This window comes from Vanacampus margaritifer, chromosome 18, assembly GCF_051991255.1.
Source record: "Vanacampus margaritifer isolate UIUO_Vmar chromosome 18, RoL_Vmar_1.0, whole genome shotgun sequence".
In the NCBI taxonomy this organism is placed as follows: Eukaryota; Metazoa; Chordata; class Actinopteri; order Syngnathiformes; family Syngnathidae; genus Vanacampus; species Vanacampus margaritifer.
The window spans coordinates 9,065,044-9,638,106 of NC_135449.1; the positions used below are offsets into that span (position 1 = coordinate 9,065,044).

A 573,063-nucleotide genomic window follows, 5' to 3' on the forward strand; every position below is an offset into this window, starting at 1 on the left:
GAAGCTAACATTAGCGTCGACTGTTCTGCCGTATGTATTTGATTGTGCTCGCCAATTACAGAACGTTTCAAGATGTAGTGAGATATACGAGACCATCCCGGTGTTTTTACAACTTCATCGGCGCTTGCCGGCCCACACTAATTAGGACTAATGAGTCCACACTTGGGGAAGTGACAGGCTTGAGATAAATAGTTCACCTGCTAAGCACCAGCGCACCAAGTCTACCTTGGGAAAACCTGTGGACTTTCAAGCAAGCTGTTCCATTGTGTGCTCACCGCAGTCGTATTAGAAATTCGCCTCTTCAACAACTGTTCAGACGGTTATTTTTGTCTTTTGTCGACCACAGTGGTGAATAATTACAGTAGTTTCCCCCCCCTCCCCGTATAATATTTTTTCCAGCCTGATATTATCAGCGTTATGCCAACGACCTCTTTTGTTGACAACGGAACTGCAGTCTCGAGAGAGAAAACTGCCAGACTGGGAGAACATCTTATCTGTGTTAGTCGTAGAACGCCAGCATTTTATATATTTTATTGAGCAGCTTCCCAGATAAGATGGAGTTGATATCGCATCTTATCAAGGCTTAACTCCTCGCATTACCAGCGGTTTTGACTCAAACAATTAACACTAAGTCATCCCCTGAATAGAAATGATTGCTTCTTCATTTGGGGGTCGATTCAACCAGTCTTTTCTCTTTTTGTTTTACGGTTTTAATTAAAGAGTTTTATGCGTGTCACATCCATAGAGGAAAAAGATAAGGCGCTGATTCCACTTCCACACCCTGTGAGTAATACTGAACGGATGGCCATTATTTTTGTGTGTTGTTTGGAGCAGACGCTCATCCTGCTAAATATTCCTCCGGCATCCTGCAAGCATGTTGTGCTTTATACGCAAGGCAAGCATGGAGTTGCCGGGTGAAAGCGGCAGCGGTGTTAGCTGTCAAGATTGCGCTTGAAGATGATCGGACAAGATGACCCGCTAGGCGGAGAGGGGGCGAGAGCGCGGTTTGTGACGCTTGGGTGACAGCGACCGGCCCTGGAGTGGTGAGGTGACTTGTGCTGGATGAACTCTGGATGCGTGTCAAACGCAACGAAACGGGACAATGCCAGACTTCGAAATTGACTATTCATGTTTAAGAAAATTGATTGATTTAACTCTTGTACTAAAAAAAAAAAAAGTACAGGCTCTGAAATGTACTTTTAAAAACAAAAATAAAATTATACACAGTACCGATTAATTGGCACAACTTGTAAAAACAACAAAAAAACTTACCAATCGGAAACTCAAAATTACGACCAATTTCTGTTCATGTGATTTTGATTTTTATAGCAAAATTGTGTATGCCTCGTAATTGAAAATAAATGCAACATGAGGGGGCATTCACATGCAATTTTCTACTACATGTGATATTTACCATAATTTTGATACCACATGAAGGCAGCATGAGTAATAGAAAATGCTAAATTAGCTAATGATGATCACTAAAAATACACATTACTTTTATATGTACTGTTTCCAGATTAAACCAGGAATTTTTGAATGCCAGAAGCTTGCGGTTTAACTAAAAAATCTTATGTGTCACATTTTTAGATCAAGCGCTAGCTAGCGGTGGCTTGACTTTGATGCTATTTAAAACTGTTTGGATAGCATTGCTAATGTTGTGTACTGAGTAAAAGAAAATGCTAAATTAGCTAATGATGATCACTAAAAATACACATTGCTTTTATATGTACTGTTTCCAGATTAAACCAGGAATTTTTGAATGCCAGAAGCTTGCGGTTTAACTAAAAAATCTTATGTGTCACATTTTTAGATCAAGCGCTAGCTAGCGGTGGCTTGACTTTGATGCTATTTAAAACTGTTTGGATAGCATTGCTAACGTTGTGTACTGAGTAAAAGAAAATGCTAAGTTCGCTAATGATGACAACGGAAAAATACACATTGCTTTTATATGTAGTTTTCAGATTAAACCAGGATTTTCTGAATGCCAGAAGCTTGTTGTTTAACTTGGTACAACTTGTACTGAGAAGAACAAAAAAATCTTGTCGCATTTTTAGATCAAGAGATAGCTAGCGGTGGCTTGAATTTGATGCTATTTCAAACTGTTTAGATAGCATAGCTAATGTTGTGTACTGAGTAACAGAAAATGCTAAATTGGCCAATGATGACAACGGAAAAATACACATTGCTTTTATATGTAGTTTTCAGATTAAACCAGGAATTTTTGAATGCCAGAAACTTTCGGTTTAACTTGTACAACTTGTACTGAGAAGAACGAAAAACCTTATGTGTCAACTGTCACATTTTTAGATCAAGAGACAGCTAGAGGTGGATCGACTTTGATGCTCTTAAAACCCTTTTAGATAGCATTGCTAACATTGAGTACTGAGTAACAGAAAATTATAAGTTAGCTAATGATGACAACAAAAAAAAAATACACATTGCTTTTATATATATATACTGTTTCCAGATTTGACACAGAATTTTTGAATGCCAGAAGCTTGTGTTTTTTTTAATATATATATTTTTTAGGATGGTTGCAAGATATAATAATGAACGTGAAAAAAGGACAGGGCAGCTACAGGTCCAGGTCATCTAATGCAAAAAGGATGACTTCTATCATCTTCAAGATCAAGCGTGATTGTTAAAGGAACAAATCAGTACCACACTGGCTCCCGTTCGTGTCGACTTGTAAGCCAATAACGTCCCATTTGTGCTCATCTTGCAAATTGCGGCGGTATCCGATCGGCCCCCATTAGAGGGAACGCAGGCGCGGGTGACAGGTTCAAATAGGATTGGCACGTAGGAATCTGCTTCTTGTCAAAATGATGGCACTGAAAATGTAAAATGGCACAGAGAGAGAAAAAATTGGAAGCGCTCTGTTTGACCTTGAGAGCAGCACAGAGTGGGGGGAAAAGATGGCAGGCGCACGCTAATGCATACATCGTTTTCCAACATAGGGAGACAATATTTGGAAGATGGCCAACGTGAGTGGCATTTATTTAAAATTCTACGACACCCCAAGACGTTTTAATTAGGTGTAAGGCATCACTAATTGAGTGAACGCAATATCCCTAATTATGCATTTATGTCACCATTCATCACCGCGAGCCTGGCATTTAATTAGTAGCCGAGGTGCAAACGAGCCATTATTAACGTCGAAATCAAATAAACCCAAAGTAAAAAATGAGCTTACATTTGCAGAATCTCCACACACACGCGCACAAAAATCTCATAACTTTACTTTCCGTATGACTTGCTTCTGACACCATCTGCCTGCTCTTCCTGAGTCAGTTTTTTTTCTTAAACAGGGGATCTCAAATGTCTACTGGCCTCTCCAAAGGGCTTTCAAAGGTTATGAGCTTATTAATTGGTAAGGGCTGAAGAAGAAACCTCTATTTACTGTGGGTAATGCGCAGTCTGTTTACTCACCCCTGCTCTATTTGAGCGCCTGAAATGGAAACACTGCGGCGTATAAGGCTTGCTTTTCCATGCACTTTTTCAACATCGAGTAGCTACACAAAAATGCGTGAAAGTTTGATCCGCAGATGCCGAGAGAATTATTTCTCTTGATAGCGCAAAAGCCTTTTATCCGTTTGGTAACCTTGGATGCTCAGCGCTGCACTTTTGTCCTGTCGTCCTTCGACGTCTTCCTCCTCCTCCCCTGCCGCCCACGGGATGGTCGCGATCTGCGCTCTGCTTGCGTCCTGTCAGATGGCGCCATCGCGGAAGGCCAAATTCTGCACGGTGTCAAGCGCCTGCTTCTCGTCGCCGCTCTTCTTCACTTTCTGACAGAACTAATCAGGCCCCCGATGAAAAGTGTCTGCGGTGGCTTGTTTGTCCCGCCGAGGCACGTAATTTTTCCAGCCTTCCGTTTGATTCAGCCCCTCTTTAAAGTCCGAAAGGGTTTTCGTGAAGGACCGTAAAAATAAAGACGTGGAGTAAAAATCCTACGTTTGAGACAGGCGAAGAAGTCTTTGTCGCAAGCCAAATGCTTTTGGGCAGGTTAGTGGTGCATGTGTTCTTGCTGAATGGGGACGATTGGTCATGCCTCCTTACGGTTAAACACTATGTCAGATTTCCAGCTATTGTGGCAGGCAGGATCACTACATCTCCCACACTATGCCCTTGAACCATGACTGCACCACAGGATTAATGTACAGTGTATATAATCACCGCCATGTGCGTCTCTCTGATGCAATCCATGGAAGTATCTTGTCTTTGCTTCTTCATGCTTTGCGGTATTGTTGGTCTTTGACATGGGCTTGAATACGATTCATTTTTAAAGACAGGTAACCCTGATTCACTAGGGTAGCTGAATTCAAATGCTGTAAGGTATTTGTGCCTCCTTGCTGTGTATACGTTCCATTCCGTTCCGTCTTCAATTCCGCTTATTCGGGGTCGGGTCGCGGGGGCAGCAGCTTTAGCAGGGAAGCCCAGACTTCCCTCTCCCAAGCCACTTCACCCAGCTCCTCCGACGGGATCCCAAGGCGTTCCCAGGCCAGCCGAGAGTCTCTCCAGCGTGTCCTGGGTCGTCCCCGGGGCCTCCCGCCGGTAAGACATGCCCGGAACACCTCCCCAGGGAGGCATCCGAACCAGATGCCCGAGCCACCTCAAAACCTGTGTATACATATGACTGGTCAAACCTTTCAGCTGAATGGGTGTTGTATTTTCAGCCATTATAGCAAATGTGACCACTATATCTTTCACATTCTGTCCTTGAACAATGACTGTAGCACGCACACTAAACCAATTGGTTGAGGTAGCTGGATTCAAAATGCTGCCAAACACTCTTTGTCCTTGAAACGTAATTGTACTGTAGGATCAACGTAAACGGGATACACCCCGATCTAGTATCTTGTCTTCACTCTACAGTCGTAGCTCTAATCCAGTCTTCTTCATTCTTATTATTAGTCTTTGTCACAAGCCGGGTTTACATGGAGCCATGTATTCCAATTAGAATGAAGCCAAACGGAATGAAAATGCTCCATATAATCACCTCAATCGGAATGAAAAGGCTGAATCTGAATGGAATTTCCTTCGGAATCACAGGGTTGGTATATTTTTTTTGTCAATCCGAACAAGCGTCATGTAAACACTTCAATCGGAATGGCGAGACTCCGGTATGCGCATGCTCTGTCTTGACGTAAATGCATCGTGACGTTGGCGTTTCCGTACACAACAATGGCGGCGTATTGCCAAGAGCTGGTCTGTGAGGGGAGAACTTGTTCTTACCAAGATTTTGCTTCAATAAACTCACAACTACTGTGCTAAATGACGCGTGAACTCCATCTCGATAAACCACGTGATCAATGCCCGTGCGTCTAACGGCTGCTTCAGTGCTGATCCGATTCAAGGAGCGCAGCATGTAAACGGTAGGTCGGAATAGATCACTTCACAAGTAAACACGTGACCACAGATCCTTACTCGGAATGATTTTAATCGGAATAACTAAAAAGGCTCCATGTACAGACAAAAATCATATTCCTTTTTAAAGATATACGCAAACACAACATGGTTGAGTAAGATGAATTCAGTTGAGTTGAGTTCTAAACCATATCAATCTGGGACTGCTCCACGGTGTTTTCCTCGGGAAAGGCGAGACATTCTATACAATACTTCGAGTTGATTGGACGATGCAGCTTGTGCACATTTGTTTTGATCAATCACAGCCACGGATGAAAATGTCTTCGTTCTCGTCGGGGGAGGAGGGGAGCACCAACATCTTTACCTAAAAATGCACGAAGCGCCTCTCGCTGTTGAACATTCAGCAAGGAAACGGTCGGTAATTTTGCAAGACACAATGGCGCTCTGTGGTTGGTGGTGGTTCGGATCGGTGAAAATCAACAGGCTCGGTACAAGATGTATTCTCAGGAGCTTGTGAACTCACAAATACCGCAAGAATTGAGCTTGCAGAGCAGAGTTAGTACTTGTCACCTTTCTGCCATTTCCGATTTAGCTCTTTGACTTTCTTTCACTCAAGCTGGGAGCCATAAGAATAACGCAAGATGGCGGACAGTACGCAGGTGTGTGGTGACCCTCCTGTTACTTCTGCTTCTGTTTTTAGCACTGGATGCTAAACTGACTTAGTCTTTAAGAGAAAAATAAGTAAAAATCAAGTTGGTTTGTTTGACTCCTCCAAACTGTGCTGAAAACTTAGTTGATGATCTTATGCCTTTGAGAAATGACTTTCAAATTGAGGCGTTGAAAGCAAAAATTCGGTACTTTTCCCTCGACGATATTCTACTAGTCTCCAACCCTTAAGTAATCGTCCGCATACCTGCTGCTCTGTGTATTAGTTTTGACCGACACCCAAGCAGCTCGAGGTAGCTGCCACTCATCATCACTCTACCGGCTGCAATCTTCGACAGCTAATCAATGCTAATCTTTGCTGCACTTTACCGGTTACGATTGGGCTCAACTTTCTTATGAGTTTTTGTCGCCCGGTCTTCGCCGCCGCCATCTTAATGGATGGTGGGTGTCGGTTTGGTCTCCGCAGGGAACGTCTCCAATACATCAGTCATTCAAAAAGAAAATAACATCAAACAAGTGCCAATGGCCTTGTCAGCAAAAGGACCCATCATGGAGTCATTTTATATGCGGCACCTTTGACTCTGCTCGCCTGCTCAATAAATAAGATACGGGCTCGACATTCAATTTTAGAGGAATGCACCTGAGTGATAAAGCTGAGTTATGAATCAGACTACATTCACACGAGAAGAGCGGCGAGAGCGATGACTGATTGCGAGACGCAGACATTTTAAAATTCACCGTCGCCGTGTAATGATAAAGCACAGCATGGCCGCACGGTGCACCCTCCCTCTCGTGGGGCCACATCAAGTTTTTGTCAGGCCTTGTTTTGCAGCCGTCGCCGCCGCCGCCGTGACTTATTCACATTCCCGCTTATTTGCTTTCACCGAGCGCACGCCCCTGTCGCCATTTTCCAAAGGTGAAATTATGCTGAGCCCAGCAGGAAAGTAATGAAGGCACAGCGAGGCAATAAGGAACTGGCGGTGAGCTTGCTTTACAGAATAAACTATTTCAGAGTTCAAGAGGCGGTGGCCGGGGTGGCTAAAAGGAGTGTGGGAAGATGTGAAATTCCACCGGGTGAAAGGAGACAAATTGGCCGGCGAGCAAACGTAGCAAGAGGATAAATCAGCAGTAGGAGTTTCTTCTCACAAGGTGCCCGAATCGCTTCATCCTTGGCATCTTCACCAAATTACAATCCGCTGTTTTCCCCCTCAACATTCCTTTTTCTCTTTCCCTTCTTGGGATTGTACTTTGAACATACCCTACATGTCAAATTATTAGTTAAGTCTACTTGTTATTATAGCACATTTTAGGTTCATCCTTTAAGTTGAAGTCAAGTCGAAATGACATTCTGATTTTATCGCAAAAAAAAGAAGAAAAAAGAATTAAGCAGTAAAATCCACCTGTTTTTATCCACCTCAGGGGGCGGCCATTTTGAATTGCGTCTCTGAATGGAACGCCGTCGAAAAGGAGGTTCTTTGATCCTTCCTCGGGTCTCCTGACGGCCTCACGACTCTGGCTGGAAGTGTTCGGTTTAGGTGAACGGTATGGGATTTTTTAATAGGTTTTAGGTGAACTAATGAATACACGCACACACGCACGCACATACACATACTCACCCACATACAAAATAAAAAAAATAAAAAGTTAAAATTTAAAAAAAGAGAGAGCAATGATGATGACATGTCAAATAGGTAAAATTACCGAATGAACAATACTGAGCTCTCAGAAAAAAAAGAAAAAGAAAAGGAGGTTCCCGTTTATGCACTACATGGCGTCAAACTTTTATGATAACTCCAAAGATTCGCCATGGAAAAAAGGGGTGCTTGCGCCCATTAATCGCTGCTCGCAGCTTTAATTAAAAATACGTTTGGATGCACTGCCTGGCCTGAAGTCGTTACACCCGCACTCTAACGCTCTCCACATAATCACAGCATTCCCTCAGCTGAGCAGGAAGTGAAATGCTGGGTAAAAATGGGAATTAGTGCCCGCTGGCCTGATTTATGCACCCCCCGCAAGAATCGGGGACTAATCTCTGCCTCAGCTGCTCTCGCAGGCCTGTGCTGGTGGGGCGCAAGTGTGCCGCTGAGATGCCGCCACACCGGCCAAATTGGAGGCTTTGTACTCTCACATCCAGCTATTTTCCATAATTTATTTTGTTTTTTTGTGAATATTTAGTGGTTGCAAGTGGGCAGCATGCCACCACCCACCAAATCATAACCTTATATTTGTCTGGGGAATCTAACCTGTGGAGCCTTGGGCACAAAACAAACTGTTCTCTTAACCATTCATTCGGCGGCTGCCCAATGATGTCTGCATTTATAATGGACATGCAATCCTTTGTGTTTTTATTTTGTACGCTTACAAACGGTTTTTGGGATCAGAAGGAGATTAATTTAAACACCAACATGTTCAGCCACACCATATAATTTGGTCTGTTAGCTTAATGCCCATGTTTAATGTGAAATTAGCTAAAGTAAGCTAATGGAAATGACCTCCAAATAACTGCTTTTTTTTTTTTGCACACGGAGCAGCAACACATACAAACAGAGCATAAGTTTGTATTCCTTTACATTATTTGCTTGTTAGCCTTTATTTAGCATTTAATAGCCAGTTCTTATGTCCCCACTGCAGCCTCCCCGGAGGAACATTTCGTGCGCATGTTACTGGATGCTCAGTGTCTCCGCTGTGAATAAAAAACGTAAAAAAAAAAAGCCAACCTCCTATAGTTTTATCTGCTTATCTCTTAACCCCGCAGGGCACGGTCCCCACCTGAGCTTTACTCACGACCGACTTGGTTCAATATCTCTTTAATTAGCTGCGCCAGAAGCTTCGTTGCTTATTTTGCCCCCCAAAACGGATCCCGATTCTAATAGCGAGCAGCGTTTGATTGCGGTCAAAAGCAATTAAGCTGTCACGCGGCTTATGCCATGCTGGGCCCGGCGGCGCCCGACAATGCCACTTTTCTGGAATCAATTTGCCGTTTTCAGGGGCTAAAATATCAAATGGAATCAAGGTATTGAATAAAGGCAAGCCAGTGATGTAATTGTTGTTTAATTCAAATGAAGCAAAGGCTCTTTCACTCGTTTGTGTGTGTGGGCTCAGTCTGACACTTATTGCGTATATTGGTAATGTGTCTAGCTCCACACATCCACACTGCATCCCCAGTGAAATAAAAGGCCCATTTTATAGATTTAGGCTTTGTCTTGGACCGTCCCTGCTATAATTCACTGCATAATAAAACACCGCACAGACCATTTTGAGTCAGTCAAATGAGTCTACGGCAGCAGAACTGATCATGAATACATTTGCGGGCGTTCCTGGTGTTCTTCCTCATTCCGGCAAACTGTCTCCATCCCACCATCCATCGTCACCGCCGTGCCCCTCGCTGATCGTGTTTGAATTCCCAACCTTCCCTCGCCAGATTAACGTGGTATAACGTAATGCCATTAAGCGCCCCTTGTTTCCGCCCGCCGCTCGTTACTCGGAGGCCACCCCAGACTTTGGTCTATCATCTTGAACAGAATGAAACCATTTCACAGTCCTGCGCAGCGTCACATGATTACAGACGCCTGTCTGGCTCCATCTTGGAGGCTGCTAATGGACTTTGCCCTCTTTCCCATTACCTTTTTAAGGCACTGTTTCTGTTTTACAACAGAAAAATTATTAAAACAAAGCAATTTTGACTTTCTGGAGACAGCATTCGAGAGCAGGAAGAATGGTATGATTTTTGAAGTCTCCTTATATACAGTATCTGTCATGATCCTGCTCTCGGTCTGTTTTTTGTTTTTCTTTCGTGACAGGATCGCTTTATTAGCATATGTAGTTTTTATTTATTTATTTATTTCCGTATTTATTTATTTATTATTATTTAAACAAGCTAGAGAAGTGATACAACCACACAGTACATGGTAAAAACGTAATATTGTATTAGCAAAAATACAGTACCCCCCCCTTCCTCCAAAATGGTTTGATCCACTTGATCCCTCCCACCTTTTCCGGAACCAAGCGCGCATGCGCAGTCTTCCAGTCACCTGAAGTTTATAATCATAATCATTACTGGGCTTAATATCTGCTTCATTTAACCACAGGTTACTGATTGCGTTGTTAGCTAGGAGTTAGCTTACTTTTTTTTTTCCTGGCTAGTAAATGTTACAGGTGGTCAGACAGTCACAGTACCACTGTCCTTTTTTTTAATTATAATGAGAGACGCACACTTTTGGTTATTAACTCTTTGACTGCCAAAAACGTTAAATAACGTTTAGTAAAATCCTATGGAGGAGTGCCAAAGACGTTAAAAGACGTTTGTTTCAAAACAGAGGTGACACTAACCATTTTCTATTGTTGATTACTGAAAAACGGAATAAGGTAGAAACAAACTTCAAACAAACTTTTTTTTCTGATGAAAGATGAGAGTCCAATCTTTCATTTGGTAGTATGTGTGTTTCCATAGTCCAAACACATCATTTTCTGGGGACCTTGAAAGATCAGTCAAAATGCTTAAATCGGCTGGCACTGGCGACATCCCGTTTCTGAAAACGTCTGGCAGTCAAAGAGTTAAATTAAATATATTTATATTTATATTAAAACCAAGGTGCTAGTGACTAACTAACTGACTGGATATCCATTATCATTAAAACTCCTATTTTAGCGTGTGCGTGTGAGCACAGTTTTTTGAGGGGTAAAATGTGAACCCCACCCTCGTGCACCCCCCCCCCCCCCCCCTATCAGTTGTGCTCTGCCACCAAAGCTGTTCGCAAAAATGTTAACTTTGACATCACCCATGCTCCATTTTTGATTTGTGCTTCTTGAATCACAGGGTAATCAACGACGTTTTCTTCTGGACGGTGATACATTGCTGTTCATCAAGGAGCTCTGTGATGATGACCATATAGCTTAGGGCATGCCAACTCGTCTTGTATGGAGGGTCGTGATGGGACTATGAGGCCACCACTACAATAAACTCTCTCCCATTGTGCAATACAATAAGCATTTATCAGCTTGTTTTCTCGTATAATGGCGGACTGTCGAATCGCATCATGTCCTCTATACATCAGTCTCTCTGTCTCGTTGCCTTCATTCCCCACAACAACACCCCTGCAGTGAGAGGAGGACTTTAATGTGCACACCAGGGGAAGGATTTTAATTTCTCTATTAGCGCACACAATAAAGGCAAACATTTTCAAGAGGAATTCCTGACGGGGATGCAAAAAGGCGAGTTATCCATCCTGGTTATTATTAAATGCCTGTATCTCTATACTGGGTGCATGAACGAGATGCACAGCTCTTTTCTTCACCACTAATTTATTGGATCACTTTGACAGTTAAGACGAACTGTAACCTTTAATTGACTGTATAAATTGGCTTGTCACATATTGAAACAATAGTTTAGAAACAAACATTTGAATCATGTAGTTAAAGACGTGTTTCTAAATCCTTTTTGGGGGTTTTGGTTTGACTTGGTGTCACTTAGGGTTGGGCGATTAATCATGTTTTTTGTTCAGGATATTTTTAAAAGGGTAGTGCAGTTTTTGTTTAGTGGCTTCCATAGTTGAAAGGGTGCACTTGTTAACGTGCACTGCTTGTACTGACAACATTGGCTGCAAACAAAGAGGAGCTCAATTACAAAAGTGTTGCCAAGTTCATGACTTTTATGGCCAATCCAGTGACTAGTTTTTAAAAAAAGTGACTGATGGGTCAATTGCAGAGGTCAAATTTCATGTACATGACAAAAAAAAAAGATGACACTTCTTCTGCATCGGTACACATGCTCGTCAAAAAATTTGAATATCCTCAAAAAGTTGCGTAATTCCATTAAAAAAGTCACATTTTTAAAGATTATAGATTCAGGGCCCACAACTTGAATAATGTTATTATGGATGGGAGATGATAAGAATTTTGCGTTTCCTATTCAATTGTCTTTACTGCTGATTGTGCCTTTTTTTTTTTTAATCGTTTCTTCTATCGATTTTTGGGTTGATGAATGAAGGTGGACACAAAAACTCAATGAGATAAATATGAAAAAGACACAGGGAAAGCATGACGATACTCCAGTACATCTAAACAAAACCAAAATCAACACAAACCCAGATCATGGCAAACACATTTGGAGATTTTATTTTAAAGCCGCATTGCCCAAGCCCTTTAGTCACTTGAAATATACATGGAAATAGATTGGATGTACTGTGTGCATTAAATCAGAATTGGCCACTGCACTCTGCAGCGTAAATCCACTCAATGAAAAAGTGAGTGCAGCAAAAGTGTGTTTTGTTTCTGCTGGAGGGGGAGTTTGTGAAATGTGACAAAATGTCTTCTAAAATCCAGTCAAACTAGACGGGCAGAGGCGGAAAAGGTCCTCGAGGGGGTCATCTGCTTGGCTAAAAACTCCTCCGACATCATAGAGAGTCAGTCAGCCTCGGATCCAAACATCGGATCTAGTTTAACGGAAGACGTATCTCTAACACCCGCTGTCGTTCCAGCCCGGACCAGCAGGAGTACTCATTTTCCAAAGCGTCATTAATCTTACTTTTCCTCAGCCTGTCCTCCTACTCTCACAGGGTGGTCTCCCCCGGGCGCTCATTTAGCTCCCCTTACTGTACAGAGCGCACAGTCTCACACACTCACTCCAATGTCCTCCATGTGTACTTTGCTCTTGCTCCGTATCTTCCCTCCTGGCAGAGAGAGAGAGAGAGGAAACGGGGCCGAGACGAATTTTTAATGACTCAGCACCGTTCGAACATGCTAATTTTTTATTGTCAAATGCATTTTTTTATATTAGGAATTATAGCTTTATAGTAGCAAGGTCACCCTGAAAAGGAGACAAAATATATGAATAAACATTTTCAAAATAAGAAAAAAAAGGATTTTTATGTCCCCTTTCTGTGGCTTTGTCCTACAGGTGTCAGCAATCTCACCTTATTGCTCTGCAAACAGACCAATGGCAGTATGAAAGAAGCAGCAGGGATTTCTGGCAAGCACCAGCCGTGTCCAACAACTTCTCGTATTCTTCGGCAAAGAGACGGACAGCAGTGTAAGAAGAATGGCAGGGATCATGTGGCAAGCACCGGCTTTGTCCTACAGGTGACAACAATCGCCTGCGATAGTCATAAATCTGTTTCATGACCAGAAGGTTATGGTCACGTCCTTTGCGTAACAACAATCAGCCCTTTATTCTTCATATTTATATTGTCTTATTTAATCATCGTGCTGTGTCCTTCAGGCGACAACAATCTCGTTGTATTCTTCTGCAAAGAGGTTCATAGCAGCATTAAAAGAGTGGCAGCAATTTGTGGGAAGTACCAGCTTTGTTCTACAGGTGACAACAATCTCCTGTGATATTCATAAATCTATGTCTTGCGACCACAAGAAATAATCCTCTTGCTGTGTCTGTGTCATTACAGATGACAACAATGTAGTATTAAGAGAACAGCAGGGATTTTGTAGCAAGTGTCACTTGTGTCCTATAGGTAACAACAATCAGCCCTTTATTCTTCATATTTCTATTGTCTTATGGCCACAAGCCATCATTTTCTTGCTATGTCCTTCAGGTGACAACAATCTCCCTGTAGTCTTCTGCAAAGAGGCAGACAACAGCATTTAAAGAGTGGCAGAGATTTGTGGCAAGTACCGTTTTTGTCCTATAGGTGACAGAAATCTCCCATACTCTTCACATGACAATGTCTAATGGTTTTCGTGGCCATGTCCTATAGGTGACTACAATCGGCTCATATTCTTTTGCAAAAAAGGTTAAAGGAGTGGCAGGGATTTCCAGCCAGTATTGGCTGTGCCTATATATGACAACAATCCCCCCATATTTTTCTGCAAAGAGACTTATGCCGGTGTTAAAGGATCGGCAGGGATTTCTGGTAAGTGCTATTTGTTTCACAAAATGGTTTCATGGTCTGAAAATCAAGGTTCCACATTTTTTAGACCCGAAATCCAAAAGGTATGAACACACTGTCTGCGTTAGGGCTACTTCTCTACGTTGACAGGAGTTAGCAAGCCGTGAGACTTTTACATACTTTCCGGTCCATTACGCGTCATCCCGGCACTCTCAGAACAAACTTTTATCACATTAATTGCCAGCGGACACGTTTTAGCTGGCAGACAGAAATCTCCGAGGGGAAACGGCACATGTGCTTTTATTTTATTATAAAGCGCTAATGGTGTGCTGTGTTTGACGGCTATGCCGCCCTCCTGATGGTTTCAGCACTTGGGTGCATCAGGGAAATGAGAGTGGCCGCTGTTTTGCTATCATACATGTTTATAAAACTATTTTCACGAATGGAGTCGGCACACTTAAATATAGTCACGCTTTTCCGCTGCTGTATTGTTCCACAACAAGCCAGACCGGGCGTAAATATGTGCTCGGACAATGGAGAAAATGAATGCGGGAATCCAGAGCGTGCAGAATAATTTGTCCCAATGAGCGAGTCGCCCGTGCCCAGGTAGTGGGGCTGATTTTCACTCGGATCATTACTCCCATGCTAATTATCCCAATGACTTCTGTGCCCTAGAGTAATGCAAGCAATAATACATGAGCACCTATGTGATGGTTTCGATCCTTCTCTTTTTTCCACATCAAGGCCATTTTGAAAGCTAATTAATGCACACAAACTGTTTGCTCTGCACTGAGCTGAGAAATGTGCTTTAATGGTCTCCTCGGGGCAGCAGTGTCGGCTCCGGCTTCACAATAAGTGTAATTATTAAATACAGTGAAGGTCAGCAGGAGGGAAGAGTCCGACTGCTGCTCAATGTGTCCACGGCGGCACCCGAGAAACGACGCTCTCATCGCCGTAGCCATTTAACTGCTCTGAAGTTACACATATTTATAATTGGTGGTTTGTTTTTTTTCTTCCATTTATTATCTTTTTAAAGCATATCAATATTGTGACCTGCGTTAGTCTTGAGGTTGACGATCATTAAAAAGCGATTGAACTTCAAAAGGCTGCAAACAGCTGCGGGCTCTCGTACGCTCTAAATGAAAGTGATTAATGCTCTGAAAGCTTGCGATGATAACACGGCAAAAGGAGGAGACAATGACGTCCAATCGGCTTTTTACGGACTTTGAGGTTTTACTGGAACCAGTGTCAAAACTTCATGCATCATCATTCCAAAATCCGATGAAGCGTCTGGCAAACTCCTGGACCCTTGAGTCGGTAATTTGGACCTGCTCTGCAAGGCTTCTATTTCCCGACAAAAGCAGACACATTAACCCTTAGGCGTTATTGTGACCATTTTTTGGGCTTTTTGTTGGTTCTGACCGAGCCATTTCAAAATAAAATACTCCCTACGGGTTAAGGAGAAACCTGCTCTGTACTTTCTTAAACTTATGACGCGTGTACAAAAACACTTTACTCTCGCTGTGAAGCATGAAGCTGGCACTAGGGGGCTTTTTGACTATTTTTTTTTTTCTTCTGGAACTGAAGGTCTTAGTCAAGGTAGAGCGCATTATTACCAGTTTCAAAACCTTGAAGTAGGTCTAGTTTTAGCACGGAGTGGAATTCAAAGGGTTCACACCGAGAACCAGAACATTGCGGCACTGTGGTCTTGTAACAAGATGTATTTCGCGGGGTTCTCTGCACAGCGAGGGGAGGAATTTCCAGACTATGAAGCCGACGAGCCTCGAGGCCTCACAGCAGGTGACGTGCACAAACGAGTGGAATAATTGGTAAATAGTCCCACGTACGCTCTTTTAAGCAGCGGCGTCAGAAGTGCGTGACAGCTGAGATGCGACAAAGGTGGTTGACAGCAAAACTGAGGCGAGCGATTCACTGGCTTCTGATGGGGGGGGTCCCGGGAAGGGGGAGTTAGAAGGCAGGAGCGAAACGTTCCACACGCTGCTCACATTGATTTTGTCGTGTTCTTCGTCACCATTCATTTTTTAAGCCCTCTTGTTTGCTCTGCGCCTCAGGGCCAGCGCTTTAATAAACTTTGTGATGGCGTACCCGCTCTTGTCGCCTTCCCGATGATCGAGATGAATAAATGAAGAGAAGGGGGGCTGCCGTCGCCGCATGTTCCTGGCGCTGCCGTATCGCTTCCCCCCAGCTGTATTTATTCCATTTCTGACAGGAAGCATAATCCTGAGTGACTAATAGACAGGTGCGGCTACGGAAAAAGCCGACTGCGCATCACACTGGCGGCGAGGCGAGGATGAAGAAATCATTCCTATCAGACTTTTTCCCTGTCCTGCTACCTCAATCTTCTCCCCAAATGTGTACTACTGCTACACAACAATAGCTACTCCACGACCGCAGTACAAGAGCCGCCGCAGTAAAGAGATCAGCATGCTCACTTTTTGATTGACGCTGTCTGTGAATTCATCTTTTCCTGTCAGATGGGATTTACTTGAATAGTTCACATTCTATTCTGGTAAATGTGCCTGTTAGTTCTAAACCTGGGTTAGGGTTCCAAAGAGAGTTTCCAGAGGCTTTCCTTAAGTTAAGGTTAACATTTGGGGTTTTAAACATGGGTTAGGATTTCAAATGAGGCCATGGTTGGGTTTTAAATGTACTTTTTTAATACGCTAGTGTGGAACTGCCAATGTGGAGTAAAAATTATTGAGTACGTTCGAACATATCTGAATACATCCGGACCTATTCGTAAGTACGTTCTAATTGCGAGTACGTTCAACTGTACTTGTAGGCTAAATGCTACATACATAGCATATTTTCCCATAATTCCACGGGGTATCACTTTTTTAAGAATTTGGCCAACATTATACCAATATAATTGTAATATAATTAATAATTTCCCTTTGTTTTCCCATAATGCAATGTTTACTGAACAGTTCCAAACGTACGTACAGACGCTCCCCTACTTACGAACATTCGTGTTACGAACAACGGTACATACGAACATGTCTGCGCGCATGCAGATTTTTTATTGCGCACCTTTTTCCGAGTACTGTAGTGCTTCTTTCCGCCGCTAATACCGACGCTTGGCGCTGTGAGAGGAGGAAGAAGAAGAAGAAACGCCTGTCGCTCATAGATAAAACCATTGCACTCTTCGAGCAGCAAGACCCAAATATTGAACGTTGCACAAAGGTTGCAAATCAATTGAATGATGCCATACAGCGCTACCGCATCATTTATGATGAAAAAAGAAGAAAACTGTGCAATCGTCGTTAGATCGCTTCTTTCGGCCAGTTTCTAGTAAATCCTCCAAGGAAGATACTCATCAACCCTCATCTTCTTCTCCGCGACCCTCAACTTCTTCCTACATTGAAGTTACGGAGGAGGAAGTAACTTTTGAAGCCCATTCCAGCGACGACGAAGAACCTCTCATGATATAAAATCCTCCTCTTCCTCCTCCTCCTCCTCCATCAAATCCTTAAGCATCGAGTACATCTTCCAAAAGTAAGTTAAACTTCATTTTATTTATCTTATTACGTACATGTACATACTGTGTGTGTCTCTCGCTCTCTCTAACATACGTAGTACAGTACTGTACGTATTCTCTTTAAACATCAATTATAATACAAAATATAGCACTGAAGCAACTTACGAACAAATTCACCTTACGAACGATCGCTCGGAACGTAACTCGTTCGTAAGTTGGGGAGCGTCTGTATTTAAAAAATTACTGGTAGTTTAAAATTATGTAAATATTTTAAACCCATATTGTGTTATTTTGAACCTATACTGGGTTATTTATATCTCAGTGGTTTTAGGAGTGGGTTTCAAACCAGCATTATGGATTGAATCAAGAATTTGAGTTTCAAAGTAGAGTTTTATTGCAGTTAGGGGTTAAAATTAGGGGTTAACTCTTTGACTGCCAGACGTTTTCAGAAACGGGTTGTCCCCAGTGCCAGCCGATTTAAGCATTTTGAGTGATCTTTCAAGGTCCACAGAAAATGTTGTGTTTGGACTGTGGAAACACACATACTACCAAATGAAAGATTGGACTCTCATCTTTCATCAGAAAAAAAGTTTGTTTCTACCTTATTCCGTTCTTCAGTAATCAACAATAGAAAATGGTTACTTTCACCGAAATGCTCTGTTTTGAAACAAAAAGCGGAGAAAACAAGCTTTTTGTGAAACGATGTTATTTCATGCACTCTAGTGAATTCTACACTTCTTTTTGTCCATGAATGATGCCACAAACACCTAAATAGTGCTTTACTTCTGTAAAAGGCTTTCACCAACAATGAAAAAGTGTTTTTTGATTGCAAAATACGTTTATTTCCATTCAACAGTGTAACAATTTGACAAAACAATTTCGCAAGCTATTTACAAATGTGTGCAACTGTGGTACTATTTACAATTATGTGGATGTTTCAAATACAGTTTTTCTTTTTATAACGCTCCCTTGCGTGCAAAGAGACGCCGCTGGACTCGCACAACAGTTTACTTTCACTTTGTCCGTTTCTCGTGCAAACGTTACACTTTCTTGACTGCCTTTTTTTCCGGGGAATAAAAAGCAAGTAGCAGACTGTGCACATTCCAACGATGAATATGCATTGAACTTGGGGCACTCTTCGTCGTCCGATCGAACGTCTGCCTGTGCGTGCTCGGTTGTGCTCCGCGTTACGACACCGTCATAGCCGGCGCGTCAGCGGTTCCAATTTCGCCGTCAAGCTCGGATTCACCTTCATCATCATCGATGATGATCATCGTCGTAATCAATGTGCTCTTTTAGCGTTGGTCGATGCCTTTCGTCTTGTAAGTGTAGAGCTGCTTGCAACCGCTCGCTGCTTGCAACCGCTCGCCTCCTCGGCCATCTAGCTCCGCCCGCCTAACGTATTCTACTGCCGCGTCAATGCTTTCCATCCACGGAGTCACCATCATCATCATCATCATCATCGATGATGATCATCGTCGTCATCAATGTGCTCTTTTAGCGTTGGTCGATGCTTTTGGTCTGAAAAAAACGGCTCGGGCGTGAGCTCCTCGCAACCGGTCGCCATTTTTCCTTTGTTTTCCATTCTGATCTCCTGCTCGACGCTCTAGCTCCGCCTCTACTGACGCCCACCCGATCTTGTCAAAAGAGAGTCATCGCTGCCCTCTAGGGGCCAAAAATAGTCATTAGGCACTACAGACCTAATTGAAACTTTCACCACAGATGCGGAAGGGTTCCCTCTACCCGTTTCAAAAAAAAAAAAAAAAATAATTTGGATGACGTCTTTTGACGTCATTGGCAGCCCTCCGTAGGTTTTTACTTGACGTCTTTAAACGTCAGTGACAGTGAAAGAGTTAAGTGAATAGTGTTTCAATTTGAGATTTCACATTGGGGTTAGGTGTGTTTTAAAATGATGGTTTCAAGCCATTATTAAGGTTTCATATTTAGGTTTTAAACTAGGGTTATGGTTTTTAAACAAGGGTCAAGGTTTCAAATTAGGGTTTTGAGCTAGTGGTACAGTTTTATGTTAGCATTAGGATTTAGTTGAGTTCTCATGCCAAGTTGTGTTAGTAAGACTCAAACTGCCTTGGCGTACTCGTGTGCTTCTTCCACAGGACTTTAATGTAAAAAAGGATAAAACGTATTTTTACACCAGCTTTTGTATTTTTTCTTACAAGAATAATATATATATATATACACAGTATAAGCATTTGTTGTCAAAAACATAAAACTGTAATTCGGCTTTCACATAGGGTAAGTGATTCCGTAGGGTTACAACCCTTGATTAGGGTTTATAACTAGAATTGGGGTTTAAGAGTAGGGTTTCAACCAGAGTTTCACAATAATACTGAAGTAAAAATTGAAGTAATAATCCGCAAAAGGCTGTCAGAATTTGATTCCATTTCCTTTGTCGTGTCATGACGAGTTCTAAATCTGACAGTGAAAGAGCAGTAGCAAAGAGATCAACATTGATTGACTGGTGAATTCTTGTCAACTCGGATTTATTTAAATAGTTCATTCGGTTCAAGCGTTGGACTGTGGAACCTCAACACTCCAATTCTGGATTAGTATTTCAAATGAGGGTTTCAAAGTTAGTGTTTCAAAGCAACTTCTTAATCTAGGGTTTCAAACAAGGGTTGTGTTAGGTGAGGGTTTCAAACAATGCTGGCCTATACAGACGCTCCCCACCTTACGAACGAGTTACGTTCCGGACGATCGTTCGTAAGGTGAATTTGTTCGTAAGTTGCTTCAGTGCTATATTTTGTATTATAATTTATGTTTAAAGCCTATATAAGTATATTGAAGGTTTATATAAGTATGTTTAAGGCTTGTACAAGTAACCTGCATTGGTTTGTACTGAAAAAAACTTTTAATAAAATGGAGAGAATACGTACAGTACTGTACTGTACTACGTATGTTAGAGAGAGAGAGTGAGACACACACAGTATGTACATGTACGTAATAAGATAAATAAAATGAAGTTTAACTTACTTTTGGAAGATGTACTCGATGCTTAAGGAGATGATGGAGGAGGAGGAAGAGGAGGATTTTATATCATGAGAGATTCTTCGTCGTCGCTGGAATCGGCTTCAAAAGTTATTTCCTCCTTCATGGGGACCGGCGTTTCTTCCTCCTCCTCCTCGCCACGCTGCTCAGCCTCCAATGAGCTCTCACAGCGCCAATCGTCGGTATTAGAGGCGGAAAGAAGCACTACGCGCAATACAAAATCTAACTTACAGCATCTCTTTCCGAACATTTTTCGACATACTGTACGCACAGAAATGTTCGTATGTACCGTTGTTCGTAACTCGAATGTTCGTAAGTAGGGGAGCGTCTGTAATATAAAATGGAAGTTGAAATAATCGACTAAAAGACATAATTTGATTCCAGTCCCACCTCAATAACAAACGAGTTCCATACCTGTCAAAGAAAACAAATCTCTCATGCTGTTAGTACATACATGCATGCACATGTTTGTGCACACAAAAACACACATTATGGTATTTCCATTTTAGGAATTCACCGAGAGGCACCCGCATGCTGCTCCTCTCCACAAAAAATCAATCATGCACTCTCATTATCGGCCCCGTTGGTCACCGGCAGACAAAGGCTGCGCGACATGACGGCCGCCTGCGTGTGTACCGCTCATTAGAAATGACACCTCCGCGTGGGGCCGTTTCTCCACAGCGGACATTTTTGACTTGTTATGGCAGCTAACAGCGAAATGTATTTTGAGCTGACATGTAGATCTGATACATGTAAATGTGACGGGTCAAAATATATTTTGTAAAAAAAAAGTCAAAAAGTCCCGACTGCCAGGCTGCCCTACTTTGCAGGCGGTGAGGTTGCACAACCACATCATTCATTCTTAACTTCCTGTGTACAGTAATCACCTATTCACGGATCCCTATTCACAGATTCAGAAAATCACCTAATTGTATATCTTCCTCCTCCTCCTGTTTTTTGGTGAAAAGGTCACCCGTTCATTTGTGGGCTGCTTCTGACACTGAAGCTCTGTTTAATTATAAATTGCTGTTAAGAAAGTATGTTGAAGTCAGGGTTTCAAGTCTGGAGTCGGGTTTCAAGCCAAGACTAGGTCTTCAAAGTAAGGTTAGACTTTCAAAATAAAATTACAGTCAAGCCATTGTTAGTGTTTCTAGTTGGGATTTCAAGCCTGGATTAGGATTTCAAGCAAGTTTAATGTTTGAAATCAGGATTTCAAGTCACTGTATGAGGATAAAGAATGTTTTTTGAGACCAAATTTGTAATTGATTTAAGATTTCAATCCAATGCTATGATTTGAAGGCGGGATGTACCGACATTTTTTGGGGCCGAAACCGAAAACCAAAAATAAGTAATGCTTTGCCGAAAACCATTGCATTTATTATAATTAATTAAAATTATAATATTATTATTAAATGTCTATTTAGCACTGGCGTTTTAACAAAGCCACAAAATGAATTGAAAGCAGACATATTGGCTAATGGTTGTTAAATTAAACACCAAACAAGGCGTGATCATTTTTTTCACTTAATAGTCAATGTAGTTCGCACGGGCAGGCACGGATGCGTGCGATGCGGATATCATAACGTGTTTGTATTTGGAGCGGGACACGGTGCGGCGCAATGCTTTAAAAATAAATAAATACATTTCTTCGCACCAGCCAGTCTGCTTTGGGAACGGACTGCAAAGTCGCACACAGCATCCTGTACAGGTCTTTAGCCACCCGGAGATAGCGGTAAGTGTTTCCGTGTGTTTAAACTGTTGATAGCAATATTGCTAGCATTAGTATTTAGCACGGCCACCGGGATGCCAGTGGAAATGTGCAAGCGCTCGAGGTGCTCTAATCAAAGAGTGGCTGAACTGTGCTGCAGTACTCGGCAGTTCTGTCTTTTTTCGATCCGCTGAAATGTTGGACACCGAGCGACGCAACTCTCCTCTTCGGTGTGCGCAATGAAGCTGCTGCAACCGGCCGGTACAAACTCATACGGTGAAACGCCAGCTTAATTCAAACAGACGCTTGCTTGCAGCGTTTTTTTTTTTTTTTTGCATGCGTCACCATAACATCCTATTTCGGCCATATTCTTTCGGCTTTAATTACATTTTTTATTTAAAGTTTCAAGACGGTGTTTGGGTTTTGTTTAACGTTTTTAACAACATCATCATCATCTCCATCATTCCATCCATATTTTGCTAGCTGTGTTTTAGAGGTTCTGTCAGCTTCTTTTTTGCCATCGCCTCTCCTCCTTCGTGTGGTTGTTGTTGAATAAATGTCAGGCTCATTAATAACTTGACAAACTTGTAAATTCACCGTCCAACTTTCCACAGGCTACTGTTTAATTAAACCGCTGAGCAGATGGCGCCTTTTGGAAAGCGTCTCCAATGGCGGCATATGCATGAGGAGTCATTAAACTTGACTCCGGTGAACCTCGAGAGTCGCACCTCCTTTTCTCCTCTTCCTCCTCATCCTCCTCATCCTCACGATCAGACTGATAATTGTCACTACGCCCGGTAGAATTCGTTCCAGTAAGTGAAAGGGAGGAGGAGGGGGAAGAGGAAGATCAATTTGTGTGAGTTAGTGGGCATTCCGGCTGATGGAAGAGCCGTCGGTTTCCTATCAGTAGCGTCGGGATTTAGCCGAGCATTCCCATTAGTGGAGGACTGGAGACGGGAAGCTGATTTTCTCTGATGTGCCCGCCAAATGCACACACAAACAAAAAACATGTACACTCAAAAAACACTATTTTGTTTTCATTCTGTTTGCTATTTTAAACCCATTAAACCTTAAGACTAAATGACTGTATATGTAACGCTAACGTTTAGGGTTTGAAATAGAAGCATAGTTTAGGTCCTAAAGGTTATCCTATGCATACCCTTAACCCCTTAATCCCTAACCCTAAAGATGCAATATGGAACTTTTTCCCCCTAAATATATTTACGGTAGCCTTTTTATTTGACCATTTATGACTGAAACGTCTTCTAATTAGTAGATTAACACCTTAGTTGTTCACAATGGGTACTCCTGCAAGCCTCTGGCTAGTAGTTTTCAGACTGGATTCGGGGTTAGAATTTCCCGTGTCTGCGGATGTGACGTCATGTGTGCGTTGTTTGTGAAGAAAGGTATAAGCGGTTTCATTTTTCATCAACGGGTGGCAGTAGCGATTTGAAATGGAATATTTAAAACCAGATCCCAGAGATAAGATCATAAGATGACGGTGCCTTGTATGAGCTACCATAATTGAACCCCTTCAGACCCATAGATGATTGCAGTGGCATAACCAATAAAAACGCATCATTTGGATGATGTCAACACTTCTGGTTCATGATTGGATCCTAGCTAACCAATCACAATCGCAAGTTGATTTGCATGATGTTGATGTTAAGGTTACAACACGTTACAGCCATATTATCCTTGCGTACACTATAACAGGTGTTCTTAACCTTTTTTTTTTTTTTTACCTTGGAGCCCAATTTTTCCTGTAAAAAGTGGCCCTGGGGCCCATTCAGAAATTATGATTTATGTTGACTTATTATTGTTTGTATTTAATAAGAAAATTAAATCTAGGTAAGGTTTATAAAATCATTATCAAATAACATGATACAATGTGGTCATCAATTACACCCAATAAGATGCCCAAAAAGCCGGAATCAACTTCTCAGTTTTTGTGTGCGTTTTATTTTAAACAAACGAGGCAGTGTAACCAGATTGATAATAGTGATTCACTCAAGGGAGTTCTTCATATTATCTATCTCTGGGACTGCTCCACGTTGATTTGCTCGGGAATCTGCCAGAACAGAATTATTTGCAGTGTATTCAGACCAGAAAAGTCCTTATGTCTGCTTGTTTGGGCTGGACCAAAAGCGGACTTTATTTTTTTTCCCGTCTGGTGCGGTTTATATTCACACTGCTTTTTGCAAGTGGACTAGACTATATGCCACGGAGGAGGCGAGACTTCCGACTTCCGGGTTTTTACCCATCAACTTTGTTTCCGTTTCCGGTTTGCGACGTGTGGCCCGCGTCGTGGGCGCAGGGGTGGGGGTGCGAGTGTTGGAACGCTAGCAGTGGCTGTAAACGGCGCTGATGTGTTAAACCCGGAAGTCCGACCCCATAGTGTGTAATCACCGAGTCGACCTGCGTGACAATCTGTGCTCCCATTGGACAAAAATGACAAGGGGCTGAACGCATAGCAAAACCCGGAAATAGAAGAAAACAAGAAATTAAATTTCAAAGAGCTGCGTTACTTCCCTGCACATTTTGGCGTTATTAGATGCAAGAATATTTGGCTGTTTAAAAAGCCTCAATTGAAAGCTGCGGCCGTCGTGGCCCAGAGTTACAAAACTGAAACTACTTTGCGGCCCACTAGATGGCCCAATGGTTAAGAATCACCGCACCATAACAAATAAGAACATGACAACCCCATATTGTTATGTGGGAAAAGAGTCAAAATCAATAAATAAAATAACCCAGCAGAAAAAATGCGGGTCTGAAGGGGTTAAAATGGACTCAGCATATGCGTTGTTATTTTATCCTGGCCTCTAGAAAACTAAACATACACGCGCAAACACTCATGACTTTGTAATGGACTCGAGGACACAGTTTGCCCATCCAAACAAATTTCAGCGGACATCATTTATTGTGGGTTAAATGAGAGCCAAATTAGTTTTTAACTAGCACGATTCACAAGGTGAAGCTTCCCACAGTAGACACTATTACCTTAAAAAAAAAAAACGCAAGGACGCGTGAATAAAGAGCTTGTTTAAAAAACTGTACAAAAATTTAACAAGGTCCAATGTGTGATAAAAGAGTGTGCGAAACAAGCTTTTACCACCTCGCATGACACGCTTGCCAATAGCTGATGAATACATGATGTCAAAAACCGACTCGCTGTTCCTGTTCCTTTGTATTTACAGACACCGTGTTCTCCCCAATGTGTAATTGCTCCGCCGCAGAGACAAATCAAAGTGCTGTCGATATTGTTCGGAGGAATGTCGGTTACGTCTAAAGGTGATTCATTCACGGCGAGCGTGTCATTACCAATAAAGAGAGGTAATTGAGGTGGTGCGCCGTATCCGTGTTTCAATGTCCGCTTCACCAACGGCAGAGTGAAGGATGGTCATGTGACTTCCCGTCTTTGTGTTTGTACCAATGGGTGCTATTAAGATCAAATGGAGACATTTTCAGCAGCTTTTGAATGCTCTAATATCGAAGCAAAAGAGGCAAAGCATTCATTATTGCTACAGAAACATTTATTGCACTGACTTGACACTTAACTGACAATTTTTTTCCTTATAAATATACACTATGTGATGACTAAAAGTGGCTGTTGTCAGAATTACACTTAAACATGAGCCTTCCTGTGATTTTTAAAGTTACTCAGAATAGAGCGTAATGATAAACCACATGCTGCGACACCATGATCACATTATGTTTTTTGGGGCTCCTATCAACACATTTTCCCATCTGCGTCAGATTTTTCACTTTCCTCTGAGCACTATTCGGCAGCTGAAGTGTTTGTTTCTGTCTTTTGAGTCACCGGATCCAAAACGGCTTTGTGCTGATCGCCATAAAAACGGAAGACAAAGCAGGTATCATGAAAACATCCGAAAGTGTTGATGGATACGGTGGCTCTTTAAAGTCTCAACGCTTTTGAGGTTTAAAATCGGTCACTTCCTGTGCCGCAGCGGCGCATCCGTCACTTTTCGCTTAAGCTTGCCAGGCCGAGCGGAAGAGCAGGCCTTCATCTCGGCGTGATCGCGTCACTCTAATTGCCGCGTAAGTAAGTGTGCCAGTCCGCCTTCATCCCCACAAAGCCCCTCATTAGGAGCGGTCCGAATGGCGTGGCGATGAAACGGCGGCCCTGGCGTCATCCTACTTTAATTGACACGTGGCGGGAGAAAAAGCGCGCTCCCTCGGATTACACCTGAGCCTCCTATTGGAGCGCCGTTATAATCACCTTGTCACTTTCCGACATTATTAGCTAGCCCGCTTCTGGAAATAGCCGCTGTAATCTACAGAGGCTTGAATGGTTACGCATGACTGGAAAACCAACTCTCAACGCCATAGAATTTTCTTCCTTTGTCAAAGTCACGGAAAGTTTATAAAGCCAAGTTTCAGTGCGGAAGAACCAGACCAGCAATAGCTTCTGAAATGCGGCATTTAGACTACTTGATGGCTTTGTGAGGTTGTAGGCAGCATTTGTGGTCAGATGTGTCCATGTGCCATGAAAGTGCTTTTCATTGGCTTGGGCGCTTGCGTCTTGTTGTTGATCCAACCCACTGGTTGTCATTTTATTGAAAGAAAAGCTCACTATTGACCCAGCAGGATGTGAGGCGAGAAGATGCATAATATAGGAACGCTCCTAAAAAAGCCAATTTTCTCATGGCAAGAAATATGCTGTAAAAAATAGTCAATGTTTTATGAATCTTATGTTTTTTTATGGTAGCATGGTACAGACATGCTATAAAGACACATGGAAAGTATTTAAAATGGTGTGGGGGGGGGGGGGGGGTATGTACGATGTCTCCTTTAAGCGTGACGGCAGCTGCTGTTTTAGTCAAAAGATACCACATTTCATGCATCTGATCTGTACAACTTCTCCCTCTGGAGTTAAGAAAAAAAGTCACATTTGACATGTGCAGTAATTCCTCATCAAAGGGGATTTTCATGACATGCCGACATCTTGTCACTCACTAGACTCCCCTGGAAGAGAAACACTGCAATACTTTTGGTAAACTTTAGTCGAGAATACAGATGGGATTGATCTACACCGCAGCCTGTAAAATCAGACCATCGTGTTCCTTGTTTGTGCTCGTCTGCCTGAACAAGTTGACTAATCTTCTTCAATTGCTATGTTGTTAGCAAGAACCCTATTGATTTTGAAGACTATCTGGCAAAAGATGTCTGAGGATGCGCAAAGCCAAATTTGCGGCCCGACGACACTCTTTCAGGTTTTAACCGAGCTTCTTCTTCCTTTTTTTAAAGGTTATTGTTATGGTTGAACAAGAATCCTATTGATTTCTCTTTAAGATATAACCTACATACAGTGCAAGCAACTTCTTTATGTTGAATGTTATTCAATACTGGCAGATGCAAGAAACACTCTAAAGACAGTTGGGTCAAAAAGAGACTAAGCCCAACTTTTTGGGTTATTAAATTTACCTAAAAAGTTGTGTCAAATGAATGACCCACAAAGCAACATAATTTTATGGGTTGTTTTGTATGTAATTCATTTGATTTTAACTTAAAAGTTGGATCAAATTTACAACACAAGTTAGCAAAAAAAAATTGGGTGTTGTTTTGTGAGTTATTCAAAGCACAAAATTGGTTGTTTTGTGGGTTATTCATTTAATTTGACCCACCTTTTTGAGTTAAATAACTCAAAAAGTTGGGTCTGTTGATTTTTGACCCAATTCAATCGGGTTTTTCAAGTAACCAAAAAAGTTGGATGAAAAGAATAACCCACTGAACAATTCAAAAACAATGTGTATTTGTTGGTTATTCATTTAATTTGACCCAAATTTTGAGGTTTTTCAATGTATCCAAAAAGTTGGGTCAAATGAATAACCCATAAAGCAACCCAATCAAATGGGTTGTTTTGTGGGTTGTTCATTTAAGTTGACCCAAAAATGTGGGTAAAATTAATAAACCCACAAAACAAACTCCTCAAAAATGGTTGATTTGGGGATTATTAATTTAATTTGACGAAACTTTTATTTAGTTATTTAATTCGCTAGTTATTTAACTTAAATAACTCAAAAAATTGGGTCGGTTGACTTTTTGACCCAATTCAATCGGGTTGTTCAATTAACCCCAAAAGTTGGGCCAAATTATTAACCCACAAAACAATGCAAAAAATTGGGTTGCTTTGTGTGTTATTCATTAGGTTTGACACAACTTTTTGGTTCAATCAACTCAAAAAGTCGGGTTCATTCTTGTCTCAATTTGGGTTATTTTTGCCCTACTGTTTTTCAAGCGAACCTAGTGATTCTGAATTGTATTCAACACAGTAGGAGCAAGAAATGCAGTGACTTTGAATGATATTCAACAGCAGTCATATAGCTAGAGAACTACTTATTATGTATAATGCACAATTTGAACTTGTTCCTTTCAGCGGTCATGTGATATAATGGATGACGTTTCAAATTCCAGGCAGTGGGCAAAAGTTGCGACTTAAGTTTTGAATGACGACTTTCACCGTAGTCCCCCCAAAACCAAAAAAAATCTTATTTTTCAGTGTCCCTTTAAGTCCTCTACAAACAGGCTTGACGGTGCCGCTCTGCATATTTATTTGGCTTTTTCCATTTATTTATTTCTTCTATTTGACTATTGAGGCCATCTGTCTCTCACATGCTGTTTCCTCTCGCTGCTTTTGAATCCACCAGTTTATAACAGCACATTGCCATCTGCCAAAAGTCATGTTTTTAAAGTGATATACAGTTACTGACTGACTGTAGCAGTCATAGATATAGATTTATATGGATTTCTATTGTTACTAAGGATGGGCAATTAAACAATGTTATCAGTTAATTAATGTTCATTTGTTGGAGCAATTCTTTTTATATTCAGCTTTTGTTGCTCAAAACACATCCCTGCAGAGTTGTAATGTTTACACTAACAACATGGCTGCTGACCTCCGGAGCAAATATTTTTCAAAAAGACAAAATGAATTCCCGCTAAGAAACAGACAAGATGAGCTAAATCATTTTCAAGAAACAAGCTCTGGGGAAGGTGATCACAGAATCAATTCGTGCTGATCATTACCAAAGACATGGCGCTGTTTGTATGGCGCAAAAGCAGTGATTCATCAGCTTGTTAAAAACTTTTCAACCAAAGTATGTGCTTCACAAATGCAAATGTTTTGCGGCTTGGAAGCATGTACCAAAGTTTCCTTTACAACTCTGTGGGAACAGACCATACGTTAGCTGAAGGGAATGTGGAATTCAACACCAGACATATGGAACAGCTGATTTTATGGTGTTCAATTCTCAAGGATTGTGTTTATATGTAAGTTTTGCAAAAGGGACACTTTTTAACATGATGCACTTTAAATGATCTTGTTGCGCAAATGCCTAAGGAGGTACATAACAAAAAAGAAAAAAAAATGTTTTGAATAATGTCATTGCCATTTCAAAATCATTTTTATTTAATATTTCTTATTAATTATATATTTTTTGTCTTATTCAATCTGACTCAGATGAGTGGTCCTCTATTGATCGGCCAATGTCTTTAGCAGGGATGTGATTTTTCCGCAAATTCGCGGAATTCCGCTTTTTTTTATCTCCCCCCCCAAAAAAAAAAATTCCGATTTTTTTTTTTTTAAATTTTTTTTTTTTAGTAGTTCATTGTGTATGCACATGACTCCGACAGATAACATCTTCTGCTATAACAAAGACATTTGTGGTATGCTCTAATATGAGTTACTTTTCATTTGGTCATGATACAATTATTTGTTCATGAAATTTGAACTCTTCAACATTATTTATGTGTTAACTTAGTAATCACATTAGTTAGATATGATGATATTCTCAGTGATAGTTTTTAAAAGCAAAGGCAGTCCAATGTTTTTGAATGTGACTGATTTTGAGTTGACTAAAACTGCCATTTTATATGGGATAGTTCAATATACATTGAAAATTTATGCTGTTGTTTTGTCTATTTCTTTGTCATGTGAGTGCATTGAAAGTACTGGACCTAGCTGGGTGCCAGCGGCCCCCAGACCCCCGGCTAAATTTTCAGATAATTTCACTTTGGTCAAATCACATCCCTGCTTTAGAATAACCAACTTTATTTAACCTTTATTTAAGCAGATACAGCAATTGCGAACAGATGAGAACCCTAGAAACGACCACCACTACGCACACGTCATTTTGGACGTCACGGGCCCCAATTAGCAGAGAAATGCGAATGCAGCCAGAGGTGTTTAATGATATAGGTTACACACACGCACAGAGTGTTCGGGAGTGTGTCATTCCCAAAGCATCTGGCAAAGGCAACGCACTCGCATCAAGTAGCCTCGGAGGTTAATGCTCCGATGTTGACCCTCCTTCTGCTTAACTGCTTGTCACTTTACATTCTGTATGGTATGTGGTGTATAAAAACAGCTCTTGTCAAATCTATACAAAACATGAGCCACCTTGTTTCTACAAATGTCCAATTGTTGACAGCTACTTGGAACAGGTAGTACAGAGTGGAAGGAGCAGAAAATAGTGGCGAAAAGAACATGCTTTAGAAGTGACAAGTCCTGCCCGTGTACTTGAGCAGGAAATTCAGCAATTATAACAAGGATATTATGGACACTATTGGATAAAAAACAAACACACCAAAGAAGTAACGTTGAAGTGAGTTTTATTTAATGATTATTTATTTTATTTTCCTGTTGAGGCTCTGGCTTCACTACCGCCTTGATTGCATGCACCTGCATTGCATATACAGTGACATATAATGAAAACGGTCATCAAGTGGCGAAAATATGGCACTACAGTGACATTACTGTAAGAAATACACAGTAAATTCTGTATAGTAAATTTGACTCTATTTAGAGTGGGACCAAATAGACTCAGTTTTAGAGTAATATTTACCCTTGGAATAGAGTAAAATAAATAATTGGGAAAAAAAGTCACTCAAGGGTTGAGGAACAAACTCACGACCCTCAGCTCGGGAGACTGCCACACTACCACCTGAGATACGCCACTCCTACTGTTTGCTTTTATCCAAGAGGAGACCAAAAACACATTGTTTTTGGTCTCTTGGAGTTACAAATTTTCCAGCTGACACGAGCGATATACTAACGCACAGCTGGAAGTTGTGGGTGTGTTACCCAACCCTTGAATCTTTTTTTTTTTTTTAACTATCTTCCAAGCGTAAATTTTACTCTATTTAAAGTGGGACCAAATAAACTTTGCAGTTTAGAGTAAAATTTACTCTACAGAATTTATTATGTAGACATCACTCCAAAACTGATGAAATCAGCAACACAGAAGGCGCTGTAGGAATTTCTGGCAAGTACTGGCTGTTTAGTGCATGCATAGAAACCTCCCGTCATGTTCATGTGGCTGTGCTATAGGGTAGGTTGACAAGACAGAAGCTTTTATTTTACAAAGGAAAACATCTAAATATGTTGTTTTTTTTGCCATAATTCCCAAAGTTCCATATGCGTCGCCTAGCTTCCAAATTATTGGTGGGGGTGGTATTATGCTAATTATCTGTTTCATAGCAGCAGGGTGGATGTGCAGAAAGGCTCTCACCAACGCATTTTCAGAGCGATGCTAAAGATGTCATTTTCATTTCATCTCACACTTGATGAACGAACAGACACTCCAGAGAACAATCTTTTAAAAGTCCCTTCTCCATAATATCTCCACTGAAAAGATGCCGGATTGTGCAGAATGTGTTTCCACTCTCGGCCTCTAAGTGTCAGCATGCCCCGCGTTGCAGCACTCGCCATCTGTGTGCTCATAAAGAAGCCTGGCTCGTACTCGGCCGACGCACACGCACGCAGCCGCGCAGCCACACAGCCAGCCGGGCTCTCCTCCGTCTCCTCCTCCCCTGGCACGCTCCGAGAGGACCCTTGTGTCCGTGTCCTCCTCACCCTCTTCTCCCTCCTCTTCTCCCTTCGAACTGACTCTCCGCTCGCGTCTAAGTGCTTTTGCCGAGCGTGACAGCGCGCCGTGGGAGAGCTGGGAAGTTTTTGTCCGGGGGATGCGCGCGGCTCTCCAGCCGGGTCCCGAGGCTCTGTCTGCGGGCTGCCGCTCCCGGTGGTGACCCCACGAACGACGGTACAAGTTGGGAGCGACGCACACGCTGTTCCCCCGGTGGAAATGGACCTCACGCGGACTCAAGCTGGAATCGTCTGATTAATTTTAAACATTTTGGGGAACTGCACACACTGAGATAACCGAGCTCCTGTTGGACCCGTTACCAGCGAACGCTCATCAACAGCTCGGTTTCCAGGACATCCAGCACCATCAGCATCCAGCGGGGACTCCGCGCACGCTCACTCTGCACTTGTTGTACTCAGCGCGGCTGTCTTTTGGGACCATGTCGGCCGGCCCCTGGAGCTCATCGATGTGGCGCGCCACGTGGATTTTATTTCTCCTCTTCGTCACCCACTCCGTGCTTGGTCAAGGTAAGCAGCAGGAGGGCAAAAAGTAAATCGATTTATAGCTTTGGAGCATTCCTTTCCGGTCCCGCCAGGTGCAGACATTTACCCCGGAGCCCGTTTATGACTCAAGTGTGAGTGCATGTAAAATCTGCATGCTCAATTTAGATTGCGTCTCCTCGAGGACACTCATGTACCCCCACTGTGCCTCTGCCGTTATACAATGATAGGCGGCATCCATCACCTTATTTGCAGGTGCATTTCACACAGGCTGACCTTTTGAAAATGTGGAAAACATCTCGGATCGTATCTTTGCTTTGCTGTTTATGCCCTCCCAGATGTTTTATTTTCACTTTGCAGGAGCACCTAAGACTGTTTAATTCCATGACATTTTGGCGGTGAGCCGCATCTGTTAATGTTGCGAGAAATCTATTTTTCAACACTTCGGGTTAGGCTTGGCATCATGGGTTCGGGGTTTATAGTATTCGAGTTTGGGTTGGAACTGATTGGTGCATAATGGCAGTGTTCAATTGCTCATCTTAAGTTGTGGAACCTTAGTAGGCAGTGGTCAGAGTCTACGCGGAACTAAAGTACGAAACAAATCTTGAAATAAAAAATCCCCGAAACAACCCATAAAAGGTGCGCCTCTAACAATTTGGCATGGCATGACATCATTTCCATCAGGTGGATCTGAGAAGGCAATACTTAAAACAGTTCCTTGCCAGATGCCAGGGTCTTATCATTCCTTGTGCAATGTCAGAAAAGGGGCTGAACTCAACCTTGGCCGTTCCGTTTAGGATTCAAGGCCACATACAATGGGGGAATATTAGCTCTCTAAATAGACTCTAAACCATCAGTGGTGCTCATTCAATAACAGCATGTTGAGATGACGGCAAAAACAAACAAGGCGGATATCCATCATTCATGAGGGCGCATCCGAGTGGCTGACATTTACAGGAGGCGGGTAATCGCGTGTGCTCAGGATTAAGAGTCCTGACATTGCCTGATTCCTTCCCTTCCCGCTCTCTTGCTCACTTAACCAAGCACCTAGGAGATGTTTTATTTTGGCGCGGATAAGCCTGGTAGTTGAAAGTGACCCTGCGTGGGAGAGAACGCTCACCTCGTTTTTTTTTTTTTAACGACCAGCCCAGCAAAACTGCTTTTTAACGACGGAAGAATGGCCTTCGAGGGCCATCAAGTCTTGCCGAGCGGAGACGGATGGCCTGGTCCAAAGTTGATTTTTTTTCCCCCCCTGAAACAAAAGATTTAAATACGTTTGTACCTGACATTTGTTCAAGCTCTGAACTTGTGAAGTTGGCTCATTAAAGTTTTGTGTTTTATGGTGAATCCTCAAACTTTACTGCCATGCTATGCCCTTTTTGCCATTTAGCATCCACCTATCATTCCATTTTCTTTAATGCTTGTCTTCGTTGCAGTCTATATCCCAGTTGGCTGCTTTGACTGCAAGAGGCGAGGTACACCCTGGGCTCGTCCCCAGCCAATCACAGGGCAAATATAGATAAACAATGATTCAGCTTGCTTTTTGCAAAAAGCAGATAAAAACGCTCATCTTAATGGAGTTCTGGAGACTGAAAGTGCAAGAGAATCTCAAAAGTGGACTTTTTTTTTCCCCAGTAATAACTATTTCAAGACACTTAGCCTGGCCGGGCAGCCACCGGGCTTCTAAAGCACTAGGGGAAACCCAATTTAATTTACAGTGAACCCAGTATGCATGTTTTGCAATGTGGATGGATCAAACCAAAACAAGCACAGGGAGGATTTGCTAATTCCACTCAGAATGAGAGTTGAAACCTGCACCCGACAACAAACTGTGAGGCAGACATGCCAACCACCAAACCACTGTGCTGCTTTGTCTAGTACAATTGTTCCAAAGCTGGTACCAAGTCCCTCTGACCCTTTATAAAATGGCAGATCTTTTAGGGATGATTCTTAAGACTTTTTTTGTTTGTCTACTCTTGCTGGACAGGCCTACTAAATGTCATGTTGCGATGGAAAAACTTGCTTCAGCGGCTGACTTTTCAGAGAAATCCAGGGGGGGCTACTTAGTCCACTATTTTAGATTAATTCAAAATCAGGGTTCTTGCTCTAAACTGGACTGAAACAACAATTGAAGCAGGTGGGTTCAGTTGGCTATCTTCAGTTTGGCCTCTGTTGGTGTGGTGGTCCCTGTCAGTTTTATTTTGGAGCTTTTAATCTCCTTTGGCACGCAATACCTTTGCATCAGTGCTAATAGATAAGCCCGCCAGACTCCGGGCCACTTTGGGAAACGTACTCGAAGCTAGGCCCTTAGATTATCATCCTCGAGCATGCTTTTGGCAGCATGTCCGGTAGGTGTGTGTTTGGAATTCTGACCGTACGGGGTGCAAACATTGAGACGCAGTAACAGAAGTCAAGGGCGTCGTGTCTGTTTCTTGACTGCTTGAGGAGATTGGATTGGAACGTGCAAGCTTTGAAAATTGGTTGCGTTCTTATCACGAGTGGCCAAATGCACAATCTCGGACATGCAGGTGCAATGAGATTCTTCTGTTTTCTTGACTTCTTCTGCATTGCCGGCTTGCACACTTGAGTTGTTTGGAAAACCTTTTGACAATTTTAGATCATTTGTAAAATTGACCATTTAAAATGCAGTGGCTTATCCACTTTGCAAAGGAGATGTCATTAGTTTGAAAACTTGTTTTAATCCTCAAACTGACTAAAAACTCGACTTTAGATCGCTGACTTTAACAATAGTTTCAGATTCCAATTGTTGCTGAAACTTGAAACCTTAATTTGAAAGCCCAATTGAAAACCCTTACTTGAAATACAAACCCCAAGTTGAAACCCTTGACCAAACGTAAATCCTTTTTTTTTTTTTATGCTACTTATTGCTTGAGACACTAATACAAGCTTGAAATCTTAATTTCAAAATCTAATTTTAAACCCTAATCCTGTCTTGGAAACTAATTTGAAGCCCAAGCAGTACCTTCAAACCCTAATTTGAAACAATTTTTTTTTTTAACCCTTTGCCAAAACATGGTTGCAAAAACAGGGAGGGTTTAAATATATTCTACTCTTTTATATCTATAAGGTGAAAACTGTCATAACTTCATTTTGAAGAAAGATTTTTGTGTTGCAAATAAAACTGTGACCCGGGGCGAGGAATAAAACAAAATTAGGATGCATCTGGAAGAGCTTTTAAAATTAACATCATTGAGCTCTTCAAGTCATTTGTTAGCATGATATAAATGTCCTCTTTTCATCGGATAATAGAAGTGACGAGCGGAAAGCTGAAAAAGAAAGGCATCTCGAGACTGGCGTGCAACTTATCAGACGTCGCCGGCGGATGTGATTTTCTTTGATTTGTCACTCCTTGTAATTGACAGCAGGATGATGTCTGCTTTCTGGTAGCACCTGTGTCCCTGCGCAGGGAGAGAAAAAAAAATCCTTGCTGCCCGCTCTTTTCACGCTTTAGGTGGGGGTCCAGTGGTGGATTCCTTGGGAATGAGTTTTCTTCTCTCATATCAGGCAGGGGGCAAAACAAAACCTCCCACTCAAGGTTCATTACAGTCCGGCAGAGAGGTGCTTGCCGAAAACCTTGTTCTGGTGTTTTTTCCTCTCTCGATAGCAGCAAAGTTGTAAAGTCGGAGTGTGAAAATGTGACAGTGGAATCGTGACAAATGGATTTTGTGCCTCATTGGCATCAAATGCTGATGCGGTGAACATTTGTCAGACGTTCGTGACGCAAATGAGAGCCGACGTGTGATAAATGGCACTTGACGGTTGAGTCGCAGTACAATTAGGAAAGATGTTTTGTTTTGAATAAAAAAAAAAAAGAATAGTTGCCAACGATGGCTAGGGAGCTGTGCAAACACAAGAAATGCTAAGGTAAATGCTAGGATCATAAAAAGTGTGGGTTTCCCCCAGTCCTTTGTAAGAATCTCGCCTTATGAGAGAGAGAGAGAGAGAGAGAGAGAGAGAGAGAGAGAGAGAGAGAGAGAGAGATGAGAGGAGAGAGAGAGAGAGAGTGAGAGAGAGAGAGAGAGAGAGAGAGAGAGAAGTGAGAGAGAGAGAGAGAGAGAGAGAGAGAGAGAGAGAGAGAGAGAGAGAGAGAGAGAGAGAGAGAGAGAGAGAGAGAGAGAGAGGAGAGAGAGAGAGAGAGAGATTGAGAGAGAGAGAGAGAGAGAGAGAAGAGAGAGAGAGAGAGAGAGGGGCATGTTGATGCCAAGGGAGCTATGCCGAAGTGAGTTGAAGAGCTTCATTTAGACAAAAGTATTGCTTTGTCACCATTCTGTGGACTCTATAGACAATTATAAAACTTTCTGGGGGCACATTGGATTATTTGCGGATTTTCACAGCTCATGTAAAAAAAAAAAGAAGTCATTTTCAGAGGTACAGTGCCTCAGTTTGGGAATCCGTAGCCCCTTTCACACTGCTACTTGCTGCAGCAGGGGTGTAAGGCATCTGTTCGCCTGTGACTTTCAGACAGAACTCGTCGTTGATGTTTCCATATTGCTGTTGCATTCCACATTCAGATAATTTCAAGCATGATGACAATTTCTTTCAACACAAAAGGGTCATGTCCAGTGAGTCTCAAAATCTTTAGTTCCTACCACTATGTTTTAAACCGTCAAATTTGCAGGTGGACTTCAACTCCCCATTTGGTTTGGAACACACTGCTTAGATGAAATGGGCTACTGACGAGTGAATGATTACTCAAGCGCTAAAAGTTGTATTATATGGTGTTATTTTTGACAACAGACCGCGTTAACTTACTCGTACCCTCAGGTAGAGCGCATGTACCAATTTGACATTCAACCTTTGCTAGCTCAGCAGTTTTTTGTGTGCGTTGGATCTGATTCAAAATCAATAGTACTCTGCTGCTTTCGCTTGTAAAAGAAAAAAAATAATCCTTTAAGAGCTTGAAGGGATGCTCAACGGAGAATTGAGAGTGACAAACTTCTATGATCGAAATCAGGCCAGAGGGGAGGAAGACGGGAAGTTGTTTTTGGAAGAAGCAAACAATGAGATAATAGCATCATTTTTGCCTTTCACTACAACTTTCTACACTTCCAATTGGCCATGAACGGTAATATTTGTAGTCACCACTGCTATTCCTGTGCCTTAGCTTTAACGCTGCACTATGCTGCCCTCGTACCTTTTGTAGATATGTCTAGTGTGGTGTTTGTTTCAGAGCTTCTAGTTACTGAACAGTGGAAATGGAAAACGGCCATTACCTACTAGGGCTGGAACATTTCCAATAAAGAGCCACAGAATTTTAGAAATATTCCTAATTCTAATAATATGACTGCTCATTTAGTCGGTTATTGATGATAACCGCCACCTTGCACACAAATAAACAGAACAACTAGAAGTACTTAGTGTCAATGAGCCCAGAACTTCCTCCCTAAAACTCTTTTTCATAACTGAATGCGGCAGGTGCAGATAAGGTCAGACAAAAAGTGGCGCCACCGGTGGCGACATCTCGCTCATCAAAAGGTTCGCCGAAGTGACAAAGGCGCAGAATAATCAATGTCATTTCCCCCTAAACGATCAGCCCAGCGTCTTCCTAATTTCCTCATTGCATGGCGAGCCGCTGCTCATTTGTCGAGCCGACACGCCGAGAAGTTTCCATCCCGCTCATCGTCTCCGTAACTCGCAGGAAATGACCAAGCGATTGGATTGAACGATTTAGAACTGTGCAATTTTCTCTTGTCAGCCGAGCTAAAAAAAAAAATCACAAGTCTTTCTTCAAATGATTGCTTCCCAACACAACTAGATTTTGTGTAGTAGGGTTGGGAAAATATGATTCATGTAAGCGGCAACGTAGACTTTAATTGGTGTTAGTCAACAGCAGGAACTCGGATGATTTGGTATTTTTCTAAGGTCTGAGATAAAAATTTACCTGTTTAAGATTGCTCCTTTTAACACTTATTAATGCTAACCATCATCTTGCACTGTGAACATAAACAGAAAGGCTAGAAATATTCAATAGAGGAAAAAAAGTTCAAAATATGTGTGATTTATGTGAAATATGAACAAAATGACTATAAATAATTAGGGATGTAACGATATCCACCATCATGATACGATATCACGATATGAAGCTCACTATACGATAATTATTACAATATTGTGGGTAGGTTGGCGATGTTAAAAAAATCTAAAATAAAAGGTCACAATATTGTAAAAAAAATGAGCTCATACTAAAAAAAAAAAAGCTCCTCCACGTACCCTTCATTTGGTTGATTGGCATGGATTTTAAACATAGAAGGGCCAAAACATCCATTATGAAAGTTAAACTGCACCCAAAAAAACTTGCCACCAGACGGCGCTAGAACTGCACAAATGCAAATCAACCTGACTTTTTTTTTTAACAGATGTGCTGCTTTTAACATCGTGACATGACGACGACGATATTGTGGCTGTTTTAATATCGCAATATCACGATATTGCTGTTAATCGTTACATCCCTGTAAATAATCACAGATACATCAGGAAAAATGCCCACCGTAAGTCAAATAATTATGATAACCACTTATTCATGATAACTGCCACCTTGCACAATTGATCTAACTAGGCATGCTTGGTCACTCACAGACAAAAGTACAAGCGCGATGTGTTACCATCTAAAAATGCAATCACTTCTCTCGCCACTTATTCATCATGACCTCCTCCTTGCCACAGTAGAAATAATCCGTAATAGTACAAAAAAAAAAAAAGAAGTCCAGTTCACGCATACTCATGGACATTTCACAATCAATGCAATCAGTCCTTTCAGATTGCATGATGCTTTTTATTTTTTATTTTTTAATGGATTGTCAATGTTAACTCTTTCACTGCCAGACGTTTTCAGAAATGGGTTGTCCCCACTTGCCAGCCGATTTAAGCATTTTGAGTGATCTTTCAAGGTCCACAGAAAATGTTGTGTTTGGACTATGGAAACACACATACTACCAAATGAAAGATTGGACTCTCAGCTTTCATCAGAAAAAAAAGTTTGTTTGAAGTTTGTTTCTACCTTATTCCGTTCTTCAGTAATCAACAATAGAAAATGGTTACTTTCACCGAAATTCTCTCTTTTGAAACAAAAAACGGAGAAAAAGAGCTTTTTGTGAAACGATGTTATTTCATGCACTCTAGTGAATTCTACACTTCTTTTTGTCCATGAATGATGCCACAAACACCTAAATAGTGCTTTACTTCTGTAAAACGCTTTCACCAACAATGAAAAAGTGTTTTTGGATTGCAAAATACGTTTATTTCCATTCAACAGTGTAACAATTTGACAAAACAATTTCGCAAACTATTTACAAATGTGTGCAACTGTGGTACTACTTACAATTATGTGGATGTTTCAAATACAGTTTTTCCTTTTGTAACGCTCTCCTGCGTGCAAGGAGACGCCAGGACTCGCACAACAGTTTACTTTCACTTTCACATTGGTCCGTTTTGCGTGCAAACGTTACACTTTCTTGACGGCCTTTTTTTCCGGGGAATAAAAAGCAAGTAGCAGACTGTACACACTCCTCCGATGAATATGCATTGGACTCGGGGCACTCTCCGTCGTCCGATCGAACGTCCGCCTGTGCGTGCTCGGTTGCGCTCCGCGTTACGACACCGTCATAGCCGCCGCGTCAGCGGTTCCAATTTCGCCGTCAAGCTCGGATTCACCTTCATCATCATCGAGGATGATCATCGTCGTCATCAATGTACTATTTTAGCGTTGGTCGATGCCTTTCGTCTTGTAAGTGCTGCTTGCAAATGCTCGCCATTGCCCGTTCCCTCCTCCATCTAGCTCCATCTAACGTCTTCTACTGCCGCGTCAATGCTTTCCAACCACGGAGTCACCCTCATCTTCATCATCTATGATGATCATCGTCGTCAACAATGTGCTTTTTCAGCGATGCTTTTGGTCTTTGAAAAAAACGTCTCGGGTGTGAGCTCCTCGCGACCGACCGCCATTTTTCCTTTGTCTTCCATTCTCATCTCCTGCTCGACGCTCTAGCTCCGCCTCTACTGACGCCCACCCGATCTTGTCAAAAGAGAGTCATCGCTGCCCTTTAGGGGCCAAAAATAGTCATTAGGCACAACAGACAGACTTGAAACTTTCACCAGACATGCGGAAGGGTTTCCTCTACCCGTTTCAAAAAAATATATATATATCATTGGATGACGTCTTTTGACGTCATTGGCAGTGAAGCGTAGGTTTTTACTTGACGTCTTTAAACGTCAGTGGCAGTGAAAGAGTTAAAAGGGGCCTGAGATGTTTTCCAGGTTTACGTTGTCCAGCAGGTTAATTAACTAATTGACTAAAGTCATGCAAGCTCATCATGTTTAACATGACTTGTGCTTTTATTTACTTGCTGTGACCTGTGAAGTATGCGACAAATGTGCAATTGTGGCTCGTGTTTCGTGCTATGTATTTCAGAGGTGGCAGAGGTTGAAAGCTCCTTTTGTAGTAAAGCCTTGTGTATTTACGGCTGCTAGGCTTTCTTTCTTTTCCGCTTTCTTTGTTTCTTTTTTTTTTTTTTACTCTTTGATATGCTGAAAGTAGAATGCTAATATCTTACACGTGTCTTGCGCTGTGCTTTTGAAGCTGCTAGTGCTTTTTTTTTCTTCCCTTTTCATAGTCGGTAACAATGCATTGTTGGCAGACATGAATGACTATTTTGCAGACTTTTTTGTCAAATCCAGCCAAGATTAATTTCTCAAGTCAAGACAAAATACTGTTTGTTTGCTCTATATCTACCAAGGCAGTTTTTGTTAACGATCATTTACCTTAAAAATCTTAATTCTTATTACTGATGGCCACCTTTTGCACTGTAGCTCTTCTGCTTTGTGACATTAGCATCTGGAAGCCTTCAGCAGAGACGTTATCACACACCCTTTTAAGAAAAGAAAAAAAAAAAAGCTCTGAAAATAATGCCGGACTTGAACTTTCAGGCTTGGTCTTTAATGCATGCTGCGACCAGCAGGGTGGTAGACGGCCTCACCCCTGGTTAAATGAACCATAAAGTGACTGGAGCCTCAGGGGGCCTACTCATTCATGCAGATATGCGCCTGTCTATAATGTAAATACGTTTCGGGATTCTTGGGAGGTCACCTCCTGAACCTTGTAATTGCACTTTCCCCCCGGGAGGTGTTTTATGGCGGCGTCCTGGGATAAAATGTCAATGTGTGTCTAAAGCACTGACGATAAAGATTCACTCGCTGCAACATTCCTGGAAAGGAGAAACCTCATCAATGATGTGTCATGGATGGTGTTATGCCATTTTCCATTAGGGATGGATGTTTTCTTAATCAATCATATGGAAAATGTTTAGATGAATCATATTTGATTGTATTAATTTCATATTGCCCGTGTTATCCTTTGAGAGCCATGTTTTATTGAGCGGAGTGAACTTCGCGAATTTGTGACTTCGACCCTCCTCGCTTGTTGTAGTAAGCAAGCAGCTCAAAGGGGACGCATCATATCTATTTATTCTTATCTGTGGCAATGATGTAAGCATAGCACAATGGTTCATACACCACTGGAAAGCTTAGATCATTCGTTTTTTTGTTGTTGCCAAAACCTCATTTCTGAAATTTGGGTCACTGTGACTCATTTTAATGTGGCGAGTCATAATTTACTCATGCCAAATAAATCACCACTAAAATTTTGTAAAATGCCATTAATTCGTTCCAGCGCCCCCAAAAACCACAATTAAAAAAAACTCATATTAGGAAAATATCACTATATTTTACGTACACAATAAAACATAAAAGTAAATTAACTAGTTTTATAAAGTGTTGTGTGTTGAATGTGTGTCTTTAAGGGGCGTGGCTTAGGCAGGGACGTTAGGGGATGAAGTCAGATTAGCCGGCTAAAATTCAGTGTTCTCATTTTGTATTTGTGTGATTGACTGCACATTTGAGTGTGGCTCTCCTTGCAAATGTGGCTCTCCTTACCCACGTCAGAGCATTGCAGCACTTTTTTTCTCACTGCACTCGAGCGATGGTGTGCCTGAAGTAACTCATACTTGTGGCTTGCAAGCACAAAACAGCAAAAAAAAAAAAAAAAGTGAAATTATTTCTGACAGCTGGTAATTAAAAAAAATTGGGGCATTCAAAAGTCAAAGTAGGGAGTAAGGGAATACTGAAGCAACACACATTTACTTAGTGTACGTCATTGGCATGCATGGATAGATAAATAGATGATTTTTGCTACTAAACCTTCATTTGCGAGTATATTTGCATTTAAAGTTATAGTACTAAATATTTGTTTTGACCTGTCCGGGACATTTCTGGGCGGAGACTCAACATTTTCCTTCCAGCCAAGCCGCGGAGGCAAGCTACTATCAGTGGCATAAGCAAATTTCACTGTCCAACCTTCCCCCCGCTCCTGATTGGTGGATTGGTTTCATGCTCTGTCCTGGTTGGCTTTCTGTCCTTGGCTTCCTTGATAATCAGTTTTGAATGTTGTGTTTAGAAACAGCAACAGAAGAATGTCAGACAGTACCTTTTAATTGATAAGGCTGAGTTCCAATTTGGCGCGCTATGATGATGTCATGCTAGTTACATAGACGGCAGGGACAGCACTCTCGTGCCCTTTCCTACTCATGACAATACGTGTCATTTTCCTGTAACACATATCAAAGGCTACTGATCACATAGCAGTGCAACACTCGGATCTGCTACTTGTTTACACACACTACATGGAGAATAACGGCACTTTCCCCCCGCCCCCTATGATGGTTGGATTAATCAGACGTCGCCATATGCTAGCGTGTTGCAATTACGCTGCAATCTGACCACAGGAAACAGCTGTCGTCATGTTGCAAAAGGACAGAGGACTATCCAAATTGCCTCCGCTTTGATTTGTACGGTGCTTTGATTTGACGAGAGACTGCGTTTTCCCGCTTTTCGCTGTTCTAATGATGAACTGTTCCGACTTCCTTATATTGCTTAAAAGTGGTTCTGAACTGGGGATGTGCAATGACGGCAGGATTTATTTTGTCACACCACATGGAAATGAAAGAAACAAGATTTGTGCTTTGACATAAATGAGTAATTTTCAAGGTTTGAATGAAGTGCTTAGAAGTGGTTAAAATACAACCGTTATATATTTATCAAGCCGGAGAGACAAGGACAAAAAATGGAAGTAACACATTTTAAAACTTAAAAAGTTGTTTTGAAGCTTCTATATATTCATCTTTGACAACTGTAACAGTGCTTCAGTTTGAACTTTGTCAGAGGTATGAATTGCTATGTGCTGGGAGCTCTTGAAAAGTGCTTGAATTTTACGGCGCTTGAAATTGTAATTATTTATCTTTTCATATCAACTTGCACAAGGTGACAACGGGACACAATTTTTCCAGCTTAAGAGGCAGAGCTGCAGTGGAATAGCTGAAAGTAGGCCCTGGAGCGTATTTATTTTCAAAGGCGACTTTATCCCAGACCTCTGGACAGTGTGAAAGGGTCCAACACAGAATTGAGGTCTTAGCAAAGGCAACCTGAGAATTACCTGGCTTCACAGGTGGAACGGTGACTGCGTAAAAGGGAAAAGCACAAACTGGGGACTGCGGTATATTCATTTTCAAAGTCGGCTTTTTTCCCGCATTTGGATGGCCGGTGTCAAAGGGACCAACATGGAATATCTCAAAAATAGCACAAAAAGTATATATAATTGAAATAATGATAATTTCATCTAAATTTACTCTTGGAAATGTACTTAACTCATTCACTCCCAGCCATGTTCACTGAAGCAACCCCCTTCGCTCCCGGCTGTTTTACTGGATTTTGACTGACTTTGCAAGGCACTCAGAACCAAAAGAAAGATTAGAGTCTCTTCTTTCATCAGGAAAAAGAGTATATTTGTATCTTTTTCCGTTTTGCAGCAATTAGCATTAGAATATAGCTAAGTTTCATCATTATTTACAAATGAAAACAAATGAAATCTTGGCACAACACATTATAAAGCTATTTTCTTTTACTTATAAGTAGCAGGTGAATACACAGGCTAATGGGTACCTTCCGCCATCTAATGGAAGGGCACTTGTGCCTGTCACTGGCACAAATAAAGACCTTTTTTTTTTGTAGTAAGTAAATATTTTTGGGGTCCGTTCATTGAAAGCGGTATAGTCCGTGTTGCTAGAAAGGTGTTGTCATAGAATTGGGGTAGTGGCAAAAGTGCTTCGCAAATTTCCCAGTTTTAGCGGCAAAAAGTGAAGAGCAGAAAGTCGGGACCAAACCGCCAACTTCTTTTTTGTCTAATGTTAACATACCAATACCGAATGTTGTCCACTAATTCCTCTGCTTGAGTGGCTTAATGACGGCTGCGCGAAAGGGAATAGCAGGAACCCGGATCCAGGGTGTATTATGCTTTGTAATATCCGTACTAATTTCTTTCGATTCTTCAAATTAGCATCACGCGTGACCACTTAGTGCTCTAAGCGGTCGTAACTTAATGGGAGTGACCCCGCGATAATGGAAGGTGTCGGCGGGAGAGGCGGCTGATTAGACGTGTGACTTTACTCGACCTCAGCTTTAGCGCGCTAACAGCTAGCTCAGAGGCAACAACAACAACAACAACCGCGCGACGGTGTACCCACCAGATGTTGGCAGTCACGTACACAAAAGATAATCACTCTCTCAGGCCTGAGCGGAGCGGGCAGGAAGTGCTCCATCCATCTTTTCTCCCGTCAATACTTACAATTTTAATTACACCTGAGTGCTGTCAGCCCGCCAAGCCGCCAGGCAGCAGCTATTGATTCACACGCTGGCTAATTGATTAATTGCGTTCAAGGGGACATTTTTCCCTTCAGCTCCATCCCTGGTTTTGTATCTTTGAATGTTGTTCTTTACCTTTGTAGCACTGGCAGGGTGTTTTCTCTCTCTCTTTTTATTTTTTATTTTTTTAGTAGCTTAATTTCATGTGTTGCCCAAGGGGATGTCAATGATTGTGCCAAGAAACTTTCGGCTAAAAAGTTCTGATACCTGAAAGTTTAAAGACTAAAAACTTGTACGGATTCCATCCTTCTACTTCACATGGTTTGGAAATCTTTTAAAATCAATCAGGGACCTTACTTTGAAAAAGACACTGGAAGTTTGATGATGATCTGTTCAAAACTGTTACGGTTAGTGCAGATTCATACTATTTACCAATTGTTAATAGAATATGGTATTTCGGTCCTTTAAAATTGATACTTGTGGCACACACAACAGCCTACCAATTTGTTCATCCAAACTACAGTTTTCTTCCCCCACCGCCATCGGTGTTATTCCTGCAAACAGGGGAAAACAATTCACAAACACACAAAAGGCAGCCTGCATAAAAGCCCTCTGCACACGAACAAACACTAGTCCTCTTTCTTTCTCCTGATTTGGGAATTGATTGTGTGCGCATGCGATGGTCTTTACGGCACTCGCGGGGTCGAGGAAGCAGAGAAAGGCAAAAAAGTTGTTTGTCAGAAATGTCAGCAAATTGCTTTGAAGCGACACTCCCGCGCCAGAGTCTTTTGTTCTGGCTTTATTCCCATCATAGACATGCCTGCTCTTTCCTAAAAATATCCTCTGTTTCAGCACTTTAGCTGCCACCTTATTAGATACATATTTCAATATTTTGGCACCTTTCAAGAACACCGTACGGAGAATGAGTCAGTAACAGAGTACAGTAGCTAAAAGTCAAATTTGAGCAAATGGATTTGAAAAAGAGGAATGACACAATATTTTTGTTCAGAAATTTTCTCCAAATCTTCGCCTCCGGTGTGCAAAGCCCATACCAAATAACTGACGATTACAATGCGGTTCGGTTTGAAATATTGACGGATGGGTGATGACGAAAGTTGTTGTCCTGGCTGTTGACGATTGAACATGCCCACCTTTGATCATTTGTAAATGATCTTTTTTTTTTTTGTTCAAGTTAACATGATTAAAGACCTTTAGATGACCTTTGTTGTTTCTTCAAATAGATAATTTTTTTTGGGGGGGTGAATTGGGACGAATGCAGTCATGTGCAAGCCGGGATCCTTCGACCTTTGGACCTCTTCAAATCCCCTCCCTCCAAAATAGACTTGAACCCTTATTCCATCACCAGCAAGGCGTGGAAGAATGTGGCGATAATAGTGATGGTCTACTGCGAATAGACAGCAACACCTGAGGAGGAGACTTGACAAGTTGTCCTCCTCTTGATTGACACCTCTGTTAAAACGTTGCGAGTCGGCTTTTGATTGACAGCTCCCATCAAACCACGGCAACTGTTATGCAGCAACTGGACACCCAGTACAGAAGGCCACGATGAATCTTGAAATCTGGCTTGCAGGCAGAGAGGGAGGACGGGGGATTGCTGTCCAAAAAAAAACATTCGACTCCATCGGCCCTCATGCCGCTCTTTGTACTTGTTTACTTAATCAATGTTGGCCATTCTTCCTGCCCTCGGGCCGCCATCAACCCCTTTCGGTGCAACTGGCTCGGAAAAGATGGGCTGGCGATCAAAGCCCGCCAACATCATTAGACCGTCTCTGATGTTTTTATTACAGCGTCTGCCAGTTGTTCTTTATACCTTTCCCCGTATGAGTAACTATTCTGACCATGCACCCGTACGCTCCTGCGGCCCGAGGCAGCTTTCGTCGTGAAACCAAGACTGCCTCCGGCGTAGCGCGAATAGGCGCCGCCCTCGCTTTCGCATGAAAATGCTGAAGACTTGTCATCAATTTATTCGCACAAGGACACAAAAAGGGTTCACTTGGTTGTACTATTCAGTAATACAAGAAACAAATCTGTCTATTCTTTTTGGGCAAGCGATCTTGATATCCTTTTGAGAATTGTCATTAAAGAGGTCATAGCCCTAACAAGCTAAATCTGCTATTCAACGGTTTGAAAAATGCCATGGAATACAAATGGCTGCACTTTCTTTGGAGAACTTTATCATGAGTGTGGGTGGGTCTTGAATTTGAAAAGAAAAGCCTTAAAAAGTCTAAAATATCCAGTGTCCGTTGATCATTTTTAAAGTTTTTCAGTTGTAATCAATGAGGCCATAACCTGATGGCTCATCTTAATTAATTGACTGCCAGACGTTTTCAGTAAAGGGATGCCGTGGGTGCCAGCCGATTTAAGCATTTTTGACTGATCTTTCAAGGTCCACAGAAAATTATGTGTTTGGACTATGGAAACACACATACTACCAAATGAAAGATTGGACTCTCATCTTTCATCAGAAAAAAAAAGTTTGTATCTACCTTATTCAGTTTTTCAGTAATCAACAATAGAAAATGGTTAGTTTCACCTCTGTTTTGAAAAAAACGTCTTTTAACGTCTTTGGCACTCCTCCATAGGATTTTACTAAACGTTATTTAACGTTTTTGGCAGTCAAAGAGTTAAATATGTAAGCCAAAGACCATTTTCCATGTTATATGGAAAAAAGTTGTAAATACCAGAGATGGCCATTTGACAAAATGTTGCTGGTCCGTCATTCTTCAGCACCCTGGGCACCCTTCCATCATTGTCGGTCCACCATTTTTACCGAAACTGTAATCGTCAGTCTGTCATTTTGTTTTAACAATGCTTCTGTCCTCACGCCGTCACCACTATTTTAGGACTGACAGACAGAAGTGGGCATTTCGTCTGTATTGTCCATCAGTCCGGCAACTGACAATTACACACAATAAACCGCTTGTGTCAGTGCTTAGTCCGTCATTTTTTAAAAAGGTCCTTGTCATTCGTCAGAAAAATAAGTGCCCGTCAGTGACGGACTGTCCGTCAGTCCATCAGTAGTGACTGAATGCCCACCTCTGCTAGCTCTTTGACTGCCAAAAACGTTAAATAACGTTTAGTAAAATCCTATGGAGGAGTGCCAAAGACGTTAAAAGACGTTTGTTTCAAAACAGAGATGAAACTAACCATTTTCTATTGTTGATTACTCAAAAACGGAATAAGGTAGAAACAAACTTTTTTTTTTCTGATGAAAGATGAGAGTCCAATCTTTCATTTGGTAGTATGTGTGTTTCCATAGTCCAAACACATAATTTTCTGTGGACCTTGAAAGATCAGTCAAAATGCTTAAATCGGCTGGCACCCACGGCATCCCTTTTCTGAAAACGTCTGGCAGTCAAAGAGCTAAATACAGAGTTTCAGCAGGAGGGTCCTTTAGAAAACTTTACCAACAATAAGGCTTTAGTATTCCTTAAAAAAAACATAACTTACTACTTACATTTTCTGTTCAAAGGTCTTAAAATTCCACAGACACAATAAACATTGCAATGTTTTCTTTGTTTGTGTGGGCCTCAAATTTGAACAAAAAAAAAAAAGTCTTAAAAAGTCTAAAATAAAGACTGTCAAAGGCCATCAAAGTTGAAAAAGTCTTCAATTGAATTTCTTTCAACATGCCAATAGCCTGTAAGTGAGTGTATTTTGTGTGGATTATCGAGTTGAACACTCAACAATGAAGGCCCCCCCGTGTTTTCCTCGAGTTTCAACATGGTGCTGTTTGGAATGCATTGGTGCAAGAAAGGCGTACGAGACGGAGGCGGCCAAAGATTGAGAGAGACAAGCGACTGGCGGGGAGGGGGGCGCCCAGGGGTCCGTAAAGGATGAAAAGGGGTCTTGGCAGGAGTCTTAAGGGGCTAATAAAGTGAAGTTCTCTCAGATTAGTTAGCTAATAGAGCTGTAACGTCTTGCCGCCAGGCCCGCTGCTACTGCCGATGCTGTATGCCGCCTGTGATATGGAAGGTGAGGCCCTGATGGATTACCTGCTGTGAAAGGAGATCCCCACCGCCACCCCCTCATATCCAACCTCGCTTAATTTGCATTTGCACCTTTCACATAGCATTTCCACAAGATCAGACACAAGCAACATTAGAGGCTGCATTTATCCTCGTGTCTTTTAAGACCGAAGTCACTGGAGTGAGACATTGTGTTTTGCGGTTTCGCACATTCAGATAATTAGTTGCAACAAGTGCTTTCAATGCAACCTCGGTAAACTACAAATATGCGGGGGAACATCAAACCCCCGTTCTTACCTGTTCTTTTCCATGAAAGATTATAGGGTCTGCCATGAGAAATTTTCCAATTAAATTACTCTAATTAATCTGAAATGGATTTATTTACTACCAAAAATGCATTTTAGCTAATTGACTTTATCTATGCCTGCATTGAAGTTAATAAAAATATTTTATTTTATAGTCGGGAAGTCAAAACCACACCTCTTTGTGTTGAAAGCAATTGTTGCAATTTTGCACATGATCTTAATTCATAAAGCCCGCAATACTCTTCGGCCTGGGTAATGAGACACTTCTGTCAGATTTCATCCAACAAGTTTCCCGGGGAAAACTGCGTGAAAGGGGTTTCACCCTGGCCTCTGCACCTGGAATTTTTTTCGAAAACCTTTCCAAACAAGAGTTTATGTGCGTAAAAATGGAACGTCACTGCTTAACAACGGAACCTAAGTAGCTAGCAGCAATGACTCTCCTCCACTTATACTCCTTGACTAGGTCACAGATGAGTGTGTCAAACCCACTCATCAGTCCTACTTCCACTCTTGGTCCACTTTCATGAAACCTTCCAAGTTTTCATGCTGGCTATAATGGAACTACAATACTTCCTTTCCGAGAAAACCTCTTGAATGCTCCTTCAACATCTTTGAGCATGTTCTGTTGACCTCAATACCCACATTGCAGTATGCTAGTTTTTGGGCTGATAACTGTAAGACCCAAAAGTCTAATAATGCCAACACAATAATTTTGTTGAAAATGCAGGTCCCAATGCCAGGTTTACTTATCTAAATGAAATTTGGGAAGCATGACTATCATGAGTGAACCCACAAAAAAAATGTCTCAAGCCATGTCTGGAAAGACAGGATATCTTCTATTTTGTTTTGAAGTGGTCAGTCTGGCCAATTTCATGAGGTTCTTCCAAGACAAACTCGTCGTTAGAAATTTGTTGCCAGCTTTGAAGCGCATACGTTAGACAGATGGGACACAAAAATAAATTGCGAGACTTTTTTTTTTTTTTGAAGACGTTTTTCATTGTGTGTGGGAGAGCATGGCGGCAAAGTTTAATGACTTAAGAAAAGGGTTATATTAGAGACTTTGTCCAATTGCTACCAGAATTTGAAGCTATTGTACCAGACGATTTGATTAAATATATATAAATAAAAAAATATATATATATATAAAAAAAAAATATATATACATATATATATATATATATATATATATATATAAGATATAAATAAATTGTGAAAAAGTTGATGTTTTATTTAGCCAATGCTATTTTCAGCTTTAAATATATTAATTTCGATTTCACTTTATTAAAATGCCTTTTTCCTGTTTCTTAATGTGCTTATTGACACGTATTTGACTACAATCGGGAACACAGTTTTTGGTGAGTTAGGTCTGACGGCTATTTTTAACAAATTTTCATCTCAGTTTTTCTCTAATCACATCAAGATTTTTTTTTTAGCTATAGGATCCCTATTTTCTTGAAAAAATATGAAAGAAATGTGCATGCATGAAAATAAAACACTAAGGTGCAGGGATGTGATTTTTCCGCTAATTCGCGGAATTCCGCTTTTTTTATCTCCGCCCCAAAAAAAAAAAAATCAGATTTTTTTTTTTTTTATTATTTTTTTTTTTTAGTAGTTCATTGTGTATGCACATGACTCCGACAGATAACATCTTCTGCTATAACAAAGACATTTGTGGTATGCTCTAATATGAGTTACTTTTCATTTGGTCATGATACAATTATTTGTTCATGAAATTTGAACTCTTCAACATTATTTATGTGTTAACTTAGTAATCACATTAGTTAGATATGATGATATTCTCAGTGATAGTTTTTAAAAGCAAAGGCAGTCCAATGTTTTTGAATGTGACTGATTTTGAGTTGACTAAAACTGCCATTTTATATGGGATAGTTCAATATACATTGAAAATTTATGCTGTTGTTTTGTCTATTTCTTTGTCATGTGAGTGACCTAGCTGGGTGCCAGCGGCCCCCAGACCCCCGGCTAAATTTTCAGATAATTTCACTTTGGTCAAATCACATCCCTGTAATGTGGTTACAAGCTGTGAAAATAAAAAATAAAAAGCATAAAATGAAATAGAACTAACTTAGAACGGTATGCCAATGGTCACAAGGTTAAGAGAAAAGCCGGCGCTAATATGCTATCTTTCTGTTTGCAGATATTTGTAGTACTTATCTATAGGGAGCCGCACACAACTCTCACCGCATTGTCTTAATTGTAACTGCACAAACAAGTTGCCACATGGCTGTAAAATAGTCCAATCTCTTCTTACTACTGCTATTCAGTGAAATTTTGCTTATCTTGGAGGGTAACCTGTTGGGAAAAAAAGTACTAGCTGTGCTAGGAAAAAAATACTGACTGCAATTTTGCAATCAGCATGCCAATTTTAGTTTTAATCGACGTTACATAAAAATGTAATTTAACAGATTTTTTTTTTTTCAAATTGTTCCCCAGTGCTGCTGGTGGATGCTGTTATTCTGGAATCGAGTAGCAATAATGGCCAAACAAGTGAAATTGTTTGCAGGCCTGCATCCTGAGTGAAGCTAAGACACACGCCTCTTCTGAAGCGCGCTGCCAAAATTGGATGCTTTATACCCACGGTTGAACAATGGACGCGTAAATGATCGACACACACACACAGTAAAGTGCACTTCACACTCACATCACTGCGCTTTAGGCCACTCTTTTTCAACTACCCACTCCCTCTTCCCCTGTGCTCAGCTTTTATTTTCTCCTGAAAATGTCCTTTCAAAGTGATGCTTTTCAACTTTAATTTTACTCCATGAGGACAATTTTCGTCAGAGGAGAAACAATCTTCTCCTTGCCTAGATTGATACATGGATGGAAAGACATAGATAATTCATTTGAAAGGGAAATGCACTTTTTACATTACACTGTTTGGTCTGTGAAATGATTTAATGTTAAGCAAATGATCCTTTTATTGCTATTCTTGTGCTTCTTGTGGGGGAAATAAACGCAAAACGGAGTGTAATATCGCTGCGATGTGGAAAAACTATAAATCATTCAGCAGCTTGCAATTGCATTAGACGATGTTATAAGATAAGGTAAAGCGATTGGGGGATAAAACGGAATGAAATGTGGGCAAATCAGACTTTTTAGTATCTCCGAAATAACTTCCACTGCAGTTCCCACAATGACAAATCCCCCCTCTTCCATTCTCCTGAAATCTGTGTCAATGACATCTTCCCCGCATAATGAATTCACTGTGCAAAGACGCGCCTTTCTTTTCTCCCTATATTTAGCTCATCCTTTATCTGAAAGCGCCAGAGATTGTCTTATTAGCTGGGATTACGTCTGATCGGGGAGCTCTTAAGCTGTTTTGTGCTTTATCAAAGTGACAGTAATTGAGAGAGAGTTTGGAGACGCCCGTCGGTCGCAACGGTCGCCCCGTCGGACCCCTCGGCCGAGATCGCCGTCTTTGCGGCGGCGCGAGCGGCCGTGGCGGAAGTTGAACCGCGGCCGATGATACCGTGATGATTAATGAAGTGGGTGCGGCGGCATATCTGTGTGTGATTACACCTGATTGGCTCACACATGACTAATGGCTTCAAACTTGTCTTTAATTTAATTCTACTTATGTGTGTTTACATGAATTCCCTTAAAACAAATATTTCCCGCCCGGCCGACTGGTTTGCACCTTCGGGGAGCGCCACTCGCCCTTAATGAGGATATCGCAGTCGATGTGCGGGACTACTACTTAAACCAAACACATTTCCGCTTCCCCAAGGGCTGTTATTTCCATTAGGACCTCATGAAATGGCTTTTTGTTTACTCATTAATATGTGCTTTCAGTAGCCGCTGCGTAATTTGTTAGCTCGAGTGGGAGGGCCGAGGCGGGGGAGCTGTCGGCGCGGAGCTGCGTGGGAGATTATTGCAGTGCCCTTTGCCCTCCAAAGACACGTCTGCGGAATTGATTTATGGAGAAGAAAATAATGCACAGGAACTCTTCGCGGTTACTTATCTGTGACGTGATGGCGCACAAGCGGCGATGATGGCGCTTCCTCCTGATCCGCTGATTAATAGAAATGACTCACCCGGAGAGCTTTTTCATCACAGTAGGGAACAGAATGGTTGACTTCCTGTATTATTTTAGGGCACGGAGACTTTTTTTTTCTTGCGCCCTGTCATGATAGACAAGCTGACGGAATTTCATATTGATTGGTGCAGCTGGTGGCAGTGGGCAATTTCTTTTTAGAATGGGAACTTGGGGATTGGGAAAAAATTGCCACTTTTAACCAAAACCAACCATTTCAAGGAGAGACACTTTCATACATCCTGTCAGGACGGACAAGTCTGCTAAATTCAGGGTTGATTGAAGCTGGCGGTGGTGGGCATTTTGATTTTTACAATAATTTGAGGATTGGCCAAAAACATATATCATTTTTAAGCAAAGTAGTCGTTTATTTTCGGAAATGGGTGCCTGAGAATTTGTTATATTCATGTAATATTTTATTTAAATTTTTTCTGGATTGCAATTTGGAGATTAGATAACAAATTGCTACGTTTAACCAAAATATCTGACTTCTTGTTCATTTTATGGTATGGGTCCTTGAGATATTTTCATGCATCCTGTCATGATAGACAATTCCGTTAGAATTTACCCTCACTGAAGAAGCTGAATCTGGTGGTGGGAAATTTTTTTCAAGATGCCAATTTGGGGATTGAACAAAAATTGCCACTTTTTTTCCAAAATGGCCAACTTCCTCTTCATTTTAGAGTAACGGTCCTTGAGAGTTTTTCATGTGTGCTGTGATGATAGACAAGTATGGCCAATTTTAGTTTGATTGAAGCTGGCGGTGGTGGGCATTTTTATTTTTTACAATAATTTGAGGATTGGCCAAAAACATATATAATTTTTAAGCAAAGTAGTCGATTATTTTCGGAAATGGGTGCCTGAGAATTTGTTATCTCTTTGACTGCCAGACGTTTTCAGAAAAGGGATGCCGTGGGTGCCTGCCGATTTTAAGCATTTTGACTGATCTTTCAAGGTCCACAGAAAATTATGTGTTTGGACTATGGAAACACACATACTACCAAATGAAAGATTGGACTGTCATCTTTCATCAGAAAAAAAAGTTTGTTTCTACCTTATTCCGTTTTTCAGTAATCAACAATAGAAAATGGTTAGTTTCACCTCTGTTTTGAAAAAAACGTCTTTTAACGTCTTTGGCACTCCTCCATAGGATTTTACTAAACGTTATTTAACGTTTTTGGCAGTCAAAGTGTTATATTCATGTAATATTTTATATTAGATGAGTCCAACAAATTTCACATTGATTGATGAAGCTGCTGAAATTTTTTCAGGATTGCAATTTGGAGATTAGATACAAATTGCTACTTTTAACCAAAATATCTGACTTGTTCATTTCATGGTATGGGTCCTTGAGATATTTTCATGCATCCTGTCAGAATTTACCCTCACTGATGAAGCTGAATCTGGTGGTGGGAAATTTTTTTCAAGATGTCAATTTGGGGATTGAACAAAAATTGCCACTTTTTTTCCAAAATGGCCAACTTCCTCTTCATTTTAGAGTAACGGCCCTTGAGAGTTTTTCATGTGTGCTGTGATGATAGACAAGTATGGCCAATTTTAGTTTGATTGAAGCTGGTAGTGAGCGGTAATCCCCCCCCGCAAATTATAATTGCCCATCTGTCTAGTACCTTTAATTTTAGGTCATCTGGATGAATTCCCCGATGAATTGGTTGAAGTACAAACATGCAGCCCTTGTTTGACAGCTAATTTTTGCAAAGTCTGTGATAGTGCCACATTTAGGTACCTCTCATGTACCTCCCAAACATCTGAAAACATGTGGTGGAATCATCCCAACAGTCTGGCTGTTGCTAAAGGAAACCTTGACTGTAGTTTGGTCCAAATAGTACGCATGTTGAAAGCCGCGTTTGCATTCTGGCCTCACATCCAAGAACACGGAGACTATTACCATTTCATTAACCGCCGCTCGCCTACTCTGAGGCCCGTTGTTGACTTGTCATTTTTGGCTCGGCCTGCCACCCTTTTGCTCAGTCGCCTTGGCTGCAATTACGCTGTCAGGGTGCGAGATGGTGTTAAGTCTCGGCTCACCGAATACGCACGGCGGTGGGTGCCTGCAATGGGGTCCTAACCCGGTGTTCCACCCCACACACCCCAGCGGCCTTGTTGTGTATTGCTCAGTGGTGTGTGCCCCCCCCCCCCCAAAAAAAAAAAAAAACAGGGCGCAGCCAGCCTTGGCTTGTTATGTTTTTCCAAGGACGGAGAAGATAAGAAGTCGAGGAAGCGTCTGTTTGAAAAGCAACTCAAGAGTTGGCTTATTTTTGGTCCACTGCTCATTAGAGCGTCCCCGCCGACTATCCGCTGTGCGCTTAACTGACCCGCCGACTGCCTCCGTGACGCCTCACTCCAAAATATGCTGCTGTCACCCTCTGATGAAATCGCCTTAACGATATAAACCCCAAAATACGGCTGGCATATCTTTTATCATTTCTCCATCTTTTTCTTTTGGTCGTCCTTGTCCGCAATGTGCGTTTTATTTTCCACATATCCCCCCCCCCCCTCCCTCACCCTCGTATGCTGGGGTCAGTAATGAGCTGCTCTGGTTTCTCTTTCCTGCCACAGGCATATTTTCTTTCTCCGCACGCACTACATCATCCTCCTTGCTTCTCATGGTTTCTTTTCTCCTACTTTTAAGAATGAGCCCCCCGTGCGGTCCTCATCTGCCTTAGCTGTGTGAAATATGTATGAGCGCTTGTACAGTTGCCCTTGGGCTAGACACAGGCGGCATCACCCGTGGCCTCCGAGGCCAGAATGTTAAATTGAGAGGCGTTCCCTTTCCAGGAAGTGTTGCGAAGCATTGATTATGAATATGAATATGAATAGATAGTAGAAATTCCTGCAGTAGCCAATTGTCTAACAACACCTGAATCTATTAACTATTTGGAGTTTGTACTCTCATAAACGTGTAAATATGTTTAATACTTTGTCCTTCACTCCCAAAAACACATTTACATGTTTTTCTTTTTTTTATGCATGAGCATACAGAAGGCTTTGATGCAGCTTCTGACATGAATATGTGGCTTAATGCAATGGTAGTTATTTAATAAAACGGCCAGCAGGTGGCCGCAGAGTATAAGAGATCAACCAGGGCCATGTTGCAACAAGCTTTTTTTTGTCAGTGTTTTAACCAGGAATGTTAATATTTAAGAAACTTAGCTATATTCTAATGCTAATTGCTGCAAAACGGGAAAACAGATACACATTTACTTTTTTTTCCTGATGAAAGAAGAGACTCTAATCTTTCTTTTGGTAGGTTCCATGTTTTTATAGCAATAGTGCTGAATATTCTGTGGGCCTTGAAAAATTGGTCAAAATCCAGTAAAACAGCCGGGAGCAAAGGGGGTTGCTTCAGTGAAAAGGATGAGAGGGAATGATTTCATGTTAATACTGTACCGTATTCAGCGTCTCCTTACATTCGTTCTTCCCCCTCAGACATGCTTTCCACATTCTTTGTTCTTGCCTTACATTATTTGCGATTATTTATGGTGCCTGCAAAAATAAATGTATATCTTTTTTTGGCCCACATTGTATATAAACAGTTTCGTCTCTAACCTCCCCTCCCGTCTGTTGCTAACTGAACCACGATGGCTTATTCAATGACCGAGAAATGAGGGATGAATGAAAAAGGGAGGGATATTTTCCTCAAATCGTGTTGCACTCTTGCGGTTTGGATGCCGTCCCACTAATTGAAACAAGAGGCCACAACGTTGGCTAAGCCGCAGCTGTTGGAACTTCTCCCCGAGCTCGCACACTCGAGCATTCTCGACTCGTATCCCTCGCTGCTTGTTTTGCACTGCCCAGGGTCTGAGGGTTCGGTGATTAAAAACCTTTTGTCATTTTGTCCGCGCGGCACCATCGTAGGGGAGGGAGGGTGGCGGGTCGGGGCGGGCATTGTGTGGACTCGTTGTAGGCATCAGGTGAGCCGCCACTGTACTCGAACAAAGCCGGCGCTGATTAACATTGTTATTCATTCATGAGCGCGAGGCCTGCCGAGGTAGAGCCGATTGTCTGAGATGCTTTTAACAAACGCAGTGCCGCGACAAAAGAAAAGTCCTTATTATGTTTTCTTTTTTTTTTTTTTTTAAGAATACATTGAGTTGCCGTGCGTCCTCATCTCAAAGCAAGACAGGTGGAGTTCGAATGCCAACAGCTCGTCTCGTTTTAAAGGTAGTGCTTCGCAGAGTTGTAAAAAATTTAATTAACCCAGCTGCTGTCTAGCTGTCATGTGTCGCAACATCCTACGGTGAAAATATCTCGACTTTGTTTTGATCTTCTGTTTGTATCGCCTTTTATGTCTCTTTAAGAATAGTACCCCAGGAGGCTGAAATGATACTATTAAGGCAATGGTAAGGCGTAATTGGATTAGTGCGTCTTACTTTTATGACAGTGTCAACCTGAACATGCATCTATAAATGTATGCGAAGAACTTTAAAGGGTATTCTATACATACAAATCGTGGAAATACAACTTTTTAATAGCTTGTTTTCAAATAGTTTGGTTTCTGGATTCTCCACCCACCCATGAAGTATGAAGTATGTGCCTGTTAATGAGAATGTGTCAGTGAGGAAAACATTCACAGTACGTTGCTGCTCATCAATGATTTGGCAGCTAGGCTGGGCGAAGATCCAACGTTTACATATAGGGGAACTACCTCGAATACACGGAAACCTTATGTCAAAGCTATAAGATATGCAGTGCTGCAGTGTTAGCAATCACTAGCTAACAGATGGATGGATAGATAGATAGAGCAAAACTATATTTGTTAGTGGCGCAACGGATCACTATAGTCACGGTTTGGATCGGATCACGGATTTGTGTCACGGATCAGATCGTTTTTTTGGATCAGCAACAAAAAAAGATAAATCGTACTTTGTTTTCATTTATTTTGTAAAATGTTTTTTCCCTAAAAAAAAAATAAAATCAAAATGTCTAATATAGCCGTGCAGGATTTGTCTTCATTTATTTTGAAAAACGCATTTTCCCATAAAATCAAAAATCAAAAATCGATTCAAAATATCCAATACAGCCATTTAGGATTTAGGAACACAACTGCAATATGAGGCAGAAAAATTCTTATTTTATACATGGTCCATAAATAAATAAATGAAGACAAAGTTCTTTTTTTTTTTTTTTTTTAAATAATGAAAAGATCTCAACTTGCAATTTGTTGGTAATCGTTGGTAATGCTAACAGCTAGCCGCTAGCCACTTACGTTGGAGACTGCTGCCGAATCATACAATGACGGCGTAATTAATTAGCGGTTTCTTAGCGTCCTAAATTAGCGATTGAACATGAGTCTGGATGCCGACATTCTTTATCCTTTATGTATATTGATGGAAGAATGTCGAATATACTTTATTAAGACACCTGGGAACCGTCACAACTACTTGCTAAACAGTACAACGTTTGCATCAACAATCAATGTGAGTCCAAGCCGGTCTACCAGCAATTATGACTCTTTAACTTGACAAATTTATGACATTTTAAATAATCGTCCCATCTGTTCTACTGAAATCTAAACACACTCCAACCAAAGCGAGCGATCTTGAAGACATCCTGTTTGGTCTGGCCCCGCGGTGTTAAATAAACACGCGGCAATAGATGCTCGCTAGACCGCAACTGAGGAATGTTACACGCGTTGTCTTTTTAGCTGCGGCACGTTTGGACGACGCCTCCGTAGCGGCTATTTCGGTCATTTAACGGAGAACACTGATGTCTTTGTCCTATTCCGTTAGAGCTTGAATTCAACTGTTTGGGCTGAATTTGTATCAACTGGTGTGAAGGCATGTGAAGAATTGCACTTTAGTGTATCAACGATCACAATGAGTAGGAAAATATGATTGCGAAATTTCAGTTTATCATTTAAATTTTTAAGACGGTGATGGAAATTTTAGCCCATATCGGCCAAACCAAGTGGTCGTATTTAATGTTTGAGAAGTTTTCAGTTTGATGTCCAAAAAATACATCAATACTTAAATAAATCCGCAAATGAATGGTTTTTCAAAAATTTTGGAGGTTTTTAAGTCTTTGAATGTGATTTGATTTTCTAAATAAAGACAATTGTTATCCTTTCACTATAAAAAGCTGTTGAGTAAAAAATAACCCAATTTGGGTCAAACAGGAACAAATACACAACTTGTTTAGGGTTGCTTTGTGTAAAACAAAAGTTGGGTCAAATTGACCCAAATAGTGAGTCATTCTCTTTTTGACCGAATGGACTTTTTTTGACTTAACTGTTTTTAGACTGTTAAAAGGTATTGGACTGAGCCACCATATTGAAAAATAAATATTTATAAATAATAGGGGACACTGTAACAAATACCGGGTTAGGGTTAAAAGATGTGAGCATATAGAGTTGAACCAAATCAAATTTTCCCCACTCTAATATATCGAGATGCGTATCAAATCATCTTGCATTGAAGAGAGATATCTTAAAATGAAATGGCCCATTTACAGTACTGGAAAATTCATTCAAATGTAAATAAAATGACAATATAGAAGTCATTACATTATACCCTTTTGAACTGAGCCGTGCCATATCAAATAGAGTCATAATCCCACTGAGTCGAACAAAATCCAACCGTTCCACTTTCAAATTGAACCGCTCTTGAATGCTTTTTCACCCCACATTTCGAAATCCTATTTGTGGAGAGATGCACACCCCTATTATATAATCACGAATTTGTTTTGCAACTCATAATTATGTATATAAATATACTAAAAATATTCTGAAACAAGACAAGGCATAACTTGTAATTAATTATCAGAGGTCTTGGACGTTAAAAGTCTTAAATTTGATATTCCAAAATGAAGCCTTTAGTTACTCAAAAAGGTCACATATGCGTCATTCTTCCGTTCAAACTTTTAAAAATATTAATGTCATTTTTATAGCTTAGAAGACATTGAAATAGCTGCCATCAATTATGCCATAACTACTGCAACAGATCTTCAAATTGATACTAGACGTTGCCCATATCACATACGCCTAGTGGTCATATTGATTCAATTAGTGGTCACAAGTTGGATTGAAGTGGCCTTTAAAAAGTTCTTAAATTTGATTATTTAAAATTAATGCCTTGATTATCCTAACAAGACATAGTCATTAAATATGCCCTTTAAAGTTCTTACAAGCAGCCCCCTTCATTTCCATAATGGAAATCCTAATGAGTGAAACCACCAACAATCATGCCAAAAATATGATCACCGTATTTCTCAAAAATAAAACTATGATTCTGTCGCCCTCTTGTAGTTCTAATGGTCATGTTTACTGAAGAGGTCTTGTTGTCAAAAAGTCATGTAAATACAGGGGTGTCTTATAATTGCACACGCCAAGAGAGGAATGTGCTTAGATTTTTAGTGATAACCCGAGCCATATTTGTGTATGACCCCGTGGTGCATTTGCACTTGACACCCGTCTTGTCGATTGTGTTTGGACGCCGTCTTTTTGCTCACCTCCTCCTAATGGGACTTGAGGACCCAGCGACGCCAGATGGAATGGCCTGTGGGTTTGCGGCAAAGTCTCGGGATGGGCTGGTGCCATGTGGTGTGGCGCCCTCTCCGCCCCTCGGGCCTCCTCGCTCGGTGGTGGTCATCCAGGCGTACGTCGGCCTGCCAATTATAGACGAGCCTACGGTCCGGCTAGAAGCTTCCTCCTGGCCCTCGTCTTATTTTTGACTTCTTCTTCGCATGGCATCTCCGGTTGACAACCTGCTACTGCTCTTTGCTCGCTGAAGCCCATGTCCATGGTTATGAAAGTTTTTTCATCCCATGGTCAAAATAAAAACTGTGTAATATGTATCTTGCCTGGCCAGGAGCGCAGCAACTCTAAACCTCTAATCCCGGAATTGCCTCAGATTCTTCCTTCTTCCGCTGTGGTACCTCACATAGCTTTTAGCGCCACCCTGTACTAGCGTTCTGTATTATGTCCACCACGTACGACAAGACGGCTTTATCCACAGAGCTCTCCCGAGTTCTCTCACCTGGATTATAACGTCGATGCCAGAGGTCAGAAGCTTTTGCGCGTCGAGCCGAAGTTTGGCGAGAGAGGAGAATGAAAGCGGAATCAGGTGGTGGAATTGTCAGCATAAACGAGGCGGGATGGCGGGGGGGGGAATTGGGGAGGCACGTTAGCAGGCGCTAGAAATGTCACCGTCGACCACCTGCCTCTGTTACGCTAAACTCTCCAACCTCCATATGGTGAAGACAGATGCGAGGAAGACATCAAGTGCGTTTGGATTCAGGATGGATCTCCTTATAGAGTTCTGGTACTTTGACAGTACGTTTATACTGGAGATGAAACGGGTTACCGGTAAAGGGTTATCCAATCTAAGATGGTTACTTTTGCCACTTCAAATATTTAGTTTTTGTTAATACAGTACTGTATTTAGCATTTAGCAGCGTAGAGCAAACTAGTGGAGAAAAAAAGAAACAACTTGCTGAAGAGGACTGACAGTATTTTTGTTTCCCCCCGAATAGTATGACTATTTTTGTATTATTATTCCAACATTTTTCTGTTTTTTATTCCTGTATATTAAATTTTGTTTATTTAGTCCCCCCCCCCCCCTTTTATTTGTGTATTTTTTTCTAATAGCTTTGTATTTTGCAATACTTTTGTATTTTAAGCTTTTAGCTTTTAGCTACTATTTTGGTGTGGTTTTCTTACCCAGTATTTTTGTATTTTTGGTAAATATTTTAAAACCTGTTCACATTTTAAAATCCAGCAATGTTTTGTCTTGTGAGTGTCAAGTCAATTTTATTTATACAGCCCTTAACTCATATGCTCCCCAAAATATATATAAATACGTGCTATTTCAAATGTTTAAGTGTCCCAAAAACATATTTATACGTTTATGTTTTTTTTTTTTTTTTAAGGTAGAGCATACAGAAGGCTTTGCTGCAGCCTTTCTACTGCAAATAAGCAATGTAGTTATTACACAAATAGCCAACAGGTGGCAACAGAGCAAAAGAGATCAACCAGAGCCATGTTGAAAAAAAGATAATTTACTCACAATTCTAAATAATGTGTGAATAATCAGGAAACTTAGCTATATTCTAATGCTAATTGCTACAAAACGTAAACAGATAGAAATATACTTTTTTTTCCTGATGAAAGGAGAGACTCTAAAATTTATTTTAGTAGGTTCCATGTTTTTATAGCAATAGAACACAATATTCTGTGGGCCTTGCAAAATCAGTCAAAATCCAGTAAAACAGTCGGGAGTGAAGATTGCTTCAGTGAAAATGGCTGAAAGTGAATGAGTTAATCACAAAAGAGTCTCAAAGGGCTTCACATACCATTAGCAAATCTCTCACACATTTCTTTTGGCATGATTGTGATACCATTGTGTAGTACCACTAAGAGTGATCATTTTGCTCTCACAATTGAGATGTTAAAAGGGTCTTAACGTTTCATCTCTGTGGAAAATCTGATGAAAAATTCCAATGTCACAAGCCCGCTATGAGTTTCATGACAGCGTTCCGACCTGAGAAACTTTTATCTCAAGGCCAATTATATGGATCGAGTCATTCTTTTTAAATTGAAGGCAAAGGAACGCTGATCAAATCCCAGTGCAATTTCCTGGAATAATAGCTCGTTTCACAAAGTGACATTCATTAGCAAAGGAACCTTGGAGCATCCCCGTCCTTCCCGAGCCTCCCTTCGGGTTATTTGTAGCCAGAGACAGTTCGAATGCACGCTGAACCGTATCCTCCCTGCTTTGCAGATGTGTTATACATTAAAGAAGCCGCATCGGTTTTCCAATTACGGTCACTTTCATGCCATCAAACGTCAGTGGCGGCCTTGAAACGAAATCACATGCTGTGCAGGCTTGGTGACAAATCTTACGTGCATGTCCTCAGAAGGCATGTTTAATCATGAAGTACCTTGATGTTCCCACGGCACAAAATGGTGGTAGCATTTGGAGCAGCTAAACCCTGCAACATCATGTACAGAACTCCTGGATTTTGCACTCCAAATGTCCCTGGAATCTCACCTTTCTGCCAAATCGGCCCGTCAGACCTAAAAGAGCATCTTTTACCATTTATTTCGTTTATATTCCCAAGTTTCATACTGCAGTAGTATTCATTGAACTGTGCCCTTTTCAGATAGAATACAACAAAGTGAGCATTCACACAGTTGGTGTGTGTCCACGTATTGCGATAATAGATGCATGGTGACATCAGCATCTGACACACAGGACAGCTCGTTGAGAAAAATTGGTCTTCAGTGGCCAGAATGAAAGTACTGACTCGTACTTTTCTTTACCAGCCCGCTGTAGTATTTTACAACAAAGAGTGGCGTCAAATTAAACGCTAAAGGCTTCCTTTTCCAGCTCCTGTGGGTGCGGCGCGTGGGAGCATCAGCCACTTTTATTTTTTTTTTAAAGCAAGCGCCGAGCAAAGACGTTTTCTGAAGACGACGCATCTTGTGATGTGATCTGCTCCCATTGTGCCTCTTCACTCCCGCAAGTTCTCCGCCCCGCCTCCCCTAAGGCAAAACTCCTAAAGTGGAGCACATATTTGTTTATGGATGAGGGACGACGTCATACAGTTGCCTCCTCTTTGCTCCGCCCCCGCTCTCCTCCACAGTCATAATCGCCGCGGCGTTGTAACAGTGGGGAAGGCCGCTTGATTGATGGACGCCTCAAACGCGGCGGGACGACTGCTGTGACAACGTTTCATCACGTCAAAGCGTGAAACAGGCCATTACTGGGCTAGCCAAGTTCCTTTTTGATGTTTCCTTCATATCAAATCGATGCATCTTCTGCATGCAGCACATACAGGACAATGAATTCATTGACGGCAGCGCATGACCCTGCTAGCATAGCTTAGCGCTGCATTCTTTATTAGTACTCCGGAATTCTATCCAAATATAGGATCGCTCCAGGACATATATTTTAACTTGCTATAAAATAGCCTGGATTAGATGTGGAATGTGCAACACAGGTATTTTGTCTGTAAGGAGCTTTTTATTTATTTTTTTTACATGGGTTTAAGTAGCGTACACCAAATTAGCAAAATCCACCAAATTAGCAAAATGTTACCTTGTTACAAACATTTTGGGGGGATTTATCCACTCTTATTTGTTTGAAGACTCACCTATTTCCTTGAAATGCCCAAAATGTAACCCAAATTTGTTTATAAAACAAAACTTACTTAAACGCAGCAGCAAAGACAAATTTGTAGAAAAACGAAAGCACTGTTTGTTTGGACAGTTGTAAACCGAAGATCCTCAAAATTTCACCGTGCAATGATTTAGCTTGCGTAGCCGCATCGCCATGCGGCATAAAAATGAAAGCTAACCGCCAAGCTCTTTTTCATAAGATTATTTAATAATGGCCTAGAGATGTTTTTTTTTTTCTACAAACCTTTACATTTGTAATCTAACTACTGCATTAACATTTGGCCAATGTGAAACGACGACTCATTCTGGGGCATGACTGTTAAGGATAAGCCAACCACACATTCATTTCCTCATCTTTTGAACCCCGCTCTTTCTGAAGGTTGCTGTACTTAAACAATTTCTCTAAATAAGTGATTGAGTGAGCTTTTATACCGTGTAGAGTGTCAGAACATTTCCCGTAATGCACATAATTGTTGCATGTATGGGTGAAAAGCTGTAGACATAAGGGGGGGAAAAAAAACCCTGGAGAATGAATACGGGGCATATAAATATTTATATATTCTGTGCGTTTTGACCTACCTCATGCCACGGCGACTGTGTATTCACTGCAATATTGACCACGAAGGCGGATCAATAGAGTTAAGTTGTCAGAGCGAGGCGGTGGGTTGTGCCCCCGGCGTATTGTAGAGCCGTTCTGATAGGCAGGTGGGATTTATACACTCGCTAAACAAAAGACTTGCAAACGTGGGAGAAGATCAGCCAAAAATTGGCCTTGAATTTTGAGTGGTCAGCACTTTATTTAACTTTCCAAATGTTTGACTAAAATCCATAAAAAATATGTGGCTGGTTGATAAGCTTTGTACAATCTATAAACCCAAGGGGTGTTCATTTCACGTTTATTAGAACAGATATGTTGTCAAATCTTGCCCCTTGTTTCGATAAAACACAGAAACACTCACAACAAAGACCCGACGTGTATCATGCAAAGTAATGAGCTATCGCAGGAAGTAACGCTTCGCTTCCTTCGATGTCCCGTCGCGAGATATTTCCAGCTCTTGAGTGCCAAACAGAGTGCTAGCATTCAATTAGTGCTGAGGTGACGGCACAGGGGGCTTTACGCCCCAGCGAATCAGTGAAGCGCTGAGCTGGAATGGGAACTAGCAGACCTTGTAACTTGGGAAACATCATTCCCGACTAGGCTGTTTCATCGTGTTGCGACACGGTTATTTGCGGTCCAAGGAGACATATTATGAAAACTGGACGGTTATATTTTTATTTCAGTCAGTTTCAACAAGGTAAGCAGAGCTTTAGTACAAATGGGCTTTTGGCAGCAGTGTCACTGCGTCTGATAGGCAGTGTACATTCAAATATGCCTCCTTGAAAAATTAGCTGAACTTAACCCTGGAAGAACCCACAGGGTCAAATTTGGCCCCTATAAATTCTGCTACTTAAATAACAAAGACCTTTATTTTATTTTTTTCCAGCAATGATTTTGTCCCTGTGTTCTTGTTTCCATTGGCCAAAGTGTGTTTGTACATTCAAAATCCAGTTCTAAAATGTAACAAATAAAACAAAAATATTATGGGTTTCAATGTAGCTGTGTATTTGATTGATTATTTTTCTTTAATTCTAAATAGTTAACTGAGTTTTTGTTATTCAGATTTTTCAAAATGATACCCCTAAAATCCCAAAAGGGTCAAATTTCGCCCTAATCCTAAATGAGGGAATAAAGGGTTAAAATTGATTTATATATTTATTTTTTTCCAGCAGTGATTTTGTCCCTGTGTTCTTGTTTCCATTGCCCAAAGTGTGTTTGTACATTCAAAATCCAGTTCTAAAATGCAACAAATAAAACAAAAAAATGATGTTAATCAATGTAGCTGTGTATTTGATTGATTATTTTCTTAAATTCTAAATAGTTTACTGACAGTTTTTGTTATTCTGATTTTTCGAAATGATACCCCTAAATCTCAAAAGGGTCAGATTTCACCCTAATCCTAAATTAGGGAATAAAGGGTTAAAATTGAAAAAAAAACATATATTTTGGTGTTCAGTGAATTTATAGCAGTCATTTAATGTATAATTCATAATTTTCCAAAGAAGAAAAGGGTTCTTGGGTTCTCCAGGGTTAAAGTGATATGTCCAGGTAGCAGTGCGACAGCTTCCCACCATTGTTGACTTTTCACAGACAAACCGAGCAGGGCCAAATGGCTTTGTGTGTTTGAATCGTTTTTTGGTTTTGCTGGCAAGTTAAAGGAAGCTAACCGGTTGGCACGCCTGGCCTTCCGCCCCATCGTTGACCGCATCCCACAGAGTCGCTCCGAAGCCCAAGAAGCCTATTATTCAAATCGGATGCCCTGAAAGACCGCCAGTGTCTTTCGGCTTTCATGAACATGTGACAAATGAAACCTTGTGTGGTGGCTTCTCATTGTGATGGATACTAACTAAAGACCGCAGGCGTGTTATCAGAAAATGTTCTTTACAATACTATGCTTCTAGTCACACATTCTTCTTTGCTTTGCCAAACCACCTCTGGCGTTCCTCAGGGGCTACAGGTGGGCTGCTGGCACCACTAGGTCCAAACAGGGGCCGGAACAGATTGAAGTTACTTGCCGCTTGCCTACGGCCGTTGGCCACGTCACTCCTTCTCTCTTTCCCGGCAGGATCCAGGGGTAATAATATTCTAGCCTTTGACAACGACCGGGAGGTTCAGAAAGCCGCGGGCAGCTGGAAGGCCAAATGAGGGCTATTCATCACTCTAAACCGATTTTAAGGGATTTGATGCATATGCTGATGCATCTGCAACTCGGTAACACTCGGGTCTGAGGCATTGTGTCTTTTGAAAATTTTGAGAGATAATACTAGGGATGTTTTCTTAGATCTTTTTGCGTATTTTTGGGCTAAGACTCAGGATCTTTTGTTAGATATTTCAAAGACAACAACAGAATTTCAGTTCCTCGCCAACAGACGTTTTTTTGGTACCATGAGTGTTTTTTTTTAGACATCTTTTGTCAGATTTCCTAAAACAGAAGGATTTTGGCTAACGGCCATAAGACATATTCTTGATCCTGTGTGTGTGTGTGTGTTTTCAGGATAATAACAGGTATCTTTTGTTAGCTATTCTTAAGACAAAGCAGAATTCCACTTCCTTACCGACAGATGTGCTTCTGTTACCTTTTTGAGTTTCTTAGTGATAAATCTAAGGATCTTATTTCAAGACAGAGCAGAATTTAAGCGACGTGTTCTTGTTATCCTTATTTTTTTTTGGGATAAAATGAGGGGTTATTTGTACGTTTTCCCAAAGATGATGAATTTCAACCCCTCACCCTGATGTTTTTTACATGTCCTAAGACAAAACTGAATTTGAAGATTCTTGCCAACCGCTGTGTTCCTGTATTTTTTTTTTCTGAGGGTTTTTAGGGATAATACTTGTGATCTTTTTTCGATATTCCAAAGACAAAGCAGAATTTCAACTCCTTGTCTTTTTCAGGCATTCTTACATTGTTCAGCACTGCAATCATCGGCACACTGAGGTTTTGCGCTTGCTGTTTTAAGGTTTTGCTTGGTTTTGAGGTCTCCGTCTCCAAAGCTCTTACAAGGGGGAGTGCAGGCGCAACCCTACTATTTCAACTCCATATATAGTCACACAGCTCCACCGCAATGTTCAGGCCAGACTGGCTGTCTGGCGCTGGACCGGGGTGTGGCTCACTCGCGAGCCGGAGGATGGCGGGATGGGTCAATCGCCCTGGCTTTCCCCTCTCACCGAGCGTGATCTTAACGCGGAAAGACGAGCCGTTTACAGTCGCTCCCGCCGCATGAGTCGCAACTATATCAGGCGCAGGATGTTGTGGCGTTAAACGTCAGCCTGCTGAATATCAAGCAGGCTTGAGTTACCCTCCTCCCTGTTCCCGCTTGGGCCATAGCAAAGGAGTCATGTTAGTCTTACTTTTGTAACGAAAGTACAAAGAGTAGAGTGCATACAGGAAAAAAATGAAGCTAAATTATGGGGCCATTATGTAATGATTATAGTCATTAATTAATCACGGTTAATTATATAGAATTTAAAAAAAAAAGTTCGAATGGCACATTAAAAGAAAGTGTTGACTTTAAACTGTAAAACTGAGTGTTTGATGCTGACCTTCCATGAACACAAAATTCAAATTAATTATTAAAACAACAATGTTGTGGTAAGTAATTAACAGAGGTGGGTATTCTGTCATGGGCAGCACGGTGGCTGACTGGTTAGCACGTCCGCCTCCCAGTGCCGAGGACGTGAGATCGAGTCCGGACTTCCTGGGTGGAGTTTGCATGTTCTCCCCGTGCTTGCGTGGGTTTTCACCGGGTACTCCGGTTTCCTCCCACATTCCAAAGACATGCATGGCAGGTTAATTGAACACTCCAAATTGTCCATAGGCGTGATTGTGAGTATGGTTGTTCGTCTCTGTGTGTGCCCTCCGATTGGCTGGCAACCAGTTCAGGGTGTACCCCGCCTACTGCCCGAAGCCAGCTGGGATAGGCTCCAGCACCCCCCGCGACCCTTGTGAGGAAAACCGGTCAAGAAAATGGATGGATGGATGGGTATTCTGTCAATGACAAATTTTTGGCCATTTCCAGGGGTCCTTCAAAAGTCAAGATTTAGTTGATTGATGTTAAGTATTTTCCATTGGGAATAACAACAAATTTTGCTTACTTGGTAACATTAACTTTGTGAGGTTTGTCTATCATGAGTAGACCCACCCCAAAAATAAAAATCAAGTGTCAATCAAATTGTCATTTTGTTTTAGCCGGTATCTTTTTTTTTATCTATTTCCACGGGTCCTTCAAGACAAAACCTTGTCATAGATATTTTGTTTGGCGCTACCAAATTTGAATGATGTCATAAATTAAACAGCTGGATGATGCGAAAATGCAAATAATTTGAGCTTTCAGCATTGCATGTCGGGCGGAGCACGGTAGCAAATTTTGACGAATCACCATTTAACACAAAACGCTTCAAAGTCAACCCCACAAGGTCATAGCTTGACCAAACATTTTGTGTGTGATGGATTGAGTAGTATGAGCCCCTCATCCTGAGACTCATAGTTGGATCGCATGCACTTGGTCCCCTACAGGAACTCGACCCCGGCTTGTTGTCGGAAAGGTTTTACATCATCTCTTCAAACATGTTCAGCAACGGATGAGGAGCGACAATCCTCTTTGGCGCAGGTAGATCAGGAGTGACAAGCGGAGAGCATCTCCGGAGACGGGAGGCTCTCCGACATTTAGACACGGGTGAGCTCGTGCCAACATGGAAACCTTCGCCCTTGTCCCTTGCCGACATCTCCCTTACAAACTGCATCTGCTCACGTGCGTGCCGCTCGCTCGCTGTATACCAGCTGTTTACCCAGGCGAGGACATTAGGAACGGAAGGAGGGGGGATAAAAATAAGGACGGCAGACATGAAAGGGACAGCAAAACTGGTGAACATAAAGCAACTCAAAACAAGAAAAGAGAATTAACTCTTTGACTGCCAGACGTTTTCAGAAAAGGGATGCCGTGGGTGCCAGCCGATTTAAGCATTTTGACTGATCTTTCAAGGTCCACAGAAAATGATGTGTTTGGACTATGGAAACACACATACTACCAAATGAAAGATTGGACTCTCATCTTTCATCAGAAAAAAAAGTTTGTTTCTACCTTATTCCGTTTTTCAGTAATCAACAATAGAAAATGGTTAGTTTCACCTCTGTTTTGAAACAAACGTCTTTGGCACTCCATAGGATTTTACAAAACGTTATTTAACATTTTGGCAGTCAAAGAGTTAAGAAGTCTTCCTCGTGGTGTTTTGATCCAAGAAATTGACGTCAGTTTTGGTTGAGCTTATCGGAGATGTGACTATTATAGTGTTATTGCGTATATGCATATTCGGACTGGCGTTGCTTATGAAAGTCGTCCAATTTTGCTACCGTGTGCCACCTACATTCACTGTAAACTCAAATCTTTTACAAAATGATGCATACATCAGTTTAGTACATATGGTTATAAATCTAACAAAATGTGTAGATGAAATTGGCAACATAAAAAAATTAGCTTAAACTGGCCGCTTTAAATCCAAAGCAGTCTTTCTTTGTTTAGACATCTGTTCTTGATACTTTTTTGCAGTTTTACACGTGATAGACAGACCTACCAAATTCCATTTTGCAAAGTGAAACTGTCTTTGGGTGCTGAATTTTCATAACATTATTTTAGTTGTAGTCATCAAACTTGATGACACAAAGACAAATTGTTTACTATTTAGCATCATCTGATTTTTCAATATTCCTTTTTCAAACTTGGTGCTTATCGTCCTAAATATATACGATGAGTTTGTCTCAGGCCAAAGATGTGCCTGAAATGGCTGCAACAAACCAAAATGGCAGACTTCCTGTGTCCTTTCAGGACTTTTTTATGGGTCTGATCATGGTGTATACCAGGGTTTCCCCAGGCGTTTTATAAGACCGGTGGCCCGCCCGGGTTTTCTTGCCACCCAACCAGGCTAAGCGTCCACTCCCCACCTGTTGATGATTAATTAACGCCGCATGTCACAGGCCACTGTGCCCACCCACTCTACCCGTTGACAAAGGAGGAATATGTTTTGAGTTGACCAATCACCAGGCTAGGCACATTTTCTGGGGGAAATCCTGGAATATTTACCTCCAAGTCCATGTTTGTGTGTAAAATTGGCATCACAGGCAGAATTTTGAAGAAATTATGTTGCTAACTAATGAGACAATTTCGGTTTCTTGCCCGCTAAGCCTACAAAATGGATGAACTTGCATTGAGTTGGGCTGATTTGCACTCAGTTTTTGAAAACGGGCAAGCCTTCGCACTGTGTTCTCGGGCCCTAATGTTTAATTGAATGCACATAATCAAGATAAAAGAATTCTGGCACTTCTTTTAAGTGAGAAGTAAGAAGAGAGAGACTATTCTTCCTGATCCTTCCGTTCTTGATGTGTACAGCAGCCGGTGCGTGCGGCATTATGAATTCATCGGTTCCGGGGAACCAAATGAGCTCCCGTCACCTGGAATTTGCACTTCCTCTCGATGTATTATTTTTTTTACCAGAGACGCCTCGTAACCTTCAGCAATTCCTAGATAGCGATGGTCACGATTGCATTCGTCAGTTTATTAGAGAAAGTCTTTTATTTAATTTTTTTTTATCCAGGAGCTGCCCTCTTTTTAAGTAGGTCGCCTGAATCCAACCTTACCTTCAATGTTTACGTGCCGCAATCCGACATGCTCGTGTGTGGTAAACAATCTCGGGGGGCCGGGGGGGGGGGGGGGGGGGTCTGGCTGGCTACTTGACAACATCAGGCCTCCTGTGGCATCAAGTGCCAACTGGGTATTAAGACTGAGCGGATGCATCGTCGAGGGGGTTGGTTGGCAGAGTTGACTCACTACCGCCACTTTCGTCGCAGAGCAGCTCGTGCTCATCAGTCACATCGCAACAGCTGGGGCCTTATTGTGGCTCTTATGCGTCTGGAGCCCCCCCCCTGTAACGACCCCCACTTCTTTCCACCGCAGTTCCTCTAACATATGCTGCCATAATCGCCGTCACAAAGGCCTTCTCGGTTTACATAGCGTGTGTGACTTTATTTTATGTGCCAGACATTCCAGGAACTCTGCGGCGTTGCAAGTCGTGCCCACAACGTCCTGCCAAAGCAGACCATAGGCATCCCATCATTCTTGGGGTCACCTGATGTTTGGATGAAAGATTTCCAGTCAAAATACCCCGCCCAGGCAGACCACCCGGGAGGGGATTGCCGCAGACCGACCTCTGACGCGGCCGTTTCCTCTTTGTACATTTTGGATTTCGTCTTCAAACGCAGCAAATGCACCCCCCTTGAAGAACCTCTGCTCCAACTTGAAGACAAGACTCGTGCTCCCAAATTTAGTCTTCCACTTTAATCCTGCCTTGAAGATGGTTTCATGTGGAAGTCATATTTTCCCCTAAAACTCAGTCGTGACCTAAATGTATTACAAACCTCCTGAAAATATCTCTAATGGAAAGCAATTTTAGATCACAAATGAAAAAAGTGTCGCAGGCGACCTAATATCAGCCACCATGAAAAGAATAACTCGATTTTTTTATTTTTTATTTGGAGGGTTGACATTCGGTAGCTTTTTTGATAATGTACATCGCTTGAAGTTACCAACCAGACATTACTTAGGTTTCCATCAAAAATGCTTTGGGACATTTTTAAGCGAATTTAGTGAAAATGCGCAAAACGGACATGCGACTTATGCCCGTTTCCATCCGTTCTTTATTTTGAGAATAGTGAGAGGAGACAGAGAGAGGATCTCATATAAGTGCGTTTCTCTATCTTTTTTTGATACGCTTCAAAATCCACCCCTTCCAATGCGTTTAACCCCCCCCCGAATTTTGGGTCTTTTTTTCTTTTCAGTTTGTTTTTTGCAATTATTGAAAATTCTAATAAAAATAAGTGGATGGAAACAGCACTACCTGTCGCTAAGTACTTTTGTTAGCATTTTAGCATCACCACAGTTGGAGCCATGTTACGGTTTCTACTTCCTGTTTTTGTTTCCTGTTGGCCTCATCAACTTGAAGAAATGACTTGAATTTATATTTGTATAGAAGAACGGATTAGGTTAGGATTATATATGATATTTTATGTGTTTTAAGATCCTATCCCATTAAGGCGAGAACGTTTGTGTGTGTTAGCGAAGGTAGTGAATACGCGCTCCTTTCAGGATTAATACAAGGTCGTCCGCCAAACCTTCGCCTATAGTTTTAATGGTCTTTCTTGTCGCAAGGAAATTTTGAACAAGTAATTCCTGATACGTCCGGATGAACCAATTTTCCGGATTTTTTATACATTTGCTAATACTTGTGTGACAGTTAAAATTACCACTTAAACCAGTGCACTACATCCCATAAGACTTAATGTCACGTTTCATAAACCTCCAACTGCATTTGTGCCTGACATATGCCACTTCCTATTTTATTTTTCCAAATTTTTGGCTCGAGTCTTACACAAGCGCGACATCAATAAATCAGTGAAACGCCGTGCTTGTACAAACACCATGATAAAATATTCCCGCACGCGCGCCGTCGTTGTGATTAACGGAAAGACAGAAAAGCTGCTGCTAATTACTCATGAGCGCGCATGAAACATTACATCCATAAATAAACACATTTATTTATACGCCATCTGATTTAATTACTCGCCATTTAAAATGTATTGTTAGCATGTTTGTTTTTTTTACCCGCTGCCTCTACTTTTAATTATAACTCTCATCACCATTTCAATAAGGCTTTAAAAAACAAAAATCTGCTTTTCACAGGTTACAGAATGTTCATAAACAACACACTTAAGACCGGATGATGAATCTATTAATATCTAAATTACTTCATGTATTCATCTCCTAACGAGCAGTGTTCAATTAAAGCATTTTATCGGACAAAAATGAGGACGACTTGGTAGAGTTGCGCCGCAACCGCTTGATCGTCGTAAACACACACTGTTTTAAAAGAAGAAAGACATAAAAAAGCGAATCCTGCTGTTTAATCATTTAAAAGCTCCGACAGAAATGAAATGAAATATCTGGGACGAATGAAAAATCAATCAAAAAGCTGTCGCTGGTGGGCGAAGGGGGGTGGTGGGCGTCAGGCGACGGCGCCGTTTGGAGCCTTTGTTATTCACTTCCAAAGGCCCACTCTGATCCTCCAAAATACAAATCTGACTAATATTAAGTCTAGAAAGTTTTTAAGCTTCCAAATAAAAACTATCCCGTCACTCTGTGATAAACTGGAACAAAGCCGCCAATGCCTGATAAATGCGAAAGATCAATGTACCAAGTCGTTTTTGTCTTAATGCGATCTATTAGGACGTCGGCCTGGTGTCACTTCCTGTTTGTATTTGGGGTTTTTTAGTTACCAACGCCTCTTTTATTCCTAACACCTAACTTTAATAATGGCCATCCTTATTTACAAGATTGTCCTTGAAAAAAATATTGCTTCATCCGGTGCCAACTTTTTAGTTCATGCCAATATTCATGATATGGAATATGCTAGAACTTAACGATTACACGAGTTCTCGGGTTTACAGTGGTCCCGGCGTACACAATTTTGAGGTTGATTGTTTTATATTTGTGTGTGTGTGTTTTTCATACAGGTATTATTCTTTTTATAACTTTTCTGGAATGTGAATATGCTCGAACCCAGCGGTGGCCGAACTGTGTAGGCCTTGGGATCCGTCTGCCCACTTCCTTACTTTTAACGTTAGTTGCTAACCGGAGGTGGATATTCTGCAAAAAAATTCTGCAAAAAAATCAGAGCAAAGCTGCATGTGAGAACACAGCAAACGATTGACAGCTTGTCGGCCACGCCCTCTGTCTCTGATAGGTTGTTCTTAATCTGATGTGCAAGTTTCTTTAAAAAAAATAATAAAAAATTATTGATGAAGTGCATGCCCAAAATTAATACATAAAATTATTATATATTATTTTTGGTTTTATTTTATTATTTTTATTATTTTATTGTTAACAAAATAGCCAATCAATACATGGGAAATTAATACAAAATTAATTAATACATTTTAATGCACTAATTTTAGGGGAATGAAAAGGCTAAATTAATATAAAAAAATATCACAAGGATTCTGTATAATGTAAATAATAATAGTGGAGCTGATTGACAAATGTCGGCTGTATGTGACCAAACTTTGGCTACTGTAGCATGTAGAGCAATAGTGCTTTAATGGTGGCAACATCAGTGAGACAGACTACAAAGACTGACTTATTACTCAGCTTTCAAAGCAACGCGTTCTGGAATGGCGAATCATTTATAATTGATTTAATGTCAACAAAATTCGAAATAAGTTTTTTATTTATCTGATAGCAAAGTACTTGACAAATTGGAAGCCTTACCACATATCCCTGGTGTTTAAATGGGCGACTCTGCCTGCCCTCAGTGCGAGTGATAAATCACACAGCTAAGGCGATTAGCACTCGACCACCGTAGCCAGCGACATTCGCGTTTCCCACATTCTCTGGAAGAATGCCATAAAGGAAATGGCGGCGTTAGTCATGGCACCTGCTGTGACATCAGTCTCTGGGCTGCCAAAGAGAATGCAACATTAATTGACATGCAGCACAATTAGGAGGCATCAGCATGGACGCTACAGGGGCAACTCTGGCTTACTAATCAAGCTATGTGGCATGTTTAGCGTAGGGTTAAAATGGAGAGCATTAATTAGCCAGAAAAAAACTTCTCACTTTTCATTACTGGACTTAAACCATGCCCGTAAATAACACTATTTGCACTGTTGATGATGAAGATGGCACAAAATCGGACTTTTTCTGGCGTGATTTCTTCTTATTTGCATCAGTCCGCCAATCTGCCTGGCAAGGCATGAAAGAGTCACGGCGGGCGCGAGGAACAGGGGAAGCTTGATTGGAGTACAGAATTTGACGCCAGGGCCTAATCATCTCCCCAGGTAGCCGCTAACTTCCGGCTAGCTGATTGAATTACCGGGTCGGGTAGAAAGGTTGTCCGCCAGCAGGACCAATCGGCCTCCTGCGTGGCTTTAATGTAGCTTGGTGAGGCAATGTCATCATTATCCGTTGTCCGCGTTCCGACAAACAAACTAGTATAGAAGACGGGCGAAACATTTAAGACGGGCATCCCTGGGAGATGACAGGCAAATGTTTTTTTTTTTTTTGGGATGATCATAAAAAGTAAACAAAAGAATCCAAAGAACTCTTGTTGCTAAGCTGCTGGCTAGAGCGCAACAAATGTGCTCTAAATTAACCGAGGCAAGGAATGCGGCCTGCCAAAGAGGTCGGTAGATGCCGACCTTTGTCCTTGCAATTCGATCCCGCACCGCACAAGGCTGCTTTTTGTGGGATTACTCTGTCTAGAGTCTCTGCCCTGACTGTAGCAACCTTCCTGACCTTCACACAGAAAACTGGAAGAAGATCATTAAAACAATCAGCTTTGGTGCACCCTAAAAACTCTGGCTGGAGCCTGCAATATCCGCTACACTATTTTTACACATGCACGGATGTAAATAAATTAAATAAATCACATCAAGGCCACAAAGAATTTGGTATATCAGAGAAATCTCCATGTTTTTGTCCATAAATTACTTATACGGAATATGTGCCCATCGAAATCAGATGGTTTGGTTTCCAAAGTGCATGTAAACGTGTTCATTGTCAGACCAATCAGAAATGTTATCACATGTAATCAAGACATCAATAACTTCTTATACCAACATTGCTTCCTTTGTCACATGTCAGATATATAATCACCACCTCTGGAATTACACCCTGACACCTTTTGAGGGACAGGCTGGGAGCATTTTTTAACTCCCACGCCACCTTTTCGTCTTCTTTTTTTCTTCAGTCTGCCCTCCATAATTACGTTTGATACCTCTGCTTTGCCGCCATTCTTTCTGGGATCACATTCTTGGTCGGTCACACTCCGGCAGCTGGCCTTCCATCTTTCCACGGTGCACCTGTGCTAGCCGGCCGGTCGTGATCTCATCTCCTCGAAGCTCGTCTGGTTCTAGTCATTTCTTTTTTTTTTTTCCTTTTTACGAGTTTAATCAACTGCTACTGAAGAAGGATTGGACACGCGTCTCGCTGCCTCGGCCGCTGGTGACGTATGTGTTGTTGCCTAGCATTAGCATAATGCTCATTTACCTTGCGTTGAATCATTCCAGGTAATTCAATCTATATGTAAAACACCCCAGCTACTCGGTGACAGCCTGGCTCAGCCATTCCGCCCCAGAGAGCTGTTAGGTGCCGTAATTAGAACCCGCAATTGGGACAAAAGTGTGCCGCTTCAGCAAGGAATAACACTTCACTGGGTCACCGCTGAAGGCTGACAGTTTCCGGCACAAATGTACAATTGTTGCCAGTTGGTACAGGTAGTATAGCAACCGTCTTGAACAGCAGAAATGTGTCTACTGTACACCATATGACTGCTGGAACCACGTCTAAATGTTGGCACAGGTAGTCTAACACGAGTTTGGTGAATGTGATCGGTCGGGGACATCCTTGGACATGCAAAAAACAGTCCATGATCTCATTACAAGCAAGTTTTCTGAAATTTCTGAGTCTAGACGGCCTCCCTCATTTGATGGATTCTTCTACACAATGATTATTCTCAAAAGTTTGTCTGCTTGATTGCAACAAAAACTTTTAAATAGTTAACGGACAAAAGATTAATAATAAAAATGATATGAAATAATAATAAAAATGTCTGAGCTTTGCAAAGACGGCATCTCCGGATGCGTCACCAGCGGGTCGTCCATGAGTAAATGACAGCTAGTGCTATTTGAATGGACTGACTCATTCTGAAATCCGGCAGGCGACGGCGCGCTTATTTATACCCGCTTGCTATCCATGTAAAGTCCATTGTTTATTTTCAACTTCTGCTTTTCCTTCATGAATAATTGACGGCCTTCATCCATAATTTAAGGAAGCAGGCGGAGATTTACACGGCTATTTGTGTCGCTGACTTTTGTTTGGTGGCATATTCAATAATTGTTTAATATATCAAATTGACTGCGAGTGGCGAGTGCCGCGCCACTTGATGCCAGTTCTGCTTTTCCGACTTGTCGGGGCTTCACCGCGCCTGCCAGGGGGGAGCCTCTTCTTCCTCATCTTCATGCGCTTCCTCTTCTTTTTTCCAGCCCTTCAACACCATACTAGGCAGTTTGTTGACATTGCGCGCTGGTCTCGTGCGATAGCTGTTTCACATTAGCGCCGCTGTGTGTATCTTTTATTTTCCCACCAGACTTACTCGTGTGCAAGAGCAATCAAAGATTGCCAACATTAATAATTCTGTAGAAGGCCCAGCATATGTTATTCAAGAGGTACGTTCCCAATAAAATGCGGGTTCCTGTCATGCTGAAGGAATTTCTAAAATATGATTTTTACCCATACTTCCATTGGGCTGGATGTATTATTAACCAGTGTACTACTTTGGGAGAAACTTTACTCGTGTTTTGACAGAAGGATGATAATCCTCACAGCCGCTACCTTGCAAAACTGTTCAGGGAATTGCAGTAACCAAACGACTACAATCCCTGATCTTCTGACTAGTGTCAATGGACATTTTATACTTAGCATGTGTGTCAATGCCCATTTTTTTTAATTTATCCCCAATCAAGTGTATTTTTTTATTTTTCTTTTCTCAATAGGCCTCCAGTTATCTTTAATTAAGAACCCTTCTGGGTTTTTGGGTTGGCATCTGGGTCAGCATATACTGTAGACAAATCTCATGTACAGTAAGCAAGAGAAACAAATAGAACAAATAGAGTTCTGGGTTAGTAACACTACCCTAAATAGAACTACTCAAAAGAAAAGACATCAAGAAAAGAAGGAACTCAAAGTTTACCATTACTTTTTCAGGTGATCTTAATTTACTATACTTAAAAATTTTCAATGTGAATGTTAGGGCTTTAGTACTCGAGTCCGGACTCAGACACATTTTTTTTGTCTCGTACTTGACTAAATTAATAAAGTTTTTCAGACTATCAAAGTAGATCTACATTGACATTGGCCACCTGGTAACCATGGCGACCGGGCAGCAAGCCATCTGATTTATTAACCTGACTGTGAGCGCCAAAGTCTTTGTCTTTCAATCATGTCAGCCAACAGCTGGGTTATACAATTTGGTTTTACCAATGATTGAGAACTGGTGTAAGCCACAACATCTTCAAAAAAAAAAAGTAGCAACCTGTAGATTCTGTAAGGAGACAATTTCGGACACATAAGGCACTATGTTGAACTTGCTCCAAAAAAAGACAGCTGCCTAAAAACAGTGTTTAGCATAATGAAGTTACTCAAATTTTGTGGCCGTGAGAATAGTATTGTTCTGTCTTTAAGGTTAACCCTTGATCTGATCTGGACTTTGACCTTGTGGACTTGGACTTGACTTGGACACGATATAGGTGGACTTAACTACAGTCCTGGCGCATTCTTTCTGTATTTTTTTGCACAACTCGCTCTTCTCAAAGTATGGCAAAATTCACAACAGGTGCAAGTATGACACAAGCTGAAGGTGGGTCTGGTTGTGTTTGTTCTGCGGATAACAAATTCAATTGATCGTTGTGCATTGGGTGTCAAATTGAAGTACGTCCCCACTTAGCGACACGATCAGCATGCACAAACGCTTTACGTGCTTTATAGTTTTAGCCTCATCCTCAAATGTGATTTACGCTGATGCTCCTCGAGCGGCAAATTTATGGGCCGGCACCCGCTTAAACGTCTGCTTTGTCAGCAGTGAGTCACAGTCATGTTTTGTGAGTCACAGGAAATCAGCTCGTAATGCCTTGCGGCTATTCATCTTTGGCTGTCTTCAAATCTGAACAGAGGAAAGAAGGATGTTGTTGTTGTTTTTTCTCTTTGTTCTTGTCATATGTTTGAGTTGACGGGCAAACCTGATGGGTTTCAGGCAATTTTGGCAATTCTGCCTGCGAGGAACAACAACGAAAAACGCTGCTGGTGTCCTCCATGCGACAGTCAGATGCATTGGCTCCCATGCTTTATGTTTGAGGGCGATTTGACAGCCTTGAAATTGATTTGACTTGTTCAAACAGGAAATGCCAGTTCCTGACTACATGGCGTGACATGTAGTGATAACGAGAAGATAAATTGATGGGTAGCCCCCCCCCCCCGAACCAGTCCTTAGATAACATACAAATATCCTCAGTTTTTTGGGCTATGGGCTGTATAGGGAAAACGGAGCAATCTGATTGGGTGTCCTTTAATTTGATATTATGACATCAATCCATTTCTGTCTCTGAACTCCTTGCTTTTGATTTTATCAGAGGTAAAAAGTTCAATATTTTAGAACAGCTAAGTGTTGGTCCCATCTATATCAGATGATTTCCCCCAGGGACTCTAGTCTATGTCAAGGGTCCCTAATTAACTTGCAGATCTCAGAGAAAAGATTATGCCAGTTCCTTGAATCTCTTCAGGCCGAGACCTTCATCACACACAAGACAACTGTGACTTTGTAGAGTTTTGTGTTTTATAGCTAGTCATCAAACTTGCAATGACGCAAACTCAAATTCCATTTGGTAGCAATCAAACAAAACTTTAAGGACAAGTTGGTCTTTGAAGGACCCCTGGGAGGAAATGCCCAAAATGTCCCATAACATCAGCTTCCAACAAAAATAGCAGACTTTCAATGTTTTTGGGTATGTGTTTTTAAGCTATTTCGTGGAACTACTCATGATTGACATGCCTGCTGAGACCCTGGGACTGACTCAAGGAACCCAGATTAAAATGTGGTAGCGTAGAAATAAGACAAAAGCGCAGTGAAAGTTTATTGTCCGTCCGTCTTCTTCCGCTTATCCGGGGTCGGGTCGCGGGGGCAGCAGCTTTAGCAGGGAAGCCCAGACTTCCCTCTCCCCAGCCACTTCAGCCAGCTCATCCGACGGGACCCCAAGGCGTTCCCAGGACAGCCGAGAGACATAGTCTCTCCAGCGTGTCCTGGGTCGTCCCCGGGGCCTCCTGCCCGGAACACCTCCCCAGGGAGGCGTCCAGGAGGCATCCGAACCAGATGCCCGAGCCACCTCAACTGGTTCCTCTCAACGTTTATTGTTTTATTTATTTTATTATTTGCCTGAAAATGCCTGGAATGTCCAGAGGAGAGCAATTTACTAAATTTTACTGGTCCGTCATTCGTCAGCGACCTTGGCACCCTTTCGTCATCGCCATTTTGAGCGTCCCTCATTCGGCAATCGTCAACAATCGGGACACTCTTCCGTCAAAATTTCAAGCCAAAGCGCATTGTAATCATCAATCCGTCATTCGCCTCAGCAAAATGAGCGTACGTCAATGTTTCCATCATTTGAAGTGGGCACCCGTCAATGCTCCGTCATTCATCAATCAGTCAGCAAAATGGGACGTCCATCATTGACGGATGCCGAATTTATTGACGGATTGACGATTACATTGATGGATGAGAACCCTATTCTGGCAACGCTTAGTTCATCAATTTTTCGAAGTTTCCCTTAAATCGGCAGCGTCATTGATGGATTGATGGAATGCCCACCTCTGATTTTTACCTTGCTTAGGTTGTCACTTTGTCACCACTATTTTAGGACCGGCAGCCAGAGGTGGGCATTCCGTCAGTACTGATGGACTGTCTGTCACACATCATTCAAAGGACGCATGATGAACATGCCTACTGAATATCATTTTTATAAGGGTAGGATGAACAAGTCTCTTATGGCGATTTCATGGGAATTCTTCACCATGATGGCTAAAAGTAATGAATTACGCCAATGCCAGATTCGGCATCATCTGTCACTGCATGCTGCCAAAACACTTGTTAGGTTGATATTATCTCATCTGGCCGTCGTCCCTGAAATTGCCCCCGAACACCTGGCCGCCGCATAAAAAAACACACACCATCAGCTGCATCTCGATTTCTTGCACAGCGAGTCAAGGCAGCCGCCACCCCCGCTCCTTGGTTGGAAACCCCGCAGGGGTGCAAAAGCACTGGGCTGCGGGAAAGTGTGGGACATTTGGAGACTGCATTTTTTTTTCTTCTTTTTACACAAAACGTGATGACAGGTGGAAGGATTTGGTGGCAGACGGGCAACATATCAGGAACAGAAAGCACCACTTCTGACAGTGTTGCAAGATAACTTTGTTGATATAGAGTAGTATAGAGATTTAGAGTAAAGCCACTTTTATTTCTAATGGTGCGGGGCATTGAAGCTTACCTGGAGTTTTCAGCTAGAGCCAGCGATGTCAAGATAAATGAGAGAGGGTTTGAAAAGTGAAGGGGGCAACCTGGGAGATAGGTCCGAGAGGGGGATCAAAGGAGCGTGGAAGAATTGTCGGAAAGAGCCTTGGAGGGTGAGGAGGGATGAGTCTAAGACAGCTGCTGCATCATTAGTGTATTAGGATCCAACCTGGAAGAACGGGTCTTCCCACGGACGCGGTCAAGCAGCTGCCGGTGCGCCTCACACTTGGAGTCATTTTGCATTCATCACCTCTGGAGGTTTTTCTTAACACTTTTTGTCTGAGCCGTGCTCGCATATACGTCCTCAGCCGGAGGCCTGCCATGAATAATGTGGCGCAGACCTCCTGCTACGGAAGGAGACAAGGAATTCTAGGTTATCCTTTTTAAAAAAAATTATTTGCAACTTCCTGCCAATCAAACGAGTCGGGGGTACTACATCTTGACTACAAGTAGAGTGCAAAGGTTGAACACAATGATCTGGAATGCTCGTTTCTGTAAATGAAACTATGAAGAGACTATGTATGAGACCATGAATGAAACTTCTTCTACTGGCCTTAATTTTTGTGTCTTCTGTAATCTTATAATCCTACCATCGTCGACCCATTTTCTGTCAGATGGTGCCTATCCCGGCTCCAAATTTGAACCCCAGACCTTAGAACTGTGAGGTAGCTTTTCCCTGACTCGCTATCCTGTGTGGAAGTCGACCTGCAAATTTACTTAATCGAAAATAATTATTGTTGTCCCAGACATGTGGTTCTTAGCCTGGATTTGTTCGCACCTCAGGATTTCCCAAGTCCCAAGACTCAATCGATTTGTGACGATACACTTGGCCGTTATCACGCTACTTTGCTTGGCCAATCTGTTTTGCAGGGTATTTGGTGCGGTCAGTAGTCGACTTGTGGAACGTATGGTGTTCCACAGGGTTCAATCCTGAGGCCTCTGCTGTTTTCATTGTATCTGCTGCCCCTGGGTTCTCTTTTAATAAGAAAACAGAGGTGGTTGATTTGATGTTCAGTACCTCCAACAAGGTTAAGAACCACTGTCCCAGAAGAATGAAGATATGAAACGATCAGGGGGAAAAAAGCTAACTTTGTTTTAGCCCAACTTTATTTTAGCCTTGCCGAGCTGCACAAATGTTAAATAATGAGTTATTAACAACTGTGGGCTAATTTTAACCCGTTTTCTACAGAGCCTTTTAAATGTGAATGACAATGGAATCAATGCTTGATTGATGGTAGCATGTATATTCCTTACAAGTCGTTGTTCAAGTGCTTCCAACCGTTTTGTTACTTTGTTAACTGGTCCATTACCAAGCCCATTAATCAGCCTTTGAGACTCCGTAAGGGCTAATTTATAAAAGCTTCAAAGTTAGAACTGAAGCAAAGTGGCCGCAAAAAATGTTCATTGGTTTGGATTTAATTGTTAAAAAAATCTTGTTGAAATTATTGCACACTGTCTTTTACATACCGTCTGACTCAAGTACACTGGAGATAAAAAGTATACACACCCTTTTTCAAATGACAGAGTTTTGTGACATAAGAGGGGATACCAAGACAAATCATTTCCAAACTTTTTTTCACCATTGATGTCACCTACAACCTGTAACCACTTAACGTGCCTCTGATAAACCGCAAATAAAGTTCAGATGTTCTAGTAGGCTTTTCTTAACATTTTTGTAGTCACATTTTGTGATGACTTTTTTTTTTATAGGTCACATAATTGCTGAACAAGTTTTGAAATGATGTCTCTTGGTCTCATTTTTTTAACAACGTATCACAAAAACACGTCCTCTGCAAATGTGTAAGACTTCTCTTTTTTTCTGTCTGCTTACTGCAGAATATGGCTGCTGCAGTAAGCCAAGACATTTATCCCGAGCACGTGTGTAAATGAAGAGATGGCTAATTCCCATTCCAGCAGCGCTGAATTGTTGTAACGTTTAATATGTGCCTGGCAAAATCTTTCTTTGCTTCTCCCGTCGCCTGTCATCCGTCTCTAATTGCCGCCGACCTCACACATCATTTGCGTGTCTGTCGTAAAAAAAGAGGGGGGGAAAACGGCAGAACCTTACGCAGGGGAGCCATAACCGTTTTCCGGCCTATATGCTTTTTTTTACGGCCGCGTTTAGAGCCTTCATAAATACACGGCAAAGCATTAGGGAGCGCAGATCGGTTGCCAAATCACCAGCGAGACACCTGCTGGCTTCTTCTCCGTAGATTATCGTGTGGCCAGCGCAGGAAAACAATAAGATGCTTTCATCCCCCCTTGCTGTGTCACTCTTTCATTGTCAGCAATTTATACTTTTACAAGTTTCGGCTCTCAAGCTTGAGATAGGGTTTCAAATTAGGGTTATTTTGCACTTTTGGCTTTCAAGTGAGGGTTAGGTTGTCAAATAAGGTTTTAAATCAAGGGTTAGGGTTTGAAGTGTGGGTGTCAAACAGAAGGGTTAGGATTTCAAATGAGGATTTAAAACAAGGTTTAGGGTTGCAAACCAGGATTAGGGATTTAGATCATGAGGTCAAACCAGGGTTAATGTTTCAAACTAGGATTTCACTCGATGGTTAGACTTCCAAATTAGGGTTACTAGCCAGATTTTGTTTCAAATTAGGGTTTCAGATTTATCCGTAGGTTTCAGAACTAGTGTTATGGTTGTATATTAGGGTTTCAAGAGATGGTATGGGTTAGAAATTGTGGTTTAAAGGCAGTTTTAGGGTATCAAACTTGGATTATGGATGCACATTAGGGTTTCAAACAAGGGTCAAAGTTTTGTATTAGGTTTTCAAGCCAGGTTAAAATAATTAAAGGTTTGATTTGAAAGTAATATATATACCCGGGTTAGGGTTTTAAAGTATGGTTTTAAACAAGGCTTTGTGTTTCAGTTTAGTGTAAAGATTTCAATGTGTGCGGTTTCACACTTCTATTAGGTTTTCATACCCAGGTTAGAAACTCAAATTAGGGTTTTCAAAACTGGATTAGGGTTTCAAAGTAGGCTTCAAGTTTGTGTTACAATATCGGATTTGGGTTTCAAGAGTTTCAAAGTAGGAATTCACACCCGGATTAGGATTTCTGAATGGGTTTAGGGTTTGAAAGTAGAGTTACAAGTAGGGATGGGCGATAACAGGTATAGGTATCGGACCGTCACCAGGCCTTATTTCGAGGTATCGGTACATGCGGCGGTGGCTCCTCTGTCTGTTTTTCGATCAATAAGTAATAATTAATTGAAACATTACAAGAGTAGAAAATTGCAATTCATTTCACGTAATTTAAGAAAAAATGCTTTATTAAAATGAATATTAAAAATTATTTATTTATTTATTTAAAATGATCAGACATTTTTGGAGGGGGGGATTTTATGTATAAAAAGTACTGCTGGTGGTGTCGGTACTTGATATCGGTATCAATAACTACTTAAGAGTTGAGCACAAAAAAAAGTGGTATTGAACTTCCCAAGTTACAAGACTTGGGCAAGCTTATAAAGTGTTGTTTTGAGGAAATGGAGCTCACTCCCAGTTGGTATAAATCGCAGATTGCGTCCTCAAAAAGCTGCACATGGGAAAAAAAACAACTTCAGCAGTACAGAAAAACAAGTCGTTGCACTTTGAACTCACACACATCTTAAACACATTTACACTCTGCCGTCCGCTCCATTTGCCTTCCTGCCAAAGTTGATTACATACTGGCAGGGTTAACGGGCAAGCACACATGTGCAAAACACATACTTGTTTAGCACAACACACACAATTGTTTAGCATCACCAAGTGCATTGTTGTGCGCCGCAAGGTCGACGACTTCCTTCCCGTCGAGATGCCACACAGCAAAGACAGCGGCAGACTAAAACGTCTCAGCAGCCTTTTTTCTTTGCAAATAACAACAACAAAGTGGGTGTTTAGCCACAAAGTTCTCTGACCTCACGAACAAGTTATATCATTAAAGATGCATGCCTTGTGTAGTGTTAGCGGGCACTTACTGCCAACACGATTGTGCTCAAGTTTACCAAATTGTCTTGCATTAATTCAGCCTTTTTGTGTGTGCGCGTAGTTCCCAAGCTTTTTGAGCACGTGAACGTTCTCCGTGACGGCTGAGAACCAGTCAATCAGGGGAAAAGACGGCCGTGCCCGCAAGTTCAAAGCTACAGGCCCAATCAGGCGGCGATGGCGTCAGATGATGGCCGACCTTCCCGCCGGCGCTGGCTTTTAGCTGATTATGAGTATCTTTCCAGCTTTCGGCTCACCGGGATGTCTTCACTTATCTCGGCTTAGTCAAGCAGCGCGCTGAATATTAAGCATCGGATATGGTCGGGTGGCTTTTATCCTGATTATCTAAAACTTTGCGATCATGAGGTGGTCATATTTGGACTTTTTTGGAAACATGTTTATGTGTTAAAAGAGCAACAGTGTGCACAGGTATCTTGACTTAGCGTGTCACAACCTTTGAGTGTCGTTGACGTTAATTGTTGAATCCCAACGAGGAGCGCCAGCGACTGAAATTGTCAACTTTTTTTTATATGCGAATGGGCGGAGAAAAGTCAGCTCAAGTTCACTAAATGGGAAGTCAAGTGAAAAATCTCCTTTATAACACTATGTTCTATATACACCCCCACTAGTCTACACACGGTATTCCAATTAATTAATATTGCATTTTTGGAATAGGAATTAAGCAGAAAAATTCATCCGTTTTTATCAAAGTCATGCGGCGGCCATTTTGCCACATGCAAATGACTTAAGATAACATGACAGTTGCTCTGGGTTCAGTTAACTCATTTGCTCCCAAAAGACGTATAAACACGTTCTAGTTTTTATGTTTTAAGTGTCCCAAAGAGGTATTTATACCTTTTTAATGTTGTTTTATGCTAGAGCAGACAGAAGTCTTTGATACAGCCTCTCAACTGCAAAGAACGGTTGAAGAAATGGTCATTAATGGTCACTTTCATAGTACAGATTCAAGCCAACAGTTATTCCAAATTAGTGTTTCAAAGAAAGGTTGCAAATTAAAGTTTGTGTTTGGTATGGTTTCAAGCCAATTAAGATTTATTTTCAAGTTAGTGTTTCAGAAGTCAGGATTTCAAACTTGCGTTTCAAAGTTGGGTTTTAAGCATTGTTTTGGGTTTTACAAGTAGTGTTTCAATACAATGTGAGAGTTTTAAAATATTTGAGTTTCAATGTAAGGATTCAAACTAGTGTTAGGCGATATGTGGTAAAGTTTTGTTTTTTGTAGGAGGCTGGCGCGAAAAGTAAAATTTCTTCATGAATATTTCAAGCTGAAAAGCTAATGGAGCAAATGTTTTTGCTTGTTAGCTTACAATCCTATGTATGCCTTCTGGCTCCAATCCATAAATAGAATCCAATAGTTGACCATCTATTGGTTTTTACTCCTTCCTTCGGGCCAAATCCTTTACAACAATCAACCATTGTTTTTTTAATGGTGACATTTAGACATTGTCGAGGAATTGCCCAGGACTTCTTTTTGAGTAACACAATCATCCTGTAATGGTCCCAGCAGTATCCCTCAGCCACCTCACATTATAGAAAGTCTAATCTTCCATAATTAGAGATTAGAATGATAATAAAGTAAGCGAATATCTTCATGTTTTTACAAGCAGGCCGGTAGGCGACTGCAGGAACATTGCGGCAGTCTCATTACTCCAGCAGAGCCTCAGAGGAGACAGTGACATCGTGCCCGCATGTGTGATTCATAGAGCGTGTTCCCCACCTCGCTTTTTATCCAGTCCTCTAGATTATAGGCCAGACTAATGCTTTGTCACTCCCACTTGTACCGTCCTGCGGCCGCAACGTGATTGAACATCCGGCGCTCCCCTGTCCCTCCTAGGTGCACTCCCGCCTTACCTTTCAGCTCCTCTTCTTATTATTACAGTCTCGCTGGACATGAATAATGGGACATGTCATCCTCTTCCGGTCACTGGATGGATGGGGGAATAGATTGGTGGATGGATGGATGGCTGGATGGAGGGATTATTTATTTCTTTATAAAAAAGGACCTGGTAAGAGGTGGCATATGGTGTTGTGATGAGATGGATGGTACTCCTTTCAAAGTAGCGCTTGAAGAAAGGGTTTGTTGGAGCTTAAGACATAAGTTTATAAAAAATGGTTATGGTTTCAAGAAAGGTTTAGGGTATTAAATTGGGTTTTGAAGACAAGCTTGTTTTTTTGTTTTTTGTTTTTCCAAACAAGGATAATGGTTTCCAATTAGGGGTTAAAAGCCTAATTTAGGATTTCAAATAGGTAGGGGTTTAAAATTGGGGTTTCAAGGCAGTGTCATGGTTTTAATCAAGGGTTCGAGTATCCAAACGGGGAAATCTGCCTTGGGGTTTCAAATAGGCATGCAGAGTATTCTATTATTATTATAAAGGGTAACTCAATGCTAAATCAACTTTTTTTTTTCTGATAAATTGTATAAACTGGTGTATACAAATGCTGTCTACATGTAATGACCATTATTTTTGACAATATTATTGCATGTTTGTTGAAAGCTTGAATTTGGCTGTTTGTCTTCTCATTACACAAGAAGTTGCAGACCCCGCCACCCACCTGCTCAATCTCGCGCACACCTCCTTAAACGCCTTCTTAGCGAGTCACCCAACTCTCTCCCCATTCGCAACCCAACGGTACCCCAGGCAACACCCCCTTTGAGCGCCGATGTCAAATCTTAGTGAGGGGTGGAGCAAGAGTCTGACTTCCTGTTAAGTTACCCTTTAAGGCAAAGACAATATGACATTCAAGACATTGAGTAAGCCCTCCTTGGCAGTAGTTGACGCTAAACTGCGGCAGTAAGAGCTTTGGTAATGTCAGTAAGGTGGGGGCTTTAGGACCCAGATGCGGGAAGGCAGAGCAAGGAGGCAGAGGTGCAGTCCAAAAAGAGGTTTTAATTTATAATCAAAAAAGCTAACTTCAAAATACAAAATAAACTGAACTAACAAAACATGAAGCTAAACATGACAAAACAACTAAGGCGAGACTAACAACATGACATGGATCCTGATAAGGCAAAAAGGTCAGCGTGACGTGGCGAAAGACTTACGACAGTGGCAACAATGAACCGACACAGACAGGGGGGAGACAACCGACTAAATCCACCAGCACTAATGACATAACAAGACACACCTGGCTGAGGGCACTGATTGGATGACACATGGGGGTAATGGGGAAAGGTGGACACAATCAGGGATCAGGGTTGACACAGACCCCACACAAGGAAGGGCAAGTGACCTGAAACGAGAGGAGTCAGACTTTTCACAATAAAACAGGAAATGACACGACAAGGGGAACACACAAGGAAAACAGGCTAAACATGACAGGGACTAAACAAGACTGAAAATAAACATGACAGGTAACAATTGTTTGTAATTGTGTTGATTTAATAAATTTTTATAATTTCAAAATTTTACAAGCATTTATACCTGGTATCGGTGCGTACTCTAGAAAAACGTTTCAAATGAGGGTTTGGTTTTCAAACAAAGGTATGGGTTTCAATTAATGGTTTTAGTGTGTCAAAAGTCATTTTTAAGACACGGTTAGGGTTTTAAACAAAGGTTAGTGTCTCATTGTAGCACTTGGGGATTAAAAGAATTGTTAGGGTTTCAACTTTAGTTAGTAGAGTCTCAAACAAATGTTGGGGTTTCATAGAAGGATTATTCCGCGTTGTTGATTTTTATTTACATCGGCGATTATCATCAATTACATTACAGTAATTGTGTGACCAATTGTGCCGGGCCATAGTTCACCTCTTCTAAATGCACCGAACTTGAGTACGCATGAAAGCATTGGCACTAGCCTTTCCATTAGCCTCGTAGCAGAGGAGGGTAAATCCATTAGAATGCCATGAAGGGTTTGTCTCAAAGATTTGCGGATGCCTTCAGCTTGTTCCCGCGATGGCGTCCTTCCACCACATCAAACACCCCCGAGGACACGTTGATGTGCCGCTATCTCATTTGGCACTTCCTCATAAACTCCTTGCTCGGAGGCCAAAAACACATTTTACTGCATATCCGTTTGTCTTCTCCCCTCGCGGGGTCGCAGTTGTGGCGGGTGTCCGTCCGTCACCGCGCTGGAATGGACGACAGAAGACATTCGGTTTCACGCCCCCGGGGCCAAACGCCACTTGTCGACATAGCGATCATGCTGTTTGTACCATTCCTCTGATGTTTCTCCTCCGTCGCAGCATTTTTGATCTATGACGCTTCTTATAATTTGTCGCGATCTGACGGGATATCTTCTGTTTGCCGGTTTTCTCACCCCGGAGATAATAGACTGTTTGCCCGAGTCTAATCCTGTATGATGGCAATCTGACAATTTTACAGGCGATAGCTTCTTGCGCAAAGACAATATGATACATGGACTTTGAAAATTTAAGCACAGGTTGATCCTCAGTTGTCGGTTAAGTCGCAAAGAGCGTGTAACAAACCGGTTTATGTAGTAGTGAATATCAACAGATCACTTGAGAAGGCAAAGTCAAGTTACTATTGTACTTAATGTTTTTATTTGATTGTTTGTTATTTGTATCTTAGAAGTGTTTTTGTATACATATTTGCTGTATTTATTTATTTATTTTATTTTATTTATTTATTTTATGTACGACTTTACTACAATAATTCCCGGTATATTCACAAGTTCACCTATTTGCGTTTTTTTTTGGGGGGTGCGAAACCTATCTCCAGTATTTGTAAAAAAAAAAAAAAAAAAAAAAACTTACCTATGTGGTTTTCCGTCCTCTGAAATACGATGGCTAGATCCCTATCTAAATTGGAAAGAAGTACATTGAACCCTACACTATACTTACAATTTGTAGATTTAAAAAAATATATATTATTAGAACATATACTCAGTTATTCACTGAAAAACAACTTTTTGCTCTCAAGTAAGAATGCTGAGGTGAGTAATTAGACAGTTTTAGACACAAGTAGTGCTTCGCTGTACAGTAATTGGTCAAAGAAGGAGGTTGGAGGGTTGCATCTCGACTGAGAAACATTTGTATGTCAGAAGAGTGTTTATATCTGTTATATCTGGTGCATTTTATTTACTTTCTTTTATTTACACCATTCATAGTTAAGGCAGATATTATTGTAGCATTCATTTGAAATAGTATTAAAAATGCTTACTCTACTGTACTTTGTTAGTGATAGATTGCGACGTGTTTCTAGTCAAGGACATTTGGGTTAGGTTTATAAATGGACTTCCATTGCTACGCCGGAAACTCCCCAAAAATTCTCGTCATGTCCTCATCTCAGACTGATTCCAAGGCACTTTGACTGACAAACATCAATAATGATCTCAATTTGAAGCTCTTCTGTAAGGGTTGCACATCTGCATTTCATTCCCAGTTGTCAATATTCCATCAGTCTATTTATACATATATTTCAGAGTATTCTGCAGTTTGGGAATAAATTATTGCTATCACCCGGCGTGCGTGATCAGTCAAACTGTCAGGGCAAAACTGATAAAATGCCCCAAGACGTCGTTTTAAAATGGCGGCGTCTTGTGAGATAAATTGCATGCCAGCGAGGAATTGTTTTTCCCTAAAAAATGCACAATGGAGTTGTTTTGAAACAACAAGAGGGGATAAAAAAAAGAAAGTCGTGAAGTCCTACACAAAATAGACATTTTCATTAGAATGAAATAATCACAAATTGATGTTAAGCATTCTTGGATGAATTTATGCATATACAGATTGAAGTCATGGATGTGATTGATTTTTGAGAGATGGATGCTAGAGGAAGAGGAGAGATGTGAACTTTAAAAAGAACGGAAGGATAGACAAAACGTAGGGTTACACAGATGGACAGTGTGGATGAAGGAGGGAGGATTGAATGCTTTATAGGGGAGGACAGACGGATGCAGAGGTTTAAGTGTGGACAACATAGAAGGCAGACATAAATGGAGGACATTGTGGTCTTTGAGACAAATGGACTCAATGGATGATGATGAAGTTGCTATGGAAGGACATGTAGGGTGAAGGGAGAGACAAAAGGAAGTAACACCGGAAAAGCAAAGATGAAGGGAGATTTAGGCAGGATGGAAGGACTGTCTGGGAGGAACAGATGTCAGAATAAACAAAGGGACGAGAGGGACAAAAGAGGCACAAATGCATGGGATGGAATGTCAGGATAAAAAAAAAAACGACAAGATGGACATGAGAGGGTTGAACTCATGACGTGGAAGGACAGACAGATGCCGGGATACAGGAATCAACAAGTTGAATGAATGAAAGAGTAGAATGGGATACCAATTTACAACAACATGGCGTCATGATGAAGGAGGGATGCATGTATGGTGAAGAAGGACAGATGGATGTCTGGATAAAGCGAAGGACGCAACTAAATGGCTGAGTAAAGGAATGGGATGAAGGACAGATAAACGGTAGGTGACGAAGGGATGAACACGTGATTGGGGAGGAGCTCAACAAGATGGATGAATGAATGAACAGGATGAAATACCAGTCAGGCAACAGGATGGAGGGATTGTTGGACTGATGGATTCCTGGATAATGATTCCAAAAGATGGATGATGAAGGAATGAGTGTTTGGTATTGAAGGAGGGATGGGATAAACAAATGATAACAGTGATGATAGCGGTTTGGACACATGATTTGGAAGGACATACGCACGTCTGAATAAAGGGAAGGACAATCCTGAATTGATGGACTAGATGGGGGGTGGAGGGATGAATGTTTGTTGTGGAAGGAGAGATGGAACAATGGACAAAGGGAAGGACAAAGCTAATGGTTGATTGAAGGAATAGATGGAAGGGTGCGTTAGTCTCTGGATTAAGGACTAGGATAGATGGATGAAGGAATAGGACGGAAGAACAGATAGATGTGTTAATTAAGTCATAAGATGGAGGGATAATTGGTCAGCGGATGTTGGGATAAGTGATTGGCAAGCCGGATGAAGGGGGGATGACTGAAGGCCCGACGGATGTCAGGAAAAAGAATGACAAAATGGATGATGGTGGGATAAAAGTATGGTATGGATGGACAGATGGCTGGTGGGATAAATGACGGACAAGATGGTAACGGCGGGACAGATGGATGTCACGATGAAGGGAAGGACAAGAATGGATGGAGTGATACAGGAAATGGCAAAACTAATGGATGAATGAAGGAATGTTAAAAAAGCACAACGGGATAATAAAAAGCGAAAGAAAAAAATGAAGACGATGACAAACACAAAAAGTGTTTGTTTGATCGGTAGCTGGAGGGCGAACACTACTTCTTTGTCTTCTTCTTCGTGGTCTCGGTGGGTCATCCAAGTCAGCATTTTGCCCCGTGTCTTCAAAAGCCGCGTTTGACTTGCACGCTGAACTTTCCAGCTTCATCTCCGGGGCGTTTTTCCAAACTTTACGCCGTCTCGCACTCTTCATCTTTTGCACTTTTTTGCGCTTTTCACCTCAGTCAATCCGCGACAAAGACGGGATCCACTCTGGAAAAGGGAAGCACCCCGCATTTCATCTGCTTGTTTGTCGCCGGCAAATGGAGGAAGATGATGAAACGGGCGCATCGTATGGATGGTGTACTTTGTTGTGCGAACACAAGACACATGAAAGAGCCGCTCTGACCCACACCGTTGCGAGTGTTTGTTTTCGATGCATTGATGGAGCCGCACGCGGCTGCTCCCGGCGCTTTCATCCCGGTGATAGGGCTGCAGGGGCGGAACAAACAGACGGCGGGCTCGGCAACTAGGTCCGCGTCGAGTACGCGGCTCTGCTACGAGGTGTTCTCCTTAATGGCGGAAGGCTTTTTTTTGCTCAGAAAGTTCTTTGAACAAACTTCTGTCGGGGAACGTCGACCTCGTCGCGACGGATGACAATCGCTCCTGTTTGTTGTTGGTTTCTCCATGTTAAATAATGATGTGTGCGGAGAGGTGAGGGGCGAGTCGATAAGATGAAATAGTCATGAAAGGAAATGACTCGAACGCCTACAGACAAGTGGGGTTGCCATCCAACTGTATCACATTTTTTAAGCAAATTTACTAAAAATACGCAAAACTAACCATCTGTTCTTATTTTGCGAATATTGAGACGGAATTACTGATGTGATCCACCAGTAATTTAAAAGAAGAACAACAACAATAGGAAGGGACTGTGCCGTGCGATGACATCGTATGATTCTAAAATGCGATTAATATTTGCTTCTTTAATTAATTCCCAAAAATGTCTGTTTCGTCGTCCCCCCCAAACATACCTTACTTTGCTTTGTAACTACAAACGTAGTGTGACGTAATATCCGGTCAAAATGTGTGACATATTTCCAGTCTTGTCAGTGTTTATTCACAAAACCTGTTTCCATTTTTTTTTGATACGCTTCAAAATCCACCCCCTCAAAGCGTAAAAACTTTTTTGGGCAAATTCTGGGCCTTTTTTTTCGAATTTCTAGCGTTTCCATTGAGTTTTATTTTTTGTATTTCTTGAAAATTCTAATAAAAATGGGTGGATAGAAACCCAACTATAGTATCACAATCCTTTAAAACTCTCTTTGAAATTGTAAGTTTTGTAGCTATTTGTTTATTTTTAAAAATAGAAATAAATACATTCCGTGTAATTTTACGAGGCTTTACATCATAAAACACTCAAAAAAGCGAACACTTTGCCGAAAACTTTGGCATCCGTCAACGTGCCCACCTCTGCTGACAAGAAATAGGGGAATGAAGTCGATGCTAAATTAAAAAAAAAAAAAATGGGGGGGGGGTGGCAACTTTTCACATCCTAAATGCCATCATTTGGAATCTGGCTACAAAGTCAACCTAGCGGCGATTTTTTGGGGTTGGGCACTACTCGGAAGTAGTATCAGAAGTCCCTTTATACCAGGGATAGCAAACCCTTGTCCTCGTAGCCACTGTCTTGCCTGTTTTCCATATTTCCCTCCTCCAACATACCTGACTCGCTGTAGAAGCCTGATAATGATCTTCGATCATCGAATCAGGTGTGTTGATGGAAGGAGACATGAAAAACAGAAAGGACAGTGGTTCCCTACCACTGCTTTATACACTGCCAGCATTTTTTCCATTCTATATACAGTAAATGGTACTTCCACAGAATGGTTATACAAAGCCTATTCACAATTTGTTATGCTTTCTGAGCCTTTACGAATCTTTCTTTCTTCGTCTTGAAACGCACAAGTTTGCACACTACATTGGCTCTTCGGGGATTTGTCAGTTTCTCCATCACATTGCAACTGCAGGGCGGTGCAAATAATACCAGCGCTTTGCGCGTGTCGCCGTAAATCGGCTATTTATGAGCAAATCTAGCTCGCTAAAACGTTGTGGGAGTTCAGTGGCTGAAATGTGGAACTAGAGAAGCTACAAGGGTGGAAAAAAAAAAGACAGAAGCGAAAGAGAGGCGCAGCAGCGGCATTAATTAAACATAAACGCCAACCAAGAGGAGTTTCGGTCTTGTTTGTAATTGTGAATATTTGATGAAGCCAAAGAAAAATGTGCTTAGTGCGCGGCCATATGCTAACGGCGGCGGACTGTTGGCAGGAATGCTCCTCCGCAGAGCCTCCTGCAATACACTGAAACACACAAAGAAGAAAACAAAAGGTAGAAGAGTGAATGTTTTATGAATGAATGGCTTCCATTCAATGTTAATCTTGTTTGCATTTTGTATGTTCAGCACCACATTTGGGATGAGCGTTTGACGAGGCGGAAAAGTAGGGATCAATTCATTGTGATTTTGAAAGGGATGGGAAAACGTTCTCAACTTTTGCATTCACTTAGGTGTTGCTTATATGCATTGTTGCTTTTTCCACACTGCTTTGTGAAGCAGCATGTGGCTCATTGTTCTTCCCTTTCTTGAAAGGAATGTATCCAGAAGACTTCGCAAATAATCCCCTTTCAATTTCTTTCACATTTAATTCCTCTCCCTCGCTGCCTTTTCCTGCTAATTACCTGGGGAATGATCGACCGAAGAAACCGATTCTCCTCCCCTCCGCCACGACGGCGACATTGTCTGACATTAAGCCGTCTTCTCCCCCCTCCTCATCCTCCGCCCATGAGTTGTCACGTCGTTGAAGCGGAGTCGGCTGAGTAAGCTCCGCGGCCTCCCGCCGCTACCGCCGTTTGACTTCCTCGCTAGCGTCGCAACCGGGTGACATTTTTTTTTTCTTTTCTAATCTTCCTGATGATGATTGTTTTTGGTCCACGCTTGTTTCGCGCTCGCCGCAGGGGGTGTTTTTTTTGTTTTGTATGCTCGAGGCCCACGCATGAATATTGCATGCGAAGAAGAGGAGGATATGACAATGAGAGGAGAGGAGAGCAGAAGTCGTCTGGATGCGAGTGACATTAGGAAAAAAACAACTGGAGGAAATGGGGAAATGTTTGTGTTCAAGACTGAACATGTTGAAAACTCAATAATACGGTTCAGAATAAATGGCACTGACACGGAATGGGGGTACGAGGCTGACATAACCATTTTTGCGCCTTCACAGTTACTTTGTAGTATCAGAAAGCCCCTATGGCACTGCTTGATAGTCTTTTGTTCTGTCACTGAATGGGGGTACGACGTCGACGCAGAAGCCCCTTTTACACTGCTTGTTATAGATGACATTTTGGAGAGTAGTATTAGTTGACCCACACATTTTGTAGCTTTTGAGGTAATATCAGAGGCATAACAGATGCTGTCGTACCAGAAGCCACTTTTCATGCTGCTGGTTTTTTATTGCTGTTTATTCAGTACAGTCACGTAGTTTAAATTTTTAGGAAAAACATTTTTATTAGCTCAATGATTCTTAACCTTGTTGGAGGTACTGAGCCCCTTTACTGAACCCTCCTTTATTGAAAAATGAAAAGATTTTCTTTAAATTCAAGACTTTGATATAGGGATTATGGGTGAACAAAAATGAGCAAGGCAGAGTAGCCTTTTGATCAAATCTGGCTGTCTTCACCTTGAATTCAGAAAGTCTTGTGTTCTTGTATCCCTGCAGCTTAAAGCTCCATGCAGCCTAAAGCCAAAGTCAACCTTAAACATTTCTTAACAATATTGATGTTATATGTGACCTCGCTAGTCTAAACATGACATTGTGATTGATATTACATTTTTGGAATAAGGGTTTCGAAGCAAAATGGCCGCCCACTGAGACGGATAAAACCGGCTGGATTTCGCTGCTTAACTCATGTTTCATTAACGCAACATTAACCAGAATACCATATTTAGACTAGTGGGGCTGCATAGAACATATTATTGTCAAAAATTTGAGCTGAGAGGCTCCTGCAGAACGTAATGATGAGATGATGATTTGAAACACCTGGGTTTGGAGGCAGGAGACAGCGAAAACATGCAGGACTGCGGCTCTCTAGGACCAAACTTGCCTGAAAAAACAACAACAAAAATGTCTAAATATGTTTTTGGGACCATGGCAATATTTAAAATAGAACATTTTTGGGAGCAAGTGAGTTAAGAAAGAGTTCCTTTAGCAGATACAATGAAAACAGCAGAGGCCCCACATTGGAACCTTGTGGAACACCATACGTCACGTTATACACGTGAATTCATATTGCACATATTTGTCTGACCACTTCAATTTTTTGCTCGACAGTTAGCATGAAGAGATTACAATAATAAAGAAAGCTGACTACCGAGCGCACCAAATTCCTTGCAGCACCGATAGGCCAAGCAATGTAGCGTGATCACCTGCAGCCAATGATTGCCAAAGCGGCGTTGATCATCATGAATGATTTGAGTCAAGTGTGTCTTGACCTTTGAGAATGACTCACCGAACCCCGGTTAAGAACCACTTACCTTATATCTATCAACCCCCTTTTCCCCCTGCCCCTAAAACCTGCTTTTGAATCCATATTACTGTTCAAAACATCCACCACGGACACAGAATGGGGGGCATAAGATGGGGGACGGAGCTGTAAAAAAGACTCTGCTCAGCACGGACGCCAGGTGAATGTTGATCAGGCGATTTTGCCGGGCGGGCGGCACCCACATGAGCAGCCACGCCACACTTGCACTGAGGGTGCCTTGTTTGTGTGGAGAGTACGGACTTAGCTTAGAATTTTTTGCCAGCGTTTGTAGCTTCTGTTTAGTGGTGCAGGTCATGCTAGCAGGTTAAACCTTAGATTAGCCTTGATAGCGTCACTCAATGTGCTCACCAAGCATTAGACACGTCCCGGTTCTTTACGTCTAACAGTAAACGACACCACTTCCATTTACTCCGTCGACGCCGCTCCAGCCGCCTGCGTTCAGCATCCTCGGGAATGTTAATTAAAAAAAAAAAGCCGAGCCGTTCACTTATCGGGAGCGTCGCGTATCCCCACCCACTCGGATAGGCTCGACGCTGTTGCCGCACGTGTGAAATCTAATTAAAGGCGCTTCATTTTGCAAGCCGCATATCGCCTCGCAAACGCATGCAAATGTAATACAGTGCTATCCAAATGTTCATGATAGGGATGTCTTTTGTCTTTCTTTTTTCCTCTTTCATCTATTTTTATTGTTTTCTCCTTAATTGGCAGCCCAAAGAGTCAAAACTTTGTTGTATCTTAAATGTGCACATCTTCTTTATCAGCTGCTTTTTACTTAAAAGGGAAGTCAACCTTAAACATTTCTTGACAATAATATGTTATATATGACCTCGCTAGTCTGAACATGAGCTCCCCTTTAACTGATCCTAGAAACCTTTTTTTTTTTTTGTCCTTCCTCTTAAGAAACTTTGCCGAGATAGAATGAGGGTACAAAGTGGCCCCAGAAGTTTTTACCACCCTAGAAAAGTTATTTTATACTGCCTTTAAAAACGTTTTTTTTTCGTAAAGATTTTTTTACATGAAAAAATGGCACGGACACAGCATATGGGGGTCAAAGTCGACCTGTGAATTTCCTGGCTTTACGTAGAAGTAGAACCCAAGGTGTAACAGGATTTTTTTTTCTTTTCTTTTTTCCGTCCTTTTCCCCACTAAACGGAAACTGAAGGCGTCGTTGCTGCCAGACGAGAGTTCACTCTGGGTTCTCGTGCTTTTGCTGCTTGTGCAAAGCTTGCTGGGAGAGTTGGAGTGGTTTGGCAAGATAGCTGGCTTAGTCGCTACTCTTTTTAAAGGAACTGGATTGATTTTCTTTACAGCAGGAGGCCTTTTTCCACATTTTGTTAATGCAAATGTGGCACAATAAAAATATGTACAGTTGATTACACACCATTGTAAGATTGTGGTTAAAATGTAGCTAAAGTGCAACAGTCTGCTCCTAGCTCGTGCAAGTGAGTTGGTTCAATATTAACTCATTCACTCCCAGCCATTTTCACAGAAGCATCCCGGCTGTTTGACTGGATTTTGACTGATTTTGCAAGGCCCACAGAATATTGTGTTCTATTGCTATAAAAACATGAAACCTACCAAAAGAAAGATTAAAGTTTCTTCTTTCATCAGAAAAAAAAGTATATTTCTACCCGTTTCCTTTATGTAGCAATTAGCATTAGAATATAAATAAGTGTCATTATCATTCACAAATCTATTTAGAATTCTGAGTAATTGAGGGTTTTTCCAACATGGTCCTGGGTCATTTCCTATGCTCTGCTGCCAACTGCTGGCCATTTGTGTAATAACTACGATTTGTTCAACCGTTGCAGTTGAGAGGCTGCATCAAAGCCTTCTCTATGCTCTAGCATAAAAAACAACAACGTAAAAATCGTATAAATACGTCTTTGGGACAATTAAAACATTTAAAATAGAACATATTTATATGTCTTTGGGACAATTAAAACATTTAAAATAGAACATATTTATACGTTTTTGGGAGCAAATGAGTTAACTATGCCCAGAGCAACTGTAATGTTATCTTAAGTCATTTGCATGATGCAAAATGGCCGCCACATGACATGGAAAAAAAACGGATGGATTTTTTTTTGCTTAATTCATATTCCAAAAATGCAATATTAATTAATTGGAATACCGTGTGTAGACTAGTGGGGGTGTATATAGAACATATTGTTGTAAAGGAGATTTTTCACTTGACTTCCCCTTTAGTGAACTAAAGCTGACTTCTCTCCGCCCATTCCCATACAAAAAACACGTATCCTTTGTGACACCAGTCATGAAACTTGACACATCTCATCCACTTTATTTCTAGCTCCCATGAGCCTGTGAATTATGTACACAACGTCTGATATGAACCGTGACCGTTGTTTGTTTACACTCTTAACTGTTTGCGCTAATCCACTTTTAATTAGCATTAAGGCCGTTAAACACCAGTCCGACGTTGGCCTTAAGAGACTTAAAACCATGCGGGAACACAATCTGTTGCAGTTCATACGAGACATTTAAATCTTGCTGCCTACTAAATAGAGGGATGGGAGGATGACATAAAAAAGCGGACAAAGATAATGTTCAGTCACATTAAAAAAAAAAACTTTCTCAACTGTGCCGCTTCAGAAAGTGTGTTGTAAGATTCAGGAGAACCCTTGCCCAGTTCTTTTGTCTTTAATGCCCACAATATTATACTAACAGTAATGACCAGAAGACTGCATATTCTCAGGTAAATTATTTACTGGATGCCAGAAAGATGGAGTACACAGCTGTAGATCTGTTTTTTCTTAATATGCGGAAGAAGGTCTAATCTGTCCGAAATTGTTTCTAGTTTTATACAGTCTTGGCTGCCCACCCATGTGTATCAGTACCTACACAGAAATGGGTGTGTCTTAATTACATAAATGCGGATGTAGAGCTCAGCGAAGTTCCTCATCATTGAATCTCTCGAAAATACAGGAAGTACTTAACAGGTGCAATGTACTGTACGCTACATACAATAAAAAAACACTATGAAGGAAAATGTGATTTTTCTTGTTCTATTTTAGTATGTTCCAAATACAAAAATCTTAAACCTAAAAGATCACATATGAGAGCATACAAAGAATCAGAAAGCATTCTCAAGATGGAGTCACATTACTAAAGTCTAGTACGAAACAAGTTTTGATTACTTGGTGGAAGTCTGACAACAAATTGAACTCTGTAAAGATCGAGTAGCAGAACCGCAGAGAGAGCAACATGTTCCAGAGCTGCGCGAGGACATTTTTAAATGCCACGGGGGGGGGGGGGGGGGTGATCATCATTTAGAAAGAAATCAATAAACGTTCAAACAAGCCGCTGTGGGAAACGAAAACCGCTAACAACTAATGGCTACCTGCGTGCCATTTTTTCAACATCAACCCACGAGGACTAAGGTATGGTACTCAAGGAATTTTGTCGATTTTCTCTAAAGCTAGTGACTATCTTTTTCCCACTTCATCAATGCATAATTGCTGCATTAGCCACGTATCGACCACAACAATTCTGTTAACTTACCTTGGATACAAGCTCAACGATAATAAACCTGTAAATATTTTGTAAATCTGGACATTAGAGGTGGGAGGATCATTCCGTGCGTCTGGATGATAACGATCTCCTCACGAACGTCGGGTTGGCTTATGTAACCGTCCATTAAGTTCTTCTCCGTGGAAAAGTCTGCGGCGGACACCTCTAGATCAGTCACGTCAGGATTTCGGATGAATCCTCTTACATCTTTTATGGGACATTAGACCGAGCGAGGAGATGACCCAATTTGAATGCATATGTTTGACACACACACACACCGAAATGCACGCACAATGAGGCTAATCGCACTGCTCGGAAAGGAGCTGCCAGCTGTATCTGCGTATCTCTGGCGAAATCTTGTGTGTTTTCACATGAATAAGTCGCAGCTTGATTACAGCACACTTCTATTAACAAGGCTATTTCACTCTTGATGAAATCTGCCTTCGTATCGTTGCTCACGCTCCGTCCCGGCAGATGTAATTGTTTTAATTTGCTCGCTGTAGACGCACTCTCTCAATTAGGACACATACGCCGACTACAAAAAAGGGGAGGTGAACTCACCGCGTCGAGACTTGAGGAATTGTTTTTTTTTGGTTATGCTGAGTTCAAGGCAATGTTCTTGCCTCCTCGATGCGGCGCCTCTGCGGACGTTGCCTTTTAATTAGCGCTTCGCTAACGGCCGCTGGCAGCTGACCGCCTGTTACTGGGCCTCACGTGTGTGCGCTTGTTTGCGTGTGAGCATCTGCCTCAGGACTAATTTACATCGAGTTTATTAGGACGGCCTCAAAATGTTAAAATCAGCAGTTGTAAATATTCTGAAATGATTGTCTTGGATCACTTGACATGTTTTCATGTAGCTTAAATAGAAAAAAACATCAACGTTAATGATAAAAGGCAGAATGTTTTAGATTCATCACAATTTAGTTAGCATGTTAGCGTTTTCATTTAGGTACTGCTGCATTTGGTTAATCATTGTTTTGTTAGCATTTTCTTCGCATGTTAGCATTTTTATTTAGGTACTGCTGCATTTTGTTAGCAATGTGCCGTTGCTTTAGCAGCAATTGGCAAACACCTCAGCCTCAAACATTTTTTTTAAACCACAAATGTTAGCATAGCGACTGCTGCATTTTGTTAGCATTGTGCCGTTGCTTTAGCAGCAATTGGCAAACACCTCAGCCTCAAACATTTTTTTAAACCACAAATGTTAGCATAGCGATTTGTTTGCATTTGTTTTGTTAGCATGATTAACTGTTTAAAGGAATTGCGTCAGAAGTAAACAAAATATAAAAAGTTTCAACCTCTGACGGTGTTGTCCTTTAAAAAAAAAAATGCTTAGCATTTTGTTAGCTTTCGCTTTTAATTTTGTTAACAGTTCACAAAACATTCTAAAGATGCTGTACAAATAAATAAATAAATAAATAAATAAAAATAAAATCTTAGCATTGTCATTCAAATGCTTATTTTTGAGGGGTTTGTTAGCAATAGTAAAATATTCTTACAATATTTTAGAACTTGTTTTAAATCAAATTTAATTTTGTTATGTTTTAGTTTTTGAAGCATTTTTTTAACAATTGACAAAGTCTTAAGTCGCGTTCAGACATTTTTTCAACCTGGAAGGCTAGCTTTTGACTTTGAATTATGCTGCAATTTGCTAGAAATTGTTTTGGGAGCATTTTATTGAGACATTAGATGAGCAAATGACAGTCGTTAAGCAATCGCCGAGTCGTATGTCAAATGCCGCGAGCTGTGACTGTCGCAGCCACGAAAGGTGTGTCGGTGAAATAAAAGTAACGTCGATGGGGAGCGTCGGAGCGCGTCGGAGCGTGTGCAGTGTTTGCCCTTTGACAAGTGCATTCTAATTGTAAATGAGTTACTTGCTCAACACAAACGCAAAGGCACCACAAAATGCGCGGCAAGCATCCGCTTCCCGACGCGGCGCACGTTGACAGATGTTCTCTTGCATAATTGTCTCATAAAAAAATATTTGTGTGCACACTCGTCAGAATACAGGAGGCGTTGAACATGAATAATGGATGACATGCTTTTTGGATGCCGAGTACCTGAGATTCATGCAGATGTCCATGTTTGTTTTGAAGTGTTTTTTTTTTCTTCTTCTTCTTCTTCTTGCATCGACGCGGCACTCATTCTCTGATCCAATTAAGTAAGATGCTGTGTTATTCTTCTTGTTGAGTGCTTTAACGAAAGCAAAAAACTAGCAGTACACAGACAAAATAAATGTGTTGGGTAAACTAGCCAAAGAAAAAGCTAAACTGTTGAAATGCATAATATGAGGTCTTCTGGATAATGTGAGAGCTGCTTTCACGATATTATGATCTGATCACACATGCTGACTTGTGATAAAAATTAAAAAAAAACCTGGAGAAGCCAAATTTGGCCCCTATCAATTCTGCTACTCAAATAACAAAGACCTTTTTTTTTTTTTTTTTTACAAATTTAACTTTAAAAGTCCAGAGTGCCACTTCTGACCCCTTCATGGGGCCATCTAGTGGATGAATATTGCACTTACATGAGCCAGAGTGGTGGTGACAAGATGGCTAAAATGCAACAAATAAAACAAAAAAATGATATTGTTCAATGTAGCTGTGTATTTGATTGATTATTTTCTTAAATTCTAAATAGTTTACTGACAGTTTTTGTTATTCTGATTTTTCGAAATGATACCCCTAAATCCCAAAGGGTCAAATTTCGCCCTAATCCTAAATTAGGGAATAAATTGAAAAAAACATATATTTTGGTGTTCAGTGAATTTATAGCAGTCATTTAATGTATAATTCATAATTTTCCAAAGAAGAAAAGGGTTCTTGGGTTCTCCAGGGTTAAAAAGACCATTTTTCTTGTGCTTGCAATGGGGTCAAACAATAACCTTGGGTAATGAGCCAATTGACTGAAGACTAATACATTATCTGTACGCCTTAAAACAGTTGTGTTTGTACTTATGAGGCGGCTTAATGCTGAGGTGGAAAATGGCCCTCTGTTGGTAAATGCTACCCCCAATTGAACTATAACCGAAACCAAACTCAAATTCATCTCCATACACTTTTCCCTTTTAGTTTAAGTGCCGAAAAGTACATAATGATGTGTTTCGGTGCTAGTAGAGGGTGGTGTGCATGTTGTGTTCCCCGTTCTAAACTTGGCATCTTTGCCCTAAAGCGGATCTCTTTAATTTGACGCACGTCTGCTGTTTTAGCTAAAAGCTGCCGAGACGCACTTCACTTCTGAGCTCCACTTAAAGGTACAGCGCCTCTCATTTGCGGCTGCGACTCAGCAGGGGGTTGCCTTGTACTCTATTATGCAAGGTGGCTGTTATCATAACTAACTGGCGAGTAGAGCATAATCTACCGGCAGGTACTGTTCTTTTACTGTGACACTGGATTATTTCTAATTGCTTTGTTTATTTTCACCGCGTACGTGGTTGTTATCATGAATAACTGGCGAGAGGAGCTATCACATTAATCGTAGGACATGTACATTGTGGAGTACGCTGTTAGACCTTTTATTTGACTCTGTTAATTCGTTTTATTGTTCTGTCGAATTTTATCATTCAATGTGGTCGTTATGGTAAATAATTCACTAGAGGAACCATTAAATAGTCGTTTGACTCAACACGTTTTTGTTGTTGTCTAGGACTTGACTCGGACTTCTTGGCACTTCACTTAGATTTGTCTCAGACGTGGCCTTTTTTGCTCTTTGTCTCATCTGGATTTGGGCCTGGATGCTGATCTTGTGGACTCTGACCTGACTTGGAATCTAACCTTTGTGACTCGGACTGGGATTGGACTCGAATTTGACTTGAACGTGTTGCTCTTTTGACTGCCGCCCTGCTTCTATTTACATTTTCATTGTGGCGTCTATCATTAACTCATTCAAACCTCAAAACATATAAATAAGTTTTTAATACTTTGTCCTTCACTCCCAAAAACATATTTATACGTTTTTATATATTTTTTTATGCTAGAACATACAGAAGGCTTTGATGCAGCTTCTGTCCTGAAGAGGTCACTTAAATCAATGGTAGTCATTACAAAAAAAGGCCAGCAGAGTATAAGAGATCAGCCAGGGCCGTGTTGTAACAAGCTCTTTTTGCCAGTGTTTTCAACAGGTTTTTGAATAATGAGAAAACTTAGCTATATTCTAACGCTAATTGCTGCAAAACGGAAACAGATACAAATGTACTTTTTTTTTTTGATGAAAGAAGGACTCTAATCTTTCTTTTGGTTGGTTCCATGTTTTCATAGCAATAGAACACAATATTCTGTAGGCCTTGCAAAATCAGTCAAACTGCAGTAAAACAGCCGGGCGCAAAGGGGGTTGCTTCAGCGAAAATGGCTCACCCGTCAAATCTGTCAGTAGTTGATGATCACGTTGTTCTTCCGGATGTTTCCATGTTTTCCCCCTCTAAATCTGAGGCTGTGGTGTGTTTTTCGGCTCCCGCGCGGTGCATCGAGTCCACCCGGGAAAGTGAAAAGATGAAAGAAACATCCTCCCATCCCTCATCTCTTCTTCTCCGGCTCATCGTTGTTGAGCTCTCCCCAGCCCTCTCAGCCTCCCCGACTTCCTTTTTCATCTGCAATTATCAGCCTTTGGATTTCTACTGGCAATTCACATTGCTCCCTCTCCATGTTCCGCTGATGGGTTTAGACGTAAAGTACCCCCACCCCACCACCCCCCCCCCTCTAGTCTATGAAATCATTTGCCTTTTGCAAGGTGATGTCAGATTGTGTCTTTTAATATTGAAATTGTTTGTGAGAGCAACATGAGATGAGAAGCGTGTTGATTTAGCGCAGTGCCAATTCTAATCTTATTTTTCTTTTTTCTTTTTTTTCCCTCCGGTGCTGTTCGCTCTGCCTGCAAAATAAAGGTAAGAAGCCTTTTTATATGGTGCTGATTATTCCTATTCATGCCTTTTGTGTATTGTTACTCTAGAGAAGAAAGTTCTGCATAGCTTTAGGGGGGTCTTTACAAGATTCTTTGGATAATTGCTTTAAGAAAGCAATTAGCCCAAATCGGAAAAGGAAGCAAACAAGCTTGTGGCGTATATGAGAAAGGCAGAATATTTCTTGACTAGGGCTGAAAAAAAAATAATAATAATTTAAGAGCCTTTTCACATCTCCCTGAGGCACATTTTGTCAAGTTCTTGATATTCAACATCTTGCTGAAAACCCCGGACCGTAAGGTTTTATTTTTTATTTTTTGTCTGTGAACTGCAGGACAACCTTGGCCTTTCAACATTTTCTTTTACACGGCACAACACACGAGGCGAAAGTAGCTTATTTGGGTGGGGGTGGTTGGTGGGTGTCATAAATCAGAAGCGAGTCAGTTCAACAGTTCACTATTTCACAAAACTCAACAACAAAAATTCAGGTCTTTGTGCCTGATTCATAAGAGAGTTAGCATACAGAATGTTTTCAACAGTCATTCTATACCCAAAACTTTTTCTCATTCTAATTTGTTTTTCACCTCAGCAAGGTAGTCAGAAATAAAATGTACGATCCATGGATTGGTTGGTGGAAAAAAAACATACAACAAAGTTCACATTCAGTCGACACCATTCAGACATGTCAAGGAAGCTGAAACATACTCAACATAACGCCCCCTACGCTTATGCTAACTTCAAAATAAAGTTGATCAAATACAGTAATACATTGATGGCAATGCAAATAGCCTTAGTAGACTTTTAATTTGAAGTTAGCCCATGTTGTGGCGTGACGGCTAGCTTGACTTCCCTTTTTAGATGTTTAGGATTACTTTATCGTAGTTTTGATTGACATTATAGTTGCGAGCAACATCAACACAACGCTATGCCGATGTCAAATTAAATCGCTAATTTAGGGCGCTAAGAAACGGCTAATTAATTACGCCGTTATTGTACGGCAGAAGTCTCCGACGTAAGTGGCTAGCAGCTAGCTGTTAGCATTACCAACGAATGCCGGGCTGGTTACTGTAATTAAGTTTGACAGCTGGTACCTGGCTTACTTGAATTCTTTTTCAATATTCTGGACCAGGGCTACTTTGTAATTCACTCTCCATGTTTAAAGGAAGCGAATCTGCCTTAACCCGTGGGGAGTATTTTATTTTGAAATGGCTTGCTCAGAACCAACAAAAAGCCAAAAAATGGTCACAATAACGCCTAGGGGTTAAATTGCAACTTGAGTTATTTTTATTTTTATTTTTTAATGATAAATAGAATTTTGTCTTCGTTTGTTTTATAAAATCCATTAAAATAAAGAAAAACATTCAACTCAAAATGTCAAACATAGCCGTTTAGGTTTTAGGAACACAATTTAAGCCATTAATACCTGCCTCATATTGCATTATTGCTTTAAGTCATGTTCCTAGATCCCAAATGGCTATATTAGACATTATGATATGATATTTTTTTTTTTATTAAATTAAATATAACGTCCAAAGTCTTATTTATCTTAAAAACAATTTTTTTGTTTTGGCTGATCCGATCCGTGACTCAAATCCGTGATCCGATCTGAACCTTGACTTTTGTGATCCGTTTCACCACTAACTAATCAGATTGGACTATCATTGCATCAATTCATTTACATGACATATTTGCCTCTTTTTTTTTTTTTTACTTACAAAATATGCCGGGACTCAGGACACGAGGCTCAAAACCCGTGACTGTCCAAGTCGAACCGGGACGCCTGGTCACCCTAATGTAGAATCCGATCCTGTGCCGACAGCTTCCCTTTCAATAATGAAGAAATGTCAGTCAAGCGCACCACAAGCCGGGATGCAAACATAAACATGAGGTGTAGCGGGGAAATGCGGGAGGTCTGCGTGGCCTTCAAATCGCTGATATCTTCATTAACCTTTCAGCGGGTCTCTCAAGGCTGCCGCCGCTGCGGCTGTTGATCCGTGGTAAATAATGAGTGAGAGCTTCAGCGTCTTGATTCGCGAACGTTGCTTTGGTCGCGATCACTCGCATGTACGTGCAAGTCTTCTCTCGCAGCCCTCCTGCAGGTTTTGCACGACATGGCTGACATTTGGGTTTGATGCACTTGTCAGGAAACATCACAAGCAAAGAACGACGTAACATAAACACAAGATTCCGCAGCTTTTCCCTCCAGTGCGTTTAGGCCCGAAATCCAACCATCTGAACATCTTACAAGTTTCCCCTCTCGTCTGGTCTGCTCATTAAACGGACTAATTGATTGCTGGCCTCGACCGCAGCCAGCGAGCCAGTGTATTAATTATTAAGTCGCATGAATAGATTAATCTGGAAGATTGTGTACAGCGTTTAACTTGTGGAAGCAATTAGGGAGCTTCTGTTTGACCGATCGGGGAAGCTGCTGTAGGCTGAGCTCCGGTGCTCCTCCCAAAGGGGCTGCCGGGCTGACCAACTCCCTGCTAACGGTTTTACACACTGTGGCCCCACCGCTTTTTTTTCCCACTACTGCCTCCGTGTCCGAAACTCCATTTACAAAGAGGGTTTTGTTTACCTTTCAGGGTTTTTCGCTGTGTTAAATAAACAACAACAAAAAGTACATGACGAATGTGACTGAATCCATTCATCCGTTTTATTTAACATTTGCCCTCATTAGGGTCACAGGTGAGCCAACTGCACTACTTTGTTGCTCAGGATCTCAGATGAAGTCACAATAATTTAATACCAAATGTAGCAGTAATTTAATTTTACGACTTAACTCTTTGACTGCCAAAAACGTTAAATAACGTTTAGTAAAATCATATGGAGGAGTGCCAAAGACGTTAAAAGACGTTTGTTTCAAAACAGAGGTGAAACTAACCATTTTCTATTGTTGATTACTGAAAAACGGAATAAGGTAGAAACCAACTTTTTTTTCTGATGAAAGATGAGAGTCCAATCTTTCATTTGGTAGTATGTGTGTTTCCATAGTCCAAACACATAATTTTCTGTGGACCTTGAAAGATCAGTCAAAATGCTTAAATCGGCTGGCACCCACGGCATCCCTTTTCTGAAAACGTCTGGCAGTCAAAGAGTTAATCATTCTGCTGAGTAGTGCACCGAAAGTTGTGTCAAACTGAAGGTAGCGAGTTAGCTACCGAAATATTGCTGGGGAAACGAAGCCGGTTTGGGAGCGCAGAGTGCAACCAGTGAGCTATAGATAGTATTCACTAGAGGTGTAAATCTCTCGGATCAAGACCATTCGATACGCATCTCGATACGTGGGGTGCGATCCGATACAAGAACAGTTCGATTTTAAAATGGAAAGATTCAATTTGGTGTAGAAGTGCAATGATTATTTTGATTACTCAACAATTAGTCAAATGTCAAATAAATGTACAATTATTTTGTTACTCCATTAATTGTTTGATTATCTCGTTCAATTTAAAATGATCTAAATCTTGTGAATTGCACATTTGCAAACATCTGCTTTTATGTTGGAAAATTGAGCAACATTTTTGCATATGTAATGTTCTGACATGTTACAGACCAAATTAGTAACTGTGTCTTTTAAATTCTATTATGTTTACTTTTGTGACTGTATATTACCCATACATGCAGTGAATAAGTTGACGTATACTTAATGTTTATCAAGGTTCTTCTTGTGGAAAAAATAGCTGAACTCGATCATCACGATGATGTCACCTTTCATATTCCATTATTATTAATGAGGGCTGGCACTTTTTTGACAGAACTGTGAATTTGATGTTTTTGGATGTGGGAGGAAGCATAGTGGGTACAGGGAGAACACACATATGCCACAAAGGAGGGATTCAAACCCAGGACCTCTCAACTGTGAGACAGATGTGCAAACCACTGCACAACCGTGCCCGCCACTGAATCAATAGCAACTGCGCAGCATAATTGTGTTGATATAAACATTAGTGATTAAAAAACAGTCCGAGTGTTGGTACTTCAGAGTCCTAATGAGCACCATTTTGACAAACGACACGTCAGTGGGATGCGCTTATTGATCAGGGGGGGGTCGGCGGCTACGATTGATGTCCGCTATTCCGCTCCCATTTGAACAGGCGGGAAAATGACAAGAGTTATGCTGGAGTTCTCGCGGCAGGCTCTTTCGCCACCTTGCTTACCTGGCCAACAGTGACAGTTGACGCAACGCTAACGACGGCACAAAATGTCCGCTTCCAATGGAAGGCCTGTCAGGGATGCTTAACTGCTACGGATAAATCAGACACTTCCTCCCATTCCCGTAATCAGCATCCTTCCCGTAAATATGCTTTTCTCCCGCTCGCTTCTGTCCAATTTGTTTGGGCTAATGCGCGGCGGCTGGGTCACGTTTGGCAGACGCTCGCTTTTATGAAGTGTCTGGCGGAAGCGGCTGATAAGTCAGTCTGGGGCTTTTAAAGCAAACTTCCCGGCGACCGCGCGCAGGCCCGGCGTTTCCGCGGCTAGTGGGGCATCGCTAAGAAATTGAGACGAGATGAAAAGAGAACATATCATCTGGCTCGGGCCTAATAGCGCAGAGCAAGGAAGTGGGGGGAGAAAAAAAAAGACAAATCAAGAATACGGAAATAAAATTGGCGGTTTGGCGTGCCAGCCTGGGCTGCTTCTATCATACACGGAGCAGAAGTAAAGTACAATGTGTCCCATATTTGGTGGAGGGCTTAAGAAACCAGATGAGTCTTTGAACTTCACACTTTTTAATCCACACTCGCTAAACTCGGTTGAGGTCAGTGGGAAAGTACTAGCAAATGACAAAATGTGGACTCCTTTTGACCACAAAAACATTTTGTGGTAATGTTCGTATTGTGTGAAAGGTTGTGTTCGCTTTTGTTTTTTTGCAGGATACCACTTAAAGAAACCACACAAACTAATTAAAGGACTGTTTATGCAAACAACAAATTTCTTCTGTCAGTTTGATTACGCAGCAACAGTATGTTTGTAGCCTTAAACCGCTAACATTCTAAAATGCTTCTGAATCCTTAACCGGTCTAAATGCTGAAAATGGAATCAGCAAAAAAAAGACAGTCGTGGGAAAAGGCTAGTTTATGTAAAGTTTATGTACATAGGTTCTGAAAATGCTGTTGCGAACAAAGCGAAACATGATCCATATACCAAAGTGGACATTTTTGAACGCTTTAGAGTCTAAAATTAAAGTTCAAATTGGATTGCACAAAAGACAATTTGTTGACTTGTCCATCAGAAACAGCATTGTCAGAGCCTTAAACTGCTAACAAGTGTTTCTAACTAATTTGCTCCCAAAAACGTATAAAAATGTTCTATTTTAAATATTACAATGGTCCTAAAAACACATTTATATGTTTTCTTTAAATGTTGTTTTTATGCTAAAGCATGCAGAAGGTTTTGATGCAGCCTCTGACCTGAAGAGGTCGCTTAAAGCAATTGTAAAACAATCAGCAGGTGGCAGCAGAGTATAAGAGATCAACCAGGGCTATGTTGCAAAAAAAAATTCACCTAGTGTTTTAAACTGATTTATGAATAATGATGAAACGTAGCTATATTCTAATGCTAATTGCTGCAAAATGGAAATGGATACAAATATACGTTCTGTCCTGATGAAAGAAGAGACTCTAATCTTTCTTTTGGTAGGTTTCATGTTTTTATTGCAATAGAACACAATATTCTGTGGGCCTTGCAAAATCAGTCAAAATCCAGTTAAACAGCCGGGAGCGAAGGGGGTTGCTTTAGTGAAAATGGCTGGGAGTGAATGAGATTAAAATGAACAGTACCAACTGTTAAAATAGTGTTAGCATGGTGGTATAAACGTGATTTTAAATTGAAAACAAATAAAGGCTTTTAAATTTTTTTATTTAAGCTCATTTTGTTTACATGCAACATTTTCAGAGCCTCAAAATACTATTTAAAATGTTTAAAAAGTACAAAACAGTAGTAGCTTGTCTTTAAAGGGAAGTCAAGTCAAACATGTTCTTTACATTAATATGTTCTATTCTGATTAACATTGCATTTGTGGAACATAAATTAAGCAGAAAAATCCACCTGTTTTAAATGAGTCTCAGGGGGCGGCCATTTTGCCACTTGCTGTCGACTGAAAATGACATCACAGTGCCTAAGGGCTCAGCCTACAAACGTCACATGACCAAACCCAGAAAACAGATGAACCATAATTGGTCGTTTCCTAGCAGAGAGGAGACTAAAGGGAGAAACCCCCAGAAACAAACAAGAACTAAAAGAGGCTGCGGTAAAGGCCTGGAAAAGCAATTCAAATGAAGAATGCAACCGTCTAGTGAAGTCAATGAGGTCACTTTTTGCTCACTTGAAAAGTGCGGGACTTCAAACTGTCCTGGGTTGTTTTACATTTAGGTGCAAAAAAAAAGAAAGAAAAAAACTGTAATTCTGAACTTTAGTCTCATATTCATCTTTTTATCCAAAACCCAGATGTCTTCAGTATACAAAACAAAAACAAAGAAATTTGACCTTGTCGTTCCAATGCTTTCAGAGGGGACTTGTTTCTATGTCATTTTCTTTTGGCTAGCGTAGCCTTGACGACAAATTCCACACGTCGCAATAACAGCGCTAAATCGCGGCCCTTAAATTGAGTAACGGTCATACTCGTCGCCACAGGGTGTTTGCAGCCTGTGCCCAGTATAAAAAAAAAAACAAAGTCAATAATATTTATGGACAATCGTGAACGTACTCACTGTGTTGTTGTCTTGTTATAGTTGATGTTGCCAATTGATGATCACACTTTTCACTATAAGTGCTCAGAAATGAGCGCGAAGCGCCCCTGCTAATTGCCTTTGCTGTTGCGCCGGCCATGACGAAAGCCTCGCTATCACCCGCTACATCTTCATACGCACGCACACACACACACACACCAATCAAGCGTGTCCACTTCACACGCTAAGCCAATTAGCAGCACTGCAATGTTGCTTTCACCTCCCTGTCATTAGTCTCAGTCAAAGTCGAGGCAAAGACACTTGATCTGTCTGTGTGTGCGCCATTGATTGAGAAAGCCTCCCGCCTTCCTTCCCTCAGGGGGGGGGGACTTGTTGAAGGAAGAAAAAAAAAAACAAGGCCGTACTCGAAAGCGACGCTCACCTTCATTACGACAGCCTGCTCTTAATGAGAAGAATCCAATCATAAGACTTAAACTAGGTTGCCTCTTCCCATTTTTCTCCCACTTTTTCCTCTCATCTTTTCCGCCCCCCTTTTAACTGCTGTAATTTATGCGAAAAAAGAAATGATAAATAGCGTATCAATGCCAGCGCAGTCCTCCGGGCCGGGCATGCGACGACACCCCCGGCTGTGGGGGGGGGTAAGTAGGTCACACTGGTTGTGTGTTTGCGGAGATTTAAGTGCGCTCGCGGGTCAAATGCAAAGCGAGCTAGGACAGAAGGGAAGGTAGCGTCTCGCTTTAATCACAAGCCAGCACTTCCCTTCAATAAGCTCCCAGTTCTGAGGAATCCGGTTTGGAAAAGCGTCACCGCTATCTACAGTTTCCCAACTTTTTGGGTTGTGCTGCTTTTTTTTCCCCCCGTTTTCATCCCGCGGTTGTTTCGGCAACTCTTCAAAGCGTTCTTCTGATTGAGACTGTTAGCTGCGAGCATTGTTGCCTCCTGCGTGACCTCAAGAAAAGCGGGGCTGGCGCATCGAGGTAAAGCGGACCATCCGGCGCCAATTAGTGCTTCGGTTAACTCCCTCCACTTTTCATTATTGCTAATGACTGTGCGCGTCCTCCCTGCAACCTGTGGATACCTCCGCCAAGGCGGGTGGTAATAGCCCCTTTCACACAACTTTTTTTTTTTCTATTGTTTTCTTGTGATATGGACACAGCAATGAATGCCAGCCCTGCTGTTAACACCCCCAAATGGGTCAGTTTGTATGAAAGGGGCTGTAGTTTTCATTACCTGGGCTTGGACTCCTTAGCTTAATATAGCCATAAATATTAATGGCCATACAACTGATGTTTACCAGGGTGCGCCGCCGCTACTAATGTTACCTTGTAATTAGTCGTGTCGAACACTGAGAACGACACTTAGGGTAACACGAGATGCATCAAGTGTAAGTGTAGGGAAGTTGGGGTTGCGGGCCCCAGTGTTGGGGGGTAGAATGCAAATAAGCATACTGTATATAACATTAGTGAGTGCACGTTGCAATAAAAATCTACTAGAGCAGGCGGCTTCTTAATAATAATAATCTAATCCATCCATCCATTTTCTTAACCGCTTTTTCCTCACAAGGGTCGCGGGGGTCGCTGGAGCCTATCCCAGCTGGCTTCGGGCAGTAGGCGGGGTACACCCTGAACTGGTTGCCAGCCAATTGCAGAATAATAATCTAATCATAATAATAAATAATCTAATTTGACTTTTGGCTCGCGTACACTCTAAAAAGAGAGTTGTTGACCAACTTAATTGAACTGCTTCAAGTGGTAACACGATTGAATTAAATTAATCCAACATTAATATATTAAGTGTAATTAACTCAAGTGATAAAAAATATTTTGTTTTTTGTCTCTTCTTTTTTCCGTCAGTATTGTTCATTCGATAATTTTACCGATTTGACCTGTCATCATCATTGCTTTTTTTTTTTTAAAAAAAAAATATTTTTTTATTTTATTTATTTATTATTTTTTGTATGTGGGTGTGTGTGTGTGTATTCATTAGTTCACCTAAAACCTATTAAAAAATCCCATACCGTTCACCTAAACCGAACACTTCCAGCCAGAGTCGTGAGGCCGTCAGGAGACCCGAGGAAGGACCAAAGAAAAGAAAGGAAAGTGAAGTCCAGCACCGACCAGACACCACCCACCACCACCGGGCCACCAACCAAGTGATAAAACTTAATGACCTCATAATTATTTAAATTTAATATATTGACTCTGGTTAACTTAATTCAATCATCTTTTTAGGGTGTAGGTGAAGCAGCATGTGACTTAGTTACGCAAATATGATGTTCATACTTATGGGCATTTGACCCCATTTCCTCAATTGATCCATTGTTTAACGGGGTTAAGGGATTGGATAATGTTAATAATAATTAATGTTCTGTACTTTTCTGTACGCCCGTCCCTCATCCGTTGCACCTTCTTTTTCGTTCACTTCCCACAGTAATCACACCATTTTGAAGTTATTTGAAGTTATGTTGTTGTTTCTTCCAGCAACGGGCGTCCATCGAGCAGGTCGGCTCGCCATCGGGCGCGTCACATTTCCGTGTTTAAGTTTCCATTAGCTCCGCTTTGCCGTCCGTCAACAATGAATGTTCGTGCGGAAACGGGAAATATCGGTTCTGGCATCTTCCGGGTGGCGTAAATATGTTTTTTTTTTTTTAATTACTGTGCAAAGTATTATGATGTAAATATTGACTTTAACGATGAAATAAGTTGAAATTTGGGTTACATCACCAGCGTAGGAACGGAACTCGTGCGTAACTTGAGGACTTCCTGTACTTTCACAATACTACTAATAAGCTGTGTTGAAAGAGCTTCAGATATGATTAGAAACAGAATTTTCCAGTGTGGGCGTTTCTTGTAATCAGTGACGTGATCCTCCAGGGACATGTCCCCCCCCCCCCCCCCCCTCCCTTAAAAATATTTAATTAATTGATTTTCTCTGCATCTCTTGAGAGCAGAAACAGGATTTCTGCTTTTAATTAGTTCCTCCTCCCCCGCCAGGTTGCGAGCAACATTTCTAGTGTTAATGAACAGATGAGTACTTAGCAGTTTGTATTCGGCTTTATTCGGCATTCCCCGGGCAACAAGCGAAGTGAGAAGAAGGTTTTCGCAGCGCGCACTCTGGTGCTTACAAATTTGTTAGCAACTCAACTTCTTGTGATCGACATGTCGACCAAATTCCATTCAGGTGCTTGAAACTGGCTTAGGAATCAGAATTTTTAAAATGTTTAAAGGACCCCCTGTTAATGATCTCATTGACCAAAATAGCAGTCTTTCAATGTAGTTTATGGATTCTTTTTTTTTTCTGGGTCTGCTTGTCATAGATATGCCGTACATGACTTTGGGAGCTGAAGTTTGAAAACAATCGAAAGACCCTTGGTAATAATTAAACTGACACAAAAATGGCCACTTTAAAGCAAAATGAGTTTGGATTTTATGGGACTTTTTTTGTGCACAACATTTAAACCATGCTGTGCATTCCCACAACAAATCATATCAAGTTCAGTTCTAAGTGTGTGATTTCTTAGTTTGCGCCACTGAATTCCAATCAATCCTGTGGCTGAGCCCTTCCTTTACCAAAGTGCTTTTTAGTGGTGTGCTGAAGATGCCTCCTGCTCCCAAAATGGACAAAATGACCCGTTGCTAAGAATACATGTGGATTCTTGTTTTGTTTTTGGTTCTTTTTTTTTTTTGTCTTTGTTTGTTTTCAGGGCCGGAGCATGCGATGCTAAAGTGTTCTTGAAATTGCTTCTTACAATTCTGTGGTCAAATGAAAACCTCACCATGTTTCATTGTATTCATTTGGGGTTATATGCACGTCATCATTTCTTTTTTTTTTGCAATCCTTTATTTGAAAGAAAAAAAAGACAATATAAAACAATATTCTTCGATGATGAATGAAAAGGAACAGGAAGAAGACAAGAAGTCTTATATATGGTTGCTTATATATGGTTGCAGACAAGACCACTCAACTTGGCATGGTAGCAAACCATCGATTTTTTATTATTATTATTATTCAGTTCCCCAGAGTCAGTGTCAATAACGAGTTACAGGAAAATTCAGGTCGTCTGCGATTTTGGATGAAAGCGGCCCATTTAGGTTCATATCCGGGTGTCCTATAAAGACAAACTTTTTCCAAAGATTTTGTCCAATTGCTACCAAATTTGAACCACATATGCCAGAAAGATGGCTGACAGTAATTGTGATTTTTTTTTTTTTAAATAGGTTTTGCTCGTCTGTGTGGGCAAAACATGGCAGCTAAAATTTAATGGCTGTGTTTGTGCTCCCTGGAATTTTTAAAGTTCCGCCCTAAAAGCCAGTTTTACTTGGTAAGATGAAGTTTAGTAGACATGTCTGTTCATAAGTAACCCATCAAAAGACGCAGGAAGGCTGCCAATTTGGATTAAAGCGGCCCTTTTTACGTTCATTTTTAGGGGTCCTTCCAAGTCAAGGTCACCCTCGAGATCGTATCCCTTTGCTACCAAATTTGAAGCACATATATTGTCTCTATAGATCCGTTTCAGACAAGTCTAAATTGCAATGGATTTGAGTTTTGGCCTTCGTGTGTAGGCAGAGCACGTTGGCAAAAATTTGCTGACTTGTCATTTGAGGGTCAATTTGGCCAATGACAGATTATAAGAGCAATGAGATAATAAGGTGCTGAATGAAGGGCCAGTAAAGATTAATGTCATAACAGCAGATATCATTGCTTCCTTGACTAAATCCCCCGCAACCCCCTTGCCAGGATTAAGCAGAGGAAACTCTGCGGCGGGCTGTGGGAATTTGCCGGCTTGGTTTAGGCGGGAAAGTGCATTGTTATCGAGGAATCTCAGAAAGAGCCCTTGGACAGTTTATTTGGACGTATGAGACTGACAAGCTAGATAACACCTTGGTGGACTTGTTTTTGGAGATGTGACATTTGGGTCAAAAACCTCACGGGGGAAAAAAATGCTTCACTTCCCAATTGAAGTGAACACAAACGGGGGGTTTCTTGACATGGTGCCCCTCTTAATTAATTCTACTTCGCCACTGGCGAGACGGCAGTACGAACTGCAGACGGAGAGGAGATGCACTCCATCACTTTAGCCAGCACGCGGTTAAAACAGCAGATAATATTTCCTCCCATATACTTTGGTAGCTTGGCCTATTCATTATTTATAATCTATTCCAAATTACATTATCTTTCACCGGGCTTCAATTACGCCCTGCCTGGCGGCGGCTCGGAGTGTGACTCACCATCTGAGAGCTGGAGAAAGATCCGGCTGAACAGTTGAAGTGGAACCTCATTTTCATCTCCCCCTTGCATCTCTCCTCCATTTTTAGACGTCCAAACTTCAACGTCTTAATTGATTGGACGTATGGAATTAAATATTCATGCGAGCGTGCAGAAATATATTCTGCAAATTGTACGGCGTGATTGATAATAGCTCAGGTGCGCTTAATGCTAACACGTGCTAATCAAGCAAGCTGGCTGAATGTTTAGCGTCCGTAATTAGCGAGAGTCTACTTTGAAAGATGACGTGAACTCATTTGATCAAGTATTTAGATGAAGGAAGTTTACCAAGGAGAATCTGATTTTATTATACTTCATTATTTTGAGGTCGTCTCATAGATGTACAAAAAAAAATAAAAATCACAAATCAAAAGGTGTCCCGTCACTTGACAGTAGCTCAAGGGAGCGAGCTTCAAGTTTTAAGCAAGTTAAGCCTGAACTCTTCTTTTAAAATGACCTTAATCTTCAACCACCACAGTGACAAATTGGTCTCATCCATCCGTGATGCTGTCAAATCTTGTCCCTTTGGTGGGGCAAAAAATGACTCGTGGGTAATTCAGGTAAATTGGGATTAAAGTGGCAATTACCCTCCAAAAATGAAAAATGGTACTAACATAATGCCCGAGCTGGTGACGGATCAGCTATGCTGGGCATGGAATCTTTGGGACTGCTAGCTTTGAAGTGATTACATCAACCCCTTTCACACAGCTTGTCAAAACTGGCTTTTACTCCCATGTGGCTTCTTTATATGTAAAGGGCATGAAGTGAGCCGAATTTCCAGACACCGGAGATAGTGTCTCCACAAGACCCCACACACCCAAACACAATTGAAATGTCTCAAACTTGGTGATTGGATTTATTTCTGTCCTCCTCGTTATGAGTTACAGTATTGTAAAAAAAAAACAAAAAAAAACGTAATGTTTCAGCGGAACTTTTTTTCCAAATTTTATTAAGTTGCACCTTAACTTCTTCTACATTTCTTAACTGATTCAAACCATTCCATCTTCAACATGTTCCAAAACTTTAGGCTTCATGGGCTATTATTTTTTCTCATTCCTAACATTCAGTTTTTCCACACTTAAACATTTTTCATCCCAAAAGCCCCAATCATTCCAATTGACCCCAGAACCTGTTAAGCATTCAATCAAAATGGCACATTCAAAATAACAGATTTAAATATTTCCCTTTTGAAATATAAATAATTCTGCTTATCCAATTCACCTTGTGAAACAATTTTCAACTTGCCAAAATGTTGCAATTGTTCCCTCACATTTTGCACATTTTCACCAATGGCATGCATTTCGTCACTACCATTCAATATGTTTCTGTCGTTAAACAATTTTTGATCCTTCCAAAAATTTCAAAATTATTCAACATAATTATCTTTTAACATTGCATGTTTTCATTGAGCCTTTCAGCATTCACAGGCAATTCCTACAAAAAATTGCTTCATCTAGTTCCAAGATGTATTTTTTTTTTTGCTCAAAATTTAACACACCAACACAACCATACTGACAATGTAAAAACAAAAAAAAATAGTTTTAGATGTTTGCAAATTTATTGAGGCTATCGTTCCTCTTCCTTGCAAGTAATAAACGAGAAAGCAACTCGCAATGTTTCCTAGAGTTTATTACAGTAATATAGAAAATGTTTGCCACAACAATTTGACTGACACACATAGTTTTTGCTCTCCGCGCTTATGAATATTTGACGTCTATTTCATCTTCTTTTTTTTTTTTCCCTCTTTCCGAGTAATAATAAGTGACGAGCGGTAAGATGGTGCAGGAGCCATGTGTCTGTAGAATTCCACAAAAGGGAATCATTAATACACGGCTGACAACGTTATGGATGTGCAGGCTGATGTCTCCTCATATAGTCGTGCATTATTTAACGCACCCTCTTTAAGTTTTTATGACGTCGAACGCACATGGCATATTGTCCGTTGTCGTCAACTTTTTTTTTGTTGTACGCCTTTTCTCTTTTTTCTTTCTGAAATCGCCCAAGGCAGTCCTCATTTTTTTTTTCTCTCTTGTCCCAGACATATTTTTAGTTCCTTCCCCATAGGCCGTCTGTCAGGTGAGACGGTAAAAAAAGGTGGTGGGATTTCTTTTAAGGCGTGTGACCTTTTCCTCTGTTTTTCCACCTACCTGAAGGAACCCTCTTAAGAGCGGACTGCAAATATCACGGCGTATTCGAGGTGTGATCCTTTCCGCCTTATGGTTTGCCTCTCACTTGTTTACATTGTTTTTGTCCTGGCAGGTGAAGTTCCGTAGAACATACTGGAGGTTTCGGGTAAAGGGTTTTCTTTTTGAATTAACCCTGGAGAACCCAAGAACCCTTGTCTTCTTTGGAAAATTATGAATTATACATTAAATGACTGCTATAATTTCACTGAACACCATAATATATGTTTTTTCAATTTTAACCCTTTATTCCCTGATTTAGGATTAGGGTGAAATTTGACCCTTTTGGGATTTAGGGGTATCATTTCGAAAAATCTGAATAACAAAAACTGTCAGTAAACTATTTAGAAATTAAGAAAATAATCAATCAAATACACAGCTACATTGAACAATATATATTTTTGGTTTTTTGTCTTTATGGAGAAGGATTTGAGTTTGGTTTCGGTTATAGTTCAATTGGGGGTAGCATTTACCAACAGAGGGCCATTTTCCACCTCAGCATTAAGCCGCCTCATAAGTACAAACACAACGGTTTTAAGGCGTACAGATAATGTATTAGTCTTCAGTCAATTGGCTCATTACCCACAGTTATTGTTAGACACCATTGCAAGCACAAGAAAAATGGTCTTTTTAACCCTGGAGAACCCAAGAATCCTTTTCTTCTTTGGAAAATTATGAATTATACATTAAATGACTGCTATAAGTTCACTGAACACCAAAATATATGTTTTTTCAATGTTTTTTTCAATTTATTCCCTAAATTAGGATTAGGGCAAAATTTGACCCTTTGGGATTTAGGGGTATCATTTCGAAAAATCTGAATAACAAAAACTGTCAGTAAACTATTTAGAATTTAAGAAAAATAATCAATCAAATACACAGCTACATTGAACAATATAATTTTTTTGTTTTATTTGTTGCATTTTAGCCATCTTGTCACCACCACTCTGGCTCATGTAAGTGCAATATTCATCCACTAGATCAGAAGGGGTCAGAAGTGGCACTCTGGACTTTTGAAGTTAAATTTGTAAAAAAAATAAATAAATAAAAAGGTCTGTTATTTCAGTAGCAGAATTTATAGGGGCCAAATTTGACCTCGTGGGTTCTCCAGGGTTAATTAGTCATATTCCCACAGGTGGCAATCAAATGTAATTCCTGGTGAATTTTGCACCTTTCTGAGTGCTACGTTGCACATGAAACCAGCCCCCACCATTGCGATAATATCCAAAAGCCTTTTGCGGTATCAGTCGGCCACCGATACATATGTATACACACACATATATGATGTATAGTTAATGCCATGGCTCCTCCTCCTTGCGCTGTAGAACTAAACAGAAGGCCTAGAAAAGATCCGCAAAGTTGCAGTAATGCAGCGTTGCATAATGAGCTAGCTTCATTGCTCACTCTGAGCGAGTCTTAAGGAGGACTTAGTAAAACATTCTTGTCATCATCTGTCCGTGAAAGGGGGGAAAAAAAATGCTGCGTCTTCACTTTTTTTTTTTTTTTTTTTTTGCAGAAGCTTTCAGGCTTCACATCAACAGGCTTTTTTTTTCCCCCCTTCCCTCTTCCACCAATAATTACGCTCCGAATGCCTCGGACCGCCGTGTCTCTCTTATCGTGTGAAAGTGAGCCAGTCGCTCCTTTCTGGCTGTGAGAAAATGCATAATGTGTGCTTTTCTTCCCTGCTCACAAGGCCCCTTTATGCTAATTATACACGTCTATTTGCCGGCTGGCTTCGGGGGAGCCCTTTTCCCCCACCTTAATCCGGCCGTTCACTTTTTAATACCGCACACTCAAACTCCCACCAGTGGAGAATGGACTGGCTCATATTGGCTTTATATGACACTGAAACCTCACTATAGAAAGACCTTAAGCACGTACATTTTAAGATTTAAATGTATTTAGCACTAATTCCCAACTTTATTAAAGAATAATTATTTTTGTTTTCCATTATATTAGTAACTTAACATACCTCGGCTGCTGGACAGCAGTTCATGGGAAGATTTTTTTTTTTTTTTGCTTTCACATTCCGCCCAGTAACTAAAATAAATTGCATGAAAGCACCTCTTTAATTGGAGTCTAATTAAAAGCAGTGCGCTCCCGTGAGTGTGCAGTGTAACCGTTGTTGTTTTTTTTTTGTTTTTTTTAAAGAAAATTACAGTCAGCTAAAACCTAAAAGACAAGGTAGAAGACTGTTAATTATGAATCTATTTTCTCCCGTGTTTTAATCAGGACGATAAAGGCCAGGCATAAACTGGAGACAAAAGAGGGGTGAGAATTGGGCTAGTGGCCGAGAAATGAAAACGGATTTCTTTGTTCTTTGGTCTGGACTATCCACAGGGTAATCACAATCTGCTGGCAGAGATGTTGGTGGCTAATTTGAATTGTGTTAAAATGACTGTGCTTTCCATTGTATTTGACCTTTTAATCACGTTTCATCAAATCACAGTAGAGTTTGCATTAACAAAAATTAGCCTGAGTGTTAGCGTGGTAGCGCATTAGCCGGTAAAAAAAAAAAAAGACATGATGATGTTGCTAGTAAGCTTTAGCGAACCTAGTAATGCTAACCAACTTTTTAAATTAATTTCATTTACTATTTATTTAATTTTATGTACATAGAATGTGAATTAAAAAACCCTAATGTTCGCTATTCAAATAGCACATTTGTGAACGTCTCACCGGACAAAATGTCATGAAATGAAAATGTTTTTGACGTATGATAAGCGACGCTGATGAGCTTGTTTGCCGACGCTGTCATTTTGAGTGCACCCAAGCTCCACCTCCGGCTTTTCAGCGCTGATTGAAGGTGAAAGCTTCCCCGCTGTCGCACACCGCAGGCCACGTGTGTTTAAATCGCTTCCCCACAACAATCTTTCTCCTTCCCCTTCATTTGACCGGTTAGCCAGCGTTGCCGCAGACCGACTAATCACGGCGCTCGCCTTGACAAAGCCAGCGCTAAAATATTTATGCATCTTCCCTCCGATAAAGCAACTGCAAGCTGTTTGTAACATGGGCGGAAATTAACCTCAATTTTGCTGCTAACGGCTAACCACAGCGTTAGCATAAACTAGGCGGTATGTTTATGTGTAATGGGAGATAGCGGAGTTAGCAGGTTGCCATCAGACGGGCTTACAGGCAGACTGATGTCATCTATTCCGATCTGCCGTATACATGTGCCACTACGTTTAATCGGAACAGCCATTTTACAGTTGTATTACATGCACAGATCTATGATTTATCAAAATGGAGTTCAGTTGTCTATTCAGCACAGAACCGTGCTAAGAACCGTACACATGATTTCTGTGAATCCAAATGAGATTACATTCTCGGACTGTTTATTCCGATTGAAGTGTTTACATGGATCATTTTCACTCGGTTTAAGTATTCAGTTTCATTCTAATCAGTATACCATATAAACCTGGCAGATAGTCATTGGGCGAGTACCGATACTGACCTTATTTTGAGGTATCGGTACTCACACAGTAGCCAATACCAGTATTGGCTTTCCTTTTGTGGCCCTTTTACGATCAGGAACTAGAAAGTAGGAATTTGGAGAATAGAAAATTACCATTAATTTCATGTAATAAGGAAAAAATGCTTTATTGGGATTTATAGATCTTTCTTTAAAATCATCTGTCGTATATTTATATTGTATATGTATATTGTAATGTATATTATAGTTGAGTACTGGTATCGGTTTGAAAAAAAGTGCTATCGAATAACCCTAACTCTTAATATTATTCACATTCTTAATCCAATTTCACCGCCATACTCAGCCCACACAGAATGACGAAAACCCAAATGTTTGTTGTTGTCCATCTGACTGGTAGAAATAGTAGCAAAAAATTAATAAATTAATAACAATCAGACAAAATCTCTAGACAAATTAAAAAAATGACCCCTAAAATGGACATTTCAAACCAAAATGTCAGACCTCCTGTGTCTTTTCTGGCATGGTTTCCTGAGACTTTTGGGTTCTACTCGTGGCAGACACGTCTAGCAAACTTTCATGTGGTAGACAAAAATCAACTTCAAGGGGTATTAAAAATACATATGTATCATTGTTGCGCTATAAGAGTTGAACATTGCTACTGTTCTCTACCAACATGCAATGATAAAGTCTTAAATTTCTTGATTTGGGAGCAATCGGACAATTTGCCAAATTGAATCTAAAATGGCCTCTGCAAGCCAAAATGACCGTGATGATGTCTGTTCTACTTTAGGCATGGCTTTTTTCATCTCTTGTACTCATGATTGACGTGCCTTCCATATTTCATGTTGCAAAGTGAAACTTAGGGGATGATTTTTTTTTTTTTTTGCCTCTTGGGAGAGCAATTTTGTAAATGTCCGCACAGCACACTTACCTACTTCCTGACTGTCCAATTTCCTGTTTTTTTTTTCTTCTTCTTTTCACCACCTTCTCTCTAATTTCCTGTCTACCTGTACTTGCTGGGATCACTTCCTGCCTGTGATTGATTTACACTCATACTGCTATGTCATGATAGGATAAGGCAACTTATCAAAGGCAGTGTGCTGTATTCAGTCGCCAATGGAGGGTGGCGTCTTCTTAATGAAACACAGCAAATATGATCAAATGGCCTCTCGGAGGCAAGTTACAGTTTTCAATTTGAATCCTCAAAATGACAGAATTTTCATACCAGTTGCATATATTGACATCATGACATGTCCACCAAATTTTGATTGATGAAATGTACATGGCATACTGTATATATTTTTTTAAACTTTCCTCCTAGTTTTTAGAGCGCAAAACCGGGCCCAGCAAAAATCGTTTTTCACCAACCTTCTACGCATGACATCATACCTCAAAACCACCAGGACCCCATTTGACCTCAAGACATAGCCTGCTGCCATCCGTCCCGCCTTCTCAGCTCCTTATCCCGACATGCTGACATGGCTCAATGTGTCCGGGCTGATGGATGGCCCCCCTGCTCAGGAGGGAGTTTGCAGGAAGGGTCCGGTCTACTTCCCGGAACCTCGCACAGCGGGCGAAGAGATGCCTGTCGGATATAGTGAGGGAATTACAGAAAATGGTCCGTCATCCTGTTTTTTTTTTCCTGGCACTTCCAGTTCGTTTTACAAACTTTTTGGGTCAAAGGACCACTTACAGCGGATAATTTCTTTCATGGCTTAACTCATACAACTAAAATTAAACTACCATTGTCATAGTGCACTGCTAATTTCCATTGGAATCACTATTTTTGGGTGGGAATTTTATCATGCAGACCTCCATGTTAAAGCTCGCGGACCATTAGGGGCCCGTGAAACCTCAGTTTGAAAAACACTGAAGTCAAGCCATATTAACACTGGATTCATGTGTGTTTTTATTTTTTTCTGGTGTGCTTTTGTTGAATATTTATCACCTCCTCCTCTGAGAGTTCATTCCTCACATCCACTGCTTTTCCTTTTCCTTTTTCTTCTTCTTCTTCTTCTTCTTAATCCGTGTCACCTTCAACGCTTGTGACGTCAGGGCCTCGGTGTGCCTCGGAATTATCACCATATAAGTGGTAATTCCCAGGTTGCTTTTGGTGGGAGCAGGCGTTGCGTCTGGTGGAAGAAAAGTGTGGGGAAAGAAAATGTGTCACTTCCCGTGGAATAGGTTCACACAGGAAACAAGCTAGGAATAAGTACATTATTAGAAAACACAACAAAATAAATACATTTAATCACCTAATGAAATTAAATAAACAAGCCGTGATAACAAACATGACCCTCTTAAACGTACGTATTTGTGCTCCCGGGAAGAAAAAAAATCAGCCCGTACACCAATTTCACTAAAATTGGAGTCCTGGAATTTGATTGTCGCCTCTTCATGGGCAAAATGTTTATAACAACCCCATTTTTGTTAAGCAAAGAATGATGCTCAATAGTCCAACTAAATGAGACTGGAGAATTGAATGAATTTTTCCGTGTATGTTTTACATGTCAGTGGAAGAACTATCAACTGTTAGAAAACAACCGTTGTTTACTTTCAAACTCAGCTTGTATCAAACCTTAGTAACATCCTGCCCGCTGTGATCGCGACATCTACAGCAGCAGTGGTAGTCTTAACCTTGTTGGGAGGAACTGAATCCCATCAGTTTCCTGTGCACATTCACCCAACCCTTCTTTCTAGAGAGAGAGAAAAAAAAAGTCCTTACAAACTCAAGACGGTATCGGTTTTACTGGTGAATAAAATTAACAGGGAGAGTAGCCTTTCATCAAATCGGTCTCTCTTCACTTTGAATTTAGAAAGCATTGTATTCTCCATTCATCTTAACTCATTCACTCCCAGCCATTTTCACTGAAGCAACCTTCTTTGCTCCCAACTGTTTTACTGATTTTTTTTAATGATTTTGCAAGGCCAACAGAATATTGTGTTCTATTGCTATAAAAACATGGAACCTACCAAAAGAAGATTAGAGTCTCTTTTTTTTTTATCAGGAAAAAAAGTATACTTGTATCTGTTTCCGTTTTTGCAGTAATTAGCATTAGAATATAGCTAAGTCTCATCATTATTCACAAATCTGTTGAAAACACTGCGGAAAAGAGCCTTTTTGCAACATGGCCCTGGTTGATCTCTTATACTCTGCTGCCACCTGCTGGCCGTTTTGTTTGTTTTGCTTTAAGCGTTATCTTCAGTTCAGAGGCTGCATCAAAGCCTTCTGTATCCTCTAGCATAAAAAAAAAAACTTAAAAAAACGTATATATACGTTTTTGGGACCTCGGCAGTATTTAAAATAGAACACTTTTATACGTTTTGGGGAACAAATGAGGTAAGGACGTGTTCCTTTAGTTTTGCTAGATAGCTAGTTTTGCTAGACTAGAATTGCTCAACTTCGACGGCATTGCAAATCATGCAGGTATCAACCCAGGGGCAACAGATGCAATGAAAACAGTAGAGGCCGTAGAATTGAACCCTGTGGAACACCATACGTTCTGTTATACATGTAATTTCATATTGCGCGTATTCGTCCAACCACTTTTTTTGCTCGATGCAGTTAGTCACCAAATTCGACTCATCTATCTTAACAGGACGAACAAAAAAAGTCTCTAGGACCTGTGCCCAAAAATGCCCAAAATTGAACGTGAAGTCAGCCATTTTGGTACAAATCCTTTCAGGGTTCACACTTTGACAACCGATTAATGAGTATTTTGCCTAAATAAACTCCCATCAGCAGATGGTATTCTAGACGGATGGGCAATAAAGCATTCTTTCCTATGCCTCTTATGTGGGCAGAACATGGTGTCTGGCATCAATTAAAAAAAAAAAAAAACATCTCAGAATGATCTCATTAGATAAATGATACATCAAAAATGTTAATGATAAAAAATAGTCATGATTTATTCTGGCCTGATCTACTCTTGTCACTCAACCATGACCCGGCGTCACAAAGCTCACTGCCGAGGCCTCTGCTGCTAACGGAATCCAGATGACCGGGGGGGGGGGGCGCAAAATGACGTCAAGATGATTCCAGTGTAGCGCTACCGGACACATGAAAGGATTTCAAAGTAGAGCTAAGCCGGCGCACATTTGCACATTCAGCAACAAAAACACCGAGCTCCATTATGTCTTCGGCTAAAAATAGCAACGTATACGTACTGTTTGGATGTCGGTCGTTGACGGATGGGGCGTTGCCGTGCCCTGGAGGAGGCCATGTGTTGAGCAGACACCGCATCTGAGGCTATTTGAGGCTGTGACTGATGACCGCAAGAATGTGTCTCAGAATGGACAAAAGTAAATGGAAGCATTCCGCCAAACAGGAAGCGGAAGAATTGCTTCTTTTGATCCACATCTGTAATACTCTTTCTCCCACATGTATACCGAACGACATCCAGCAATTACTATTCGGGAGACATTTGGCAAGAAAAGCCTGGCTGCCCACCGCTCCTATAAAACACTGGGGGAAACACTGTTTAAAAAAAAAAAAAAACATGAATCCCACCATGTATACCAGTAGCGGGCAAACTCGATCCTCAAGGGCCGGCGTCCTGCATGTTTTGGATCAGGATCGTTACCCACCTTATGCAGAGATTACTGATAAAGCTGATCATATATCAGCTGTGTTGGAGAAGGGGAACATCCAAAACCTGCAGGACTCCGGACCGAATGTGCCCACCCCTGATGTATACAATTGTATTGGGAATTTTTCAGAGCGGTCTTACTGGAATTATTCCGGTTTTGTAAACTAAAATAAAGTAAAAATTTTTGGGATTTAGAAAGTAATGGTACAGCCAAGGCAGGCTGCTAATCATGTCGTTGTGAACAATTATAGTTTAGAGCCTATGGTGTAGGGCTCTACTGCATTATGTGCATTTCCTCCCCGGCCACCTTTTACACTTGCTTTTTGTGCAATATAAAGTCTTCAAAATGTCCATTTATTTGGCCTTTGTGCCATTTTTAACCGTCACACAGCCTTTTTAAAATACTTCAGCGGCGAGACCTCACGAAAGAGGAACAATGCGCTTGTGTTGTTTGAGCAGGAGACCGGATGGCATTCTGTGAACCTTGTGTGTGTGTGTGTGAGTGTGCCTGCGCGTGTGTGTTTGTTTGTGTGAGGAGGGCGGGCTCTTTATATGGACACGGCGGTCTTTTGTACACGACTGCAGCGAGCTTGCTTCAATGAGCCCAAACATGGCCATGAAGGATGCTTGTCCCAGATAACATGCATACATTACGGGAATGCGCACGCACACACACACACACACACACAGTGGTGCCCGCCCGTGATGTGATCTTGAAACTCTTGAGTCCATGTCATTGGAAAATCAATATGCTGCTTGCTTTTTCATCCAATTAATTACAGACTGCTGGTCTGGCTGTTTGTGCGTTTGTGTGTGTATGTGTGTGCGCCGCCGCAGTATCAATCTGTTTATCCGTCGCGTATCTGTCTGCCTCTCCTATTAAAATGCCTTTTTACCTTGACTCGTGCTCACGTTTAATCCCGCCAGGGGAAAAATAAACAATTGTAATCCGGTTGAGCACTAGGCGGCTTATGATGATGTCACACTCGCACCACCAAATAAAGCGCACACACTTTGAAGAAGTGAACAATGGTGCTGTTGTGTAACCAGATTAGCCCAAAAGCGTGTCAAGTCCCACAGGTCCACGCGCCTGGCGCATCCTCTGAGGGACCGGCGTAAATCCTTCAGGTCCCGCTTTACACCTGCACAATGCAGTCAGGCAGAAACGTGGTCACGCTGCTCCTGAAAGCATAATAATGACCCGGCAGGGTGGAGGTCCCGACGTGTGGAAGGAGAAGCATAAACACGAGAAGCCTTCCACAAATCTTTGCAAATATTTTCAAAATAATCAGCTTAGCAGATAGTGAACAATTCCTCAAAAAAGGAGCTTCAAGCTCTAAACTAAAACTTAAAGAGAATTCAATTTGTGTATTTAAAACAACCACATAACTTAAAACAGTATACCTTTGACTTTCACGGTAACATACTTTGTTTTCTCAAAAGCATATAAAACACATTTTTATCAAAAGAGCTACCTTTTCTGTGACCATATCTAACTTTTAGTTAACCCATGATTAATCGCAAAAAAGTTTTATACTTTTGTTAACATAAAAGTGGGGAAAAATGTTAAACTAATAGAAATATGGCTGCATCTTTCAGTCATTCATACAGTAATTTCTTAATAATTCATCAAATTGAGTTAAATTAAAAAAAAATTGTGTGATATTGATTTGTTTTGAGGTCATTTTTCTGCCACTAGATGGCATAATTGCATTGGTAAGACATTGGTGAGAGCTCAGTGCATTTTTTTTCTTAAGAACTATCTAATAAATTCTGTAAATTTTTCAAATTGTAAAATACTACTTAACCCCAGTCTCCACAAATATATACATTGTTATGAAATTTATTACTGCTAAATTTTGACATTGACGTGTCTGTTGCATTGCAACTGGAATTCTCCCAGTACAGGCTTTCCAAGTAAGGGGCGGTCATTAATTGCGCGTAAAATTTTTTTGGGTGGCGTTAAATTAAGTCAGAGTTAATGCACTAATTTTGACATCTCTAATATTAATACTAAAATACTAAACATTATGATCACAAACATGCAATTATTCAATTACTTCCCACAGATCATTCAAAAATAACCTTGAAAAAAATTCTTCACGTACATTTCCAAAATCCTACACTTGTAACTGCGCAAGTATTTAGCAGGACATTCCAAGTTGAGACGACCCCGGCATGTCCCTTCTCAGGCTTGACAGTAAATAAATATTCCCAGCTCGTGGAACTGACTGCGGCATGACCTGGTCGGCAAAGAGTTCACCGGTCACATGTAAATTGGAAATCAATGTGAAGTCCTCGATCATGGCATCATTAATTACTGCCAGCGTTCCCGCGGTTGGAATGTCAGCGAAGGGACTGAGGGAACGGACTCTCGTGCACAGCTCCGTGGGTGCATGGCAAGGGAAGGTCATCGATAAGACACTGCCGGGGATAAAGTGATAGGCAGCTAAGGTCACAGAGTAAGAGATTCAGACAAGTAATATAGTATACATAGTCTTCCTTTTTTTTTTTTTGTTTTGGGAGAGCTCAGTATTGTTCATTCGGTAATTTTACCGATTTGACATGTCATCATCATTGCTTCCCCCCCCCCCCCCAAAAAAAAAAAAGTATACATTGTCTTCCGACTAACATGGGTAGTTGCTGTCGACAACTATTCTGAACATTTCGCCAACATACAATTGTTTAGTAACTTGGATCCGGGAGTACAAAAATAGCAATAGTTTAAGCCTCAAATCTTAAAAGAAAATTGAAAAAAGAAGGATGTACATTCACTTGTTCATAACCCAAAATGAGCAGTGCTCTTTTCCCAAATGCACGCAAAACTGTTTGCCGCTGATAATGAACATGAAGACAAAAAAATAAAATTAAAAAATGTGGCAAACAATTTTTACGCACAAAAAGAACCAGACCGTGCATTGTGCAATAAATTATCCAATCATTACCTCAATTTTACTTGTGCAACCAAAAACGAGAACGAAGATCCCGGACGAGCCCCCATTTTGTCATAACCCGGTTCAATGGCCATGACAAATGAACGGGAGGAGTCCGCCTCGCAAATTAAGTGGAATAACAGAGAGCAACGGCAGGTCACTGAAACCCAGCAGATCTCAAGACATCTCACTTGAGTGATGATACCTGACCATTCCCAGCACCTAAGACGGAACCAAAATGCCATTCTTTGATCTGATAGTTGTAAACCCGGGGTTGTCACAATTGACAAAACTCGACAAAGAAATGTATCACTAAACATCAAGCAGCCTTGTAATCAATTTGTTTACACTTGCATGGACTCGGTCATTCAAAATAACCTTGCACAATGAGCCATATGCTGCGTCACCATGTGTAAAGACAAATATATTATTACCCGGTCCCATGCATTATGTTCCGCTGATCTTTTGCTGTCAAGGTCAAAGGAACCAATCAGTTCCACTACAAACTGCGACGACACGAAAACCCATTCCTATCAAGCTCACACATTAGGTCCAAGCATGCAGAACGGCGCGCAAATACGTTTTCTCCATAAGCAATGATGGCAGCTAGCTTAGCGAAGGATTTCTTCGCTTGTAAAAAAAAATTAAAAAAAAAATGGAATCACCAAAAGCATTCCAGGCGAGGAATTAATTGTATTGCTTTGTGGGCCTCTTTTTGTCAATGACCCAGAACCCGTTGGCACCTGATCTACCTAAAAAAAATCAGCTTAATGCTTTTGGCGTGGTGTTACCCGCTATTGGTGATCCGGCTAACAACTTGCGAGCAGTAATTCAAGATATGCTGTATGCAAAACAACGAGCTAACAAATAGCATATTTCAGTACTAACAAACTGCTAACACAAGTAGATGGACAGTGTAACAAAAGTTAGATATTTTCTTTATCCTCTACAAAAATATCTAATATTACTGCAGCTTATTAAGTCACTTGAAGTTGTTCTGAAAGTCTTCTTCATTTGTGTCTTCACGACAGTGTTATACTGTCCCCTGGTGGCCAAGTTACGCACGTCGCAATGAATTAATCATAACGCAAGAATTGTTTAAGTCTTTGCATCCTATGTTAGTAGATATTAAGACTGCTGTATGTGTTTTATCAAGTAGATGTTATAGTGCTATTTTCCTTTTTACAAATCTTGTTTTTTGGAGGAAGCTGGAACAGATTAATGGCATTTCCATTCATTTCAATGGGAAAACATGATTTTGAGTTACGAATGTGTGCAAAGAACAAATTCAATTCCTAGCTCAAGGCACCGCTGTAGTGACAGCTATGCATTACTTTTTTTTTTTTAGGAAAATCCTCAATTCATTTGTACATAGTTGCTTAGAATCAGTCTGCCACAAGATGGCGCTAAAACGATGAGTTTTTCTGCAGACTAATGTAAGGCCCCAAAACAATTCTACAAGCCATCTGTGTGTGGATTCGTGAATGCCAAGCCACAACTACAGCAGGGTTCACCGTAATTGGATCCGTTATCTTGGAGTGTTTATAGCCACACACGCTACACAAACGATGATTAGTTGACAAAGCCATTGACTTTGGCCCATAAATAACCGGATCAATTCGGATCAGTGTGTTACCACTGGGGTGGGGGAGGGAGCTGAATTGGAACCACATTTGTGTGGCGGCAATGTGGGTGGAATGTCTACGTTCACGTTAGCAACCACCGGACGCTCCCTGCGAGGAAATCAATGGATGCATGGGAATGATGTGGAGCGCCGGGTCCAGTGTTCCGCCCCGCGGATAATCATGTCAGCCAGCGCCAGGATGCTGGGCTACCGTCACTGTTCCTGGAACTGTAGGTCGGGGGGTGAACGTTTGGGCTCCATCGCTTCGGCTGTCCCTCTGCGAACTGAACCTTTGAATTAGTTGCAAATATATATGTTTACAGAATAAGTGGTGGTATATCTATATATACAGTATCTGTCATCTATCACTATGCATTTAACCACTGCCGACGTCAAAGCAGTTTCCTTTGTCGCAGTTCTCAGATGATCTCCTTTGAAGTTTCCTGTCTAACAGCTTTCAATCGTTCTTCAGTCGTTGGCACAATCACCAGCAATCGGCCTCTAATATTTCAAGCTTGTTTGACAGTTGGGCTTTATTTGGCTTTTGCGGTTCCATTGTTCCTGCTCTTTCATCTTCCAAGATTCCCACTGGGATTCAAACGTCGTTGGCATTTTCGTCCCAGCCGTTCGTCGACGATCATCCCCTCCTCTCCCCTCCCCTTCCCTAGAGTTCCTGCGGCGGGAAAAAGCGCTCGGATCCAGGCAGATGTTTGCCCGTTCCCTCGAGAGTGACAGAATAGAAATGGATATTCCCATCTGAGAGGAATGTCTATTACGCCTGAACTGATGTTTTTGCAAGCGTAAGGGATGACGACGTCTCTTCAGTCCTCCTGTCCAAATGTTCTGACTTAAGTCTGATCATTTCCAGCGGCTTTTTTGTAGCAATCTTTTGTCAGGCTGACAGAAAGGAAAGCGTTCCCTTTAAATCCCACGGTTACGCTTAATAAGTATGTTGATGGATGGCTCTGGTGATATTTGCCGTTCCATTGCTTCTTCGGGTTTTTCAAAGTCTGGATTTGGGCCAGGTCACCCCCGATCAGTCCCCCCCCCACTCCACCCCCAGTAAGTGTTTTTACCTTTGGGGAGCCACTTTGGCCCACGGGTACACATGATCAGTCCGTGACACATTCCCGCCGAATCCCACCCCATAAAAGTGGGGTGGATTGTAAATACATAACTCTTCATGGGCATAAGTCACTTAGTGCCTGAAATACAGCAATATTTCTTCATGAAGCTAGCGTTTGCCTTCTTTATGGCTGCCCAAAGGGTGAAGCAGAAATACCGCTGAGATACGCTTCGAACAGGCCACAATGTTAAGACCTCAGTTTTTCCTCGAGGCCGTCAATTGTCGAGCCGGGTGATATTGATCTCGTAATGTTATTGTAGTAAAAAAAAAAAAAAAAATGTTGTTAAACAGGAAGTAAGAATAAGAGGTTGGAGTTCGGCCCCGATCACCTTCTGCAGAGGCACCATCGAGAGTCTGGTGACCTGCTGCATCCAATTGGTGAGGATGGAGGAGAAAATCATTGGGATCCTGCTCCCCTCTGACTGGGGCTTTTGTCAGAAGCGCTGCTTGACCAGAGCCTTGTTGTCTGACAATAATCTCTCATCTATGGCCTGTAACACTCCCCGATGCCAAACCCGACCCACCAGTAGGATCCCCACTGAAACTGTTATATCGATACAATCACCATGTCAAATTATTCTTCCATTTTGATACCTTTATGAACTTTATACGTAACCATTTTAATTTGTACAAAATTCTGTTTAGCATTTGGATCAGGTTTTCGAGCCTAGGTTAGGGTTCCAATGTTAGGTTTTATTAGGGTCTCAAAGCCTATTTCCGGGTTTCAAATTATGGTTTTAAAACCCACTAAGGGCTTCAATTAAATTTTTCAAGACTGGGCTAAGGTTTCAAATGAGTGTTTTAAGCCAGGTTTAGGTTTGAAATTAAGGCTTCAAGCCATTGTTAAGTCGGGGCTTTTATTAGGGTATCAAACACCATTTTAGGGTTTCAAATTATGGTTTCACAACAGGTTAGGGTCTCAATTTCATGTTTCAATTCTGGGTTAGGGTTTCAAACTAGGTTATCAAGTCATGGTTAGGGTTTTAAGTTAGCGTTTCATATGTGGTTTGCAACCCTCAGATAGGGTTTCATATTTGGTTTTCAAGCCAGGGTTAGTGTTTTGAAGCCAGTGTTAGGATTCAAAGTAGGGCTTCAAAACTGGAATAAGGTTCAAATGAGTTTTTCAAGACAGGTTAGGGTTTAAAATTTGGGTTTCTAGTCCATGTTCCCAGGTTAGCCTTTTTAACGAGTGGTTCAAATTAGGTTCTCAAGTCAGGGTTTGGGTTTCAAGCCAGCATTCAGCTTTTAAAAGAAGGTTATTTGAGACCATGGTAGGGTTACAAACAAGGGTTTCAACCCAACTCATGTTTGTCTTGGCTTGTTAAGGAAAGATTCTGGTGGGTAAAACACATTCGTAAAATATTTCCCAGAAGCGCCTCTTCGCGTTGGTGTTAATTACATCCTGGTAGCCTCCTGTGGCTTTGCCTCTGGTAGAGCGTGTTAATTGGAACTCCCACATCCTCACCAGGAGGAACAATTAACCTCAAACGGTACCTGTAACGGCTCAATTACACCACCCTTACTACAGTCAGGTGATCTTTTAATCAGTTTTCAAATGTTAGTCCTCGATCGTTCGTTTCCAAGCCAGCAAATATGACGGCAGTCGTCTCCGGCGGGACTCGCGCCGCTTCCGCAACGCCGTGTAACACTGATCCTCTCTGTCATCCTGACATTGAGCGCCAGTCGATTTCAATTCCTCTTGCAGCGTCACCGCCCGGCCTCCTCCTTCCCTCCATCCTTCCCGATCAACCTGCTAATGCCACAGTTTCATTTGCTTCCAGTTCCTCCTATTGAATGGAAGTCCTTCAAAAATAGCGGATGGAGGAAGGTCGTTAGAGAGGCTGAAAGGAGATTGCACAGAGACGGGCTAATCAGACAAAAGCCATGTGATCGCTTGTTCTCCTTTAGGGCGTCTTCGTTCTTTTTCTGATGGCTAAAGCCGAAGGAAACACCAGGAGTCGGTGTAGGAATGTTGTGGTGACCGGTAATTATGAAAAGTCTGTCTATGATAGAACTGCTTCATCCGGCTTGTAAAATTCCGTTATCGGTTTACGTCTCTTAATCGGGATATACAATTTTGTTCATATCACACAGCACTACGAGGGGTAAACAAATGGCAGAAAATCTGCTTTCCTGGGCTGGACCATCCCCTTCATAAATCAACGAGATGTCCTCCAGATAACTGGGCCCACATGCACGGGTGAACCAGCAAATAACTCTTGCTGATAGCTTCTTTTCGCTACCGCCGAGATAATATCAGATTGGATTCCTTGTAAGCTGGCGGCAGGCGACGCCACTCTGGAAATATTGTTTATACGTACGAAGATAAAACATCTTAACTAAGATGAAACATCCCAACTTATAAAAATGAAACATCTTAATGTGCAATGATGTAATATCTTAACGTACAAAGGTTAAACACGATTTTTATGTACAAATGTGGCAACTTGGTCCTAACCAGCAGCAGATAAGGAGTTTTATTATCTATCATTCCTTTCTCTATTCAGGTTGTTAGCATGCTAGTGTTTAACTCTTTGACTGCCAAAAACGTTAAATGACGTTTAGTAAAAACCTACGGAGGGCCGCCAAGGACGTTAAAAGACGTTCTCCAATTTTTTTTTTTTTTTTTGGGGAAACGGGTGGAGGAAAGCCTTGGCCAGCTGTGGTGAAAGTTTCAAGCAGATCTAGTGAGCCTAATGACTATTTTTGGCCCCTAGAGGGCAGCGATGACTCTCTTTTGACAAGATTGGGTAGGTGTCAGTAGAAGACGTAAGGCGGAGCTAGAGGGGACAATGGCTGGGGAAGGGAAGAGAACATGGCGACCGGTTGCAAGCAGCTCACGCTCGAGCAGTTTTTTTCAAAGACGAAAAGCATCGACCAACGCTAAAGAGCACATTGATGACGACGATGATCATCATCGATGATGATGATGGTGACTCCGAGGTTGGAAGCATTGACGCGGGGGTAGAAGACGTGAGGCGGAGCTAGATGGCTGAAGAAGCGAACAATGGCGACCGGTTGCAAGCAGCTCACACTTGGGAATTTTTTTCAAAGACGAAAGGCATCGACCAACGCTAAAGAGCACATTGATGACGACGATGATCATCATCGATGATGATGATGGTGACTCCGAGGTTGACGCCGAAGTTGGAAGTGCTGATGCGGCAGCTATGACGACGTCATAAAGGTTCACGGGCTAGCGATGCTAACACCGGAAAACGCGGAGCACAACCGAGCACGCTTAGGCGGACGTTCAATCGGACGACGAAGAGTGCCCCGAGTCCAATGCATATTCATCGGAGGAGTGGGTACAGTCTGCTACTTGCTATTCCCCGAAAAAAAAGGCCGTCAAGAAAGTGTAACGTCTGCACGCGAAACGGACAATCGAAGTGAAACGTATCTGTTGTGCAAATCCTGCTCCCTCTACTTGCACGCAGGGCAGCGTTACAAAAAGAAAAACTGTATTTGAAACATCCACATAATTGTTAATAGTACCACAGTTGCACACATTTGTAAATAGTTTGCGAAGAAGAACGGAATAAGGTAGAAACAATTTCTTTTTTCTGATGAAAGATGAGAGTTCAATCTTTCATTTGGTACTATGCGTGTTTCCATAGTCCAAACACAACATTTTCTGTGGACCTTGAAAGATCAGTCAAAATGCTTAAATCGGCTGGCACTGGCGACATCCCGTTTCTGAAAACGAGTTAATCAAACTTTTTTTTTAAATAGTTACCAACTAGCATCGATTGACCTTAACTTTTTATCTACTATCTTCAAGTTTTCTATCTTCTGTTATCAATTAGCATACCAACTGCTAGCTAGCATGCTAATGTTCAATTCATTTTTTAGGCATTGTACCTGACTACAGGATATGATTTAAAAGCCTTATTGATCTGCTGTAGCGCTTTCTGTAAGCCTTGTCAGGTTGATATTTTGCTATATGTTAGCATAGTGACTCTTAGCATTGCTTGAGACCCTAGCCCTGGCTTGAACCACAGTTTGAAACCAGACTTGGAAACTTGAAATCCTAACACAGCGTTCAGACCTTAAATTAAAGCCAAGTTTAAAACTCTAACCCTTTATTTAAACTCGATTTTGGATGAAAGGTTAAGTTTAGTGCTTCAAATTAGGGTTTCAAGTCGTGATTTGGTTTCTAAATGAGCGTTTCATTTCAGGGTTCGGGTTTCAAATAAGTGTTTCAAGGCTTAGGGATTCAAGTAACATTTAGGATTTAAAATAAAAACATCGAAAGTGTAAAGCTCAAAAACTGCCATTCATTAACTTTGTGGGATGCCAGGGCGGTGCTACAGTGATTGCGCAACACTAACCTGACTCTAAAAAAAGCCGAAATATGAAAAAGCAGGTAATAAATAACAAGAAATTGTGAAGGGCTTTGACATTTTAGCCTTGGACCTGAGAAGCGTCTCACAAATGACCCGCTGGTCGATGCCGCTTCCGCAAGCCCATTGTGCGAAAGTAGCAAGCACCTCAAGGCTACCGAGTCCGCCCAAAAAGCACCCTCATCAACTCATCGCTTTTAATAGACGCAAACGTGCTGCACTGTGGCGAGCGGCCCACGCTTTATTGCCGTGCTTTATTGTCCGCGACCGTTTAGCGCATCCCCGCCGGTTGCCGTCCATGAATCTGGTCAGGCTTTACACACTGTATGCCGTTAATCGCCTTTCCAAATAAAATAATGTCGCCTAACAGAATATCGAGCTGGGTTTTATACCCTGTACTATATCACAAACACTCTGTTGTCTGCTTTACAGTCAGTACATGCTCAGCAACTCTGTTGATTCAGTCCCCGAGGGTTTCAATTAGGGATTCAAATAAAAGTTTCGAATTAGGGTTTTAAGCAGTTTCAAATCAGGGTTCAAAGGTGAGTTTGCTGTACAGTTTCAGAGTAGGGTGTCAAGGAAAGGTTAGGTTTTCATGTTAAAGTGTTGAGCTATGGTAAGGTCTTTTTTTTTTTAAAGGGTAAGATTGCAAAATACGTTTATTTCCATTCAACAGTGTAACAATTTGACAAAACAATTTCGCAAACTATTTACAAATGTGTGCAACTGTGGTACTACTTACAATTATGTGGATGTTTCAAATACAGTTTTTCTTTTTATAACGCTCTCCTGCGTGCAAGGAGACGCCGCTGGACTCGCACAACAGTTTACTTTCACTTTGTCCGTTTCGCGTGCAAACGTTACACTTGCTTGACGGCCTTTTTTTCCGGGGAATAAATAGCAAGTAGCAGACTGAACACATTCCAACAATGAATATGCATTAGACTCGGGGCACTCTCCGTCGTCCAATCGAACGTCCGCCTGTGCGTGCTCGATTGTGCTCCGCGTTTATGACGCCGTCATAGCCGCCGCGGCAGCGGTTCCAATTTCGCCGTCAAGCTCGGATTCACCTTCATCATCATCGATGATGATCATCGTCGTCATCAATGTGCTCTTTTAGCATTGGTCGATGCTTTTGGTCTTGTAAGTGTAGAGCTGCTTTGCAAACGGGCACCACTTCCTCCTCAGCCATCTAGCTCCCCCCCCATGTCTCCTACTGCCGCGTCAATGCTTTCCATCCACGGAGTCATCACCCTCATCATCATCATCGATGATGATCATCGTTGTCATCAATGTGCTCTTTTAGCGTTGGTCGATGCTTTTGGTCTTTGAAATAAAACGGCTCGGGCGTGAACTCCTCGCAACCGGTCGCCATTTTTCCTTTGTTTTCCATTCTGATCTCCTGCTCGACGCTCTAGCTCCGCCTCTACTGACGCCCACCCGATCTTGTCAAAAGAGAGTCATCGCTGCCCTCTAGGGGCCAAAAATAGTCATTAGGCTAAAAAAACCTGGTTAAAATTTTCACCACATCTCCGGAAGGCTTCCCCCCACCCGTTTCAAAAAAATATATAAAAAAATTGGATGGCGTCTTTTGACGTCATTGGCAGCGCTCCGTAGGTTTTTACTTGACGTCTTTAAACGTCAGTGGCAGTGAAAGAGTTAAATTATGGTCTAAAAATAAGACTATGGTTTCAAATTAGAATTTTAAGTGAAGGTTTTGGTTTGAAATGAGGGATTTTTGACAGAGTTCTGGGTTCAAGACATGGTTAGGGTTTCTAATTGGGACTTTAAGCCAACTTTAGAACTTAACTACAAAGTTAAGGGTTTCATTTAAAGCCACGTTGAGGGCAGTTCAAGCAAAGGTTATGGCTGTAAAGGTTTGAAATTAGTTGTAAAGCGTGTTGATCCTAATAATAATAATTATTGCAGTTAATATTTGTATACATTTCACAAATATTCTAATTATCGTTTTTCTGTGTTTTCCCTCCTGCTGCCTCTGGTGGATGCGACTGCAAACAGGTAAGGAGCTTTTTTTTTTGTTGTTGCATTATTTCCTTCTGTAGCGCCTATCCTGTCATCACCACTCTGTGTGAAAGGTAGCGTGAACTTCCTGTCTTCTTTTGTGGTATCTCGGGAAAACGTTTTTCTCCAGCACGTCTGTGAAATTGTCGTTAGCGTGCGAATGAACTTTACTTGGTGTCCTCTGGCTGCCGGCCCTTGTTTGCGCTCGTCCGCCACAGAGTATACTCTGAAACTGTACACGGACTCTCCGCGTCCTCTGTTTGTCAAATAATAGCACGGGCGAGAACACACCGTGACAGCTTGAATGGAAACGACGGAGAGAAAACAAATAAGTCTGTAATGGATGCTGAGCGCTGAGTCATCGCCGAGAGGAGACGACGTTACGATCAACACTAATGGACACTTTTATCAGATGATTATTAGTCATGATGGTAGTCTGACTCATCAAAGGGGTTCAGTTTCGAACTATGGTTGGGGTTTCAAACATGGAATATGGCTTTAAAACATGGGTTAGGGTTTTGAATTAAGGTTAGGCTTTCATGTTAGAGTTAAGCTTTCAAGGTAAAGTTTGAAAATGCAGTTTGAAGTCTGTGTTAGTGTTTCCAAAAAGGATCACAAGCAAGGGTTAGGATTTCAAATTGAGGTTTAAAGCCCGGGGTCAGCGTTTTATTCTAAGTTCAAGCTTTCAAATTAGGAGTTCAAAAAAGGGTGAGGTTTTCAAATTAGGGTTTGAAGCTTTCAAAATAAGGTTTGACCGGCTTAAATGGAGAGAGTGAAATGGAGGATTATTACTCCCAAAACAAAAAGAGAGCTTTACCACCAAACCTGCCTTTCGTCTTGTTCCTCTTGTTGTTGCTTTCAGCATCAATAGCCAATCCACCCCCCCGTCAGAACGCCCACCCACCTCCGCCTTTCAATCGGATTACAATAAGGCTTGATGAAAAGACATATGGCTCCTCCCGCCGAGACTTAATAAAAGTGAGAGTGGACTAATCTGGCAACCCTGCGGGGATCTAAAGCTCCCTCCCTCGCTCACTCCCCGCTTTCATCAGCCAGATGAAAACGGGGCTGCGTCCCACCGACATGTCCACCAACTGGGGGGGGGGGGCACAACCCCAATTTATCGCTTTTAACGCTCCCTGTGTAACTCCTTTAAACTTGGCTAATCGTAAATAGTTGGGGGTTCAAAAAGGCTTTTTGTAGTAGTTCCTTGCTCAAAAGTCGCAGAGCAGATGCATGGAACCAGATCTCCAGGCAGGATATTATATATATATATATATATATATATATATATATATATATATATATATATATATATATTGTGTGTGTGTCAAAATTAGTGCGTTAATTTAAAGTTTAACGCCACAATTTTTTTTAATGCGCGATTAATGACCACCAATTTTATGAATTATGCAATTTATTTTTATCAATGGCTAAAAGATGCAGCCATATTTCTATTAGTTTAACATTTTTTCCACTTTTATTTTAACAAGGGTATGAAAAAATTTTTTTTATTATACATAAAAAAATGTAATCACCTTATTAGGGGGTGTGACAATTCAATAGTGGAAAGTGGAATGATTCGATTTGGTTTGATTCAGTGGGATTATGATTTGATTTGATTTGATGCACTCATCATTTAAATGAAAAACGAGTATTGCATTGTATTCATCATTATTGTACTTATAATGTATTACAGTATTTCTCCTTAGGCATGCACGGCAGCCTAAATATTGCCATGGTCCCAAAAACATATTTATACGTTTTTTTAATTGTTTTTTTTTATTTGTTTGTTTTTTATGCTAGAGCATACAGAAGGCTTTGATGCAGCCTCTGAACTGAAGAGGTCACTTACAAAGCGGGTGTAAATCATGCCGCTGCCGTATTTGCTAATCTTTACATATCCGACTCCGGTCTTCCTGATTGTGTGCGGCGCGTCTTATCGTCCTCATCTGCAGTCTTACCTACGCGACCCGGCGTCGCCAGGACGACGGCCAGCCTACAATAAACATTTCCGCTGACAAGGACGGTCGTCTGTTTACTGAGCAAGCACAAGCCTGGCCGGCAGGCCTGCCGCAGCAACGCGGTCACGTTGTCACCCGGCAGTTCCTCCCATCGCCTCCGTTTAATGGTCACGGCAACCTTGGACTCCACGCGTGCCTCTGTTCGTCAAAGTGGAGTGAAGTAGCCATTTTGCGCCGCTTTTAGTGCAACTGTAATTCTCAAAATGACTCGGGCACTTCAAAGACGACTTTTAGGAGAGTCGGCCGTTGTTAAGGTGTCAGCAAGTGACTGAAAACTTTATTACTGTACAGTCACACGAGTCTGTGTCTTAAAGCTATGTAGAAAGTGCAACCCTGAATAACTTGGATAGTCAAACCAAACCATGAGAACAAGATTAACTCATTCACTCCCTGCCATTTTCACTGAAGAAACCTCCTTTGCTGTTTTAACGAATTTTGACAGATTTTGCAAGGCCCACAGAATATTGCGGTCTATTGCTATAAAAACATGGAACCTAACAAAAGAAAGATTCGAGTCTCATATTTGTATCTGTTTCCGTTTTTCAGCAATTAACATTAGAAAATAGCGAAGTTTCATCATTATTCACAAACTTGTTGAAAACAGTGGGCAAAGGAGCTTGCTGCGACATGGCCTTGGCTGATCTCTTATACTGTGCTGCCACCTGCTGGCCGTTTTTTGTAATAACTGCCATTGCTGTAAGTGACCTCTTCAGTTCAGAGGCTGCATCAAAGCCTTCTGTATGCTCTAGCATAAAAAATAAACATTAAAAAAAAACAAAAAAAACAACGTATAAATATGTTTTTGGGACCATGGCAATTTAAAATAGAACGTTTTTTATACGTTTTTGGGAGCAAATGAGGTAAAATGAACACATCTCTTAATTAATAGAACATATGGCAAGCTAAAAGTTATCATGATTTTACAGCCATGAACCTGAACAGCAAGTGCAAACATGAACAGAAGTGCAGTCTGGAGGGCCCGTTATTAGTTCTGCCTCCAATTACACAGCATGATTGATATCATTTGTCATCCTTGCATTTTCAGGTCATTTGAAAACCAAAAGACTCCCTGTGGCGACCCTTCATGTCTGTCCTGAACCTCTGTAGTGTGTAAGCTCGACCCGACGGGTCCAATCGATCACCGATGGCTTGATTTCAAGATAGTCACGCATAGAACAAGTCGAACAATCAAGTTAGCGGCACATTTTTTTGGGCGGAGCAATGCGGCACACGGGCTTGTACAAAATAATTTCTGCAGCGTTCGCTGAGTTCAAATGAAATTGGGTTATCCGCGCATTAAATTGGCGGCTTTAAAACTTCAAAAAGCCTCCGTCACGCCTGCGGTGGAACGCCATGAAATTACCTGCTCAGTTACCCCGCGCTGCCTTTTTCACCCAATCCGGCACCCGTTACTTTGATTGAACGCAGAGGAGAAAAAGACGCCAAAGATTCAAACTGTCCATTTGTACTTTTTTCTGTTTGTGTTCATGAGGCGGCTCATTATTTAGTACAAATGGGACAGCAACTGCCATTACGGCGTCTTGGTGTCGCAGCATGTGGCTCATTACCTGAAGTTATTTTTTGCACACCCTTTTCTAATTCACAATTTTATGTTTTTAATCACAAGGCAACTCAGTGTAGAAATAAACTCCTTAATGGCTACTTATATTTTCGTACCACTGCTTTTCTTGGTGAAGCCCTACCAAGGTTTTTTTTTTTTTTGCACGTCCTGTTCCAAGTCACAATTGTATGTTTATAACCACAAGGCGGCTCAGGTTCAAGAATTAACTGGGAAGTAGCAACTCGTATTTTTTGGGCCACTAATTATTTGGGTGATGCAGCATGTGTTTTTTTTTTCCATGCACTCAATCAACTAAACAATTACTGTGTATATGCTTGTGATTGGATGGTTGCTTATTTTTTGTGCAATGATGAGGATGGTGATGTTGAAGTCTGGTGAAGCAGCATGTGGCTCATTACCCAGGATTAGTATTTTTTTAATGTCCTCTTCCAAGTCACAATTATATGACTGCTCGATTTAGTACAAGGGAATCTGGGAAGTAATGACTGGCAGTTTCCGCCCCACATATTGTCTTGGTGAAGCAGCATGTGGCTCCTTACACAAAGGTTATTTTCCACGCCCGGTTCCAAGCACCTGTACACAAGTGGTGAAAAGTCAGAAGACATTTGATAGTGCATTCACATGTCTGCCTAATGTGAATCCACTTTCTTATAGAAAGAAACGTAATAAATGTGTAATTAGTACACCAGGCGGCCATTACACTTTTAATTTGGGAATGCCTGTATTTCATAAGTGTGTATGTGTGTGCGTCAAACACTTGGAAAAGAATCTTTGGGCTGTGCCAACTGGTTTGCCATTTCACGAGTCCTCACCAGATGGATTCTCGGGCGCCTGGTAAGCGCACAACGGAACTCTGCGGAAACCTTGCCCCTGCCCAAAAAAAAAAAAAAAAAACACACAAACCAAAATTGTGAGCCATCCAACATGGACCGCCAGGGCAGAGTTAACAGCTGTCGGGGCGTGTGATGACGCCCGTCACCTGACAAGCGTATCAAAGTCCGGACAAGGGGCCGCCGGCTAGTAGATGGAATCGAGCGCTAATCTGGCAAGCGAGGCCGGAGCTAAATCCACCTCTGCAACCCCTGCTCACAAACACACACACACACACACACACATACAGCAGTTTGAATTGTCGCCGCCTGCAGCAGCCACACGGTGACCCCCGGTGCAGCCGTTCTGGCACTATTGATGGATGACGGCGTAGCACAGTATGAGTCACGCTACACAATCCGTGTGTGTGTATATGTGTGTGTATCCGTTCTGGCCTTGTATTTGCTGTACTTGACTAGCTGTGCATGTTCCCACAACTACACAAAAAACTTACCACTCCCACACACACACACACACACACACAAAAAAACAAAATTGTCAACATGAGATCATTGCAGCTTTCGAATAAATCTCGCACAAAACACAGTTTGCTTATTATCAAAGCAGCCCGCTACGCGTGATTGCAAAATAGTGCCTTAGTGAAGCAGCATGTGGCCCATTAGCCAATGTTAATTCTGCATGTCCTGGTCCAAGCAACAATTGCATGCTTGTGATATGCAAATCACTACTGATTTTTTGTCTCTCTCACCCCCAAAAATTCCTTTAACCCAGAGCAGCTCTCTACTTGATCACCTAATAATATATTGGTGAAGCAGCATGTGGCTCATCACAATATTTTTTTGTACAGCCTGGCGCAAGTAACTGTTTATCACTTTCTGGCAGAAACCTTGTCTGTCCAATTTCATTTTGTCTGTTATTTTTTACACATTATGAATCCATTCAAAATGTTGGAAATAGCTTGGGATCAAATTTACTAACTCTCTTGAATGCTCAACTGTATGAGCTCATTTAGCGGGAGCTGTGTGGAATTTTGTTCCCTCAAGATTGAAAGTCAGATTATTTATTTATTTTTATATATCAAGTGAAAATATTTAGGTTACATACATTTCAGTCAGCGTTTTTTTTTTTGTTGTTAAAAAATAAAATGGATCACTGTGCAGATATTGGTTTATGTCATGTCCACTGCAATCATCTATGGGTCCGAAGGGGTTAAGACATTACCGATTTAGCATAAAATGCTAAGTATCGTTCGATGCCGATCCAGCCGATCAGATGGGTTTAAAGTCTTAATTATCACCAATTAAACTGCTTAGTCAGCTCATTGTTTTATTTATCGCATCACTCATGGCTCTAAGACCTTTGGGAAAAAAAATTAGGAAGATGATGTCACCACAGTTGTCTGCTTTTGTGAAGTGTTCAAGACGTTTTGTTTCGTCGGCATGAGCGCAGATGTGGGTGGATGAGCGTTTTGTAATTCAAGCAAGATGGCGTTTCTTGGATTTCCCGAGGAGCAGTGATTTTAGTAAGGATTCCTTTTTGTGATCATGCGATGGCTCGATGTTTAGTACAAGTGAGGCAACAGCTGCCGTGTTAGTCAGAAGACCTTGGTGATTTCCAGGTTAATTACAGTAATATAGAACGTATTGCATCACAGACGCCGCTTTGATTTTTTTTTGGTGTGTCGTTAAACATGATACAACTTATTGGGATATGATTTTTATTCCTGAGGGAAAACATCTGGCAAATGACAAATAAATAGTTAAGAATCTTGAGGTAGCCTCTCTCTCCAGATCCATCGAATTGTCCCCTACTGAGAAAAAAAAAAGGACAAAATGTACAACAAACGAACAGGGTCTTTTTTTTGTTCTCCTTTTAATGATTGAATATTTTTGCAAGGTGGTGCTGCTGCTTTCATGTTTTTTTCCCCGTCTCTCCCTTTCCTTCTTTCAATCGTTCTTCCTCCATCTTTGTTTGATCCTAACAGTGCTTTTAATCGCCAGATTGTTATGTCAGCTTCACTTTTCTCTCTCTCGGGAAAAAAAAAAGTCGCCGTCTAATGGTGGTTTTTGATCTAAAAACAAGTTGAGGAAAAAGTCCTTCAAAAATGCATAGTCCAAGTTTTTTTTTTGGGGGGGGGGGGGGAGTGTTACTGAGGGCTGTTCAAAATTTAAAAATAACATTTTAAGACGAAACATAATGGGTCTAAAATTGAAAACGCTTCCCAGCAGTTAGTACACGTGCCTCACTGTCGGTTCTGTGTTCGAATCTCTCAGTGTGTTAGTTTTGTGCGGCTTTGTTCAGGCTGCTCCATGTGGCCAGATCGGTCTTTTGGCTTGATGAAGCAGCATGTGGCTCATCACCCAATGCTATTTGTTTGCGAAGACCTTCGGAATCTTGGTATTTCCACTGTATTGTTTGAACACGCGTTTTGTATTAGGACGACAGCAGCTGTCAGAAGACGTTGCGTTCTGCATTCGATCTGCCCTGTACAACTTCTCCTCTTTCTCGCGAGGTTCATTTTGATGCAGAAGCTGCCCCTTTTGCTTCGGGTATTCTCCCGTCTGTAACTACATTGTGGAGAGTCAACACATACAGACACACACACACTGCATGTCTGCATTTATTGTTATCCGAGACCTGCAAAGATTGTCAAGGGAGGGAGTTGTAGCGGACATACCGTTAGCGGTTATTTTTAGCCAAAGCGTGGTAGACTGTTGGCTCCCCGCCGATGGAAGTGGGTCAGAGCCCATTCTCTGGGATTCAAAAAAAGGCAAAGTCTTTCATTTAGCTTTTATTTACCGGTTTTCGTCTTCTGGTTTCTTAAGCGCGCCTTGCCCAGTTCCACTTCCTGTTTTTCCGGCTTGTCTGTCGTTCCGCTGCCGCCTCATTTAAAGTTATCGCTCAGCCACAGAGCTCGGCACGGCGGTAGAATTGTTTTGCATCGTCTGTTTGGAAGCGAGAGGAAATAGGTGGCCATAATCAAGGAAAGCCAATGACAAGTGTGGAGACTTGGGATATTTGGGGTTTCTGAGGAAAGAAGATAAGTGCAATTTCTGCAGAAATTGCGTGGGAATGCTGAAAAGCTGAATGCCAAGATTTGAATGCATGTGCTTATGAAGTAAATTGAAAGATAAATTATGTGAAAATTACACATTTTTAATTGTAGTTAAATGACAAATGAATAAAAAAAAAACTTGAACTGCAATCTATCTAGGGTGGGATTTAATCATTTTAGAGAAATTATAATCCATTTCCTGATCTGATAGTCAGTTGGTATCGAACCATCAAAATGTACTAAAATGTGGTCCAAGCGGGGTTTGAACCCAGGTTCTCCATGGTGGGGAGGCAATTGCTCGAAGCACTGAGCTAACTTGACTTGTTCTTCGTTGTTTTTTGAAAGTGTCATCTGATGCTGAAAGCTAACATGCATTTAATCATTTCAGTGCAATTAGAATGCATTTCCTGATATGATAGTAAACCTCTGTCACTTAGCATAATGGTCATGGATTGGATATATTTGCATTCACAGTTGGAGGTGGGATTCGAACCCGTGACCTCCTGGTTATGGGACAATGCACTTTAGCAACTGCGCCACTGAGCAATGTCAGAGAGCTGGTCATTATGATGAGTTGTATGTATGGAAGGCGGGACTTGTCATCGCCATTGAAAATGAATGCGGAATGGGACTCTCAGACTCCGACATTTGTCTCCAATGCTTACAAAACACTACAGACACTTATGTTCATGCTTTATGGTTATGTACTCCGGTTATGTATTTCTGGACTAAAGTCTTAGAAAAACTTTCCGCTATTTTGGACTGTAGGATACCTTTATCTCCAAACTTGTGTTTGCTAGGTGACCTAACAACAACTGACTTACCAAATAAACAATTTCAATCTACACTTGTAGCCCTTACTATCCGCTAAAAAAACAATTCTTGTCAACTGGAAAAATAAACAAACTCTGAATATCGACCAATGGTCTAACCTCCTCATAAATCACATTTTAATGGAAAAAATATCTGCCTCAAATAAAAAGCAAATATCAAAATTTATAGAAACATGGTCTACGTATATCGAATTTTTTAACCTAATTCTGGTTACTTAATTCTGTCTGTTAGCGAGAGCCACTACATCGTGATAACTTACATTGATGTTTCTGCATTTGGCAATTTATTATTATATTATATTATTAGTATGGGATTTTTTTTAATGGGCTTTAGGTGAACTGATGAATACACGCACGCACGCACACACGCACATACATATACTATATAAAAAATTATATATATATATGTGTATATATGTATATATATTTAAAAAAAAAACATTTATTCAATTTTTTTTAATTTATTTGTTTTTTTTAAAAAAAAGGAGAGTAATGATGATGTCAAATCGAATGAACAATACTGAGCTCTCCTGAAAAAAAAAAAAAAAAGAAAAAAAAATGAATGTGGAAAAGTTGACATTTAACGTTAAATTGTGTGAATACTCTAAGTAATGTGGAATCAGACGATATATATACCAGGAGAGGTGTGAATTTTTGTAGCAAGTATGTATGGATGTATTATGTGGGAGTTTTTGTACATTCAAAAAGCGTGGAGAATAAAAAGTACCTGCAATAATAATAAGTAGAAAAACGAACCCGAATAACGTGGGTTTTTTCAGCATTCCCACAATTTTATGTTGTCTCTATGCGACTTCTTGAAAGCTTTTGGTTACTGCAGTAATATATATCACAAAACATGGTCATGGACATGCTTCACTAGTCCAAGTCTTACTTTGGCAGAATCGTTTTTGACTGACAGTGTGCTTCCCACTATGACTTGGTGAATAATAATTATTCTATTTCCTCTTGCCTGTCACGCAGTCAATTTCCTCCCTCGTCCCTTCTCGGACGCTCCCGGCGATGGTTCGATTGATCCAGACTTGATCCAGACTTTCTCTCGCCTCGCAGAGTATCGATCATCGTGCTGGTGAGGCATGATGGGCAGAGGGGGGGGGGGGGGGAGGTTTGACTTGGTAGCTCAAGGCTCAACAATGTTGTGAGCGCTGCATGAGGCAGAACAAGCGCATAAGTAAAAGATGCCGACACGGTTTTTGACTTGGCCGTGACGGGTCGAGAGAAAGTCTGACGGAAGCATAGTAACACACCTTGAAATCTTCCGGCTTGGTGAAGCACGATGTGGCTCAAGGTTATTCTTGTTCTCCCTTTCCTGAGTAACCATGAACAATTCAATGTTTGTAATCACAAGGACGCTTACATTTTTGTGTAAGGATGACAGCAGGCAGCCGGAAGTTGTTTATCGCTCTTTTTTTTTAACTACTTCTCTTTCAGAAATAATGATGTTGAAAGTTGTCGTACTCCTTGTTCCTAGTAATTGTAAACAAGTGTATGTTTGTAATTGCCTCAATGTTTCATTTAATCATATCATTAAGGTTTTGGGCTCTGCTGGGCGTATCCTCGCTGCCCCCGTTTGCCTCTTTGGCGACTGTTTTACACCCGGTTGGGCATTCCGGCATAGCGAGTGTGTTTCCTTGAAGATACGACCGGCGGAATGACAATTTAGTAACAGAAAGTCAGTCTAAAGGAAACACCTGCTCAGACAGACCATGTTTAACTCTTTGACTGCCAAAAACGTTAAATAACGTTTAGTAAAATCCTATGGAGGAGTGCCAAAGACGTTAAAATGCGTTTTTTTCAAAACAGAGGTGAAACTAACCATTTTCTATTGTTGATTACTGAAAAACGGAATAAGGTAGAAACAAACTTTTTTTTTCCGATGAAAGATGAGAGTCCAATCTTTCATTTGGTAGTATGTGTGCTTCCATAGTCCAAACACATAATTTTCTGTGGACCTTGAAAGACCAGTCAAAAATGCTTAAATCGGCTGGCACCCACGGCATCCCTTTTCTGAAAACGTCTGGCAGTCAAAGAGCTAAAAAATGGCGCAGGTAGTCTAAAGCATTTTTTGGTGAATTTGACTCGAGTGTATTTTATATTCTTCCAAGTAACTGTAAAGAACTGTATGTTAGTCATCAAGATGTCGTTCAAGTGGAACCGGCATCTTCCATATCAGTCAGAAGCCCTTCCTTGTATGCTGCCTCTCGTGCAAGCTCCCCTTTTCCCTGCTACTATTGCGTGTATGCGGTGTTGGAAAAACACATGCATGTTAACATCTGAATTCACAGAGACAAGGTGTTGAGTGTGGCCGTACGCAGACGATCAACAATTTATTCTGATGGAGAAGTGTTGCTCATATTTTAAAAATACTTCCGTGCACTGAGGGGCTTCAAAGGTGAAAACAAGAGTGATGCTGATAGGTCGATGCGGAATAAATTAGTCGGGGTGTCTGTGGAAACAGCAAAGCAACGCACCAGGCCTGGGAATTGTCGTCTATTTCTTGCAAGAAAGAAACATTGTACAGATCAGGCACATGAATTGTAGAACTCGAGTTCTTTTTAACTGACGCTTGAAATGAAAGGACCTTTTGTGTTTATTGTTTCAAATCTTAAATAATCAGCTCCTATTTTTTCTTCTGGGTTTTTACAAGATTGGATTATAACGACAGGATTTTTTTACCCTTAAAAAGTGTTAAGAGCAATGTACAGTATAGGTTACATTTTTGTAGCTATTTGTTAGACTGTTGTAAGTTTTGGTGCTAGCAAGCAAGGGGTTGGTTGTCACATTCTCTTAGGGCTTGGTTGTTCTTTTGTGTTAAGTTATATAAAGTTGCGTATTTGTCAATTTCATCCATCCATCCATTTTCCTAACCACTTATTCTCAAACTTTCACATTTAGTTTTGCCTTTAAAATTGTGACAAACAACCCGATTGTGTGACAACCATCCCTGTGATGGAGTTGGTTGTCACGATGTGCCAGAGTCTTTGATAATTGTTTCTTTTTTAAGAGATACACGTTGATCTCACACCTTTGGCTTTTACTTCATGACAATGATGAGCAATTCACACTATTGTAAAACAAAATATATATATGAAAGCAGGGAACTGAAATGTGTTGATTTATCTAACTTAATTTGGCATCCAGCAACCAATTCCACCACAGATTTCATTGCACACGTTATTTGTGAAGTTTTCAAAGGATCAACTTCACATAAATCCAAAGACGATGGAATAATGAGCTGATCGGATTGCACTAAACACAGTTTCATACAATTGTTTACATTTACCTGGAAAAGGGATTACAAAAACAAAGACTAAAGAAGTTGCTTCATCAAGGCTTGAGATGAATACATTTTGACCTGATCTGAATCAACCATATATTGAGCAGCCTCACAATCAGAAACATACTTTGAGTTACTTGCAACCAAACATTTACAAATGCTCAACTCTCGTGTATTTAATCCTACAAAAATCCTCCATCCTTGGTCTCCGATACATGACTAATACACCAGACTGCAGCTCAGCGCAGTTGCTTTTTCTGTGCTTTTGTTGTTGTTGTATTTTTTTATTTTGCCTGGCAGTGCCGTAGACGTGCTGCCGATCGATTTACTCGGCCGTGCTAAGTGCTAAGCTGCGCAGCAGTGCCACCAAGCACGATTGCCTCATTAAAAAAAAAAAAGTGTCCTAATATCCACATATAAATAAAGGCAAACTAGAGAAAAAGCCTTGAGAGGCTTGTTCCCTCCATTGCTAAATTGTTCTTTGACACGTAACTGGCGGAGGGGGGAACAAACACAAGTGCATTTGTTGTACTTTACCTGCTGCTACTGATCTTCTCCCTCGACTCCCCCTCACTTTGCTCTGTCTTTGGTATTAGCCTTTCTTTTGGCATTATGACTAAAAGCATCGGTAGAACACAATCCACTTCACAAAGATGATAAAAGCGATAGCGAGTGAATCACGCTCGCCTCTGCGAGCGGCGTCTCCGGAGACCGACGGCCCGCAGCGCGCAGTCAAGACGGGATACGCCACTGTGTGCATTAAAACAAATATTAATCAAAAAGGACATGAAAGTATCCTCTCGTAACCCCCGTTCTCTTGCCGAGCCACTCTTTTTCTGACAGCAAAGCGCGCATTTGCCTTTGAGATGAGCCGGGAAGCCGAATATGGGAGACGGCTCGAATTTCCGTTCTTGGTAAAATTTTGCCTTTCGAGAACGAGAGCGCTAAAGAATCTAAAAAGACAAGCTCTGGTTTCCCGTTTTTGGCCCACTTTTTGCTTTACACTAATCTAAAAAGGCGAAATTGTTCTGATGTCCGCACAGAATGCACTATACTTGCCGATGAGTCAATTTTGCAACTCCCAATTGACGTTGAACACTTGACGTCGCCGTATCGCTTAGTACATTTTTGTCTTTTCGTCTTCCATTCGGCCAATTTACAGATGACTTTTGACCCGTCTGCTGTTGCCGCCAAACTATAAAATGTACGGCCAGTAAGGCTCTGGTGGTGTATAAAAATAGCAGTTACTTCTGGTAGCATCTGCTATTCCACTTGTCTGGATTTATTTGTTTTATTTCCTATTAAACCTGTATGTCGAAAAACTTCTTTACGTGAAACTGATCATGGAGCAAAGCAGGTTGGTGACCGCTGAACTGTGCTTAAAAATATAAATGACGTCAACCGTTAATCGATTACGGCTCTATTTTCATCGCATATTCATCTACAAAAACTCTTTAGTATGGGCTGCTGCTTTTTATTTCAACTCCAAACTGATTGTCAACGGCTCCCCCCTCTGGTGGAGGTTCTCATGCATGCCAGATCCACCGCACCACTACTACTACTGAAACTCCAAAAGAATTTGCTTCTCTCACTGAATCAGTGGAGGTTGGCGTTTTTGGATCTCACTCTGCTTCATCTATTCTTCCTTCCTTTAGTCTTTCCTCTGGTCTCTTGAGGTCTCCCTAATTCTGAATTCAAATGTATCTGGGATTGGTGAAATATTCTAGTTTTGTAACTCTGTGGGTGGAGAGTGGTGCATTCATCTTTCCTTCCTTTGATCCTTCCTCTGGCCTCCTAACAACTTCATAACACTGGCGAGGCTCTGAAGTATTCCGGTTGAGGTGAAGGGTCTTGGATTTGTAACAGGTTTCAGGTGAAGTAAAGAGCACAAACTTGCATGCACTCACAAATGCACACACACTCATAGCTCATAATTCCTAGTGGGGACATCCAATTGACATAATGCATTTCCTCGCCCCTTACCCTAACCTTAACCGTCACAACTGGTTGCCTAATCCTAACCTTAAAACACAACCAAAACCCAATTCAAACCTAAACTCTAAAACCAAGTCTTGAAACTGAAAAATAAGTTTTGAGTTGTGAAGACTGGCCAAAATGTCCCCACGAAGCACCTTATGGTCCTCACGAGATCACACATACAAGAATGCGCACACACACACACAACTTGAAAAGGCTGCAGAACGAATAAAATTGAGCTCTAGGAAAAAAAAAAAACCTTTAGTATGGGCTGCTACTTTTTATTTTAACGCCAAACCCTGTGGTAGCCATTACGGCTCCCAATATGGAACGTAGTCCTCTTATAAGGAACACTCGTATTAGCTGTGTGGTGCTCCTCTCGGCTAATGGCGTCCTAGCGACGGCGGCTCTCCGTGTTCCACTCGAATGCTGCCTCAGGTGTACAAAGAAGACGTCAAGAAACCCCCCGCGACGAGCCTACGTCGGCTTATTGATTATTTTCAGGGCTCAGCGCCCCTCGTCGTACTTCAGCGGGAATTCTTGAGTCCGCCCGGGGTTGTCCGGTGCACTTATCCCGACAAACTAGGGACCGATGTCTCACTAGATGGATCGGCGGGAACATCGGGAGGCTTTTAGGGGCCTCTTGACCCACCGCAAGCAGGATAATGGCCCTCTCCCCACCCCGGAGTTCACCATCAGCAGGCATTAGGCCGTCACGCAACTCCCGCCCTACTTCCCCTCCCTCCGCCTCCGTCACTCCAGCTGTGGTTGTCACCGTGGAGCTATTAGCTTTTTGCGGCACCTTCAGAGGGAGGCTTCATTGTCAGCCTCTCGCTGTCGCCATTAATAACTCGCGCCGTTCCATCTAGGGCTCCTTAACGCCGCTTTTTCTCCCGCTTCCAGCTGATGGAAAGGGAGAAGCTGAGACGAGGGCGAGCACTCTCCTTTGGAACGGTGCCCAGAACCATACAAAACGAAAGAGCCGCCGCCATTTTTCCAACAAATATCCTAAAAAAAAATAAATGATAAAATTAATCTCACAATCCCAAAACAGGATGGAATTTTTTCGTTTGAGGTTTTTCGAAGACCAAACCCATATTGAGAAAAGAACCGTGTTATTCTTGGAATTATTTCCATCCCTTTTGTTCTGGTTTTGGAACCTCACCGTGTCCCCAGTGGGAAGCATCTCGCATTCAACCGACCACTTCCAAGAGCCGCTAACCCTAACCTAAGTGATGGTGTGCAGCCACCGGGGAGCTTTGCCCACTTCAATATACGGAAAAAAAAACAAAGCACCGTGAGGCAACAAAGGCCATGTCGAGCGATCCACAGCGGAGTCCCGAGAGAAGAGAAAAGAGGGACGGAAATTGAAGCCATTAGAGAGCCCTTATTACTTTTTTATCAGAAACTGTGGGATGTAGCAGGCGGGAGGGAAAAAAGAACAATAGAAGAGATGTGAGTTGTTACAAGATATTAGCGGCGAAGGGATAGAGTGGCGGCACTTGCAAAGGGGGAAATAACGGAGAGGGACATTTAAGCAATCTGGCAATTAAATACAATCGCTCTATCAGAAGAAGTGGCTGACTCGTTCCTCCTAATCATTAGCTACACACAGCAATGTAATTGTGAGCATTGTGGGTGTAAATGATGCCCCTGTTATTATTTTTCACTCTCAAGTATGTTGTGTGGGTGTTGAGAGCAAAAATTGATGAATGAAGGTACAGCACATGACTCACGGGAGAAGCAGGTCAATAGCAGTCAGCTTTGTGTGTGTGTGTCTGCACACTTTAATAAGCAGAGTTTGGCGGAAGAAATGTGGTTATTACGCCATGCTAGTAAATCACACTGATAACATATTTATAAATATGGAAAGCTTTCATCAAGACCTTTAATTTGACATGTAACTTGATGTGGGCTATTCCAATTAGATGGTGTTGTTATTATTGTTGCTGCTGTTGCTAGGCTGGATGATTATTTGATTTTATTTGACTTTTTTTTTTCAGACGGATGCCAATACCAATAGTAATTTTGATACATAAAATTTCCCCTCAAAAAACTGGAGAAAAAAAAACAATGACAGATAAAGTTGCATTAATTTAACAAATTTGCACCCAAAAATGTATAAATACATTCTATTTTAAACATTATCATGCTGCCCAAAACGTTTTTATACGTTTTTATGTTTGTTTGTTTTTTATGTTAGAGCATATACAGAAGGCGTTGATGCAGCCTCTGAACTGAAGAGAACACTTAAAGCAATGATAGTTATTACAAAACCGGCCAGCAAGTGACAGCAGAGTATAAGAGATCAACCAGGGCCATGTTGCAAAAAGCTCTTTCCCCACTGATGAGACCCTAATCTTTCTTTTAGAACACTTAAAGCAATGACAGTTATTACAAAACCGGCCAGCAAGTGACAGCAGAGTATACGAGATCAACCAGGGCCATGTTGCAAAAAGCTCTTTCCCCACTGATGAGACCCTAATCTTTCTTTTGTTAGGTTCCATGTTTTTATAGCAATAGAACACAGGGGGTTGCTTCAGTGAAAATGGCTGAAAGTGAATGAGTTAATGGCAATTTTCTGTCATTTTAATCTATAGTTTCTGATCATAAAACGGCCACAGTGTGCAGTCACCAAATTGTTCAAGTTTGCACTTGTCATGGAAAGTGGACTGTTAGCATGTAAAACGCCGATTCCGGCTATGAATAATGTTCAGTGACTTGTCAGTGAATATTAAAAAGAAAAAAACAGCAACTTAGAAGAAACAGACAATGTGAGCGGAACGATATTTACATTATTTTTCGTTTGCTGAGAAAGAAGACCAAGGTTAATGATGTTAAATTGGCTGATTGATTTAGGATTGTGTTTACATACATTACATGTCATGACATAAAATTAATTTTTCCAAAAGGCATACTTATTAAAATAAGGCTTATATAGGTGAATGCTCATAAAAAAAATTAAAAAAAAAATTGCTGGAAGTTAGAAAGCTTGTTTTGTATGGTGAATGCCACGCTCTCTTGTTAGCTTTGTTTTTAGCATTAGCTTTCCCAGTTCTGTTTTGTGATGTCTGACTGAACGTGCAGCGTATGTTTGCGAAGAGGAGGAGAACGTAGCCGGCGTCGCCATACGTACTTCTCGGCTCTCTTGACCTCCTCCTCACTCCGACACTTGCGTACGAGCTGGAGGGGATGCGTCATCGTCAAGCGAGAGCAGAAGCCGACTGGAATACTAATTTTCATAGCATTAGGAACATTGAAATCTGCCTGCAGGAAGGGATGGCAAATCTGGCCTTCAAATACTTTGCGTGTTTATACTTTTTCACACAAAAATCTGACTTTGCTAATGGCAAGGGAAAATCATCATATTCCACGGAAATATCAGATTTTTGTACACGGGGAAACTCTCCAGTCGTGAAGGTTGGAGCTAAGATTCGAACCCTGATCCTCAGAACCATGAGGCACAGGTGTTACACACTTGACTGCCATGCTGCTTCTTAAAAAAACAACCTGGATAGAGTTAAGGAAAAAGGCGTGCACTTCTAATACACAAAAATAATGCAGACACTTTTAAACCTCACGGTGAGGTAAGGAGCTCTAATAGAAGCATTTTTTTTTTTGACAAGGATACAGCCCAGACAACTATTTTCTGCATGCCCCAAAAATGAAAAGAATCCTCTCAGTGTTTTTTTTTTTGGTCAGGCAGGGGAGAGCAAGCTGGCCTTGTAGAGCCGCGGGCGGGATTACAGCCACACGGCGGCGGATCCTTGAAATGTAAAATAGCCACCTTGAGGAGGCTATTTGCCTCCATCAGGTGATGGCGGGTGCGATAAAAGGGCGGCAGCTGGGCCGCAGTTCTGAGTTGCAGTATATCCTCCCCTTGTGCTATTTGGTTGACGTTTGGTTGGATCCATTCGTATGCATTACTGTAAGCAATTGTATCTTTGCGCTCAACAGGCGCTCTTTTTATTGATGTGATAATGGGGGGGGGGGGGGGGCTATACATTAAAATAGATCCATTTTATTGAACCAGTTTTAAGGAAGGAAAGCGACTAGTAAAGATATCGAATATTATTGGACCCTCGAGTGGTGTATAGAGATAGACCAATATGTTTTTTTCAAGGCAGATACCGATTGGTAGTAGTAGTCAAGGAGGCCGATAACCGATATTTGAAGCCGATATTTGAAGCCGATATTTGAAGCCGATATTTGAAGCCGATATACATTTTCAATAAAAGGGGGGGAAATATTGGTTTCAATTTGGTTTTTAAATGTCAATCTTTACTTTGTTGTAATGTCTTAAAGCAAGTTTATTTGAACCATTTTTCAGACTTTTCAAAAGTACAAGGGTTGTTTTTTTGTTTTGTTTTTTTAAATCTTAGACAATACCAACATTTAAAAATACCGGAAATCATAAACTTTCACGTTTCTTTCTCTTAAAGTCAAACAAAAACAAAAGGTTCCCAGGGTCAGCGCCATCTATTTTTAAGTCAACTGAAAATTTAAGTAAACAGTTCCCTGAGTTTAAAATGTTTTAGGTTTACCCTTTATCCTACATTTTTTATTTTTTTTTTAAGGCTGATACTGATATTCATCAAAATGCCCAATATCGGCAATATCCCTAGTGGTGTATACTGCATTCCGTGTATCTGCTCCATGCAGATTCTCCCATGTCTTGCAAGATGTCGTATACTTCATTCTGTGCATTATTTTTCTTAAAAAGAATTACATGTGTATCCCAGATAACAACTGGGCACAATTGTATGATTTTAGTCATAAGGTGGCAGTCGGAGTGACAGCAGTACTGTGAGTCAGATAACCGTGCATACTGCATTTTATGCATCATTATGCAATTTCTCCATTTTGTTTCAAGGAATACACACGGAGTTTACAACCCTCTGTTCCAAATAACTGTTTTTTTTTTGCAAAGAAAGCATATATTGTTGGACATGTATGACAACTGCTGCTGTTCATTTATACAGCAATATCTACTTCTTCATGCAATTTATCCTCTTACTTTTAAAAAAAAATACACAAGAAAGTTTGATATTTTCAGTCTTTTATTAAAGTCAAATCTCACCACTGCAGCTATTAGCGTTGGTGAGGGCAGTGCAAAGCTCCCTCTGCCTTCTTTGTGTTCTCATTTAACCTCGCGCTAATATGAATGTGACACCCGAGGGTGCTTCTCTGGGTCTGGGAGAAGACATCAGCTGGCATATTAACATCAAAGATGTCCGCCGCGCATATGCAAGATACGCACTTGAGATTGGGTCAGTTGCAGTGTTGCGGCAGCGTGGGCTGGAGCGACCCCTCGGCCGACGTTTTTATTCAATTTTCCCAAATGGCGTCAGAACATCTGACAAGCGAAGGGTATAGAAGTGTCAGGGTGTGTGTGTGTGTTTTTTTTACGCCCCCTCAAGGTTGTTGGCTTCCTTTATATTACACAAGCCCAAAGAAACGGCTCCAGCGCACAGGCTTTTCTGAGAAATATGCTCTTCCGCTTGCAAAAATGTTCCTCAAATTCCCAGCAGGGCACGTCTGTGTGTTGTGCTTCCAATCGATGAAAACCACTTGAAGAAGAGGCTTGACCCTCAAATTGCCACCGTATCCTGCATTCCATGCATCTTTATCTGTATAATTACGCCCCTCTACTGATTGATTCTACAATGATTTACTCAATCACTCGCAACCATTTTCACTGAAGCAACCCCCTTCACTCCCGGCGGTTTTACTGGATTTTGACTGATTTTGGCACACAGAATATAATCAATCTATTGCTATAAAAAACAAAAGAAAGATTAGAGTCTCTTCTTTCATCAGGAAAAAACTGTATATTTGTATCTGTTTCCGTTTTGTAGCAATTAGCATAAAAATATAGCTACGTTTCATCATTATTCACACACGTTGATCTCTTATACTCTGCTGCCACCTGCTGGCCGTTTTTGTAATAACTACTGTTGCTTTAAGCGACCTCTTCAGGTCAGAAGCTGCATCAAAGCCTTCTGTATGCTCTAGCATTTAAAAAAAATAAAAAAATAAATAAATTTATATATATATATATAAAAACATATTCATACGTTTTTGGGTTTGAATGAGTTAAGTGGGTTATATGCATGAATGAAATACAATACATCCACCAAACATGCCCAATGAGCTCAGAATCTTTCTGCCTGTACCTTGTTCAAATTCACCAAAATCCCGTTACACTACCTGCGCCAATACTTAGATATGGTTCCAGGCGTCCATTTGAGTCTACTTTCAGCCACCAAATTGACAGGTGCGGTGGGCGCATGTCAAAGGAAATGCCGTCAACACGCCGGAGAGATATAATCCAAATTTCTACACAAGCAAGTTTTTATGCTCCAGCGCAGCCACATTTTTTTTATTATTCTTTCACTGTCTTCCAAGCAACTCTAAACAATTGTAAATGCATGACCACGATGTAGTTTCCGTTAAGCGTAAGCTGCCAAGCTAATCAAAACATCTCGTGTACTGTTCCTTGAGAGAAAGACACCCTTCCACTTGCCAAAAATATTCCTCCAATCCCCAGCATGATCTCCCGTCCAGCTGTCCCAATTTCCGCATCTAACTTCCAAAGTTTCCCACTTGCAGTTGATAAAACCACCTGAAGAAGACAAGGAAGCTTCGCTAGAACACAGCGCAGCTCTAACCAAAGCCAGAGATAGCATATTGGATTTTCTCTAAGCCGCTGTAGGTTCGTTGTTATCTCCTCGAGCAGATTGTGCATCTGCGAAGTGTGTGTGTGTGTGTGTGTGGGGGGGGGGGGGGGGGGGGGGCAAAGCTCGTTCATCACAATTGGCTCTATTGTCAAAAAGCCGCCACGACAAATGGAGGTTTTATATCGCGAGAGTGCTATAGCTTTAATAGCCAATAGTTGATTTTTAACCCTCTGCTCCAAGGAACTGTAAACAATTGTGTTTGTGCTTACAAGGCGGTTCAGTGTTTAGTGTAAATGTGCAAGAGCACTTACTGTGCTTACCAAAAGTTCATGCACAGTGCACTCACATGAGTCAAAATATTAGGTACACAATAATCTTCAAACGTATCAAATATTATAATAAAATCCAATATTAGGAGGAAAATATTAAAAAATTCTCATACAAAAATACATTTTTTGCAGCGTTGGTCAGAAAACATGTTTAAATTTACTACAACTTTCTTTCCTGCCTTTTATGTGGCGGTTGCCGAGTTGTCGTTTTTGTTTTAGAGTGTCGCATAAAAGGAGAATTAGCGCACGGCCACGGGGGTTAATGATGAATTAACGGTGCGAGCGCGGATGGGGTAGCGAGCGTAGCTTATAGGGTAGACGCGGGCGGGCACATCTGGACCAATTAGGGGCTTTGGTGTCCCGCTCAAGGTCGCTTGTGATGAGTATGGACGAGCTAGCGCGACGCCATCCAACTTCTAAGACGCGACGGAGTTGCTGGTTTGTCAAGATGCACATTAAAACATGCTGACTTGTTTTCACGACTCCCAAGCAAATTGGGTTAATTAAATTGACCCAGCATATTGGTTGAGGATTGTAATTGGGCGATTAATTTTTTTAATTCTAATTAATCACATAACTTCAATAGTTAACTCATGATTAATCACAATTTTTTTTTATAAATGTTGTATCTGTTCTAAATTTACAATAAAATGTACAGTAAAATATTTATTTTCTAACTTGTCAAGCGCTTAACATAAAAGTGGACAAAAATGTTAAATTAATAGAAATATGGCTGCATCTTTTAGTCATTGATACAAAATAATTCATAAAATTGAGTTAAAATGGAAAAAATGTACTGGACTGTAAAAAACAATGAATGTGATATTGATTTGTGTTGAGGGAATTGTTTTGCCACTAGATGGCATAATTGCATTTGTAAGACGCTGGTGACAGCTCAGTGCATTTTTCTTTTTATATTTAGAGCTATCTAATCTTTAACATGAAATAACTTGTGAAAGTGTAAAATACAACTTGCCTAGCTTTAACTAATGAGTGCGGGTAGTTTTTACCCCTTGTTGGATCAAAATCTTGACCTAACGTGCTGGGTCAAATCCAGTAACCCAGAATTAGCTGAGCCATTTCACCCAATTTGCATCACTTTTAACCTTTACTTTTTGGGCCAGCCCACACGACAAAAATGTGTGCGTGCGCATTTGTGTGTGTTTTGTGTGACTTTGGTAATATTTAGACAACCTCCACATCCCCTGGTCAAAACCCAAACAGAGCGTTTCCAGATGAGAGGCAGCTTTCAAACCGCTGCCGTCCATCTCCTCCAGCCACGCACACACACAGTTTGTCACTTGGATGACGCGCAGATGGACAATGGCTGGATGGAGGAGCGCTATACTTTGCTCTTAAAATAGAAGTGCGAGACGTGCAGATAAGAGCCAGGAAAAGTGAGCGGTTAGGGGCTTTTCGGGGAGACAAAGCACTATTGTGACCAAGAAGTTCATGAGTTTGGTGTCAAAGTCATACAACCTTCACAAGTGATTCATGTTCGTCTCCATGCGTCGTGCGACACATGTGAGGGCTAATCCAAGCCACATTACCGCAAGTTTGCCTGTTGAACATTACGTTAATCAATAGTGAATGTTTTTTTCTTTTCTTTTTTTGCTTCATCTTGATAGACATCATCAGCACATTTTTTTCCAATAGCGCATTAAAGACCAGCTAACCAAAGTGAATGATATGAATAAGCTGGTAAATGGCTTTCATGTTTCTTGCGATTTTACAAGTTGTGGCGTTGCTAAGCAGCTGTACAAAAGTGTTTAAATATATGCACTGGGGTACTTTATGGCATATATATATATATATATATACGATTGAAAAACACATTGTAATCAAATAAAAAAAAACAAAATATGATAAGCTTCTGAATCCACTTTTCCCTCAATGTGGAATCAGGACAATTGCCATCCAATTGTCTCCCGTAAAAGCTTCTTATCAGGACAGAAAGAAGCTGAATTACTCGTGGCCATCTGCCAACCATTGACTTTAACGTCCATTACGCTCAATGACGCTCGTCCCTGCATGCACTGTTCACAAACGTTGAATGTTGTCTTGTGCTTGTTATTGTTATTGTTTTCCGCTAAGTAGCTTTTTAGGGGCATTCTGGTTGATTTAAATAGTAATTGGAAACCCATCAATGCCTTTATTAAATTCTAAGATATTGATAAAATGCAGTTTGTAAACATGTTTATTTAAAAAAAAAAACACACACACAAACTAAATTTAGAATTATTGGTATATTATGTTAATAAAATGTTTTTAAAATAATAATTGACTAACTGTATTTTATAATTAGTTCAAATACTGTATATAAAAAGAGATTAAGGAAAATGTGGAAACATGCTGCTAAATTCTGGTCCGTTTTCTGCTCTAGAAGTTGTTTTGTAACTTGTTTTCTTAAGAGACGAAGTGATCCGGTCTTACGGCGCTAACCACAGCCTCTGAGACAAAACAACCACTTAGTCCGGCGTCCTCGTGGACCGAACACAGCACCCCGGTGGATTAACGCAACATCTGTCTGGCAGGGATTAAGAAGTGTCACAAAAACATGGGCACGAGATGTAATCTCATCAAGCGATTATGATCCGGGTAACACAAATATTGTGAAAGGCTGGGGAGGAAAAAAAGGGAAAACGGTTGAGGAGATAGAATAATTGTGGGATTATTTTTCCTTTGGATTTGAGGAACAGACGTTACTGTTGGAAGTTTGCTTGTGGTCGTAATCCATTCTTCCACAAGGGGCATGGTTGTGGGAAGGGAATTCCAGTCGATTGATGAAGAAAGAGAAAAAACTAACTCTTGTTCTGAGAGCAGTTTAAATCCATCAGGCCACCATTTCTGACACTGTCAACCTTTTAAAAGGCAGCTTGTTGAATTTTTAAATTACAACAACGTGGAGGCCAAGAGTTGAAACACCAATTAACTGACAAGAACAAAGAACAAAGCAGAGAGTGAACTCAGATGCTAGCAGGGAAAAAAATCTGAGAATCAGGCTGTCTTCCAATAAAAACGAGAGCAGTACATGTCAGCTGAAGTCTTGAAAAATGTGCTAAATCAATTCATGAAAAATACTCCAATTATAGTAAAAAAAAAAAAATTAAAAAAACAGAACAAACCAGATGGTTGATTAAAAAACAACCCTCTAACCATTTTCCTAACCCTTACGCCAAACCTATCCATACCCCGGTGGTGCGCGTTCGTCATTACTGACAGACTGTGTGTTTTTCTGAGGAATGACGAATGGTAAGAACCTTGGAAAAAAAAAGACAGACTAAGCACTGATGGAAGTTGTTTTCCGGCCATCACTGTAATCATCAGTCCGTCACTGACGGATTCCCGTTTTGCCAAAGAATGACTAGAACTGCTGGACTGACGGACAGTACTGATGGAATGCCCACCTTTGTCTGTTGGTCCTTAAACAATGGTGATGGAGTGATGATGGAAATAAAATGGCAGACCGATGATGACGGAAGGGTGCCCAGCCCTGTTTTCCATGATTCCCTCCTGCAGCACAGCTGAATATAATGATCAGCTCATCAGGAAGCTTTGCAGAAGCCTGATAACGATCCTGATCATGAATCAGGTGTGTTAGTGGAGAGAAACATGGAAAACAGGCTGGATAGGGACCTTCGAGGACCGAACTTGAGCACCCCTGTGCCTCTTCATGTCATGCATGACTACATTTATTATTTTATAGTCTTCTCCTCTATAATACAGTTCCAGCCGGATGTTAAAACTGTACTGGACAGCCTCAAAACTTATTTGGGTGTTTTGCTGCTTTTAGCTTAGCTGTTAGCATGTCTTCAAGTTCTCCATCTTCTGTTATCTCCTCTTGCTTGGTGTATCGCATGCAGTTACTCATCGCCTGACTTTAGTGGGAACAGTACTTGTCTTATTTACTGCCATGGAGTCAAGGATTAGTGACTCATAGGAGTCGTGGTAGGACAATGTTTAGCCGCGGTAGCTATTGAAGAGGGTCTTCTGCCCAGATTTAGTCATAACTGTTTTAATCTCCTTATTTCCTCAGTAGATCTTTTTTTCTGTGGATGTGTCTTTGTGAGTGTTGTCGCGATTTCTGCCAGGTGCCGTCGTGGCTGAGGGGGGCCTCCTCTAATTCCACAACAATGGGCCATTGTCTGTGGTTGAAGTCAATGTGTCAGTATGATGTCTTTGAAGTCTTAATCTCATGTCCGGTGAACTCCGGGTGGGCTGTTTGCTGGGGGCTTTGTGGTACCGCCCTTCAAGATAGTATAATAATGTTGTAAATCCTCTATAATCTTCGCACTTGTGAGAGGCTGCAGCCACTGTCTGGAACTCACTTGTGCCCGGAATATTCTGTAGAAATAAAAGCTTCGAAGTAACTGTTCATCGATCGCCAGCTTGCCTTCGGATAACCAACATTCTTACTACTCGAAAGAAAACAAACACGTGGAGGAAAAGATCGGCCTCCTAACAATAGCCAGCCGTAGCTTGTGCGGTGCAACTTAGCTTAGTGCTCTGTAGTTCCCGAACAGCGGGGAAAGTCGAAGCACCATTTTGTTGTTTTGCTTCTATCAACTCATAGCTGGTTAAAAAAAAAGGCACAGACAGCTCTCATGGTTGAAGCCATTGTCACACTAGACAACAATCATCCAAAAAGTTTAACACCACTATCCTTTATCTCTTGCACCCATCCTCAAACCTCCAAACCCAAAACATCTTTGCCTCAACTATCAACAACTTGTTTTAGACACACACAAATATGTATAACATATACTCGCTGCTAATTAGCTCCTAATTATTCTAGCAAGTGTAAACAATGGCAGCAGATGGCAAAAAGCGTCCCATTAGCGCTAATGACCTTGAGCAGCCTGAGCCTCCCTAATTATGCCACAATGGCGTTAAGTCGCACGCACATGTATGAAGAGGAGTTACCGTCGTGCTCCTGATGTTCTAGAATGTTCCACCACGGCAACGTTCTCGCCTTATCGAGCGAGGTTAAAACACGGTCAAAGTGGATGAGGAGACGAGTTCTAATTGGTCGGTGAAATGAGTCAAGGAGTCCGCCCACTCTCCGGACACTGCTCGACTCCGGGCGGTTGTGGAGTGTAGCACCAACACGCCGCCCACGCCCGGGCAACCACTTGTTCACCTCGCTGGCTTGCGTTTACCCACGCACAAACTCAACGTCCTTCCTTTTTGCTCCCGGAGCTCAGGCTACGAGCTATTCCTTTTCTCTTATGACTTTTTCTTCGTTCTTTATATACTTGTCCTGTTCTTCGCGCCCCATTCCAAAACGGTGCCCTCTGATGGGCATAGGTGAAATTCCAAGTCCAGCGGTCTCGCGTAATAAAACGTAGGGTTTCAAGTTAGGGTTAAGTTTTCTAAGAAGGCCTAGGGTTATAAATTTGAGTCAGGATTTCAATCAAATATGAGGGTTTCAAGCCAGGGTTAAGGTGTTAAACGTGGATTTGGTTTTCAAAACAAAGCTTTGAATTTCAAATCAAAGTCAAGGTTTCTATTAGGGTTTCAAACGAGGGTGGCATTTGAGTTGTTGGTTCAACACTAGCTTTCTCTCAGCTTCCAGCTGCCTGGTCCCCTTCTGCTAATGCTAATTGCTACACATTCCATCCTAATTAGTAGTAGTTTATTGGACTTATTACAACGTAACGTTAGCATGTTTTCCTAATAGCGCTCTGCACAGCGAGTTCCCTCTCGCCGGCTGTATGTGCCGTAATGGAAACGCTGGTGCGCAGTAATTGGGTCTGTTTTTTTGTTGTTTTTTTTTCCTCCGAGGGTCCCCGGTGACCGATGAGCACACTCCGAATTACCTCCACAAGTGCTTCTCCTCTTCGGTGTATCAGAGGAAAGTATGTTGAGTGTGGCAACTCATTGCCGCTACGCTCTGTCCACTCAGGAATTCATTCAACGAGACGACAAAGAATATACATCTATATATTCATACATATACCAGTATACATGACGTCTTTAAGTCAAGACACACCTGAACAAAAAACCTTCAAAGCGAGTGCGGTGAGTGCATAAAGAAACGGAAGCGCTTTGTTGGAGCTCACATGTGAGACTTAAATGGCAAAGGCCAAGTAGCTCATGGGTTCTTTTCTTTCGAAGGAACTTAGCCCTTCATCTCACACACACACCCTGCTTGGTAAAGGCCATTGTGCCCTTTCTCGCACAATGCCCCCCCCCCTCCCACCGTTTTTTTTCCCGAGAGGTTGCATCCGGGGACTCGTAACTACATTGTGAAAGTGGATTGTTGCTGGTCTGGTTTGAGCCGTGTCAGAATCAGAATCAGAATTCTTGCTGGGAACAGTTATTGGTCCTGTAGATTAGGATAGCATTTACTTAACAAGTCCTGGTCTAGATTGATCCCTGGTTAGCGTTTCATACAAGGGGTTTTCAAACAGGGGCAGGTTTTCAAACTAGGGTTAGGACTTCAAATGAAGGTTTCTAAACAGGGTTAAAGATTCAAACTAGTGTTAGGTTGAAATTTGCGTTTCAAGCCAGACTTAGCATTTCAAAATGAGCTTTCAAACAATGGTTAGAATTTCATTTTTCAATTTTTTAAGCATTTTTTTTTCGACAACCCAGGGTTACAGTTTCAAAATAGGTTTAAAGTTCCTTGTTAAGGTTTCAAGCCTGTTTTAGGGTTTCAAACAAATGTTTGGGTTTTAAAGTAGGGTTTCAACAAATTTAGATCTGGAGTAAGACCAAGATAGTATGCGCTTAATTGGTTCTGGTCTAGATTAATCGAGACTGCCTTGTCTTTTGAGCAGTCCTAATTCTTGCAAGAAAGGGTTTTTAGTATTGAAGACTTGTTTGTCTTTGACCTTAGATTGGAGACGCTCCACACAACAGGTGAAGTTCCTCTTTGGTCCTGGTCTGGAGGGGATTTAAATTGCCTCGTATTTGGAGTGGAGTTCTCACTGGAAAAAGTGTTTAGTTTTTAAAGATGACTTGGTTTGTCTTTAACTTTAAATCAGATAAGGAGAGACCACGATAGTCCTTTCTTGATTGGTACGTGTCTAGGAAATTTGATATGTGTATGTAATAATGTTTATCGAAGTACTGAAAAAGAAACCAATTAGTCGTGTATTGAACAAAGCAGAACTCTCCCTCGTCTGTCTTACATCACAAAACAATCTATCTTTTTTTTTTTCTTCAGGAGAGCTCAGTATTGTTCATTCGATTTGACATCATCATTGCTCTCCTTTTTTTAAAAAAAAACAAATAAATTTAAAAAAATTAATAAATGTTTTTTTTTTAAATATATATACATATATATACATATACACATATATATATATATATATATATATATTTTTTTTTTTTAGTATGTGGGTGAGTATGTGTATGTGCGTGTGTGTGTGCGTGCGTGCGTGCGAGCGTGTGTGTATTCATCAGTTCACCTAAAGCCCATTAAAAAAAAATCCCATACTAATAATATAATATAATAATAAATTGCCAAATGCAGAAACATCAATGTAAGTTATCACGATGTAGTGGCTCTCGTTAACAGACATAATTAAGTAACCAGAATTAGGTTAAAAAATTCTATATACGTAGACCATGTTTCTATAAATTTTGATATTTGGTTTTTATTTGAGGCAGATATTTTTTCCATTAAAATGTGATTTATGAGGAGGTTAGACCATTGGTCGATATTCAGAGTTTGTTTATTTTTCCAATTAACAAGAATTGTTTTTTTAGCGATAGTAAGGGTTACAAGTGTAGATTGAAATTGTTTATGTGGTAAGTCAGTTGTTGTTAGGTCACCTAGCAAACACAAGTTTGGAGATAAAGGTATCCTACAGTCCAAAATAGCGGAAAGTTTTTCTAAGACTTTAGTCCAGAAATACATAACCGGAGTACATAACCATAAAGCATGAACATAAGTGTCTGTAGTGTTTTGTAAGCATTGGAGACAAATGTCGGAGTCTGAGAGTCCCATTTTCTTCATCATATATTGAGTAATGTATGTTCTGTGAATAATTTTATATTGGATAAGTTGTAAATTTGTGTGTTTTGTCATTTTAAATGCGTTTTCACAAACTTGAATCCAAAAGTCAGGTTCCGGTGCTATAGACAAGTCTGCCTCCCATTTCGAGATGGGTAAAGACATTTTATCAGTATATGAAAGTAACTTATATATTTTTGAAAGTTTTTTTGTTGTTGTCGGAGAAAGCTTGTTAATATCTTTAGCTAAAACAGGCGGTTGGAGCGTACCCCGAAGTGTTGGAATTTTTTTCTTTATCATATTTTTAACTTGTCGATAATGTAAAAAGTTTCCGTTTTTTATATTGTATTTTTGGAGCAAGGATGTATATGATATAAACATATTATCTGAGAAGAGATGGTGGAGATGTGTAATTCCTTTCTGCTCCCACACAGCTAAATGAAACGGTTGGTTGTTAAGTTGAAAGTCGGGGTTATGCCATAGGGGAGAAAGTCCACAGGGCTCCACTTGGGCTTTTGTCAATTCTAGTGCCTTCCACCAGGCAGTCACGGTGGCGGAAATCATTGGGTTTTTAAAACAATTATGACGCTTAATCAATGTTGTAATAAAGAGTAAATCTCGAAGTCTGAGGTTATTACAATCCTTCTGTTCTAGTTCCAACCAACAGTTAGTGTCTCTGTTGGGTTGTGCCCATAGAACGATATATTGTAGCTGGTTAGCTATATAGTAGTACATAAAATTTGGTGCCTCTAGACCACCTTTGGATTTATTTTTCTGAAGAGTAGATAGACTAATCTTTGCTTTTTTTTTATTCCAGTAAAATTTTGTTACGGCTGAGTCCAACAACTGGAACCATGTAGCCGTAGGTTTAAATGGAATCATTGAGAAAAAATAGTTTATTTTGGGTAAAACTTTCATTTTAATGGTGGCTATTCGTCCTATTAGAGAAATAGGAAGATTATTCCAGCGCATGGCAAAACAATCTATCTTACAATAAATGATCCCTCACTAAGATATCAGGAAAAGCAAAAATATTCTTTTCTTCTCAGAAACCTGGCAAGAAAACCCACTTGAGCACTTGGCATTGTTGATGCAAGAGCATGTTTTGTACAGAAAAAAACTTGCATTTGCTAAAGTTTATTGCCTTTGCCTTTTGTCTTGTTTAACATTTTTCCCCTCATTACACAAAGAAGACAGGAAATTCACAATCATTCTTAACCACAAAAAAAAAAAATTGGTATGCCTTTGGCCCTCGATCTGAAAAGTCCACCAGGCGAAGGTTCATGAATAGTCAACAAGCAGTCAGTCAGTTGCTGAATATTTTAGCGGACTGTGCTTGTGATGTAAACACTTGGTCGGGTACTTTTAGGTCACTAGCTGGATCTAAACAGCTCGTCCAATATGGCGGAAGATACGCTGTGGATGACAAACTGGTTTTAAACATGTCACAAAAGAACAACCATGTGATAATGTTGCAATAGTCCCCGCTCAAGTCAAAGGAACTATTAGCATTCAGAAACAAGCTTTGGCGACATTATGAATGAGTAGTCCTCGCATAAAACAACAACAAAAAAAAACTGACTATGTGTCACTGTCAAATCCGTTGTGGGAATGGACAGGCCGCCTTGTAAACAGCAAGACCATTCAGAGCACGCGTGTCGCACACAAAGCGGTCCGATTGGCCTGTCAATCACCCGCGGCTCACCTGTCGGAACCAGTGACTCAGCGACGGACAGCGCTGACCTTCAGCGACGACAATAAAGACGCTCAACCTCAGGCGCCGCTGGATTTACACCGCAGGTCTGACGAACAAATTCCGGACATAGTGTCATTTTTAATGTTTATACACCTCTAATGTATCATTTTTTACATCATATTTAACGTTATTACAGCTAATGTTTTGAGATATTAACATTGTATGTAATAATGAAATGTAGGAGTGTGCTTCTCTCCACAAGACAATTCGATACGGTTTTCGATAAAATACAAAAGCAGTAGTAGATAAACAAATAACAAAATACAAAAAGTAAACTAATAATTACAAATAAAATGCGAGCTCAATAAACAAAGCAAAAAGCAAAACCAACAATTGAGAAAAAAAATGATATAAAAAATTAAAACACCAACATATATACATATATATTAGGGGTGTTCATCTCTCCAAAAAAGACGATTTGATACGATTTTCGATGCGAAATGATTCGAGAACAGTTGTTTTTCTTCTTCTACTACTTCCTCCCAGCGGGCTCATTAAATAAGCCACCTATATGACAGCCACGCAGCAATTTCAATCAAGTTGTGGCGGCAGATTGGCAGGCCTCCTTCAGGGCAATTGTGACAATATATGCAGCGTGATGGAATACATAGTGCCTTATATAAATCAAATCAAAAGGAGAAAAAAAAATCCGTCGTCGTGTCTGAGATGGTGTCAGGAGTGTCCACTTTTAGTCGAGCTGGTGGGGGGGGGGGGTACGGCGGCCGCCTCACAGGTGTCGGCTTGCAGCGGGGCTGTCATTCCCGATGCGGCTGTCAGTCAAGGCGGCAAGCGAACAATGGACAGGAGATTCTGAGCCAGGGGGAAAATGAGCCGATACCCGTCTTGACGGCTGCCACGTAGGCTCGCAGGACACTTCATTAGGAACACCTGCGCCATGTGTTGAAAAAGTTCTCCTAAAAAAAAAAGAAGAAGAAAAGAATCGTCCTTTTGTGGAGGCAAGGTTGTACACAGCAGATGCGCTAAAGACTGAGCCTCGTGATGACAAACGTACAATTGTTTACAAAAAACAACCTTTGTTTTAGCCGCTTAGCTTAGCTCAAAAGCTCAAAGGCAAGATGTGCGTTGCGCGCACAAAGTCAACAAACAAACTACTGCTAAACATTGAGCTGTTTTGTGATGGCAAACACCCAGCGTCGCGATGACAATTATTGACTTTGACGAAGGAGTACAAAATAATCCGCGTTGAAGCCATTTTGTTCAAAACAAAGTCAAGTTTCATCACAAACATACAACTCTTTATAGTTATTTATGATTACTTGGGAGTGCATAAATTTCCCTAATTTATGTCACTTAGCTTAAAACGCTTAAAGTTATAGTGCTGTATGTAACATACGGTACTGTTAGCTAAGTGAGTCATGTTTACAGTTTAACTAAAAATGTGAAAAGCTCCATGTCAATTGGACTTCGGAAATTAAAACAAATCCAAACACAATTCAATGCTTACAATAGCAGTGTTTACGTAAGTGTTGGTCTTTTGTCCATTTAACAGCCACACGATGAGACGAGTACTTGTCCTTCCCCTCTTTCCCCTGACCTTCGAACCGACCCCAATTACTTATTGTAACATTGTTTGGTATTTACAGTCAAACATGCTTCTTTTTGTTCCGCTTCCTCTTCATTCCATTTTGTGTGTCCTTGTAATGCGTGTCCAGTGTGCTCAGTCAGGCATCAACAGAAAATAATACAGCTATTTACCCAAAGACTCCAGCCAGTCTGTGAGCTTCCAATGTTTTTTTTTTCCAGTTTTTTGTTTTTTTCATCTTACTGCTAGAAAGCATTGACTCTCGCTGGCAATAAATAATGTTTTGTATGATTGTTTACATGGATGTGGTGTATGTAAGTACTGTGATATTGTATCTTGAATTACTCTACAATCCCAATGTTAGACAAGCAAAAACAAACCAGAGCTTGCAGAGGCAGGTTTGAAAAAGCTCTAGAAATTAGTTTTCAAAGCAAAACTTCTTTGCCTTTGGGCAACTTCGACTACCCTATATTGAAAAGTAACCACCGCAAGTTCTGTCCATTGTCTGCATAAAATTTGGTGTTGATCAGGCAAATTCCATGCAATTTGCCAGCAAGCAAATTATATTATCCAAAACAGGCTTTTCATATTTCTTCCCACCATTAACTTCCATAATAATAGAAATTTAATATTTTTTTCTTTATTGATAGTGTGAAAATTCAATGTATCCTCTTGGAAAAATATTCATTTTGTCCAAAGGATAAACACTATCCTTAAAACAAAAAAACTAAGATTTAACTCATTCACTCCCAGCCATTTTCACTGAAGCAACCCCCTTCGCTCTCAGCTGTTTTACTGGATTTTGACTGATTGCAAGGCCCACAGAATATTGTGTTCTCATGCTATAAAAACATGGAACCTACCAAAAGAAAGATTCAGCAGGAAAAATATATATATTTGTATCTGTTTCCGTTTTTCAGCAATTAGCATTAGAATATAGCTAAGTTTCATCATTATTCATAAACCTGTTGAAAACGTGGCCTTGGCTGATCTCTTATACTCTGCTGGCCATTTTTTGTAATAACTACCATTGCTTTAAGCGACCTCTTAAAGTCAGAAGCTGCATCAAAGCCTTCTGCATGCTCTAGCATATTAAAAAACATATAAATACGTTTTTGGGACCATGGTATTATTTAAAATAGAATGTGTTTACATGTTTTGGGGAGCAAATGAGTTAAAAGGTTCAATGGTCTTGAGCACCCCAACATCTTGTAAAATCCAAAATTATTTGCCTTATAGAAAGCTGTTCTGGTAGCAGTTTTTCAAAAAACATTGTAATATAAAAATAATATGCAATTGCTTAATTGACTGATTGGTGTGCTTGATAAAGTAAAAAAAAAGAAAAGAAAATACTCTATGAACTCTAACGAATCGATAAAAACAAGTTAAATGTCCAGAATCCTTCCGACCAAAATGGCCGACGACGTGTGTTTCACTGCCGGTTTTAGTACAGATTTTTTTGGGGGGGGGCTTGGGGTAGAAGGTAAAAGCCAACTAATTAGCTTGCCGCGCAGCAAACGCCATCGGTTTTATTTAGACGTGTCCTTCATTAGGCAGGCTACGGGTGGGGACGCAACCAAGATTCATCCACAATGGAGGGGAGGGGGGCTTGCTGATTGCAGCAGACAGCCTTGAGATTCACGCTGCCGTGCTATGATTGCATGCTGCGTGTACAACGTAAACCACCAGGAACCAAGTGAACACACAACTGAATGAAATGAGACATTTACGCATTTATGAAAATAGACTCCCCGCGGTGGTCCAATTTTAACGCGGAGAAAGTGAAAACGCTTTATCAATGGTAAGGAAAGTGTTTTTATTGAGCCTCCCGTTTAAAGTTGAGTCCAACTTGACTGGGCTTCGATCGGGTTCCGCTTCTTTGTCTGCTCTGTCGGTCCGATCATTTCATTCAATTTTGTAGCTTTAGCCAGTGGAGAACAATAATGATAATGGCTAATATTAGCACAATTTTATTTAAAAATAAAATAAAATAATAAAGGGTTGTTGCTTGTATGCTGCTGTGAAACGTTAGCAGATGCTAACCTCACGCTGTTGTATGCTTCACTTATTGACCTGCAACTAATCATCGCCGCTAATTTGCGCAATTACTTTCCAAATTCCTCTTTGGCAAGCCAATCATTATCCTACTCATTTGTTTTTCGCGTTTTAAAAAAAATCTGTTTATTTAGTTTGAAATCGCTCTATCTTTGCTTTTCTCTACTTCTTCTAAATTCACGCAAAGACTGTGAGTCAGCACAAGTGATGTCTGACAGTCTTAATGGAATCCCAATGATGGAATTCCAATGATTGCGGTTTGTTTGTGTTGCGTCTGGGCACGATGACGAAACAACCCCGCTGCTAATTATCAACTCATTGCGGCTTAAATGCTTGTTTTTTGGATTAAAATGAGCTGTGATGGGAAGAATAATCAAGGGCATCGCTCCGCTGCTCTGCTGCATATCAACTCTCGTTAGTTGTGGGGATTTTTGTAAGGATTGCAACTACTTAGGCTGTTGATTGCCCAACTGAAACGATGCCGCGCTTATCAGAACAAGAATCCTACTTAAACCCGTATCCCTGAAGGGCGAACATGCTAACAATTTTTGATTTCTCGTCAAGGTTTTTTCAAGGTCGCGGCGTTTCCTAATCATTCTCTCAACAAATTGTGAACATTTGGACAATTTCCTTGCGACAAAAAAAGACCATTAAGACCGTTTAGAGAACCATTAAGACTGTTTTAAGAACATTTAGGAATCATTGCGTCTTCGAAAGAACCCCAACGGACCCTGACATGAAGTCAACATTTGTTAGCGTCGCAAACGTTCATTGCTCAGTGGAATGCGGGCTTAAGGGTAAGATTTGTTAGTTGCTCAATTTCTGCCTACTTTCAATTGTGTAAAGGAACAACGATGGAAAAAACGTTTTGGGAGCTTTTAGCCATGTTAAAATGCAAATTCTAAGTGATGAGAAATTCTAGGTCATTTTGCTCTCCAAGCACCAGCCCCTCCCAACCTGAGAAAACGAGCGGGTGCTCACTTTATGACGTCATTAGGTAGACCCACTTTCTCTGAGACCTCCGTGGGAGTGTGACAAAAGTAGCCTTTATCGATAAAGCAACCAATCATCCTTCACATTTGCAATGCCAAAGTAAAATCCCAGAAAGGGTTCTGGCTGACACTTGTGTAAACTACAAGTAAAATCTTTACGCTTCTAATGTTTTTTTTCCCCTCCTCCTTTTTTCCTCTCTCTTCTTCCCTCTCCTCCACGATTTCTTGCGGCAAGGAGCCGTTTTGTTTCAAATGTTTGATGAGGAATTGATGGCAAGCACACGAGGAGAGCCCGGCGTTTTAATTCTGCGTTTGTAAAAGAACCAGCTAAAAACCTCATATTTAATAAAAAAAATTGACATTGCCATAGTGTCAAATTTAAGATGTAATCCTTGTATGCCTTATAGGGCTTAAAGGTGCATTGTGCCGTTTAAAAAGGTAATATTAAAGCTTTTTCTACATCATTCATGCTTTTATCTAGCCTTTATAGTAGAGTGTGCAGACCCCGCACAATCCACAGTTTTTTGTTTGGGGGGGGGGGGGGGGCATCATGCGTGTCCCCGCGGAGTAGCGGACATGTGCCGTGCACTTTAAATTGTGCACGTACTCACACGCGCACCACGAACAAGCATGATAAAGATGCTGCAGTTACGCTTTGGGCCAGTCACGAGTAAAAAAAAAAAACAAAAAAAAAGAAAGTGTCAAATTGGACAAAGATCCTTTAAAATACCGTTGTGTATTCCTTTTAGTTTCCAAAAGTCAGAGCAGGACCCTATTGATTTTGTATGATGTTTGATCCAAGATATGCTGACAACAAAAAAAGTTTCTGAAAATCGTGTCCTGTCTGCTGAAAAGTAAGGAAGTTTTCGAAGAAGACTCCATTGATTTTGGATGAAGTTGTGCCGATGTGAACAAAAGACTTTTTGGACAGGAAGTCGTGACCTGTCTGCCTAAATCAGGAATATACAATTGGAAATTCGGTTTCATTTAGCAACGTGATATTTGGTAGGCATGTCTATCATGAGGAGCCCCACAAAAAAAAAAGTCTCAAGAAGGAGTCATGCCTGAAAAGACACAGAAAGTTTGTCATGGTGCTTTGAAGAAGCCATATTAGCCATTTTCTGGAATCCTTTAAAGGTCAACATTTTTTCCCTGTTGTTGTCTGACTGCTACCAAATTTGAAATTGGGACTTTTAAAAATTCTTCATTGTTTTGGTTTCCTCATTGTCTTACAGCTTGCGTGCGGATGTGTGCATGCGTTTGTGTAGCATTCTGCAGTTGTCATTGTGGTGGTTTTATTGAAAGATTTGTTGTTGATCCAGCGCTCACGGGCGTCATTGTGTCCCACAATGCATGAATTCAGAGGGAAAAAGCGGCAGCTTATTATGCTCAATATGCTGCACTCGGCACTCCATCACTGTACTATTTTTTTTTGCCCGCCTTTATGGGTCGTTTGGGAAATTAAATGAGCTTGAACACTGAATCATATAAGAGAAAGAAGAAAAAAAAAGAAGACAATTACGGTGAAATGAATGGAGCATTGATTGGTTTACTTTGCTATACAATCACTTTTATTTTCTTTCACTTCTCGCTGTCTCTTTTATAGCATTGGCTGTTGAGCTCAGTGTGTTAATGTTTGCACGTGTCTGTGTGTGTGTGCAGGAAAAAGGTGAGAGTGTAGCATATCGTTACTAAAGGTTAGCTCGCAGATTTACGCATCACCCTTCAGCCTTTTTTTTATTTTTATTTTTTACATTTGAGCTACTTCGATTGAATGTCCCTGCCGGCCCTAAAATATAACCCGAGTATTTTTTTTCCCTTGAATGCTTTGAAGCCAGCTGCGTACGGTTCACATTGATTTTCACTTATTTTCATTTAGTGTCCCCAACCAACCTCAGCAGCAAAATATAACCTGTAACAACCCTATTTTATACATTCAGTTTCTATATACACATCTACAACCCCTATCAGTTTTTTTTTAAATTAGAAATAATGAAATGCTAACATGCTAACAGTTGGTATGCTCAAGGCCAATTAAAAATTTTACATTTCGGTTTGTAATTAGGTACTTCCTTTTTTTTTTTTTTTTGCGAGAATTTGTGCCAATAAATTAACAGTTGGCATCTTAGCAAAGAGCAAAGTAGCAATCTGAGTACAAAAGTAGTAATGCAGATTGATAATAATTTTGTATTATGCCTTTTAATTGGGTAACATTTTTTGAGTGGTGAGGCCGATTGTTTTTTGTTTTGTTTTTTACATTGTGTCTTGCATGGGGTGTGAGTACAGAAAGCTCTAAGGTAGATTGGTTAGTATTTTACGCCATTCGCTTTTGTATGGCAATATTTAAAATAAGACTTGAAAAATGCTAACATGCAAACCGTTGACATGCTAACATGCAGCAAGATGTCCAAAAAGCGCTGAAGCATATTATTTTGGGCTCTGTAATTGGGTACTATAACTAATAAGAACTGATCAAATGCTAACATGCTAGCAGTTGGTATGCTAACAAACAGAAATGTAGGAAACTCACTTCACAAAGCGGTAAGATGAGAGGTGATAAGCGCTTTGCATTGCCCGTCTAATCAGACTCCATTTCCAATGAGAATTGTTTGAAATGATAACACAACAAGTATTTTATATGCTAACATGTAACAAATGACACTTGTTTAATGCTAACATTTTATGCTAACATGAGTACAGAGAAAAAAAAAAGATTTTACATCCAGTCCTCTTCTGAGGTAGGCTACTGTTTCAACAAACCAACGCCAAATAAATGCTAACATGCTAACATTTAATATACTAACTCAACTAAATTGCACATTTTGCTCTTTGGTGGAGAAAGAAAAACATGCTAACGTCTGTTGCACCTGCAGTGTGCAGAGATGAAGGCTTCCAACTACTGAACTTGTAACTTGTGAGGTGAAAAGAGACAAGCAAAGTTAGTGATTAGCTGCCAGGCTGCGCTCCTCCGGGGAAGGTCAGAAAACCTCGCTGGAGAAGAGCCCAAAGCGTGTGCGTGGCGAGCTGGCATGTACATCATCAACTGGCCTCACTATGAGCGTCTCTGTGGGTCGAGCCAAACATCAGCGAAAGCATGTAAACTTTAATGCTGACAGGCATCAAAAAAACATTACCCAACATGCTTTGCAACCTTTACTTGCTGATAACAGCTGTTTTGTACCACACAACATAGCAAAATAACAGTGATGATGGCGGAGTTATGTTCTTAGATTGCTTGCTGTATGTTAGCATAACATCAATTCTGAATATATAAAAAAAAAAAATAGTACCCGACTACAGGGCGTAATATAAAATCCTCCTCATTCTGCCTGAGCGCTTTCTGTGCTCAGGTTACTAACTTGCTATTTGTTAGCATACTTACCGCTTGAATGTTACTATTCGTATACTAAGTGTTAGCATGTTTCTTGAATTATTATTTGAACAAGTGACTACTGAGCCTGATGTAAGATTGCTCATCAATCTGCCTGAGTGCTTTTTTGCCAACATAGTGTGCGTGTTTGTGTCCGCATTTTGTAGCATAAAACTTTCACTTTGTTAGCTTTTGTTGTTGATGTGTTCTGACTGGAGGCCAATCATTTCACATGGCAGCTTACTGCCAGTTTGTCTTTATCATTTATGCATGACTTCAGATTTTTTTTTAAATATATTTTTGCCCTCACCTGTACTCAAGATGGCCTTGGGATGTATTTTCTTTTTCTTTTTCTTTTTCTCCCCTTTTTTTCTTAAAGAACAGCAAACATTAAACAGATGGCGAGGCAGTCCGGGTGAGTTGTACTGAATTAATCACAACATTTTTAGCATGTATTTGCGGAGCGTGTCTTACGTGTCAGCCTTTTCAAACATCAAAATGTACCTTTTTTGGCTGTGTTGGCTTTTAACGCGTCAATGCGCACATAAGCGGCGGCTTTCCAGCACTTCCCCAAATGGGAGCGATGGTCCTCTCGGGGCCCGTCGCTCCCGGACAAAGCATTCATTTTTCAGCTGCAGCCTAGGGGGGCCACCGCACACGTCCTTAAAACGTTAGCATCTTAACAGTCGATTAGCAACCTCTGTACACAGGTGGCTTTTTTTCTTTATGTTAGCATATCAACTTCTTTTACGTTAGGCCACATTTTTACAGCCAGTTTGGAGAAAAGTCATACAAATAGACTCATTATTTTCCTAAATTAATTCTTGACGAATTCTCACCAGAGGGCAAACATTTGTACCTGCCGCTGTTCTCGTTAATGAGCTTTAATTGACTGAGGCCGCACACGTACACACACTTCCACGCACACCGTTGCCCCCGGGAGTGTCCTCTGGCTCGAGCGACGCCCTATATGCAAATGAGCAGCCCCATTATACACTAATTGCTTGCTGCCACTGCACGGGAATCTGGCGAAGGGGTCTGGCGTTGGACGTAGGCGTGTTGAGTCGCGTCAGTGAAGTCGAGGGTCTTTCTTTGGGGGCGGTCGCCTCAACTGGCAGCTCAGGTGTCCTGATGGAACCTTGGAGTATTGTGACTGTGACTACAGCCTAATGTGCATTAATTATACACTCAGCCGCCTAAACCTGTTAATGATATGAGATGTGAGGCCATCGTCACGTCAGTTGCCACAGCTCCACATATGGTACGTCCGCTGCCATGTCCGCCTGATGCTCGTCTGCTGCCGCCGTGTCCTCAGGTGCCACATCTGCTTCCACAATGCCCGCCTGACAGACACTAATGCTACTTCTGTGGCCACAACATCCACTAGTTCCTCATCTGCTGCTCCGACATCACACGCCAAATCTACCCGCGTCGGGTCTGCTGCCATCTTGTCTGCCAGTGACACATCTGCTGCCTCAACTTCCGCCGGCACATCCGCGAATGCCACATCTTCTGCCACGATATCTGCCGCCATATCCACCCACGTCACGTCTGCCACCATCTCATCCACCAATGGGACAAGCAACCAGGACTACTAAGGCAGCTTAATAGGAAACCTACTACTAATACCCCCCCACCCCCAATGGGATGACCATGTTGGACAAAACATTACGTACCTCGCGGATTGTTGTCTGTACGCTTCCCCAATCGAGCGGCCATATTTGCCAAACCATTAGGTACACCCCAGATTCTTGACTGGACAAAACATTAGGTCCACCCCGGATTTCTGTCTCAAGGCTTCTTCAATGGGGCAACCGTATTGGACAAAACATTAGGTACCCCACCATGGATTGTTGTCTGTAGTCTTCCCCAATTGAGCGGCCATATTTGTCAAAACATTAGGGAAGACCCCAGATTCTTGTCTGCAGGCCTCCCTACTGGGACGGCGATGTTGGACAAAACACTAGGTAGACCCCTGATTCTTGTCTGTAGGCTTCTTCAATTGGGCGGCCATATTGGACAAAACATTAGGCACACCCCGGATTGTTGTCTGTAGGTTTCCCCAATTGAGCGGCCATATTTGCCAAAACATTAGGGAAGACCCCAGATTCTTGTCTGCAGGCCTCCCTACTGGGACGGCGATGTTGGACAAAACACTAGGTAGACCCCCGATTCTTTTTTTCTTTTTTTTTCTTAGAGCTCAGTATTGTTCATTCGATTTGACATCATCATTGCTCTCCTTTTTTTTTTAAAAAAAAATGTTTTTTTAGACCCCCGATTCTTGTCTGTAGGCTTCTTCAATTGGGCGGCAATATTGGACAAAACATTAGGTACAACCCGGATTGTTGTCTGGAGGCTTCTTCAATGGGGCGACCATATTAGCCAAAATAATAGGTACACCCAGATTCCTTTCTGTAGGCATCCCATGTGGCTTTCCAACTCGCAAGAGTCAGCAGTCCCATTCAAGATTTCCACAGGAATTTTCTAGTACTTGTCTGTTTGTAAAGACTCATAAAAGTCTGAAATATAGCAGGGAGACGAAAAATGATCCCCAATATAGCGGTAGTTCGCTGCATCCCAAAAAAATACCGGTGGTCACAATACAGGGTAAACGCCTCCCCTCTAGTGTACAGTACTCTAGGCACCCATTACACGACACTACACTCAGCTCTTAAGTAGTATTCCTTACAGTCTATAACTTGTAATGGACTTCCTAATCAGCGCAACCAGTGCAGATACTCATCAGTGATCAATGATGTCGTTGGCCTGGTGGTGGACGCCTTCCCTCGTGTCCCTGCACTTGCTCTCTTGCATTTTTTCCCCTCCTTTTTCCCGTATCGTTATAAATATGTATCCACTTGCCACAAGTCAGACCTGAAGTGAAGTGTCAGCTGGTGAATATGCATGACAGTTATGAATATTTATTGTTGACTTATTGAGATGTGTCATGGACTCTTGAAGGGCAACATATGCCTTCACTTCCTCTGTGCCTCGGTGTTTATCTTAGACAGTTTTTTTTTTCCTTCAAAATTGCATATATTATAAACCTGTTTCCAACTTAAGGGTTTCATGGTCACGAATTCAACGAGTGTAAATATGTAAAGGGAATGGACCAGAACAAGCTGCATTTAGATTTATATTTCCTGGTGAAGAAGTATGGGGCTCATTCCTCATGCCAACGTTGTGAACAGTAAATAATTGTATGTTTGTGATCTTATAGTGGCTCATGTTTAGTGTTAGTCCGAAAGAAATCTTTGCATAGTGGACCCTCCCCATCATTTTAATATAAATATTTGTATTTATTAAATCTTTTGGGATAATAAATAACGTGGTGGTAACTTGATCATTAATGGTGATGAATATTTTCTTTAAAAAATATATAAAAAAAAAATATATATATTTCTTTGAATATCTATATATATATATATATATATTTTTTTTTAACAGAAATACATGCAAAAAATTAAAATGATGATTTTGGATATTTAATTTATTTATTAAAAAAAAATAAAAAAGTAAAGTAAAGAAAACCATGTGTAGACGAAAACAAGCATTCACTTTATGATGAATTATTCAGTGCGAAAAAAAAGGTGTTTATAATCTATAAGATCTATTATGTGAGCTTTTTGATGCTGCTGACTGTATATCATCACAATAATAAGCCATAATGCACAGCCGTGCCTCGGCACACTGCGACAGTAATAAATAGACTTCTCACTTTGACACATTGATTTTAAATTGGAGTAAAAAATATGTAAGTGATTGCTCTCCCTCGCTTACATTCTCTTTACTGTTATTTCATTTTTCCCAACTCGCTCACGGCGCGCCATCTCGGCTTCTATCGCCCCCTACCCCCCCCCCCCTCCTCCTCGTCCTCCTCCACCCACTCCGAGCTTGTCACACCAAAGTGCCGGAGCAAAATATAAGCACAATAGATCATCCTGACAGTTTAATTTCGCGCGCTTGATTATCAGTCAATTTGATAATTATATCATGCAGCCATCCAATTAATGGCTTCTATATTTACAATGATCATCAAGTGAGCTCTCTGCGGCGTTGCCGTCGTTCATCAGTGCTGAGATATGAGCATCTCCGGGGAGCTTTGTGGAGCTTATAATTGTAATATTGTGATATCGAGATATTAAAAGCAGCATATCTGTTTAAAAAAAAAAAGAGTCTGGTTTTGATTTGCATTCGTACAGTTCTAGCACCCACTGGTGGCTAGTTTTTTCATGCAGTTGATATGCATTGCTGTTATTTAGAAAAGCACAATATTGTGTTTTTTTTTGTATGAACTCTTTTTTTTTTTATATATCTCCAACCTCTCCACAATATTGTGATAATTGTCTAATCGTGATGTTTGGATATCGTTACATTTCTAATATTTATGTAAATACCTTAAATATATTATTTTGAAGGCACAAAGTAACTCAATATTTCACATAATTAAACAGTTTGAAAAAAAGAAAATTAAATAATTAAATAAAAAGTAGCTCTCTAAAATTTCTAAAATAACGTAGAGTAAAATTGATTAAATTTTTTTGGGGTATTTTGGATTTTAAAGAATTGCAGCATAACAGCTAAATGCTGCTTCACCATGTTTGCTTTGAACTATTTTAAGGAAGTGCAGTACCAATAGTTCTGCCACAAAAAACACGCTTCCGAATGCTCTGACTTCATCTGAAGAGCCCGTGTTCTGAATTCATTTTTGCCCATCCTTTTAAAAATGAGCAGTCATGCTGGATTTCGTGTCTTTCCTCTCCATCGCAGACGACGTGCCTCCGTACTTCAAAACGGAGCCGGTGCGCAGTCAGCTGCATTTGGAGCGCAACCGGCTGGTGCTGACCTGCATGGCCGAGGGCAGCTGGCCTCTGGAGTTCAAGTGGATCCACAACAGCACCGAGCTGACCCGCTTCTCTCTGGAGTACAGGTGAATAATTTGGCTACATTATCAATGTGTACCTGTACTTACAAGGATTGTTTGGGAAAATGCAAGGTTGTTTGCCTTTGGTTGACTATTGGATAAGTGCTTCCGTCACGTCCAGCTGTTACGTCTCTCATCTGCTGTGAATACACGTGTGCGGGACGAATTCATGATGCGTTCAAGACCATCTCAGAACAGCGTGCAATGGGCATGTGATAAAGAAATGTAATTGTTTTAAAAGTTTTGAAGCTGTGGGAGGACAGGTGATGGGGACCTAGTGGACATATGTAAAAAAAAAAATGGGTCACACAAATGTCAGCCATCTCTTTTGGGGACCCCTTATGTTCGGGGTCTAGTTAATTGCCTGCGCCATTTTAGCACCTCTGCCCACACCAACTTATATAGTCCACTATTTCAAAATCCCTCTATAGATATTAGAGAATAGGGAATGATTATGAAGACATCCTTTGCGTTATTTGGGGCAGTTTTAATTACACTGGTTCACGGTTACTATGCAGTGAAAGGATGTAATTATGTTTCCACATCCAGAAAATAAAAATGACCCATAAGGAGTTTGGATGATTCTGCACCATTTTTTAGCACATAAAAAGATTTTTATACACAAAGTTGCTTGTGTTATTATTATTAATGCCACCATTGTAGTCTAAATCATTTTAAATCCATTAGTTTTGGAAGTTAAAAAGTTTTTTTTTTTTTTTTACTTTATTCATTTCATGATGCACCCCAGCATGGCAACACTGTATACATCAGGGGTGTCAAACATATGGCATGTGGCCCGTAAGGGGGTTCAATCTGGCCCATCAAGATAGAACACAAACTGCAGTTTTTCCCTCAAATGAACTGTTGTTGCTAATTTTGTCCATTTGAGGGTGCACTGACAACCACTTAACATCAACCCGGCCATTTTCACTGAAGCAACCCCCTTCGCTCCCAGCTGTTTTACTGGCCCACAGAAAATTGTGTTCGATTTCTATGAAAACATGGAACCTACCAAAAGAAAAATTTGAGTTTCTTCTTTCATCAGGAAAAAAAAGTACATTTGTATCTGTTTCCGTTTTGCAGCAATTAGCATAAGAATATAGCTAAGTTTCATCACTATTCACAAATCTGTTTAAAACAGTGGGAGAAAGAGCTTTTTGCAACATGGCCCTGGTGGATCTTTTATACTCTTCTGCCCCTGATGGCTGTTTTTTTTAATAACTACCATTGCTTTAAGAGGCTGCATCAACTTCTTCTCTATGCTCTAGCATTTTTTAAAAAATAATAATAAATAAACATATAAATACGTTTTTGGGACCACTGCAATGCTTAAAATATAACTTTTTATACATTTTGGGGAGCAAATGAGTTAAATGACATTCTGAAATGTGTGTGTTACTTTAAATATTTTCAGAATGTATGTGTGTAATTATTCGCACTGAAAAAATTAGTTATTTTTGACCTGCCGTTATCTATAGCTTATTAAGCCAAGGGCAAACTGGTCCAGCCCACTTTAAGATCAAATTCAGGTGAAAGTGGCCCCTGAATTCAAATGAGTTTGACACTCCTGCATATTCAGAAAGGTTGGCGCCAGCACACTACAAACACACTTTGCAATCTAAAGTCAAATGACTTATTCTCTTTGACGATGCAATGTTAAAGGATCATCAAACATGATATTTCTTTTGATTTCCTGAAAAGTGATGCTTTTTGGTGATGCAATTCCACCCAACTGCAGCGATTTGCTACACAGATATATGACGGCAAATTGTGAAACATTGGCATTTTGCTCACCGCATGTGGGCGGGACAAAGTTTGATGGCACAAATCTCAAATGGCCGTTTTACATCATGTTCCCAGTGGCCACGACAATCACATCTCAGGCCATTTGAGGGTCTTTTGAGCATGTCGGCAAAATTCGATGACTTTAGTGCACGGTTCACATTTGATACAAGATAATGTCATTTTTTTCTACATTTCAATGAAGCTTAAAAAGCTTATTAATGTCCCCATTACAGTATGTTAAGTACATTATACGCACTACAATAAGAGCTATTGCTGCTTGTGCTGTTCCTCTTTTGCTTCTCTGCTTTGCCCTCCTGACACCGCTATCATTCTCTCACATAGCATGCTAAATGTGTGTGTCTTTTTGTGTATGCGTGTGTGCGCATGAGGTGGTGGGGTTGGCAGATAAAGCGTCTTTAGCGGTAACTGGAAGATTGTTATCATGCAGCCAACACGGCCTTATCTCACCAAGCGACGTGTGTGTGTGTATATACGCTGCATGTTTGCGTTTGTGCAGCACGCACACATACACACACACACAGTGCTGATCATACAGTATAAGTGAAGGCGGAAAAAAAGAAGGATGCCAGCCTGGGCGAGTTGATGATGTCTTGCAGATCTCCAGAGGATGATAAGAGCAGAGTGACACGCGAGTGTGAGAAGAAGTGGTCAGGGCGTACTGGAGAGGCGAGCGCACGACGCACTCTTGTGTGGATGAGTCACACGGCATCATGTCCAGAAGAAGAAACAGATAATGATGTCGTGATGTAGCAGCATGTGGCACTGTGTTTGGTCCCTAAACAATTACATGTTTGTGATCTTGAGAAGGCGCGTGTTGATGTAACTGGGAGAGCCGCGGATGTGATCGTCAGATGACCTTGCCTACTTCATTCTGAGCATCGGCCTAATGCAGGTGAAGGCGGCCACAGTATGTCGGCTGAAATAGTATCTTTTCTCTTGGGATTTGGTGACGCAGCATGTGGCTCACTTTTATGGAGGACCAAACTGCCCAAAATTAAAAATAGATAAATAAAAAACGGATCTAAAGAATGCAATTCAAAAATAAAAATAACTATAAATGAAAATGAAAACAAATAAGTAAAAATAAATACTAAAATAAAAAAACGGGATTCAAACCGATTTGACCATTGAAAGGCAGTTCAATCCAACCCAAGTCACGCTTAGGACCGCCCCCTCATTTAACATTTCGTGCTGACATTATCTGCAGCATGAAATAAATACATGTGAGAACAAAGCATTTTTATGTATTGATTAATATTGATTTCTATTTATATATTTATTTTTGTATTTATTTCCACATTTATTTTTAGATTTATTTTTTGAATCTCAGTTTATATTTGTGTATTTATTTTTATTTATTTGATTTTTTGTTGTTTTTACTTCTATTCATATAATTTTTTTTAATTCGATTTTTTATTTAATTAAAAAGTTTTTTACATCCATTTTTATTTGAACTTTTATTCATTTATTAATTTATTTATTTTTCATTTTGGCAGTCTTATCATTGTACACGCAATCCCAAATAGCGTTCCGTCAGGCTTGCATACTGCACTCCACGTGTCACCCCTATACAATGTCTTGCAAGATATACACTTAGTAAAAAGCCAACTTTTGATTTTCCTCAGCGTTACCGTAGTAACAGCCTTTATGAATTAGACGAGATTGCCTTAAGTTGCGGCCAACGAGCGCTCACATCAGTAGTCAGGTATCACAACAGGAACTGAGTGTGATCTATCACTCAGTATTGTCGGTAGTGCACTTGTTATGCAGCAGATGAAAGTTGGCTGATAGAACTTTTTCCTTTTTTTTTTTTTTTTCGGGCACCATCCTTGCTGACAGCATTTCCTTTGATCCATATTTCAAACCGCTCTGTTCCAAATTCATGCGACGACGGCTTTTTTAAGTCGAGGGGGAGAGCAATGGGAAAAAAAGCAGTTTTTTTTTTTAAAGAGTATTTGAGTGATGCTGTCTGTGAGTGCTGAGAGCTGTTTTAAATACGGACAGCTTGTGACGTGACCTTGTATTTTAGTCAGTCAGCTAATCAATAGCACCAGGTGGCATCTCAATGCTATGTAAAAGGTAGGGCGAAATTGTTTTGGTCAGAATCTTGCACTGTTGTCGAGCAAAACTCAACTGAGTTTGTGAGTTGAAATTGTTACTTGGAACTAAGCACGAGGTCTTCCAACGACAACAGCGGTCACACTTCTGCTCACCATCATTTTCATTGCAAACATCCGATTGCTACTCGAAACTGAGCGCACAAAAATAACCTCGGTGACGAGCCACATGCTTTTTCTCATTATAATCTGAACACATGTAGCACAATGACAAAGTCGGCATAAGGTGGTGGAATGTCGCTGAATCTAATCAATGCAGCGGCAAAATGAAATTGCGTGACATTGAAGACGTGACAGCTCCCCAGACTTGACTTTTTATCGGGACGACGTCCATTCCCGCCACCGCCGTCTACTTTTTGAAACGTGTAAATTAGTTCTGGCCGGCAGTACAATCGCAACAAAAACGGGATGCTTCGCTTTTTTTCCCCTGCTTTAATCGAGTGGGAACAAGCGTGACAATGCGACTGACACTTTGACCGCGCTCGTAATAGGGAGTCGCTTGCCGTTTGATTGATCCGCGCTGAATGAATCAAACTCGCGGAGATAGATTTGTCACCAACATATTACCAAGAAGCCGTCTCCTCGCACGCGAATTCACCTGACATCCGTTGCGAATATTTTGCAGATGTTGTAATTTCATGGTTGCTCTGAGCAAATTAAAGCAAGCACAAATATATATATATATATATATATACAGTATATATATATATATGTATATATATGTATATATATATATATATATATATATATATATATATATATATATATATATATATATATATATATATATATATATTTGCAATTACCCGAGTAGAGGAACGACATATCTTGGAGCGTAACGGGAGATGATGGACAAAAATTAGGTCTTTTGCAAAATATTGGGTTGAGAAAGAACCCAATTTACATTAGTGTCAAGATGGTCCAATGTGCACCCTAGTTTGTGACCATTTTGTGCTTAAGACAGATTGAAATTTAAGTTCATCATACACATTTTTTATTCAATCATTAATTTTTATTTTCTTTGTATTTACTGCATATGGCTGTCCCTTGAATTATTTTTGTACAGTACAGTTATTCACTCCACGTCTCTGGTAAACTAAAAACGATGACAATAAAAAAAAAAAAATATATATATATATATATATATATATATATATATATATATATTTTTTTTTTTTTTTTTTTTTTTTTACGGCACTATACAATTCACACCCCTATTATATATACACATATATATATATATGTGTATATATAATAGGGGTGTGAATTGTATAGTGCCGATTCATAGCTCACGATTCCATTCGATGTCGATTAATCCCAATACAAATCTATAAATTGATTATTGCAAAAAAAATATATATATTATTTTACTCAAATTTAGAAAATACTAATGACTAAACTTGTACATGTACAATGTAAGATTTGTATGGAAATGTATTCATTTATCTGAAACTTCAGGCTTATAACTGAGCCACTGTATTTAACAAACAGGTTGCAGTTTGTTTCATGTTGCACTGAAATAAAAATATTAAGGCTTAATGTTCCATTAATATAACATTCTTTTCTTCCATGCTTGAAGTGTGAACCCTAACCTTAAGTAAGACATTATTGTTGAATATTTCCATCAAAAAGTGATAAAAATCGATTCGGCCACATATCGAATCGATTCGAAAATTGCGCACTGTAATATCGCGATATATTACTGAATAGATTTTTTCTAACAACCCTAATATATATATATATATCAAATCAGCCAGGTTGCAGCAACTATAAGATCAGCCAGTATCACGCGAGGATCTTGTTGCAAAAGAAGAGACGGAGGAAGTGTAGGTTGGGACTGTCGTCTGTCACTAGCGTGGTGTACTCGTGCGCAAGCCGCAAAGAGGAAGTAGAAAATAAGCGAAGGGCAGAACAAAACAGTTAACCCTGGAGGGAGATAAAAAAAAAAAAGCATCCTCCTCGGCTCATCAAAGCATGACGGCGGCGATGGAGTTGCTGCACGTCAAGGAATGACGCTTCATTCGTCGAGCAAACGCGACTAGCGATGGGATTCACGGCTCGTTTCGCCGGTCACATCGACCTCCTGAGCTGGAGTCAGACCAGCCAATTGCTGTTATTTTGTTAACAAAAGCACTTTCAGGAATGTTGTTTTAGAGCAGGAAAAGACTATTTACATGCTTGAGTTGTCACAAAAGAAAAAATAGTCAAGTCCAAATTGAAATGTTTGTTTTACAAACAGCTCATTTTTCAACACTGATAAAACTAAAGAACGGAAAAAGATAGAAATACACTTTATTTTCTGCTGAAAGAAGAGAGTCCAATCTTTCTTTTGGTAGGTTCCATCTTTATATAGCAATAGAACACCATATGATGTGGGCCTTGCAAGATCAGCCAAAATCCAGTAAAACAGTATTGAAGGGGGTTGAGCCAAAGAAAATGGCTGGGATTCAAGAGAACCTAAAAAGTTACATTGAATTGTAATCCACAATAGGTGTTTTTAGAGGGAAGACGGAAACAGTCACTCGTGCTCTTTAAATTGCTTTAGTAAATGAACAGTAAACACCAGAATTCCTGTTGCAAGTAAATGAGCGAGAATGGTGACATAACGGTGAGCAGTTATGAGCATATTTACTCCACCAGACGCGGTGGAAAAGTGTGACCTTTTCCCGATCTACTTTCGTTGACAAGTTAATCCAAACAATGGCCAAACACGCAGCTGATAGGTAGCCGTGATTCGGCATTATCTTCCAAGATGAAGGTCTGATGACAAGAGAAGTTGGACATTTCCGCAATTTACATTTGCTGACTTTCGAGATGCTCCGAGAAACCGCGCCGTCTTGATATCTTCCCTCTGCAATGCAGTCAGTGTATGCTTAATGATTCCAAAGTTCACCAAATTCATGACAATTTGTATTTTGCCGGCTTTGAAAATGATCAAAGGCAACCACGAATAAAGATGTCTTCGTGCAACCCCCGAGGAAAAGAGTGAGCAGACGCCTTGCGATTTAAAAGTATGTTGTGGCAAACGGGATGCTCTCACTTACTGAAAGCAATCCATTAAGGTCGCCCGGCCAAAGAGATACTGGCTGGTCCAAAAACCCCCCACCCCCTCGCGACACCACCCCCCGTAACCCCGTGTCTACGCCATGAAGTGATTTAAGCGCACAAACATGTGAGTGGGGCAAGTTTTTTTCCCCACTGCTAATTGGATGTTGCTGGCCACTCTTTGGCCTCCTCATAGCGAGGCCACCGCTCATCTCGTTTAACGAGCCACAATAACAACACTATCGATGTCAGCGCACTGGAAAAAAATACATTGACTTTTTCAAATAAGATACTTTTACACAGACGTGCTGTTTTGAGATATTTAGCAAGGACAAAAAGAAGACTATTTTTAATGACATGAACATTCATGCGTGTATTCAATGCAGCTAAGTTTGTACTTATTGTCATAAGTTATCATTAAATGAAAAAAACGAGTGATTATTGATCGTAAGTTGTGTTGGAAGTCACAAATAGAATACACAAAACAAATAGCTAAATCAGAGGCTGTTCTTCATAGAGTAAAGAATTTCCTAAATAAGAAAGGTCTTCGAACTGTGTGTTAATTTTGAGTTAATAAAAAAAAAAACAACACATAATTAATGAATGCTCCTTACTTGGAAAGTCTGCACTGGGGGAATTCCAGTCGCAACGCAGCAGACACGTCCACGTAAAAATTTTGCACTAATAAACTTAATAATAATTATTATATTTTTGAAGACTGGCATCAAGTTGTATTTTACAATTTTAAAAATGTGCGGAATTTCACAAGTTACTTCATGTTAAATTAGATAACTCTTAATATGAAAAGAAAAATGCACTGAGCTGTCACAAATGTCTTACAAATGCAATTATGCCATCTAGTGGTAGATAAATGACCTCAACACATATCAATATCACACTCAACTTTATGAATTATTATAAAATTACTGTATCAATGACTAAAAGATGCAGCCATATTTCTATTAGCTTAACATACATTTAGAACAGATGTACAATTTGCGACTAATCGTGTGCTAACTATTGAAGTTGTGCGATTAATTACGATATAAAAAATATATATCGCATGACACCCCTAAAAATAATTAATGCTAATGGTGCCATTGATAAAATGTAAAATAGTTAGGAATTATAATGTGAGTGTTGTATTTATTTATTTTGTTGTGTTGTAATTTTAGGTGATTCATTGGACTTTATAGGATTCTTCAGCCTATTCATTTTTCAGTTATAAATTGCCGGGGGGTTTTCTGTGTAATGTATGGAACCGAAATAAACCATTCATTCAAAAAAGAAGAAAATTGAGTTGCTCTGCGTAAAATGGCCTTAATTCCCAAATGGTGAATAGTGCATTTTTGTGAAAGCACCAGAATTAAAGCTGGCGTTTCGCCTCAGAAGCTGGGAGGTTTGCAGCTCACCTTTGTGGCTCTGTTTCACACAGCCCAATAACACGGGGCAGACCAACACTTTCACGGGCTGTGTAAAGGGGACTGAATGAAGTTGTCAAGTTAAACTTTTGCTGCTGTCTTTATTCAAGTAGTTGTAATGAAAAAGCATGTATGTAAAAATTGGCTTTTGTTTGTGATCAAGATGCAGCTCAATGTTTCATATAAGCGGAGATTGGTTAGATTTGTGAATACAAATAAAAGGAAATTATAACAAAATGCTATCAATTGCTGACCACAAACGTATTTGGAAACAGGATGATCAAAATAACCGTGAGCAATAAACCACATGCTGCTTCACCAATACATTCATTACATCACACATGGAAAAAACTTTTGATTAACACATCAACTGTATCACACTTGTACAAAAAGGTTCACCACCTTTTAGCAAATTGTTTACCTGTAACGGTGCTAAAAAAAAAAAAACAACCATGGCTAATTAGCACCATGCTAATTATCTGAATACATGTAGCAGCCTGTTTCTGGTCTATTCCCACGGCAGTAGCCAAGGTACATGTAGACGTATACTTTACAACGACGGTCAATTCGATTGCAGTGTCTTGAGCAGCATTCCCTAAATTGTCCTCCTCTGTCATCTTTCCATCACTTCCACACCTTCGTCCTCCTTCACACATCCTCTCATCACAGCTCCGGAGTGGGGACTAATAAGCGGATGTGACGGCGTGCGCGGAGCGCCGGAACATCGATCAATCTCTGTCTCGCGCCGTCATCTCCCGCTGACTGGGCCCTATCACCTGCCCGTCCCCTCCATCTTCCCTCCCCCGCCTCCTACCGTCCCTCCCGCCGATCCCGCCACCTGCCGCCCGCTCAGCAAAGGTTAATTGTATTCATTATGAGGGAAGTGAAAAGTGAGCTTCTGAAGTCACCCTGAAGGCAGGAAGCGGCGGCCGGCCTTGGCGAGGTTAAACCAGGGTTATTATAGTTTTGGGATTTTCATTTGAGTTCGTTTTTATTTCATTTAGACCTTATTTGTATTTTTTTTTTTTACTTTTAATTAGTTTTTGAGGTGATTCTGTTAGTTTTTATTAATTTTAGTTATTAAAAAAAAAGAAGCTTAATTTTAGTTTAGTTAGTTTCAGTATTAGTTTTTTTTTAATGTGTATTACTTATAAATATATAAACAAAGTAATGCATTTCTTACCTCAACTTAGTTAAAAGGAATCCCGACTGTCATGACAAATTTGCTTTATATTATTTATTTGGTTGTTACTAACATAACTATGAGATTTATTTTTCAAAAATCATTTCCAGTTTAATATATTTTGCTGAAACTTTATGTGGACGTACGCCGCCATTATTTCCGTGCATAGTGACGTAGAATGGCGGTAGGAAGCAAGGTAAGCCTCCGTAGCGTTCCTAAAGGGACGATCAAAACTCTTGAATACGTCTGGTGAATGACGAGAGCGCGGCGTGGGGGAGGGTGACTTTCCCAATCGCATGTTATTTCTTTAGGAACGCTACGGACACTTACCTTGCTTTCTTTATTGGCGTTTCACATTGCCAGTCTACGTCACTACGCACTGAATGCGTAAATACGTAAATAACAATGGCGGCCTACGTCCAAGTAAAGTTTCTACAAAATGTATTAAACCGGAAATTATTTTTGAAAAATGAATCTCATAGTTATGTTAGGAACAACCAAATAAATAATATAGAGCAAACTTGTCATGACAGTCGGGGTTTCTTTTAAACAAAAAAGCAGGCTAGCCGAGCTATTGGAGCCAAAAGTCAAGCCCGAATTTTCGGTATCTAAAGGTGCTTTTCGATTGGCTGCTGCTAGATGACGTCACTTCTGCATGACATACTTTCAAACGTCCTTATTCAGGAAAAAATATACTAAAAATCACATTTAAAATCATTCCCAGAGGCTCATGTATTAAATGAATGACCAAAGACTAAAACAAAGGACATTTTGGCTATAATTATAGTTACTTTTAGTTAGTTTTGTTAACATAAAATTTGTTTCAGTTAGTTTTCTCTTTTTTTTAAGCATTTTCGTTTTTATTTCGTTAACAAAATTGTTTTTTTAATTGTGTTCTTGTCGTTAGTTTTTGTTAACTAAAATAACCTTGGGTTAATCGCAAATCGACTATATGTGTGTTTGATTTTCATGCATTTTCGTAGCCCAAAATTAACCTCAAATGCTTTCTGCGTCTTCTTGGGCTTGGTGTCTTGAGACTCGATGAAATCCACCAAAATCGCGTTACACCACCGACGTCGCCATTTAGACCAGTTTTAGTGAGTCTAAAATCGAATCTACTTTTTGTCTCCAAATGGCCAGATGTTCTGGGGTCGTGCTGTATAATACGTTACACTTGACAAAGAGGGTGAACCTGTTTTGATGTTGAGTGGCATGTTATTCTATGAAAATAAGGCCTCTTGTGTTTACTGTAATGTGTCTCAATACCTTTGTCCATCAGGTGCCAAAGCTGGTGCACAAACTTTCTTGCCTGCAACTTTTAATTACAACTTCAAATACAAAACAATCATTTTGCACCATCTTCCTCTTCCACGTCCTGCTGTCATCATCACCACCACGTTTAAAGGTGAGGAAGATGGCGAGCACAGCACGCGGTGTCAACTTTTTCACTTCCCGCAACAACTTTGTTTTTTTTCCTGGACAAAACGCGTTGCGCTAGGCTGACTCCCAATTAAAACGCGTACGAAGACTCGCTGGCTGATAATTTGACTGCAGACTGTTTGCGTGACCCCCATACCAGCGTAGCTTTTATCCGACCCGAGCCACACTCCATTAACAATTTACAAGGTTTTGACGCTTGCCTCCCTCCAATTAACTGCTTAAATGAGAGAAATTCTGCAACCTCGACGCGGCTGAGGTCCTCTCCCGGTGGCAGCGCATTTGGGTGTATTAGACTTGTAAGAAAGCCAAAGACATCATTGATTAGCGGCGTTAATGTGCATGAAAGGGGTGGATGTTGCACTGCATCCGTGGTCAAGGTCAACTACTGTACTCTTCCAAGCTTGTGTGCATATTTGCATAAATGACATTTTAAAAAAGATGTGTGTTTTCTGTGCCTGTGTGTGTGTCTTAAAGAAGGAGGGGGGGGGGGGGGGTCCTCACTGTGGGTGGGGTACCCTCCAGAGAATCATTACCACTGGAGTAAACAGCAGCAGCTAAGCTCTGCTGTCCTCTGCGCCCTTGCTCATCCATTAGATGGTCTTAAGTGTGTTTGTGTGTGTGTGTTTGTGTGCACATACACACAATACACAACCATGTCACGTTTAAACGGGGGTTCAAACTAGATCGCACTTTGTAAAAGTGTAGCGTAAAAGCATCGGTATGCTAACTAATGTGTTAATGCACGAAAAAAAAAATGTTTTGGATTAACATAGTAACAAAGTGTTGTTGTTGTTTTTAGTAGTCATGATAGCGAATGTGCTAAAGCGCTAACAAACGACAGTAGCAAAATTATTTTGTTGTTGTTATGCTAACTAATATGCTAACGCAATAACAAACGTAGTAGTTACGTTTTTGTGTAATTGGGCCGACTAAAGTGCTAAAGTGCTCACAAACTAGCTGAGTTTTTGTGTAGCTATGCTAACTAACATTAACAAAAGCCATTTTTCAGTTTGTGTTCTTGTCCGTTCTTACGTCCTTATGATCTCTGAAATGTAATTAGCTGCGTCCCAAGTCGTGTTCCAATTGAAAGTATGCATAAATCAAGGACACACAGAATTGTTGTTTTTGTCAACTAGCAAGTGCACCGCCATTCCAAAGCCTTCTTATGAAATGTATTTTTGAGGACGTAGCCTGCTTAGGAAAACCGTACTCGTCAAGTTCACAAGACCGTCCGTTCTTGATATTGAGAAAGGACTAAAGAGTCGTTTTTAACTAGCGTAGTAACATGATGACAAACAGTTTAGATTTGCTTGATTGTGCTAACAATCTATTGTCATGCTAACTTGCGTGCTAAAGCGCTTACAAACTACCCTGAACAAAAATGTCAATTTTATTGAGCTGAACTCAAGGGGTGTAAGACTTTTTTTCTGTGTAAACGAAAAGGCCTATTTTTCTCAACGTGTGTTAACAAATCTGCCTACATCTGTTAGCGGGCATTGCTTCTTTTCCAAGATGCACTGACCACCCATAATGCATCCACCTCACAAGCCTGGCGTATCACCGGCCTGATTAGACAGCATAATTATAGCACAGGTGTGCATTCACTTGTCTAACAAGGCAATCCAGTAAATGTGTTGCGCTATGTGAGGAAAATGGTCGTCACACCAGGTACTGACTAGCTTTCTGACCCGCATCCCTGGATCCCCCCCAGTACAGTAAGGCTGCACTTTTTTATTGTGGCCTTTCTCTATAGGCCGCCTAAGGCACAACTGTGCAGTAAATGTGTTGCACTGTGTGAAACGAATGGTGGTCACACTACATACTGACTGATTTTCTGACCCCGTAGTACAGTTAAACTGCGGTTTATTGTGGGATTCCGAAGGCACATAAGTGCAATAATCATGTTGTCTAATTAGCATTTCGACACGCCACACTTCTGAGGTCTCAGCGGAGAACTGCCCACTAACACAAATTTAGACTTTGATTTCAGCTCATGAAAATTGACCAAAACAATTGTTGTCGTTTTATTTTTGGTTGAGTTTAAGTTGAGTTGTTGCATAAGCAAGCTGACTAGCGTGCAAAGTGTCAATGTTTCAGGCAATTCACACGATTTCTCCTCGCTAGTTGCCTTCTTTGTCAACGCACAGTTGGCGCATTTTCATTGGATTGTGCCGACCTTTTTTTTTTTTTTTTTAATTCATGTTATTTACAGCTAGCATTTATTTTTCATGTTCTATTCATTTTATTGTGCTTTCATATAAAATATGTAATTAATTAGGGAAGCATGGATAAGAGAAAAATTATATTCATTGAATTTAATTTAAAGGAAAAATACTATAATAGGATATATATTGTTACCGGGATATAAAATTACCTATCGTGATATAACAATTTATTAACTATCCAAGATTGCACAACTCTAAATGTATGTAAGATATCAAGATATTGACTTTACACCGATCTGATCGGCTGGATCGGGATCGGACGATACTTAGCATTTTATGCAAAATTGGTGATCGACTACAATGTCTGAATTTTTCCGATCGATTAATGATGTCTTCATTGATCAGCTCCATGAAATAAGACACATTATATTTCATGATTATCAGCATTTTTTTTTTATTAAAGAATTGTTTTATTTTTTGGGCTGTCCCTTTCCTCCACGAATGGCGGCGGTCAACGGTCGAGTAATTATAAAAGTTTTTTAAACCGATGTATTGCTCCATCTTCTTATCGAATTGGTGATCGGTTATCATTTGTTTCAAACTTGTTGATCGCTGAATGACCAAAAAAATCCCGATCGTGTAAAGCCTACTAAAAAACTGTATGCATTCTGTGTAACCTTGCTAGCTAGCTAACGTACCAACAAACTACTTGTAGTTTTTTTTTTTACGGAACTAACTACAGTATCTTACATACGAAGATATTATCAATTTAAATCAAACTAAGTGTAGGTTTTATAAAATCATGCTAAGAAATTTATTTTTGCGTAATCTAGCCAGATTACAGAAATCAATTTTTTGGTTTTCAATAAAAGCTAAATCGTGTGTTTAATGTCTGTCCGTGTATATGTTTGTGTTAGGTATCTGATCCCATCGCTGGACCGCTCCCATGCCGGCTTCTACCGCTGCATCGTCCGGAATCGCGTGGGAGCGCTGCTGCAGCGTCGCACTGAAGTGCAGGTGGCTTGTAAGTATCATAGTGTGATTGTGTGTAGGTGTGTGTGTGTGTGTGCATACAAACACACACACTGTGTTTGATTGACAGTGCATTAAGGAGCGAACAGGCGGGCAGATGTGTCGCTGAAGGATGTACCTGCTGGACAGCTGTTCCACTCATTATTATTATGATGATTATGATTATTACTAGAGTGATATTGTTGTTGTTGTTGTTTTTTTGTGCTATTGTGTAATACCGCCCCCGCAACATCTGTCGTCTCCCCCTGGCAGGAAACGGGCGTGCAAATTTAGCTCACTTGTCTCGTTAGTGGGATGTAGCAGAACGCAACGTGTGTTTGCCGTTTTCCTACAAGGGTGCACCTCTGGAACTCGTTCTCATCACGCTTGTTTACACACAGTTATTGCGAGAGTGTAAGAACGCATTAAGCAGGGTTAGGGAAGTCGAGTTTCAAGCCAGGGGGTATCAAAGTAGGGTTTTAAATTATTAAAGCTTCTGAGTAGGGTTAGGGTTTCAAGTTAGTGTTTGAAATTGGGTTTTCAAACCAAAGTTTGAGATCTGAAATAGGGTTTCAAACCAAGGCAGAGGTACGGTTTTAAGACAAGTTTAAACAAGGTTTGGAATTAAGACGTCAAGTCTGGGTTGTGGTTTTTTGTTTTTTAAATCAGTGATTCTCAACTGGCGGGTGGGGACCTAGAAGTGGATTCTGCACCCATTTTGGTCACTTCACTAGCTACTCTTAAACAAATACAGTACAGCTCAACCTTTGACTAGCAGATGTCATAGCTAGCAACATGCTAATGGTGGTAAGTCAAGCTAAATTGAAACCACGTTCATAAATGTAACCACTATGTTTCACTCCCAGCCATTTTCACTGAAGCAACCCCCTTCGCTCCTGGCTGTTTTACTGGATTTTGACAGATTTTGCCAGGCCCACAGAATATTCTGTTATATTGCTATAAAAACATGGAACCTATCAAAAGGAAGATTAAAGTCTCTTCTTTCATCAGGAAAAAAAGTATATTTGTATAGCTAAGTTTAGTCAATATTCACAAATCTGTTTAAAACAGAGCTTTTTGCAACATGGCCCTGGTTGATTTCTTATACTCAGCTGCCACCTGCTGGTCGTTTTTGTAATAGCTACCATTGGTTCAAGCGTTCTCTTCAGTTCAAAGGCTGCATCAAAGCCTACTGTATGCTCTAGAATAAAAAGTTTTTAAAAAAAAAACATAAAAAACTAAGCAAATAAATTCAAAGCGAAAAATTAAATATTTATTATAACTTCTCTAAAATGGGTGGCAAATTCGCAGCAGCGGGTCCCAGGGTGACAACAGTTGAGAAACACTGATCTAAATTACGGTTTTATATTAGGGGCTTAAGCCATGGAGTGGAATAACAAGCATTGCTACTTTGACGAATGCGCTCATTTGATGTGCGATGGAGACGGATGACAGTCCAACATCAACGCACCTCAATCCGGCATCACAGAGCGGCGGTAACCGCGGCAACAGCACGGCGCCGTCCATCAAAGCCAAGCCGTGCGGGATTGGGGGGGGGACGAGCCCGACGTTGACTGACCTTTCGTTCCTGCGTGTCTTTGTCTGATTTCTCCTGGCAGTCATGGGCAGCTTCGAGGAGGGTGAGCGCGACCAGTCGGTCTCGCAGGGAGAGGGCGCCGTCATCCCTGCGCCTCGCATCCGTAGCTTCCCGCAACCGCAGGTCACGTGGTACCGGGACGGACGCAAGATCCCGCCCAGCAGTCGCATGTGAGCCAATTATTTCCATTCTTTTGCCTTGACTCGCTCTGTTTATTAATGTAATCGAATTTTCATCTGGAGTAGGGTTTTAAACCAGGGTTATGTAGCCAGGCTTAGGGTAAAATAGTGTCTTGAGTTTTATCATCTAGGGTCTTAAATAATGGTTTCAAGCCAGCAATAGGGTTTCTCAGTAGATTTTCAAATGAATTTTTAGCCAGGGTTAGGGTTTAAAATTAAGGTTTAAAATGTTTCAATTTAGAGTTTTTAGCTTCGGTTAATTCAGGTGCCAAGCCAGGGTTAGTTTGTTAACCAGTTCTTAGAAATTAGTATCTGCATTGGGGTTTCAAACCAGAGATAGGGTTTCTCATTAGGGTTTCAATTTAAGAGTTTCTAGCCAGGGTTAGGGTTTAAAATGAATCTGTCAAGTAGGGTTTGATTGTTTATCAAAACTTATATATTTGCATCTAAATTAGGGTATCAAACCAGTATTAGGGTTACAAATTAGAGTTTCCAGGCAGGGTTAGGGTTTTAAAGTACAGTTTTTTAGCCAAGGTTTTTCCAAATTCAGGTTTCAAGGAATAGAGGAGCTAAAAATGAATTAAAATTAATGTTTTGGTTTGGGTTTTAAAAATGGTTTCAAGCCAGGGTCGGGGTTTCTTAGTAGGGTTTTAGATTAGTTTCTAGTCAGGGTTAGTGTTCCAAAGTAAAGTTTGAAGTCGGAGTAAGGATTTCATATTTGGATCTGAATTTGGGGTTCAAAACAGGGTATGTGTTACAAATGAGAGTTTTTGGCCAGGGTTAGGGTTTTAAATCGGAATCAGCTTCACTATCCCAAACCTGTCTACGAAACATAAAAATAACAATGACCAACAGAGGGCGACATAATGAGAAGCCGAGCACTATCAGGACCCAAAGTTTTTATTTAAAAGGAAAACATACTACATAAGGAAAAGGATTGAGGGACAAGGCTCAACCTCTGCTTCTTTAAAGGGGGGAGCACAGTATGAACCTGGGGAAAAAAAGTAGGGTTTTGAACTTTTGAGCCTGGGTTATGGTTTCAACGTAAAAATTTTTGTGTGAAGCTGGAAGGGGTCACAGAAGTACCCCGAAAAGCCTCGATATTCATCATCCTGTTAAAAAAAAAAAATTCTGTGAGGTGGTAGAGTTCTGCTTGCTAGGACTGCCCGTACATCCTTCCTGACTATTGATCTGCAAATACAGGAAAAGTCTGGTTGAAGTTATTGCTGGCAAATCATGTCTGACCAGTTATTAAATCTGAAGGTTCATATGTTTTTTTTTCTTCCCACCCTGCACTGTGATGTTGTCGGAAAGGTCACGAATCTCCACCGCTTGTTAAACGTTTTATTTTTTTAACCTCACTAGTTCATTTAACTTTCATCTTTTGGTGCTGAACTCCCGTCTGATCCTGTGAACGTTTGGCCTCTCACCCCCCCCCCCCTTTTTTTTTTTCTTTTCATTTTGTTTTCTTTTTTTTTTTTTGCCCGCTACAACAGAAGAGCAAAAAGGCCACTCTGGCTCCCGGAGAAATGGAATTGCCCTCTTTGTTCCTCATCTTGGGTTTTTGAAAGAGAACCTGATCCAGTCACTTTCATCTCAGCTCGTGCATTGTGTTTTTTTTTTGTGTTTTTTTTTTCCCCCCCTTCCACCTTCTTGTCTGTCTTCATTTCGGCCTCCAATTTGGAGGTTGGTGTTTCTTTGGCGAGGCGCCGTCGGTACCCGCTGGTCGGATCCCAGGATGCCCTCTAATGGGATTATTTTTCCCTTTCCGCTCCTTTCAAACGGGAGGGGACAACGGGAGCACAAGCGCGTGATAAAAACAATCAATTGCACTGCTAGTTTGTTACATCTATAGTCTTGCTGTTTTCTATGTGGCTTATTATTATTATTATTATTATTATTATTAGCATTATTTTAAAGATAATTTTGATTGACTATTGTATATATTGGGGTGTTAGTCGTGCAATTTCCCCATCACATCTGCATTTGTCGGGAGTGGGAGATGACCTTGCCCTGGGTTCAAGTGAATCCTCCTTATCGGCTCTTCATCATCCTCATCATCCTGATGAGTAATGATTGGCCGGGTAGGAATGACAATGAGGCTCCGAACCTTTTAAAGACGCTGGGACGCAAAAGGCTTTAATGATCTCACTGCTCTCGAAAAAAAGCGCAGGTTGCTTCGGGCAACCGAGTGCTTGAATTGGCGTGCTTGTGACTGTGCGCTAAGATGATATTTTCAGCCTGGATTTGATTAAATGATGCATTGTATCGCAATTATGACGCTATGTTTATTTTAATATAATGGATTCATACAGATAGTACTTTACTAATTATGTATATAAAAAAAAAATGACGAGATTAAAATAAATACGCTATATAATTACTGCGTATAATAATAATGAATAAAAAGCTATGTATAATAATAATAATAATAATAATAATAAATCCAATTTCAATGACACTCTCCACCCCGGCGCCTTTTTTTTCCATCTCCAGGTGTCATAACTTTAATTTTCGGACTCCCCGAGGGTCCGCCTGGCCACTCTTCATCACACTTCCGCGCTAGACCAAAGGTACGAAAAGGAATATAATTATACAAATCTCCATGTGGAAGAAGCACGGTTTTCATCTTCGCAGCAGAGAAATGTCAGGACGTGCCTGCGGGCTGTTGTTGTTCAAACAACTTTGCTTGCTTTCTTTCTTTTTTTATTTATTTTTACACTGCCATCCATCTTGTTTTTAACACCATCGTGCTAATTTGTGCACCTACATGCTAATGTGCTAACATAATACGTTTAGTTTTTGTGTCTAAAATAACAAGCAACTAACTAGTTCCTGCATAATTATGCTCAAATTACAGAATTAAATTTTTGTTTCCCCATTATTAACTGCGAGACGAGGCAGAACCTTGCCACAAATAGCAAAAATAAATAAATAAATAATAGTCATCATAAGACCCCCGGGTGTGTTTGCTAGGTGACCTAACAACAACTGACTTACCACATAAACAATTTCAATCTACACTTGTAGCCCTTACTATCGCAAAAAAAACTATTCTTGTTAACTGGAAAAATAAACTAACACTGAATATCGACCAAATGGTCTAACCTCCTCATAAATCACATTTTAATGGAAAAAATATCTGCCTCAAATAAAAACCAAATATCAAAATTTATAGAAACATGGTCTACGTGTATAGAATTTTTTAACCTAATTCTGGTTACTTAATTCTGCCTGTTAGCGAGAGCCACCACATCGTGATAACTTACATTGAAGTTTCTGCATTTGGCAATTTATTATTATATTATATTATTAGTATGGGATTTTTTTTTAATGGGCTTTAGGTGAACTGATGAATACACACACGCTCGCACGCACACACACACGCACATACACATTCTCACCCACATGCAAAAAAATAAATATATATATATATATACAGTATATTTATATATATATATATATATATATATATATATATATATATATATTTTTTTTTTTTTTTTTTTAATAAAAAATAAAAAGGAGAGCAATGATGACATGTCAAATCGAATGAACAATACTGAGCTCTCCATAAAAAAATAAAAATAAAATAAAAAGACCCCCAGGATTTGTTCATTTATTTATTAGAATCGGAAAATAGGTTCAAACAAAATCTGCAAACATGTGAAGGTTATTGAAGGTACTTTTTGGCTTGAATTGTTTTCACGAAACTCACAGAAGAGTTTTTAGTTCACTTTGACGTAGAAAATCGTCGTCAAGACGCCCACTTGACACGTAAATCCCGCCCTTCAGGATCTTGGAAGCACGCAAACCCACACCTGGTATCATTTGTGCGCAATGTGCCGGCAGGTTCATGCAAGCTGGCAGACATTTTCCCTCACCGCGAGTATAACTACTCTGCCGGTGACACACGAGGTCTTCTGCCGCGCTCATATTTTCCCTCCGTGGAGGTTGAAGTGATTCCTCGCCGGCTTGATTGACGGTCGCGGTGCTTTACAAACGAGGTCATGGAAGGGCTTCGAGCCGGGCCGAGCCGTCTTTGTTTTGATGTACAGCGCAACACGGGCGGGGGGTGGGCGGGGGGACGGGGGGCATACGGCATTTGCCAGTAAATCCCATCGCTCTTCTTGGAGCCCAGAGACTTTGGCAGGGTCCTTTGCATTCACTCTGCCTGATTTGTTGTGTAATTTGGGAGCAACTTAATGTACTGTATAATAAGAAAGAAGCTCCTTCAACGAGCGCATTTGCTCAGAATTCTCGGGCTTTTTGCGGGAAAGGGGAGTAAATAACTGACCTATTGACAGCCAGGCAATATTAGAGCTGCAAAGATTTTTTAATCACATCTTGGAATTTTTGATTCATCATGATTAATTGCTTAACTAAAAAAGCATTTTATCAACATTTTTTGCCTGCCAAATTTAAAGAGCACCTGTTATGGGATGTCGTCCACATTTTTGGATCCGCTGCACATTTTATTTTTATTTTTTCCCCAGGAGAGCTCAGTATTGTTCATTCGATTTGACATCATCATTGCTCTCCTTTTAAAAAAATAAATAAAATTAAATTAAAAAAAAATATATATATATATATATATATATATTTTTTTTTTTTTTTTTTACATTTACATTTTTATATATATATATATATACATTTTTTTTATTTTTATTTGGGTGAGGATGTGTATGTGCGTGTGTGTGTGCGTGCCTGTGTGTATTCATTAGTTCACCTAAAGCCCATTAAAAAAAATCCCATACTAATAATATAATATAATAATAAATTGCCAAATGCAGAAACATCAATGTAAGTTATCACGATGTAGTGGCTCTCGCTAACAGACAGAATTAAGTAACCAGAGTTAGGTTAAAAAATTCTATATACGTAGACCATGTTTCTATAAATTTTGCACATTTTCTGATCTGTTAATTACTTGCATGATTTAAAATGGAAAAAAAAAGGAGACCCCAATATTTTGGCTAGAAACAATATTCTGGATGTCTAATGCAAACATTTATTGAATGCTTTAGTTTAATGCACGCAGTTATGGTTATTGCTCAAACGCTACCTTTAACGACGTAACTATCCGCTGTCAAAATTAATAGTGTGATTAATCTGCGTGCTTGGTCTGAAATCATTATCCGCCAACTGCCCTAAAACATTTAAATCCCACTTCTTACTAATATAGCGAGTCGGAGGATGACAAAGTGGTCAAGGTCTTGTGCTTATCAGTAATTATTGCTGGTAGTACAGTTGCCTGCGTTTTGTTGCGACTCCCGCTAGTATCAACAATTTACGTCGGTCACAAAATTATTCACTAGTGACGTTTAGTTAATGGCTGCTGGCCATTTTGTAGACATTCGGACCATAATAATAACTACGGATTAAAAATAGCACTCACCATACAGTAGCTTATATATATATATATATATATATATATATATATATATATATATATATATATTCCAATTACGATGCAATGGAACTGTAATTACGATTCACTCTCATTTTTATTACACATATTCACACGTAATTACATAATACGTAATTATCCATAAACACAATACAATTCACTGTGATATGAGATACTTAATCTCGATATCCAATACAATTCACTCCAATTACATGCAGTAGGATTCAATTTAATTATGTTGTGATTCATTCCAATTAGATATAAAAGAGCCACCAATTGATTCCAATTGCTATGGAATTCACTCTATTTTCCATGTAATACGATTACCTCCAATTACAGTGTGAACCGATTTACTTGCTTATGTGATTCTCCCCCAAATTACAATATGGTTCGCAAAATGATTCCATCGAAATGCAATCTGATAAGATTCTCTCTAATTACAATTCGATAAGATTCACTGCATTTTCACTCGAATGATGTTGTGATATGATACACTTTAATTATAAAGTGATATGCTTCCCTGCAATTATGATTTAATATGATTCCTTCCAATTACAATATGACAACAATTCGCTCCAATTACAATATCATCCGATTCACTCCAATTACCGCAAAAGGAAGGGACACTTTCGTAGTCTTTTCTCCCGACAGTGGTGCATATTTTGCAGTATTTTTTTTTTTTTTGCCATTTCCTTTCCCGTCAGCCACGAGGGTCGTAACCTCACTCCTCCATCCTCATGCCTCCATTACCAGCCAACAAATGGCAGCGGTCAGCGGCCGGCCTCCCCGCGGCAGTGAGCGAGCGAGGTTCGGTTCGATCGGGGGTTCAAGTGGCTCGCACGTCCTCGCGAGGGCACACCACAGCCGCCAGAAAAGAAAGGAAGCAAAAGTGCGAGGTACTCGTCAGACCGCCGATGAAAACGCTCCATGGTGAAAGGGGAAGATGAGGCGGGGGAAGGAATGTTGTTTGTGAACATTTGCAAAGCGAGGGCGACGAACTTTGATTTGTGTCTCGCACCGAAAGCAATCTTGGTGATGAAGAAGAAAATGATGCGGCGAATAAACCCACAAGGTCAAAACGTTGACGCGATGCAACTGATAGCCTTAGAAAAGAGACTGATTCAGAACAGAAGAAAGTTCTGATGTCACACCATCACATCATTTCAATCTTTGGTGCCACCCAACTTGGTCCACTCGTGGCGGGGTCAGCCTGCGGGCCGTAATTGTAGTTGATCACATCATAACACGTTGTAATTGGAGTGAATTAGCGTCATAATGAGAATGGATCATATTTGATTGGAACGAATCATATCAGTTTTGAGGTCTTAATTTGATTGAATCGTGTTGTAATTGGAGTCAGTTGTGTCATAATTGGATGGAATCTTATCAAATTTTAAATGGAGTAAATCATTTTTCATTGTAGCTAGAGTCAAGTATATCTTGCCGAGATTTGGTGAAGCAGCATGTGACTCATCGCGTAAGGTTATTTACAAGTGTCCTTTTCCCAGAAACAAATTATAATTGAAGTGATTCTTATCAGAACGGGAATAATCGTGTCGTATTGTAATGGGAGTGAATCGTGTGGCACTGTAAATGGAGTGACGAGTCCATCGTCATTGGAGCTAATTTTGAGACTTGGTGAAACGGCACTTGGCTCGCTGCGCAAATTTCTAAACATCCTGTTCCAAATCACATTTTGTAATTGAAGTGATATATATTAAAATGGGAATTTTATTATTTTAATGGGAGTGAATCATTTTGCATCATAATTAGAATGTAGTTGCTCAATTATGAAGAAAATATTAATCACGATTAATTTGGTAATAATTGAAATCACAAATAAGACTGATTTGTTTTTTGGTACAAAATAAGAAAATGTTGAACATATTAAGACAAATTAAAAAAAAAAATGAAACACTGTAATTATGCAAGTTCCTTTTGGGTCAAACAAGATTTATTTAATTAGTCATTAGAAATATATACATTTAACTAATTCACTCCTAGCCATTTTCACTGAAGCAACCCCCTTCGCTCCCAGCTGTTTTACTGGATTTTGACTGATTTTGCAAGGCCCACAGACGATTGTGTTCTATTGCTACAAAAACGTCCATACCAAAAGAAAGATTAGAGTCTCTTCTTTCATCAGGAAATCTGTTTCCGTTTTGCAGCAATTAGCAATAGAATATAGCTAAGTTTCTTCATTATTCACAAATCTGTTTTAAACTGTAGGGAAAACAGCTTGTTTGAAACATGGCCTTGGTTGATCTCTTATACTCTGCTAGAACCCGCTGGGCGTTTTTGTAATTATAACCATTGCTTCACCCGTTCTCTGCAGTTCAGAGGCTGCATCAAAGCCTTCTGTATGCTCTAGCATTTTTAAAAAAAACAACCACATAAAAACGTAAAGATACGTCTTTGGGACACTGGTAATATTTAAAATATAATGCATGCATACGTTTTTGGGAGCAAATGAGTAAAGAACTCAAAATTCATAATATATATATATTTATTTTTTTTTATTTATTATTATTTTTTTTTATTCATGCCAATTTTGGCATTGTGGCGTGCAATAATTGAAATTGATTGTAATTGAATATCAATTAATTGCAAAGCGCTATGTACAGTATAGTATCGTGTCATAATTGGATTAAATGGTATCATAAATAGAGTGACTTATGGTATTGTAATCAGAGTGAGAGTTATTTTTTTTAACCATACTGTAAACTGGAGTGATTCATAATATAATCGAATACCGTGTCATTGCATCAACAGCTAATTGGAGTGACGCAGATTGTGTCGTAATTCAAGTGAATGCATTGTAATTGAAGATCATCGAATCCTAAACCACTGCTGCCATCTGCAGTCACGGGGGGCTTACGTCCTCCAGATGTGGACTTTGAGAGCAAGTTCTGCCCAAAAAAAACAAGTTACATTAGATACCTTGTCTGTGTTTATTTTTCATCCTTTACATTTTCAACGGCTTTTCTTCATATTCCAACTCTTTGCGTCATCATTCCTGCCCCGAAGAAGCGGCATTCCGCTGGAGAGCATCGCCTTGGCACGCCAGACTGCTGCTTGCAAAAGCAACTTGGCTCAGCTGTTTTTATTATTTTCTATCCCCACTCCCCCCTCCCCCTCCTTTTTTGATGCAAACGCCAGTTCTGCCAGAAGCGAGAAACAAAGCATTCGCGCCGTCACGTGTAATCAGCTTCACTCAGTTTTAGTTGGAGTCGTTTACTTTCAAGTCCGAGACTTGAACACGTCGCATCCTCTTATGGTAATTCAGGTTCGATCGGAAGTTGAAAGATGGACATTAGAGCATCATCAGATGCACAGAATTTACTATACAGTATATGTAGTCTTCTGAAATGTAGGTGGCCAAAACATGCCGAGTTAAAGTTAAACTGCGCTAATGAATAGGGGTGTTGGGCGATTAAAATTTGTATTCATAATTTAATTGCGTGACTTTGATAGTTAACTCACGATTAATCTGTTCTAAATGTACAATAAATATTTTTTCTAAGCTTCATACGTTTAGCATAAAAGTGGAAAAAAAAATTGACTAATGGAAATACGGCTGCATATTTTAGTCATTGATACTATAGTTCATAGAATTGAGTTCAAATTAAAAAGATGTACTCTAAAAAACGAGTGTGATATTGATTCGTGTTGAGGTTATTTTTCTGCCACTAGATGGCATAATTGCATTTGTAAGACATGTGTGACAGCTCAGTGCATTTTTCTTTTTATATTACGAGCTGCCTAATCTTTAATATTTTTTGAAGTAACTTGTGAAATACTGCACATTTTTAAAATTGTAATATACAACTTGACCCCAGTCTCCACAAATATATAAATTATTATTAAATTTATTACTGCAAAATTTTGACGTGGACGTGTATGCTGCGTTGCGACTGGAATTCCCCCAGTATAGACTTTCCAAGTTGGGGGCGGTCATTAATCGCACGTTAAAAAAAAATGGAAACTTTTAATTAACTCAAAATTAACGCATTCATTTTGACACCCCTACTAAAAAATAATATCAGTACTGACTGACTGCCCTGTGAGTGGCTGGTGACCATTCAAGGGTGTGCCCTGCTTCTCACCTAAAGACAGCTGGGATAGGTTCCAGCACGCCCGAAAACCTAGTGATGATAAACCATTCCGAAAATGGCTAAATGAATGCTACAGTATATCCGAGACGACCCCGAGCAGGACTAAGTGGTCTCTTGTGGAACCCGTCCCATCACACAGCCCTGCCTGAACGTCCTTAACCACCAAGTAAAGAAGTCAAGTCCCAAATTGAGTCGCCCCCGTTTTCCAAAGGTCTTCGGGAGTCACCTGGGACTCACTCTGGACAGTTACTTTCTGCTCACATCCCTGAAGGGATCCATAATTCATAGACGCGTCCGGTATGTCGCCGCCGTGCCAGCGAGCCGGCATTAAATATTTACCGTGGATTATAAACGGGTCCCCCCTCTAGCCCCCCTTTTTAGAAAAGTCCCCAGACTGGTGGGCGTCATGGACCCATTTTTGATGTGTTAGCGTATGTCAGTGAGACTTCCTGACCTCCTGTTGTTTATTTTTCAAACATGTTATTTAGACAAGTATGAGCATAACAGGACATGTATCGATATTCCGATACTTTTGTGAGTTTCCACATTTTAAAACGGCGAGCTACAACATTGAGCTACGTCGTGCTAAAGCCAACTCGGTAAACATACGCGGTGCAGCTCAGCCTCTGGCTAGCAGACGTCAAGGCTAATTATGTTTTATGTTGGATTTTTATTTAGGTACAGAACTTTGTGTCAGGTGAAGCTCTCTATAAATAAGTTAAGGCATTAAAAAAAATAATAATAATTGGTGCGGCATTTGAGCAGCCTCTAACAAATGCCCTTGGTGTTTTTATAGCATAGTAATTTGTAACCGTTCAAACTGTTGAACTTGTCTCTGCATCCTTCCTAAAGAGAAGACGAAATATTGACGTTGTACTTTCCTTTACAAAAAAAAAAAATGAAGCGATGTCAGTGAAATTGTGTCTGTAGTTTGTGCAATTGCAATACTTAAAGGGACAGTGTGTATTATTTAGCGCCATCTAATTCATTTAAAAAAGCCACTATTAATTTAAAAAAAATATGCAAAATAATTCACTTTAAAAATCCACTATTAATTTAGAAAATACTGTATGTGTTTCTAGCACGTGAACGTATATTTTTTCATAGGTAGTGTTCCCTCACTTTTCGCTGCTGATACGTTCCAAGACACCACCTCCTCCCCCCAAATCCAATAAGTGAATTTCCGTGAATTTTAAGTTGATTTTCTTTAATTATTTTAATTTTATTTTTGTCGGGATTTAACCCTCTATACCTCTTAGTTAAATGAAGGTCAGAGGGTTACAAACGTTCACAACCACTGCTCACATCCACATGTTGGACTGCCTTAGCTGCAAATGCTAATAGCGACAAGCAGCATGTCTCCCCCAACCCCCATCCTCCGTCGACATCCTGATGACGAGACAGCGGCAAGGCAGGATAAGCGAGCGGAAATACGGGGTTAAAAGGTACACGACGGGGGTGGTGGTGAGGGATTGAAGGGGGGCTGCATTTCTCACCGGGATTCAACACGCAGTAATAATTGTGACACGTGAAGAGCAAGCTGTCACGTTTTGTTCCATACGGCGCCAATGCTACGTAGCAGCCGTTTGAATGCTGTGAGACAGCTGCAAATGCTGATTGAGGACGATAGGTGGTGGAAATTTCTAATATTTTATTTATATATAAAAAAAAAAAAAGTGCTTTTGTTGACCTTTTTTTGTTTTTTTGTTTTTTTACTGATTTTCAAAGTTTTGGGCATTATTTAAGAATGTCAGACCAGGTGATTTGTAATTTTCTATTGTCCGATTTGGCACCCTGTTTATTTTGAGTGTCTCCTGACCAGAAGAAAAAAATTGACTTTTTTTTTTTAGTATTCATGATATTCAACTGCTTTTTCAGCATTCTTGTCATTAGCAATTTTCAAATGAGCTCCTGCTGAGTTTTAGGGAGCACTTTTGAATGTCAAATTAGAGCCCGTATTGATCGAGAGTACCATCTGGCAAGAAAGTGACAGTCGTCTCATCGCGGAACTCACTTTTCACCATTTTTGTCATTAGCAATTTTCAGCTGAGAAATGAAGATTTAATTTGAGCGTCATATGAGCAGAAGATGGGTGAAAAAAACGTTCCTAATAATGCTATTGATATAACACATTTTTCAACAGTCTTTTTATTTGCATTTTTTAATTTTTTTAGGAAATATTCAAGATAGTCAGATATTGGATCCATTTACCTCATTCAGCATCCTTTCAGTCCAGAAGAGCCAATTGAATTCTGTGCTGCATGATCATGTTTCATAACGCTTATGCGAGGAGCAAGAAAAGGATGTCAATATTTACGCTCTGTCCGCGCCGACACATTGTTTACGCGCTCTTGATCAATATGGCTAATGTGGCTTGAAGGGTGTAATTATGGCGTTCAAATGTTTAATGCGCTCTCCGGCCGCTTGGATGAAAGCATTAAATATAATTTAGCTCTAATCAGATGAGATCGTCGTTGCTTGTTTTTCAAAAGCTGAAATGACTTCAACCAGTATTTTTAGGCATACAATTGGCTTGGTAGCGCCCCCAAGATTTTTTTTTACTTTTTAAACTTTTTAAAGTAGCTCTAAAGAACTTTTCAACCTTAACTCATTTACTGCCATTGACGGTTATAGACGTCAAAAGTTCATTTGAACTATTTCTATTCGTTTAACTTTTTTTTCACTTTTGTTAACAAGAGTATGAATACCTAGAATTTTTTTAATTGTACATTTAGAACAGATATACAATTAGAGATTAACTCATTGACGGCTATAAATGTCAAAAATTCATTTGAACTATTTTTATTAGTTTAACATTTTTTTCCCACTTTTGTTAACTAAAAAAAAATGTATTGTACATTTAGAACAGATATAAAAAAAAATTATTAATCATTAATTAACTAGTTAAGTCATGTGATTAATTACAATAAAAAAATTATAATTTCTTGTCGCCCCCCAATTTTTTTTTTAATGAATTTATGGCAGTGAATGAATTAATCATGAGTTAACTAGTGAAGTCATGCGATTAATTACGATTAAAAAATGTAATCACCTGATGCCCCTAATTTTTTATAATCTTTCCTTTTCCTTGTCAGACGATTACATTTTTTGATTGTAATTAACTTGAGTGAGTACTTTTACCAAAGTTGTTTTTTACACAAGTAACTGTACTTTTACTCAAGTAGAGCATGTCAGTACTTTTCCCATTTCCGTCATCAATTTCCAGGTGTTGAGAACTGTGTTTTGGGCCGGGTCACGAAGGGGTCATGGGGTCATATTGTGATATGATGTTGATGTCATTAATAGCTATGCAGTTGCTATGTCCTTTATGATGAAGTTGTCAGTTGCCATGCGGTTGCTTTGGTCCGATATTAGTCACTATTATTTTATCATATAGGCCTTTATTCGGTCATATATAACTTGTGATAATATTTTCTTCCGATTGGCTGAAATTTTGCTTAGCTGTTTTTGTGTGTTCTGTTTTTTAGTGCCATCACACTTGACAACACGCTGGTCATCCTGTCCACGGTGGCGCCAGACGCCGGCCGCTACTACGTCCAGGCGGTCAACGATAAGAATGGCGAGAACAAAACCAGCCAGCCCATCACCCTCTCGGTGGAGAGTGAGTGGCCACACGCACACATATAACGGGACAACGCGTGCGCTCACAGCATTCAACCCATTATGCCCTAAAAGTGCGACAGCTCGGGTTTCGTTTCGGAGGAAGGCCAGTTTGGAACGGCTGCCAAGTCTCAAACTCTCCCGACGGGAATGCTGGCTCCTGCAGCAGAGCTGACAATTTGCCGCTTCCCAGAAGCCAGCTCATGTCAGGAGGCTGCAGGCGGGAGTATTGGGCACATTTTCTCTCTCCCTTTTAATCCCTGCCAAGTGACGGGACTCCCCAGTTTGTGATCCGTGGAGGATTCATTCTAGTCAGCGCTCGAGTAGACTTGATACTAAAATGATTTCTCCTGCCGTTTATTTTATTTCTCCCTTGCAAAGTGTGCTTTTGACATGCATTGGAGTCACACACAAACAAAAGCGCCATTAAACGTGTCTGCCTGTAGATGTGGGAGGCCCGGCGGACCCCATCGCACCCACCATCATCATCCCGCCACGGAACACCAGCGTCGTCACGGGAACGTCGGAAGTCACCATGGAGTGTGTGGCCAACGCCAGGTAAACGCGCTGAAAATTGAACCGAGTGACAAAAAGACAACTTCCTGCTTTTTGCACTCCGCAGGCCGCTCATCAAGCTGAGCATCACCTGGCGGAAGAACGGCGTGGCAGTGAGCAGCGGCCTGAGCGACTTCAACCGCCGGCTGACCATCCTCAGCCCCCTGGTGGCCGACGCCGGTTACTACGAGTGCGAGGCCGTGCTTCGCAGCAGCAGCGTGCCGTCCGTCAGCGCCGGCGCGTACCTGCACGTGCTCGGTGAGAATGTGAAATGTCAAGAACATGCTGACTTTAAATGACGTCTTAATCTTGGTAAACTAGTTGAAATCAAAAATGATCAAAGGCACTTTGTTTAATAACACAATTGGCTAATATTTATACTACTACTACTACTACTACTTTTAATAATAATAATAATAATAATAATAATAATAATAATAATTAAGGATGTCTGATATCACTTTTTTCAGACCAATAACAGTATGAGTACTCAATTCCTGAGTAGTCACCGATACCAAGCGCCGATACCACTAATACTTTTTGATACATAAAGGAAATTTTAAAGAGAGATCTATGTATCCCAATACAGCATTTTTCCTTCAAATTGCATGAAATTAATGGTAATAATCTATTCTTCTAATTTCTAGTTCCTGGTGTCTAAGATGTCTATTGACTAATATTTTTTTTTCTACTCCCAATATTTTATGAACCCTAAAAGTTGTTCAACAAACGCATGGTTAATACAATTTAAAAAAAATTTAAGAGCTGGACTTTGTATTTTATTTTATTTTTATTTTTTATTTTGATGCCAATATTTTTTCTTTTAGTGAAAATGAATATCGACTCCAAATATCGGTTATCGGTGTCATTAGCTACGAATAATCGGTATCGATATCCGCCCTCAAAAAAACACATTGGTCTATCTCTAATAATAATAACTATGATAATGATTGCCTTTTTGACCCTTTTCGGATAACAAGAAAAAATGCAACAAATTCAACAAGATAAATCCAGTTGCTAGTTGATTCAACTTTGCACAATTTTAGCAAGCATTTATTTGTATTATTATTATTATTTATTTTTATTGATATTGTAACAGTAAGTTAAAAGTGACGATTTGTTTCTTGTCATTACACTGTTGGTCAGGATTTGTAGTTTTTATTTTATAGTGCGGCAATACAAGTATTGGCCACTCTCTTTATGAAAATAAACTACAAATTACAAACTAGAAGAATAGAAAACTGTGATTAATTTTATACAATTTTAACGAAAATGCTGTATTGGGATATACAATCTTTCGTTAAAATTATCTGTCATTGTTTTTTGGGCAATGTAATGTTTCTAAAGTACTAGTGGTGTTGGTATTTGGTATCGGTGATTATTTAAGAGATTGAGTACTCGTACTGGTATCGGTCTCAAACATTCCTAATTATTCCTAATAGTAATGTTTTCTTTTTGAATCCCATTAGCCGTCAAAATCAATACGCTCAAATGTAACGGCAAGATCCGTATTTATTTTCAAGGTTGCCTTTGAATCGGAATAAATATAGTTGAAATCAAAACGATCGAGGTAATCGTAGTTTCCGACCAAATTTCTCCCAACTGTTGGAAATGATTGTTCTTTCTCAAAGCTCCAATGCCAGCCCGCATTGCGGCTCTGTAGACCGAAAGCTTGACTCGTCAGGGTTCAGACTTCAATACCCCACCTTTTTTTTTTTAATGCTATCCGTTGCCATTTTTCAGCCAACTTTCCCCCTGCTGCTAATCAGTGTCGCGGTTCTGTCGCCAGTCCAAAAGTGTGACAAAAGGTGTCGCCTGTGAAGCCGCCATTAAGCCGGCTGCCCCTGGCGAAAGCATTTGAATGCCCGAGTCGCTTTTGAACGCTTTGATGGCGTCAAGGTTGCGATGGCATTCAAAGAGCAAGGTGCGCTTAACTTTTTTTTCCCTTTGAATGCCGCCTACCGACGCCGCGCCTCCCCTGCTGCCCGTTTGAAGGTTACGGCCAAAAACCCAAGCGGAATACCAAATGTCTCTCCGTCGCCGTCTTATTTCTTTGTTTTTGCCGACCCCCCAGGGCCACCTCCTTTTTTTCCCTCCAATTAAATCTGTCAGTTCCCGTTTGAAACTTTTTGGATTGCTGCGACGGGATTTCGGATTTCATCACCGTGGCGTTTCTTCCATTCTGCTGTCTTCTCCCAGAGCCGCCGCAGTTCATCAAAGAGCCGGAGAAGCACATCACCGCCGAGATGGAGAAGGTGGTGGACATTCCCTGTCAAGCGCGAGGTGAGCACGCATTTTCTCCTTTACAACCACGGGTAGATGGGGTTGCAAAATTCAAAGCATTTTCAATGTTGGAATCTTTCCACGGGTATTCAATCATGATTATAAATGGTAGGTAGAAAATGAGGCATTTACAAAAATGAAGGTTGGCTCATTATAGGAATCTTACAATAATTGTGGAAAATACATTTTGGCATTATCCAACCAGTACAACTGAATATGCTGTTCTTCAAAGAAATGCACATACCACACTGCTTACTGCAGGGCTATTGACACAAGGCCCCATCATGCAATTATCTTCTTTATTGGATAAAGGGGTGCATTTTTGTTCACGTTTGAATGGATTGCCTCAGAAGGATGAGTAGTACTAAACTTCACATTCATGTTTTTCTTCTTCAATGACAGTTTTGATTGTGGAATATAATGCTTAAAACTTGATCAAATTCTACTTACAAATGTTATGCTTTTTAATGTGGATGTCTGCATATGTGGCCAATTTGGGCCATTTTCACATAGGGGTTTACTCATTTTTGTTGTCATTATTTAAGACATTATTGGCCGAGTGTTGAGTTGTTTTTAAGGGACAGTAATTTTCACTATTTTTTGAATTTCTAACAAGACCATTTGTCATTTTAATCAAATAGATGGGAGGGGGGAAAAAAATAAATTTTCAGAATTTTCCCACTATTTCTAACCATGTGCCGCCATTTTGGGTGAAATTTCAATGAAATCAATAATGATTGCACATTTGGTGTTTCTGGGTGGTTTCTTTGGACCAAAGGGATGTTTTGGGGCTGTTTTTCATATTCAAAACTGTCACTGAATTTTCCCGCCAACATTGACTGTGCCACCATTTTAAATTTCTTGAAAATCACAACACTTACTTGTTGGCTGGTGGTATCGTAAGTCAAAATCAAAAATTCTGAACATCACTTAAGAAATGCCCAGAAACACCAAATGTGCAATTAGAATCAGTGCTATATATTTCATTAACATTTCAACATTTTCACAAATTTTAAAATGGCGGCACTTGGTCAAAAATGGTGGGAACATTGTGGAAAAAAAAAAAATTGTTCTGATTGTGTATACAGTATTTAATGTGTGCTGCTATGAAATTATTTTTGCTAAAGTAATAATTCAATTATGTTGAAGATATGTTTGTTGAGGCTATATATATAGCTTTGGTAGTATATTTTTATTAAAATATTAGTTTATTATTCTTAGGAGAGGTCCTTGATAAGCCCGTAATGGGTTTCTACCTCACCTTCTCATGTGTTGTATTTATTTAAAAAAAATATATATATATATATTGCCATATTTGTTTAAAGATTATGTAAATAAATCATCATAAATGTTATTTCTTCAATGTTGTCACATGAAAAGTTGTAATAAAATATTTACAAAAATTTCCATAATTCCAATGGAAATTTACTCGAAATTTACATCTCACTAACCACTCAAAATGGCCGCCCGCAGGTGTGCCCCAGCCAGACATCGTGTGGTACAAAGACGCCACGCCCATCGACCCGGTGAAAACCCCGCGGTACCGGGTGCTGACAGGCGGCAGCCTGCAGGTCAACGGCCTCCTGCCCGACGACACCGGCATGTTCCAGTGCTTCGCCAGGAATGCGGCGGGCGAGGTCCAGACCAACACCTACCTCGCCGTCACCAGTGAGTTCGCCGAAGAACAGGAACGGTTTCTCGCAGATGTCAAAGATGGAATTGTGCGTTTTGGGTCCGTCAATCTTCATCAGCACATATTTCGTGAATTGACTGTTCTGACCTCAGTTCGAAGGTCAGAAGCCAGTGGTGGTCCAAATTGTTTCATTTAAGGGCCCCAAATACACAAAAATGGAATGATGCAAAGACCACTTCTTTTTTTTATTTTCTTTATTAAACACCCTGAAATAATCAATCAAGCAAGCATTTATATATTATGTATACTTTCGAGTTAATTTAAAAAAAAATCCTACATAATTTGCTTTCTTAGACAAATAGTTGAGGATTTTCCCAATTTTGGGGTGGCCTCGGCCCTCTATCCCACTAGTCTAGATCCCCCCCTGCACTCAACAGCGACAAATCCCATCTCCACATTCAGAACCAAAGCAAGAGAAAACTGCTGACCATATTTAAAACAGTTACTTGAGCATTATTGATGTTCATAAATCCAACTTTGACAGAGCAGAATGTGGAAGAAATTGTGTTATTTTAAATAAATTTGTAAATTTGCATGTCTAAAAAAAACTCTACAAGTATATGAACCAATTTATTACTTGTGGTGGCACCCATTTTTTTTTTTACACTTTTCTCAGTCTGCCTACTTCCATTTCATTTTCCTTTTTATATACTAGCAGTTTGTCATTTTTCGTGTACCAAATATCATTTTTAGTATATATCGCGGGCCGCTGAAAAATAGATGGTGGGCCACAAAAAGCCCCCGGGACGTAGTTTGGACAAATTACAAAAAGGCATTATTAGCGTAAACAAGCCAAATGAAACTTTTTTTTTTAACCAAATTAGATGAAATGAAAGCATTTCTGGTGGCATCTACAAGTGCATATACTGTAAACTGCCGCATTTTTTTTATCTCATTTTGGTCAAACCTGCTCTTGGCAAAGTGAATCAAAACACAACGAGGAGGAAATGATGCCTTGAGTGATTTCAAGAAAATTCTATGGCGCTTACAACCACTGAAGGGAATATTTACTTCTCTTTTGGGGATTCTGTGATTTTCTATTCAACTTTTTCATTCATCTATTTATTTGGTATTTCCGCTCGCTTTCTTCACATTCCCGCAGCAGTCATTTCTTATAGATGCACTGTACAGTATTGGCATTGAGATGAAGGATGTGTAGAATATGTGTAAGAATAATTCACGACACTCGAAATCAAGAGGCAGGTGCTTACAGTATCCTGAGTGGGATTACTTCCTCGCCTCTTACTTAACTTCTCTGTTGTCATGGTATACTTATTTTTTTTTTGTGTGTGCGCGCCAACGCAGGCATCGCACCCAACATCACAGCCGGACCCTCGGACAGCACCGTGATTGATGGGATGTCCATCATCCTGCATTGCGAGACTTCCGGCGCACCAAGGCCGGCTATCACCTGGCAAAAAGGTTTGCATTGCACACACACACACACACACACACATTCACATACACACCTGGGGATTATAACGTATGTTATCTATTATGCACCGGAGGATAGTTTGTGGCGGCTTACTGGCTAAAGCCGGCTTGGATCCTAAGGTTTATCCTGCACCGGGCTTTTCTTGTTTTGCATCACAATGAGGAAAACATTGTCCCGGTTTCTCCTCGTGATCCACTTCGAGTGCCTGTTCCGCTCAAGCGTTACATTTCACCACGGCAGCCTGTTCGGGCAGCCAACTTGTCGGGCCTGCTGTATACGATACTGTGATATTTATTTAATACAAATTTGTGACCCTGAATTTTACATGGTCTTGCTTAGTTGATTTTTTTTGTCATTGTCACTGCTGAGGGTAGCCAATTTGTCGGGCCTGAATTCTATTACATCATAAGATTAGGCAATGATGTCTTGTCCTCAAAACACCGAAGCTATGTATGCCATTGCGGTGTTCATGACAAACGTTGCTTTTTTTGGTAGCACCAAACTATAATTTTGGTTCTATGAAAGCGTTTTGAGACAGCTAGATGGGCCTGCGCTAGCAAATGATATCATGAGATGAGGACATTATGCCCTGAAATTTCTTCTAAGCATATTTACAGCCAACTTATGTTTTTCTTACATTTTGTTTCAGTCAAAAACAACTGGGTTCTATGGTAGCCTGTTGAGGCAGCCAACTAGTCGGGCCTGAATTTGTCTATTATGAGCGTTAAAGCATCTGCTTTGTAGATATTTACAATATTGTGATATTTGCAGCAAACATTGCTATTTTTTAAGCATTAAACTATTAATTTTGGTTCTATGGCAGCCTGTTGAGGCAGCCAACTAGTCGGGCCTGAATTTGTCTATTATGAGCGTTAAAGCATCTGCTTTGTAGATATTTACAATATTGTGATATTTGCAGCAAACATTGCTATTTTTTAAGCATTAAACTATTAATTTTGGTTCTATGGCAGCCTGTTGAGGCAGCCAACTAGTCGGGCCTGAATTTGTCTATTATGAGCGTTAAAGCATCTGCTTTGTAGATATTTACAATATTGTGATATTTGCAGCAAACATTGCTATTTTTTAAGCATTAAAATATTAATTTTTGTTCTATGGCAGCCTGTTGAGGCAGCCAACTAGTCTGGCCTGAAAGACTTCAATACATTATGTGAATACTGACAAAGTGTCTGTGCTATACCCATGTACAGTATTGCAACAACAAAACATTTTTCCAAAACCAAACCTTACAATTTTGGTTCTCCAGCAGCCAGTTTAGGCAGCAAACTAGTCAGGCCTTAATTAGTATAAAATGAGATACTAGCTAATTAGAGATTAGCCAATAATTCTCTGGGATTGCCTCAAAGCACTTCCAGGATTAAAAAAATATTTTTTTGTGTGTGTATGGCAGTCTTAGGCAGCCAACTAATCGGGCCTGAAATTTTGTGATCACTTACAAAGTGCTTATGCTGTAGCTGTATTGTGATAATTGTATTTAGTTGTTTTGTTTTGTCTTGGGAAGACAGCTCTTGACAGCCGAGTAGTCGGGCCTGGATTAGTCTAATCAATTTGTCCCACAGATATTTAAAGAAATTGGTTACACAACATAAGGTTGTAAATGTAAATATGTAGCTGGCTCAAGTTTGGCGTGATGGACCAACTTGACAAACTCTTGACGCCCTCATTGCCTCATACCCGTCAGGCGAGCGTGTCCTGGCCAGCGGTTCGGTGCAGCTGCCCCGCTTCACCCTGCTGGAGTCGGGCAGCCTGCTCATCTCGCCCTCGCACATCTCCGACGCCGGCACATACACCTGCATGGCCAGCAACTCCCGCGGCATCGACGAGGCGTCCGCAGACCTCGTGGTCTGGGGTAAGTAGAAGAGCATTATTGCCTCTTCCTTGTTCCGGAACATTCCGTCATCTCTCCTCCGCCGCCTCCTCAGCTCGAACCCGGATCACGACGCCCCCGCAGGAGCAGAGCATCATCAAAGGCACCAAGGCCGCGCTAACCTGCGGTGTCACGCATGATCCCAGCGTGAATGTCAGGTAAGCCGACGCATTCAAACGGCTTTATTCAGCGGGCGACCTTCTGGGGCGGATGCTATAAAACCTTCCGGAATAAAGTAACTCCACAGTTGAGCGCTGAATAAAAGTGAACAAACTTTAAGACCCGTGCTGTTTGCTGCAACACCTTCTTTGCAGTGCGCTATGAAAAGTAATTATCATTCCAAGGATGCTCTCAGTAATGGCAGTAATAACATAAGCCATAAAATTGAATTCCTCCTTCAAGACAGAAATTGCTGCATACTTTTTGAAATTGTAAAATGTTACATTATTAATTATCTAAAATATCAATAATAATAACTTAAGAGGTGCAACTATTAATCGTTCAGTATGGAAGACCAAAACTGCCAAAATTAAAAATAAATAAATTAATTAATAAATGAATAAAAGTTCAAATAAAAATGGATATAAAAAAATCTAATGAAAAAAAAATAAAATAAATGGCACTAAAAACAACTATATATAAGTAAATATAAATACAAAAATACAAAAATAAAAACGAGATTCTTAAAGATAAATATAAAATAAATACAAAAATAAATATATAAATATAATTAAATATCAATCACTTTTCTTTATTTATTTATATATGGATATTTGTATTTATTTTTTTCCATTTGTATATATTTTTTTTATTTAATTTTTGAATTATATTTTTTATAACCGTTTTTATTTTTCACTTTTATATATTTATTTTTTCATTTGTTTATTTTTAAAATGTCCTCCATAGTTCAGTGGACAAATAATACATTTTCAAATGAATCCACACAGGCACATGTGGGAGAAAGAGGGCGTGGCCATCAACGTGCACGCCATCCCACGCATGCAGCAGGACGCCGACGGCACCCTGCACATCTCGCAGACGTGGTCGGGCGACATTGGCACCTACACCTGCCGTGTGACCTCGGTGGGTGGCAACGATTCCCGCAGCGCCCACCTACGCGTCAGGTGAACCTACACACGCACACACACACTGAAGGGACTTTCATGGGACTCACACCTCTGACTCGTTTCCTGTCTGTCCTCTTCCTCAACTAACACCACCGTCGCACTCACTAAGGCTAAAATGGAACTACTTTACTTTTTAATTAAGAATAACCCCTTACAATTTAGGGATTTAAAATAGTACATTAAATAGTCCTTATAAGAAGTTAACATGCCTGATAAAGGTTGTAAAATATTATCGTATTTGTCATGATTTTTAGAAAAAATTAAATATAAAAGTGCCCTGTAAGATGGTGTAAAATACTTTTTTTCTTTTCTAACATATTTAAAAGGGTATTCCATATGTTTTTTGTAAAAAAAATTTTTTAAAAAGTGTTCCGTAATGCGCATGAAGAATGTAGTAAAAAATATTGTCAGTTTTCAAAATTATTTTTCTTTTTACATCGCCATGTGTAGCTAACGGTCTACATTAATTGAGTTAAGATATATTTTTATTTAAAAGACAATCCACTTTAATGTGCATAAATGTAGTATCAAAAAATGAATTGAAAAAAAATCACTGAAAACATGCATGATAAATGTTAAAAGTGTTAGCAATATTTTGTCCTAAAAAAAAATCCTTGCACATAGTTGTATATAAGTATATAGAGGTATGGGTGCATGAATATATGATTTAAAAAAAATAAATAAATAAATAGAAATCCCTATACACTAAATGCATGACTTGTTTAATGTTATGCACCACATGATAAAAATAAGTATTTGCACTTAAGGTAAAAATATTACCAATAAAATATTTTTCGTAAGAAAAATCCTAAATCTAATAAGACAAACGTTGACAAATTCATTGAATATATTCAAACATGTCATTAGCTTAAGTTACCATTTGTTGTATTTCTGTTCTTTTGTTCCCCTTGACCTCAATGTAATATGTCCAATGCTAATTGGCGTCCATGTTGTTCCCCGCAGGCAGCTGCCTCACGCGCCCGAAAACCCCACAGCTGTTCTGAGCGTGTCTGAGCGGCGTGCCATCGACCTGACCTGGGCCAAAGCCTTCGATGGCAACAGCCCGCTCATGCGCTACATCCTGGAGGTGTCTGAAAACAGTAGGTTACCCTTACCCTGTTTTGCAGGGTGTGCTAAAGGAAAAGGGCATTTAGTTTTTTTTTTTTTTTTTTTTTTTTTTTTCCGGAATCCCCTTATGTGCATCGTTTGGATTTCAAGCTGGCGCGCTTCTGTGTCGTCACCCCCGTTAGCCTGTTAGCGCACTAGCGCCCCGCCAGGAAGTTGAAAAAGAATTTAAGATCAATACCGGCCATTAAGGGCGTCCATCACTTTTCGTATTTGGTGGGGGAAGAAAGTGCCGTGACACAAAAGCGACATTGTTGCATGAGGGCTGTTGAATATTCTCGCTGATGTGCACACAGCAGGCCCACCGTCCGCCAGCACGCTAACATGCTAAGAGGCGTTAGGCATGTCGTCAGAAACATAACTTTAGTCTGGAAAGAATGAAACTCTATTTTTAAAAATACACAGTTTACTTTAGTCTCATAAGATTAGTTGTTGTCTTGAAAAATACAACTTTACTCTGGTAAAAGTAAAATGTTTGGCTTTAAACCTACAATATTGTTTTTTTAACATTTTAACTTTGTCTTTGTTGAAAAAATTCAGTTTTATTCTCATAAGTGATGACTGTAATTCTCAAAACAATTTCATAAAGGAATCCAACTTTTTTCGAAAATCTTGTACCGTATATGATTTAAGTCTCGTAACGGTATTCATTTATTTACAACTTTATTTTTGTATTTCTTTTTCTCAAGAAATTTGAATGTCATAGCATTTCAGTATTTTTTTTTTTTCAATTGACATTACGCTCGGAAAATGACTTTTTTTTTCTCATATATTCTGACTTTTTTTTTTAGGAAACCTTAAAAATCCTTCAGTTTTTTTTTCACGGAAAGTATTATTTGTGGGGAAAAATAAGCATTATAAAACAATAATTTAAATAATAATAATAATTATAATAATAATAATAAATTCACATAATACAACTATGGCTATATTCTCGTTTTAGGATTTGTTTTCTTTAAAAACAAAAGATTGAAGATTATCGAAAATAAGATTATGGAATTTATTCAAAAACATCCAACTTTATTAAGAATTTTTTATGACTATGTTTTCGAGGGGGGAAAAGTAATGCAATGCTTGTGGTGGGGCTCCTTTTTCTCCTAGATTCTGCCATTTTTCTGAAATAAATAAATAAACTACAACTTTATCATATGTCAATTTTTTCCTTAAAAATGCGACTTTACTCTGTTAGCTTACAATTGTATTTTTATTTTTAAAGTCAGACTTTGTTCCCACAAAGTTAGAACTTTTTTCTTGGGAAAAGTACTTTATTCTCAAAGTATGACTGTTTTGGAAGATTGTTTTTATTTTTATTTTATTTTTTTATAAATATAACTTTTTTCTTATTGGATTATGTTTTTTTTTCTCTAAAAATAACATGTTTTTTTTTATATGACATTATTTCTCTCTAGAAAAATCTAAATTTATTTTTGTAAAAGTTGTATGATTTTTGTTTATGAGATTATGATTGTACCCTAGGACAAATGTAATGTGGCAATTTGCAGATGCTCCCTGGGCCGTCCTGCTGGCCAGCATCGAACCCGAGTCATCCGCGGTGACAGTCAACGGCCTGATCCCGGCGCGCTCCTACCAGTTCCGCCTTTGCGCCGTCAACGACGTGGGCAAGGGCCAGTTCAGCAAGGAGACGGAGCGGTGAGCTGCCATCCCATAATGCAACACTCAGTCGACATTTGTGGTCATAAAGGTTGAAGGACGGCGGACCGTCTTTTGAGTTGAAAACTTGTGGGTAAATAGTGAAGACTGTTTCCACGGCAACCGCTTTGACTGATGCTTTCGGTCAGGAGTCGGCGAGGAGTGATGGGAGCCTGCAATCCCGCCAGAGCGAACGCACGCACACACACACACACACACACAGATAAACAAAGCACGTTGTCACTTGTAAACACGCCGCAGTGAGCCTTCCATGCAGTGTCGCCTACGAGAAAAAAAGATTTAGTCTGATGTACTTGTCATCCAATACACAAGATCAGGAACGTTGCATTTGCAATGTATACAGTAGACTTTTCAAATCATAAACATGCAAATGAAAAAAGCCTGCTCGTTATTTTCACTTTCAATTAAAGCATGTAAAAGACAATTTGGATGTAAAATGTATGTAATCATTACTTTGAATTACAAAATAATACCATTGCAATATTGTAGTCTTTTTTCCTACCAGTGAAGTTAAACCAGAATGTGGTTGCACAAGTCTGCACACCCTTTTGTAACTTTTAACATGGCTGTGTTCAGAATTAACCAGTTGCTTTCTAAAGGGACACCAATGAAAACTGCAGAGATCCCAGAATTGAACCCTGTGGAGCACCATAAATTCCGTTCTACATGTGAATTTGTATTGCACATATACTACTTTCTGTTTTTGCTTGACATAATTAGTGTGAAGGGATTACAATAATAAAGAAATCACACGAAGTACCGTCACAAATGACGCAAGTGTCGATTACAGAGTGCACCAAATTCCCTGCAGAACAGATAGGCTAAGCAACCTGCAATCATTTTGAAGAGAGTAAGTACATTTTTAGTACCGGGGAAAACTTGGTAGGAGTCATTTGCTCCCAAAAACGTATATAAACGTTCCATTTAAAATATCGCCATGGTCCCAAAAATGTATTTATACGGGTTTAAAAAAAAAAAAATTATTTATGCTAGAGCATGCAGAAGACCTGACGAGGTCCCTTAAAGCAATGGTAGTTAATACAAAAAACGGCCAGCAGGTGGCAGCAGAGTATAAGAGATCAACCAGGCCCATGTTGCAACAAGCTCTTTTTGCCAGTGTTTTCAACAAGTTTGTGAATAATGATGAAACAGCTATATTCGAATGCTAAGTGCTACAAAACGGAAACACATAGAAAGAGACTCTAATCTTTCTTTTGGTAGGTTCCATGTTTTTATAGCAATAGAACACAACATTGTGAGCCTCAGTCTAAATCAAGTAAAATAGCCGGGAGCGAAGGGCGTTGCTTCAGTGAAAAAGGACACCTTAGCCACAAGTGTCTACACCAGATTTGTGCACTCATACCTGGGGCCTTCCCTTTAACCGCTCATCCGTCGCTTCCCCGGAAACTTGGAATGAACTTTGATTAGCATGTTTGGTGTGTGTTGTAGCGTGTCGCTGCCAGAGGAGCCTCCCAGCGCGCCTCCTCAGAACGTCATCGCCAGCGGTCGCACCAACCAGTCCATCATGATCCAGTGGCAGCCGCCGCCTGAGAGCCACCAGAACGGCATCCTGCGGGGATACACAGTACGGTAAGACCAACCCTTGGAGGGGGTTTTATTTACTGCTTAATTTCTTTTGTCTGGCAAGCGGCTGTTTTGGCGGCTTTTGTCGCTTCACAGCTTAAACAACAGAAAAATAAGACTAGAAAAATGTTATTTTCCTGACGTGTATTTAATGTTGAAAAAAAATCTCAAAAATATTACCTAAATACTAAATTGCTTTCTATAAAAGATATGGTTTTAGTCGGGTTAGGGTTAACTTTATTCTTTGTTTTTCTGTTACTCGCAAAAAATACAGATTAATTCTCTTTATAAAAAAATATATATATTTTGTGTTTATTTTATTTTACTTTTTTTGGGGGGGTGGGGGCACTGTTTTTTATGGAAAGTACTTATTCCCGCTTATTCATGTAAAGAAGAAAAAGAAAAAAATAATTTATAATGTTTTTTTTTTTTTTTACTTTTTTCACTAAAAGTATTACATGTTCTTGTGTGATTACTACTTTTTTCAACAACAACAACAAAACTTTTTTTTTTTAAACAACATTTATCTCAATAAGTGTCTTGAAAACTGGGGGACTGTATTCCTAAATTTTACTAAATTGTTGTTTAGAAAAACATACAGCTTTACTTGTTCGATAAGAATTTGTTATAAAAAAAAATGTGTTTCTTGGTTGTAAAAATTAAATGTATTTATTTTTCTCTCGAAAATGTATCGCCATAAACAATATTTTATAGATATGTTTTCCTTTTCAATACACTCAACAGGGGGTGCCACATCGTGTCACATGCATTTTTTTTTCTTTAAATTTTTTATGCAGGATGTCCTGAAGTAAGTCACACGTTTTTTTCTATTCTGGCTGGGTTAATTCTCCTTAGTAGTAATAGTTAATAACCACTAACATACAAGTATGTGGTTTATTTTGTTGGTGCTCTGTCTCCCCCTAGCAGGGAGTCACTTGTACTGCACGGTGCCACACTAATGGCACCATTTGCATGTGTGTATTTGTTTCAGGTACCGTCTGACGGGGCTTCCGGTGGACTACCAGATCAAGAACATCTCTAGCCCGGACGTGACCACACTGCTCCTGGAGGACCTCATCATCTGGACCAACTATGAAATCGAGGTGGCTGCCTACAACGGGGCGGGCCTGGGCGCCTTCAGCCACAAGGTCACAGAGTGGACCCTTCAGGGAGGTAATTACGGCCCTCTTTCTAGCTAGCTACCTAGATGTCTATCCATCGAAGCTAATCAATTTTTTATTTTCCCGTGTCCTGACCCAGTGCCGACCATCGCTCCGGGCAACGTGCAGGCCGAGGCCGTCAACTCCACAGCGATCCGCTTCACGTGGACCGCCCCCAACCCGCAGTTCATCAATGGTATCAACCAAGGCTACAAGGTCAGCGGGTGCACTGACGCCACCAATTAAAGCCGCTCGCAGCTTGCGAATGCTGATTGTTAGTCTTTCATACTAAAAAAAAAAATGTATGTGGATGCTAAGAATCAAGCATTTGCTGACGTGCAAACATTCATCTTAAAAACATTGTATAGGAATGCTGAAGATCGAGCATCTCAACTTGAAAAAATAATGTCAAAAAACGGCTGTGAATTAAGCATTCATTTTTATTTTTATTTTATTATTTTTTTATTCATTTTTATTTATTTTTTCTGGAGAAAAAAAACATTCATTTTTAAATGTACAAGTTTTTGAATTCCTTCAAAAAAAAACATTCAGGAAAATATGTGACCGCTGAACGTTAAAAAAAAAAAATTGTGAATGCTAAGAATCAAGCATGCATACTAAAATAATAATAATAATACAACTTGAATGAATACTTGAATACTGAATATTATGAGCATGTTGAGAATCAATAATTCATACAAAAATGTCATTGCTGAAAATCAAATCAAACAAAAATATTTCAGTACTAACAATCAAGCATCATAAAAAAAAATGTTAGTGCAACTAACAGTTACTTAGTGGAACTAAAATTATCTGAGTGCTGAAAATCCAACACACATACCATAATATACACAAATTTCTGAATTTTTACGCAATCATACAAAAATCTGCAAATATTGAGACTTAATCACTCATACAAAAAATGCATGTGAATGCTGAAACTCAAGCATTCATACCACAAAAAACAATATTAAATGAAATGAATGTTAATGTTCAAGCATTCATATAAAAATATGAATATGAAAATTCTTGAATGCTACAAATCCAGCATTCAGACAAAAAATGTGGGTGCTGAGAATCAAGCATCGTGTGATAATACCGCCAAAAAAACACATTTCTTATTCTTGTGGCAATACTGAGAGAATGCTGAGAGACAAGTATGCGTATTTTGTGGAAAGAAAATAATGTCCTGCAACATTCATACTTAAAAATATATGTGAATGCTGAGAATCAAACATTCATCTTAAACCCCTCCCCCAGCTGCTGGCGTGGGAGCCCGGCAAAGAACGAGAGGTGATGATGGTGACGGCGCGGCCTAACTTCCAGGACGGCGTGCACGTGGGCTACGTGACGGGCCTGAAGAAGTTCAGCAACTACTACACCTCGGCTCTGTGCTTCACCACGCCGGGCGACGGACCCCGCAGCCCTCCCAAACTTGTGATGACGCACGAGGACAGTAAGTGGGCGGCGAAGGTCCCTTTCTTCTGGGGGTGCGTGTTTTTTTTTAATGTGTGTGCGTGTGTTTTTTGCGTTTAGCACCGGGCGCCGTTGGCCACCTGAGCTTCACCGAGATCCTCGACACATCGCTCAAAGTCAGCTGGAGCGAACCCGGCGAGAAAAACGGCATTCTCACAGGTGTGTGCATTTCATATTTTACATTTCTTTTAAAAAGGTCTACGAAGAGAGAGAAAAACCAAGGTTAACAAATGGGCTGGGAAAAGCTGGTAAAAAGAAAAATAGGCTATATAAGGAATTTATGAAAAAGAAGATAAGTATAAGAAATACAAAATTTGAGATGTCAAAAAAAAGGATTATTATGATCGTTTATTGCAAAGACATATAAGAAACATAAAGGAAACCTGGAGCGTTCCGAATGAGCTGATTAAAAATCGTCAAAAAAGAGACTTTCCAACATAATATTGTGAAACATGACAATTCTGTTATTGATGATAGAGAGAAGATTGTGAAAGAATTTAAAGATTTTTTTTTTTTTTTATGCGGGCCCGAATTTGGCAAGAGTGGTCTGTTCGAGTGATGTGCTAGAAGTTGTGAGAAAGATTAAGAACAAAAAAAATCAACTGACTAACAATCCTGAAATGTCACTTATAAAAGAAGTCATTAATTGTGTTATCGAACCATTTACTTATGTCTGCAATAAAAAAAAAAAATTCCTGATAAAATGAAAATAGCAAAAGTGATACCAGTGTATAAAAATGGCAAAAAGCATATTGTGTCAAATTATAGACCTGTTCCCTTGTTACCCCGGTTTTGTAGAAAGACTTTTTTGAAAAATATGGTTTATTAAATGACCACCAGTATGGATTTAGAAACAAGCAATCAACAGCGCTGGCTGTGATGGAATTTGTAGAAAATATAGCTACACCAATGAATGTTCTTCTTGCATTAAACCAATAATTTATTTTATATGATTTTATGTATAAAAAAAATATACGGATATTTCTTGCATAAATATATTTTAATATTTATTTAGTATTTTTTCAAATTTTTATTCTTCCTTATACTTTACAATTATTTAAAAAATAAATTGTTTTCCTTTTGATGCCATATTTGTTTCCTGACATCCTACTCCGCGTTGCTGTCGTCAGGCTACCGCATCTCGTGGGAGGAGTTCAACCGCACCAACACGCGCGTCACCCACTACCTGCCGAGCCTCACCCTGGAGTACAGCGTCACCGGACTCACCGCGCTCACCACCTACACCATCGAGGTGGCCGCCATGACGTCCAAGGGACAAGGACTGCTGTCGTCCTCCACCATCTCCTCGGGCGTCCCGCCAGGTGCGTTGACGGATGTGGTATGAATTAGGAATTCATTTGTGAATGCATATATTTACTTATAGGAATAGTCTGAATATAAGATAGAGATTGCAAGTAACAACTATAGCAAGGGTCAGCAACCTTTGCTGTCAAAAGAGCCATTTTAGGCCAAATAAATCTGTATGGAGGCGCAAAATATTTGGATATTGTGATGAAGGAAACAGTGTGTTAGGCTTAGAATTCGAATTTTGTGGCCATTTTATGGTCATTTTAGGGATTTCTTCTTTTGTTTTTTTTATATATTATGATTACGTTTTGAACATTCTTCACGGCCTTTTCTTAAATCAATTTTTAAAAAAATATTTGGCAATTTTGTGGACATTCAATGGTCATTTTCGGGAAATCTTTTGTTTCTATGGCTACTTTTGAAATGTTTTCTTTTTTTTGTCTTTATTTTAAAATAAATATTAAGACTTTTGGCAATTCTAAAGACATTTTATGGTCATTTTGGGGATTTATTTTGTTTTGGGCTTTTTTTATGGTTACTTTTTAAAAAAAAAATTATTAAACTTTATATAAATTTATATAAACTTTTTTATTTAATCGTCTGACATTTTTGACAATTTCATGGACATTTTATGGTCACCTTTTGGACATTTTTATATAATTTTTTAGAAGTTTGTCATCTACCTTTTATTTCTCTTTTCCTTACAAATTTGGACGCTGACATTTTTTAAATATTTAAATTATTCATTTTTTAATTTAAAACATTAATTCAATTGAAAAATATTTAATCTAAAAAAAAATTTTTTTTTAAAAATATGATAATGATTGGATGGATGGATGGCAATTATTTTTAGAGAACCACAGGGAGCCACAAGAGAGGGTCTATAGAGCCACATGTGGCTCCAGAGCCACAGGTTGCAGACCCCTGAGCTATAGTAACATAGATTTTTTTTTTTTTTATCCCCGAATCACTTTGATAAGAATTATGCATATATTGTCTATTTATAAATTCCTGTATTTGATCTGGTCGACCTCCTGTTTCCTCCCAGAGCTTCCTGGCCCGCCCACCAACATCGCCATCTCCAACATCGGCCCGCGCTCCGTCAGCCTGCTCTTCAAGCCGGGCTTCGACGGCAAGACCTCCATCTCCCGCTGGCAGGTGGAGGCCCAGGTGAGCACAGAGGACCTGATCGCATATCTTTGGATTGGAGTTAGGATGTAAATACCGATCCCTGATTGGTGGTTTTAGGTGGGTGCCGTGGGAGACAATGAGGACTGGGTGACGGTCCACCAGGTGTCCAATCTACCCGACGCTCGCTCCCTGGAGGTTCCGGGCCTCAATCCGTATACGTACTACAGGTGGGAATGCACCACACATGCAAAGTAGGGTTTGAAGGCAGGGTTGGAGTTTCAAATGAAGCTTTTAAGATTTCGACTTAGGGATGAGATTCTGTTTTAAGGTTTTAGAATCCAGGTTAGTGTTTCAAATTAGAGTTAGAAGTCTGGGGTAGGGTCTCAAGTTTTCAAGTCTATGGTTGGGTTACAAGTTTCAAGTTGCAGTTTCAAGTCATGGCTAGGTTTTTTAAAGTTTGGTTTCAAATTAGGGTTTGAAGCTGGGGTTTTAAGTTACAGTTTCAAAGAATGGCTAAAGTTTCAAATTACACTGTAAAAAAAAAAGAAAAAGAAAACCTACTACAGTTTTTTCACTCAGGAATTCTAAGTAACTTTTAAAAGGAACGTTTTGAGTACATTTTACGAGTTTATTAATAATAATAATAATAATAATAATTTAAAAAGCTATGTAAGCATTGAAGAACGAACTCATGACCTTCAGCTTGGGTGACAACCACTCTACCACCTGAGCCATGCCACTCCTTCTGTATATTGCTGGAGTCAGGTGGAATCCTCGTACCTCCAAGAGACCTGTTTTGGTCTCATTTTGGACACACTAGCAATGCAGTATGGCAATCAACATGAGTGGCATGACTCAGGTGGCAGCATGTCTGTCTCCCAAACCGAAGGTCAGGAGTTTGTTCCTCAACGCATACATAGCTTGTTTTGTTTTTTTATCAACATTTTCATTGTAGAATTTACTAAAAAACTTCACTAGTTTGTTTTTTTTTTCAAGTAAATATTACTCCCCATTTTTTTACAGTGTAGGGTATTTCGACATTGGCAGGGTTTCAGATTGAGGTTTTTAGCCATACCTGTAGTCAGGAATAAATTACAGTGTGTAGCACGGTTTAGGGTTTCAAACCCCTTGATCTCAGGTGAGAAGACATAAATGTGGTCTCTGCTTCTAATGCAATGTGCAGGTTCCGTATGCGTCAGGTGAACATCGTGGGCAGCAGCCCCCCCAGTCAACCCTCCAGGAAGATCCAAACGCTTCCTGCCCCTCCGGACGTCGCCCCAGCCAACGTCACGCTACGCACCGCCAGCGAGACCAGCCTGTGGTTAAGATGGATGGTAAGCAAGGGGGCAGGGATGGCTGTGACCTTTGAACTACTGTACATAAACGCCTCATTGAGAGTTCCAGATCCAATATGGTGGCACTGTCTATGTACGATTCGTGTAAACACCGCCCACACTTGCTCACTCTCTCCTTCTCCAGCCTCTGCCTGAGTGGGAGTACAACGGTAACGCCGAACAGGTGGGCTACAAAGTGCAGTACTCCAAGGCGGGTTCGTCGGGTCACCCGCTCACACAGGCCATATCCGACCGCCTGGAGAGGGAGTTCACTATCGAGGATCTGGAGGAATGGACCGAGTACGAGGTGAGGGTGCAGGCCCTCAACGGCATCGGACTTGGACCCTGGAGCCAGCCAATCAGAGGCCGGACCCGCGAGTCAGGTGAGGTGATGTTCTATTTGTGTCAAAGCCTAAAAGCTAGAAGCTGATTGATGTGTTTTTGATTCCTTTTATAAAATTCAATATTGCTATTTCGTCAAATTATTTGCTAAAGGCTAACAATTAAATGTGTTTAACTATCAGCGGATAAAAGGCTAGCAGCTAAATTCTAAAGACGAAAGGCTAGCAGCTAAAATGATTATGCTTCGTTTAGTTTTATTCATCCTGAATATGGTTTGACCTGCCAACTATTGGCTGAGCTCTAAAAACAGTTGGGTCAAAAATGGGCCGATCCTTTACTTGGAGCAATTTGACCCAACATTGAGGCAAGAAATTGGTCTTTCAGTATAGAACAACTCATAAATATTGCTGAGATCCTTTACTTGGGTCAAAAAATTGGGTCATTTTGTATAAAACAGCCCAGAAAGTTGGGTCGAATTGACCCATAAAGTGGATCGGTCAATTTCTTCTTCTTTTTTTATCCATAATTGGGTTGATTTTGAACCAACTGTTTTTAGAGTGTGGTCTAAATGCTAACAGCTGAAGTCTATCCACTTCATGTTTTTGATTATTTATTTTTTTCAGAATTTTTGGGGCATACCTATTTAGATGCAGTACCTCAAGGCTCTTTGCTAAGCCCACTCAGCTAATTGTTTATATGTAATATACTACAACTATACACTAGTATTTGCAGTGTACTGTATTGATTTTTTTTTGGTGGGGGGTTTTCATATTTGTTTTTTAGTGCCATCCTGCGGGCCCACCAATGTGTCCGCCTTCGCCACCACCTCCAGCAGCATCCTGGTGCGCTGGTCCGAAGTACCCGAGCCGGACCGAAATGGACTCATTTTAGGCTACAAGGTCAATTTGCCATTCACTATCATTGTGAAGCAGCATGTGACTCAACAAGTCGACATTTTTTTTGTGATTGCAAGGCAGCATTTGGTGCAACTTCTCCTCGTTCTCTTCTATTGGGCAGGTGGTGTATAAAGAGAAAGACTCGGACAGTGGCGCCCGGTTCTGGATGGTGGAGGGCAACGCCACCCACAGCGTCCAGCTGGCGAGTCTGGGCAAATACGTCTTGTATGAGATCCAGGTGTTGGCGTTCACCCGCGTAGGAGACGGGCGGCCCAGTTCTCCGGCCATCTTTGAGAGGACCCTGGACGACGGTAGACATTTTGGGTTATTTTCTTCACATTTAGGGCGTGGCTTGAAAAATGTGGGAATAATGACATCATCTGCCTCTTACAGTTCCAGGACCTCCTATGGGAATCCTGTTCCCGGAGGTGCGTACCACTTCAGTGCGTCTGATTTGGCAGTCGCCCTCGCAACCCAACGGGATCATCCTGGGTAAGTAAAGTTTTTCACCTGCATGGGGTCGCGTCACCACTGCGCTTTGACTCAAACTTGCTTCCGCCGTCCCAGCATACCAGATCACGTACCACCTCAACTCCACCAACGGCAACACCGCCACCGTGGACGTGCTCAACCCCAGCGCCCGCCAGTACACGGTCACAGGCCTCAAACCCGAGTGTGTCTACGTGTTCCGCATCACGGCGCAGACGCGCAAGGGGTGGGGCAAGGCCGCCGAGGCGCTGGTGGTCACAACTGAGAAACGAGGTAACGTGAGGTCGTTTGATTCTGAATAAAAATCACAACTAATTATTTTTATTTCATCATCGTCTTAACTCCGCTGCTTTTCCCCTAGCTCGCCCGCAGCCCACCAGCCGCCCCACCGCACCTCAGAAAGACGTGCGCGCCCGCCGCGTTCTTCTGTCATGGGAGCCCGGCAGCGACGGCCTCTCACCCGTGCGCTACTACACCGTGCAGCTGCGCCAGCTCCCCGACAACAACTGGACCGTGCACTCGGCCTCCGTCAACCATGACACCACCTCATATGTCGTCTCCAGGTAGCCCCCCCCCCACCGCAACCTTTATTTTTATGATTAAAATTGGTAATCAGCCCAATAATAATTATTTGCTGCGTGTTCTGTTGCCAAGGCTGAAGCCCTTCACGTCCTATCAGTTCCGAGTGAAAGCCACCAATGACATCGGAGACAGCGAATACAGCGAGGAGAGCGACGCCATCACCACCCTACAGGACGGTAGGTGATGCACTACATGTGGCCAATGCCGCCAAAAGCAACTCATTCCACTCGTTCCTCCGCTATCCTTTGTTACGCCAGCGCCAGACGAAGCACCTGTCATCTTCTCGGTCACGCCTCACACCACCACGTCAGTGATGATTCGATGGAGGGTAAGACGAGACTTTTTTTTGTTTAAAAATAATAATCATCATTTTTTTTGTGTTGTTTTTTATAATGGTAGTATTTTTTTATTTAAAATCTCTGTTTAATAATATAAATGTTTTATTTACATTTTTTAGACGTATTTAAATTTAGTGTACATATTCACTACTGTATGTAAGTAAAGTTATATCAGTTTTTATCTAAAAATATGTTTGTTTGTTTGTGTTTGATTATTGTAATTCCTTTTAAAACTCATTTAAGTTGAATTTATAATCATTAATTTAGTTTTAGTTCATTGTATAGTAATGACTTTTGTATATGTGTTTTGTAATCATTTTCTGTTTGATTAATTACTATAGTAATTTCAGTACATTTTATTATTTTGTATTTTTTAAATCCTCTTGGTGTTATTTTATTTACATTTTTGGAATTATGTGACAGCATTTTTAGTGTTTGTATTTACGTACTATAAAACTGAACTTATGATGTTTTTTTACAATTTAAGTAATCATTTTTTTATCATTTAAAAGTGCTTATTTCAACTTTTATTTTAAAATATTTATTTTATTTTAATTATCATAGCAATGAAACCATTTTTATATTATCAAAAATTTGCTAATTTTGCAACCCAGTTATTCATATAGTATCATTCATTAAAATTGTTATCATTAGCATTTTTTTTTATATTACTGATGCCGTAATGACACTCATCCATCCATTCCACTCTCCCTCCCTCCCTCTATTCCTCCATCCATCCCTTGTAGCCGCCTCCCGAGGAGAGGATCAATGGCATCCTGCTGGGCTTCCGCATCCGCTACCGGGAGCTGCTGTACGACCGTCTCCGTGGTTACTCCCTGCACGCCATCAACAGCATGTCAGCGTGGGCCGAGCTCACCGGTGAGGCAAAAAAAATGATTGCATTTAAAAGATGAGCCACTAGATGGCGGAAAGGATTTCCTGGAGCACAAAAAATAAAGTGGAGCAGCCACAATTTCATAATGACTTGTTAGCACATACAGTTGAGGTTGAGGTCATGGGTTAAAAAAAATTAAATAAATTCTCATAATTATTCACCTATTTCATATTGATTCAAATTATTTAATCATACAATAATTTGAAAAATATATATATATATTACTAATATTTCACCTCTCTTCCGCAGCACCCTACAGCATCCGCAATCTGAGTGACGCCACTCTGACACAGTTCGAGCTTGACAGTAAGTTACACAGCAAAGAAAAAAAGTATTAATAAAAGTAGGTTTTGATGAGAATTTGGTGCCCTTTCTGCCACAGAGCTGAGCAAGCACAAGCGCTACGAGATCCGCATGAGCGTGTACAACGCCGTAGGCGAGGGGCCCACCAGTCCGCCCCAGGAAGTGTTTGTCGGAGAAGCAGGTGTGTGTGTGTGTGAGCTCTTATATGTGTGTAAATGTGGCCCAATAATATGCCCAACCCGGGTCCATATCGTTAGCTGCCATTCTAACCAATAATGTCTCCTATGCTGTGTTAATAATAGTTTATGGTGCCGTCTAGTTCCCACAGCGCCTCCACAGAACGTGGCCGTTCAATCCGCCACCGCCACCCAACTGGACGTCACGTGGGACCCGCCGCCGATCAGCGCTCAAAATGGCGACATCCAAGGCTACAAGGTAAAAGGACAAATGTAACTAGCTTCACCCAATGTAACTAATTACAATGTAACTCGTTCTTCCAAAGGTAACTAATTAGGGCTGCTTGATTGTGAAGAAAATAGTAATCATGATTATTTTTGGTAATAATTAAAATCACGATTAGGATGATCATTTATTTTTTGGTACAAAACAAGAAAATGTTTAAATGTAAAAAATATTAAGACAAATTCTGTCAAGTTCTTTGAAACGCTAGAATTATGCAAGATCCTTTTGGATCAAACAAAATGTATGAAATTATTTATTTTTCAAATTTTAAAAAGGTGAAAATGTATACATTTAAACAACTCAAAAATTTGTATTAATAATATTTTCTTTTTTTCACGATTATGCTGATTTTGTAATTGTGGAGTGTAATAATTGAAATTGTAATTGAATTTCGATTCATTGCACAGCCCTGTAACTAATTGTGCCAAACGTAATAGAAAATGTAACCAATCCACCAAATTAATTTATTAAAGTAATTCTGCCACATATATCTAATTAATCCATATTTAATACCAAATACCAAAAAACTTCACTAATTCAGCCAAATGTTACTAATTTCATTAAATGCAACCAATTCCAAATATCACAAATGTCACCAAATACCAACAAATGTAACTTAATCTACCAACGTAAATAATGAATCCCAAGTAGAACTAATTGAAGCAAATGTAACTAATTCATCCAATTGCAACTCATCCCACCAAGGTCTACTTTTGGGAGTCCCAGCGCAAGAACGAGACGGAGCGACTACGAACCCTGTTCATGCCCGAAGGAAGCGTGAAGCTGAAGAACCTGACGGGCTACACCAGCTACATGATCAGCGTGGCCCCCTTCAACGCCGCCGGGGACGGACCACGCAGTCCCGCCATCAGGGGGCGCACTCAACAAGCAGGTAGTTGAAATGGTGGGTGGGGGGGGGCTGGGGAGGATGACATTTTGGAAAGGCGAGTGGAGGAAGTTGAGTTATTCCAGCTTCTCCCGATACAATAGGGCCTTTGTTTCCTTGAGGACAGAGCAAAGTTAAACATGAGCTGGGATGTTTCTGAGCTCAAGTTCTGCCAACACTGGCGTGCTTACATCATTTTTTTTTTTTTAGGAAATAATATTGATATTAACAGAGTGGGATGGGAAATGCATTTTTTTATATGACATAATTATCTGGACAAAAGTATTGCCCAAAAGCTACCATGATGCCATTTTTTTTCTTCTCCCTCTGCGTTTCAGCCCCCAGCGCCCCCAGCTTCATCCACTTCAGCGAGCTCACCACCTCCTCAGTCAACGTGTCGTGGGGCGAGCCGGCCCTCCCCAACGGCATCATCGAGGGCTACCGTCTGGTCTACGAGCCCTGCACGCCCATTGACGGTATAACCTCTTTCTTCTTCTCCTCACCACTTAGCGCCAGCGCTAATTGTTTATATATATATATAAACTCAACAAAAATATAAATGCAACACTTTTGTTATTGCTACACAATATCACCATTTCTCTCAAATATTGTTCACAAACCAGTCTAAATCTGTGATAGTGAGCACTTCTCCTTTGCCGAGATAACCCAACCCACCTCACAGGTGTGCCATATCAAGATGTTGATGAGACACCATGATTAGTGCACAGGTGTGCCTTAGACTACCCACAGTAAAATGCTACTCTGAAAGGTGCATTTTTTTTATTGGGGTGGGGGGGCAGGGAAAACCAGGCAGTAACAATTTGAGTCCCCAGAAAAAATATACAATAAAACTGCACCTTTCAGAGTGGCCTTTTATTGTGGGTAGTCTAAGGCACACCCTGTGCACTAATCATGGTGTCTAATCAGCATCTTGATATGGCACACCTGTGAGGTGGGATGGATTATCCCGGCAAAGGAGAAGTGCTCACTATCACAGATTTAAACTGGTGTGTGACAATGCGCACTCTAAAAACAGTTGGGTCAAAAGTAACCCAATTATGGATAAAAAAAAATGGACCGATCCACTTTAAGGGTCAATTTGACCCAACTTTCTGGGTTGTTTTGTGCAAAATAACCCCATTTTTGACCCAAGTAAAGGATCTGACCAATATTTATGAGTTGTTTTATGCTGAAAGACCCATTTCTTGACACATAGTTGGGTCAAATTGACCCAAGTAGAGGATCGGTCCATTTTTGACCCATAGTTGAGTTATTTTTGACCCAACTATAGGATGGAAAGAAGGAAGGAAGGAAGGAAAGTTCCTGTTGTTGAAAATCCAAAACCCATTAGGATACTGTACATTGTGCTCATCTAACAAAAAGCATTCTGTGTTGCCATTTTTTTTTGTTGCAAAAATCTAACCTCTGTATCTCACCTCTCCTGACTAACTGTGTTGCATTGTGTGACCCGTGTAAGAAGTGCTGTAAATGTGGTATGTTTGCGCAGAGTCTTCCGCGGCCTGTGCCGACTGTCTCCACTCCCCCTCCTCCCCCCCAGGGGTCAGTCGGACCGTCATGATGGACGTGAAGGGCGGCGGCCCACTCTGGATCAAGCTCAAGGACCTGGCCGACGGCGCCACTTACAACTTCCGCATCCGCGCCAGGACCTTTGTGTACGGGCCCGAGGTCGAGGCCAACATCACCACTGGCCCCGGGGAAGGTAGCCAAGAATTTGGATTTGGTTTTGTTTTTTATCTGACTTAAAATGCTTAAATTAAGGGATGTCAAAATTAGTGCGTTAATTTCAGCAGTAATAAATTTAATAATAATGCACATATTTGTGGAGACTGGGGTCAAGTTGTATTTTACATTTTTAAAAATATGCAGAATTTCAAGTTACTTCATATGAACTCATTCACTGCCATTGACGGCTATAGACGTCAAAAATAAATTATAACTATTTCTATTAGTTTAAAAAAAAAATCCACTTTTTTTAACAAGAGTATTAAAACCTAGCAAAAAAATATTGTAAATCTAGAGCAGATATAAAATGTGTTATTAATCGTTAGTTAACTAGTGAAGTCATGTGATTAATTACAATTAAAAAAATAAAAAAAAACGCCTGACGGGCCTAATTTAAAAAATATATATTAAAAATAAGGGGCGTTTAATCATAATTAATTGCATGATAATTTTATATCTGTTATTAATGTACAATAAAAAAGAGGTTTTCATAAAAAATTAAATGAAATGAAAAATTGTTAAAGTAATAGAAATAGTTCACATGAATTTTTGACGTCTATAGTCGTCAATGGCAGAGAATAAGTTAAAGATTAGATAGCTCTTAATATGTCTTACAAATGCAATTATGCCATCTAGTGGCAGAAAAATGTCCTCAATGCAAATCAATATCACACTCAATTTTTACATTATTATTATTTTTATTGTACATTTTATTGTACATTTAGAACAGATATAAAATTTGCAATTAATCGTGAGTTAACTATTGAAGTCATGCGTTTGATTACGATTAAAAAATGTAATCGCCTGACACCCCTAGCTTAAATGTTTTCGTGATTGCTTCCCAGGAGCCCCGGGACCCCCAGGAGATCCTTTTATCACTCGTTATGGCTCAGCGCTGACCATCCACTGGACCAGCGGTGACCCGGGACGCGCTCCGATTACGCGCTACGTCATTGAGGCCAGACCTTCTGGTGAGTGTGGCGAGATTTCAGTGGACGCTTTCGGGGGGTGGGGGGGTGCAGTGTAAAGTGTCACCATCTGCCGCCCGCTCGCCATGCGGGGCCCCTTTAATAGCTTATTGATCAGTCCGGACAATCGGCGTTAGCTCTTGATTGACGGAGCGTGGCAGGGTGACGGATGGCTTGATGCCATATGCCAACTAAATGGTGGAGTCTTCACAAAACCTCGTTAGTGTTTTTATGAGAGACTTCTTCTAAAATCATTAAGGCTACTTTTTTGTTTATTTGCAAGAAAGGGTCGAAATTGCATAGAGAAGCACAGAATGAAGTATTTTTATGTAACAATATAAGTCGTCATCAACAATTAGAAGTTTGTGTTCACGTATATATCTGTTGCTGGTCAGAAGACAGTGACTACTGCATTCTATCCACTCTATGCAATGTCTCCTCTCCTCACAGCACAACTTTTTTTTCCCCCAGTGTTTATTGCATTGTGACAAATGAGCTACGATGTGTTTGTTTGGCCCATCAAGAGTTAGCGTGGCGTTTACAACCAGCAGCGGGGGCATGTAATTAATGCTGTCTAGCAGCTTTTCCAAAGGTGAAATATGGCCGCACACCTTTTATTTTTATTTTTTATTTTTATTTTTTTAAATACCCGCCGGAGCTGTGAAACTGATGGATGCCTCTAAAAGAGGACACATTATGGAAAAGTGACTTTTTAATGTTTGTAAACAAATGCAGCAGTTGTGTCGCTGGCGTCTCTGCCCACCCATCAAGTGTAAAATTTAAAAAAACAAGTCAATCTTAAATTATCTGCCTATTTCTGCCTCACTTGTACCAAAACATGGAGCTAGATTTACATAATAACTCTTAACCTTAAAAAGAAGGGATTCTGCCATTCTTCCCACTTTCAGGGCCTCCATTAGGTCTGCACACCCGCAATCCACACCCGGACTAGAAACTTGAACCCTTATTTAAAACCCTGACCCTGGTTGAACCCTTGATTTGAAACCCTAACAATTGACGTTGCAGATGAAGGCCTGTGGGACATTCTGATCAAGGACATCCCCAAAGAAGTGACGTCGCACACGTTCAGCATGGACATCCTGAAACAGGGCGTCAGCTACGACTTCCGGGTGATCGGCGTCAACGACTACGGCTACGGCTCGCCTAGCCTTCCCACTCCCTCCATATCTGGTGAGTGCCTAATTACTCGCTTCTTACATATGTATACATGTGTCTTGGAGTTATTTTGTGACAAATGCAAATTTTGAATCTGATCGAATGGCCATGAGGTGGTGTCCCTCAAGGGTCAATCCTGGGACCCCTTTTTTTTCCAGTTCGTAACCAAAATTGGCGCTCTGAAGCATTTTGTCCCAAAGGTGACATATTGCTTTGCATGTGACAGCAGAACCTAAACATACATTTTACTAATTCACTCCCAGCCATTTTTACTGAAGCAACCCCCTTTGACCGATTTTATAAGGCCCACAAAATATTGTGTTCTATTGCTATAAAAACATACCAAAAGAAAGATTAGAGTCTCCTTTTTTCATCGGGAAAAAGCAAATTTCTTTCTGTTCCAGTGTTGCAGCAATTAGCATTAGTTCCATCATTATTCACAAATCTGTTTAAAACATTGGGGAAAGAGCTTTTTGCAACATGGCCCTGGTTGATCTCTTATACGCTGCTGCCACCTGCTGGCCGTTTTTGTAATTACTACCAATTCTTCACCCATTCGCTGCAGTTCAGAGGCTGCATCAAAGCCTTCTGTATGCTCTAGCATAAAAAAACATATAAATACGTCTTTGGGACACTTAAAACCTAGTGACTGATGTGAATGAAAGCAAAATAAATGTTTTTTTTAAATTACTTTTTACTAGGGGTGTCAGGCGATTAAAGAAAACAGTGCCGTTAAAGGACCTTTCACTTAACTCGAAATTAACTGATTTTGACACCCTTACTTTTTACACCAGCCCAAAAAGTGGCCCCCTTCTACGAGGAGTGGTGGTTCCTGGTGGTGGTTGCCCTCGTGGGGCTCATCTTCATCCTCCTGCTGGTTTTCATCCTCATCATCCGAGGACAGAGCAAGAAGTACGCAAAGAAGTCGGAATCAGGTGAGACGTGCCCTCACAGTAGCCATGTTGCTTTTACGACTTTTCTCTTTTTAACTTCCCCACAGGGAAAAAATCCAATATTTTTGTCCCCGTAAATCATGTTGTTTTTATTTAACGAGCAGTTAACTCCTCCATAAATGCTTCCCGAAACAGATGTTGGTGAAAAGACGCAGCCGGGCAAGGTCGGAACTTGTCTGTTGACAATCGCGTGTGTTTTGCCTCGCTCAGCACTTCTAGGGAGGCTTGGGTATACGTAGAGGAGGTGTTGCCCCAGCAGGGTCGCTTACTGCCCATCTATTTGACTGACAGTAGAAAAAAACAAGAGTCCTCCGTCTCCTGCCTTTGTGTCAGGCTTTGGTGTGTGTGTTTTTCTTCTTCACATACTTGTGTGTAACCGCCAGCTGACCTTAAGTCACTCCAGAGCAACCGCGGAGCCAAGAATGTTTTTAACCTCTAACACAGGGGTGGGCCAATTTTTGTGCTCCGGGGCCACATTTTATTTTTGAAACTAGATTGACCAGGCAAAAAAAAAAAAAAAAAAAAAAGGAAAACCACTTAAGATAGTTTGAAAAGAATAAAAGTAATTAGAAATTCAAATAATATTGCATTCATTTTATTTATAATAAATGAAATTATTTAATTAACAAATTATTTGATCAAACAAAAACAAAAACTACAATAATAATAATAATACATCTTCAATGCATTATTACTATATATTTTTTTTTATTATATTCAAAATATTTACTTTGCTATTTTTAAATGTATCTAGATAACAAATTTAATGCAGCCTAAATTTTGTTTACGATTTAACAATTAACCAATGATTAAATTAGGTAAAGGAATGTGTAAAAAAAAAAAGTATGATTATACATATATTTTTTTATTATATTAAAATTATTTACTTTGCTATTTTTAAATGTATCTAGATAACAAATTTAATACAGCCTAAATTTTGTTTACGATTTAACAATTAACCAATGATTAAATTAGGTAAAAGAATGTGTAAAAAAAAAAAAGTCAATAAATACATTTTAAATATGGCAATTTTAACAACAAATTAATAAAGAACTGAGTACAGTACATCATTAAAAAAAAATCATTTATTTCAGTAATGCAGTTCAAAAAGTGAAACTCTTATTGGGTTTAGTTTCACAAAACACAGACAAAGCTTTTGTCATTTTTTACATTTTTTTTATTTAGCCTTTTGATAATTTGAGTTTATATTTTACAGATAACGAAACCTAAAATTCACTAAAGCAATAAATTTGAGAAGTGCAAAAAAAGTCATATAATCAATGTTTTTTTTAAATATTAAAATTAGGTAGTAAGTGTTTCTCACAAAAGGCATTTTCCAATCTGAACTTTTCTACCATATTCTGATTTACTGAAATGATATATGCACATATATAATTTAATACTCTAAAACAGGCTGCGACATGTGACCAGGAAATTTATTGTGGCCTATTATCCAAGGTTATTCTTGTATGATCCAAGTTCATAAACAATAAATGCTTTGAACACAAGGCGACTCAATATTTTTTTGTGTGTGACTGCATTCTGCGTGTCTCCCTTATACAATTTCTCCTCTTGCCTTGCACTCGCGAAGCCAACAACACTAACGGTGTTGCCCCACTCGGACCTGTGGTCACACAGTGTCTCTGTACGTGTGCGCAGGTAACAACGCCAACTGCAACGCGCTGACGCACGGCGACATGGTGAGCCTGGACGAGGGTCGCTTCCCCGCTCTGGAGCTCAACAACCGCCGGCTGTCCGTCAAGAACTCCTTCTGCCGCAAGAACGGCGTCTACACCAGGTCAGCCTATGCAACGGCACTTCCGAATCCTCGGCGATTATGGATTAATGCCGCGTCTTGATCTCGGCTCGGAATACCAAAGACCCTCACGCCCGCCCCGCCGCCTTATCCGCAGGATCACAATTCAAACAAGCCTCTTAATCCTACCGTAGTCCGGCTAATTCCGAGCTTTGTCGGAAAGGCGGCGGTGTTTACGGCTGATTTTCTGCCGATTAGTCAGGGGTTCAAATGCAGAGTTAAGTTCACTTTTATTTGAACTTGGCATCTCATTGCTTTGTCAGTGTTTACCTACAGCATGGTTCATAGTTTGCTAGTTCAGTGAATAGGTCCAAAGCTGGACATTCTACTTGAGGATGGATGGATGAATGGATGGATGATATCTATATACAGTATCCTGGAAGGATGGATGGGTGGATGCATGGATGGATGGTATCTATCTGGATGGATCGATGGTATCTATCTTTCTGGATGGATGGTATTTATCTATCTGGATGGATGCATGGATGGATGGATGGTATCTATCTGGATGGATGGATGGATGGATCGATTGTATCTATCTTTCTGGATGGATGGTATTTATCTATCTGGATGGATGGTATCGATCTATCTGGATGCATGGATCGATGGTATCTATCTGGATGGATGGATGGTATTTATCTATCTGGATGGATTGATGAAAGGAAGGATGGATGGATGGATGGTATCTATCTATCTGGATGGACAGATGGTTGGATGCATGGATGGATGGATGGTATGGATCTATCTTAATGGATGCATGGATGGATGGATCGATGGTATCTATCTGGATGGATGGATGGTATTTATCTATCTGGATGGATTGATGAAAGGATGGATGGATGCATGGATGGTATCTATCTGGATGGATGGATGGTATTTATCTGGATGGACGGATGGTTGGATGCATGGATGGATGGATGGTATCGATCTATCTTAATGGATGCATGGATGGATCGATGGTATCTATCTGGATGGATGGATGGTTGGATGCATGGATGGATGGATGGTATCGATCTATCTTAATGGATGCATGGATGGATGGATGGATGGTATCTATCTATCTGGATGGTTGGATGCATGGATGGATGGATGGTATCGATCTATCTTAATGGATGGATGGATCGATGGTATCTATCTTTCTGGATGGATGATATCTATATACCTGGATGGATGGATGGATGGATGGATGGCCAGGTTTATGGTTTACTAGGTAGAATAAGGAATGGATGGATGTCTAAGTCATTTCTTCACTCTGTTTAGTCTTCACTCTACTTGCAAATTTCACCCTTGTGGGATTAATGAGGTTATTTTATAATACTTGTATTGTATTTCAACTGAATTACAGCAATGGACATTTTTGTCCACTTGAAAATGCCCCCTTTCTCTTGGAAAAGTTGTGTGTGTGTGCTTAAAAAAAAAAAAAGAAATGTATAAACATGCCACAGCTCCACATGGAGCCGGGAAAAGTCAACACGTGTCAGAGGAGACGAAGAAGGTGGGGGGGTTAGGTTTGTTCAGTAGGACCACCGGAAGGTATGAAAGGGGGCTTTTCTTCATGACACTACGATTAGAAAAACAAAATCAAAGTGCTTCTTATGGTTGACAGTTTGTAACCATATTAAAGGCTATTAAATTATCTTTTAAATATGAGTTTGTTCATTATGATTGTTGTCACCCAAATTCATTGTGAAATTGTATATGATTTGATTTTTGTATTTAATAGCATTTTTGTTCATTTTATTTGTGATTATTAAATTTAATATTGAGTCATTTAAAATATATTTGCTTTACGATAATTTTTTTTAATATAATTTTTAATTGATTGAAATATTTTGTCATTGTTATTTTTTTTATTATTCAATGGATTTTCTTTATTTTACACTTATTTTAGTTAATTTATTTGATTGAATTTTTAAATAAATAAATGCATTTTAATTTGGTCTTTATTTTGTTTTTGCTTAATTTATATTTATAATCAAATTGAATTTTTAATAACTATTTTTTATTATTATTATTTAAATGATATTTGTTGTTGTTTATTTAGTTATTTTAGTGAAGTTAATTTAGTTTATTTACTGAGATCTGATTGGTTGAAATGCAAATCCTGCTTATGATGCTAACCACAGATTACATTGATAAGATATGAATCTCATTGTTTTGCTTCTTTTTCCTGTTTTTGTTTGTTTGCTTGTTTGTTTTCATGCAGGTCTCCTCCCAGGCCAAGTCCGGGCAGTCTCAACTACTCAGATGAAGACGTGAGCACAAAGTACAATGACTTGATCCCTGTGGAGAGCAGCAGCCTGACCGAGAAACCCTCCGAAATCTCTGACTCGCAGGTACTCTAGCAACACACCATCCGTCTTTTGAAAACATATTTATTTACGTTCGGGGGGGGGGGGGGGGCGTCTTTCATCATGTCCGTGTGCGCACACTCCACTCTTCATCGTCAGCTCTGCTGTATTTTGTGTGTTTTTTCCCTCCCTGTCATTCAGCACAAGTTCATACATTTGACCAACAGAAACCACAGACACTCTGTTGGAAACCATAGCACCGTCCAACAGGTCCACTCAGTTTCCTACTGCAAAAATCTTTTTGAATGAACAAACGCAAGCAAGAGTCCACATGAGCACGGGTAGTTTTAAACGCATTTGGATCACTGAAGCAAACCCCTTCTCTCCCGGCCGGTTTACTGGATTTTGACTGATTTTTACAAGGCCCACAGAATATTGTGTTCTATTGCTATACAAACATGGAACCTACCAAAAGAAAGATTACTCTTTTCTTTCATCAGGAAAAAAAAGTATATTTGTATCTGTTTCCGTTTTGCAACAATTAGCATTAGAATATAGCTAAGTTTCATCATTATTCACAAATCTGTTTAAAACAGGGAAAAGAGCTTTTTGCAACATGGCCCTTGTTGATCTCTTATACTCTGGTGCCACCTGCTGGCCGTTTTTGTAAAACCTACCATTGTTTCAAGCATTCTCTTCAGTTCAGAGGCTGCATCAAAGCCTTCTTTCTGTATGCTCTAGCATAAAAACATATAAATATGTCTTTGGGACTAGTAATATTTATAATAATGAGTTAAGCCTATTTAGTCATTTTATTTTTCAGGTCTATGAGTTGCCAGTTTTCCAGCGTATTTATTTAAAACTACCCGCCTACATGTGGACAATGTCGCATGGTGTTGACTTTTCTTCCTCAACCATGGCTGGAATTTTTCGGCCTTTTCCGTCAGCTGAGCCAAAGTGGCCGTCAACTCCAGATTGGACCTCTCTCACTCTCATATTCTCATTTCCCACCACCATGTGTCTTTCGTGTTGTTTGGGAACATTTTAAATCCCGGGTGTCTTTCATGCATATGTGTTCTTGTTTATGTCAGCTCTTCTCTCTCTCTCTCTTTCTCACTTTGTTTCTGTGGTGAAATATCTTGCGATCTGGCCAAGGTGGAAGCACTACCTTGATTTTTTTTCGTTTACTTGGGCCTTTCCCAAATGATCTATTGCGTGTGAGTCAACTAAACATTCCTGGTATGAACTCCGCAGCCCCCCAAAATCCTCTCTCGTCGCCTCTAAACCCCCCCACTCCTCACTTTCCCCTCCACAATGAATCGCCTCAAAAAGGAGCTTTCGTCGCTCGCTAACGTTTCACCACCTGGCTGACATCCCTGCTTTTTGCGCACTCTGTATCCAAAATCCCTGGAATGGTTTTAGGGTTTCTCCAGCTGTGTTCTCTAAGGAAGTGTCGTCTTTTGAATCCTGTTTCTCCCTACACGTTTGACACTCTCTCTTTTTTTTTGCCTTTTTTAGACATGAGCTTTTGCCTTCGCCGCGGAGCAAATAGAGATGATCTCACTTCTGAGTCACACACAGTAGATCATGCAGAGATTCACTTTAATGGGTATTATGTCATATTTGTGTCGAGATCAAGTCGTCCCCCCGTTCAAATAATCTGTCATTATAATCCAGGATGAAATGTTCTTCCTCAAAAATACACAGTTTTGGCTTCTGGGGGACCCCTGCTGTGGTCACTAAACAAGTACAAGGACGACCCCCACACTCTATAATCCATAACTGGGCAAGACAAAGGACTGACCCACTCTGGTGATTTTGGGATGAGATGGGATGGGGGAGGTGCTGATTGCCAGATCAGGCTGCCCCCGACTGCAACGTCTGTCAAAGGGCTGGGAAAGTTAGGAGGCGTGCTGGGGTTTAAGTGTGGGGTACAATAACAAAACTACATGTTAGCAGATATGCTAACCAGTGACCACTTGATTACAATTAATCAGTAAACCACAATTTAATGAGATAAATGGATGAGAAAATGTTTTATACATATTATAGGACCCAGATTGAAGAACGGATCGCACCGTATACGGCACACACTTTTCCAACCCTTGATTTAGAGTGATCTTGACAATGCTAAAGACGGAATTAGCAACTATTGATGATACCATAAACACTTTAAGGGGTCTAGGCGGATATCTCAATCTCTCTTCTTCATTAAAACATTTTTTTGTCAATTGACACTGACGACAGCAACTGATCCTTTGATGAACGTAGAATCTAGATCAGAGACTCCCATTGACCTGGACATGCTTTTAGAAGTGCAACGTTCATTTCCTGTCAAGTTTCTTGAAGGCACAACCGAAGTGCTCTGGAAGGCCGACTGTCCTTGAACGTTAACCACAATCAGATTTGATGCAAACATGACTGATAAAGACTGCAAAACATGCAGTTGTCCTACTAGTTTATTACTGGTGAGATAGAAGAGAGAATGTACGGGGCAGGAGGTGGATTGCAGTGTGCAGTTGCCTCCCAAAATGTTTATAATTTCCTATACTTTGGTAGTGTTAGATATTATTAACATTTAAATTCTTTATTTCATATATTAACCATTGTTATACATTATTAACATTTGAATTATTTATATTAATCTTGTCGAAATGTTTTGTAGATGTGAGCTAGTGTTGAACTCAGTATAATTTGACCTTAAGCTGGAACATATTGTTTGGTCTAAAAAATTCTTTCTCAGTGTTCTGTGCGAAAACACACATTTGGTCCTTGAGAACAGAATCTGTCTCGAACACACACACCCCTGGCCCTGACTCTGTTTGCGCCATCGCTCACGGAAAAGTACCCAGAGAGTATGTTTTGTCTACAAATGAAAGAGAGGCGGTCTGTTTAACTATAAGAAGCCATTTTACACGCGGAAGAGACACATTCGGACTCTGAAATTCCACCTGTTACGTGATGTTTGGAGTCTGTCACGATGTCCAGAGATCTCTGTTTTTTTTATTAAATCATTTTTGCAAAGGTGTTTTTTCTTACATTAAATCTGTCTTCAAATTTTGGAACACGCAAAGAGGACAAAAAAATTTATTCCTCTTCAGTAGTCACCAACTCACGAGTTTTCTGAGTTAGGAGCCGTGGCTCGGTTGATTGTTTTTGCTTTGTATTACGAGCCAAAATTAGATGTGGAATTGTTTGATTAAAACATAAAACAGCATAGTAATAGCTTGGCTAATGTTAGCTACTTTTGTGCTAATTAGCCAGCTTCTTAGGGTATTTTTAACACCTTAAACCTAAACCATACACAGCCTTTTTTATCATAGAATACAGCTTGGCTAATCGTTAGCATGTTAGCTTCTAACACTACTAGCTAATGTTAGCCAACGTCCAACAGACACCGGCAGAAAAATATGAATTTGATTAAAACATAAACTACCTTTTCATCATAGCAAATAGCTTGGCTGGCATCAGCTACTTTTGTGCTAACTAGCCAGCTTCCTATGGTATTTTTAGCACCTCAAACCTAAACAATACACACAGCCTTATTTATCTTAGAAAACAGGTTGGCTAAATGTTAGCATGTTAGCTTCTAACAGCAATAGCTAATGTTAGCCAGGCTAACTCAATACGTAGCGCTAGTAGCTAATGTTGGCTAAACATTGGGTAAGGAACTACGTCCGACAGACACGACAGAAAAATATGAAAGTAGGGATGTTCGATTAAAATTTAAAACATAAACTATCTTTTTATCATAGCAAATAGCTAGGTTAGCATCTACTTTTATGCTAATTAGCCAGCTTCTTATGGTATTTTTAGCACCTCAAACCTAAACCATACACACAACCTTATTTATCTTAGAAAACAGGTTGGTTAACATTAGCATTTTAAATTCTTGTGCTAAAGCGCTATTAGCTAAAGAAAAAGAAAGAAAAAAGAAATGAGACTATGCCTTGGGTAAAGAGCTATGTTTGATACAACTCCAGTAGAGCTAGAGCTAGTTGATGTCTGTGTCCTGTTAATATGATGATGTGCTGTTAAAAAAAAAAAGAAAAGAAAAAAAAGAGAAAAAACACTGTTCTGTTCACCCATAGGAGGCGCTGGTGTTTTCATACGGAACAGGTGGTCTACATACACTTCCACTGCATTTGGTGAGGTTCCTGTCGGCTGCCTGCTTTTGTTTGTTTTCAACTGTTTTGTAGCCAGACCGGTTCCTCTTGCTAGTTCCCCATCCAATTCCAGACTTCTTCTTTTGTGTGCCCGCCTGGTTTGGGTACAACGAACCCGGCCTGCGATCCAGTCGCTTAGCGTGTCCGAAGTCATCCTGTGTTTGCTTTTTGGATCCGTTTGCACGCTTCAGCCATCATAATCAATCATGCTTTGACCATCTCTGATCGTTCTTGGTGTCCATCGTGATGTGTTTGAAGGGTGCTTTCACGTCTTGTACGCTTTCTGCGGACAATGTCCTTGGTTCGATTTAGGTTTGCGCTGTAAAAAAATCCAAGCATGCCAAGAATGTGTCGAACAAACAAGAACAAACCACGTGACGTCACTCTCTGTTTCATTAGTCGCAATGTTAACAGGAAGATGATTTGCTGAAGGTGTTATATTTTTTCAGCTGTGACAATGCTTCTCAAATATTTTTGCCCCCGCTTCAAACTCCACCACCAGCATTATAAATAATATAATTTGTTTATAAATTTGTTGTAAGTACACCACTGCAGAGTAGCTAATACTCCTTGTACACTCTCTGACAATGAGTGTGCCACTGCCACCTACTGTACTGGATGTGCAATTACACTATTCTAGTACGGGGGGGGGGGGGGGTTATATTCTCTGAGCTCACATGTGTCTCCTTATTTAAGAAGAGCTAAGATATGAAGAAGAAAAAAAATTCATATGATAATACAGTATATAACACAACACGACACAAAACAAGTCATACCTTCTTTTGTGCAAGAATGAAGTCGTGCTTTTTTTTAGATTTTGCAAGAATGTTTTAAAGTTATGAAAAAGTATTAATTCTTTGAGAATAAATTCTGAATTTCATCTGAATACATTTGTACAGCGGCGTATTAGGGCCACGTATAAAATATATTTTTTAGAGGGCGGGGGCAATATTCCGAGGGAAAAAAAATAGCAAAATTGCCACTTTATAAGTTGCAAATTTATTAATAAGGTAAGGTGCATTTGTAACTTTTTTAAGATATATTTTTTTAATTGTGCATGAACAATGGCATAGTTTTGAGGAAGAAGTATGAGGTAAACGTACATCAAAATGTGTTATTTTAACAAAAGCTGACATCCTGCAGAATCTTTTGGTTAGATTAATATTATAAGAATATTTGCAATGCAAAGGAAGAAGTTGTAATTTTACAAGAATAGAGCCCCTGATTTATGAGGAAAAATATTTTTTTAGAAAAACTTTTTGGGGTTGAAAACAGTAAATATCTGGCGAGAAATGTCTTAATTAAATCATAATTTTGCAACAGTAAAAAAATACATTATACCAGTAAAGAAAAACTTGCGAGAATTATTTTGTTAGTTTATTTTTAATATTAAAAGAATAGTCATCAATGAGAAAGTTAAGAAGAAAAAAGTTACGAGAAGAGTCTAAATATTTTTTGATAAAGTTTTAATTTTATGTGAGTAAATCATTTGAGTTATCTTAAATAAGTTCAATAATTCAACTGAAGACCTCTAACAAACTTCTCACATGCTAAACCACAGCCAAGCATTTCATATGCTCCAGTATACGGCCATATAAGTAACACATTGCTGTTAGCTGACCAGGCTACCGCTAAAGTTGTTTTACGAGACCTGGTCCAAACCGGTACCCGTCCCCAGTGTGAAAGCACCCAAAGTGTGCATGTTTGTGTTATTTGGTTATGCTTCAAATGAGGGCTCCAGTAATTCATCTTTAGCTATAGCGTCGCTAATCACTCCGACGTGGCACCGTTGCCTTTCCGTGGTGTATAAATCAATAAATAAAAAATATATATATATATATATTTCTCGCAGGGCAGCGACAGCGAGTACGAAGTGGACGCCAACCGCCAGAAGACGCACTCCTTCGTCAACCACTACATCAGCGACCCCACCTACTACAACTCGTGGCGCCGTCAACAGAAGGGCATCTCGCGGGCGCAGGCCTACAGCTACGCCGAGTCGGAGCCGGGCGAGCCGGACCACTGCGCCCCCCCGCCCCAGCTGCCCCCTCTGCCGCCTCTGCCGCCCCAACTCAGCTCGCCCAGCCCCCAGCCCCAACCGCAGCCCCAGCAGCAGCAGCAGGCGCAGCAGGCGCAGGGACAGCCGCCCGGCCAGGGCAGCCTGTTCAGGCCCAAGGGCAGCCGGACTCCCACCCCGTCCCAGCAGAGCGCCAACCCCCCCGGCCAGCACGCCGCCCTCTACAGGCCCCCCAGCAGCCTGGCACCCGCCTCCCGGGCCCCCATCGCGGGCTTCTCCTCATTTGTGTGAGAATTGCGCAAAAAGAACTAAAGAAATTTCTGGAAGTTTCCGCCCCGCTTTTTTTGTTTGTTTTTTCCATTTCAACACTTTTAGCAACGCCTTCAACTTGAGATTTCCTAAGTGCAAGACACGTGATGACGCGACACACTTTTTGTTTGCATGACTTCTTATCATTTTTTTTTTTCATTTTGTTTTCACACACTCAAATGGTACAGGCCCCAAAGCTCGCGGGACCCCATTACTTTGTTTATGTGAGAATTACGGAAACGGACAAAGGAAATTTCCAAATGTGACCACCCAGATATTCGTGTGATTTGTACTTTTTTTTTTTTCACATTTCCGACATGTTTACGGACACCTTCAACTTGAGACTTTCTGCAACACTTTTTAACACACGGTGATGATACGTCCGCTATGCTTCTTGTTAGCATTTTGTTAGCATGACTTAGCACATTTTCATTTGCCACACTTTTAAGATCGCCTTCAACTTGAAACCTGCAACATTTTGTTCACTTTTTTTCTCTTCCACACTTTTGATACATAGCGATGACACAAGCGCTAAACGTATTAGCATTTTGTTAGCATCACTTATCATTTTTTATGTACGGCACTTTTAGAAACATCTTCAACGTTGTGCAACACTTTTTGACACATGTTGGCGATAAATCTATTAGACTGTTTTGTTTGCATAACATCATTTTTTTTTTAATTTCCAACACTCCTTCAACTTTTTGCAACATTTTTGGACACATTTTTTGTTTGCATATCATTTCTTGTTTTTTTGTTTGCACATGCTCAAATGGTACTACCTTTGTAAGTCGTAAAAAGTCACAAGAATCCTTGAATACACATATACATAGAGACATACTTATGTATATATATAATATGATGCTATATATTATATATATGTACCTAGAGGACTAGTCAGTGCTCACTTGCATTGATGGCGACTGAAATAGTTTGGGGGGGGGGGGGGGTGTTGTTGATTGTATAAAAGTTGCAAATGTTTTTGTGTGTGTGTGAAGAAACAATCAAGTAGCACATCAAAGATCAGCTGGACTCGTGCTTATGAGCGCTATATGAGTTCGTACCTTGAGTCCACTTTCCAACGGATGCCTTTCACGCGCACGGATGACATCTGGCAGAGAACTGCGGACACTTACTGGATGTTTATTGTGGATGTTCCTACTTGGAATAGCTTTGGCAGTTACTCGGAAACAGGATTTTCTCTTTTTTGGCCCTTCTCGCTTCCCTTCCCAATTGATGATGTCATCAGACCGCCTCGCCATCAATTAAGCCGCTGTCCTGTCTCCATTGCTTTGTTTGTGTGTGCGCGTGCGTGTATGTGTGTTATAGCACACGTCCCAAGCTTTACAAATCATTCACAGTGTGTGGGTGTGTGTGTGTTTGTAAGCGCAACAAACTGTCAACCTTGCCCCGACACTCATAATGTTACAGTGAAAACTGTTTGAACAAAGTCATCAAATTGTTATTATTTTTTTTTCTGATTTTTTCCTGTGGGGTGATTTTGTTTCGTATACGATAAAAGCTTACCATGCAGAAAAATGAATATATGATCACAGTACATTTCGGAAATAAATTATTTTTCAATGTTTAGTTGGTCTGGTTGAAATATAAATTCTCAACATTCTTGTACTATTGAGGCCTGTGATTGTAGTTGTAGTGAATGTTTTTTTATGGATTGTTTTTCTGGCCAATGGGACTTTGCAAGCTATCTCTTGTCTGATGGGAGGGGATGAATGAGTGATGGAGATTCCCAACATGCGCACTTCATCAGTTTATATACTGTACATTAAAAAAAGAAGTTGAATTTGCCTACGCGTCAGATGGCATCCAAAGTTAATTGGATGACAGTCAAGTCAAGCCGAGGCTAACCTTGTAAACGTGGTGGCAGCGGGAGAAGATTAGAGAATTGGAATGAATGCATCCAGATGACTAATCCTTTTTTTAACACATGGGGTAATTTCCATCTGACGTAATATAGCCCTGAATGTTAATGTCATTGTGTAAAAAGAAGAGGGGAAAGAAAAAAAAGATAATTAAGTGATTATACATTCTGTTGTTGTTGTTTTTTTAAATATTTTATATAGGGCCATGTTTTACTTTTAACTGTAAAAATAATACATTTGTTAACAACTTTAGTTAGCGAGCATTTTTTGTATTTACAGATTAATATTTGTACAACTTCAAGTCAAGGTTATAATTGCCTTTTACAATGACAAAAAGTAAACATTTGTGTGACAAATGTGAAGATGAGTCTGAAGCCACAGGAACATATTACCGACCAAAGATTTATTTTTTTAATTACAGTATATCAAAATCTATTTAACAATAGTCAGGAACACTTAATGTGTTTTAATCTTAAGAAGTGATAAGGAGTGAAACTTTATTTATCAAACGTTGGCATTAGCTTCTGCGTGCTAAATATCATGCTACTGACTTTGTGCAAAGGTTAGCTTAGCATTAGCCCGTACACTCAAAAGACACAACAAAGGGCTTAAATGACAAATTCCAACTTCACAACAACAAAGTTTGCTTTAACACGTGTTTTTTTTCTGTTATAAAGGAATAACAATTGTAATATGTTTTCCAAAGGCCAACAAAATGCAGCTGTATGCTAAATGTAGGCTACGGGGACACATTAGCATCCATGTTAGCTGCTAGCTTCCCGAGGCCAAGTTGAAGTGGAGTCCTTGTTCCTTTAAAACTACGGCGGGGGGCGGGGCGGGGTGTGGACGCTGAAGGGAGGCCGGGGGAGGGACACTGTTGACTGTGGGAGGTACACGCACACACAAGCGAACGGAGACGCCAAGCGACGCACACAGACCAGCTAGGCTACTCCCTCGGAGGAACCGCGTCCACTCAACGGACACTTTATCGTCTCTTCTTCGGCCTACTTGCTTCACTCTTCGGCGGTCACAAGTTGTGGACGGAGGAAGTTTCTCAATCACTCGGGACGCCAGTCGAAGGTAACTACTTTGACTTGTTTACGGGTGCTGCTTGTTTGTAGAACTTTTAACGGCCACAAGAGACGGCGACGCGCGTTTTATTTTCGGTAGTTAAACGTCTCTTATTCGAACTCCACGGCCGTATGAAGACAACAATGAGCCCATCCATAAGCCCCCAATGACCCCCCCACCCCTCCCCTTTATTATTTTCTCCATGAGTCAGCTTGAGTTGAATTTAAAAACAACAAAAAATCAAATTTACCACGTTTTTCTCATTACGTCCAGAAACGTCAGTTGGCAACAGTACAATGACCTAATGAAGAGAACCTCTTTGAAGTGCGATATAATTTAAATGAAGCATAAAGCGTTAACTAGATGGCCTGGGGGGGGGGGGGGGGGGCGCTAATGTGTTTTGTGGCCTAACTTCAGTGTTGTTTGACATATTTGTGGTAGTTTTACACCATGATTTATCATGCAGGTTTCTCCTAAGTAGAATAGGCTTCCCTTTACCCCTTAAGACGGAACATGATTTAATCGGAGGCAGATGGGCTGGAAAGCTCACTTCTCCCAACTTATTATGTAACTAATAACGCTCTGCACATGAGTAGAAAACCGTTTTGTACTGAAAGATCACATCCAGACATGCTACGTTATCCAAGGAGATGTATTGCTTAGGGTGCAACTATTTACCCATGATAATTGATCATCGACCTGAGAATTGTTCGCTGTATCAAACATCTCGTAATTGGACAGTAGAAGTCGTCACGGTATTGATTAGATATTAGAGTATTTGGTAGATAGTGAAAAATTATTTAAGATATTGCCCTACCCAGTTGACGTTTACTGTCAAGGTAAACAAAAAACGGAAATATGTGTTGCATATTTAAAACAACCACGTAACTTTGTGTTAGGAAAGTCTGTTTGTTTAATGGTAACAAGCAATGCAAACGGCAATAAAAGGGCCAAGGAATAGACACAAACAGTGAAGCAACACGTAGACAGACAATGTAACTGCACTGGTGGCCTTTTTTTGTTTTTATTGGCAAATTTTGCTGCATCTTACTGAGCAGTTGTGAGTGTCTTGTTTGTGTATAGCTCTGTGTGGGCACACACCAGAACAAACAGAATGTTGGGCTGGAACGGATTAATAGTATGTCCATTCATTTCAATTGGAAAATATGATTTAAGTTACAAGTGTATTTTATCACAGGCGTAGGTTGAAAAGTGTTGACATTGGAAAAGTGGTCATGAATTAATAAGTGCTCTTGGTTGCTTTTTTTTTTTTTTTCGGTCTGTATTTCATTAAAGTTACAGATTGTTGATAAAGCATGTTGTCTTTTTAGCGAAGACTTAATTACTTGCGTCATCGAATGTGGGAACAGTGAAGGCGAGTATTTGACTTGAGGTGTTTGTTTGTTTTTTTATACATTTGTTTTGAAATACTTAGGCTCGTTAAACTGTCATCTTGGAAATGTAGACAGAAATTTTGGAGCTTGTCCTACATCCTGTGAGTTTTTGTAGAGAATTCAACCCACAGAACCAGTTTTGTTTCACAACATTAAATTTGGTATGCGTGTCAATCGGGCGCCAACACAAAAAAAAAGGTCAAGGAGTCTAGAATGAAAATACGCAGGAAGTTGGCCAGTTTTATTTTAAGTGGCCATTTTAGGATCATTTCGAGGTTCTTCAAAAATAAAGACTGGATCTGATTGCTATCAAATTTCAACCTTTTGGTGCACCAAATTTCAAAAGACTTGTTTTGGTGTATGGCAGCAAAAGGTACTTTAAATGCTTGGATTAGAAAATTGTAGCCACATTGACTTTTCCAGACGTAATCACGGAGAATCATTCCAGGCCGTGCATTGACTTCCACCAAGGAGAATGGATATCATCTCTCGAGCCGCAAAGATCGTATAACTTGCACTCTTTTCTCCTTGACTGTGCTTTTCTTTACAAGCCAAACTGTTTTGAGGAAGCTGGCCCGCTGCCCACATGAGCTCATCGCTAGTTTGAAAAGAGGGAGTGCTATTGACTTGGGTTAGAGGAGTGAGGCGGTCAAGTAAAAAAAATGCAAACTTCTTATACACTTGCTTTGAGTGGACCCCAAATAGTATTCATGTGACTCACTCGGGCGTCCATTAAAAAAAAAAAATGGCTTGCAGCTTCGCGTTAACGTGATTATTGTAACCTTGACATTTAGGGCTTTCACAAAATTTATAGTCTCTTTTGATGATACTCTGATTGTTTTTTTGGTATGTCAAGGAGTGTGCCTCAAAGTGGGAAGGAAGAAGTGGACCGCTACCACTTTCTGTCATGCTTTCTTTTTTCTTTTTTGCTTGAAAATAGTCTTTGACAATTTTGTCTTTTGATTGTCATTATTGTTAACATTTAGAAAAGGTAACGAATAATCCAGAAAAAGAATTATACTTTGCCCGTGATCATCTCTGTTCTACTTTATACTAGGGCTGCCACAAACCATTATTTTGCTAGTCGACTAATCACCAACAGTAGTCCCGATTTAGTCGACTAATCGGAACATATCGTCGCTGTCCTGTGAAAAACATTTATGTCCCTTTTTTTTTTTTTACGTTTTTGGATGTCTACATTAGATTTCATCTCATAAATGTAAAAATGTCAAAAAATGACAAAATTATTATTATTTTGCCGTAACTGGCAAATATCCCACAAACGTTATTTTGCCGTGAATGTTTCCGATTTGCCGTGAATGCTTGTAGACATTTACAAGCGGTTATGAATCACACAAATGTGCACATTCAGGCCACTGTGCGGTCGCAACGTGCAAGCCGTCTCGTCAGAAATACTTAGCGGCTGGTTAGCATCACAAAAGACATGTCAACTAGGTGGCCGGTTGCTAGTCACGGCAAATTAACCACTGCATCTTTCCCGTTTGCAGTCGTGTCGCACTGCTGGGACCGATCCATTATGTTTAAACGTGTTGCAAATCCAGCCCTGAACAGGCTTTCACTAACAAAATAGTCCTTTGAGAAATGATGTCGGTACACGTCCTTCAAAAATAAAAGTAATCCACCGTCCTCTCAAAGACTTGGGACGAAGGAAGCAACCACTTTTTTCCTGATCAGTGTTTCCCCTCTCCACGGAGCATTTGCGAGCAGGAAGAGAAAAAGAAAGACGCGTGACAAACCTTTACCAGAGGCGGTGCCACTAACCCGAGGGGGCGGAGTCGAGGGCACTTCCGTGTCTTTTTGACGTCACTAAGTCCTTGAAGTTTAATCTGCCCGTTTGAAGCACGCGTTTTAGAAAGGAGGAGAAAGCTAAAGAAGCTTTTCATGCCTGGTTGGATTGTAGACAGGATGGGGATGCATATTATTTATAGGAAACCCCACTAAAGCGCATTTTCACACTGTGGGACCTTCAAAAGTATGTACAAATTAATAATGGAAGACAATTAAGATTATAGTACATTGAACTTTGATGAGATTTTGCAGCTTGTACCATCATTTCTGACGTTTATTAATTGATGGTGATACTGTGGCTTTAGATTATTATTTTTTTTGCTGTAAATCTTTAGTGTATTTTAAAATAGAACAAAAAAAGGATGCAGCACGAATACAATGAAACTATAATAGTTCACTCTTCTTGGGGACGAAGGCTTTTTTTAAATTTAGGTCTAGAAGGTAGTGAAATCAGTTGAGTAAAATTGGAAAAATACACCTAAAATGAATACTTGTATTGCTTTTTATTTTTGTTATATTTAACATTTATCCAACATGCTTTGTTTTGCTTCACTAGTATGTGTATTTTATTATTATTATTATTGTATCTATGTGTTTTGATCGTCGACGTATCTAGTCGACTAATCGTGGCATCCCGGCGTTCTGTTCAATTATTGCCATCTCCAACAGGAAGTGCCTTGAGAATGGTTGCTCTTCTTTGATGATAGATGCATTTCATTTTCTAGAACTGGACTGCGTGTCAAAGTGGGGTCAGCAGACCCCCAAGAAACCCTGAAGTGATGCGTGAGGGTTTTGTGATTATGTTTATGGTATTATTTTTTTTTGTCTAATAGCAGATTTGACTTAGAATTTCAGTTGCCTTTTCTGAATTGTCCAACTGCCGACTCGATCACGTTCCAAAGGTTTGCTTTATACCAGTTGTAAGCATACCTTATTAGTTTTATGTTTTTGAAGAATATCTAAGTGGTCTTATCGAGACAGTCTGGTTTCGCAAGGCTGAGACGAGGCAGGAAAACGGTCTGAATCACTTTCCATGTGAAGAATGTGTCATTTCATCAACGTGCAGCAACTTCTTCAGAGAGAATTGAACTAAAACACAAAGTTTAAGGTTACACGCTTAAGAATCAAAAGGCTGTGTGCTTCTTAAACAATTTTAATCTACCAGTAAAGTTATTCATCCTGGGCCAAGTTAATTATTACCCTGCAGCTGACGTATTTCTCCTGAATGCATATTTGTGGCGTTTGTCATTTACAGGAAGGCAAATGCTTGCTTCGTTCTTCTGTGATCGTCGATCAGTCAAACTTTTAAGGAATAGATAACAAAAAAAAAAAAGAAAATTTTCACTGTGAGAATGGTTAGAGTTAAAAACTATTTTTAGGTGTTGGAATGTCCCATTAGACGTTTTAGCCAATGTTGATGTCTTCTGCTTAACCTGTTATCATCAACACCTTTTTCAAAGCCGCCGAACCAGTTTGGATGATTCTTTGCGTAGCGTACATTCTGTTGCGTCCGTTTTCTGAACATTTTGTCAAGGCCAAAGAAAAGTCCTCCGTCCAAGCACCCGTCCAGCACGCACGCATCCACCGGATAGTTTGTCACGCTCACATTGTGCGTTATGTTGTGAAAGCTTCCAGGCTTTGTTGTGTTGCTCTCGTTTGAACGGTTGTTGTTTTTCCACGGGCGCTGTCGGCTTGTTTTGGTGACAGCCGTTGGCAGTCCATCCCATTTGTTGATATCCACACCTAGAAACTGCGTTTGTGTGTAATTGGGCTCTCTGTAAAGGCATCCAATTAAGTCGAGTTATTTTTTTGGTTCGTGCGGGGCTAACCTACAAAATGACAATGGCCTAATTGATAAGCAGAATGTCTCTCTCTCTTCCGGTCCTCTCAAATGGCGAGTAGCGCTCACGTTGCTTTGGGCGCACCCGAATGGTTTTGTTCGTTTTTGTTGCTCTTCCTCTATTGTACGTTTTGCGACACAACCGGTCGCTCGGTTACTCTTTGTTTTCCAGTCTTTTTCTCCTTCTGGTGACCCTTGAGCCGGCTGGCTTTGTTGTCGTTGGCAGACTTTGACCTTAGCCTGTCAACTCCTTGAGAATGGCTGTCGCTATCAGGTTGAAGTGGTCGCACAAAGTGAAAACCATGTGTGTGTTTTTTTTTTTTTTTTAACTGGTCTTGTCCATCTGGAGATTTTTGCTGTGCCACTGATAGAAATGCCAGAAGCTGTTGAAAAGCGCTTCTTCCAGTCCTACCAAGAAGAACCTTCTGGGTGTTTGACCACATCTTGTTTCCTCAAGACCTCCCACTTCTAATTTCATCCGAAAGGCCAAACAAACCCAAAGGCGCCCGCGCTGTCTTTTTAAGAATCGCTAACTACGCCCCGCCACCATTCTGCTTTTGGTTCCGGCAGCTCGGATAGTTAATTCAATGACTTGGACCCGCGGGACCCTCGCATGAATGCTCCCCATTTGTCAAAAGAGCCGCGGCAAGAGACCCTAGCGTGCCCCGCGCTCGCTATAATCCCTTTGCGGAAGCCGTAATGAGGGTTCGCCTCCCCGCAATCTATGCGCTTCTTTATCATTGCTGCTTTTCTTCATGTCCGCACCAAGAGTGGCCAGAATGACTAATTCGGTGCCTCTCAAGTTGAACACAATCAAAGTGTTGCAAAAATGCGAGATCTTTGTCATGCGTGATGGCGCCTTCAACTCTGTGTTTTCCTCCCCTAATTTGCATTGGAATTTGAATTTCGAGTTTCTGCTGTACCACGCCTCACTTCCTGTGCAGCCCTTGTTGAGGTTGTGGCAGTGCCACGCCAAAGGGAACGTGACACTGCTCATTGGGCCGATGTCCCATGACGTTGGGAGGGGCGGGCTTTTGAGCACAGAGGTTTTAGAGGTTGGTTAAAGTATTGTGATCATGTTTTGGTGTTGTTTTTCACAGCCATCTTAAAAGCGTAAAAAGATGTTGAACACTAACAAACAGCAAAAGTATCCCTTTTTTTTTAGAGAGATTTAGAGATTTTCGGCGCAAAGGAAGCCAATTTTTTTTTTTTATAAAACTTTCATTGCTTTTACTCTCGAAGTCCTAAGTCTGGACTTTTGTGTCATTTCAGAGGTGTAATTTACCTCAAAAATACATTGAATTTTAAATGGTACAACTGCGTAGTCCAAGGGTGGCCAACCCTGGTCCTCGAGAGCCACAATCCAGCCTGTTTTCCATGTTTCTCTCCCCTAACACACCTGGTGCCTGATCAGGATCGTTATTAGGCTTCTGCAAAACTGGCTGATTAGCTGATCATTAGATTCAGCTGCGCTGCAGGAGGGAAACATGGAAAACAGGCTGGATTGTGGCTCTCGAGGACCAGGGTTGGCCATCCCTGGCGTAGTCAGTTGTTTCGTGTATGACGGCCAGTCTGAGCCAAAGTAAAGAAGACTTTCTTTTTTTTTTTTTTTTTTTTTTCGGATCCTGCAAATTGTGTGTTTTATTGTCCAGAAACTCAGCCGTCCGTGGTCTCTCTGGGCTTGTTTTTGGCCTTGACGCAACACGGACGCCCACCCAGCCAGCCAGCGCAGCCAGCGCAGCACAACCTCCCACCGCCAAACACTTTGTCCAGTCATGCAGGAGTAAGCGCTTCATAAAAGGCCAGCTTGGCTGGAAACACAGAGAAATCATTTTCAAGCCTGTCAGGTGGCGATTGTGTTGCGCCGAGCGTTCGGGAAACTGGCCAAAAAAGCGTTTAGGAGTCGGACGGAGGATAGCGGGCCAGCGGACGCTCGCTTTGCGGTGGGGTGGGGTGGGGGTGGCCTTTTGTGGCATGTTGACTTTATTTGCGAACGTCAAAAAAACCCCGTGGCTCAAACGCGCCAAATGACGACTTGCTAAAGTGAGCTGAGAGACATTTGAAACGCCCCCCCCCCCCCTCCCCCACACTAATCTGTTTGAACTTGTCTGACAAAAGACTCAGTGAAGTGTTAGTGTTCATTCTTGGCCAGGTCTTTGCTACAAATAGGGGTTTGAAGGCCAGGGTTTGAAGGTTTTGAGAGTTGCCTTTCAAGACAAGGACTTTGGGTTTGAAGACTGTGTTTTTACCAGACAGGGCTTGAAAGTCGGGTTTCAAGCCAGGGTTCGACATGTCCCTGCCCCCTGCCAACCTGATTACCTTCAACCATGCAAAACATTGCTGTGATTTGCATGGCGATGCACATCCGGCACCGCCGCGGGAGGCTTCTTTGCATGCTACCGAATCACGACGCGGTTCACACGCTAGCGAGGCTCGTTCACCTCCGTCGAAAGTCACGCCCGTCTAGTTATGCTCCGCTTGTTATTTTTAAATTTCCTTTGTCTACTTCCTTTGCCACATGCTTTTGCGTCGCCACGGTTACCCGACCAAGCAAGCGACCGGACATGAAGTCCAACTGGAAGAACAGGTTCTGTTCATCCTCATCAATCAGCACCAACCGACCATATATGGCGTCGTTTCTGCTTCGTCGCAGGGTTTCGTAGTGACGTCGCAATGCATTATTTAGCCACGGGTGACAGTGATTGTGTGTTAAACAATAAATTGGAAGAAAAAAAACTTCTTAAAGGTGCATTATCAATGTTTTTTTATTATAATAGAAGGCAACCAAACATGTTTCTAATTATACACAGTGATAACGTGATTAACGTCGATGTATCACTTGTGATGTTTCCCATTCATCATTTATCAATTTGACCATTTTTAGAGAAAACCTTTTTCTGTGTCAGACAAAATGGTCGTCCAGTATTTATGATTGCTGTGACGTTGGCAAAGTACCAAGTTGATCTTCAAAATCCCCTTCCGAAACCTGGCTGGAAATTTGAAAACCACTCCTTTTATTTAGCATATTTTTGCATGATGTCGACGAGCAACTCGACAGTCCGGCTGTCCAAGATGCTAACATGAGGTTTGGAACGAACCCACCACCACCACCACGACTTTTTTTTTTTTTTCTCAACCAAGCGTCCCGTCCGCTGCGGGAGCGCGATCCGTGCTCGACATTGGTCAACTGGAGACAAATTCAATTCTTCTTTGTCAGAGCGCAGGCCGCGCTGACCAAACCGCCATTGTTGTACTCGGGCCGCAGAAGTCCATTTGCATGTCAATGTTCCCGTCCCGGGCGCCGGACAATGGGCACGACTGTGGCTCGTTGGAGGTTAAATAAAGCCAAAGTTGTCCGCGTAGTGATTCTATGTAGACCCGCGGGTATTTTGTGTTGTGAGAAGACAAAGATAACACTTGACTGCGACGACGCCTTGTGACTATTATGTAATTGTCGTTCGTTTTGGCGGTTTGTCGTGAATAAGTCATGGATTTAAAGACACGCTTGAAATGAACCATGCTTGAGATGCAGTCGTCTCGATGCGATCGGCTGCAGATTCCGCGGCGGAAGAAGGGGAAAGTTGTTCCGCGGGGATTACGCAAGCGCGTCGGATGGGGGTTGTGATGTCATCGAGCGCGGGGCCGAGGTGACATGACGATGATGCCCTTAATCATTCATGGCCACCCCTCCCCCCCGTCCCCGCTCGTCTCCGCTTGAGTTGGTGTCATGTGGCGCTGCGGGTGCTCGGTTACGTAAAGGATTTTCGCCCTTCTGGCAACAAAGGAAGTCTATAAGACCCCAACGCTGTGAAAATATCAAGATTAGAGTGACTAAAATCATCGGTTATTGCTAATTTGCTGGAATTGTCAATAGCAAGCAAAATATCTTTCAGGAAGATGGATCAAAAATATTCGTTCTTTTCTTCTACGGTTCATGACGTCTCTTTTGTCTGTTTGCTGTTGTGGCCGATCAGACGGGAGGACGACTCTCACCAATAACTCAAATTTCAGCCATATGTTAAATTGTTATCGTTTTCATCCTTAGTTCAATTGTCATGCCATAATCTTCTGATCAAACTGACCAAAATGGTCCCGATTCATGACCATTGCTCAAATATCTTTCAACTTGTTCTTATTGTGAGTCGACTCGTAATAACAACTTTTTTTTTTTTTGTCTTTCTCAGTTTGTTTGCTGTTGTGATTCGTACCGAACGCAAGACGCTAAAAAGCTACCACTAAACAGAGGGGCTGAAGACGAAGAAGTAACGGTAATCAAGCAATTCACATTTGACACTCTAGTACTGTCTAAAATTTCATTAATTTAATTAATGAATTAATTAAATTCCTAACCTCACACCAACTAATAAACAAAGAAGGCCTTACTTAGAGTTGAAGTAGGTGTAAACATTTCCTACAAACTGATCAGTTATCGGTATTGTCATTGGAGTTCCTGCAGGTCTCGTTCTTTTGTCTTTTGTCCTGCCTGGCGCAGTAATGTCCTCCGAATGATGATGATGATGATGATGATGATGTCCTGGTAAAACACCACGAGGGGCCTCCCCAAGGGACATCAAATGTCCCGTTTCTCAGAATGAGCGAAGTGTGGCTTTCACCTTTTTGATATTTGAGAGCCGCCTACTTGCATCTTTTATGTTGACACCCCCCCTATTGTTTTCTTGCCCAGCATGATCTCATCCATGTCAAAGAGCCCCGATCTCGAATCGGGAAACGTGTTCCATCCGCTTCAGTCTTTCGAGGCTTTTTGTGCTCGGGATACTTTTGTTAGCTTGCGATGAGACGTTTTGGTGGCCATCAAAGCAGAACCGATGCCTCACCTCAACTTCCAGGCTGATTCTTTTTGCATGTACGCAGCACTAAGACTTCAACTGGTGTGAAATGTAAATATGCCTAGAACGCCCTGACCTTAACTAAGTTGAAGCCATCTTGAACCCTTCATTTAAAACCTTTAGGAGAGGGGTTTCAAATAAGGAGGGAGCTCACCCACGGTTGTTGGAAACTCAATCCCATTTTAAAACTTGAATTTGAATCTCTTACTTGAAACACGAACCATTTGCATATGGAGTCCTACTTTAAGCCTGCCTGCAAACTTTAATTTGAACCCGAAAAACTATTGGAAACCCTAAGACAGGGTTGAAACTAACCTGAAACCATAACCCTTATTTGAAACCCTAATCCTTGTTTAAAACTTTCATTTCAAACCATTACTAGATGTTTACTAGAGATAGACCGATATGTTTTTGGTTTTTTTAGGTCCGATGCCGATACCCATTATTAGTCAAGGACGCCGATAACCGATATTTGGAGCAGATATTCATTTTCACTAAAAGTGAAAATATTGGCATCGAAATTTAAAAATATATATATATATATAAAATCTAGCTCTTAATTTGAATTTTTAAGCATATGTTTATTGAACAACTTTTAGGGTTCGTAAATTTTGGGGAGTTCAAAAAAATGTTTGTTTTAAAGATCTTAAAAAGTTCAGTGATATCCCAAGGGCGGCATTAGCATGTCTTCAGAAGTAAAATAAAAACATAAGTAAGTAAATAGCCCTCTCTTGTTTTCTAAAATCATATTAAAAAATATCTTAAGTATTACAATTTGACTTACCTTAGTTTTCATTTTAAACAAAAACAGTAGGTGCAGAATTCGCAGTGTCAGCAGCATCTCTGAAAATTTAAACAATTAGTTCCCTGAAGTTTTCCACCCCTCCTGAACACTTTTTAAAAAATGTATCTATTATCGGTCGTATGATTCTTCAAAATGGCTGACGCGGATGTTTGTCAAAATTCCAAATATCGGTGCTGATAATGGTAAACATTTGGGATAGACCAGTTAACACCTGACTGAACTCCAATTTGACACCCGGCCTACCCCTTTCTTGAGTACCTACTTTGAAACTTGAAACTTGCTTGTGTGCAATTGCTCGTTTGCGATACAAAAATGAAACTAGTAAAAAGCATCATTTATAACTTTACCAACATTGATGTGGCTTTTTATTTTTATTTTTTTAGAACCATTATCCACTGTAGGAAATGCAGGATAACGAGATTATCATTTCTATTAACGTAAAGTTGCTTTGGGATATGCTAACAGTGATAGCTTATATCAAGTCTCCACCATCTGGTGCTACCGCAATCATGCTAATGTTTTCATAATATATTCTCGTGCTCACCCCATTGACTCACAGCAGAGTTACGCATGCGTGGGCTCCAGCCTGTGATCTAGAAACACAAAGCACTCTTTTTTTCACTTCAGTAGCACATTAGCACAATGGCAACACAACAAGTGGGCCTTCAAATCTCTCTCGTGAGCGCTTTTTGAGCCAGGAGTCACCGGCCTGATAATCCCGCTAAACTGTATTCATATTAGCTGCTTTTTCCGGATCATAGCTTGAGCGCCCGACTGCTCTTTTTTGTCTTATTTGGTGGTAACAGCTTGTTGTGCGGCCAGAAACGTAAAAGCTTTTTGATGACTTAGTTTTTATCAAATACTTTTGTGGGTGAGCGAATCGTTAACATTGGCACTCGTATCTAAATCCTCAATCTTGTTTAAAACCGCCAATTGGACTCTGGAATCCTAGAGCCCCAATTTAAAACCTTACTTATTGGGAGAAGCCTCTGTTTTCATCGGTAACGCGTTAACACACAAGTGGCTCTTAAGTGAGCACGATTTTGCAGTCACTGACCGGCTAATCCCGCAAAACCGTCTTCACGTTAGCCGCCTGCAAGCTTTCATTTGTAAACCTTTCCCTGCAGGTTTTGATTTTTCACACGAGCGCAGGTATTGAAACAAGTCAAAGCGCTGCAGGCGAAACACACACGACATGCAAGCAGGAGAAGAATGTAACAAATCTCGACGTAGCGACGCAAGCAGCTCTGTAAGACGATCCCAAGAAATGCCGCTCCACTTGATTTTCTTTTTTCTTCTTCCTCCGGGTGTTCCGGCTCAGAGTATCCTGCCGGTTATGCAACAGTTGAGGGGCCCAAAATGGGAGCGTTTGAGCGCCGGCCACCTGTGAACATTTTTAGAACAAAATCGAGAAATCCAAGAAAGGACATTTGACAGATGAAATGGAGTTATTTTCACCAGTGAGTTATGCAACATCCTGATGGACTCACCAACCAAAGATAGGATTTAAAGTAGACATTTTATTACTCAGAAAAGCGTCAATTCACCGTTTCCGTTTGTTGTTTTCTTCACAGACATTGGGAGTGTGAGGACCAAAATGGCCGCCCACATTTCTAACCCTTTGGAGTGTCTTTGACAAAGCCACACAAAAGTTTCCAGAAGATTCCTCCGTTCTCGAAAGCGACCCCCCGCAACCAAGCGCGCCCATCATGCCGATTCTTAAGCAACTGGTCCACTCCAACCAGTCCAAGCGGCGTTCCCGCGCCGACTTGACCGCAGAGATGATCAGCGCTCCTCTGGGTGACTTCCGGCACACCATGCACGTGGGGCGCGGCGGCGACGCCTTCGGGGACACGTCCTTCCTCAGCACGCGCTCGGGCGAGGCCCCCGACCCCAACGCCAAGCGCGGCTCTCCGGGCTCCAAGCCGTCGCTGCTGGCCCGCACCTTCCGCGGCAGCAAGCGCTCGCTCTCGGTCAACCGCGGCGACAGGTACGAGTACAACGCTGCCGTGCCGGCCGCTCCCTCGGCCAACTTTGTGAAAAATGCCATATCGCTGCCGTACCTCAACCACCACGAGGGCGGCGGGCGAAGCCAGGGGATGGACATCCCAGCGGCCAACGGGCCGGCGGCCATGGCCACCTTCGGCTCGGAGTTTGACGAGCGCAACTTTGGGGATCTCTCGGAGCTGCCGCCGTCCTTGCCCAAGAGCGGCGGCGGCGGCCTGAAGCACGCCGAGTCCATGATGTCCTTCCACGTGGACTTGGGGCCCTCCATGCTGGGCGACATCCTGAGCGTGATGGAGAAGAAAGGCTTCGAGGACGACGACCTGGGGTACGAGGAAGGCAAGGGCAGCGAGGGCCACGGCTCGCCGGCGCACATCCCGCTCATCGACGACGCCCCTCCCGTCGAGGAGCGGCGGCCGCCCGCCAGGCCGCCCCGCATGATGATCTACCAGCAGAAGGTGATGGTGGCGCCCTACAGCCCCGAGCTTCACCCCAGGAACAAGCACCAGCACCTGGACAGCTGCTCCGTGTCCAGTTCCGGTTCCACCACGGAGGACAAAACTCCTTACCTTCACCACAACGACACGGACAGCGCCAAGTACAGCTCGCCACGCGGCGACGACGACTTCTCCTTCATGGACGACGACGACGACGAGATCCGGGTTTAAGGCCGGATGCCGCAGCGTCTAGAACCTCGGGGAGGAACTGAACCTTCTACGCATTCGGCGTCCAATACTGTCACTCGTCATCCATCAACCACACGGGGAGCCGGCAGCCGTCTCTGGGCGATCGCAACAACGCCATGTTGAAACAGGAAGTGGAAGTTGTGGCTGGGAATGTGATGAAGAAGATGAAGGTGGGAGGTTTGAATCCGGCCTCCAGCCTTGCGGTGTGGAGATTCCGTGTTTCTTCCTCACAAATTCCAAAAGCATGCATGTTGATTGACTTTCGGGGTGAATGTGAGTGCGAATGTCTGTTTGCGTAAATGTGATGGCGACCAGTCCAGATGCAGCTGTGATAGACTTCTGATCATATCTACAGTCTGTCCCATTTTTAGTCGACGTGAAAGGAGAGGGCATCCAGTTGCACTTAAATTTGTGGATCGTACCGAAAGAAGAACTTTTTCAGAATGTAAAAAAGACAAAAAAGGTTGAGTACGTGTTTTGGTGATGGCCAAGTATATGTCGTTCGTGAACGCGAAGCAAAATGGCCTCCAATGGGAAGCTCCTCCCCAAAATGGATGCCGTCGTGACAGTATTCGCGTCCCGGTCTGGAGCGCTAAATGGACGGGAGAATCCAACAATCAACGGACGCCGTCTGGGTTGTTGCCGTGCTGCGCTCGTCTCGTCATCCTGGCAGGAAGTTACTCACAGACCACAATCTGAGGTACACCTGCACCCAAAAACAACATCAAGACAGAAACAATAATTAAAAATACATTTGATTTTTGGGGGGTAAGAATATTAACTATTTCTCTAAATGTGGTTGTAGTTTGCATAAATAAATACAAATAAAATTGCGACCAAATGACAAATATTTTTGTAAAAAAAAAAATGAAATTAAAAATATTGCCTAATAATTTATTGACTTTTATTTTATTAGATCAAAAGTACTTTTTTGCAACATGCAGTGCAACAGCCTAAAGAAATAGAATATTAAAAAAAAAAAAGAGAGAATTGCTATTTTATTTTTATATACAAACTATCAATTCATTATTTGTATTTGTGGTTGTAGTGGTTTAATAAAAATAAAATAGTATTACTTCATAATGTACAGTTTATTACCCATAAATGTAAAAATATATTTTCCTAAAAAACACAATATTTAAAGGCTACTAATTTTTTTTCTTTGAATGCAGAATATGGTGCAGGTGTACCTAATGTTGTGTCTACTACGTTGTACGTTAGCCAAGCCTTTTTTTTAATAATCACTTTGTTGCTAACATTAGCAAGTTATGTTCCTCGTGTTTATAGAGATGCGGTTTCATATGACTTTTTTTTTTCTTCCATTTACTTTCTTGAGGTAAAAAGGGCCAAATTTGAACGTGCTTACCATCCAACTCTGCGGAATTGTGGGAATTGTTGTGCCATCAATGCTGGTGTGCAATTTGTTGCGTTATCCAGAAATCTGCTTGTGAATTTGCTGTAACGAGAAAACAAACACCGAGGGAACATTGCACCCAATTGCTGTGAAATGCAGTCTGAGCTGTGTGGACTTTATTATTATTATTTTTTTATTTCTTTGCAAATGATGTGCAAAAAAAATGGGGTCTATTAAAAATACAAACAGCTGTAAAAAGATGTTCTTGCCAGGGTTGTGCCATCTTTCTGTTCCTTTACAGCACAATAACACTATCCACCCTTCTTTGTTTTTCAATAAAAGACAAGGCTGGTGAAATGTCATCTGTGTGTCTTACTTTGGAGTGAACCCATGTTAAGAAGTAAACTTTTATGTCGAAGCATTAACGCAAAAATGTATTGTATAAGACACGAGAAACACCTGATTATGAAGAATAACTTCGAGGTTTAGTTAGGAAAAGAGGAAATGTCTCTGAAACTGTATAAAGTTATTGGGGATAATTTTTTGTTTTTAAATACTAATAAGATTTGACATGTCGGTTTTATGTTTTAGTTTGTTGTGAAAAGTACGAATTTTCAGCGTTGGGACCAGAGTATCGAATATGGTAAGAGTCGACAGTCGTATCTGTTGTTCGCAGGATCAATAACACCTCCTTTTGAGGCTTTTTAGGGTTAAATGGCACCGTCCCTGAGATGAGCTACAATACGCGACTGAAGCACACGCGTCATCAATGGGACGCTTGCGCCCTCTGGTGGAGCTCACGACACCTTAAGGGTTTAAAGGTTATTATTATCTTTACTAGATGCGTCTGATTGGTCATCTGAGCGACACTGAAGGGGGAAAGTCAAGTTTTTGTTGTTTGCGTTTGAGATGCATCCTTTAGTCCTGGAACTTTCCTGACAGACGTTATACACGTTTTTAATTAAACACCTTACTATACTGTGCCAAATAAATTGTATTTTATAATTAACTTAGACCGATATGCCTACACGCAATTATGTGAAAAATCTATACAGGCTACATAAAAAACTACTTAACTGTTTACATCACGTGACTCCAGTCGATTGAACGGACGGCGTTGGTATCAATGTGAGGTCTTGGTTGTCGTGTTATGGCGTCGAGATTCAAAGAAGAGCACAAGAAGAAAGACGCCATCTGGTGACTAGTTTAGAAAAAGAAGAGAAGAAAAGGTAGGTTAATTTCTATGTGAATAACAGTATGGGGCAGGGCTATTAGCATCTTGCTAACATGTTGCAAAGCTATAAAAGACGACTGTAATTCATTTGGCATTTAGTTTTGCTGAACTAGCAACTATTAGATTTGAGGCATTGTGATGCAACTAATTTCACCCACAGGCAACCTAGTTTAGTATGTATTGTGTTGGCAAAACACAACAGACATCTGGCTAGGCTGAAAGTGGACTTGTCAAGTTAAATAACTTCCAACGTACTTTGATTTAAATTTTCAGTTTTAGAAACATTTTGTAACGAGCAAATGTTTTTCGCGGAGAAGCAGGGGAAAAAAAGCAGCAATCATTCCTGCAGTGGACTCGAGGTGCATTCAATGGACAGGCACACAGTAGGAAATCACAATGATGCATAGAAAAAGCTCAGACGACTGACAGGGCAACAGGCACAGGTTGTGACGTATTTTTGACACTTCCCTTAAAAATAAGTGGAGTGTGAATTATTTTGTTCCCAGTTTGTAGTATTTGATTACGCATTTGACTAATTGGGAGCGGAACGGAGAAGAGCAGAGACACGCAACGTTACATTGAGTCATTGGAGCGCCACTGTATTGCCAATATTTAACATAAACACATACAATAAAAACATAAATCTATACAGTATGTACATAGCTCAACATGTATACATCCCAATATAAGTTATTTTGTCAGTTTTAATTGTGAGCTAATGTGAGAAAATTGAGCTTCTTCTGATGTTTTAGAGTTTTGTCGAGGTACAGTTTCAGTACCGGTATCAAGTTGTTTTATGCAGGTATAGTATCGAAGTCAGAATTTTGGTATGTGACAACACTAACACGGTTTTACATTTCAAAATGAGAAATGTGTGGTTTTACGTTTCAAAATGAAAAATGTGTTTCCGCCCGGTTTCGAACCGGGGACCTTTCGCGTGTGAGGCGAACGTGATAACCACTACACTACGGAAACCAACTGTAAGTCAACGGGGCTCAGGCCAGATAATAGAATAGCAAGTATCATGGTCCGTCGCTCACGTTACCAGTGGGTTTAACAGACCCGGATTTACACGGCGGGAGCAGCGGGATTTTTCCCATTTGGCCGCCAGGGTGCGGTGTTTATTTCGAGCCGCACGTTTGTTTCAAAGGCAGCTGTCTCCAATTGAGCTACCTAACTAAACTTAATTTGCACACTAGCGCCACCCGGTGACCGGTCATGATAACTTAAATGTCTTACAACTGTTGCTTTTCAAAGTCAATCACAGCAACGATTGAAATTCTCGGCATGGGGCGGTAGATGGTGGCTTTATTATTATTTATAAAAACAAGCCTGCTATGTATGCATCAATGCTTTTCTTAATTAAAAAAATGCCTTACAAGCCAGGCTTCTTCTCTAAAAAATGAAAAAAAGAAGCTTTATTATACATCATGGATTCGGCTTAGAAATATATACGTGTATGTATATACAGTGGGGTAAAAAAAAAGAAAAAGTATTTGGCCAAAATCCAATAGGAAGTCTATTGAAAACTGGCCAAATACTTCTTTTTTTGCCTCACTGTATAGGCCTACGCAGATGTGCATAAATATATATTTTATACATTAATGAACATACTGTACATGATGTGCAATGTTGTAATATGTGTCTGATTTTTCTTTCTATATATATAATAAAAGTTGTCTTATGCTTGCATAATGTGTTTTTCTCTGAACCAACTAACAATACACGATGTAATTTTTCTGTTTAAAAAAACACGTTTTGACAATGAATAATGTGACTTTACTCTTGTAAGACTTTACCTCTAAATATCCAACCATTTTTTTCCTGAGTGTATTTCTTGTCCATACTTAAAAAGCGCAGTATGAGTATGTAGCTTTGCTGCAATCGCCATTATGGCCATCTGGGGGCGTCACATGAACGTCAAGACAGGCCGCATCTCCGCCCTCTTGCTTCCTTTTATTCAATTATGTGGGTAATTAGATTTGGCGCAAGCTCCACAGCAATCTCCATTAGAGAGTGGCTTTATAAAAACAACTAGAGAATGCTATTGGTTTGAGAGGCTGAATGGAAAATTGTGGAATTATATTCAAGGTGGAATGAGCTGAACAATTTAAACAGTTTAATTTGCATCGGTCTTTTAGTATTGACAAACTGCCCACCTTTGTAAATAAAATAAAATATATAAAATAATATATAGTACCCTACTTTTTTTTTCTTGAACAAAAATGACTTTCTATACATATAACCCGTTTACAATTCCATACAACATAATGTGGAATTTATTTGTATGTGTGTGTACTGTATAGCCAATAAACATACACCAGGGGGCGCACCAGGTAGTCCCAAAGGGCCACATGCCCGTATGTCTAAAAATAGCTCATCAGCGATGCGACATTGTGATTTATTATTATTATTATTATTATTTTAGAAGCGATCATTTGAAAATCTAAACATTGTCAGATTTAAAGAAATAAAGTGCTGCATATTTATCTGTTTCCTCATCATGAGAAATCTTGAACATGATCAGTCTCTTCGCATAAATTAATAGAATTAGAACAATTGAAGTATATTTGTTATGCTTAAAAAAAAAAAGAACAGGTGAGCTGTGATTGGTCGTTACCTGAGCAACTGTGATGTCATTTAGCTCTGACTGCCAGACGTTTTAAGAAAAGGGATGCCGTCAGTGCCAGCCGATTTAAGCATTTTGACTGATCTTTCAAGGCCCACAGAAAATTTTGTGTTTGGACTATGGAAACACACATACTACCAAATGAAAGATTGGACTCTCATCTTTCATCAGAAAAAAAGTTTGTTTCTACCTTATTCCGTTTTTCAGTAATCAACAATAGAAAATGGTTAGTTTCACCCAAATGCTCTGTTTTGAAACAAAGAACGGAGAAATCAAGCTTTTTGTGAAACAATATTATTTCATGCACTCTAGTGAATGAGACCTTTTTTTCCATGAATGATGCCACAAACACCTAAACAGTGCTTTACTTCTGTAATACACCACCACCAACAATGAAAAAGTGTTTTTTGATAGCAAAATACGTTTATTTACATTCAACAGTGTAACAATTTGGCAAAACAATTTGGCAAACTATTTACAAATGTGTGCAACTGTGGTACTACTTACAATTGTGTGGATGTTTCAAATACAGTTTTTCTTTTTGTAACACTCCCCTGCGTGCAAGTGGACGCAGCAGGATTTGCACAACAGATTCGTTTCACTGCGATGGCCCCTTAACGTGCAGACGTTACACTTTCTTGCTGGCTTTTTTTTCCGGGGAATAGCAAGTATATACTTCAGTGTGTGTTTGGCCATGTTGCCATCAAGTCTACTCTCAGGATCATGATACGGTGACGTTACGGTGGTGTTACGTCTGGCTTCCTCATGTCCTTCAGTTCCTATACCCGGGTGGTTGATCCATCTTATCCGCTCCATTCATGGTGGCATCGTAGTCCATAACCAGTGTCTTCTCCGTGATCAGACTGTACCCACTCCTCCGATGAATATGCATTGGACTCGGGGCACTCTTCGTCGTCCGATTGAACGTCCGCCTGAGCGTGCTCGGTTGTGCTCCGCGTTTTCCGGCGTTAGCATCGCTAGCCGGTGAGGCTTTATGACGTTTTTTTAGACGTCTTCTACTGACGCCTCCCCAATCTTGTCCAAAGAGAGTCATCGCTGCCATCTAGGGGCCAAAAATAGGCATTATACTAACTAGATCTGCTTGATACTTTCAGCACAGCTGGCCAAGGCTTTCCTCCACCCGTTTCCCAAAAAAAAAACAAAAAAAAAAAAACTTGGTGAACATCTTTTAACGTCTTTGGTGCTCCTCCGTAGGTTTTTACTAAACATCATTTAACGTTTTTGGCAGTAAAAGAGTTAAAGTCGACAGCGAGTGGCAAAATGGCCGCCACCTTAGATGGCTAAAAAGAGTGGCTTTTGGCATTCAGAATGCTGTGTTTGGATAGAACATATTATTGTAAAGAACATTTTGTTGGGTTGACTTCCCCTAGTTAATACACCACGTCATAAAAAGTACGTTAAGTATAGTTAATTTTTTTAATTATTATTATTTTAGTCTTACTTCCCAGCATGTCGCCCCGCCGCCCCCAAAAGCCCAATTACACTGAATATTGTTAGTTGAAAAATGAGTCTGGAAGTGGGGGACGACATCACAAATGATGAGACGTGACGACACCCAACCCCGCCCAATCGTGTTCATTCATTGGCCTCTCGGAGGAAGGAAGCGGGTCCTCGTCTGCTGACAGCAGGAAGCGCCGCTTGACGGGATGTGCCGTGTCAGAACTCTGTGACCTCACCTTGGGTGGAAACGGTCACGACAAGGTCACTTTGTGCCCCGCCCACCAGGATGAATTCTCCATTGCTCCAAAAAGACAACCCGGTGCACTTTTTGTTTTCGTCCTGAACAACGGAGTCGTCACTACAAGTCTTAAACCTTTCATTAAAATCCAATTATTCTACCATTTGGGCCAATGATGTCACATTTCAAATTAAAATATAAATCAATCAAATGGTCAGGATATTTGGTGGTTATTTTTTATGGATTCAGATATTTGTAGAGCGGTCTTGGTGTCTTGTGCTTGTATTATCATAGCTGGAATGCGATGGCGCTAAAAAACAAAACAACACACACACACACACACACAGGCATGCACGTACGCGCGCACAATGTCAGACATGTTTAAAGAGAGATTGCCGGTGGTATTTATAAGTGCAAGCCAATCCGACCCGACGTGCTTGGGATGCTCCGGGTGTTGGCACAAGAGAGCAAGCAAAAAGAGCATGGCCATTCCTTTGCTAATGCTAACGCTAATGCTAACACCATTTGCAAACAATGGTCCCAAAAAGCAACAAGACCTTGAACTTTGAACTGCGGTGCCTCGAAGACCAGGCTAGATGTGGCCACCAGAGCAATACTGTGTACTCAACCTGATTTTTTGGACATTTTAATCTGTAAACATAATAATTAGACACCCTCACCCTGGTTTGAAACCCATACACTGCCTGCTTCTAACCAAAAGCCTGACTTTAACTCATTCACTGCCATTGACGACTATAGACGTCAAAAATTCATGTGAACTATTTCTATTAGTTTAACTTTTTTTTTTGTTTCATTTCATTTTTTTAATGAAAATCTAGCTTTTTTTTATTGCACATTTATAACAGATATAAAATTATCATGCGATTAATTACAATTAAACGGCCCTTATTTTTAATATTTTTGTTTAAATTAGGCCTGTCAGACGATTCATTTTTTTATTGTAATTGATCACATGACTTCACTTGTTAACGATTAATCACAAATTTTATATCTGTTCTAAATGTACATAATTTTTTTCGAGGTTTTCATACTCATGTTAGCAAAAGTGGAAAAATATGTTAAACTAATAGAAATAGTTCAAATGAATGTTTGACGTCTATAGCCGTCAATGGCAGTGAATGAGTTAAACAATTATTTGAAACCCTAACTTAGTACGTAGCATTAGCTTGAAAAACTACATTAAAACTCTGACCCTGACTTGAACCCTTATTTTCACACTTTTTTTGGGATATCCTAGAGGAAAACAGTCAACCTCAGAACCCGACGCTACGCCAGCCAATTGAGCGTCTTATAAGAAGTCTTCCCACCGGTGACTTTGTCTCAAATGTCGTAAAAAGATAACGGCGCCCGCTTGAAAACATTTACAGCGCCCTCACGCGCCCGCTCAATGTCAGCCTTTGTCGCACAGCAGTAAACGCGTCGGAACAACAAGTTCCACTTGTGAACTGCAGGGGGCGTCGGGGTGCTCCCATTTCTTCCTGTCCTCGTATGACTTCCGCCGCGGATTTTCTACCAACGCCCTCCCGAGTCCTGACCGGCGTCCGCTCTGCAGTGCTGACGTCACTCAGGCCCGCCATTCGGCCTCCGAGCCGCAGGCGGGAGAATGCGAGGCGGACGAGCGCACAGAGGCGGGCTTGTGGCACTGGCGGGACAATAAGTGCAAACATGGCGGCGAGTCGCCTGAAGCGGCGGAATTAATGAGGTTGTAAAAAATGTGTCGGACATGATGTATTAGCTATAAAATGACTGGTAATTACAAGTGTTCGCCCTCTCGATGACACCGAACTGGCGAGAGTACAGTATGTGAAAATGTGCTAACTACTGCGCTATACATTTATCATCGTCATTGTGGTACTAGATTGCAGATCATACATTTTTAAAGGGGGTGTTAAACCCAAATTTTGTTTTTTGGACAATAATATGTTCTATGCAGCTCCACTGGTCCAAATATGGTAATCTGCTTAATATTGCGTTAGTGGAATATGAGTTAAGCAGCAAAATCCAGCTGGTTTTATCAATATCAGAAGGCGTCCATTTTGCTACAGATCTCATGTAACAACCAATCACACGGCAGTTTCACAAAACAGGTGAGCTCTGATTGGTTGTTGCCTGAGCAACATTGATGTCATCTTCAGTCGACAGCAAGTGGCAAAATGGCCGCCGCCTCAGATGGATAAAAACGGCTGGACTGAAGATGACATCACAGTTGCTCGGGGCTCAGAGACCAATCACAGCTCACCTGTTTTCTGAAGCTGAGCTGTGATTGGTTGTTACCTAAGACCTGAGCAACATTGATGTCATCTTGTGTCGACAAGCGGCAACATGGCCGCCCCCTGAGATGGCTGGATTCTGCTTCATAACTCATATTCCACAAATATAATTTTAATCAGAATGTCATGTTTAGACTAGTAAATCAGTGTCAGTTAAACTCAGCATTTTTTACACTATTATTTTTATTTATAGAATTTTTTGTAATTATAATATATTTGTTCAAGTTTGTGTTCATTTTGTAGTTTTATACTGTACACATATATACAAATATTAACATATAGATCTAAACCTATGAAAATGAGGTCTAAATTAGAACAGAAGTGTTTTGGCTGCGGTCTAGCTAGCGTACCTAATGTTTTGGCCGGTAAGTTTACACACTGTTGTGCGGCCGCAGCGTCCGAGCCTGTGGTTGGCGGGTTGGCGCTGAAGAGGCAAAACGCTTCCAAGTCGGACCAGGATCAACCACGTGACAGCGGGTCTTTGGGTGGTCGCCCTCCGAAACCAGCGCAGCTGGGCAGATGACAGACAAGCTTTTTTCCCGGAGTGATGGCGGCTGGGATATGTCACATTCCCTGACATTTAGATGCAGGGCTTTTCCCGGAAGTTGATGACATCACGCTCGGGTGGCGGCGTGAATCTCTGCTGGTCTGGCGGCGGGCCGTGGGGATCGTGCCGTTTTCGAGTTTTAGATTTCCTCGCTGACCTTGGCAGAGTCGCTTTGAGGTCAACGGCATTCCCAGCTGCTGTGGGCCGTCTCACACACACACTTGCAGAGTGCTGTGGGCACCTTTCACGTGGCTCGTGCACCTGACACAATGAAGGCAAGGCAGACGGAATACTGTACAACAAGTGTCTCGATATTGTGAGGCAGATGTGCAAACCGCTAGTTGGACTGAATAGATGATCTTGGGGTGGGCTGATCCACTGTCCTGATCAAGAGCACCCTTCATCCGGCAAACAGAGCACGTACACGGCCGGGTCACACTTGGACAAAGACCTCGTTCTACTCGGGTCCCAAATTTGGGAAGCGGGAAGACAATTTGAGCACTTGTGCGGCCGGCCGGCATGCTCTTGGTGGGGGAGGCTCGGGCGCAGGGGTTGGAAAATGCCTGGAGAAACAAAAAGGCCTTGGTTTTAAATGCCTCTTCTCCGCCTCGTGCAGAAGCGGCGCATCTGAATCTCCCGCCCCTCTCGCTTTTGTTCGGGATGAAGGAATTTAGCCGATGTTGGCACTCAAACGTGTCTATTTGGGTGTGCCGCTAAATGGCAGCGGGGCGTGTCTCGCGTGCCTGGCGGCGCATCCGACACCTTGCCGCGCGCACTTTGGCCTTTGGCAGCGCGCGCACACCGATTGCGCGCCGGAATGCGTCGGGAGCAGCTGTTTGTGTCGGGTTTACGTGTCGCGCGTGGCTCGCGGTGCTCAGGTTGCGCTCTTTTAGAAGCCGTCCCACTGGACGGTGGTTTAGGGTTAGTTAGACATTTGACTACATATCTTTGATCAACATGTATTGACAAAACTGATTAATTTATGACAGTGGAAGATACGGACGGACTAGCATGGCTAGCTAGATTACTTTTCTCAAAGATATAGTGTTTTGCTACGGAATAAGATTACATGGAAAGACTGCTAGCAAACCTCCGCCGTTAGTAAACCGACATTTCACGCTCCATAACAATGATTTACCGCTTAGGTCTTTTCTAGGTTTAGTGATGTGACGTTAGCAAGCTTAGCAAACAAAGAACGTAGCAGGCCGAATGTGTCCCATATTTATCCCCTTGTGCTAAGCTAGCGAGCTCCCTAGCAAGTAACTAGCTAGAAAGTTCGCTAGCTAGCACCTGGAAAGTAAAGACCCTGCCACAGTTTGCCTTTAGCCCCTTGTGCTAGCTAGCTAGCTCCTTAGCAGGTAACTAGGAGCTCCCTAGCAAATAACTAGCTTGGGAGCTCGCTAGCTAGCACCTGGGGCTAAAGCCAAACTGTGGCAGTGTTTTCTGGACCTGGCTTTGCCACCTATGCTCCTTGGGCAGGGGTGGCTACATATGGAACACATTCGGCCTGCTACGTTCTTTGCTTGCTTAGCTTGCTAACGTCACATGACTAGAAAAGACATGAGCGGTGATGGCAAAACAAAACCATGGAAGGTAAAAACCCTGCCTTTAGCCCATTGTGCTTGCTAGCGAGCTCCCTAGCAGGTAACTAGCTAGGGAGCTCACTAGCTAGCACCTGGGGCTAAAGGCATACTGTGGCAGGGTTTTTATTTTCTGGACCTGGATTTGCCACCTCTGCCAAGGAGGAGTGTGAAGAAAAGCAACCAGTCGATTTTGACAATAACTCGGAGGGATGGCGTTCTCATAGAGACCCCTACTGCAGTTTGCGCTAGCTGAGTTAGCGCCAGCGGTTGCGCGGCAACTGGCCGCGCTCGGATGAGAATCTCCTCACTCCTAAATCTTTCACTTCATTTTTTTTGTTCCTCGCCGCTTTCAATCACCTGCTGGAGCGTTCCGCTGGCTGCCACCGTCGCCTCAGTGTACCCTTTATAGTCGCTGGAGGCCAATGTCCTCTCCGCACAAAGATACTTCTGTCGGTGCATGCACGACAGAAGCTGCACAGCTGTACTTCTGATACAGTACTTGATTGAACCCTCGAGTTTGTAGTTTTAACGTAGCCCCAAAACTCGCTTCCTGACATTGGATTGGCACACCCACTTAGGATGACAGGACGCCGAACGAAGTCAGAGGAATCCTCCATTTTGTAACGCACAAAAAAGTCGAAGGTACCACATCATCAAACAAAGCGGAATCATTTTACCCCTGTATGTTTTTTAGTCAGCAGATAATGTTGAACATTTTGGATCTAAAACTATTTCAAATAACATTTTCTCTCATCTTTTTGATGAAAAACACACAATGACAGTATATCAAGTGGCTTACTATGGCTCCATGCTACGAGCTAGCAAGTTAGCCAGCATTAGTTAGCGGTCGGATCAACATTGTTATTGGAACGTTATAACTATTATTTACTTCTTTTTTTTTAACCTTTCACCCCGAATTAATCTCCTGTCTGCCCCATGTGTTTGTACATGTTGCACTCACAAGCTACAGATTTGAAAGGGGGTATGTCACGGTGTCACATGACAGTGCCAAAGTAAAAGCTTAGCAGAGACTAGATTTTACAAAATCATATCATTTTCCTCTCGTCTTTGTTTATGAACTAAAATGTCCAGTCCAGTTTTTATTAAATGGAGTACATTTCCGTTTTTTCTTCATTAGTTGATGAAAATGCATACTAATTCAGTCCCAGTTATTTTTGAATTAATTAGAGTTTTAGTCTGGTCTAATGTAGCTTTTGTCCGGTAAAAAATGTGTTGACGATTAAAAAAAAAATGTTAACGAAATTAGCACTACTATGTACTGTATAAGCAGCTGTAGTCGTGTTCATGACACCCAACGAGAGTATAGATGTCGCATGGCAATGGAGCAGCAACATGTTTATAACCGGTCGCACAGCAACAGCACAGACTCTATTGTGTTTCCGCCCAGGATACTCTAGACAGGAAGTAGACAGACGACCGTGTTGTTTAAAAAGTCTTTCAATCGCCTTTAACAATTTCAACCATGTATTTGATGCTACACAATGAATTTACACTGGGGCGGACACAAGCCTCTCCTGTCGCCCGTGCCCCCTCCCAGCTATGAAATCAAGGCTCCCAGTTGCGGGCATCCAGAGTGGGCCGAGGGGCCATGAATGGTGGGCTTTGTCCGCTCCATGGTCATCACATTCCATCGGAGGCACTGTGTCGAGCGCAGCAGAGCGGAGGAGTGGGGGCAATTGGGGGGGGGGGGGGTAGCGGGTCACTGTCCAGACTGTAACATATGTGACATTTATTTATTTAGTTACTCACTTGATGTGCCAGTGTGCCAGCATTCATGCTACGCAAGCTACGCTAGTTAGCGGATCTTTTTTCACTTGTCACGTTTTTAGGGCTACAACTTCCAATCTTGGAAAAAAATGTAATGTTTCTTTGGGGTTAGCTACAGTAGTTACAGATTTGTTTGGTTTTAATGCCATGTGAGAATATCACCACCCTCGCGCCCACAACATCTCGCAGGAACCATGTTGCATGCTTACATTTGTGCACTGGTTGCAGACTACACACAGCTGTAACACTTTTCTTAAATTTGACAACTTCTTTTTCACTCAAAGGAGGGCTGTCTTATTTCTACTTTCTTCGGAAGGAGGTTTATTTATAGCCAGTTGAGGCCACAGTGGGGACAGGCGTGTCTTTAACCTTGCCATGTTAAGCGACTTTTCATTCCAGTCTAAATACAAGCCACCATGTTTACGATAGGCACAAAAATGAGCTCAGATTGACTGCCTCAAAACAAAATGGTGAACTTTTGATTTTTTTTTTGTCATGCCTAGCCCGTCCTTCCTAAAAACACACAATTGCCTCCACTCAAAACAAGCTAGCTTAAGCGAAAATCAGCATTTGGTTGCCAGGTTTTATACAGAGAAAAATACAAATTCCTAGTCATTTACTTGTGACATCTGTTTTATTTTCCCACTGTTTTATCAGTCCTTTATATACACAGAATGTGAAATGTTTGCTCAACAACTAACAACAATCAGAGTAGTCAATTTGGGGCAATTAAGTTAAATACGCAACAGGAATTCCCAAAATTAGTAGCATACTGTCAGAAACTTCATAGTATTAGCCAATTCTATTGGCAAAATATAATGTAAAATTACATTTAAACATTTTTTTGTATACATATATTAACCCATAACCATTCAAAGACAAGCCATTAGTCCAACATTTTTGCTCCATACTTACATACTCCATTTTTCAAGCGCATACGCTACAAAAGCTCTCAAGTAGACATTTCTGTAAATGATCCTCATTTTCAACATGGCCGTGTAACTCAACACAGATTATGATTGTGTGTCCTCTTCCTGCCGCATCAATTATTCAACAGGTGAGTGTAATCCAAACTGACAGCTCGGCGCTTTGCTTGCCAGCTCAGATTGCTTGTCGTCCCGTTTAAGGCAAAAACATTTATTTAAAAAAGTCTCGTCTTTTTCACAACGTAAAATCAACAACACGACTATGAACGTAGCCTAGCGTGAGGTTGCTAATTTGAGTAAATGTGCAGTTAACTATAACTATTTTGGATGAATTTTTTTTTTATAAAAAGTGACGCTAGTTTTCTACGGCATCAAATCAGAATAAATCTTTATCACTCTTGCAATGGACTGAGCTTAGCTTCGGGTAGCTATTTTTATTTCCTCTATAACATTTAGCATAAGTTCAACTATGGAATGATACAATTATATGCAGTACCAGCATTTCCTCAATAAACGGCGAAGTCAGTCGAGCTGACCACTACATCATTTGTGATGGTAATTCTAACACAAAAATGAGAATTTAATATATGACTGCCGCTATTTACGATCACAAAATTAACCATCTGGCTTTGCGCCTAGCTTAGCTCGTGTTAGCTAATTTGATAATAGGAGGTTAAATATAAGCATTTACGCAATAAAAAATAATTAAAACAGATAATTTAATTTGAAACAAATGATCTCTTTATGTGCTTTGCCTAGTTTGCGGTAGCTAATTCAAGGAATTCCTTTGTAAATGTTTACAGAACTAACATAGAAACAAAATTATTATTCAAAACATGACATTTATCCTCAATGATGTAAAAGTAAAAAACAAAAACAAACTTTTAAACCTTTAAACATTAAACTACAAAATAATTTAATAAAATATGACATACCTTCTTTCTATGACAAACTCAACAATTTGAGCTAGCTTGTGGTCGCTATTTTTTATAAATACATTTTATTTGTACAATTAAAAAAAAAAGTCTAATGATTTTTTTTTTAATTTTAATTACAAGTTTCCTGTATAAAATATATTTGTACTGTATTTTTAATTGAGGTTGGCATTCTACAGCAAAAAATGGCTCAAAATAAAATAACTCAAAAATGGTACTTGATTGAATTGAATTGTGTTGTGTTGTAAAGCTACAATACAACACAACATGTGCAAACACTGTTGTGTCATTTTACACTCTGAGGCGCTTCGGCTTCTTTTATTGACAAAGTAAAAGCACCTGCTCAGCATGAACGCGGCCTGCTGGGGAGGGCGGCTGTAACCCGCGGCAACCAGCATTGTGTCAACAGAAATCTTGGACGGGCCGCTTGACGCTGCCATTGGCTGGCCCGGCCAATGAATGACTTGCACACTTAGAATACGTTGATGTATTATGCATGTGCCATCACCTTGTGGAGGACTTGAGCTCATTTGCAGGTGAGTGGCACAGAGAAACGCAAGCTTCAACTTTGGACGCTGAAGGAAGACGTCTTCAAGTAGGATTTTTTTAGACATGGAGCTGACAGCCTCGTATGTTCGACCCAAGACCAGCCACTTCCTCCCCGCCATCACCACCATGGCGTCCAGCTACCGAAACACGCAGTCCGCCAACCACAGCGCCAACCAGTGGAGAACCAGCAGCTACTACAAGAACGACGGCACCGTCCCCACTTTGCAGCGAGGCGTCCCGGATCTCATTCGCGCAGACACCATGTTCTACCCGTCCAACCGCAGCACGCTGAGCACCCGCTACACACCCGACGACTGGTTCAAGTCCAACCAGGGCAACTACCGCCAGTCGGAGGCGTCTCGCAACAGCGCGGAGCGGCTCCGGCGCGACACAATGCGTCTGATCCAGGACAAGGAGCAGCTGACGCGCCGCACGCAGGAGAACACCAGCAAGAACATCGGCGAGCGCCTCAACGACATCGCCTTCTGGCGGGCGGAGCTGAGTCACGAGGTGGACAACGTGGTGGGAGAGACGGCGGCGCTGGCTGAGGTCAAGAGGCGGCTGGAGAGGGCCTTGGCTGAGACCGAGCGGCCGCTTCAGGTGAGGGTCGACAAAGCGGTGACGTTGGAGATCCGATAATGCCTTGGGGATGAGATCCTGGGACCAAAGATTTGTTTAGTGACTTACTTAAGATGTGTCCTCTACGTTAATGGCCCAAGGAGTAAGCATCCGAAATTGAACCCGAGAAAGAAAGCTAGTAAATGATGCCAAGCTAAAACTATATGATCTCGAAACACTTAAATATAATTTCAAAGTCATCTAAGACAACATTTACATCAGCACAGCAAGAAGAGACTTCTTCTGCCAACAACCCGGCATAACTTCACTCTTCCTCCTCAAATTTGTGATTGCCGAACCATGAATATACAGTTGGGGTCAATGGATCAATTCAGCAGTTCCTTCACACCAATTACTACATTCCTAATAGTAAGGGCTTTGGCAGTATCTTGTTACAATTTAGGGAGTTACAGAAAGAGCACAAAAAACACAACTCGATTAGTTTTTCAGCAAACTTGCCACTAGCATGAAGACGTGCTAACCTGTCAACTAGCGTAAGGGCTACCTAAATTATGACGTTAGCCGGTGTCCGAAATTATCCACCAGTTCTTGTCATCACACCCAAACATCTAGAGTAGCGCTACATAATTATTTTATATATATATATATATATATATATATACAGTATATACATATTAGTGATATATTAACACAGCACGGGACGGTAGCTATCAACACGAAGACGTGCTAATTTGTCAAAAATGAGAGTGACCGTCAAACATCAATATTTTATGCCTACTGTGTACAAAATGAATATATTAACACTGCACGAGATGCTAGCCGTTACCATTAAGACACGCTAACTTGTCAACAGGTGTCCACTGAACTAAGACTGTCATGAGCATCCAGAATTTAGACGACGATTTCTCTCAGCTTTTCTACATTCGTATTTTAGGTCCATCATTAACAAAACAAGGGGTGTTAGCGGTTAGCAGGAAGATGTGCTAACTAGCAGACCCTTATTTGGTGTGTATGTTTTTTGTCTGTCTTTGAACATACTTTAAAGTCAACCACACATGCATGAATATTGTTTGCTTACCGTCTACAATATTGACGTATCACTGCTGAGACGGCACCCTCTCCGTTAGCATAACGTTAGCATCAAGGTGCGCTAACTGTTCAACAGGTGTCCCAGGAATGTCTGTACCACCGGGAGAAGCGCATGGCCATCGACCTGGTCCACGACGACGTCGAGAAGGACCTGATCAAGGTGAGAAATGAAAATAAATTAAATGATAAAATGTAATAATGAAACTATTGATTCAAACAGGAAGTGGAGGTAATAAAATCCTGTCAGACTAGGATGAGGCAACATCTGGAGAGAGCCACAGCCCAGCTGGCGTGAGTCACGTCATGGCGGACGGAACGGAAGGGCAATCATGCCGTTTTGATATTTGTCGGTTTATCTGGGGCACGACACAGGTTGAACCGCGCGGCGCAGCACGAGCTGGAACGAGACCTGAGCGACAAAGTGACGGCGCAGAGGATAGACGACCGCTGCCATCACCTGAGGAACACATCGGACGGCATCGGCTACTTCCGCGGCATCGAACGGCTCGACCCCTTGCGAGTGGCGATCCATCAAAACCCTTTTTCCAGATCCTCAACGTGACGCTTGTCCCGCTATTTTGCCCCACAGGGTCTCCCTGCCGGCGTCGTGGTCCAAGTTCACCGACGACAACGTGCTGCGCTCGCAGGGCCAGCGCGCCGCCTCGCGCAAACTACGCGACGAGATCGAGGCGCTGCTCGGCGTCACCTCCGGCGAAATGTGGAGTCAGTTCAACAACGTCAACGTGTCCTTCACCAGCCGCGTGGCGCAGACGGCCGACGCCAGAAACAGCCTACAGGCGCACCTTGCCAAGGTCCACATCGTCACATGATCACAACTGTTTTCGTGCCGGTTTACACTAAATCCCTTTGGAAAATCCATCAATATAGTTTCTATCATGTTATTAGGGTCAAGGGTCAATTTAACTACTCATTCACCTTCTGATGGCACAGCATCAGGAGCAACTGGTGGTTCGGTATCTTGCTCAAGGATACTTCGATGTGGTCACGATGGCATGGGATCGAACCCACAACCTGGGGCTGCTCGATTATGATGAAGATATTAAACACGGTTATTTTGGTAATGATTGAAATCACCATTAGGGTGTTCATTTATTTTTGTAAAATTATTTTGGGGGGAACACTATAATTATGCAAGTAATTTGGGGATTTATTTAAATAAATAAATACATTTTAAATAAGTTATTTAAAAAATTGTATTAATTATTATTTTTTTACGGTTATGCTGACTGAAATTGTAATTCAATTTCGATTGAATGCAATGACTACTCCACGCGTAAAAATACATTATTTTTATTAGTATTAATTTAAATAATAGTCAATAACAATAAATAATCAAATCAATTAATTTGTAAATATTTCAAATGACTTCAAAAAATAATGTGGATGGTTGTGCTGATATCCGATGACTAAAATCTATTTTGTAAATCTAAAATAATGGTAGAAATGTACGTGTGTACATTCCTACACTTCAAAACAATATTGTAAACACAGACACGCGTCTTCATATTAGAAAATAAGCCAAACAGGGTCCATCATCAAGCGCATTTTCAACAATTAGGAAATTAGAGCTCAAACGTCATCCGAACACATTCAAATACCTTTTTCGGCCGCGCACACTGAAGCGCTTTGTCGTCCGCTGCTAATCTCATTGACGTCGGCCTCACGCAGACCCTGCAGGAGATTTTTCAGACTGAGATGCTCATAGAGTCCCTGAAGAAAGCTCTGCGGGACAAAGAGAGCCCGCTGAAGGTGGCCCAGACCAGAATGGAGGAGCGCACCCGCCGGCCCAACGTGGAGCTCTGCAGGGACAACCCGCACCACAGGTATCAGGGCGCTCAGTCATTATGCGCTTTGGGGTTTTTTCTTTCATCAACTCGTTCCCAGGCTGGTGGAGGAGGTTCGAGTGATCGAGGACACCATCCGTAAGCTGCAGGAGAGGCTGCTGGAGGCCGAGGGCAGCCTTCAGTCTCTGCTGAGGACCAAAGTGACGCTGGAGCACAGCCTCTCCATCAAGGCCAACTCGCTTTTCCTGGACCAGGAGAAGTGCATGAGCATACGCAAGACCTTCCCCAGTGTGCCGCGACTCACGGGATACACTTGAACCATATTACTGTAGTTTACAACGAATTGTCAGACGTGGGAGGTGATTGCATTATAACTAAACATGTGACTATTAACTTTTTTGTGCGTGTTTTCGGACTGTAATGAAAGACCAAAAAATGTCAATAGTACGTTTTGTGCTATTATTTCTGTTGTTGCCATGGCAACCGAATATTGACGCTAGCTTTAAGGCTTCATATTTCTAACTTGACATTGTGAATGAAATTAAACAGATATTTTCAAGTCATGTTCTTAAAGCAAGTTTCCCCCCGCCCCCATTTTTATCAAAAATATTGATGTCACGTTGTGTTATTTTTGTGAAGAAAAAACTTTTTTTTTCGTTCTTTTTTAATTTTTTTATTTAAAAAAAGTGACCTTTACTCTGCAGCATTGAGCTATCAATTTGTTTTTTGCGTGACTTCTGCCACATCAAAAAACAATTTCATAACTTCCGCTTTCAGCTACTGTTGTTGCCATGGCAACCAAGCACAAACTCCCCAACTAACATGCACAGTTGAGTTTTTGTCACGTCTGAATGTGATTACACGCTGTTAGTATTTTATTTTTAAGGGGGTTCAGCTTCTATTGTCACTATGGCAACTAACTCTGAAATTACTGAGAGAAATCCTGATGCACAATTTTGTTTGTCACAGTTGAATTTGAAAAAGTGACAATGCTATTATTAAGTATTGTATTTAGAATCACTTTGAATTTGTCAACAATAATAAGAGTTTTTTTGGGGGGGTCTAAATCCATACTAGGCAGTTTTTTTCCTTTCAATTTTTTTTCCCCACCTGAAAAATCAGGGCGTCGCTTTTGGTGGCCCGCCAGGCTTCCCGTTCTCTCTCCCCCTCTGGTGTGAATTTCTTTGCTCTGTACCTTTGAAATGAGCAGTGACAATAAACTCATCTCCATTACATTATTTAATAGCACAAACGCTGCACTCAAGATACTCAATTCGGTGTTTGTTACGTTTGAATCCATCGAGAAATGACATCGCCATTACGATTTTTATTGTCTGTGCAAGAACACACACAAACACACGTACTGTCACAAATCTTTCACATTTGTCATCTTAATCTGACCCGAGTGTCACCTCGTGGTCAAGGCTGCCATGCGCACACAGAAACCCGCACAGTAACACGCACACTCGCATCTTTATCAGCTTTACGATGACTCAGCATTTTAAGGTAGACACCGCAATGGGCCCGACCCACGGCGTGATCGAATTGCCGCCACCGCCCCGAGCCTGGGGCCGGGTTTGCCGACGGTGGCGGCATACTAATGCTTTTAAAATCAATAGATGAGCAGGCACAAATCTTAACGCGCCGACGTGATTGCCGTGCAGTTTTCGCTATTTGTGACACCGGTGGGAGTGACTGCGCTTATAAAACTGATAACGCTTTGAGTGTGCTTTTGTTTTCTGTGTGCGTGTGTGTCACTTGCTCTTTGCTTTGGGGTGTAATGTTTTACAGCCACACTGTTACCGTGCTGTGCAAACAGCATCAAGATTGACTCTCAGCACCGGGAGCTACATGGCGTGTGTTTAATAGAGGTGTGTGTATACACAACATTCCAGAGCCAGGAATATAAAATGGACTCTTGGGAGTAGGCCGATATAGGCTTGAATGCTAACTAAGCAATGAGTGTGATTAATTTCTATCATAGACGTCCACAAGCAACTAAAAAAACAAAGACTCGGCATTAGTTGCAATTACCAGCAAAAAAAAAAAAAAAACGCAGAAAATTTTGTGGAATGAGTAAGGCTCATCTTATCATCGCAATCCAGAGATATCGAGTAAATATTTGCCCCCATGAACAGGATACTCTAAAATCAGTGGGGGTCAAAAAGTCAGCGCCACAAAGGATGAGATTGGTGCAGAAGACCCCTGGACAGGAATTCCTTAAGAATTCTAGAGAAAGTTCTTGTTTCAGTCTCCTTTTAGGTGGGACACAAATAGGCGCTCCTTTTTGACGCCCCCTCCACCCCCTCGCCCAGGGCCTCCCTTCCCCCGGACATGCGGAATGTACGCTGGAATCCTCGCGACGCTCCAAACATATTGGCGGGTTATTTTTAACGGCCGCGTGTTATTTTGCATCGTTACATTCCGACGGCACGCAGGCTCGAGAGCGAAAGTGAGTGAGTGGCCTGGGTGGAATCTTTCCCTCTGCAATTACTAATGGAGCCTGCGTTAAATAAATAAATAAATAAATAAATTGAATCATGCCAGATTCTCTTATTCTGAAGGATTACTCAAGTCAATTGTTCCCAGAAAAACACAACAGAGGATAAGTCATTGATTTATAGTTGCAAGAAACGTTTTTTTGTTGTTGTTGTTTTTTTGCTCACTGCTAGCTCCCTTCTGTCACCAAGTTCTTCACCGGTCGGTAACGTTGACTTTTTCTGAACTTTTACACGATATCTATTTTAAGACTAGCAGTATAAGGCATCTAAAATCCTAAATGCTAAGTCACGTACCGGTACATCAAAATTGTATTAATCAGTCTCCTTCTATCAAGTCCTTCAACTAGCATGTAGCTGTTAGCATGCGACAGGGACCTCCCTTGCGGTCTCCGCGGTTGTTCACGTCAGCCAAGCGTTTGGGAACATTCATGGGAACTTCCTGTGGCTGTTGGAGCGCGGCCACAGCTTGGAAGGAGCCTCTTGAGAGGCCGCTGAGCGTTACTGAAAAAGCCGACGAGGCGAGGAAATGTTAAGACCAGAAGATAAGCACCCTGCGGTTTTCCTGCCCAACGGCCTTACACTTGGAAGAAGTCTACTTCTACTCAAAATGTCGCCAGCAATTCTATGAAAATTCTGCCCAAGAAGCCAGTCTAGAAACATGTGAACGTTGTTATTGTCTACCCATAAACAAGTGTAAAAGAGCCATTGCCATTTTGGTTAGAAGCAGCCATTTTGGGGTTATTTCCAAATGTAAATGTGTCTAAGAGGTTTTGTCCATTTGCTAGCAAATTTGAACCAAGTATACTAGACAGATGGAGGACGGTAGACTTCAAAATATTTGAGTTGGCACCTGTTTTTTGTTTTTCTTTTTTTATAAAAAATTAAATAAAAAATTATTATACCAAATGTATTCTGAAGTAAAACTGGCTTTAGGGGCTCAATAAAAAAACTGGTGCCTTTTTTTTTGGGGGGGGGGGGATATTTAAAAAACAAACAAACAAAAAAATAATAATAAATAAATAAAAATAAATAAATAAAAAAGGCACCTGTTTTTTTAATTGAGCCCCTAAAGCCAGTTTTACTTCAGAATACAACATTTGGTAGGCATGTCTATCAGGACTAGACGCATAAGAAAAGTCTTAAACTATGCTATAAAATGTACAGGAGGTTGACCAAATTTCTTTAAAGCGACCATTTTAGGGTCAGTTTCCTACAAAGATAAACTTGCCCTAGAGATTTTACCTGCTGGCAGCTACCAAATTAAAAGCATCTCGTATGCCTATAACAGACAGATGGGTATGACTACATCTGGAAAAAACAAACCGTTTTCATCATTGTTTAGACAGAGTGGTCATGGTGGTTCTGTGCAGTAACACACATCTACACTCGTTGTGTTTGGTCTCGTCTGATTAAAATGTGACGACAGGTCAAAATAAACAAGTCCATCTGTTGTCCGCCCCCCTTCTCAGTTTCCTGTTCAAAATCAACAGTGAAATAGCTGGACCACTACCCCAGCTAGACTAAGTAAGTCAATCCCTTCAAAACTTCTTGACAATATGTTCCATGCAGCCGCACTACTGTAGTCTAAATACAGTATTCTGGTTAATATTGCGTTAGTGGAATATGAGTTAAGCCGCAAAATCCATCAGTTTTTATCAATATCAGAAGGCGGCCATTTTGCCACTTGCTGTTGAGTGAAAATGGCTTCACAGTTGCTCAGGTCTCAGGTAACAACCAATCACAGCTCAACTTCAGAAAACAGGTGAGCTGTGATTGGTCGTTGCCTGAGTCTTGAGCAACTGTGATGTCATCTGCACTCGACAGCAAGTGACAAAATGGCCGCCCCTTGAGATGGATATAAACGGCTGGATTTTGCTTCATAACTCATATTTCACAAATATAATATTAATCAGAATGTCAAGTATAGACTAGTGAAATCACATATAACATAATCTTGCCAAGAAATGTTTAAGGTTGACTTATTTGGCTTTAAGCTCCATGCCATAGCAAGACCTCTATTGATTTGGTACAGTATACCGATCAATAACTACTCATTTTGAATGTGCTATTATTACTTTTCAGTTGGCTCAGAGCGCAAAGACCTCTATTGATTTTATATTACGGACTATCAATATGGCTGGCAAAGTATGCCCAGTATTTAGGTGCCAGCTTATGAATTATTAACTCACTGAGTGGTAAGAACATCTTATCGGTTTGATTAGCAATGATGCTAAAGCTAGCTACAGGTTGTCTACATTCTGGCTAAATTTCTGATTTTTTGGGGGGGCTTTTTGGACATCGTTGTTGTGCTCCTCAGAGTCAGAACATATCAGGTTAACTTAGCACTGATGCTAAAGCTAGCTACAGGTTGTCTACATTCTTGCTACATTTTCTGATTTTTCGGGGGACTTTTTGGACACTGTTATTGTGCTCCTTAGAGTCAGAATTATTAATTAATTAATAACTGTGGTAAGAACATGATATTGGTTTACTTAGCATTGATGCTAAAGCGAGCTACAGGTTGTCTACGTTCTTGCTACATTTTCAGATTTTTGGGTGACTTTTTGGACACTGCTGTTGTGCTCCTCAGAGTCACAACATATTAGTTTACTTAGCATTGAGGCTAAAGCTAGCTACAGGTTGTCTACGTTCTTGCTACATTTTCTGATTTTTTGGGAGACTTTTTGGATACTGTTGTTGTGCTCCTTAGAGTCCTTACAGGTGTCAAACGCAATATGGCTCGCCACATCATGACTCCCCGCCTCCCCTCGGGGCTTCCCTCTAATCACCATGGCCAGCCTTTAACGAAAAATCTAAGGATGTCCTCATGCATCCCTCGAACCTTTGCAGCTCTCTAGCAACAAGGACCGTCCACTATGTCGTGTCTGCGCAAACATGGACATATAAGGGATGGAAAACATTTAACGAGAGGCGGCAGTGGCGCGTGTTTTACTGCCGAGAGGAAGCGCGCTCTCTCGCCACTCTCCCGTCGGCTCATTGCGCTATCAGAGGGCTTGCTAAGCACTGCGTCGGCGGCCACTTTAAGACTCGTGCCTGCCTCCATCTTGACACAAGTGCGGTGAAGAGAGTTGATGTCGACACGTCTTAGCTGCTAAAATGAGCGCAGTGTGTGTGTTTTTAGTAACTAGCGGCGACAGGAAGCACACGCCATGACGCACACTCGCCACTTCCTGTCTTTATGAGGAACTCTGCCGACTGAGGATCCACGACAGCAAATATTTGGGGATATTTACAGCTTTGACCGCTCCTTGTACATTTCCTGGAGTTCCGCTGGTTGCATCGCTATGAGCAACATGGGCGGATATTTTTACACACATATACACACACAGAGTGGCGACAGAAGACTGAGTCATATCAAACAGAGGGGAGCTCTACACAGATGCTAGCTAGCGTAGCACGTACGCTCACACAAGCCGTGAGTCACGGGGCTCATAACACAACCATAGATGTTTATGTTTCCTGTTGCCATGGAAACCACAAGCAATGTCAAGGAAGGAGCCCCCCGGCTGGCCGCCATCATTGGAACATTATAGTACTATACAGTCAACCCCCACATACTTGTGGTTCGGCACCCGAGGATTTGCATATTTTCTTCCATTTTTTTTCCTATATACTTTTTCTTCATTTCCAACATTTTCAATGTAAATGAAAATAGTGTATTGAATGTTTATCAGCATTTTTGGGGGTTTTGGAAAAAATTGTATGCATTTCAGTGGGCGTTTCTGGGTTGTTTTTTTCTCAGGTATTGTGGTTTCTTATTTATCTAGTTACAAGATAGTTAGAGATGGGTGATTTTTTTCTTCTTTTTTATTTAAACCCAGGTCATTTTACTTTCTTGTGTCTAGTTTTAACAAATGTGACAAAAGTGTGAAAGTGTGATTGAAAATTGCAAACTTTGCCCCCTTTATTTGTAATATATATATATTTTTTTTTTTTTAATTATTATTTAAATTGAAAACAATACATGTTTTTTACAAGTATACATAAAAAAACAAATATACAAAAATTAAAACTCTTATACTATTTTGTTACACTTACTATCTTACTATCGAAATAAATTGGACAAGCTAAATAAACAGTGACATTATTAAATTTATTAAATATGCCAAATAAAATGGTGGATTTTTTTTTTAAACACCCAAAAATTTAGTTTTACTTGCATATCACTTAAAAATGCAGCATCAGAAGTTGGGTTCTACATCTTGCTCGAGGAGACTTAAAAAACAATCAAAGGATCGAACCCTCAACTTTACACAACCACTCTACCTGAGTCAAGACGCTCCATAACAAAGTGTTATTTACTTCCAAATAGTGAATGAATGAATGAACTTCATTCAGTTGTGTTTTTTGATAACTTAACTATTATCAACACGACATTTATTATTATTATTCGTTTTTAATAAAAAAATAAAAAAATCAATACTATCTTGGAAAGCATATGTCTACTAGTACTACTACTAAAGCAAAGCAGTGATTACGCACACATACACACTGGGCTGGTAACCATGGCAACGGCGCGCCATTACGCAGCGTGCGTCTATATGCGGAGGGGGGGGCCGGGCCGCCTGGGCGGGTCTTGTCTCTTCCATAATGAGACACTTTATAAGAGGCGTCCGGCTGTCAGTTGCGCCGTCACACGCAGCCGCTTCAGGACAACACACGCTCCTTCTCCTTCAGGCTCCTTGTTTGGACAAAAACTTATTACCGCTTTTTTTCCACCCCCGCCGTGAATACACGCTTCTCCAAGTAAGTACAACTTCCTCTGTTTATTAAAAAAAAAAAAAAAAAGTGCACTGGAAGTGAGTTTTGTGCTTTAAAGGTGTCTTTGGCTGACATGATTCAAGACGATACAAATAGTTGCATGTGAGGTTTAGTGCGTAAATGCTCGTGAAAGGTGACACTTGACGCACCGTGATTGTAGAAAGTGGGAGCGCTTGTCCTGAGTGTGCTGCAGTGACACACCCATGTCCCGCTAGCGTGCGCGCACATTAGCGCACGTGCGCGCGCACACACACACACATACGCGCGCACACACACACACATACGCGCTCTGATCCCACTTACGTCGTCCTCCTCTTCCTCGTCTTGCTCCAGACTCTTCTCTCGCAAAGATGCTGCTGCTTCTCCTGGGCATCGTCCTCCTGCACATCGCCGCTCTGGTGCTCCTCTTCGTCTCCACCATAGTCAGCGTGAGTCCCGCTTCTGCCAATTAAAGGGGGGGGGGTCTTAATGTAAACAATAAAAGTGTGGCGTGAGTTTATGATTTTTATCTTGTTGCTGTCCACAGGTGTGGACCTCGAGTGACATCGGCACCTCGGACCTGTGGACCAACTGCTCCATCGTCAATGGGGGCTACCGTTGCGATGGCGCCTCCACTGGAGGTCAGAGTCATCTTCATTTTATACCATGGATTATTAGCAGGATTCATCATCATGAGTGAAGTTCAATGTGGGGGGGGGCCTCCATTGACATTGATATGATTATTGATATATATATATTGATTCTTGTTATTGACAATATCGTGCCAGTTGATGGTAGCAGTGGAAGTGCAATGGAGGACCAATGATGATGATGTTAATAATTATTCACATGGGTAACTTGTATTTATTAATATGAAATGATTAATAGCAATGATATGACGTTATTAGTTGGTTACTGACATTATTTTTGATCATGATCAGTAAAAATGCAGCATTTGTGCAATGTCATTGTATTTATTGACATTATGGGCATGACAATATTATTGACAGCCAATATTATTGCCATTGATAATATTGACATTGTTGATATTGTCATTACTGGTGCGACCTTAAACATTCTTAATAAGATAATCCCCACTATGTAATGACATGATTAATGGTTTATGAGTATTAGCGTGGTTCTTGATACTATTATTTTTGACAACATTAATGTGATAGTTATCAATAATTAAGCATTCCCGCACAAAGGACTTTTAAAAATGACAGTCTATTAAGGATTTTATATAGTATGACAAAATGACATGATTCGAATGATGATCAGCAGTAATGTTGATGTCTCCTACAGTGACAGGAGTGCTACGATAGACACTCGACACTTGTTATGAGATGATCCTTATTAATGACATTACTAATATAGTTATCAATAGTAAAGCAGCGACAGTGTGTGTGACTTTTATTATTATTTGTGACAACGCCTTGAAAACCCACAATGGCATTTATGATTATTATTTTCATCGTGACTATGAGTAGTACAGCAGTGACCGTGTTATGGAGGACATTATTAAAACTCTCCTGCAGCCGATGGTGGACAGTGCAGGATGACTTGCCGATTGCGAGGGCGTGTCGGGGTTGACCCCTCTGGCGCCATCTAAGGGAGAGAATGCGCCAGCGCCCATTGGAAAGGCCGCCGCTTGTATAAATAGTCGGTGGCGTGATGTCCATATTGAGGTCCCGTGTGCACAAACGGCATAGTGACCGGCCATTTGGGATGTGTGTGTGTGCGTGTGTGTGTGCGTGTGTGGTAGGGTGGGTGGGGTATTGCGGGGGAGTATTTAAAGCATGCCTGTGTGTGTTTGTGCCGCTCATGCTGATGACGGGTCACGCCCAGTGTCAGAGCACCGTGTCCCATCTTAGCTTGCAGCGTCCAGCAGGACAATTTAGGGAGGCAGCAGCTGCGCTCTTTAAGAGATTTATATAGCATATGTGTGTGTGTGTGTGACACATTGGAGTGGAGGTTATTTTGTGCCAACTTTAGAACGTGCAGCACACATTGTTTTTTGTTTTTTTTTGCCAATGATGTCACCGGTTCAGAATGAGCCGAGCTGGACTGGCCCAGGCCAGGCCTTGTGTTTTGTCAGGTAGTTTGTTTGATTTGCTTTCACGGGGCCCCATGACATACTGTGTTTATTTAAGCAGATGTGTGCGTGTGCGCGCGTGCGTGTGTGTGTGTGTGGCAGGGCAGGAGGTGTCAAGGGTGCAGGGCGTCGCCAGGCGGGATTGTCTGCTGAGTAATCAAATTGTGTTTTTTCACTCTTTTTTTTTTGTTTTACGCTACAAACCCAAATTGAGCTAATTTTATGTTTGCGGTTGCCATGGAGACAAGTATGTTGAGTGGTGGGCAGTGAGGGGGCGTCGGTCATATGCTAAAGCTCACTCATACACTGCACCTTTTCATCCAGGAAAAATTATTTCATAGAATTCAGTCTGGAATGTAAAAGTTAGGAATGCTAACAGTTAGCCACCTAGCACCGTGACGCAACAAGAAAATCTCCCAAAGGCTACATTGTCAAAAGAGGTGGAGTTTGAGGTGGATGTTTGAATTTTTGTTAAAATATGCGACATTAGCAATGCTAACATGTAGCCACCTAGCGTCACAACAGATCTAGAAATGTCCTAAAGTTTTGACTGTATGATTTAACAAAGTACTGTAGTTTAAATGGGATGGTAATTTTTTGCTAGTATATGTCACATTAGTAATGCCAACATAACAACACAAAGTCACCTTGCATCATTACGGAAAAATAAACTCAGGGAAATGTTGAAGGTTTTGTTGTTATATGCGCTGTTAGCAACCTAGCATAGTGACCAAAAACAAAACAAAACAATTATTAAACACGAAGAACCACCAAGAATATCGCTTATCAACTGTTATTTTTTGGGGGCATGAAAGTGATGCTCAGCGGCGTGATTGATTTGTGTGTTTTTATGACACCGGCAGGGGAAACGTCCCGTGTTGACAGTCGAGGAAGGAAAAAGGCTCGCCGGCGTAGCATCCGTATTTAAAGGCCAACGGACGGAACATTCCGGCCAACTATCATTTTATCAGCCTGCGGGATTACGTAACATTTGCAAAAACTAAATCCCGCGGCGGGGTGGCGGCCGCATTTTGGCAAGATGGCCAGTGCGCCGCTAATAGTCTGAGCGTGTCGGCTTTCCTCGCTTATCTCATCCATCTCGCTCGACAGGAAGCGGTCCACCACACACACACGCACACAGATAAACACGGCAGGCTTTGTTTAGAAAGCAAAAGCACAACATTGTCATTGTATAGCCTAATTTGATTTTATTTGAATTTCTACTGTATATGGGTACTCGAGAAGAAACAGCAAGTCATCCATTTTGACTTGAAGCAAACCCATGCCTGGATTCCGTTTTGTTTATTTTACGGTACATTTAGTGTATTTCAAAGAGAAACTCGCCCTCGAGATTTTGTGCAATTGCTACCAACTTTGTAGCTCTTATACTCAAATTCAGATGAATGACACAAAATTGTGTAAGATTTAAGTTTCTTTTAGGAACAAGGCCATTTGGCAGACACGCCTATCATGAAACCCAAAAGTCTGAAGAGGTCATTCCTAAAAAGTCAGAGAAAGTCTGCCATTTTAGTTTGAAAGGAACATTTAGAGCCATTTTGGCCATTTCCCAGGCTCGTTCAACGGTGGCACTTAATGCGAAAGAAACACTTTAGTTTCCGTGGCGAAGTTTGATGACTTAGTGCGAGTTGGCAGGGTATGTACATGAATTTATTAGATATTGTCAAAATATCAGGCCGATGAAACAGAAAGTCTGCCTTGACGCTGGTAGACGGCTACATCGTAGCATATATGTTGTGAATGGAAGCATCATTTACGGGGCACTCTAGAGAACTACAGGTGCTACTACAACAATCGCTGCATGGCAACATAATGAGAGATGTTTTTAAGTAAAAAACAGAGGATTGTTTGAAGAACCGGATATTATACAGAATGTGGACTGGACCTTATATGGTGGCCTAAATGGAAGTCCGGGAAATTCCGAGCATCCCGGGCGGGTAATGGGTTAATGGACTCCAGTGTTTTGGCCTTGGAGGTCTCGCCGTGCCTGGATCGATGTTTAGTCGCCGGTCCAGATGCAAGGGATAGAAGGGGAGTGGCTGAAGGGGGGTTTAAAGAACAAGATACCCTGGCTAGTAGCATCGTTATGGATCCATTACAAGGTCCCTGAAGAAAACATGCTCCGGACAGCTTCCCCACCGTTGTTTGCTCGCCGCCCTCGTTACGGCTTTAATGACGGGCGTTTATTCCGCTGCCGTCTCCGGTGACCGGCCTCTTATTGATTACGTCTCCTCTTGCTTTTTTTATGTCCAGAGTGGATCCAGGCGGTCCAGGCCCTGATGATCCTGTCCATCATCTTCAGCTGCCTGGCGCTCTTGCTCTTCTTCTGCCAGCTCTTCACCCTGCAGAAGGGCGGACGCTTCTTTATCACCGGAACCTTCCAGATCCTTGCCAGTGAGTACAACGCCGGTACACAACCAGCTATCACAAAGGCTGGTCAACCCAATTAACTCAACAGCTTTTGTAGGATATAAGATGCTAACACAGAACAAGGTGGTCTATGTAGGATTTTAAAATTGTTGTGATAATAAACGCTAGTGTTAAGCAACAAACAACTACGGACTTCACACCGAGGTCCGAGGTCTGTCCTCTCTCTTGTCCTGGTTGGACATGCCTGGAATCCCTTCTCAGGGATTTCCAGGAGCCATCTAAGGGAGATCCTAGACCAGGGTTCACCAATTCCAGTTCTAAAACCTGCAGGACTCCGGACCTTGAGAACTGGAATTGGTGAACGCTGTCCTAGACCATCCGACTGCTTTTTAAGTGCTTACCAAATCTGCACCTTTTTAGACTACGTAGCCTAAGCTCCCAGCTATAGTGAGACTTTGACTTTTGATCTAGTCCACACATCATGTCTTAGGTCTAGTCCTAGTCAGACATGCCCAGTACACCTTGTCAGGAAGGCATCTAAGGGAGATCCTAGACCAGTGGTGGGCAAACTCGGTCCTCTGAGGTTTTGGATGTTTCCCTTCTCCAACACAGCTGGTATATGATCAGCTCATCAGGAAGCTCTGCATAAGCCTCATAATGATCCTGTTGATTGAAATCAGCTTGTGTTGGAAGAGGAAAACCTCCAAAACCTGCAGGACTCAGGACCTTGAGGACCGAATTTGCCCAACCCTGTCTTAGACCATCCCAATGCTTTTTTTTTTTTTTTTTTTTTAATTCTTACCAAATCTGTGTAGACTACGTAGCCTAGGTCAGCTCCCAGCTATAGTGAGACTTTGACTTTTGATCTAGTCCGCACATCATATCTTAGGTGTAGTCCTAGTCAAACATGCCCAGCACACCTCATCAGGAAGGCGTCTAAGGGAGATACTAGACCATAAGACTTACCAAGTGCTTACCAAATGGCCGTCTGCCTTGACTGATTACTGGAGATCAACCTTTTAAACCGGAAACTGTGACATATCCTAGGTCTGCCCCATGGTTTAGTCCAGGGGTGGGCAAACTCGGTCCTCGAGGGCCAGCGTCCTGCAGGTTTTGGAGGTTTCCCTCATTCCAATCAACAAGATCGTTAACAGGCTTATGCAGAGCTCGCTAACGTGCTCGTCATGTATCAGCTATGCTGGAAAAAGGAAACATCCAATACCTGCAGAACTCCGGCCCTTGAAGACCGAGTTTGCCCACCACTGGTCTAGTCCAAGTTGTCAGAACAACCCATGAGGGAGGCGTATAGGGAGCATCTAAAGGTTAGTAATACCCTTTGTGGACCACACAGGCTAGGTGGTAGATCTAGGTTCTGCGTTTAGTACTAAATCTGCCCAAGGATCTATTCTCGGTTGGACATGACCAGAATACCATGTCAGGGAGTTGTCTGTGGGGCATCTCAGTCTAGACAGTCCAGTCTGACAGCCTGCGTGGACTACACAAGTTGGCGAGTGTCCTCCAAATGTTGAAGATGCAGTGGTGGGGTTCTGACTTAGACCTAGTCCTAGATCTGCCCCAGGGTTTTGGCATGTGCCTGTAACACCCCGTCAGGGAGGAGTTCGGGAGAATCTAGACTGCCCAACTGCCTTTGTAGTCACTTACCAAGTTGTCCCCTTTGTAGACAGCTAAGGTTTAGGGTAAGTCTGCTCCAGGGTTTTGGACATACCCAAAATACCTTGTCAAACTGGCTGCCATTTTATTTCTTTTAATCGTTTTGCCTACCTTCGCCAGGTTTGTTTGTGATGAGCGGCGCCATCATCTACACGGTGATGAGTCCGGAGTGGGTGCCGGCGACGGACGAGTTTGGGTACTCCTACATCCTGGCGTGGGTGGCCTTCCCCTTGGCGCTGATCAGCGGCCTCATCTACGTCATCTTGAGGAAGCGAGAATGAGCGCCGCCATCCCTGACACTGCGCTGACGTCATCTCCCGCCCCCACCCCCCACCCCAGCTACGCCGCCACTTGCCGACGCCCCCGAGCAAACCGACCGCGTCTCCGTTTTCAAGATGTATATAGTATCTATGGTTTAAAACCTATTTATAATGTAACACTTTTACATACGTGTACATAGTTTTTGTGTTGCTCTGTCACCTGAGCTTGGTTAGCTTGATTAAGTGCCTCCGCCTTTTTTGTTGTTTGTTTTGTTCTTTTGCCAAAGGATTAACAGATGAGTACATTAACCAAAGTGCATGTTTAAAACAAACTCGAGGGATTAGCCAGCTGTTTTGTGTGTGTTTGAAAATAAGAGTGGTATGCAAGCCAGGATACAACAACAAGAAGCGATAGATCTGGTCCTTTTTTTTCTACGTGTGAGCTTTTTATATTTCGTTTCGACAAAAACAAAAGATGGTGCTATTATTCTATTCTAAATATTTATCATTCCTCTTCCATCACGCCACTCGTGGGTCGGTCGGTGGACGTCGGATTTCAATCCATTCAAGTCATTTGGACTATCAGCATTAAGTAGAATAGTACAGTACAATAACATGATGATATATTCTGCGGCTTGCGCTTCGCAGCTTTTGTCTCGTTTTTTTTTTTGCCTGTTCTCTTTTGTTTTTGTTCTTTTTTTCCAGAGCGGCTATACCACTTTGTATTTATGACTGTTAACCACATATGCAAATTGGATGCAAACGAGGCCAAGTTGGCAAAAGAAGAGCGCGACGCGGCCGCACGCATACTTGAACTCGACCGCACAACGGCATCGTGTAGTTAAGTTGTGCGTTGCAAAAACATGCACACGCCTTAACTCCATTGAAAAGAAAAAGTCATGATTAGCTAGCTAGCGCCGATGTATTCCGCCGAGAAAAGGGACTGAAGCACTAATTACTTGATGCATGTGGGAATAAACTGATGTCACTACACATTCACATACACGAAACACAGACACACACACACACACACACACACGCACACTACATTAGCAGGGCTGCAAACATGAAAATAAAAGCTAATTTTGAACCATTTGCATTGTATTAATCTGTGAGCTGATCATATACTGTACAACAAAGCTGCCAGCACTATCAAGCACTAAGCGGCAGCCACCTAGCATATATACATATATACACATATATTGTATAATGTCCAGTGTGGGTCCAGTTAGAAGAGACGTCGCGCTCTGATGACGACTGCCCGGCCATTTTGCCGCGTGTGCTTTGTGTGTGCGTGTATTGTCTCATGTTTACACACACGTGTGTAGCGTTCGCCGTGTTACCAAAGCTAACTGTGACTTATAGCGTAACCAATAAAGAGGACCTCTCTGACCACCAAAAACATTTTGCTTTCATTTGTATACATGACTTGAATATAAAATATCATTAATATATATTGAGTTTGATGTTGTTTTTTTAATGACATTTTCACATTGAATATTCCAATGTATATTTTTCTGTTAGTTTCTGTTTTTAAATATATATTTTAAATAATTGTTTTCTGATATCATACACAACCAATATAAGAATACTCATACTGATATTTAAACGCTGGACCCAAAAATATCTAACCCTCTGCAACACTGCCATCTGGTGGCTGAAGTTGCTTAGTGCAACAAGGCTCACACAACACAATATGTCGAGCGCGCACTGCCCCCGTGTGGACAACTGTCAGCTTTACAGTTCAATCCACACGACTCAGGAAGATCAAATAATCCCCCCAGGGATGCAAGCATTATTTTTTTGGGCCCACTCCATTGTCCCCACATCATTAACTCGACACGTGATCGATTAGTCTGGTTTGGATGAGCGACTGGTCCGCCTTTGACGTCGTCTGTTACTCATGTCTCATTTGGCACCAGTGTCATGGTCATGGCTTTTCATTAATAATGATAGCAATTAAAGCCCTGAAAAAGGCATTTTGGTAATGAAAGACAAAGTGAGATGCCAAGTAAAATAGCTGAGATCGGAACACTACCAATATAACATTCATTTATTTATTTATTTTTAACCCGTTATCATTAGGGCAATTTTGCCCCCAAAAAATTGAAGCTGTTCTTGAACCATTTGTAGTATTAGCATAGTTTATTTTATTTTATTTTTATTTAAGAATTTTTGCCGCCGATGGGACGTCCACATGATAAGGGGTCAGTTAGTCTTCAAATTAGAGTTGGACAATATGGCCTCAAAATAAAATCTTGGATGTTTTTTCCCCCACTAAAACACTTTAAACCCATTTTTGCCCAATTTCAGGAATGTTGTCAAATATTCCTACAAACAGAAAGTGTGACATCATCGACCAGTACAAAATCAGTTTGGCCGGTGCATGGGGGTCTTTGAGAGGGAGGGGGCGGGGTCAGCAGACTCAATTAAGGCTCATGAAATGTAAATTGCACACGATATAAGAGGTCCGGGGGTCTTGCCGCCATCTGTTTGCCATCGCCGCCGCTGGAAGAGCCCCGGGGCGCGGATCATTTGTGTAATGCGAGCTCATTTTCGCCTTTAGCACATTAGCATTAGCACACTGTTAATTTGGGACTACTACACATGACACAGAGAGCCAAAATCCCGTCCCGAACATTATAAACAAACTCATTTAGTGCACACAGCTGACACTTCTAATGGCTTCCAAGGTCAAGACCCCCCGCCATCAAGGTCACGCTCAACCGTCCATCAACACGAGCGCATCAAAGAACTTTTGACAGCAGCCGAGCTTGTGACGTCAGTCTGATATATTGACATCATAACACGATTAGATGGTGAAGCAGCATGCAGTTCATCCCTCAAGGTCGTTTTTGCATTCCTGTTGCAAGTATATGGGGGCTCTTTATGACAGTTGCGTTTTTGCGTCCGGCAGTAAGGTAACCCTCATTTGTAGCAATGTCACAAACTTGTTAAGGCAGTAATAGCGTCATAAATAAGTGTGTCTGTGTGTGCGTATACTGATTGTTTTTTATTTTCTAAATGTCAATCAATAGAGTTCAATAGAATTGAGTTTTAAAAGTATATCACGTTGTCAGTTATTTTGTCCGTACGTTTTGGCAAAGTCTGTCAGTTCTTAAGTGAGCTACTTTGTCAGTTGAGATTGTTTTGATGGTTCTTCAGTTAGTTCTGTTCCTACAGAGGCAGATTTGTTGCAAGTAAATGCTTTGTAAGGTTGTCTTTTTGCCGGTTATTTAACTAGCTAGCTAGCTAGCAACCTACAAGGTGCCCTTAACAGTCTTGTACGAACAGTACTGAATTTGTGTGCAAGTACTCGGAAGTGAGCAGTTAGTTACTTTTCCAGTTATGTCGTCAATCAGTTTCCAAGATTTTTTTGTTGTCAAATATTTAGCTTATTTGTTTGTTTATTTGGTAGCTCTTTCCCTCGTTCAACTGACTACACAATTTCTCCTTCCTTCCTCGCAAGGAATCAAAGCTGCTGGCTTCAAAGCACACTTAACTGCTTGGATGAGCGTTTACGGTTTTAATTACAAGAAAGAAAAAGAAAGTGGATTGTTTGTCATCTTGATGGCAGCCCTTCAGGGAAGACGTTAGCCACTTAGCTTGGCGCATTAAAAAACACTGTTGCACTCGCTGCAGTAAATCACATGCAAGGCCATGTGGTCAACAGATTCCTATACGGTTCGGGGACTTTTATGGCTGGTGTTTAAAGAAAGGGAGGCAGGGGGCCAGGGTAGGGGGGGCTCCGGAGGCAACCTAATATAGTCGGCCCCCAGTCCATTAGAGAGACGTTATTTCTATTAGGCGTGTCAGAGTGGACGCCCTTGGAAGCCTCTGTTACATTTGGAAAAAAAATGAAAAACGTGAAAGCAACACATCCCTGCTGATGTATCAAACAAAGTTCCTTTTTTTCCTCACAGTGCCATCTGCTGGATGTTGTGGATGGCGTATGGCGCATGCTATAGCTACGACGCTAACATATAGCTACGACGCTAAGAGGCCATTTGGAGGAGGAAATTTGCCGCTCTTGGCATCTGGCAATACGTCAAAGGCCTGGAGTGACCCCAAGCTGCCACTTTGCACCTTTGCGCTCTCGCTGATCCAGAACAGAACGCGTGGCGACACCCCCGTACCCTGACCCCCCTCACTCCCGCAGGGCTAATGTGTCAACTCCCTCCGCAACGAGCTGCCACAACATTAGTCCAACGCTGAAAGGAAGTCCATCTTATTGGACTCCTTCTGCGAGGTGTTTTTCTTCTTCCTAGTTTTTTTTAACGACGCGTCGTAAGTCACCCCGAGTCAAGATGGCGCAAGCCCGCATCTGGACGCCACCTGGAGTGGTGGAAAAGTGGACCTGACAAGTGCGACAACATCTGGAAACTTGCTCCTCTTGAGCTACGATTTTACAAGTGTTACTTTTGCATTCCAACGCTTGCGGTTCAAGTAAAACGTCTGCGACAGGAAAACAACGCTAACAATTAACAACGCTAGCAATAACTCGACTCCTTTTTTAACATGAGTTCGTCATTGTGGCGTTTGGGACATCCAGTCGTAACGGTCATTTGTAACAAGTCGCACTGCTCAGCTTACATTTTAAACAAACAATTTGAAACCACCTTTTCCTCTCTGAATTTATGGGGCACATTCATCTTTGACTGATTTCAAATTATTTGAACTAATTCAAACCCAAAAATTTATGAATGTTATTTAATACTTTGTCTCACACTCCCAAAAATGTATTCAAAAAATAACTTCAAAAGTAACTTACATAATTATAGTGTTTCTATTTTTTATTTATTTATTATTATTATTTTTTTTTTAAATCGGTCTTAATATTTTGAAATGCTTAAACATTTTCTTGTTTTGTCCCAAAACATAAATAATGTTGCATAATTGTGATATAAATTATTGCCAAAATAATCATGTTTATTTCATTTTTTTCCATAATCGAGTAGCCCAAAATTGAACTGAACTCGTGAATCGAAATCAAATTGAATTAGGAAATCGGAACTGATACCCAGCCCTAGTCAATATGTAAGGTTTGTCACTTGTTGATTGGCTCAATTGATAAGGTATGCTCAATTTGACCCCCCCTCCCCCGGCAATTATTTGCCATTGAAATATTTCAAACCGGCAGAGAGACTTGAACAAGTTCCGATAGTCAATAATAGATTAGCGTGGTTAGCCTGGGGCGCGATCAACATGGACACAGCCGGACGTCGTATCGGTACCTCATTTGCAAGTAAGCGTGGCTCCATTGTTCCATCTTCTTTTAATTTAAAAAAATCATTAGAACCCCGAGGCCAGACAAAAGATGCCATTGGACGGTCAATAGAGGCCTAATTGGTCAACGTCGGACAGGCAAAGGGAGATGGTGGCGGCACACCAAACAAGGAACGCCAACATTGGGTTTATTTTTATTTCTAGCGTCGGCAATGACGAATCCGCTCGACCACCGAAAACTAGCACCTCGCAGTGCCATCCGACAATCGGCAGACGTCAATAAAGTTCTTGGTAACTAGCTTTTAATGATGTCTTCTTTTATTAACACAACCGTGAGCAGAATGGATCCACTGTTTGACCTTTGAACCTCTAGTGACTGTTAGCCATGTACATCTGCCAGGCGGCAGGCGTAGGATGTTGGGGGTGGAATATTGGAAAACGGAGATAATAAGATGAACTTTCCATCATGTTGCTCTATCCAAAACCTCCTTATGGGCCTTAATTGTCTCCATTTTCCTGGATGTTGGCGAAAAGGACGTTTTTCTTCGGGGAAAATTCACGGCGAGCTGGAAAGTTTGCCAGCAGGAACCATAAAAAAAAAATTGCGCCGACTCGTACAAAAATGTAGAAAAAAATGGTTGCAGCCTGACAAATTTGAGATGGGGCTACTAGCCGAGTCATTTTGGAGCACTTCGAGGGTGCACGACGGTCCCAGATGATGCCGCCGCACTTCTCTTTATATGCTAATGAAGCCGCCAGGATGTGCTGACATGTAACAGCTTGGCCCAAGTCGGCGGGGGAGTGCTTTAGGTTGCCGTGACGCCGCCCAGCGGGAGCTCCCGGGCACCCCCGGGGCTGATTTGTGGGGGTGGCAGGTGGAGCGGTGCAGCAGCAGTTCCTGTCCTGTTTCGTCATCATCTGGCAGAAGTTACCAGCTGGGCTTCACTTGCACTCGTCAGGACCCGCACGAGATGACGCAATGGGAAGATAATCACAATTGCGGCCACGATCTTGCCAAATTTGTCTGATGTGTGTATGAAAATTGGAATGAGATATACACGGCTGCTTTTCTATTCCGTGAAAAATAGAATGAAAAGCACTTGAAATATTCCTGACTGGAACAATTTTCAAATGATACTTAGTCAACGTTCACTCTAGAAATTTGGACCCATATGTATAAGCAGATTTCAGTATTAACCATTTTCCAACTAACATTTTCTGAGAAATCAGCACAAAAATTTGACATGGGGATTTTGCAAGGAAATACAGAAAAAAATGAATGTTAATAAATGGACCATTTGAAATGATGCGCGTAAAATAATGTAAAAACATAAGCAGTATTTGATGTCTCATAATTCAACTATTTTCCAGAAAATGGCAGCTTTTAAACAAAAAAAATCAAGAAATTATGCAAAGTGTGAAGTTATTTTTTAACCTGAATAGCTCCCAAAAAAAATAATCCTTTATTAAATAATTTCTTCCAAAATGGGAGTGCAATTGCCGTTCACAACTGGACTGCTTTCCAATAATGATGGGCAACACAAAAAAAATGTTTTATGAATGTACACATAATCAAAGTCATAACTCATTCACTCCCAGCCATTTTCACTGAAGCAACCCCCTTCGCTCCGAGCTCTTTTACTGGATTTTGACCGATTTGGCAAGGCCCACAGAATATTCTGTTCTATTGCTATAAAAAACATGTAACCTACCAAAAGAAAGATTAGAGTCTCTTATTCACCTTTTTTTTTTGTATCCGTTTCTATATTGCATCAACTAGCATTAGAATATAGCCGTTTCATTATTCAAATTTCTGTTAAAAAAAATAAAAAAGACAAAAAGAGCTTGCTGCAACATGGCCCTAGCTGATCTCTTATACTCTGCTGCCACCTGCTGGCCGTTTTTTGTAATAACTACCATTGCTTTAAGGCATGTCAGACGCTGCATCAAAGCCTTCTGTATGCTCTTGCATTTACAAAAAAAAACGTCTTTTTTTTTCAACGCATAACTACATTTTGGGGAGTGAAGGACAACGTTTATATAAAACCATATTTACACGATTTTGGGTTTGAATGAGATCATTATTAATGTTCACAACTGGATTATTTCCAGCTACACAAGAATTATTATTATTATTATTATTAGGGCTGCACGGTATTGGAAAAACATGCAATATGCAATATAGCGATTGAATATTGCAATATCAATATTGGGGTATTTAACATGTACCTAAAGAAACACCATTTTTATTAGAAAGAATAACATTTTTTTAATTGGCAAAATAAGCAAGTTCAATGTGTTCTTAGTTAATTCATTGTAATTACCCAAGAATGAATGGTGATGCACATTTAAGTGTGTGTCTGACTGGTCAGATTCAGATAAAAGCAAAAAATAAATAAAAATCCGTATGAAAATGATTGCATGTCTTTACAATATGCATATTGCACGGCCCAATATCACGCTAGATATTTTTTCGATATATTGCCCAGCCCTAATTATTATTATTATAAAAAATCATACAATTACAGACGTAACTGGACCAACACTGACCGGAAACTTTCACAGACAAAAAAAGTGACACAAATAATTGTCCAAAATCTGACAAAACGAAATTTGCTGCCCCTAACTGGACAATTTTCAAAAAATGACTGGCAACTTTTACTTGATGTTTTTTTAGACGGACTACTTTAACAGCCAAGCTCTTGGTTTCACTTAACATTTAAAGACGAAAACAGATGCGTCCTTTCAAGCTCGGAGCTGCCGGCCCGCTGCACTTAAGCGCAAGTCAAATGCAAATTGGACTTTATTTCTCCCGTCAAGCTCTTTAAATCACTCGGGACATTTGGATGCTAATGCTAGTAAGAAGAAGGAGAGAAAAAAGAAGAAGGAGGTGTTGGTCCACAAAGGCCACAAGTGCCTTAATCCTCAGCAATCGCCTCCCAATGAAGCAACTTTCCAGCAAGAAGCGTTTTCCTTTCAAAGTGCCATCATGCTGTCATTAATGAGGTGCTGTAAAAACACATTGTCTTTGCCACGGAAGGGGGGCGGCGGGGGTGGAGGGGGCAGACTCCCATTGACAGGAAACTTTCACTGTAAAGTCGAAAGATTGAGCCACAATTAGAGCGTGTAACGTTGCCAGAATGGGGAGCGCAGAGCTGTTTAGCGTATTAAAAGCGACCTGCTGGTCAACACTGGAAGCTGAGAAACAATTGCATTGTCACAGAAAGTGACTGGAGTGCCAAGGAAAGTGGATGATCGGGCCAGAGTTGTCTCGGACAATACAGCGTGACAATCTGTTTATACGGGTCGAGTGTATTTTTTGATTCGTGTTATTTTTATTATGATTTGCTTAAAGACAGACTGTTTATTGATTTTGTTAAAGTACACTTGTTAGACAGCATGATTATGAAAACGACTAAGCCAAAACCAATATATTTTCATTTAATTATATTTATGGGTAAAACTTACAACGTTGTAAATCAATCACTAAATAGCATTAGCACTGTGTTAATCTTTAAAACAACAAAAACATGCAGCCAAACTCAGCACGGCCATAAAATGGCAGGGACAATTTGCACTTATTAGAAATTAAATGGCAGGACTGTAGACGCCAAGTCAGCAAGAAAGGGGGGGGGGGGGCGCTTGAGTCGTAAAAACGCGCCAAGGCTGCGATTTTTGGGGACTTTGCTTGATTCTGTCTTACCTTAAGGCGAAAGCTGTGATGAATATTTGACACATTTAGAGAGCAATTACAACTAGCTAAATGAACTAATCTAGCGTGGGTGTCTTCTTTGGTATTTCTCATTAGCGTTAAGACAGTATCATTTTGCTATATGGAGTGTCGTTAACTTATTATCGACCAGGACGCAGATTTCCAATCTCAAGAGTTTTTTTTTCTGGCTAAATAAAAGGGTAAATGATTTAGTTATTAGTTAGTTATCATTATTAAATTATTAATTAAAATTTGTATTGAATATTTTCGGGCACAATTTTTATCTACTATATCGAGTCTTTTTGTATGTCAATTATTTAGCGTGACCATGCAAAACTAAGCTTAGTTAGTGAGTTACCGAGTTGCCGATCAGAAGTTAGAACCTTCCATCACTGTTATCAGCTGGCAGCCAATGATATGGCTACTCCTCCGCTAACATATGGTGATCTGGACAGACGCAACATTTTGATAATTCCCTTGAGGTGTTGTTAAAAAATGTCCTCAGGTCCATTTATACAAATCATCATTATTCTCATTATTTGGCATGATGATGCAAGAACTACACTTAGTCTGTTGGTACGTTATTTAGCATGACTTTGGGGAGGGAGCTGAGTTAGCATAATTTAATAAGTTAGCTAGACGATTAGCATGATTATGAAAGAACTACACTTAGTCTGTTGGTACGTTATTTAACATAACTATGGAAAAAACAAGCTGTGTTAGCATGATTAACAAGATGATTAGCATGATTACGTAGCTGCATTTTTTTTAGTGCTGATTCATGAATAATTCACAAAATTTCCTGTAGAAAGTGGTAACTAATAGCAGAAAATTCACCTAATCGGAACCATGTATCATATTTTTTTTGTGTTCCTCCTGTCATGCCCTAAGATGCCGACCAAATGCTACTTCCAAGGCACCACGTTAATGGAGGATAGCCCGCTATTAGCTATTAGCTTGACAGCGAATAGTAGTGTGAATGGAATATTCCAATTGAGTTCAGGCAGGCAGTTGAGTTTGAGGGTAAAGCTCTCAAAAATTATGCCTAAAAAAGTTGTGTTGGAAGTTAAAGGGGAAGTCAACCCCCCAAAAATAGTAGTAGTCTAAATATGGTATTCTGGTTAATATTGCGTTAGTAGAATCTAGGTTAAGCAAAATCCAGCAGTTTTTATCCATCTCAGGGGGCGGCCATTTTGCCACTTGCTGTCGACTGAAGATGACATCAGTGTTGCTCATGTCTCAGGGAACAACCAATCACAGTGCATCTTCAGAAAACAGGTGAGCTGTGATTGGTCGTTGCCTGAGCCCTGAGCAACTGTGATGTCATCTTCAGTCGACAGCAAGTGGCAAAATGATCAGCTGCCAATAATTGTTTGAATCCTCGGTATTTAAATAATGAGAGTATGGACATATTAAGACGGTATAAATAAAAAAAAAAGTAGTAAGCTGAATTATTAATAACGATGGCCTGACTTGTTTTTGTTAGCACACAGGTTAAAGATTGATGCCCGGATGCACGCTCCCTCCCCCCGCCCCTTTCAGTCCCGCCCAATCAAAGGCGACCATTGAACCGACCTGAAGCCCCAGCACAGCCCATTGCACACGAAGAAAAAAAAACAAGCCGATAGGTTCCCTTTGAGCTGTGAGAGGTAAAACCCTCAACTTTTTAAAGGTCCAGCTCATTGTCCCGCTGCCACAATGGCCGCTCTATCTGCTGCGCGACAATGGCAGCTCATTCACGCCGTCATTAACCCTTCTGTGGAAAGCAGAGAATGGGGGAGTTGCGCCGTAACACCTCACCCCGCCCCAGAAGAAGGGCTAGCCTCTGGCGGTACACCCCCCCCCCCCTTCCTTTTGTCCCTTTGTGCGGCGAGTGATGGATCGTGTCGGGCGGAGGGCAAATGAGGACCGGAGAGAGTTGCACAACTTCAGTTCAGCGAGCGGGGACATTAAACAGCCAGCCGGACCCGTGTGATCAGCGCTTAGCCTCGGGCGATGAATTGGGGACTGGAGACCAGGTGGTGACGTTCCCAATGGAGGCAGCGCAACTTTAGCTTTAGCAGGCTTTGATGGCGGCCATGTTTAATGGTCACTATCCTATATACTGTATATGCAATGTTATGGCATGCTCATACTATTTATGTGTGAGTGCATGTAGATTAGTACTAGATTAGATTAGTGTGTGTGATGTTGAAAATAAAGTAGCGTGTTAGCTTTGATGTGTTTTTAAGTGTGCATAAAAGCAGGATAAATGTTGCCGTTCCTCTCCACTAGACATCATTAGCAGATCGCTCCATGTTCATAGTGTAACACGACGACTTTTTGCCTTCAATTATAAATGCAAAAAAACCAGTCCGATCAAATTAGTAATTAAATTACAATTCACCCGTGTACTCCAATCTCCATGTTTTCCCTTGAACTCTGTTGGATTAATCAATCCGCGTCTGAAATCCAACCCAAACGGTGCTTCTTAATTACAGCGGGTTAAATAACGTAATTAATTTGCGTTTTCATGTGAATTATAAAGCTTTTTTTTTCCAGCTGAGGTTGAATGTTGGGGGGTTGCAGTGATAAAAATCACACACGGTTAAGTAGATATTTGCGCAAAAAGACAAAATGTGTTTAGAGATACATGCATTTGATTTCATAGCCACAATTATGATGCTAATAAGTGAAATAGCAGTAATTATAAAGTAATGCTTGTAAAGCGGTAAATTGGCTGCCTCAAAACAAAATGGATGACTTCGTAAACAACTTGAGACAGGGGCCCGTGAGACTTTTCTATGTGTCCTGTCCTGTCATAATCGACGTGTCCACACAATTCCTTAGTGATGGGTTAAAGTAGCTGCAAGCAACCAGAAACGGGGGCCTGGCATGCTCATCTTCATGACAAATCTTCCCAATTATCACATTTTGATGTAACACGGCCACACTGGAAGAAGTGGACAAAAAAAAAAAAAGATGAACAATTCACTTGTGTAGGTTACCTGATTCCAATTGGGACTCAATTGGGAAAATTCACTTGTTGGAGCTTGATAGAATAGAAGCTCTGGAAGTAGGCCAAAATGGCCGCCTTCCTATTTGACTTTGGTTATGAGCTCTTGCTATGATGGGCAAATCCTCTCCTTTTCATGTTGATCGATGTCATTTGTGTTGAAGGCTCTCATTTTTCTGTTTTCTAACTTTTCAGGCCCTTTCTAATGAATTTGGCCTCTAGTGTCAAAGGCTAATTGATGTTAACTTTCCAGGTCCCTTTTCCATTGAATTTGGTCCCAAAATGACTGCTTGAAACCAAAATGGCCAACATATTTTTCACTTTGGCACATAGGTCCTTGAGACATTTTTATGTGTCCTGTTATGATAGACATGGCCACAGTTTTTTTTCTGTCCAACGTTAAAAGATGTGCTAAAAAAAAATTTCTTTCTTTAAGCCAAAGTCAACCTTAAACATTTCTTGACAATAACACGTTATACGTGACCTCACAAGTCTAAACATGACATTCTGATTAACTCATTTGCTGCCATGAATTCATTAAAAAAAAAGATTATTAAAAATTAGGGACAAGAGGCAATTACATTTTTTATTTTGTAATTAATCACATGACTTCACTAGTTAACTCACGATTAATCACAAATTTCATATCTGTTCTAAATGTACAAAAATTTAGGTTTTCATACACTTGTTAACAAAAGTGGAAAAAAATGTTAAACTAATTGATGAATTTTTGACATTTATAGCCATCAATGGCAGTGAATGAGTTAAGATAACATTTGTGAAATATGAATTATGTAGCAAAATCCAGTTGTTTTGTATCCATTTTAGGGGGCGGCCATTTTTCCACTTTCTGTCGCCTGAAGATGACATCACAGTTGCTCGGGGCTCATGCAAAGACCAATCACATCTCACCTGTTTTCTGAAGCAGAGCTGTGATTGGTTGTGATCCGAGACCCGAGCAACTGTGTTTTTCCATTCTACAGCAAGTGGCTAAATGGCTGCCGTCTGATATTGATAATTACTGCTGGGTTTTACTGCTTAACTCATATTGCAATATTAACTAGAAGACGTATTTAAACTAATGGGGCTGCATACAACATATTATTGTCAAGAATTTTTTGGTGGTTGACCTGACCTTTAACTTTTTCTTTTTGCAGAAGAATTGATCATTTCAAGAAGGCCTTCATTTTTTGCTTTTTTGTTCTACTGTATATTGCATAAACAGTGACGGTGCAAATGGAATAAAGAATGATTTGCAGCGCCAGCATTCCCTCGCTCTCATGACTCGCATCCCGGTGTGTGTTCCCGCCTTTAATCAGCACAGACAGACGCTGAGTAATAACCACTGGCACTCAATGATAAGGTAAGTGTGAGTGTGTACGTGTGTGTGCATGTGTGTGTAAAGTGTTCATTTGGCGGGAGTGGCAGGCAGAAGCTAAGCTTCTTCAAGCTTAATGAGGAGCCACACGACTTCACTCGATTCTCCTCCCGACGACGGCGGCTGTTTTTTTTTCTCGAAAAGCTTTTCCACTCAGCTTTCATCCGTCGGAATTAAAACCCTCCCCGGGTGTGCGTTTGCGTCGTTAAACTCGTCACTACACGTGGCTGAAAAAGTTGCTCAGAGGGAGGAAAGAAAAAAAGAAACACCATGCACAAACTATTCCGACACACCAGGAAGTCAATAAAGATGAACAGGTATCATTTCTCATGGACAATCCTGAAAAAAAAAAAAAAATTAAAAAAATCAATTAATTAATTAATAGTAATAACTAAAATAATAATAATAATAACAATAATAATAATAAATTCTCAGTCATTTGTCAGTTACGGAATTCCTCCCAGAATTATTGCTTTATTCAGAAATGGCCTACTACTCATGGCCGCACAGTTTTGTGTTGATCTGTGAAATTAGCTGACATTTTTCCTGTACCTGGAGTTTGCCCGAAATAACTGCTTCAAAACAAAATGGTTGACTCCCTGTTAATTTTTTCGAGTGTCCTGTCGTGATAGATGTAAAAGATTTGGAGTTTTGGTGGGATGGATGGATGAAACAAACAATTGCTGCTAGCTGCTAACATGCTACCACCACAACATAATGTTGATTTTCTTCCAGAGAGCCAAACAATGCTAATTGCTCTAAGACGTCGAGCACAATTTGTGACAATAACAAGCCAAGTTTGTCTCCATTGAAAATAATATGCATTTCAAAACATCAAAACGCGTCACAATTCTCCATGACGAGCAAGAAAAAGATCTTTGAATGTCTATAAAACAATTTCAAAATGCCGGTCATTGTGCTACGACAATAAATACAAAGTGTGTCATCCGCCCGGCTGCTCGGTCGTTATCTTTTGCGTTTGAAGGGATTTGACTGGCCCAGATTGCTAATCCCAATTTTGAACATGAATCAGCGTTCCGGGCTAATTTCCTGCCTCTTTCTCATGATAATGGGCCAAGTCGGAGACGCGGCCGTCGCCATGAAAAATGCCAGCCCGGCTTATCTCGCCGCCGCAGCTTGCCGGACGCCGTCAAGAGAAGACAACCATATCCCCGTTTTGAAATGCGGCGCCTTCGCTATTGCTATCCGTGTGATGTAGCATGTGCACAACCGGGTGTTTTGTATGTTGCAGTGTGTGTGTGCGGAAAGCACTGACTCATCAGGCTCATATTAGTGTCCAAAATGTAGTCCGCCATTCGGCCAGGACAAGATGAAACGTACATGAAACTTCCTCCTGGTTCCCATCTTGTTCATTTGAATGCCTCAAAAAGGAAATCTCCACACGGTGTCAGCCATGCAGCCAAAGGCCGTTATCAACCAGGCTGCGTTGGAGATAAGCCACGCGGTGTCCGATGTCTCGACGTCCCCGGCACCTCCTCGTATTAAATCCACAAAAGTTCCCCGAGGAGCCTCCGCAAGGCCTTGTGCCGTCACGGGCGGGATAACGAGCTGGGACGGCGATTACGACGGCCTCAACAGAGGTGTTAGTTGGGTAAGGCTAGCGTGCCAGTGGCGTTCCGGAACCATGAGCTCAGTCCGTTTAAACGTGGACACGGTAACCCGTGTTTGTGACGGTGACCTTCCGACTCGGACGGGATATAAAATGTGTGAAATTTTCGGCTGTGACATCATGCACAAGAGGTAGCAACTGTATATGGAAATAAAAATGGTTGGTAGAAAGAGTACTTATTGGAATCTTTGCTTAAGTTTCCGATGCTGAATGAGGAGGTTGAAATCGACAAATTTTACACACAGGCAATACAAGCTAGGCTAGCTACTGTGCATTTTTCGCTTAATCTCCTGATAACTTCCATTTCATCGCATCTGCTAGCCAAAGGCTGAGCTGTGCTGTATTTGTTTATAGAGTTGACGAATGTTCAGTACACAAAAACAAATCAGTATAGTGTGTAAACAGATGCCAACTTACCGAACAAATCTTTGATTTTCTCTTTGCGTTAGCATGTTGTCCGATACCAGCATGTCTTCTTTATGAGTCGTTTCGCCCACCAAACTATCAACCTGTTGAGAAAAAAATACAGTAAATACAGTATGTATGCGCCTTTGGTTTGATTTGATTTACTTGAAAGGGGACAGTGCCATTTTATAAAACCCATAAAAATTCACGAGTTAAGAAGGACAAAATTAGCCAAAAGTTAATGCGGCCCAGCAGCCCCCACATAAGTTGAGTTTGAGACCCCTGCTCTAAATAGTCCATAGGTGAGAATGTGAGTGTGAATGTTTTGTGTTGCTATATGTGCCCTGCAATTGGCTGGCAATCAGACCAGGGTGTACCCGTCTCTCGTACAAATTTAACTGGCTCTAGCTCATCTGTGACCCTAATTAGAATAAGCACTACATAAAATAGATGAATGGATGGAATGGGCTGTTTAATTTAATTGAAACCCTTTAATGGCAATACATTCATTAGAAATGGTAGCAAATCTTATTATTTTACCTGAAGTCATACTTTTACAAGAAACACAACTAACAACTTTTTTTTTGTTCATAAAATTATTCAAACGGTTTATAGGATTACCCATTTTACTGAATTCATACTTAGAATTTAGCAAAAATAAATAAAGACAGAAGACATTCTTAAGAATTGCAATAGAATACTTTATATAATCTTCATAATTCATGAAATATATACTGTACTGGACCGTTTTCAAGACTGTTTTACTTCATGACTAACATGCAGCAGTCACAGTCACCACTAGGGGTTGCATACTCCACATGATTCCAACCCGTGCTGTCTCAATGATTAAGCAGCGCACACACACAGCCCTCTACACACAAGCTCACATTTAACATAGTATGCAGACACAAGAGCTTGAAGTTTTCTGCAATTGCTTGCAAATTTGATATATATATTTTTTTAAATCATCACATTATTAATAAGCCTCAAGGGAGCTGCAACAGAGAAACAGGTGAAAATCACAATGAATGACAATGATGCACAAAACCAAAAGACAGGACACATGGTGCATGAATGAATGAATGAATGAATGAATGAATGAATGAATGAATGAATAAATAAATGTATGCTTATTAGGTTTTAAAAGGCCAACTCTGGTTTGACACCCATATTTAAAAGTCTAATCGTGGTTTGAAAGCCCCCGGCCCGGTCTTGAAGCCCTCAATTGGAACTCAGGATTCAATTCCTAATTTGATACCCTAACCCTGACTTGAAAGCATATTTTGAAACACCAACCGTGATTTGAAACCTCAGAGATTGTAACCCAAATCTCAAAATCCAAATTTGAAAACTAAACCTTACTTTAAACCCTAAATTGAATGCCTAACGTTCACCTTAAGCCCCAATTTAAAACAATAGTCCTATTCTGACAAAACTAACCCCATCTTGAAAATTTAATTTGATAACTAATGTTGGCTTTAAACCCTAACTTTAATGCTTGAACTTGGCTTGAAACCTTAACCTGAATTTTTAAATCGTGAAACTCTAACCCTATATTGGACCCCTAATCTGAAAACCCAACACTGTCTCATTACGTTAGATTTGTTCTTATTGAGATAATCAAAGGCTAAACAGTTTCATATTTGACTGTCTTCCAGTAAAGGATTCTGACAAATGGAAAAAAGAAAAGAAAAAAAAAAGGCTATGTCGGCGTTATTACATGCGCGCGAGTCGCCATCAAAGCGGATTAGCGGAATGGGATTGCAATGCTGTCTTTGATCAGGCAGATTACTGTAAATCTTCCTGAATGAGAAGTTAGCTAGCGACAGGGCGGAATTAAGGGAGTGGGGGGGGGGAGCTTGACATCCGCGCGGGTTCCCCAGTTTAGCCGAATTCTTCCTGGCTCGTCTCTCGCTTCCAGGAGATTGGTCGCTTGGTGTTCATCAGGAAGACATAACAGATGACTCTAGATAAATTTCACTAAGGTTGCTTTTGTTGATTTCAAGTGGATTTAAATGAACAAGAGGCAGCTAAGTGGTGGAATCAGACTTTGATGTCTTGCTAATTCTTGTTGCGACTTCAAAAGATGAAGTGACCAAAAAAACAATATATATAGACAGTGATCTCGTGATGCACCGCCATCTCCTACCATTCCTTATCATGACAAATTGGGTACCATGTCGCTGCTTTTGATTTGTAAATCTCAGATTCTTCCAATTACAGAGGGAACCTAATTTGAAACCCTGACCCTGGGTTCAAACCCTTAATTGAAACTCTAACCCTACACAGTAAATTCTGTAGAGTAAATTTGACTCTATTTAGAGTGGGACCGAATAGACTCAGTTTTAGAGTAGGCTAATATTTACACTTGGAAGAGAGTAAACTAAAGAATTGGGGGGAAAAATCATCCAAAGGTTGAGGAACGAACTCACGACCTTACTTCTTGCTTATCTCCAATATGTCTTTGGTCTCTTAGAGTTAGGAAGATTCCAGCTGACATGAACGATATTTGAAACCTATACCTTGTCTTGAAACCCTAATTTATACCAAAAAAAACAGTAAAAAAAAACAACAACAAAAAAACCTGGCCTGAAACTTGAATTTAAAACTCAAATCCTGTTCTTGATCTTAGAATAATTTTTTGAAAAAACAAAAATAGCTTGAAACCATATTTGAAATCCAGCTCCTGGTCTTGAAAGTCAAACCCTGCCTTTAAACCCTAACGACACTGGCACTGAGAAGTTTGAATTGAAGTACCAACTCTGTACCAAAGAAGGATGGTCTAAATTTGTCTGTTTGTAATAAAACACACAAGAATGTTGGTCCTGTGAAAGTGAGAGATAAAAAAAAAAAGGAAAAAAAAAGAGGACAGAGCCATACAGGAGCTGGCAGCCTCTTAATCCGGCGGTGGAATAACAGCCAGGTCCTCATAAGGATTCCTTTCACATGAATCTGTGGGGTTTTGCTACTTTCTGGTGCCTGGGGTGCAGGGACAAACCGCCCCTCTTTTGCCCCCAGCGCGCCTTCCCTAGTCATCCTCCTGCAAGCCTTTGTGGGCCTTTTCCACTCGGATTTCATGTTTGCCCATCTCACGGCTCGGAGACGAGGCGGGCAGGAGAGCTCCACAAAAGACTCGGGAAGACGACGAACCCCCCCTTCTTCTGCGTAGACATATAGACTTGTATAGGTAAAGGCAGGCACGCCAATTGTTTCCACCAGAGGAATTAAAAGCTGTGGCCGCTTTGCCACAAAGAAGCTTCTGTTTCATTTTAGGTTTTGGTGTTTTGGGGGGGGTCGGCATTTCACGAGGTGACCTCCCTATACATATGTCCCGGGATGATAAACCTTGCAGACGAGCAGGAAAAACAGACATGGGGTGAGGGGTCCCCTCAGCTGTTTCTCCCAGGCTGAGGGTCTTGGGGTGTTCCCCTGGGGAGCCCCCGGAGCTGCAAGTGTTAGTGTTGCCGGCGGGGTTTTTATGGACTCCCCGCTGAGAGCATCTCCTCACAAGAGACAATGCCGGGCATTTATGCTCCGACTGACCGTGCCGACCCCCTCAACTCGTTCCCCTTTAAATCTCGCCGAGCCTGGACTGGCGTCTCCTTTTCAGGGAGCCCTTTCACGAGGCCCCCCTTTGGCGAGCCGCCTGGGCGACGCGTCACCCAAGAGAAAGGAGGTTGCAGATCTAAGCATATTTAGGACCCTCGGGGAAATCTATTTTCATTTATTTTGAAAAAGAGTTTCTCGGACCACCAAGAATCATGGATCTTTGATGGTGCTTATCTTAATTCCATCTTGTTCCACCAAAGTTGACCGGTTGAGGTGTTAAGGTGTAGTTGGGCAATGATGGCCACTGGGCTACAAACATGTCTTTGTGCATGTGAAGGAGATGAGACCCCCGCCCCACCTCCAATGAAGACGAGGCTTCCTTTCATTCTTTTTTTTTTTGTCTTCTCTCCGAATTCCAACGTATCCCGTCAGACCCGATTTTAAGAGGCCGTGTTAAATGTGTAAAAATGGTTGTCGAGCCAGTGATTGACGCCTCGGCAGCTCGTCTGTAGAGGCCACATTTCTTGTGACTGATTTATCGCCGTTTGCTTTTCTCAGCGTGACATCCCGTGAAATCGTTCCGCTACAGTGCCGACATTTCACATGATGCAAACGTGTCAAAAACTGTCCAGATGTTTTTGTATGAGGGGATTAGTACCGTTGGCGTGTTGGGTTTTGTTAGTTGGCAGGATTATGCAAAAAGAATGCAATGAGTTTTTGGACTGGACATTTGGTTCCGATCCAAGACCTATTCAGGCATACGTATACAGTACCTCACCATTTTATGACATTCCTCAGTGAATTCATAAATCGCAACAACTGCATTGTGGCATAGGCAAGAGGTCAGCATCCGTGAAGGTGTTGGATTAGGGATGCTTGATCTTGTAGAAGCTTCTTCAAGAGGTCACCACTTTGGTCATCAGGTGATAAACAGGGTTCAAATTAAGCAAATGCGGGGAACCTGAGACCCATAAATAGAATACCGTAAATACCCCAAATGCCCTGGAGTCAAGTAGCCAAAACAAGATGTTGATCATCAAAATAGTTTAAACCAACTTTCTATAACAGAATCATCTGAAAAATTCATACCTATCGCAGTCGACAACTTCGCTCCGGACAATTGACATTGACCAAGAAACTGACCAGTTCCCCAAACAATTGATTTGCACTCAAGCCCAGCTGATAACTTCCCAATGATGAATGCAAATGGACACAAAAAAAAGACAAGATCTTCAAACAACCAATCGCACCCAACCCTGTCAACAACTTTGTTCCAAAAGCAGTCGATGACTTCACTCCGAACAAATGAAATCAATAGGTAACTCTCCAAATTTGTCAGACCACGCATTAAACCCCGTATACAACGCAAAGTTTACAACCCACAAATTTTGACAACCTTGTTCGGAACAATGGAAATCGACCAGAAAACAGAAAGCCTGTCAATTTTGTTCTGAACAACTGAAACCAATATGGAAACTGCATGATTGACTCAAGTTTGCATAACAATCACTCACTCTGCTTCATCTATCCTTCCTTCCTTTCTTTCTTTAGTTTTTCCTCTGGTCTCTTGAGGTTCCTCTAATCTGTTGGAATTTAGAGGATTCTGGGGTTGGTGAAAAATTCTGGTTTTGTAACCCTGTGGTGGGCTGGTTGGTGCTGGATTTCACTTTCTTTCATCTTTCTTTCCTCTGATACTTACTCTGGTCTCCTGACAACTTCACGACTCTGGCGGGACTCTAAAGTAGGGTATGGGATTTTTAATAGGTTTCAGGTGAATTAAAGAAAAAAAGTGGGTTTGCCTAACAATAGATCAGACAGACTCTTTTTTCTTTTTGAGAAGAAAAAAAGGAGAATAAAAAGAGAAAAAAAGGAGGGAAAAAAGACACAGATCGCCACTTCACTCTGATCATCCAAAAACAAGCAAAAACAACCAGACGAATTTGCTAGAAAGCAGACCAATGTCCCAAGTCGAATGGACAACTTCACACTCATTCAAAATCAACCTGGAAACTGATTAGTTCAGCCAGCAACCAATCACACTCACCGCCCCGAACTTGTTGACAACTTTGCTCCAAACTGAAAAACAGTCAAGTTCACTAGCAACCAATCCCAACTGACCCAAACCCACAAATTACAACTGGTGCCCTGGTCGCCCACTTGCATGGTTCTTTTTAGAAATGACACAGCTGCTCTTTGAACCTCTTCAACGTGGACCTCAGGAGGCCTGTGGGAATGCTCTTCTTCACATGGCTACTTTCGGGTTTCACCTTCCCAAAAAGATTAGTCGGGGACTCTGACCTCAGTGCGTTTGTTTATTGTTTGGCAACACGTGTTCCGAGGTCAAGCATGTCTGGAGTGCAGAACATGCCGAGCAGATTGCGGCGGGCAGGTGGCGAGTCAAAGGGTTAAAACGGAGCAGGTTGCAGTATGTCTGTGAAATCAAGTTTGTGTGCGTGTGAAAGACAACCATCTGGTTATCAGTTTAAAAGTTTGTCTTAAAGTGAAAGACAATTTGATGTGATTTAGTAAAAAGGTTTAATGATGAAAATGTCTGACAGATGTTTTTTTTGTGTTCCTAATATACATAAAATGTTCACGGTCCGACATCAATTGTGGCTAAACTTTCCGTTTGTCATGCGAGTCCCTGGAGCCGGTCACCACTTCGCACATGGGTAACAAACGTGGCAATGTTTGATGTCATTTGCAGATGTAAATAGGCCGTTAATGAAACGGCGTGGTTGTCGACTTCGTTTAGCCGAAAACGGGTGGCGGACGTCAGAGTGTCGCCATCACTGATTGACGGCGGGGAAAATTGCAACCTTTGGAGGCAGACCACCTAGAAGTAGCTGGTAGAGAATTTAGAATCAGGGTTCAAACGATGTACCCTGAGCAATATGGTCATATTTATTTATTTTTTTGTCTCCCTTGTGCTTATAGAAATAGAACATGCCAATAACATTCAAAGGAAGTTTTTGTTTTCTCGTTACTTCTGATACCAAACAATATTTGAAAAAGTTTTTTTTTTTTTTAACCAGGATCCCCCCCCTTGACTTCCAACGACCCCCCCCTTTTGTCAAAACCTGTTGCTGATCAGGTTTACAGCACTACCGGACACTTTACATTTCATGATTCTTTGGAGACAAATTCCTTGCGTGTTTTAACATACTTGGCCAACAAAGATGATTCGAATTCTGACTTGGTATCATAAATTGAGTCGTCAAACTGCAGATTTTGGCTGGTCCATATGTCCATATGTTTTTTTGCACATGTCAAGTTTTACAGGTGAGGCAAGGCGGCGACCCCGGCAAAATATTTGCAGCATGGAATCACATAACACAGATCGATAAATCACTGCTTTTGAAATGTATGAATGTTGATGGCATGCAATGTTTAGAGGGATTGACTCTGGGATTGCCTTAGACCAGGCTTAGATTTTGATTCTGCTCATTGTGTTGTTGTTTTTTAGGGGTAGGCTTTCGAGCAGGAATTCAATTTGCTTGTTGCTTTTTTTTTTCTAAATAGTCGCTGGAAGGGCTGGAAAAGATTCTAGATAGAGCAACCAAACGGCTACAAATTGGCAATTATGACTGTGCTTTTGGAAACTAACAACTCTCTGGCCGTAGCCATGTTGTGGAGTGTAAGCAGTGCACAAGGGGACAGGGGAAACAACAGGGAAAAATACAAATGAAAAAAAATCTGACAATTGAACTGTTGATATTGTTGAACCTAAGACCCAACATTATACACTAGGAGTCATGTGAGATTGACCGTTAACTGTCACTTAACTCATTTGCTCCCAAAAACGTATAAAAACTTTCTATTTTAAATAGTGCCATGGTCCCCCAAAAAACGTATTCATACATGTTTTATGTTTTTTATTATGCTATACAGAAGGCTTTTGATGCAGCCTCTGACCTAAAGAGGTCACCTAAAGCAATGGTAGTTATTACAAAAAACGGCCAACAGGTGGCAGCAGAGCAAAAGAGATCAACCAGGGCCATGTTGCAACAAACTCTTCTACCCACTGTTTTAAACAGATTTGTAAATAATGATGAAACTTAGCTATGTTCTATTGATAATTGCTGCAAAATGGAAACATATACAAATATACTATTTTTCCTGATGAAAGAAGAGACTCTCATCTTTCTTTTGGTAGGTTCCACGTTTTTATAGTAATAGAACACAATATTTGGTGGGACTTGTAAAATCAGTCAAAATCCATTAAAACAGCCGGGAGCGAAGGGGGTTGCTTCAGTGAAAATGGCTGGGAGTGAATGAGTTAACATTAAGTGATTAAACTTTTGAACAATGCACAATGGCACATTACTGCCACATTTTTGCTTTGACCTAAGCAGGCAGTGTTCCCTCAAATGTTGACAAAATGGAGTTTTGGTAGCTTGGACTGTTGTTTGAAATCCCTTCAATTCGAAAGGCGCCATGCTTGTGACACATGACAAAAATCATTGTAACACAAAGTTACCAGAATAGGCTGCCACATGTGAGCACGTAATGACTTGGTGAAGCAGCATGAGATGATTTACTGTGCGTAAACAACCGTGTGGTTGTGATGGCAACATTTCGTAATAGTGTGACAGCAGTCCGAAGACCTGGTACGCTACATTCCAACTCTACGCAGTTTCTCCCCTTTCTTGCCGGAATAAAACTCTTGGTCTCTTTCCCCCAAGTGTTTATGGCATTAATATATCAAATATTGCCACAACACTGTTTGTTGTAGCAGTGATGAATGGCCACTTCGTTGTCTAATGAAAGCGTGTTGACATGCGCGAGCGCCACAAGGCAAACAAGCGGCGCGTTGCTGCGCTGTTTGACTTGCAGTTACTCATTAGTCTTTATTTTCCAGGCGGCCTTTTGTTGGAGTTGTTTGTTGTACTTGGAGTCTCTTTGGCGGGCAAAAGCAAGACAAACGCACCTCTTGCTGTTGCTATAATGAAGCAGAGTGGGGCACAGAATCACTGCTATTAGCTTGAGAGTATATTTGTCATGCTTTAGTTATAATAGGCAGTGCGGTTTTTTGATTATGACTAAACAGCAGTTTTCTTCTGATGGCAGTTCATGCACAAGTTTGCCTCACAACCGCCAGGGTGAGGTTCTGTCTGGTGGTGAGAGACAGACACGCATTACGCATTACAGTAGACACACACACACACACACACACACACACACATGCGTAAACACTAGTATAACCATCGACATGCACGCTGTGGTAAGGCCCCTTGAAATAGGGTTGCTTGTGGGTGCGGTTTCTAGTTCTGGAACTAATAAGGACCATCGAGGTGAGAGAGACGAATGCAAAGCAAAACGTACATCTTTAATAACCAATTACAAACTACTTACTATAATTTAACAATATTAGGTGTCGGCTCCTTGTTACTGCTTGAATGAATTCTCACCATACAGGCAAGCTATGAAGTCTTGAGTCAGCAAGTTATTTAGCAACTGACAATCATACTATCAAAGTAACAAACCAACCCAAACCTCACAACTAACAAATTAAGGACAATCAATCAACCAAGGGACTGATTAATCAATCTACTAGCCTAATAACTAGTTATGAACAAACAGACGTACAAACAAACCAACTGACCATTGGATGAATAAACTAACAGACCAACCAACTAAAATGTCACAACTAACAATGCAATTTGCAATTTACAAACGAACACAGAAATAACCAATCTAACCAACCAACTGTTCAACAAATGGATGGACAAACAGACTATGTATCAATCAATCAAAACCTCACAACTCCTACAAGTAGCTAATCAACCAACCGACAAATGGACAAACTATCGAAACAGCCAAACAATGATTCAACCAAGTACCAAACCAACAAACCAGCTAACCAACTAATTAGCCAAACAGAACCCCACAACCAATCTATGGACAGAAAGAAAACGCACTAACAAAACCAACCATGAATCGACACACATACTTTTGAATTAAAATACTGAGAGAAAAAAACACTGAATAGCAAACATAACTAAGGTGGAAGGAAGAACCAACCAAGTAACTAACCAATCAACAACTCACAGCTACAGCAAACTATGTACAGACGGACACATAGATAAACTATCTATCCAAATGATCAACAAATGGACAAAATAACCAACAAATCACGCGGTGAATCAACAAATTAACCAACTGGGCCACGAATGTAGATCTATTTCCTGATGGATGAGCTAACCAACCAACTAACCAATTGAGGAAAGGAGGGACAAACTAATTGTTTATGATATTACTAACTTGCTAGCTTACTAGCAAACTAACTGGCTACCTAACTAGCTACCTAGCTACATAATTAACTAGCTACCTAACTAATCAACTAACTAAACAGCTAGCTAACTAACCAACTAACTAAAACCTCAACAAAATGTATAGACTAATCAATCAACCACCTATTGGACCTACTAATTAATCAAACATTGAATGAGGAACTAACTAACCACACACCAATGACTGAAAGGACGAACCAGCTAACCAAGAAAGTATTAAGTAACCAACTAAAACATCACAAATACCACAATTTACAAACAGATGAACCAACCAACCAAACTGATGATTGAACCTACTAACCAACCAACCTCAACAAAACCTCACAGCAAGCGTAATTTATAGACTCACTGACTGACTGACTGACTGACCGCCGAGCTCGACATCGGACTGACATACGGACAGAGGGTGAAGAAGGTGCTGCCGAGAATCAGAAGCATATTTGACATTTTGGAAAACCAGTGGGCGACAATTTGGATGTCTTGTGTGCCTTGGCTCAAGTGCAGGGCGAAAAGGGGGCCATATGGTGTTCATCCAGAGGGGTCTTGGCCCACCTTTTAACAAGATGGTCCTACAGACAATGGTCAGCATCTCGGGCCAACAGCTCGCCGTGGCATCCCCAGCAGACCAATAAGCACTTCATCTGCTTCATCCTTGTCATGAACAATTTCTTTCGGAAAGCTTAAGTGTGCCAAGTGGTCAGAGAGGCACAAGATATAAGTGGGGACCTCATCCAGTGGCAGCAAATCACGTCTGAAATGTGCGCTATGGCGTCTGTAAAAAACAGAAATACCCACGCGGTAACCCCTTTGGAATCCTTTAAACATGTTGCGCTTTTGTCCTCATTCCCCAAACTCAACTTTTTCTCCAGCCGCCGACTCATTTGGCCGCCATCAGCATCGAAGTGTGCGAAATGACAGAAAGCATGTCGTAAAGCGCACGACACCATTTGCTAACCTCAAACACCATATTGCGAGCCATCGTCGCATTTGTGGTACGGCTTGAGCGCCAGACTGTCCTCTCATTTGAGTTCATTTCTTCAAGGAAAGAAGAGAAATGCAGTGTACGAGTTATGCTGACTAACAGGGCATCTGATGACACATCAAGTCTAAAGACGGATAAAATCGGATTCCACTACATTATTGCAAACGGTCCTAAAATGTCCAATCATCAGGATGCTAGTTAAAAAACAACACACATAGAAAGAAAGAAAAAATATATATATTTTTTTTTTCTCTCTTTCTTTCTTTCATATAAACCAAGCTTGTCTTCCCATCAGAGCTGATGACAGCATATTAGCTTATTAGATACTTTTTCGGGCTCGAGTAGCATTTATAAGATGGAATCTGGCACTTCTCATACGGTTAACCAACAAATGTCGACTGCTTCATTCCCTCTTTGGCTAACCATGTAAACTAAATAATGAAAAGGGGGTCAAGGCGGCACCCTGGGAAGCTTCTCCAAATATGATACTGATAAAACAAAGCCCCACGCCATGAAACATATTTCCATTTTCTCTCACACTTAAAGTTGAAGAGCCAACGGTTTTGGCTGCCAATTCTCTCAAACCCCGTGCCCAAAAATCTTGCCGGCGTCTGGGGGCAGAACCAAGTCTCTTGCTCACAGACACCAGGACTCAGGCTTGTCATCCCTCAGGGGAGGAGAAATTAATTGCTCCCTGGTCTCCCTGGCCCGACGTTTGGCTCTGTCATTCCTTTTCTCCTTGCTCGTGTCATATTTCCAACTGTTTCACATGCTCATTAGTGCCATTAGGGTGGAACTTTAAGAGAGAACAAGGGTGGGGTCTGCTTGAAAACGTAAATGTGACCCCACAGCTCGATGAATTCATTCCCGTAGTGTCAGCACTAAACAGGAGAAAATGTACGGTGCACACATTCGGTCTGTTTCGCTTTGCGCGGGTGGCAGCAGAATGAGCAGACACAATGAAAACAGCAGAGGCCCCAGAATTGAACCCAGTGGAACACCATTTCCGTTATAAATGTGAATTCATATTGCACATATTTGTCCAACCACTTACTTTTTTTTGCTCCACACAGTTACTATGAAGAGATTACAATTGGGATGGACCGATAATGTGAAAGTTTAAGATTTCGGGTATTTTTAAATTTTTGTATCGTCAAATCAACATTTTGAAAATTTTCAATAAAAATGCTTAAAGACATTACGACACCAGTATTCCCCCCCCCCCCTTTTTTTTTTTTACTGAGAATTAATACCGGCTTCAAATATCGGTTATCGGCCGACTAATAATCGGCATCGGTATCGGCCCTGAAAAAAGGATATTGGTCTATCTCTAGACTACAATAATAAAGAAATCACACGATGTACCATCACAACAGCCATAAGTTGACTACTGAGCACACCAAATTAAGAACCACTAGTTTAGGGTTAGAGTTCTGAAATCTGAAAGACATAGCAACTTAAAAAGGACATCTAAAGACATAAGTTTTTGATGTAGGTTTTAAAATGGTAAACAAGTCAAGGTATTAACAAGGACGACAAAAATAATAACAAAACGATCCCACTTTAGGGCTGAATCATCGGAAGTGTCATGCTTGTGTGCAGTACACATTTAACAGAAACCACGTATCCACCGTGCTGCTTGATGTTAACGCACGTGTTGTACATGTTTGACATCTGCTTTGGGTTTATTCTCATGCCTCTGGCTGTCTGAGCGTCCACCGTCCCTTTCTCCCCCCTCCCCCCTCATACTGATTCCTCTGACTTGTTGCATCCTGTTTGCCTGAGGGGAAGTGTGCAGCCTCCGGGCCGATTAGCTGTTGCTCATATCTCCTCGTTCATGCAGCACAAGACCAAACAAAATACAAGTTTATTAGTTTACGGACTAATTGGTTTGTCGAGAAAAGCTTTGCAAAGCTTCAGGCTGTATTTTAGCATGAGTTAGCCGTTAGCAACGCAAACGTCAAGGACGGCTTGTTCGGATCCGAAATGTATTTTGACCTTGGATGTGAAGGATATTATAACATTTTAATACCTATTTTCATATATCGATTATTGTTACTGATCATGAACATTTAATTCTTCATTTTAAGTTTGTCAAAGTGTCTTGTGTCCTGAGCAGGGCACATGATGTTGACCTCGTATGTTCTGGGTTAAAGCTGGGACCATATTATTTAGTCTAGAAAAGTTCCTTCTCATCACTTTGTACGAAAACATATTTTCGCCCTTGATTTTGCTATACACTGATTGGTCCAGAATTTCTTGTTTTATTTTGTACACGTACATTGTGGTCTTGAACAGAACTTGTTTTGCTTTTCCATTAGTCACGGTCATTGGTGCTTTTGGGTCAAATGATAAAGTGAGATTTTGTTATGAAGAAGAATATGAAAAGTGCCTTGAAAATATACATATTTTGGCTAGAGACGAAGACAGCTGCAACTGCACTAAGAGTTCTATTGTTTGACATGTCCTTCAACTGTATAACACATTTGCTCATTCATGAAGGGAGAGATATTCTGCTTGGAGACTGAATTGTAATAAAAGGCTGGCCCTTCGAGAGGAGGGTGTGCATTGTTGATCAGAACTTGTCGGAGTTTGATTCAATGGTGCAACAGGAGATCTCCTCTAAGAATTATCCTGCGCAGGAAACTCTGTTCATTTCTCATCTCACCAGTTGGTTTATTGGACACGCAAAAAGTTATGGATTAACTACATCCCTCAGTTGGTGATTTAAATATACCTTCTTCAGTTGGTGACCCTCCGACGGCAAGGCGTTTGACGGTTGTTGCGTTCGCGGACGGTTTGAATTCCTGGCGCCATATTAATTGAGGTAAGTGGAGATCTTATCCACGTTTTGAGGAATTCTTTCTGTCTAGGAGCGCTCCGGCCGCCATGCGTTCTTGTAAGATAACCAAATCAAGGGTGAGATTTGTGTGAGCAGAGGTAGAAGTTTAAGTTGTTTGGTTGTATGGAGTCAATAATTGTGGAATTTCCTACGGTATTTGAAGTATACATATTTGTGGTGCACATTGAATTGAATAATTTCCTACGGTATTTGAAGTATACATATTTGTGGTGCACATTGAATTGAATAGCGATCGCTTGTAAGTCAGTACTGGGAAACATTTTGTCTTTACAATTTGGTTTTTACAGACGATAGATACGTAGATAATTGATTTGAAGTCTGTGTATATGAGGTTAAGAAACTGTTGAAGCTGAGGTAGCGCAGTTGACATAAGATTAAGTTGTTGAAGTTGAGAGTAAATCAGCTGGGGAAACATTATTGTTGTAACCAAGCGTTAGATGTGTGGGCATTGGTTTTACGTCCATACATATTTAAGTTGAGAGAAGTCGGCTCAAAAAGCATCTTTGTCTTGATCCCTGCCTGATGCGCGGGAGAGACAAACACTTTGTTTTTATGAGTAATAGATTCTTGGGTAATTAGATAACAAAGATCCTTGAATAAGTGTTGCCGATTAAAGCTGCGGGAGGATCGACTGCTTCATTTTCTAGGGACAAAGGACTCAACTTATAGGAAGTCAGATTGACATAAAACGGATTTAGTACGCCGTTTTAAGATTAATCGATAGGTCTATGAATAATTGGATATTGACATTTTTAGACAAGATATAAGAGATATAAGATGTATTGACTCAACTCGTGTAAGTCGGGCTGACTAAAGCATATTTGATACGACGTTTTAGATCAAGCCAATAGGTCTATTGAATATTCGTGACTAAAATTCAAAGACAAAGAAACTGTTGAAGCTGGGGTAGCGCAGTTGACATCCGGATATTTATGTGTTGATATGTCGTACAAAACGACATGTCGTGTCTGTCCGTTGTGTGTGTATGCCGTCTGATCGGTGAAGAAACTCTAACGTTACGGTAAAATCTTAAAGGGACCGCGACGAGAACAGTTGATTAATTCTGTTATAAGTGAGACGTCACTTCATTTAAATATTAATACAACTGAACTATGATAATTTACAATATAATATAATATAATACAAATCAATAAGCTATAAAATACCTGAGTTAATAATTAAGACGAAACATGGACACTCTATTTGAACTCAAAACACAGTGGTTTGACCCGAATGGGATTCCGTTGAGTTTAGATGGGATGACGCTGGATAAACAAATTGGGAACGCATGCGCTGTGGCTATAGGGATTTTACCTACAAAGGCTAAACGAGAAACAAAAAAAGAACTTTGCGACTGGATGCAAGACGGCTGTAGAAAAGGTTATTTTCCGTCATTACAATCTGCAGTGTGTCTAATCTCTTTGATGAAGAACGTTGAACTTGCATGTGTGAAAAAACGTCACGAACTAGATGAGCTGGTGCAACACACATCTGTAATTTCTTCGAGTGGAAGAAAAGCCAGAAATGATCGAAAGCTTGTTGACAAAATAATGAATAATGCTAGAATACTAGCTTTAGGTATTTTTGTGAAGTTATAACCATTTATATAACTAAATAATGATATAAGACTAAATGATTTGACCTGATATGACTTCCGCTAGTCGGAATTAAAGCTTCCGGATTAATCATACCGTTTAAATAATGACTTAAAATGTAATTAATATTGAACGACGGGACTTGATTATATTGTGAAAAAGGTTAGTTTATTCTAATAAGATATGGCATTTGTTCGATGGTTTTAATGACGGCAATTTAACTTTGAATGTGCGTACACGGCGACCGCCCGTTAATAATGTTATGAGTGTATGTAATTTTATATAGAGGAGAGTCCCGGACGTATCTTTAAGAAAAGTGTATTGAAAAAATGATGAATACTGAAATGTTGCTTTGCAAATAAAATAACTGTATAATACAAATTTATGTAATAAAACAAATTAAGCCGTTTAATAAGCGCTAAACGGGATAAATTAATTAGACGGTAAAATTACTAATAAAACTTCTAACGCTAAAACCCGCAATTGTCTGCGTTAAATAATTGAACGACATTATATAAATTGTTGCCGTAACTGATTTTATAAGCCCCTTACATAAATTTCTTAAGCACTAATGTTGAATACTTAAACTGGCTTCAAGAGTGCAAATACGTCATATTTAAAAATTATGTTTGCTATAAAACGAACGAATATTAATACACAAATAACATAGAGAGGTATAGTTTTAAGATATTATAAAATTTAGATGCATGTCTTATGCTTGTAGAGCATGGGTGGCTTTGACTGATTGTAGTTGCTATGACTCATTCCCTTTCTCGGGTTAAAAAATGCCAACAGCCATCAATCTTTGTAATGAGGTCAAATAAAATGTTTTTATAAAAGGTAATGTTAATTGTGTGATTGTTTTAGATTAAATAGTTTAGTCTCTACTCTTATTTTAATAATAATAATAATAACTAAAAACAAATAACTTGGATGGCAATTAATGTGGAATAATTCTTATATAGATGATTGTTTTTTCCCTTATGATTTTGTTTGTGCGCGAGAACATTGTTTAATAAATTTTAAATATCTTTTCAGAATCAGGAGACACACCCATTAAGGACAATTGGGGTCGCACCAAAGTGCCATGTTCCGGTCCTGGGGATGAAGTAATGTGTTAATTATAATTTAAAAGGAGTTTTTTATTTATTTTTTCTCCGACGTTTATAAATAGAAAGTAATTTTAATCTCTCCTGAATATATTTAACCTTTGAATTCGACATTTGAAGTCTCATTACAAACAGACTGGGGAAGCTATCTGGAAGAAACACATTTTTGACATAATTTGAGGTGCGATGTAATTAAAAATCATTCCTGCTTTGACGTTTGACCAAAGGCTGACTTTACGGGCTGCGGCCTCCATTGAGAAAACATTAATTGAAAACTACACACTTATTAATTAACTATATTTGTAAATTGTTAGAGTATATCTGTCCTATTTTATCCTAAGTATTATTTATGAAGGTATGCAAAACATATTAAATTAAATATTGTAAACCATAACAAATATTGACATATAATTAGCAATTATTTAAAATTGTAAACTTTCATTGTTTTAATTATTATTTTTTATTATTTTTATTTTTATTTAATTTTTTTAATAAAGGAAGTTTTTGGTTTTAATATTTACTGACATGTTATAACCTAAATACTGTTGGGGCAGATTTTAATGTTTTCAGTCGAGTGAGGATTATTGGTCAAGGGTCATTATTTCGGAACAAAGTCAACTGGCGGGACACAGACCTCTTTAAAAACCCCCACCCACAAAGAAACTGCAACTGCCACCACCATCAGAGGGGCGTGATGCAGCCATCATCACAAAACATCCTGCCAATACCTGATGGAGAGGGGAGGTTCCTGGCGCCACCTGTTGCAACAATGACTGTGCCATCATATACAAATGTGATAAAAGAAAAACTGCTCCACTGCCCAATGCACACAATGCTCCGCACGAACTGTCCTATGAAAAACTGCTCCATATGCTCTGCACAAGCGTCCTTAAAGCATTCCTGCGTCCAGAACTGTCCACTACGATGGTGACTCAACCCCACAAACAATGCTTTCCTTGAATTAGTGATACCGGGCCATATGATGTGATACTGACTGTTTACACTGCACTCTATTTTTGACAGATATAAGGTGATAACATCTACAGTAAAACATTTCGTAAATATAATGAACTGATTGACAACACTATATACACACAGATTTATTACATTTTAAAAACGTTTGATGTCTATTTTGATTTGATCTGATTTGTTTATCTCTGTCTATTTTGAAACAGTCAGCTTTTTGGGCAAACATCAAAAAGGGGGACTAGCAAGCTTAATGGTAACATTAAAACTAAGGGCAACTTTATGTATTAATAATAATTGATGAATTGGCTGAAAACTGAGATTCTTTGTAAAATTCATTGGCATAAGCTACAATATTTTTATAGTACAAAAGATAATACAGGTAAATTTCGTCTGGTTTCAGAAATTGAAACAGCTAATATGAATACAGATAAGATACAATTTATTTCAATCTTAATTATTATATTTTACTTTTTTAAGTTTGGTCTTCTAGTGTTTTCCCGAATTCTCTTTTGAAATTTAAATAGTTGCTTGGGACGCATTGTCGAATTTGCTGGTTAAATGTAAAATTTTCCCCTCTTTCTAAACAAAAAGCAAGCAAAATTTATTTACTGCAAAACTTTATATATTAGTCTGAAAGAGTCTCTAAAGCGATTTTTTTTTTCAGATGGGGGAATTATTGGTTGGTCTGGGTATATCGTCGCGAAGGACACAAACAGTCCATGTTAAATAAATAAATTTAAAATTAAAAGTTAGTCTTAATGCGATAATTATAGATAGTCCGTGAGAATGAATTTTACAGGAGGACAATTGGGGATTTCCTTGACCATGGAGAAGGAGTAAGTTTTGGCAGGGACGGCGAAAATAAGGTGAATATGTTCCATTTCTATTTCTATTTTTCCCTTGGGGCCCTGGGGTTAGATGTTATTTTTTGATTTTATTTGTTGACGAAAGTTGCATTTATTTAATGGCTGGAAGCACATCCATGCTATATCTATAACAATAAATATTATAAAACATTCCAATAATTATTACATTCTGTAAACAAAATTGGCCTCGTCAGATTTGAACTGGCTAAAGATTTTCATTTTTTGCATTTAAGAATGTGCTCAGGTCATTAAAGTCAGCCAAAGGCTGGATCCTAATTAAATGTCACAACAAACAGAATTTTTTCCCACAGGAGAGGCCTACAGAACTTTACTAACATTTACTAACTCCTAACTATATAACACTACCAAAATGCTCTTTCAAAAAGAAGGGATGCGAATAAATGTTTATTAGTGACTAAATGAAAATATTTTGCACCCAGATAAGGTGATGAAAAGGTCAATCTAGTCCAGTCCACGGGGCACCTGGTTCCACATCTTGCCTATTAGACCAGCCGGAGGTCCGCCTTCTACTCAGCCCCCACCTTCAGGAGCCAGCCACCACCGGGAATCAACAGAGAAACCACTGCACCTGCCATCTGACGAATCAACAGAGAGACCAGCCAGCTGCTCCAGTGACCAGACGTGCCAGCCGAGAGGCCATTCAACTGCTTCCAGTGTCAGCTAACGAGCTGAGGAATTACTACATGAAGATTGAGTTTCGCTGAGGACGTCTTTCGAATGGAAACAGGAGGAATGTGTCCCTTTTTCCAGGGCATTCCACAAAGAATGAGTCACAACTTGGGAAGATAAAATCCCGGTGACCGATTTTTGCACCCCTGGCAGTTGGAGAGAGGCAGAAGGACCCTCTTCACAAAAAGGCTCTGTTCAACCTTCTGCTGATGCTGCTCAAGGAACCTGAGTGCACCATCCACACAAGAAAATAAAGAAAGTGACGACTGTTTAAAAAAAAAAAAAAGAAAAAATCACAAGATGGCTGCTTCGAAGAGACAATGCGTCTTCAATTGCGTCTGCATCACGACACTCTTTCTTATACTGACTGTTATGCCAATTTTGTGTTTTTGGGATCCCCTAACCACATCTGTAAACGCAACCACAAAAATTCGGGCTAAGCGAGACATGAACTCTCCACACATTCCCTGGGTTATATCCAAAACGTATGATGACTCAGTCACGGTGACAGTTGCCCCAAACACAAACACCTCTGTCAAAATTCCCATTACGTCATTAAAGGGATTTAGAGGATGGGAAGAGACAAGGGGAGGAATATGGGTGAAATATTGGTGGTATTTGACAGGAAATGTTGCGCAACTAGATTGGGGTACTTTTATAACCACCCAAAGTGGACAATATTGGCCACCGGGAAAAAGCAAGGAGGCTGTTTTCTTTTCTAAAAGGACAACACTGCGTAAAATGGGAGGTCAACTAGAATTAACCTTTTCCATTCCCGACGGGAATATACGACCAGCTAATGTAACTCTGTACAACACCTCCTGTTTTGGATTACTGTTATGGGCATGGTCCCACGGCGTTGACCCACGTTTTCCTATTCTAATCTGTGTAAATAAGACTATGAGTAAGCTAGACCAACCAAAAATGACTAAATACTCAATGGAGAATGGGATAAAAGCTGTAAGTGTACCGATTGATAGTGTAATTGAATGGTTTAGGGTTACTACAGGAGTATCCAAAAGCAGCAACAATTGGCTATTGCTAGCACACGAGGCAGCACACGCCTCTGGTAAGGAGTGTGTAGTATGTGTGGGACCACGACCTTTATTGAGAGTAATCCCGGCTAAAATCGAGGAACAATGTATAATGGAAATTATGAATAAAACTGCCCCAAATGCCAAATGCTCTCAATGGGATAAGATATATCCACTAGTGAATTTGCAGACAACTAAACCAATATTTTCAAAGGAAATTGCAGATGGTAATTTTTCATGTATTAAAATGACAGGTACCGGAGAACAATTGGGAGAACTAGATCACATTTCACACTGCACTACAATAATAAATGTGGGTCAAAAAATTCAAGCCGCAATCAAGGGCTGACATTTGGTGGTGGTGTGGGCATAATCAGATATTTGACAAGTTGCCTTGGGATGGCAAAGGATATTGTGCTCTCATCACCCTTCTTCTGCCAGTACAACTTTTTCCCACCTCGGTTGATAACCTTTTACAAATGATTGACACTTGGGAACCACAATCTTCTCCTCCTTTCCATAGAATTAAACGATCCTCTTGGCAACAGGAAAATGTCCCCACCTACATTGATGCAATTGGAGTGCCGAGAGGTGTGCCAAATGAATACAAATTGACTAATCAAATAACTTCAGGATTTGAATCCCTAATTTGTTGGTGGTGTACCATTAACAAAAATGTAGACAGAATTAATTATGTGCATTACAATGTACAAAGACTAGGAAATTGGACTCAATCTGGATTTGAAGCTGTACATGGCCAATTGGCTGCCACATCTTTGATGGCTTTTCAGAACCGAATTGCACTTGATATGCTATTGGCAGAAAAAGGGGGAGTTTGCTCAATGTTCGCAGATCAATGTTGTACCTTCATTCCTAATAATACCGCACCGGATGGTACTTTAACTATTGCAATTAAGGGACTCCGGACACTTAATAGAAAGATGAATGAACACTCGGGTATAGACACTTCGCTATGGGATAATTGGATGACTGTATTTGGCCGCTACAAAACCTTAATTTCCACAATTTTGATATCAATTGCTGTATTTACGGCTCTAATAACAATATGCGGATGTTGTTGTATACCCTGTATTCGTTCCCTTTGCGAGAAAATTATTTCTGCCGCAATTGAAAAACAGGACGTACGAAATAAGTCTTCTTACATGATGATGGAGTCTGTTACTTCCTCAGCCCGGCCTGCTGCAACATCCGATGTAGATCCCGCTGGAATCTTTGTGTAAAATGTTTAAATATTTAGTTATTGGGCTTAGTGTTTACGTAAGCCCAAAAGGGGGACTGAAGGATATTATAACATTTTAATACCTATTTTCATATATCGATTATTGTTACTGATCATGAACATTTAATTCTTCATTTTAAGTTTGTCAAAGTGTCTTGTGTCCTGAGCAGGGCACATGATGTTGACCTCGTATGTTCTGGGTTAAAGCTGGGACCATATTATTTAGTCTAGAAAAGTTCCTTCTCATCACTTTGTACGAAAACATATTTTCGCCCTTGATTTTGCTATACACTGATTGGTCCAGAATTTCTTGTTTTATTTTGTACACGTACATTGTGGTCTTGAACAGAACTTGTTTTGCTTTTCCATTAGTCACGGTCATTGGTGCTTTTGGGTCAAATGATAAAGTGAGATTTTGTTATGAAGAAGAATATGAAAAGTGCCTTGAAAATATACATATTTTGGCTAGAGACGAAGACAGCTGCAACTGCACTAAGAGTTCTATTGTTTGACATGTCCTTCAACTGTATAACACATTTGCTCATTCATGAAGGGAGAGATATTCTGCTTGGAGACTGAATTGTAATAAAAGGCTGGCCCTTCGAGAGGAGGGTGTGCATTGTTGATCAGAACTTGTCGGAGTTTGATTCAATGGTGCAACAGGAGATCTCCTCTAAGAATTATCCTGCGCAGGAAACTCTGTTCATTTCTCATCTCACCAGTTGGTTTATTGGACACGCAAAAAGTTATGGATTAACTACATCCCTCAGTTGGTGATTTAAATATACCTTCTTCAGATGTTAAAACATGACCAAGCTGCTGGGAAAAAGTCAAACAGAAAAAGACTACAGCGCTTCCACCTGCTTGACTATACGAACAAAAAAGAAACATCATTTGTCTTTGATTGTCTTCTTTTCATAAGAGCAAACAACATCAGTGGCGCTCATTGCACTCCTCCTCCTCCTGGCTCGGCCAAGGACACACAACAACAACAACAACAGGACGTTATCACTGGTGCTGATGTCCTCCAGTTCATAACCTTGGCTCATATCCGCCGCCGCCGCTCCCTGCTAACTAGATTGGCAGCGACGGCGCAGCTTTCGCTCGATGGGATCTCCAGTACAATTACTTCATTAGTGTGCAAAGTAGATTTTTCTGACAACTTTTTACTAAGGATGGGCGAGTACATATACCAGGTATCGGTAGCACGTCGATACAGGCCTTATTTCAAGGTATCGGCTACTCATGGAGGATGCCGATACCTACCATTGATACTTACGGCAAAAAAAAATAGGTCTTCCTTGCCAATTATTGGTGCTACATTGCTGTTTTGACATTTCAATCACCATGAGCATCAGAAAGAAAGGTCTCTGTTCAATTATATGTCATTAGCTAAAATTATATGTATCATAAGTAGTAGTGGTATCGGTGCTTGGAGAGTGAATACTTGTACTAGTATTGAAACATCTACCAGAGTATTGCGTTTTAGTATATATATATTTTTTAAATACAAGTATCTGTACTTCCACTTTGTGTGTGTGCGCGTGTGTATGTTAACAGCTAACGAAGCGAACCACATGGGCCCATCCCGTCTTAATCATGTCGGTGTTGCGGACATAGTGGTGACAAACGACAACATCGCTTTCCGGGGTCTGGTCAGAGTCACGTAACCCTCTCTGATAATTCAAGCGGACACATGATGCTTTTATTTCCCCACAATTTTAAAGACTTCTAACGTGTCTTAATAAAAGTCATCTAGCAGTCCTCCATTAAAATATGCAATGTATAAAGAATTACAGTACCTGACGTTCACTTGTCGCACTCAGTTCTAAATGTGGAGTAGAGCTTTGGTACCAGGACGATCATTTGTCATCATGTTAGTGAATGGAAAAAATGCAAATAGAAAATCAAGAAAAATATTGGAAAATTTGAGGAAAGAAACATACATGAAAAGAAGGGGGGAAATCAGTTAAGGAAAAATCGCAAATCACCTTTCCTAGATACAAAAAAAAAATCAGACAAAGAAAAAAGGCAGGAAAAGAAAAAATAGGATAAAGTGACATATAAAGACAAATAACAGGAGAAAAAAGGAAACTGATTGAAAAAGGAGGGAAAAAAAGTCTACACTGCTGCCAACTTTCAACCTTCGATGCTATATTTACTCTCACATTTTTTTGGGAAACATCTAAGAAGGGATGTAGTTGCTTGTTAAATTTCACACATGAAGGGAGGGCAGACACTCCAGAGGCACAACTACTTGTGTGCAAGCTATTATTTCACTTTTCTATCACGGAGGTCTAATCTTTGTTATTCTGATGTGTTCTTGCTTCCTGTTACCTTCCATGAAGTACAGCTTCAGAACTTTCCTCGTACTTTTTACTTGATAGTTTTGCACTTTATTGATTTTTCTTTCTTGAAAAACGACAGCTTTCGGCGGCGAGCTCATAAATAAGAGCATTACCGCGATGATATGAAGTATGGAGTCGCTGGATCTGGGCTTTGAAGCACTGCCCAGGCAGGAGGAGCCATTAAGGGCCCCCAATGAATCTTTGGTCCGGGCCAAGCGATCCCCGGAGGAGGTAAATCAATCCGAATATCCAGCAGTGTCATCGCACAGTTAATAGTTATGAAGGAGCTTCATAAGAACCGCAGTTGGACCCCGCATTCTTTTTCTCCCGTCACATTTTCATAGCGGGAAGGATTTGATCAAAGAAGATCTTCGTACAGTTTGTCCGTTGCTTCTACCCTGGTCTTGCCGGGAGAATTTTTTCCGCTGACCTTGTCGACCCGTTATTGGTAGGGATGAATGTGCATTAACCTTTTTTTCAAAAGGAGCTTAACTAAAACTAAACTAAAATTGAAAAAACATTTTCGGTAATGAAATTAAATAAAAATGAAAATGCTTTTTAAAAAACGAAAACTAACTGAAACTGCACTAAACCCAACTATAACTATAGTGAAAATGTCCATAGTTTTCTTCTTTGGTAATGAATTAAAAATAATAACTAAAACACAATAAAATACATGAGTGGGGCTGATTTTAAATGTGATTTAAGTATAGTGTATTTATTTTGATTTAACCGGAATAAGGCCGTTTGAAAGTGAGTCGAAACAGAAGTGACGTCATCGAGCAGCAGCCAATAGAAAAGCACCTTCAGATGACGTCACTCCTAGGCGCCAATTTTGCATGCTTGACTTTTGGCTCCAATGGCTCGCCGTGCCTGCTTTTTCATTCAATTCTGCCGAAATGCAATGTTAGGTAAAAAGTGTTTTTTATTTTTTATTTTTTTTAACATGGTATTTGTTAAATCTTGCACACAAGTAATACGCATTTTTGAAATAACTAAAACTAATAAAAACTAACAGAGCAGCCCTGAAAACTAATTAAAACGAACTCAATTAAAAAAACTAAAACCCAAAACAAAACTAACTATAATAAAAATACCAAAACTATAATAAACTTGCACAATTAATGACAGTGTTTTGTACAAAAAAAGTAATGCATTCAAATTAGCAATAACCAGACATATTTCTGTACCAAAGTGAAGCATTCTAGATGATTGAAAACTGACATTTTGTTGCAAAATGCATGAAAATTCATATGTAGGATTTTTTTGTACAACCCTAGAGCTGATTTTCAAAATAAGTGTTGCGGCTCCTGCTTTTATGGTTTGAGCTCTGGATATTAACTCATTTTGCTTCCAAAAACATATAAAAACGTTCTATTTTAAATGTTTTAAGTGTTCCAAAGACTTATTTATATGTTTTTTTATGCTAGAGTATACAGAAGACCAACAGGTGGCAGCAGAGCAAAATAGATCAACCAGGGCCATGTTGATAAAAAGCAATTTTTTCCCCACTGTTTTAAACAGATTTGTGAATAATGATGAAACTTAGCTATATTCTAATGCTAATTGCTGCAAAACAGACACAAATATACTTTTTTTTTGATGAAAGAAGAGACTCTTATCTTTCTTTTGGTAGGTTCCATGTTCATATAGCAATGGAACACAATATTCTGTGGGCCTTGCAAAATCAGTCAAAATCCAGTAAAACAGGCGGGAGTGAAGGGGGATTGCTTCAGTGAAATATTTCCAACAAACATCTTCTGTTGACGACGCCCTGTCCGTTTGTCTGGTCTCCATGGTTTCCTCCGGTTTGTTGTGCGGACATCCTACTATGACTTCAACTTCTTTCGTTGGACATCTCGAAACATCTTGCGGGAGCCTTCCAGGAAGGAGCAATAATTCATGTTTTACACTCATGTTTTGGATCGACGACGGGAGAAGAGGCCAGCAAGCCGACGCATCCGCCCATCGTCTTCGCTTTGTTCCCAGCCAGGGTTCTCGATAGTGAGGCTTGAGGGGTCTCGGGGAAGCATTGGTGGCAGACGGGGGGTTATTATGGAGGCAACCAATAACTCTTCATGAGCATCTTGAGCTCCTGGCTGAGCTTTCAAGTTTTGCCTCGTATCCCGGCTCCCACGGGCCCTTCAGGACCAACAACTTCCTCCATCGCTCTCCACCGCCTTTTTATAACTCCTTTAAGCCTGAGCAGCTTCCACGTCGGCGTCGTCATTACTCATTCCTTTTCAGAGCGGGTTCGGGTTTGATGCGTGTAGCGCGGGATTATGCATGAACGTGCGCCTCAGATGTGCTCGCGCATCAAAGTCTTCGGTCCGAAGGCGTCGGTGTCAATCACACGCAAAGACTCATTATGGGGTTCTAAAAGGGAATCAGCAGGTGTTTATCAGAGAATGTCGTGCCTGTTCTGATCCGATCGAGTGTTCAGCTTGTCAAGTTCGCTTACAGTTAACGCTGCCACTCTAAGGATATGGAAATTTGCGGGCTCATTTTGAAGCTGTTCATCGCAATCTGAAACAGAATGTTTGTTTATGCTTGAATGCAATTACATGTGAACAAACTAAACTGAAGCCTGATGCCGTAACCATGCTAGCATCATCCTAAATGAATCAATGCTAGCATTGCTATGCTAGCATCAATAACTTCAACTGACAAAAAATAAATAAAAAATAGTGACCGACAGTGACCTTATACATGCAACAAAAACAAAGAAAATTGACTTTTTAATTGCTTGCTAGGTCTGAAGAGTGTGACTAATTTACATAATACGCTGCCAAGTTACGAGCTAGCTATGCCCCTGGTCGCCATGGTAACAAAAGACTTCCAGCTGAGCAGTCGAGGGGGTTGGGTGAGCGGTGGCTCGTTTTCATGAGCCAGGACGGCTCCCTCAAAACAGACGAGGCTAAAATTTACATAAAATGTATTTAAAATTTGTATCCTTGGGATAGAGCTCAGGCAACGACCAATCACAGCTCACCTGTTTTCTGAAGCTGATCTGTGATTGGTTGTTACCTGAGAAACATTGATGTCATCTTCAGTCGACAGCAAGTGGCAAAATGGCCGCCTTCTAATATTGATAACTGCTGGATTTGACAACACAACACAAACACATATTATTGTCAAAATACTTTAACTCATTTGCTCCCAAAAACGTATAAACACGTTCTATTTTAAATATTGCCATGGTCCCAAAAACATATTTATACGGTTTTTAATGTTTTTTATTTATTTATTCTAGAGCATACAAAAGGCTTTGATGCAGCTTCTGACCTAAAGAGGTTGCTTAAAGGAATGGTAGTTATTACAAAAAACAGCCAGAAGGTGGCAGCATATTATAAGAGATCAGCCAGGGCCATGTTGCAACAAATTCTTTTCACCGGCGTTTTTGACAGGTTTGTGAATAATGATGAAACTTAGTTATAGTCTAATGCTAATTGCTTAAAAACGGAAACAGGTACAAATAAATATTTTTTTCCTGATGAAAGAATAGACTCTAATCTTTCTTTTGGTACTTTGCATGTTTATATAGCGATAGAACACAATATTCTGTGGCACTGCAAAATCATTTAAAATCCAGTAAAACAGCCGGGAGCGAAGGGGGTTGCTTCAGTGAAATGAGTTAAGTATTGACAAAATCATCATTGGCGATAGCTTTATGTTGCTGTTTACCATTACTTCTGCTCTGTCGGCATAACAACCTTATATTTCATCTATGTTACGAGACAGATTTTTCGCCACATGCCAACAGGCATTCGGAGAACAAAATGAAATTCCATAAAGCGAGACCACTCCAATTGCATGTGTGCCTATAAAACCTCCCTGGCTGTTATTGGCTGCGGGTCAGAGTTCAAGTGTTAAGGGAAGCGCTAGTGTCCCCGTGGGGAATGCCGGCTAATGGAATAGGAGATTCGGGTCAAATGACATGATATGGGGGGACGCCGGGCCGGCCACTGGGTTGAGCTTCAATCCGCGACAAAGATCTAATGTTCGATTTGGGCGGGCGGGCAGCAACTAGCGACGGCCGTTAAAATCCCATTCAGCATGGAAGAGAGCGGTAAATCTCGATGTGCGTCAGCGTTGATTGTGTTAGCGCTAAATAACTTGACGTCTCCTTGCAGTTTTCCAACACTCATCACATGAAAGTCATTTTTAATAATGAATAGAGCCAATTCTCTTCCAGAATCTGTCAGTCTTTGCTCAGATCTGACAGCAGATTTGTGGCAATATTGTCTATCAGTGTTTCCCAGCCTTTATTGAGCCAGGGCACATATTTAATTTGAACAATCTCACACCAACAATCAAAAATTACAATTAACGCTCTCATTACTGAAATAATGATGATATCATTTTAATTGACTTACTCAGTGTGAAATCTGGGCCTGACAAATGGAACTCAGCCTTAGTATGTGGCATCCCCAGCAAAGCACAAAAACTTCCGTCAAATCACAGGTGTAAAGCAAGACTACATTAATATTCCGCTTCCAGTAGCTTGTTCGCCACCGCACGAACAGGAAACAACAAGTAAACAGTCTGGAAAATCCCCACGTGGATCACTCCCAGCTGCTTCCGCAACCCCTTGAGCACTAATTTAAGATGCCAAAAGTGTCACTGTACGCGTCGACCTATTTTTCTTTTTACCCCGTTTTGAGTGGCACAAAAACATTGAACAAAAGCACAGGCAGCTGTGTTTGCACAAATAACCGGAACGTCAGGACGTCACATGTATGACGAGCCGGTCACTTCACCAGTCAGTCTTGTCGGCGTCCTTGACACCAGCAACCCCCCCAACGACAAAACGCCAAGCCCCTTATTCCACAAAGTGCCAGTTTGGGGGGCATAACGGGAGTGACGGGCAGTTGGCAGGATGGCGACTCCCGAGTGAGCGGAGTCTATTTAACTCGATGAGAGAGCGGCCATGCTCCTTCGCCACCCGTCTCAGACACAAACATGCTGATAGAGCTTATGAAATTCTATTAAAAATAAATAATTGACTAAATAAATAAATAACAAAAGTGAAAATAAAAACGGATATATAAAAACTATAATTTAAAAATTAAATACAAAAAAGTAAATATAAATGGATATATATATATATATATATATATATATATATATATATATATATATATATATATATATATATATCACTAAATAAATGAATACAAGTACAAAAAATTGTTTAAAAATGAGATGAAAATAAATAAATAAATTCAAAAATAAATATATGAATAGAATTAAATATCAATCAATAAATAATAACGCTCAGCATTAAATGCAATACTGAAGATACATCAATAACAGAGTTCTTGCTTGTTTAAATCTGTGTCAGAAGAAAGTTTTGGTCAAAATCAAATTTTGTGGAGTTGAGTTTATTGGGACAAGTCTGAGTTTGCTGCCATGCTAAAATGGCCAAAATGGCCCCAAAATAAATTGGCAGACTTCATGTAACTTTTTGAGCATGGGTTCTGAATTGTTGTGTAGAAATAATTTTGAGTTAATGTAAAGTTCCTTTAACGCCACTAACTTTTTTTAATGCACGATTAATGAGCGGCCATCAAAATTTAGCTGTAATAAATTTAATAAGAATGCATATATTTGTGGAGATTGGGCTCAAATTGTGTTTTACTATTTTTAAAATGTGCAGAATTTCACAAGTTAGTTCATGTTAAAGATTAGATAGTTTTTAATATGAAAAGAAAAATGCTCTGCGCTGTCACCAATGTCTTACAAATGCAATTATGCCATCTAGTGGCAGAAAAATGACATCAACACAAATCAATATCACACTCGTTTTTACTGTACAGTACATCTTTTTTATTTTAACTCAATTTTATGAATTATTATGACATTACTGTATCAGTGACTAAAAGATGCAGCTATATTTCTATTAGTTTAATTTGTTCCCACTTTAATGTAAACAAGAGTATGAAAACCTTTTATTGTACCTTTAGAACAGATATAAAAAATTGTGATTAATCGTGAGTTAACTATTGAAGTCGCGCAATTAATAACAATTAAAAATACATGATACATTTACTCACACGCCCACCAAATTTCAGCCCTCAGCCCACACTTTTATTTATTTATTTATTTTTTTAGAAACCCCCCACCACAGGCAGCACAAGAAGGCTATTTCAGCCCCCCCCCCCCGCAGAAGGCTAGCAGAATACACATGAAGGGCTTACCGGAAGGCGTGTGTGTGTGTGTGTATAAGTGTGTGTGCGACGAGGGTCTGCAGGGAAACAGATTACAACATCAGCACCAATATTTATTCTGCACACTTCAAAAAGGACGATGCAGTCTTCACTTCCCGTCTGCCAGATGTTCAGCGTTTCGTCACCTGCGTTAGCTCGTCTTCTCTCCCCCGATTCCCCCACCCCCCCCCCCCCTCCAAATCATACACTTGGCAACAACTTATGTGTGTGTGTGGGTGCGTGTGTAAGCAAGCAGCCAATTAAAAGATAAGTGCACAATTAAAACAGGGTGCTAAAGCTTCTAGAAGTTGTCCTTTATCGGTGTTTGTGTTAATTGTGAGGCTCGCTGGCTGGATTAAAAGGTCAGGAGATATGCGGTGGGGAGGCGGGGAGGTGGTGGGGGGCTTTGGTTGGATACGGTTGGGTGCTAGCCCAGTGTCCTCCAGAGATCTGATCGCTATGAAGATACTTTGGATGGAGGGGATGAGGATGGGAGGAAGGAGTGCAGAGATAAGAATCTCGACCTGATCCAGACAATTAGTCGCTGTTTACTTTAGGAAGCTCATAGTGATGCATCAAAGAGAAAAAAGACAGAAGGGGGGGGGGGGTGTTGCGTTGTTGCAGCAAATACCCCATGATGTCTCACCGGGACGACACAACCTTATACGGTAAGTTGCCAAAAAAGCTCTTTCTGGACATGACTTCTTAAAAGTTTTTTGTTGGGTCTACTCATAATAGACAATGTCTGGCAAATTTCACACTGCCAAGTCAAACTGGCTTCCGGGGCTGAATTTTCAAAAACAGCATTGTTCTTTTGAGTTTGGTGTTTTACTCATTAGTCATCAATATTCCCATTTCCATATCAGATGGTTAAAATTTGGTAACGACCAGAAAAAGTTCATTTTTGGAGGAACCCTGGAAATTGGTCTAAAATGGCCACTTCTAAACAAAATGGCAGATGTCTCTTTTTTTTGTGAGTCTATTCAGGAGACATGTGTACCAAATTTCATGTTGCCAAGTGCGACTGGCTCAAAGTTGAATTTAAAAGTGGCTAGCGTTGTCTTTTATGGCTTTCTGCTAAAATCTCTATAACGTCGTCGTCTTCGAAGGACCCCTAAAATTATCCAAAAATGGCCGCTTCAAAGCAAAATAGCTGTGGCATTTCCATTGGTCAAAAGGTGTTGAAGTAGCCAACCGGTATGATCTCGCTCTTTAGTACTCTTTAGTAGGGACGCTGGCCATTTTGTTTTAATTCAACCAAACCAAACTGTCTTAATTCATCTATCTATGCCAGTGATGTAAAGTGACAGGCACAACAAATAAACGCTCTGCTACAATTTAGCTGTGTAGCTGATGCCATTCATATAAAAGACAAATAACTTTGTGTTCAACTAAACAGGCACAGATTTCAGGCCAAATAGATTTGTCAGTAAAGTGCGAGGAAATCGAGATGTTATGCATTTTGCTCATTAAAGGTTGGGAATCATGGCATTAGATATCCTGAACCCCCCAAAACGTATAAATGAGCTAATTATTTAATTATTACCAGTGTCCCAAAGACATATTTAAAAGTTGTTGTTTTTTTTAAATGTTTTTTATGCTAGAGCATACAGAAGGCTTTGATGCAGCCTCTGAACTGAAGAAAATGCTTGAGCAGTTGGCAGCAGAGTATAAGAGATCAACCAGGGCCATGTTGCAAAAAGCCCCCCCACTGTTTTAAACAGATTTGTGAATAATGATGAAACTTAGCTATAGTCTAATGCTAATTGCTGCAAAACGGAAACAGATAAAAAATTAAAAAAATAATTCCTGATGAAAGAAGAGACTCTAATCTTTCTTTTAATAGGTTTCGCCATGCTTTTATAGCAGTAGAACACGATATTTTGTGGGCCTTGTAAAGATCAGTCAAAATCCAGTAAAACAGTCGGGAGAGAAGGGGGTGAATGAGTTAAGAGACAGAAATTTACTTCTGTAGTATCTTTACATCCTAAATTGTCCCCTGGGAATTGACATATTTTTTACATGCATGGTTCACGTGTGTACGAAAGCAGGCAAATGTCTGGTTGGTAAACGGCTCAGATGAGCGACATAAAAGGTCTGCAAAGGTTATCAGCACGGGTTGACCTCGGAGATCAGAACTGAGGGCCGCCGCCGCTCTGCGTCTCTTATCTCTCGTTTCCGTGCTCCCAGAAGTCTGCTGAAAGACACCCGTACCCACACCAACCCCCCTCCTCCTACCCCCTCACCCCACCAGCTGATGAGCATATTCCCGGGTGTCTCCCAGGAATACGTCACGTGACGCCAGGCAGTATGTCGGATAATTAAACTAATTAATCAGCGTAACTGTTAAGTAATTGACTCTTGATTGGTTAGTTGACTATTTGAATAATTCTCCATTAAATTAAACAACACATGGTAATTCACACGCTCTCCCAAATGCGCACCACCCTTGCCACTCCCACCCAGACGTGCACATGGTGACCTAGCAACACCCCTAAAAAGCTAAATCTAAAATCTAAAATGCAACAAAGTTGAAAGCATACGACTGTCCAAAACGTCAGCACAAATAAGCTTCAGGGATAATGAGTGACTCAAGTCCAACCTCTGATTGATTCATTAATTGATTAGTGGAGTTCCTTTCAACTTAAGTGTATGTACAACCTTCCTGCAAGATCAGAAGCATGACGCTGTCAAGTTTAATTCCTAATGCGAGCTCCAACCTTGAGTTTGACTAAAGATCGGGGCCAGGCTACGTTCTGAGACTGGAGGTCGACCTGAGTTTGAGCGAGCGACCTCGTCTTGATGACCCTTTAAGCAAACGCAGCTCAGGGGTCAATACGGGGTGAGGGTCCTGTGGTGTGCAGGGGTTTGTGGGGGGGGGCAAAAGGATTTGACTCAGTCTAAGACGAACACCTTTTAGGCGAGCAAAAGTATCAAGCTTCAAAGTTGCCGTCGACCTGCGGGTCTTTGGGCGGTGGGCATGCAACTTGATATTTTAATTGATGGTCATCGTTACGAGTCGCCGAAGAAGAATGATTGCGTTCAATGTTGACAAGGAGCGGGGTATGGGGCGGATGCTGCGGCCCCAAAATACTGAGGCCGCTTCCAAATATGTGACAGTGATGAGTAATGTTGCCCCTGCTCGCTGGCTGACCTGAGAGCGGCACCCTGCCAGCGTGCATGCGTGCAGCTGGCGGACAATTGGAGGCGAGGCGTTTAGGAACATTGGAGTTGCCGTAAACTGGCGGTAATTAGCATGATGAGCTCAAACGGTCAACACCAGGCGCCTCCAAAATTGTCCCCAAACTTTGAGCCAAAAATATCTATGGATAAAGATTTGACAGCACATTCTACACAAATATTGTTGATAACCCAGGCGATGGGTTCACAAATCAATCAATCAATTTCAATCAATCAAAAAAAAAAAAGGAGTGAGCTAATGCTGGGTTATTTTTATTATCCAACATGGCATAAAAACTACCCACACTGATCAGTTAAAGATACCAAGAAATGGCTTACCAGGCTATTGGTAATGTTATGTGTAGAGCTGCCAAAATTAATTGATTAATCGATAAGTAATCAATTCTGAAATTAACTGACAACTGTTTTAATAATCAAGTGATCGTGTGAAGCCATTTTATCATTATTTTTTATGAATACAAAATATGAAATAAACAACAATAACTGGTTAATAAACAGTAATCAATGAGAAAATGCTTTTCTAATACACTTGAATGCAAAATTAAAATAAATTAGTTGATTAATCGATTGAATAATCGACAGATTAATCGATTCTAAAAATATTCGATAGAGACAGCACTAGTGTGGGCCATCCATCCTGACAGCGATTCGAACCCCGACGCCTAACCTGCGCTTGCAATGCGAAATAACCGTTTTCCTTTGTGCCCATATTTGGAAGTGCTGACGTAAGAGCCTACCAAGAAGTAATTTTCCAATTTGATGCGTCCTGCCGCCACGGCAGAAGTCCTCTTGCCGACGGGGCTCCCTGCTAAATGCAGTGTGAAGAGGGAATTACTCGTCATTGGTTGGTCAAATGTCAATCAAGATGTGCAAATTCAGTCTTTTGATCAGTCTACATATCAATGATTGCACAACACCAGTCATGAGAAATGTTTCTTAGAGTGCTGCCAATTTATTTTTATTTTTTTGGTGGATAACGTTTTAAAGCAATACATGAACAATGCGTGAAAGTGACTTGAGTCCATGTTTTTTATTTTGTCAGCCATTTTTAAATATGATCTAAGATTTAACCACAATGTGGTGTCTTGCTTTTTGTCCACCTTTTGTCTCAACTGTCATGAATAATTCTCCCCCTACCACATTTGCTTGTCAGTGACTTTAAGGCTGTTTGCCTAATAAGTCTCATTTCACTTCATTAACTTCTGGCTCGGGGGGCCATTCAAGCACTGATGATATATTACCAGACGACACCAACACATCCACACACACACCCTGCGTGGTAGCCTGAGGTTTAGCGCTGCACCCAGCTTGTAGGAGAGCAAGGAATCACACACAGGGCGGTGTAGATAATGCCGAGTAGTGCTGGTAATTGATGCTGCTACCCGGTGAGCTCTTACATCGCCTCAAATGTATGGAGGACAAAAACGGCCCAAATTTTAAATAAATACATGACTAAATAAATTAATTAATAAAAGGTGAAAATAAAAACGGATATAAAAAAAATAAATAAATACAAAAAAATCTATATATATATATATTTTAAATAAAAAACGAGATTCAAAAAATAAATACAAAAATAAATATAAATAGAATTAAATAGCAATCAATATCTATTTTTGTATTTATTTTGACATTTATTTTTATATTTATTTTTGTATTTTATTTCTACTTATTACATGTATATAGTTGTTTTTGTTTTAATTTCCATTTATATTCATTTTTTAAAATTTAATTCTTAATTATATTTTTTATATCTGTTTTCATTTTCTTTTTTTATTCATTTATTTATTTATTTAGTCATTTATATATTTTTAATTTTGACAGTTTTGGTCCGCCATACAAATCCGTCGCACACGATTGTGCACAACAAATGCACAGTAATGTACTATACAAAATCTTATAATAATATCTGTTGTTACTTTCAAGGTACCCAAAGACGGCGAATGACTCATGAGGATAATTAAAATGAGGTGTTCTACTTGGTAATCATTATATGTAGCACCAAAGTTTGGTTGGTTACATCATGTCAGTCCTAACACATATAAAACCGAAAAATTGTCCAAAATGTCAACATTTACACTTTTTATCCAAACAACTGCTATTTTCTGTACTACGTCGCATAGATTACCGACTTAGGGGAAAAAAACAAAAAAACAAGATGACTGGTGACGTCCCCAAAGATTCGCCGTTGCCAAAATTCCTGTGACGCTCCAGTTGTGCGCGTGTAATTTTGCAGCAGAATAAGAAACGACCGCTTGTGCCGATGACAGCTTTATTACGGCGCATTCGCCGAGTCTTTTTTGCGCTGGCCAAGGGGCTGCTCTGCAAACAGTTATCGTCAAACATATTTTCTTTTTGATGCAAGTTGGCCCATTATGAGAATATAATCACGTACACCAGCTAGTTAGTTTGTTTGTTTCCAGTTAAATTAAAGCCATAAAGCACTCGCAGCTAAGCTCATAATGGGTTTGAGCCCGGGAAATGTTTGTTTGGGGTCATTATATCCAACGTTCCTTTCCACATTTAGTGGAGTCACTATCCCCCTGTTCTATTGGTTCAAATCAGGGAATGCCAAACATTTCACAATAAGATTAACTCATTCACTGCCATTGACGGCTATAGACATCATAAATACATTTTAACTATTTCTATTAGTTTAATTTTTTTTCCCCACTTTTGTTAACAAGAGTATGAAAACCTAGAATTAGTTTTTGTACATTTAGAGCAGATATAAAATTTGTGATTAATCGTGAGTTAACCAGTAAAGTCATGCAATTAATTACGATTTTAAAGAATTAATTGCCTGGCGCCCCTAATTTTTTAAAATATTATCTTTAAAAAAATAAATTAAATAAAATAACTATAATTATTTATCAAATTTTCTAATCTTATCTTTTAAGAAAAGATTATTAAAAATTAGGGGCGTCAGACGATTACAATTTTTAATCGTAATTAATCGCATGACTTCACTAGTTACCTCCCGATTAATCACAAATTTTATATCTGTTCTAATACAATAAAAACATTCTAGGTTTTCATACTCTTGTTAACAAAAGTGGGGAAAAATGTTAAACTACTAGAAATAGTTCAAATGATTTTTTGACATCTATAGCCATCAATGGCAGTGAATGAGTTAAAATAAGCGTTTCCTGCATGAAATCAAACTTTTCAAAACAAGACACAAGTCCGGCACATTATTTCTTGTTAAGTTGTCAATTAAAGTTTTATGGTGGCGGCGTTGCAGAGAGCATCTTTTATTCATCTGGCCTACTTTGAGAGCCACATCTCTCTGCTCATATTTTTTAACTGGCTGCAGTAATATGCTAATGTGTGCTGATTGGATGGCATCTTTAAGTGTGACGTCGCGGTCACCTTGCTTTAAGGTTTTTATATATATATATATATATATCAGGGTTGTTATAGTTTTGGAGTTTTCATTTTTGTTAGTTTTTATTTAGTTTTAAATTTTTTTTAATGTATTTAGTTTTAAAGATTTTCAGGGTGGTTCTGTTAGTTTTTATTAGTTTAAGTTATTAAAAATATGCTCAGTTTTAGTTTTTTTTTTTTTTAATAGTAACACATTTCTTACTTTGAGTTGCAATTTCAGTTAGTTTACGTGTTTTAAAAAGCATTTTCGTTGTTATTTTAATTTAGTTAACAAAATTGTTTTTTTAATTTTAGCTTTAGTTTTTCTCATTAGATTTCTTTAGTAAAACGACCTTGATATATATTAGGCTTTATTCAATCTGTATTTTTCAGATCACAGATCAGCGAGTTTGAAAAAAACAAAAACAAGAACCAATCACTGATTCGGTGAGAAGATGGAGCAAAATATCTATTTAAACATCTTTTATAATTACAGTCGACCGTCACCATTCGTGCGGGATAGGCACTGGCCCGGCCCATGAATAGCAAAAAATCCACGAAAAATGGCACCAGTTTAAACGCCTCGGGAAAAACCCCCAAAAAAAGAACAGGCCAAAAAATATTTTTTTCATTGATCGATCAGGCAAATTGGAATGGTCATCACCATTTGTGATGAGCGTGAACTAATCCCAAACAAGCTGTGCAAAAGTCAGCTATGCTAACAAGTACGCTACCACCAACAGCTCACCAAATGGGGAAAACTGCCTGTAGAGTGCCAAAAAGAACCTTGGCTTTGGCTAATGAGCCATACACAGACTACACTAAGCTTAAAAAAACACACGTATATATGTATATTAGGGAATATTTCTGGCACTAGATATTTCAAATCAAATCTGCGAATGGCCTGTGAACTTTGGGGGCCCGTTAGCGGCTTTGTCAAAATTCTCCGGCGGGACGCATCTGAAAGACGCTCTAAATCTCAGCAGGTCAACTGAAGTGCACCGTGCCATAAATCACCCCTGCAGCATGCTCAGTGCTTGCGCCGCTTCTAAGTCACACGTTTATGGTGCATTGTAGCCGTCCCGTTAACCACGCTGCGTCCCGGCCACCCAGCAGAAAACTTTTTGGATGACGGCTTTGATAGAGTCCAGTCCACCGTGTCGTCCCCTGAAAGATCCCATTTGATTTTAATGGAAACCAGTCGCTTCATGGCGGGAAAAGAGGCCAGGAAGTGACATGTGGTTCAGGCACTGAGGGAGAACGGGCTTCGGGGCGATGGGGCGCCGGGACCAGGGTCAGAATCGGGGACGCGACTGTGATCGTGAGCAGACGCAAACGCCGGATGAGACAAAGTTGTTTCTTTCTAGAAGCTACCATTCAACTTTTTAATTAACCGGATGGCAACCGCACATGTTCAACGTCAAAGGCAGCGATCGGGTGCCCATATTTGGCAGCAGATACTTCCTGTTTCCTCCATGGAGACCAGTCAGGTTTTTATACCAATTGTTTATACCAATTTCACTGATTCAATGTAAAATCCAACAAGGCAAAAGCACCATAACTTTAACAATAAAAGATCCATTTCTTTACTCAAAGTTGGGTCAAATAGACCTAAGTAGAGGATCGGTCAATTTTTGACCCATAGTTTGGTTATTTTTCACCCAACTTTTTTTTAGAGTGCACTCTAAAAACAGTTGGGTCGAAAGTAACCTAATCATGGATAACAAAAAAAAAATGGACCGATCCACTTGATGGGTCAATTTGACTCAACTTATTGGGTTGTTTTATACAAAATGAACCAATTTTTTGTCAAGGATCTGACCAATATTTAGGAGTTGTTTTACACTAAAAGACCCATTTATTGACTCAAAGTTGGGTCAAATAGACCCAAGTAGAGTTTTTACCCATAGTTGGGTTATTTTTGACCCAACAGTTTTTAGAGTATAGGATTTATTTTTTTACAATAAACTCCTCCACCCTTGTCTTATATTAAAGCAAGAAGGACTTTTGAATAACTTAGAACTAGAGCTGTCAAACGATTAAAGTTTTTAAATCAGATTAATCACAATTTTGATTAATCACGATTAATCGCATAATACATTTTTAAATCAACATTTTTTGCCCGCTAAATTTGAAGAGCACCTGTTGTGTATCAATTCTTTCGACATTTAATGTTATGAGGACGTCACACTCCCGTCGTCCTCTTTTTCTAATTAGTAAATTACTTGCATAATTTAAAATGGAAAAAAATGACTGAATGCATGTAGTTCTGTTTATTTCTTAAACACAACCTGTGCTGCCTTTAACGTACCATCCACTGTCAGGCTAAAGGATCATCTGCGGTCAAAATAAATAGTGCAATTAATCTGCATAATACATGATTAATGCAATATTTTTTGTGATTAATTAATTAGTTAATGCTTTAACTTTGACAGCACGACTTATAAAAAATATGTCTCTTCTGACTGCAATTTTGAAAAGTTCAGAGTTCCTGGGCAGGTTTTTACAGATCACACTCTAAAAACAGTTGGGTCAAAATTGGACCTGATATTTTAGTGTACAACAACTCAAAAATATTGGTCAGATCCTTTACTTGGGTCGAAAAATTTGGGTCATTTTGAATAAAACAACCCAGAAAGTTGGGTCAAATTGACCCATAAAGTGGATCGGTCCATTTTTGATCCATAATTGGGTTACTTTTGACCCAACTGTTTTTAGAGTGCAGGGTTGATTTTGTGTCAAAACTAGAACGCTACAGGATTTAGCTGTTGCAAGAAGTCTTTACTCAGCAATTCTTTTCTAAAGTTCAGAGTTGATCGTTCAGGGTCGTTAGTCAATCGGCTCCACAATGGGAATGCTTGTCGCTTTATATCAAATCAAGAACCTTATTCATTTTTGAATAATCTCAAAAGCTGAATGTTTGTGCCGTTTGATCCCTGAAACCAGTCTGGACTTTTTCTTCCCAATGGATTTCGTTCAACAATAAGCACAACGGTCCAGGAATAACGGTCCCAGCAGGAACCATGCCAATGTTGAATGGTGAAAATCAAGACCAATATTTTTACATCTGAAATAAAACCTTGGGGATGATGAATACAAAACACTGAGGCGAGTAGATGGCTTGATATGTTGCTCTAATAACAAGTGGAAGGATTTAATCCAAACGTAAGGCTTTGATGGAGGTTCTCGCCGCGAAGGCTGGAGATTGCGCTAAGTGCACTGCGGGAGACTCTCGGCGCAAAAGTTACAATTCCAGCGTGGCTCTTGCAGACAAACCCAAACATGGAGAAGATGAGCCGATAGCCTCTTAGTCCTCTGAGGTATCACATGCGGGGAAAACTCAAGATTATTCCTATCCGCGCTGATCGGGAGATTACGCCGAGGCGACGTCTGGTTTTGAAGTCCTGGCGGAAATATCTACATGCAAAACAATCGGGTGATTTATCATCTCCAAAATGTCTCCTTAGTTTTCATTGAGAGTTGCTCTAGATAGAATTCTTCAGGACCCGGTATGAAACTTTATAGTGGTACAGTGAGTAGGGTTCATATTTAAGGTGAAAAACAAGATGTGAAATGGCGGCAGGGGGTGAGGTGGGAAATGCCGTTGGTGGGATCATTACCAGCTTTCCAGGAGAAAAGCAAAATCCACAGTAGGATTCTTCGACTTTGCTAAAGGGGCTGGAAAATCCTTTCCTCGGGAGTCTAAGCTTTATCCATCTTTTTTTTCCTTTTCTTTTTTAATTGGAGCCACGACATACAGCAACTTTTTATGTCAATGATATGACCTGTGTCTTTGACACCGGGACCCTGGACCTGGAACTTCAAATAGGATTGTGGATATGACACACATCAAGTGGTGGATGAGTTCTACAGGGTAATTGATTTTTTTTATTTATGAGTGTAATAAGAAATAATGATTCCAAAAATGATAATATAAAAAAAATTTGGGGGGAAAAATGTCTGGTTTGGGATTGGAATTAAATAAAAGAAACATAAACAAAACTAACCCTAGAATGTCAAAGTAGATTGTAGTCCAGGTTAGGGTCAAAAGTGTTTTAACTCATTGAAGCAACCTCCATCTCGCCCAGCTGTTTTACTGGATTTTGATTTTGCAAGACTTACAAAATATTGTGTTTTATTGCTATAAAAACATGGAGTCTCTTCTTTCATCAGGAAAAAAAATTATATTTGTATCTGTTTCCGTTTTGCAGCAATTAGAATATAGCTAAGTTTCATCATTATTTACAAACCTGTTGAAAACACTGGCAAAAAGAGCTTGTTGCAACATTGTTGATCTATTTTACTCTGCTGCCACCTGCTGGCCTTTTTCTGTAATAACTACAATTTATTTAAGCGACTTCTTTAGGTCAGAAGCTGCATCAAAGCCTTCTGTATGCTCTAGCATTAAAAAAATAAAATTAAAAATTAAAAAAACGTATAAATATGTTTTTGGGACCATGGCAATTTTGTTTAATTGTGTGTGTTTATACGTTTTGGGGAGCAAATGAGTTAAAGTGGAAGTCAACCCCCCAAAAAGTTCTTGACAATAATATGTTCTATGCTCCCCCACTAGTCTAAACAGTATTCTGGTTAATATTGTGTTGGTTAAATAGGAGTTAAGCAGTCAAATCCAGCAGTTATTATCAATATCAGAAGGCGGCCATTTTGCCACTTGCTGTCGAGTGAAGATGACATCAATGTTGCTCAGGTCTCAGGTACAAAAAACAAAAACAAAAAATATGTATAAATATGTTTGTTGTTTTTTTAAACGTATGAATACGTTTTTGGGAGTGCAGGACAAAGTACTAAAAAAAACATATTTATACATTTTGGGGTTTGAATGAGTTAATTAAGGTGAGGGTTTCAAGTTGGAAATTGAACTCAGGGAGGGAGGATTAAGGTTTTAAAGTAGGGTTTTAAATAAGGTTTTCAATCCTAGGTTAGGATTTCAAATTTAGAATTTACAACTCGGGTTACAAACCAGGGTCAGGGTTCAACATCTCTTTGCAGTAGTACTCCATGTTGTGTCTTGAGCTCCCTTTTTTTTTTTTGCTTAAAGTCAAGGTCCCATTTGATCAATGTTGCATTCTCGTCCTGGTCTACGGTTTAAGAGGTCTGTGACATGTCTGAGGTGGCGGCAGGTGGAAACATCAGAATGCACTTACTTTCTGCCACCACCTTTACCAGCATCTCAATGCCACAATGCCAATGGATGCTAAATGTAGCTCTTCTCTCCGAGCGCAAATGTAAATTATTACTACTACATTTGGGAAAGTGACAACCGATTTCCCTCGTCCCTTTTCTATTCTTGTTCCAGCCGGATTCTGAAGACACCTGTTCCTGTGTGAGCTTATCAGGTTATTAAAGAAGTTCTTTTCCGAGCTGGCAGTGGATCGCGGAAGATCGTGAAGGTTGCTGCCCCGCGAGGGAAAGGCTTATCTCAGATTTGTAACCACAGATACTGGCAGACCTCCAAAAGAACATGGCGAGCCCTCGGCTGGTCTAAACTCCCTCGTATCTCCTGGTGGCAGACGTGGTCAAGAAAGTTCATTCAACCTCGCAATCATCAGGCCGTGTACCGCTGAGCTATTTTATCGATTCAATCTCGATTATTTGTCAGGAAGTTTTATGTCAGTCAGTCAGTCAGATAGTGATGAACACTGCCAAAGACTTGGTGCGTTAAGTTAAGCGAGTTACGGGGTTTGTCATTACTCACGGCAGATGTGCAAGTGGATGGTTCATTTTGACAGTTGAATACCGTTTTTGCCCTTATTCTTACATCATCTATAAAGAACCACTGTGTATTTTTATTTTTCCTTTGGAAGTTACCGCTGGGGGGGGGGCAACTTATGTATCAGAACAAATAAAGCAAAGGAAAAAACAGAACAAAATGTGTTTTGAATAATGTCATTTTTAATAGATTTTTTATACCAGTTCATATTTCAAATTTTTGGCCTAAAGCCATGTGCTGAATATTACTATATTTAATATATTTTGCAATCCCAGAGGCTGCTCCGATGTCTGCAGGGATGACTCGCGATTCGACATCAAAGAGCTTCATTAGCGATCGTAAGCGACGGTTTTGTCTGCGGGGCCAAAGATGTTTATGATTTTGTCTATTTTGTCTGCCTCTGAGAGTTGTTTTTGCTTGGAAAAAAACATTTACAGGACGAAAAAAACAGTTAAATAATTCAAAAACAACGGGGTCATAATTGGGTAATTTGATTGGGAAAAATCAATGGGGTTCACAAATGGACATTACAGTTCCATTAAAACAATCAAAGTTTTAAGGATGGGAAAAAAACATTATGCCATGTTTGCATTTATAAAGGAAATATGTGGTAAGTATTATATATCCTGCATGGAATTAAATTTTTCATTGGGAAGATGCAAAATCAACATATCTTTCTTGTGATGTCTACAAAGACTCGTAACAGAATTGTACTTACACGTCTGTGTTTCTTGGTGTCTTTGTTGACAATAAGAAGTGCGACCCAATATTTGCGTCCCTGTGCGTCACGTCGACCTGGAGAGGAGCACATTGGGAGGGGCGGCATTAGTGAGCAGCTAAGCAAATATGGTGGCATGTTCTTTGGCCGAAGCAGGTGAGCCGACACACAGTTGACTGGCACTTGTGTGCGGTGATGTTTTGAAATGTGTGTGGTACAAGTCAGGGGACAGGTGGCGGGCGTCCTCCCAACCCTACTCCCCCAATCACCCCCCCCCCACACACACACACACAGACATAAAAGGAATAACATCTACCCCCTCCCCCATAATGTGCTGCAGGAAATCCAAAAACAAATTCCTGCCTTTTCTTATTAAGATGGATGTGTTTTTTTTGCAAATGCCAACGTAAACACCCAACACAAACATTCCAAGTCTATCGAGATGTTGACCTTTATCCCCAGCGCACTCCACAGTGGGACACTGACACATAATGGGTTAAAAGAAACCACTAGTCAAGCAATTGGTTCTTAGAGTACTATAGGACATTGTCTTTGGTTACCCAAAACATTTTGTAGCGAGTAAGGGAATTTCCCCTTTACCTTAAAGCAGAGTTAGGTTTAAGTCTCGAATTTTCTGTGGGAAGAGAGAAATTTCAAAAACTCAGAATAGGGTTTTACTCAAGTCCCATTAATTCCAGGTTCACACTTGGAGGGCTTGAGACCGATATGGAGAAAAAGACGAATTTAAGACTGGTCATTTACACTGTCACGGCGCCCAGTCCTGTCCAGTCATGGCGACCAGTCTACTCGTGCCCTGTCTAGTCATGGCGACCAGTCTACTTGTGTCCTGTCCAGTCACGTCCAATCATGGTGACCAGTCCACTCAGGTCCTGTCCAATCATGGCGGCCAGTCCAGTCACGTCCTGTCCAATCATGGCGACCAGTCCAGTTATGTCCTGTCTAATCATGGCGACAAATCCAGTTGCGTCCTGTCTAATCATGGTGACCAGTCCAGTCGCGTCCTGTCCAGTCATGGCGACCAGTCCAGTCGCATCCTGTCCAGTCATGGCCACCAGTCTAGTCACTTCCTGCCCAATCATGGCGACCAGTTTAGTCGTGTCCTGCCCAGTCATGGCGACCAGTCTAATTGTGTCCTGTCCAGTGATGGATGCCTGCTCACCTTTTTCCCTATGTTTCATTAAAGTACCACGCATTGCACTTGATTCCTGTTCCACTGCCTTATTTTCCTGCATTTGGGTCCGCCAGCTCTCAATCACTCTCATCCTACATGACAGCAGTAACGTAAAGTTAGAACATATTCTTATTGTGCTGGGCTAACTCGTTCATAGCTTTGACACAGCATATGTCAGGAACATCTTAAAACAGTGTATGTAACCCTTGTATGCTGTCCATATACATTTTTGCTCTTGAGAAAAATAAAAATAAATCAAGAAACCTCTGTGTGAATTGATCTAGAGTACGAGAAGACTATTTCTACGCTGCCCATCTGTGGTGCTCTCATAATACGATTCAGGGTGAGGCCACTGGAGAGCCGTCTTGAGTGGCGTCCCCAAGACCTTCGGCCAATAGAAGGTCAGGCAAGCGCACAGAGAGCAGACGCCACGCGTCCGTCACATCAACCACAATCCAGATTGTTGATGGATGGCGAATGTTGTACAGGGCCGACACAAGAGATGTCCATAAAGAGAAAATGAGGGAGGAGCGAGACTGCACAAGATCAATTTAATTGCCCTATCTGAGAGATAGGTGAGATTGGAAAAAATTAGGGGTGTGAAGCGATTACATTTTTTATCCTAATTAATCGCATGACTCACCCAAATGTTCTACGTTAAACTTTTGTTAACATAAAAGTATGGCTGCATCTTTTAGTCACTGATACAGTAATTTCATGATAATTCATAAAATTTAGTCAAGATGAAAAAGATGTACTGTACTGAAAAAAAGGAGAGTGATATTGATTTGTGTTAATGCCATTTTCTGCCACTAGATGGCATAATTGCATTTATAAGACATTGGTGACAGCTCAGTGCATTTTTCCTTTCATATTAAGAGCAGTAAGTAACTTGTGAAATTCTTCACATTTTTACAATTGTAAAAGACAACTTGACCCCAGTCTCCACCAATATTTTGACGTGGACGAGTTCCCCCAGTACACTTTCCAAGTAATCGCGAGTTTAAAAAAGGAAATTAATGCACTAATTTTGACACCCCTAGATAAATTTTGTCTCGAAATGGTCGCAAGTAGGGCTGTGCAAAAATCGCTTTGAGACTTGAATGGGCATGGAACCAGGGGTGTCCCGATCAGAGTTCTAATATACCGATTCCAATCACTTGGATTAGCTTCAATTTTAGAGCTGCTCACTGACGATTATTTGAATAAAAAAATTTTTTTTATCCAAATTTCCCATGCAGCATTAAGGAGGTTTCTACTTCTACTGTTCAAGTTCTTTTTATAGATCCCGTGCTGTTCCCGCTAACACAACCCATCCGACGCATCCTCTGCAATTCGGAAAAGGTACATTTATCCCCCCCCCCAGATGAGAGAGCGATGGCAACTCTCTGGTTTATTTCTTGAAGTGTTTCCCAGATGCATGACAGGGTGCGAGAACGAGAAGATGCTGGTTGAAAGTCCCACAGCGGAGACGGGAGGGCATTCAGGGTAGGCGCGTGTGTTATCGCCCCTTAGAACAAGCCGAGAGCAGACGCCGCCGCCGCCAGGGAAGAGTGGTGACACTTCTCTGCGGGATGAGATAGGATATGACGGGAGCGCTTCCTTTAAAAGTACTTCCTTGGGATGGGAGTATAAGACTGAGGGGAAATCACAAGGAAGTTACATTTCATCTCCCCAACAGTCCCCGACCGCTACAAACATTCCTTTCGATAAAAGCAGTCACTGAGAAAGAACGCCGTGAGAGGTGGAAGCTGAGATGCCGACAAAAATCCTTGTGTTTTTTGCTTTTCTTCTTTGTTTCTTTCAAGTAGGCCAAGGCTAATAATTGTCCCCGGATAAAAATAAATAAATCCTCCCTCTTGTCATTACTCCTCATCACACTCATTCTTCTTGAGGACTTACAAGAACAATTGAGTTTAAGTAACAAATTCACGCTAATTGCATCCAGAGGCTCTGGGACCCGGACAGTCCTGAGGTAGGGTCAGTCAGGCCGGCATCAATCACAAGGGGAGGGGGACGGCCACACAAATCCCCCTCACAATGGGGTGGGGGCACAAAAGGCTGCCGACCCGGAGGAGTGGGCGGTGGCGGGGGTCACTGTGTCCTGAATTGATAGTGGCCAGCGTTGACCCGCGCTTTATTGCGAGGCAGGATCACGGGCAGCGGTCGGCGGGGTGGGACCCGGACGTCTTCGTTGTGGGAATAGATTTAGCTTAGTGAGTCAAACCAGCCCATGTGATTTGCTAGTGATACATACTTCAAGTTGTTTTTTTCTAGCACTAGCACAGGGGTCAGCAACTTGTACTGTCAAATGAGCCATTTTAAGGCCAAATAAGTAACAACAAATCTGTCTGGCGCCGCAAAATATTTGAAGTTTATGGTGAAGGAAACAGTGTGTTGAGGGCCCTAGCGTTAATTTGAGCAGCACCACAACACAAAAAAATAACAGCAGCATCCAATACTTTGACATTCCTTTTTTTCTACCTTTTCGTCTTTGATGTTCGTTAGTTTTTTTGTAATTTTTCTTAAACGTTTAGACTTTACTCCCTTTCTGCCATTTTTGACAATTTTATGGACATGTGGCAATTATCTACCTCTCCTTCCTTTTTTGGACATTTAATGGCAAATTTTTTGCCCTTTATTTATTTATTTATTATTATTTTTTTACCATCAATTCTGTATAATTTTGGGCAATTTTGTGGACATTTTATGGTAATTTTCGGGATTTTGTCTTATTTTTGGACATTTAATGGTTACATTTTTTTTTATGTTTTTTTGTCTGCCTTTTTAAATAAATTTTTTGACTTTTTGGGAAATTCATTTGATGATATTTTCTGTGTTTCTTCTTTTGTTTTCTGGCGTTTTTAATGGTTACTTTTTGAATGTTATCTTTACTGCCTGTTTTGTTCAATTCCCTGACATTTTTGACAATTTTATGAACATATGGCAATTTTCTGCCTCTCCTTCCTTTTTTGAACAATTTATGGCTATTTTTTTAAACTTTTTTTTACTATCAATTCTGTATCATTTTTGGAAATTTTGTGGACATTTTATGGTAATTTTCAGGATTTCATCTTTTATTTTGGGGTATTTATTAGTTACTTTTTGAAGTTTTTTTTCTGCCCTTTTCCGGCAATTTTGTGGACATTTTGTGGTAATTTTCAGGATTTCGACTTTTATTTTTGGACATTTAATGGTTACTTTTTGAATGTTTGCTTTACTGCCTTTTTTATTCAATTCTTTGACATTTTATGGCGATTTTCTGCTCTTTTCCTTTTTGGAGTTTTATGGTCACTTTTTGGACATTTTTAACAATCATTTAGCCTTTGAAAATCAAGCTTCTGGTTTTCCTTCTCGTTTAGCAAGAAGTCCATCTTCAAGAGCGAAATTTATCTTTGCGACGTCATCGTAAAGTCTGATCTCTTCAGGAATCTCTTGTGGCTTTCGAGTCATCTGAGCTCCGCTTGTTTAATGTTGTGGAGCTCATTGCAGCACTTCTCTAGAGGAGTAACATCAGACGTCCATTCGTTTTGTTTTCTCTGTCAAAAATGTGACATTTTCTACAGTTGAGGCTGAATTTGACACTAGCAACGTTTAATTGCCTCTCTTTGGAGCGTCTGACGCGAAGTGGAAGGCCGTCCTGATCCTCAAACCGGTGGAGCCACCTCGCCTTCGTCAGGAGCGCCTTTGATTGGGACTAATGTAAAACACAGGCTGCGAGCACCCGGGGGCTCTTCCAAACGAGATTACAGACCCTCACATATGGCTCCTAATCCGCTTGATTTCAAGGGGGCCCGGTTAAAGCGTTTCCCATGTTCCCGCTTCCTGTCAACATAAAATGCCTTTGCATGTGTCGGAGTCTTGATAAATCCACTTAGTGATTCCTCTGGCATCTTGGAATTAAAACACCATATAGATTTGATTGTTTGTTTTTGCTTTTAACTCATTCGCTGCCATTGACGGCTATAGACGTCAAAAATTATTTGGAACTATTTATATTTAACATTCTTTTCCATTTTTGTTAACAAGAGTATGGAAACCTAGAAAACATTTTTTTTCTACATTTAGTACAAATGTAAAATTAAATTAAATTAAAATTGAGCTTAATCGTGAGTTAACTAGTGAAGTCATGCGATGTATTACGATTACAATCCTGATGCCTTTAATTTATGAAAACATTTTAATAATCTTTTTTTTTTAAGAAAAAAATATTTTTAAAAAAATCGTAAATCGTAATTAATCGCATGACTTCACTAGTTCACTACTCACGATGAATCCCAATTTTTATCTATTCTAATAGAATAACAAAAAAATCTAGGTTTTCAAATTCTTGTTAACAAAAGTGGGAAAAAATGTTTTACCAATAAAAAAAAGTTAAAATGAATTTTTGACATCTATAGCCATCAATGGTAGTGAATGAGTTAAAATATTTTCAGTCAACAAAAGCGTCATTTATTTGTGTAGTTTGGGACTCTGTGATGGTGACTCCCCCGCTTCACCTTTTCCAAACATTCCCTCTCTCAGTTCGGGTTTCCCAAACCCGTCCTCATTCCAGCTGTCTCCAGTCTGTCCGGCTTGCGTTTATCCAGTCGGGCTTCGTCTCCGCTAGCCCTGCAGTCCCCAGACTCTGACCTCAGCTCTCCTGGCGGGTGTGATTAGACCTTATGCGGGGGGTTTATGACTTTATGGACAAGGGGGAGGTGTTCAGTCTTATCATTGCACCTCAAAAAGTTGGAATAACAATGATTGGGAATGAGCCATCAGTGCTAGTGGAAGTTCTACTTTCTGCTCAGAATTTCCGAAGGACAAGTCAGGAGGAAGATCCCACTTGCCTTTTGCCTGAGGGATTGTAAATCGGAAGTGAAAGGGGAATGTGGGGAATCCCAAAGACTTTGCTTTTAGGGGGCAGGAAGGGCGTCCTGAGGCCTACAGGTGGGATGAATGAAGCGACCAACATTTGCTACATTTGAGTAGAAATGGGAATTGTGGCTGAAATTCCCATTGGGGCCACTTTTCTCTCATCACCGGCAATCCCGTGACAACTCCACCGTTAAATCGAGACAAGCAGGCGTCATCAGCAGGTGTAGCCGGGCTTCCTTTTGGAAATTCCCAGACATACCCAGAGGTGAACACTGAATCATTCATGTGTGATTGTATTCTGCTCCCGCCTGCCGGTCTTGGTGTTAATCCTTTGAATGTCGCTGAACTTATGTCTGAACATGTTTTGTGTGACTTTAAAGGCCCGTTTTCCCTCCATTGTTTTCGTCAAATTTCGGTTTGTATCACTGGTATGTAAAATAATTTGAAATTGCTTTGTTTCTCCTCCGTTATTGCTCAGGATTTGGAGAGCTAATAGGGCTAGTGAGTAGACACCCCAAAAATGTCAAGACAACCAAATCTGCCATTTTGCTGTGAAGTTCTCATCATTGCAATTTTTTTTTTCCAAAAACAACTAAACATGAAGAGAAAAACAAAACAAAAACATGAATAAATAAACTATAAGAATTGTTTGAAAATTCTGCACTCAAGTCCAGTAGGCATGTCTATCATAAGTAGACCCCAAAAAAAGTGTGAAGAACGCACTGCAAGTCGGACATTTTGCTTTGAAGCGGCCATTTTAGTTTTAGGCTCATTTGTTAACATTTCCAGCAGACATTTAAAAACAACCGTGTCCTAGGGTTTTTCCTCCAATTTCTGGCAAAGTTGAACCATCTGCACTAGGCAAATGTGTCACATTAAAATGTGACACATTTTAAACACTTTAGTTCTCATCATTGCAAAAACATTTTTTGCCATAAACAACTCAATTTTAATAAATAAACTAAGAATTGTTTGAAAATTCAGCACTCCAATCCAGTTTCACTATGAAACATGAAATTTGGTTGGCTATAATAAGTAGACCCCCAACCCCCCAAAAAAGTCTAAAGAATGCACTGTAAACTTTGAAGCTGCCATTTTAGACTCATTTGTTAACATTTCCAGCGGACACTTAATAGCAAACTTGTCCGAGTGTTTTCCCTCCAATTTCTGTCAAATTTGAATCAACTGCACTAGACAGATGGTCACACTAAAATGTGACACATTTTACACACTTTAGTTGTCATCATTGCGAAATTTCCTTTGCCTTAAACAAGAAAACACAAATAAATCAACGACAAGAATTGTTTGTAAATTCAGCAGTCAAACCCACTTTCACTATGATACATGAAATTTGATAGGCATGTTTATCATAAATAGACACCCCCTCCCCCCCAAAGTCTCAAGAATGCACTAGAAGTCGGCCATTTTAGGCTCATTTGGATCTTGTCCTAGAGATTTTGAATCAAACTGGAATCATGTATACTAGATGAAGACCACACGTTGAAGAGATTGATAGGCGCCCCCTAGTGAAACAACATTCCGATCTTAAAGCTGCTCGCCACTTTAATTAGCCCTCGCGATCATAATGAATCAATCACGCAGATACAACACTTAACCGCACGTAACTGTCATTTTGCTAACGACCCCGTTAAGCTGTCAGTCGTCATAAGTCCTTCCGGAAGCTTCAATGTGCCGTTCGTCCTTGCTCTTATGAGGCCATCGCACCCGCTCATCTCCATCTTGGCTCGAGCGCCGCCCATAACGCGCGACGTGCGCACGCGGGGAGTAAATGAGTAGTTGAGTAATGAATTCGCCGGCTTGAGTGGCTCGCCTCAGACGGCCTGTTATTATCTGCTAGCAGGTCCCCGAGGCGAGAGACGCCAATTACACAGCGCGCAATCCTCCAAACCAGTGGCCAGGAAAGAAAACCGATTGTGAGTGCGTGAAATTGACACAAAACAATCCCAGCCTTATGTCAAATCAAACGGGAACACGCTTGCCATTTCACACAGTGTAGGCAGTATTATTTGGCGTGCTTGCCGCAGGCAACGTTAAGATGTGGCGTCTCGCCATTGCCGCCATTTTGGACCCAAGCCAAAACCATCTGGAGAATCCAAATACAGATGTCCGTCACGCTCTCTCGGCCTATTTAGCTAGTTAATATTTGCATATTTAATCAGAAAGATGATTTAACATCAATCTGGTTTAAAGGTTGCACAGAAAAGTCCACGTTCCGCCATTTTTGCCCCCTGGTCCGACCTCTTGAGTGTAAATGCGGACAAGCTGTCACTACGTTACGCCCGTGTGAATTCCTCACTTCTCCCCCATAGATCACTATCATTCTGGCGTCCATTCTTTCATTCAAAACACCTCCATGCCGCCATTTTGAGTCTTTGAACCCAAACAGCCTCTGATTCGTCACAGCCGCCGCGGGTGTTTTTTTCCCCCTCCATCTCCCATCATGACCAAGTAACTCTAGTCCACTTGTTGCCGTCATCCCTGTCTGCACCTGTCCATCAAAAACCCTGTTGAGTTTCCCGGCACGTACCCAGAAGACGCCGTAATGCCCTTTTTTTTTTTATGCCTCTCTGCCATGACCAAATACAGTGGAATAGGAGAGGAATATTAAAGTAGAGCTGTGCAATACGGCCTTAAAATAAAATCTCCATTTCCCTTCCCCACAAATCTGCCCCCCCCCCCCACACACACACACACTTTGCTTATCGAAAAAGCAAACGAAAAATGATATAGCCACGAAGCCACTGCTGTAATTTGGCAACAGAATCCTTTAGCTCCTCTCTGTTCGCAGCCATGTTGTTAGTGTAAGCAGTGCACGTCAACGGGGAAGCGCTTTGAACGAAATTCAATCCGATTAAAAAAAAAAACAGTCATGCCAAAGTAACACAAAAGGATCAATAAAATCAATTAAATCGCCCAGACCCCCAAAACGGCGGCCATTATTGACCAGGTGTATTTGCGTCCACCTGGTCCATTTATTCCTCCCCGCATGTGGCAGACGTCGGCGGTGGCGGGATCTCTCTCCCGCCTGAATCATTGATGAGCCTTCAGGCCGCCGGCGTAATCCCGACCGACACTAAAAGTCTGTCTAGATTTAGCGTCATCAAATTTTCATCGGTAAAAGTGCGGCAGCAGAGATCAGACTCTTTCTTCTCCCAAGATGCACTCTGGCTTTTACCTAAATTCCGCTCTCTTCTTGCACTATATAGAGCTTAAGGTGAAGTAGGAAAAATATTGGAAGCAGCTATCGTGATCATATTTTATTCTCGTACGAGTACACATTTTAAGTTTAAAAAAAATACTACTACAGTATTGTCATAAAGATTATTGAAGACATTTTATTCTCATAAGGCAGCTATTTCTTTCTTGAAAAAAAAGGTTATTTAACTATTCTCATAGCATAAAATTGTGACTTTTTTTCTCCTGGGGGGGGGGGGGGGTCACCTATTGATAACAGTAGGTTATAACTTACTTTTACCAAACAAAAACAATCTGACTTCATTAGCTCGCAAGATTATTTGATCATTTCCTCAAATAGACTATTTTCTTAATATTGTGCCTTTTCTCTGGATTTTTTAAAAATTCGCATAATTAATAAATAAATAAACTTTGGGACAAAAATCTCATGAGATTCAAAAATGTCCTGAGAAAATTTGAGATCTCTATTTTTTTTTTAAGTTAGATCCTTTTCTGATAATACGACTTATTCTCAAAAATATATAACTTTATTCTTCTAAAATTACGACTTTTTCTTAGAAAAACAAATCCTACTTCAATCGCGGAAGATTATGACTTTTTTTTTCCCTCAAAGAAAAATCCCACATTGTTTTACGAGTATAACTTTTTGAGACAAAACCTGACCTTTTTATGTTGTTGAGATTGCACATTGTTTAGAGTCCGGATGTTTAATTTTAATTCAATAAAATTGACTAAACTAATTTCATAAGATTCTTTAAAATATATCTTTAAAAATTGCAAAGATTTCACATTTTTTAACAAATTTATAAAAATGTCACTTAAAATTACATAATTTTAAAAATATAGAATTTATTAAACTAAAATAATAAATATCACATTTTATTCATGTATAATTGGGACTTAATTCTCAAAGGAAAACCCCAATTTATTCCCGTAAATTTGTGTTTTCTCAAAATCTAATCTGAATTCTTTCACATTTTATTTTTGTAAAATTATGACTCCCCCCACCCCAAACACACGTTGTTGTTTTTTAAATAGTTTTAAATTTTTTATTTTATTTTATTTTAACAATAAATGCAACCGTTTTTAAGGGGTAGGGTTGTTGTTGTTGTTTTTTTAATGTATTTTCAGGAACTCGATGAAAAGATTAGATGAAGGTGAATGGTAGCTAGCTCCAAGAGGCTGCTAATAACAGGAGGCCTCTTATCAGGCTGGCCATTAATTGGCTGGCGGGGTGCAACTTGTCAGCATCAAAAGAATGGTGCGGCAGTAGCGACGGGCAGATAACCCCCGACATGGAGGTAATATTTCTAATTACCACCTACTTGTGCTGCTGTCTCCTTCATTTTATTCTCTACAATCCCCCCCCCCCCCACATCCCCAAGGCACTCACGCTAATGGAGAAAATCCGGCCGATTCCCTCATCCTCTTCCCAGCACTTTACGCCTAAATTCTTCTTCTTCTTCTTCTTCTTCTCTTTCTCTGGCTAAGCACTCTATTCGCTGCTGAGAGGGAAGTTGGGTGGCAGCCTCTTTTCGGCCACTTGCACCTTTAAGAGTACCACGCACGTAAAATATGCATGACGCCACATTTTCATGCAACCCGCTGACTCTTAGCCAACTGAGAAAAATTGTATAATTAAAAGCACAAAAAAAAAAAAGGGAATGGTAGCAGTACTTATTTACTAAACAAAAATTTGCATACCAACTGTTAGCATTTTATTAAATCTCATTTGAAAATGTGATGATGATGATGATGTTACAATACAAACTGTTAGCATCATAGCATTAATCAGTTGACATTGGAAATACTGTGATACCCAAATAAATATAAAATTTGTATTTATTTGTCTCTATCAATCAGCCCAAGCTCGTTCTCTATCCTGACTGTTAGCAGTTAGCATTTTATCTGTTCACAATAGAAATACAGTAACACTTGAGTAAGGACCTAATTTAAAATCTCCCTATACTCATTTATCATTTTATCAGTTCGGACTACAGGGCATGACGTAAAATAAAAAATAAAAAAAATTATTTGAGCGCTCTTTCTACCCGTGTTAGCATCTATCATAGAAAAAAAAAACTCTTGTATATAAATTTTTACCAAGCTAACCGAGTGTTTCTCTACTCAGATTGCTCTTCAGCAATGTTAGCATACTAACTGTTAGTTGATCAATTCCCATTAGAAATTGTACCTAAAAAAAAAATCACTTATCATTTCGCCTCAGTGCTCAGGTTACCATCTCGGTCTATGTTTGCGTACCACCTACTAGCATGCCATCACTTTGCTCAATTCTCATTAGCGACCATATTAGCATACCAACTTTTGCCACGTGGTCTCACTTTGCTGCGTTTATCGCTTCCAATGTGAAGTCAAAATCAGACAATGTGGATACCAGCATGACGCAGAGGACTGCTAACCCAGCGAAAGCGTTTTACTCATCCTTCTCTTTCTCATCCAAGAAGAAATTGCCGCCATCCGTCTGCAGAAACGCCAGCCTCCGGCAGACCCGATGATTCCCCCCGATGATAGCGGCGTCCGGATGCGCTGGCCGCGTGCATTATTGATGGTCGCACGCCGCTACCATTTTAGTGCCTCAGCGGGGGAGCGGCGGGGGTTATTCCAGATAGCGAGCGCCACGTATCAAGTCCATCAAGGAACATTTAAAATGGCACTAGCATGTAAACAAACGCACCCGAGGATTGCGTGGGAGGGGTGTTTGACACGCAGCGATATTCAAAACAATATTCTGTTTTATCGTCACGTTTCTCACCTTTGGGCAATTTGTCGACAACAGTAGTGGTTGCCAGCAGCTGTAACGCGACAAACATCTGTCTTGATTTTTAAACGCATTCTCTTTCATCCATGCACCGCACCTGTCGGCCATCTTGAGGGTAAAGTGGGGGTTAGCGCACATTTGAAATTCGCTAGTCACATGTGAGTTCGTAGCATATATATACCTTTTCTGGCTACAAAAAGAAACTAAGACTTAGGCGCTAAGAGTTAAGCGTCAAGGATAAGAAAAACTAGAGGGTTCGAGGGTACTACCCTAGTGTTAAGAAATTGGAACCCTCAAAAAGACCTCCAAGGAACCACTGTTGATCTTTCTTGACCGTTTTGAAATTTAGCCAAGCTCGCGTGTTCTGAAAGAAAAGCGAGCCTAGACGACTAAATTATTCAAAACCCCTGCTACCCGCCCCCGCCTCAACAACTACCCCCCACCCTGCAGCCCTCCTGCCATGTTTCCCGCCATTACGACAAGTGGATGTTGTGCAATTTTGCGTGGCAGCAGCTTGAAGCTAATTCGTTCAAACTCGCCACATAGCGAGCTGCTCCGGAGGGATGCGAGGGTGTTGGGGGGGGGGGGGGGTTTGACTTGTGAACCGGTGGGCTTGCGTGCCAAGCGCTGCCAGGTGTCTGTTCCCGTTCCCAAAGCGCTTGTATCCATAACAGCCCCGGAGGCATGCCGGATGACGACGCGTCGTCACCTGCAGACGCTGCACTTTATCATTGTGCGCCGCCGCCATGTTTTTTTGCGTGTGTTTGTTTTGCTTGGGAAAATCGTTTCCCGCCATCGCTTGGCAGCGTGCCCGGACCCCCGTCATTGCCGTATCACACCAAATCGAGCAGCGGGTTGATCGGGTTAGCTAGCAGTTAGCACAGGTGCAAGTCAAGCGCTTCCTGTTTGTCTTCCTCATGTCTTTCAGCGCCACAGCTGAGCAATTATCTCGACTTGTACACATCGATGATGTTTTTTGACGACAGGTCAACCACCACCAGATTGTTACATGTTGTTTACTTTTCCTGCTGTGTTTTCCTTATCACCAGCCTACTAACGTTGCATCCGGTAGTTTTTAAATATAGTTATGGTTTCAAGATTCAAATTAGGATTCAAAAACAGGATTATGGTTTAAAATGTGGGTTTCAAAACGGGGTTACGGGTTGCAAATTTTGGTTTCAAGACAGTGTTAAAGTTTCAAATTGAAGTTTACAGGCCAGAGCTAATATTTCAAATCTAGATTAAGGGTTCAAAAACTAATTTAAATCAGTTTGAATTCAGATTTGGTAAAATTAGGTTTCAAGTGGGTTAGTGTTTTAAGTAGGGATTGGCAAGTACGCCGATAACAGCCTTACTTTCGGTATCAGTACTCAAGATGGCGCCCTCTTAATTAGCAATCAGAGAAATAGAAAAAATCCATTAATTTCATGCTAATTTAAGGGAAAAGGGGAAAATATTTGGATAGAAGGGTGTTTATTTAAAATTATGTATTTTCTTTAGGAATGGATGCAAGCATGGATTCTAGTTTAAAAACAGTGTGTCAAGACAGTTTTGGGGTTCAAAGTTAGGATAAAAAAAATATATGGTTGCAAGCCTGAATTAGAGTTTCAAATCCTGGTTACAGAATAAAATGAGCTCTAAGGGGTTTAAAAAAAAAACAACAACAACTCTTGAATGCTTGTTCTTGTGCAGAGGTGTTTGCCAAGCTTGTAAACAAAACAGGTGAGCTGCTGCGTCTCATTACGGAAACATTGGCGTCTTTTACAAGAAAATAACAATTCTCAAACAGCTGCGGGGCATCTGAAGCCACCCGCTCTGCTTCCGTCACGGCCCAGCCACACCAGAACAGAACAGGAAGTATCAATACACTCATCCATTTTCTATTAAGCATAACCTTATTAGGGTCACGGGTGAGCTAGAGCCTATCCCAGCTGACTTTGGGCGAGAGGCGGGGTACACCCTGAACTGGTCACCAGCCAATGACAAAAACACATTCACACCCAAGGACAATAATAAAAAAAAAATCTTCAATAAACCCAACATGCATGTTTTTGGAATATGGAAGGAAGCTGGAGTACCGGGACAAAACACAAAGTACCTATTTCTACACAGGAAGTCCAGAGCTGGAATTCAAACCTTGAACCGATCAGAACTGTGAGGCAGACATGCTAATGACTATATAAAATAAAATAAAATAAACACTCAACTATATGAAGGAATGAGGGTCACACTAAAAACCTAACAAGTGTATATTCTTAATTCCATGCAATTCCACCCAAAAAAAAGTACTGATAAAACAGCTTTTAATATCGTCATCTGCTTTTCAGTGTGGCCCAATGTTTATCACAGGGGTGGGCTAACTTTTGTGGGTCTTTCACATTTCGTTATCAATAAATATAGCTTTAGTGCATTACACAATGACTGCATAAAATGGTTCAACTACTGTATTAAATGAATCTATTATTTCGTGGGATAAACGACAAAAAAATTCAAAACGTTTTACCTTGGCTGCATAAAGCTGACTCCATTTTAAGTGGTCCTCAGCCGTCACACTTGATGAGACTTTAAAACAAACAAACGTCATCGAGGTGCAATGTAACTTTTCCTCCAAGTAGGAGGAAGTGTTCTGTTCTTCTTCTTCTTCGTCGACATAAACAACTCCGCAGCACGCATTAACGTTTACATTTGGGGTAAAAAGTAAACAAGCCCAAATTGTTGCCTGATGCTGTTAGCAGTACTATCCGGCTTCGACTCAAGCCCCGCCCTCTCTTGTTCTGATGAGACACCTGTCGCACGACGCTTTTTTTTTTTAAACACTTTTTTTTTAAAGGGACATTATTCGTAACAATTACATATTAGTATTTTTATCCAAACTTTTGACTTACATATGCAGACATTACATATGGTAATATAGTACTAATTTACAACATACTGCTTCTTTACATAATTAATTTATATTCAATGTTAGTGACAATCCTGATTTTATGTACATATGTTATTCTGCAAAGCGCTATAAAAATGAAGAGGACTTGATTATTTACTTACTTTACACCATTATGTGATCCGCACATGTATGATTATATTTATGCTGTGTATACATATTGTTCTGTATCTGTGAATGCAGTAGCACCACTACTAGAGTGTTTTATGGAGATGCAAGTCAAAGAAACAGCACAAACGTTTGGTAAAATATATACTTATTTATTTCTTCATACAAAGAAATATTATGAATGTTTAGTATTTAATTGTCTAGAAACGGCTGTTGCAATTTTGCTCTTTGCATGGTGTGTACAATTCACACACCATTTCAAATAATAGTCTTTCGAGCCTCCCGTGTCACACAAACAAGTCAGGTTGAATAAAACTCAACCACATAAAAACAATGCAGCCGCGAGTGCAGGGTCACTTTTTAATCTCGTTTCGCGTGATTGCGGCGGTCCCGTTGCGTTTCGACCCTCCCCCTCAAAAAACTTCAGTCTTTCTACACAGAACGTGAACAACTGTAAATGCTTCTTCAAACATTGCACCGAGGAAACAAACCGAACACATGAGTTGGAATCCCAGAAAACCGAGCATCTATACAGAGATAACAAAGCAGCCGAAAAAGAGTGGAATTGTATAAATTTAAGAGGCACAACATCAGAGCGGTTTTTGCTACATTCAGGCCTCGCGTTTCATTACGCGACGTCTGCTAATGTACGGTCAAACGAAAAGCGCAACAGTAACTGTGCGCAATCTCCCTTCTTGCATATCAGCGATTCAAGTAGAAAACAAACGAGAAAAGCAAAAAGATAAGGCGGTGGGATGTGTGTAGATGTGATTTTTTATTTTTTGGGCAAAAAGTTGAGTAGGAGTCGTGAGATGCGTGAAGGTTTAGTTAATAAGGCATAAAACATGTCGTTTGGATGCTAAAACATTAGCTTCCCTGATGCTTCATACGAGTAAATTTGATTGAACTCTTTCAGCTTTCAGAAAATGCAGATCAAATCGCCCGTTAGCAACACGGCATTAGCATAATGTCAAAAACATTTGACGGACGGCTCGTTTGTTAGCGTGTGCAGCAGCAACGGGGGGGAAAGGAGTCCTAAAAATGCAAATGTTGGATGCATTCTTGAAGCGCACGTTGTGAATCAATTATTCCAATTGTTCTATATTTTGGCATTCGGGTAGGTAGCGTTAGCTGCTAACTAACAAAGGAATAAATGCAATAGTTGCAGTACTAGCAGTCGGAACGATTGCAGCTTACTAGCGAAATTATGCTAATTAGCTACTAGCGATGCAATCGATAGATATGATACTGCCTATGCCAACTTTAGTCATGGCACTAGCATTACTAGTGATACCAGTGCTAATATCACCAATAATACTATTGATTGTAACGATAGTAGCATTACTAGCAAAGGTATAATTAGTGGTGATACTAGCAAACGTAACAATAGTAGCAATACTCGTGTTAGTAGTGAAACTAGCGATACCACTGCTAATAACCAATACTACTGATAAACAATTTTATCGACAGTAGTGATGCTAGCAACAATAGCGATAGCTGCAGTACTAGCAATAATAGACAAAGTTGCAGTCAGTACTAACAATAGTCGGAAAACTAACAATCAGAATAATAGTAGCGGTACTAGCGATACTATTGTTAGTAGCTTAACAAGTGATACTATCGTTAGTAGTACAATACTTAAGTTGTGATTGTAACGATGGTAGCACTAATAGTGATACTAGCAATAGTAGCAAAATTAGCATCACCAATAGGAGTAGTGTCATTGGTAGCGTTTCTAGCGATGCTGTCATTAGTCGTACTACTATCAAATGAAACAGTATCAGTACTAGTCACTGGCGATACCAATGATGGTAGCAATAGTAGCAGAAGTCGTGGTTCTAATGATAGTAAGGAAATCTCTGCGAGCACATCGTATACGGAATCTGGCGCTTTTTACTCGGAGCTCTGTTTTCAATTCATCAATGATTCGGTTTTCTAAAACTAGAAACCAGTGCAGGACCATGCGGGCCGGATTCACTAGACAAACGGACAAGAGGAATGTTCACTAAAAACAAACAAAAAAACATGTGCGCCGGATGTTATGAACAAATATGGTTAGGCAGCTTAGTGAATTAATTGCTTAGAAATAAAAATAAATTATTATAAAATAGATTTCTGTACATTTTACATATATATAGCAATATCTCCACATTTTGCCATTCAATTATCAGGGATCTGACAATAATAATAATAATAATAGTAATAATAATAATAATAATAATAATAATAATAATAAAAAATGCAGATGAAGTCTTTTTTTCCCCCCTCCACATCAATCCCAGCCAAAGTTGTGCGCTGTCATCTGGTAGAACTTCATGTTGAAGGGCCGGTAGAAGTCTCTGAGACGGCGCACCACCTCGGGGCGGATGTCGGGGTGGGTGCGCCCTTTGGTTTTGCCCAGACAGTGGGGCTTGCTGCTGCCCTCGGCCTTCTTTAGGCACGGGAACCCCTTGGTCTGGTTGAAGTAGAAGTGTTTGTCAGTGATGATGCGCTTGAGGCCCAGGAAGTCCTGCACGCGTCCCAGCTCGCCGGCCGGGTCGCTGATGAGCCGCTCGCCGCTCACAAACAGGATCTGCTCCATAGGGAAGTACTGCAGCCAGTTGTCCAGGTGCTTGGCGTAGATGCCGATCTGGATGGCGCTCCACGACGTGTCGATGAGGCCCGTAGTCCTGTTCTTGAACGTGAGGCTCTCGAAGGACGGAATGTCGGGCTTCTTGGACAGCGTCTGCGTGTAGTCCGAGATGGCCCGGGTGACCGGGTCCCGCACCACCACGATCAGCTTGGTGTCCCGCGACATGGCCGAGATCCGGGCGGGTGCCTCTTTGGTCACGAAGTAGCTGGGGGTCTTCTCCATGGTGATCTGGCCCTCTAAGGTCTTGGGCATTAGATCCCTGCCAGGACAAGAGATGGGAGTTTAGCCACGTTGTGTCATGTAATCAAGTAGATGGGGTGTGTTTGTGATCAATGACTCACAGAGCTCCACTTAGCCTCATTGGTGGAGTCAAAAAGCAATTAGTTGTTACGTTAAACTGATTAGCTCACTGCATTAGCATGATCACTCTCTCGCACTACCTCCCTCTTTGGAATTTATAAATGACCACTAACCTCTACCTTGACCTGGCATTATTGTTGGTTTTGGTGGAGGTCTGTCCTTCAATGTGTACCCTCTAATTAGTCCAATTAGCCTCGTAACACAATCTGCACTGGGACAGACTAGAGAAAGTCCAATCATTCAGAATTAGGGAAATTAAAGTAAACGCAGACTTGTCCCAGACTACATGCGTATTTTGTCTTTGGCTGAGTTGGAAGCCGTTGAGGAAGGAATCTGTTTTTAAGTGCACGGAAACCATAAAAATGACATAAAAACTCATTCTTACTTGACACTAGAGCAGGGTTCACCAATTCCGGTCCTCGAGGTCCAGAGTACGGCAGGTTTTAGCTGTTTCCGTCCACTAGCACACCGGCAGAAATATGTAAAACCTGCAGTACTCCAGACCTCGAGGACCGGAATTGGTGAACCCTGGACTAGAGGATTTACCATATTTCAGAACTAGTAAACATTCAAGGGCATTTAAGTAATATCACACTTGTCCCAGAGTAGCTGCATATTTTGTCCTTTGATTGGGTCTCAGACCCGTTAGACGGAGACTCTATTAGGTGCCATAAAACCAGCAAACTACAAAAACTCATTCTTACTAAAGACTATAGAAATCACCATATTTCAGAACAGATAAACATTCAAAGGCATTCAAGTAATAGTACACTTGTCCCAGAGTAGCTGCGTATTTTGTCCTCTAATTGGGTCTGAGACCGGTTGAACGGAGGCTTTATTAGGTCTGATAAAACCGAAACCACAAAATGTTTTACTAAATACTACAGAAATTCCACTAGTAAACATTCAAGGGCATTTAAGTAATATCACACTTTTATCTTTGAGTATCTGTGTATTTTGTCCTTTGATTGGGTCTCAGATCCGTTGGACGGAGACTCTATTAGGTGCGATAAAACCAACAAATTACAAAAGGTCTGATAAAACCGAAACCAAAGACCGTAAAGACTATGGAAAGTCCACAGAAATTCCAATATTTCCTCATTACCGATGAGTGAGTAAAGTGTTGTCCAACTTTAAAAATCACACGAAAACTCGGAGGAAAAACTGCAACAAACAATGTTAATGTTTTCTGGAGATGTTTATATTGTATTTTCTGAAAAATGTTCAAAAAGAAAAGCAAGTTTAATCCCACTCGATGGTGCACACATTCGGGTTAGCGATTATGCTGATCCGAGCGGCACCAATCCCTCAAAGCCTTTGCAATCGCAGGAGCGTCAAACAAGAGGACGCTTGGATGGCGAAACAGTAAAAAAAAAAAAAAAAAAAAAAGGGCCAAATTCCTCAAGAAGAGGCCCCCGGCTAATAAAAAAAAAAAAATCTTCACCTCTGACTTTTCTGTGTTGTCAGAAAAGTGGAGAAAAGAGAACGGGTGGAGTTTGGCTCTTAGGGAAAACAATGGCCATTCTCCTCCCTTGTGATTTATGAGCTGATGCTCTAAAAAGACGCTGTCAGCGAGCTCTTGTGCTTCTTTACCGCCTTTTCAAAGCGGGCCCATTGTGAGTTGCGGCGAAAAGGTCCGAGGCACGCACAAGAGGCGCTTATCTAGGGCCCGGAGAAACCTTTCAAGGGTTGCGCTTCAAGTGGAACACGCGAAAACATCCCAACGCCAAAAAGGTTTGTGGAAGAGAAACCAATGACGCCTTCTCTTTTGGGAACATTCTCAAAAAAGTAAAAAAAAAAGAAAGTCAAAAAGCGGCGATAAGACACAAAGCAGCGGCTCTTGTCACATGACGCCATCAAACGGAGGTCGGCCGGCCGCCCACCATCCTGCACCTCCCCCGCTACCACCCACCAGTTCCCAGCTGAGATAAACACAGAGGAAGTAGGTTATTTCTGTCTGATGTGTCCGTCTTCCTCCTGTCGCATTTGATTGGATGATAATGGCCCACCGCAGGTCGGTTTTCTATTTGATACAAAAGCTTGTCGCTTGGGTTTGGATGCTGAATGCATTTGAATGTCAAATCGTGGAGGGTTTGTTGTATTTGAATGCAAGCAAATAAAAGCGGGCGGTTTGTTTGTAGCCTGGCAAAGGCAGGATGATACTTTGTCTTTTTTTTTTTTGATGATACGACACTTGAATTCAAATTAAAACGACAGCCACTCCTGCCCACAAGCACCATCGACACTTGAGTGGGATCAAGAAGTGAGCCCACTTGAGCGCCGCTCCACATTCCCGCATGCCATTACCACTTTTCTGACCTTGCAGAGAAAGTCCACTTTTTCAGAACTGATATAAAACTTCGGTGCTGGATTTCACTTTCCTTTCTTTTCTTTGGTCCTTCCTCGGGTCTCCTGACGGCATCACGAAAAGAAAAAAAGAACTGATATAAAACTTTTGGCTAAGTTAAGAAATGGCATTCTTCTGACACAAGCTATTTGTCCTTAACTCATTCACTCCCAGCCATTTTCACTGAAGCAACCCCCTTTGCAAGGCCCACAGAATATTGTGTTCTATTGCTATAAAAACATGGAACCTACCAAAAGAAATATTTCTCTCTTCTTTCATCAGGAAAAAAGTACAATTGTAGCTGTTTTTGTTTTGCAGCAATTAGCATTAGAATATAATATAAGTTTCATCATTATTCACAAATCTGCTTTTTGCAACATGGCCATGGTTGATCTCGTATACTCTGCTGCCACCTGCTGGTCGTTTTTGTATCCCTTTTGTGTGCTGTAGCATTAAAAAAAAAAAAAAAAACATTATAGAAACGTATAAATACGTCTTTGGGAGCATGGTACTATTTAAAATAGAACATATTTATACGTTTTTGGGAGCAAATGAGCTAATTGAGTCAGGATCCGTTGAGCGAGGGCTGTGCTATTACACGTGTTAACATTTTACTTAGCTACCCCTATTATAACGATTATGTGGAATCATCACCCGAATTCACCAAATTGAATAGCCGAGCGCTCAAAGTGAAATAGCCTCGCGCCCACAAAGCTCCATCGACACTTGAGTGGGATCCAAAAGCCACTCGAGCGCCACTCCACATTCACTCGCGCCTCCATTGATCCCCGAGATTTCCCGGCAGGCTCCATAGGTCCGACGGCAAAGTGACATCTCTCAAGAGGGAGGAAACGAGCGCTGAAAGGCTCCCTTTCTCCTCCAGAGAGCCTCTCATCCTTATCCAGATCCTTCACATGAACATCAAGTGGGAGACACAAAGATCTTTTTTTGTTGAAGGATCCAATAAGGATCTTAAAACGCCACTCGCATCAAACACATTGCACGCGTGCTAATGTTTGAAAAGGGGACGCTGGCTGCGCTTTTAGACGCCAGCGTTCATATGAACACGCTTTATTGTGCGCATTCATCATCGGAACTCGGCCGCGGAGATGCCGGCTTCTGCTGTATATTTTATAAAGTGGCACTTAAGCACAAACAGAAGCCAGACGTCGTGAAATAAAAGTCTGCGCCGACACGGAGTTTAACCGCGGAGTGCGGCGTCGCTCGTAAATCCACAACGTAGGAGACGACACGCTTTGGAATGGCGCCCGTTGCATAGCTACAAATGTCAATTCCCTCATAAATTGCATTCGGATCAAAATGCCTAAGAAAGTTAGATATCATAGACGCAGAAAATCAAATAAACAATTCTCATCCAGAAGTAAATGTAATCGCGTCAACCAGGTGACCAGTGGTTGTCTTATTAATTTAGCTAATGCTAACCTTTTTTTGCTCGCTCCCGGCAGCTAATGGAAAATGGCTGTGCCGTTAACCTCGCACCGGTCCTGCGTTTTAATATTGGAAATATGCCGCCAGAAAAGCTCGGCTTGTGTTGGGTCTAACTGGCGACACCAGCATCAAGCTAAAAAAATTAAATTAAATTAAAAAAAAATTAAAAGGAAATATGCCGCCAGAAAAGCTCGGCTTGTGTTGGGTCTAACTGGCGACCCCAGCATTAAGCTAAAAAATTTTTAATTAAATTAAAAAAAATTAAAAGGAAATATGCCGCCAGAAAAGCTCAGCTTGTGTTAGGTCTAACTAGCGACCCCAGTATTAAGCTAAAAAAATTAATTAAATAAAAAAAAATTAAAAGGAAATTTGCCGCCAGAAAAGCTCGGCTTGTGTTGGGTCTAACTGGCGACCCCAGCATTAAGCTAAAAAAAATTATTTAAATAAAAAAAAATTAAAAGGAAATATGCCACCAAAAAAGCTCGGCTTGTGTTGGGTCTAACTAGCGACCCCAGCATTAAGCTAAAAAAATTTAATTAAATAAAAAAATATCAAAAAATTAAAAGGAAATATGCGGCCAGAAAAGCTCAGCTTGTGTTGGGTCTAACTAGCGACCCCAGCATTAAGCTAAAAAAATTAATTTAATTTAAAAAAATTAAAAAGGAAATATGCCGCCAGAAAAGCTCGGCTAGTGTTGGGTCTAACTAGCGACCCCAGCATTAAGCTAGCAGGACTACATTTCCCCACGATGCTTAGCCATGGAAGCAGTTTGTAGTTCTAGTTCTACTATGACCAAAACACGACTGCTGGCGATTAGATTTGAATGTAAACGTGAATGTGAGAGTAAATCGAAAGGAATTTAACAGTTAAATTGCTAACTGTGTACACATGGTCAAAACAATTGGCTCTCTGACTGGACTTAAAAATAAATAAATAAATAAATAAATAAAATTTAAAAATAAAAAACGGGACAGTCCCCTACCCAGATGTTTTTTTTTATTTTTTTTATCCAAAATGTTGATGACATCGGACCAACCTGACTCGAAGATTATCTTTTGATGCCATTTTAGCTGTGTCACCATTTTTCCTGCCTGGATGGAAAAGTAACATTTTTGCAAACGATAAAAGCCTTTGACCGAGTTGGACTCCGATGAGCGAGGGCTCTGCTATTAAATGTGATGACGCCAACAAAAACCATAACTATTGCATAAAACATTACTTTTACTATAGACCGGAGAAAGTCCAGTATTTCAGAACGGATGAATGTTTAGTGAAAACATGATAGCACGGTTCATATGTCAGCTGTGTTTTTTGACTGTCCAATGAGTGAGGACTCTGCTATTGTGTGATGCAACTCAATGGCTCGGGCAGAAAGCTTATCAAAAAGAATGAAAGCAGGATTTCCCCTTTCCAGCGACACGCCGTCTCTGCCGCATGCCGGTCTGCTTGATAAATGCAGCTTCGAAACGGTGGCACCGTGTCACGGCAGCCTGGGAACGCACTGACCCTCCGTTCCAACCCGAACCCAAGTCGACCCCGACCGCTGCAACCCGTCCCATCCATCATCAGGCTGTTGAACGAGCAAAAAAAAAAAAACTACAGAAAAAAATAGGCGCTTCAATTCCACATAATGTCTTGGAGACAACTTCAGAAAGTAGTGAAGACATAAATAGTGAGCACACATGATTGTGGTCGGGGTTGTGGTTGGCTTGTGACAAGCTCAAATGATTCAATTCCATAAGTAGCCATCAAGCGTCCTCGTTAAAGCAGAAGGCGGGGGTGCCTGTAGCTTGCCACCGCGGCGACCCGGAATTACCCAGCGCTAACGAGACTGCGGCCAAGCTAGCGGCATGTACGACGCATGGAACTGAGGAGTGGTCGCTTTCTTTTCTTTGAAAAGTTAAAAGACTTTTGGCGATAGTAACAGGGACTTTTTAAGGCTGAATGTGAAAAAGAAGCTATATATATATATATATATATATATATATATATATATATATATATATATATATATATATATATATATATATATATATATATATATATATATATATATACATATACATATACATATACATACATACATACATATATATATATATACACACATACACACACACACACACATATATATATATATATATATTTAAATACATATAAATATTTTTAAATATATATATAAAAAAAATAAAATTATATATTTAAATATTTTTAAATATATATAAATATTTTTAAATTATATATTTAAATATATATAAATATATATATATTAGGGGTGTAAATTGCCTAGTACCTGGCGATTCAATTTGTATCACGATTCATAGGTCACGATTCGATTAGATACTGATTAATCCCAATACGAATCTATAAACTGATTATTGCGATTTTTTTTTTTCTCAAATTTAGAAAATACTAATCAGTAAACTTGTACATTATAATATTTGTTTGAAGATGTATTTATTTATCTGAAAATTCTGGCTTATATCTGAGCCATTTTATTTAACAAACAGGTTGCAGTCTGTTTCATTAAGGCTTAATGTTCCATCAATATAACATTCTTCCATGCTTAATGTGTGAATCCTACCCTAAGTGAGACGTTTTGTTGAATATTCTCCTAAAAAAAATGGATGTTTAAAAATCGATTCGGCCACATATCGAATCGATTCGAGAATTGCGCGCTGTTATATCGCGATATATTGCCGAATCAATTTTTTTCTAACACCCCTAATTATATCGCTGTTCAAATTTTACAGGGTCTCTGCGCGAAAGAGGATACCAACTGTCATCTTGGGAGGGCTGAGCAGGGTGTGACAAAAGCGGCAAACTGCGCAGAGGAGCTGCAGGTGAAGAGTCAGCACGTGTGCGCGAATGTGTGCGTTTCCTGACAGTTGACATGCACCATGAGACACGCGACGCCTTGATCTCGCTGCAGCGAAGATGAATAAAAGATGGAAACGCACATGCCACCTCGATCCCCCCTCCCCACATATGCACACAGGAAGTGTGTGAGAGGTAAGAATTTTGATTGCGCAAACAAACAAAAAGGTTGGTATTTAAAAACTCATTTAATGCCATGGACGTATTTATACAATATATATATTTTTTTTTTTTCATGTAGTAAGGTAAAGTCAGTCAGTACAAGATGGCAGTGACGTAGCATGAAAAGCCGGCAACATTTTCAAAAGAAGAGACGCATTGTTTTGTTTTTTTGTGCAATGGTCGACTCCCCTCCCTTTTTAGAGTCCACGTCCGACATTACATACTTATTAGATTTCCGTTTATCCACTTGTGTTCACAATAAGGTGGCCTAGATCAGTGTTTCCCATCAACCTTTATTGAGCCAACGCACATATTTGACATTAGCAAAATTTAACGGTACACCACCAAACCAAAACAAAGGTGACGCGGCAGTAAAACAGGCCAAATTCCAGATATAAGGCAGGGGAAAAGACTAGTTGCTTATAGAGTCTTAAGTCAAGATTTAACCCCTTCGGACCCATAGATGATTGCAATGGACATGACATATTTGCGTGCCTAAACCAATTTTTAAAAAATGCATACTTTAGATGATGTCAACACTTCTGGTTCGTGATTGGATCCTAGCTAACCAATCACAATCACAAGTTGATTTGCATGATGCTTATGTTAAAAATGTTACATACAAGCTTGGTAAGTTGACAACACTTTACAGCCATCTTAACCCCCCAAAAATTGAGGGGGGAAGAAAAAAATGCGGGTCTGAAGGTGTTAAACATGTCTACAAAAATGTTGGGGGAGGTTTTCGTGACAATGGTAGCCCAATCCACACCCATTTTAGACTTCCTGTCGGACATCTGGTATTTAGATGATGTTTGTGTGTAAAAGTGAAAAACAATGTCACACAGGTTGGTTAACAAGCAAACGTTAAAAAAAAAATAATAAAGTACAGTGGCCCTGACTGGACAAAAAAAAAGAAAGAAGCATAAATAAGTAAATAAAAACAAACTCCCAAAAAACTAGCATTCAAACAGATTTTTGACTCCGCATGGAAAACAACACATTATCATCATGTGATTAATGTGATTAAATGACCCCTCGACGAATGCTAAGTATCGAGCATAACGCTAAATGCCATTTTTTAGATACCAAACAGGCCACCAGTTGGTTCAAATACAGGCGAGCTGCTGCTGGCATTAACAGGCAAGTGCACATTTTTGGGCGAGCAACTCGGGGCTTCTAATGAGCTGTGCGCTTTTACTGCCAGGCTAATGGAAACCTCGGGAGACCCCGTCCATGTGTCTCCCGGAGGCGGTCGCCCTTCTCCCGCAGCCTAATGGCCTCTTCTGGGACTTCATACCTGCGACAGGCAGCAAGAAGTTCGGCTTTACAGGTTAACTGTCATCACTTTTCCCTCCTTGTCGTCTTTGGGGCGATACAAATCATCGTCGTCGCGCGGCAATCGTGATTATTAGCGCAGCGGTTTGACATGCTAACGTGTGTTTATTTAGCAGCGGTCAATGGACGTTTACTAGGAAGTGGTGTTGGGGGGAGGGGGGGATGGTGCGCGCTGGCGTCTGAATTATCACCTCGTTAAAAATGAAACTAATTTGCAAGGGACACACAGAGAGGGTTTGTGTTTTTATTGTGGATTGTGTTAACACAAACACTCATGTATGTGCGTAGCGGCCATATTGTCCCGATCGGTGTGGGCCGGGGTTCTAGGGGGGTCCCTCACTTTCACAATTAACCACTTGTAATGGCAGCTTAGGCAGCAGGAGGGGGTGGGGGGGCATACACGCTGACCATAGGGGGGTTTCGGGGGCACACTTGTGGTCAGCGAGGCCTGCAGGGAGCGTCAAGCCAACATTGAACGGGTCAAGCGTGACACACACACTGGAGGACTGTCAATGAGTGTGTGTGTTGACTGGGGGGAGGGGACAACCTGTGGAACAATTCAACATAAAAGCCACTCGTTTGGGGGGCTAAAGATGATACAGAGGCCCGTTCAGCTGAGTTTAGAATCTGCTGTTAGAGTCGCCAGACATTCTGGAATCACGACGTGAATGTGAGGTCCTCATGATGAAGTTAAAGAACTTCCAAGCAAGGAAGCCCAATTATGGGCATGTGTTATGTGTGTAGGAAGGTATGGATGGATGGATGGCAATGTGGCAATAGTTGCGCCCGCTATGTAAAAAGTATGACATCAGTCCAGTTAAAGATTTGGAAGTGAAAATTTTTATGTCGTGTGAGTGGCGGAGTGACACTCTGTGCTGTTTTCCAGGTTCATACTGTGCTCCACCTTTAAAGTAGCAGAGTTTAAGCCTCGTTTTCACCCACTTCCTTATGTTTGTTTTTACATCTAAGAAACTTGGGCCACTGATATTGAGCCAACAGGCTTCCCGTTCCGTCTCCCTCTGTTGGTCATTGTTATTTTTATGTTGCTTAGGCGGGTTGTGACTGAAGACAAATTCCTTGAGTGTTTTACATATAGTAGGGGTGTGCCAAAAAATAGATTCCCATAAGAACTGCGATTCTCATTTAGTACGATTCAGAATCGATTTTAAATGTCCCAAAATCGATTTTATTTAAATTATTTATATGGTCTTGCCTTTGTCTGTGTGCGCCTTTATTTGGAGCGCTGTTCATGTTGTACCCAGTTTGGCCACTGAGGGGCAGTGTGGTTCCACACGGTCTAATACACTTAAGTTGTAGCCACATTAGAGAGTAGAAGGAAAAAGTCACGATCAAGTTATTCCAATAAAAGTTAGGGGTTTTTTTTCCAGCGTGGAGCCGTTCTTTTGAGAGATAAAAGTGAAGCGAGTAGCGCGCTAATTAGCATTAGCGAGTCAGACTGGAGTAGATCATTACAATTCCTTGCACATCTATAGATTGAAGCAACAATTATTGTCAATCAAATCATTTTGAATCAAAAATCGATTCTGAATCTAATCGCAGACCCAAAAATCGGAATCGAATCTTGAGATTCCCACTCCTAATATATAGCCAAGAAAGATGATTCTATTAACAAAAACCGATCACGTTTTTATGTCTCGTCTTCCAATCATCCAATTTACAGAAAACCCTCTCCATCGCTTTGCATTTTTAATAATTTGTTTTTATTCGTTTCTAAGCCTGTCTGTCAAAATATGTCATTAACATTATTTATTTATTTGGCTGTAAAGCAAAATGGCCTCACTATGGTGGTTTCTCATCGACACATCAACCGTTACGTCCAGTGGTCAGATGGTCAACAGATGGCAGTATGACCCCGCACGCCCTCCAATCAGGCCCGGTCAGTCGATAGCCGCAGAGCGTTCCGACAAAGGTTCCGCACCGACGGCGATGCAAACCTCCGTGTTGGCAAAACGGCGCCACAGGAGGAAGCGTGACGGTTTGATGCTTTTGCGAGACTGTGCGAAAAGTTAACAAAAGGAGCAGGTGGCCTCTTTTTGAGAGAGGACGGGAAAGGAAGGAAGGTCACGGGCGACAGACAGTGGACGGGGGTCACCTGCCAGGAAACTTAAGCGCACCCCGCCGAGGAGGAAGAAAAGAGAGAGCAGCCATCCAGGACTGTCCCGGATGTGTCACGGGGGCACGGGAAGAGAGGAGTGGGGGTTTTGGGGACAAAAACGTCCCCGAAATTACAAGACCATCATCAATTTTTAAGGCAGCACTGATAAATAAGTACATAGAGTGAATTTCTGAATATATAATATAATATTTTTGAACCAATTACATAATAAATTTCTCGTTACTATAATAATTCTTACCATTGCTTTATTTCTTATCGTTTCGCCTGGCACTAGTTGGTTGTGCTTGTGGAAAAAAAAACATATACAACCGTTGCTAGCTGCTAGCATGCTAATACAAGCCAGCCGCACACTCCAGGCCAGCCAACAGGTGCAAAGACAAAATGGAATCAACAAATGCACTCCAGTTTGCCCGCAGTCACTCATGCTCTTTTTTTTTTTTGTGAATGGAGGCCTTCACGCGTGACCTGCTTGGCAGGACGCAGCGGGAATGTGTTACGAGAAAACATGTATTTTTTCGGCGATGAAAGCAGTTAAAGTGCTGTGAAAAAAAACAACAACTATACATTGACTACTTTTTGATTCCCATAACAAAAGGCAATAAACATCTATGCATTTTCTATAACGGCGCTTACACTTAAGGTCTCGGGTGAGCTGGAGCCGATCCCAGCTGACTTTGGGTAGGGGAACACACTGGGCTGGTTGTGAACCAATCACAGGGCACATGGAGACAAACAACCATTCACGCCTTTGGACAATTTCGAGACTTCAATAAACCCAACATGCATGTTTTTTTTAGGCAGACATGTTAACCACTAGGTCATATTTGTTTTATTATATAATTCAGGGCTGCAACTACTAATTATTTCAATAATCAATTCATTTGTCGATTGTTTGATGAGCCGGATTCAAAAACGAAGTTTTAATTTCATCCTTTATTTCAAAGCAAGGTCAGTACTTCAAAATGACAGAAAATAGTGCACTAAAATTCAGTTTGGTCTGAAAATAGAAAAAATGCTTTGTTTTGATTCAACACAAATATAAGTCTGCTTTCATGGAGAACAACAGAAATCCGAAAACCTCTGTTGAGAGACTGAAATTCTGCAAATTTGGAGCATTTTTAATTTAACTATAGGTCTCTAAATAAAAAAATCAAAACCCACTTAATTTCATAACTGATCAATTGCTCTGCCTCAAATGCAAGTTCCGCTCCAAACTTCAGTGGCGCATACTCACAAAACTAACAATGCAACATCACTTACACTAAAACATATGAGGGTTATTTGTCCTTTAAGATCGTGGAAATGTAACTTCAAAACTACTGAAGAGAAAAACTTGAAAAAAGTTAAAATAAGAAAGAAAAGATGACCAAGTTTTGTCAATGTCCAGGTTAGATTGGGGTAAAAATTAAAAAGGACCACCCACACAAATCTGTCAATATAACAACCCCCCCCCCACACACACACACACACACACACACCTTCCCCATTTTCACATGCACTGTTAATTCCCATCAATCGAGTCGATCTTAGTTATGGATTAAAGTCCTTTTTGGGTTCTTGATGTGAAAAAAAATAAATAAATGCTGAAACGTGATCCTTTAAAGTCACAGAAAATAAATGATTGTAACTCGGAAACAATAAATAGATAAATAAACAGACACATGATCGTATTTACCATTTCAGCACATTAAAAAAAAAATTTTTTTTTAAACATTACTCATGAACCAGGTAACTACGCAAGACAAAAATCATAATGTAAACAACAAACAAGAGCACAGTTGATTTATTTATGATGCTCATCAAGGACTGCTGGTTTTATCTTGCAGACCCCCCCATCATCCCCATTGAGACATTTGTGGCCTCAAACCCAAACATTATTTTGTATAACACGCCCTGAATAATTCAAACCAAACACTGTAAAGAAAGTCTCACAGCATGCGAAAAAAAAAAAAAATCTACAGGAGCTGCAGTGTTGCACCGCGTCCAATAGAGATCAGTGCACGCTGCACATGAATGGAGTAGCCTACATAAAATAAAATAAAAATTGCACAAAATATAATCCAGTAGCAAAGATCTTCATTTTAAAGCTTTTATATTAAATATTGAATTAATTAATGTTAAATCGTAAAAATAAAGTCGTATAGTGTAGATTAGAAATTGAACAAAATTGTGATAAAATGATGTAAAAAAAAGTATTTTACAATCTGTTCCAAATTGCTTCTTTTTGCGTTCAAGTGTCATTTAAAGTGTTAAGTAGTAAAAAGCATGGACTTGGGTGGGGAATATGTGGGAAAAAGTAATAATTTTTTTTTAAAAAATCTATAAAATGATTGATATGCGAGTCATTTGGAGGGCGTGAGGTCTTACCTGTACCACTCGAGGCCGTTGTCATAGTTGCGGTCGAAAAAGTGCGGCTCGGCCCCCACGGCCCGAATGTCCGGATGCACCCGCAGGAACTCGAGCAGCGCCCGGGTGCCTCCCTTCTTCACCCCGATGATGATTGCCTGCGGCAGCTTCTTGCTCCCGGCGCCGTTGGAGAAGCTCGACATGGAGCTGGGCTCCGGGGCCCGGGGTACCGGCTCCCGGGGCTCCGGTTCGTCGCTGAGCAGCAAGTCCCGGGACGCGGCTCCGCGGGCGGCCGCCGGTTCCTCGTAGTAGTCCACGTCCTCCCACCGGAGCCTGGAGAGCAGATCGGCGCGTTCTGTCCTCTCGCCCGCCGCCGCCGCCGCCGGAGCCCCGTCCCGTTCTCGGTCTCGGTCCCGGGGCGAGTCGAGCAGCACTCCCGTGGAGCAGGGACCCACGCAGGAGTAGAGCACGAAGACCCAGATGAAGAGCATGATGCTGAGGAGGAACGCCTTCTTCTTGACGGCGCCGGGGAAGCGGCAACACGGGCTGGGACGCGGCGGGCTATATTCCATAAGCCTCCCCGGTCACAGGCACTTCCCTGCGGGGCATGTCGCCTCCGTCACTCCGGTAATCCTCCTCCGCGATTCGCGCTCATGGCTCACCTGGAAACGTCTCAAACTAGGTGACTTTAGTGTCTAAAGAATGAGTTAGATGAATATATCCGACAGTGGAGGTTCTTTAAGCGGGTTATTAACCATCTTTATAAGATTTTAAAAAAGTGTAAAAGTTGGCGACGCGAGGTCTTCCTCCTTCCTGACGCAGGTTCACCTCACATCGGAGTCAGCAGAAGCGGCGCGCGGAGCTTTATAAAGCAGCGGGGTAAATGATTGGCAGGTACGGTGGCCAATCGTGGCTCTCACTTGGACAGCACACGCAGCCGTTTGTTGATCAAAGTGAGCCAATCAGGAGAGAGAAGGTGTGGCTGAACAAGTTTGGGCAAGATGCGGAGAGTGGGAGTTTGAAAACTCTATTTAATAAATTAGACGCATTTAAAAACTACACTTTAGAGCGTTAAGTATCAAACTCACAAGGCAAGTACACGAAGAAGAGTTGAAATACAGTTGTAACTATGTTATAAAAAAACATAGTATTAGGTTGTATCAGGTAATATTGAAGCACGTCACACATACGGTAGTTATTAAAACGGAGTGCGTGCAACTGTGGCATTTAATGAAACAAATCGATTACTATTAAGGCCTTACTTTTTCCCAATAAAATGGACCACTATTCGTTCAAGTTAACATGCAGTCTCCAAAAAAGTGGTGTATTTTTTTTGAAATTGTAAAAACTTTTTCAGAGAGTCATTCACTTGTAACTTTTAAATCACATTTAAACAAACACAAGTTGATATAAAATACTGCAATGAACTATTACATAAAATGTGTAAAATCAACTATCCAAAACAATATTTTCTTAATTTACTGGGTGGCTCATTTTAATTATGTAGGTTGTATTTTAATTTTTTAAAAACTGAAAAAGTGAATCTATTTCTTTTACCGTATTTTTTTTGTTAATTGTGAATTTCGAAATACATCTATAATTAAGTTAGAAATCGTTTGTATAGTAATAAATTAATCAAACATTTATAAAATGCCAGAAAATTGAACAAAGCCCCAATGTAAGTGAGTAAAGACTTAATTCATATAAACATTATATACAATTAAAACTTTCCAAGGTAGATCTAAAAATATAGATCATGCATGTATTGTTACACCACCATACACATACAAATCATTAAGAGCGCAAAAGACAGGACGTTTGTGAAAGATTGTAGATATTTAAGAGTGAAAATCAAAAATTTAGAAATATTGTTGTAAACATACAATTGTTATAATTTGGCCCAAAAAAAAAGAGGCATTTTCATTACTTTTGGCATGTACTCACCATGCAAGATTACGCTGGTCCCGTCGCAAGTGTTTGGGCAAAATCGCCGTCGGCTTTCCCAGCTCAGTCGCCGTTCAAAGGACACACATAAAAAGGACAGAATACACGACTACTATTTTACAAGCACATGTGACTTTTTTTCACCAGCTAAAGCAATAGGTGGCGCTGTAACCCCTAAATGTATTTGAGTCTACCCCAAAACAGATTTCCCATAATTAATTTCCAGCCTTCACCAAGCTCCTTTCTTGTTATATGGATCAATGATGCAAATGATTCCGCTTATGTTTGCTATTTTTAAGCGTGAATTCAAAGTTGTAATTTTTTACTGTTTCCAAAAAGTCATTTAGGCATTACGTACAGTTAATCCTGAATGTAACGTGAACATACGAATAAAAAGTGCTAACGATACAGTGTGTCGTAACAAACATGCTAACAAATACATCAGATTTCTATATTGACATTTCTTTCACTGTTTAACGATTTTGGTCATTTGCTGTTTATTTAGTCATTTGAAAAAAATAATCTGGAAAAAATGTTTACTTTTATCAAAGAAACACAATTAAAATTAGTTTTTCCATCAAAATCTTGTTTTACAAAAAATGCATTATGGCCATTGAGAAATCTAAGTTTTAAAAAGCACTCACTTGTTGCTAACAGCTGCAAATTTTTAAACAATTACAAAAATGTCATACTGACTGTCCCTCTTAATCCCGCGCTGACACAATTCATCTGTATTTGCTCGACGCAAGGGTAAGACAACACTACGTTACGTTTTTATGATATAGTATTGCGTATTCTGATTCCTCAATTCTCCACAGGATGCAGACATTCCCGTATTATTTACCTTCCAGTTAGCATGCGGCTAATAAAAGCTGAGCGATAGTGTTGAGTTCCACATGGGTGAAAAAAAGCAAATAAGTGTTTAGGCCGAGCTGGTTGACATCGGATCCCCGAGCAGGTCGGGTGTTTTTCAGTCTTCTTGTTCTTCGGATGAAACAGCTGGCCCGCTCAATCGCACTTCACCCTCTCGGATAAAACTCCGGATCCGCTTGGGCACTTTACGAGGACGCCGCAGCTCCGGCGGCCTTGGACAAAATCCCTCGGACCACCCCTCGCATGCCCCCCACTTCCCTTAACCACATCCCAACCTTTTATGGCGGGCAGGATGGGCAACGATAGCGATGTAACCTAACACCAAAAAGTCGGCCTGAGGGAGGCGGAAAGGGACGCTCGTGTTGACCGACAGGTGCCAAGGTAGTATTGTTTAAATTGGATGATTAAAAATTCAGCCATTGGGGTGGATGTTTTAAGGATTTTTTTTTTTAATATACTTTTTTTTGTGATGCCTTTGAACATGATTTGAAGAAATGGTCCATTAAAATCTCAGTTTAGTATCCTACTCTTCTACGTTGCAGTTTTACATAATTGACAGAATTTCCATGACTTCTTTTTAAGCAATATTTTTTGTTTTTAGCAATTTGTTCAATCGGTGTTGGTATTTGAGGCCATATGTTTGTAGAATGAAGCACTTAGTGAAGATGTTGACTGCAAGGGTAGCTTCTTGTGCTAGCTGTTAGCTAGTCACTTGTGATTAAAATGTAGCATTTGTTTAACTTTTTTTACGAGCAAGACTACAATTTGAATTTCACATGATCACTGTTGAGCATTAAAGTCCATCAGCTAGTAGAATGAAGATGTAGCCGGCTGGTTAGCCTCTTGTGCTATCCGCTAGTTAGTCACCGGTGACTTAAAAAGGCAATCTTTTCAATAACTTCTTTTGAGCAAAGGACTATTTGATCTTAAACCACCCGTGTTGAATATTTGTGTCCGACTGGTTGTTTAAAAAAACAGACTGATGATTTGGACTTTGTCAGCTAACGACAAGCTAGTCTCCTTCTTCTGCTAGCTACCAGCTAATCAGCTGCCATATGCTAACCAGTTGTAATCAAAAACGTAGAGTGGTTTACATTTACCATTAGAGTGGTTTTATTGTTTTTCCCGTGATCATTTCAGACCGATTAAGATCACATGATTAAATGTTATTGAAACATTTCCTGTACAGTCAATAAAGGTTTCAAGATGGCCTACCTTTGATGTGGGGCTTCCTTGAGTGTGACAACTCAAGAAAGCCTTACAAGTGAGGTAGTGCTGGAAACTCTTATAAATAAATACATATTTACAGTGGAAACAAAGGCTTTTAAAACTTTTTTTTGTCAAAATGATGAGTCCGTGACATGATTGCGTTAGCTTGTGCTAACGGTGTCGTCATCGCGCGCCTTTTTGCACGTGAGCGCGAGTAGCAGCAACATGGGCAGGTGCCACAGGCTGCAGAAGAACAGATTGCGGGCGCTGGCACGGTCGCCCTTCCGGTAAAAATGGAAGGCGAGCAGGGTGATGTAAGCGTTGATGGGCAGAGACACTAGCGGGAAGGTCCACGTGGTGATACCCAAAATGGGTGCGGCGGCGGCGAGGCCCCCGAGCGCCGCGCTATGCCGTAGGGCCACGCGCCGGCACAGTGCCGGGTGAGTGACCGACATCATGCGGTAGCCGCCGCGCGAGTAGTCCTCCCTCAGGTTCCAGCTGAGAGCGTTGAAATGTGGGAATTGCCAGCTGTACAGGAAACCGCCCAGCAACAGCGCACCTGCAGACAGGAAGAGGCGAGGCTTGGTGTGACCAGACGCTGCTGATATTTTATTATATTATCTTTAACTTATTCAAACCCAAAAATGTATGAATAATTTTTTAAATACTTTGTCCTTCACTCCCAAAAACAAATTAACATGTTTTTTGTTTTTTTATGCTAGAGTATACAGAAGGCTTTGATACAGGTTCTAACATGAAGAGGTCACTTAAAGCAATGGTAGTTATTACAAAAACCAGCCAGCATGTGGCAGCAGAGTATAAGAGATCAACCAGGGCCATGTTGCAACAGGTTTGTGAATAATGATAAAATTTAGCTATATTTTAATGCTAATTGCTGCAAAACGTAAACGGAAACAAATATACTTTTTTTCCTGATAAAAGACGAGACTAATATTTCTTTTGGTAGCTTCCATGTTTTTATAGCAAAAGAACAGAATATTCTGTGGACCTTGCAAAATCAGACAAAATTCCGTGAAACAGCCGGGAGCGAAGGGGGTTGCTTCAGTGAAAATGTCTGGGAGTGAATGAGTTAAACAGCAAAAATAAAACACAATTGTCGACATTCTCAAATCGGTACCTGGATCCAGGGAGCCCGTGGCAGCCGTCCAGCCCATGACAGGCGGTATGGCGCCCACCACGGCACCTGCCCACGTGTTGGCGATGGTGAGCCTCTTGAGCGGCGTGTAGCAACACGTGTACAGCAAGATGTTGAGGGCGCCAAGGAAGCCCGTCAAAGGGTTGACGGCGTACGTAAGCAGTGCCACGCCGGGCACGCCGCACGCCAGCGCGAATGCGACAGCGTGGAGGGGGCTGAAGATGACGATGATAATGAAGAAAAAGAGGAGCGTCAGGTGCGCTAGTATGCACACACACACACAAGAGAGTCAGCAGAGCGTCTCCAAACAGGAAGCTCATCTGATAAGAGTTTTAGGCCGGAAACATCAACAACAAACCTAAGATAAAAACCAGAAGGTAGAAAAAAGACTTTAAACCGGATGAAGACCTCCACGTTCTCCTCTTCATCCACTTATCTCCTATTGAAAGCAGTTTGACGTTAGCTGCGTGACGCTTCGCAAATTAGAGAGCGCCGATTCACATCGTGACCAAACCGAGGCGCTTTCTTCTTCAAAATAAAAAGCAAATTGCCTTTTTTTTTTTTTTGGGCGGTAAATGCATTAATGTAATTAGTGGTGTTTTATGTGGCCTGAGCGGGCGGGTGGGCAAGAGGGCTGCGGATCAGTAGGTTTCAAGGAAGGAAGGGTGGGAGAGCGTCGCATGGCCACATGGAGGTGGCTTTGATGATGATGTCAGGTGGGTAACGGCAAAACAAATTTTGTTAGCAGCCTGGCCTGACATGGTTTCTCCTTTTGACAATGAGCAGGTGGCTGTGCTGGTTTGGGGCTTAAGCCAAAATGAGCACTTTTTTTTTTTTTTAAAACAAAACAAACACTTGTGATCCGAGTGGGTGCTTTTGCCATATACAGACCGAAGAACTAGCTCATCAGTGTGAAGTGGGTGTACCCTTTTACACTAGGTTCGGAACTAAAGCCAAAATTAGCACTGGTTCAGTATTTTTTGAATTTTAACCCTGGAGAACCCACGGGGTCAAATTTGGCCCCTATGAATTCTGCTACTCAAATAACAAAGACTTTTTTTTTTTTTACAAATTTAACTTCAAAAGTCCAGAGTGCCACTTCTGACCCCTGCATGGGGCCATCTAGTGGATGAATATTGCACTTACATGAGCCAGAGTGGTGGTGACAAGATGGCTGGCAACATGCTGTTTTGTTGAGCTGGAAATCAATCCAAACAAAACCATCTTCTCAGCAAACCATCAGATGGTAAAATTGTGTTTTTTTTGTTAATCTATTTCATATCATGTTGCAGAATGCCTAGGAGTATGTTTTATATATATATATTTTGATAAATTAGCAACTCTGAGCTAGTTCAAAAAAAAGGGTTGAAATTGAAAAAACATATATTTTGGTTTTCAGTGAACTTATAGCAGTCATTTAATGTATAAATCATAATTTTCCAAAGAAGAAAAGGCTTCTTGGGTTCTCCAGGGTTAAAAGCACCCATTTGAACCCATTTCACACTGAGCAAGTAACATTGCTAGTTCGGAAGCTATCAGCTCAGTGTGAAAGGGGTAGAAGTGTTTTTTAGACTGACCACTGAACTAATGCCAAGATTAGCACAAGTTGTTTAATGTTTTACTGCAAAGATTTCACATTTTGCATAATATTAGTCGCAATGCAAGGTTCGTGGGAAAAAAAACAGCAGTCCAGCAAAACCAGAGGCGCGTACCTGATCTGTCCGCGGACGAGTGGACGGTTCTTGGTTCGGTTCATGTTGGAGTCAAAAGGCACCTCAAAGTACTGCAGAGATAAAGACAAAGTGGATCATTACATGAAATACGCCAAGAGAACACTAAGGTGTGTCGTATACAGTATATAGTGGAAGAGATACAACAGCAGTGAGCGACTGTCACTTAAAGTCGACATAACGCAGCCGTACTCTGGCTCTTCAAGCCACATTTATTTACAATCAAGCGACATGTCTTCAAGTGTTATTTTTAGTGCTGATAACCCGCAGGAAGGGAGGACATGAAAGGTCAAGCTGTAAATTTGTGGAGTTGACTGGTTGAGAGTTTCCTGTTTTATGGTATGTCGTCAAACTGCTTTCCTCGACGAAATGGCAAATACTCAAATGCAACTTAAGCAACGTCGCCGATCTACCGTGTCCACGTGGTTCAACGTTGGTTGCAGTCAGACAAAATTTATAGGATGATGTCATCTTTGAAGTACCGAACAACTATCAAAATTAGGGATAGATCAATAATCAGCCGGGCCGATTATCGGTGCAGATATGTCATTTTGACAAATATCGGCATTGGCTTTTTTTTTTTATAAATCTGAAGGCCGATAAAGCTGAGTGGTGAATGCTTGTGAACGTAGCAAATTAGGATTTTCATCAGGATTTACACGTTGTTCACAGACAGCTTTTACTTGTCGCAAAGACATTTCGAACATATTCAGACCATTTATCTCAGTCTGCGAAGATCTTTTGAAACCTTTTTACGAACCCTGACGAAAACCTAAAATTAGCTACATTTGCAGATGTGATGTGCATTTGTCACTCAGTGAGATACAGGGAACTTTTCATTTATGGATTTATTTAAATTTCCATTTAATAAACAATGATGCTGATACTGGAAACCACTTCCCTTTATTTACAAAAAAATAAAAAATAATATAAATATATATATAAAAAATTGTGTTGAAATTTTGGAAAACTTTATTCACAGTAGAAAACTTTAGAGAACTATTTACTTGCTTAGTTTTTAAATTTAGTTTAACACATGCTGATGACCCAGGAAGCTTCCTGCAAGTTTTGTTCTAATTTTTAAACAAAGCTATCTATTCTTTACATAAAAAAAAAAAAAGAAAAAGTTTTGTTGTTTTATTTTGAAACTAATATTTGATTTTACTGCAAATTAATATGGGCTTGAAATATCGGTTATCAGCCTCCTTGACTTCTAATAATCTATATCGGCCCTGGAAAAACTAATCACTAATCAAAATGTGTTTTTGATCATCTTCTCAAGTGGACACGCCCACCAAATTTCACACTTCTAAGCCAAACTGGCTTCTTGGGGCTAAATTTTCAAACAATAAAGTGGCATCGGGGTGCTCGCCGCTCACCCTCCACTCAAGTCGAAATGGCCTCAAGGTGGTCGGTGGGAGGTGACGCTGGCGATGTGTGTGAGTGTTGTGGGATACAACTCTGTGGAAAAAACTACTTATACGGGCGTTTTATGGTCCGCTCTGGAGAACGCTTCAAAGTGCACCCACGGGATTGGCAATGTGTGACTAAAATGCAAACACATGGGGTGCTTAAATACAGGAACTCGCTATTGTGGGTGTATGTGTGTGCGTGTGTTTGCTTTCCTCATAACGGCCCAGGACTAATGACGAAAACAGATCAAGCCAGTGTGAATATCGATGTAAAAGAAGCTAATGACGACTCCTCTCTTAAAAGCCCGCCGGCTACATGACAAAGCAGACATTCGATGTACCGTACATCAGGGAGCGGACCTTCTTTTTTGACAATGTTCGGAATGCGGGAGAACCACCAAGTTATTGCGGAAATAGCGGGGGCACTAAAATACATCACACGCCCCACAACGGTGGTGCTTTTAATGTTCCGTTCCGATCGCGCAGCTGCGTACGCGGCCGTGGGACCTGGAGATCGGGGCGGAGGTGTTAATTCTATTTCCTGGGTCAGGAAACGCGTCGGGAGAGAAGCGTCGGAACAGAGCGCCGTTGAAACAGGCCTCGCGCGGGACGGCCGGCAACTCGATGTCTTGCGGACGAAAGCAGCGAACCGCCGGCCAATCATATTATTGCCACGTGAAAAATAAAAACAATCATGTGTTCAGAATAACAATTGATTAATTTGAACAATACTGAGCTCTCCTGGAAAAAAACAAAAAACAAAAAAACAATTGATTAATTTGACTATTTTTTGCTATCATTGACTTATTTTGAAAATGGCAGTTCACAGGTAACAAAAACTTCTGCAGCACAGGTGTGAAGCAGTTCTCAGACATGACGACGTGTTTCTTGTTGTCATCAAAAAGGCTCTATGGACTATTGAGCACATCTCTTAATAATTTACGAATGTATAAACCGAAAAATGCTTCATGCAACACAAACGTCAAATTTGGTGGAAATCGGACAATCTCTCTAAAAAAATTGATCTTTGAAGGACACTTCGCTTCAAATCAAAATGGTGGGATGTGTGTCTTTCTAGGCATGGCTGCTTGAGAATTTTGTGCGCCAGTTCATCTGTGCTGGGCCGTAACAGCAGTTCACAGGCAGCACAAATTGAACAACTCACCAAACATTTTAGTCAAGTGTGTCAGAGCGGAGCAAAAATCTTGTGCGCGTCAATGCAAATAAAGAAACAAAAAAAATAACAAAAACATTTTGAGGATGTCAAAGAAAAAAGTGTTTATGGTCTCTCGATTGAACACGATCGATACGAAGATCTTTGCTGTCCACTTATGGAGTTTTATTTCGTCTTTAAAAGCCAACCGAGCCCATCTGGTTCGCATCAGCCAGCCCAGCCCATTTTCATTATTTCCGCCCGACACCCCGCGTGTGTTACAGTGTGACAACGCTGGAATATTTGCTCCATTTGCATGTTGGCAATCACTAACTTTGATATGTATTATTTATTCAATGATTCAGGGACACGTTATTACCTCAGCAACTGCTAGAAGAAAAAAAAAAAAAAGACACCACTGTTGTGGTCTATGCACACTTAACAGTAAATTAATGCATACAGTTTAATTACAACCAATGATTTAGTCTTAAAACAAGCCATCAAAACAATTACGTAAGCAAAAAAAAAAAGATGAAGTGGAGTCTGTTCTTTTATAACGCACGCAAGCGTAATGACAATTACGTCGCAGGCGAGGACAGAAACCAGGCGACGCGGGAAGTTAAAAAGAAGATCAGAAGATCCTTTGAGCTATTAAGGCTGAACGTGATCTGAGAGCGTGCAGCAGAGGTCCATTGATAACAGACTGCAAACGACAGCCTCTTCCTACACACACTTGACACAAAAGCTTTGAAGATAATAAGGATGTTCCTGAAAATTCCACAATCGGGGATCGGAAAACCGAAGTCAATGAGAGACTCTGTTGTGAAGCCAAAATGCCAAAGAAACCACAAAACTAGTTAAAACTGGGAGATTATTCACCTTGATTGACTAATTCAAGTTTATTTGTTATTTACTCTTGAAAAAAGGGATCATAAGAGACCATTACGTATTACGGACCAGCCTATTCATTCAGTTTGATGGAACATTTTATGATGCTAAATCGTTCAACAATGAAAATGTTAATAAATTATGGATCATGTTTACATACAGTTCAAGGCGATGACAAAAGTGAAATTTTTCTCCCCAAAGGAAGCATTATTTCTGTTGATACTTTAATGAAAAAACGTAATTTGTTCCAAATAATGTCATTGCATTTACAGTGGTACCTCGGCTCACGAACGCTTCAGCTCACGAACTTTTCGCCTCACGAACATTAAATTCGCGAGCATTTTGTCTCGGCTGACGAACTAGTTTTCGGCGGACGAACCAAATCTTGCGACACGAGAAGCTGACGCACGCTCACGGCGTCCCAGTTCGTCGCCCCCCTTTGTTTGAGTGCGGACGTGGTTTGTGTTCGGTAGACATTTTGGATCATCTTGGAGTACTTTTGGAGTGTACTTTTGCTACCATGGGACCGAAAAAGACCCCACAAAAGGCTAGTGTTAAGCCTAAGAAGACATTGAAGAAAATTACGGTCGAGCAGAAGAAGGAGATCGTCGACAAACACGAACGAGGTGCGCGTTTGTCAGCATCAAGTGAGAGCATCAAGACCATGTTAGCAAAGTGGAGTGATGTGCAGGATTTTGTCGAACAGTACCATTCAGAAAAGACTGTGGCTATGAGAATCATCAACATGATGAATGATAATGTGATGCCTCAGTTTCGTAAGACCTTACAACTCAGAAAGCCACAGGTGTCAATTAAGAGGTTTTTAGCCAGCAACAAGGATAAAGAGTCTCCTAAGAAGCAAAGAAGAGAAGCCACACCGGAGGACTCTCCTTCCAAACAGTAACTCCCTCCCTCCCTCCTTCTCCCACTCCATTCCATCAAGCCTTCAACTACTGTACCATCACAAAGGCAAGTTGCAAGTTTTGCAGTGTATTTCTTTAATTACAATACAATAGCACATTTATTATACATAAAATAAGGTATATTTTGTATAGTTTTAAGGCTTTTTTAGTAGAAAATTGTGTTTTATGGGGACCTGGGAACGGATTATTCTCATTTCAATGGTTTCCTATGGGAAATACTTGTTTGGAAGACGAACTTTTCGGCTCACATAATCTCTGTGGGAACCAATTAAATTCGTGAGCCAAGGTACCACTGAATTTGTATATGATATTAAAGTCAGCCTTGTGTGTGCAAGAAAACAGACAAAACAGCCAAGCAGCTGGAAGGCTTTGACTCCCAGAAACATCCGCCAGTCCAAACACGGCGCTCCTCTCGACTCGTTTGAAGCCAGCCCAGGTGTTCGGGCCTACAGTAAACACGCCAAATGGGACAGCGTCGACGCTTGTCAGGACATCACCTGTTTGCGGAGCCAAATCTACTGGAGAAAAAGTGGCGGCGCTCTCAAAGGGCTTCGTTCAAGGCTTGGGCTGAGAGTCGGCCCTCTGATCGGCCACTCCACAAACAAGCGGCAGAGAGATTTACTCAGATTAAGCTCTCGTCACAAATCGCTTCAATGCTTTGGACGGGCGAGAACACGATGAAACTAAACAGACGCTCATCGCAAACGGCGGAGAACAAGGCTGCATGGAAGTGATTTTGAAAGGGCACTGCTGTTTGGATGAAAATGTTTGAGTGATCAAACAGATCTGCACTAGGGCTGGGTGATATGACCCCCCCCCAAAAAAAATATTTTTCAGTCATTCAGGACAAGTACGATTTTAATCTAATATACCTAACAAAAAATTAAAGGTTTCATTTATTCAAAAATAATTCCTGTGTAAAATGTTCAAACAACAATAATGTATACTGATTCTAAATCAGTTTTAACATTGATTTAACATAAATATTATATATATTGTGTATATAATGTATATATATTAAGTAGTTGGTAGCTATTGGAAACATGTCTTGTAAACCAGCCATCATTCTGCCACTCACAATAATCTGGAACTAACAGAATATAAGAACAACAACTTTTAATAATCCAGACGACAATAATTAATTTCACGATATAGCAAATTTCCAACGATTTGAATTTCAAAATGATGATTAATCAAATTAATTGGATTTATTGCCGAGCCCTAGTTTAAGATAAACAATTTAAATTTAAGATGCAAATATTGAAGAACAGGCCCTCGCACCACCTTATCCATGGCAAATCCTCAAAATGATCATTATACTTTGACGCAATACTAGGCACAAAAAATAAAAAATAAACTTTGCAATTCATTTGAATGAGCTCTGGACAGCAACTAAGAGGTCACTTGTACTGCCTGGAGGTATAAACATTGGGAAAACCAAGAGTTAACTTCATTTCTTGCAAGAAGAAATGGCATAAAATTGGAATGCGGAATCCAACTAAATAGCACTAATATACTGATGCAACTCAATAATTTAAAATATCAATGATTTTAATATTTCAATTTAAAAAGTGAAGTTATAAATATAGAGATTAATTCAACACAATGGAACCGTTTTCAGAGGCATTTTCCTAGCCAATTTCTGCCAATTGGAGTCAATCCAAGATGTTCAAATTGACTGAGATGCACCTGAAACATGTCACGGTTGACAGCCAGTCAGCGTAGACTGTACAATAATATCACTGGATTACACGCCACATCCTGCTTCACTACGACATTATTTTCGCGACTCTTCCGCCTTTCGCCAAGAGCGTGACCGCCCCCGTGTCACTCGTAGCCGTCCCGACAGAGTGGACGTGTCGTCTCGACGAGGATCATTTTTGACAGCTCATTTCGAGTTGCCGCGGGGAAACTAAATGCTCGCCGTCCCCCCTGGTGGACACGCTGACGGGACGAAGACTTTGCACCATCACCTTGTGTCGGATCCATTAAATATAAAAAACTCATGGATAAATCACTGGGGTCTGCGGACAGTCTAGAGCAGTAGCATCCTCCCTACATTCAACAATTAAAAAAAAAAAAGATTTCTGATAAAAAGCTATCTGCTGCGTTTCCTTACCCCGTCTTGTTCATATTTAAAAGGAGCCGTCCGTGAGGCATTTCATTTGCAATCCTCTCTGACATGCGTCCAAAGAGACGCAGCTGCATATGGAACATCTAAACACTCAGCTGCACCCGAGACAGTTGATAAGAGCCTCTCATACTGCACGTCACATACACCTGCGTAGTTATCAGCGCGGTTTATTTGCATTAAACACACGCCGTTCTTCAACGGTGTGATCTGACGCGTTGGTGATACCAATATGGGGTCCAAAATCAAAACGTCCTGGTTTGCCAGGCTGAGACCGGAGAACTCAAGAGAGGCGAAGGAATTTGGTCCTCTGGCACGGCTTTCGTGTTTGGACTGGAGTGAAAAAGCGAGCGCATCAGCAGCAACAAATGTCAAGTTTGTGCCGCAAAATGATGCCAAACCACGTTCCGCAAATCCAGCCCAATAATAGTCCAAATCACGAGACTGCCAAAGAACTGAGCTGAGTGATTCTGTAAAGGGTGCCGTTTGTATTTTTGATGGAATATCACAAGTTATGATTTAAGATCTGTCACGGTCATAATCTAATAAAACCTGGTAGTTTCCAACCGTTTACTCTTGAATTTTAGATGGCTAGATACCGGGTGGCCCCCAAATACTTAAAAAGGACGAAATTGTCCTTAAAAAAATGACAATCCTTAAATTCTGCCGCTCAAATATCATTAATCAAGCCATAGACAAACTCCATAGGAAAACATTTGACAAATTTGTAAGTATCATTAGCAAGAGATCGGCTTGAACTATCAGCAACCAGGTGAAAATCCGATTGATATTCTAAAAAGTTTTGCGGTTTTCCACTCCCACTTTCACCAATGTCAACGTCATGCGAGCAATAATACCCCGCATGACCTTACCGTAAACCACGCCCGCATGGCCTAGTAAACCAATCAAGGCGCAAGACGTCACGTCCGCGTCGGCACGTGAGTTTTGCTGCGGACAAAACAAAGCAATCCAGCTCCCGGTGGTGCAATAGTCAGGGGCTTGTGTAAGAGAGGTAACCGTTATCCCCATCGACTGGAATGAGGTGTCCGCCAAACACTGCCCGGGTTTATTCCTTTCCCTAAACCCTCAAACAACTACGAAAAATGTCTTCGCTGGATCAAACTTTGTGGAAGAGTTGAATCCCTCCAAAATGACGAGAAACTACTACGTCTGCACTAAGGTAATGTTCTCCATTGTTGTTTTTAGCCAAAGGCTAACGATGGGTAGCTAACCGTCCACGCGTTTGTTGACTTACTATTTACTATTAATGCCAACAAAACATTGAAACTATGAGGTCATATAAATGGATTCTTACCCTGCTAGACCGGAACAATGTCTAAAAACTCCGGTGACAAACAATCAAAGTGAGTAACGCGTCTTTTTCAAACTTTTGTAGTAGCAGACAGCGATATGGATTTCCTTTGTTTCTGGGCAAAATTGCATGGTGAGAGAGTAAAGACACCCTTCACCGAGAAAATTAAAGACCCCTCTGCTTGCTTCAAAGAGAAATATCCACGTCCTGAAAATACCTGACCAAGAAAGATCTGACAACTTTTGTATGCACTTTAGCTGATCGGTAAATGTCGGAGGCGGCTGCTCGTCGCATTTAGTGGGCGGGGAGGGCGTGCCACGGTGAGGTCAATTGTCCCGTGCATAGTCTGGGACTCTGGGTGGACAATTTTTTTCCCCAACAGAAAAACAGAAATGGATATGTTGAAACCTTGCCACGCACTAATACAAGGACTATTCATAGCGCAATTGAATTGACAAAAGTAAGGAGAAGACGCGCGCGGTACGCGTAACAAACGGCGACATAATTTATTCCCCGCGGTCGTCAACATAACACAAAAATAGAAGTTCTATTATTTTAAGACTCACTCCAAAAACTTTCCTTTATGTGATTGACTGCATATAAAACAAAGCCTCTTGATCAAATAGCGGGAAAAAAAAGACTAATGTTCTAATTTTAGCCACTTTTTTTTTCTTACAAAATCTTCCTCCTCCCGACTGTATTTTCACCAGCTAAGCAAGCGATCATCATCAGCAGAGCAGAGATTCAAGCACGTCACCGTGTCTTGTACTCTTGCTCTTAATCGAGAGTGCGCCAGCTGAACCGCTGCCAACGCCTTTGTGCCAATCGGAGCGTTGCGGTCGCTAACGGCGGCGGTCAGGAGGTCGGAGAAGCTGCTTGGGCCAACTGTGTCATATTTCGAGGGATATTATTGGCTGACGAAAAAAAATCATTATCGTCCTAATACGAAATGGGTCTAGGACAAAATAAATGTTATTTGGTGTATCAGTCAACCCACTTGCTTTTAACTCAAACCACAAGCGCAGCAGGCAGCTTCAGAGCCGCTATTATTACAGTTGAAGGGGCTTCCTCTGCCCACTCAATCACTAATTACAGGGTAACATTTAAGAGATAATGGGTGCACACGAGCAGGAAAACGAGTATCATGCGTGTGGAAGACCACAACATACAGTGAGATCTTATCACAAACGCACACACGGTGCAACGACTACATCCTCAGAATCTGGTTAAGCCACACAAAGAAAGCGTTACGCACCCTCCTGTACGCACACACTCACTGGTCATGTGATTAAAGTGGAGTGGGAGTACAATGAAAACCAGGCAGCCTTTACTAGAATAACCAACCAGTATGTGTTAAAAGGCATGTAGGCAGGCAGGTAAATGACCCTTGAGTTGTATCCAAATGGGTAAAAAAAAAAAAAAAACTCAAACGATGCCAGGTTATTTTTAAACAGGAGATGGAGTGAAAATTAATGCATATGTAAAAAAGAGAACAAAGGCTAATTGTATAAATGGAGCGTGGCGAACAAACAGAGGTGCGACGCACTTTGATTTCCAGGAGTGAAATGCTTGAAATGAGCGTGCGCTGTTGTCTCGCGGGCATCGCTCGCACTAAGCAGGTCTACTTCGGCCAATTATTCACACGTTTTAGCGCCGCCACTTCCCTTAGGCCCAACTGTCTTCAAATAGAGCGGGGGCCAAAGTTGAAATTCAACTGTACGCAAATGCATACATAAAATCAAGATGGCCTAAATATCAGCCTTGCGTGAAAATCAACCTTTATCTACGGTAAAATCAAACGTGTCCACAACTTTCGAACCGTGAAGGAGCTTTAGCTCAGTGCTTTTGTTTCTGCATGATTGGCACAAAACATACAAAGATGAGTGCTGTCACTATTAAATAATCTATTAATCGACTAATCGGATTCATTCTAATTTTGCCTTAAAGTGTATTAAAAAACATTTTTCCCCCCTTTTTTAATGCTTATTAACCAGTAATTGGTGTTTTTTCTCCGTATTTCGTATTCATACAAGGGGGATTGATGTTCTATGTTATTAGTTTGGTCATTGTTTTCTAAAGTAAAAACAGATGTTTGCAAGTATTATTTTGATTAAACAGAATAATCAGTCTTCTTTCATAAAGGACTACAGAAATCAGTGAACAATTACTGATGATATTCTCAAATCAGAATGGCTCCAAACGATTACTCGATTATTAAAATACAAACCCAATTCCAGAAAAATTGGGACACTATACAAATTATGAATAAAAACGGAATGCAATTATGTGGAAGTGCCAAATTTCTATATTTTGTTCAGAATAGAACATAGATGGCAGGTCAAAAGTTTAAACTGAGCAAATGTATCATTTTAAGGGAAAAATATGTTGATACATGGTGCCAACAAATCAAAAAAAAAAGGTGCTAAAATCTGACACTTCCACATAATTGCATTCAGTTTTTATTCACAATTTGTCCCAACTTTTTTGGAATTGGGTTTGTAGTTGCCGATTAATTTGATAATTACTCGATTAATTTTGACAGCTCTATACAAAATAGATCCTGTCTGAATATAGAAGCAGATTTTCTCATGGTTCCGTACCTTTGTCATATTAACCAATTTGATTGAGTGATGTGATAGGCTTAGAAAAAAAAAAATAGGGCTTTATCTAGCCTAATGACAAGCAAAGCATTTTTCTGTGACACATCAAAACAACCTAGAAGGACTCCACAATGCCATCTCAAAACGCTGACACAAGCAGTAAAACACGGCGCCAATCTGTCAAACGGCACCTTCACTCTTTCATTACCCGCTGAAAACACAGCAAAGACAACAAACGCATCTCGACGCGTTCCACTTTGCTTATGGACATTTGCTCAGCTGTTGCCAAAAACAGCGGCAGAAGTGCAGAAAGGTTCACCCGATGTCAGGCGCCGTTCAGCTGGGCGCTTCCCCCTTCTGACTCAAGTCTGCCTTGTGTCGGCATTTCAGACGCGAGGCCCGCAATCACAGTGTTTTGTCCTCAACTAAAAGGCCAACCGCCGAGGCGGGACGCAAGGCCTCCCCACCTGTCTCTAAAGCTTTTCATTGCAAGGCGTGCACGCGGTGGTGACGCGTTTGCCCTGACAAGCTCGTGCCAGGAAATAATGACACGTTGAGGTCAACTTCAGTGACATAACATTTGTTTTGAGGTAAAGACAAGATTCTTGACCGGCACATCACACGACTTATTTACAAACTAATTTCTAATATTTGTTCCATAAAATTGTATTAATTAATAATTTAATATTTTTTTATTTTATTTTAAATTTAATTTAATATAAATGTTTTAATTTATATATTTATTTATTATTTTATTTATTCACTTAAAATCCTTTAAATCGTAGAATTCATTAACATCTTGCCCATGTGGTCCAATTAGCAGTGGACTTGCTAGTATGCTAATGCGGCTAACCTTTTTTTCCCTTGCTGTGGGCACTTACCAGGCGGATGCATTTTTTTTTGTCTTTATCAGAGCAAAGCATCTGTCTGCCATCGGAAGGCTGCGGGAGATTTGCACAGTTCAAATGGACACGAGACAAGAAGGCTTTAAATAAATTAAGCCTAAAACAAGGCGGCCTCGTTAAAGATTCATCCGCGATGGGGAGGGAGTCCGTCGAGGAGTCCTCTTTGCGTGGCAATTAAAGCAAAATAAAAGGACTCTCCGTGCGTCCTCGATGAAGCCGCGAGCATCAAAGGCGCTCGTGTCAAAGGTCAACAGGCTCTTTTGTTTTAGCTAAGCTCGAGGAAAACGACATCTTACGCGCGGCATCTGTGCTAGAAAGCGAACGCCTCGGAATTGAAACGGCCGTTTTGGCGAAAGCGTCACATGTTCTTGACCTTTAAAGCTCCCGGAGCCTTAAGCCATATGACAAGATGGCCGCCGCTTCAAGCAACAACACACAACGATGGGGGTAATTACAATCTGGAGGCCATTTTGAGAAATTGTATGAAACTACTGACTGATTGCCTGTTGTTTGTTGGTCGCGAAAGTAGACCCAACAGGTTCCAGTTGCCACGGCGACACTCTTTCACAGTGACAATGGCATTGGCGATAACGGCGGGCACTTTCGAGATGAATTGGTGTCATTACATGAGGCCGACCAACGATAATACCAGTCGTCATTATCGTGCATTGTTGAAGGTACTGCCGCACTGGGTACACGTGTACAATCATCATGAGATCATTTAGAGAAAAAAAAATCTGCCTTTACAAAACGCTGAGTTTTATCACTCGCAATGACACGGTTTCAAGACGAGGGCCCAAAATGCAAACAAACAGGAGGGTAAATAATGCATGCCTGAACAGGACACAGTTTAAAGTGGCCGGGCGGGGGGACAGGGGGGGCGGGGGCTTACTCCGTGCGTGGCAGCCTCTCGGCGGGAGACGGCGCTCAGACACAAAAGAAAACATGAAAACAGAAATGACACAAGACGAGCCCGTTTCCAACGCGCACCAAAGCAAACACGGCAAAGGCAGACTCGGGTTGGAATTACACGGCGGGGGTGCGCCCTTACACGTCCTCAACCGGGGGGCTATTAGGCACCGGCTTGAAACTCTGGTCTGACTCAATTATCCAATTATCTCGCGCGGTGGCCAGACTGCGAGGTGACGACGGCCCGGAACACCTGCAGCGGCCAAACCCGAGCCGTGAGATTCTTTCCACTCATGAACAGAGAAGCTCTGTGGCCGCGCCAAAGCATTACAGATGGATTCTTGATAGCTACAATTGTCCTTGGTGGAAAAAAAAAAAAAAACATAGGGGGGAAAAAACAAAAGAAAACACAAGTAAAAAAATTTAAGTTAAAGATCGGAATGACCATTGTAAAGAGCAAAGCAAAACATGGGTGACGTTATTTGACTGCTGTGTCAAAGCAGTAATTAGCAGCGACTCAGCGATGAGGGGCTGAGATCACTCATTACACAAACACTTTGGAAATCACATTCCAATGTACGGCGCCAACACAGCAGCGGTGCATGGCGGCGGTGTTATTAGCATTCTACGAGACTGTCCTTTGTTCTTAATAAAATATATTGCACAGTGGAAAGATCTGCAAGTCAAAAACAAAACAATTTTCCAAAAAAATAAGCCTTTTAACTCTTTGACTGCCAAAAACGTTAAATAAAGTTTAGTAAAATCCTATGGAGGAGTGCCAAAGACGTTAAAAGACGTTTGTTTCAAAACAGAGGTGAAACTAACCATTTTCTATTGTTGATTACTCAAAAACGGAATAAGGTAGAAACAACTTTTTTTTTCTGATGAAAGATGAGAGTCCAATCTTTCATTTGGTAGTATGTGTGTTTGCATAGTCCAAACACATAATTTTCTGTGGACCTTGAAAGATCAGTCAAAAGATCAGTCAAAATGCTTAAATCGGCTGGCACCCACGGCATCCCTTTTCTGAAAACGTCTGGCAGTCAAAGGGTTAATCGCAAAAAAACTAGCTTTTTTTGCGACACGGACCGGTTACACGATCATTAAGACATATTTTGATGGAATGGCAAACAAGCATGACAACCATTAAAGATGAGGATTTTGAGGGATTTGTGGATGAGGATGGATCAAAAGTAACGCAAGTACATTGTTAAACACAAAGTGGCATCCACTAACCCATTGATCCTGACATTATGGCTTGTTTCAAAAACTAAAACATGCAAGTCCAAGTACACACGGATCTGTACATGGCTTATTAAATTAATGATTCCTTTGATCGGTTACTTGCATAAATGTAGCAAGTGTAAAGCTGTCACATCCCACTCTTCACAAAAAATTTTAATAAAATAATTAGCAGATTAACACCTTAGCTGTTCACAATGTGTACTAATGCAAGCCTCTGGCCAATAGTTTTCAGGCTAGATTCGGGTTCGAATTTCCCACCTTCCGTCTGCAGATGTGACGTTATGTGCGCATTGTGTACGTGAAGAAGGGAGTGTGCAGCTTAAATTTTTTTTTCTGCATTGAGTGAAATATGGGGCAAGACAGTTAGAAAAACATGCAGCTGCATGTTAAAATGTCAGTAATGACAAACTGTTACTGTAAAGAGTTCCATTTAAGTCAATCTTGTGCGATGTTCAAGAAAATGTGTTTTTGAAAAATACATTCTCATCACAGTTGCAAGATCTGAATGCCCATATTGACAGCAAAAAAAACATTTCCATTTGTGGGAAAGTATCAACTGCGTGTATGGACACAGCACCAAAACACAATACACAAGCTCACCTGGTTAATAGAATTGGCGGCGCTGGATGCGAGTCCTGTCCCCAGGCATGTTGCCAAAAAGATGGCAGGATCAAAGGGCACCGGCGCCATGGCGTAACCAGCAGCCGCCGTCGTGACTACAAGTGCTGAAATGGACAGCAAGTAGACATTGCATGTGGTGAACATTCATTTCTGAGTGTTCTGCACATTCTTACCTGTGAGTTTGAATTTAGCGAGTCGGGCATAGATGTCGGGCAGGTCAGTCGCTTCCACTTTCAGCTGCTTCCACTGTCGGTCCAGACGCGCCTCTCGGCCCTCGTCCGTCTCCACAACCATGTGTGGCGTCTCATCTGACATGGGCACAGTGCTGGATGTTTCCTGAGCCACCTCCGTGGTGGAGGATACTTCATCCGCCGCGGGTTCGATGGTTGGAATTCTCTGGACCTGTCTCTCATCACTGTCATTCTCGTCCAAGTCCGCAATCACTGCCACCCGCTTGGGGGCGGCACGCTGCTGAAGCTCACCCAGGTTCTTTGACACATACTGACAGGAAGGAACAAGGAAGAAAAATCCATCAATATTTATGTTTAATCTTTCTTTAATCAACAACAACATACAGGTAAAAAAAAAGTTCAGTTGAGCAAACAAAAAACAAAACATGAAATTATATGAAATGAAAATGCATTCATAAATAATCAAAAAACATAAAAAGATCAACTAAATAAACATTTAATTGCTGTAAGAAAAACAAATAGAATGTCAAAATAATATAAAAGGTGAAAAAAGTAAAGCAATAATGAACCTTGTTTAAAAATTAAAAATACACAAAAGTATGCATAAAAAAGGTGACAAATTAATAACGATTGAGCCTCGTGAAAGAGTTACCTGGCGTTTGAGGAAGTTGAGGTGCTGATAGGTCATCCAGTGTGACGGATGTCTTCTGTGCAGCAGAACAAGGCTGCGAGCTGTCTGCTTGCATTGGGGACCGCATCCCAACAGTTTCTGCTTTATGCTTACACCAAACAAACCTACGAGACAAAAAAAAAAACCACAAAGTTCTTATACTAGGGGTTTATTTGTAGGGACAATCTTTTTAAACTACCGTTTTGCGGCTTCCGTAAAAAACACATATTTTCACATTATTCAGTAAGGGGGAAAAGAGTGTTTTTCTATTTCTGTGTACGTTGATGAAGTTTGTGGGAAACGGAGAAAGGAGAATTAAGCAATTCATCTTATTTTTAATAATGCCATTATAATATAATTTTTCAATAAACTAATGGGGATAAATAACCTTAAATCAGAATATTTTGTTGTGAGCTATTATCAGTTAAGTCTACTGGCATCACATAATAAACATATTTACACTGATAAAACAATTCATGGTGGCATTAGCTCATCTGACAAAACGTGTTTTTTTTGTTTTTTTTACACCGAATGTCAAACGGTAACTAGTTGCTGAAGAGATGTTATTCTGCTTCTTGGCACTGGCCACAACCACACAGCTAGCAAGAAGTACTGACAGCACTGTTTGCTTTCACATAGACACCTCTCCTTGCATGCACGCATGCATCCATGCGGGCGATATGATTCTCTGTGTGGTACTAAATCCAAATATAGAATATAGAATTTAGTATGGCTAGTCAAAATTTTGCTGGAAAATAGCAGAAAAGCATACGACATCTTACTTAGCGCTATGAATGACAAACAGCAGTAGGACCCTGTCACCGCTACAGACCAGTGTTTATTTAATAAATATCAGTCCCTGCAGAAGCGGACAATCTCATCATAAAGGTCAAGTCACAGAGTAGCAAAGCATTCTTCATTGGGTAACTGTACACGCCTAGCTTTAGCTACCTAGCTGGCGTCCTCGCGCTCGTTGTTTTTAAGCGTAGGCGAAATAATAACAAGAACAATGAGCAACATGCAGCCGTGCAGTCCGCGTTTAAGAGCCGTTACCTGTTAGCCGACTACATTGCGTCTTATACATGTTCTTTGGTCAAAAAAGCTGGCTTTCTTCCCGGTCTCCTTCACATTCAGTGAGCCGCCATTCTGACCTCGGGATGTGGCAGTGGCGACTATTTCCGGGGCACGCGACGTCACGTGACCAAAATCGTAAAAATAATCATTTAAAACATACAAAAACGTGAAATACAACGTCATTTTGTTTTTTGTTTGTTTCTTCTTTTTCTCTCTTTTTTAACTAATAAATTAAATTCAAATAAAATTGCTGAAAATCCCCTACTTACTGCACATTCTTTCATATCTATTCACTCCTGCTGGGGGAAGAGCATGCAGGCTTTTATTGCCATTTGAGCATGAGGTGGACGTCAACAACAGATGGACGAGATGGAGTGGAAAACCTTTAACAATGGAAAGTTTGTGGTCACTTTTATCCCGAGAAGTCTTTTACATGTATGTAACCTACCGGTGATGGTCTCAGCATGCAGCCCGACACCCGCCCCCCTTTTTTTTAAACACTTTCACTGATGGCCATAAACATCCACACAAAACAACCACAGCATGAATGGCGAGTGGACATATGGTTTGTCAAAACAAAGGAGGTTCATTTTTCACAACAACAAAAGGAAATACATTTTATAAAGCAGATTTTTTTTTTAATGCAGTATCCACTATCACACCGAACCAACACTGATCAGACTTTGTGACCTCTGTGATCACAAACATATAAAAGTGTACAAAAATCATCTTCAGCAAAACACAATATCTGATTACAGACACCAATATCTGATCACCTGTGCACAAACTTTACTAAATAAGACACAACATGGGGCTTGAACCCACAACACCGAGTTAAGAGATCCTGGTTGACTTGAAACTTGAAACTGAAATTTTAAACATGCTATACTTCCACTTCACACTCAACTCAATCTTAACAGCATGTCCACTGGTCAAAACACTGAGTACCTGTAATGAGACCTCCCTCCCCACCACTCCAATAAAACAGCTTCATGGAATAACAGAGACTCCCCCCCCCTGCTTGTGTCTGTCATTGCCCCATTTCACCCGCCCTGATTTACAAGCGGTCCCACAGGCTTGCAGTGCCATCTCTAATCCCAGAGGAACGAGCGTCGGAATGGCGGCGGAATAGGACGCAGACAGCGCCGCATAACTCCCGAGCAGAAACAGATGCGCCGGCGCTGTCCTGTTTGTAATTGATTTTCAAGGGCGACACTCTTGTTGTCTAACGAGCCTCCGGCTGGCGCCCTGTTGCTTAGTTGAGCACGGGGCGTGCGGAGAAAAAGAAAAATCTTAGTCTTCTTCAGGACATATGTTGACCATATGCAGCTGGTGCTGTCTACTTCCTGGACGCGTCCGATTCTTCCTGGCGCATTCTTAAGGCTAATTTATAACTCTGGCCCGAAACCCTAATCTAAAAATTTAGGACTGCTTTTAAATTTTAATCTAGCCTTGGAATTTTACTTTGAATTCCTAACTTGAACTTTAAATCCTTAACCCAGTCTTGAAACCATACTGTGAAACTTACATTACGTTACACACTAAGCTGCTTAGAAAACCCCAACTTTAAACTCTAACCTTGACTTATTTGGAACCTAAAACCTAAAAAAATTAACATACTAACCTAATGACAACAAATTCATAAAATTTTCTAGAAATCCATTAGTGACGACTAAAGCAACGACGAAAAGCCAACACCCCAGATGGGACTCGAACCCACAATCCCTGGCTTAGGAGGCCAGTGCCTTATCCATTAGGCCACTGGGGCACTCAAACCAGCAAATATGGATCCTGTGAACACAGTCTACATGGATATTTTGAAGCCAATGAACCCTCAGCTGCCAGGCTGACGCCAAGCCCCTCTGGATGGACAGCAGGTATTCTCAGGCCCCTGACGTCCGCCAGTGTTTATGCGCTATCGCAGAGGCTAAGCTTGTAATTGGTCACAGCTCATCCATCATATCGGGAAACCCCCTTTCACCCGAGGCCTCATCCAAGATTGAGTGGGCCTTGTGGAGTGGACTCCGAAAAAGGCCTGGAAGTCTGCTTTGAGACAAGGAGGTCAGTTTGTCTATGGTCTTTGGTTTGTGGGTCCACACGCAGCGCTCGGTTTTGCTGCGTCGTAAACAAAAGCGTGTACGCTCAAAAGGACTGCATCCAATTCCCAGCAGCAACTGGGGATAATAAGCCGTGTCACCCCCTGTCGTAAATCTCCCAAGCGCGGTGGCGGTAGCTTTCCGCCTAGGTGAGAGTAAATAGGCCTCGCTCAGTCGCACTTGCCTCCCCTCTCGTAAATCCTGCGTTGTCTCTGCGCGATCCCAGAGGAGGGGTGGACAACTTTGAAACCCTAACCCAGGCCAGAAATCCGGATTCCAAACATGAGACCCTTATTTGAAACCCTATGTGTCACTCGGGTTTTAATTATCTAAACAAACTTTAAACCGTTAAACTTTAAACCTGGCTTGAATTTTTTATTTATTTTTTTTATTTTTTAGCACATCAACACATTACAACATAAAAAAGAAACATTCACCCCTCCTAAAATATGAGCATTAAAAAAAAAACTAAAACAATTCTCCCTGATTTTTCTCTCTGTTGCAAAGTTGAAGTTAAACAAATTAAATGGTCAAATCACTGCAAATAAATAAATAAATAAATGATTTAAATGTTCTGTCTGTAAATAAAATATTTGTGGTTGTAAGCATTAAGGGACCAAAAAAGAAGTTATTGAATTCATTGTGTGTGTGCTTTTATTATTATTAATTGGCCAATTAAAGGATCTTTGTGCAGTTTGTCACCTTTTTTTTTTAACTCGTGACTGCCACCCCTGGCCCAAAGCGTAACTGCAGCATCTGTGTCAGTATGTGCACGATCTTAAAGCGACAGCCACAGTTGACAAACAAAGACAAGACTTCAAATGAGGTAAGAAAAACTACGCCCCTCCCCTCCCCTCACCAAATAAACTGTGGAGTGTGAGGGTTCGCACACTCTACTATAAAGGCAAGATAAAAGCTGATAGATGCAGTCAGAGTAAAACAGTCAGGGCTCTTTGTACTCATCTGGGCATTGGTGGAGCATGCATGATGTAGAAACGGCTTTAATATTACCTTTTTAAACGGCAAATGTCAGAATTGGCCTAAAAAAAATTCCATATCGGTCGGGCCCGACAAGGAATCCTAACTTCCAACACTAACCCTGACTTGAACCCCAACTTGCAAACCTGAACAATTAAAACCAGGCTTGAAACCCTAATATTAAACCCTAACCCAGGCTTGAAACAACTAACTTGCAACCTTAACCCACGCTTGAAAACCTAACTAGAAAGCCTCAATAACAACCTTATCACTGTCTTGAAATTTTAATTTGTAACCCTAACTCAGGCTTCAAACCCTAATTTGAAAACCTACTTTATAGTCATAAACCAGGATTGAAAGTTTACCTTGCAACCCTAACACTTGATTCAAAACTTAAATTGAAATTCTAATTGTTAATCCGTGTGTCTTGAGACCCTAATTTAATTACTTTCAACCCAAGCCAATCTTAAAACAATAACCTGCAACCCTAACTTGATTTGAAACCCCGACTTTTGCTTGAAACCCTGGTGGTGGATGGAGTCAATCTGCAAAATGGACTGTGACTTCCACCTGACCTGTTCAAATGTCTGCGTGGGAGCCTTTTTTTTTTTACCTTCTTTGTAACCCAATCAATCAATTATTTGGTCATCTGAAATATTTATCCAGACACTAGAGATTCAATGGAAAATCTGCAAAGGATCAAGTTCAGCAAGTTGTGTCCGTCAAAAGGGCCAAAGAAATCCCAGTCCAGCCCCGGTGAATCAATGATTGCAAAAGCAGACATTAAGAGACAATTCCTGGTGAAGACCCCCCAACCCCCCCTACCCCGCTCTGTCGGACGTTTATGGCTTCACGGGAGGAATAATGTCCCATTGACCTAATCATAACCCATAACCTAATCCGGCTGTGTACTTCTCACCCTGCTATAAATCCACTTTACATTGCCGGGAATCTGCGTCTCCATCTAAATTGAACCCAATTGACTTTTTAAACTTGAGGAACGACAAGAAAACCGCATCATAAAAAAAATCTTGAAATATTCTTCCTCGCTCATGTTATAACTGAAGAGGCGTGTTTCTTTTTGCACGGTTCCGTTTCTTCTCTTCCAGCGTCCTTTCATCGTGATCACTCTGCCATACAAACCGTCTGGAAGCTCAACTATATTTGGATTTTTATGTCCTTTTCCATGTTCAAGTGTTGGAAGACGTACCCCCCCCCCCCCTTTTGCGCACTTCACAACAGTGCTCCGCCCACATGCATGGACAAAAACTCAAATTTCTCATGATTTAGCTTTGCCCGTCTGCTGAGTACATTCCCAAGCTTTTGTGAGCCAAGGCACATATTTTACATCACAGAATGCATGCATTTGTGGCAATTTCAAATATTTTGGTGCTTGAACTCAACGCTCCCTTCATATATTTATCAGTTGCCATCTATTTTGTTCAACAATTGTGACGTTTGTCACCTTTTGATGATGTAACGGCGTGGCCTGAGCGTCAAGACACATACATACTATACTGTACATATCCAATTTATATCCACATGCAAAAGAGGCCTTGGTTGGATTTGGAATTGTACTGTAAAAAATCTGAGGCATATCAGCTATTGGCAGAATTATTTGGATAGTGGCCGATTTGAGTCAACCATTGATGTCTATTTGGCCACGTTTAAAGGCAAATTTTCCCTGATTACAGTTGTTATTGTGATATCCCAATATACAGTAATGATACAGTATTAAAAAAAATTTTTTTTTAGCATTACATGCTTGGTTAGGCATCAAATTAAAGGAAAGATATCAATGTATACTGTATATTGTTGTTGTTGTTATTTCGTAGCAATTGGATAAAATCTCTCAGGTGAGTCCGTATGAAGACCGCTTGGAAATGGTCAAAACGTCCCTAAAATGTCTGCTTCTAGCTAAAATGGCAGACTTCCAGTGTCTTTTTTTAGCGGCAGTATTAGTAGTCGCTGCATCTTCCTATCTATCTGCACGCTTGCACACATATATAATTACACATTGTCACATGGGGTGACCAAGACAGTATAAGAGTAAAAAACATTTTGGATAGATTAGACCTTCTTCCGCATCCAGCATAAAAAGGCTCCACAGATGTGTACTCAGTCTTTTTGGCTCAACTGAGAATAAATACAGGGTCCTGGTAGTTACTATTAGCATAAAGTTGTGAGCATTAAAGATAAAAGGATAGGGTGACATTTCCACCTGCACTTTTCAAATTGGTACCATGACCCGGATTCTAACCCGGGTTTCTGAAAATGGCTTTAAGGACTGAATTGTGATAGTTTTGTTCAAGAGACTTAAATCATTGTTTATCACTTTTTGTCTTTCAAAAGACCTCGGGGTTGTTTGCTGAAGCCTGTAAGTTCCCATTGGCCGGAATTCCATGCTTGTTTACGACGCAGCGCCAATCCCGACGTGAAATCCTCGCTGCAGACATTTAGCACATGTTTTTTCCTGTGTTGTGGCTTTGTGTGTAGTGTGTTTGTGTGTGTAGGGTGACCAGCTGGAAACTTGAGCCAATTGGATTCATGAAGGGCTTCTTTCATGTCACCCCTTTCTCATACACCGCCTGACTTGAATTGTGCTTCTTTATGCCAAACGTTTTCTCCCGGTAGCTGGGAATGTTTGATTTTTTTGTGTGTGTGTCAAACATCTCCATCATTTTTCATCCAAACCAAAGGTCCTGTATATGCTATAACTGCCTCATAACACTGCCTTATTTTTTTCTCCCTTTGGTCACAACTTTTTAGGACATTGGTTCCACATGGAAAAGTCATCATCCGGCACTTGCGGCACTAGTCACAGAGACGGAAGACGAAGGGGGCGGGAAAAGATGGACATTCCGTACGCTCTGGAATGCTGGGATACTTTACAGGGCCGTTGTGATGGTCACCGCACGTGTGGTGCATTTTAACCGCCGGCGCTCCCGTCAAAACAAGAAACTGGCTCGGTCTGTGTCGAGGTCGGCATCTGGAGACTTCTGGAAGAAGATACAGTGCGCGTTTGTACGAAGGTGTGCCTGCCTGCCTGCGTGTGGTGAAGATTACGGATACATTTCCAAAATTCTGTGTGTCAACAAATAACAGGAAGGAGAGGTCATGCATCGGGTTAACATGCATCAATGAGGACCTTGTGCAAGTAATGCAAATGTAAGAAATACGAGGATGTGTGTTCCTGTTTTACGGCATTTGGGGTGAGGACGGGCGGTGCGGCTTCGACTTCAGGTGTCAAACCAAAATGACGGACTTTCTGTGTCTTTTCAGGCATGTGTTCTTGAGACTTTCCTGCGGGTCTACTCATGATAGGCATGACCATTCAATTCTAGGTTGCTGAGTGAAATTCAACAACATTTTCAAATATTTGCTGATTTATTACATCAATGGAGTCCCTAGAAGAATTTTGATGTCCATCATCTCTTGCTTGTGAACATTAGCACTGCCCTGCTCATACAAAATAAACTTGTCAGCAATCAAATGCGTTCGAATGGGGTTCTTTGAGTGTGTATATTTTCTCCCGGAAACCAAAACACGGAATAATGTTGGGATTGCCGTGAAAACGGCAAGCAATAAGTGGCTTTGGAGAAGAAGAATGAAGCCCAATGTGTGCCGTAATGGATGCAGGAAATGGATAGTTAGAGTTAAAATTAGGGCACAGCTCACCCATATTTGTAGAGATTAGCCTTCTGAACGTCTGACACTCTCTTTCATCCTTTTGAGACGTTGAGGAAATGAGGTAACGAGGAGTCAGTCGAGGACAGATGTGCTGAAGGAGACATTGTAAGTATCATTTTCACATTATATGTTGCAAAAGCAGTGATTTATTAACATGTACATGTTACCAAAGGAAACCTCGGAAGTGTTCAGATTTGAGGTGTCAGGCGATTAAAATTGGTAACCGTAGTTAATCGTATGATAGTAGTTAACTCACGATTAATCACAAATTTTATATCTGTTCTATATATATATATACACAATAAAATGTACAATAAAATATATTTTTCTAAGTTTTTATACTCTTGTTAACATAAAAGTGGAAAAAAATGAGTCTGATATGGATTTGTGTTGAGGTCATTTTTCTGCCGCTAGATGGCATAATTGTATTTATAAGACATTGGTGACAGCTCAGTACATTTTTCTTTCCATATTAAGCTAGCTAATTTTTAACATTAAGTAAATTGTGAAATTTTGCAAATTTTTAAGATTGCAAAATGCACCTTGACCCCAGTCTCCACAAATATATGCATTATTATTAAATTTATTACTACTAAATTTTGACATTGATGTGTCTGCTGCATTGTGACTAAAATTCCCCCAATAGCCTACGGGCTTTTCAAGTAAGGGGCGGTCATTAATCGCGCGTTTAAAAAAATGAAATCAAAATTATAAAATAATTTTGGCATGCCTAGTTAAGATCAAAACTTGGTTTGAAATTTTTCATATAATTTGCTTCTTCTATAACCAGAGGACAAAAATGCATGTGATTAACTTAAAGCTCAGATTTTTTTTATATAAAAAAAAAAGTGACATTCAATATCAAGGCCATATATTTCTGAGCTCGACTAACACCTCTCCTTCAACGCTGAATCATCACTTTTATTATTGTCATTAACAAAATGAGAGCCGATCAATATTTTTATGGACACTTAATGACAGAGAACATTTGGCAGATTAAAATAAAGAGATTTTCTTTGGCGGGCACCAAAATTGCCCATGGAGGCAAATGAAAATTTGCAAATGTGGTGATATCACAACATGACTTATACTTTCAGGTATCACTGAAACCCGCGCATTAGCAGCCATGCTAATAGCTGCGAGGTAACAAAGGAACACAAGATATGGACAGAATCGCCTCTGCATTCGCTGTGGATATTGATCACGCTGACCAGCGTCAAGCGCTTCTCTCACATGCCTCATGAATAACTCGGACGCTTTTCCTCATGTTTAATTCATCCGTGGGGAAGCCGTCCACATGTGCGCTAACTGCTCACTGCTCGTCGCTTTTATTGGACTTTTATCGCCGCTCAGAGGAAAAAAAGCGCAGCAGTGTGTGTTCCCGGCGCGATCATTAAAAGAAAACAAGTGCGTCAGCAGCGGACGGACCCGCAATTTCTCCATCACGATCATCTTCGATTAGACTTAATTGGATTATGTCAACACGTTAGCATATCGTTTTTAGGGTATGTTTATGCAACAGCTGCCTCGTTAAAAACGGCCATATTTTTCCTAAGTGGTTTTAATAAGCTTTATGTACAGATGACAAAAAAAAAACACACACACAAATTGCTTCTACTTGTTTTTACTGTTTATATGCAGTCATTTTCAACAATGGGATCTTATTTTGGGGCTGCTTTGATACTTAAGGGCCTGGATTTATTGATATTCTCGACAAAATATGAATACGCTACTCATTTCTTAATTGAAGCTTAACAGAAGATAAATGAAGGTGATTATATGCAACTATGTCTGTTTATGTCATTTTTTTTGTGTGTGTGGAAAACTCCCGACACGTCTCTGATGTGTTAGCTTTGCAGAATCTCCATGTTAAAGGAGCTAGCAATTACACTTCACATTGGAAACATTTTTTCGTGATCTGCGTCTTAAAGCATCCCAACCTCCACTGATTCTTTTCTGGGATATGTTCTACTCCTCCACATTTTTTCAATCAATCTCAAGCCCTTAATTGGCTACATTCTCTGGTGGGAAAGCACAGAAAGGAGAGAAAAGGGAGGAAGGACGGCCTCGGTAAACAGACGGCGGCGGGAGTGATAAAGTGTGTCCTCTTGGAGGGTGTCAGGGAAAGAGAAGTACTAATGAATCCAAACATGAGGCGAGCACTGGGGGTGGGGGGGCTTTCCACAAACACAACAAAACTGTTAGTACCCTGTGGAATTGAATGTCAATCCTGGATAATGCAAGAAAGAATCGAGGAATATAAAAAATGGTGGATGCATCTCCACTTGTCATGGCAATCCCTGGTTACTCCCCCTATTGGCTGCGAGCAGAATAGGGATGACGATGAAGTGCTTTGCTTTGATTTTGTTTGTCAATGGATGGATTTCTGGCTCGCCTTGGTTTTCAGGATTCATATGTTGGCCATTTTTGTATTTTTTTTATTTTTTTTAATGAGAAACAGTGTGTGAGAATTGGGTAATGAGTCAAATGCTGCGTCAACCTTTGGCAAGAATAGTGGGGTACCTTGGACAAGTCACCAATCATTTACAAGGCAATCGACAAAAAACAATTCATACTACCATTTACACGAAAAATTAAGTCTCCAATGAAAAGTATTTTTTGGAATCTGTGAGGAATCCAGAGCAACCAAAGAAGGCCCATGCCAGCATAGGATAAGATATGCAAACTCTATACAGAAAGACCAGATTGATCACTTGAACCCAGAACCACGGGTTCAAGACATGCTAACCAATAGTTCTTTACACATAAACAAACCAGTACGGCAAGCAACACTCACGCGGGATGTCTTGTCTGAGAGACAAACATTGTCGCTTATAAACATTTCACGCAGGAGCAGCTGCAAGACGCGAGGCAGCTGCGCCGCCGCTTGACGACCTCATTACAGCGCTTCTACTTCGTCTTCTTCTTCCGAACTGGCGCCGCCGTCAGTCTGATGAGAATCCGGCACTTACCTTTATTAATGGCAGCCCGTGCCCCTCCCCTCCCGCAACCCCGTTGCTAATAAAAGTTAACACGGTCGAGATGAGCGCCTCGCTACGTTTGTGTCGGTCATATTTCTACTAAGTCCAAACAAGATGAGTAAGTTGTCCTTGTCCAGACGCAGCCTGTATTAACGTGTCAGAGTATATTATTGATGGCTTGTCCGTCCCATGCTTAAGTTAAATGACGGGACGAGTCTTCGCTCCCCTTCTCCCCTAACGCCCTTCTTGCCGGGAAAACAAAAAGGGAACGCAACATGAAGGCAACTGACAAGCTATGGCTGGACATGTAAAAGGATAGTAAGCTAGTTAGTCAGATAAGACGAAAAAGGAGCTTAGTTAGGATGATTATGCAAAACAAACTACACAACTAACTGTGGTTAGTTCACATGATTAAGCCAAAGTGAAATTTTCTAGCATTATTACACAAAAACATACTGCACATGCATTTTGTTTGAACATTAGTTAGTAAAAAAACACACATTTAGATTTAACGTATGTTTGCTAGCATCGTTATGCTAACAAAATTACACTTCTTTGCTAGCATTTTTATGCAAAAAATTAGCTTAGTTACCTACTAGCATTAATAATACACACAAAATAAATTTAGTTTGCACTTAACATAATTATACAAAAAAAGCTTAGTCAGCTAGTTAACATGAATATGATAGAGGAACAAAGCCTAGTAACATAATTCTGTAGAAATTAAGATTAGTTTGTGCATTATGAATCTTAGTTTACTTTGTTAGCATGACTATGCAAAAACAAAGCTTATTTAAGTTATAGTGATTATGCAAAAACTTAACAGTAATTAGTTTTTTAGTACATTAGATAGTTAGCATGATTAGGCAAAAGCAAAGCTTAGTTTGCGACCAAGCAGCTAAACATCAGACAATCTGTAACTCATCCATGCCAATACAAATAAAAAACACTACGCCAGGTCATTAGCGTTAGCAATGAAGCCGCCGCCGCCGCTCAATGACCGGCATCGCTCACGGTTAAGTCGAAAGTAAACTTTGTAATCCCGAGGAGATTTACACTGCTGCTAATCCCACGTTTTGACTCACAAAGAATTTAAAGCGCCCGACACTAACCAAACAAGGATTAGCGCACATGAGAAAAGACGCTTTTAAAAAAGCGGTGCTTTAGAAAGTTGTGTGAAAGTATTGACACGGGCGCTCGTCAAGCGGCTTCTTCGCAGGTACCACCGGGCGCTCTTTTGCACCCGAAACGACTCCCTCGAGTGCCCTTGATGCTCTCTAGAGAACAAGCTTGCACAATAACATCTGCTTCTCCTGAAAGTAACTCCTCCGAGGCTGTGAGGTGCCAAAAGGAGGACTTGTAAGGCTGCCAAGAGGAAGTCGCATCCACCCGTAATTTACTAACCATAATATTGACAGCGCTGAGTAGCCCGGGTATCATTAAAAAAACATATATTTGGCCTAATGTTTCCAATATCGTTGAAATGATAAAACCTACACAACATTACATAGTGAACCCTCATTATTCACGGGGTCTTAGGACCAAGCCCCGAGGCAAATAGTGAAAATCTGTGAGTAATTGACACCATTATAATATCTTAAAACGGGGTGCGCAGATAATTGTATGAGTAAGAATGACTATTTTATTATCAAAATAAGTTGCTTTAAAATTTGTTGTTTCAAAAATATTAGTTCGTTTTTTTTTCTTCAGTTATTTTATTAGTATCAATTTGTTCACAATATTAATTAAATATACATTTTACATGGGAATTTCATTTTTTTATTTTGACATAATTTGTTCATTATATTGTTCGTTTATGCATTCCTTTCCTCGTTAGTTTGTTAAAGGTGCATTGTGCGGTTTAAAAAGGTTATATTAAAGCTTTTTCTACAACCCGCTTGCTCCACCAGTGCCCAGATGAGTACGAAGAGCCCTGACTGTTTTACTCTGACTGCATCTATCAGCTTTTATCTTCCCTCACATTCGGACCCTCACACTCCACATTTTCTTTGGGGAGGGGAGGGGCGGAGTTTTTCCTACCTCATTTGAAGTCATGTCTTCCTTTGTGGCGTACTAGCACGTGCACCATGAAGGAGCCTGACACAGATGCTGCAGTTACGCTTTGGGCCAGAGTGGGCAGTCACGAGTAAAAAAGTGACAAACTGCATGAAGATCCTTTAACTTGGTAGTTTGTTACTTCGTTCATACGTGCATTCCTTCGTTTGTATACACAAAATAGAGCGATCGATTGTTATCCCAAAACTTTGAGCCCGTTGATGTTTATCTTAGGCTGCTTAACAAAATAAAATCAATCAAATAGTTTGATGCGTCATTAACGAGCACATGCAATCAATTTATATTGTTGTCTTAGCATGGGCAAGCGACAACGTGGCACACGTCTTGATTGATAAGCGTATGCAATAACTGTCCGGCGCGTAGAGCTATGTGAAGAACAGCCGCTGCCATGTGACATTTTAATCTCGCACCAGATTAATGGTACGCCGCGACAGTGCGAAATATTTCCACTATTGATTTTTTTTGTCTGATGAATCAAATGCTTCCGTTCAAGTGACAGCTTTAGCATACATCTAGTAGCTGTTCAACATTCACTGTTCATTTAGTAGACTGTACCGCACCTGGCTGACAGACATTTCTAATTTTTGGGACTATTTATCTACGTCAGAGAATCAAAATAGCATGAACAAAGCAAAAATAATTGAAATGACAGACAGTGCAGTTAGTTAATAGTTAGTTAGCCAGCTAGTTAGTTAGGCTGATTAGGCAAAATCTTAGCTGGTAATCCTGTCAGTTAGCGTCATTACACAAAAATGACAGCTAGTTCCTAAGTTTGGTAGTTGCTTAGTTTACTTTCAAGTAGCTAATATGCTTGCACATTAACACCACTTGCTAAAGTACAAAGATGGATAACTATTAACTACCTTATTTTGTTGGTAGGCTACTTCAACTGGTTAACTACTTGCGTTGAGTATGTAAAATCTAAGCTTAGTCTTTTGTTTAGCACAATTAGTTAGAAAAAAATCATGGCCAAGCAGGTCAGTGATTATGGCTTTATCACATTACCGCCACCTACAGGACTTAAGTGGAACACCTCAACTAGTTAGCATAGTGAAGCCAGTGAGTGTGTCACTCAAAAGTTATCACTGCCATTTACAGAAAAAGAAGTAAAACACAAGCTGTCAAAGCAGCTTCCCCTGTGATTTACAGCGTGGTTTTAATTGTCTTGTAAAAATCAAACCGGAGTTGTTTGAGGAATTCCAAAGTGCGACTCCCCGGTCTTGTTTACAGCAGGAGGGAACCACAGTCAAGGACAGCCAGCAGATAGCATGTAGGAGAAAGCGGAGGACAAGGAGGAGGGGGAGGAGAGGCCAACGCGATAGCAGGAAAGTCAGCCAGATAAAGAACACGTTGCGACGACGACGTAAAACCGGAGACAGATGGACAATTTGGAATGTTGCTGACAGTATATGTTTCTTCACTCCCATCGTGTGTAGAATGTCAGCTCGATTATTCAGAAATTAAGCTTTATTAGTTAGGTAGCATGATTATGAAAACATGAATTTAGATAGTTGAGGTACAAGTGAATGAAGGGAAAAGGTTACGCAAAAACAACACTTGCTAAATATGTTTTTTCCGTTTTATTTTATCTAGCTGGGGTGATTAAGCAGACACAAAAGTTTCTTTTTTATGTAGTTTACCAGAATGATTACTCAAAACACCATTTTAAATTGTTTTTAAACAAAATTATTATTCAATTAATTATTCAAAAACGAAGCCTAGTTAGGCAGCTAGCATGATTATGTAAAAATGTGGTTAGTTAGGTCGTTAGCTAGCTAGCTAGCATGAATAAGCAAAAGCTACCGTGACACTTTTTTTTTTGTACACCAGTTAGAAAACTGTTAAAAACTCTTATAAATGGATTTACAACTATATGGGGTGTTTAATCCACATAGAGAGCCCAAGCTAGTTCAAGACAAGACTAAAGATTTCAAATACATATACCACACATATGTGGCAGTAAAAATAAATAAATGTAGGCCACACCAAGCAAAGAGCTAGCATACTGGAGGAGGAGAAGTTAAGACAAACTGTCACTAAGGCAGGATGATATACGACAAAGTGGTTTAGTTAAAAAAAAAAAAAAGTGTTTTGTTTAGCCCCTATAAGCCTCGGTTCAGAGGTGCCAACGAAGGAGGGGCTCGGCCGCCCTTCGGTGTCAGGACAAAGCCCAGCTAAGGCTAAGACAGGCCTCTAAATTAGCCATGCAAATCCTGCACTGCACGGCGGGATTACGCTTGAAATGAAACTTTCGGGATGGAGAAGACTCTTATTAGGATTTTTATTCCCTCGTAAGGCCCTTGAGAGCAGTTTAGAGCGGGCTTGCAAGAACGGGGAGGGGCTTCATCAGTGTTCCGGCCATTACGGCTCCCGCTAGACTGCTCGGCAGACTGCGTACAAACACAAAGACAAGACACCACTTGGCATGCAGGATAGCTACACAATGTCATTTCATAATGTCTCTCTCTGGAAGCTTTAATAGCGCAACAATATGTTCTATATTACTGTAACAAACATTAAAGAATCAAGAGTTCTTCTAACTAAGCTATACTAAATGTAGAAATTTGAGTTTGTTTCAAATGATTTTGAGTCCAGTTTTGCGATTTGCTTGCCATATAGCAACTATTTTTCCAAAAAGAACAAAAAACACTTTTTATTACAGTTATTTAATTATTGTATTTCCGAAGTCAGAATTTCAGAGTTACTAGTCGGAATTTTCAATTGGATGCCCATTAAGGTTGAATTTGGAAAGTCAGAGATTCAACACGAACCCCCCCCCCACCCCCCCGAGTTGGCTTTCAAACAAGGCTGCCCGAGTGTAAACAGTACGTAGATGCTCCTAAATATGTTAATTGTCACTCCTGAAAAGTTTTCGTCACACCAAATCAGGCGTATAAATAGTATTATTCGATATGTATCTAGCCATCCATCATCTGTACCGCTTGTCCAGTAATGATGCTGGGGTACAAAAATATATTTTTCATGTGTACAAACTACATAATAATGGCTAACAATAGCCTTTTCCATTGGTGTTAGACATGTTTTTGCAACCTGAATACGCAAATGCCAGCTGTACTGTGTGATGTCTGATGCGTCATTTTTAGAATCTCTCATATTCCATCTGCAATCCCGATTACACAATATTCACTTAACCATTAACAAAGAAATGGTGGCAAACTTTGTCACAGCAACTTCTGTCACATTTCACCAGTCAGTCGCGACCAGTGTAACGTTTCCCTCAAATGACCAATCAAATGCATCATTGTTGTTGTTTTAGTTAAAATGCTAATGTGCAATATCTGAATTCAATCATTCACACCTATTGACAGTTTAGAGTTTTCAGACGCTAAAATGCATGTTTTTGGAATGTAAGATTAAGTTGGAGTACGCGGGGCAAATATGCTAAACACTCACCCACCATACAGCTCTCTAAATATTAGTTTTTTGTTTGTGTGCCCGCGTCAAATGAAATTATGCAAACAGTGGAAGAAGAAGAGCCCGGCAGGTAAAAATAGGGTTCGCTTCAGCGTCAAAGTTGTGAATAATGACAAAAATGTCCGCCACGTCACATCCTCAAAGGCGAGATGCTAAGTCAGCTGTAAAGATTGACAGCTGAGGTAGTGCGTGTGTGTGCGCGTGTGTGTACGTGTATATGCTTGTGTGAGGGCGTGGCATTAAGGGGCCGTGGACCAGACAGGGGATTGGTGCCGTCTGACTGCGGCTTATCACTAGACTGGCTGTCACCTGGCGAGATATGAGTTGAGCTAGCTTGCGGTTAAAGCCCCGCGGTGGGCTGACAAGCCGATGCTAAGCTAGTGAGACTCACTCATGTTTGGACGAAACAACCACATCCTCTTGAAAGTACAAAAAAATAAAATAAATAAACATACTAGAGAATTTATTTTATTTTACTTTTTCTTTTTCTTTTTTTACAGATGTAACCATTGGTCCCATCCAGCTAACATTTCCATTTTTGTATTGGCATGTTAATAGGCGGCAACCAGGTCAAGATGGAACATTTTTGAGTGGCTAGAGGCTATGCTAGTGAGTATAGCATGCAATGGGACCGTTCAACTTCATCACGCCACGTTATCCTCCAAAAAGGAAGTAGCCATCCGTGCTAGCCAGCTAACATTCACTAATGCTGGCCATGTGAGGGCTAGCGTGGTCATGATGAATGTGGTTCTTATAGATGGATTAGAAGTCACAAATTTTGATGGTTTGAGGCTATGCAAGCGCTAACTTGGGAACGGGAATTAAAAAAAGCTTTGGCTTCATCCCGTCAGCCCTTTTTCTTTTCGGGTAAAAAAAAAAAAAAAATAACTTGTATCAGTCCGAAAAGAACATACCTGTCCTCCATACTAATATTTGCGTTTTCATTTTGGTCACGTTTACATGAGTGCTAAAGACAAGTATGCTAACAAAGCCGGGATGGACTGTACTAGCAAAAATTGCTCTCTGAAAAGTACATATCTATTCTAGCTAGCTAATGTCTGTGTTTTTTGCGTTGGCCGGGTTAACATGAGAACTAACGACAAGCATACTATGGTCATGGTCAAGAAAGAAAGGTTACCCTTTCTAACCCTAACCCTTTTTTTTGTGTTAGCAATAGTAATGAAACGTCATGTCATGCTCTGACAAGAATGGTACCATTAACAGCAAACAGGATAATAAAGGTATCATTGTTTTATGGCTGCTAACCAGCTAATGTTGACATTTTTGCATTTGACCAAGTGGAATATAATCGGTACGGAAAGGGTTCTTCTTGACAGATCGTCGATCACAAAGTTTTTTATGTTTCAAAGCTACACTACCGAGAATAACTATAACAATATTCAGACCATTCGACTTCAATCAAATGACAAATTACAAGCATGTGGCATTAAGCATTTTGTTTCGAATACAAAATTCTTTCACTTTGTTACGAGAGTATTGCAAAAAACTTTGGTCGCTGCTCACTCTAAAATCATGTCGCGTGCCATTGGAAATAAAAACATGAGGTCGGGGGGGCATTTAAAGCGCTTATGCGTTTCTCATGTGGCGAGTAATCCAAACGGTGCCACTTTGTTTTCGCATGCCGTGGACTCCTGTCCACTTTGTCAATCAGGCGTAATGCGCGGTGTCATTGCGTCACGCTGCAAAAACACACATTTTCCGTCCCCCTAAGCAGTCCTTGATTACGTCTCCTCGCCCCACTCTAAGTCTTAGTTATACTTTTTTTTTTAGCTTAGTTTCGTCACATGGGAACATGTTTAGGACATAAGCTTTAAGAAATGTGTTTTAAAAAGGATGTGGGTTATACAGAACTTCCAGGAAAAAGGACAGTCACTGTTGGGGTAACCCTAACCCGTTGAAAATGTTAATTTGGGGTCATGCTTACAAGCAAAAACGAAAAGAAAACTCTTTTGAATATTGTCATTTTCTGTAAGTGAAAGGGGTAAAAAAAAAAAAAAAAAAAGACAAATCCGAAATCAGAATTTTTTCCTTTTCGCACTATATCGCCCAATCCTACTGTCAATTCCTCGACGGCTGTTTATGAAACGTACTCGCCATTCATGGGCTAGTCTAGACAGAACTCCCACAATTTTTCCCAGGGTTTTCCGAGCGTCGTGACATCACGCCGCTGCCACGTGGACACAATGAGGACTTTGAGGGGGCGGCGGTTGGCGAAAAACAAGCTTACAAGTCAACACGTCTGAATAACGTGCAAAAGTGGAGATGAGAGTTAATGTCTGGAAAAAATTAGAGAAATGTTTGAGTTTTGGGGGAGGGTGCACGCACACTCACACGGATATCAGACCATTTGGAGGGGTGTGTAATGACAGCTGGGGGGTTTAAATATTTAAAAACAAATAAAAAGCAGTGGTAGCATTTAAGAACGGGTCTCAAAGTGGAGTTTTTTCGAAAGGACACCGTTATTGTTTCCATCAGTGAAATTGCACGTTTTCGTTAAACAAACAATTGAGACTTTATTCTCATAATATTAGGAACATTCATATCTAACTGCAACATTGATCTTTTAATACTACACATTTTTTTCTCGAAAATATTAGGTTATTTTTGTAAACTCAATACTTCATTCTTGGAACCATGCACTATTTTACGAGAAAAATACAAATTTACTATGTTCTCTCAAAACATAGGACTTATCTAAAAAATGAGACTTCATTCTTAGAATACGCAGTCTGATTTATTTTCTTGAAAATATGCAACTTTATTAAAAAATATATATAATCTTGTAATCTAGATTTTTTTTCTAGGAGAAATTATAACACAATATCTTGATTTTTTTTAAATGTACCATACGACGTCCCCCCCCCCCCCCCGCACCTACAAATATGATAACAAAAATAAATATTGTAATATTAAGAAATTTTAAAAATTTATCTGGCAATATAAAAAAAATTTCCGAGGGAAAAATTGCAACTATTCTTGAATTAAGAATTTTCTTGAATTTTTTTTAAAATTTATTCTTGAAATACGCTCTTGAAAAAATACAACTTTAATACTGTAATATTAAGATGTTCTATCTTAAATTATGAATATTCTCATATAAAAAAAACTTTGACTTCAAAATCAAAATTTGTTTTGAGTGGAATTTAGGACTTTTTTTAAAGAAAAAATGCAACTTTGATGTTGAAATATTGTTTTTTGAAAATATATATTTTTTTACTGCATAGACTTAACTCCTGGAAAAAAAATAGAGAAGCGTTTCACATTTCACACACGGATGTCGGACAATTTGAAGGGCTGCGTAATGACAGCTGAGGGGTTTAAATATTTTGAGAAAAAAAAAGTAGCATTCCTCACAGCTAGCGCATATATTTTGTGAACATACAAGCAGGTGTTTGTGTGCCGACCCGTCAAGATTTGCCTTATTAAAACGCCGTCCGTCGCATGCTGGCACAAGTGCATATTTATGTGCCGTTAAGCAGAGCCGCTGGATACTTGGCTCGGCCCAGTCAGACGTACTGTCACCCGCAGATAAGCTTTATTACTGTGCTGCTTGTGTGTGTGTGTGTGTGTGTGTGTGTGTGTGTGTGTGTGTGTGTGTGTGTGTGTGAAAGAGATGGATGCTACTCCATTATGATGATGTTCTGGCAAGGTAATGTATTCTAGGCTCGCAGTTGTAAATGAGTGGTGTCAAACTGTGGCCCCCATCTCTGCTATCTGTACATCCAAATGAGATGGAGGTGAGGGGGATGGGAGGAGTGGATTTTCCAATTATTTATGGCCTTTTTGTTCCCCCTTCCGTCCCAGATGAATTAATAAGAGATGTTCCAGGAGTTCCACGTTGAAGTGGCGAGGCAGATGAAGGGACGAAGGCTTCACTTTCTGTCTATCCCGATGTAATATGGCAGAGCAGTAGCAAGGTGCTGATCGTTAGCTCACTATCGCTATTTGCTACTTCTATGCTAACATGGCGCCTTAGAAGGAGTAGAGTACAGGAGACATCTTAGGGAAATACAAAAAGAGCCCAAAAATACGCAAAAAGTTGTGAACTGTGTCAGATTTATTTATTCATTTATTTTACTTTTTTTTTTTGTATTAGTATTTTATTATTTAGGTTCTACAGGAAATATGTGTGGTTTCACTATTATCACTCAGCACTTACATAATACAGTGATTAACTCATTCACTCCCAGCCATTTTCACTGAAGCAACCCCCTTCGCTCCCGGCTGTTTTACTGGATTTTGACTCATTTTGCAAGGCCCACAGAATATTGTGCTCTAGCGTTATAGAAACATGGAACCTACCAAAAGAAAGATTAGAGTCTCTACTTTCATCAGGAAAAAGGTATATTTCTATCTGTTTCAGTTTTGCCGCATTAGAAAATAGCTAAGTTTAATTATTATTCACAAACCTGTTGAAAACACTGGCAAAAAGACCTTGTTGCAACATGGCCCTGGTTGATCTCTTATACTCTGCTGTCATCTGCTGGTTGTTTTTGTAATAAATACCATTGCTTCAAGCATTCTCTTCAGTTCAGAGGCTGCATTAAATCCTTTTGTATGCTTAAGCATAAAAAAACATAAGAACATTATAAATATGTCTTTGGGAGCATGGTAATATTTAAAATTGAACGTATTTATACGTTTTTGGGTGTAAATGAGAATTACTTTTTAAAAATGAAAATCTATGTTTTGTCTTGACTTTATTCCCGCAATGTTAGTTTTTAAAATCAATGAAATACAAATGTACACTACAAGATATTTCATAAAAAAATAATTTTCAGAAAAATAATAAATTTTTACACAGCTTTATATCATATTTTTTTCATATACAGTATGATTACATTTGATCTTAATTTAGTTTTTAAAATATACAATTTTTTTTTATAGAATTAGACCGATATGTTTTTTTCAGGGCCGATACCGATTATTAGTAGTCAAGGAGGCCGATATTTGAAGTCGATATTCACTTTCAGAAAAAAGGGGAATATTGGTGTCACTTGAAAAAAATACAAGATGCATTATTGCTTATTTAATTTGCATTTTCAGATGTTTTTTGTCTAAGACAATAGACTTCATTAGAAATTTCTTTAAAAAAAAAAATTCTGGGATATCCCAAGGTTATCAGTACAGTATGTCTTAAAAAGTTTTTTAAAAAAATAACTTAAATAAGTAAATAACATAGTTCTCTATAGTTTTCTACAGTAAATATTTATTTAAAAAATTTAAAAATACCTGAAATCTTACACTTTCACTTTTTTATTTGTTTTAATGTCGAACAAAAACAGAGTTCAGACATTTCACAGTGTCAGCAGCATATCTTCTAAAGCTAAAAATGGTTTTAGCTTTACTTTTTATCGTCCGTCGATATTCGGCAAAATATCCACCCACTGCATTTTCTCTCTCTCGAAAATGACTATCCTCATAATGTTAGACTTTTTTTTCTAAAGAAATAAAAACATTTATTCCCAAAGAATATGATTTTTTCACTAGTAATATTAAGAGTGTGTGCCCTGCGATTGACTGGCAACCAGTTTAGCGTGTACCCCACCTACTGCCCAAAGCCAGCTGGGATAGGCTCCAGCACCCCCGCGACCCTTGTGAGGACAAGCGGTTAAGAAAATGGATGGATGGATATTAAGTTTTTCATCTAAAAAAAAGGACTTTATTCTCGAACAAATACCAATCTTTTCATAAAATTACGACTTGTTGAGACAAAACAATCATTTCAAAAGGGGTAATAGCGGCGGTTCACCATCGTAATCCCATCATTGCCTTTTAATAACGAGCTGTGGAAGGAAGGCAGTCATCTAATAGGACCTCTGAGGTGTGTGAGTGTGTGCGTGCGTGTGAGTGAGTTGTGTAAAAAAAAAAAAAGGGACGATTTCACGGGCAGACGCTGACAATAACAAATGTTCTTCATTACAAATTTTGCGCCTGACCAGCTAAGATCCTGTGTGTTGTGAATACGGCGCTCGGCAGGCGAGGAGGTTAGCGGCTCGCTAACGGCTCAACGATGTCGAGTTCACGATGCGGGTGACAAGGAAGGATTGCCTCGGGGCTCGCCTCAACATCGCTAGCTAGGAGCAGGAATGCGACCGAGGTCCTCAGCTGAAGGATTGTTCAAATGTCAAACGCAAGAACCCCAACAAAAGTTGATCTTACTTACTGGCTTGAAACTCTAAACCTCGTTTGAAACCCAAACTTGAAACATTTCATGTGTCTGAGACGCTAAACCTAACCCTGCCTCAAAACCCAAATTAAAAACCCTAAACCTGATTTGAAACACTATTTTAAAAATGGAACCTTGGCTTGAAACCCTAATTGGGAACCCTAACATTGTCTTTAAACCAAGTTTTAAACCCTAAACTTGACTTGAAACATTAACAATGGCTCAATACTCTGCTTTGAACCATAACCATGACTTGAAGCCTGACCTTGAAAGCTTAGCTAAGGCTTGAAACCTTAGCCTGAAACTTTTAAATTTAACATGAATCCTTACTTTGAAACCCTAACCCTAAATTCTGACCCTGGTTTGAATCCCTAACGTGACAGCCCAATCTAGTCTGGAGACCCTAATTGGTAATCCTTAGCAATGACTGTCTTGAACATGCACTTTGAAACTACAGCTTGAAACCCTACTTCGGAACGATCAACCTGGTTTGAAACCCTACTTTGAAACATAATCGTGGCTTGAAACCCTAACTTAAAACCCTAACCCTGTCTTGAAACCCTAGTTGGAAACGCTAACACTGACATGAAAATGTATTTTGAAACATGACCCTAGTTTAAATCCCTACTTCCGAACCCCAAACCTGGCTTGGAATCTTAATGTGAAACATAACTCTGTCCTGTACTTTAAACCTTGACCGTTACCTGAAACCTGGATTTAAAACCCTAACCCAGTCTTAAAATCCTACTTTGAAACCCTAAACCTGTCTTGAAACCACTATTTCAACATTAATCCTATTTGGACCCCAAAACCTTACTTAAACCGTACTTTGAAATCCTAACCAAGTCTTAAAACCCTAATTTAAAACCCTAACCTAGGTTTGAAAACCTAACCCTTGTTTGAAATCCTAATCTTGATTTGAAAGCCTTCTTTGAACGCTTAGTACGTTGTATTAGGTTATGAAGTTGTAAACCCGTCTTAAAACCCCACTTTTAAACCCTTATCTTTATTTGAAGCCCTATTTGATACCCCTCGAACGCCAAACCTGGCTTGGAATCTTAATGTGAAACATAACCCTGTCCTGTACTTTAAACCTTGACCGTTACCTGAAACCTGGATTTAAAACCCTAACCCAGTCTTAAAATCCTACTTTGAAACCCTAAACCTGTCTTGAAACCACTATTTCAACACTAATCCTATTTTGACCCCAAAACCTTACTTAAACCTTACTTTGAAATCCTAACCAAGTCTTAAAACCCTAATTTAAAACCTTAACCTAGGTTTGAAAACCTAACCCTTGTTTGAAATCCTAATCTTGATTTGAAAGCCTTCTTTGAACGCTTAGTACGTTGTATTAGGTTATAAAGTTGTAAACCCGTCTTGAAACCCCGTCTTGAAACCCATATCTTTATTTGAAGCCCTACTTTGATACCCTACCCAGAAAGTGCAACGCGCTGTGACAGTTGTGTGGTTTGTGTTTTATATTTAGTGTCAGCGAATGGCATCGCTCCCAACTTGCTTAGCATGTTCCTCTGCTGTTTTGAGTGCGGTTCGACAATATCATGTGTCGGCCAGAAGATCACGACGGAGTCGCTCCGGCTGCCAATCATCCCACTTCTCATTAGCCGCAAGATTTTGCCCGGCTCCGCTTTCCAGCTCGGACACTCGCATGAAGCCCGCCGCCCCGAAAGCCCCGCGGATTCCAACATTCCTAGAAGTCTTGGGTCGGTCTGGCGTAAGGCCGTCCAGGAAAAGCGGGAACGTCTGCGGTGCTAAATGGATCTTTTTCCAGCCACTTCAACCGTCCGTTTGTCATTAGCGGCTCGTCTGTCTGCAGAGCGAAGGCAATATCCGCCACAGCCTTGTCTCCCGCTGTATCGCTACTCATACAGCCTTCAGGGAGTTTATTATTAGGAAGGAGGGGGCCTGGGGCTTCCTTCAATCCCTAACCTTTGACACCCTAATTTGAAACCCTAACTCTGCCTTAAAACCCCATATCTGACTTTTTAAATGATATGATGAAATCGTACCACTGCCACTAGTCCAAGTTTGACACCTACTTGCTCAACTCAGGCTCAAAACCCTACTTTTAAATCATATTTTCAGACTCTGAAATGAAACCCTTCCATTGACTAAAAAAACCTTCTTTTAAAAACGGGAGCCCATGCTTGAAACCCTACTTTGAAATATTAACTGTAGCTTCACACTCTAATTTGAAACCCTAACTCTAGCTTGAAACCCTACTTTGAAACCCTAACCTTGCCTTCAAACCTAAATCACAATTCCAAACACTACCATTATACCCTACCACAAAAACCTTACTTCAAAACCATAACCTGGTTTTAAAAACCCTAACCCAGCTTGAAACCCTACTTTGAAACCCCAACTCAGGCTTGCCACTCTACCCTCAACCCTAACCTTGCTTTTGGACATTAGTATAATTTTTTTTTATTTCAAACTCTTTTAATATGAAAACCAAACCCACACTTGACACCTTACTTTGAAACCATACCCCTTGTTTGAAATCCTAACCTTTGCATTGAAACCCTAATACTGACTTCAACCCTTGTTCGAAACCCCAAACCAGGCTTGAAACCTTAATATGTACTCAGGCTTGAAACCGATTTGATAGGCTAATCCTCGCCTTGAATAAAACTTTGAACCCTAATACTGCTTGAATTCTTATTCGAACCCCTAACCCGAATTTGAAATCCAAACTCAGATCTGAACACTCCAAATGCACTCTGATTCAAACCCTACTTTGAAACCGTAATCCAAAATAGAACAAGGGCGCTTTGTTATATTTGTGACTTTTTAGCATGAAAATGCTGCTCGAACCGGTACGACTGACCGCCGCTGGAGTGTTGAACTAGAACGAAACACCTGATTCAACAAACGCTTTCGCGGATTCATCTTGCGAACCGTCCACATGATCCGGTGTGTGTTTTGCGATTGAGCGCGGTGATTAGACGCACGCGGCGTTCGCTGTCGTCTTTGGATCCGCAGGGCCTGATGGGTATCTTCAGGAAATGGCGGATGGGACTTCCACATATTGCTTTTTAATGAACACGCTCTAATGTGACGCCTCCGCTCCTCATTTGCTGCTCGCCGTGATCGTATCGCCCTCGAGCATCTCCAGCTTTTGCCCGTCCACTTGAAATTGGTTGCGTCAGCTATTGCCATTCGGTTTCATGTTATTGATATCAGCTAAATGTAGCGCTTTATGGCCTTAAAGGGGAAGTCAATCTTAACCATTTCTTGACAATAATATGGTATATGTTACCTCACTAGTCTAAACATGTCATTCTGATTAATATTACATTTGTGAAATAAGCAAAATCCAGCCTTTTTTTTGTCCATCTCAGAGATGCTCTTGCTGTCGACTGAAGGTGACATCACAGTTCCTCAAGGCACCAATCACAGCTCACTTGGTTTCTGAAGCTGAGGTGTGATTGGTTGTTACCTGAGACCTGAACAACTATATCACTTTCACTCAACAAGAAGTGGCAAAATGGACGTCTTCTGATAGATACAAAACTGCTGGATATTGATGCTTAACTCATATTCCATTAACGCAATATTAACCAGAATACCCTATTTATACTAGTGGGGCTGCATAAAACATATTATTGTCAAGAAATTTTTTTTTGGGGGGGGGGGATTGACTTCCCCTTTAACTCTTTTACTGCCAAAAACTTTAAATGACGTTTAGTAAAAACCTACGGAGGGCCGTCAAGGACGTTAAAAGACGTTCTCCAATTTTTTTTTTTTTGGGGGGGAAACGGGTGGAGGAAAGCCTTGGCCAGCTGTGGTGAAAGTTTCAAGCAGATCTAGTGAGCCTATTGACTATTTTTGGCCCCTAGATGGCAGCAATGACTCTCGTTTGACAAGATTGGGTAGGCGTCAGTAGAAGACGTGAGGTGGAGCTAGAGGGGACAATGGCTGGGGAAGGGAAGAGAACATGGCGACCGGTTGCAAGCAGCTCACGCTAGAGCAGTTTTTTTTCAAAGACGAAAAGCATCGACCAACGCTAAAGAGCACATTGATGACGACGATGATCATCATCGATGATGATGATGGTGACTCCGAGGTTGACGCCGAAGTTGGAAGCGCTGACGCGGCGGCTATGACGACGTCATAAAGGTTCACGGGCTAGCGATGCTAACACCGGAAAACGCGAAGCACGCTCAGGCGGACGTTCAATCGAACGACGAAGAGTGCCCTGAGTCCAATGCATATTCATCGGAGGAGTGGGTACAGTCTGCTACTTGCTATTCCCCAGAAAAAAAGGCCGTCAAGAAAGTGTAACCTCTGCACGCGAAACGAACAATCGAAGTGAAACGTATCTGTTGTGCAAATCCTGCTCCGTCTCCTTGCACGCAGGGGAGCGTTACAAAAAGAAAAACTGTATTTGAAACATCCACATAATTGTAAATAGTACCACAGTTGCACACATTTGTAAATAGTTTGCGAAATTGTTTTGTGAAATTGTTACACTGTTGAATGGAAATAAACGTATTTTGCAATCTAAAAACACTTTTTCATTGTTGTTGGTGGTGTATTACAGAAGTAAAGCACTATTTAGGTGTTTGTGGCATCATTCATGGACAAAAAGAAGTGTAGAATTCACTAGAGTGCATGAAATAACATCGTTTCACAAAAAGCTCTTTTTCTCCACTTTTTGTTTCAAAACAGAGAATTTCGGTGAAAGTAACCATTTTCTATTGTTGATTACTGAACAAGGTAGAAACAAACTTTTTCTGATGAAAGATGAGAGTTCAATCTTTTATTTGGTAGTATGTGTGTTTTCATAGTCCAAACACAACATTTTCTGTGGACTTTGAAAGATCAGTCAAAATGCTTAAATCGGCTGGCACTGGCGACATCCCGTTTCTGAAAACGTCTGGCAGTCAAAGAGTTAAACTAAGAGCTCCGATTTTTTTTCCCCACACAAATGTTTTTTCTCTTTTGCTTGTCGCTCTTAGTTTTTTTCCCCACTCCTGAGATTTGATTTATTTGTTTGAAAATTATTAAGTGTCAACTTGCATCTTTTACCACACATTTAATAGAAACACACTTCTTCTTTTTTTTGCTTTCGAGATAATAAAAAAATTATGTTTCTTTTTGGGAAAAAAAATTTACATTTCAAATTTTAAACAATATAGCGCAATGAAACAAAGCAGCACACTGACTGAGCTTTTGTAAGCTAATTCTGTTGACAGCTAAGTTGCTAGCGCAAGAAGCGCACATCAACAGGGATGCACTTTGAACTACGTGACTATAATAAGATTAACAAATTGTCCTGGCAAACTCAAAAATCATAATTTCAGCAATATTTTAACATTTAATCAAACCAAATTCAATTATTTTATTTCACCCTGCGATGTTATTTCGTGCTTTGCCGAGCCTGTGAGGGAATGCAGGCTGATCGAGCGCTGACAAAAAAAGACCCCATGCGTGATTTGTTAAGCAATGTTGGGACCAGGAGGACGGGGGGGGGGGGGGGGGGGGACACCCCAGCGCATTGTTCCCCAACCCAACGACACGGCGGCACATCTGTCCCGCCGTGTCGAGGTCCCCGTCCACTTTTCCGGCGTTCCGCCCATCACATTCTCATGCTAAATCGCCGCCAGGCAGAGCAGCAGATGTGAAACATTTGGTTCCGTTCTTGTCCACTTGTAAAGGAATAATAGAGCCCGTTATCGCCATTTTGTTCTTCTATGTGCCGTAAAATAAAGACTTCATGGAGGTGGAGGGAAACTTCCCTGGTGGCCTCTTTGCGGCTGGGGGGGGGGGGGGGGGGGCAGTGAGGACATTGATGTATTAAAAAAAACTCACATCCTTGTTTGTTTTTAAGCGATTTGTGTTTTGAGTACACGTGTGTGGGATCTGATATCTTTAGTGGCCCTCCACTTCATCACAAGGCTTTCAGAGGTATCTTATTCATGACTAACAACAACATAGACAGTATAGCAAAAATATAGTGCAAAATTATTGGGCCAACATTAGATCACTAGATCACTCAGTGGAGCGTAGACCTCCCCCAAGGTCACACTTCTAGCAAACATGGAGTAAATTCGACTACTAGTGTAGGCCACAGGCAAGACTACTTTTAGGGTTAACGTAGGAGAAAGGAGGTATGAACATCTCAAGATGATGCTGAGAAAGATCCGGAAAGTCTTTATACAGGAATTATTGCTTTTCACATCAGGTCTTGGTCTCTAAGCACTGCAAATAGTGGCGGCTTGGTGTAGTGGAAAAGCCTTGCAGATTTATTGTTTCAGCAATACTATCATCCTCACAAAAGATAACAATGGAGCATAGACCTCCACCAAGGCAGTGTTAAGAAAAGTGTGTGTGTGTGTGGGGGGGGGGGGCGTGTAGTTGATTACTTCTTAGTTCAACAGAGTCATGTGACAAGTTTCTGACGACCTAAAAGAGATTTGTAATACGTAATTAGCCATGTAGATGAAAATATAAGTAGAGAGCAGAATGTAGCTAAAGTGTTGCATTAAAACTACTCTGGCAAGTACAATGTATTCAGAAAGTTGCTTAGGTAAAGGTAATAGAGTAAATATAGCTCGTTAGTCGTTACACACCTCTGGTGCTGTGCGCTGCTGTAAAAGACGCTTGACTTTCCCTCTGGAGTTTAGTCCCGCCTACCTAGAATATGATTGGCTGTTGTCCGCTTCTGCCTTTTCCTGATTGGTCGGAAAGTGTGCCCGTCGACCACACCGACTGCCGATAAGTTTACAACTGCGCACACGTGTGGTACCGGAGCTAGAGATGTAGAGGATGCAAAAGTCACCTGTCATCTTTAAAAACAGAAACAAACAAATAAATTCGACGCTGACTTGCAGTAACGATTAATCCGGGTTTGAAAGCAACTTCACGCGGCAGGTATTTTCTCGCCGTGTGGATGAACCCGTCTATGTCTTCATGGCAACAAGACGACTCGGTGATGCGCGCCTAGGATGGCGGCGGCCCCCGCAGCGACCACCCAAGGATGGCGCTCGCCGGTGAACCGGACGCCCCAGTCCCGCAGAGCGGCGCTCATGTTGGGCTCGCTGCTCACTTCTCTCCTCCTGCTGCTTCACTGCCTGGCCGCCCCGCCGCGAGCCACCTCCGCGGACGAGCCAGAGCCCGACTCCCGGAGGAGGCTCGAGCGGACCGGAGCGGCGGGCTACCCGGCCTCCAGGCGCTTCTCGCGGGGTCTCGCGGACAAGCGAGACAGGGTGTCGATGCTGGAAGAACCGGAGAAGCGAGCCGGCATCCTACCGGCGCCGGGGCTGGTTTTGGGCCGGAGGGTATCGCCGAGGCTCGCAGGTAGACTCAGGCCGCTCGGGGAGGGTGCCAAGAAGCTGCCCCAGGCGCTCATCGTCGGCGTGAAGAAGGGAGGCACCCGAGCTCTGTTAGAGTTTCTCCGGGTCCATCCGGACATCAGGGCCGTGGGAGCAGAACCGCACTTCTTTGACCGCAACTATGACAACGGCCTAGAGTGGTACAGGTAATATCCCACCACGTTATCCTTAATTATTTGGGTCGAAAATATGGCTGCAAATTCTGAGACTATTTTGTGTTAATGGTATAAAGTTATTAGAAAACTAACTCCTGCCTGAAATTGAATTAGGTTTAATGTTAAATGCATAAATATGCTTGCTTGTTGAAAAATTTGCTTTGCATGACACCTGACGTTTATATGCAAATTATGAGACTTGTGTTGCTTGTTTTCATTTGTTTAGCCACACCACTTCAACAGTAGCTACTTATATTTCTTCTCAAACTGTCAATCTAACAAGTGTCAGTGGCATTAAGTTTTTGTGAAGTTTAAGCTGATAAATGCTTTACTTTTATTTGAAACAACACAATGTATTTAATAAGCGAAAAACGTTTTTATAGTCACTCAAGATTGTATTTTGACCATTAAACACAATCTTTTACTTTTTGTTAAAAGTAAGATTGTGACTTTCAATAATATCCACCATTTTTTAGTAGTGTTTGGTTTTAGCTGAAATATTATAAACAAAAAAAAATTGTTGGTGCAAATAACAAAGCGGACACGTCAAATTTGTTTCCATTTTTTTTTCAATCAAATCACAAGCTTTTGAAGTTTTAAGTGAGACAATAAAATACAAAATAAAAGTAGTCAAAAACAAATGTGATTTTCTAAAAAAAAAAGAACAAATTAAAAGAAGCAAAACTCTTCATTTGTAATATTTTAAAATCGTTATTACATTAAAATGAAGATTTGTTTCGTAAAGAAAAGTGCACAATTGAAAAGAAGCTGGTGATTATTTTTTAAACTGTGAAAAGTGGGTTATTTAAACAAAACTCAAAACAACATGGCTTATTTTCTAAAACACAACACACAATTACATATAATTTATATATATAATCTAATATATATAATATATATATAATATATATATAATTTTTTTTTAAATAAATTCAAAACCAATGCTGTCACGGCACAAATTTTCTATTATATTTTAAAACTTTTTTTTTTTTATGAAATCAAAATGGCTTTTTTTTTTTTTTTTTTAAACAAAAACACAAATGTGTGAATTACTGGAAAGAAAAAGTAAAAAAGAAAGTTGTCATAATTGCGGGTTCCAAGTTATTCCAGGAACAAGGTTCCCCAAATGAAAGCCTCTCCATGCTAAAATTCCGAGTTTGTGATTAATTTCATCTGCCACGGCGAGTGTTGCGGGTTCACGTTTCTGTGGCCCGGTGAGGGAATAATGGTATAATGCTCCCCCCACTCCCCTCCCCATTCCCATTAACTCTACTGTGTGCCTAATGGGGCTGTGCTTTACAGAAGGATTAGGGGCCATAATAAAAGGTTACCTGAGTGTCTCAGGAGGAATAATTCACCTTTTGCGCCGAGCTAACTGCCGTTAGCGGGCCAAACCACCAAACTTTCACTCTCCACAGTCACCACACACACACATAAGCAGTCTGGCTCCATGCGCGCACACAGTCTCTCTCTCACACACACACACACACACCTCCCTCTTTGTGCCTCCATGAGAGTGAACATTCTCTTTTTGCCATCACTCTTTCTCACCCTTCTGTTTACCTATTCATCCATTGTGGGATCGCATGGAGAAGGGGGCGGGGGCTATATCCAAGAGGGTCCCATCTATCCCGGGACGTTGCCAAGATTCCCCGGAATTTTGGACCGTGCCGCCAAGGACGGGCCGCTTGCCCCCCCCCCCCCCTCCGCCCCCTCCCCGGTCGCCTCCTCCTTTTTCATGCTGCCCATTTAGAAGAGGAGCAGCCTTGAATGGCAAAGAGGAATAAATAAGTGTTAAAACAAGCGGGGCTGCTCGGCAGGAGTTCATGTGCTGGAGTGCTCTCCTTTGATTGTGCCCCCACCAATCCCTCCCCCCACTTTAGATGGGAAGTGGTTGGCTCGGGGTCATGGGGAAGCATGTAGAGGCTTGTGGTTAAAGCCGGAAATGTATCCGCCTTTTTACCCGGGTCGCTGTTTTGGTGTTAAACGGCACAGACACGGCGTAAAGCGTATAAAGTCGACCGCCAATTTGCAGGCCCCTTTCGTCCACGTCTTGGTAGAATTTGTCTGCGTATTTCACACAGTGACGCAGCTTCCCACCATTAGATAATTGCACAGTTGTCATGTCGGACAACTGATTTCAACACTCTTTTAGGTGTTAGCTTAGCCAAAGCAGGAAAGTTGGTAGCTTGACTTTGAAATCCCAGCTTTTGTTTTTGGAGTTGGACAATCGCAAAATAGGACGGCAACGCAAGGCGAGATGCAAGTGTTAAACTTCACGCGCCCAGTTCAAGGCTTTACATGTCCCCTTTCACGCAGATTGCATCCCTTCGCTGTTACAACCGATACTACCTCGGAAACTTTGGAGGCTGACTTCATCTACCGTTACCTTTCGCAGAGAACTGAGAAATAGCAAAAAAAAAAAAAGCCGGGAAAAATATTGCTTAGACACACAGCGTGAAAGTTAGGGCTGTGCGATTACTTATTTCGCAATGTGATTTTTTTTCCCCTCCCTGATACATTTTTAGCGGCTCTTGTAGTTCAGGTAGGAGGTAGTTTAGTGACTATATCGCTATATTTAGCCACACTATTTTTCAAAAAAGTAACTGACTCATTTAATACCTAAGAAACAGATAACGTGTGCATCCTCCCCCCCCCCAAAATTGTGTTCTGTGTCAAGATATGGAAAGCAATCACTGAGTCAATGGTGCCCATTTTGTACCTTATCTAAAAGTATATTGACATTTCACAAACTTATGACCTGAAGTACATTCTTCCAAGCTGCAAATGTATGAGCAAATTTCCAATACCATTGCCATTTGCTATTTTGATAATGAAAGGGACCAATCATTGAAAATTTGAAATGGTGAAAAAAAAAGAAGAAAAAAAAATCTTTTAAGGACATATCACACGCGTGAAAGGGGCTGAATGCGAAAGAGGCAGCACGGCAGCTGTATAAAAGATCAAAGCAAACACTCGGCACTAGCTTCTCTCATCCTGTTATGGCGAAAGCAACAATAGCCAAAGTTTTTGTTCCAACTTGCCGGCTTTGGCGGTAGAATTTGCGTGAAAGGGAATCATAAGAAGCCCAAACTGAGGATTTTAATCTGGACACTTACTTATCTTGCCCTGTTGAATGTTGTTGACTTTATTACCCGATTTTGGGATGCTGTCAATATCGCACGCTGGCTTCTGTGTGAAATGGATTGACAAGGAAATGCCAACTGATTTTTAACAAACTGCGTCAACGCGGTGAAATGTGAAACTTAACAAAGCCAACCATCAACAGCACCATTTCACGCCGTAAGAATGCCATGTTGACTAGAAAACAAGTCCGACATCTGACTGATTTTAATTTTAATCCTCACATCTAAAAGTTATGCCATCCCTCGTCTGCATGCTGGAGGCGCGCATCCATAGCAGGATCTTTGTTTATCGCCGGGGCCAGGACGGGTCGCCGGCGCCAATCCTTCCCCGATGGGAACCCGCCGACCATATTTTAACGCCTCCTAAGCTCTTAATGGGACGTGGCAGCTCCAACAGGCCTCCTTCTCCGGCGTCCCCTCTTTCCCCCCTCCCCTCCCCACACCCCCGGCCGGCCTCACACTTGTCCCGCTTGTGGGAATTTCCACCCGGCGCCCCCAAACAGACGCTCACACGGCCAAAAGCAATGATGCAAAACGCTGTCATTTGTCATAAAAATTGACTTTTTCCACTGCATGCCACCTCACTGCTAGTTTTGCTAGCATGACACTTGGGGACCAGACATCCTCTTTTTTTTTCAGACCTAGAAAAAAAGTGCTGTGAACATGAAAAATGACTAATTGAAAAATAATTGATAACTACCAATCACTGGTTGCATCCTCATTAAGTTGCAATTTTTTTTATAAAAAAAAAAAATTAAGTACTAAAAATCAAACAAAAATGTAAGTAAATTTTTTGAATAATACTTTTTTAGAAAAATTCCTTTTTTTCCAAATTAAATTTCTAAATTTTTCCTTCTATGCTGACTAATATTTTAAATTGTATTTTACAACAACAAAAAAATTCTGTTGTGTGACTTTAAATGTAATTTTAAATGTTTAAATTTGCCAGTATTTCAGGCAGTCCAACAGGACCATCAGACAATCTCACTTAGTAGACTGCCTAAGTCATTCATCATACCTTAACCCAACAGAGTATGCATTTTACCTCCTGAAGAGGAGACTGAAAGGGTCCCCCCCAGAAATAAACACGAACTGAAAGAGGCTGCAGCAAAGGCCTGGAAAAGAATTTCAAATGAAGAATGCAACAGTCTATGGAAGTCAATGGCTTGGTGAAGTTATTGGAAGGAAGGGTTATGCCACCAAGTATTAAATATTATTCACTTTAAGTTAATTTAATCATGTCTGTTCCAAAACTTTTGCTCACTTGAAAGTGGGTGGGTTCAAACAAAAGGTGATCTCTTGTGAGTTAACACATCTGGATGTAAATATAATGAAATAAAAGCGGTCATTCTGAACATATAGCGTACACTATATAGTTAGCCAAATGTATGACAACAGCTAACATTTTCTACGTGAAAGTATTTGCGAGCCATTTCCACACGTGATCACGATTGGTCGCACGTGTGGAAAAACAAACTCCTCCCTAATCTGCCTGCCACGGTTCATCCATCTTCTCCTCTGGTTGTGGTCCACCGACGGAAGAAATGTGCTGCTCTCATTAACATGCAAATCCTCATCTAAAGAGAACAGGATAATAATGGCGTCAAAAAAGAAAGAAAGAAAGAAAGCCCGTTTATCGAGGATGTTGCTACCATTAGCTCCTCGACTCACTTGGAAAGCAATCTCCCTCCAGTCCAACATTCACTTACCGTAACAATTACCAGCGCATAGGTTGAGATTAATCGAATTACCGGGCGGCTTCCCTGCACTCGGACGCCGGTGCATCAATCACGGCGCCGAACGCCGCGCGGGCCCTTCATCACCGTCCTCGTGAGACGCCCGGCCGAGCTGTCGCTCTCCATCTATCAATAAAGCGGTCCGGGGTGGCAAACTCATTTTCTAGCACGTTCGCTCGCTTTAATCAAACCGGCTGGCGTGCGCGGCGGAAGCTGTCAGCCATCTTTCCCCCAAACGAGCGGCATGACGGACAAGACGGAAAATAGAAAAGGCCAAGACTGCGGCAACCCCCAGATGTAGCAAATGAGAGATTACGTTATTCATGGTAACGCCCACCTTGCACAATAGAAATTAACAAAAAGACTAGAAATAGTCCATAGTCAAAGTTCACAACACGCTTGGACAAGATCATGCTATGTAAATGTCAAAATCAATGGAATCTCTTGGCAATTATTAATGAGCCACCTTGCACATTAGAAATCAACAGAGTCACTACAAATTATCCACAATCACAAAGAAGTTCATGTCATGCCCAGTCACGCATCCAAAAAAGCAAGACGGCTGTCGTTTTGTTTTGGGGGTTTTTAAATACCATATGATCAACCAGTTATTCACAAGAAATGCCACCTTGCACAATAGAAATTGAAATAACTACTAGAAATATTCAACATAGTAAAAAAGTGTATGGTACACACACACGCAATGTGTGTCATTAATGCATCCACCACCATAAACAATAGAAATAAACACTCCTCTCAGTAATTGTTTAATGATAGGCGATTTGTACAATAGAAATCAACAAAACAAGAAATAATCCCCAGTCAAATCAGTCCACAGCACACTCTGTCATGTGCACAAAATCTACATATCATATATTATAATTTATGCAAATGCATAAACAGCAGTTCATAACCTTGAACAGTAGAAATGAATGGAACATCTTGAAATAATCCACAAAAATGTCCATGTCACACTTTCATGCACACTGTAGTGTACATGCCATGATTAATTACGCAGTTGATAATCTTGCCAGTTATTCATGGTAATTGTCACCTTGCACAATAGAAATTGAAATAACTACTAGAAATATACAACATAGTAAAAAAGTGTATGGTACACACGCACGCAATGTGTGTCATTAATGCATCCACCACCATAAACAATAGAAATAAACACTCATCTCAGTAATTGTTTAATGATAGGCGACTTGTACAATAGAAATCAACAAAACAAGAAATAATCCCCAGTCAAATCAGTCCACAGCACACTCAGTCATGTGCACAAAATCTACATATCATATATTATAATTTATGCAAATGCATAACAGCAGTTCATAACCTTGAACAGTAGAAATGAATAGAACATCTTGAAATAATCCACAAAAATGTCCATGTCACACTTTCATGCACACTGTAGTGTACATGCCATGATTAATTACGCACTTGATAATCTTGCCAGTTATTCATGGTAACTGTCACCTTGCACAATAGAAATCAACAAAATACCTTCAAATAATTCACCCACTCACAAAATATTCCATGGATGTGCATGCAATGTACGTGTCATATACACACACAGTTGCAGTCATTCATGACACTTCCAAACTTTGCACAATTGAAATCAACATCTGTCATCGACTGACTTTAATTTTACATTCATTTTAGCTGAACCAATCCAAATGGTGCCAGTTTGTTCATTTTTATAGACTTTGACAGACTGACACACACACACACAGGCAGGTTGGGCACTCAAACAGAGGTTTGCGCCTGAGGAGGTTCTTGCCGTCTGGCTTGTTCTCCGTCCGCGAGTCTGCCAGGGCGATTGGCGCCGAGCCGTGCTATCGCCACACATGCGGCTGCAGATAGCAAAACGTGGCGAGGGTGCCAGCGTCCGTGCCTTAGAGCGCAGTCGCTGTGGATGCTCCGAGAAAAACTTCCTTCAACAATCTTTCTGCCTGCCAGGGAAAAAAAAAAAAACTTCTTTTTTTTTCCAAAGCAAATGTTTAAGTTGGAAAGTGGAAGATGCATAGAGAGAGCTTCCTTCTTTTTGTCGCTTCCACAAAAAAGTACTACTTTCTACAGTACTACAGTCATCATCACTACATAATAAATAATACTGCGGATTTTTTTTTTTATCCAATGAAGAAAGCTTTCTTTAAAAAAAGAAAAAAAAAAGTATATATATATATATATATATATATATATATATATATATATATGTGTGTCTATATGTATATATATATGTATATATATTAAAAAAAAAAAACATTTATTAAATTTTTTTAATTTATTTGTTTGTTTGTTTTTTAAAAAAAAAGGAGAGCAATGATGATGTCAAATCGAATGAACAATACTGAGCTCTCCTGGAAGAAAAAAAATAAAATAAAATAATAATGTTACAAAAATCTCAAAGTTTAAAATAATGAATAATCTTTATTTATCCAGGTAAGGCTATAAAGCTATTCAAAAGTTACAAGATGATATAGATATATATATATATTTTTAATTTTTTAAATATATTTCTTTTAATATTTTAAAGTAGATTGATAATATTTCACAATAAAAAAAATTTTTGACTTTCAACAATAAAAAGGATTAAAAGTTATACATTTTTTATATAAAAAATATAAAATGTTTCAAAGTTTCAGCATTATTTAAAAACAAAAATAAAATATTGAATTGACAAGATGTTTTGTCTAATTTCTCAACTAAACTTTTTTATATAAAAAAAATAGTAAAAGGTTGCAAGACATCACACTATTTTAAAACGGTAAAAAATAAACATTTAAATGTGAACACAAGATTAAACATCCAAAATTCTAAATACAGTTAAGGAGCTATTTGCAATTTCAATTGTTTTTAAATACTGTAAATTGATACCATTGATACACAAAGATTGTTAAAAGAGTAAAACAAATGAAATGATTAAAGTGTTACAAGAGATCACACTGATACTTTAAAAAAAAGTTTTAAAAAAAAATAGCAAAGTAACTTCAAAACAACATTTACAATGTAATTAAAGTTTTTTATTGTCAAAAATGTATTATAATAATAGTAATAATAATAATGCTATTAACACTGCTGCTACTAATAATACAAAATAAAGTTAAAGGAGGGGAATGTGACAAGGCATTTTTATTGCACCTTTTTATTTTTAACAAGTAAAAAAATTATATAATGGAAAGTTAAAAGATATCACACTGATTCATTGTCATATTAAAAATACAATTAAAAAAATGCACAATAGTTTTTCATGCATTAAAAAAAGTGGAATGTTACAAAGTTAGTTTTCCATTTAAAACAACGGAAAAAAAGAAAACTACATTAAACAAATACGGATGATTTGCTTTGTATCTGATAATACAAATCTGATATATAGCCTGCTTTTAACTTAAAACTTTAACTATGTAGCGTAGCGCCAGCGCTTTGTAAAGGTGGCTTTTTCTCCATCGTTGTCGCTAAGAACGATCCAAGCAATTCCAGAATATCCTCGCGTATTTCTGCACACTCGAGCAACAATAAAAAGTGACCTCCGAGCACTCCTTTGGAAATATGAATCCTAAAATAAAAGCTGGGTTAATATATGGGCTAATACCTCATAAAAGGCGCAACAGCTGCTAAGCGGGCCGGAGATATGACGGAAGGGTGGGGATTCTTGGCGCTGGGGAGGGGCAGGGGTGTCGCACAGGTTGCCGACTTGTGTACACACAAACCCCGAAAGTGAACAAACAACGGAATCCTTGAAACAATGTAACCCGAGGAGGAACACTTCAAAACCATCTGTCGGCGCTCCCAGGGTGGCACGTTCAGATGGCCCCCCCACCCCACCGCACCCCACCCGGAAGCTATCGATAGAGTAGCCGCTAGCTACAGGCTAGCTAGCTAGATCGCAAGAGTTCGGCAATTACTGCTAGCCTAGCAAAGGAACCAAGTGACAATTACTAATACTTATAATAATAAGTTTAAATATAATATAATATAATATAATGTGACCAAATTGATCACGGTTATCAGTATCATCACAATGCTGCTAAAATAAATCAGGTATCAATAATAAATCAAGTATTTGCTAATGGGATTGTCAGGCCAAAATATTAGATACACTTATGCAGTTTAATAAGAGCCCAAGAAATAAGGCCAATAATATCTATTGCAAAAAGTATATTAAAAATTGAAATAAAGACACAATGTAGACAGATAATCAGGAAAAAAAAATGAAGGAAAACGTATAAAAGCTTTAGGAACATTTTTAAATTAATAAAAAAAAAATCACATATATTATATAGATATAAATTCTACATAGAATAAAATGTATGGATGAAAACAAAACATTACAAAAAACATTTTGGTGGGGGAAAAAATCCAGAACAGTTGGGGAAAAAATATTAGGAAAAAAATTATTGTATGTAAATATAAAGAAAAAAAGTTGATCATAAAAGAAATACAATAATAATATTTAAATAAAGTACACACCTTAGGAGTAAAAAAATAAATAAAATACTTGTAGATTAGACAAATATACAAAATTAACATCCATAAAATAAATATAAAAATTCTTACAATATTATACAAAATTACACATTAGTTGTTGTTTTTTTTTAGGGGGGCTGGGTCACAAAAAAAGTAAGACAAAATAATAGACAAAAATACAAAAACACATAAATATTAGGAATAATTCTTATCAAATGTTGGGGGGAAACTACAAGACAGACAACTATTAAAGGAGAACCACATTATATATTTGACAAAATATAATATAATATATTGATAAAATAAATATACAAAAAAAGGATGAAAAATAAGCATACTCAAAGGAAAATCTAAAATAATAGATAAAAAATGAAATTAAAAAAAGACTAAAAATGCTCAACTTAAGAAAAAAAACAAAAAGTCTAAAAGTCTCACTACAATGTGCAAAAGGTACCAGATAGCTTCGGGCTAGCTTACAAGTGGCCCAACAACAGCTCCTATTTTAGCGATCAGTTTGTCAGGTGCTTGCGATCCAGGTGGAGCAACCCTGCACCTGCTACCTGTCCTCACCCCCCCCCCCCCCCTTCAGGGCAGATTCCCCACATGCCGGAGGGCAGCTGCTGACAGGCACTACTTTGGAGAGCCCTGCTTGAGGCCTCACAGGTTCAGCTGCTAAGGGAATGGAAGGATGTCAGAGGGGGTGGCGGAGGTCAAGGAGTTGGCAAGCGAGAAGGGGGCCGCCCCTTCGGGGTGTTTTGAATGGCGCTCGGCGGCGTGTTGCATGCCTTCCCCTGGAGGTGAGCGTCCCACTTTTACAATCGCGACCCCTCGATAATCACTTTCACAATCCAAAGGCGGCTCAAGCGAGATCACGTTACATCCGCTGTATGTGCCCGCTACAAGCCAAACCGAGACAGACTTCCGTTAGACTCCACTTCCTGCTGTCTCCCTAAGATACCTCCAATAAATTAACCTAAAATGTCCGCTTCTAAGTAAAATGGCTGACTTTTCGGGGTGTTTTGGGCATGACTTTACACCCTAAAAACAAATTGGTCAAATTCACCCCACCCACCCAAAAAAGGTTAAATTTGACCAATTTAGCTGGAGTAGTTGGTGTTTTCAACCAACCCTGAAATGTTGGCTTCTAAGTTAAATGTCTACTCATGATAGACAATTTCCCGCTGCTCAGTGAAATGGCATTAGGAGCTCAGTTTTTATTTTTAGGGTTGACATCATAAATTCACCTACAAAATGTGGGGAAAAAAAGTCTAATAAAGGTGATTTATTTGTCCTCAGAATAATACCAACAAAAAAAGTATTTCTTGTTAGCCTCACCTATTGTTTTTTGTCCTCTTTTGTTCAACATGCCAAGCTTTTGGTTGGTCAGGAATTCTTTGAACACCCACTGACTTATTGATCCTATTGTTTCCTGGTGTAAAGGTGTCGACCTCACACGCCCGGAAGACTTTTTTTTTTTTCCTTTTCTTTTTATGGGCTGCTTTTATGTGGAAAGCGGACACCTCAAGAACGGGGGTTAAATCACCTTTACGGTCAAATCCATTTTTCCGACCCTCCCGTGTGTACTACTCCTTCGCCACTCCCATCTTTTCCCTCCCATCTGCTGGCATCCTTTTTGGCTTCGGAGCAACATTAAATCTTATCACTGGCTTCTAGATAAATGATCCAGCTGTGTCTTTGTCTTTGGACAGGGTGAAGCTACATGTGGCATATTGCCCAAGGTTAGTCTTGTACATCCTGTTTGAAATGAATGAACTAGCTTGTTGATCCAAGTAAGTGTAAACAACAACTGTAAACAATTGGTGATCAAGAGGTAGCTTAATGTGTCGTAACACTGTTTAGCGTTACTGGATATCTACTACACATTTTTTTTTTCTAATTACTTGGGACACACTCAATTGTTTACAGCTACTTGGATCACAAACATACAAATGTTCTCAGATAGTTGGATGACAAACATGCACGTGTTTGCAGTTACTTGGATCACAAACATTTTGTCTTTAACACCACAAACACATAATTGTTAGCAGCCACTTGGATTGGATTAACCATGCTATGCAAGATGAATTTTCGGGCTATTTGTGAGTACACAAACTCCCGAGAATACACCTTGTACCGAGCCCGTTGATTTCCACCAATCCAAACCATTGGTGGTTCAGACCAATCACAGAGCGACATTGTGTTTGGGGGGGCGGGATATGAAGCTGTGATGAAAGCAAGAAGCGCAGACACCGTGGGAAACAAACTAACCTAAAATGGACGCTGCAATTAAAGATGGTAAAGATGTTCGGCTCCCCCCAGTCCCCTTTGACGAGAACGAAGAAGAAAACAAACGTCAAAACAAACGTACATAAAGTGCCACATCGTCCAATCAGCTTGCAGTATTGTACAGAATGTCCCGCCTTTCCTGAGCAAATCACCGCGGAGCAGCCCCAGATTGATATTGTGGAGAACTCCCTTGAGTGAATCACAATATCAATTTGGCTATTGCCAGGTTAGGATTGGATGACAAACATACTATTATTTAGGGTTACTTGAATCGCCTGCATTATTTAGTTTTCAGTCACATGGATCATAAACCTAAAACTGTTTAAGATAACTTGGATCACAAACATACAATTGTTTCCATCTATTTTGTGCACAATAACCAGTACAGGGAATCCTCGAGTTCCAAACGAGTTCCATTCCTACGCTGGCAATTTAACCCAAATTTCCACTATAAGTTGGATTTCACCTTTAAAGTCGAAATTTACATCAAAATAATTTGTAAAAAAACAACTAAAATACATTAAAATAAAAAAAATAAGATACCGTACTTACAATTACTGCTTAGTGGTGGATGGAAAAGCCAAAGATACTCATGCACAAACACAGACAAGCGCTAGCACTAGCTAAGCAGAAACACTGGGGACAAAATGGAGGACAAGGGACAAAATGGCGGACGAGACGCGGCCATCGTAAAGTCGAAACATAGGATGAGTGTGTTGTAACTTGAGGACTGCTTGTATCACAATCATAGTTTGGTTTACAGCTATTTGAATCCCCAACATACAATTGTGTACATTTACTCTATAAAGACGCTATTGTTTACATTCACCTGGATTACAAACATTCAATTGTTTATATTTACTTGGATCACACATCTACTATTGTTTATCACAAACATAAAATTGTTCGCGATTATATGGGCAGAGGTGGCAAATCCAGGTCCAGAAAGTATTAGTCTGCCACAGTTTGGCTTTAGCCCCGGGTGCTAGCTAGCTAGCTCTTTATGTAGCTCCCATGGTGCTCATTTACCTGCTAGGGAGATAGCTAACTAGCATCAGGGGATAAAGCCAAACTGTGGCAGGGTTTTTACTTTCTGGACCTGGATTTGCCACCTCGATATATGGGTCACTAACATACAATTGTTTATGACTAATTAGATTACAAATATGCCGTCCTGTGAATTAATGACATTATACTTTAAACAAATATCATCTACACCGTACAACTTTTTGCGCAAAGGATGTTATTATGGCACAGAAAGAGAACTATTGTTCAGACTTAGTTTGGACCACATTTTGAACACTTGCTAAGTCATTTCAACCTTCAGGCACGGGGGTGGGCGTCTACCCAACGATTTGCAACATTTTATTCGCCGTCATAACCTGATCATCAATAAGGAGGAGGAGCAGCAGAATGGGTGAGAGTGGGATGTTCTTTATCCAGCAAGTACGGGCCCCCCCGACCCACATAAATTATTAACCTGGCCAATTAGCAAGACTGCATTATTCACTGGGAAGCTGCGACAGCGTCCATTAACGGCGGCGCTCTCTTCCCGCGTGACAACACGATGTTCACAGCCCACGTGTTAAGTGGTTTGCATTTATTTCCCCTTGTGCTACGTCCACGAAGGCAAGGTGATTCATTTTTGTATCCATTTTGAATTTTTTTTTTTTTTTTACGAAATTTGGTAGGCATGTCTATCGAGTAGATCTGCTAATAAGTTATAAACCATGCCTGAAAAGACACATCATATGGACCCACTGACAGTTTATTTTGAAATAGCCATTTTATGGTGTGTTTTTTTTTTTACCAAGAACTCCACAATTATTTGAAGAACAACCTATGACCTATGGAGCCAGCTCTGCCTATTTATCAGTTATTTCCAAGCAATGGGAGACACTAAATCGCGAGGGATTAGAATTTTTGTCATAGCATATAGGGGAAGTATTACAGTGTTTGACAACTTGGTAGAACCATGTAGATTTTTTTTTTTTTAACTCATTCACTTCCAGCCATTTTCACTGAAGCAACCCCCTTCGCTCCCAGCTGTTTTACTGAATTGTGACTCATTTTGCAAGGTCCACATAATATTCTGTTCTATTGCTGTAAAAACATGGAACCTACCAAAAAAAAGATTAGAGTCTCTTATTTCGTCAAGAAAAAAAAAGTATATTTGTATCTGTTAACTTTTTGCAGCAATTAGCGTTAGAATATAGCTAAGTTTCATCATTATTCCCAAACCTGTTGAAAACACTGGCAAAAAGAGCTTGTTGCAACATGGCCCTGGTTGATCTCTTATACTCTGCTGCCACCTGCTGGCATTTTTTGTAATAACTACCATTGTTTCAACCGTTCTCTTTAGGTCAGAAGCTGCATCAAAGCCTTCTGTATGCTCTTGCATAAAAATAAAAACATTAAAAAATATAAATATGTTTTTGTGAGTGCAGGACAAAGTATTAAAAACTTATTTATATGCTTTGGGGATTGAATGAGTTAAAGAATTCATACCTTAAAACCAATTTCACTTTTTTAGGCATGTCCATCCTGATTAGACCCACAAAAAATCCATGCCCAAAAATACCTCATTTTTCTTTGCTCCTTTTTATGCTCCATTTGACCCCACCTGCTGGTAGAAATGTATACATGCAATAACTCCTCCGCTTTAATCAAGAATTGTTTTCCGGAGTTCTACATCAACATCCAGTCATCTTGTCACCACGATTTATGGACCCTCATATCACCGAAATCTCTTTTTTCAGTCGGCCCCCTTTTCCGCGGCTCGCTGGACAGTTATTGGATAAGAGCCATTTATTATCATTTGCTTATCTGTGTAATTGATGCCCCCCAACCCCCATGAGCCCCTGCTTGCCTGCCATCATGTCATTGTATAAACACTCGGCAGAAGTTGGATGTTGTCAATGAAAACAGCTCATGTCCAATATTCTAAGAAGGCCATTCTTGTTCGAGAACATCGTCACCTTTAGTAAGCGTCTCATTAAGTCTGTGGAGATGCAAGCGCATCGATTGTGCTCTTTTAGGATTCACCTGCGCCGTTGATTTATGGACCATCTGAGACGAGCCGCTGTAATTAGGCTGGAGTTGTCAAGCTAAATCCTCCCCCCTTCCACCCCACCGCTGCCGCCGCCACGCTTGACGACTGCACCGGGTGAAACATTGCGTGAATGGCCCGCGCGGACCCTTCTTCTGACACACCATTTGTTACCGTCACACTATTTTCCACTCAGCAGCCCGGCGGCGCTAAATGTTATTTTGCACTTTTTCTGGCTTCTAATCGCTGTCGGCCTGAATCCAGCAGCAGCAGCAGTCGGGATCCTTCTTCACCCACGAAAGGTTTTCATGCCAGCTTTTTCATGCATGCACAAAATGGCAAAATGTGCCTTGGAAAAAGCCGCCAGCGAATTTAATAATCAACTTTTAAAACAGCTGATGACCACGTTAAAGGGAACTAAAACATTTTCTTTACAATATGTTCTATGCAGCCCCAGTAATCTAAACACAGCATTCTGATTAAGATCATGTTTGTGGAGTATGTGTTAAGCAGCAAAATCCACCCATTTTTATCCATCACAGGGACCAGCCATTTTGCTACTTGCTGTCGACTATAAATGACATCACAGTTGCTCGGGGCTCCGGTAATGATATCACAGCACAGCTGTAAGCGTCACATGACCAAACAAAAAAAAAAAAGGAAAAAAAATTGGCTTGATTGGCTGCTCTGAGCAACTGTGATGTCATTTTCAGTCGACAGCAAGTGTCAAAATGGCCGACACATGAGATGGATAAAAAAATTGTGGATTTTTGCTGCCTAACTCATATTCCACAAATGTAATATTAATCAGAATGCTGTGTTTAGAGTAGTTAGGCTGCAAAAAACACATTATTGTAAAGAACATTTTGGGGTTGACTAACCTTAACAAAAAAAAAAAAAAAAAACGGTATAAAACTAAAGTAAAATCAGTCACCACTGTCATTTCGAGTCTGGATCCAGGACCAATTTAAATATGCATTATTTGTTTCTATGTAAAAGAAAAAAGATAAATTTGCTTTTTATTTAGCTATATATATATATATATATATATATATATATATATATATAAGTAAATTAACCCAGACTATGAACAAAATCTTGTTTTATTTTAATTTTATCTTTGGTGCTACACACAAAAAATTATTTGTGATGCTGATCAGAAACAAACTTACTTAAAAATGCGTAAATAACAACAACAGCAACAAATTTGTTGTAGGACTTTGTTGTATCGATTAAATCAAGTATTTTTTTTTTTTTAAGTGTATCACAAATGTAACTCCTGCAAAGAAACAGACATGTGCTAAAACCTTTAAGCATTATTTTGTGAATGCCAAGGAGGGGGCCAGGTGGAAGGCAATAGCGGAGTATACCTTGCAAAGCACTGATTAATCAACATGTATATGCACCAGCTGTTATCAGTTCATCTTACTATCGTAAAATGTTGAACATTTGAAACTTATCAATGATCATTCACGTACATTTTCTGCTATTTTTCTGGAAGTCGATGCAATTTAATGCTTAATGTTTGGATTTGCACAAAATGCAGTTTTTAAAAAATATATAGTTTTAAATGTGTTTGCGAGCAAATCCGTCATTATGCTAATATGTCTGACAGCGCTTCACATTAGCCTCAGCTGTCGGGAAAATGAGCGGCGTTAATGTACGTCTCGTTTGGGCTGTGCTGCTTTTCTTCTAATCGTGTATCTTCTGAAGGATGGCTGTTGTTGCGCTTTCCACATTCATTGTTCTAATTGCGGCGCGGACGGCAGAAGCGTTTATCCTCTCCCGTATTCGTCGTTCGAGCCCGGCAGAGTTTTGTCACGCTGCCGTGATCTCCCTTCGGAGTTCTATCTCAATGTTAATGTGTCTTTAGGAAAATGGCGCCAAAGAGGAATATTGAAAAACATCCTTTTGATTGATACTGTCAATTATCCGGCCTGTGAACGCCTCATTTACCGTCTCCATGGCAACGCTGAGCATGCGAGTTAAAATGTTTTTTATTAGCTTTAAGCCGTATCGATGAATTGTCTCCATTGGTTAGTTGTGCTTCATTCACCTTTCACTAAGCCCCGCCCCAGAAATGCGGACAGATATCACATCATTGACGTTAATTTATTTTTTTATTTTTTTGCTTACGTTTGTGGTTAGTGTAGCTTTTGGTTAGGAATTTGTTACTCTAAAATACAATGCAGTAAATTTTTCAGTGGGTTCCTGAGAAAATGTACTTGAATGCAACGGTGAGTTGTTTCTAATATTTATCTTATAGCAACATGAGAGGGTTAGTACGCCTCACGGGGAGGTGGACCTGCGCTACACTGCATCCTTTGTCCTCGGGCCCCCGTCATGCTATTTTATTCCCAACGCCATCCGTCTCCACGCAGCCAGGCCCGACAGGCTAAAACATTAGCACGTTGTCAGCGGCAGTTCACACACCACCGTCCTCTGTTACACTTCATATTCAGCCTCGGGGATGGAGTTACCTTGCTACAGTCTGGGGAGGAAGAAGAAGAAGGCCCCCCCTGCTTTCTCACAATGTGGGCAAAAGGAGGGGGTTAATTGGGGGGGGGGGGGGTCACTATCAAGCCGCCGGCGACCGCTGGCTCCAGTTTGGCCTGGAACATTTTTCACCTTTTTCTCACCGCAAAGTGGTGTCATGTGACCTCAAACACTTCCCGACTGTTACAGTAAAGCGGTCACCAGGTGACTGCACGCTTGGTATATCATCGTAAGTGCTGCTGTTTTGGTTAGCAACATGCAGCTGAAATTACCGCTTGAAAACAAATGTCATTATATAATAATAAAAAATACAAAAAATAGTCACATCGAGACAAAAATTTGATATTTTTAGGGCAAAAAGTGCAATTTTACACCGAAGTTACAACCTTAAAGGAATTAAAGAGATAATGTTACAAGGAAAAAGTGATTTAAGCGTGAAGGAATAAGTAAAATAATTCTGATTAGCGATAGGCCGATATTTTTTTCAATGTATCGAAGTAGGCCGATAACTCACTTAGAGACGATTTTCAGGAAAAGGGAAAATATTAACATCAATTAATTAATATTCGTTTTTAACTCCAACTCTTAATTTTGTTGAATTGCCTTTAAGATTATTGAATAACTTTTCGTATCTGCAAAAGTTTTTTTCTTTTTAATTGTATTGTTATTTTTTTATCTTTCACAATAGACATATGTCCTTTAAAATTCTAACAAAAAGTTTAGGGAGCTCCCAGGGTAATCAACATGTCTTTAAAAAAAAAAAGGTTAAATGAAAATGTAAACAAATGGCTAGTTTTCTGCAGTAAATAAAATTTTGTTTTAATTTCAAACAAAAGTGCAGAGAGTTACCAATGTATGTAGCATCTCTTTTAAAATGAACTGAAAATTGAAATAAATATTTAACACAAGTTAACAGTCTGAAATTGAGCTCTTATCGGAATCAGAATTATTATTTTTTTAAATACCAATGCTTATATTTGTCAAAATGCCAAATATTGGCCGCAATAATTGGCAAAGCCACTAATCGTATCCCTAATTGTGACCTTAGAGAGAGAAAAAAAATCTCAATTCAAAGCCTTAAGTCAGGATTTTATTAAAATAAAGTTGCATTAGGTTAAAGTAGAATTTTTATTTTAAAAACAAAATTGTGAGACAGAAAGTTGTAACCTTGCTAGAATAAACCATATAAATGCTAATATTACAATGAAAATTTACATCTCATGAAGATATATTTTTCACCTTAAAAATGTTGAGGAATTTAAGATTGTTTCGAGAAAACAGCCACAAATTTTGAAGAAATTGTAAACTTTGAAGAGTGCTAATGTTACAAGAACTCAATTCCTCTTCCCCCCACAGATAGTCATTTCGTTCTATTAAAAACTGTTGTTCTAACATTATGAGATTGACATAGGTTCTTTTGGGAGGATGAGGTTATACTTTTCAGACATAAAAACAAATAAAAGAATATAGTTGTAATTTTTGGACTATAATGTCATAATCCAGCAAAAGTAAAAAAAAAAAATTGAATAACAGCATATTTGAAAAAAGTCAATCTCAAAAAGTAAAGTTGTAAATTCATGGGGAAAAAATGTCAAGAGGTTTCCAGTTTTCTGTTGAGTTGTTCTAAGTGGAGAGCATCCGTAGTTGCTAATCCCGTCTGTGGCGCTTTCGCTGTGGCTTGGCACGAGGATGCGGGAAGCGACGGACGCTGCCAGGCGCTTTGTGTTTCCGAGCCTGGGAGAAATGGGACGAGGAATGGCGGAACACACGGAAAAGAAGAGCCGGCATAATCGCTTTGACGCTCTCCCGTGTCACGCCGGACTCTCACGCCCGCCTCGACTTTCGTCGCTTTGGACAGAAACCGGAGCTGGGTGCTTTGCACCGGCGGCTTTTAGCTATCTCGTAAACTTGTTGCTCCTCAGCTAGCAAAAGCGCACGCCTCCGTTTTAAAACTTTTACTGTCAGATATTTGGCTTTCCTTGCACTTCGGCTCTCCGCTTTCATACGCAGATGAGGTTTCACTGCTTCACACCCTTTGGCGGCCCGCGGGTAATGAATGACACACAGAACTGTAAAAAATTAGAAGAAAAAAAAAAAAACGAATGTCATGTGGTACATGGGAAGGGCAATATGAAACACCACCTCAAATAATTCTTTCAACTATTATCGTAAAATGATAACGCAAGACTCCACGTCAATATATCCACGAGACTGTTTACGTGCCTTAGTAGGTGCTGCTGTTTTGGTTAGCGAAAGTTAACATTCACGCCATATACAGTATTTTCCCCAAAAAGTCATATTTAATAAGAAAAAAAATAATGGTAGTAACATTGCTCGTCACCTTCATTCCTTCCATCTCTTCAACAAAGAAAGGGTTCATAAAATGGGCTTAATAAACAAACTTAGATGAAAAAATAGCTTCTTTGATGGTGGCATATGTCTAAAACTATAAAATGACTTGTGATAGTAAGAACTATTGTGTACATAGAGCATATACTGGATACTGTAAATAAAATAATAATAGTTAAAAAAAAAAAATCTTTCTTTTTGAAATTTTCAGCTCACAGAGAGACACCCAGAGAAGCGCATAGCTTTGGTGTTAGAGTTGCATTCCGAGTCGACAGGCGGCAGAAACATCTTGATTTGTTTTGACAGTCACTAACACTTTGAAAGGCCCCCTGACACCAGCAGTGTGAGCAGTCAAGTCGTGCCTCTCAAGTTGTTCCGTCGCGTGTGAAAACTTCAGCAGTGTGTGCCCGCCGTCGTTCGTTTTCAATCAGAAATGTTCCCAAAATACAAAGAAGAGTAACATTTCTGACCACAAACACGGCGACCCTTTTTTTCTTTAGTCCATTGTTCATCCGTCTGGTCCTCTAATTTAAGTCTTTCCCAACTGAGACAATTAATATCGGATAGCCTAAACCTCGGAAAGGGTAAGAAATGAAAAACATTGAAAAAAAAAAGTGCGGCAAAGGATTTCTAGCTAAAGCAATAAGGAAAAAGAAAGAAAGAATAACGGAATGGGATTGTCTTTTTGCCAGTGAAACACTTTTTGTGGCTTATGGATCAGTTATCACACTCGAGCGCTAACGTTTGAGCTTCGCTCACCAAACGGGCTCATTTTGGAGCATGTCGCCATGGTAACCATCCCAAAGACAAAAGCCCATGGGCTAATTATCACAGAGCGAGTGTACCACCCCAACTCCAAAGCTCTATTGTGCACTCCATCATTTTTACTTGATGTATTCAAATCAGGCTTATGGGGAGCATTTTAGCACTCTCAGATTAACTCAGCACGAAAGAGAAAAGTATTGGGTGGCTGCGGGTCGGTGGTAGTGGCGGCCACATTAATGACGCCACATTGACCATGTAAGCCAACATTCCGGGGAGCACAATACGTTAAAAATAAGCTTTGCTATTAAACGTTAAGGTATCTTATCTTTCCTCGAGCCGCTTAAGCCCGCTAAAAGCTGACTTGGCAAAGAGAGGAAGTGTCAGTGAAGCTAATCCTGCTCGAGTGTCATCGCCGCAAAGTGGGTCAGGCAAGTATGAAAAAGTAATGCAAAGGCTCGGAATATGCCGTGGTTGCGGGGCCGCGAGAGTGCACGGTGTGCTTAGGAACGCAGAGCGCCGGCTAAAGTGCGAATTCTTCAAGTCACAAACAAGCTACGAGTCATTCTAATAGTGAACTTAAAAGACAACTTTGGAAACTAAGATTGTGAGAAGACGACCAAAAACACTGTTGGCCATTCTTTCGTTTCCCACTGTTGGTTTGGAGTTTGACAGCTAGCTTGTGCTAGTTAGCAACAAGGCAAAAAAAAACAAAAAACGATTGTATGATCTCATTGTTGCACTCATTAGTGACTACGTGTTCATTTATTTTTACGTCAGAGAACCAATATCATCACAACAACCATGGATATGAGTTGTAAACTGTTCCCTAATAAATAATTATCGTGTGCACAGCAAAAAAACACTGTGTATTTATCAATACGTAATATATGCAGCGTTGCCAAATTGGCGACTTTCTCGCTAAATCTGGCAACTTTCCAAAGACTCTTGGCGACTTTTTTGGGGGGTTAAAAGCGACTAGCGACAAATTTAGTGACTTTTTCCGGTGTTCTGGAGACGCTGACGTGACACATCATTTAACTCTTTCACTGCCACTGACGTTTAAAGACGTCAAGTAAAAACCTACGGAGCGCTGCCAATGACGTCTAAAGACGTCATCCAAATTTTTATTTATTTTTTTGAAACGGGTGCGGGCAAGGCTTCCGGAGCTGTGGTGAAAGTTTCCAGCCGGTCTGTTGTGCCCAATGACTATTTTTGGCCCCTAGAGGGCAGCGATGACTCTCTTTTGACAAGATCGGGTGGGCATCAGTAGAGGCGGAGCTAGAGCGTCGAGCAGGAGATGAGAATGGAAGACAAAGGAAAAATGGCGGCCGGTCGCGAGGAGCTCACGCCCGAGCCCTTTTTTTCAAAGACCAAAAGCATCGCTGAAAGAGCACATTGTTGACGACGATGATCATCATCGATGATGAAGATGAGGGTGGTGACTCCGTGGTTGGGAAGCATTGACGCGGCAGTAGAAGACGTTAGATGGAGCTAGATGGAGGAGGGAACGGGCAATGGCGAGCGTTTGCAAGCAGCTCTACACTTACAAGACGAAAGGCATCGACCAACGCTAAAAGAGTACATTGATGACGACGATGATCATCATCGATGATGATGAAGGTGAATCCGAGCTTGACGGCGAAATTGGAACCGCTGACGCGGCGGCTATGACGGTGTCGTAACGCGGAACACAACCGAGCACGCACAGGCGGACGTTCGATCGGACGACGGAGAGTGCCCCGAGTCCAATGCATATTCATCGGAGGAAGTGTGTAGAGTCTGCTACTTGCTTTTTATTCCCCGGAAAAAAAGGCCGTCAAGAAAGTGTAACGTCTGCACGCGAAACGAACAATGAAAGTGAAAGTAATCTGTTGTGCGAATCCTGCTCTCTCTCCTTGCACGCAGGAGAGCGTTACAAAAAGAAAAACTGTATTTGAAACATCCACATAATTGTAAGTAGTACCACAGTTGCACACATTTGTAAATAGTTTGCGAAATTGTTTTGTCAAATTGTTACACTGTTGAATGGAAATAAACGTATTTTGCAATCAAAAAACACTTTTTCATTGTTGGTGAAAGCGTTTTACAGAAGTAAAGCACTATTTAGGTGTTTGTGGCATCATTCATGGACAAAAAGAAGTGTACAATTCACTAGAGTGCATGAAATATCGTTTCACAAAAAGCCGTTTTTCTCCGCTTTTTGTTTCAAAACAGAGAATTTCGGTGAAAGTAACCATTTTCTATTGTTGATTACTGAAGAACGGAATAAGGTAGAAACAAAAATTTGTTTCTGATGAAAGATGAGAGTCCAATCTTTCATTTGGTAGTATGTGTGTTTCCATAGTCCAAACACAACATTTTCTGTGGACCTTGAAAGATCACTCAAAATGCTTAAATCGGCTGGCAGTGGGGACAACCCGTTTCTGAAAACGTCTGGCAGTGAAAGAGTTAAGGAGTTTATTCACTTTCCTTTCTTTGGTCCTTCCTCGGGTCTCCTGACAGCCTCACGACTCTGGCTGGAAGTGTTCGGTTTAGGTGAACGGTATGGGATTTTTTTAATAGGTTTTAGGTGAACTAATGAATACACACACACTCGCACGCACGCACGCACACATACAAAATTTAAAAAAATAATAAAAAACTTTTTCTTTTTTTTTAAAAGAGAGAGCAATGATGATGACATGTCAAATCGGTAAAATCTCCAGAAAGAAAAAAAATAAAAATAAAATAAAATTTAAGGAGTTTATTTAACTCCATTTTTGCCTCTCCCACAACGTTATTCCTCTCTCCTACAGCATCCATTACAATTACATGCAAACTAACCAATTATGTATATTAGGCAATGACATTTTTTAGTGATTTCTAGCGACTTTTAGAACAGACAATAGCTACTTTCTTTACTGGGGAGATGGACAAAAATAAATATATGTAAACAGTTGGGAACAGAATATTAACCTATTCTAAGGTGACCATATAAAAAAAAGAGGACACTTAGGATGCCTAAAGCCCGTATCCAACTGTGGGGGCAAACGTGGCACGAGGCTTTATCAGCATGTTGGCTTCTCACATGCTGGTTCATCGAGCCCCCATCCCGGCTCTAAAATAGCACCCTTCTAAGTTGAATGATGACATATCTGTGCGTCTTTATCCTTCCTCACCCTCAGCCATCTTCCTCACGCCGCACCTCACTGATACGCCGCCCAGCTGAATAATTCACAGAGCATGTTGCCGTAAAGATAAAGCTTTTTTTCTTTTCTTTTCTTTTTTTTTTTTACCCTCCTCCCTTACGCAATAAACTGGGGACGGACTGGCACAGCACAGCGTGGCGGGAAAAGAAAAAAAAAAAAAAAGAAGACAGATCCTGTTGTATAAATAAATTTATAAGGACGCACCGGCAAAAGCTAACTCTATAAAAATTTTACTCTGCTGGATGGCGGCAGCTCGTTCAGTACGGGAAGAAAAATGAGGATAAGCTAGAGGGCAAGGTGAGTACTGTATTTATTTTTACAAGATGGTTTCTACTGTGAGAGTGTATGACACAATATTCGTTCTCATAGTCCATTTATAATCCATTTCTCACAAATAGCACGTCTGATGATTATTTTTTTTTCTCCCCGTTCCCGCATGATTTACGGGGCCTCTAATATTTGAGGGTGAGATGGAAGTTTTCCAAGTGGCGCCCCCAGATGAGATGAATTGCTGTGGCCAGAAGCCAGAAGGACAAAATCGGCTTTTTGTATGGATTTTTTTTTTCTGTGGCAGAGAAAACTGCCATTCTAAAAATGAATATTTGCATAAAGATGCCGCTGGACACATTCGGCAAACCCTCGACGAGAACTGTACCAAAGTAGATAAGCATATCACGGAACACATTCATGTTATGGCAGTTGTACAAAGTATAGTAACAAGCAGACATTCCCATTCATTTAAGCCATGTGGAACTCGTTGTGAAAATTTCAAATTAAAAAAAGCTAAATCTACACATTAAAACATAAGGCAAAAATAATGGCATTCAAATATTTAAAAGAAATTGGGAAAAAGTCCGCTGATTTTTGCCAATTTTTATCTCGGCTGTAAAGTCAGTAGATAAGCAGAATAACCTTTCAAGAAAATAGATACAGGGATGGATGGTTTCTTTAAAGTTGAAAACCACCACATTGGCACACAAAAGCAAAACTTTCCAGAAGTGGGGTGGCGCATGGGAACCGTCCGGGGGTAGGAAGCAATTTGGAGAGACTAGACAATTACAAGATAAGAGAGCCATCATCTAGTCGTGGAAAAAAACATGCGGCGACACAGTCTTGGATTCATCCGCCAGGGAAATGACAAGCTCCCCCCCTCCCCCTTTTTTTTGGGGGGATAAAAGAGCAAACAGAGATAACAACGTCACTCGGGCGGAAAAATTTGTCAAAGAAAAAGTCCGTTTTAGAATAACAGGAAGTTGATAGTGAGATTGTGGATGGATTGTGTGGGACACATTTGAACTGATGTCAAAAATACTCACAGAGACGTATGACGAATATGCTTTAACGTCTTTTGGAAAACGCTGACTGTTCTTTCAAGGTTTATTTGAATTAGTTTGAAAATTTGCCGTTTAGGGATGAAGTGGCGAACGATCAACTGCTCGACGACACTGAAACGTACACAGTTTGATTGAAATAAATGCACAGCGAATGTGTCATAAATCCATTTTAATGTGTTGTGGTGACAGATAACATATGCTGAAGCAGAAAAACAGGCGCTACCTCAGTGTCGTTGCTACGCTATATAGTTGCCTGGGGGCTGACAATGTATATTTCCTATTGAGTTCATATTTGACGACTATGATGAATGGTATCCAGATGTTTGCTGATACTGCTATAAATAAAGAACTTCAAATGCTAGGAAAGGTAGCATAAACATCATTCATATTAATATAGAAGTCATATTATAATATAACATAATGAAGATTGGGAGTAATTGTGGAACAAAATTGTCTTCACCAGGTGTGTCTATCAGGAGTAGACTCACTCAAAACTGTCTCAGAAAACATAGAAGTCTGACATTTTGTTTTAAAACAACTTTCACTTAGCAACATTAAATTTGGTGGTCTATTATGTCTGGAAACTAAGAGAGGAAGAGGATTAGGGCCACTGAAGAGGAAAAAAAAAGGTTGGCAGGATTCTGACTTTATTCTCAGAATTCTAATTTTAATCTCAGAACTCTGACTTTAAAGTCAGCATACAGAATTCTGAGAATAAAGTCAGAATTGTGACTTTATTAGTGCTACTATTATTCTCACTTTAAAGTCATTATTTTGAGATTAAAGTCAGAATGACTTTACAGTGAGAATTCAGAGAATAAAGTCAGAATTTTCACTTTAAAGTGAGAATTCTGAGATTAAAATCAGAATTCTCACTTTAAAATTGAGAATGGTCACAATTATTAATTTAAAGTGAGAATTCTGACTTTAAAGTGACAATCCTGCCAAACTTTTTTTTCCCTCTTCACTGGCCCTAATTCTTTTCCGTAGGTAACACACACAAAGTTTGTCATTTTAGTTTCAAGCGGATATTTAGGGAAAGGTAGCAGATTGAGATTTTTAGATCAACTGCGCTAGAGTTTGTAAGCATACCACGATCACCTCTTGCACAGGGTCTCTCGCACCACAGTTCACAAAAATGAACCAGTCTAAATGAAAACATATTTGGCGAATGACGATTATTTTTGCCACACTGTTACCTCTTTGACTGCCAGACGTTTTCAGAAAAGAGATGCCGTGGGTGCCAGCCGATTTAAGCATTTTGACTGATCTTTCAAGGTCCACAGAAAATTATGTGTTTGGACTATGGAAACACACAAACTACCAAATGAAAGATTAAACTCTCATCTTTCATCAGAAAGAAAAAGTTTGTTTCTACCTTATTCCGTTTTTCAGTAATCAACAATAGAAAATGGTTAGTTTCACCTCTGTTTTGAAACAAACGTCTTTTAACGTCTTTGGCACTCCTCCATAGGATTTTACTAAACGTTATTTAACGTTTTTGGCAGTCAAAGAGTTACGCAAGGCAGGTAAAAAGCTTGAGTGTTTAAAGCCGGGAGCGGTGGGCTTCCCCTTCACCGCACGGCAGCCTTTACTCTAAATCACAGCCGCGACCTCCTCAGCTCGCATCCACTGACCTGGAAAATATGCGGCGGGGTCCAAGCCTCGGCGAGCTGGCCTTTGCTTGGCCGGCAAACAGCAGAAATATTGAGCCAATTACAAGATGATTATCTGCTGGCGGTGGCTGGGGAGCGCGCTGCGGGTGTGAGTGTATTTATGCCTGCCTGGCAGCGGGAGCGAGGAAAATGAATCAAAAGGCCTGCCATGCGAAGGAGAAGCACTTTTGCCTCCTTACCGCCACTTGTCCATTGACAAGACGCTGGCTCCCATCCAAAGGCTTTCGTTTCCTGGAAGGAAAACACCAGGAGGCGGCTGCCGTATTGTCCGCGAGGCCTGGTGGTGCATGTAGGCGTTGATTTTGCGGCTTTCATATGACAGGCAGACATGAGTCACGTTCATTTACAAGCGATGCATCAGACCGCTTCTTTTATCCTACAAAGGCAGCATTGAGAGATGCACCGCGCTTGAGCGTGTACGCTGGATTTGGCCTCTGAAAAAGCAAGGGCATGCCTTCGAACCAGCGAGTCCTGGCGTCCCATTCGTTCTTTTCCATCTGTGACGTCAAAGTCCTGACAGGTTCACAAGACGTTCCTGCGCCGGCGTCCAAATTCCTCCAAAAGTCGGCTTGTTCTCACAGTTTTTTCTTGTTCCTCTCCCAACGCAAAAAGCGAGCCAGCAAGATGTAAGGTTGATTTAAAGCGGTCGGATGAAGACATCAAAGTCAAACGTGGAGGTGCAGTAAAACACTTCCTTACATCACTGACTGCCGATAAAAACTCTCCATGAGGTAAAGAACTGAACTGTAAACAAATTGCAAGGAGATGACTATTCAAACTCTTTCAGACTGTCCACCTAAGCAGGTTTTTTTCCCTATCTTGTGTGTTAGGTACCGATGCAGGATAGTAGATCTTCTTGATGACCCGTCCGTCCGTCCGTCCGTCTTCTTCCGCTTATCCGGGGTCAGGTCGCGGGGGCAGCAGCTTTAGCAGGGAAGCCCAGACTTCCCTCTCCCCAGCCACTTCAGCCAGCTCATCCGACGGGACCCCAAGGCGTTCCCAGGACAGCCGAGAGACATAGTCTCTCCACAGCGTGTCCTGGGTCGTCCCCGGGGCCTCCTGCCGGTAGGACATGCCTGGAACACCTCCCCAGGGAGGCGTCCAGGAGGCATCCGAACCAGATGCCCGAGCCACCTCAACTGGATCCTCTCAACGTGGAGGATGATAATAATAATAATAAATCTGATTAAATCATAAGATGTAGATATATTCCCAGTGAGCATCCATCAATGCTCCGTCAATCATCATCCGTCAACAAAATGGGCGTCCGTCATTAATGGCACTTCCATAAATATTGGCGAAAATGCCCACCTCTGGTTTCCCCTCTGATGCACCAATTAGCGAAGAAGACAGTGTAAAAGGGACTTTGGATTTGATAGGTGGGCTGTTCCATTCAAGCCACAGGGACTCAAGTTGTTCAAAATGGAAAATATATTTTACACATCGGCCATTAGATGGCCTGCTTTCCTGCATCTAACGACGATGCAAAATGGCAGTTGAAGATGACTCTGCAAATTTGCCGGCTTGAGAGGGGAGAACAGAAAGTCGTTAACAGACTCACTGGTCACAGCGTCGTGCTGAATTCGACCTCTGAATCAGCGTCTTTGTCTCTCCGGGAAAATAGTCGCATCAGAGCCACAATGGCAGAACAGGGATTTATTTGGTCGACAGAAATCCCTGAAGTCGTCAAATTTAGGGTTAAATCCAACACTCCAATCCCCCATCTGGACCTTACACCAGTGAGTCTAAGCCATTGTGCCGCGAAAGATCATCAGGAGTGCTCCGTGAAATTATGAAATTTCTTTGTTCATCCATCTTTGCAAGCAACATATTGTATAGCGAGAGAACGGAACAAAACCGGTTAGATAAGAGGATAGCGGGAAGCCTTGCCTAGAGTTAGTAGGATTTAACAAGTTTAACACTGAGACTCAACGACCCTGTTCTAGATGCTGATGTTTAAGCTTTGATGAATGCTGTCTGAAAAATCACAGGTTGAATAAGTTGCGCTTTTGCAGTTACGCGTCCGTGCCAGGAAGGCTGCGGAGAATGTATCCATTTCCCATGACTGCACTTCCGGATGCATCTGAAATGCTTCTTGCAATAACTATAAAATTTACATTGCCCCAAATACGCGTGATGACTCGCTCACTTGTTTGGCTTCCTGTCGCACACCACACGCCGCCATCCACCTCGCTGACCCTGAAACTGCCCCCACCCCCCCATGAGCGGCCCTTAGCGCCCCTGGTGCCTTTGCTACATTGACCACAGAACAAGCGTGACGCTCACCATCAAATATGGATGCCTCCTTTAGCGCAGCCTCATCTCTTTTTCATACGCCCAATAATGTTCTCGTGTGAGGTTGCCGTAAGGGCGCTTTTCCTCGAGCTGGAATTAGCGCGCGATTTGTCAGTGCCAACATCAAGTTGCTGTGAGTTTTTGGGGGAAATTAGCGACTCATGTTGTACGTACACCTGAAGGGCTTACTGTATTGTTTTTTGTTTATTACGGTCTAAAGCGGTTTGGATCCGTAAATTCTGACCACTCATTTTTGTTTTACCAATATTCCGATTTCATCAGTAAATCCTGACTTAACTTTTGGGTCACCGCAGTTTGGATCAGTCAATCCCGACCCTTCATTTTCAGTTCACTGTGATTCGAATTAAACCCCGATGCTTCATTTTCTGTTAAGATCAGTGAATTCTGATCAGGCTTTTTTGTTCCTTCTGAAATTGTTCATGAGAAAGTAACACAAATTGCGAAAATTTCGTTCCCCATCCTAACTCATGCCGTTCTTTCCTGTACATTATGAGAAAGACATATTCAACACTGGCCATTCAATGGGCAAGCCAATTATATCGTGGAATTGCAACGGGTATCCCACCAACAAACTGTCCAAGAATCTGGCTATTCAGAACCCTACTGTAAGGTACTTTTGGAGAGCTAGCTAACAGCGAGAAGCTACAGAGTTGCGTTTGGTTGGGTTCTTAAGCGGGACGTTCGACCAGGCCACTTTGTCAGCTTGAGTCTTCGCCTGCTGAGGCTGATGAATAATTGACATCTGCATTCTGTACTTCGGTGAATTTTAAAACTGCATTCTGCAGAGGTTCTAAATGGCAGAGAGAGACGGTGTTAATCATTCATGGCTTGCTTTTTACCTGCATTGCTTCGGGTCGCCGGATGAGAAGTGCAGAAAGAGGCGTTGGGACGTTTGGCCAAGAAAATGTCTTAGCGTAGCTTTGTCGGCGTAAATATTTGAGTCTGGATTTATGAAGCGGCTTTCATCGGTGGGGTTTTCATTTCGGGGAGGTTTGGAATCAACGGTTGGACAAGTGGAACTGTTTAGCTCCTGGATTCTAGCGGACTGCCCCCGCCCGCCACCTTATTTCAAATAAACCTGGTGATGAAGCGCAAGAAGTGAGAAAAACACGTGTGGGGCTGATGTTGTTCATCTTTGGTTTAAACAGGTGATCAATTATGCTGAGAGGCCCTTTAGACTATCAATATTTCATAAGTGGGCTTCACATTGGATGATAGCGAAAGTATCCTCTTTCAAAAGTCCCCCTGAGAGCAGCCAGCTTGCTTTCATAAACCCCCTACAGCTACATGGCGGCGGAATCCTGAAGGTGTTCACCACAAGAATGTCCCAACATCCCGGGACACGCCGACACTGCAAGAATCAATATTTGCTCACACTACTCCCTCTCAGCTGACACCTGATCAAGATCAAATAAATAAACGTGGCCCCGTGTTATTCTCGACTGATTGAAGCCGCAGCAGCCCCCGTCATATTTCCGATGTCCGTGTGAAAGGAAGCGTCTATCCATTTTATACCTGGGTCAATCTCAGCACTGACGTACTACTTTCCTATTTAGACAGGACTTTGGCAGCATCTTGTGGCTTCTGATGAGTGTTTCAGAAAGAGCATATTTTTCTGTAAATTGTTGGGGCTAAGTTCTACAAGTTAAAATTTTGTTGTAGGGTTAATGGTTGTTGGGTAGTCATGAGACTCATTCTTTCCCATCTCTTGTCCTGGCAGGGATCTAATGCCCAAGACCTTGGAGGGCCAGATCACCATGGAGAAGACCCCCAGCTACTTCGTGACCAAAGAGGCACCTGCCCGGATCTCGGCCATGTCGCGGGACACCAAGCTGATCGTGGTGGTGCGGGACCCGGTCACCCGGGCCATCTCGGACTACACGCAGACGCTGTCCAAGAAGCCCGACATTCCGTCCTTCGAGAGCCTCACGTTCAAGAACAGGACTACGGGCCTCATCGACACGTCGTGGAGCGCAATCCAGATCGGCATCTACGCCAAGCACCTGGACAACTGGCTGCAGTACTTCCCTATGGAGCAGATCCTGTTTGTGAGCGGCGAGCGGCTCATCAGCGACCCGGCCGGCGAGGTGGGACGCGTTCAGGACTTCCTGGGCCTTAAGCGCATCATCACTGACAAACACTTCTACTTCAACCAGACCAAGGGGTTCCCGTGCCTAAAAAAGGCCGAGGGCAGCAGCAAGCCCCACTGTCTGGGCAAAACCAAAGGGCGCACCCACCCCGTGATCCATCCTGAGGTGGTGCTCCGCCTCCGAAACTTCTACCGGCCCTTCAACATGAAGTTCTACCAGATGACCGCGCACAATTTTGGCTGGGATGACTGAATGCGGCGAACGACGATGTGCCTCACCGCGGTTGGATTATCAGGGAGAAAAATGGGAGATTACACATTCGCTTACAAACTAATGTTGTTGTTTTTTTCCCCATCAAAGTGGCTACAGCTAAATCTGAACGTCAAATCTGACGATAAAGCTAACATTTACATTTTGCTGTGTTTTAGGTTGAAATGAAGCAAATGTGCTTCAGAGCAAAAAGCTTTTAACTACTTTACTTTAAACCAGATTTAAAATGAATAAATGCTTAAAGTAATGTAGCATAATGTAAATGAAAAGTATACATTTAATAAATATAATGCAAATAGTTACATAAAAATAAGAATAAAATATATGGTAGTAAGACATAAACAAGATTTATATTAAAACGTGTTTTCCACAGAATCACATTTACGGACAAATCAGACCAACAATAACCACTGAATATCAAAGCCAACATTTCTATTTTTCATGTTTTTTTTTCGGTTTGAAACAACGGGGTGAGCTGTAGCGTTCGTAATAAATACATTTAAAAAAAGACTGTAATTTTAGTAATTATTTTACGTCGGCAACAAAATATCAACACAAAAATCAGACGCTTACTTAGCGAGGGACGAACTTTAGCATTTAGGGTTCATTCAAGGTCGCAAATGTTCACCAAATGTTTGATAGACGTTTACCAACCGTTTTCTTTTTCTTTTTTGTTGCAAGGAGAAAAGCTGTCAGCGACCATCTTTGCGACCTTGAACAAACCCTGATGAAAAATCAATATCCCCTATCCTGCAAACACTTACAAATGTTCGCCGCGCAGTGTGATACAACGCTTTAAAGTTAAGTCAGCAAAATTAATTGCACCTTGGAACTTGAAATAGTCCTTTTTGAAGTGTCAGCTAACAGCAGATGTGTTTGATTTGAAATCATAAATTCATCACTTTAACCTCGTATTTTTGGCCTTGATGTGGAAAATGTGTTGTTTATCCTTGAAACCTCAAAGTGATGCCATTAAATATGCAAAGTGTGACATTGTGTTTCTGGAACAATCAGAATCAGATGTTTATGGAAGGGTCTTGTGTGTTTGTTTGATTAACGCTTTTTGTTTCAATTGAAAAAAAAGCGTTGACTGATTTTAACGCCACATACTGTTTTTTGAAATCCGACATACGTAGCCGCTTTTGAAGCTTAACATTTTCTACCGACAAAAAGTATTTTTGCAAATGCATGTATTTTGAATAACTCTCGCATCTAACACTTCACTCTGGTGTGTTTACAGCACACGCTTACATTTCACTTCCACTCTCTTGTCTTCCTAAGCAGCTTTTTTTTTTTTTTTCACGCTCGCCGCCACCCGAGCTTCCTCGTCCCGAAGCGGGACTCCAATTTCCTCGGACGTGCCTCCGCTCGATGTCACTTTTTAAAGCCTGTAGGGTCGCGTGCGCGGCTCGCGGAGCACAATGGACCGCTTGTGTTCCTTCCTTTTGTTGGATGTGGACTTGCAAGAAGCAGATGTGCATCAAAAGAAACACAATCGTTGAAGGGTTTTCTTGTTTGAATAAATGTTGTTGCAGACATTGTTGTGTCTCGAGTAAATGTTCTCCGCAAAGAAGCAGGAAAATAAGATGGGATTAATTAGAAAAAAACATTTTGAAAATACATGCTGGGATTTGAATCCTATTTCCCAAAACATGAAGCATTTAAACCATTAAACGTTTAAACTGCACGAAAGCAGGGATGGGGATCACTCATGATTATAAACATTTTCACGATGGAACTCTGACTGTGTGCCCTTGGTTGCCTTTGGGCCCGTTTTTATCCCAGATGACCTCCTAGAGATCTACTTTATGGGAAATTGGACTTTGATGTTTGGTATTAGTCTTTGCCTTCAGTAATGTCCTTGATTTTTTTTTTTATTGTATTGGTCTTAGGCACTATCCACCAATTTTCTATGCCACTTTTTCCTCACTCCCAGCTCCCAGCCATTATCACTGAAGCAACCCCCTTCGCTCCCGGCTGTTTTACTGGATTTTGACAGATTTTGCAAGGTGTTCGATTGCTATAAAAACATGGAACCTACCAAAAGAAAAGATTAGAGTCTCTTCTTTCATCAGGAAAAACTACATTTGTATCTCTTTCTGTTTTCTAGCAATAAGCATTCAAATTTAGCTAAGTTTCATCATTATTCACAAACCTGTTCAAAACACAAAACTACATTTGTATCTCTTTCTGTTTTCCAGCAATAAGCATTCAAATTTAGCTAAGTTTCATCATTATTCGCAAACCTGTTCAAAACACTGGGAAACATAGCTTGTTGCAACATGGTTGATCTCTTATACTCTGGTGTCACCTGCTAGCTGTTTTTTGTAATAACTACCATTGCTTTAAGTGACCTCTTAACTCATTCACTGCCATTGACGGCTATAGACGTCAAAAAATCATTTGAAGTATTTCTATTAGTTTAAAAAAAAAATCCCACTTTTGTTAACAAGAGTATGAAAATCGCGATTTTTTTTTGTACATTTAGAACAGATATAAAATTTGTGATTAATCATGAGTTAACTAGTGAAGTCATGCGATTAATTACAATTAAAAATTGTAATCACCTGACACCCCTAATTTTTAAATAATCTTTTCATTTTTTTTTTTAATAAAATAATTTTTTCCAATTTTTAATAATCTTTTTTTTTAAAGAAAAGATGAAAAATTAGCAGCGTCAGGCGATGACCATTTTTAATCGTAATTAATCGCATGACTTCACTGGTTTGCTCACGATTCATCACAAATTTTATATCTGTTCTAATACAATAAAAACAATTCTAGGTTTTCATACTCTTGTTAACAAAAGTGGGAAAAATGTTAAACTAATAGAAAGTAGTTCAAATGAATTTTTGACGTCTATAGCCGTCAATGGCAGTGAATGAGTTAATGTCAAAAGCTGTATCAAAGCCTTCTGTATGCTCCAGTATTTAAAAAAAACAAACATTTAAAAGCAAAAACGTATAATTACGTTTTAGGGAGTGCAGGACAAAGTATTAAAAAACGTATCGTATACGTTTTTGCGCTAAGGTCTAGCTTTGACTTGGGGGGGATGCCAGTTGACTTAAGTGAGAAGCAGGGTACACCATGGACTGGTCGCCTGCAAAATGCAGGGCACATGTATATCAAGACAATGAGACCATTCATGGACAATTTAGTCTTCAATGAACCTAACATTAATACACAGAAAGATGAGAGTTAAACCTCAACTCTGAAGAAGACATTTTTACCACTTTGACACCGGCTGTAAGAGGGTCTTAAAATAGTTGTCGGTACTGGTCTTCGGTATTTTACTTTTTGGTATTTGTCTTTGCTATTGTTTCAAGGTACAGTATTGGTCTTTGATATTAATCTTTGGTGTTTTGTAATATTATTTAGCCTTGGTTATTGCTAACCCTTGATATTTGCCTTTTTGCTGAATGATTTATTTTTATTTAGTATTCATAAAAGGTTTTGTGTATCGGGCTTTGTTGTCTTTACCATTATTTTTTGTCCTAAATTGGGTGTTGGTAATTGATATAGCTTGAATTTGTTTTTGGATTGGCGCCTTTGTTTAGGGTGGTGGTGGTTGCTATTTTTCTTTAAAAAAAAATCCATTGGTGTTGGTTTCTATCGGTCTTTGATATTAGTGTTTGTTGTATGGTATTATTTTTTGGTCTTTGGTCTTTAACTCATTCACTGCCATTGACGGCTATTGACGTCAAAAATTCATTTGAACTATTTCTATTGGTTTAAATTTTTTTTCCATTTTTGTTAACAAGAGTATGAAAACAGAATGTTTTTATTGTACATTTAGAACATATATAAAATTTATGATTAATCGTGAGTTAACTATTGAAGTCATGCGATTAATTACAATTACAAAATTTAATCGCCTTGCGCGATTAAAGAAAAGAAGGGATTACTAAGAATTAGGCGATTAAATTTTAATAATCGCAATTAATTGCATGACTTCACGAGTTAACTCATGATTAATCACACATTTTATATCTGTTCTAAATGTACAATAAAAATTCTAGGTTTTCATACTCTTGTTACCAAAAATAGAAAAAAAAATTAACTAATAGAAATAGTTAAAATGAATATTTGACGTCTATAGCCGTCAATGGCAGTGAATGAGTTAATATTGAGATGAGCTTTGGTATGGATTGCTATTTTTCTTTGGTATTGTTTTTTTTTTTTTTTATTGGACTTCGCTTTTGGTCTTTTGGTCTCTTGGTTATTGGTCTATGTATTGTTTTGAGTATTGTTCTTGTGTATAACTATACACATGCACCCACTAGTCGGAAAAAAATATATAATCTCTTCTACGATTAACAGAAACGAACATAACCACAAGTGCAGTCCCAGCAGTCAAATGGAGCTCTGCAGGGTCTTTGTTTACTCTGCCGAATTTCAACAATCTGTTTTCTTGGCTCATCCCATCACACACACATGGCCGCGCACCTGTGCAAGGTCACCTGTGCTCAATTAACCCCCTCTCCCGGACCCCCTCTTTAACTATAAGCCATCAAAATCCTCCCTGTTCATCTCCACACACGCAAAACACTGAGCCGGGTCTTTGCGCACAAGACGGGTGGGCTGCCACGGCCCCCTAACAGCAGCCCCCTCGTATGACGATGACGTGAGGGAGGTGGGGTGGGTTCATAGACCAGGAATGCGGGCCTTCTTTGTGACCACACGCACGCCAAAAGACTCAGACACAGCGCGGATCGCAAGTGTGTTTTCTCTCGTAATCCCCCACTGGTCGAGTCTGAGCAAAGATCTCCAACAGGCACGCTCCACGCCAACACCAAGCTAATCAAAACAGCCCACTGGGCGACCGGGGCGTGCCCCACCCCAAACTCCCAAACCCGTATCTTAGAGAGGGACACTTTGATGCCAAGTACTGCTAATTACAAACAAATAGGTCAGAAGTCAGATGAGGAAACACTTGAAAACACCCACCCTGGCTCTTTCTTTGGTCACAGGCCTTTTCCCGTCCGCAGTCACGCAACTTGTCAGCTGAAACAAAGCAGCAGAAGGACCAGCCTTCCACTAGTGTGTTCAGGAATCTATGCCATTTGTATCAATATACTGCATGTATAATAGTCGTCAGATTCAAGAGCAATTTTCCCAATTGGGAATAAAGACAGCTAAAATACTCCTTCCTAGGGTAATTGTTGCCATGAAAAACCTGCGAGAATCATTATTTGAGAGACACCTGGATTCATTAGCCCCAATACAATAAAGTTGTTTGGGTTTTCATGGTATTGGTGTTTAGTCTTTGGTCTTTGGTGTTGGTTCTCTGGATTTTGGTATTCTTCCTTGTTTTTGGATAACGCGCTTTTCAGCCAGGCCGATTATCGGTGCCGATATTTGGCATTTTGCCTAATGTGGACATCAGCTTTTTTACGAATCTGAAGGCCGATAACGCTGGTAAAGCGTTGAATGCTTGCGAATGGAGCAAATTTAGGGTTTTCATCAGGATTCGTAAGATGTTCGCAGACAATTTTTCACTCTACGCGAAGATCTTTTGAAACCTTTTACGAAAACCCTGACCCCAAATTAGCTATATTAACAATCATTTGTCACTCAATAAGATACTGGGAACTATTCATTTATGGATTTATTTAAATTTCTACTTTTATAAAAAAAAAAAAAAATGCTGATACTGGAAACTCCCTGCACTTTTTATTTAATTTATTTTTAAAATAAATAAATAAAATGAAGAAATTATTTTGAAAGTTTGAAAAACTTCATTTACAGTAGAAAACCATTTACTTGATTTTTAATTTAGCACACATGCTGATGACCCTGGAAGCTCCCTACAATTTTTGTTATAATTTCTAAACAAAGCTGCCAATTCTTTATATGTTTTAAAATTAAAAGAAAAAAGTAATTTAAAATAAAACAAAATTGACAGTCATATTTTTTCTTTTACTGCAAAAGATTATCGGCTTGAAATATCGGTTATCTGTCTCCTGGACTGCTAATAATTGGTATCGTATCAGCATTGAAAAAAACATATCGGTCTATCACTAGTCTTTAGTACTGGTTTTTGGTCTTGAATATTGGTCATTGATAGTGGTCTTTAAAATCCATCTTTGGTATTAGTTTTTGAGCACCAGCTCAATGGACTAGTGGTAGAGCGTCCCCCATGTGACTGGTAGGTCGTGGGTTCAATCCCCGGCCAGGTCATACCAAAGACTGTTTTACCTCCCTGCTTAGCACTCAGCAGTCAGCATTGAGAGTTGGAATTGGGGCGTTCGATCACCAAATGATTCCCAAGCTGCTGCTCACCCTCCCTCAGGGGATGGGACAAAAGCGGAGAATGAATTTCGCCCCACTTAGGTGGGTGAGACAATCAGTGGTACTTGGTAGTGGTATTGATCTTGTCACTTACAAGCTCTGGAATGCTAGTGGCAAAAACCTCCCAAAAAATGTGAGGGTGATACATTGCAGTTGTTTCTATTTGCACAGCATTGTTTGTTATTGTGGTGTGGGTGTACAAGTGCACTGCATCACAGTGACAGCTGGTTCTCATAGTTATGTCGTATACAGTGACACGAGAGGGTCGGAATACGTTATAACCACAATAACAAACAGGCAATTAATTAGTTTTGATGCAGTTGTTGTATGTGGTGCGGCTGTACCTAATATTATGACAAACGTCCCACAGAAAGAACTCTGTCAGTTGTGGGAACTCCCTCCCTACACAGCGTGCGAAGGTCTCGCCACCATGTGACTCAGAGGTTCCAGGACGGGGCGTTCAGGGTCCGTGGGGAGTTTGACTTGTGTTGCTCGGCATTTGTCAGCGTGCGGGGAAAATGTGAGGCCAACACGAACGCGTGTTATCCGGAGCGTCAAGCTTAATCAAGGCCTCGCTGAGAGGCAGCAGGTCCTCCACGTCTGCGATGCATGAAGACGTGTCTGGAAAGCGTCCCCGTCAATTGCAGCAAGTGACACTTCAAAGGGCAACCATTTTATTTTGAAATTGCTGGCGAAAAGGCTGCTATTTTTACCGCCAACAAACAGGCAGCCATTTTCACCAACCGGGACAACTTTGGCATGATGCCATTGTGGCGGCACACCATCCTTCAGTTGGCTGCGGCCCCTTGAATCAATCTTGATCAATATTTACGACCAATAACCAAAGACCAAAACCAACATCAATACTAAACACCAATACAATTTTTAGACTAATCTCCAGAGACAACATCAGTGACCTTAACCTAAAATAATAACAGCTTATACAAATGATGAAAGACCGAAAGATCAAAGCCCAGTATACAACCAAATATCAGAATATCAAAGACCAACTCCAAAGACAACATTCAAGACAATTCCACATGAGGATCAAAAATCAATAAAAGACCAATACAAATGATGCACAACAGTGCCGGATACATAACATAAAAAGACCAACAGCAAATAAAACAAAAATCGACCCCCCCCCCCCCCCCAAAAAAAAAAAAAAAAAAACAATATGAAAAAGCTTCACAAACGATCAAAGATCATAACAATTGCCATGACCCATTCTAAAGACATCAATTCTAAAGACAATATCAACGGCCAATACATAACATAAAAGACCAACAACAAATAAAACAAAGATCAACCGCCCCCCCTCCGACAAAAAATAAACAATATCAAAAAGCTTTACAAACTATCAAAGATCATAACAATTACTATAACAAGACAAATACTAAAGACATCAAAGATACTCAAACTCATATAAAGACAATCAATAACGAATACCTAACCATATCAAAGACCAACAGCAAAACATCAATACCAAAAACAATATCAAAGACAATACCAAAAACATCAAAGCTCTTAATTATCAAAGACCATAAGACCTACGAGATTTTGACCAATATTAACTCTTTGACTGCCAAAAACGTTAAATAACGTTTAGTAAAATCCTATGGAGGAGTGCCAAAGACGTTAAAAGACGTTTGTTTCAAAACAGAGGTGAAACTAACCATTTTCTATTGTTGATTACTGAAAAACGGAATAAGGTAGAAACAAACTCTTTTTTTTTCTGATGAAAGATGAGAGTCCAATCTTTCATTTGGTAGTATGTGTGTTTCCATAGTCCAAACACAGAATTTTCTGTGGACCTTGAAAGATCAGTCAAAAATGCTTAAATCGGCTGGCACCCACGGCATCCCTTTTCTGAAAACGTCTGGCAGTCAAAGAGTTAATTACAACAAACACAAATATAATATCAAAGACTAAAAGTAAAGCTGTTTTCAAAAACATCAAAGATCAAATATGTCAACTATTTTAACAAACTATACCAATATAAGAACAATACAAGACAAAGTCTTTGCCAGTGTATTACATTCGTAATAACATTTCATAAATGAATATTGCGCGGTGGGAGCGTGTCGGGAAAACAAACTGCGTTGTTTATCGCGGTGAAGGTTGTAAACATTTGTCGTTTGATAAAAGTGCGAGAGGAGGGAAGAAATAAATTAGCCGGTGAAACAAATCACCTTTAATAAAACATCAGCAACTTGTTCCCATTCACTGCGCCGTGTGTATGTGCTTCATGAATAAATGACAGGCGGGACATGTTTACCTCCCGCTCATTACACTCACACACACACACAACTATTCCAAACACACACAAAGCAGCTCACGGGCCAAAAAGAGATGGTTAATAATTAACTCAAATGCAAAAAAAAAAAAAATGTATACACATAATTCATCACCACAGTGACAGAAGAGACCTCTCTGGAGCTCCTGTTTGCACCGACCAATCAGATTTGTTGATTACATTGCTGTTAAGTTTTAGCCCAATGACTTCACTGTGTGTATCGTCTTTTTTGGTTTCTTGCAAGGCATGTCGACAAGTTTTGGATGTGAAAGTTACACAAAAGCCGCAGCTAATATCGTGTCTTGCTAAACATCAATCAAACTGATGCGACGCCGCACGTTTGACCCCTTAGCTTGTATTTCCCGAAAGGTGCGTGTCAGGTAAGCGACACAGGTGGACGAGCGCGCAGAAGGGGGCTCGAGTGTCCCGTTTCAGGCGGCAGCTGGCGAGCGAGGGCCGGCCTGGATGTCACCCCCTTCCCCACCGCCCTCGCTCCCGCCTCCTCGTCACCCTCTCCCGGGCTCCGGGCCACCTCTCCGCTCCGGTCCTGGCAAGCCGTCACCTGATCTCTGCCCAACAATGGAGATCTTTTAATTACGAGGCCCCGTGGGCTCAGGTGCCGAGCGGGCCGAGCGCGCCCCGTGTCAGCAGCGCCGGCATTCGGGCGTGTCGTCTCGCAGGCATGGCGATAATTGATCACATTGTGGAGGCGTGTAACGCGCACAAAGGCCACGGAGGTGAGTGGTGTTAATTTTAGCCCGCGTGACAAGCGCACATCACGCTGATGCTATTTTTAAAACAATACCTCACTTTTAACTATATCATGCACAGTGGGTATGACACCGTGGAAACTAAGATATTGTTGAACATCAGTCACTACAGTGGCGAGCTACAGAGAGTTTTTGCCCTCATAGTAAGACATCAATCACTACAGTGGGTAAACATGTTTTCTACTTTGATGTATGCACATCAATCACTACAGTTTTGCATGTCAAAGTTGAGCATCAATCACTCCAGTGACAGAAGTATAAAATCAACATTTCTACATCAAAGATGTAAGATCAGTAACTACAGTGGATAGCTATCTAAAAAATATATGTAAAATTTGAGCATCAATCACTACAGTCGACAGAAGTCAGAAATACATTTTTCCATTAAAAAAAGGTGTGCGTCAATCACGGAAGTGAATAGCATTTAAAAAAATATTTTATATAATTTGAGCATCAATCACTACAGTGACAGAAGTATAAAATCAACATTTCCAGATCAAAGATGAGCATCAGTAAATACAGTAGATAGCTATCTAAAAAATGTTTTTGTAATATTTGAGCATCAGGCACTACAGTGGACAAAAGTCAAAATATTTGTCCATATCAAAGTTGAGCATCAGTCACTACAGTGGACAGAAGTGGGAAAAAAAATCACAAAGTTGAGCATCAGTCACTATAGAGGATAGCTAATGAAAACAAATGTTTTTGTCAAATTTGAGCATCAGCCACTACAGTGGATAGAAGTCAGAAATACATTTGTCCATACCAAAGATGTACATCAGTCACTACAGTGAATAGCATTTAAAAAAAATATTTTATATAATTTGAGCATCAATCACTACAGTGACAGAAGTATCAAATCAACATTTCCATATCAAAGTTGAGCATCAGTCACTACAGTGGACAGAAGTGGGGAAAAACAATATTTTGTATAATTTGAATATCAGTCACTACCTCGAACAGACGTTAAAAATCAATTTTCCCATATAAAAGTTTTACATCAGTCACAATAGGAGACAATTTATCTGTGTTTTTTGACACAGTCACTACAGTGGACACCTATTCCAAAAACGCAATACTACTCAAAAGCTTACAAACAGTTTCTAATTTGAAAGCATAAGAAAATGTGCTCAAATTTTTGACTGGTGACTGATGTTCCACGAGTCATAGTTAAACATCAATTCCTACAGTGGACAACTATTCAAAAGATGTTTTCTTCGTGTTGTAGATGCACATCAGTCACTGCCCAAAGGCTTTAATCTTTAATTCCAAAGGGTCACATCAGTCACTACAGCTAAGTAGCAGTCCACTGTAGTGACTGATGTGCCTAGTGGACGGAAAGTGATCTAATGTCAACACTCCTTGAAAAATGTGTTGGGGTGGAAAAACCCTGAGGGAGTTTGCTCTCATTCATGCACTAAAGGGTCAAGTCCACCTTTGAGGGCAGGTGTTAACTGGAGGCCCTCACATGACGGAGCTCTCGTCGCACTCGGCGTACCCCGCGAGCCGATTCCGATGAGCTCACCGACGGGCATACGTCAGCTTCCCCGAGTTTAAAATGTACCTTTTAATGACGTGCCAACGCTGGCCGACTCGGTCGGAGCATAAACGGCCTCGCCGCTGTCGCTAGGTGACCGACGGCAGCCGAGCAGCCATTGGTGCTTCCGTGTTTGTTTGATCCTCGGCCCGCGTGTCACACGCTTCCTGACTCCATATAGGCCACGATCGCATTACGACGTTTGCACTTCCAGCGGCGGGTTCACACGGCGGGGTCGCGTCGGGAGATCTCGCCTGCCGATGTGTTTAGTTTGCAGTGCATACTGTTAAACAAATATATATATTTTAAGAAAGAAAACCTCACTCAATGCACTTTCTTCTACATTGGGTATAAAAAGTCTACACACCCCTGCTTAACTCTTTGACTGCCAGACATTTTCAGAAACGGGATGTCGCCAGTGCCAGCCGATTTAAGCATTTTGACTGATCTTTCAAGGTCCACAGAAAATGTTGTGTTTGGACCATGGAAACACACGTACTACCAAATCAAAGATTGAACTCTCATCTTTTGCCAGAAAAAAAAAGTTTGTATCAACCTTATTCCGTTCTTCAATCTTGTCAAAAGAGAGTCATTGCTGCCATCTAGGGGCCAAAAATAGTCATTAGGCTAACTAGATCTGCTTGAAACTTTCACCACAGCTGGCCAAGGCTTTCCTCCACCCGTTTCCCCCCAAAAAAATTAAAAAAAATTGGAGAACGTCTTTTAACGTCCTTGGCGGCCCTCCGTAGGTTTTTACTAAACGTCATTTAACGTTTTTGGCAGTCAAAGAGTTAAATGCTAGGTTTTTGTGATATAAAAGATGATAAATAGAATTTTCACTTAAACAGATTATAGGTCACATAAACTCAATCACTACCAGCCATTTTCACTGGATTTTGACAGATTTTGCAAGGCCCGCAGAATATTGTGTTCTATTGCTATAAAAACATGGAACCTAACAAAAGAAAGATTAGAGTAAAGAAGTATATAAATATTTCTATCTGTTTCCGTTTTGCAGCAATTAGCATTAGAATATAGCTAAGTTATTAGTTATCATTATTCACAAATCCGTTTAAAACAGTGGGGTGGAAGAGCTTTTTGCAACATGGCCCTGGTTGAGCTCTTATACTCTGCTGCCACCTGCTGGCCGTTTTTGTAATAACTACCATTGCTTCAAGCATTCTCTTCAGTTCAGAGGCTGTAATAAAGCCTTCTCTATGTTCTAGCATTAAAATTTTATTTTTTTTAAACAATATAAATACGTCTTTGGGAGCATGGTAATATTTAAAATAGAACGTATTTATATGTTTTTGGGAGCAAATGAGTTAATGGAGGAAAAAGTTTTGAAATGATTTATGATTATTGTTGGGGGGGGGGGGGTAATCACAAAACCTGCCATTTGAACATGGGTGTGTGACTTTTTATGTCCCAGACGATGCCGCCCACTGGTCAGCCTGCAGTGGACATCTATTCCCAAACTGCTTTCTATACACTTGAGTCTGAGTGTCAAAAGGAGTTTATTTGGCCCCCTGACAAATGAAACAGGCTTCACCAGGCTTCACTCGTGCTCTTAAAGCGTCTCCAAGGAAAATTGAGTTAGCGAGCGCTTTGCTCTCTTTCTCCCTCTTTCTTTTCCTCCTGAGCAGCCGTCACAAAAGTTTCTCTTTGAAGGCACAAATGGGGCAGGATCGACTCTTCTGGGGGGGGACTTACGGAGGCCCTGATCCGATTACCCAGCAGGCACCACCCTCCTGAAAAATGTGTCTGCAGGCCCCCGTGCCGCTTTTTAACCTTTGGCTCGCGTGCTGCACTTTTGACGGGTGGGAGGCGAGAGTTGTCTGTCAAAAGAGATGCTGTTCAAGTTAGCATCTTGCTAATACGATTTGTAATTTGAGCAAACAACCTGTACCCTGACGCTGTCCATGTAGTGGTTCATAGAATCATGTTTGGCAAGATTTGAGGCATGTAATGAACATTTGAAGGGATGTTTAGGACATGCCCGGTGATTGGCTGGTGACGTTTGAGGATTCAACCCAACTTTGACTTAAAGTCAGCTGGGGTAGGATCCAGCAAACCCTAAACCCTTGAGAATCGATGGATTTTAAGGGGATCTGATGGGATAGACTTTGGCCAAGTGGCGGAAATGTTTTTGGGAAATTTGATGGGAAAGTATTTGTGAGCATGTGACGGATGTGTTTTTGGCATTTCACTGGAATATTTTGGGCATTTGATGGGAATGATTGAAGCATTCGAGAGGAAGCTTTTTGGGCACCTGATAGTCATGTTTTGGCCAAGTGATGGAAATTATTTGGGCAAGTTATGGGAATGTTTTGGGCATATTTTGGTAAAGTGCCGTAAAAGTTTTAACCAAGAGAAGGACACGTTTTGGGCAAGTGATGGACAGATTTTGGGCAAGTGACGGAAAATATTTGAGCAAGTGACGAAAATTGCTTGGGCAAGTGACGGAAACGTTTTGGGCATATTTTGGTAAAGTGCCGTAAAAGTTTTAACCAAGAGAAGGACACGTTTTGGGAAAGTGATGGACAGATTTTGGGCATGTAATGGACGTGTTTTGGCCAAGTGACGGAAAATATTTGAGCAAGTGACGAAAATTGCTTGGGCAATGAATGGAAACGTTTTGGGCATATTTTGGTAAAGTGCCGTAAAAGTTTTAACCAAGAGAAGGACACGTTTTGGGCATGTGATGGACGTGTTTTGGCCAAGTGACGGAAATTATTTGGGCAAGTGATGGAAATGTTTTGGGCATATTTTGGTAAAGTGCCGTAACGTTTTAACCAAGAGAAGGACACGTTTTGGGCAAGTGATGGACAGATTTTGGGCATGTGACGAAAATTGCTTGGGCAATTAATGGAAACGTTTTGGGCATATTTTGGTAAAGTGCCGTAAAAGTTTTAACCACGAGAAGGACACGTTTTGGGCAAGTGATGGACAGATTTTGGGCATGTGATGGACGTGTTTTGGGTAAGTGACAAACATTTTTGGGGTATGTTTTGGGCAAGTGCCGTAAAAGTTGTAGGGCATATTTTGAGAAAGTGCTGTAAAGGGAGTAGCCAAGAGAAGGACACGTTATGGGCAAGTGCCGGGACATGTTTTGGGTAAGTGATGGACATTTTTTGGGTATGTTTTGAGCAAGTGCTAGAAATGTTTTGGGCACAGTTCGAGAAAGTGCTGTAAAAATTTGGGCCAAGAGAAGGACACGTTTTGGGTGTGTGATGGACATGTGTTGGGTATTTGACTGGTGGGCATGTGATGGACATTTGACAGTTAATTTTTTTAATTTAACTGGAATGTTTGGGGCATTTGATGGAGAGTTGTGGGCATGTGACTGACATATAAATGGAAAATCTGATGGGAATGTTGAGCATTTGATAGGAAGCTTTTTGGCCACACCCAACATGAATAGGCATGTGTTGGGTATTTGAAGGAATATTTGGAGCATTTGATGGAAAGGTTTTGGGCATGTGACGGAAGTTTAATGGGCATGTGATCAGAATGTTTGTGGCATGTCTCAGGACTGTTTACTATGGCATTTGGCATGCACCATACGTTTAGGAATGTTTTGGCATCTATCAGGCATGATATGAGCAATCAATTGGAAGGTTTTGGTCATGTGACTGGTGTGATTAGGAATGTTTTTGGGCATCTGATGGGCTGAGCGTTGCTCATTGGATGATTAGGTTTTGGGCATGAGACGGACATATGGTGGAAATTATTCAGGAATGTTTTTGGCATGTCATGGGAATGTTTTGGAAATGTGACAGATAGGTTTTGGGTACGTGATGAACACGTTTGGGCGCGTGATGGACACGTTTTGGCAATGTGTTAAGTCTCTGGTATCGCTGGACGACGAAGGTTTGCAATCAGATCCCTGGGATCCTTTCAAAGTTGCTTGTGAGGGTCAAGGTGCTGGGAAAACCACTCGATCCCATGCGGGATTTGCCACTGATGAGACGTCCTGGCTGATTAACGACTGACACAACGTAGGGAGGACATGGCCAAGACTTTAATTGGAGCAGACAGCAGCTAACGATTGACTTCTCAGAGTCTTCAATGAGCTGAGCAACCTGATTAGCGTGTTTACTTGAGCACTTGTCCCCAATTGGGAAGGTCAAGTGTGGGAGGTGGATTGTTCCCAAATGAAAAGTGATGCAGGTGCTTCACGGCAAAGGGGCTTGTTTGGGGCGACTCGCAAAGAGGCCAGACTTGGAAAAATCACATTAACAAGCCGGATTGAAGCATCCGGAGCGACTCTGTGCAACGGATGATCCCATTAGAATGATGCCTCCTCATGACTCGCTTCCTTCCCCGCCATCCTTCCTTTAAACCCACAGGAAATGGCTTTTTATGAAGCTGAATTAATTGACCATGAAACCGGCCCACGAGCGCACCGGTGACAGATTATGTTCATTGCTGATTCATCACATGTTTACAGAGCGCTGTCAAATTACGCCTGCACGTTAAGCATGGGAGAGTAATTAGCTAAGATTTTCCCAACACAAGCACTGATTCAATGTTCTGGGCATGTGAAGGGATTGTTTTGGATATTTGGTTTGAGGGTTTTACGGATCTGATGGGAATGTTTTGGACATGTGATGGGAATGTTTTGGGCACATTTGGATGGAAAGGTTTTGGGTAGCTGATTGGAATCATCAGATCAGGATGTGACAGGAATGTTCTGGGAATAGTACAACATGTGTATGTGTACCCACATACAATTTTTTTTTTTTTAAATAAAATAAAAAAAGAGAGAGAGCAATGATGATGACATGTCAAATCGGTAAAATTACCGAATGAACAATACTGAGGTCTCCAGAAAGAAAAAAAAGAAGGGGGGAAAAAAAAGTACAAAAAGTGTATTGTGGGAACAAGATAGGAATATGTTTTTTTGTTTTTGCTAAAATGGCCAAATTAGCTACAACGTCATTAAACCTACATGCATTTAGAATTAAACGTCGTAAAATGTGATTCGGAATGAGTTTATTTTGTAAGAGATGAGTCCCCACCAGCAACAGATGGCAAGTTGTGGCTCCATTAGTCCGAGACGCTCGCTTGGGTGACTTTCGTCAACAACGAGGCGCGTGCTATTGATTTGTCGCTGAAAAGAAAATTACTACACACACCAAAACATCTACTTTGCAGCTCACGGCGACACAACGCAGGCGTGTTTTGCTGGATTTTGGCAGACGTGACGGATGTGCTCGACACTGGCCACCTGTGCTTTCACAAGCGAAGCAATTTGGATTCAGATTCCAGACCTTTTGAAAAGTTTTGCAGTGCGAAGCCCCCCCCCCCCCCCGCGGAGGTTCCCGATGTGCGGGTGACTGCAGGCCACTAATGGAGGCTAATGGTGCAGAAACAAAGAGTCTGTTTGCACAGTACAAGCAACAACACAAAGCTGCCTCCTCGCTCTTTATACAATATGACTCCATACATCACATTACATTACTTACACCAACACAGCTTCTCTTTGTCACATTATAAAAGAAGCATTCTCTTCTCGTAAAAAATTATGTGTTCTGATCTATTATAGTCACGTTGCTCATCAGATTGTGAGGCTGCACGTCGAGTGCACACAACATTTGTGTGGCTTAATTGTTTGTGTAATGTCTGACTCCAGTGATCTTTGATCACATATAATTTGTGTTTTGGGAACTTTTTGGGCAGGAGACGGACGGACATGCTTTGGGCAAGTGGGAGAAACATTTTGGGCAAGTTACGGAAATGTTTTGGGCATGTCATGTATTGGGCAAGCGATGGATATGTTTCAGTCATGTGACGGACATATATTGAGCATGTGATGGACATGTATTGGGCTTGTGAGGGACATGTTTTGGGCAAGTAGCGGAAACGTTTTGGGCAAGTAGCGGACACATTTGGGAAAATGTCTTCTGGATATGTAAAGGATGTGATGGGAGTGCTTTGGGTGTGTTCTGGAACATGTTTTTGGCATGCAAAAGTAATGTCTTGGAAATGTTGTGAGTTTTTAAAGGGCATATGATGACCATGCTGTGAACATGTAATTGACATGAGTTGGACCATGCACATATGTTGTCGTGAGCAGCCACATTTTTTCCTGAATCATACATTCATTTCCAGTTCTACGCCTATCATCACATTTCCTTCACTGCCCCAGCTGGCATGCATCCGCGGACCACAGTCTCATTGGATTTGCTGATTTTGCATCCTTGTACACTACAACATTCCTGGATGCTCCAAAATGTTCCATTCGCGCATTGAGAGGAGGGACTACAACTGGAATGCACACCAATTAGGCATCCCGAGCGTCCCGGTATTTTGTTTTGCTTTTCTTCCATCCCCGAGTGTCTCTCCTTGGCCCCCACCCTGTCCCGCCCTCGCTCTCTGTCTGTGTAAACAACTTAATCACACTCAGAGGCTTGCGGGCTGCGAGTTGGGCTGCAGCTGTCAATCATCAGAATTGGACTTCTTTGGCGGAAAAAAAAAAAGTTTAAAAAGAAAAAAAAAACGAAATACGACGACGTAGTCTTGTTTTAGTGAAGACTACCTGTTAACACAACTGCAGCAGATGTTTGCTGGCTCCTTGACGCAGATGCGCTTGATCCAAGATGATTGGTCGTAATTACAGGCTGTAAGATGATAGCGGAGGACTGACTGACTGACTGCTTGAGCGTCAGAATGACGGGAGAGAGCTGCTGCATAATAGAAGCACCTGGTCGGCCTGCAGGAGGCCCAACAGTGATGCGTTTGTGTGACATCACAGCAGGGGGTTCGCTCCATGGAAAATTAACTAAGATAACACAACGTGCTCTATGTTGTCACCTGATCAGAACAAGAATGATACAGGAAAAAGTAGTGGGATAAATCCCAACATAGCCATCACCAACACTGGCTGGAAACCTTTCAACCTCTAAATCTTCTTTGAAACCCAAAATTGAAACCCTAGCCTTTGTCTGAAAACATTGACCTCCGTCTTGAAACCCTGATGCTGTCTTGAAACTTTAACCGTGACTGCAACGCTTACCCTTCCTTGAATCCCTCATTTAAAACCCTAATCCTGATTTGAAACTACAGTATAACCCTGTCTTGAAACCCTAACTCTGTCTTTAATTATGATCTTGAAACCATAACCACATTTTGAAACCCTAATTGTGTTTTAATCCCCAATTTGAAAGTCTAATTTTAACCTCAAACCTTCCTTGAAAAATAAGCGTGTAGAAACTTTAGTTTAAAACCCCAATTCCGTCTTGATGCCGTAATTTAAATCAACAATCCTGCCTTTAATCCCTAAATTGAGACTGTAACCCTGTTTTGAAACACATTGGCTGTCTTGAAATCATAACCTTATTTTGAAACCTTAATTTAAAACCCTAAATGAAATTTGAAACCCCAACTCTGACTTAAAACCCCAATTTTAAAACTTAAACCTTGTTTGAAACATAACCCTTTCTTGAAGCCAAATCCCAAATATCAATAATCTAATTTTAAACCATAATCCTGTTTTTAATCCCCAATTAGATATCCTCACCCTGCCCTTTAATCACTAATTTGAAACCCCAATACATGCTTAAAACAGAAACCCTATTTTAAAACCCAAATTTTAAACCATGAATCGTGATTAGAATTCATAAATGGAACCGGTTCGAAAAACCTAATTGAAAACCCGAACCCAGGTTTCTGTTGGTCAATGTGATCATGTTCTCGAGGCCTCAAATGTAAAGTTTTTCTACACCAAATTTATACAAGTCTGCATCTATCAGGATCTGCTTATTTGTGACAAAATCTCAACTTTCTCGACTTCTATTCAAATTTAAATCCTAGCACGAGGATAAAAAAAAAAAAACTGGTGTATCTTCAAACACTTCAAAATTGAAGAAACTCAAAGCAGGAAGTATTCAGACTTTTCTGTGTGAATAATTCAGTGATGTTTTTTTCCACAACTTTCTCAAAATTCTGAGCCGTCGCTCGACACGTCAAAGACGTTTTTCATCCCAGCATGTCCTCCGTCACGCTACAGGTGCACAAAATGCCGCCATTGTCGTCCATGCGCACCATCTGCCCCGTCGATGACAAAGCCCCCCCCCTCCCCATCCCCGCCCCCACTTGTCGTCACAGCCACACGCTGCCGTCACCTCGTAATGAACTTGCAGGACTGATTTAAAGCGCCATTAGCGTCACAAGGCGGCGGGCGGGCAGCGGGAACGACGGCGGCAGGCGCAGATGGCGGCGCAATCGTCGTAAATGTTAGCGAGGAAACGATGAGCAAACTTTGTGTGGCCAATATCCCGCATCGCTGGACTGGAAAATCAAAGAAAAACAAAACGTTACGTGGCGTCTTTGAAAGAAAAAAGTGCGGAGTGCCACTCCAGTCGAGTTTGTTGACTCATGTTGTGGAACCTCCGCGGCTTTTTCATCTCGCCAGGCGGCCATTGTGGAAGGCCGCGAGGAGCCGAGGCATGCTGGGATATATACACGAGTCAGTGGGAGCTTGTGGGGGGGTTGGCGGCACTGGTTGCTAGGATACGCAGGGCAGCTGGATAGTTAGCTAGCTGGACAAGAGCTCTGAAAATGTTCTACTAAAAATACAAATGTAGCTCCTAAGCTACTTTGAAGCTTGAACCAAGGCTAGGAACTCTATTAAAGTCTAACACTAATTTAGTACCCTAAACCTGATTTGAAAACCCAACCCCTGTCTTAAAATCCCACTTTAAAAGCCTCAAACCTTTTTTTGAAACCCAACCTTAAACCCTTCACTTGCCTAAACCCCTGGTTTGAAAGCATCACTGACTTGAAACCCTAAATTTGAAACCATAACCCTGGCTTGTATCCCCAACCCTAGCTGACCTGCCTTTTTTTTTTTTACGCTAATTTAAAACTGGTCAAGAACCGTGCCTTGAAACTCTAATTCCTCTAACATTACCCTAAACCTATATTTGAAATTTGTAGCCCAGTTTGAAACCCAAATTTGAAAACTTAATCCTAACCCTACTTAGAAACTAAATTACCTTAATTTGAAATTAGGTGGTGATTGAGAAGGATTTCGTGTGTATACATCCAGTGTTTATGAAGTGTTTATTTCTGAGTGAAATCTTAAGACCCCACCTTTAATTTTTTAATAATAATAAATTAATAAACACTGGTTTGAAATACTAATCCTGGTTTACAACCAGTGTTGTGCTCGTTACTAAAAAATAGTAACTAGTTACAGTTACTTCATTTTAAAAGTAAAATAGTAATGAATTACTATTAAAAGTAACTCTTTAGTGACTTTTCTTTAATAATAAAAAAGAACATACACTGTTCCTTTAGGCTCATTGAATGTAAAGTACTAAGCGTAATTCCGCGTCAAAAAACTCGTCTTGCGCTCTCCTTGACTCTCCATGACTGCCGAATCTGATACCCACCCACAATTCCGTCTTCTTCGGCAGCGGCAATCGATTGTAAACAGGAAAAAGTACACAGCAGCCATCTATTCGTTATTTGATTCTGAACCGCTTATGCTCATGACCGTCGCACAATTTAATTATTAATTTATTTTTATTTTTTATCAAATAACTGACTGATTAGAGTATTAGTAATTGTAAAAAGTAACTAAGTTACAGACAACAGTAACACGTTTGCAATCCTTACCCTAGCTTGAAATTCTAATTCAAACTTTAACTGTCTTGAAACCATAGTTTGGTTCACAAAAGGTTCACTAGTAGAAGTAGCTAGCTAGTAGTAGCTTACTGTAAATAGCAACTAGCTAGAAAAGCTATAAATAAGACAAAAAGTACAAATAAAGAAACATGACGTAGATGGCACCATCTTTTCCTTTGTATTTTGACTTTGCGGAGTCATAAATACGCAATACTTAAATACGCGACACACTATCCTTAAGAGCAGTGCGGAATTAAAATAACAAAAATTAAAAAGGCAGTTAAGATGATTGCTACAAGTGGAGCAAGTAAAACAAATGGAGCTTTTGGCCGCCGCCTTTATGTGATGGCACAAGTGTTGAGTTAGTGCCGTGACTGAAGAGATATGATTTTAAAAAATAAATAAAAAAATAAAATGGCGTCAAGTCATCATTCCCAGCTGGCACGCTCGCACACAGGCAATATGAACCGCATAAAGCCTCGCCGTTTTCATGATTCTGTCCACATAAAAGCCGCTAAACGCCCACATAAACATCCTCTCGACTGTGCCGTCCTTCAGTTCCCATGGAAATAATAAGAAAAGGAGGCGAGTCTCCAGTAACTGGATAGCGAACTTGATGAAATGCAATCAGAACAAGGTGATGACAACGTCGAAGAGGCAAGGATTCCTTCCTATCCTATTTCCACCCCGCACTTTTTTTTTATCCTTCCCGTGACGCCACTAGCCATTAGCGCTGTGCCAGTCATCGCCATCAAGCGACAAAATGAATCACATTGGAGGAAAAAGTCAATCATAGTAACTTAAGAAAATTTCAACCTTTTTAGCTATTCAAGGCTGCGGTTTGACCTCAAGATGCTAACAGCCAAGCTAGGCAATTTTTTCCATTTTAATTGTGGGTGTGGTGCCCCCGAGCCCCCGTCCTTCTGTAGCTTAACTTAACTTAAGGGTTGAATTCCTCTGACTGACCTGTGACTTGATTAGTTTGTGAGCTACGCAGACAAAAAAAAGTTGTTACTGTTCCACTGTAGTCCTGTTGGTTGCAGTAATGTGTTACGCAACTTTGAAATCTACAGTATTAAATTTGAAATATCCATGTATATTTACTTTTTGGCATTGATTTATATTATTATTATCACCACCGTTATTACAAGCTATTATTTTGTTGTTGTTTTTACAATTATCATTATTTTTAACTATACTGTGTATGAACACCATATTTCTAAATTAATTAAATAAATGGCTAAAAATTAAATCTTAGAATTGCTTTTTTAACTGAAATGATTGTTTTTAACGTACATTAATTTACTGTAATTATAAACTATTACTGTTGTATTTATTTTATTTGGTTTGTTTTCATAAATTCTATTTATAAATCCAATTGTTGAAATTCATGTATTTATTTGCTTTTTTTTTTTTTTTATCTTTTATTTTGATCGGGACCAGTAGTGGCGGGGCAGAGGGAATAGCGAACCATGAATAATTGACAATAATTGATATGTTGACTCCCTGCCCCAAAAATTACAAAATTATTTTGAAAATATTGGTGTCCATTGTCAATTTGATGTATATTTATTTATTTTTCATTATTAAAGGTGTGTTTATAATAATAGTAATAATAATGATGGTAAAAATAATAATAATAATAATAAAACCATTAAAAGTTTGGTATTTTTACGCTGTGTGTAACTAAATTTTTTGCATTTATTTAGGTTCCAATATTATTGTTGAATTTATTTGTTCTCATATAATCCATATTTGCACTAGTACTTTGGATTTTTACTATTTTTGTAATTGTAAATATAGCAAAAGTGCTTCTGTGGTGTGCGAACATCAAGGGAATGTGGGGAAGGTCTTCAGGTAGCAGTCAGGCCTTTAATCATTTCTTTGGTGGCAGGGGGCCGGGTTCGGCTGTCATCTGTCCGGGGGTCCCAGTAGCCTCCCTCTGAGAGAAGCCTGGGTCCCGGGAGAGGAGCTCTCAGCTCAGTGTTACGTTCCCAGCGGCAGACGAAGCTGCAGTGCAATCAGCGGCCACTCATCAACATTTAGCCACATTGGCCCCCGTTTAACCCTCGCGTGTCCACCTTTCTGGGGCCCGCAAGCTGGCAAAGGCTGGTGGTGTCCCGTTTCTCTGCTGCTTTAGCCTCTGAACTGTGAGGACAGATGGGAGGGGACCTCAGCCCCCAGTTAGGGACCTCCTGGGAGGCCAAATAGGTCCCGGAGAGCAAGACTGTATTTCTATACAAGCATATGTACTGTTTGGAGGCCCAGTGGCATTTTGCACAGGATTTCAGAGATGACATCTTTTACATTACACTGAAAATCAATTGAAATGTACTGTTAATACATACTTGATGCAGCAGCATGTGGCTCAACATTATCCAAGCTTATTCCTGTCGGCAACTAAGTGTAAACAATTGTCTGTTTGTCACTAGGCGGCTCCTCGTGTTATGAAGTGACAACGGAGCAAAGCTGCTTCATTCAAGTCATCACTTTGGCCGTAATGTTGGAAGCGGAGGCATCATTCATAAGTCATTTACGGCCCGTCCCATAAGATCAGCATGAGTGGCTGTTTATGGGCCGCTGTGATTCTTAGCAGGCTTGTAAAAGAAGCTCTGACTTGGTGGAATTCACTTAAGCTAACAAGGGGCAGGCGGGCTGAGGTGAGAGAACACATCTCACTTGCAAGAAGGCGAGGAAGACGAATAGTGTGACAACATCCGCCTATACGTTCAGCAATTGTTTGACTTCCACTTTTCACTCATCCTTCTTTCATCACTCAATACATTCATAGAGCCATTCTTCCATCCATCTGTACACTCATCCACCAACCATTCATTCATCCTTCCATCCAAATGTCCAATCATGTCAGGCAATTCACTCATCAACCATTATAAGGTAATCTTTCCATTTATGTCACCAATAATGCATCCATCTTACAATCGTCCATCCAACCACCCTATCATCCACAATTAACTCATTCACTTCCAGCCATTTTCACTGAAGCAACCCTCTTTGCCCCGGCTGTTTTACTGGACTTTGACTGATTTTGCAAGGTCCACAAAATATTTAGTTCTATTGCTATAAAAACATGCAAACTACCAAAAAAAAAAAAAAAAGATTAGAGTCTCTTCTTTCATCAGGAAAAAAAAAGCAATTAGCATTAGAATATAGCTAAGTTTCTTCAATACTTGCATTCCTGGTGAAAACACTGACAAAAAGAGCTTGTTGCAACATCGGCCTGGCTGATCTCTTATACTTTGTTGCCACCTGCTGGCTGTTTTTTCTAATAACTACCATTGCTTTAAGCGACCTCTTCATGTCAGAAGCTGTATCAAAGCCTTCTGTATGCTCTAGCATAAAATAAATATTATAGATAGATAGATAGATAGATAGATCATTTGGGGAGTGCAGGACAAAGTATTAAAAAACGTATTTACACGACTTTGGGTTTGAATGAGTTAAATCATCTATTCATCATTCACTATATCCATCCATCCAAATAGTGATCCATCCATACAAACAAAATAAGAAAATAAATGTAGATTTAAAATTTGCTGAGCAAAAGTCATTCATAGTTTAATACCAGTAATAGTGTACTTCATTCAAGATTTACATTACAAATAGCTAAATGTTTTGTTAAGCAGTAACTTATTTTCCATCTAGTACATCAAATACCATACAGTACTACTGTAAACATATCCGGGCCACCCCATCGCAGTCTGAAATGCAAGCCGACCTCAAAGGGCAAACATGGTGCAGTCTTCAATTTTTGAAGAGAGGGCGAGCCTCTGAGAAACTTTTTCTCCATTGATAATTCAAACAAACCAGTGGCCCACAATCTTGGATCCAGCTGGCACGGCCCGTGTAAACATCCCAACCAAGAACTCCTAAGTAGTGGCGGCAGAAAGGCCGCATCAGGGATCGGCGTGTCGAGAAAAACTTGAGATGTTTGAGATACGGCCGGCCCGGGATGCCCCTTCCAAACGGTCGGGCAAAATAATCCGTGTTTACTTCTGGGAACGTCCTCGCTCGAGCGGCATGAAGACGCGACGGCTCACTCTGATCCGTCCCAAATGGGCACGCCGTCAACGTGACGGAAGGTGAAAACAAATCCCCCTTTCGGTCTCATGTGAGGCTAACTTTTCCCACATGGAAAGACAGACATTCCGGGAAAAGTCTGGCTCCGGCGAGAAGCCTCAAACCTGAGATTTGGTTGCTGATACTGTACGTTGGCAAAGAGCGCTCTTGTTTCTCCGCCCACACAGGACAACCCTTAGCCAAAGCGATGCTACGCCTGGCTTTTATCAACATGTAGAGGAGCTATTTGTTGGCATTTGGTCACATCCATGGCAACGAAGCCTATTCTAACCAAGGCAAACATCCAGCACATCTTAAATTAGTGTTATGGGTCATGAGGCTCTTTATGTTTAACTCCTGTAACCAAGAAACAATGTTTTGGAGAAACGATTCAAGTCACGAAGACATATGCGTTTTGGCCTTTCATCCATGATTTTGGTAGCTAAAAATAAAAGAAAATCAAAGAAGACAGAAAATGCCCATTCTTGAGCTTTCTTGTATGACATTGCGTCTGACAGAAGACACCAAAACCTCATTTTTCATGTTGCTAACAAATTGGCTTTGGATGGTGAATTTTTCCAGCAATCGCAAGAAGGACCAGGAAAAAAAATGACAAAATTAACCCTTAAACAGCCACTTTACCTTTTTTTTTTGAGAGAGCTCAGTTTTATTCATTCGGTCATATCACCGCTTTTTTGTGTGCGCGCTCTTTAATTCACCTGAAACCTGTTATAAACCCCAGACCCTGCACCTTAACCGAATACTTTAGAGTCCCGCCAGAGTCGTGAAGTTGTCAAGAGACCAGGGGAAGGATCAAAGAAAACAAAGATGAACGAAAATGAAATCCAGCACCAACCAGACGCCCCCTAACACCCACAGTTTACAAAACCAGAATCTTTCACCAACCCCAGAAACATCTAAATTCCAACAGATTAGGGAGACCTCAAGAGACCAGAGGAAAGGCTAAAGGAAGGAAGAGAGGAAACATAGACCAGCCTCGACTGATTCAGCGACCAGTTTGAAAAAGCACATTCTGTTTGAATGTCAGTAGTGTGTTGGAGAAACGGCCACTTTACATCAAAATGGCAGACTTCCCGATATTTCGTCATCACATGAGTAAAGATGAATACAAAGGCGATGGAACCAAACCAAACTGCAACCTGTAGATTGGTATTCATCTCAAACTTGAGCTCTATAAATGGCAGCAGATTTCCAAGGGTCTTTTTCGGGCAGCTTTTGAGACTTTCCATGATAGGCACGCCTATCAAATTTCACACTGCTAAGTGAAACTAGCTTCAGGGGCTGAATTTAAAATAAAAATCTTGTGGTTATTTGAGCTTTGGGTTTTTGTGTTGAGTCATCAAACTTCTTAAAAATGACCCTTAAATGGCAGTTGTGTAGGGTGCCGCTTTGAAGCTGAAGAGCGCCGCAAAGTCAGCCGTAAAAAATGGAAGGGATGAAAGCGTCTTTAATCTGTGGGGGGGCCGCAAAGCAGAAGAAAGCAGATAGGCGTCATGGTAACAAGGTCACTCTGAGCACTACAAACAAAAGGCCTCAACGCACACTACTGTATTTTTAAAAATCGAAACATTGCAATATAAATTATGCTGCTTCGACAAATGTATTTGAATGTCTACCGGAAAATGAGCCCACAGAGTGTGTAGCAGTTAAGCGGATTTAGTGTAGAGTGGCTAGACGCAAGCAATTTAGCAAAAAGCACTGTGACTCTGTGGTCTGATGAGACAAAAATTTAACTCAGACTTGAATATGAACATCTCTGCAAAGATCAGATTTTTTTTTTTACTGTATAGCTTTGTAAAAAAAAAATGTTTTTAACTCATTCACTGCCATTGACGGCTATAGACGTCAAAAATTCATTTGTTTAACATTTTTTCCCACTTTTGTTAAGAGTTTGAAAACCTAGAATTTTTTTATTATTATACTATTATCAGAATAGATATAAAAAATTGTGATTAATCGTGAGTTAACTAGTGAAGTCATGCAATTAATTATGATTAAAGATTGTAATATAATATTTTCTTTAAAAAAAAGAATTTTTTTATTTTATTTTTAATATTATTTTTAAGAAAAAAATATTTAAAATCAGGGGTGTCAAAAACCTTTTTTTTTTAAATCGTAATTAATCGCATGACTTCACTAGTTAACTCACGATTAATCACAAAATTTATATCTGTTCTAAATGTACAAAAAAAACTAATGTCTAGGTTTTCATACTCTTGTTAACAGAAGTGGGAAAAAATGTCAAACTAATAGAAATAGTTTAAATGAATTTTTGACATCTATAGCCGTCAATGGCAGTGAATGAGTTAATTGTTCTTCTGTGGGAACGATGAATTAAATACATTTTGGAATATTGCGCATTAAAAAAAGTGAAGCGCAGTGAATACTTTCCAGATGCACAGTATGTCTACGGGCTGAACATTTTTATTTTTAAAGGACATGCCTTGTGGTATCTTTGATCGAATCGAAAGGTTGCTTTCGAAGTACCGCCTTGCACCACCTGTGCAATGACGGTGCAGTTTAAGCCGCGAAACCGGACGCTCAGCAACGGTCGCGGGTCTTTTTACTGGCGCGGATTTACCCGTCCACTTATCATTCCCAAGCCATCAGCAGCTCGGCTGGCGAGCGACACCGGAGAGTGATTTCTAATACGCTGCACGCAAAGCGATGACAACACACACATGGAGATTAATGGACCAGCTCTGAATTATTTTGGTTTTTTGTGCGAGTTGGCCCACTAAATAGACGTGAGCACCACACAGCAGTTCAGTTCCAATCCCCTTTCAAACTAGATTTTTTTTTTTTTTTTAAAACACTAGTTTCATACTAATGAGAGTAAAAGTGTTGCTTGTCAACAATGAAGATAAGAGTATTGCTGTTAAAAAAAGAAGGAAAAAAAACACTTCCCCAAATGATTTTATTTTGCAACATCAAAACAAGAACATTTATCTCCCAAATTGTATGTTTTTTTTTTTAATTCCACAAGAAAAATGTTTCACTCACAAAACACAAAACACATTGTAATTTGTTGTGGTTTATTATTTAATGGAATTTTCATGGATTTTTTTTTCTTCCACCCAAAAAAAACAAAAAAAAGTACCACCCACAAAAAATATTTTTGCATGTTTTATTATTTTTGACCTAAAACTAAGTAAAGCACATAGCATATTTTAGTTCTTAATTTTTCAAATGTATTATCTTTATTGGGGGTCACTTAGAAACGTAGCTTTTGTCCTATATATTATAATCGTAGTTTTATTTTTAGTAATTATTTTTCAAATCTATGCTATTTTATTAAGGCTCACTTTAAAATGTGCTGTTCTGAAAAAAGCAGGCCAATTTTAATCCTTGCAATTTTTTTAAACGCTTTAATTATTTTGGGCCACTAAAATTGGCCCTTTTTTAATTTATTAAACAGAAATCCAATATTCTTTGTTCTCCATTACATTTTAATTTAGTTTCTTGTCATGTACGTGGTTTTCGTTGGATGGCGATGTTAGGCTCCACCCCCTTTATCCAAATATGGTCAACATGCCGCATATAAGCAGATGTCTTATTTTCAATGTGTACGATAAGTCAAGTCTACTTTATTCATATAGCAGCGTATGTAAAGAAACAACTCAAAGTGCTTTACACATAATAAATAAATAAATGAAGCATGTTATGTTGCTATTAATGTTAACTAATCTACAGAAAGCGGGTATGTTGTTGTCTTGATTTGTTTAGACAGTTGGCAACAATTTGAAACGCGCGTTAGCGGCCCCTACAGGGCTTAAACGGAACAGCAACGACCCTAAACCAAAGTATGAGCACTCGTGGCCACCATTTTCGGACGTGTCGAAGACATTTTGGGGTCCGCTGACAAACAAGACGTCAGCGCTCAAGTCGTGTTTATCTCCGCGGACGTTCCTCGCACCGTGGCTCTGCTCCAGCAACAAACGCAGGAGATAAACCTCAGTCCGGAGACAACGTGAGGATGAGGAGAAACAGCTAGTGGAATGTTTGGAGTGCACATGCGGGGATTTAGCGTAGCATGACTCCGTGCTAATGCTTTGGCTCCAGGTTATTTCAAAGCGTAACCTTTTACGTGACAATGTCCAGGTGCTTGTAAAAGCTGAAATATGCTCTTTGTGAGCGCTGGCATTCCCGCCAGGAAAGTATTATGAATAATGCCACGCACGCACAAGCGCACACGTGCGGCGCATTAGCAAAATGGCAGTTTGTTTCATTTGACGTCGGATGCACGTGAAGCCCAAGCATCGCTCATCATGTGGCAGCAGCCGGCGGCTCGTTCATGCATGCCGCTGATGCATTACCGGCCCTCCTCCTCATGAATGGCACAAAAGTTGTTATTAAAAAACATGATGTAATATTAAATCTTAACGAGCAGCAGACAAATGGCCTGGCAACATGCCGTCTATTTTATACACCACCTAAAACACAGCTAAGCAAACCGAATGCTTTGGCCAATGGAAACTTTGCTGTCCTAACCCCAACCCCAAGCACATCTCTCCAAATTTCACATTTGCCCTTGAACACAAAAATACATTAAGTATGAGTGTTTTTAACTATTGTTATTTTCACTGACTTTATTTTCATCCTTAGACATGTCCGCCACCCAATCTTATACAAATATGATCACGTACGTAATAGCGCCACATTACAATGTAAATGAATGAAACAACAGCATTCAGACTTAAGCGCTCATTTAAAAAAAAAAAAAAAAAAAAAAGTCTAAGCTTTACTTTGACAAACTTCTACAAAGTCATCATAAAAGTCTGTCTTATGGCCGCATAAAGGAGGATGAGTCTGGAGGAAGAGTGCGCTCACATTCCACTCTGTGATGATGTGTGTATTCCCTGCGACGTTTATGGCTTGCCGTAATGGATTGCGGCCCGTTAAAGATTCCCTAACTGCTCCGTCTTTTAGTGCCAAGCGGATTTGCGTTTGGCACGCCGCCTTTTCTCTCCCGAGAGCGCTACACTTTCAATTAAGCGCTACCGGTGCTTTTCCCGCCGCCTCGTAACTGGACTTTTTTCACGAGCCGCAGTAATCCACAGCTTCTTGCCTTTACCTGGAATACTTTCTTATTTTCTGTATTCATTTGTGAAATGCTCCATTAAAGCTGTATATGTGGACAAAAGTATTGGGACGTGACTGTCATTTGACTAATAAATCAATCAGGATGTAAAACCTTACACAGGTCGGCAACCTTTCCTGTCAAAAGTTCAATTTTAGGCCAAATAAACAATAAAAAACAACCTGGAGCTGCAAAACATTTGAAGATTGTGATGAAGGAAACCGTGTGTTAGTGTTAGTCTAATGCACAGAAGCCCAAGAGCTAATTAGATCCGCACCAGAACAGAAAAATATGCAGCATCCAATACATAGAGATTCATTTTCTTCTACCTTTTGTCTTCCATTCTTGAATTTGTTTTTGTAATTTTTCATACATGTTTAGACTTTTCTGCCCTTCTGTCAAATTTCTGACATTTTTGGTCATTGTGACATTTTGTGGTAATTTGTGGGATTTCTTCTTTTGTTTCTGGACATTTTATGGTTACTTTTCGGAAAAAAATGTACCTGCCTTTTTTTGTATTAATTTTCCAACTTTTTGGGGAGCATTTTTTTTGGTACATTTTATGGATTTCTTCTTTCATGTTTTGACATAATATATTTACTTTTTAAACGTTTTCTTTTCTGCCTTTTTTAAATTAAATTTTAGTTTTGACATTTTATAGTAACTTTTACTATAACTGTTTTATTTAATACATTTTCTGACTTTTTTTGCAATTCCAAAGACATTTAATTTATATTTATAAATTTTCCTCTTACTTTTTGGACATTCTAGGTAATTTTGAAAAAAAAAAAAATCATCAACCTTTAGTCTCTCTTTTTCTAACCATAATCTTTCTTTGTGGACCAACATTTTTTGAATATTTATTTAATTATTGATTTTTTTAAATAAAAATAATTAATTCATTAAATGAATATTTTATTTAAAAAAATAAAAATGTGGAAAGAAATATTAATTTGTACTAATTGTTTTAGAAATCCAGAGGGACCTGCAGGAAAGGGATTAAAGAGCCACATGTCAGAGCCCTGCCGTAACACTTTACCAGTTACCACAATTGAATTGGACCACAAGCCTGACCCCTAACCCTACACAATGCTTAAACGGTAACCAGAACACAACTGCCACAGTCCCGGACACTGGTGCTGACTTCATTAAATACTGTAACTGAACGGTACAATAGACACGGAAATGTCACACTAGTGAGTTTGGTTCAAAAGTCACAGGTAAACAAATGTCTCCTGTGATGCCTCAGAGGCGCCAATTTGGGTGATGTTGTGGTATAAAAGAGTTTCTGTGTTCCTGCCTTCCCGCAATCAGATAAACAACGAACTCTGAGGACAACGACACACTGACTCAAGTGAACCGCATGACATTGACTTTACTACCAAGGTGACACGACTAGCTAATATTAGTTCAAGGTTTCATAATCTCACAAACAAACAAAAAAACAGAATGAATCAAAAGGACACTACGTCTGACATAAAACAACCGATGAGGTATTAAGATTTGGGAACAACAAAAATCCAAATCCTTCAACCAAGGTCATGTCTACCTGCTCCTGGTCAATTCAATCTCTCCTCAACAGTGGAGTACAATGGAAACCTTAGTGTTATTGTTGTAACCCGTTTTCAATCCTACGCTCTGTTGACAGCGTGAAACATTTGGCAATGACACCGTTTGTGCGTCCAAAATGCAAAGCAGACATGACGAATTAGTAGTGAGGGGCCGCATCCATCGTGATGCATCGCATTGAAATTCTTCCGCCAGGACTGCCGTGCCACTAGACCGAGTGGGGAGTGGCGGCGGCGGGGGCGGGGTGATGAATGCCCCTTCACGTCACAGACCTCAAGTGCTCCCATAGATTACAGCGACACGCCGGACGCCGTCTGACACAAATGTGTCAGGATGACGGCTCATCTTTCTTCCCGCTCGTCTTTCTGTTTTGTTTTGTTTTTATCGATATATGCCAAGGACCTTTGGACAAACAGGTTAAAAATATCATCCAATCACTGTCTTGTTAGTTGCTAGACAAGATGGACTGAAGGACAACAAAGAAGTGGTTCTAAAAACCCTTGGAGAGACCAGGTTAGATCAGGACCAGGATGTGTGCACCTGAACGTCCTAACTAAACCTTGTAAGAATGTCTCCCGGCAGTTTTCTTGAGTCTTGACTTCGCGAGGAACCACTGAGGAACATGTGCTAGCACTCGTCACTTGTCAGTAAATAGACTTCATGGATGTGACATCTGCTTGCTCCAATAGAGTCTTGACATTTCACTCCACTTCTTCAACCCTTATGATCCCTTGATTCGTCTGCGACCCAAGACTGCATCGTCACCAGAGCAGCTGGAAGCTATTGAGCTGCCACAAGAATGGGCGATGGACTAAAAAGACATTCGCAGGATCAGGACAGCTATCTAAATCGACCGCTTCTTATTTTCTGGCCCCGTGTGTGCTGGAGTCTGTACCGGCTTACTTTGCGGTACACGTCGGACTGGTTGCCGGTCAATGTCAGGACACAATGGCAAACAACCACTGACTCTTACATTAGAGGAATGTCTGACCCGGAGGCTAAACACTAAGAGCCCTAAAAGTCTTTCAGTCAAAATCATTCTGTAGTCGTCGATTCTAATGTTATCGTCATGTTGGGCACGTACTTTCTTTTCTGTCTTAGGGGAAAAATACTAGTAAATAGAAGTGAGTCAGAGTGTTAGGTTCACCCTAACCCTTAACCCTCTAACACCTAAACCCCAAGCCTAACACTAATCTTACCCCACGTGGCGTTGGGGGACTTGCACCCTGAGCGTGTGCGGAGACTCCGGTGGTCACTCCAGGAATGGAGCACCCAGCGGTCCTTTGACTCCGGGCTTGTCCAAGGGCCCAGACAACGTCCCCCCACCCCCCCCCCCCCCCCGTGTAGCGTCGGGTGGGACTTGCACCCTGAAGGGTGAAATGTCGAAGATATGAGAAGTAAAGCATTTGGATTCTCAAACCGATAGACGACCATGTCGCTCTACATAGCGGACCATTCATTTCACTTCCCTAAACACAACCCTGTTTCCAGCATGGTGACCCCTGACCCCATCCAAAATCTCAACCCTAACCTTAAAAACAACCCTAATTCTAACCCTATCCCTGGCTCAGTGATTCTGGATTTAACGAAGCCACCCAGACTTCCTGATGCTAGTTTTGTAAAGACTTGAAGGCATCTTGAATTCATCTTTGGTTTGGTTTCTTCTGCAATCCAAAGGACTTTTTTTTAAGGGCAGAAGTGAAGAGCTTTTTTTTTTTTTTTTTATTCAAAGCTAAACATTTTGACCATGAAGAAGTCTACAGTTCTACCTTCCACGACCTGGCCAGATGACACCTATCAGGGTCTGGCCTGCCCCAGAATTCCACCCAGCTGTGTCATCTCAGGTCACGTCAGACTCTTGTCTGTTAAGTTGTTGGTTTCACCTTCATTTGGCACCTCCTTGTCTTTGGGTTAATTCCTTCTCAAATTCCTCCAACTTTTTTTTGCATTGTTGTTGTGACAGCACGGTCGGGATGAGCGATGTCCCGCCGGAGAACTTCTGGCACCCGCGATGGCAGCTTCATTCTTCACCGCGACCGCTCTCCTCTCCCCTGCACGCCTCCTTATCATTTTCCCTCCAAAAGGCTGTCACCGCTTCCCTCCCGCCCCAAACTTCCCCTACCTTCCCTCCGTGCTCCGTCTTCCCGTCTGTCACCGGGACACCGACTGCAGTGTGTGGGCGCTTTGTGATAGGGGTTAATGGACGGGGCAGGATGAAGCTTTGTGTCCCGCTGTCGCAAAATTGCCATTTGTTTTGTGCGGGATCTGCAAGAGGATCTAGGGTGGGCTCCCGGGGGACGTGACGGACTAATGTATCACTACAAAACCATTAGACACTGTCGACGGGAAAATGTCCAAATCGCGGCATCCAATCTGCACTGATTTCGCACTATCCCTGAGCGTGATAACCGCATCCCTTTTATGACTTTTTTTATGTGGCTGGAAAATTGGACAACAGATGTTAATTACAATCCTTCAGCAGGATTTGACGAGGGGAGAGATGGACAGTAAAATGGAATCCAAGCATCCTCCCGCTTTTAAAATGGAAACTCACTTAAATTTATTTAGCACTTAAAAAAAATAAAATAACAACCCCAGCTGAAACAAAGTTATATTAATAAGATTCTGAACTACGGAAGAGGATTACGGCCAGCGGAGTAAAAAAAAAAAAAAAGGGTTAATCACAGAATTCTGACTTTAAAGTGAGAATTCTGACTTTGAAAGTTGCACACGAAGGACCAATTGAGAGATAGTAAATGTATAAATCTAAACAGTACAACTGAATGTAATTAATTCACCACTATTTTTTTTAATACATTTCATAATTACATGTAGTTGACTGTACTTTTCAAATGATGTCTGTCGAAGTCACTGTTGGTGATCCCTAGCGTGTCATTGCAGTAATGACGGCCAACTCGCCGATTTCTCAACCTGTCGGAGTCGTTTTTTTAATGCATTTGGGCAGTTAATTCAAACCATGTGAAGCTTCTCTGAAAAGGCGGCAAACCACAACTCACAATCTGCAGTGACGCCGCCGTCTGATGTGGCCTCGTCAGGACGCTCGCTACACAAACACTCGGGGAATAAAAAAAGAGGTTTCCAGACTGGTGTCGGATTTCCTGCGTTTGGGAAAAGGGCTCTCCCTAAAATGCTCCTTGAATCTATTCGTGAAGATCTGAATTTGTTTGTCAATTGAAATTTTATTTTATCCAACATTTGGGAAGGACAATTCTAGCCCTGTCATTTATACTTTGGGCTTTTATTGTTGAAGAAAAGCAGTGCGCCAACCAGAGAGCCGTTTTAAATGCTCGGACGCGTTAAGACTGCAGCTGCACAAGTATCACTTACATCTTTTATCTCATACGATACTTTTTTTTTTTTTTTAACTCCAATGAGAACCATAAATGTTTTCTGCTTAATATCGGACATTTCTGTACCCTTATTTGCACATGATCCACGTTCCCCAACACCAAATTAAACCTCTAACAGCTCTTCCGGACGCAATGTAAGTTTAATCAATCATTGCAAGGGGGAAATAAACAACTGGGAAGAATTTCTAGAAAAAAAAGTTGCAATCTTATGAAAATAAAGTCGTAGTCTTCCAAGGCAAAAAAAATTAAAAATAAATATATCACAATGTAATGATTTTTTTTTTTTTTTTACAACAAATAGTTGAAATATAGTAAAAATCTGCCCTGGAAATGTTAAAAAAAGACTAAAATGGCCGATTTAAGACAAAATGGCAGACTGCCTGTGTCTTTTCAACAAGGCTCCTTAAAGGGGAAGTCAACCTTAATAATTTCTTGACAATAATATGTGACCTCACTAGTCTAAACATGACATTGTGATTAACAATATATTTGTGGAATACGAGTTAAGCAGCAAAATCCAGCCGTTTTTTTTTATCCATTTCAGGGGGCGGCCATTTTGCCACTTGCTGTTGACTGAAGGTGACATCACAGTTGCTCAGGGCACAGGCAATGGCCAATCACAGCTCACCTGTGTTCTGAAACTGAGCTGTGATTGGTTGTTACCTGAGACTTGAGCAATCGTGATGTTCTTTTCACTTGACAGCTAGTGGCAAGATGGCCGCCTCCTGATGTAGATAAAAACTGCTGAACTAGTATTCCTCTAACATAATAAGCAGAATACCGTATTTAGACTATTGGGGCTACATCGAACATATTATTGTCAAGAATAGTTTTGGGGGTTGTCTTCCCCTTTAAGACATTTTTGCGACTCACTCATGACAGGCACGCCTACAAAATTTCACGCTTGTGAAACTGGCTTTGAGGGCTGAATCTTTTTCAAAAATTACATTACACTAATAAATATTGTTCACCGCAGTGAACTCCATCATGTAAATCAGTCGACACCTTACAAAAAGATCGCACGTCAGTCGGGGCCAAACAGATGTACGGCACTGCGTCATTAATCGAGAATGTTCAACACCTCCGACCCCAAATGTGTCCAAGCAGTGGAGTTTTGGGAAAAATCAACTAATAATAAAGACATGTCTTTAAAATGTTGAGGAAAGCCAGTAGTCAAGAAACGGATTATTGTCCTGATTTGGATTATTAGGAGACACATTGGAATAATTAAAAGGGGGTGGTTGTGGTGAAGTGGAATGTTTAAACAGCTGTAGATAAAATCGACGGCCTCAACAACATTTTGGGTCGTTTCATTTACGTGACGGACAGATGATGAAAAATTAGGGAAAAGTGCAACAGCTGATGATAATGTCTTATACTATGCTATGTTTTATTCTTCAATTGTGTGTTTGTGCGCACAAGATGGCTCAATGTTTACGGTCAACATGACTGTGGTCAGAAGGCCTTGTGTGCTGCATTCGGCATGTCAGCTCAATGCAATTTTCCCACGACTCTCACAAGAAATGTTTATTTTTTTCCCAGACTGACTTTCCTTGAGGAAAAAGTCATCGTACAAGATTAGATTTTTTTTTTTTGAAAAAAAAAGTTTCAATTTTTGAGAACACATAGCCAGATTTTTGTCCAAAAAAAATTGGTATTTTGGCAGATTGAAGTCATAATTTAACATCTAATTTGAAGTTGTCTTTTTTGAGAATTAAGATTCATTTTGTGAGAATAAAGCTTCTTTTGAGAAATACAGTAAAAATCTGATGTAAATTTCTTGAAAATTAAGTCAGATTTTTTTCTTTTCAATTTTAGGAGAATATCATACTCTAACAGGTGGGCAGAAAAACCAAGACTTGACGTCACGCGACTGGACTGTGACGTGACAGTACCCGATTTGCTTTAACGGGGAGTGACTTGACTTGACTTGGCTGGCTGTGGCTTGGCTGGGACGACGACTTGACTGGGATGACGACTTGGCTGGCTGGGGCTGAGGCGATGACTTGGCTATGGCAGACAAAGTACCACACTTAACATCAACAATGCACCCACACCGACTGGACAAACACACCAGACTAAATATATTAGCGCTTATGACCTAATGAGACACGCCTGGGAAAACAAGTGGCTGAGGGCACTGATTGGTCAGAGGCACACTGGGAAGGGAATACACACACAGGTGGACGTGGTTAGAGAAAACACCAACCACAGACAAAAACAACAAACAAAAATCCAACCCCCCACAGAACCAAAACGTGACACTTCAAAACAATAAAAGATCATGTCAACGTTACCTTGGGTGTCGCTTTTGGTGTTTTCATCTGAAAAACAAAAAAAAAACAGTAAAAAATAAATTAAAACTTGAAATCAAACAAACTTTGACGCCACGTTAGATGAACTCATGTGAAGCTTTACATCTCATTCATTAGCTTGGCATTAAAACTCAGAGTAACAATGAAAACAAATTATGTCACCTACCTGGTAAAGGTTGCCATCTTCGAACGTGGCCAACAATCACAATGTGGAAGCTCCTCTGCAGGTGAGTCTAAGTAGAAATTCCTCTCCAACAATATATCTCAGAAGACATTCACAGAATCAATCTCAACATGCTACAGACATGGGAACCCATTTGTACATTGTGATAGCAGAGATTTATCAAAATGTTGTTAACCTTTGACCCAGTATGCTTCCAAGCCACAAATGTTTTTGCTGAGGTCACCTTGCTTCATCTGTACAACTCTAGTTGAGAATAAAACATGAGAAAAGTTGCGACATGGACCAGCCAAGCAATGCAGTTCAACAGCTTATTTTATTGTTTTACATTTTAAATGTTAACTTAAACTTTTAAAGCGTGTTTGGTATTAGGGGAATAAAGCACATCCCAGAAGGGGGAAGAAAAAGAAAAAAAAGAAAAATGTCAGTCATTTGATTTTTGACAGATTAGAAAAATAATAATAATAATTATCGGTGAGCCCTAACTTGTTACAGTAAACTAAGCTAACGCATTTTGAGTTGGGGGAGAAGTTTTCCAAACATTTGAATTGTTGAATTTGAGCTGATAAATCAAAATGACAACTATAATGCCAATATTTTTCCCGAGCAAGCTTGACCTCGCCTATATCCTCCATTAGCATTAGCACGGTCGCTAAAACTCCAAAGAGGTGGCACACGAAACGTCACCATGCTTGAGGAAGTCCACTCGCCCTCCATGAATCGCCTTCTTGTTCCACTGCGGCCTCCCCCAACTTCTCCAGCTGTACCAAATGACCTCCACACGGGGAAGTTTTACGCAGCTGCCCTTTGACTCTCACGTCTCCGCATTTACGCGTGAGAAAATAGTGAAATTATGACTACTTAACGCTGGTCGCCGTTCGTCTGGAGCTGATGGCCAATGGCGACGTGAGTCCGAGACGGCCCCATAATGAACCCTTTCACACAGGCCTGTTGTTACACCCAGATTTATTTCTTTTTTTTCGTACAGGAGAATAAAAAACATATAGTGACAACATTGAGGCTAATTACAAGGTTATGTTTCAGTTTATCTGTCGAAAATGCAAATACAGCAATCACACTCGACTCAAAGCTGTCAGACCTGCACAGGTTAATTTGTAGCTAAAGCTGGACCCCTAGTGGACAATGCAAGAAGTGCACTTCTAGCAGTGAATAAAGACTGTACGTGCCGCAATTTCAAGTTTGTTTGTTTTTTACTAGTGTTTTGCCTTCACATGTGAAATCTACAAATGCAGCCTTCAAAAGCAATCTTATTTTCCCTTTTTTTTTGCTAGACGCATTGCTACAGTCCCTGAATGTGGCCTTTAAATGCAGTCTATAAATTCAGCCTACCTATGTGACCTACAAATGCTGTTTTCTAAAGTTGCCTACAATTGCAGCCAACAACCAATTGTGCCTTCAAATACAGACTTGCAGCATTCCAAAGAAGCCTTCAAGACTGGTCTACAAATTCATCTGTCTACAATTACTTGCCTTTAAATTTAATGTAACATTTGCATGTGTCCTACAAATGCAGCCCTCAAATGCTACCTTCTATTCCCAATTTCAGCAAGCATCATCACAATAATCCTAAATGTGGCTTTCAGATATGATGAACAAATGCCACCTTCAAACGATGTGACCTTCAAATGCAGCATTCAAATGCTACTTTCTATTCCCAATTACAGCAAGTAGCAACACTACGATCATATCTCTTTCCCAAATACGGCCTTCAAATGGGATGAACAAATGCAGCCCTTGTATGAAGCCTCCAACAAATGCTACCTTCAAATGCTTTGACTTTCAAATGCAGCATTCCTTCTATTGTCAATTTCAGCAAGAAGCAAGACTTCGATCCTATCTCTTTCTGGTCTTCAAATGTGTTGATGAACAAAAGCAGCCTTCGAATGGAGCCTCCAACAAATGCTGCCTTCAAATTTACTTTCACATGTGGCCTACAACTGCAGCCACCGACAAATAGCACTTTCAAATGCAGGTTTCAAATGAGGCCTTCAAATGTAGCCTTTACTTTCTGCCTTCAAATGCAGCCTTCACTCCCCATTTTCTGCAAGTGCATCACTGTGATCCCATTTCCTTCAAATACGAGTGATAACTTTTGCCTTCCAATGTAACCTACAAATGCAGCCTTTTTATGAAGCCACCTACAAATGTTACCTTCAGATGCGTCCCACAAATGCAGCGGCCTACATATGACTACTATCCAATCTGCTATTTCCCTGCCTTCAAATGTAGCATTCATGGGAAGCCACCTACACATGCAGCCTTTTGATGTGTTCTTCAAATATAGCCTTTACGTGTGGCTTAAAATGAAGCCTTCAAATACAACCTGCAATTATGTGCCCTCAAACGCAGCCTACAAATGTGGCCTTCTTTCCCCACTTGCGTCGCTACTATCCTGAGAACCTTTGCGCTCCACTGACCCTGATGAATGCCACCTTCAAATGCGTGCTGAATTGACAAAGATGTGTTGGTCACTGACATAGCGTGACCAAAAACCGGGGGGGAAATTAATTTGACAAATGAACTGTGATGCAAATGTGTGACGCCTTTGGAGACGGGCACAGAGGGGGTGTGCAAACAATTCCTTTTTGATCCTATGACCCTCAAGACCTTACCTGTCAATTCTGTCAAACTTTTACCTCATGCATATATAAAACCAGAGCCTTCTTTTCTTCCTGGGACTTTGCACTTATTATCCATGGACAAGAGCCCTTATACCTCATTCTTTGTTGTTCCCAGCTGTTCCGATGCTGTCAAAGCAAAGGGGGTTGCGGGGGAGGGGGGCTTCCACCCCTGATCCTGAAGTCTAATGATGCCCCGGAGGCAGCAGGCCAAGAGGGCAGCATGGCGGAAGGGTGAGAGGTCGCCCCATCCCTCTGATGAGTTCACTTCATCTTCCGCCAGAAGCTGAAGACATCTTCAAAAGACACTTTCAAGAATGACTGGTGAGCAATGACTGAGAACTTTCCGGTTCAGACGGCAGGTGCTCGCTGGCTGGGACAAATGATTATAAATGGTTTGGAATTCCACGCTTTCTATCTCAACTACACATGACAATAGAAATGGATATTTCAGTACAAATGCTTGCTTGAGTCGAATGAATGGAGGATGAATTTGCATATTTTTTAATGGGGAGAGATGACTAATGAATAAAACAATCAGAATCAACAATCTAACATTCGATGATACAATACTGACATCTAGTGGCACTGTGATGAAACGATTGTACCTTATTGCTTGGGCTTATGAATACTGAGAATCAAATAAAGTCATCTGTTTAGTCCAGTAATATTCATGGCCCAGTTATTTTCAGGAAATGCCAAAACATGATTGATTTTCCATCCATTGACTGACCTTTGATTTTCTTTCAGGAAAAAAAACCATGGAATATTTAAATAATGACTCATGTTTGGACTGATAATAGGGCTCACATCCCAAAAGAGCTGCACGTTTTGTCCTTTGATGGGGTTGTGATGATCCGTTGAGAAAGGGCGACGCTATTATGCACCATTAGGCTGTGAAATTATCCGAATATACGGAATTGTGTTTTAATGGGGCTTAATAGCGTCATCTTTTCTTGAGGAATCAGAACTCAAAATGAGATATTACTTTTCGCAGTCCAAACTATGTACTTGACTTATTCCTGCTGGCTATTGGCCTCACCAATAACTTAACAGATCAAATCAACAATAGCATGTGCCATAATTCAGAAGTTAATTGTTAACTAACAATAATCTGTGTACGCCAGAAAGCTCGCCAATTCAACAACTGAGATTCAAATACAAATACAAAGACAGATACCCCTCATTCTGATGTCAATAACTTGGTAGAATGATTATGCCATTACGTATTATCAGCTAGCTAATGCTAATCTGTGCTAACCCTACAATTGTGGTTCGAATACAAAGACAAATACAACTTATTCAGATGTCGAAGCCTTTTTGGAAGATAATTATGGCATTACGTATTATCAGCAGCTAATGCCGGTAGCCCATTTAGCTAATGCTAATCTGTGCTAACACTACAGCTAAACTTTCCGTTTGGCTTTGATTTAACAATTCTTTGGCGGCTCTGTAGAGGTCACGCTGTCCCATTGGGCAGCCAAACTGCCAAGTCATTTGCTCAAAACTTGCTATGGGTGTGATTATTAAGTTAATTAGCCTCGATGTTTCATAGCAACATGCTAACAGAAACATTTTTAGAAAATCGGCAGATAACTACAAACTTACTCAGTTGTATAATTCCATACTTGGTAGGTTGACAGACATTCCAAAGATCAAACTATTTGTATACAAACATATATATTTTTAAAAAACATTATCTATAGCTAATATATCCGCTTTAAACTACACAACAATTGATCACATTGTATTCCTGCTACTTGTACGATCTTTAAGCACATGGGGAACTCTGTTTGTCACCCTTTCACTGACAGGCCGCTGAGGGGTGCGGACAGAAGTCAAGGGCCGGCGGCGGTGGCAGTGTAGCGGGTTGTCCTCCGAGCGGTGGCTGCTAGGCTGGTCTGCGTGCCGCATTGGCTGGTCGGCGTCGGCCGCCAAAGGTTGAAGGAGGTTTCTCCAGTGTTGTGCAACTGGGGGGGGGGGAACTCAAAATTAGAAGATTATACATAGAAGACAAAAAATGCGACAGTTACTCAAAATCACAGAATGTAATTTTTTTACTTGAATAGTCACTCACCTTGTTCTGTAGTCACATGATTTTCCCTGGCAGAGGTAGCGGGCGGGTCCGGTTTTGGTGGTGTTGAAGCGGCCAAACCGGAACGTGCCTCATCCGCCGGCTCATCGTAATCCCAGAAGACTTTCGCAAACTGGTAGAGCTTCACACAGGAAGTGCCGTTGACCAAAATGCTGGAGAGGAGGAAGCAGATGAGACTTTCAAAATAAAATGTGCGTATACAGTACAGTGAATGAGGCCGACTTGTTCTCGCAGAAGTGCAGCGACAGCATCCGACCGGTGGTCTCGGCCTCCACCAGGATGGTCCTTAGGCAGTCTCCCGTCAGGAAGTTGAAGATGCGGATCTTTCCGTCCACGCAGCCCGTGATCACTCGAAGGTAAGCCAGTGTCAGAGACTTGACCTCCCTGTAGAAATCGCCATTTGCATGTATCCGTCTGATAAGGCCCGAAATGATTCATTGACTTTGGTGGGTGCTTACTTTGGATGACTGACGGTCATGAGGCATCCTTTGGTTTCACATCTGCTGCTCCAGGCCATCACCTGACCGTTGGTGTCGGCGGACAGAAGGTGCCAATCGTCTACAAACATGCATCGGACCGCGCTGTTGTGGGCGTCGATGACCTAGCGCCCGGCGCAAATTAGCACGGGCGTCTGAGGGGTGGTCGGCAAGTGGCGACCTGAGACTCTCACCCTGAGCAGCGAAGCATTCTCGGCGTCCCACAGCTTGACGACTCCTCGGTCGCAGCTGCTGAACACGGCGGTGGCGTTGATCTTCACGCAGCGCACAGAACTGCGGTGCTTGAAGTTAAAGTCTTCCAGGTGCTTTTCTGTCTGCAGACTCCACACTGGCGGAGTGAGCATGAGAACGAGGATTGGACACAGAGATGTATTTCTCCAAACACGACCCAAATTACCAGACACACCCCCCGAGATATGAAAATGAAACATTCTGTGTATGTGTCTAACACACAGAGGTAGCAAATCTAGGTCCATAAAGTAAAAACCCTGCCACAGTTTGGCTTCAGCCCCTTGTGCTAGCTAGCTAGCTTCCTAGCGGGTTTACGAGCACCCAAGGAGCTAGCTAGCTAGCAAAAGGGGCTAAAGCCAAACTGTGGCAGGGTTTTTACTTTCTGGACCTGGATTTGCCACCTCTGCCGACACAGCTGCGTTTCCTTTTTAGTTTAAAATAACTCACTTTAACCACCATGATTCCTCGCTGTACCCTAGCCGTCCCATCTAGATAGCGCTAGGCTAACCTGGGAGATGTGCTACCAGTGTGCCAAGGTTGGGTGACTTTGGTGTGCAAAAAACGGTCAGTCTAAGTACTAAATTCTGAAATTGATGCTATGCTATGCTATGCTAATTAGTCATTGAGACAATTTACCCTTGGCAGTGCAGTCTTTGGCACCTGACACGAGCCTATCGGCGTGGATGTCAAGGCAGTTGATCATGCTGGAGTGACCGTATAGCACCAACACACACTGGTCCGTCCTCACACTCCAACACCTACAACACAAAATGGTGGATGACATCGGACTCAAAATGACAAAAGGAAGCTTACGAACTCCCGCCCACCTGATGCTGGTGTCGCAGCTGGCCGTGATGACCAGGTGGCGCTCGGGGCAGAGCAGGACAACACGGATGCCGCCCACGTGGCCTTTCATCAGCCCCACCTGCTTGGTCGCCGTCCCCACGTACAGTAGACGCACGGCGCGGTCCTTGGATGCTGTGCTCAGCAGGGGCCCGCCCTTGTAGTCTACCACGCGATGGGGGTCTTCGCTGAAAAAGTTCATGTACCACCGTGACATGGTGAGGTGGTCAAAATGAATCCCGGTCTATGGACCACAACACGAGAACTCACTCCGTTCTTTGATCCAGCCATTGTGATATTTGTTGTACTCATTTTATATATTTCAATTTTTTTTTACTACATCTTCCAATGATCTGTGAAAAAAACACATTTGCCCATCTCTAATGTAAGAATATCCTCACTCGTCAACCAGCACAGAAGTGAAATACGCGCCGCAGTAAATGTTGCGCTCCTCCATCCGCACGGTCTTGGTTTTAATGTCGCTGTAGGCCGCTTCAAAGGGCCACATCTACAAAAACACAACCACACATGTCATAAGACTTGTTTGGATTTCTGCCAACGCGTAACTAGCATTCAATCATCAAGCATCACCTAATTAACTAAATACTAACAGGTGTAATGTAGTTTCGTATAATGATAACAAACCAACTAAGCTTAGTTTTTGATATAATCATGCTTGCTAGCTAACAAACTATCTGCGCATAGTTTTTGCATAATCATGCTAACGAGCTAACTTGCAAACTAAGCTTAGTTTTGATATAATCATGCTAGCTTGTGAAGTGAATCTTCTGTTTCAATTTAGTTATAACTATTTAGAATTGGACAAAATTGCTTTGATTTACTCAGTATAGTTTTGTGTGAGAATTCAAATGATGTGAGGGGGTTGATTTTCTCTTTGTTCTCTCCTGAGAACATATGGTGGGGGCAAGCGAAAGTGTAAATTAGACCCCTTTGTTTATAAGACGGCTCCTCAGATTCTCTCAGTCTCTTCTGTAAACAACGTCAACCCTTATCTGATTATCTGTGTTCCATCATGTGACTACGAGCGGGAAGAAAAGAAGGGGGGCAGTTGGTCAACTGTATTGAGATATCATGTGACTCTGGGAGGGACTTTTGTAGGACAAAGGATATTACCCACAAGCGGAGCGGGAAACGACACAGTTGAGAATCAAAGATGGCGGCTATTCTCATCTGTCCACAAATTTGTGTAATAAAATCCTTAGGTAATGCCTGAATTCACTGATCTCATTGTATGTTTTGATAATCAACACCATGAACACGGAAGAGTAAGTATTCATCTTACTACACTAGCTAACAACAAAATGATATACGCATAGTTTTGGCATAATCATGCTAAACTAAACTAAACTAAGTGGAGTCTTCGTATAATTATGCTAACCAAACTTAGTTTAGGCTTATATATGCTAACTAGTAGGGCCCGACCAATTAATCAGCCAGCCGATATAATTATCCAATAGGAGCTCTTTTAAAATCGGCAAAAGTTGGCCCTATTTTTTGTGTGCCAATTCCTGTCCCAAAAAATTTATGTTACATTAGACAAGATAATGACATTCAAAAATTGCTCCCGTTCCAAAAAAAGGGACTAATTTTGACAATTTTTTCTCTCTGTTGTAAAGGTAAACAAATTGTAAAGGGCAAAGTATTGTAAAACAGTAAAATTCATATCTTTATTGTTGTTAGCGTTAAGAGACCAAAAATAAATTATTGTTATTTAATATGTATATATTTTTAATCAATTAGCCGATTAATTGATTACCAAAAATGTTATTTGCCCACACATCGGCAACTTTTTGCACAAGCATGCTAACTTGTGAGCTAAATAACACAAACGCCATGTCTGTGCAAAGTGCATACACATCAATGTTATTCTATTGCGTTCAAGCCTTACATGTGTGGACTTCACTTCCCCGCTCTTGTGGTCCTCGGACGGCACCTCGACGTCCACCATCCTCGCGTAGGAAGGGCTGACCATGTGAACGCCTTTGTAGCGCTAAAAACAAACCCGTGTCAGAACACCAACAACCATAAATATCTGCCATTTGACCCACCTTCATCATGGCGTCCACCTGCTCCTGGTAGAGCTTCCTGAATCGCATCTCCTCCATGGTCTCTCCCGCCAGGTTCTTCCACTGCTTGCATACCTTCATGCAGCGCTTCAGCGTCGCCTCGTCGAGCAGCCCTGACTCCACACATGACATCAACAAATAATCCAAACTGATTTTGTTTTTTTGTTTTTTCACATGCACATTCACAGCTGTGGATAATTTAAGGTCACAGGTGAGCTGATGATGTGATGATGTGATGATGATGGGGCAGCTCGGATTTGATTTGTGCGCTGTGAACTCTGCCTAGCGACAAGTGACGCAACAAGTGTCCAAATAAACTAAATGAACTACGTTGAACATGATAGATGTATAAAAAATAGATTTGTAGTAAATAAATTATCATTGTCAGACTAGCAAATCTAAACTTGTAACGTGGGCTTTCTGTGGATGTGGACGTACCCAAAATCCTCTTGGAGAGGTCGGCGGGAAGGCCGCCTATGAAGTCTCGGGGTCTGCTGAGTGCTAACAAAGACCTGGAGGATCCCGGAGGGAGCACAGGAAGAATCACACCCTCCGTTGAATCATCCTTGCTGGCTTGGCTGGTTTTTTTACTTGTGCAAATGTTCACTGCAAAACACATCAGATATAAAATGAGTGGATGAGAATGTCTTCTGTGAAGCAGCATGTGGCTCCGACTTATTTTATACTACCTGGTCCATTTAATGGTAAGACTGCATTCTATGCATCTGCTCAATACAATGTCTCCCCTTTCTTGTCAGAACTAAATTATGTCTGCATTCAAATTTGGCCGTGTGTGTCTTTCGTAAAACTCTCCGGGGTTCTGCATGGTCCCGTAACTAATCAGATGAAGGCAGGTCATATTTTGAAAATCTTACCGTTACCGTCCAGCTGTCGCTGCAGCCTGGTCACCGCCACACCGATGAGATTCTTGGCCATACTCAGCAGCTCCAGGTCACACCGTAGCAGCAACAGGCAAAGGTAGCGCGTCTGGACCCATTCCGGGCTACAGTCGAACCATCCCCAGATCTCCCGGATCAGGAGCGACGGCCGTGTTTTGCGGTCGAGACGCGCGTAAAGCTCCGGCAAAGTCTTGCCCTTGGACGGCGCGTAGCTAAGCAAGTTCCACGATGTGAGGCGCAGCGAGCTCTGGATGTTCTCCAGCACCGGAACGCTCTTGCACCTCACCAGCATCCCCACAACGAAACTCCGGCGGGACTCGTCCGAAATCTTCCACAGGTTCAGCGGCGTAGGCGAGGGCTGGCTCGGTCTGGGGTCGGAAAAGAGGCAGGTCGGGCACATGCCACACGGCCCGTCCGCGTTCTTACACACCGGCTGGCGAGCTGGTGAACTCTGAGAGTCGGACATTTGGACTGGCTTGTTTGGGCTGCAAGCGTGGTTGGTTACCAGGCGATGCCCGTTACGAGTTGCACAACACTGATTCATTCACAGTGGGTGGCGCATGTTCAGAATGCATTTTAAATGACTTCATGTCAAATCGAAGTGTAACTCTTTTACAGTTACGTTCGGTATGTGTGTTCATGGCGTCTTGATGATTGAATTCGTACACGTAGTCGCCTCACAGAGCACGCACACACTTCAAAGGTGACGACGACTACGGTATTGTTTTCATTTTGTGTAAATATCGGGATCCTATTATGTTATAGAGGCGTTTAAACATGTCAAATTTATGTGTTCTGAAATATAATAATAATTACGATACAAAAAAGAAAAACAGTGCGCCGCCCGGGAATCGAACCCGGGTCGCAAGAATGGGAATCTTGCATGATACCACTACACCAGCGGCGCTAATGCTTTTGGGTGACAAAAAACAACTATACATATATACATACAGAGAAAGTTTGCGACATATTTTATTACTCCCTTGGTCTTCTGTGCTTCATACGATTCATTATTTCCACTTTTAATAATTAAACAGATACATTTATCAAACATAACCCTCGTTTACAACGCAACTGTTTTTATTCCTGACGTTTCTACGCTTCCGACTTCCGGGTGACGCAGTTTCAGTACGCCATCTTGGTCCGGTATATCCGTTCTGTCTTCGTTTCTTTTTTCCTTTTTCTTTTTTCTTTAACCAACATTGGGGAAAGATAAAAAGCTACAAATAATACAATGTCAGCGTAACATGGCTAAAAAGTAAAAGAAAATAAACCACAGCCTTTAGTTTGTAAATGGCGCTGCCGCACTAAACAAAACGTTATATTAGTTTGAATTGTTGCGTAACAACCACTAGGTGGGGTTATTGTTGTATGAAATCTTAAAATCCTCACTTTTCCTACTTAACTCCTTAATTGTTCTTATTATTTGCTTTTGGTCCACAAAGGTAGAATCAATCAAACTGGAACATGTTCCCACTTTGCAAAAACGTGCATTGAAGACTACATTTCCCATACATGTGAATGCAATTGTGAATGATTGTTTGTCTATTAGTGCCTTGTAGTTGGCTAGCAACCAGTCTAGGGTCGACCCTGCCTCTCACCTTTTGGATAGATGCATTATTGCTTCTAAGCAGCTGCAGGCCTCCTGTGCAATCAATCCTAACTTTATTACTTGGGGAGCCGCTTCAAAATTTAATGTGATCGAGATGAGGCGGTGAAGTTATTTAGGGGTTGACTAGCTCAATTGTCCTCAGTTCGGAGGCCAGTCGCTTCCAAAAGGTCACACTTTTTAAGGGTTAATGGATGTCGCAGCACAAAAAGTCAAGTCGTGCATTTTTTAAATCGACGTGCACATGTTATTTGAGTTCTAATTTGCTAAAAACACACATACTACTGTGCCTTTAGAGAGGCGATGCTGCTTAAATGCTCAATGGAAGCACTCAAGCCCAATTAAGGGTGTGTTTTAACATAAATTACGCAAAGTTTGTTTTGTTGTAAGTGCAAAAAAAATGCATTCAATAATAAAAAAAAACTGTTTTGTTGCCACATACAAAAGCGTTTAATCACCTGCTTTAAACAACGACGAAAGTATGAATACATGACTTGTAATATAAGTCCTATCAATAATTCACGGTGAAATTCTTCATTATTATATATCCTTTTTTGTTATGGTTACATTGTCTTTGCAAATGAGTAATTTGAACTTAAATCCTTGTGTTGTTCGTGACATAATTGCATGATCTTTTCTTGGAAATTATAATTACTTCTTCTGTGCCGCTTATTTTTAGCCCCCCCGAGTGAGCTGCGCTCAACAATAAACAGTCACTTGCTTTCTGTGTACAGTACGTTCGAATATGAGTGAACGGTGGCCATGGGATGGTGTGTCATCTTTAAACGTGAGACGATTTGATATCAAAGCCGTACTATTACAGTATATAAAGTGTTTATATTGTGTTTTACAAGATAGAACAGATATTTTGAGGCCTACTTCAGTAGAATTTTCACATATCGATACTTTACTTTCTTATTTATCTCTCTGGCAACTTTTACTTTTGCTCCATTTGCTGAAAGGTAGAAGATTAGTTGGTTATTGCTATTGGTTGAGCGCCAACTAGAATCACGCATTGGGAAGGAAGGCACAACAGATGGTTGATGGGAGATTATCACTACGGGAGGAAGCGCCAAGAGGCCAATTAGAAGAGGGAATAGGAAAATACAGATGGCAAGAGGACCAATGAGAATTCTTCTTACTTAGCTACTGGACACATTTTGGAGCTTTATTTCATCCAGATGAATAGCGAGGATGATGCTAGTTAGCATGGCGAGCTAATCCTTAGTTTTGTATTGGTACGCCTAGCTGTGTCTCATCCCCGCTATGTTACTGTGAAGTATAAAGTAACAGACTAAACAGGTAACAGCAATCGATCCATCATCAGACTCGTTTGAATCAGGCAGAGGGTGAATAGCGAGAATGATGCTAGCTAGCATTGTGAGTTAAACCTTGGTTTTGTGTTGTTTTATCAGGTATTTCTAGTTGTTTCCCACCCTCGGTATGTTTCATAACATCGACCAATCACTGTGAAGTGTGAAGTAATAGACGAAACAGATAACAGCAATCGATCCATCATCAGATTAGTTTGAATCAGGCAGAGGATGAATAGCGAGAATGATGCTAGTTAGCATGGTGAGCTAAACCTGGGTTTTGTGTTGTTTTATCAAGTACACTTAGTTTCATAACATCGACAAATAACAGCAATCGATCCATCATCAGATTATTTTGAATCAGGCAGAGGATGAATAGCGAGAATGATGCTAGTTAGCATGGTGAGCTAAACCTTGGTTTTGTGTTGTTTTATCAAGTATGCTTAGTTTAATAACATCGACAAATCACTGTGAAGCATGAAGTAACAGACGAAACAGATAACAGCAATCGATCCATCATCAGATTAGTTTGAATCAGGCAGAGGATGAATAGCGAGAATGATGCTAGTTAGCATGGTGAGCTAAACCTTGGTTTTGTGTTGTTTTATCAGGTACGCTTAGTTTCATAACATCGACAAATCACTGTGAAGCATGAAGTAACAGACGAAACAGATAACAGCAATCGATCCATCATCAGATTAGTTTGAATCAGGCAGAGGATGAATAGCGAAAATGATGCTAGTTAGCATGGTGAGCTAAACCTGGGTTTTGTGTTGTTTTATCAAGTACGCTTAGTTTCATAACATCGACAAATCACTGTGAAGTATGAAGTAACAGACGAAACAGATAACAGCAATCGATCCATCATCAGATTAGTTTGAATCAGGCAGAGGATGAGTAGCGAGAATGATGCTAGTTAGCATGGTGAGCTAAACCTTGGTTTTGTGTTGTTTTATCAGGTACGCTTAGTTTCATAACATCGACAAATCACTGTGAAGTATGAAGTAATAGACGAAACAGATAACAGCAATCGATCCATCATCAGATTATTTTGAATCAGGCAGAGGATGAGTAGCGAGAATGATGCTAGTTAGCATCGTGAGCTAAACCTGGGTTTTGTGTTGTTATATCAAGTACGCTTAGTCTCATAACATCGACAAATAACAGCAATCGATCCATCATCAGATTGTTTTGAATCAGGCAGAGGATGAATAGCGAGAATGATGCTAGTTAGCATGGTGAGCTAAACCTTGGTTTTGTGTTGTTTTATCAGGTACGCTTAGTTTCATAACATCGACAAATCACTGTGAAGCATGAAGTAACAGACGAAACAGATAACAGCAATCGATCCATCATCAGATTAGTTTGAACCAGGCACGAGCAAAGTGTACTTTTTTAATGTTAATTCAGACCTGGCGACCCACAGGGAAAGCACTTTGCCCAACTTTGGGATGACTGACAGTTCCGCGGCAAGGGATATGTAAATGGACGCTTTTGTGGTCCCAGGTATGCTTTTGCTGCTGAGCTAATTGGCCAGTTAGTTCTCAAAATTAACCATGCATCTGGATCAAAATGGAAGTTTTTTTGTGTAATGGGTTTTTGTCTTTGTCCGCCAATCAACAGGCTGCATTGTTCCTAGTTATGCACTTTAGGTACTATTCCACTCCAACGACATGGGACCAAAAAACTATTTAGGTCACAGTGTGGAATGCATGAGTCCAGATTAGATTCTTAATATCTGCCCAAGGTGGGACTGTTCACAAGACAAATTCCCAGTCCTGATGCATCAACAAGTTCTTCCCGCAGACAAAACTTACATCATCCGTCATCCTCCTCTCGGCTCGTTTCTTCTCCCGACGTGTCAGTCGGTATCTCCCGGCCCGTCACTGGTCCCGACAGACTGATGGACGGTCTGTCGAGGGAGGGCCGCTCACAGCTGTCTCGCTCGGGAAGCGTGAAAGGACTATTTCCTCTCATTATGGAGATTTCCCCTCCTCATGTGGGGGAATTTTTGATGGAATATCTTTAATCACCTTTGAACTCACACACGTCCTAAAAAAAAAAAGAGAGATAGAGGATTCCAGCTTTGCCTAATGAATTAATAAACAGCAGCGTGGATAGTTTGAATTGAAACAAAGGGAAAGGATCTCCAGAAGAGACGTGAGGGAGGAGCAACACGCGGACCTGTTAGAGGATTGTCTTCATGAAACATGACCATTTTCTGCCTTTTTTTTCTCTAACGGAATTTGCGATGAGAGGCTGACAGAGAAGGTGAAATAATTTGGACCCTCAAGACATTCGGCTGTCAGCCTCCATATCCGTCCATCTGTCGGAGGCAGGGAAAAGTTGCTCTTCTCTTGAGTGCTCCGCAAAATTCACCAGTGGAACGAAACACACTGGCTGGACTACTAGACAACTTGAAACATATTTCAATGTATGTTTAATGATTAAAATAGACTAATCAATAAAGAGTCAATTATGTAACCCCCTAGTAATGGTATGTAGACTAACCAATAAGTGACAACTGATAAAAATTAACCATTGAAGAGTAGATAATGCCACAAACCAAATGCAGGTACGTGGTGTTTGTTTTGAAAGGCCTAACCGGAAGTGCGAAGTTGACCATGCACTAGCTTGTTGTTTTGTGAAAGACGCAGAAAAATAATATAAAATAAACGAAGAGTACGATAATGCCAAAAGCCATTTAAATGTAATAGAGCACCAGGAAATGTAATTGATATGACGTGATTGATATAACCGCCCATCAACAATTTGTGGTGTACTGTATAGGTACGTGGTGTTTTATTTTGAAAGGCCTAACCGGAAGTGCAAAGTTGGCCGTGCACTAGCTTGTTGTTTTGTGAAAGACGCAGAAAAAAATAATAAATAAATAAATGAAGAGTAAGATAATGCCACCAACCAAAAGCCATTTAAATGTAATAGAACACCAGGAAATGTAATTGACATGACGTGATTGATATAACAACCCATCAACAATTTGTGGCGTACTGTAATCTGTTTAAGTACGAGGTGTTTTATTTATTTATTTATTTATTTATTTATTTTTTATTTTTAAGGAGAGCGCAGTATTGTTCATTCGATTTGACATCATCATTGCTCTCCTTTAAAAAAAAAAAAAAAAATCTCATTTTTCTTTATTTTATTATTTTTTAAATATATATACATACATATACATATACACACATATATATATATATACACTTTTTTTTGTATGTGGGTGAGTATGTGTGTGTGCGTGTGTGTGTGTGCGTGCGTGCGTGCGAGCGTGTGTGTATTCATCAGTTCACCTAAAGCCCATTAAAAAAAAATCCCATACTAATAATATAATATAATAATAAATTGCCAAATGCAGAAACATCAATGTAAGTTATCACGATGTGGTGGCTCTCGCTAACAGGCAGAATTAAGTAACCAGAATTAGGTTAAAAAATTCTATATACGTAGACCATGTTTCTATAAATTTTGATATTTGGTTTTTATTTGAGGCAGATATTTTTTTCCATTAAAATGTGATTTATGAGGAGGTTAGACCATTGGTCGATATTCAGAGTTTGTTTATTTTTCCAGTTAACAAGAATTGTTTTTTTAGCGATAGTAAGGGCTACAAGTGTAGATTGAAATTGTTTATGTGGTAAGTCAGTTGTTGTTAGGTCACCTAGCAAACACAAGTTTGGAGATAAAGGTATCCTACAGTCCAAAATAGCGGAAAGTTTTTCTAAGACTTTAGTCCAGAAATACATAACCGGAGTACATAACCATAAAGCATGAACATAAGTGTCTGTAGTGTTTTGTAAGCATTGGAGACAAATGTCGGAGTCTGAGAGTCCCATTTTCTTCATCATATATTGAGTAATGTATGTTCTGTGAATAATTTTATATTGGATAAGTTGTAAATTTGTGTGTTTTGTCATTTTAAATGCGTTTTCACAAACTTGAATCCAAAAGTCAGATTCCGGTGCTATAGACAAGTCTGTCTCCCATTTCGAGATGGGTAACGACATTTTATCAGTATATGAAAGTAGCTTATATATTTTTGAAAGTTTTTTGTTGTTGTCGGAGAAAGCTTGTTAATATCTTTAGCTAAAACAGGCGGTTGGAGCGTACCCCGAAGTGTTGGAATTTTTTTCTTTATCATATTTTTAACTTGTAGATAATGTAAAAAATTTCAGTTTTTTATATTGTATTTTTGGAGCAAGGATGTATATGATATAAACATATTATCTGAGGTGTTTTATTTTGAAAGGCCTAAACAAAAAGGCAAAGTTGGCCGCGCACTAGCTTGTTGTTTTGTGAAAGACGCAAAAAAATAATAAATGCGATAAAGTTGCTCAACGACGGGTCGCTTGAATCCTCAACAACACGACACTACTAGGTACCACATGTAATGATTGACAAGAAGGCGGGACCTAAAGACGTTCAACATTAATTGGCCAATTTGTTGGGAGAGTAAGCGTGAACCTCAGTCCAAGAAAAAGTTCAATTTATTAGCATATTTCTCTCTGCAGAGCTGTCAGTCATCTCAATGTCTGGAGTGCTTCCCTACGGGTCACATGTGCTTTCCCAGTCCAAAGACCCTCATAGCACTAAGGCCTAAATTAGCATTAAAAGAAGAAGAAGCATTAACCAATCAGGCTGTCTGAGACACATCGTTTTTGTTTGACTTCTTGGCTCGATGGCTCACGTCTGTCAGTGAGTTTGGGTCTCCTTGGGCACCAATTTGTGTGAAAGATTCTTGTTCCTGGGTGAAATAAAACAGTAGGGTGCAGGAAAAACAAACTCACCTGACATGTTTTTTAAGTGGGGAAAAAAAGCAACCACGCTGACAAAACAAACGGTGGCATTAGGCTACGCTAAATTCAATTAGCCTGAAGGAATAACTGATAGTTTGTGTGTATTATTTCTGTCTGTCAGTGTGTGTGTGTGTGTGTGTGTGTGTACGGTGAGGCAATCTGGATATTCCCTCCAGAACTATTATGGTTAATAATGTGTCATTGGTGATTGATGGCACGCTAACTGATAGCATGGGCTTCGTTCATTCAAATATATGCGTCAGTGCGTGCATGTTTGTGTGTGTTATGATTCCATTGTGTGTACATGTTCCTCGTGTGGTGTATATAAATGTTTTTTCTTTTTAAATACAGTATCTTGATGTATTTATCACATAAAGTCACGAAATTTGAAGAGAATATAGTTCCTCTTTACTATACAGTACTGATGTGTATCATAACATATTGCAGGCTATTGTATAGCTTGTAAAATATTTAGCTTATCGCTAAAGCTACTTGTATAGTGTTTATATAATCTCATAATATGATGAAGGGGACTGAATACGCTCACGTCTAATAGCCTGTTAGCCGCTGTGGTTTTATGGCGCTCAATTATTACAAAATTTCCATTAAAGAAACATCATTTTTGTTTGCTAGCAATCTAGCTAGCTAGCGCAGCCTGGTGTGATTACGTTTGTTTTCTCTCATGTCTGTTAGTTAGCAGGTGACTTTCTGATTCAAATATGGCACAATATCATTTTGGACTCTAGGACATAAAGGTTTCTAACTTGAAAGGCAACAATATCCGCTTAAATCACTGTATCTGGTTGTTTTTTTTTGGTCTACCTGTCACAAGCTAGTCGGCTGCAGTACGTTCTCGTTTGTAATGTAAGACTACAGGAATGTAGCATTTGTGAGGAAAATGGTGACTAAAAATAAATGAAAACAGAGGCTAGATAATCGGGCCTCTATAATTTGTATTCATGAAGGGGGGGGGGGGGGGGGGGCGTTATCCAGCGAGCTAACTAACAGCCATCACAACAATCGATAAAGAAAAAGTGCAAGACACCTGCGTGAATGCATTAGGAGGAGTGTGATTTTTGATTCATGTCACACAGCACTTAGCCTGAAATGTGACACCTTGTTTATCTCTCTTCCCTTTTGTCCTTTGCGTTGTCTCGCTGGGCGTGTGTGTGTGTGTGTGTGTGTGTGTGTGTGTGTGTAGGTGTGTCATATTCATCAGGTATTGACCATGTCTGTTTTGCTGGCCTAAATCAATCTGGTCGCATGTAATGATTGAAGGGAGTAAATAAAAAGGCAAAGGTTGAGTTCTATTGGACTGATGTGATGCTATTAATGTTTTTAACCTCAACCAAATTTTCAGGCTACTTATGTTCAAAACTACTCCTACAAATGACGAGTAGCAATTATTTTAAATTTCGGGTGTGTGTTGCGAGTTGGGCAACTCCTTTCGCTAAAGCCCCAGGTGTTATCCCTAGCGTAATCATCATTAGCGTCATTACGGGGCCCAATCTTTCCTGCCCCGGGGGCCGCTTCCTTCGCCGTCGCTCCGCTCGCGTCGTCCATCACGGCGGCCGGCGGTAATAACCGCAAATGACAGCCGTGATTCATATGTGCTGCTTTTTTGCCCGTCGTCCGCGACAGAAGATGGAGATTACTTGACATACAGCGCGATGTTATTTTTTTTTTTTGTAATATTCATAAAATGTCGTAATGGCTGCAATGAATCAGAGAGGTTTTGAACACCGTAAGTCGTTTTTTTAAAAATCATCCTTCAAACACTCAAGTCGCTATGAAGTGCTTCAAAAAGTCCTTGGTTTATATTTAGTTCATGTGAGGGCTTAAAAAAAGAATTTCAAAGTATCTTTGATGGGCTTTTGAGAGGTCAAAGTGATAACTAATATTAGATTTCCTAGTATCATATATAATTCTTTCTGTGCTGAATCACGTTGGAGCTTTATTGTATTGAACAAGCCTCCGCAGTGTACCCATGTTCAGGATTGTCATTGTGTAAGGGTTGGGGGTTATAATGGGGTTAAGGTCCGAGAGATTGGTTTCATTAGAAGGTTATGGTTTAGGGTTTGCTTTGTAAGGTTACGGTTTGGTTTTGGAGATGGAGCTTGGTAACGTTTGCATGGTATGGTTTGGGTTTAGGAATTTGCGTTAACAGCTAGAGTTCGGTTAGGGTGAGAGTTTCGGGTAGGAATGACGGTTTCAGGTTTATTGAACATGGCATATGTTTCAATTAGGTACAAAAATTGAAATTGTTTACCTTGTGTATTTGCCACACGGCTGACAAGAATCCTACTCCACCTGCCTTTTAGCTTGAATGTGCTCCTTGGTCTCCAGTGTGGTGCACACCTGCAGATAGTGCGTTTTGATGAAAAACACAAAAACAAGATATGAAACCTTGAATTCTGTTGCGGCTAAGATGAGGTAATATGATTCATTTTTTTTTATTTGGGTTTGGTCAATCTGCTCTCAACCCCAACCAAACAAGTCAATCACATTCTGTTAACAAAATGGAGGCCTGCGTCTTTACCATTCCACCTGCAAACCGTCGCGTGTCACTTTGATCCAACACCTCATTTAATGCCATCATCTTTGACCTTCAGCGTCCGGGCTGACGGATGGTCGGCGGAACACGCCATGTTGAAGCAAGCAGTGTTGCGTGATGGGGAGAGAGACCGACAACAAATGTTAAATGATTTTTCACCCCTCCTTCCTCATCGTCACACCTTGAGAACGTTTCAGTGATGACATCATCAGGCCATGGAGAAGGTCGCCCCTGGATTTTTTTACCCCCACTTGGACCCTTTCAGTCATCACTGTGTTGTGACAAGCAGCATGATGGGAGGAGGAAGAGGAGGCAATGTGCCTTCATCCCTCTTAACCCCTCCATCATCAACAATATCAAATTCTATAAAAAAATTTTTTTAAAAAAAGTCAGTCATGTGACATGTCACTTGTCTCAATTTGCATGTAAACAAAAAGTTGTTTTGGAGTTGAAGTGACCTTGTCCTCAAAGACTGCAGTGGCGTAGCGTCTCCACCAAATTGTTTGTTGTTGAAAAAGCAGGTCAATGACACAATATTTTATCTTTTTATTGGGTTGTTTTGTCCGCCGAGACAAATCCTTCCGGTTGTTTTATTGCGGCACACCGCATGCCCGTGACATGAAACCATCATGATTGTCGTCACCTTTTTATTGGTTCGACTGTGTGTGTGTGGAAGCGGGGTTTGTCCCATCATGGAGTATTGACGACGATGACCTTGAAGATGACATTCATCGTTTCCATCTGACATGAAAGAGGACGAAGAGGAGGGTCCGGAGCATTTGGAGGTGTCCACGCTCGTTCCACAGAGGTCACCGCGTCCCAGGTTCCTTTTTTTGAATTGTTGTGAAAAAGGTTTAGGCTGCGGTTCGGGTTAGGGTTATGGGTTCGGTTTTACAGGTTTAGCCCATATATCACTGAGAGGCAAACATTTGCAACGCTAACAAATGTTGATTTCACGTCAGGGTTCGTTCAAGGTTGCCGCGTTTCCTAAACGTTCCCTAAGAGTCTTAATGGTTTCCTAAACAGTCTTAATGGTTTCCTAAACATTCTTAATGGTCTTTCTTGTTGCAAGCACATTTTGAACATTTCCTTGTGACAACAAAAAACATTAAGACTGTTTAGAGAACCTTTAAGACGGTTTAGAGAATGTTTAGGAAATGCTGCGACCTTGTACGAACCCAGACATGATATCAACATTCACTAGCATAGCAAACGTTCATCCCTCAGTGAGATACAGGCTTTATGGGTTTAAATTCCGGTTAGGATTTGAATTTGGATTACGTTACTGTTTGAAATTAGCGTTCACATTTTACATTACTAGCCAAAGAGAGACAGTAGTGAATGACGTCGTCGTTGAATGTCGTTGCGGGAAAAACTTGATGACTGAAGAGTGCCGTTGCTCACGAAGACAAATTTGATTGGGCCGTCCTGTTTTTGAACGGAGCCGAATCGCTGTCTGTGGCCGCCTGTCCAGACAAGCCACACCCACTTCCTTAAAAAAGAAAGTGGGTGTGGCTTGCCAGGCTAGTATGTTATGGTTTGGCTGCTAGGGATCAGTGTTTAGATCATGTTTCATGGTTAGGGTTTAGTTAGTCAGTTTTAGGGTTTACGTTATGATTTAGGTTAGCGTTAGGTTTTTGGGTTTAGCCTCAAGTTTGGCAAAGGGGCACGTAGAAAGGAGGTTGCAAATGTTAGTGTTGAGATGTTACTCGAGCTTCTCAGGCTGTCGTCATTATTGCACTCTTATTTATTCATGCCGATTTAATTCCGCACATCGGTGCCGCTCGGCCTTCAAATAAGCGGCGACGTGTTCATCTATTACAAGCCCTCACATGGCGAGTTCAGAGTTTGTGTGTGTGGTGGCATTTAATACTCTTTAATTTGCCGCAATCACATCAGGTGCCGCTTCCTGTTTGCCTCGCTCCTCTCATTTCGGAAGTGCGCCGACTCGTTTCAACCGGCGAGTCTCGCGGGCCTCCGAAATCCGCATTCAAACCTCAGCGTTTGTGCCTCAAATCACAGAAAGACGTTTTTTTTTTTTTGATTAAGGCGTTCCGGATGAGTCACACTTTTAGATGTTTTTGCGCAGGTGAAATTGGGACACGTTTACGGTCACGCGGTGTGAAAGGGTGCACAGGTTGTGTGTAAAAGTACGCCTGCAGGATTTTTTTGGAGGTCATGGACAAATTGAAGGTGTGAAAACTGTCACCAAACCTTTTAATGACTTTACGCTCCACATCCCCTTGCCCGTCTCTCCTGCCCTGAAACCCCCGAAACACAAAATGAGAAGCGCAACAGCTACAAAATGAACATCATTGTCAACTCTGCCCCCGGGAGATGCAGTGTGTATGTGGGCAGCAAGAAAGCTTGCTTTGACACTACATTTTGTTCATTTCATGTGTTCTAAGAAATGTGTTCTTTCTAAAGATTTTTTTTTTTTTTTTTTTACTGTTTAGAGAACCTTTAAAACTGTTCAGAGAATGTTTAGCGAAATGTTGCGATCTTGAACGAGCTGTGACATGAAATCAACATTCGTTAGCGTCGCAAACGTTCGCCCCTCAGTAGGATAGCTTATAGCTGGGATAGCTATAGCTTTTATGCTAACGTTTAGCATAGCATGTTTTACCTTAGGTCAAATTTAATATCTGATTGGTTAAAGGCAAAGACCCATTGCTAAAATAAGATGTACTGAAAGAAGTGTCACTGGGAGAAATGCTATGAAATGAGAGAATACACTGTTGGGAATTATTCAAAACAGCTTCCTGAAACAAATGAGAATTTAGGTTGTAAATGTAGGTCAGTGTTTCTGATTGTGTTTAGGCCGGCTGAGAACAAAGTGGATTTTCACCACCCAAACAATGCTGCTAGCTTTTAGCTCCAAGCTGCTGCTCGTCAGCTTCGAGCCACCAAACTCAAAATGGATTTTGTTTTCAACATTTATGGCAATTTTGTTGGCTCAGGTCCCACATTTGACAACCTTTCAGTATTTTGGTGCCTTCTTTAATTTTAAATTCCCAAACCTACAGGGCTGTTTTTGGTCAGCTTTTGTTTGCTGTCAGTAAGGTATTGAGTGTGTCGCTGAAAAAGCAACAGCATGTGTGTCCTCTGGCTAAACGACCTGATTTAGCATCTGGACCACTGAGTGAGAATGAGACAGAAGGAGGACGAGGAGATGGACAAATATTCAGTGAGTCTGCAACACAGGACTGAAACTCACTCTGGAAGGAATTGGTCTTGTCTTGGGATTTGGTTATCCCAGACTTTTTAACTATAAGGAATATGTACGGACCGGTATAGAGAGAAGGATTGACACTTTACACAATCGGGATGAATATCGCTATGTTTCTGAAGCCTCAAATTTCCTCTGGGGCACAAACTGAAATGGACTTTGCTGGATACACGGTCTCTTCCATTAAACGCTGTTCTTTCCATGTCACCCACAGAGGAAAATCAGAATTAGGAGATATTCTAATCCAGAAAGGATTTGTTTCTGAGAGCTTGAATCTGAATAAGAAGACCAAGACAAGACTGTGACTTATCCGTAGAATAACCAGATAGTCCTAAAATTTGGTGGTCAAGTGGGGGTTGGCATTTGAAGGATTGGGACAAAAAGACAAACCACTTGACCGTGAACTGGTATTCCTTTGTGGTGGTATAGTGATCAAAAGAAAGAAAGAAACAAAGATGAAAGTAAGGAAAAAATAATAATTGTTCAAGGTCTTCAACTGGGTCTTCTTTGGTGATCAAAATAGAGAAGACAGAATGGAAAAGAAAGAAGAAAGAATTGCTGCTGGTTGCTCGTTCATCCATTAAACCTGTGCTCCGATGCTCGGTATGCTTTCCGAAAGGTCTACACTGTGCTCAGTTTGGGTAAAACCACCTGCAGTGTGGATCTCGGTTTGGTCCATTTCAAAAGGTACCGGAGTATCATTGCTTCCTTTTACTGACTTTCTTCAACAGTATTTTTGTACACCGCCTTCCAGGTACGGAATCTCATTTTACAGGAGAATGGGTCAAGATGTTGGTGAGCTCCTGGCAATTGGGTCAAATAACGGGTGACTGGTTAATCGGATGGGGCGTGGCCTGTAGAGTTGTCATCTGTTGTCATCCTGTGAAGTGACGGCTACTTTTGCTGGCCTGGTTGCTGTGCCGTTAGCAGCTCACCCTGAGGAGCTTTGCCGATGTAGCGGCTACCAAAAGGGCCCCATAACCTTGGAAGTACCAAAGGAAAATGGACAGTGTGTTCGCCGCGGTGTCATTAGCGGGGTACCACCCGGTTGAGGTTGTATTTCTGGGGGGGGGGGGGGGGGCAGGGGTGCGTTCCAGTGCCCTTTCGGTTTTCTGGCTGGTGATGGATCACTCCGGATGGAAGGCGGCACCCGGATGTGCCGTGGTGAAATTGCTCCGCAGACACTGATCGGGAAAGCGGTGCGCCTGGAGATTGGTAGGGTGCAGCCTAATGGAAGTTGTGACAGTGGTGACGAAATGAAAAAAATCCGGTTGATGAAAAAGGAGGTGAAGATGCAGAGACACGCCTGGCGTCATTTACCTGCCGCTGAATATTTAGGCTTGACGACTAGAAAGGCAGGAGTTTGTAATGTCATTCATACAAAAACAAAAGCGCTTTGATTTGTTAATTAAGATGCAATCTGTCTCATTAAGTCACTTAGCCTCTCGTTAACTCCCTGACAGACAATTCCCCGCCAAAGCCTCTATTATCCATCATCGCCCCGGCTATTTTGGAGATTGTAAAGGACGTTTAATATTTAAAATCGCAGTGGGGGAATGTTTCTCTGAATTCCATCTTTATTGTTCCGCTTATTTGATTACATTCAACCCTCCCCCACCCCCCTCGAAATCGGGTTTGAATGGGAGGCAGGGCCTGGTTTGCGGGGCTGCCTGAATGGGCCGAGCAGCGGCAGGCAAGATGGGAACGATTGCGCCTGAATTGTGCCTGAAGATTGGCCAAGTAATTAACGTTCCTGCTGGCTGGCAGATCCAATCGTCTCGGATTGGGAGACAAGCTGCGGCCCAGGCCCGACACGCACACGCACTTTCTCTACAGAGTTTGTTTTGAGTGTTTTTACAGTGATAAACCCTTGATCAAACCCCGTAATCCCGATCCTAATTTGTAATGCCTAAACCAAATTGTAACCCCTAAACCTAACATTAAACTCTAACCTAACCTAATTAAACTTTATTTGTACCCTAATCTAAACCTCTAATCCTTTACATAAGACCAACCCTAGCCTCTAAACCTACCCTTATCCTTAACTTCTAACCCCAAACCTTTACCTAATCGTCACACTATACTTTGAAGAATTCATTTGCAAACTGCGGACGTCTCAACAAGACGGTCTGCCGCGGACGTCACATTCTGACTTTAATCCTCTTTGACGAACGAGGTTCCCAGACACCTTTGGAGGGGTTTACACTCAAACGTCTCCTCCTTTTCCTACCCTTATCTTTAACTTCTAACCCCAAACCTTTACCTAAACCAAAACAAATAATTGTCACACTATACTTTGAAGAATTCATTTGCAAACTGCGGACGTCACGACAAGACGGTCTGCCGCGGACGTCACATTCTGACTTTAATCCTCTTTGACGAACGAGGTTCCCAGACACCTTTGGAGGGATTTCCACTCAAACGTCTCCCCCCCCTTTTCCTCAGTATTCTCTCATTAACACCCCTCGTCTCACAACCACAGAAATAGATCTCCCGCTCACTTCCCCACCTGTTCTTGTGTATATCTCACTCCCCTCGCGTCGCCGCCCTATCGTTCCACGCCTTCCCGTTATCTCACCCCCTCAAAGTCACCTCAGCCCCCCCCCCCCTGTGCTTTTGATCTATTGGCGCTCTTTTCCCAACCATCCTCAGTCGCCCCAAAATTTTCCACCTCGTGTCATCCCACATGTTCTTATCTACTCCCTTCCTGCTCTTTTCACCACTCTCCCACCCCACCGCATTTTCGGCGGTGAGCCTTTTGTTTCAAGGTGACCCAGAGTAGTTGTTGACTGGACGTGAAAAGTAATTTATTTGCAGTCGGGGAGGTTTGAGAGACCTCCAGCTCCTTCAGGTTGACACTTGTTGTTTGTGTGCATACAAACAATATTGGATACTTGGAGGTCTACAGAGATGGCACAATAACTTCCGGAGGATGTTTTTTGTTTGCTTTGGTCTGGTTTCGTGGCACAATTCAGTAACCTTTCCAAATATCTGTTCAGAGTTCTTTAATTAAAAACTGGAACCGTGGTAGACTTTGTGCTCGCAGCTCAGTGTTGAGTGGGATACGTAATAGAAAAAGAGCAGGAAACAAGCTGAGAAAAGGAACAAGAAACAAGTAGAAGAAAATATTTTCTCGTGACCCTAGCCTTTTTCCTAAACTTATACTAAACCTACCCTCTAAACTTAAACCCAATGTTAATCAATGACCTAAAACCGAACCCTAACCTAAACCTAACTGGTAACTTAAACTTTATTTTCAACCTCGACTCAAGATGTGAGGGGCTATTTACAAAAATGGACACGCATTTGTAGTCATCCAAAAAGGCTCTTTAATTGGTCTAAGTGATTAATTACAGGGTGAAGGCAATGGGTAGTATAGATAGTATATTAGCTTTCAATCACCTCATTCAAAAATGTATCACTAAGCAATTAGAAGTGGCGGAAAAGGAAAAGCAGGGACGACGAGGGAATACAAAAGAGTGGAAAAGAGAGGGTGATGAAAATCCTAATAGGCAAACTGAGCGCGTTAGTACAATAGTAACAAATATGCTAGCTTGACCAAATGTGCCAGAAAAGTGATTAGAAAATTGTGAGTGACTATAAATTCCTATCGTAAGTAGCTTACATGAATGACACACAAATAACACAGTTTCTTTTTATCGATATAACATTTTTGAATAAATATTCCAAGTATGGTGAGGCCCTTGTGTGTTCTCTGTGCTGTATTGTGGCCCCACAAAGGAGAGCCAGTGAAAGAACCCATGGTTGAATGAATAAGACACCTTGTGCTGGTCAGTGCTGTCCAGATACCATCCTTGCAGTTTGTGTTCATATGGACTGCGTTCACAAGCCGTCAACTTTGATTTGCGTCCCCCAAAAATATGTTTTCTTTTTTGACCATTTGGCGGCAGTAGAGCTACATCGTGTTACATTAGTTAGCAAAATGTTTCTTAAGTTCAGTCAGTTTGTGTTCAAGTTCCTTCGGCTTACTTTATTTCCTCTCTCTCTCTTTTTTGTTGTTGTTTTTTTTGGTCTCTGTCAACCCCTGAGGGAAATGCCGGGCTCTTTACCTGCTACATGCGTCAATAAGGTCACTCGCTAGCGGCTAACTGGCGACACACTTGCAAGGCTATCCGCAACATGCAAAAACAAGGCTAAGCTACGATGGATCAGAAAAGATCAAAACCAGGACTGACGCAGCTGTGCTAAGTTTGCTTGTTAGCGGGTTACTTCCTGGTTGATGGCGGATGATGTACTTATGTAATAGTTTAATTTTAATTGTACAAAAACATTCTTAGACTGGAGAAATTTAAGGGTTAGGTTAACAGTTAGCATTAGGTTTGATTTTTTAAGAATAGTGGAAATCAGATATGTAGTTTTTTGCGTAATCCTGCTAACAAACAAGCAAGCCTACCAACAAATGCTATCAAAATATCTAACAATAAGCTTAAACAAAGCTCACAGATCCGTGTGATTCTTCTTCGACAATAATAAGCTACAGTATTACGTTGTTATAAAAATAGATAGCCGCTTTGAAGAAGTTACCTGATGTCTGTTTGCAGATGTCTCAAACTGATTATGTCATCCGAGCAAAGCGCTGCCTTGTCAACATTTCCCGAAACTCTTCACATGTGCATTCTTTCATGACGCGTTGCTACAGTGGCAGCTTTGTGTATCGTTTTGTTTTTGGTGACAGTTTGGAAAGATGTGATCCTTTAATCCCCGCCGCTATCGCATCACAGCTGGCGACATGACACCAGAGTTTGAATCCCATCCACAGCAAAATATGTACACCACGAACATCACAGCATGACAATTCTGATTATACTTTGACCACCCGGCGACACCACGGACAATTCAGTGCACACAAAACGCACAAGCGAGAGGATCCGACTTTCGCCGAATATGTTCACATCCATTTTAACAAAACGTCTCCCTAATAAGTAGATGAGCCAACCTTCTCCACAGTGGTCAGTTGTAAAATCTCCTTGGCGGTCTCTATGGTTCACACCTCCGACTCCAAACTGGACACTCGTTTCCAAGGCCGAAGCACGCAGGGGCTCCCCGCTGCTTGGCCAACTCCTCCCTGACTTCCTTGCGTCTCCGATCCAGTCTGGGAGCTCTGATAGATCCCGTAAGCGCCGTACACGCTGTCCTGGTACAGCAAGGCTCGCTGACTCCTGCATCGTCCCCCACCGCAGGCAAGCAGCTGGCATACGGGGCTGGCTGACGGATGACTGCCTGGGACTTGGTTGTGGTTTTGCAGGTCGAGGGGCGAGTGGTAGAGTGGTAGCCCAGGATAGGAGTTTAGATAGTGGGCGTATTGTCTGCTGAGCAGGCTGGTAGCTCTCCGTACCATCCCCCGCCCTAACCCGGCACCGTACCGCACCGCTTCACCATATGTCGGGAGATGGGTGGACTGGGAATACCTCAGCCGTTGGCCTTTACGGCCAGCAGCCCTCCTGTGATCCTCCCTTATGTGGAGGTAGGCCTGGTTCCGTGGGAGGCACAGGTTGTTCCGAAGGTGGGCCGGGTTGTGGGTCTTTGCAGCCATGGTGGGCGTGAGGATGCATGGGAACAGGTCAGGAAGTGTGGAGGGCGACTGGCTGGAAAGAGATGACTGGGACTCGTCTAGCTGGTGGATCTGCTCGCTGCCCCATGTTGCTTTTAGGAAAGAGGGGCGGCGATGCCTATGTCTTCCTCTTAGCATGAGGTCCTCCGGAGGCCAGGATCTATAGTTCTCCACTGGAGGACACGTCCCCTCCACTGAATAGACGCTCTCCACGCTGGGGGCAGAAATGTGGTTGCTCCTGAGGTTGTTGGCTTTGAGCTCGCTGAGGCAGATTTTGTTCTTATCGTGATCTCTATACTTCCTTCTCTCTGCATCGCCATCCCCACACTGGAAGCTCTTGGACCTGCGTTTTCTCTGGTGGATGCCTCCCTCTGTGTGCTGGTTTTGGGCCAGGGGGGCGGGATGGGAGGTGTAGATGTCAGGCAGCTGCAGGTCGGTGTACGAGATGAACCTCGAGTGGGGGTGGGTGTCCACGTAGAGTCTTCCGGTGGTCTGGTAGTGGCGGGGGTGCTGATGGGGGAGCGTTTCGCTGACCGCCAGATGCGGACTGCTGAGACTGGAGACCGGAAGCGGGCGCTCATACAGACAAGAAGTAGAGTGGGTTGGAAGAGTGTAGCGCAGCGGTGTGGGCCTGCTGACACACCTCTGCGGGGAGATGGATTGCTGCGGGAAGGACGCGTGGTTCTCCATCACGTACGCAAAGCCTCCAGGTACCGTATCGGCGGCGACATGGGGGACGCGGACGGGCAAGCCACCACTGTGCCGGCTGAAATGCTCGATCGTCTTGGTGGCGTTGTCCAGGGAGCTCTCCACATTGGCGGTGGAGACCAAGTCCTTAGCAGTGCGCAACATCTTCAGCATGTTGGCTTGGGCGTAGTTGGATGTCAGGTCGGGTTTGGCTAGACCGGAGGAACGCCCGTGATCTTCCACACCCTTGAAGCAACTGTAGATACCCTGAAAGAGAAAGACATTAAATGAAAAGTTAAAAAGGATATGCTTGATCTTGAATCATCCATCCATCCAACTCAAATATTAGCTGAAGTTGTATGTTGACAAAATGAATGGAAGGTCATTGTGACAAGACCCCTGTTGAGTTTATTTTACAGGTCAAATCTCTCTTTTTAGAAGTTCAGAAGTTGAAATTTTCAATGAATTCCCAGGGATAATTTCATAACAAGATTGCTATTGATTTTGAATGACATAATAAATCAGTGATTCTGATAGTTTTCCTTTCTTGAGTGTTCAAACAGTGAGTGACATCCTAGCAAAACATCAGCTAGCAAGAAAACAACATAGTCAAACATCAGCTACCACGAAAACAACCGAGACAAACATCAGCTACCAAGGAAGCAACCAGGCCCAACACCAGCTAGGAAAAATAAACAACCTGGACAAACATGAGCTAACAAGAAAACCTAGCCAAACGTCAGCTAGCAAGAAAACAACCCAGCCAAACATTACCTAGCATTAATCCAAACTAGCCAAACATCAGCTAGCAAGAAAACAAGCTAGCCACACATCAGCTAGCAAGAAATAACATAGCCAAACTTCAGCTAGCAAGAAAACAGCATTGCCAAACATCAGCTAGCAATAAAACAAGCTAGCCAAACATCAGCTGGCAAGAAAACTACAAACAAAATAACAAACATTTTCATGAATAGGCCTATCTTCTTTTATTAACAGGGGACGACTTAGCCTTCAATTCATGATGCAACCTCCTGGGACTCAAAGAAAAAATGTTTTTGCTGAGAGCAAGAAGAGGAATGGCCCACTAAATTCACCAGTCAGACGATGCCCGCGGAACAAGCTGTAACACTGAGAGATTCCCACCCAAAAAAAGAAGAAAGAAGCTAAATTTAATTTGCCCCTGGGGAACGGATTAACGATCTGATAGTCATTTAGCTGTTAATCTGATAAAAAGAACTCTGATCCGGGCTCAATGGCGTAATTACACAGCAGAGTGGCTGGAGTCCATTGACGTCTCAATGGTCGCATTCGGCAAAATAGCGCTGCCGCCTAAGCGGCGGGTGATTTACGCTAATTGCAAATGAGCCCTAAAAGTTAAATGCTGAGCAAACATCGGAATTAGTGTTTCCTTTTGCTTTTATCTCCTCTCCACTCTACAGTAAATGTTTTTAATTCCGTCGCGCAAAACCTCAATTTAAGCTGATGCATCACGGTGTCAATGGCACTTAGAGTAAAAACATTTCCAACAAAGTCAGGTCACTTTCTTTTACTGAGTTGTTTTGTCAGACAACAGGTTGAATTGCAGCAACCCAATCAGTCAGTGAACATTAGTCAAGCCTCCAGAAACAACAACTACTGATGATGCACAAAATGTGACGCTGACTTTCATTTTGATTTATTTAAAACATGTTAATTAATATAGAAACAAATTATTCTAACTATAGTATTTGCCTTAATTAAATTATTAATAATAATCATTATAATACATTTATTTATTGGAGGGTAAATATGCATAACCTTGATAAATCTCGCTTTTTAATTGATAATAACAAAAACAAGGCCTTAATAATATTTTATTTTTGTTTTAATTGAAAAGGTTTTCCACATGGTAAAGTTTTTTTATTTAAATTACGGAGTTGGTTTAAAAATAATGCATATTTGATTTAAAATTATTTATTCCGAGGTGTCCTTTAAAAGTGGCATTTATTCCAACCAATATTAAGGCTTTAATTTTTATAGCCTTTACAAATTGTAACCACATACTGTATATATAATATTGATTCCACAGTGTCTGCAAATGCTTAAAAGTATTTTCATTATTCTTTAAAATTGCAATTAGAAATGTAATAATTATAATCAAAATTAAATACTCCAGGGTGTCTTTGGATCAATAATGTTTTTTTGTTTTTTTCTCTCGTTTTTTAAAATAGAATCCTCGCCAACTTCCGATATTTCCCACTCCACCTCCCAGCAGTTGTCGAACCCGATGCGGTTTTGCGGGCCTCACCCGACTGATGGCCAACAGGAAGTCGAGCGTGTGGGACTTGTGCAGCGAGTGTCGCAGCTTCCAGTAAAGCAGGTGCTCCCATGCGAACACCAGCAGGCTGAGGCCCATGGCCACCAGCAGCATGTAGAAGACGCCCGCCATGTTGTCGATGTCGAGCTTGCTGCTCATCACCTCGTTCTTCTCGTTTTGACAGATGCCTGAGAGCCACACCGTCTCCAGGCGCTGCGTGTCACCTGGAATGGAGCGCAGGCACAATATCTTTAAAAAACATGGCAGCCGCATTGGCCCATTTTATCACTGGGTTGTCCATAAGCATTATAATAGCGTCATGGAAAGCACAAAAGAATGTTTATGGATATGTGTTGCGACTTAAAGCTCTCTGTGGAGGTAGGAATATTAACTCCATACCAGAAGCCTTCATGGTTTGTTTATGTCAATGTATACGGTGTGTGTGTGTATAATATAGATAATCGCACACTCTCGCCATTCCCAAGGATTTCATTCTTCACAGAATGCCTGCCGCCTTGCTGCAAAAACAAACTGCTACATAAAATATAGGGGTACTGCAGGCATCCATATCTTTCCTTTTATGCGGTAAGGCCCAGGATGTGAGGGGGAAAAAAAACAAGTGACAGATGTATCGTCATATATTCTGAGATAGAATTGCAATGCATCGCTTCAAATGTCATTACAACAGGGACCAAAACAAATTGTTTCTTGTTTCCAAGCTGTAAAAGTGTCACGTGAGGCAAACCCCCCACCGACAAGACACTGACATTTTCCTGTAGAACGCAAACAAAGCAAAGCGGGAGTCCCCACAATGGCGTCGTAATGTAAGCTTTTTGATCGGTCACCTACCATCGCCGAGGAACTGCAGCAGCGCCAGGTCGATGAGCCTCTTCCAGCGCGAGTCTTTCTGCAGGGCGATGCCGTATCCGGTGGTGGCGAACACTTTGCCGCTGCCGATGGTCACCAGCTTGCAGCCTTCGTCCTTGCCCGCCATGTAGTTGAGCACGGCCGCGTCGTAGATGAAAGCGTCCAGTTTTCTGCAAACACAACAAGCCGTGCTTGCCTTCTTTACCCGTCTAATGAGTTGTTTCTGGCAAAATTGCAGTTTATTTCGGACAATTTAGTAGGGTTACACACAATGTGTAAACTGAAATGTGAAATTATTAACTAAGAACAAACTAGCAAATGAACTAGCCAATGAACCACCCAAACAGCCAACTAACTAACTAGCTAACTAACTAAAGGATACAGCATACATAAAACATACTAATACAGCCAAATTGCTGCACTCCAAATGCTTTGAAATCATTAGAAGAAGAAAAATTCAATCTATATGCCATTTATGAACGCATAAACTAACTAGTTAACTAACTAGATAATAAACATACTAAAAAAATCTCACCAACTGAAAGACACAACCAACTTGCTGTACCCCAAATGCTTTGAAATTATCGATCTGCCATTAATGAACACATGAACTATTTAACTAACTAGATACTAAACATACTAAAAAAAAACTCCCTCACTGAAAGACACAGCCAAATTGCTGTAGCCCAAATGCTTTGAAATTGTAAAAAAAAAATAATAATAAATACTAACTAGTTAATTAACTAAATAACAAACATACTAAAAAAATCTCACCAAATGAAACCAACTTGCTGTACCCCAAGAGCTTTAAAATTGTTAGAAAAAAATTTGTCAAGCCATCTGCCATTTACTAACTAACACATTAATTAACTAGTTAACTCACTAAATAATAAACACATGGAAAAAAACTCACTAAGTGAAAGATACAACAAAATTACTGTATCCCAAATGCTTTAAAATAATTAGAATTAGTTTCAATCTGTCAGCCATTTTTTAAAATGGCATAAAAAATTCCTACATTTCCTACAAAATTCTCTCGAGAACATTGACCATGACATCAATCTGTCTTTTTACTCTCCCAAATATAGGCCATTGCCCCCCACTCCACTCCCACCCCCCCAAAAAAGACAGCACTTTGAAATACAAATGAAGCACTCAAAGTGATTGTCTTAATCTAAAAATATACCCTCCACATTCCTGAAATATGCGCTACTAAAAAAAAAAAAGTGTCATCAAACGAAGTGGCAAGAGGGCGAGTTAAAAATAAGTCTTTTGACAACAGAAAACACAAAGAGCGTACCCCGTTTTGAGGCTGTTGAGCGCCTCCTCCACCCCCTTCTGGTTGTACTTCGTCATGTGCATGTGCATGTCGGGATAGTTGCTGCGGATGTTGCGCTCGGTGCTGCCGTTCGGGACCGTCCCGAAGCGGAAGGGGGGGTAGTGCTCTTGCGGCTTCTGGAACTGCGGGGAGACCAAGGAGACGTGATGACGGGATGAGAGGAAGAAAAAGGAGGAGTGGGGAGGAAAGGAGAAGAAGGACTGACGAGAGGGACAGTGAAAAAAGAATAAGGAATGCGTGAGTAGTAAAAAGACATGTAAATGAGGAAGGGGGTGAAGTGAGGACTCAGAGGAAGAATGGAGGTGAAGACGAGGGGAGGAGGGGGAACGGATGAGGCACTTCTCACTTAAATCCAATTTTAGAAGCATATTTTCTTCGCCATCAAATCAGCCGCAAGATTCCACGACCGCCAAAACGTGTCTGTCGTTACTATCAACTAACTCATGTACCGAACAGCGTACGTACAAACTGACAAACTAACTAACTAATGAGTGAAATGAGCGAATAAAACAAAGAATCGTACGTATGAACTAACTGAACTTAAGAACAAACAAACCAACTAATGTATAAGCACACAAACAAACTGAAATGTAACTGAACTAACGGAAAAATAAAATGATTAAGCAATTAAGCGGACCAATGAACACTTCAACTTAATAATGGACTAACGACTAATTAACTTAACTAATAAGCAAACAAGCTATAAAAAAAAACAAAAAACTTACCAAATAACGAACTTGCAAAATAACTGGCTAACTAATGTAACAACTAACAAACAAACTAAAAGAAAAGAAAAGACTGGCTAAGTAAGTAATTGAGTAACTAACCAACAAACAAACATTGAATGGACTGAAAATTAGCTAAATTCCTAATTTACAGAGGAATGTAAAAACACCTAATGAACAAAGAAATGAATGAGCGTGCTATTTATAAACTAGCTAATTACAGCGATATTACATCGCGCAATTCTCATATTGATTCAATATGCAGCCGAATCGATTTTAAACATCAATTTTTGATGGAAATATTCAAGAAAATGTCTTACTTAGGGTTAGGATTCACACTTGAAGAATGTTTATATTAATGCAACATTAAGCCTTAAAATTTTATTTCAATGCTGTTCAAACTGATTGCAACCCATTTGTTCAATACAACAAATGGAGTTAAGTAACAAATGACTGAAACAAGTCAACCAACCAACTAACTAACTAACTAACTAACTAACTAACTAACTAACTAACTAACTAACAAGGTAGGCACTGTGCATTTTTACCATTTTTATCAACAAATGAAGTTAAGTAACAAATGACTGAAACAAGTCAACCAACCAACTAACTAACTAACTAACTAACCAACTAACTAACTAGGTAGGCACTGTGCATTTTTATCAACAAATTAAGTTAAGTAACAAATGACTGATACAAGTGAACCAACAACTAACTAACTAACAAGGTAGGCACTGTGCATTTTTATTTTTTTTATTTTTTATCAACAAATGAAGTTAAGTAACAAATGACTGATACAAGTAAACCAACAACTAACTAACTAACTAACAAGGTAGGCACTGCGCATTTTAAAACATTTTTAATCAACAAATGGAGTTAAGTAACAAATGACTGATACAAGTGAACCAACCAACTAACTAACTAACTAACTAACTAACTAACTAACTAACTAGCTAACTAACTAACTAACTAACTAACTAACTAACTAACTAACTAACAATGTTGGTGTCAAGCTTGGTAGCGCAAATCAAATTGGGCGCTTATGAGGAACAAAGGCGTTTCCTTATTGACCGCCGGTGACATTTTGCAATGTGTGTGTTTTTCTTGAAGCAAGATGAGGAATACAAGCACACGGGGCTGGAATATTGATGGACAAACACTCCTCACAAAAGTCCACAATTTGATCATGGTCGCTTATTGATTCTCTTGAGGCAGCCGCCGGGCTCCCCACCGGGCGCCTGAAAGGCCTCGGAGAAGCTCTCACCTTCTTGTCGGAGAGCCCCGAGACGGTGTCGATGTACTGCTCCTGGATCATAAAGGCGGCCAGGTTGGCGGTGTACGAGGCCAGGAAGATGACGGCGAAGAAAGCCCAGATCAGCACCATGATCTTGCTGGTGGTGCCCTTGGGGTTCTCGATGGGCACAGAGTTGTTGAACACGATGCCCCACAGCAGCCACACCGATTTACCGATGGTGAAGGTGGGGCCGCCCGGAGCTGCACACCAAGATGGAGGAGAAGGCAGAGGGAATTCAAGGAATCTATAAAGTACAGACCCTCTTCTAGGCAAAAAATTCATCTGCATCTCTCCACTTTACGTCTTTCCTTTTTTTGTTGCAAGCTTCCGAAAAAAAATGTTGTCTCACAATTTCCATCACACCACAAGCTGAGCGGTAGCCGGCGCCATAATCCATCTTACCTTCGATTAGCGTGCTGACGAACGCTAATTAAAAAACGAGAAAGTGACCTTTCAGACCCGTGGAACCGTGCACACTCTGCCAGAAGTGCATGCTGGGATTGATTAGCTGCAGCCTGGGACGCCGACCCCGGCTCAGGCATGCAATCGGAGGTTAGCCGGACAAGGTTGTTTTGTCCAAAACTCACCTTTGGCGCTCACCAAGCTGCGGTTGTACCCGACGGGACTGAAGTACTCGAACACAAAGACCGTCACGGCCACTACCGTCAAGCACATGACGAACATCATGACCCACACGGCTGGACTGTACGGCTCTGCGGGAGGAGACAAGCGTCAGCAGGCATGAATGCGTTTCGCAATTTGTTTTTAGAGAGGGAGCGCGTGGCAGGGGATTTAGTTGTAGGCTCCAGCTAGCGGCGGGATAAAAGCTTAATAGAAAGTTTTCCCGGGGAGGCGGCGGAGAAAAAGTAGGCCATCCCGGGAGAAAGCGGGAGGAGCCGTCGACGTGCTCACCGAGGAAGGCGGACGGGGAGACGGTGCCGTTGCTGCGGGCCACCATGACGCTGATTCCCGTCTCCACGAACGGCACGGAGAAGTCGATGATCTCGGAGCGCTCCTCGTTGATGGTGAGCGAGCCGATGGCCATGTCGGCGCGTCTGTAAACAACCTGGAAAGACGCGGTCAGGACTTACTCTTTTGGTCAGTCATTTTTGTTCTGTACTGTACTGCATTCTAAATCTGCAAAGAATTATTAGGCCTACTCACATCTGCCATCTAGTGGTAAATGGTGATATTACAACTTACTTATTTACTTTTTTCCCCCCGTTTCCGCATTTTCACCCGTATTTCATCGCAAAACATATATTGAATGTTATCAGCATTTTTTTAAGAATTGTTTTGGCTTTGTAAAAAAATATTTATATATAATTGGGGTTTTTTTGTCTTTCTTTTTGTATTTCTTTTTTTAAATTAAATTCAAATTAGATAAAAAAAAAAATATATACTATATATATAAGATGTTTGGGGGGCTTTGTTAAAAATGTGTCCCCAAATTTTTATTTTTAGTAAATAAATAAATAAATTAATTAATATAAAAAAATAAACGTATATCAAATGTTGTCAGCATTTTTTATTTTTTGGGGGGCTTTGTCAAAAAATAATAATAATCTTTTTCGTCCCCCAAATTTTCTTTTTTAATTTTAAATGAATAATAATAATATAATCAACTATTATTATTTTTTGGCTTTGTATATATTTAAATTACATTTAAATTAGATTTAAAACAAAAAACGTATATCAAATGTTATTAGCGGGGTTTTTTAAAAATAATTTTTGAGGTTTGCAAAAAAAACAAAAACATATATATTTATTTTAAAATTTTCAAGGGTCCACTCAGCAACCCACCAGTTGCCAGGAGTTGGTCATGTCACTTAAAATGATTTGGTAGTTTTAAATACCTAATATTACACATAGCAGTGAATATCATTTACTTGTCATTGGTCAGTCAGCATGTCAATCATTACAAGAAAGGCCTGTGATTGGTTGATAATGTCATTTACGCCTCCTAAACAGTCTCCAGTACTTCTCATTGGTCTACACGTGCAATTATATTCAGCCCCACTTGCAATATGTGGGACAAGTATTTTCAGAAAAGCAGCGACTTTTCAGCGAGGAATCATTTTGTGACCACAGAATACACACACACACGCGCACACAAACAGCCTACACGCATATACACAAACTGGGAGCAGATGCACATGCAAGGCTCCTCTCTAGAAAAACACCTGCTCGCGCCGCCTCGCTCTCACATGCAGCTGTTTGATGCGGCCCATACACGTGTGTGTGCAAGTGTGTGTATGCGGCACCATGTGTGTGTGTGTGTGTGTGTGCACGCTGTCACACCACTGACCCACTTTAGAGTCCATCAAAGAGACGACGCTGCAGCGAGGCAGGTGTCTATTGGGAGCCTTTCAGCGTTAATAGCGTGGAGGAAGACAACATAACGCATATATTAGAAGTTCATTATCGATTGGTTCCATCTCGAAGTGTGAAAACCTTCATTCGCCGTGCCTGACATCAAGGAAGATGTATGTTTTTTTTCTGTAAAATGTTTACAATTGGAAGTGCTGGACAAAGATGAATGATGTTAATAAAAATCTGTCGATTGAAAATGTTCACTCAGTAGAAACATCTCATCGCCTGACATCAGTTTTACAGATTGACAGGAAATTGGGCGGATTTGTCTACCTTGACAAGATGCACAAAAAAAGTTTCAAGGACACATGCCCGAGAAAGAGAACAGGAAGGCGGCCATTTTAGTTTGAAGTTGCCATGTTGTGCAAATTCTAGTTATCAAGGATTGATCCATCCATCCATGAAAATTGCCCATATAAACCAAAATCGGAAGAAAATAATAAAAAAATAATAATAATAAAAAATAAAAAAATAAAAAAGGAAGAAAATAATCTTGGGAAATCTTTTTTTTGCCATCTCATATAGTTAAGCTAGATGTCAAATTTGGACGATCATTTTAAGGATTCAACTTCAAATAAATGATGGTGCAAGGCCCCCATTATAATTGTATTACAGATTTACGAGTTTCACCAATCGGCACACAATTGAATGGGTACGTCAGTCTGAACAGGATGTACGAAAAAGTCCTTTCAAACCCGTTCATTGCTTTAATCCATATTTTGTTTGTTACTGTCCATAAGAGGCCAATCAAACGTCACTATTCATTGTTCAAACTGGCTGATAAACGCTTTTCAACAACGTCAAAAAGCTGTTTTGTCACTTCAAAGAATATGAAACTTCTCCCGAACGGCAGCTTTCGAGTCTGGAGACGGTAACTTGTGACTGGAAGCAAATCACAACAAGCAAAACGCTTGTTTTCCCCGCAGGTGAAAGCGCAACAACACTGGAGGAACCTGCGGCAAATGTTTTTGTTCGCAGAATCGTCAACTTTAGAAGTCACCGCGAAACTTTTCTCTGTCTCTCTTTGACGCCACTTTCAAAATGAGACCACTTACCTCGCCAATCATACCGTTCCAAATGCCGCGCACCAGCTTGCCGTGCTTGCCGTTGGTGACCAGGTAGAGGTCGTAGGAGAATTTGATGGTGCGGGAGAGTTTTTTCAGGATGTCGATGCAGAAGCCCTTGCAGCACAGTTTGGTGTAGGATTCCGAGTGGCCAATGATGCTAAGGGGCAAAAAAAAGAAAGAAGAGATTTTAGAAGGAATGAAGAAAAGCCGGCAACATACAAAATAAAAAAATACAAAAAAAAAGAAAGAACAGAGAGCAATGATGATGACATGTCAAATTGGTAAAATTACCGAATGAACAATACCAAGCTCTCCAGAAAAAAAAAAAGAAGACGAAAAAAAAGAAAAGCCAAAATAGTAAGATGTGCTCTGCTTACACAAACGTCATGGCTATGAGCCGAGTGGAGCGGCAGGCACAAAGGATGTAGTGCAGAAAATATGGATATTAAAATCTCCAAGAATAAAAACTCTTGTCATGTTTGGTTTAGGCGACAGATACAAGCTTGTAAAATTCTTGTCTGAAACCTGACACCATTTTTGGAGGCCTTCAGATGGTCACAAAATCACGTGGAAATATTACTTAGTGAAACTGAAGAGCAACATAAAATGATGTCGTGAAAATACAGGAAGGCCACCACCAAGGCCAGAAATGTGTGTGATGATGCAGAAATCTAAACTTTTATTAGTATGGATAATGTTGTTTTTAACCTTTATTCAATACAATTATCATAACATTTTATTCTCTTCACTTTTTTACAGTGCAAAAATTCCATTGCCCAGTAACCAAGAGGTCGGGGGTTCGAATCCCACCTCCGACAGTACATTGCACATATATATATGTATATATATATACATATAAGTGATATAAATGTATACCAACTGACTATCATATCAGGAAATGCATTATAATTTCTCTGAAACCTTAGACAGATTGCAGTTCAAGTTATCTTTTTATTTTTTATCTTTTTATTTTTGTCATTTAACTACAATTGAAAAAAATAAATAATTTTCACATAATTTATCTTACTTCATAAGCACATGCATTCAAATCTTAGCATTCAGTTTTCCCACGCAATTTCTCCAGAAATTGCACTTAGTCTAGTTCATAGAAGTCAGTAAATTGTGAAGTATAAATTATGTATTAGCAAGAGGGCGGACATGACTGAGTTTAGTTGATTGTGTGGGTAGAGCAGACGTAACAAAATTGATGATGGTGAGGTTCTTATTTTGTGAAGATTGAGTGTTAGCGGGTCTTTTTTTGCACCATTATTATCTCCGCATTTAAAAAGTCCAATTCAATATTCATGGACTTGACTGTATATAAATGATTGATTAATTGGAGACGTTTGTGAAAAAAAATGGTAATCTAAAAATTTTTTTGACAAGAAGAGAAAGAATGGCGCAGTGGCTGTGGAAAAAGTAGCGGGCGTTTCGAAAGCATTTCCTCACCCAATCTAATCACTTTCACCCTGAGGACGGAGGGTAGCGAGTAGGCGAGTAACTAATTGATTAAACGTTAAAAGAAGTCTAATAAAAAAAAAAAACGTCAAGTGGTAAATTGGCCCTCGTGCGTTTGTTGGAGATGCTGGCAGCAGCTCTGACAATCGCCGCATCAATTAATTGCGGTGGGTAGTGGAGACCACCTGGCATCATTATACATGCTAACACGCACACACACTTGAATCAGCACACGTGCGGTCCAGCAAAAGTCCTTGGAGGATTGCAACAAGCCTCACGGGTGATCCTCGCCAAAATGGCCACAACGGAACACAAAAGGCAGCTAAAAGGAGGGAACGTGAACGACGATGATAATCAAACCACTTGAGGCCTCAAACCTCTAAAACCTTCAACCTTAAAATAAAAATGTCTGGCGCGCTGACTCCTAAGCGGCACAAGTTCTCCAAACGAGAGCTCAGTGCATGCCATTTGCATAAAATTGCCAAATTTAGATTCGGCTCGCGAGCTTTTTGATCAGTGAAACAAACAAGTGAGCTCGACGGCTCACACTTGACCTTGCAAACAAACAAAACATCATCTCATCTCAGCGTCTGGTGACACGGTTTTAGAAATGAGCGGCGAGTCCGCGTCTGCGTGTACCTTTCCGAGTGATTGGACTGGCGCCTGCAGGGCACCGTGTTGCGGATGCATGTGCCCGTGCCGGGGTCCACGTTCTCCACTATGACGAAGGGGTGCTCCTCCAGCGTGGCCACGGTCAAGTGGCGGTCATCGGTCACATGCTCCAGGAAGTTGCCGTAACGTGGCCAGACGGGGTAGCGCACCTGCAGGATGCCGCGGCCGTAGGTGCCCACCTGGGGGAGGGAGCTGACAGTTTAGTGGGCGGTTCCGATTAACTGATGTAAACAAAATGAGCAATACGACTACAGCTAGCTTAATATTAGCGTGTGTATTGGTAGAATACATGGGGAGTGATTATTTCTGCTTAACAAATCCAATAAGGCGGCTTCATCTGCTGGATCTAGTGGGGCAACATCCCATTTGCCCCTAATGCAAAATACCGACTGGGTCCTTATGATTGAAGGAGTAGGCTAATCCGACTAAAACTAGCTAAATTCATGCTAGCTAGTCGACAACGTTTAGTGAATTCAATCTGGTTGCTTGTTGCTGGGCAGAATAAAAGGGGCAAAATTATTTCTGCACCTCAAAGCCGACAATGAAATTGTCATGGAAAAGTCGTGAAAAAAAGGAAATGACACACACGTGGGAGATATGTTCATACACACACACACACGCTAGCAGCTAGTCGGCAGCGGTTCTAGAGGGTCCGGTGACATTGATGAATGAGGTTGCCTCCAAAGCGGAAATAAACTATTTCAAGTGCAGCTGAGATTACGTTTTACACTGGGGAGGGTTTTACTATATATACACATTGTTGTGTGATTTTGTCCAAGAATAACACAACAAAAACCAACAATAATATGATACCTGATAGGCTAATGTAAAGCTAAGTTAATGCTAGATAGAGAGCTAGCTCACTGAATTTGTTAGCTTATATAATATGTCAGTCAAGAGAAGAACGATGAAATTTGGGGGGCCAATCGGGAAATATAAATAAAAGAGAAAGCAGGAAACAAATTAATTAGCATTAGCGTCTTTTGCCATTAGCATGAATTCATATAAAATAGTTCATCGAACTTGTCAGCTGCATTTAAAACAAATTAGACCATCAAATAAATACAAAAACAAAACAAACACCAAGCAGGAAATTATTAGTTAGCATTAGCGTTACCATCCCCAACGTCTTGGCATGATTATGACACTTTTAAGTCAGGCCAACATAAGCAGGCTAGCTTCCTAACCGGCAAACAAAACAACAACTGTATTATACTCATCATTTTAAATTGTATTTTTCGCAGACCATCAAATAAATACAAATAGTTTTTTCTTGCACCCAGCAGGAAACTCTTAGCATTAGCATTAGCAATACCATCCCCCAACCTATTGGCATGATTATGACACGTTTAAGTAAATTTTTGAGGCTAAAACTAGCCGTCTAGCTTCCAAACCAGCAAACAAAACAACATATGCTGCATTGTACTCATTGTTGTTTCCCCCCGAATACGTTTGGCGTCTTTGCTATTATTGTGACATGAATAATACGTTCAAAACGCATAACGCACATTAGCGTAACAACCATCTGCAGAGATAATGTCTTGTCAGGAAGTTGCGAGATTTATGAGGACAAACACAAATTTCTGCCACACACATACCTTGTCCCACACTCTTTCTCGGTCCAGTGCGATGATAACCATAGATGGGTTGGAGAGGAAGCCCCTGCTGTTGAACGACAGGTCCCTCCTTTCCCACGTCACATTCAGCATGTGCCTACAAAAAGTCACGGCGGGGAGAAAAAAAAACAAAGAGAGTCTTGTTTCCAATCAAGAAACTTTTACCACATCGCACGAGGGAATTTGCATATTCATTTGTACGCTCGCAATCATCACTTTCTAATTAAACCTGCAGCTCCCCCAGGAGGCTTCAATCTAATGCTGAGTGAGTCATTAGGGGATGATAGGAGGCCGGCAGTGTTGTTCCGACTGGGGCGAGTTCTGCCGTTTGTTATACGCCGTACGTACTATGCGATACGGTCGTGACAGATTGGCTTGTGAATAATAAATCAAGGTTAATTTGCATGTCAGGCCTCAGGCAAGATGCACAGAATGACTCGCAGGGGTTAAAAAACACACACATACAAAGATGATTAATGAGTTGGGAAAAGTAAAAGTGTAATAATTAAAGCTGGTTTGGTCAAGTTAGGTCATGCTCCACCAAGGAAAGGCAAAAATGAAAGCGGTTCACAATTTTACAGGGAATACAAAAATAACTTTGGGCGATGAGCCATATGCTGCTTCACCAAGTCTCAAGACATGAGGAACTTAGCAGACTTCTAAAGTAACTTCGTCAAAGTGTTGCGCAGGGAATTCCAAAGCGTACCTGAAGAGCGTGTTGTTTCCGGAGTGCTTGGCGGGCTTGCTGCAGTCGGCGTGCCCTTCGGGGATGAAGCCGTGCTGCTTTTTGAAGCTCTCGGCTCCCTTGGCCACGATGGCGACGCCCTCGCGCACCCGCTGCCGCAAGCTCTTGCGCCACTGCTCCGTGATGACGCCGATGACGCCCACGGGGAAGCTGGCGGGCGGCGGCACCTCGGGGTTGCCCACAGCCGAGCTGGGCAGGATCCAGATGTAGCCCGGTCCCACCAGGCCCACCTCAAAGGCCTGGCGGAAGAGAAAGTGCGCCTCCTCGAAGGAGCAGTACACCAGCAGGACCTGGGAGTCCACCTAAGGATAACGTAGGTTTCAAATTATAGGGTCATGTCAATACAGTGACATCAGACATCAGTATTAGCTTTTTTTCTTTAGAAAGAAAAATAAAAAAAATAAAATAAAAAAAGACAGGGTTAGGGTTAGTACCTGCTGCAGAATGCGCCTGGTCCTCATATCGTTGGCCCCAACGGACATCTCCATGGTTAGAACGTCCTGGAGGTCCCACATGAAATACGATGTATCCGTGTAGGCCTGAACGATGTCCACGAAGGTGTCGTAGCCCGGCAGCAGGCTGGTGATGATGGCAAACTCACCCCAGTCGTATTCCTCCATGATCTAACAGTCAAGTTAAGGATGAAAAAAAAATGTCATAACTTGAAGAAAATTGAAAATTGAAGAAGACAATGTTTTTGGTTGAGATCAAAAACGGCAAATTTGAGCAGGATGCGAATAAGACTGTAACCCAAAGGAATCCATCAGGCACCTCAACATACCTATTTGAGAAGCCGATATTTTGCCATCATAGGCCTAAATCGTTAAGGGAAATCAACCAATTTTTTTTCACAATAACATGTTCTATGCAGCCCTTGTGTTAGTGGAATATGAGTTAATCAGAAAAAATCTGACATTTTTAATCCATCTCAGGGGGCGGCCATTTTGCCACGAGCTGTCGATTGAAGACGACATCAATGTTGCTCAGGTCTCTGGTTACAACCAATCACAGCTCAGCTTCAGAAAACAGGTTGCCTAAGCCCTAAGCAACATGTCATCTTCAGTCGACAGCAAATGGCAAAATGGCCGCCCCCTGGGATGGAGAAAAATAGCTGGACTTTTCTTCATAACTCTTATTCCACAAATGTAATATTAATCAGAATGTCATGTTTAGACTAGTGAGGTCACATATAACATTATTGTCAAGAAATGTTTAAGGTTGACTTCCACTTTAAGTAGCATGTAAGTCCAAAAGAAAGTCACTCAAGTAACCATTTACCACAGAAAAACAAGCCGAGTACCTCAAAGTTTTTGATAATCCGATTATCACCTTTCAAATTTTCTTCTTTGGGTTCTTGATGCAAAAAAAAAAGAATGTGGATGTATGTATGTATGACTGGACCCCATTTCGATTGAAGTTTATGTGTAGCTGATGGCGAGTTAGCTTAGCTTAGCGTGACAGGAAACACAACAAAACCTTGACTAGGACAAGTTCACATTTAAATGCCAAACATCTTGAAAACAAAAAAATCTATTTAGTCTTAGCTTTGAGCAGCCAGTTTGTTTTGATACGTTACAAAATACAAAAAATCTACAAAAATTACAATTGCACTACTTTGAAATTTTGATGAAATCCAAGTTAGCTTATCTTAGCATCATGCGAGTTGTCTTTGAAGAGGTTCTTCGAGAAGATCGTTTTACAACCTTGAAAAAGACTTTGAGGTCACTTGGTTGATGCTAAGCTAATATGTAGTAGCCAGACATTTGCTGCAGAGGATGTATACAGCAGACGATGAAGAATGAAAAGTACCAGTAATCGGAATTATCGCCATTAATCATGCCATTAGATCCCCAAACGGCAGCGAAGGTCATAATCGACTAATCCTTTGAGACGTCTCACAAGTAAATCTGTGCTCATTTGTAATCACAACTTAAATCTGAATCCTCTGGCCTATTTTCCGGACATCTGCATACGTCACTAATCACAAATTAATCGTCCGATTAAAGACATCAGGTTTGACCATTTGGCGGGACAAGCCCGTTGATTCCTCTATTTGGGGCTTGGATAGCATACCTTGAACATGCAGAGGACCTGCTGCTCCAGGGACGCGCCCATCTGCAGGAACAAGGATCCCTCCGCCTGCCAAGACAACCAAGGAGTTTTCTTTCCTGGTAATTATATTTGAAATGAAAAATATTTCTACAAAACATTTTCATTAACTTAAAAAAAAAAAAAAAAAAAAGAAGCTCTTTCTTACACATTGCTTTTTGTACAAAGTCTTGCTGAACACAATGACGTTTGACATTTTATGTATGCTCATTAAGTTTCTGTGTTTGCTCTCAAGTGTGTGAACTAGCTGCTCCCTTTCTGTCACGATCTGGCATGTGTGTTAGCATTCGTTAGCATATCATCTGTGCATGTGTGTGTGTGTTAGCATACATTAGCATATCTCCTCATACAAGATGGGACGTGATCTTTACAACAGCATATGCACTGATTTTTGTTATTCTTGTGCCAAACCTCAACGATACACACAGTAATGAGGTACATGTTATGAAATATATTCAGCATGAAACAAATAGGATTGAAAGGATGAAAGCCCAGAAACATAGATTGAGTGGTTGGTTGAGAAAGTGATACATGTCAGACTGGATATACTGTATACTTTCTGCAATTTAAAAAATCTGTTGAGATGATGTTCTTCGAAAAGCTAGTTAGTTTGTGGAATCCCTTCAAAATCCAAATATTACTTCGATGAGTCTAATAATGAAGACGTTGTTATCGGGTCAAATGTTTTGGTACATTTCCAGGACACCGAAATAAAGTAAAGCTCTGGGTGAAGCTATGCAGTTGCCCGCGTAGTCCATCCAGGGCATAGCACATGTCTGCTATGTGCTTATAAATAACTGCTATGGTGCTCTTAGATCATGAATCAAAACATGAACGTTTTGCTTTAAAACCACATATGACATTTTTCGTCAAAGCATTCCGATGCGATTTGTAACATTTGGGAGATCTGAAGGAGCCTGTGATGTAAGCAGGGGCAAGAAATATGAATGCAAAATATTCACAATCTGATTTGATAGCTGCTGCAAGAAGGCTCCGGAATGAAGTAATATTGTATCTATTTTAACCAGCAGCACTACAATCCTTACATCTACAAGATGCCTTGTCACACGTGTTCGCCGACAAAAAAGTAGCGAGGGCGGAAACACGTAGTGTTAAACTGTCAAAGCGCCTTTTGGGAGCTGACTCCCGGGGGCTCGTCTCCTAGGGCGAAGAGCTGTCATCTCCCAACCCCCCCCACCCTTGAGAGCTGTGAGCCTCAGGAATAGCGAAAGAGTATCACAGCCAGACTCGCCGTCATTCAATTTAATCTCAGTCTGGGGTTGCTCGGGCTTCGCCCCGGGAGGCTGCGGTGCTGCCGCGACACAGAGCGAGACTTAAAAATAGCGCGCAAAGCGTGTCCGCCTGTCACAAAAAGCAGGAGAAAAAAAAAAATCACAACAGGGACTTGGTGCTTGATAGTGACAAGATTCATTACTTTAAGAAGCATTATTAACCTCCAAATCGGAGGTCACGTTGACCCTACGTCCACGCCTTAATACTAAACCAAGTTGCTAGCATTCTATGCTAGGCACACACAACAAAATGTTGGATTCCAAGTATGCAACGGCAATTATATCAAATGAGGCTTTAAAATTCAAGCGGATAAATGTGTTGAAGTTGAAACCCCACCCCACTGCTTCAACCACCTCATAAAAATATCAGAAAAAAATGAAATGGCGAAAAAACATGAAGGCTATATCCACAATTGAGCGCAGGAGACTCCGCCACAAATGCCTACCAAGGAAACTAGGAAAACACAAACGAAACGGCAGAACAGGAACATGACACCTTGTGCTCCGCTTTATGCCGCCAACACCTTGGAGTGGTCACAAAGACGTAATTAGCAGTCCCACGGGAGCGCATGCTAACATGATAGGCCGACCGCAGCCTTGGCAGCAGCGCACCTGCGCCATGTGAGCCGAGTGGCGGCAGTCTGGACCTCACCTCTATCCCTACCATATCTCTAACCGAAGCTAACCCAAAACTTAACACTAACATTACGCTCGCATTATGCTAAACATACCTTAGCGCTAACCATAATAACAAATGTAACTGTAACCCAAACTTTACCCTATCCTTACCCTGCTTTATTAACTCATTCACTGCCATTGACGGCTATAGACGTCAAAAAATCATTTTAAATATTTCTATTAGTTAAATTTTTATTTTTTTTTTACTTTTGTTAACATGAGTATGAAAACCTAGAAAAAATTGTACACTTCAAACAGATATAAAATTTGTGATTAATCGTGAGTTAACTAGTGAAGTGATGCGATTAATTACGATTACTAATATTAATTGCCTGACGACCCAAATTTTTAATAATCTTTTATTTTCTTTTTTTTAATGTTTTTTTTTTTTTAAAGAATAAAAGGATTATCAAAAAAATAGGGGCGTCAGGTGATTACATTTTTTAATTGTAATTAATCACATGACTTCATTAACTCATTCACTGCCATTGACGGCTAAAGACGTCAAAAAATCATTTTAAATATTTCTATTAGTTTAATTTTTTTTTTTTTACTTTTGTTAACATGAGTATGAAAACCTAGAAAAAAATTGTACACTTCAAACAGATAAAATTTGTGATTAATCGTGAGTTAACTAGTGAAGTCATGCGATTAATTACGATTACTAATATTAATTGCCTGACGACCCTAATTTTTAATAATCTTTTCTTTTATTTTTTTAATCTTTTTTTTTTAAAGAATAAAAGGATTATCAAAAAATTAGGGGCGTCAGGTGATTACATTTTTTAATTGTAATTAATCACATGACTTCACTAGTTAACTCACGATTAATCACAATTTTTTTGCATCGATTCTAAAAATTCTAGGTTTTCTTAATCTTGCTAATAAAAGTAGAAAAAAAAACGTTAAACTATTACAAATAGTTCAAATGAATTTACAGTATGGCAGTGAATGGGTTAAGAGGTTTTCTTGAAAAAATTCTTTACCACCACACTATTATTTCGATGAAGGCGTTCACTGGAGGTCTTCATTCCAGTTGTCGAATATTTGATACGACTCTTGTTTAGATCTCATTCCATCGTGAAAGCGTATTTAATGTGTGTGCATACAGTTTTCCCACGTGCGTCGTTGCAGCTGCAATCAAGCTGCCGCGCAGCACTGTAAGCGTCAAAGCAGGTCGGCTAACTCAAGTTGACAGTGTGCAGCACGGCCAATTTGCCAACCTCAATTTTTTTTGTTGGTTTGTATACAAACATCACACCAAGAGCAATTGCAGTCGTCAGCGATGATTAAGTCGGAAATAAAGCAGACTGACGGCTTTACGCGCTGGCGAAGAGCAAAGTGGCTTTTATGCATGCACGTGATTCATGTTAGAGGCCAAGAGAGCGTAGCGCTTGTGTCTTTGAGCATTTGTTACAATTTGAGGCCTGCCGGCACCAGATTATCAGTTTGCTGCACTCTTGGACCACAAGTGATGAAATCGGTCCCACCGGATCACACTGCCGTTTCCTTTTTTAGGGTTCATTCATTTATTTTTAACGGGACAGTTTGACCTGCTTTCTCCGTTTGTTTTTCTGATCGCTTACTTCTGGCCTCTTCCGAAAAGGAGGCCAACCCTTCCGAAGCCCAGCGGTCGTCCAGCCGTGAAAAGTGCTATTTTTTTTTCTTTTTTTTACCGGGAATGAAACTTCATTAATTAATGCCAGCTCGCCTACAGTCTTCAACTCGTTGGCTCGATAATTTGACAGAGGCTGCATGCGGCCAAATGTGGCCCAGAATGTGACACCTTGCCACCACTTGTTTGCTAAGGCATGGCTTCTTCAGAATTTCACAAACATCAAATTTAATGTCTTTGCGTGAAACAGGGCTGAATTTTAATAAATAAATAAATTAATTAATTAATTAACTAATTAATTAAAATAAATACATGAATGAATGAATGAATGAATGAATAAAACAGCTATGTAAAAAAAAATATGAAAAGATGAATGAATAAATGAATGAATGATTAAATAAATACATAAATAAATAATTAAATAAATAAATCGGCTATGTAAATAAATAAATAAATACAACTTTCAGGTGTACATAAACCATACTAATTTTTGAGTATGAGAAAGTCTTTGAAACTCTAAATTAGGCTTGAAACCTTACTTTGAAACCCTAATCTTTGCTTGAAAAGCTAATTCGAAAAGCAAACTCGGGTTTGAACCCTTAATTTTAAAACACCACTAACCTTGGCTTGGAACCCTGACGTTTGTTTAAAACCATACACCAGGCTTCAAACCTTAGCCTAATTCCAAACACTGGTTTGAAACTCTAACACTGGCTTGAAACCATCACCCAGACTTGAAATCTTACTGTGAAAGCCAAATTCTGACTTGAAACCCTAATTTAAATTATTGAAACCCCACTTGAAGCCCTAATTTGAAACCCTACTCTGGAACTATAATTCTGGCTTAAATTCTCTACCTCTAACCCAACAATGAAACCCTAGCCCTCATTTTAAACCCTATCACTGGTTTGAAGCCTTCACCCATGGATTGAGCCTCCAATTTTAAACCTTAATCGTAGCAAAAACTACTTTGAAATCCTAACTTGAAACCCAAATTTAAACCATGCTTTAAATCCAACTTTAGATTTGTTTTTACATTTAGTCTATCAGATGACACTACAATTTTACCCCTCATTCAAAGCATGCAGTAAGTAATATTGAACACCTTTTGCATCATCTGATAGACTGAAGCTGAAACCAGGCTTTAAGTCCAAATTTTTATATTCAAAATATTCAGATAACGCTACTATTTTCCCCTCATTCAAAGCATGCAAAAAGTGTGACATATTACTGCATCACCATTCAAAACATGCAAAAGGTTCAAAATATAGTCCTAGTTTAGGCTTCAGTCCATCATATGACACTACTATTTTACTCTCATTCAAAGCATGCAAACGGTGTGAAAACTTACTGCATGCTTTGAATGAGGGGGGAAATAGCAAGTCCAACTTTGACATAACTTACAGGTATGTCAAAATGGCAATTTTGCTTTTTATACAGCCCTCAAAATTGGACCTTCCTGATTGTACCCAATAAAGTATCTGTTGAGTGTTCAAGCATTCGTAATGGGAATGACGCACGCCACATCTGGATGCAGCCCACACACACATGTACATTTACAAACGACGGATGTGGGGGCCGGGGCGAGACTGCCGCTTCTTTTTCCGACACCATCGAAGACGTTCGTCATAGCGGGTATTGATAATCAAGCGCCATTGAGGCGAGGAGAATCAGCCCTTCCACCTGCACTATTGTGTCTGACACACGCTTTTTCCATTCAGTGCTGAAAAGACATTTGAATACTGAACGAATGTTACAAAGCGGCTGCGTTAAATGGATATAAGGGGAGGGGGGGGGAAGCTGCGTTTTGGGAGTTTTGGGGTGACGGATAAGAGCTGTGGGGGAGCCAAAGCCTCATGAAGGGTCTCATTAAGGCTTTTAATGGGGTCCTGCAGCTCGGAAGGGGTGTGGGGGTGCGAGGGGGGGGGGGGCAAACGCTTTCTTAATCAAATTCTACACACCAGAGGCATTTACACGTGGGCAAGAAAGGAATTGCATTAAATACCATGCAAATATTATACATGTAGAATTTTAAATGTCATGTAAATATCATATCAAGGTCCACCTAAAAAAAAATACTCAGCCCTCCAACAATAAAATAAAGAGCATTAATCCGGACTGGACATTGTCTGAAACCATAAACTCTGAAACCCTAAGACTAGTTTCAATCCCTAATGCAGACTCCAAGTGCGGATGGGCAAGGCAGCCGACTCATAACCGCTTCTTCCACTGTATGCTATTAATGTGTGCGTGAGTGTTTGTGCGCGTCTACATGTGAGAGCGCAAGCTAAAAATACAAGGTGTTGATGACGGCGCTTACACAAAGAAATAAAGACGTGCGAATAGATGAAGACTTGCTTCCCTTTAAAAGCCGAGCGAGAACAATAAAAGACTTGAACGTTGTGTCAGGTCTCTCGCCTTCATCCACCTTAAAATGATCTCACGCTAGCAAATGATTGACGGAAGGCTTCTTCAACATTGTTTCCCCCCTCCCAGCGCCTTGTCCTTCTTCTTCTTCTTCTTCTTCTTCTTCTTCTATTTCTTCTTCTTCAAGCATCCGCAGATAAGAGGAGCTGAATCAGGTCAAAAGCTGCTATCAAACTGAGAGGCGCCTTAAAACCACCGAATGGCTTCACCAATGCTCATATTTAAGGTGGAATTGCTGGATCGTGTTAGATTGTGACACCTGGGAAACACACACTGGCTTTTGCCCCAATTTGAAACCCCTAGCCTTGTTTGAAACCCAAACCCAGGCTTGGAACCTTAACACTTGGTTAAAACTCTAATTTGAACCCCAAAATTTTGAAACATTAACCAATGCAGGCTTGAAACCAGGACCATAAGGCAGGCTCCAAACCCTACATTAAAACCATAACTCAGGCTCAACTGAACCCCTGATTTGAAAACCTGAGCTCAACCCAGGCCTGAATCTCTAATTTGAAACCACAACTATGAGTTAAATCACAAATTTGAAAGCCCAAACCCTTTGAAAGCAAAGCTTTGCCTTGAAACAACAATTTAAAAGGCTAGACCTTGCTTGAAAACATAAACCTGGCTTAAGCCCTATTTTAAAGCCCTTACCCTGTTCAGCAACATTAATTTAAAACCTGAGATCAGTGGAATTTTTTTGCTTTATGCTTTGAATGGGAAGGAAAAAAGTACCATATGATGGAAAAATATCAAAACTGAAATGTTCAAATTTTGGTACATTTTCTGCTGCTAGGAACAAATAGTCATTTGTTTGTGTACCTTTGAAATGTTAGACTAATTTAAAAAAGAAAGAGAAGAATTCCAAAAAAAAAAAAGAAGAAGAAGCAATTTGGACTCAAATTCATTCAAAAGTAAAAAACTGCTATAAAACAAAAAAGCTCAAGAGTGCTAGTTCAAATTTTGGTACATTTTCTGCTGCTAGGAACAAATAGTCATTTGTTTGTGTACCTTTGAAATGTTAGACTAATTTAAAAAAGAAAGAGAATAATTAAAAAAAAAAAAAAGAAGAAGCAATTTGGACTCAAATTCATTCAAAAGTAAAAAAACTACTATAAAATAAAAAAGCTCAAGAGTGCTAGTTCAAATTTTGGTACATTTTCTGCTGCTAGGAACAAATAGTCATTTGTTTGTGTACCTTTGAAATGTTAGACTAATTTAAAAAAGAAAGAGAAGAATTAAAAAAAAAAAAAAAGAAGAAGCAATTTGGACTCAAATTCATTCCAAAGTAACAAAACTGCTATAAAATAAAAAAGCTCAAGAGTGCTAGCCTACCTTGTACGGGATGACCACCGCCGAGCCGCCGCTGATGCCCACGATGGGCATCGCCGTCTGCGTTGACAGAAAGTCCAGGATTTGCGCCACCTCGGTCACCTGAAGACCACCCCAAAAAGTTTGAAATGATGTCAATGAATCTCGCCCGTGGATCAATTCCCTCAATGGCACTGTCCTCCACAGCGCTCTATAAAAATGGCTGATTGATGACAAATAAAAGTTACAGTGCGCCAGTAAAAGGCAGCGAACGGGGACGGTTTCGCATTTCAGTAAAACAGATGGTAAGGAGGATGTTTGGAGGTTTACATTTCACGACATTTAACATGGGTAAAAGGAGCTGACAAAGGCTGCTGTGCTTTAATGTGGACGTTTTCAATTTCAGCAAGCTCTCGTCAAAATGACCTCTTACACCAAAATTTGAAATTAAAACAGCAATGTAACATTTTGGTCTGTTCAGGACATCCTTATGGACATATAGAATAGTGATAAGCTTTCCACTTAACATCAAGTTTAATAGCCAAGTTTATCATGAGTAGAAACACAAAAAGGTCCCAAGAGCCCATGTTGTAAAACCCAAGGGGAGTCCGCCATTTTGGTTGAAAGCCATTCTGCTGAGCCTTAAAAAACAAAGAAGAGCCCCCCCCCCGATTACTACCAAATTTGACAAGAGTGACAGGTGAGGCTCAATTGTCAACCATTTGAGTTTTAAACAGAGCGTGGCTCCAAAATTTGACTCTTATAGTTGTTATGTAACCACCAAAACTGGCCAGTATCAGTAGCCAGTTAGCCCTAGCCACATTAACTCATTCAATGCTAACCAAGTTAAAAATGGATCTTCGACGTGTATAGCCGTCAATGGCACTGAATGAGTTCAATTCTGTAGGCATGTCTATCATGAGTTAACCGACAAAAAAAGGATCATGAAGTTATGCCTGAAAAGGCACGATAAGTCGGCCATCTTGATTTGACGCTGCCATTTTGGGACGATTTTGGACCTTTTAGGGGCCATTCAAGGCTTCCAAGAGCAATTACTCCAAGAGCTTTTCTCCAATTGGAACCAAATTTGAAACTTGAACACTAGACAAAGGTGTGATATTTTCATCAATGTGTTTGGAGTCAAAGTTTGTTGACTCTTTAAATTGCTACATGACCACCAATAATTGGCTTCAACTCCCTCTGGAATCCATTTCCATTAGGTATGTTAAATTCGGTAGGCATGTCGACGCACAAAAAAAGTCGCGCAGAGCATTTAACCAAAGTTTGTTGAAATTGCTTTATGTGACCACCAATAATTGGTTCAGATGGAAAATTCCGTACCGAACTATGTAACTAAAAGATCATGACATGTAATTTGACGACTCGGCATGTAACATAAAACTAATAACCCAATAAGTCAAATCTCACCTGTGTGCTGGCACCCGATCCAACATCATCCTCAAACACCACGCCGTGCAGCTTCTCTGTCGCCATGGTGTCGCAGAGGCGGGTGAGCAGGTCTCGCGGGTTGGTGTCGTTGACCAGCACCGTCACGGGGCTCACCACCACGGGCAGGTCCACAAAGTTCTCGCCGCTCAGCCGGCCTCGCACCTCGCTCTGATAGCTGGAGCCGCTGAACACCACCGCCACGTTGATGGAGGAGTGCAGTAGGAGGGGCCGGGCGTGCAGGGGTCCCGGGGATGCGATGAGGAGGATGAGGAAGAGCGGGGGCCAGGGAGAAGGTGGAGGGTTTCCCCTTGGAGTGGCCATGTTGGCGCCCTACTTCCTGTGTGGACAGGACACAACTTAACTCAACTCAAGTTCATTTATAGAGCACTTTAAAAGCTCGACTGCCTCTGAGTCAGCAAATGCAATGAAAATTGAAGGGGCCCTAAAATTGAACCCTGAGGAACACCATACGGCAGTGAGGCATCATTATGATAAAATATTAATATTTTTAACCTCAATTCACATTTTTGCCCTTCTGTATCATAATTTTAGCACTGTTTTGAACTTTTGTAGAACACTCAGAAGGGGAAAAAGTACTCACACTGTACTTGAGTAGAAGCAAAGATTCTTGTGTAGGTAAAAGCAGAAGTACCGATTCAACTTTGTGTTAAAGTACAGTACAGTACAAAGTTTAAGTACACAAGTAAAAGGGTTAAGAGAGTAATCAGAAAAATAAATACTCCATTAAAGTACTGATACCTGAAAAATCTAAGTAACTATGTATTTGTCCACACACTACAAATTTGTATGTGTGTCTTGTCAGTGTGTGTTGGCTCATGTAATCCGCCTTAATCCTGCCCCCGGTGTCATGGTAGTGATCATCATTCCATTGCCACGCGTCTACACGGGTGACAGACGAACCGAGCGGCGGGTTCGTTGATCCTCCATGGGTGGGATTTGCTGGGCACTGTGTGACATCATTGACCAAATACGGTGTTGCTCGCTATATTGCAGTTCATGCAGGTTTTTAATTGACAATTTTCCCGTTATTTTTTTTTGGATATATCTGAATACAGAGTTTACGCCTTTATTGTCGTACCATGTTGTGTTCAACATGCTGGGCAGTTACACTGAGGTCTCCGGAGGTAGCGTAAATAAGAACAAGAAAAGGCAGAGAAGGTGTCACACTGAGCTCCAGTAATCGTCTTTGTTCCCACAGAGCAAAGAGAACTTATGCCTGTGATTACTGTTGTGTGCTCTTTTTGTGTGTGTTAGCTCCGGAAATGTGTTAAAGTAGTAGTTATTTGAAGGTTTGTAATTACCATGACATCTATGCTAATTTCAGTTACTCTGTCTATGGCTTTTTGTATTATATGTTAGCATTAAGCTAGCAGACTATTGTTAGATGAAATTATATGGCTTGGCTGAACACTTTGGTGTTTAAATGTGCAATGTTGAATTCTCCCGTGTTTTATGTGTCAATTTGAGAGTGTACTTCAATGCTCACCAACCTGAAATTGGTACGAGTACAGCTTCATCACTCTCCAAAGCATCTGCTGAATCGTGTTTTTGATGCTTAGTTCAGGTGCAGCAGTGTGACAGCAGACATTTGGACCAGCTGATCCACTTAGCGTGACACATTTAATTATGTGAAATTAATTTATACAGGATCATGTTTACAAATGTGTGTTGACAAATGTGATTTTTTTGGGGGGGGGGCAAGAGGAAATATTTTTACATCACATTTAATTCTCTAGATCTTTATGCCAGTTAACCTAAATCAGAATCTGATTTTATGGCCAAGTATGTGAAGCACAAGCAATTTGTCTTCACAGTCACAACCATCCGAGAAACATGAAAAATAACAACGACCATTAGAGGCAGACAGAAAGAGAAGCCTGGCGGTTTGCTAATTAGCGCCCCGAGTTTCTTAAATGGAGGGAGGAAAAAAACCTGCTTGAAAAATATTATCTGGATAATAATGTAAATTGCTTTAACTACAAGTGAAGGGGGGAAAAAAAACAATTAAAATTGGAAAAGCTCAAAAAAAGAAAAAGCAGAAATCTTATTTTAGGCAGTATAAATAGTATTCCCAAGACGTCACCGACCCCCCACCTATCGACCCAGGACGCCTGCGAGACAACGCAACCAAATGCTGAGGAGCGCTCGTGTTGCTTTGATTCATTCATTTGTTCATTCATTCCGGATTTTCACGCACCGCTTCACAATGGTGCAAAAATAGGGCCAACAAAGATGTGAAACGAAGCTTCTAGATAATATTCACGCGACGTCATTTGACCCACATTGCACTGTATGTCGTTCACGGGACCATGGAATGTAAAAAATTGTAAGATGGTAAAACTGCTTTTTCCATAATAGCTAGCCGTGGCTAGCACTGGCTAAAAATAGATCTGGTGGTCAACATGTTTGATTTTGAGATCTCTCCAAATACCCTCCTTAAGGTCTCTTATTTTCCTTTCCCAGCAGCCCAAAACTTGAAATTGTTGTAAAGTGTACAAAAATAAGTGACGTATCAACAATGTTGTTGTTGTTGTTGTTGTTGTTGTGACATGCTAGCGCAGCGGTCGGGCAACTAGCTAACTTGCTGAGATCCTTCACCTCAAATTCACAATTGATAAATACACATAGCAACCAATAAAAGCCGAAAATACAGAAGACGCAAGATGTCCGTGTTTTGTGAGCCACCTGCCCGGGCACCATCGGCAAATGTTTGTATATAAGTTTCAGTTCAAGAAATGACCTTTAAACTCTGTATATGGGGATGAGTTAACCATGTTGTGTCGCCAACCCTATATCAATGCCAAAATCCAAATGTGACATCATTGATTACATACGAGTGATTTAACAATCCGGAGGCGTTTTTCTCCCGGATCTTTTACTTGACGCTTGCTATGCAGGACAGGGAGCCTCATTAAATATTCAAGAGGTCAAACTTAGGGCTAAGTCGTTGACGGGCCAATCGAGTGGCGCTTTCCTCATGAATGTTAACGATTCCCGACCGAGCTGACGTGAAAGGACTCCCGAGGAAAGCATGTAGAGCCGAACAAATTAACCCTAACGAGCCCCCGGGCTAAACATTTTAAGGTCGGTACAGTTGCTTTCTCACCTTGCTTGTTATAGACGGACAAGTTGGCGTTCTTCCTCTTTAGGAAGTGACCCTTCTCTATCTGCTAATCGACACACTGTGCTGTCTAGCTACGCCCTTCCGTTAGCCTGCCGCTAACCTTGGTACCACAATCGTGCATGAATGGACTGTGCTTGATGGAAATGAATCATCATGTATTTGACCACTGGTCATGTGACACCACCCCCATTTGCATGCTCGCTACCCGAAAGTCTTTTGAAGATCTTTCCTTTGCGAATCAATAGCTTTGATGCGGCGCCACTTTTTAATATAGTGCAGGTGGGCCCTCTCATAACCAATAAAGAGTCGCCGTCGACTACTTTGATAGTCCGCCGAAGTGTCGGCAACGTCCGCGGCCATCAGAGACCTCTGGGATAATTAACAACACATCCCCGCTTTGATTCAAAGCAACAGCCGAGCGGGTTAAGCACGTCCTCGCTACTGTTGGCGGCCTATCAATCATTCATCTTAATAAGGTTTTGATGCTTGCGGGCTTTGAGGTGCGCGGCGCGAAAACAAAGCGCCGGTTATTAGCTGCGAGATCGGCTCTGGGGGTCACGCTCGGGAAGGAGGGAAGGAGAAGGAGCCTTTAGTTCTGGTTTGGTTTTAGTCTCTGTAGAATTTTGATTTTGCTAATTATTTGGTACATGCGATTAGATCAGGGTGGGAATCTTTGACTGACTCACGATTCGATTCCGATTTTTGGGTCTGCGGTTCGATTCAGTATATCGATTTTAGGTTCAGAACTATTTTTGACTCAAAATGATTTGATTTACTCCAGTCTGGCTCATGCTAATTAGCGCGCTACTCGCGGCACTTTTATCACTCAAAAGAACGGCTATTCTTACAAAACGCTTCAAGAATGTATACAGAGAAGCATGTTAATATTTCTCACAGGCATATGCTCTTCCTACGCTGCAAAAAAAAACAACAACTTTTATTGGCATAATTTGATCGTGACTTTTTCCTTCTACTCTCTAATGTGGCTACAACTTAACAGTGTACCAGAATGCGCGGAACCACACTGCCCCCTACGTGGCCAAATCGTGTACACGAACAGCGCTCCCAATTTAAATAAAATCGATTTTGTGACATTTAAAATCCATTCTCAATCATACTAAATGTGAATCACGATTCTTATGAGAATCGATTTTTTTGGGCACACCCCTAGTACTGAACCCCACCATTTACCGAACCCTTCTTTATTGAAAAACAAAAAGGTTAGAGCAATTCAATGCACTTCTGCTAGATAGCAGAAAGTACAATTAACCTGTGTATTCCATTTATATAACCGGCCTAGATTTCAAAATTAGCAGATAAACTTTTAAGCAATTTGAGATGAGCTCATCATTATTGCAGCACATGGTGAACCACAACATGTATACTGATAACAGTACTCATAGGCATATATTCTTTATCCTCTGCAAAGAACGATTAATATTAATTACTGCTGCAGTTGTAGAGAAGGAGCAGCACAATGTCAAGCAAAAAGTGCAAATTTATACAGTGCCATTTTTCTTTTATTTGAGATACAAGCGTGGTCACGGAGCAAATTCAACTCGTAATTCAAGGCACCACTGTATTCCCGTGAGGGATGAATTCAAAGATAAGAATTGGTATTTGCCAGTGTATAATAAGAATAAGCAAATAAATGCTGACTGGGGGAGGCGAGCGCAAAGCCGCCGAGCGCATCGAGTGTTCCTTTAACAGTTTAATCTCTGCTAGATGATGCAGATTACTGCCGCGCGTGTGTGCTTGTCAAAGGCCCTCTATGGATAAGCGGTATTGTAACAGAGAGATTGCGGCATAGAAAGGATGCCATTGTAGGTGTTTAATCGGATGCAAACAAAGCAAATTGGATGGCTTTTTGTAACACAGATTTGTGATTAATCAAATCGTTAATCAAATGCGGAGATGGCACGATGTTAAAATGGCCTGGTAGCCTCACTGGGGAGTTTTTTGAAAATTCAGCCCACGAAGCCAGTTTCACTTTGCAACATGAGATTTGGTAGGCAGGTACGAAAGAGGTTTAGGGCCATTTAAGAGGGGCAAAAAAGGGTTGGCAGGATTGTCATGTTTATTGTCAGAATTCTGACTTTAGTGAGAATTCTGACTTTATTCTCAGAATTCTGACTTTGGGACGTAGAGCTATGAATTGTGGGGGAAGTCAAATAATCAGAATTCTGAGAATAAAGTGGGAATTCTGAAATTAAAGTGAGAATTCTCACTTTAAAGTCAGAATTCTGAAATTAAACTCAGAATTCTCACTTTAAAGTCAGAATTCTGAGAATAAAGTGGGAATTCTGACTTTAAAGTCTGAAATCTAACTTTAAAATCAGAATGCTGAGAATAAAGTCAGAATCCTGCCAACCTCTTCTTTTTTTTTTTTCTCTTCACTGGCCCTAATACTCTTCCGTAGGCAGGTCTATCATGGGGAGACCCACAGAAAAAACCTCAAGAACCCATGACCTAAACTGGAATGTGATAGGCTTATCTCAGAGACAGCCATTTTGGTTGGAAGCTGCAATTTTAGGGTACATTTGGCCATTTCAAAGACAAACCTGTCCTAGACATTTTCTCTGATTACAACAAAATTTGAGCTCCATGTACAAGACAGTTAGGGGACACTAGAATGCGAGGCATTTAAGTTTTCACCTTTGCGTCTGGGCATAACATGGCGGCAAACTTTGATAACTCACCATAAAACTCTGAATTCTAGTAATTCAGCTGCAGTGGCCTTTCCAGCCCCCTGTTCTTACGTCGTGACAACCTGTTGGAGGGAAATGCCAGCAGACGTGTTCAGTAAGCGCCTCGTGGGGGACACACACTGCACGCCGCCGCACTACACAGCAGTCAAGTCGTTTACGCGCTAAGCTGCGATGTGATGGAGTCCTCATGCTGAGTCCCCGGAGGGTAGGCAGAGGAAATGAGCGCAGAGGATCTACTTGACGGGATGAGCGCTACCATAGTCGCCGGAGATTTATCAACGCGCGGCGTGTGAACTGTACCTTTGCCGTTCAGGAAAAGGGGACAAAAATGGAGTAACTCTAAAAAAAAAAAAAAAATGGTACTCTAATGTCCTTGAATATGGGCGAGGAGAGTCGTTACGATAATGCTAATTTTGTTGCTAAAAAAGAGGAAATAATAAATGTTGGTTTTCGGGGGCTGGGTTAGATTAATGTCATTTTGATTCCTTTCAATAGGGGATGTCGATTTGATAAAGTCAAGGTACCACTGTTTTGCTGTTTATGGAGGCCGCAGTACACCGTTCAGCCACAGGCTGCAGCACTGAGTCCAATATTGCCAAGAAATTTATGATCGGGGTTAAAACACCTGAGCGTGGTATTATTTATGACTGCGCCGTGACAGTCATTACGGTTTATGTTCAAATTGGCCTTAGACTCCCTGGGAGTGTTTTTGTCGGTAATGCCATAGAGAAATTCTGGTTGCGTGGACTATGGGGGGGGGGGGGGGGGTTTGACATATCTCCCTCCTAAATTGGCTCAACTGCTTAATGACTTGGTGGGAGATGAAGGCTTCACAGCAAGATCACACACGTCGAAGAATTCATATGCAAATCTCAACATTCCACATAAAAATGTACTCAACTCACTCAGTAGAGCTCCCTGGGAAGTTAAATTCCCACTACCAGATGGACACAAATTTAAGTGGATGAGTCTGTCATAAGATTACACACAAAAAAAAGTCTCAAGGATCCATTCTTGAAATTGAAGGAAGTCAGCCATTTTGGTTTGCATAAACAATTTTGGGCGAATAGCTCAAAACGCCTTTTAGCTTAGCTTCACTTATTGCTATGTGTAAATATAAGGATATAAGAAAAGTTCGACCCTCGTTCTATATTGCCGAGTTTCCCTTGTCAATGTGACCTAGCCTAGCATGTCGCTAAAT

General features: G+C 40.8%; 9 protein-coding genes, 3 long non-coding RNA genes and 3 other non-coding genes across 24 annotated transcripts in view; 6 read left to right on the plus strand and 9 right to left on the minus strand.

Annotated features, from left to right (window-relative positions):
- The first annotated feature begins 31,825 nt into the window (after nt 1–31,825).
- Nucleotides 31,826–255,104, plus strand: sdk2b (sidekick cell adhesion molecule 2b). 4 transcript variants are annotated; one of them, XM_077550843.1, is made up of 46 exons: nt 31,826–32,495; nt 183,852–184,011; nt 198,100–198,206; nt 199,813–199,960; nt 212,983–213,116; nt 213,562–213,673; nt 213,738–213,928; nt 215,870–215,953; nt 217,427–217,621; nt 218,952–219,068; nt 220,781–220,948; nt 221,022–221,124; nt 221,914–222,090; nt 223,057–223,193; nt 224,721–224,868; nt 226,339–226,479; nt 227,465–227,646; nt 227,734–227,849; nt 228,894–229,089; nt 229,170–229,268; nt 230,240–230,431; nt 231,466–231,587; nt 231,666–231,775; nt 232,732–232,882; nt 233,028–233,265; nt 234,008–234,123; nt 234,242–234,431; nt 234,514–234,612; nt 234,688–234,882; nt 234,971–235,172; nt 235,264–235,367; nt 235,449–235,519; nt 236,276–236,408; nt 236,674–236,730; nt 236,807–236,908; nt 237,047–237,162; nt 237,895–238,081; nt 238,414–238,551; nt 239,583–239,795; nt 240,664–240,789; nt 241,813–241,977; nt 242,757–242,897; nt 244,554–244,713; nt 246,938–247,067; nt 251,114–251,170; nt 253,041–255,104. In XM_077550843.1, the coding sequence occupies exons 1-46, from the start codon at nt 32,408–32,410 to the stop codon at nt 253,494–253,496; spliced, it is 6,774 nt and encodes a 2,257-aa protein (XP_077406969.1). In that variant the 5' UTR covers nt 31,826–32,407; the 3' UTR covers nt 253,497–255,104. The 4 variants fall into 4 exon arrangements, with proteins under 4 accessions (XP_077406969.1, XP_077406971.1, XP_077406972.1 ...); XM_077550844.1 differs by having other exon boundaries at nt 31,827–32,495; nt 244,575–244,713; XM_077550845.1 differs by lacking the exon at nt 251,114–251,170.
- A 1,188-nt stretch (nt 255,105–256,292) lies between these two features.
- Nucleotides 256,293–271,569, plus strand: cdc42ep4b (CDC42 effector protein (Rho GTPase binding) 4b). 2 transcript variants are annotated; one of them, XM_077550291.1, is made up of 3 exons: nt 256,293–256,477; nt 265,696–265,779; nt 268,738–271,569. In XM_077550291.1, the coding sequence occupies exon 3, from the start codon at nt 268,873–268,875 to the stop codon at nt 269,833–269,835; it is 963 nt and encodes a 320-aa protein (XP_077406417.1). In that variant the 5' UTR covers nt 256,293–256,477; nt 265,696–265,779; nt 268,738–268,872; the 3' UTR covers nt 269,836–271,569. The 2 variants fall into 2 exon arrangements, with proteins under 2 accessions (XP_077406417.1, XP_077406418.1); XM_077550292.1 differs by lacking the exon at nt 265,696–265,779.
- A 1,774-nt stretch (nt 271,570–273,343) lies between these two features.
- trnav-cac (transfer RNA valine (anticodon CAC)) lies at nt 273,344–273,416 on the minus strand. The gene has a single exon. It is a non-coding gene; the product is annotated as a tRNA-Val (tRNA).
- Nucleotides 273,417–285,050: 11,634 nt separating this feature from the next.
- Nucleotides 285,051–290,113, plus strand: tekt3 (tektin 3). Its single transcript, XM_077550295.1, has 7 exons — nt 285,051–285,988; nt 287,133–287,216; nt 287,277–287,347; nt 287,429–287,572; nt 287,646–287,868; nt 288,746–288,900; nt 288,962–290,113. The coding sequence occupies exons 1-7, from the start codon at nt 285,452–285,454 to the stop codon at nt 289,176–289,178; spliced, it is 1,431 nt and encodes a 476-aa protein (XP_077406421.1). The 5' UTR covers nt 285,051–285,451; the 3' UTR covers nt 289,179–290,113.
- Nucleotides 290,114–295,989: 5,876 nt separating this feature from the next.
- Nucleotides 295,990–303,630, plus strand: pmp22b (peripheral myelin protein 22b). Its single transcript, XM_077550293.1, has 5 exons — nt 295,990–296,129; nt 296,478–296,572; nt 296,671–296,764; nt 300,490–300,630; nt 302,398–303,630. Exons 2-5 carry the CDS (start codon nt 296,495–296,497, stop codon nt 302,556–302,558), a joined length of 474 nt encoding a protein of 157 aa, XP_077406419.1. The 5' UTR covers nt 295,990–296,129; nt 296,478–296,494; the 3' UTR covers nt 302,559–303,630.
- Nucleotides 303,631–316,120: 12,490 nt separating this feature from the next.
- LOC144038122 (uncharacterized) lies at nt 316,121–372,419 on the minus strand. The gene is made up of 4 exons (XR_013289153.1): nt 372,257–372,419; nt 360,647–360,723; nt 317,896–317,987; nt 316,121–316,187 (listed from the first exon to the last, which is right to left on the minus strand). It is a non-coding gene; the product is annotated as an uncharacterized LOC144038122 (long non-coding RNA).
- Nucleotides 330,724–339,705, plus strand: LOC144038926 (uncharacterized). Its single transcript, XR_013289313.1, has 2 exons — nt 330,724–336,109; nt 336,550–339,705. It is a non-coding gene; the product is annotated as an uncharacterized LOC144038926 (long non-coding RNA).
- Nucleotides 372,420–375,873: 3,454 nt separating the features above from the next.
- Nucleotides 375,874–392,316, minus strand: hs3st3b1b (heparan sulfate (glucosamine) 3-O-sulfotransferase 3B1b). The gene is made up of 2 exons (XM_077551432.1): nt 391,409–392,316; nt 375,874–378,633 (listed from the first exon to the last, which is right to left on the minus strand). Exons 1-2 carry the CDS (start codon nt 391,957–391,959, stop codon nt 378,015–378,017), a joined length of 1,170 nt encoding a protein of 389 aa, XP_077407558.1. The 5' UTR covers nt 391,960–392,316; the 3' UTR covers nt 375,874–378,014.
- Nucleotides 392,317–395,299: 2,983 nt separating this feature from the next.
- On the minus strand, nt 395,300–414,450 carry cox10 (cytochrome c oxidase assembly factor heme A:farnesyltransferase COX10). Its single transcript, XM_077551802.1, has 7 exons — nt 414,313–414,450; nt 413,242–413,384; nt 412,572–412,899; nt 412,378–412,502; nt 398,282–398,352; nt 396,552–396,784; nt 395,300–395,972 (listed from the first exon to the last, which is right to left on the minus strand). The coding sequence occupies exons 1-7, from the start codon at nt 414,341–414,343 to the stop codon at nt 395,575–395,577; spliced, it is 1,329 nt and encodes a 442-aa protein (XP_077407928.1). The 5' UTR covers nt 414,344–414,450; the 3' UTR covers nt 395,300–395,574.
- A 1,578-nt stretch (nt 414,451–416,028) lies between these two features.
- Nucleotides 416,029–416,101, minus strand: trnar-ccu (transfer RNA arginine (anticodon CCU)). The gene has a single exon. It is a non-coding gene; the product is annotated as a tRNA-Arg (tRNA).
- A 26,469-nt stretch (nt 416,102–442,570) lies between these two features.
- Nucleotides 442,571–476,004, plus strand: LOC144038918 (heparan sulfate glucosamine 3-O-sulfotransferase 3B1-like). Of its 2 annotated transcripts, XM_077551784.1 has the most exons (3): nt 442,571–443,286; nt 473,827–474,193; nt 474,263–476,004. In XM_077551784.1, the coding sequence occupies exons 1-3, from the start codon at nt 442,754–442,756 to the stop codon at nt 474,446–474,448; spliced, it is 1,086 nt and encodes a 361-aa protein (XP_077407910.1). In that variant the 5' UTR covers nt 442,571–442,753; the 3' UTR covers nt 474,449–476,004. The 2 variants fall into 2 exon arrangements, with proteins under 2 accessions (XP_077407910.1, XP_077407909.1); XM_077551783.1 differs by having other exon boundaries at nt 473,827–476,004.
- A 34,746-nt stretch (nt 476,005–510,750) lies between these two features.
- LOC144038869 (uncharacterized) lies at nt 510,751–512,487 on the minus strand. 2 transcript variants are annotated; one of them, XR_013289298.1, is made up of 6 exons: nt 512,298–512,487; nt 511,789–511,856; nt 511,596–511,692; nt 511,412–511,438; nt 511,216–511,273; nt 510,751–511,124 (listed from the first exon to the last, which is right to left on the minus strand). It is a non-coding gene; the product is annotated as an uncharacterized LOC144038869 (long non-coding RNA). The 2 variants fall into 2 exon arrangements; XR_013289297.1 differs by lacking the exon at nt 511,216–511,273.
- Nucleotides 512,488–514,730: 2,243 nt separating this feature from the next.
- On the minus strand, nt 514,731–521,502 carry fbxw10 (F-box and WD repeat domain containing 10). Its single transcript, XM_077550865.1, has 12 exons — nt 520,878–521,502; nt 520,441–520,608; nt 519,985–520,115; nt 519,825–519,926; nt 518,317–518,423; nt 517,900–518,103; nt 517,709–517,830; nt 517,015–517,169; nt 516,803–516,945; nt 516,567–516,728; nt 516,327–516,496; nt 514,731–516,219 (listed from the first exon to the last, which is right to left on the minus strand). The coding sequence occupies exons 1-12, from the start codon at nt 521,443–521,445 to the stop codon at nt 515,990–515,992; spliced, it is 2,262 nt and encodes a 753-aa protein (XP_077406991.1). The 5' UTR covers nt 521,446–521,502; the 3' UTR covers nt 514,731–515,989.
- Nucleotides 521,503–521,737: 235 nt separating this feature from the next.
- trnag-ccc (transfer RNA glycine (anticodon CCC)) lies at nt 521,738–521,808 on the minus strand. Its single transcript has one exon. It is a non-coding gene; the product is annotated as a tRNA-Gly (tRNA).
- A 15,601-nt stretch (nt 521,809–537,409) lies between these two features.
- Nucleotides 537,410–573,063, minus strand: part of LOC144038086 (glutamate receptor ionotropic, NMDA 2C-like) — a 50,940-nt gene continuing 15,286 nt past the window's right edge. For 2 of the 4 annotated variants that reach the window (XM_077550221.1, XM_077550219.1), the window contains 15 exons: nt 565,989–566,346; nt 564,585–564,683; nt 557,202–557,267; nt 555,563–555,751; nt 555,090–555,430; nt 554,366–554,480; nt 552,735–552,946; nt 550,626–550,794; nt 548,110–548,263; nt 547,785–547,910; nt 547,168–547,397; nt 545,140–545,300; nt 543,822–544,009; nt 542,964–543,196; nt 537,410–540,943 (listed from right to left, as the gene is read on the minus strand). In XM_077550221.1, the coding sequence (XP_077406347.1) occupies nt 539,423–540,943; nt 542,964–543,196; nt 543,822–544,009; nt 545,140–545,300; nt 547,168–547,397; nt 547,785–547,910; nt 548,110–548,263; nt 550,626–550,794; nt 552,735–552,946; nt 554,366–554,480; nt 555,090–555,430; nt 555,563–555,751; nt 557,202–557,267; nt 564,585–564,683; nt 565,989–566,330 (4,146 nt within the window). In that variant the 5' untranslated portion in view covers nt 566,331–566,346 and the 3' untranslated portion in view covers nt 537,410–539,422. Of the gene's footprint in view, nt 540,944–542,963; nt 543,197–543,821; nt 544,010–545,139; nt 545,301–547,167; nt 547,398–547,784; nt 547,911–548,109; nt 548,264–550,625; nt 550,795–552,734; nt 552,947–554,365; nt 554,481–555,089; nt 555,431–555,562; nt 555,752–557,201; nt 557,268–564,584; nt 564,684–565,988; nt 566,347–569,136; nt 569,285–573,063 lie in introns of those variants that run through there. The other 2 variants (XM_077550220.1, XM_077550222.1) reach the window with 2 other exon arrangements.

What these genes read in the sequence shown, in the direction of transcription:
- tekt3 (XM_077550295.1), top strand. Translation starts at nt 285,452, where the DNA reads ATGGAGCTGACAGCCTCGTATGTTCGACCCAAGACCAGCCACTTCCTC. An exon ending in AGACCGAGCGGCCGCTTCAG is followed by an intron (nt 285,989 to 287,132) that starts GTGAGGGTCGAC and finishes ACTGTTCAACAG; the next exon opens with GTGTCCCAGGAATGTCTGTA. An exon ending in TCGAGAAGGACCTGATCAAG is followed by an intron (nt 287,217 to 287,276) that starts GTGAGAAATGAA and finishes TGATTCAAACAG; the next exon opens with GAAGTGGAGGTAATAAAATC.
- hs3st3b1b (XM_077551432.1), bottom strand. Translation starts at nt 391,959, where the DNA reads ATGGAATATAGCCCGCCGCGTCCCAGCCCGTGTTGCCGCTTCCCCGGC. An exon ending in AACGGCCTCGAGTGGTACAG is followed by an intron (nt 378,634 to 391,408) that starts GTAAGACCTCAC and finishes TTGTCCTGGCAG; the next exon opens with GGATCTAATGCCCAAGACCT.
- pmp22b (XM_077550293.1), top strand. Translation starts at nt 296,495, where the DNA reads ATGCTGCTGCTTCTCCTGGGCATCGTCCTCCTGCACATCGCCGCTCTG. An exon ending in TCGTCTCCACCATAGTCAGC is followed by an intron (nt 296,573 to 296,670) that starts GTGAGTCCCGCT and finishes TGCTGTCCACAG; the next exon opens with GTGTGGACCTCGAGTGACAT. An exon ending in CGATGGCGCCTCCACTGGAG is followed by an intron (nt 296,765 to 300,489) that starts GTCAGAGTCATC and finishes TTTTATGTCCAG; the next exon opens with AGTGGATCCAGGCGGTCCAG.
- cox10 (XM_077551802.1), bottom strand. Translation starts at nt 414,343, where the DNA reads ATGTATAAGACGCAATGTAGTCGGCTAACAG. An exon ending in CGCTAAATTCAAACTCACAG is followed by an intron (nt 412,503 to 412,571) that starts GTAAGAATGTGC and finishes TGTCCATTTCAG; the next exon opens with CACTTGTAGTCACGACGGCG. An exon ending in CCGCCAATTCTATTAACCAG is followed by an intron (nt 398,353 to 412,377) that starts GTGAGCTTGTGT and finishes TTATCTCTGCAG; the next exon opens with TACTTTGAGGTGCCTTTTGA.
- fbxw10 (XM_077550865.1), bottom strand. Translation starts at nt 521,445, where the DNA reads ATGAATCAGTGTTGTGCAACTCGTAACGGGCATCGCCTGGTAACCAAC. An exon ending in AGGTGGACGCCATGATGAAG is followed by an intron (nt 519,927 to 519,984) that starts GTGGGTCAAATG and finishes GTTTGTTTTTAG; the next exon opens with CGCTACAAAGGCGTTCACAT. An exon ending in TCATGTGACTACAGAACAAG is followed by an intron (nt 516,220 to 516,326) that starts GTGAGTGACTAT and finishes CCCCCCCCCCAG; the next exon opens with TTGCACAACACTGGAGAAAC.
- sdk2b (XM_077550843.1), top strand. Translation starts at nt 32,408, where the DNA reads ATGTCGGCCGGCCCCTGGAGCTCATCGATGTGGCGCGCCACGTGGATT. An exon ending in CGCTTCTCTCTGGAGTACAG is followed by an intron (nt 184,012 to 198,099) that starts GTGAATAATTTG and finishes TGTTTGTGTTAG; the next exon opens with GTATCTGATCCCATCGCTGG. An exon ending in CATCACCACCCTACAGGACG is followed by an intron (nt 235,368 to 235,448) that starts GTAGGTGATGCA and finishes TTGTTACGCCAG; the next exon opens with CGCCAGACGAAGCACCTGTC.
- LOC144038918 (XM_077551783.1), top strand. Translation starts at nt 442,754, where the DNA reads ATGGCGGCGGCCCCCGCAGCGACCACCCAAGGATGGCGCTCGCCGGTG. An exon ending in AACGGCCTAGAGTGGTACAG is followed by an intron (nt 443,287 to 473,826) that starts GTAATATCCCAC and finishes TTGTCCTGGCAG; the next exon opens with GGATCTAATGCCCAAGACCT.
- cdc42ep4b (XM_077550291.1), top strand. Translation starts at nt 268,873, where the DNA reads ATGCCGATTCTTAAGCAACTGGTCCACTCCAACCAGTCCAAGCGGCGT.